Source organism: Eleutherodactylus coqui, chromosome 9 (genome assembly GCF_035609145.1).
Source record: "Eleutherodactylus coqui strain aEleCoq1 chromosome 9, aEleCoq1.hap1, whole genome shotgun sequence".
Classification (NCBI taxonomy): domain Eukaryota; kingdom Metazoa; phylum Chordata; class Amphibia; order Anura; family Eleutherodactylidae; genus Eleutherodactylus; species Eleutherodactylus coqui.
Window position 1 is genome coordinate 129,938,090 of NC_089845.1, and position 506,741 is coordinate 130,444,830.

General features: G+C 49.7%; 2 protein-coding genes, 171 non-coding genes and 1 pseudogene across 174 annotated transcripts; all 174 read left to right on the forward strand.

Moving 5' to 3' along the window:
• The first annotated feature begins 12,965 nt into the window (after positions 1-12,965).
• On the forward strand, positions 12,966-13,086 carry LOC136579373 (5S ribosomal RNA; annotated as a pseudogene).
• Positions 13,087-13,749: 663 nt separating this feature from the next.
• On the forward strand, positions 13,750-13,868 carry LOC136579234 (5S ribosomal RNA). Its single transcript, XR_010786719.1, has one exon. It is a non-coding gene; the product is annotated as a 5S ribosomal RNA (ribosomal RNA).
• A 1,781-nt stretch (positions 13,869-15,649) lies between these two features.
• Positions 15,650-15,769, forward strand: LOC136579363 (5S ribosomal RNA). Its single transcript, XR_010786844.1, has one exon. It is a non-coding gene; the product is annotated as a 5S ribosomal RNA (ribosomal RNA).
• A 726-nt stretch (positions 15,770-16,495) lies between these two features.
• Positions 16,496-16,614, forward strand: LOC136579266 (5S ribosomal RNA). The gene has a single exon (XR_010786750.1). It is a non-coding gene; the product is annotated as a 5S ribosomal RNA (ribosomal RNA).
• Positions 16,615-18,395: 1,781 nt separating this feature from the next.
• On the forward strand, positions 18,396-18,515 carry LOC136579364 (5S ribosomal RNA). Its single transcript, XR_010786845.1, has one exon. It is a non-coding gene; the product is annotated as a 5S ribosomal RNA (ribosomal RNA).
• Positions 18,516-19,259: 744 nt separating this feature from the next.
• LOC136579267 (5S ribosomal RNA) lies at positions 19,260-19,378 on the forward strand. Its single transcript, XR_010786751.1, has one exon. It is a non-coding gene; the product is annotated as a 5S ribosomal RNA (ribosomal RNA).
• Positions 19,379-21,159: 1,781 nt separating this feature from the next.
• LOC136579276 (5S ribosomal RNA) lies at positions 21,160-21,279 on the forward strand. Its single transcript, XR_010786760.1, has one exon. It is a non-coding gene; the product is annotated as a 5S ribosomal RNA (ribosomal RNA).
• A 672-nt stretch (positions 21,280-21,951) lies between these two features.
• Positions 21,952-22,070, forward strand: LOC136579349 (5S ribosomal RNA). Its single transcript, XR_010786830.1, has one exon. It is a non-coding gene; the product is annotated as a 5S ribosomal RNA (ribosomal RNA).
• Positions 22,071-23,785: 1,715 nt separating this feature from the next.
• LOC136579336 (5S ribosomal RNA) lies at positions 23,786-23,905 on the forward strand. Its single transcript, XR_010786818.1, has one exon. It is a non-coding gene; the product is annotated as a 5S ribosomal RNA (ribosomal RNA).
• A 672-nt stretch (positions 23,906-24,577) lies between these two features.
• On the forward strand, positions 24,578-24,696 carry LOC136579269 (5S ribosomal RNA). Its single transcript, XR_010786753.1, has one exon. It is a non-coding gene; the product is annotated as a 5S ribosomal RNA (ribosomal RNA).
• Positions 24,697-26,407: 1,711 nt separating this feature from the next.
• On the forward strand, positions 26,408-26,527 carry LOC136579365 (5S ribosomal RNA). The gene has a single exon (XR_010786846.1). It is a non-coding gene; the product is annotated as a 5S ribosomal RNA (ribosomal RNA).
• Positions 26,528-27,307: 780 nt separating this feature from the next.
• On the forward strand, positions 27,308-27,426 carry LOC136579268 (5S ribosomal RNA). Its single transcript, XR_010786752.1, has one exon. It is a non-coding gene; the product is annotated as a 5S ribosomal RNA (ribosomal RNA).
• A 1,782-nt stretch (positions 27,427-29,208) lies between these two features.
• On the forward strand, positions 29,209-29,328 carry LOC136579367 (5S ribosomal RNA). Its single transcript, XR_010786848.1, has one exon. It is a non-coding gene; the product is annotated as a 5S ribosomal RNA (ribosomal RNA).
• A 669-nt stretch (positions 29,329-29,997) lies between these two features.
• On the forward strand, positions 29,998-30,116 carry LOC136579399 (5S ribosomal RNA). Its single transcript, XR_010786871.1, has one exon. It is a non-coding gene; the product is annotated as a 5S ribosomal RNA (ribosomal RNA).
• A 1,782-nt stretch (positions 30,117-31,898) lies between these two features.
• LOC136579277 (5S ribosomal RNA) lies at positions 31,899-32,018 on the forward strand. The gene has a single exon (XR_010786761.1). It is a non-coding gene; the product is annotated as a 5S ribosomal RNA (ribosomal RNA).
• Positions 32,019-32,690: 672 nt separating this feature from the next.
• On the forward strand, positions 32,691-32,809 carry LOC136579410 (5S ribosomal RNA). The gene has a single exon (XR_010786882.1). It is a non-coding gene; the product is annotated as a 5S ribosomal RNA (ribosomal RNA).
• A 1,783-nt stretch (positions 32,810-34,592) lies between these two features.
• On the forward strand, positions 34,593-34,712 carry LOC136579337 (5S ribosomal RNA). The gene has a single exon (XR_010786819.1). It is a non-coding gene; the product is annotated as a 5S ribosomal RNA (ribosomal RNA).
• A 672-nt stretch (positions 34,713-35,384) lies between these two features.
• LOC136579421 (5S ribosomal RNA) lies at positions 35,385-35,503 on the forward strand. Its single transcript, XR_010786893.1, has one exon. It is a non-coding gene; the product is annotated as a 5S ribosomal RNA (ribosomal RNA).
• Positions 35,504-37,218: 1,715 nt separating this feature from the next.
• On the forward strand, positions 37,219-37,338 carry LOC136579338 (5S ribosomal RNA). Its single transcript, XR_010786820.1, has one exon. It is a non-coding gene; the product is annotated as a 5S ribosomal RNA (ribosomal RNA).
• A 672-nt stretch (positions 37,339-38,010) lies between these two features.
• Positions 38,011-38,129, forward strand: LOC136579240 (5S ribosomal RNA). Its single transcript, XR_010786725.1, has one exon. It is a non-coding gene; the product is annotated as a 5S ribosomal RNA (ribosomal RNA).
• A 1,714-nt stretch (positions 38,130-39,843) lies between these two features.
• On the forward strand, positions 39,844-39,963 carry LOC136579278 (5S ribosomal RNA). Its single transcript, XR_010786762.1, has one exon. It is a non-coding gene; the product is annotated as a 5S ribosomal RNA (ribosomal RNA).
• A 681-nt stretch (positions 39,964-40,644) lies between these two features.
• On the forward strand, positions 40,645-40,763 carry LOC136579260 (5S ribosomal RNA). The gene has a single exon (XR_010786744.1). It is a non-coding gene; the product is annotated as a 5S ribosomal RNA (ribosomal RNA).
• Positions 40,764-42,477: 1,714 nt separating this feature from the next.
• On the forward strand, positions 42,478-42,597 carry LOC136579339 (5S ribosomal RNA). Its single transcript, XR_010786821.1, has one exon. It is a non-coding gene; the product is annotated as a 5S ribosomal RNA (ribosomal RNA).
• Positions 42,598-43,269: 672 nt separating this feature from the next.
• Positions 43,270-43,388, forward strand: LOC136579270 (5S ribosomal RNA). The gene has a single exon (XR_010786754.1). It is a non-coding gene; the product is annotated as a 5S ribosomal RNA (ribosomal RNA).
• Positions 43,389-45,102: 1,714 nt separating this feature from the next.
• Positions 45,103-45,222, forward strand: LOC136579340 (5S ribosomal RNA). Its single transcript, XR_010786822.1, has one exon. It is a non-coding gene; the product is annotated as a 5S ribosomal RNA (ribosomal RNA).
• A 672-nt stretch (positions 45,223-45,894) lies between these two features.
• LOC136579251 (5S ribosomal RNA) lies at positions 45,895-46,013 on the forward strand. The gene has a single exon (XR_010786736.1). It is a non-coding gene; the product is annotated as a 5S ribosomal RNA (ribosomal RNA).
• Positions 46,014-47,727: 1,714 nt separating this feature from the next.
• Positions 47,728-47,847, forward strand: LOC136579279 (5S ribosomal RNA). Its single transcript, XR_010786763.1, has one exon. It is a non-coding gene; the product is annotated as a 5S ribosomal RNA (ribosomal RNA).
• A 672-nt stretch (positions 47,848-48,519) lies between these two features.
• Positions 48,520-48,638, forward strand: LOC136579263 (5S ribosomal RNA). Its single transcript, XR_010786747.1, has one exon. It is a non-coding gene; the product is annotated as a 5S ribosomal RNA (ribosomal RNA).
• A 1,747-nt stretch (positions 48,639-50,385) lies between these two features.
• Positions 50,386-50,505, forward strand: LOC136579280 (5S ribosomal RNA). The gene has a single exon (XR_010786764.1). It is a non-coding gene; the product is annotated as a 5S ribosomal RNA (ribosomal RNA).
• Positions 50,506-51,177: 672 nt separating this feature from the next.
• On the forward strand, positions 51,178-51,296 carry LOC136579274 (5S ribosomal RNA). The gene has a single exon (XR_010786758.1). It is a non-coding gene; the product is annotated as a 5S ribosomal RNA (ribosomal RNA).
• Positions 51,297-53,079: 1,783 nt separating this feature from the next.
• LOC136579341 (5S ribosomal RNA) lies at positions 53,080-53,199 on the forward strand. The gene has a single exon (XR_010786823.1). It is a non-coding gene; the product is annotated as a 5S ribosomal RNA (ribosomal RNA).
• A 672-nt stretch (positions 53,200-53,871) lies between these two features.
• On the forward strand, positions 53,872-53,990 carry LOC136579286 (5S ribosomal RNA). The gene has a single exon (XR_010786769.1). It is a non-coding gene; the product is annotated as a 5S ribosomal RNA (ribosomal RNA).
• Positions 53,991-55,705: 1,715 nt separating this feature from the next.
• LOC136579343 (5S ribosomal RNA) lies at positions 55,706-55,825 on the forward strand. Its single transcript, XR_010786825.1, has one exon. It is a non-coding gene; the product is annotated as a 5S ribosomal RNA (ribosomal RNA).
• Positions 55,826-56,497: 672 nt separating this feature from the next.
• Positions 56,498-56,616, forward strand: LOC136579297 (5S ribosomal RNA). Its single transcript, XR_010786780.1, has one exon. It is a non-coding gene; the product is annotated as a 5S ribosomal RNA (ribosomal RNA).
• Positions 56,617-58,330: 1,714 nt separating this feature from the next.
• On the forward strand, positions 58,331-58,450 carry LOC136579281 (5S ribosomal RNA). The gene has a single exon (XR_010786765.1). It is a non-coding gene; the product is annotated as a 5S ribosomal RNA (ribosomal RNA).
• A 681-nt stretch (positions 58,451-59,131) lies between these two features.
• LOC136579261 (5S ribosomal RNA) lies at positions 59,132-59,250 on the forward strand. Its single transcript, XR_010786745.1, has one exon. It is a non-coding gene; the product is annotated as a 5S ribosomal RNA (ribosomal RNA).
• Positions 59,251-60,965: 1,715 nt separating this feature from the next.
• On the forward strand, positions 60,966-61,085 carry LOC136579344 (5S ribosomal RNA). The gene has a single exon (XR_010786826.1). It is a non-coding gene; the product is annotated as a 5S ribosomal RNA (ribosomal RNA).
• Positions 61,086-61,757: 672 nt separating this feature from the next.
• LOC136579308 (5S ribosomal RNA) lies at positions 61,758-61,876 on the forward strand. The gene has a single exon (XR_010786791.1). It is a non-coding gene; the product is annotated as a 5S ribosomal RNA (ribosomal RNA).
• A 1,714-nt stretch (positions 61,877-63,590) lies between these two features.
• LOC136579282 (5S ribosomal RNA) lies at positions 63,591-63,710 on the forward strand. Its single transcript, XR_010786766.1, has one exon. It is a non-coding gene; the product is annotated as a 5S ribosomal RNA (ribosomal RNA).
• Positions 63,711-64,382: 672 nt separating this feature from the next.
• LOC136579320 (5S ribosomal RNA) lies at positions 64,383-64,501 on the forward strand. Its single transcript, XR_010786802.1, has one exon. It is a non-coding gene; the product is annotated as a 5S ribosomal RNA (ribosomal RNA).
• A 1,747-nt stretch (positions 64,502-66,248) lies between these two features.
• On the forward strand, positions 66,249-66,368 carry LOC136579283 (5S ribosomal RNA). The gene has a single exon (XR_010786767.1). It is a non-coding gene; the product is annotated as a 5S ribosomal RNA (ribosomal RNA).
• A 672-nt stretch (positions 66,369-67,040) lies between these two features.
• On the forward strand, positions 67,041-67,159 carry LOC136579331 (5S ribosomal RNA). The gene has a single exon (XR_010786813.1). It is a non-coding gene; the product is annotated as a 5S ribosomal RNA (ribosomal RNA).
• A 1,783-nt stretch (positions 67,160-68,942) lies between these two features.
• LOC136579345 (5S ribosomal RNA) lies at positions 68,943-69,062 on the forward strand. Its single transcript, XR_010786827.1, has one exon. It is a non-coding gene; the product is annotated as a 5S ribosomal RNA (ribosomal RNA).
• Positions 69,063-69,734: 672 nt separating this feature from the next.
• Positions 69,735-69,853, forward strand: LOC136579342 (5S ribosomal RNA). Its single transcript, XR_010786824.1, has one exon. It is a non-coding gene; the product is annotated as a 5S ribosomal RNA (ribosomal RNA).
• A 1,715-nt stretch (positions 69,854-71,568) lies between these two features.
• Positions 71,569-71,688, forward strand: LOC136579347 (5S ribosomal RNA). Its single transcript, XR_010786828.1, has one exon. It is a non-coding gene; the product is annotated as a 5S ribosomal RNA (ribosomal RNA).
• Positions 71,689-72,360: 672 nt separating this feature from the next.
• Positions 72,361-72,479, forward strand: LOC136579355 (5S ribosomal RNA). The gene has a single exon (XR_010786836.1). It is a non-coding gene; the product is annotated as a 5S ribosomal RNA (ribosomal RNA).
• Positions 72,480-74,193: 1,714 nt separating this feature from the next.
• LOC136579285 (5S ribosomal RNA) lies at positions 74,194-74,313 on the forward strand. Its single transcript, XR_010786768.1, has one exon. It is a non-coding gene; the product is annotated as a 5S ribosomal RNA (ribosomal RNA).
• Positions 74,314-74,994: 681 nt separating this feature from the next.
• On the forward strand, positions 74,995-75,113 carry LOC136579262 (5S ribosomal RNA). Its single transcript, XR_010786746.1, has one exon. It is a non-coding gene; the product is annotated as a 5S ribosomal RNA (ribosomal RNA).
• A 1,715-nt stretch (positions 75,114-76,828) lies between these two features.
• Positions 76,829-76,948, forward strand: LOC136579348 (5S ribosomal RNA). Its single transcript, XR_010786829.1, has one exon. It is a non-coding gene; the product is annotated as a 5S ribosomal RNA (ribosomal RNA).
• A 672-nt stretch (positions 76,949-77,620) lies between these two features.
• LOC136579366 (5S ribosomal RNA) lies at positions 77,621-77,739 on the forward strand. Its single transcript, XR_010786847.1, has one exon. It is a non-coding gene; the product is annotated as a 5S ribosomal RNA (ribosomal RNA).
• Positions 77,740-79,453: 1,714 nt separating this feature from the next.
• LOC136579287 (5S ribosomal RNA) lies at positions 79,454-79,573 on the forward strand. Its single transcript, XR_010786770.1, has one exon. It is a non-coding gene; the product is annotated as a 5S ribosomal RNA (ribosomal RNA).
• Positions 79,574-80,254: 681 nt separating this feature from the next.
• Positions 80,255-80,373, forward strand: LOC136579264 (5S ribosomal RNA). Its single transcript, XR_010786748.1, has one exon. It is a non-coding gene; the product is annotated as a 5S ribosomal RNA (ribosomal RNA).
• Positions 80,374-82,087: 1,714 nt separating this feature from the next.
• LOC136579350 (5S ribosomal RNA) lies at positions 82,088-82,207 on the forward strand. Its single transcript, XR_010786831.1, has one exon. It is a non-coding gene; the product is annotated as a 5S ribosomal RNA (ribosomal RNA).
• Positions 82,208-82,879: 672 nt separating this feature from the next.
• LOC136579271 (5S ribosomal RNA) lies at positions 82,880-82,998 on the forward strand. Its single transcript, XR_010786755.1, has one exon. It is a non-coding gene; the product is annotated as a 5S ribosomal RNA (ribosomal RNA).
• A 1,714-nt stretch (positions 82,999-84,712) lies between these two features.
• LOC136579288 (5S ribosomal RNA) lies at positions 84,713-84,832 on the forward strand. The gene has a single exon (XR_010786771.1). It is a non-coding gene; the product is annotated as a 5S ribosomal RNA (ribosomal RNA).
• A 673-nt stretch (positions 84,833-85,505) lies between these two features.
• On the forward strand, positions 85,506-85,624 carry LOC136579374 (5S ribosomal RNA). Its single transcript, XR_010786854.1, has one exon. It is a non-coding gene; the product is annotated as a 5S ribosomal RNA (ribosomal RNA).
• A 1,714-nt stretch (positions 85,625-87,338) lies between these two features.
• On the forward strand, positions 87,339-87,458 carry LOC136579368 (5S ribosomal RNA). The gene has a single exon (XR_010786849.1). It is a non-coding gene; the product is annotated as a 5S ribosomal RNA (ribosomal RNA).
• A 699-nt stretch (positions 87,459-88,157) lies between these two features.
• LOC136579383 (5S ribosomal RNA) lies at positions 88,158-88,276 on the forward strand. The gene has a single exon (XR_010786859.1). It is a non-coding gene; the product is annotated as a 5S ribosomal RNA (ribosomal RNA).
• A 1,714-nt stretch (positions 88,277-89,990) lies between these two features.
• LOC136579289 (5S ribosomal RNA) lies at positions 89,991-90,110 on the forward strand. The gene has a single exon (XR_010786772.1). It is a non-coding gene; the product is annotated as a 5S ribosomal RNA (ribosomal RNA).
• A 673-nt stretch (positions 90,111-90,783) lies between these two features.
• Positions 90,784-90,902, forward strand: LOC136579393 (5S ribosomal RNA). The gene has a single exon (XR_010786865.1). It is a non-coding gene; the product is annotated as a 5S ribosomal RNA (ribosomal RNA).
• Positions 90,903-92,616: 1,714 nt separating this feature from the next.
• On the forward strand, positions 92,617-92,736 carry LOC136579351 (5S ribosomal RNA). Its single transcript, XR_010786832.1, has one exon. It is a non-coding gene; the product is annotated as a 5S ribosomal RNA (ribosomal RNA).
• A 672-nt stretch (positions 92,737-93,408) lies between these two features.
• Positions 93,409-93,527, forward strand: LOC136579272 (5S ribosomal RNA). The gene has a single exon (XR_010786756.1). It is a non-coding gene; the product is annotated as a 5S ribosomal RNA (ribosomal RNA).
• A 1,714-nt stretch (positions 93,528-95,241) lies between these two features.
• Positions 95,242-95,361, forward strand: LOC136579290 (5S ribosomal RNA). Its single transcript, XR_010786773.1, has one exon. It is a non-coding gene; the product is annotated as a 5S ribosomal RNA (ribosomal RNA).
• A 673-nt stretch (positions 95,362-96,034) lies between these two features.
• LOC136579394 (5S ribosomal RNA) lies at positions 96,035-96,153 on the forward strand. Its single transcript, XR_010786866.1, has one exon. It is a non-coding gene; the product is annotated as a 5S ribosomal RNA (ribosomal RNA).
• Positions 96,154-97,867: 1,714 nt separating this feature from the next.
• LOC136579369 (5S ribosomal RNA) lies at positions 97,868-97,987 on the forward strand. Its single transcript, XR_010786850.1, has one exon. It is a non-coding gene; the product is annotated as a 5S ribosomal RNA (ribosomal RNA).
• A 699-nt stretch (positions 97,988-98,686) lies between these two features.
• Positions 98,687-98,805, forward strand: LOC136579395 (5S ribosomal RNA). The gene has a single exon (XR_010786867.1). It is a non-coding gene; the product is annotated as a 5S ribosomal RNA (ribosomal RNA).
• A 1,714-nt stretch (positions 98,806-100,519) lies between these two features.
• On the forward strand, positions 100,520-100,639 carry LOC136579291 (5S ribosomal RNA). The gene has a single exon (XR_010786774.1). It is a non-coding gene; the product is annotated as a 5S ribosomal RNA (ribosomal RNA).
• Positions 100,640-101,312: 673 nt separating this feature from the next.
• Positions 101,313-101,431, forward strand: LOC136579396 (5S ribosomal RNA). The gene has a single exon (XR_010786868.1). It is a non-coding gene; the product is annotated as a 5S ribosomal RNA (ribosomal RNA).
• A 1,714-nt stretch (positions 101,432-103,145) lies between these two features.
• Positions 103,146-103,265, forward strand: LOC136579370 (5S ribosomal RNA). The gene has a single exon (XR_010786851.1). It is a non-coding gene; the product is annotated as a 5S ribosomal RNA (ribosomal RNA).
• Positions 103,266-103,946: 681 nt separating this feature from the next.
• LOC136579397 (5S ribosomal RNA) lies at positions 103,947-104,065 on the forward strand. The gene has a single exon (XR_010786869.1). It is a non-coding gene; the product is annotated as a 5S ribosomal RNA (ribosomal RNA).
• A 1,715-nt stretch (positions 104,066-105,780) lies between these two features.
• LOC136579352 (5S ribosomal RNA) lies at positions 105,781-105,900 on the forward strand. Its single transcript, XR_010786833.1, has one exon. It is a non-coding gene; the product is annotated as a 5S ribosomal RNA (ribosomal RNA).
• Positions 105,901-106,572: 672 nt separating this feature from the next.
• Positions 106,573-106,691, forward strand: LOC136579398 (5S ribosomal RNA). The gene has a single exon (XR_010786870.1). It is a non-coding gene; the product is annotated as a 5S ribosomal RNA (ribosomal RNA).
• Positions 106,692-108,405: 1,714 nt separating this feature from the next.
• Positions 108,406-108,525, forward strand: LOC136579292 (5S ribosomal RNA). Its single transcript, XR_010786775.1, has one exon. It is a non-coding gene; the product is annotated as a 5S ribosomal RNA (ribosomal RNA).
• A 681-nt stretch (positions 108,526-109,206) lies between these two features.
• On the forward strand, positions 109,207-109,325 carry LOC136579265 (5S ribosomal RNA). Its single transcript, XR_010786749.1, has one exon. It is a non-coding gene; the product is annotated as a 5S ribosomal RNA (ribosomal RNA).
• Positions 109,326-111,039: 1,714 nt separating this feature from the next.
• LOC136579353 (5S ribosomal RNA) lies at positions 111,040-111,159 on the forward strand. The gene has a single exon (XR_010786834.1). It is a non-coding gene; the product is annotated as a 5S ribosomal RNA (ribosomal RNA).
• Positions 111,160-111,831: 672 nt separating this feature from the next.
• LOC136579273 (5S ribosomal RNA) lies at positions 111,832-111,950 on the forward strand. Its single transcript, XR_010786757.1, has one exon. It is a non-coding gene; the product is annotated as a 5S ribosomal RNA (ribosomal RNA).
• Positions 111,951-113,664: 1,714 nt separating this feature from the next.
• Positions 113,665-113,784, forward strand: LOC136579371 (5S ribosomal RNA). The gene has a single exon (XR_010786852.1). It is a non-coding gene; the product is annotated as a 5S ribosomal RNA (ribosomal RNA).
• A 681-nt stretch (positions 113,785-114,465) lies between these two features.
• Positions 114,466-114,584, forward strand: LOC136579400 (5S ribosomal RNA). Its single transcript, XR_010786872.1, has one exon. It is a non-coding gene; the product is annotated as a 5S ribosomal RNA (ribosomal RNA).
• Positions 114,585-116,298: 1,714 nt separating this feature from the next.
• LOC136579293 (5S ribosomal RNA) lies at positions 116,299-116,418 on the forward strand. Its single transcript, XR_010786776.1, has one exon. It is a non-coding gene; the product is annotated as a 5S ribosomal RNA (ribosomal RNA).
• A 672-nt stretch (positions 116,419-117,090) lies between these two features.
• On the forward strand, positions 117,091-117,209 carry LOC136579401 (5S ribosomal RNA). Its single transcript, XR_010786873.1, has one exon. It is a non-coding gene; the product is annotated as a 5S ribosomal RNA (ribosomal RNA).
• A 1,714-nt stretch (positions 117,210-118,923) lies between these two features.
• On the forward strand, positions 118,924-119,043 carry LOC136579294 (5S ribosomal RNA). Its single transcript, XR_010786777.1, has one exon. It is a non-coding gene; the product is annotated as a 5S ribosomal RNA (ribosomal RNA).
• A 672-nt stretch (positions 119,044-119,715) lies between these two features.
• On the forward strand, positions 119,716-119,834 carry LOC136579255 (5S ribosomal RNA). The gene has a single exon (XR_010786740.1). It is a non-coding gene; the product is annotated as a 5S ribosomal RNA (ribosomal RNA).
• Positions 119,835-121,548: 1,714 nt separating this feature from the next.
• Positions 121,549-121,668, forward strand: LOC136579372 (5S ribosomal RNA). Its single transcript, XR_010786853.1, has one exon. It is a non-coding gene; the product is annotated as a 5S ribosomal RNA (ribosomal RNA).
• A 681-nt stretch (positions 121,669-122,349) lies between these two features.
• On the forward strand, positions 122,350-122,468 carry LOC136579402 (5S ribosomal RNA). Its single transcript, XR_010786874.1, has one exon. It is a non-coding gene; the product is annotated as a 5S ribosomal RNA (ribosomal RNA).
• A 1,714-nt stretch (positions 122,469-124,182) lies between these two features.
• Positions 124,183-124,302, forward strand: LOC136579295 (5S ribosomal RNA). Its single transcript, XR_010786778.1, has one exon. It is a non-coding gene; the product is annotated as a 5S ribosomal RNA (ribosomal RNA).
• Positions 124,303-124,974: 672 nt separating this feature from the next.
• LOC136579403 (5S ribosomal RNA) lies at positions 124,975-125,093 on the forward strand. The gene has a single exon (XR_010786875.1). It is a non-coding gene; the product is annotated as a 5S ribosomal RNA (ribosomal RNA).
• Positions 125,094-126,808: 1,715 nt separating this feature from the next.
• On the forward strand, positions 126,809-126,928 carry LOC136579296 (5S ribosomal RNA). Its single transcript, XR_010786779.1, has one exon. It is a non-coding gene; the product is annotated as a 5S ribosomal RNA (ribosomal RNA).
• A 663-nt stretch (positions 126,929-127,591) lies between these two features.
• LOC136579404 (5S ribosomal RNA) lies at positions 127,592-127,710 on the forward strand. Its single transcript, XR_010786876.1, has one exon. It is a non-coding gene; the product is annotated as a 5S ribosomal RNA (ribosomal RNA).
• Positions 127,711-129,424: 1,714 nt separating this feature from the next.
• Positions 129,425-129,544, forward strand: LOC136579298 (5S ribosomal RNA). Its single transcript, XR_010786781.1, has one exon. It is a non-coding gene; the product is annotated as a 5S ribosomal RNA (ribosomal RNA).
• A 672-nt stretch (positions 129,545-130,216) lies between these two features.
• LOC136579405 (5S ribosomal RNA) lies at positions 130,217-130,335 on the forward strand. The gene has a single exon (XR_010786877.1). It is a non-coding gene; the product is annotated as a 5S ribosomal RNA (ribosomal RNA).
• Positions 130,336-132,050: 1,715 nt separating this feature from the next.
• On the forward strand, positions 132,051-132,170 carry LOC136579334 (5S ribosomal RNA). The gene has a single exon (XR_010786816.1). It is a non-coding gene; the product is annotated as a 5S ribosomal RNA (ribosomal RNA).
• Positions 132,171-132,833: 663 nt separating this feature from the next.
• On the forward strand, positions 132,834-132,952 carry LOC136579406 (5S ribosomal RNA). Its single transcript, XR_010786878.1, has one exon. It is a non-coding gene; the product is annotated as a 5S ribosomal RNA (ribosomal RNA).
• A 1,714-nt stretch (positions 132,953-134,666) lies between these two features.
• Positions 134,667-134,786, forward strand: LOC136579299 (5S ribosomal RNA). Its single transcript, XR_010786782.1, has one exon. It is a non-coding gene; the product is annotated as a 5S ribosomal RNA (ribosomal RNA).
• Positions 134,787-135,458: 672 nt separating this feature from the next.
• LOC136579407 (5S ribosomal RNA) lies at positions 135,459-135,577 on the forward strand. The gene has a single exon (XR_010786879.1). It is a non-coding gene; the product is annotated as a 5S ribosomal RNA (ribosomal RNA).
• A 1,715-nt stretch (positions 135,578-137,292) lies between these two features.
• Positions 137,293-137,412, forward strand: LOC136579335 (5S ribosomal RNA). Its single transcript, XR_010786817.1, has one exon. It is a non-coding gene; the product is annotated as a 5S ribosomal RNA (ribosomal RNA).
• Positions 137,413-138,075: 663 nt separating this feature from the next.
• Positions 138,076-138,194, forward strand: LOC136579408 (5S ribosomal RNA). Its single transcript, XR_010786880.1, has one exon. It is a non-coding gene; the product is annotated as a 5S ribosomal RNA (ribosomal RNA).
• A 1,715-nt stretch (positions 138,195-139,909) lies between these two features.
• Positions 139,910-140,029, forward strand: LOC136579300 (5S ribosomal RNA). Its single transcript, XR_010786783.1, has one exon. It is a non-coding gene; the product is annotated as a 5S ribosomal RNA (ribosomal RNA).
• Positions 140,030-140,692: 663 nt separating this feature from the next.
• On the forward strand, positions 140,693-140,811 carry LOC136579409 (5S ribosomal RNA). Its single transcript, XR_010786881.1, has one exon. It is a non-coding gene; the product is annotated as a 5S ribosomal RNA (ribosomal RNA).
• A 1,715-nt stretch (positions 140,812-142,526) lies between these two features.
• Positions 142,527-142,646, forward strand: LOC136579301 (5S ribosomal RNA). The gene has a single exon (XR_010786784.1). It is a non-coding gene; the product is annotated as a 5S ribosomal RNA (ribosomal RNA).
• A 663-nt stretch (positions 142,647-143,309) lies between these two features.
• LOC136579411 (5S ribosomal RNA) lies at positions 143,310-143,428 on the forward strand. Its single transcript, XR_010786883.1, has one exon. It is a non-coding gene; the product is annotated as a 5S ribosomal RNA (ribosomal RNA).
• A 1,715-nt stretch (positions 143,429-145,143) lies between these two features.
• On the forward strand, positions 145,144-145,263 carry LOC136579302 (5S ribosomal RNA). The gene has a single exon (XR_010786785.1). It is a non-coding gene; the product is annotated as a 5S ribosomal RNA (ribosomal RNA).
• Positions 145,264-145,926: 663 nt separating this feature from the next.
• LOC136579412 (5S ribosomal RNA) lies at positions 145,927-146,045 on the forward strand. Its single transcript, XR_010786884.1, has one exon. It is a non-coding gene; the product is annotated as a 5S ribosomal RNA (ribosomal RNA).
• A 1,714-nt stretch (positions 146,046-147,759) lies between these two features.
• On the forward strand, positions 147,760-147,879 carry LOC136579303 (5S ribosomal RNA). The gene has a single exon (XR_010786786.1). It is a non-coding gene; the product is annotated as a 5S ribosomal RNA (ribosomal RNA).
• Positions 147,880-148,551: 672 nt separating this feature from the next.
• LOC136579413 (5S ribosomal RNA) lies at positions 148,552-148,670 on the forward strand. The gene has a single exon (XR_010786885.1). It is a non-coding gene; the product is annotated as a 5S ribosomal RNA (ribosomal RNA).
• Positions 148,671-150,384: 1,714 nt separating this feature from the next.
• On the forward strand, positions 150,385-150,504 carry LOC136579304 (5S ribosomal RNA). Its single transcript, XR_010786787.1, has one exon. It is a non-coding gene; the product is annotated as a 5S ribosomal RNA (ribosomal RNA).
• Positions 150,505-151,185: 681 nt separating this feature from the next.
• LOC136579414 (5S ribosomal RNA) lies at positions 151,186-151,304 on the forward strand. The gene has a single exon (XR_010786886.1). It is a non-coding gene; the product is annotated as a 5S ribosomal RNA (ribosomal RNA).
• Positions 151,305-153,024: 1,720 nt separating this feature from the next.
• Positions 153,025-153,144, forward strand: LOC136579305 (5S ribosomal RNA). The gene has a single exon (XR_010786788.1). It is a non-coding gene; the product is annotated as a 5S ribosomal RNA (ribosomal RNA).
• A 672-nt stretch (positions 153,145-153,816) lies between these two features.
• LOC136579415 (5S ribosomal RNA) lies at positions 153,817-153,935 on the forward strand. The gene has a single exon (XR_010786887.1). It is a non-coding gene; the product is annotated as a 5S ribosomal RNA (ribosomal RNA).
• Positions 153,936-155,655: 1,720 nt separating this feature from the next.
• On the forward strand, positions 155,656-155,775 carry LOC136579306 (5S ribosomal RNA). Its single transcript, XR_010786789.1, has one exon. It is a non-coding gene; the product is annotated as a 5S ribosomal RNA (ribosomal RNA).
• A 672-nt stretch (positions 155,776-156,447) lies between these two features.
• Positions 156,448-156,566, forward strand: LOC136579416 (5S ribosomal RNA). The gene has a single exon (XR_010786888.1). It is a non-coding gene; the product is annotated as a 5S ribosomal RNA (ribosomal RNA).
• A 1,720-nt stretch (positions 156,567-158,286) lies between these two features.
• LOC136579307 (5S ribosomal RNA) lies at positions 158,287-158,406 on the forward strand. The gene has a single exon (XR_010786790.1). It is a non-coding gene; the product is annotated as a 5S ribosomal RNA (ribosomal RNA).
• Positions 158,407-159,078: 672 nt separating this feature from the next.
• Positions 159,079-159,197, forward strand: LOC136579257 (5S ribosomal RNA). The gene has a single exon (XR_010786742.1). It is a non-coding gene; the product is annotated as a 5S ribosomal RNA (ribosomal RNA).
• Positions 159,198-160,911: 1,714 nt separating this feature from the next.
• On the forward strand, positions 160,912-161,031 carry LOC136579309 (5S ribosomal RNA). The gene has a single exon (XR_010786792.1). It is a non-coding gene; the product is annotated as a 5S ribosomal RNA (ribosomal RNA).
• Positions 161,032-161,703: 672 nt separating this feature from the next.
• LOC136579417 (5S ribosomal RNA) lies at positions 161,704-161,822 on the forward strand. Its single transcript, XR_010786889.1, has one exon. It is a non-coding gene; the product is annotated as a 5S ribosomal RNA (ribosomal RNA).
• A 1,714-nt stretch (positions 161,823-163,536) lies between these two features.
• On the forward strand, positions 163,537-163,656 carry LOC136579311 (5S ribosomal RNA). The gene has a single exon (XR_010786793.1). It is a non-coding gene; the product is annotated as a 5S ribosomal RNA (ribosomal RNA).
• Positions 163,657-164,329: 673 nt separating this feature from the next.
• Positions 164,330-164,448, forward strand: LOC136579275 (5S ribosomal RNA). Its single transcript, XR_010786759.1, has one exon. It is a non-coding gene; the product is annotated as a 5S ribosomal RNA (ribosomal RNA).
• Positions 164,449-166,231: 1,783 nt separating this feature from the next.
• LOC136579354 (5S ribosomal RNA) lies at positions 166,232-166,351 on the forward strand. The gene has a single exon (XR_010786835.1). It is a non-coding gene; the product is annotated as a 5S ribosomal RNA (ribosomal RNA).
• Positions 166,352-167,014: 663 nt separating this feature from the next.
• Positions 167,015-167,133, forward strand: LOC136579418 (5S ribosomal RNA). The gene has a single exon (XR_010786890.1). It is a non-coding gene; the product is annotated as a 5S ribosomal RNA (ribosomal RNA).
• Positions 167,134-168,880: 1,747 nt separating this feature from the next.
• Positions 168,881-169,000, forward strand: LOC136579356 (5S ribosomal RNA). Its single transcript, XR_010786837.1, has one exon. It is a non-coding gene; the product is annotated as a 5S ribosomal RNA (ribosomal RNA).
• Positions 169,001-169,672: 672 nt separating this feature from the next.
• On the forward strand, positions 169,673-169,791 carry LOC136579419 (5S ribosomal RNA). Its single transcript, XR_010786891.1, has one exon. It is a non-coding gene; the product is annotated as a 5S ribosomal RNA (ribosomal RNA).
• Positions 169,792-171,505: 1,714 nt separating this feature from the next.
• LOC136579312 (5S ribosomal RNA) lies at positions 171,506-171,625 on the forward strand. The gene has a single exon (XR_010786794.1). It is a non-coding gene; the product is annotated as a 5S ribosomal RNA (ribosomal RNA).
• A 663-nt stretch (positions 171,626-172,288) lies between these two features.
• On the forward strand, positions 172,289-172,407 carry LOC136579420 (5S ribosomal RNA). Its single transcript, XR_010786892.1, has one exon. It is a non-coding gene; the product is annotated as a 5S ribosomal RNA (ribosomal RNA).
• Positions 172,408-174,154: 1,747 nt separating this feature from the next.
• LOC136579357 (5S ribosomal RNA) lies at positions 174,155-174,274 on the forward strand. The gene has a single exon (XR_010786838.1). It is a non-coding gene; the product is annotated as a 5S ribosomal RNA (ribosomal RNA).
• Positions 174,275-174,946: 672 nt separating this feature from the next.
• On the forward strand, positions 174,947-175,065 carry LOC136579422 (5S ribosomal RNA). Its single transcript, XR_010786894.1, has one exon. It is a non-coding gene; the product is annotated as a 5S ribosomal RNA (ribosomal RNA).
• A 1,714-nt stretch (positions 175,066-176,779) lies between these two features.
• Positions 176,780-176,899, forward strand: LOC136579313 (5S ribosomal RNA). The gene has a single exon (XR_010786795.1). It is a non-coding gene; the product is annotated as a 5S ribosomal RNA (ribosomal RNA).
• A 672-nt stretch (positions 176,900-177,571) lies between these two features.
• Positions 177,572-177,690, forward strand: LOC136579423 (5S ribosomal RNA). The gene has a single exon (XR_010786895.1). It is a non-coding gene; the product is annotated as a 5S ribosomal RNA (ribosomal RNA).
• A 1,747-nt stretch (positions 177,691-179,437) lies between these two features.
• On the forward strand, positions 179,438-179,557 carry LOC136579358 (5S ribosomal RNA). Its single transcript, XR_010786839.1, has one exon. It is a non-coding gene; the product is annotated as a 5S ribosomal RNA (ribosomal RNA).
• A 672-nt stretch (positions 179,558-180,229) lies between these two features.
• On the forward strand, positions 180,230-180,348 carry LOC136579424 (5S ribosomal RNA). Its single transcript, XR_010786896.1, has one exon. It is a non-coding gene; the product is annotated as a 5S ribosomal RNA (ribosomal RNA).
• A 1,714-nt stretch (positions 180,349-182,062) lies between these two features.
• On the forward strand, positions 182,063-182,182 carry LOC136579314 (5S ribosomal RNA). Its single transcript, XR_010786796.1, has one exon. It is a non-coding gene; the product is annotated as a 5S ribosomal RNA (ribosomal RNA).
• A 672-nt stretch (positions 182,183-182,854) lies between these two features.
• Positions 182,855-182,973, forward strand: LOC136579425 (5S ribosomal RNA). Its single transcript, XR_010786897.1, has one exon. It is a non-coding gene; the product is annotated as a 5S ribosomal RNA (ribosomal RNA).
• Positions 182,974-184,720: 1,747 nt separating this feature from the next.
• On the forward strand, positions 184,721-184,840 carry LOC136579359 (5S ribosomal RNA). The gene has a single exon (XR_010786840.1). It is a non-coding gene; the product is annotated as a 5S ribosomal RNA (ribosomal RNA).
• Positions 184,841-185,512: 672 nt separating this feature from the next.
• LOC136579426 (5S ribosomal RNA) lies at positions 185,513-185,631 on the forward strand. The gene has a single exon (XR_010786898.1). It is a non-coding gene; the product is annotated as a 5S ribosomal RNA (ribosomal RNA).
• Positions 185,632-187,345: 1,714 nt separating this feature from the next.
• LOC136579315 (5S ribosomal RNA) lies at positions 187,346-187,465 on the forward strand. The gene has a single exon (XR_010786797.1). It is a non-coding gene; the product is annotated as a 5S ribosomal RNA (ribosomal RNA).
• Positions 187,466-188,137: 672 nt separating this feature from the next.
• On the forward strand, positions 188,138-188,256 carry LOC136579235 (5S ribosomal RNA). The gene has a single exon (XR_010786720.1). It is a non-coding gene; the product is annotated as a 5S ribosomal RNA (ribosomal RNA).
• A 1,714-nt stretch (positions 188,257-189,970) lies between these two features.
• On the forward strand, positions 189,971-190,090 carry LOC136579316 (5S ribosomal RNA). Its single transcript, XR_010786798.1, has one exon. It is a non-coding gene; the product is annotated as a 5S ribosomal RNA (ribosomal RNA).
• Positions 190,091-190,762: 672 nt separating this feature from the next.
• LOC136579236 (5S ribosomal RNA) lies at positions 190,763-190,881 on the forward strand. Its single transcript, XR_010786721.1, has one exon. It is a non-coding gene; the product is annotated as a 5S ribosomal RNA (ribosomal RNA).
• A 1,720-nt stretch (positions 190,882-192,601) lies between these two features.
• Positions 192,602-192,721, forward strand: LOC136579317 (5S ribosomal RNA). Its single transcript, XR_010786799.1, has one exon. It is a non-coding gene; the product is annotated as a 5S ribosomal RNA (ribosomal RNA).
• A 663-nt stretch (positions 192,722-193,384) lies between these two features.
• On the forward strand, positions 193,385-193,503 carry LOC136579256 (5S ribosomal RNA). The gene has a single exon (XR_010786741.1). It is a non-coding gene; the product is annotated as a 5S ribosomal RNA (ribosomal RNA).
• A 1,714-nt stretch (positions 193,504-195,217) lies between these two features.
• Positions 195,218-195,337, forward strand: LOC136579318 (5S ribosomal RNA). The gene has a single exon (XR_010786800.1). It is a non-coding gene; the product is annotated as a 5S ribosomal RNA (ribosomal RNA).
• Positions 195,338-196,009: 672 nt separating this feature from the next.
• On the forward strand, positions 196,010-196,128 carry LOC136579237 (5S ribosomal RNA). Its single transcript, XR_010786722.1, has one exon. It is a non-coding gene; the product is annotated as a 5S ribosomal RNA (ribosomal RNA).
• A 1,747-nt stretch (positions 196,129-197,875) lies between these two features.
• On the forward strand, positions 197,876-197,995 carry LOC136579319 (5S ribosomal RNA). The gene has a single exon (XR_010786801.1). It is a non-coding gene; the product is annotated as a 5S ribosomal RNA (ribosomal RNA).
• Positions 197,996-198,667: 672 nt separating this feature from the next.
• Positions 198,668-198,786, forward strand: LOC136579259 (5S ribosomal RNA). Its single transcript, XR_010786743.1, has one exon. It is a non-coding gene; the product is annotated as a 5S ribosomal RNA (ribosomal RNA).
• A 1,715-nt stretch (positions 198,787-200,501) lies between these two features.
• LOC136579360 (5S ribosomal RNA) lies at positions 200,502-200,621 on the forward strand. Its single transcript, XR_010786841.1, has one exon. It is a non-coding gene; the product is annotated as a 5S ribosomal RNA (ribosomal RNA).
• A 681-nt stretch (positions 200,622-201,302) lies between these two features.
• Positions 201,303-201,421, forward strand: LOC136579238 (5S ribosomal RNA). The gene has a single exon (XR_010786723.1). It is a non-coding gene; the product is annotated as a 5S ribosomal RNA (ribosomal RNA).
• Positions 201,422-203,135: 1,714 nt separating this feature from the next.
• LOC136579321 (5S ribosomal RNA) lies at positions 203,136-203,255 on the forward strand. Its single transcript, XR_010786803.1, has one exon. It is a non-coding gene; the product is annotated as a 5S ribosomal RNA (ribosomal RNA).
• A 681-nt stretch (positions 203,256-203,936) lies between these two features.
• LOC136579239 (5S ribosomal RNA) lies at positions 203,937-204,055 on the forward strand. The gene has a single exon (XR_010786724.1). It is a non-coding gene; the product is annotated as a 5S ribosomal RNA (ribosomal RNA).
• A 1,715-nt stretch (positions 204,056-205,770) lies between these two features.
• On the forward strand, positions 205,771-205,890 carry LOC136579361 (5S ribosomal RNA). The gene has a single exon (XR_010786842.1). It is a non-coding gene; the product is annotated as a 5S ribosomal RNA (ribosomal RNA).
• Positions 205,891-206,571: 681 nt separating this feature from the next.
• LOC136579241 (5S ribosomal RNA) lies at positions 206,572-206,690 on the forward strand. The gene has a single exon (XR_010786726.1). It is a non-coding gene; the product is annotated as a 5S ribosomal RNA (ribosomal RNA).
• Positions 206,691-208,404: 1,714 nt separating this feature from the next.
• On the forward strand, positions 208,405-208,524 carry LOC136579322 (5S ribosomal RNA). The gene has a single exon (XR_010786804.1). It is a non-coding gene; the product is annotated as a 5S ribosomal RNA (ribosomal RNA).
• A 681-nt stretch (positions 208,525-209,205) lies between these two features.
• LOC136579242 (5S ribosomal RNA) lies at positions 209,206-209,324 on the forward strand. The gene has a single exon (XR_010786727.1). It is a non-coding gene; the product is annotated as a 5S ribosomal RNA (ribosomal RNA).
• Positions 209,325-211,039: 1,715 nt separating this feature from the next.
• Positions 211,040-211,159, forward strand: LOC136579323 (5S ribosomal RNA). The gene has a single exon (XR_010786805.1). It is a non-coding gene; the product is annotated as a 5S ribosomal RNA (ribosomal RNA).
• Positions 211,160-211,822: 663 nt separating this feature from the next.
• Positions 211,823-211,941, forward strand: LOC136579243 (5S ribosomal RNA). Its single transcript, XR_010786728.1, has one exon. It is a non-coding gene; the product is annotated as a 5S ribosomal RNA (ribosomal RNA).
• A 1,714-nt stretch (positions 211,942-213,655) lies between these two features.
• LOC136579324 (5S ribosomal RNA) lies at positions 213,656-213,775 on the forward strand. The gene has a single exon (XR_010786806.1). It is a non-coding gene; the product is annotated as a 5S ribosomal RNA (ribosomal RNA).
• Positions 213,776-214,456: 681 nt separating this feature from the next.
• On the forward strand, positions 214,457-214,575 carry LOC136579244 (5S ribosomal RNA). The gene has a single exon (XR_010786729.1). It is a non-coding gene; the product is annotated as a 5S ribosomal RNA (ribosomal RNA).
• A 1,714-nt stretch (positions 214,576-216,289) lies between these two features.
• On the forward strand, positions 216,290-216,409 carry LOC136579325 (5S ribosomal RNA). The gene has a single exon (XR_010786807.1). It is a non-coding gene; the product is annotated as a 5S ribosomal RNA (ribosomal RNA).
• A 690-nt stretch (positions 216,410-217,099) lies between these two features.
• LOC136579245 (5S ribosomal RNA) lies at positions 217,100-217,218 on the forward strand. The gene has a single exon (XR_010786730.1). It is a non-coding gene; the product is annotated as a 5S ribosomal RNA (ribosomal RNA).
• Positions 217,219-218,932: 1,714 nt separating this feature from the next.
• LOC136579326 (5S ribosomal RNA) lies at positions 218,933-219,052 on the forward strand. The gene has a single exon (XR_010786808.1). It is a non-coding gene; the product is annotated as a 5S ribosomal RNA (ribosomal RNA).
• A 672-nt stretch (positions 219,053-219,724) lies between these two features.
• On the forward strand, positions 219,725-219,843 carry LOC136579246 (5S ribosomal RNA). The gene has a single exon (XR_010786731.1). It is a non-coding gene; the product is annotated as a 5S ribosomal RNA (ribosomal RNA).
• Positions 219,844-221,558: 1,715 nt separating this feature from the next.
• LOC136579327 (5S ribosomal RNA) lies at positions 221,559-221,678 on the forward strand. Its single transcript, XR_010786809.1, has one exon. It is a non-coding gene; the product is annotated as a 5S ribosomal RNA (ribosomal RNA).
• Positions 221,679-222,341: 663 nt separating this feature from the next.
• On the forward strand, positions 222,342-222,460 carry LOC136579247 (5S ribosomal RNA). Its single transcript, XR_010786732.1, has one exon. It is a non-coding gene; the product is annotated as a 5S ribosomal RNA (ribosomal RNA).
• Positions 222,461-224,174: 1,714 nt separating this feature from the next.
• Positions 224,175-224,294, forward strand: LOC136579328 (5S ribosomal RNA). Its single transcript, XR_010786810.1, has one exon. It is a non-coding gene; the product is annotated as a 5S ribosomal RNA (ribosomal RNA).
• Positions 224,295-224,975: 681 nt separating this feature from the next.
• On the forward strand, positions 224,976-225,094 carry LOC136579248 (5S ribosomal RNA). The gene has a single exon (XR_010786733.1). It is a non-coding gene; the product is annotated as a 5S ribosomal RNA (ribosomal RNA).
• A 1,714-nt stretch (positions 225,095-226,808) lies between these two features.
• Positions 226,809-226,928, forward strand: LOC136579329 (5S ribosomal RNA). The gene has a single exon (XR_010786811.1). It is a non-coding gene; the product is annotated as a 5S ribosomal RNA (ribosomal RNA).
• Positions 226,929-227,618: 690 nt separating this feature from the next.
• LOC136579249 (5S ribosomal RNA) lies at positions 227,619-227,737 on the forward strand. The gene has a single exon (XR_010786734.1). It is a non-coding gene; the product is annotated as a 5S ribosomal RNA (ribosomal RNA).
• Positions 227,738-229,451: 1,714 nt separating this feature from the next.
• LOC136579330 (5S ribosomal RNA) lies at positions 229,452-229,571 on the forward strand. The gene has a single exon (XR_010786812.1). It is a non-coding gene; the product is annotated as a 5S ribosomal RNA (ribosomal RNA).
• A 672-nt stretch (positions 229,572-230,243) lies between these two features.
• Positions 230,244-230,362, forward strand: LOC136579250 (5S ribosomal RNA). Its single transcript, XR_010786735.1, has one exon. It is a non-coding gene; the product is annotated as a 5S ribosomal RNA (ribosomal RNA).
• A 1,714-nt stretch (positions 230,363-232,076) lies between these two features.
• Positions 232,077-232,196, forward strand: LOC136579362 (5S ribosomal RNA). The gene has a single exon (XR_010786843.1). It is a non-coding gene; the product is annotated as a 5S ribosomal RNA (ribosomal RNA).
• A 672-nt stretch (positions 232,197-232,868) lies between these two features.
• LOC136579252 (5S ribosomal RNA) lies at positions 232,869-232,987 on the forward strand. Its single transcript, XR_010786737.1, has one exon. It is a non-coding gene; the product is annotated as a 5S ribosomal RNA (ribosomal RNA).
• A 1,714-nt stretch (positions 232,988-234,701) lies between these two features.
• On the forward strand, positions 234,702-234,821 carry LOC136579332 (5S ribosomal RNA). Its single transcript, XR_010786814.1, has one exon. It is a non-coding gene; the product is annotated as a 5S ribosomal RNA (ribosomal RNA).
• A 672-nt stretch (positions 234,822-235,493) lies between these two features.
• On the forward strand, positions 235,494-235,612 carry LOC136579253 (5S ribosomal RNA). The gene has a single exon (XR_010786738.1). It is a non-coding gene; the product is annotated as a 5S ribosomal RNA (ribosomal RNA).
• Positions 235,613-237,326: 1,714 nt separating this feature from the next.
• Positions 237,327-237,446, forward strand: LOC136579333 (5S ribosomal RNA). The gene has a single exon (XR_010786815.1). It is a non-coding gene; the product is annotated as a 5S ribosomal RNA (ribosomal RNA).
• Positions 237,447-238,118: 672 nt separating this feature from the next.
• Positions 238,119-238,237, forward strand: LOC136579254 (5S ribosomal RNA). Its single transcript, XR_010786739.1, has one exon. It is a non-coding gene; the product is annotated as a 5S ribosomal RNA (ribosomal RNA).
• Positions 238,238-242,429: 4,192 nt separating this feature from the next.
• DSCC1 (DNA replication and sister chromatid cohesion 1) lies at positions 242,430-272,547 on the forward strand. Of its 2 annotated transcripts, XM_066578504.1 has the most exons (11): positions 242,430-242,528; positions 243,754-243,968; positions 247,233-247,453; positions 250,194-250,362; positions 251,756-251,884; positions 253,500-253,590; positions 253,671-253,809; positions 255,982-256,034; positions 258,604-258,758; positions 261,727-261,875; positions 272,158-272,547. In XM_066578504.1, exons 3-11 carry the CDS (start codon positions 247,281-247,283, stop codon positions 272,264-272,266), a joined length of 1,167 nt encoding a protein of 388 aa, XP_066434601.1. In that variant the 5' UTR covers positions 242,430-242,528; positions 243,754-243,968; positions 247,233-247,280; the 3' UTR covers positions 272,267-272,547. The 2 variants fall into 2 exon arrangements, with proteins under 2 accessions (XP_066434601.1, XP_066434602.1); XM_066578505.1 differs by lacking the exon at positions 242,430-242,528 and having other exon boundaries at positions 243,880-244,010.
• A 3,840-nt stretch (positions 272,548-276,387) lies between these two features.
• TAF2 (TATA-box binding protein associated factor 2) lies at positions 276,388-404,099 on the forward strand. Its single transcript, XM_066578507.1, has 26 exons — positions 276,388-276,606; positions 276,967-277,021; positions 281,057-281,217; positions 281,629-281,747; positions 286,719-286,860; positions 287,292-287,523; positions 288,903-289,087; positions 290,298-290,411; positions 313,761-313,860; positions 314,243-314,328; positions 317,851-317,986; positions 335,201-335,355; positions 336,634-336,748; positions 339,020-339,129; positions 341,988-342,053; positions 344,580-344,832; positions 349,215-349,355; positions 354,910-355,020; positions 357,400-357,593; positions 359,037-359,176; positions 361,712-361,781; positions 374,502-374,611; positions 385,454-385,683; positions 390,087-390,188; positions 391,530-391,635; positions 401,107-404,099. The coding sequence occupies exons 1-26, from the start codon at positions 276,554-276,556 to the stop codon at positions 401,370-401,372; spliced, it is 3,552 nt and encodes a 1,183-aa protein (XP_066434604.1). The 5' UTR covers positions 276,388-276,553; the 3' UTR covers positions 401,373-404,099.
• The last annotated feature ends 102,642 nt before the right edge of the window (positions 404,100-506,741 follow it).

Below are 506,741 nucleotides of genomic sequence, written 5' to 3' on the forward strand. Positions count from 1 at the left end.
CAACAGGCAGAACATGCATATCCAGATCTGTGGACGTGAGGGGAATGATATATAGACTATACCGAGCAATAAGGGATATGCGTGGACAAGACCATATAGATGTGGGAGTGGGGAAGTGGTCGGAAGACAACCCCATTACTACTCCTGAAATAATTTTGAAAGCAATGTCCTTGGCCTACAAGTATCTACCCTCTGCTAGATTTATGGAAATGAGATTACAGGTTGCTCACAGATCAAACCTAACCCCAAAGGGCATCTTATGGGAGGGCATCTTATGCGAATTTATTCTACCCCAAACTGCTTTAAGTGTGGAGCCCCGAACGCCAATCTATTTCATAGCCTGTGGGCTTGTCCCGAGATCCAGACTTTTTGGTCCAGAATCCAAGAATACACTAAAACACATTTAACTAATTTCTATCCAGAAGACCCTCAATGGGCGATATTTGGGTACTTGGACCCTGACGGGTATCATTGTTCGAGAGGTGCTCGTAAACTTTTGCACTTTGTGGCGGCAGCTGGGTTGAAAACAATTCTACAAATGTGGATACAACCGATAATTCCCCTTTATAAGCTATTCTTGGACAAATTAGCCTTTCTGAGATGTCTGAAGTGTAATACATAGCTGGTCATTATCTATTTTGATGCAACTCAAAGACTTTTAGGATGCTATCAAAAGAAACATTATTGCAACTGTTCAATAAAAACATTAAAAAAAATCCTGATAGGAGTATGGCATCTGGGGAGTAATTTGGTTGGTGTGTTAGAACAGGCACTGGTGTAGCAGACGAAGTTTCAGATGTGAGGTCTATTGTCTCACAGTCATAGAGATCTTGGGAGAGTGACTCTGAATCGGGGTTATGTGGAGGTAGAGAGACGGGATCAGGAGTCATTTGGCTGGATGCAGGGAAGGATTTCTGTATCGTGCCTATTAGCAGTTTTGGGTATCGCGCCTATTAGCTATTATGGCATGGGTGGTTGCCATACCTAGGAATTCTATAACGGATCGTTCTTTTCGATTAGGCGGAATTTTGGACTTCCTGCGGACTCATCTGGCCATTCACACAAAAGAGAGTGGCAGGCAAATTGAAGGGTTAGGTTACATGAAATTCTCAAAGCTGATGTTATTCATAGTTGAATGCGATAGTGTGGAGCAACGCAGCTCTGTGACTACATGGCCACAGTAGATAGCTGCGTGGGTGCACCCGAAATATATGGCGTGATGTGAGGGGGAACCCACCAGGTGGAGAATTTGCTGACGGATCTGCAGTACTTTATTTGCTTTGTCTGGGAAGGAATACTGCTGCTAAGGCCTTGTTCACACGGGCGACAAAGTCGCACGATTTTGTAGCAATGCTACAAATCGCATGTATGTGAAGCCCATGCTTTCCTATGGGTTACTTCACACATGCGATGTTTTGTAGCATGCTACAAAACGACACAAAAACCTCACGGGTCCCGTTATATGCACGTGAGGTTTTTTAGTCCATGTTTCTCTAAACGCGATTTTCGTGTGGTGCGATGCAACTTTGACGGTAGCTAAAATTTAAGCCCTGGCTGCAGAAAAAAAAACAAAAAACACACATACATCACCTCTCCTGCGCTGTCAGTCCGGCCACATCTTCTCTCTGGGTCCCTGGCAGTGATCTTCCCCTCTTCTGGCCAGTGATTCAAAAATCCCCGCCTTCTGAAAGCGAGGGCTGTGATTGGCTAAGCGTCAGCCAATCACAGCCAGCAGTTCCAGGAGGCGGGGATTTTTGAATCCCCAGCCACAAGAGAAGATGACCCGGCAGCTGATGCGGCCGGGCTGACAGCGTGGGACAGGTGATGTATGTGTGTTTTGTTTTTTGTTCTTATTCGGCTATGGTGTATTTTCAGGTAAGGGCTTATAGTTCAAGCCTCCCCCGAAAATCCTCGCATGTGGTGCTACAAAATCGTGTGACCTTGTAGATTCACATGTGACTTTGTAGCACTACAAAGTCACGGTATCACCGCGAGACATAGCAGCGATATCGCATGGACCAGCGATGCGATATCGCTGCGATTTTCTCGCAGCGATGCCGTGTCGCCCGTGTGAACGAGGCCTAAGAGACAAACAGTTCTCTTCCTTTATGTATAGCAGAATTTAATTGTAGCAATGAAACTGTTGACCACTAGGTGGCGATCTTCATTTAGAAGCAGCAGGGGAGACTGGTAGAAGGGGGGAAGCTGTGAGCAATGGAAGGACCCCAGACTTCAGATGTTCCCACAGGTAATAGGTTTTAGGGCGAGCACCCACTGGCGTTTTTTTACCTGCGTTTTGCGTTTTGCGTTTTGCGTTTTTCCTGCACAGGCATAGAGATAACATGTGTTCCTGTCCACTGGCGTTTTTTTTGCATTGCGTTTGCGTTTTTAACATAGGAGCTGTCAGTTGCATATGTGTCCTTATTTTTCTCCATGGAAATTAATGGAAAAGCCGCGAAAACGCCGCGAAAACGCCGCGAAAAACGCCGCGGAAAACGGGCGGAAAAACGCGGGGAACGCGGCGAAAACGCTGCGTTTTTTCCCCGCAGAAAACGCAAACGCCAGTGGGTGCTCGCCCTTAGTCTGGGGGTGATATGTTAGTTCTTAATATGAGGATCTAGATGGAGATGGAGCAGTGCTCTGCCGCTTCAACAAAGCAAGATATGTGGGCAAATAAACTAAACTTTAGTAAAGCAAAATTTGATCAGCTTAGAACTACTATCGGTAACATTTAGGGCGCCCACCCACTGGCGTTTGCGTTTTCCGCGGGAAAAAAACGCAGCGTTTTCGGCGCGTTTTCCGCGGCGTTTTCGCGGCTTTTCCGTTAATTTCCATTGACATTCATGGGTGCATTAGGAGAAAAATAAGGACACATATGCAACTGACAGTTCCTATGTTAAAAACGCAAACGCAACGCAAAAAAAACGCCAGTGGACAGGAACACATGTTATCTGTATGCCTGTGCAGGAAAAACGCAAAACGCAGGTAAAAAAACGCCAGTGGGTGGGCACCCTAATTGGGATAACATCCTCAAAAATATCAGTACAGAGGACAAATGGGAAAAGTTTAACCCCTTCACGACCAATGACATACCGGTACGTCATGGAGCCGTGGGGTATGTATGAAGAAAGGTTGCGTGGCAACCTCTCTTCATACAGTGCGGGCGTCAGCTGTTTATAACAGCTGACACCCACGGGCAATAGCCGCGAGTGGCCTATCGCGGCTTTTAACCATTTAAATGCCGCTGTCAATTCTGCACGGCCCCCCAGCGGTGAGATCGGGGGAGCCGTCCAGGTATCATGGCAGCCATGGGGTGGCTTAATAGACTGCCTGTCAAAAAGCAGTATGACGTAATGCTATAGCATTACGTCATACTGCAGGAGCGATCAAAGCATCGCATCTTAAAGTCCCCCGGGGGACTTCAAAGTAATGTCAAAAAATAAATAAAGTTTTTTTAATTGAAAAAAAAAAAATAATTTTGTAAAAGTTTAAATCACCCCCCTTTTGCCATATCTATTATTAAAAAATCTAAATAATAAATTAAAAATATGTATTTGGCATCGCCGCGTCAGTAAAAGTCCGAACTATCAAAGCAGTGCATTATTTTTCCCGCACGGTGAACGTCGTCCGAAAAAAAAAATAAAGAACGCCAGAAATGCACTTTTTTAGTTACCCTCTCTCCCAGAAAAAACGCAATAAAAAGCGATCAAAAAGTCGTACGTATTCCAAATTGGTACTATAAGAAACTACAGGACATTACGCAAAAAATGAGACCTTGCTCAACTAGGTCGACGGAAAAATAAAAAAGTTATCGCGCGCACAAAATGACGGCAGAAAATAATTGAAAAAAATGTAATGTCTTTGAAAAAAAAAAAAAAGAGGAGTATAGTAAAAAAAAAATAATACAAGTTTGGTATCGTAGTAATCGTACCGACCCATAGAATAAAGTTATCATGTCGTTTTTGTTGCCGTTTGTGCGCCGTAGTAACAAGACGCAGTAAACGATGGCGAAATGTCGTTTTTTTTTCATTTGACTCCACTTAGAATTTTTAAAAAGTTTTTCAGTACATTATATAGTACTTTAAATAGCACCATTGAAAAATACAACTCGTCCCGCAAAAAACAAGCCCTCATACAGCGACGTCGATGGATAAATAAAGGAGTTACGATTTTTTTAAAGGGGGGAGGAAAAAACGAAAATGGAAAAAGAAAAGGGGCCGCGTCATTAAGGGGTTAAAAAGAACCTCATGTGAGCAATTCATACCCTTTAAACATAAAAAACTTCAAGTAAAAGGAAACCAATGTGGCTCAATAAGACTGTAAGGGGGGCAATAAACGAAAAAAAGAAAGCGTTTAAACTACTAAAACAAGAAGGCAGCGAAGAAGCCCTAAAATCATACGGGGAAAAAAAAAACAAAATATGCAAAGGAAAGATCAAAATTGCTAAAGAGGAGGCAGAAAGGGACCAAAGGGAGCAAAAACAACCCGAAACTATTCTTCAATTATATTAGCAGCAAAAGGAATTGCACTGAGAGCACTGGCCCTTTAACAAATAATACAGGAAAGATCAAGACGATTGGGGGGGGAGGCAAACCTATTAAATAGTTTCTTTTCAAGTTTAGGCCTCCTTCCCACGGACGGATTTCCGCCGCATAATACGCGGCGAAAATCCGCCGCGTTGCCCGCAGCTATTAGGTTCTATTGAATCTAATAGCTCAATGCTATGAAATCTCCCGTCCTCACCCGCGGCATGCTCTATTTGCCGCGCGTACACCGGTGTACGCGCGGCCGGCTTCCATTGCAGTCAATGGAAGCTGTCAGCTCACGCTATCTTCCGCTGTAGCACAATGGAAGATAGCGTGAAATCGCCTCTCCGCCCATCGCCGCCGCGTCATATGACGCGGCGGGCGCGTCATATGACACGGCCGGCCGCGTCATGTGACGCGGTGGGCATGTCTTGTGACATGGCCGGCGTGTCACATGACGCTGCGGCGCATCACGCCGAAGCGTCATGCGGGACCCAGAACGCCGGATCCGCTGGTAAGTATGGGGTCTCTGGGGGGTGCTGTGATGGGCTTTGCCGCGGAATATTCTGCGGTGGAGCCCGTCACGGCCGTGTGCAGCCGGCCTTATTCACGAACGAAAAGGAAATGCCACATGAGATGCAGGGAAAGAAAATTAACCCCTCACAAAATATTACATACCTAACACAGGAGGAAGTGCGGAACCGGTTAAAGAAGATTAAAATTGATAAATCGCCAGGCCCAGATGGAATACAACCAAGGGTTCAAAGGGAACTAAGTGATGTGATAGCTAGGCCTCTGTTTCTAATATTTATGGATACTATCAAGACTGGGGTTGAACCACTGGATCGGCGCATTGCCAATATAGTTCCAATATACAAAAAGGGGTCCAAAAGAGAGTCTGGTAACTACAGGCCGGTAAGTCTCACTTTAGTAACTGGAAAAATATTCCAGGGGTTTCTGAGAGATGCCATCGAAGAATACCTCAAGGAGAACAATGGAATAACTCCTCACCAGCATGGGTTCATGAAGGGTCGATCATGTCAGACCAATCTGATCAGCTTCTACAATTAAGTAAGTTCTAGGCTGGACCTGGGAGAGTCTATTGATCTCATATATCTGGACTTCTCTAAAGCATTTGACACCGTGCATAATAGGCTGATATATAAAATGAGACAGCTCAGATTGGGTGAAAACGTGTGTATCTAGAAAAAGAATTGGCTCAGAGATAGAAAACAGAGGGTGGTAATGAACAGTTTATACTAAGATTGGCCTACCGTCACTAGTGGGGTGCCACAGGGTTCAGTATTCTGTTCCATATATTTATCAACGACCTGATAAGTGGCTGCACAGTAAAATATCAATATTTGCAGATGACACAAATTTATACAAGATAATCAATGCAATGGAGGACAATGTACGGCTACAAAAGGACCTAGATAAGCTGGGGGCTTGGGCAGAAAAATGGCAAATAAAGTGCAATGTTGATAAATGTAAGGTTATGCACATGGGCAGGAGAAACGGATGTCACCAATATACACTAAATAGGGTACTGCTAGGGAAAAGTGTTATAGGAATAAATCATATTCCAGAAGATTTCACTGGTTTGCTCCAGATTGGTTATAATGAATAGCTTCATGCATGAATATATGTATTTGAACTCAGGGGTATTCCCCTTGAGCCCCCATACCCTTCTAGTTTATTGTAAGGAAATACAATACAGTTATACTGAATATGACGCACCAATTACATGCATAGCCCTCCCAACATCATAGCAACTCATGATTGGCCTAGTGTGTAACTGATGATTAACATATGTTTACGCCACCAGGTGTATGTTGCTATGTAAATACGTAATTTCTAGCAAACGCAACTAGAATAGACTATCAATATCTCTGCCTAGACTAAGGATTTCAAGGGAGAAGATAAGGAGCAGCCCCCCTCTTTTGAGCGGTGGGCATCGCAGGTCTTTCTCATGAGAAACACATCTCAGGACCTTGTTGTCTTGAGAACATGTGTAGGAGTGTATTTCAGGATACCAGCATAAGAATGAACCAGTTAATCATTTCACTGCTAGCTATTTTCTATGAAGGCGGCTTTAAGAAACACATCTATATTATTATTACTACAACAGTTCCTCCTTTTTGTTTCTTTAGAGCAGCCGAGCGAACATCTATGTCAGGTACCCCTTTCACAGTGGTGACTTGAATTAAAAAATATAATTTTTATTTTGAACTTTTTAAAAATGCACATATAGGGGCACAACACATAAAACAACAAAAACAAAAAAAGTAAGTAAGGGGCGTGGTAAATACCATCCAACCACACCGTCACTAAAGATGGGCATCCAATTGTGCTGTGTGTGTGGGTGTTTGTGTGATCTGGTCACCGGCGACCACGAAGTTTTTTTGTCCTGCTTAAAGCCGGTAATGTATGAGGCAGGGGTATATTGGTACTTGGGGTTTGTAAGATTATCCCCAGTTGTTTTGGTCTTTTTTATTTATAAAGCCCACACACCGTAGATGGATGCAATTTTTAGTGATTTGAACGTTCGTTTCTTCACGGGCCCCCTCTGATCTTTCCTATAGACCACATCAGTAGAGGCATAGCCCGCACCGATCGTCACACTGGGGGCTCCTTTCCACTGGCGAGATAGTTGTGCGTTTTCAGTGCGATGCGAGAGTGCGGGCTCTCGGGGGAAGGTCCTGCACGTGTGGTTCTGTGACAGCCTTTCCATTGGCGATGCTTGGGGGCAGGCTGCGATGCGAGGATTAAAAATCGCAGCAGGGGGATTGTTTCAGCGTTTTGCGTTTTTCTCTCGCACACACAGCGTAATGGCGGGGCGGATGTCGCGTCGCATCGCAGCACAATCGCAAACTTGCGGTTTTGCGGCGATGCGATCTTGGCATTGCGATTTTCTCGCAGCGATTATCGCCGTCGCCAGTGGAGAGGAGCCCTGAGGGACGATCGTTTCCACAACATCAGAGGACCCACACTCCAGTAACCATTGAGGACTCCCGATCCAGTGCTGGGTTTACATGGAGTCTAATAATAACAAATGAGCCCTTCCCATCCACATGATGTGTACACAAGGGGGCGTAGTCTATCCTGATAGGTGGACAAATTGATCACACCCTCTTGAAGGAGGGCACTGCACTATATAAGGCAAGCACCTTGCATCCAGAGCTCATTCCCTAGCCTACCATCTGGGCTATGGACACCAACTTTTGTTATTTTCATCTTGTATCCATCCTTTTCTTCTGTCAATTCTGACACTCTGGGAAAAGAAACTCGGGCGGGTTCTGTTAGATAAGCTCCTACACGTAACAGGCTAGTAAACCACTAGTCTGTTTATGTGATAGCTAAAGAAGCAGCAGATTGGTGAACGGGGTGTTCTCTATAGAGAAGCAGGGGGCTAGTGCTTCTCTCCTTTTCCTCACCTGGGGATATGTGTCCTGAATAAGCACAGGCACAAAAACCCTTGCGATACCGGCTTAGCGTCCGAGTATGCATATTGCATAGGACGAACCGGCTATCCAATCTCTGGACAGAGACGGATTGCTCCAATACTACTTTACTCACAGCATAATACTGCATCCCTATGGTATGTTTCTGTGAGTAGTAGCAGCTTGAACATTCCCGTATCAGTCCTGAACACCCCACGCCAGACATTCGCATTCAAGGCTGATTTGGGTCATTAGGATACGCTATCTCTGGCAAATCTCAAATTATTGCTTTTGTCAATAAGAGAAATTTGAGTATCGAACTTTCTACCCAGGCTAGACCCGATCCTTTGAGAAACCTGCTGCATGAACAGGCCCTCCAAAAATTAAGATATTCGTTTCTTTATCAATTGGTCTATTGGTGACCTCATGATATCATCTATACTGTCTCTACTCAATCCCGATTTATAATGCTCCTGATGATCCACGAGAATTGAAGTGGTGAAACGCGTCGAGCAATTAAATACGAGAATCAGCATACTAAAAAGGGAAATTCGAATACGCTTGGGTCAAGTATTTACACTACGACCCTTATCTATAGAGGCGAGGCCGTCCTATACTAACCGGGAGACTCTCTCTGGAGGTTGGCATCATACATATCTAGCAACCTCGGGAGATGATCCCTACGGCCAAGGCCAATTCCGACTATCCATTTAGGAATTGGTCAGGTACCTCTACCCTCCTTTGAAAAAAAGGGGGGGGGGGCAAAAAAGAATTGTGAAGAAACGAACGTTCAAATCACTAAAAATTGCATCCATCTACGGTGTGTGGGCTTTATAAATAAAAAAGACCAAAACAACTGGGGATAATCTTACAAACCCCAAGTACCAATATACCCCTGCCTCATACATTACCGGCTTTAAGCAGGACAAAAAAACTTCGTGGTCGCCGGTGACCAGATCACACAAACACCCACACACACAGCACAATTGGATGCCCATCTTTAGTGACGGTGTGGTTGGATGGTATTTACCACGCCCCTTACTTAATTTTTTTGTTTTTGTTGTTTTATGTGTTGTGCCCCTATATGTGCATTTTTAAAAAGTTCAAAATAAAAATTATATTTTTTAATTCAAGTCACCACTGTGAAAGGGCTACTCAAGTTAAATTTGGAGACTTTTTGCTCTGCCTACTCTGTGAAATATCTATGTCAGGTACTTACAAATACCCTAGTGGCATGTGCTGGTATTCTTACACTACTTCCCTGGATCCCCCGACCGACGTTCTTATCTTATGCATAAACAAAAAGTATTACAGGAAGGCACTGCAAGAAAAGAGGGCTGATCGAAAACAGATTCAGCTTCAGAGTCAGTAGTTAAAGGCAAAGCATCATCATACATAACAGAGACTGCTTTGTCAAAAGTCTTTGGGAAAGTTCCTTGAAGGCATGGAATAATGCAGTCAATAATAGTAATGTCAGTAAGAATAGTCACTTAAGTTCTATCAACAAAAAATGAAATATCGGTGGCTCCATCTGCCGAAAGTATCAGTCCACCAGTCATCAAAAGGGGTCGGAGATGCCAGAATTTGCAGCTAGTTCTTTAAATAGGCTAATTAGACCCTTCAGAGCCTTTGTTCTGGAACCATAGCTGCGAGAAAGATAACAGGGATTGAACAACCTAGGAGAAAGCATATGTTCATCGTGGTGGGAAGCCTCTCTTGCGCTGAGACGTGTATATCCAATTGGATTTGTCCTTCCAGCTGAACATCTGTAGCGGTGGTCAGGAACACTTGTTATGGACCGTCAAGTCTGGGTTCTAGAGCTTTACAAACATGTGTTTTAGTAACCACCCAATCTCCTAGTTTCACAGAATAAGTTCCTTCAAGGCTGTCAGGCTCTGGAAGGGAAGCAAACATTCAAGAATATACATTACTTAAGTGTTTTGTGAGAGCAATAACACAGTTTTTCAAGCTACCATGCTGCATCTGGAGTTATCGCGGTAAATACAATCCTAACCTTGGGGCCGACCCAAAAAGTACCTCATATGGGCTGAGACCTATTTTGTCAGCTGAGCACCTGACGGAGAAGAGTACCAAGGGTAGGCACTCGGTCCATGGTCTATTGAAATCTGCCATGGCCTTCTGGATCGTGGTCTCTAAGGTACCATTTAAACTTTATGCTCTACCACTGCTTTGTGGATGGTACAGAGCATAAAAGGCCAGTTCTACCCCCAACACTTTCATTTCTTTCTGCATCACTTCTCCTGTGGAGGGAGTGCCTCTGTCACTCTCAGTTGTCTCTGGTACTCTGTACCTGTATACCACCTCAGAGATCAGTTTTTGGTAGTGGCGCTTGTGAGTGGGTATGCCAGACTGGCTACCCTGAGAACAGGTCTAGCAGACCAGAACGAACTCGTATCTGTCCACCCTTGGCAGCTGAAGTAGTCTACTTGAAGATGTTGGAACAGGTAGTCAGGACGAGGGGTGCACTGCATGGGAGCCTATACAGACCTACCCACATTGTTCTGTGCACAAATCAGGCTTATTACTGTAACAAAAGTAATATGGAAAAAGGCTACTAGTGGATTGTAAATTAAACTGGAGTAACCAATGCCAGTCAGCTGCTGCAAAAGCTAATAAAGTCTTGGGGTGCATTAAAAGAGGTATAGGGGTGAAGGATGAGAACATTATTCTACCACTATATAAGGCACTTGTTAGGCCCCACATGGAATACTGCATGCAGTTCTGGACACCAGTGCTCAGGAAAGATGTTACAGTGCTGGAGGGGGTTCAAAGAAGGGCAACTAAACTAATACATGGAATGAAGGGACTGGAATACCCAGAGAGGCTATCCAAATTGGGATTATTTACCCTGGAAAAAAGACGGCTAAGAGGTGATCAAGTAACTATGTATAAATACATGAGGGGACAATACAGGGATCTCTCCCACGATCTGTTTATACTCAGGGCTGTGACGGTAATAAGAGGGCATCCGCTACGTCTAGAAGAAAGCAGGTTTCATCACCAACACAGAAAAGGGTTCTTTACTATTAGGGCGAGCACCCACTGGCGTTTTTTTACCTGCGTTTTGCGTTTTTCCTGCACAGGCATAGAGATAACATGTGTTCCTGTCCACTGGCGTTTTTTTGCGTTGCGTTTGCGTTTTTAACATAGGAACTGTCAGTTGAATATGTGTCCCTATTTTTCTCCTAATGCACCCATGAATGTCAATGGAAATTAACAGAAAAGCCGCGAAAACGCCGCGAAAAACGCGCGAAAAAAACGCGGGAAACGCGGCGAAAACGCTGCGTTTTTTTCCCGTGGAAAACGCAAACGCCAGTGGGTGCTCGCCCTAAGAGCAGTAAAATGGTGGAACTTTCTGCCTGAGGATGTGGTGATGGCAAAATCCATAGAGGAGTTTTAAGAGGGGACTTGATGTCTTTCTAGAGTGGAAGGATATTACAGGATATAAATTTAGGTGACCAGAGGGTTGTTTATCTGGGTATACAGACAGGTAGGAACTATTAGAGGTTGATCCAGGAATTAGTCTGACTGCCATTAGGGAGTCAGGAAGGAATTTTTCCCCCAAAAGAGCTAATTGGTTTTTGCCTCTTGGGGTTTTTTGCCTCCATCTAGATGAACTAGGAGGTTAAACATGCTGAAGCAGATGGACATTGTCTCTCTAATTGGCCTAACATACTATGTTTTTTACACTTATACAGGTTGGGGGGCTCCTAACTGGGTGTCTTCCCTGCTGCTGGTGATGTTATGTGCAGTCTGCTGCAGTGTCCCTGCTAGCCGCTCAGGTCCCAAGCAGCACTCATGGGGCCTCCTCTCACCACTGTATATATGTGGCTTGCTGCTGAGCCCAGCAGCTAACTGTCCCAGGGTAGAGAATGGCTCCCTCCTCTGCCTCAGAAGCCCCCAGGACAGCACTCCTAACAGAGGCCCTCAGTCCAGACAGTTCCCTCCTTCCTCAGCTCCTGTTAGGCTGCTATCGACACTCTCTGCCCTCCTGGTGCCTGCAGGCTGGCCTGGGACACTCTTACCTCCCCTCTGATGCTGTCTCCTCTTCACCCTCCGGCAGTTGTGTCTCCTCCCAGCAGGAGTTTGCTGTTTACAGAATGCTGCCCTCACTTCCAGCTGGCTATGCCCTGAACTCCAGCCCATGGTTGCACATAGCAAGGTAGGCCGCACTGCTACACTTCCACTGAGAGGTCTCGTTCTGTAGCTCCCGGTCTGGTGGTGTCAGTGGTAGAACTCCCAGGTCCAGGGGTGCGCTCAGGTAGGCAGGAATGCTCTAAAAGGCCTCTCCCACACTGGAGCTCCTGAGATGGTGTCCATTACGGCTGCTGGCTAGGCCACATCACCAAGTGATGGCTTTTGAAATGTGGAGATAAAGATTCCCAAAAAGGGGTGGCGTCATTGTGGCCAAAATAGGCCATGTTCTTAAGGGGATAAAGCAGGCAAAAGCCCATTGTCCCTGCGTGCAATGGCGGCCTGCAGCATTGTTGCATCTTTCACGCATTGGCAGATGTGGCGAGAAAGGGAACTACGTACACCTCCCACACCGGCAGCAGCAGCAGCAAGGCTACTGGAGGCAATGAGCGGTGAGCTGCAGGCCAAGCTAGAGTGCAACAAAAGATCAAGGGGGGAGTGATGGAGAGAAGGAAAGCCCGTTGCCAATGGCTGTCAACCCTCTAAGCATGCCCTGACACAAGTGGCTCCTGGACACCTGACCAGGCGTCGGGCTGTGAGCCTGGCTGGCTCGTTCTTTCTTTCTTTGGCACCCTAAATCTTTTCGTAGCCTTAGCATTGAATGCATTGGCCACTCCTTTGGAAGGACACCTCCTGCTCGGGAGTGTCATTTCTCTGCAACACGGGTCGGTATGAGACCCGCCCTCGGCCCTTACAGCCTCGTATCTGGGGAGCTGGGTCAAAACTGTGGGAACGGCAGCCCGAGGAAAGCTACCCAAGCAACGCAGGGCAGCTGACTAGCGTCTACTGGCCATACCATCCTGGAAACGCCCGATCCCCCTCTGCTCTCGGAAGATAAGCAGGGTAAGGCTCAGACAGTACTTGGATGGGAGACCTCGTGGGAATACCGGGTGCTGTAGACTCCTGTGTCTCTTCTTCTTTTCCCCAGTCGAGCCAGCACGGAGCTGGTCCTAGCCTCCCAGAAAGAAGCAAGACCCTCGGTGGCCGCTAGGGGCCTAAAGCCGAAAGCCCCCCCTCGCACCCCCTGTCTCCGCCCGCAAAGGACAGAGTTAAAAGCGGCTTGCGCACAAAGGCCCCGGGCAAGGGTTGCCGACTGGCCGGTAATTCCTGGACGCTGCTGGTAAATCGGCTGCTCTTTTCCAAGGTCAGCGAGAAGGATTAGGGGGCTTTGGGAGTTCTTGGAGGCGACTGGATTTGGGAGGATGTTCCAGCTCCCGCTCAACAAGGCCGTGCGACCGTGAGTTGGTAGGAGCTTGTGACGGAGGGGTAAATCTGTCCCACTTGTAAGGTATATAGTTGAGCGAAGTGGCTAAAAAGAAATGTTGTCTGCCGCTGATTTTTGCATTGCTGGTGGAGGAAAAGAAAGACTTGAGATTGTGAAGGAGCCTTGGCTCTTGGAAGTGCGCCTCACCCGGTCGCGCGCAAGCAGCGGCAGCATGAGGCTGCAGAGAGTTGAGGGAGGGGAAGGCCAAGAGGAACGGGCCTGGTGTGGAGCCGTGCAAAGAACAGCAGCAGCGTCAGCAGCACTGTGAAGCAGAAGAGCAGAAAGCGAGAGGCCTGTCTCTGCCTACGGCCACACCACCCTGAACACGCCCGATCTCGTCTGATCTCGGAAGCTAAGCAGGGTCGGGCCTGGTTAGTACTTGGATGGGAGACCGCCTGGGAATACCAGGTGCTGTAGGCTTTTGCTTTTCCTCACCGGCACCAGTACTTGGATGGGAGACCGCCTGGGAATACCAGGTGCTGTAGGCTTTTGCTTTTCCTCACCGGCACCAGCAGGAGTCGCACTCCTCCCTTTAGGACCTTTTCTTCCCTCACACTTTTTCAAGGGCGCACTTACTTGCTTTTTGTCGTTTGCTTTCCGTCTGCTGCTCTTTAACCCCCTAATGCCAGGAAAGCACCGCACTGCATTATCATAGCCCTCACAGGTTTCTTTCTGCTTCCAATGCCCTACAGGGACATTGAAAGAAATCTGTGGTAGAAAAAGAAAAAGAAAACTACTGTACCACCCCCTTCCTTCTACACTTACCCCTTTTTGGTAAGAAAGAAACGAGAAATGTACAGAAACAGACCCTGTATTTGGTAGCTTGCTATCCGGAAAGACAATACCAGGTAGGATGGGGTTGTAGTTGTCAGTCTGCGACGCCACCGTTCCCCACAGCGGCATTCATACACGGCGGATAAATAAGACCGGACGAGCGTACAGTACCTCGGGTCCTCCGGACCGGTAGAGGCCCGGTGAAACTTTACGAGTGACTTTGAAAACACGGTACAACACACTTCAGCAGGCAGACTTTACAGCGCAGGTAGATTAGCATTCTTCGGAAAACTCCAGCTGAAAGTCCATGGCCACAGAACGGCAGTAACTATCAGCCCGCTCTCGTGGACTGCAACGCGCGTGGCTGTCGGCTAAAGGTGTACCACTAGACGGTGATCCAGACTGCGGACGGCGGCATAGGAATGGTAAACCGACTTTAGGTTATTTTCAGGGGTTCGGCAGACTTCAGCACGGATCTTGCTGTAGGAAAGGTATAGTCCCAAGAGGAGGCAGTTACTTACCATGGCTCCCTTGGACTAGGACTCTTGGGAAGAAAGATATTTGGTCTCCCTCACTCACATGCGCGTCACATAGGCTTAGGCGGCCTTTCCTTCTCCTCCATCTTCGGCAAGGCAAGGGCTAATGGTGCCCTCGTGCGTCTCTGTGCTAGCGAACCCTCGGGTGGAAGATGGGTGCTTCTCAGCAGAGCAGACTTAGACTTCACTCCACTGAACTCTCTTGTGGAAGCCAATCACACATATGTATAGATTCATCCCCACCACGTCACATGGCACTGTAAGATGGATACATTCAGCAGCAGCAGAGCTCACAGGCAATGACTTTAAGGGAGTTAACCCTTCAGACGCTGCAGCTGTGCAACACGCACAGAGAAAATAGACATGACAGCTTTGCACAGTGCATCCACATAAGACAGAGATGTATGACAATTCTGGAGGGGACCAGGATGTCACTCTGGGACACTCCGGCGGCGGCGGCAGCAGCAGCAGCAAGGCTGTTGGAGGCAACGAGCGGTGAGCTGCAGGCCGAGCTAGAACGCAGCGGAAGAAGATAAAGGTGGTGGTGGTGGTGGGGGGAACCAGAAAGAAGCCAATGGCTGTCCACCCTCTTAGCATGCCCTGCCACAAGTGGCCCCTGGACACCTGGCCAGGCGTCGGGCTCTCTGGGTCTCTCTTTCTTTCTTTGGCACCCTGAATCTTTTCTCAGCCTTAGCATGGAATGCCTTGGCCCCACCTTTTGAAGGGCACCTGCTGCTGGGGAGTGTCACGTCTCTGCAACACGGGTCGGTACGAGAGCCGCCCCCGGCCCTTGCAGCCTCGGATCTGGGGAGCCGGCCCCCGGCTGGGCCAAAGGTGTGGGAACGGCAGCCCGAGGTAAGCTACCCGGGCGACTCGGGGCAGCTGGCTTCCGTCTACCGGCCATACCACCCTGGAAACGTCCGATCCCCTCCGCTCTCGGAAGCTAAGCAGGGTTGGGCTCGGACAGTACTTGGATGGGAGACCTCCTGGGAATACCGGGTGCTGTAGACTCCTGCCTCTCTTCTTCTTTTCCCCAGTCGAGCCAGCACGGAGCTGCTCCTAGCCTCCCAGAAAGAAGCAAGACCCTCGGTGGCCGCTAGGGGCCTAAAGCCGAAAGCCCCCCCTCGCACCCCCTGTCTCCGCCCGCAAAGGACAGAGTTAAAAGCGGCTTGCGCACAAAGGCCCCGGGCAAGGGTTGCCGACTGGCCGGTAATTCCTGGACGCTGCTGCTAAATCGGCTGCTCTTTTCCAAGGTCAGCGAGAAGGATTAGGGGGCTTTGGGAGTTCTTGGAGGCGACTGGATTTGGGAAGATGTTCCAGCTCCCGCTCAACAAGGCCGTGCGACCGTGAGTTGGTAGGAGCTTGTGACGGAGGGGTAAATCTGTCCCACTTGTAAGGTATATAGTTGAGCGAAGTGGCTAAAAAGAAATGTTGTCTGCCGCTGATTTTTGCATTGCTGGTGGAGGAAAAGAAAGACTTGAGATTGTGAAGGAGCCTTGGCTCTTGGAAGTGCGCCTCACCCGGTCGCGCGCAAGCAGCGGCAGCATGAGGCTGCAGAGAGTTGAGGGAGGGGAAGGCCAAGAGGAACGGGCCTGGTGTGGAGCCGTGCAAAGAACAGCAGCAGCGTCAGCAGCGTCAGCAGCGTCAGCAGCGTCAGCAGCGTCAGCAGCGTCAGCAGCGTCAGCAGCGTCAGCAGCACTGTGAAGCAGAAGAGCAGAAAGCGAGAGGCCTGTCTCTGCCTACGGCCACACCACCCTGAACACGCCCGATCTCGTCTGATCTCGGAAGCTAAGCAGGGTCGGTCCTGGTTAGTACTTGGATGGGAGACCGCCTGGGAATACCAGGTGCTGTAGGCTTTTGCTTTTCCTCACCGGCACCAGTACTTGGATGGGAGACCGCCTGGGAATACCAGGTGCTGTAGGCTTTTGCTTTTCCTCACCGGCACCAGCAGGAGTCGCACTCCTCCCTTTAGGACCTTTTCTTCCCTCACACTTTTTCAAGGGCGCACTTACTTGCTTTTTGTCGTTTGCTTTCCGTCTGCTGCTCTTTAACCCCCTAATGCCAGGAAAGCACCGCACTGCATTATCATAGCCCTCACAGGTTTCTTTCTGCTTCCAATGCCCTACAGGGACATTGAAAGAAATCTGTGGTAGAAAAAGAAAAAGAAAACTACTGTACCACCCCCTTCCTTCTACACTTACCCCTTTTTGGTAAGAAAGAAACGAGAAATGTACAGAAACAGACCCTGTGTTTGGTAGCTTGCTATCCGGAAAGACAATACCAGGTAGGATGGGGTTGTAGTTGTCAGTCTGCGACGCCACCGTTCCCCACAGCGGCATTCATACACGGCGGATAAATAAGACCGGACGAGTGTACAGTACCTCGGGTCCTCCGGACCGGTAGAGGCCCGGTGAAACTTTACGAGTGACTTTGAAAACACGGTACAACACACTTCAGCAGGCAGACTTTACAGCGCAGGTAGATTAGCATTCTTCGGAAAACTCCAGCTGAAAGTCCATGGCCACAGAACGGCAGTAACTATCAGCCCGCTCTCGTGGACTGCAACGCGCGTGGCTGTCGGCTAAAGGTGTACCACTAGACGGTGATCCAGACTGCGGACGGCGGCATAGGAATGGTAAACCGACTTTAGGTTATTTTCAGGGGTTCGGCAGACTTCAGCACGGATCTTGCTGTAGGAAAGGTATAGTCCCAAGAGGAGGCAGTTACTTACCATGGCTCCCTTGGACTAGGACTCTTGGGAAGAAAGATATTTGGTCTCCCTCACTCACATGCGCGTCACATAGGCTTAGGCGGCCTTTCCTTCTCCTCCATCTTCGGCAAGGCAAGGGCTAATGGTGCCCTCGTGCGTCTCTGTGCTAGCGAACCCTCGGGTGGAAGATGGGTGCTTCTCAGCAGAGCAGACTTAGACTTCACTCCACTGAACTCTCTTGTGGAAGCCAATCACACATATGTATAGATTCATCCCCACCACGTCACATGGCACTGTAAGATGGATACATTCAGCAGCAGCAGAGCTCACAGGCAATGACTTTAAGGGAGTTAACCCTTCAGACGCTGCAGCTGTGCAACACGCACAGAGAAAATAGACATGACAGCTTTGCACAGTGCATCCACATAAGACAGAGATGTATGACAATTCTGGAGGGGACCAGGATGTCACTCTGGGACACTCCGGCGGCGGCGGCAGCAGCAGCAGCAAGGCTGTTGGAGGCAACGAGCGGTGAGCTGCAGGCCGAGCTAGAACGCAGCGGAAGAAGATAAAGGTGGTGGTGGTGGTGGGGGGAACCAGAAAGAAGCCAATGGCTGTCCACCCTCTTAGCATGCCCTGCCACAAGTGGCCCCTGGACACCTGGCCAGGCGTCGGGCTCTCTGGGTCTCTCTTTCTTTCTTTGGCACCCTGAATCTTTTCTCAGCCTTAGCATGGAATGCCTTGGCCCCACCTTTTGAAGGGCACCTGCTGCTGGGGAGTGTCACGTCTCTGCAACACGGGTCGGTACGAGAGCCGCCCCCGGCCCTTGCAGCCTCGGATCTGGGGAGCCGGCCCCCGGCTGGGCCAAAGATGTGGGAACGGCAGCCCGAGGTAAGCTACCCGGGCGACTCGGGGCAGCTGGCTAGCGTCTACCGGCCATACCACCCTGGAAACGTCCGATCCCCTCCGCTCTCGGAAGCTAAGCAGGGTTGGGCTCGGACAGTACTTGGATGGGAGACCTCCTGGGAATACCGGGTGCTGTAGACTCCTGCCTCTCTTCTTCTTTTCCCCAGTCGAGCCAGCACGGAGCTGGTCCTAGCCTCCCAGAAAGAAGCAAGACCCTCGGTGGCCGCTAGGGGCCTAAAGCCGAAAGCCCCCCCTCGCACCCCCTGTCTCCGCCCGCAAAGGACAGAGTTAAAAGCGGCTTGCGCACAAAGGCCCCGGGCAAGGGTTGCCGACTGGCCGGTAATTCCTGGACGCTGCTGGTAAATCGGCTGCTCTTTTCCAAGGTCAGCGAGAAGGATTAGGGGGCTTTGGGAGTTCTTGGAGGCGACTGGATTTGGGAAGATGTTCCAGCTCCCGCTCAACAAGGCCGTGCGACCGTGAGTTGGTAGGAGCTTGTGACGGAGGGGTAAATCTGTCCCACTTGTAAGGTATATAGTTGAGCGAAGTGGCTAAAAAGAAATGTTGTCTGCCGCTGATTTTTGCATTGCTGGTGGAGGAAAAGAAAGACTTGAGATTGTGAAGGAGCCTTGGCTCTTGGAAGTGCGCCTCACCCGGTCGCGCGCAAGCAGCGGCAGCATGAGGCTGCAGAGAGTTGAGGGAGGGGAAGGCCAAGAGGAACGGGCCTGGTGTGGAGCCGTGCAAAGAACAGCAGCAGCGTCAGCAGCGTCAGCAGCGTCAGCAGCGTCAGCAGCGTCAGCAGCGTCAGCAGCGTCAGCAGCGTCAGCAGCGTCAGCAGCGTCAGCAGCACTGTGAAGCAGAAGAGCAGAAAGCGAGAGGTCTGTCTCTGCCTACGGCCACACCACCCTGAACACGCCCGATCTCGTCTGATCTCGGAAGCTAAGCAGGGTCGGTCCTGGTTAGTACTTGGATGGGAGACCGCCTGGGAATACCAGGTGCTGTAGGCTTTTGCTTTTCCTCACCGGCACCAGTACTTGGATGGGAGACCGCCTGGGAATACCAGGTGCTGTAGGCTTTTGCTTTTCCTCACCGGCACCAGCAGGAGTCGCACTCCTCCCTTTAGGACCTTTTCTTCCCTCACACTTTTTCAAGGGCGCACTTACTTGCTTTTTGTCGTTTGCTTTCCGTCTGCTGCTCTTTAACCCCCTAATGCCAGGAAAGCACCGCACTGCATTATCATAGCCCTCACAGGTTTCTTTCTGCTTCCAATGCCCTACAGGGACATTGAAAGAAATCTGTGGTAGAAAAAGAAAAAGAAAACTACTGTACCACCCCCTTCCTTCTACACTTACCCCTTTTTGGTAAGAAAGAAACGAGAAATGTACAGAAACAGACCCTGTGTTTGGTAGCTTGCTATCCGGAAAGACAATACCAGGTAGGATGGGGTTGTAGTTGTCAGTCTGCGACGCCACCGTTCCCCACAGCGGCATTCATACACGGCGGATAAATAAGACCGGACGAGCGTACAGTACCTCGGGTCCTCCGGACCGGTAGAGGCCCGGTGAAACTTTACGAGTGACTTTGAAAACACGGTACAACACACTTCAGCAGGCAGACTTTACAGCGCAGGTAGATTAGCATTCTTCGGAAAACTCCAGCTGAAAGTCCATGGCCACAGAACGGCAGTAACTATCAGCCCGCTCTCGTGGACTGCAACGCGCGTGGCTGTCGGCTAAAGGTGTACCACTAGACGGTGATCCAGACTGCGGACGGCGGCATAGGAATGGTAAACCGACTTTAGGTTATTTTCAGGGGTTCGGCAGACTTCAGCACGGATCTTGCTGCAGGAAAGGTATAGTCCCAAGAGGAGGCAGTTACTTACCATGGCTCCCTTGGACTAGGACTCTTGGGAAGAAAGATATTTGGTCTCCCTCACTCACATGCGCGTCACATAGGCTTAGGCGGCCTTTCCTTCTCCTCCATCTTCGGCAAGGCAAGGGCTAATGGTGCCCTCGTGCGTCTCTGTGCTAGCGAACCCTCGGGTGGAAGATGGGTGCTTCTCAGCAGAGCAGACTTAGACTTCACTCCACTGAACTCTCTTGTGGAAGCCAATCACACATATGTATAGATTCATCCCCACCACGTCACATGGCACTGTAAGATGGATACATTCAGCAGCAGCAGAGCTCACAGGCAATGACTTTAAGGGAGTTAACCCTTCAGACGCTGCAGCTGTGCAACACGCACAGAGAAAATAGACATGACAGCTTTGCACAGTGCATCCACATAAGACAGAGATGTATGACAATTCTGGAGGGGACCAGGATGTCACTCTGGGACACTCCGGCGGCGGCGGCAGCAGCAGCAGCAAGGCTGTTGGAGGCAACGAGCGGTGAGCTGCAGGCCGAGCTAGAACGCAGCGGAAGAAGATAAAGGTGGTGGTGGTGGTGGGGGGAACCAGAAAGAAGCCAATGGCTGTCCACCCTCTTAGCATGCCCTGCCACAAGTGGCCCCTGGACACCTGGCCAGGCGTCGGGCTCTCTGGGTCTCTCTTTCTTTCTTTGGCACCCTGAATCTTTTCTCAGCCTTAGCATGGAATGCCTTGGCCCCACCTTTTGAAGGGCACCTGCTGCTGGGGAGTGTCACGTCTCTGCAACACGGGTCGGTACGAGAGCCGCCCCCGGCCCTTGCAGCCTCGGATCTGGGGAGCCGGCCCCCGGCTGGGCCAAAGGTGTGGGAACGGCAGCCCGAGGTAAGCTACCCGGGCGACTCGGGGCAGCTGGCTAGCGTCTACCGGCCATACCACCCTGGAAACGCCCGATCCCCTCCGCTCTCGGAAGCTAAGCAGGGTTGGGCTCGGACAGTACTTGGATGGGAGACCTCCTGGGAATACCGGGTGCTGTAGACTCCTGCCTCTCTTCTTCTTTTCCCCAGTCGAGCCAGCACGGAGCTGGTCCTAGCCTCCCAGAAAGAAGCAAGACCCTCGGTGGCCGCTAGGGGCCTAAAGCCGAAAGCCCCCCCTCGCACCCCCTGTCTCCGCCCGCAAAGGACAGAGTTAAAAGCGGCTTGCGCACAAAGGCCCCGGGCAAGGGTTGCCGACTGGCCGGTAATTCCTGGACGCTGCTGCTAAATCGGCTGCTCTTTTCCAAGGTCAGCGAGAAGGATTAGGGGGCTTTGGGAGTTCTTGGAGGCAACTGGATTTGGGAGGATGTTCCAGCTCCCGCTCAACAAGGCCGTGCGACCGTGAGTTGGTAGGAGCTTGTGACGGAGGGGTAAATCTGTCCCACTTGTAAGGTATATAGTTGAGCGAAGTGGCTAAAAAGAAATGTTGTCTGCCGCTGATTTTTGCATTGCTGGTGGAGGAAAAGAAAGACTTGAGATTGTGAAGGAGCCTTGGCTCTTGGAAGTGCGCCTCACCCGGTCGCGCGCAAGCAGCGGCAGCATGAGGCTGCAGAGAGTTGAGGGAGGGGAAGGCCAAGAGGAACGGGCCTGGTGTGGAGCCGTGCAAAGAACAGCAGCAGCGTCAGCAGCGTCGTCGGCACTGTGAAGCAGAAGAGCAGAAAGCGAGAGGCCTGTCTCTGCCTACGGCCACACCACCCTGAACACGCCCGATCTCGTCTGATCTCGGAAGCTAAGCAGGGTCGGGCCTGGTTAGTACTTGGATGGGAGACCGCCTGGGAATACCAGGTGCTGTAGGCTTTTGCTTTTCCTCACCGGCACCAGCAGGAGTCGCACTCCTCCCTTTAGGACCTTTTCTTCCCTCACCCTTTTTCAAGGGCGCACTTACTTGCTTTTTGTCGTTTGCTTTCCGTCTGCTGCTCTTTAACCCCCTAATGCCAGGAAAGCACCGCACTGCATTATCATAGCCCTCACAGCTTTCTTTCTGCTTCCAATGCCCTACAGGGACATTGAAAGAAATCTGTGGTAGAAAAAGAAAAAGAAAACTACTGTACCACCCCCTTCCTTCTACACTTACCCCTTTTTGGTAAGAAAGAAACGAGAAATGTACAGAAACAGACCCTGTGTTTGGTAGCTTGCTATCCGGAAAGACAATACCAGGTAGGATGGGGTTGTAGTTGTCAGTCTGCGACGCCACCGTTCCCCACAGCGACATTCATACACGGCGGATAAATAAGACCGGACGAGCGTACAGTACCTCGGGTCCTCCGGACCGGTAGAGGCCCGGTGAAACTTTACGAGTGACTTTGAAAACACGGTACAACACACTTCAGCAGGCAGACTTTACAGCGCAGGTAGATTAGCATTCTTCGGAAAACTCCAGCTGAAAGTCCATGGCCACAGAACGGCAGTAGCTATCAGCCCGCTCTCGTGGACTGCAACGCGCGTGGCTGTCGGCTAAAGGTGTACCACTAGACGGTGATCCAGACTGCGGACGGCGGCATAGGAATGGTAAACCGACTTTAGGTTATTTTCAGGGGTTCGGCAGACTTCAGCACGGATCTTGCTGTAGGAAAGGTATAGTCCCAAGAGGAGGCAGTTACTTACCATGGCTCTCTTGGACTAGGACTCTTGGGGAAGAAAGATATTTGGTCTCCCTCACTCCCATGCGCGTCACATAGGCTTAGGCGGCCTTTCCTTCTCCTCCATCTTCGGCAAGGCAAGGGCTAATGGTGCCCTCGTGCGTCTCTGTGCTAGCGAACCCTCGGGTGGAAGATGGGTGCTTCTCAGCAGAGCAGACTTAGACTTCACTCCACTGAACTCTCTTGTGGAAGCCAATCACACATATGTATAGATTCATCCCCACCACGTCACATGGCACTGTAAGATGGATACATTCAGCAGCAGCAGAGCTCACAGGCAATGACTTTAAGGGAGTTAACCCTTCAGACGCTGCAGCTGTGCAACACGCACAGAGAAAATAGACATGACAGCTTTGCACAGTGCATCCACATAAGACAGAGATGTATGACAATTCTGGAGGGGACCAGGATGTCACTCTGGGAAACTCCGGCGGCGGCGGCAGCAGCAGCAGCAAGGCTGTTGGAGGCAACGAGCGGTGAGCTGCAGGCCGAGCTAGAACGCAGCGGAAGAAGATAAAGGTGGTGGTGGTGGTGGGGGGGAACCAGAAAGAAGCCAATGGCTGTCCACCCTCTTAGCATGCCCTGCCACAAGTGGCCCCTGGACACCTGGCCAGGCGTCGGGCTCTCTGGGTCTCTCTTTCTTTCTTTGGCACCCTGAATCTTTTCTCAGCCTTAGCATGGAATGCCTTGGCCCCACCTTTTGAAGGGCACCTGCTGCTGGGGAGTGTCACGTCTCTGCAACACGGGTCGGTACGAGAGCCGCCCCCGGCCCTTGCAGCCTCGGATCTGGGGAGCCGGCCCCCGGCTGGGCCAAAGGTGTGGGAACGGCAGCCCGAGGTAAGCTACCCGGGCGACTCGGGGCAGCTGGCTAGCGTCTACCGGCCATACCACCCTGGAAACGCCCGACCCCCTCCGCTCTCGGAAGCTAAGCAGGGTTGGGCTCGGACAGTACTTGGATGGGAGACCTCCTGGGAATACCGGGTGCTGTAGACTCCTGCCTCTCTTCTTCTTTTCCCCAGTCGAGCCAGCACGGAGCTGCTCCTAGCTTCCCAGAAAGAAGCAAGACCCTCGGTGGCCGCTAGGGGCCTAAAGCCGAAAGCCCCCCCTCGCACCCCCTGTCTCCGCCCGCAAAGGACAGAGTTAAAAGCGGCTTGCGCACAAAGGCCCCGGGCAAGGGTTGCCGACTGGCCGGTAATTCCTGGACGCTGCTGGTAAATCGGCTGCTCTTTTCCAAGGTCAGCGAGAAGGATTAGGGGGCTTTGGGAGTTCTTGGAGGCGACTGGATTTGGGAGGATGTTCCAGCTCCCGCTCAACAAGGCCGTGCGACCGTGAGTTGGTAGGAGCTTGTGACGGAGGGGTAAATCTGTCCCACTTGTAAGGTATATAGTTGAGCGAAGTGGCTAAAAAGAAATGTTGTCTGCCGCTGATTTTTGCATTGCTGGTGGAGGAAAAGAAAGACTTGAGATTGTGAAGGAGCCTTGGCTCTTGGAAGTGCGCCTCACCCGGTCGCGCGCAAGCAGCGGCAGCATGAGGCTGCAGAGAGTTGAGGGAGGGGAAGGCCAAGAGGAACGGGCCTGGTGTGGAGCCGTGCAAAGAACAGCAGCAGCGTCAGCAGCGTCGTCGGCACTGTGAAGCAGAAGAGCAGAAAGCGAGAGGCCTGTCTCTGCCTACGGCCACACCACCCTGAACACGCCCGATCTTGTCTGATCTCGGAAGCTAAGCAGGGTCGGGCCTGGTTAGTACTTGGATGGGAGACCGCCTGGGAATACCAGGTGCTGTAGGCTTTTGCTTTTCCTCACCGGCACCAGCAGGAGTCGCACTCCTCCCTTTAGGACCTTTTCTTCCCTCACACTTTTTCAAGGGCGCACTTACTTGCTTTTTGTCGTTTGCTTTCCGTCTGCTGCTCTTTAACCCCCTAATGCCAGGAAAGCACCGCACTGCATTATCATAGCCCTCACAGCTTTCTTTCTGCTTCCAATGCCCTACAGGGACATTGAAAGAAATCTGTGGTAGAAAAAGAAAAAGAAAACTACTGTACCACCCCCTTCCTTCTACACTTACCCCTTTTTGGTAAGAAAGAAACGAGAAATGTACAGAAACAGACCCTGTGTTTGGTAGCTTGCTATCCGGAAAGACAATACCAGGTAGGATGGGGTTGTAGTTGTCAGTCTGCGACGCCACCGTTCCCCACAGCGGCATTCATACACGGCGGATAAATAAGACCGGACGAGCGTACAGTACCTCGGGTCCTCCGGACCGGTAGAGGCCCGGTGAAACTTTACGAGTGACTTTGAAAACACGGTACAACACACTTCAGCAGGCAGACTTTACAGCGCAGGTAGATTAGCATTCTTCGGAAAACTCCAGCTGAAAGTCCATGGCCACAGAACGGCAGTAGCTATCAGCCCGCTCTCGTGGACTGCAACGCGCGTGGCTGTCGGCTAAAGGTGTACCACTAGACGGTGATCCAGACTGCGGACGGCGGCATAGGAATGGTAAACCGACTTTAGGTTATTTTCAGGGGTTCGGCAGACTTCAGCACGGATCTTGCTGTAGGAAAGGTATAGTCCCAAGAGGAGGCAGTTACTTACCATGGCTCTCTTGGACTAGGACTCTTGGGGAAGAAAGATATTTGGTCTCCCTCACTCCCATGCGCGTCACATAGGCTTAGGCGGCCTTTCCTTCTCCTCCATCTTCGGCAAGGCAAGGGCTAATGGTGCCCTCGTGCGTCTCTGTGCTAGCGAACCCTCGGGTGGAAGATGGGTGCTTCTCAGCAGAGCAGACTTAGACTTCACTCCACTGAACTCTCTTGTGGAAGCCAATCACACATATGTATAGATTCATCCCCACCACGTCACATGGCACTGTAAGATGGATACATTCAGCAGCAGCAGAGCTCACAGGCAATGACTTTAAGGGAGTTAACCCTTCAGACGCTGCAGCTGTGCAACACGCACAGAGAAAATAGACATGACAGCTTTGCACAGTGCATCCACATAAGACAGAGATGTATGACAATTCTGGAGGGGACCAGGATGTCACTCTGGGACACTCCGGCGGCGGCAGCAGCAGCAGCAAGGCTGTTGGAGGCAACGAGCGGTGAGCTGCAGGCCGAGCTAGAACGCAGCGGAAGAAGATAAAGGTGGTGGTGGTGGTGGGGGGAACCAGAAAGAAGCCAATGGCTGTCCACCCTCTTAGCATGCCCTGCCACAAGTGGCCCCTGGACACCTGGCCAGGCGTCGGGCTCTCTGGGTCTCTCTTTCTTTCTTTGGCACCCTGAATCTTTTCTCAGCCTTAGCATGGAATGCCTTGGCCCCACCTTTTGAAGGGCACCTGCTGCTGGGGAGTGTCACGTCTCTGCAACACGGGTCGGTACGAGAGCCGCCCCCGGCCCTTGCAGCCTCGGATCTGGGGAGCCGGCCCCCGGCTGGGCCAAAGATGTGGGAACGGCAGCCCGAGGTAAGCTACCCGGGCGACTCGGGGCAGCTGGCTAGCGTCTACCGGCCATACCACCCTGGAAACGTCCGATCCCCTCCGCTCTCGGAAGCTAAGCAGGGTTGGGCTCGGACAGTACTTGGATGGGAGACCTCCTGGGAATACCGGGTGCTGTAGACTCCTGCCTCTCTTCTTCTTTTCCCCAGTCGAGCCAGCACGGAGCTGGTCCTAGCCTCCCAGAAAGAAGCAAGACCCTCGGTGGCCGCTAGGGGCCTAAAGCCGAAAGCCCCCCCTCGCACCCCCTGTCTCCGCCCGCAAAGGACAGAGTTAAAAGCGGCTTGCGCACAAAGGCCCCGGGCAAGGGTTGCCGAGTGGCCGGTAATTCCTGGACGCTGCTGCTAAATCGGCTGCTCTTTTCCAAGGTCAGCGAGAAGGATTAGGGGGCTTTGGGAGTTCTTGGAGGCGACTGGATTTGGGAAGATGTTCCAGCTCCCGCTCAACAAGGCCGTGCGACCGTGAGTTGGTAGGAGCTTGTGACGGAGGGGTAAATCTGTCCCACTTGTAAGGTATATAGTTGAGCGAAGTGGCTAAAAAGAAATGTTGTCTGCCGCTGATTTTTGCATTGCTGGTGGAGGAAAAGAAAGACTTGAGATTGTGAAGGAGCCTTGGCTCTTGGAAGTGCGCCTCACCCGGTCGCGCGCAAGCAGCGGCAGCATGAGGCTGCAGAGAGTTGAGGGAGGGGAAGGCCAAGAGGAACGGGCCTGGTGTGGAGCCGTGCAAAGAACAGCAGCAGCGTCAGCAGCGTCAGCAGCGTCAGCAGCGTCAGCAGCGTCAGCAGCGTCAGCAGCGTCAGCAGCGTCAGCAGCGTCAGCAGCGTCAGCAGCGTCAGCAGCGTCAGCAGCGTCAGCAGCGTCGTCGGCACTGTGAAGCAGAAGAGCAGAAAGCGAGAGGTCTGTCTCTGCCTACGGCCACACCACCCTGAACACGCCCGATCTCGTCTGATCTCGGAAGCTAAGCAGGGTCGGTCCTGGTTAGTACTTGGATGGGAGACCGCCTGGGAATACCAGGTGCTGTAGGCTTTTGCTTTTCCTCACCGGCACCAGTACTTGGATGGGAGACCGCCTGGGAATACCAGGTGCTGTAGGCTTTTGCTTTTCCTCACCGGCACCAGCAGGAGTCGCACTCCTCCCTTTAGGACCTTTTCTTCCCTCACACTTTTTCAAGGGCGCACTTACTTGCTTTTTGTCGTTTGCTTTCCGTCTGCTGCTCTTTAACCCCCTAATGCCAGGAAAGCACCGCACTGCATTATCATAGCCCTCACAGCTTTCTTTCTGCTTCCAATGCCCTACAGGGACATTGAAAGAAATCTGTGGTAGAAAAAGAAAAAGAAAACTACTGTACCACCCCCTTCCTTCTACACTTACCCCTTTTTGGTAAGAAAGAAACGAGAAATGTACAGAAACAGACCCTGTGTTTGGTAGCTTGCTATCCGGAAAGACAATACCAGGTAGGATGGGGTTGTAGTTGTCAGTCTGCGACGCCACCGTTCCCCACAGCGGCATTCATACACGGCGGATAAATAAGACCGGACGAGCGTACAGTACCTCGGGTCCTCCGGACCGGTAGAGGCCCGGTGAAACTTTACGAGTGACTTTGAAAACACGGTACAACACACTTCAGCAGGCAGACTTTACAGCGCAGGTAGATTAGCATTCTTCGGAAAACTCCAGCTGAAAGTCCATGGCCACAGAACGGCAGTAGCTATCAGCCCGCTCTCGTGGACTGCAACGCGCGTGGCTGTCGGCTAAAGGTGTACCACTAGACGGTGATCCAGACTGCGGACGGCGGCATAGGAATGGTAAACCGACTTTAGGTTATTTTCAGGGGTTCGGCAGACTTCAGCACGGATCTTGCTGTAGGAAAGGTATAGTCCCAAGAGGAGGCAGTTACTTACCATGGCTCTCTTGGACTAGGACTCTTGGGGAAGAAAGATATTTGGTCTCCCTCACTCCCATGCGCGTCACATAGGCTTAGGCGGCCTTTCCTTCTCCTCCATCTTCGGCAAGGCAAGGGCTAATGGTGCCCTCGTGCGTCTCTGTGCTAGCGAACCCTCGGGTGGAAGATGGGTGCTTCTCAGCAGAGCAGACTTAGACTTCACTCCACTGAACTCTCTTGTGGAAGCCAATCACACATATGTATAGATTCATCCCCACCACGTCACATGGCACTGTAAGATGGATACATTCAGCAGCAGCAGAGCTCACAGGCAATGACTTTAAGGGAGTTAACCCTTCAGACGCTGCAGCTGTGCAACACGCACAGAGAAAATAGACATGACAGCTTTGCACAGTGCATCCACATAAGACAGAGATGTATGACAATTCTGGAGGGGACCAGGATGTCACTCTGGGACACTCCGGCGGCGGCGGCAGCAGCAGCAGCAAGGCTGTTGGAGGCAACGAGCGGTGAGCTGCAGGCCGAGCTAGAACGCAGCGGAAGAAGATAAAGGTGGTGGTGGTGGTGGGGGGAACCAGAAAGAAGCCAATGGCTGTCCACCCTCTTAGCATGCCCTGCCACAAGTGGCCCCTGGACACCTGGCCAGGCGTCGGGCTCTCTGGGTCTCTCTTTCTTTCTTTGGCACCCTGAATCTTTTCTCAGCCTTAGCATGGAATGCCTTGGCCCCACCTTTTGAAGGGCACCTGCTGCTGGGGAGTGTCACGTCTCTGCAACACGGGTCGGTACGAGAGCCGCCCCCGGCCCTTGCAGCCTCGGATCTGGGGAGCCGGCCCCCGGCTGGGCCAAAGATGTGGGAACGGCAGCCCGAGGTAAGCTACCCGGGCGACTCGGGGCAGCTGGCTAGCGTCTACCGGCCATACCACCCTGGAAACGTCCGATCCCCTCCGCTCTCGGAAGCTAAGCAGGGTTGGGCTCGGACAGTACTTGGATGGGAGACCTCCTGGGAATACCGGGTGCTGTAGACTCCTGCCTCTCTTCTTCTTTTCCCCAGTCGAGCCAGCACGGAGCTGGTCCTAGCCTCCCAGAAAGAAGCAAGACCCTCGGTGGCCGCTAGGGGCCTAAAGCCGAAAGCCCCCCCTCGCACCCCCTGTCTCCGCCCGCAAAGGACAGAGTTAAAAGCGGCTTGCGCACAAAGGCCCCGGGCAAGGGTTGCCGAGTGGCCGGTAATTCCTGGACGCTGCTGCTAAATCGGCTGCTCTTTTCCAAGGTCAGCGAGAAGGATTAGGGGGCTTTGGGAGTTCTTGGAGGCGACTGGATTTGGGAAGATGTTCCAGCTCCCGCTCAACAAGGCCGTGCGACCGTGAGTTGGTAGGAGCTTGTGACGGAGGGGTAAATCTGTCCCACTTGTAAGGTATATAGTTGAGCGAAGTGGCTAAAAAGAAATGTTGTCTGCCGCTGATTTTTGCATTGCTGGTGGAGGAAAAGAAAGACTTGAGATTGTGAAGGAGCCTTGGCTCTTGGAAGTGCGCCTCACCCGGTCGCGCGCAAGCAGCGGCAGCATGAGGCTGCAGAGAGTTGAGGGAGGGGAAGGCCAAGAGGAACGGGCCTGGTGTGGAGCCGTGCAAAGAACAGCAGCGTCAGCAGCGTCGTCGGCACTGTGAAGCAGAAGAGCAGAAAGCGAGAGGCCTGTCTCTGCCTACGGCCACACCACCCTGAACACGCCCGATCTCGTCTGATCTCGGAAGCTAAGCAGGGTCGGGCCTGGTTAGTACTTGGATGGGAGACCGCCTGGGAATACCAGGTGCTGTAGGCTTTTGCTTTTCCTCACCGGCACCAGTACTTGGATGGGAGACCGCCTGGGAATACCAGGTGCTGTAGGCTTTTGCTTTTCCTCACCGGCACCAGCAGGAGTCGCACTCCTCCCTTTAGGACCTTTTCTTCCCTCACACTTTTTCAAGGGCGCACTTACTTGCTTTTTGTCGTTTGCTTTCCGTCTGCTGCTCTTTAACCCCCTAATGCCAGGAAAGCACCGCACTGCATTATCATAGCCCTCACAGCTTTCTTTCTGCTTCCAATGCCCTACAGGGACATTGAAAGAAATCTGTGGTAGAAAAAGAAAAAGAAAACTACTGTACCACCCCCTTCCTTCTACACTTACCCCTTTTTGGTAAGAAAGAAACGAGAAATGTACAGAAACAGACCCTGTGTTTGGTAGCTTGCTATCCGGAAAGACAATACCAGGTAGGATGGGGTTGTAGTTGTCAGTCTGCGACGCCACCGTTCCCCACAGCGGCATTCATACACGGCGGATAAATAAGACCGGACGAGCGTACAGTACCTCGGGTCCTCCGGACCGGTAGAGGCCCGGTGAAACTTTACGAGTGACTTTGAAAACACGGTACAACACACTTCAGCAGGCAGACTTTACAGCGCAGGTAGATTAGCATTCTTCGGAAAACTCCAGCTGAAAGTCCATGGCCACAGAACGGCAGTAGCTATCAGCCCGCTCTCGTGGACTGCAACGCGCGTGGCTGTCGGCTAAAGGTGTACCACTAGACGGTGATCCAGACTGCGGACGGCGGCATAGGAATGGTAAACCGACTTTAGGTTATTTTCAGGGGTTCGGCAGACTTCAGCACGGATCTTGCTGTAGGAAAGGTATAGTCCCAAGAGGAGGCAGTTACTTACCATGGCTCCCTTGGACTAGGACTCTTGGGGAAGAAAGATATTTGGTCTCCCTCACTCCCATGCGCGTCACATAGGCTTAGGCGGCCTTTCCTTCTCCTCCATCTTCGGCAAGGCAAGGGCTAATGGTGCCCTCGTGCGTCTCTGTGCTAGCGAACCCTCGGGTGGAAGATGGGTGCTTCTCAGCAGAGCAGACTTAGACTTCACTCCACTGAACTCTCTTGTGGAAGCCAATCACACATATGTATAGATTCATCCCCACCACGTCACATGGCACTGTAAGATGGATACATTCAGCAGCAGCAGAGCTCACAGGCAATGACTTTAAGGGAGTTAACCCTTCAGACGCTGCAGCTGTGCAACACGCACAGAGAAAATAGACATGACAGCTTTGCACAGTGCATCCACATAAGACAGAGATGTATGACAATTCTGGAGGGGACCAGGATGTCACTCTGGGACACTCCGGCGGCGGCGGCAGCAGCAGCAGCAAGGCTGTTGGAGGCAACGAGCGGTGAGCTGCAGGCCGAGCTAGAACGCAGCGGAAGAAGATAAAGGTGGTGGTGGTGGTGGGGGGAACCAGAAAGAAGCCAATGGCTGTCCACCCTCTTAGCATGCCCTGCCACAAGTGGCCCCTGGACACCTGGCCAGGCGTCGGGCTCTCTGGGTCTCTCTTTCTTTCTTTGGCACCCTGAATCTTTTCTCAGCCTTAGCATGGAATGCCTTGGCCCCACCTTTTGAAGGGCACCTGCTGCTGGGGAGTGTCACGTCTCTGCAACACGGGTCGGTACGAGAGCCGCCCCCGGCCCTTGCAGCCTCGGATCTGGGGAGCCGGCCCCCGGCTGGGCCAAAGGTGTGGGAACGGCAGCCCGAGGTAAGCTACCCGGGCGACTCGGGGCAGCTGGCTAGCGTCTACCGGCCATACCACCCTGGAAACGCCCGATCCCCTCCGCTCTCGGAAGCTAAGCAGGGTTGGGCTCGGACAGTACTTGGATGGGAGACCTCCTGGGAATACCGGGTGCTGTAGACTCCTGCCTCTCTTCTTCTTTTCCCCAGTCGAGCCAGCACGGAGCTGGTCCTAGCCTCCCAGAAAGAAGCAAGACCCTCGGTGGCCGCTAGGGGCCTAAAGCCGAAAGCCCCCCCTCGCACCCCCTGTCTCCGCCCGCAAAGGACAGAGTTAAAAGCGGCTTGCGCACAAAGGCCCCGGGCAAGGGTTGCCGACTGGCCGGTAATTCCTGGACGCTGCTGGTAAATCGGGTGCTCTTTTCCAAGGTCAGCGAGAAGGATTAGGGGGCTTTGGGAGTTCTTGGAGGCGACTGGATTTGGGAGGATGTTCCAGCTCCCGCTCAACAAGGCCGTGCGACCGTGAGTTGGTAGGAGCTTGTGACGGAGGGGTAAATCTGTCCCACTTGTAAGGTATATAGTTGAGCGAAGTGGCTAAAAAGAAATGTTGTCTGCCGCTGATTTTTGCATTGCTGGTGGAGGAAAAGAAAGACTTGAGATTGTGAAGGAGCCTTGGCTCTTGGAAGTGCGCCTCACCCGGTCGCGCGCAAGCAGCGGCAGCATGAGGCTGCAGAGAGTTGAGGGAGGGGAAGGCCAAGAGGAACGGGCCTGGTGTGGAGCCGTGCAAAGAACAGCAGCAGCGTCAGCAGCGTCGTCGGCACTGTGAAGCAGAAGAGCAGAAAGCGAGAGGCCTGTCTCTGCCTACGGCCACACCACCCTGAACACGCCCGATCTCGTCTGATCTCGGAAGCTAAGCAGGGTCGGGCCTGGTTAGTACTTGGATGGGAGACCGCCTGGGAATACCAGGTGCTGTAGGCTTTTGCTTTTCCTCACCGGCACCAGTACTTGGATGGGAGACCGCCTGGGAATACCAGGTGCTGTAGGCTTTTGCTTTTCCTCACCGGCACCAGCAGGAGTCGCACTCCTCCCTTTAGGACCTTTTCTTCCCTCACCCTTTTTCAAGGGCGCACTTACTTGCTTTTTGTCGTTTGCTTTCCGTCTGCTGCTCTTTAACCCCCTAATGCCAGGAAAGCACCGCACTGCATTATCATAGCCCTCACAGCTTTCTTTCTGCTTCCAATGCCCTACAGGGACATTGAAAGAAATCTGTGGTAGAAAAAGAAAAAGAAAACTACTGTACCACCCCCTTCCTTCTACACTTACCCCTTTTTGGTAAGAAAGAAACGAGAAATGTACAGAAACAGACCCTGTGTTTGGTAGCTTGCTATCCGGAAAGACAATACCAGGTAGGATGGGGTTGTAGTTGTCAGTCTGCGACGCCACCGTTCCCCACAGCGACATTCATACACGGCGGATAAATAAGACCGGACGAGCGTACAGTACCTCGGGTCCTCCGGACCGGTAGAGGCCCGGTGAAACTTTACGAGTGACTTTGAAAACACGGTACAACACACTTCAGCAGGCAGACTTTACAGCGCAGGTAGATTAGCATTCTTCGGAAAACTCCAGCTGAAAGTCCATGGCCACAGAACGGCAGTAGCTATCAGCCCGCTCTCGTGGACTGCAACGCGCGTGGCTGTCGGCTAAAGGTGTACCACTAGACGGTGATCCAGACTGCGGACGGCGGCATAGGAATGGTAAACCGACTTTAGGTTATTTTCAGGGGTTCGGCAGACTTCAGCACGGATCTTGCTGTAGGAAAGGTATAGTCCCAAGAGGAGGCAGTTACTTACCATGGCTCTCTTGGACTAGGACTCTTGGGGAAGAAAGATATTTGGTCTCCCTCACTCCCATGCGCGTCACATAGGCTTAGGCGGCCTTTCCTTCTCCTCCATCTTCGGCAAGGCAAGGGCTAATGGTGCCCTCGTGCGTCTCTGTGCTAGCGAACCCTCGGGTGGAAGATGGGTGCTTCTCAGCAGAGCAGACTTAGACTTCACTCCACTGAACTCTCTTGTGGAAGCCAATCACACATATGTATAGATTCATCCCCACCACGTCACATGGCACTGTAAGATGGATACATTCAGCAGCAGCAGAGCTCACAGGCAATGACTTTAAGGGAGTTAACCCTTCAGACGCTGCAGCTGTGCAACACGCACAGAGAAAATAGACATGACAGCTTTGCACAGTGCATCCACATAAGACAGAGATGTATGACAATTCTGGAGGGGACCAGGATGTCACTCTGGGAAACTCCGGCGGCGGCGGCAGCAGCAGCAGCAAGGCTGTTGGAGGCAACGAGCGGTGAGCTGCAGGCCGAGCTAGAACGCAGCGGAAGAAGATAAAGGTGGTGGTGGTGGTGGGGGGGAACCAGAAAGAAGCCAATGGCTGTCCACCCTCTTAGCATGCCCTGCCACAAGTGGCCCCTGGACACCTGGCCAGGCGTCGGGCTCTCTGGGTCTCTCTTTCTTTCTTTGGCACCCTGAATCTTTTCTCAGCCTTAGCATGGAATGCCTTGGCCCCACCTTTTGAAGGGCACCTGCTGCTGGGGAGTGTCACGTCTCTGCAACACGGGTCGGTACGAGAGCCGCCCCCGGCCCTTGCAGCCTCGGATCTGGGGAGCCGGCCCCCGGCTGGGCCAAAGGTGTGGGAACGGCAGCCCGAGGTAAGCTACCCGGGCGACTCGGGGCAGCTGGCTAGCGTCTACCGGCCATACCACCCTGGAAACGCCCGACCCCCTCCGCTCTCGGAAGCTAAGCAGGGTTGGGCTCGGACAGTACTTGGATGGGAGACCTCCTGGGAATACCGGGTGCTGTAGACTCCTGCCTCTCTTCTTCTTTTCCCCAGTCGAGCCAGCACGGAGCTGCTCCTAGCTTCCCAGAAAGAAGCAAGACCCTCGGTGGCCGCTAGGGGCCTAAAGCCGAAAGCCCCCCCTCGCACCCCCTGTCTCCGCCCGCAAAGGACAGAGTTAAAAGCGGCTTGCGCACAAAGGCCCCGGGCAAGGGTTGCCGACTGGCCGGTAATTCCTGGACGCTGCTGGTAAATCGGCTGCTCTTTTCCAAGGTCAGCGAGAAGGATTAGGGGGCTTTGGGAGTTCTTGGAGGCGACTGGATTTGGGAGGATGTTCCAGCTCCCGCTCAACAAGGCCGTGCGACCGTGAGTTGGTAGGAGCTTGTGACGGAGGGGTAAATCTGTCCCACTTGTAAGGTATATAGTTGAGCGAAGTGGCTAAAAAGAAATGTTGTCTGCCGCTGATTTTTGCATTGCTGGTGGAGGAAAAGAAAGACTTGAGATTGTGAAGGAGCCTTGGCTCTTGGAAGTGCGCCTCACCCGGTCGCGCGCAAGCAGCGGCAGCATGAGGCTGCAGAGAGTTGAGGGAGGGGAAGGCCAAGAGGAACGGGCCTGGTGTGGAGCCGTGCAAAGAACAGCAGCAGCGTCAGCAGCGTCGTCGGCACTGTGAAGCAGAAGAGCAGAAAGCGAGAGGCCTGTCTCTGCCTACGGCCACACCACCCTGAACACGCCCGATCTCGTCTGATCTCGGAAGCTAAGCAGGGTCGGGCCTGGTTAGTACTTGGATGGGAGACCGCCTGGGAATACCAGGTGCTGTAGGCTTTTGCTTTTCCTCACCGGCACCAGCAGGAGTCGCACTCCTCCCTTTAGGACCTTTTCTTCCCTCACCCTTTTTCAAGGGCGCACTTACTTGCTTTTTGTCGTTTGCTTTCCGTCTGCTGCTCTTTAACCCCCTAATGCCAGGAAAGCACCGCACTGCATTATCATAGCCCTCACAGCTTTCTTTCTGCTTCCAATGCCCTACAGGGACATTGAAAGAAATCTGTGGTAGAAAAAGAAAAAGAAAACTACTGTACCACCCCCTTCCTTCTACACTTACCCCTTTTTGGTAAGAAAGAAACGAGAAATGTACAGAAACAGACCCTGTGTTTGGTAGCTTGCTATCCGGAAAGACAATACCAGGTAGGATGGGGTTGTAGTTGTCAGTCTGCGACGCCACCGTTCCCCACAGCGGCATTCATACACGGCGGATAAATAAGACCGGACGAGCGTACAGTACCTCGGGTCCTCCGGACCGGTAGAGGCCCGGTGAAACTTTACGAGTGACTTTGAAAACACGGTACAACACACTTCAGCAGGCAGACTTTACAGCGCAGGTAGATTAGCATTCTTCGGAAAACTCCAGCTGAAAGTCCATGGCCACAGAACGGCAGTAGCTATCAGCCCGCTCTCGTGGACTGCAACGCGCGTGGCTGTCGGCTAAAGGTGTACCACTAGACGGTGATCCAGACTGCGGACGGCGGCATAGGAATGGTAAACCGACTTTAGGTTATTTTCAGGGGTTCGGCAGACTTCAGCACGGATCTTGCTGTAGGAAAGGTATAGTCCCAAGAGGAGGCAGTTACTTACCATGGCTCTCTTGGACTAGGACTCTTGGGGAAGAAAGATATTTGGTCTCCCTCACTCCCATGCGCGTCACATAGGCTTAGGCGGCCTTTCCTTCTCCTCCATCTTCGGCAAGGCAAGGGCTAATGGTGCCCTCGTGCGTCTCTGTGCTAGCGAACCCTCGGGTGGAAGATGGGTGCTTCTCAGCAGAGCAGACTTAGACTTCACTCCACTGAACTCTCTTGTGGAAGCCAATCACACATATGTATAGATTCATCCCCACCACGTCACATGGCACTGTAAGATGGATACATTCAGCAGCAGCAGAGCTCACAGGCAATGACTTTAAGGGAGTTAACCCTTCAGACGCTGCAGCTGTGCAACACGCACAGAGAAAATAGACATGACAGCTTTGCACAGTGCATCCACATAAGACAGAGATGTATGACAATTCTGGAGGGGACCAGGATGTCACTCTGGGACACTCCGGCGGCGGCGGCAGCAGCAGCAGCAAGGCTGTTGGAGGCAACGAGCGGTGAGCTGCAGGCCGAGCTAGAACGCAGCGGAAGAAGATAAAGGTGGTGGTGGTGGTGGGGGGGAACCAGAAAGAAGCCAATGGCTGTCCACCCTCTTAGCATGCCCTGCCACAAGTGGCCCCTGGACACCTGGCCAGGCGTCGGGCTCTCTGGGTCTCTCTTTCTTTCTTTGGCACCCTGAATCTTTTCTCAGCCTTAGCATGGAATGCCTTGGCCCCACCTTTTGAAGGGCACCTGCTGCTGGGGAGTGTCACGTCTCTGCAACACGGGTCGGTACGAGAGCCGCCCCCGGCCCTTGCAGCCTCGGATCTGGGGAGCCGGCCCCCGGCTGGGCCAAAGGTGTGGGAACGGCAGCCCGAGGTAAGCTACCCGGGCGACTCGGGGCAGCTGGCTAGCGTCTACCGGCCATACCACCCTGGAAACGCCCGACCCCCTCCGCTCTCGGAAGCTAAGCAGGGTTGGGCTCGGACAGTACTTGGATGGGAGACCTCCTGGGAATACCGGGTGCTGTAGACTCCTGCCTCTCTTCTTCTTTTCCCCAGTCGAGCCAGCACGGAGCTGCTCCTAGCTTCCCAGAAAGAAGCAAGACCCTCGGTGGCCGCTAGGGGCCTAAAGCCGAAAGCCCCCCCTCGCACCCCCTGTCTCCGCCCGCAAAGGACAGAGTTAAAAGCGGCTTGCGCACAAAGGCCCCGGGCAAGGGTTGCCGACTGGCCGGTAATTCCTGGACGCTGCTGGTAAATCGGCTGCTCTTTTCCAAGGTCAGCGAGAAGGATTAGGGGGCTTTGGGAGTTCTTGGAGGCGACTGGATTTGGGAGGATGTTCCAGCTCCCGCTCAACAAGGCCGTGCGACCGTGAGTTGGTAGGAGCTTGTGACGGAGGGGTAAATCTGTCCCACTTGTAAGGTATATAGTTGAGCGAAGTGGCTAAAAAGAAATGTTGTCTGCCGCTGATTTTTGCATTGCTGGTGGAGGAAAAGAAAGACTTGAGATTGTGAAGGAGCCTTGGCTCTTGGAAGTGCGCCTCACCCGGTCGCGCGCAAGCAGCGGCAGCATGAGGCTGCAGAGAGTTGAGGGAGGGGAAGGCCAAGAGGAACGGGCCTGGTGTGGAGCCGTGCAAAGAACAGCAGCAGCGTCAGCAGCGTCGTCGGCACTGTGAAGCAGAAGAGCAGAAAGCGAGAGGCCTGTCTCTGCCTACGGCCACACCACCCTGAACACGCCCGATCTCGTCTGATCTCGGAAGCTAAGCAGGGTCGGGCCTGGTTAGTACTTGGATGGGAGACCGCCTGGGAATACCAGGTGCTGTAGGCTTTTGCTTTTCCTCACCGGCACCAGCAGGAGTCGCACTCCTCCCTTTAGGACCTTTTCTTCCCTCACCCTTTTTCAAGGGCGCACTTACTTGCTTTTTGTCGTTTGCTTTCCGTCTGCTGCTCTTTAACCCCCTAATGCCAGGAAAGCACCGCACTGCATTATCATAGCCCTCACAGCTTTCTTTCTGCTTCCAATGCCCTACAGGGACATTGAAAGAAATCTGTGGTAGAAAAAGAAAAAGAAAACTACTGTACCACCCCCTTCCTTCTACACTTACCCCTTTTTGGTAAGAAAGAAACGAGAAATGTACAGAAACAGACCCTGTGTTTGGTAGCTTGCTATCCGGAAAGACAATACCAGGTAGGATGGGGTTGTAGTTGTCAGTCTGCGACGCCACCGTTCCCCACAGCGGCATTCATACACGGCGGATAAATAAGACCGGACGAGCGTACAGTACCTCGGGTCCTCCGGACCGGTAGAGGCCCGGTGAAACTTTACGAGTGACTTTGAAAACACGGTACAACACACTTCAGCAGGCAGACTTTACAGCGCAGGTAGATTAGCATTCTTCGGAAAACTCCAGCTGAAAGTCCATGGCCACAGAACGGCAGTAGCTATCAGCCCGCTCTCGTGGACTGCAACGCGCGTGGCTGTCGGCTAAAGGTGTACCACTAGACGGTGATCCAGACTGCGGACGGCGGCATAGGAATGGTAAACCGACTTTAGGTTATTTTCAGGGGTTCGGCAGACTTCAGCACGGATCTTGCTGTAGGAAAGGTATAGTCCCAAGAGGAGGCAGTTACTTACCATGGCTCTCTTGGACTAGGACTCTTGGGGAAGAAAGATATTTGGTCTCCCTCACTCCCATGCGCGTCACATAGGCTTAGGCGGCCTTTCCTTCTCCTCCATCTTCGGCAAGGCAAGGGCTAATGGTGCCCTCGTGCGTCTCTGTGCTAGCGAACCCTCGGGTGGAAGATGGGTGCTTCTCAGCAGAGCAGACTTAGACTTCACTCCACTGAACTCTCTTGTGGAAGCCAATCACACATATGTATAGATTCATCCCCACCACGTCACATGGCACTGTAAGATGGATACATTCAGCAGCAGCAGAGCTCACAGGCAATGACTTTAAGGGAGTTAACCCTTCAGACGCTGCAGCTGTGCAACACGCACAGAGAAAATAGACATGACAGCTTTGCACAGTGCATCCACATAAGACAGAGATGTATGACAATTCTGGAGGGGACCAGGATGTCACTCTGGGACACTCCGGCGGCGGCGGCAGCAGCAGCAGCAAGGCTGTTGGAGGCAACGAGCGGTGAGCTGCAGGCCGAGCTAGAACGCAGCGGAAGAAGATAAAGGTGGTGGTGGTGGTGGGGGGAACCAGAAAGAAGCCAATGGCTGTCCACCCTCTTAGCATGCCCTGCCACAAGTGGCCCCTGGACACCTGGCCAGGCGTCGGGCTCTCTGGGTCTCTCTTTCTTTCTTTGGCACCCTGAATCTTTTCTCAGCCTTAGCATGGAATGCCTTGGCCCCACCTTTTGAAGGGCACCTGCTGCTGGGGAGTGTCACGTCTCTGCAACACGGGTCGGTACGAGAGCCGCCCCCGGCCCTTGCAGCCTCGGATCTGGGGAGCCGGCCCCCGGCTGGGCCAAAGGTGTGGGAACGGCAGCCCGAGGTAAGCTACCCGGGCGACTCGGGGCAGCTGGCTAGCGTCTACCGGCCATACCACCCTGGAAACGCCCGATCCCCTCCGCTCTCGGAAGCTAAGCAGGGTTGGGCTCGGACAGTACTTGGATGGGAGACCTCCTGGGAATACCGGGTGCTGTAGACTCCTGCCTCTCTTCTTCTTTTCCCCAGTCGAGCCAGCACGGAGCTGCTCCTAGCTTCCCAGAAAGAAGCAAGACCCTCGGTGGCCGCTAGGGGCCTAAAGCCGAAAGCCCCCCCTCGCACCCCCTGTCTCCGCCCGCAAAGGACAGAGTTAAAAGCGGCTTGCGCACAAAGGCCCCGGGCAAGGGTTGCCGACTGGCCGGTAATTCCTGGACGCTGCTGGTAAATCGGCTGCTCTTTTCCAAGGTCAGCGAGAAGGATTAGGGGGCTTTGGGAGTTCTTGGAGGCGACTGGATTTGGGAGGATGTTCCAGCTCCCGCTCAACAAGGCCGTGCGACCGTGAGTTGGTAGGAGCTTGTGACGGAGGGGTAAATCTGTCCCACTTGTAAGGTATATAGTTGAGCGAAGTGGCTAAAAAGAAATGTTGTCTGCCGCTGATTTTTGCATTGCTGGTGGAGGAAAAGAAAGACTTGAGATTGTGAAGGAGCCTTGGCTCTTGGAAGTGCGCCTCACCCGGTCGCGCGCAAGCAGCGGCAGCATGAGGCTGCAGAGAGTTGAGGGAGGGGAAGGCCAAGAGGAACGGGCCTGGTGTGGAGCCGTGCAAAGAACAGCAGCAGCGTCAGCAGCGTCAGCAGCGTCGTCGGCACTGTGAAGCAGAAGAGCAGAAAGCGAGAGGCCTGTCTCTGCCTACAGCCACACCACCCTGAACACGCCCGATCTCGTCTGATCTTGGAAGCTAAGCAGGGTCGGGCCTGGTTAGTACTTGGATGGGAGACCGCCTGGGAATACCAGGTGCTGTAGGCTTTTGCTTTTCCTCACCGGCACCAGCAGGAGTCGCACTCCTCCCTTTAGGACCTTTTCTTCCCTCACACTTTTTCAAGGGCGCACTTACTTGCTTTTTGTCGTTTGCTTTCCGTCTGCTGCTCTTTAACCCCCTAATGCCAGGAAAGCACCGCACTGCATTATCATAGCCCTCACAGCTTTCTTTCTGCTTCCAATGCCCTACAGGGACATTGAAAGAAATCTGTGGTAGAAAAAGAAAAAGAAAACTACTGTACCACCCCCTTCCTTCTACACTTACCCCTTTTTGGTAAGAAAGAAACGAGAAATGTACAGAAACAGACCCTGTATTTGGTAGCTTGCTATCCGGAAAGACAATACCAGGTAGGATGGGGTTGTAGTTGTCAGTCTGCGACGCCACCGTTCCCCACAGCGACATTCATACACGGCGGATAAATAAGACCGGACGAGCGTACAGTACCTCGGGTCCTCCGGACCGGTAGAGGCCCGGTGAAACTTTACGAGTGACTTTGAAAACACGGTACAACACACTTCAGCAGGCAGACTTTACAGCGCAGGTAGATTAGCATTCTTCGGAAAACTCCAGCTGAAAGTCCATGGCCACAGAACGGCAGTAGCTATCAGCCCGCTCTCGTGGACTGCAACGCGCGTGGCTGTCGGCTAAAGGTGTACCACTAGACGGTGATCCAGACTGCGGACGGCGGCATAGGAATGGTAAACCGACTTTAGGTTATTTTCAGGGGTTCGGCAGACTTCAGCACGGATCTTGCTGTAGGAAAGGTATAGTCCCAAGAGGAGGCAGTTACTTACCATGGCTCCCTTGGACTAGGACTCTTGGGGAAGAAAGATATTTGGTCTCCCTCACTCCCATGCGCGTCACATAGGCTTAGGCGGCCTTTCCTTCTCCTCCATCTTCGGCAAGGCAAGGGCTAATGGTGCCCTCGTGCGTCTCTGTGCTAGCGAACCCTCGGGTGGAAGATGGGTGCTTCTCAGCAGAGCAGACTTAGACTTCACTCCACTGAACTCTCTTGTGGAAGCCAATCACACATATGTATAGATTCATCCCCACCACGTCACATGGCACTGTAAGATGGATACATTCAGCAGCAGCAGAGCTCACAGGCAATGACTTTAAGGGAGTTAACCCTTCAGACGCTGCAGCTGTGCAACACGCACAGAGAAAATAGACATGACAGCTTTGCACAGTGCATCCACATAAGACAGAGATGTATGACAATTCTGGAGGGGACCAGGATGTCACTCTGGGACACTCCGGCGGCGGCGGCAGCAGCAGCAGCAAGGCTGTTGGAGGCAACGAGCGGTGAGCTGCAGGCCGAGCTAGAACGCAGCGGAAGAAGATAAAGGTGGTGGTGGTGGTGGGGGGAACCAGAAAGAAGCCAATGGCTGTCCACCCTCTTAGCATGCCCTGCCACAAGTGGCCCCTGGACACCTGGCCAGGCGTCGGGCTCTCTGGGTCTCTCTTTCTTTCTTTGGCACCCTGAATCTTTTCTCAGCCTTAGCATGGAATGCCTTGGCCCCACCTTTTGAAGGGCACCTGCTGCTGGGGAGTGTCACGTCTCTGCAACACGGGTCGGTACGAGAGCCGCCCCCGGCCCTTGCAGCCTCGGATCTGGGGAGCCGGCCCCCGGCTGGGCCAAAGGTGTGGGAACGGCAGCCCGAGGTAAGCTACCCGGGCGACTCGGGGCAGCTGGCTAGCGTCTACCGGCCATACCACCCTGGAAACGCCCGACCCCCTCCGCTCTCGGAAGCTAAGCAGGGTTGGGCTCGGACAGTACTTGGATGGGAGACCTCCTGGGAATACCGGGTGCTGTAGACTCCTGCCTCTCTTCTTCTTTTCCCCAGTCGAGCCAGCACGGAGCTGCTCCTAGCTTCCCAGAAAGAAGCAAGACCCTCGGTGGCCGCTAGGGGCCTAAAGCCGAAAGCCCCCCCTCGCACCCCCTGTCTCCGCCCGCAAAGGACAGAGTTAAAAGCGGCTTGCGCACAAAGGCCCCGGGCAAGGGTTGCCGACTGGCCGGTAATTCCTGGACGCTGCTGGTAAATCGGCTGCTCTTTTCCAAGGTCAGCGAGAAGGATTAGGGGGCTTTGGGAGTTCTTGGAGGCGACTGGATTTGGGAGGATGTTCCAGCTCCCGCTCAACAAGGCCGTGCGACCGTGAGTTGGTAGGAGCTTGTGACGGAGGGGTAAATCTGTCCCACTTGTAAGGTATATAGTTGAGCGAAGTGGCTAAAAAGAAATGTTGTCTGCCGCTGATTTTTGCATTGCTGGTGGAGGAAAAGAAAGACTTGAGATTGTGAAGGAGCCTTGGCTCTTGGAAGTGCGCCTCACCCGGTCGCGCGCAAGCAGCGGCAGCATGAGGCTGCAGAGAGTTGAGGGAGGGGAAGGCCAAGAGGAACGGGCCTGGTGTGGAGCCGTGCAAAGAACAGCAGCAGCGTCAGCAGCGTCGTCGGCACTGTGAAGCAGAAGAGCAGAAAGCGAGAGGCCTGTCTCTGCCTACGGCCACACCACCCTGAACACGCCCGATCTCGTCTGATCTCGGAAGCTAAGCAGGGTCAGGCCTGGTTAGTACTTGGATGGGAGACCGCCTGGGAATACCAGGTGCTGTAGGCTTTTGCTTTTCCTCACCGGCACCAGCAGGAGTCGCACTCCTCCCTTTAGGACCTTTTCTTCCCTCACCCTTTTTCAAGGGCGCACTTACTTGCTTTTTGTCGTTTGCTTTCCGTCTGCTGCTCTTTAACCCCCTAATGCCAGGAAAGCACCGCACTGCATTATCATAGCCCTCACAGCTTTCTTTCTGCTTCCAATGCCCTACAGGGACATTGAAAGAAATCTGTGGTAGAAAAAGAAAAAGAAAACTACTGTACCACCCCCTTCCTTCTACACTTACCCCTTTTTGGTAAGAAAGAAACGAGAAATGTACAGAAACAGACCCTGTGTTTGGTAGCTTGCTATCCGGAAAGACAATACCAGGTAGGATGGGGTTGTAGTTGTCAGTCTGCGACGCCACCGTTCCCCACAGCGGCATTCATACACGGCGGATAAATAAGACCGGACGAGCGTACAGTACCTCGGGTCCTCCGGACCGGTAGAGGCCCGGTGAAACTTTACGAGTGACTTTGAAAACACGGTACAACACACTTCAGCAGGCAGACTTTACAGCGCAGGTAGATTAGCATTCTTCGGAAAACTCCAGCTGAAAGTCCATGGCCACAGAACGGCAGTAGCTATCAGCCCGCTCTCGTGGACTGCAACGCGCGTGGCTGTCGGCTAAAGGTGTACCACTAGACGGTGATCCAGACTGCGGACGGCGGCATAGGAATGGTAAACCGACTTTAGGTTATTTTCAGGGGTTCGGCAGACTTCAGCACGGATCTTGCTGTAGGAAAGGTATAGTCCCAAGAGGAGGCAGTTACTTACCATGGCTCTCTTGGACTAGGACTCTTGGGGAAGAAAGATATTTGGTCTCCCTCACTCCCATGCGCGTCACATAGGCTTAGGCGGCCTTTCCTTCTCCTCCATCTTCGGCAAGGCAAGGGCTAATGGTGCCCTCGTGCGTCTCTGTGCTAGCGAACCCTCGGGTGGAAGATGGGTGCTTCTCAGCAGAGCAGACTTAGACTTCACTCCACTGAACTCTCTTGTGGAAGCCAATCACACATATGTATAGATTCATCCCCACCACGTCACATGGCACTGTAAGATGGATACATTCAGCAGCAGCAGAGCTCACAGGCAATGACTTTAAGGGAGTTAACCCTTCAGACGCTGCAGCTGTGCAACACGCACAGAGAAAATAGACATGACAGCTTTGCACAGTGCATCCACATAAGACAGAGATGTATGACAATTCTGGAGGGGACCAGGATGTCACTCTGGGACACTCCGGCGGCGGCGGCAGCAGCAGCAGCAAGGCTGTTGGAGGCAACGAGCGGTGAGCTGCAGGCCGAGCTAGAACGCAGCGGAAGAAGATAAAGGTGGTGGTGGTGGTGGGGGGAACCAGAAAGAAGCCAATGGCTGTCCACCCTCTTAGCATGCCCTGCCACAAGTGGCCCCTGGACACCTGGCCAGGCGTCGGGCTCTCTGGGTCTCTCTTTCTTTCTTTGGCACCCTGAATCTTTTCTCAGCCTTAGCATGGAATGCCTTGGCCCCACCTTTTGAAGGGCACCTGCTGCTGGGGAGTGTCACGTCTCTGCAACACGGGTCGGTACGAGAGCCGCCCCCGGCCCTTGCAGCCTCGGATCTGGGGAGCCGGCCCCCGGCTGGGCCAAAGGTGTGGGAACGGCAGCCCGAGGTAAGCTACCCGGGCGACTCGGGGCAGCTGGCTAGCGTCTACCGGCCATACCACCCTGGAAACGCCCGACCCCCTCCGCTCTCGGAAGCTAAGCAGGGTTGGGCTCGGACAGTACTTGGATGGGAGACCTCCTGGGAATACCGGGTGCTGTAGACTCCTGCCTCTCTTCTTCTTTTCCCCAGTCGAGCCAGCACGGAGCTGCTCCTAGCTTCCCAGAAAGAAGCAAGACCCTCGGTGGCCGCTAGGGGCCTAAAGCCGAAAGCCCCCCCTCGCACCCCCTGTCTCCGCCCGCAAAGGACAGAGTTAAAAGCGGCTTGCGCACAAAGGCCCCGGGCAAGGGTTGCCGACTGGCCGGTAATTCCTGGACGCTGCTGGTAAATCGGGTGCTCTTTTCCAAGGTCAGCGAGAAGGATTAGGGGGCTTTGGGAGTTCTTGGAGGCGACTGGATTTGGGAGGATGTTCCAGCTCCCGCTCAACAAGGCCGTGCGACCGTGAGTTGGTAGGAGCTTGTGACGGAGGGGTAAATCTGTCCCACTTGTAAGGTATATAGTTGAGCGAAGTGGCTAAAAAGAAATGTTGTCTGCCGCTGATTTTTGCATTGCTGGTGGAGGAAAAGAAAGACTTGAGATTGTGAAGGAGCCTTGGCTCTTGGAAGTGCGCCTCACCCGGTCGCGCGCAAGCAGCGGCAGCATGAGGCTGCAGAGAGTTGAGGGAGGGGAAGGCCAAGAGGAACGGGCCTGGTGTGGAGCCGTGCAAAGAACAGCAGCAGCGTCAGCAGCGTCGTCGGCACTGTGAAGCAGAAGAGCAGAAAGCGAGAGGCCTGTCTCTGCCTACGGCCACACCACCCTGAACACGCCCGATCTCGTCTGATCTCGGAAGCTAAGCAGGGTCGGGCCTGGTTAGTACTTGGATGGGAGACCGCCTGGGAATACCAGGTGCTGTAGGCTTTTGCTTTTCCTCACCGGCACCAGCAGGAGTCGCACTCCTCCCTTTAGGACCTTTTCTTCCCTCACCCTTTTTCAAGGGCGCACTTACTTGCTTTTTGTCGTTTGCTTTCCGTCTGCTGCTCTTTAACCCCCTAATGCCAGGAAAGCACCGCACTGCATTATCATAGCCCTCACAGCTTTCTTTCTGCTTCCAATGCCCTACAGGGACATTGAAAGAAATCTGTGGTAGAAAAAGAAAAAGAAAACTACTGTACCACCCCCTTCCTTCTACACTTACCCCTTTTTGGTAAGAAAGAAACGAGAAATGTACAGAAACAGACCCTGTGTTTGGTAGCTTGCTATCCGGAAAGACAATACCAGGTAGGATGGGGTTGTAGTTGTCAGTCTGCGACGCCACCGTTCCCCACAGCGGCATTCATACACGGCGGATAAATAAGACCGGACGAGCGTACAGTACCTCGGGTCCTCCGGACCGGTAGAGGCCCGGTGAAACTTTACGAGTGACTTTGAAAACACGGTACAACACACTTCAGCAGGCAGACTTTACAGCGCAGGTAGATTAGCATTCTTCGGAAAACTCCAGCTGAAAGTCCATGGCCACAGAACGGCAGTAACTATCAGCCCGCTCTCGTGGACTGCAACGCGCGTGGCTGTCGGCTAAAGGTGTACCACTAGACGGTGATCCAGACTGCGGACGGCGGCATAGGAATGGTAAACCGACTTTAGGTTATTTTCAGGGGTTCGGCAGACTTCAGCACGGATCTTGCTGTAGGAAAGGTATAGTCCCAAGAGGAGGCAGTTACTTACCATGGCTCCCTTGGACTAGGACTCTTGGGGAAGAAAGATATTTGGTCTCCCTCACTCCCATGCGCGTCACATAGGCTTAGGCGGCCTTTCCTTCTCCTCCATCTTCGGCAAGGCAAGGGCTAATGGTGCCCTCGTGCGTCTCTGTGCTAGCGAACCCTCGGGTGGAAGATGGGTGCTTCTCAGCAGAGCAGACTTAGACTTCACTCCACTGAACTCTCTTGTGGAAGCCAATCACACATATGTATAGATTCATCCCCACCACGTCACATGGCACTGTAAGATGGATACATTCAGCAGCAGCAGAGCTCACAGGCAATGACTTTAAGGGAGTTAACCCTTCAGACGCTGCAGCTGTGCAACACGCACAGAGAAAATAGACATGACAGCTTTGCACAGTGCATCCACATAAGACAGAGATGTATGACAATTCTGGAGGGGACCAGGATGTCACTCTGGGACACTCCGGCGGCGGCGGCAGCAGCAGCAGCAAGGCTGTTGGAGGCAACGAGCGGTGAGCTGCAGGCCGAGCTAGAACGCAGCGGAAGAAGATAAAGGTGGTGGTGGTGGTGGGGGGAACCAGAAAGAAGCCAATGGCTGTCCACCCTCTTAGCATGCCCTGCCACAAGTGGCCCCTGGACACCTGGCCAGGCGTCGGGCTCTCTGGGTCTCTCTTTCTTTCTTTGGCACCCTGAATCTTTTCTCAGCCTTAGCATGGAATGCCTTGGCCCCACCTTTTGAAGGGCACCTGCTGCTGGGGAGTGTCACGTCTCTGCAACACGGGTCGGTACGAGAGCCGCCCCCGGCCCTTGCAGCCTCGGATCTGGGGAGCCGGCCCCCGGCTGGGCCAAAGGTGTGGGAACGGCAGCCCGAGGTAAGCTACCCGGGCGACTCGGGGCAGCTGGCTAGCGTCTACCGGCCATACCACCCTGGAAACGCCCGATCCCCTCCGCTCTCGGAAGCTAAGCAGGGTTGGGCTCGGACAGTACTTGGATGGGAGACCTCCTGGGAATACCGGGTGCTGTAGACTCCTGCCTCTCTTCTTCTTTTCCCCAGTCGAGCCAGCACGGAGCTGCTCCTAGCTTCCCAGAAAGAAGCAAGACCCTCGGTGGCCGCTAGGGGCCTAAAGCCGAAAGCCCCCCCTCGCACCCCCTGTCTCCGCCCGCAAAGGACAGAGTTAAAAGCGGCTTGCGCACAAAGGCCCCGGGCAAGGGTTGCCGACTGGCCGGTAATTCCTGGACGCTGCTGGTAAATCGGGTGCTCTTTTCCAAGGTCAGCGAGAAGGATTAGGGGGCTTTGGGAGTTCTTGGAGGCGACTGGATTTGGGAGGATGTTCCAGCTCCCGCTCAACAAGGCCGTGCGACCGTGAGTTGGTAGGAGCTTGTGACGGAGGGGTAAATCTGTCCCACTTGTAAGGTATATAGTTGAGCGAAGTGGCTAAAAAGAAATGTTGTCTGCCGCTGATTTTTGCATTGCTGGTGGAGGAAAAGAAAGACTTGAGATTGTGAAGGAGCCTTGGCTCTTGGAAGTGCGCCTCACCCGGTCGCGCGCAAGCAGCGGCAGCATGAGGCTGCAGAGAGTTGAGGGAGGGGAAGGCCAAGAGGAACGGGCCTGGTGTGGAGCCGTGCAAAGAACAGCAGCAGCGTCAGCAGCGTCGTCGGCACTGTGAAGCAGAAGAGCAGAAAGCGAGAGGCCTGTCTCTGCCTACGGCCACACCACCCTGAACACGCCCGATCTCGTCTGATCTCGGAAGCTAAGCAGGGTCGGGCCTGGTTAGTACTTGGATGGGAGACCGCCTGGGAATACCAGGTGCTGTAGGCTTTTGCTTTTCCTCACCGGCACCAGCAGGAGTCGCACTCCTCCCTTTAGGACCTTTAGCAGGAGTCGCACTCCTCCCTTTAGGACCTTTTCTTCCCTCACACTTTTTCAAGGGCGCACTTACTTGCTTTTTGTCGTTTGCTTTCCGTCTGCTGCTCTTTAACCCCCTAATGCCAGGAAAGCACCGCACTGCATTATCATAGCCCTCACAGCTTTCTTTCTGCTTCCAATGCCCTACAGGGACATTGAAAGAAATCTGTGGTAGAAAAAGAAAAAGAAAACTACTGTACCACCCCCTTCCTTCTACACTTACCCCTTTTTGGTAAGAAAGAAACGAGAAATGTACAGAAACAGACCCTGTGTTTGGTAGCTTGCTATCCGGAAAGACAATACCAGGTAGGATGGGGTTGTAGTTGTCAGTCTGCGACGCCACCGTTCCCCACAGCGGCATTCATACACGGCGGATAAATAAGACCGGACGAGCGTACAGTACCTCGGGTCCTCCGGACCGGTAGAGGCCCGGTGAAACTTTACGAGTGACTTTGAAAACACGGTACAACACACTTCAGCAGGCAGACTTTACAGCGCAGGTAGATTAGCATTCTTCGGAAAACTCCAGCTGAAAGTCCATGGCCACAGAACGGCAGTAGCTATCAGCCCGCTCTCGTGGACTGCAACGCGCGTGGCTGTCGGCTAAAGGTGTACCACTAGACGGTGATCCAGACTGCGGACGGCGGCATAGGAATGGTAAACCGACTTTAGGTTATTTTCAGGGGTTCGGCAGACTTCAGCACGGATCTTGCTGTAGGAAAGGTATAGTCCCAAGAGGAGGCAGTTACTTACCATGGCTCCCTTGGACTAGGACTCTTGGGGAAGAAAGATATTTGGTCTCCCTCACTCCCATGCGCGTCACATAGGCTTAGGCGGCCTTTCCTTCTCCTCCATCTTCGGCAAGGCAAGGGCTAATGGTGCCCTCGTGCGTCTCTGTGCTAGCGAACCCTCGGGTGGAAGATGGGTGCTTCTCAGCAGAGCAGACTTAGACTTCACTCCACTGAACTCTCTTGTGGAAGCCAATCACACATATGTATAGATTCATCCCCACCACGTCACATGGCACTGTAAGATGGATACATTCAGCAGCAGCAGAGCTCACAGGCAATGACTTTAAGGGAGTTAACCCTTCAGACGCTGCAGCTGTGCAACACGCACAGAGAAAATAGACATGACAGCTTTGCACAGTGCATCCACATAAGACAGAGATGTATGACAATTCTGGAGGGGACCAGGATGTCACTCTGGGACACTCCGGCGGCGGCGGCAGCAGCAGCAGCAAGGCTGTTGGAGGCAACGAGCGGTGAGCTGCAGGCCGAGCTAGAACGCAGCGGAAGAAGATAAAGGTGGTGGTGGTGGTGGGGGGAACCAGAAAGAAGCCAATGGCTGTCCACCCTCTTAGCATGCCCTGCCACAAGTGGCCCCTGGACACCTGGCCAGGCGTCGGGCTCTCTGGGTCTCTCTTTCTTTCTTTGGCACCCTGAATCTTTTCTCAGCCTTAGCATGGAATGCCTTGGCCCCACCTTTTGAAGGGCACCTGCTGCTGGGGAGTGTCACGTCTCTGCAACACGGGTCGGTACGAGAGCCGCCCCCGGCCCTTGCAGCCTCGGATCTGGGGAGCCGGCCCCCGGCTGGGCCAAAGGTGTGGGAACGGCAGCCCGAGGTAAGCTACCCGGGCGACTCGGGGCAGCTGGCTAGCGTCTACCGGCCATACCACCCTGGAAACGCCCGATCCCCTCCGCTCTCGGAAGCTAAGCAGGGTTGGGCTCGGACAGTACTTGGATGGGAGACCTCCTGGGAATACCGGGTGCTGTAGACTCCTGCCTCTCTTCTTCTTTTCCCCAGTCGAGCCAGCACGGAGCTGGTCCTAGCCTCCCAGAAAGAAGCAAGACCCTCGGTGGCCGCTAGGGGCCTAAAGCCGAAAGCCCCCCCTCGCACCCCCTGTCTCCGCCCGCAAAGGACAGAGTTAAAAGCGGCTTGCGCACAAAGGCCCCGGGCAAGGGTTGCCGACTGGCCGGTAATTCCTGGACGCTGCTGGTAAATCGGGTGCTCTTTTCCAAGGTCAGCGAGAAGGATTAGGGGGCTTTGGGAGTTCTTGGAGGCGACTGGATTTGGGAGGATGTTCCAGCTCCCGCTCAACAAGGCCGTGCGACCGTGAGTTGGTAGGAGCTTGTGACGGAGGGGTAAATCTGTCCCACTTGTAAGGTATATAGTTGAGCGAAGTGGCTAAAAAGAAATGTTGTCTGCCGCTGATTTTTGCATTGCTGGTGGAGGAAAAGAAAGACTTGAGATTGTGAAGGAGCCTTGGCTCTTGGAAGTGCGCCTCACCCGGTCGCGCGCAAGCAGCGGCAGCATGAGGCTGCAGAGAGTTGAGGGAGGGGAAGGCCAAGAGGAACGGGCCTGGTGTGGAGCCGTGCAAAGAACAGCAGCAGCGTCAGCAGCGTCGTCGGCACTGTGAAGCAGAAGAGCAGAAAGCGAGAGGCCTGTCTCTGCCTACGGCCACACCACCCTGAACACGCCCGATCTCGTCTGATCTCGGAAGCTAAGCAGGGTCGGGCCTGGTTAGTACTTGGATGGGAGACCGCCTGGGAATACCAGGTGCTGTAGGCTTTTGCTTTTCCTCACCGGCACCAGTACTTGGATGGGAGACCGCCTGGGAATACCAGGTGCTGTAGGCTTTTGCTTTTCCTCACCGGCACCAGCAGGAGTCGCACTCCTCCCTTTAGGACCTTTTCTTCCCTCACCCTTTTTCAAGGGCGCACTTACTTGCTTTTTGTCGTTTGCTTTCCGTCTGCTGCTCTTTAACCCCCTAATGCCAGGAAAGCACCGCACTGCATTATCATAGCCCTCACAGCTTTCTTTCTGCTTCCAATGCCCTACAGGGACATTGAAAGAAATCTGTGGTAGAAAAAGAAAAAGAAAACTACTGTACCACCCCCTTCCTTCTACACTTACCCCTTTTTGGTAAGAAAGAAACGAGAAATGTACAGAAACAGACCCTGTGTTTGGTAGCTTGCTATCCGGAAAGACAATACCAGGTAGGATGGGGTTGTAGTTGTCAGTCTGCGACGCCACCGTTCCCCACAGCGACATTCATACACGGCGGATAAATAAGACCGGACGAGCGTACAGTACCTCGGGTCCTCCGGACCGGTAGAGGCCCGGTGAAACTTTACGAGTGACTTTGAAAACACGGTACAACACACTTCAGCAGGCAGACTTTACAGCGCAGGTAGATTAGCATTCTTCGGAAAACTCCAGCTGAAAGTCCATGGCCACAGAACGGCAGTAGCTATCAGCCCGCTCTCGTGGACTGCAACGCGCGTGGCTGTCGGCTAAAGGTGTACCACTAGACGGTGATCCAGACTGCGGACGGCGGCATAGGAATGGTAAACCGACTTTAGGTTATTTTCAGGGGTTCGGCAGACTTCAGCACGGATCTTGCTGTAGGAAAGGTATAGTCCCAAGAGGAGGCAGTTACTTACCATGGCTCTCTTGGACTAGGACTCTTGGGGAAGAAAGATATTTGGTCTCCCTCACTCCCATGCGCGTCACATAGGCTTAGGCGGCCTTTCCTTCTCCTCCATCTTCGGCAAGGCAAGGGCTAATGGTGCCCTCGTGCGTCTCTGTGCTAGCGAACCCTCGGGTGGAAGATGGGTGCTTCTCAGCAGAGCAGACTTAGACTTCACTCCACTGAACTCTCTTGTGGAAGCCAATCACACATATGTATAGATTCATCCCCACCACGTCACATGGCACTGTAAGATGGATACATTCAGCAGCAGCAGAGCTCACAGGCAATGACTTTAAGGGAGTTAACCCTTCAGACGCTGCAGCTGTGCAACACGCACAGAGAAAATAGACATGACAGCTTTGCACAGTGCATCCACATAAGACAGAGATGTATGACAATTCTGGAGGGGACCAGGATGTCACTCTGGGAAACTCCGGCGGCGGCGGCAGCAGCAGCAGCAAGGCTGTTGGAGGCAACGAGCGGTGAGCTGCAGGCCGAGCTAGAACGCAGCGGAAGAAGATAAAGGTGGTGGTGGTGGTGGGGGGGAACCAGAAAGAAGCCAATGGCTGTCCACCCTCTTAGCATGCCCTGCCACAAGTGGCCCCTGGACACCTGGCCAGGCGTCGGGCTCTCTGGGTCTCTCTTTCTTTCTTTGGCACCCTGAATCTTTTCTCAGCCTTAGCATGGAATGCCTTGGCCCCACCTTTTGAAGGGCACCTGCTGCTGGGGAGTGTCACGTCTCTGCAACACGGGTCGGTACGAGAGCCGCCCCCGGCCCTTGCAGCCTCGGATCTGGGGAGCCGGCCCCCGGCTGGGCCAAAGGTGTGGGAACGGCAGCCCGAGGTAAGCTACCCGGGCGACTCGGGGCAGCTGGCTAGCGTCTACCGGCCATACCACCCTGGAAACGCCCGACCCCCTCCGCTCTCGGAAGCTAAGCAGGGTTGGGCTCGGACAGTACTTGGATGGGAGACCTCCTGGGAATACCGGGTGCTGTAGACTCCTGCCTCTCTTCTTCTTTTCCCCAGTCGAGCCAGCACGGAGCTGCTCCTAGCTTCCCAGAAAGAAGCAAGACCCTCGGTGGCCGCTAGGGGCCTAAAGCCGAAAGCCCCCCCTCGCACCCCCTGTCTCCGCCCGCAAAGGACAGAGTTAAAAGCGGCTTGCGCACAAAGGCCCCGGGCAAGGGTTGCCGACTGGCCGGTAATTCCTGGACGCTGCTGGTAAATCGGCTGCTCTTTTCCAAGGTCAGCGAGAAGGATTAGGGGGCTTTGGGAGTTCTTGGAGGCGACTGGATTTGGGAGGATGTTCCAGCTCCCGCTCAACAAGGCCGTGCGACCGTGAGTTGGTAGGAGCTTGTGACGGAGGGGTAAATCTGTCCCACTTGTAAGGTATATAGTTGAGCGAAGTGGCTAAAAAGAAATGTTGTCTGCCGCTGATTTTTGCATTGCTGGTGGAGGAAAAGAAAGACTTGAGATTGTGAAGGAGCCTTGGCTCTTGGAAGTGCGCCTCACCCGGTCGCGCGCAAGCAGCGGCAGCATGAGGCTGCAGAGAGTTGAGGGAGGGGAAGGCCAAGAGGAACGGGCCTGGTGTGGAGCCGTGCAAAGAACAGCAGCAGCGTCAGCAGCGTCGTCGGCACTGTGAAGCAGAAGAGCAGAAAGCGAGAGGCCTGTCTCTGCCTACGGCCACACCACCCTGAACACGCCCGATCTCGTCTGATCTCGGAAGCTAAGCAGGGTCGGGCCTGGTTAGTACTTGGATGGGAGACCGCCTGGGAATACCAGGTGCTGTAGGCTTTTGCTTTTCCTCACCGGCACCAGCAGGAGTCGCACTCCTCCCTTTAGGACCTTTTCTTCCCTCACCCTTTTTCAAGGGCGCACTTACTTGCTTTTTGTCGTTTGCTTTCCGTCTGCTGCTCTTTAACCCCCTAATGCCAGGAAAGCACCGCACTGCATTATCATAGCCCTCACAGCTTTCTTTCTGCTTCCAATGCCCTACAGGGACATTGAAAGAAATCTGTGGTAGAAAAAGAAAAAGAAAACTACTGTACCACCCCCTTCCTTCTACACTTACCCCTTTTTGGTAAGAAAGAAACGAGAAATGTACAGAAACAGACCCTGTGTTTGGTAGCTTGCTATCCGGAAAGACAATACCAGGTAGGATGGGGTTGTAGTTGTCAGTCTGCGACGCCACCGTTCCCCACAGCGGCATTCATACACGGCGGATAAATAAGACCGGACGAGCGTACAGTACCTCGGGTCCTCCGGACCGGTAGAGGCCCGGTGAAACTTTACGAGTGACTTTGAAAACACGGTACAACACACTTCAGCAGGCAGACTTTACAGCGCAGGTAGATTAGCATTCTTCGGAAAACTCCAGCTGAAAGTCCATGGCCACAGAACGGCAGTAGCTATCAGCCCGCTCTCGTGGACTGCAACGCGCGTGGCTGTCGGCTAAAGGTGTACCACTAGACGGTGATCCAGACTGCGGACGGCGGCATAGGAATGGTAAACCGACTTTAGGTTATTTTCAGGGGTTCGGCAGACTTCAGCACGGATCTTGCTGTAGGAAAGGTATAGTCCCAAGAGGAGGCAGTTACTTACCATGGCTCTCTTGGACTAGGACTCTTGGGGAAGAAAGATATTTGGTCTCCCTCACTCCCATGCGCGTCACATAGGCTTAGGCGGCCTTTCCTTCTCCTCCATCTTCGGCAAGGCAAGGGCTAATGGTGCCCTCGTGCGTCTCTGTGCTAGCGAACCCTCGGGTGGAAGATGGGTGCTTCTCAGCAGAGCAGACTTAGACTTCACTCCACTGAACTCTCTTGTGGAAGCCAATCACACATATGTATAGATTCATCCCCACCACGTCACATGGCACTGTAAGATGGATACATTCAGCAGCAGCAGAGCTCACAGGCAATGACTTTAAGGGAGTTAACCCTTCAGACGCTGCAGCTGTGCAACACGCACAGAGAAAATAGACATGACAGCTTTGCACAGTGCATCCACATAAGACAGAGATGTATGACAATTCTGGAGGGGACCAGGATGTCACTCTGGGACACTCCGGCGGCGGCGGCAGCAGCAGCAGCAAGGCTGTTGGAGGCAACGAGCGGTGAGCTGCAGGCCGAGCTAGAACGCAGCGGAAGAAGATAAAGGTGGTGGTGGTGGTGGGGGGGAACCAGAAAGAAGCCAATGGCTGTCCACCCTCTTAGCATGCCCTGCCACAAGTGGCCCCTGGACACCTGGCCAGGCGTCGGGCTCTCTGGGTCTCTCTTTCTTTCTTTGGCACCCTGAATCTTTTCTCAGCCTTAGCATGGAATGCCTTGGCCCCACCTTTTGAAGGGCACCTGCTGCTGGGGAGTGTCACGTCTCTGCAACACGGGTCGGTACGAGAGCCGCCCCCGGCCCTTGCAGCCTCGGATCTGGGGAGCCGGCCCCCGGCTGGGCCAAAGGTGTGGGAACGGCAGCCCGAGGTAAGCTACCCGGGCGACTCGGGGCAGCTGGCTAGCGTCTACCGGCCATACCACCCTGGAAACGCCCGACCCCCTCCGCTCTCGGAAGCTAAGCAGGGTTGGGCTCGGACAGTACTTGGATGGGAGACCTCCTGGGAATACCGGGTGCTGTAGACTCCTGCCTCTCTTCTTCTTTTCCCCAGTCGAGCCAGCACGGAGCTGCTCCTAGCTTCCCAGAAAGAAGCAAGACCCTCGGTGGCCGCTAGGGGCCTAAAGCCGAAAGCCCCCCCTCGCACCCCCTGTCTCCGCCCGCAAAGGACAGAGTTAAAAGCGGCTTGCGCACAAAGGCCCCGGGCAAGGGTTGCCGACTGGCCGGTAATTCCTGGACGCTGCTGGTAAATCGGCTGCTCTTTTCCAAGGTCAGCGAGAAGGATTAGGGGGCTTTGGGAGTTCTTGGAGGCGACTGGATTTGGGAGGATGTTCCAGCTCCCGCTCAACAAGGCCGTGCGACCGTGAGTTGGTAGGAGCTTGTGACGGAGGGGTAAATCTGTCCCACTTGTAAGGTATATAGTTGAGCGAAGTGGCTAAAAAGAAATGTTGTCTGCCGCTGATTTTTGCATTGCTGGTGGAGGAAAAGAAAGACTTGAGATTGTGAAGGAGCCTTGGCTCTTGGAAGTGCGCCTCACCCGGTCGCGCGCAAGCAGCGGCAGCATGAGGCTGCAGAGAGTTGAGGGAGGGGAAGGCCAAGAGGAACGGGCCTGGTGTGGAGCCGTGCAAAGAACAGCAGCAGCGTCAGCAGCGTCGTCGGCACTGTGAAGCAGAAGAGCAGAAAGCGAGAGGCCTGTCTCTGCCTACGGCCACACCACCCTGAACACGCCCGATCTCGTCTGATCTCGGAAGCTAAGCAGGGTCGGGCCTGGTTAGTACTTGGATGGGAGACCGCCTGGGAATACCAGGTGCTGTAGGCTTTTGCTTTTCCTCACCGGCACCAGCAGGAGTCGCACTCCTCCCTTTAGGACCTTTTCTTCCCTCACCCTTTTTCAAGGGCGCACTTACTTGCTTTTTGTCGTTTGCTTTCCGTCTGCTGCTCTTTAACCCCCTAATGCCAGGAAAGCACCGCACTGCATTATCATAGCCCTCACAGCTTTCTTTCTGCTTCCAATGCCCTACAGGGACATTGAAAGAAATCTGTGGTAGAAAAAGAAAAAGAAAACTACTGTACCACCCCCTTCCTTCTACACTTACCCCTTTTTGGTAAGAAAGAAACGAGAAATGTACAGAAACAGACCCTGTGTTTGGTAGCTTGCTATCCGGAAAGACAATACCAGGTAGGATGGGGTTGTAGTTGTCAGTCTGCGACGCCACCGTTCCCCACAGCGGCATTCATACACGGCGGATAAATAAGACCGGACGAGCGTACAGTACCTCGGGTCCTCCGGACCGGTAGAGGCCCGGTGAAACTTTACGAGTGACTTTGAAAACACGGTACAACACACTTCAGCAGGCAGACTTTACAGCGCAGGTAGATTAGCATTCTTCGGAAAACTCCAGCTGAAAGTCCATGGCCACAGAACGGCAGTAGCTATCAGCCCGCTCTCGTGGACTGCAACGCGCGTGGCTGTCGGCTAAAGGTGTACCACTAGACGGTGATCCAGACTGCGGACGGCGGCATAGGAATGGTAAACCGACTTTAGGTTATTTTCAGGGGTTCGGCAGACTTCAGCACGGATCTTGCTGTAGGAAAGGTATAGTCCCAAGAGGAGGCAGTTACTTACCATGGCTCTCTTGGACTAGGACTCTTGGGGAAGAAAGATATTTGGTCTCCCTCACTCCCATGCGCGTCACATAGGCTTAGGCGGCCTTTCCTTCTCCTCCATCTTCGGCAAGGCAAGGGCTAATGGTGCCCTCGTGCGTCTCTGTGCTAGCGAACCCTCGGGTGGAAGATGGGTGCTTCTCAGCAGAGCAGACTTAGACTTCACTCCACTGAACTCTCTTGTGGAAGCCAATCACACATATGTATAGATTCATCCCCACCACGTCACATGGCACTGTAAGATGGATACATTCAGCAGCAGCAGAGCTCACAGGCAATGACTTTAAGGGAGTTAACCCTTCAGACGCTGCAGCTGTGCAACACGCACAGAGAAAATAGACATGACAGCTTTGCACAGTGCATCCACATAAGACAGAGATGTATGACAATTCTGGAGGGGACCAGGATGTCACTCTGGGACACTCCGGCGGCGGCGGCAGCAGCAGCAGCAAGGCTGTTGGAGGCAACGAGCGGTGAGCTGCAGGCCGAGCTAGAACGCAGCGGAAGAAGATAAAGGTGGTGGTGGTGGTGGGGGGAACCAGAAAGAAGCCAATGGCTGTCCACCCTCTTAGCATGCCCTGCCACAAGTGGCCCCTGGACACCTGGCCAGGCGTCGGGCTCTCTGGGTCTCTCTTTCTTTCTTTGGCACCCTGAATCTTTTCTCAGCCTTAGCATGGAATGCCTTGGCCCCACCTTTTGAAGGGCACCTGCTGCTGGGGAGTGTCACGTCTCTGCAACACGGGTCGGTACGAGAGCCGCCCCCGGCCCTTGCAGCCTCGGATCTGGGGAGCCGGCCCCCGGCTGGGCCAAAGGTGTGGGAACGGCAGCCCGAGGTAAGCTACCCGGGCGACTCGGGGCAGCTGGCTAGCGTCTACCGGCCATACCACCCTGGAAACGCCCGATCCCCTCCGCTCTCGGAAGCTAAGCAGGGTTGGGCTCGGACAGTACTTGGATGGGAGACCTCCTGGGAATACCGGGTGCTGTAGACTCCTGCCTCTCTTCTTCTTTTCCCCAGTCGAGCCAGCACGGAGCTGCTCCTAGCTTCCCAGAAAGAAGCAAGACCCTCGGTGGCCGCTAGGGGCCTAAAGCCGAAAGCCCCCCCTCGCACCCCCTGTCTCCGCCCGCAAAGGACAGAGTTAAAAGCGGCTTGCGCACAAAGGCCCCGGGCAAGGGTTGCCGACTGGCCGGTAATTCCTGGACGCTGCTGGTAAATCGGCTGCTCTTTTCCAAGGTCAGCGAGAAGGATTAGGGGGCTTTGGGAGTTCTTGGAGGCGACTGGATTTGGGAGGATGTTCCAGCTCCCGCTCAACAAGGCCGTGCGACCGTGAGTTGGTAGGAGCTTGTGACGGAGGGGTAAATCTGTCCCACTTGTAAGGTATATAGTTGAGCGAAGTGGCTAAAAAGAAATGTTGTCTGCCGCTGATTTTTGCATTGCTGGTGGAGGAAAAGAAAGACTTGAGATTGTGAAGGAGCCTTGGCTCTTGGAAGTGCGCCTCACCCGGTCGCGCGCAAGCAGCGGCAGCATGAGGCTGCAGAGAGTTGAGGGAGGGGAAGGCCAAGAGGAACGGGCCTGGTGTGGAGCCGTGCAAAGAACAGCAGCAGCGTCAGCAGCGTCAGCAGCGTCGTCGGCACTGTGAAGCAGAAGAGCAGAAAGCGAGAGGCCTGTCTCTGCCTACAGCCACACCACCCTGAACACGCCCGATCTCGTCTGATCTTGGAAGCTAAGCAGGGTCGGGCCTGGTTAGTACTTGGATGGGAGACCGCCTGGGAATACCAGGTGCTGTAGGCTTTTGCTTTTCCTCACCGGCACCAGCAGGAGTCGCACTCCTCCCTTTAGGACCTTTTCTTCCCTCACACTTTTTCAAGGGCGCACTTACTTGCTTTTTGTCGTTTGCTTTCCGTCTGCTGCTCTTTAACCCCCTAATGCCAGGAAAGCACCGCACTGCATTATCATAGCCCTCACAGCTTTCTTTCTGCTTCCAATGCCCTACAGGGACATTGAAAGAAATCTGTGGTAGAAAAAGAAAAAGAAAACTACTGTACCACCCCCTTCCTTCTACACTTACCCCTTTTTGGTAAGAAAGAAACGAGAAATGTACAGAAACAGACCCTGTGTTTGGTAGCTTGCTATCCGGAAAGACAATACCAGGTAGGATGGGGTTGTAGTTGTCAGTCTGCGACGCCACCGTTCCCCACAGCGGCATTCATACACGGCGGATAAATAAGACCGGACGAGCGTACAGTACCTCGGGTCCTCCGGACCGGTAGAGGCCCGGTGAAACTTTACGAGTGACTTTGAAAACACGGTACAACACACTTCAGCAGGCAGACTTTACAGCGCAGGTAGATTAGCATTCTTCGGAAAACTCCAGCTGAAAGTCCATGGCCACAGAACGGCAGTAGCTATCAGCCCGCTCTCGTGGACTGCAACGCGCGTGGCTGTCGGCTAAAGGTGTACCACTAGACGGTGATCCAGACTGCGGACGGCGGCATAGGAATGGTAAACCGACTTTAGGTTATTTTCAGGGGTTCGGCAGACTTCAGCACGGATCTTGCTGTAGGAAAGGTATAGTCCCAAGAGGAGGCAGTTACTTACCATGGCTCTCTTGGACTAGGACTCTTGGGGAAGAAAGATATTTGGTCTCCCTCACTCCCATGCGCGTCACATAGGCTTAGGCGGCCTTTCCTTCTCCTCCATCTTCGGCAAGGCAAGGGCTAATGGTGCCCTCGTGCGTCTCTGTGCTAGCGAACCCTCGGGTGGAAGATGGGTGCTTCTCAGCAGAGCAGACTTAGACTTCACTCCACTGAACTCTCTTGTGGAAGCCAATCACACATATGTATAGATTCATCCCCACCACGTCACATGGCACTGTAAGATGGATACATTCAGCAGCAGCAGAGCTCACAGGCAATGACTTTAAGGGAGTTAACCCTTCAGACGCTGCAGCTGTGCAACACGCACAGAGAAAATAGACATGACAGCTTTGCACAGTGCATCCACATAAGACAGAGATGTATGACAATTCTGGAGGGGACCAGGATGTCACTCTGGGACACTCCGGCGGCGGCGGCAGCAGCAGCAGCAAGGCTGTTGGAGGCAACGAGCGGTGAGCTGCAGGCCGAGCTAGAACGCAGCGGAAGAAGATAAAGGTGGTGGTGGTGGTGGGGGGGAACCAGAAAGAAGCCAATGGCTGTCCACCCTCTTAGCATGCCCTGCCACAAGTGGCCCCTGGACACCTGGCCAGGCGTCGGGCTCTCTGGGTCTCTCTTTCTTTCTTTGGCACCCTGAATCTTTTCTCAGCCTTAGCATGGAATGCCTTGGCCCCACCTTTTGAAGGGCACCTGCTGCTGGGGAGTGTCACGTCTCTGCAACACGGGTCGGTACGAGAGCCGCCCCCGGCCCTTGCAGCCTCGGATCTGGGGAGCCGGCCCCCGGCTGGGCCAAAGGTGTGGGAACGGCAGCCCGAGGTAAGCTACCCGGGCGACTCGGGGCAGCTGGCTAGCGTCTACCGGCCATACCACCCTGGAAACGCCCGACCCCCTCCGCTCTCGGAAGCTAAGCAGGGTTGGGCTCGGACAGTACTTGGATGGGAGACCTCCTGGGAATACCGGGTGCTGTAGACTCCTGCCTCTCTTCTTCTTTTCCCCAGTCGAGCCAGCACGGAGCTGCTCCTAGCTTCCCAGAAAGAAGCAAGACCCTCGGTGGCCGCTAGGGGCCTAAAGCCGAAAGCCCCCCCTCGCACCCCCTGTCTCCGCCCGCAAAGGACAGAGTTAAAAGCGGCTTGCGCACAAAGGCCCCGGGCAAGGGTTGCCGACTGGCCGGTAATTCCTGGACGCTGCTGGTAAATCGGCTGCTCTTTTCCAAGGTCAGCGAGAAGGATTAGGGGGCTTTGGGAGTTCTTGGAGGCGACTGGATTTGGGAGGATGTTCCAGCTCCCGCTCAACAAGGCCGTGCGACCGTGAGTTGGTAGGAGCTTGTGACGGAGGGGTAAATCTGTCCCACTTGTAAGGTATATAGTTGAGCGAAGTGGCTAAAAAGAAATGTTGTCTGCCGCTGATTTTTGCATTGCTGGTGGAGGAAAAGAAAGACTTGAGATTGTGAAGGAGCCTTGGCTCTTGGAAGTGCGCCTCACCCGGTCGCGCGCAAGCAGCGGCAGCATGAGGCTGCAGAGAGTTGAGGGAGGGGAAGGCCAAGAGGAACGGGCCTGGTGTGGAGCCGTGCAAAGAACAGCAGCAGCGTCAGCAGCGTCGTCGGCACTGTGAAGCAGAAGAGCAGAAAGCGAGAGGCCTGTCTCTGCCTACGGCCACACCACCCTGAACACGCCCGATCTCGTCTGATCTCGGAAGCTAAGCAGGGTCGGGCCTGGTTAGTACTTGGATGGGAGACCGCCTGGGAATACCAGGTGCTGTAGGCTTTTGCTTTTCCTCACCGGCACCAGCAGGAGTCGCACTCCTCCCTTTAGGACCTTTTCTTCCCTCAGCCTTTTTCAAGGGCGCACTTACTTGCTTTTTGTCGTTTGCTTTCCGTCTGCTGCTCTTTAACCCCCTAATGCCAGGAAAGCACCGCACTGCATTATCATAGCCCTCACAGCTTTCTTTCTGCTTCCAATGCCCTACAGGGACATTGAAAGAAATCTGTGGTAGAAAAAGAAAAAGAAAACTACTGTACCACCCCCTTCCTTCTACACTTACCCCTTTTTGGTAAGAAAGAAACGAGAAATGTACAGAAACAGACCCTGTGTTTGGTAGCTTGCTATCCGGAAAGACAATACCAGGTAGGATGGGGTTGTAGTTGTCAGTCTGCGACGCCACCGTTCCCCACAGCGGCATTCATACACGGCGGATAAATAAGACCGGACGAGCGTACAGTACCTCGGGTCCTCCGGACCGGTAGAGGCCCGGTGAAACTTTACGAGTGACTTTGAAAACACGGTACAACACACTTCAGCAGGCAGACTTTACAGCGCAGGTAGATTAGCATTCTTCGGAAAACTCCAGCTGAAAGTCCATGGCCACAGAACGGCAGTAGCTATCAGCCCGCTCTCGTGGACTGCAACGCGCGTGGCTGTCGGCTAAAGGTGTACCACTAGACGGTGATCCAGACTGCGGACGGCGGCATAGGAATGGTAAACCGACTTTAGGTTATTTTCAGGGGTTCGGCAGACTTCAGCACGGATCTTGCTGTAGGAAAGGTATAGTCCCAAGAGGAGGCAGTTACTTACCATGGCTCCCTTGGACTAGGACTCTTGGGGAAGAAAGATATTTGGTCTCCCTCACTCCCATGCGCGTCACATAGGCTTAGGCGGCCTTTCCTTCTCCTCCATCTTCGGCAAGGCAAGGGCTAATGGTGCCCTCGTGCGTCTCTGTGCTAGCGAACCCTCGGGTGGAAGATGGGTGCTTCTCAGCAGAGCAGACTTAGACTTCACTCCACTGAACTCTCTTGTGGAAGCCAATCACACATATGTATAGATTCATCCCCACCACGTCACATGGCACTGTAAGATGGATACATTCAGCAGCAGCAGAGCTCACAGGCAATGACTTTAAGGGAGTTAACCCTTCAGACGCTGCAGCTGTGCAACACGCACAGAGAAAATAGACATGACAGCTTTGCACAGTGCATCCACATAAGACAGAGATGTATGACAATTCTGGAGGGGACCAGGATGTCACTCTGGGACACTCCGGCGGCGGCGGCAGCAGCAGCAGCAAGGCTGTTGGAGGCAACGAGCGGTGAGCTGCAGGCCGAGCTAGAACGCAGCGGAAGAAGATAAAGGTGGTGGTGGTGGTGGGGGGAACCAGAAAGAAGCCAATGGCTGTCCACCCTCTTAGCATGCCCTGCCACAAGTGGCCCCTGGACACCTGGCCAGGCGTCGGGCTCTCTGGGTCTCTCTTTCTTTCTTTGGCACCCTGAATCTTTTCTCAGCCTTAGCATGGAATGCCTTGGCCCCACCTTTTGAAGGGCACCTGCTGCTGGGGAGTGTCACGTCTCTGCAACACGGGTCGGTACGAGAGCCGCCCCCGGCCCTTGCAGCCTCGGATCTGGGGAGCCGGCCCCCGGCTGGGCCAAAGGTGTGGGAACGGCAGCCCGAGGTAAGCTACCCGGGCGACTCGGGGCAGCTGGCTAGCGTCTACCGGCCATACCACCCTGGAAACGCCCGATCCCCTCCGCTCTCGGAAGCTAAGCAGGGTTGGGCTCGGACAGTACTTGGATGGGAGACCTCCTGGGAATACCGGGTGCTGTAGACTCCTGCCTCTCTTCTTCTTTTCCCCAGTCGAGCCAGCACGGAGCTGCTCCTAGCTTCCCAGAAAGAAGCAAGACCCTCGGTGGCCGCTAGGGGCCTAAAGCCGAAAGCCCCCCCTCGCACCCCCTGTCTCCGCCCGCAAAGGACAGAGTTAAAAGCGGCTTGCGCACAAAGGCCCCGGGCAAGGGTTGCCGACTGGCCGGTAATTCCTGGACGCTGCTGGTAAATCGGGTGCTCTTTTCCAAGGTCAGCGAGAAGGATTAGGGGGCTTTGGGAGTTCTTGGAGGCGACTGGATTTGGGAGGATGTTCCAGCTCCCGCTCAACAAGGCCGTGCGACCGTGAGTTGGTAGGAGCTTGTGACGGAGGGGTAAATCTGTCCCACTTGTAAGGTATATAGTTGAGCGAAGTGGCTAAAAAGAAATGTTGTCTGCCGCTGATTTTTGCATTGCTGGTGGAGGAAAAGAAAGACTTGAGATTGTGAAGGAGCCTTGGCTCTTGGAAGTGCGCCTCACCCGGTCGCGCGCAAGCAGCGGCAGCATGAGGCTGCAGAGAGTTGAGGGAGGGGAAGGCCAAGAGGAACGGGCCTGGTGTGGAGCCGTGCAAAGAACAGCAGCAGCGTCAGCAGCGTCGTCGGCACTGTGAAGCAGAAGAGCAGAAAGCGAGAGGCCTGTCTCTGCCTACGGCCACACCACCCTGAACACGCCCGATCTCGTCTGATCTCGGAAGCTAAGCAGGGTCGGGCCTGGTTAGTACTTGGATGGGAGACCGCCTGGGAATACCAGGTGCTGTAGGCTTTTGCTTTTCCTCACCGGCACCAGCAGGAGTCGCACTCCTCCCTTTAGGACCTTTAGCAGGAGTCGCACTCCTCCCTTTAGGACCTTTTCTTCCCTCACACTTTTTCAAGGGCGCACTTACTTGCTTTTTGTCGTTTGCTTTCCGTCTGCTGCTCTTTAACCCCCTAATGCCAGGAAAGCACCGCACTGCATTATCATAGCCCTCACAGCTTTCTTTCTGCTTCCAATGCCCTACAGGGACATTGAAAGAAATCTGTGGTAGAAAAAGAAAAAGAAAACTACTGTACCACCCCCTTCCTTCTACACTTACCCCTTTTTGGTAAGAAAGAAACGAGAAATGTACAGAAACAGACCCTGTGTTTGGTAGCTTGCTATCCGGAAAGACAATACCAGGTAGGATGGGGTTGTAGTTGTCAGTCTGCGACGCCACCGTTCCCCACAGCGGCATTCATACACGGCGGATAAATAAGACCGGACGAGCGTACAGTACCTCGGGTCCTCCGGACCGGTAGAGGCCCGGTGAAACTTTACGAGTGACTTTGAAAACACGGTACAACACACTTCAGCAGGCAGACTTTACAGCGCAGGTAGATTAGCATTCTTCGGAAAACTCCAGCTGAAAGTCCATGGCCACAGAACGGCAGTAGCTATCAGCCCGCTCTCGTGGACTGCAACGCGCGTGGCTGTCGGCTAAAGGTGTACCACTAGACGGTGATCCAGACTGCGGACGGCGGCATAGGAATGGTAAACCGACTTTAGGTTATTTTCAGGGGTTCGGCAGACTTCAGCACGGATCTTGCTGTAGGAAAGGTATAGTCCCAAGAGGAGGCAGTTACTTACCATGGCTCCCTTGGACTAGGACTCTTGGGGAAGAAAGATATTTGGTCTCCCTCACTCCCATGCGCGTCACATAGGCTTAGGCGGCCTTTCCTTCTCCTCCATCTTCGGCAAGGCAAGGGCTAATGGTGCCCTCGTGCGTCTCTGTGCTAGCGAACCCTCGGGTGGAAGATGGGTGCTTCTCAGCAGAGCAGACTTAGACTTCACTCCACTGAACTCTCTTGTGGAAGCCAATCACACATATGTATAGATTCATCCCCACCACGTCACATGGCACTGTAAGATGGATACATTCAGCAGCAGCAGAGCTCACAGGCAATGACTTTAAGGGAGTTAACCCTTCAGACGCTGCAGCTGTGCAACACGCACAGAGAAAATAGACATGACAGCTTTGCACAGTGCATCCACATAAGACAGAGATGTATGACAATTCTGGAGGGGACCAGGATGTCACTCTGGGACACTCCGGCGGCGGCGGCAGCAGCAGCAGCAAGGCTGTTGGAGGCAACGAGCGGTGAGCTGCAGGCCGAGCTAGAACGCAGCGGAAGAAGATAAAGGTGGTGGTGGTGGTGGGGGGAACCAGAAAGAAGCCAATGGCTGTCCACCCTCTTAGCATGCCCTGCCACAAGTGGCCCCTGGACACCTGGCCAGGCGTCGGGCTCTCTGGGTCTCTCTTTCTTTCTTTGGCACCCTGAATCTTTTCTCAGCCTTAGCATGGAATGCCTTGGCCCCACCTTTTGAAGGGCACCTGCTGCTGGGGAGTGTCACGTCTCTGCAACACGGGTCGGTACGAGAGCCGCCCCCGGCCCTTGCAGCCTCGGATCTGGGGAGCCGGCCCCCGGCTGGGCCAAAGGTGTGGGAACGGCAGCCCGAGGTAAGCTACCCGGGCGACTCGGGGCAGCTGGCTAGCGTCTACCGGCCATACCACCCTGGAAACGCCCGATCCCCTCCGCTCTCGGAAGCTAAGCAGGGTTGGGCTCGGACAGTACTTGGATGGGAGACCTCCTGGGAATACCGGGTGCTGTAGACTCCTGCCTCTCTTCTTCTTTTCCCCAGTCGAGCCAGCACGGAGCTGGTCCTAGCCTCCCAGAAAGAAGCAAGACCCTCGGTGGCCGCTAGGGGCCTAAAGCCGAAAGCCCCCCCTCGCACCCCCTGTCTCCGCCCGCAAAGGACAGAGTTAAAAGCGGCTTGCGCACAAAGGCCCCGGGCAAGGGTTGCCGACTGGCCGGTAATTCCTGGACGCTGCTGGTAAATCGGGTGCTCTTTTCCAAGGTCAGCGAGAAGGATTAGGGGGCTTTGGGAGTTCTTGGAGGCGACTGGATTTGGGAGGATGTTCCAGCTCCCGCTCAACAAGGCCGTGCGACCGTGAGTTGGTAGGAGCTTGTGACGGAGGGGTAAATCTGTCCCACTTGTAAGGTATATAGTTGAGCGAAGTGGCTAAAAAGAAATGTTGTCTGCCGCTGATTTTTGCATTGCTGGTGGAGGAAAAGAAAGACTTGAGATTGTGAAGGAGCCTTGGCTCTTGGAAGTGCGCCTCACCCGGTCGCGCGCAAGCAGCGGCAGCATGAGGCTGCAGAGAGTTGAGGGAGGGGAAGGCCAAGAGGAACGGGCCTGGTGTGGAGCCGTGCAAAGAACAGCAGCAGCGTCAGCAGCGTCGTCGGCACTGTGAAGCAGAAGAGCAGAAAGCGAGAGGCCTGTCTCTGCCTACGGCCACACCACCCTGAACACGCCCGATCTCGTCTGATCTCGGAAGCTAAGCAGGGTCGGGCCTGGTTAGTACTTGGATGGGAGACCGCCTGGGAATACCAGGTGCTGTAGGCTTTTGCTTTTCCTCACCGGCACCAGTACTTGGATGGGAGACCGCCTGGGAATACCAGGTGCTGTAGGCTTTTGCTTTTCCTCACCGGCACCAGCAGGAGTCGCACTCCTCCCTTTAGGACCTTTTCTTCCCTCACCCTTTTTCAAGGGCGCACTTACTTGCTTTTTGTCGTTTGCTTTCCGTCTGCTGCTCTTTAACCCCCTAATGCCAGGAAAGCACCGCACTGCATTATCATAGCCCTCACAGCTTTCTTTCTGCTTCCAATGCCCTACAGGGACATTGAAAGAAATCTGTGGTAGAAAAAGAAAAAGAAAACTACTGTACCACCCCCTTCCTTCTACACTTACCCCTTTTTGGTAAGAAAGAAACGAGAAATGTACAGAAACAGACCCTGTGTTTGGTAGCTTGCTATCCGGAAAGACAATACCAGGTAGGATGGGGTTGTAGTTGTCAGTCTGCGACGCCACCGTTCCCCACAGCGGCATTCATACACGGCGGATAAATAAGACCGGACGAGCGTACAGTACCTCGGGTCCTCCGGACCGGTAGAGGCCCGGTGAAACTTTACGAGTGACTTTGAAAACACGGTACAACACACTTCAGCAGGCAGACTTTACAGCGCAGGTAGATTAGCATTCTTCGGAAAACTCCAGCTGAAAGTCCATGGCCACAGAACGGCAGTAGCTATCAGCCCGCTCTCGTGGACTGCAACGCGCGTGGCTGTCGGCTAAAGGTGTACCACTAGACGGTGATCCAGACTGCGGACGGCGGCATAGGAATGGTAAACCGACTTTAGGTTATTTTCAGGGGTTCGGCAGACTTCAGCACGGATCTTGCTGTAGGAAAGGTATAGTCCCAAGAGGAGGCAGTTACTTACCATGGCTCTCTTGGACTAGGACTCTTGGGGAAGAAAGATATTTGGTCTCCCTCACTCCCATGCGCGTCACATAGGCTTAGGCGGCCTTTCCTTCTCCTCCATCTTCGGCAAGGCAAGGGCTAATGGTGCCCTCGTGCGTCTCTGTGCTAGCGAACCCTCGGGTGGAAGATGGGTGCTTCTCAGCAGAGCAGACTTAGACTTCACTCCACTGAACTCTCTTGTGGAAGCCAATCACACATATGTATAGATTCATCCCCACCACGTCACATGGCACTGTAAGATGGATACATTCAGCAGCAGCAGAGCTCACAGGCAATGACTTTAAGGGAGTTAACCCTTCAGACGCTGCAGCTGTGCAACACGCACAGAGAAAATAGACATGACAGCTTTGCACAGTGCATCCACATAAGACAGAGATGTATGACAATTCTGGAGGGGACCAGGATGTCACTCTGGGAAACTCCGGCGGCGGCGGCAGCAGCAGCAGCAAGGCTGTTGGAGGCAACGAGCGGTGAGCTGCAGGCCGAGCTAGAACGCAGCGGAAGAAGATAAAGGTGGTGGTGGTGGTGGGGGGGAACCAGAAAGAAGCCAATGGCTGTCCACCCTCTTAGCATGCCCTGCCACAAGTGGCCCCTGGACACCTGGCCAGGCGTCGGGCTCTCTGGGTCTCTCTTTCTTTCTTTGGCACCCTGAATCTTTTCTCAGCCTTAGCATGGAATGCCTTGGCCCCACCTTTTGAAGGGCACCTGCTGCTGGGGAGTGTCACGTCTCTGCAACACGGGTCGGTACGAGAGCCGCCCCCGGCCCTTGCAGCCTCGGATCTGGGGAGCCGGCCCCCGGCTGGGCCAAAGGTGTGGGAACGGCAGCCCGAGGTAAGCTACCCGGGCGACTCGGGGCAGCTGGCTAGCGTCTACCGGCCATACCACCCTGGAAACGCCCGACCCCCTCCGCTCTCGGAAGCTAAGCAGGGTTGGGCTCGGACAGTACTTGGATGGGAGACCTCCTGGGAATACCGGGTGCTGTAGACTCCTGCCTCTCTTCTTCTTTTCCCCAGTCGAGCCAGCACGGAGCTGCTCCTAGCTTCCCAGAAAGAAGCAAGACCCTCGGTGGCCGCTAGGGGCCTAAAGCCGAAAGCCCCCCCTCGCACCCCCTGTCTCCGCCCGCAAAGGACAGAGTTAAAAGCGGCTTGCGCACAAAGGCCCCGGGCAAGGGTTGCCGACTGGCCGGTAATTCCTGGACGCTGCTGGTAAATCGGCTGCTCTTTTCCAAGGTCAGCGAGAAGGATTAGGGGGCTTTGGGAGTTCTTGGAGGCGACTGGATTTGGGAGGATGTTCCAGCTCCCGCTCAACAAGGCCGTGCGACCGTGAGTTGGTAGGAGCTTGTGACGGAGGGGTAAATCTGTCCCACTTGTAAGGTATATAGTTGAGCGAAGTGGCTAAAAAGAAATGTTGTCTGCCGCTGATTTTTGCATTGCTGGTGGAGGAAAAGAAAGACTTGAGATTGTGAAGGAGCCTTGGCTCTTGGAAGTGCGCCTCACCCGGTCGCGCGCAAGCAGCGGCAGCATGAGGCTGCAGAGAGTTGAGGGAGGGGAAGGCCAAGAGGAACGGGCCTGGTGTGGAGCCGTGCAAAGAACAGCAGCAGCGTCAGCAGCGTCGTCGGCACTGTGAAGCAGAAGAGCAGAAAGCGAGAGGCCTGTCTCTGCCTACGGCCACACCACCCTGAACACGCCCGATCTCGTCTGATCTCGGAAGCTAAGCAGGGTCGGGCCTGGTTAGTACTTGGATGGGAGACCGCCTGGGAATACCAGGTGCTGTAGGCTTTTGCTTTTCCTCACCGGCACCAGCAGGAGTCGCACTCCTCCCTTTAGGACCTTTTCTTCCCTCACCCTTTTTCAAGGGCGCACTTACTTGCTTTTTGTCGTTTGCTTTCCGTCTGCTGCTCTTTAACCCCCTAATGCCAGGAAAGCACCGCACTGCATTATCATAGCCCTCACAGCTTTCTTTCTGCTTCCAATGCCCTACAGGGACATTGAAAGAAATCTGTGGTAGAAAAAGAAAAAGAAAACTACTGTACCACCCCCTTCCTTCTACACTTACCCCTTTTTGGTAAGAAAGAAACGAGAAATGTACAGAAACAGACCCTGTGTTTGGTAGCTTGCTATCCGGAAAGACAATACCAGGTAGGATGGGGTTGTAGTTGTCAGTCTGCGACGCCACCGTTCCCCACAGCGGCATTCATACACGGCGGATAAATAAGACCGGACGAGCGTACAGTACCTCGGGTCCTCCGGACCGGTAGAGGCCCGGTGAAACTTTACGAGTGACTTTGAAAACACGGTACAACACACTTCAGCAGGCAGACTTTACAGCGCAGGTAGATTAGCATTCTTCGGAAAACTCCAGCTGAAAGTCCATGGCCACAGAACGGCAGTAGCTATCAGCCCGCTCTCGTGGACTGCAACGCGCGTGGCTGTCGGCTAAAGGTGTACCACTAGACGGTGATCCAGACTGCGGACGGCGGCATAGGAATGGTAAACCGACTTTAGGTTATTTTCAGGGGTTCGGCAGACTTCAGCACGGATCTTGCTGTAGGAAAGGTATAGTCCCAAGAGGAGGCAGTTACTTACCATGGCTCTCTTGGACTAGGACTCTTGGGGAAGAAAGATATTTGGTCTCCCTCACTCCCATGCGCGTCACATAGGCTTAGGCGGCCTTTCCTTCTCCTCCATCTTCGGCAAGGCAAGGGCTAATGGTGCCCTCGTGCGTCTCTGTGCTAGCGAACCCTCGGGTGGAAGATGGGTGCTTCTCAGCAGAGCAGACTTAGACTTCACTCCACTGAACTCTCTTGTGGAAGCCAATCACACATATGTATAGATTCATCCCCACCACGTCACATGGCACTGTAAGATGGATACATTCAGCAGCAGCAGAGCTCACAGGCAATGACTTTAAGGGAGTTAACCCTTCAGACGCTGCAGCTGTGCAACACGCACAGAGAAAATAGACATGACAGCTTTGCACAGTGCATCCACATAAGACAGAGATGTATGACAATTCTGGAGGGGACCAGGATGTCACTCTGGGACACTCCGGCGGCGGCGGCAGCAGCAGCAGCAAGGCTGTTGGAGGCAACGAGCGGTGAGCTGCAGGCCGAGCTAGAACGCAGCGGAAGAAGATAAAGGTGGTGGTGGTGGTGGTGGGGAACCAGAAAGAAGCCAATGGCTGTCCACCCTCTTAGCATGCCCTGCCACAAGTGGCCCCTGGACACCTGGCCAGGCGTCGGGCTCTCTGGGTCTCTCTTTCTTTCTTTGGCACCCTGAATCTTTTCTCAGCCTTAGCATGGAATGCCTTGGCCCCACCTTTTGAAGGGCACCTGCTGCTGGGGAGTGTCACGTCTCTGCAACACGGGTCGGTACGAGAGCCGCCCCCGGCCCTTGCAGCCTCGGATCTGGGGAGCCGGCCCCCGGCTGGGCCAAAGGTGTGGGAACGGCAGCCCGAGGTAAGCTACCCGGGCGACTCGGGGCAGCTGGCTAGCGTCTACCGGCCATACCACCCTGGAAACGCCCGACCCCCTCCGCTCTCGGAAGCTAAGCAGGGTTGGGCTCGGACAGTACTTGGATGGGAGACCTCCTGGGAATACCGGGTGCTGTAGACTCCTGCCTCTCTTCTTCTTTTCCCCAGTCGAGCCAGCACGGAGCTGCTCCTAGCTTCCCAGAAAGAAGCAAGACCCTCGGTGGCCGCTAGGGGCCTAAAGCCGAAAGCCCCCCCTCGCACCCCCTGTCTCCGCCCGCAAAGGACAGAGTTAAAAGCGGCTTGCGCACAAAGGCCCCGGGCAAGGGTTGCCGACTGGCCGGTAATTCCTGGACGCTGCTGGTAAATCGGCTGCTCTTTTCCAAGGTCAGCGAGAAGGATTAGGGGGCTTTGGGAGTTCTTGGAGGCGACTGGATTTGGGAGGATGTTCCAGCTCCCGCTCAACAAGGCCGTGCGACCGTGAGTTGGTAGGAGCTTGTGACGGAGGGGTAAATCTGTCCCACTTGTAAGGTATATAGTTGAGCGAAGTGGCTAAAAAGAAATGTTGTCTGCCGCTGATTTTTGCATTGCTGGTGGAGGAAAAGAAAGACTTGAGATTGTGAAGGAGCCTTGGCTCTTGGAAGTGCGCCTCACCCGGTCGCGCGCAAGCAGCGGCAGCATGAGGCTGCAGAGAGTTGAGGGAGGGGAAGGCCAAGAGGAACGGGCCTGGTGTGGAGCCGTGCAAAGAACAGCAGCAGCGTCAGCAGCGTCGTCGGCACTGTGAAGCAGAAGAGCAGAAAGCGAGAGGCCTGTCTCTGCCTACGGCCACACCACCCTGAACACGCCCGATCTCGTCTGATCTCGGAAGCTAAGCAGGGTCGGGCCTGGTTAGTACTTGGATGGGAGACCGCCTGGGAATACCAGGTGCTGTAGGCTTTTGCTTTTCCTCACCGGCACCAGCAGGAGTCGCACTCCTCCCTTTAGGACCTTTTCTTCCCTCACCCTTTTTCAAGGGCGCACTTACTTGCTTTTTGTCGTTTGCTTTCCGTCTGCTGCTCTTTAACCCCCTAATGCCAGGAAAGCACCGCACTGCATTATCATAGCCCTCACAGCTTTCTTTCTGCTTCCAATGCCCTACAGGGACATTGAAAGAAATCTGTGGTAGAAAAAGAAAAAGAAAACTACTGTACCACCCCCTTCCTTCTACACTTACCCCTTTTTGGTAAGAAAGAAACGAGAAATGTACAGAAACAGACCCTGTGTTTGGTAGCTTGCTATCCGGAAAGACAATACCAGGTAGGATGGGGTTGTAGTTGTCAGTCTGCGACGCCACCGTTCCCCACAGCGGCATTCATACACGGCGGATAAATAAGACCGGACGAGCGTACAGTACCTCGGGTCCTCCGGACCGGTAGAGGCCCGGTGAAACTTTACGAGTGACTTTGAAAACACGGTACAACACACTTCAGCAGGCAGACTTTACAGCGCAGGTAGATTAGCATTCTTCGGAAAACTCCAGCTGAAAGTCCATGGCCACAGAACGGCAGTAGCTATCAGCCCGCTCTCGTGGACTGCAACGCGCGTGGCTGTCGGCTAAAGGTGTACCACTAGACGGTGATCCAGACTGCGGACGGCGGCATAGGAATGGTAAACCGACTTTAGGTTATTTTCAGGGGTTCGGCAGACTTCAGCACGGATCTTGCTGTAGGAAAGGTATAGTCCCAAGAGGAGGCAGTTACTTACCATGGCTCTCTTGGACTAGGACTCTTGGGGAAGAAAGATATTTGGTCTCCCTCACTCCCATGCGCGTCACATAGGCTTAGGCGGCCTTTCCTTCTCCTCCATCTTCGGCAAGGCAAGGGCTAATGGTGCCCTCGTGCGTCTCTGTGCTAGCGAACCCTCGGGTGGAAGATGGGTGCTTCTCAGCAGAGCAGACTTAGACTTCACTCCACTGAACTCTCTTGTGGAAGCCAATCACACATATGTATAGATTCATCCCCACCACGTCACATGGCACTGTAAGATGGATACATTCAGCAGCAGCAGAGCTCACAGGCAATGACTTTAAGGGAGTTAACCCTTCAGACGCTGCAGCTGTGCAACACGCACAGAGAAAATAGACATGACAGCTTTGCACAGTGCATCCACATAAGACAGAGATGTATGACAATTCTGGAGGGGACCAGGATGTCACTCTGGGACACTCCGGCGGCGGCGGCAGCAGCAGCAGCAAGGCTGTTGGAGGCAACGAGCGGTGAGCTGCAGGCCGAGCTAGAACGCAGCGGAAGAAGATAAAGGTGGTGGTGGTGGTGGGGGGAACCAGAAAGAAGCCAATGGCTGTCCACCCTCTTAGCATGCCCTGCCACAAGTGGCCCCTGGACACCTGGCCAGGCGTCGGGCTCTCTGGGTCTCTCTTTCTTTCTTTGGCACCCTGAATCTTTTCTCAGCCTTAGCATGGAATGCCTTGGCCCCACCTTTTGAAGGGCACCTGCTGCTGGGGAGTGTCACGTCTCTGCAACACGGGTCGGTACGAGAGCCGCCCCCGGCCCTTGCAGCCTCGGATCTGGGGAGCCGGCCCCCGGCTGGGCCAAAGGTGTGGGAACGGCAGCCCGAGGTAAGCTACCCGGGCGACTCGGGGCAGCTGGCTAGCGTCTACCGGCCATACCACCCTGGAAACGCCCGATCCCCTCCGCTCTCGGAAGCTAAGCAGGGTTGGGCTCGGACAGTACTTGGATGGGAGACCTCCTGGGAATACCGGGTGCTGTAGACTCCTGCCTCTCTTCTTCTTTTCCCCAGTCGAGCCAGCACGGAGCTGCTCCTAGCTTCCCAGAAAGAAGCAAGACCCTCGGTGGCCGCTAGGGGCCTAAAGCCGAAAGCCCCCCCTCGCACCCCCTGTCTCCGCCCGCAAAGGACAGAGTTAAAAGCGGCTTGCGCACAAAGGCCCCGGGCAAGGGTTGCCGACTGGCCGGTAATTCCTGGACGCTGCTGGTAAATCGGCTGCTCTTTTCCAAGGTCAGCGAGAAGGATTAGGGGGCTTTGGGAGTTCTTGGAGGCGACTGGATTTGGGAGGATGTTCCAGCTCCCGCTCAACAAGGCCGTGCGACCGTGAGTTGGTAGGAGCTTGTGACGGAGGGGTAAATCTGTCCCACTTGTAAGGTATATAGTTGAGCGAAGTGGCTAAAAAGAAATGTTGTCTGCCGCTGATTTTTGCATTGCTGGTGGAGGAAAAGAAAGACTTGAGATTGTGAAGGAGCCTTGGCTCTTGGAAGTGCGCCTCACCCGGTCGCGCGCAAGCAGCGGCAGCATGAGGCTGCAGAGAGTTGAGGGAGGGGAAGGCCAAGAGGAACGGGCCTGGTGTGGAGCCGTGCAAAGAACAGCAGCAGCGTCAGCAGCGTCAGCAGCGTCGTCGGCACTGTGAAGCAGAAGAGCAGAAAGCGAGAGGCCTGTCTCTGCCTACAGCCACACCACCCTGAACACGCCCGATCTCGTCTGATCTTGGAAGCTAAGCAGGGTCGGGCCTGGTTAGTACTTGGATGGGAGACCGCCTGGGAATACCAGGTGCTGTAGGCTTTTGCTTTTCCTCACCGGCACCAGCAGGAGTCGCACTCCTCCCTTTAGGACCTTTTCTTCCCTCACACTTTTTCAAGGGCGCACTTACTTGCTTTTTGTCGTTTGCTTTCCGTCTGCTGCTCTTTAACCCCCTAATGCCAGGAAAGCACCGCACTGCATTATCATAGCCCTCACAGCTTTCTTTCTGCTTCCAATGCCCTACAGGGACATTGAAAGAAATCTGTGGTAGAAAAAGAAAAAGAAAACTACTGTACCACCCCCTTCCTTCTACACTTACCCCTTTTTGGTAAGAAAGAAACGAGAAATGTACAGAAACAGACCCTGTGTTTGGTAGCTTGCTATCCGGAAAGACAATACCAGGTAGGATGGGGTTGTAGTTGTCAGTCTGCGACGCCACCGTTCCCCACAGCGGCATTCATACACGGCGGATAAATAAGACCGGACGAGCGTACAGTACCTCGGGTCCTCCGGACCGGTAGAGGCCCGGTGAAACTTTACGAGTGACTTTGAAAACACGGTACAACACACTTCAGCAGGCAGACTTTACAGCGCAGGTAGATTAGCATTCTTCGGAAAACTCCAGCTGAAAGTCCATGGCCACAGAACGGCAGTAGCTATCAGCCCGCTCTCGTGGACTGCAACGCGCGTGGCTGTCGGCTAAAGGTGTACCACTAGACGGTGATCCAGACTGCGGACGGCGGCATAGGAATGGTAAACCGACTTTAGGTTATTTTCAGGGGTTCGGCAGACTTCAGCACGGATCTTGCTGTAGGAAAGGTATAGTCCCAAGAGGAGGCAGTTACTTACCATGGCTCTCTTGGACTAGGACTCTTGGGGAAGAAAGATATTTGGTCTCCCTCACTCCCATGCGCGTCACATAGGCTTAGGCGGCCTTTCCTTCTCCTCCATCTTCGGCAAGGCAAGGGCTAATGGTGCCCTCGTGCGTCTCTGTGCTAGCGAACCCTCGGGTGGAAGATGGGTGCTTCTCAGCAGAGCAGACTTAGACTTCACTCCACTGAACTCTCTTGTGGAAGCCAATCACACATATGTATAGATTCATCCCCACCACGTCACATGGCACTGTAAGATGGATACATTCAGCAGCAGCAGAGCTCACAGGCAATGACTTTAAGGGAGTTAACCCTTCAGACGCTGCAGCTGTGCAACACGCACAGAGAAAATAGACATGACAGCTTTGCACAGTGCATCCACATAAGACAGAGATGTATGACAATTCTGGAGGGGACCAGGATGTCACTCTGGGACACTCCGGCGGCGGCGGCAGCAGCAGCAGCAAGGCTGTTGGAGGCAACGAGCGGTGAGCTGCAGGCCGAGCTAGAACGCAGCGGAAGAAGATAAAGGTGGTGGTGGTGGTGGGGGGGAACCAGAAAGAAGCCAATGGCTGTCCACCCTCTTAGCATGCCCTGCCACAAGTGGCCCCTGGACACCTGGCCAGGCGTCGGGCTCTCTGGGTCTCTCTTTCTTTCTTTGGCACCCTGAATCTTTTCTCAGCCTTAGCATGGAATGCCTTGGCCCCACCTTTTGAAGGGCACCTGCTGCTGGGGAGTGTCACGTCTCTGCAACACGGGTCGGTACGAGAGCCGCCCCCGGCCCTTGCAGCCTCGGATCTGGGGAGCCGGCCCCCGGCTGGGCCAAAGGTGTGGGAACGGCAGCCCGAGGTAAGCTACCCGGGCGACTCGGGGCAGCTGGCTAGCGTCTACCGGCCATACCACCCTGGAAACGCCCGACCCCCTCCGCTCTCGGAAGCTAAGCAGGGTTGGGCTCGGACAGTACTTGGATGGGAGACCTCCTGGGAATACCGGGTGCTGTAGACTCCTGCCTCTCTTCTTCTTTTCCCCAGTCGAGCCAGCACGGAGCTGCTCCTAGCTTCCCAGAAAGAAGCAAGACCCTCGGTGGCCGCTAGGGGCCTAAAGCCGAAAGCCCCCCCTCGCACCCCCTGTCTCCGCCCGCAAAGGACAGAGTTAAAAGCGGCTTGCGCACAAAGGCCCCGGGCAAGGGTTGCCGACTGGCCGGTAATTCCTGGACGCTGCTGGTAAATCGGCTGCTCTTTTCCAAGGTCAGCGAGAAGGATTAGGGGGCTTTGGGAGTTCTTGGAGGCGACTGGATTTGGGAGGATGTTCCAGCTCCCGCTCAACAAGGCCGTGCGACCGTGAGTTGGTAGGAGCTTGTGACGGAGGGGTAAATCTGTCCCACTTGTAAGGTATATAGTTGAGCGAAGTGGCTAAAAAGAAATGTTGTCTGCCGCTGATTTTTGCATTGCTGGTGGAGGAAAAGAAAGACTTGAGATTGTGAAGGAGCCTTGGCTCTTGGAAGTGCGCCTCACCCGGTCGCGCGCAAGCAGCGGCAGCATGAGGCTGCAGAGAGTTGAGGGAGGGGAAGGCCAAGAGGAACGGGCCTGGTGTGGAGCCGTGCAAAGAACAGCAGCAGCGTCAGCAGCGTCGTCGGCACTGTGAAGCAGAAGAGCAGAAAGCGAGAGGCCTGTCTCTGCCTACGGCCACACCACCCTGAACACGCCCGATCTCGTCTGATCTCGGAAGCTAAGCAGGGTCGGGCCTGGTTAGTACTTGGATGGGAGACCGCCTGGGAATACCAGGTGCTGTAGGCTTTTGCTTTTCCTCACCGGCACCAGCAGGAGTCGCACTCCTCCCTTTAGGACCTTTTCTTCCCTCAGCCTTTTTCAAGGGCGCACTTACTTGCTTTTTGTCGTTTGCTTTCCGTCTGCTGCTCTTTAACCCCCTAATGCCAGGAAAGCACCGCACTGCATTATCATAGCCCTCACAGCTTTCTTTCTGCTTCCAATGCCCTACAGGGACATTGAAAGAAATCTGTGGTAGAAAAAGAAAAAGAAAACTACTGTACCACCCCCTTCCTTCTACACTTACCCCTTTTTGGTAAGAAAGAAACGAGAAATGTACAGAAACAGACCCTGTGTTTGGTAGCTTGCTATCCGGAAAGACAATACCAGGTAGGATGGGGTTGTAGTTGTCAGTCTGCGACGCCACCGTTCCCCACAGCGGCATTCATACACGGCGGATAAATAAGACCGGACGAGCGTACAGTACCTCGGGTCCTCCGGACCGGTAGAGGCCCGGTGAAACTTTACGAGTGACTTTGAAAACACGGTACAACACACTTCAGCAGGCAGACTTTACAGCGCAGGTAGATTAGCATTCTTCGGAAAACTCCAGCTGAAAGTCCATGGCCACAGAACGGCAGTAGCTATCAGCCCGCTCTCGTGGACTGCAACGCGCGTGGCTGTCGGCTAAAGGTGTACCACTAGACGGTGATCCAGACTGCGGACGGCGGCATAGGAATGGTAAACCGACTTTAGGTTATTTTCAGGGGTTCGGCAGACTTCAGCACGGATCTTGCTGTAGGAAAGGTATAGTCCCAAGAGGAGGCAGTTACTTACCATGGCTCTCTTGGACTAGGACTCTTGGGGAAGAAAGATATTTGGTCTCCCTCACTCCCATGCGCGTCACATAGGCTTAGGCGGCCTTTCCTTCTCCTCCATCTTCGGCAAGGCAAGGGCTAATGGTGCCCTCGTGCGTCTCTGTGCTAGCGAACCCTCGGGTGGAAGATGGGTGCTTCTCAGCAGAGCAGACTTAGACTTCACTCCACTGAACTCTCTTGTGGAAGCCAATCACACATATGTATAGATTCATCCCCACCACGTCACATGGCACTGTAAGATGGATACATTCAGCAGCAGCAGAGCTCACAGGCAATGACTTTAAGGGAGTTAACCCTTCAGACGCTGCAGCTGTGCAACACGCACAGAGAAAATAGACATGACAGCTTTGCACAGTGCATCCACATAAGACAGAGATGTATGACAATTCTGGAGGGGACCAGGATGTCACTCTGGGACACTCCGGCGGCGGCGGCAGCAGCAGCAGCAAGGCTGTTGGAGGCAACGAGCGGTGAGCTGCAGGCCGAGCTAGAACGCAGCGGAAGAAGATAAAGGTGGTGGTGGTGGTGGGGGGAACCAGAAAGAAGCCAATGGCTGTCCACCCTCTTAGCATGCCCTGCCACAAGTGGCCCCTGGACACCTGGCCAGGCGTCGGGCTCTCTGGGTCTCTCTTTCTTTCTTTGGCACCCTGAATCTTTTCTCAGCCTTAGCATGGAATGCCTTGGCCCCACCTTTTGAAGGGCACCTGCTGCTGGGGAGTGTCACGTCTCTGCAACACGGGTCGGTACGAGAGCCGCCCCCGGCCCTTGCAGCCTCGGATCTGGGGAGCCGGCCCCCGGCTGGGCCAAAGGTGTGGGAACGGCAGCCCGAGGTAAGCTACCCGGGCGACTCGGGGCAGCTGGCTAGCGTCTACCGGCCATACCACCCTGGAAACGCCCGATCCCCTCCGCTCTCGGAAGCTAAGCAGGGTTGGGCTCGGACAGTACTTGGATGGGAGACCTCCTGGGAATACCGGGTGCTGTAGACTCCTGCCTCTCTTCTTCTTTTCCCCAGTCGAGCCAGCACGGAGCTGCTCCTAGCTTCCCAGAAAGAAGCAAGACCCTCGGTGGCCGCTAGGGGCCTAAAGCCGAAAGCCCCCCCTCGCACCCCCTGTCTCCGCCCGCAAAGGACAGAGTTAAAAGCGGCTTGCGCACAAAGGCCCCGGGCAAGGGTTGCCGACTGGCCGGTAATTCCTGGACGCTGCTGGTAAATCGGCTGCTCTTTTCCAAGGTCAGCGAGAAGGATTAGGGGGCTTTGGGAGTTCTTGGAGGCGACTGGATTTGGGAGGATGTTCCAGCTCCCGCTCAACAAGGCCGTGCGACCGTGAGTTGGTAGGAGCTTGTGACGGAGGGGTAAATCTGTCCCACTTGTAAGGTATATAGTTGAGCGAAGTGGCTAAAAAGAAATGTTGTCTGCCGCTGATTTTTGCATTGCTGGTGGAGGAAAAGAAAGACTTGAGATTGTGAAGGAGCCTTGGCTCTTGGAAGTGCGCCTCACCCGGTCGCGCGCAAGCAGCGGCAGCATGAGGCTGCAGAGAGTTGAGGGAGGGGAAGGCCAAGAGGAACGGGCCTGGTGTGGAGCCGTGCAAAGAACAGCAGCAGCGTCAGCAGCGTCAGCAGCGTCGTCGGCACTGTGAAGCAGAAGAGCAGAAAGCGAGAGGCCTGTCTCTGCCTACAGCCACACCACCCTGAACACGCCCGATCTCGTCTGATCTTGGAAGCTAAGCAGGGTCGGGCCTGGTTAGTACTTGGATGGGAGACCGCCTGGGAATACCAGGTGCTGTAGGCTTTTGCTTTTCCTCACCGGCACCAGCAGGAGTCGCACTCCTCCCTTTAGGACCTTTTCTTCCCTCACACTTTTTCAAGGGCGCACTTACTTGCTTTTTGTCGTTTGCTTTCCGTCTGCTGCTCTTTAACCCCCTAATGCCAGGAAAGCACCGCACTGCATTATCATAGCCCTCACAGCTTTCTTTCTGCTTCCAATGCCCTACAGGGACATTGAAAGAAATCTGTGGTAGAAAAAGAAAAAGAAAACTACTGTACCACCCCCTTCCTTCTACACTTACCCCTTTTTGGTAAGAAAGAAACGAGAAATGTACAGAAACAGACCCTGTATTTGGTAGCTTGCTATCCGGAAAGACAATACCAGGTAGGATGGGGTTGTAGTTGTCAGTCTGCGACGCCACCGTTCCCCACAGCGACATTCATACACGGCGGATAAATAAGACCGGACGAGCGTACAGTACCTCGGGTCCTCCGGACCGGTAGAGGCCCGGTGAAACTTTACGAGTGACTTTGAAAACACGGTACAACACACTTCAGCAGGCAGACTTTACAGCGCAGGTAGATTAGCATTCTTCGGAAAACTCCAGCTGAAAGTCCATGGCCACAGAACGGCAGTAGCTATCAGCCCGCTCTCGTGGACTGCAACGCGCGTGGCTGTCGGCTAAAGGTGTACCACTAGACGGTGATCCAGACTGCGGACGGCGGCATAGGAATGGTAAACCGACTTTAGGTTATTTTCAGGGGTTCGGCAGACTTCAGCACGGATCTTGCTGTAGGAAAGGTATAGTCCCAAGAGGAGGCAGTTACTTACCATGGCTCCCTTGGACTAGGACTCTTGGGGAAGAAAGATATTTGGTCTCCCTCACTCCCATGCGCGTCACATAGGCTTAGGCGGCCTTTCCTTCTCCTCCATCTTCGGCAAGGCAAGGGCTAATGGTGCCCTCGTGCGTCTCTGTGCTAGCGAACCCTCGGGTGGAAGATGGGTGCTTCTCAGCAGAGCAGACTTAGACTTCACTCCACTGAACTCTCTTGTGGAAGCCAATCACACATATGTATAGATTCATCCCCACCACGTCACATGGCACTGTAAGATGGATACATTCAGCAGCAGCAGAGCTCACAGGCAATGACTTTAAGGGAGTTAACCCTTCAGACGCTGCAGCTGTGCAACACGCACAGAGAAAATAGACATGACAGCTTTGCACAGTGCATCCACATAAGACAGAGATGTATGACAATTCTGGAGGGGACCAGGATGTCACTCTGGGACACTCCGGCGGCGGCGGCAGCAGCAGCAGCAAGGCTGTTGGAGGCAACGAGCGGTGAGCTGCAGGCCGAGCTAGAACGCAGCGGAAGAAGATAAAGGTGGTGGTGGTGGTGGGGGGAACCAGAAAGAAGCCAATGGCTGTCCACCCTCTTAGCATGCCCTGCCACAAGTGGCCCCTGGACACCTGGCCAGGCGTCGGGCTCTCTGGGTCTCTCTTTCTTTCTTTGGCACCCTGAATCTTTTCTCAGCCTTAGCATGGAATGCCTTGGCCCCACCTTTTGAAGGGCACCTGCTGCTGGGGAGTGTCACGTCTCTGCAACACGGGTCGGTACGAGAGCCGCCCCCGGCCCTTGCAGCCTCGGATCTGGGGAGCCGGCCCCCGGCTGGGCCAAAGGTGTGGGAACGGCAGCCCGAGGTAAGCTACCCGGGCGACTCGGGGCAGCTGGCTAGCGTCTACCGGCCATACCACCCTGGAAACGCCCGACCCCCTCCGCTCTCGGAAGCTAAGCAGGGTTGGGCTCGGACAGTACTTGGATGGGAGACCTCCTGGGAATACCGGGTGCTGTAGACTCCTGCCTCTCTTCTTCTTTTCCCCAGTCGAGCCAGCACGGAGCTGCTCCTAGCTTCCCAGAAAGAAGCAAGACCCTCGGTGGCCGCTAGGGGCCTAAAGCCGAAAGCCCCCCCTCGCACCCCCTGTCTCCGCCCGCAAAGGACAGAGTTAAAAGCGGCTTGCGCACAAAGGCCCCGGGCAAGGGTTGCCGACTGGCCGGTAATTCCTGGACGCTGCTGGTAAATCGGCTGCTCTTTTCCAAGGTCAGCGAGAAGGATTAGGGGGCTTTGGGAGTTCTTGGAGGCGACTGGATTTGGGAGGATGTTCCAGCTCCCGCTCAACAAGGCCGTGCGACCGTGAGTTGGTAGGAGCTTGTGACGGAGGGGTAAATCTGTCCCACTTGTAAGGTATATAGTTGAGCGAAGTGGCTAAAAAGAAATGTTGTCTGCCGCTGATTTTTGCATTGCTGGTGGAGGAAAAGAAAGACTTGAGATTGTGAAGGAGCCTTGGCTCTTGGAAGTGCGCCTCACCCGGTCGCGCGCAAGCAGCGGCAGCATGAGGCTGCAGAGAGTTGAGGGAGGGGAAGGCCAAGAGGAACGGGCCTGGTGTGGAGCCGTGCAAAGAACAGCAGCAGCGTCAGCAGCGTCGTCGGCACTGTGAAGCAGAAGAGCAGAAAGCGAGAGGCCTGTCTCTGCCTACGGCCACACCACCCTGAACACGCCCGATCTCGTCTGATCTCGGAAGCTAAGCAGGGTCAGGCCTGGTTAGTACTTGGATGGGAGACCGCCTGGGAATACCAGGTGCTGTAGGCTTTTGCTTTTCCTCACCGGCACCAGCAGGAGTCGCACTCCTCCCTTTAGGACCTTTTCTTCCCTCACCCTTTTTCAAGGGCGCACTTACTTGCTTTTTGTCGTTTGCTTTCCGTCTGCTGCTCTTTAACCCCCTAATGCCAGGAAAGCACCGCACTGCATTATCATAGCCCTCACAGCTTTCTTTCTGCTTCCAATGCCCTACAGGGACATTGAAAGAAATCTGTGGTAGAAAAAGAAAAAGAAAACTACTGTACCACCCCCTTCCTTCTACACTTACCCCTTTTTGGTAAGAAAGAAACGAGAAATGTACAGAAACAGACCCTGTGTTTGGTAGCTTGCTATCCGGAAAGACAATACCAGGTAGGATGGGGTTGTAGTTGTCAGTCTGCGACGCCACCGTTCCCCACAGCGGCATTCATACACGGCGGATAAATAAGACCGGACGAGCGTACAGTACCTCGGGTCCTCCGGACCGGTAGAGGCCCGGTGAAACTTTACGAGTGACTTTGAAAACACGGTACAACACACTTCAGCAGGCAGACTTTACAGCGCAGGTAGATTAGCATTCTTCGGAAAACTCCAGCTGAAAGTCCATGGCCACAGAACGGCAGTAGCTATCAGCCCGCTCTCGTGGACTGCAACGCGCGTGGCTGTCGGCTAAAGGTGTACCACTAGACGGTGATCCAGACTGCGGACGGCGGCATAGGAATGGTAAACCGACTTTAGGTTATTTTCAGGGGTTCGGCAGACTTCAGCACGGATCTTGCTGTAGGAAAGGTATAGTCCCAAGAGGAGGCAGTTACTTACCATGGCTCTCTTGGACTAGGACTCTTGGGGAAGAAAGATATTTGGTCTCCCTCACTCCCATGCGCGTCACATAGGCTTAGGCGGCCTTTCCTTCTCCTCCATCTTCGGCAAGGCAAGGGCTAATGGTGCCCTCGTGCGTCTCTGTGCTAGCGAACCCTCGGGTGGAAGATGGGTGCTTCTCAGCAGAGCAGACTTAGACTTCACTCCACTGAACTCTCTTGTGGAAGCCAATCACACATATGTATAGATTCATCCCCACCACGTCACATGGCACTGTAAGATGGATACATTCAGCAGCAGCAGAGCTCACAGGCAATGACTTTAAGGGAGTTAACCCTTCAGACGCTGCAGCTGTGCAACACGCACAGAGAAAATAGACATGACAGCTTTGCACAGTGCATCCACATAAGACAGAGATGTATGACAATTCTGGAGGGGACCAGGATGTCACTCTGGGACACTCCGGCGGCGGCGGCAGCAGCAGCAGCAAGGCTGTTGGAGGCAACGAGCGGTGAGCTGCAGGCCGAGCTAGAACGCAGCGGAAGAAGATAAAGGTGGTGGTGGTGGTGGGGGGAACCAGAAAGAAGCCAATGGCTGTCCACCCTCTTAGCATGCCCTGCCACAAGTGGCCCCTGGACACCTGGCCAGGCGTCGGGCTCTCTGGGTCTCTCTTTCTTTCTTTGGCACCCTGAATCTTTTCTCAGCCTTAGCATGGAATGCCTTGGCCCCACCTTTTGAAGGGCACCTGCTGCTGGGGAGTGTCACGTCTCTGCAACACGGGTCGGTACGAGAGCCGCCCCCGGCCCTTGCAGCCTCGGATCTGGGGAGCCGGCCCCCGGCTGGGCCAAAGGTGTGGGAACGGCAGCCCGAGGTAAGCTACCCGGGCGACTCGGGGCAGCTGGCTAGCGTCTACCGGCCATACCACCCTGGAAACGCCCGATCCCCTCCGCTCTCGGAAGCTAAGCAGGGTTGGGCTCGGACAGTACTTGGATGGGAGACCTCCTGGGAATACCGGGTGCTGTAGACTCCTGCCTCTCTTCTTCTTTTCCCCAGTCGAGCCAGCACGGAGCTGCTCCTAGCTTCCCAGAAAGAAGCAAGACCCTCGGTGGCCGCTAGGGGCCTAAAGCCGAAAGCCCCCCCCTCGCACCCCCTGTCTCCGCCCGCAAAGGACAGAGTTAAAAGCGGCTTGCGCACAAAGGCCCCGGGCAAGGGTTGCCGACTGGCCGGTAATTCCTGGACGCTGCTGGTAAATCGGCTGCTCTTTTCCAAGGTCAGCGAGAAGGATTAGGGGGCTTTGGGAGTTCTTGGAGGCGACTGGATTTGGGAGGATGTTCCAGCTCCCGCTCAACAAGGCCGTGCGACCGTGAGTTGGTAGGAGCTTGTGACGGAGGGGTAAATCTGTCCCACTTGTAAGGTATATAGTTGAGCGAAGTGGCTAAAAAGAAATGTTGTCTGCCGCTGATTTTTGCATTGCTGGTGGAGGAAAAGAAAGACTTGAGATTGTGAAGGAGCCTTGGCTCTTGGAAGTGCGCCTCACCCGGTCGCGCGCAAGCAGCGGCAGCATGAGGCTGCAGAGAGTTGAGGGAGGGGAAGGCCAAGAGGAACGGGCCTGGTGTGGAGCCGTGCAAAGAACAGCAGCAGCGTCAGCAGCGTCGTCGGCACTGTGAAGCAGAAGAGCAGAAAGCGAGAGGCCTGTCTCTGCCTACGGCCACACCACCCTGAACACGCCCGATCTCGTCTGATCTCGGAAGCTAAGCAGGGTCGGGCCTGGTTAGTACTTGGATGGGAGACCGCCTGGGAATACCAGGTGCTGTAGGCTTTTGCTTTTCCTCACCGGCACCAGCAGGAGTCGCACTCCTCCCTTTAGGACCTTTTCTTCCCTCACCCTTTTTCAAGGGCGCACTTACTTGCTTTTTGTCGTTTGCTTTCCGTCTGCTGCTCTTTAACCCCCTAATGCCAGGAAAGCACCGCACTGCATTATCATAGCCCTCACAGCTTTCTTTCTGCTTCCAATGCCCTACAGGGACATTGAAAGAAATCTGTGGTAGAAAAAGAAAAAGAAAACTACTGTACCACCCCCTTCCTTCTACACTTACCCCTTTTTGGTAAGAAAGAAACGAGAAATGTACAGAAACAGACCCTGTGTTTGGTAGCTTGCTATCCGGAAAGACAATACCAGGTAGGATGGGGTTGTAGTTGTCAGTCTGCGACGCCACCGTTCCCCACAGCGGCATTCATACACGGCGGATAAATAAGACCGGACGAGCGTACAGTACCTCGGGTCCTCCGGACCGGTAGAGGCCCGGTGAAACTTTACGAGTGACTTTGAAAACACGGTACAACACACTTCAGCAGGCAGACTTTACAGCGCAGGTAGATTAGCATTCTTCGGAAAACTCCAGCTGAAAGTCCATGGCCACAGAACGGCAGTAACTATCAGCCCGCTCTCGTGGACTGCAACGCGCGTGGCTGTCGGCTAAAGGTGTACCACTAGACGGTGATCCAGACTGCGGACGGCGGCATAGGAATGGTAAACCGACTTTAGGTTATTTTCAGGGGTTCGGCAGACTTCAGCACGGATCTTGCTGTAGGAAAGGTATAGTCCCAAGAGGAGGCAGTTACTTACCATGGCTCCCTTGGACTAGGACTCTTGGGGAAGAAAGATATTTGGTCTCCCTCACTCCCATGCGCGTCACATAGGCTTAGGCGGCCTTTCCTTCTCCTCCATCTTCGGCAAGGCAAGGGCTAATGGTGCCCTCGTGCGTCTCTGTGCTAGCGAACCCTCGGGTGGAAGATGGGTGCTTCTCAGCAGAGCAGACTTAGACTTCACTCCACTGAACTCTCTTGTGGAAGCCAATCACACATATGTATAGATTCATCCCCACCACGTCACATGGCACTGTAAGATGGATACATTCAGCAGCAGCAGAGCTCACAGGCAATGACTTTAAGGGAGTTAACCCTTCAGACGCTGCAGCTGTGCAACACGCACAGAGAAAATAGACATGACAGCTTTGCACAGTGCATCCACATAAGACAGAGATGTATGACAATTCTGGAGGGGACCAGGATGTCACTCTGGGACACTCCGGCGGCGGCGGCAGCAGCAGCAGCAAGGCTGTTGGAGGCAACGAGCGGTGAGCTGCAGGCCGAGCTAGAACGCAGCGGAAGAAGATAAAGGTGGTGGTGGTGGTGGGGGGAACCAGAAAGAAGCCAATGGCTGTCCACCCTCTTAGCATGCCCTGCCACAAGTGGCCCCTGGACACCTGGCCAGGCGTCGGGCTCTCTGGGTCTCTCTTTCTTTCTTTGGCACCCTGAATCTTTTCTCAGCCTTAGCATGGAATGCCTTGGCCCCACCTTTTGAAGGGCACCTGCTGCTGGGGAGTGTCACGTCTCTGCAACACGGGTCGGTACGAGAGCCGCCCCCGGCCCTTGCAGCCTCGGATCTGGGGAGCCGGCCCCCGGCTGGGCCAAAGGTGTGGGAACGGCAGCCCGAGGTAAGCTACCCGGGCGACTCGGGGCAGCTGGCTAGCGTCTACCGGCCATACCACCCTGGAAACGCCCGATCCCCTCCGCTCTCGGAAGCTAAGCAGAGTTGGGCTCGGACAGTACTTGGATGGGAGACCTCCTGGGAATACCGGGTGCTGTAGACTCCTGCCTCTCTTCTTCTTTTCCCCAGTCGAGCCAGCACGGAGCTGCTCCTAGCTTCCCAGAAAGAAGCAAGACCCTCGGTGGCCGCTAGGGGCCTAAAGCCGAAAGCCCCCCCTCGCACCCCCTGTCTCCGCCCGCAAAGGACAGAGTTAAAAGCGGCTTGCGCACAAAGGCCCCGGGCAAGGGTTGCCGACTGGCCGGTAATTCCTGGACGCTGCTGGTAAATCGGGTGCTCTTTTCCAAGGTCAGCGAGAAGGATTAGGGGGCTTTGGGAGTTCTTGGAGGCGACTGGATTTGGGAGGATGTTCCAGCTCCCGCTCAACAAGGCCGTGCGACCGTGAGTTGGTAGGAGCTTGTGACGGAGGGGTAAATCTGTCCCACTTGTAAGGTATATAGTTGAGCGAAGTGGCTAAAAAGAAATGTTGTCTGCCGCTGATTTTTGCATTGCTGGTGGAGGAAAAGAAAGACTTGAGATTGTGAAGGAGCCTTGGCTCTTGGAAGTGCGCCTCACCCGGTCGCGCGCAAGCAGCGGCAGCATGAGGCTGCAGAGAGTTGAGGGAGGGGAAGGCCAAGAGGAACGGGCCTGGTGTGGAGCCGTGCAAAGAACAGCAGCAGCGTCAGCAGCGTCAGCAGCGTCAGCAGCGTCAGCAGCGTCGTCGGCACTGTGAAGCAGAAGAGCAGAAAGCGAGAGGCCTGTCTCTGCCTACGGCCACACCACCCTGAACACGCCCGATCTCGTCTGATCTCGGAAGCTAAGCAGGGTCGGGCCTGGTTAGTACTTGGATGGGAGACCGCCTGGGAATACCAGGTGCTGTAGGCTTTTGCTTTTCCTCACCGGCACCAGCAGGAGTCGCACTCCTCCCTTTAGGACCTTTTCTTCCCTCAGCCTTTTTCAAGGGCGCACTTACTTGCTTTTTGTCGTTTGCTTTCCGTCTGCTGCTCTTTAACCCCCTAATGCCAGGAAAGCACCGCACTGCATTATCATAGCCCTCACAGCTTTCTTTCTGCTTCCAATGCCCTACAGGGACATTGAAAGAAATCTGTGGTAGAAAAAGAAAAAGAAAACTACTGTACCACCCCCTTCCTTCTACACTTACCCCTTTTTGGTAAGAAAGAAACGAGAAATGTACAGAAACAGACCCTGTGTTTGGTAGCTTGCTATCCGGAAAGACAATACCAGGTAGGATGGGGTTGTAGTTGTCAGTCTGCGACGCCACCGTTCCCCACAGCGGCATTCATACACGGCGGATAAATAAGACCGGACGAGCGTACAGTACCTCGGGTCCTCCGGACCGGTAGAGGCCCGGTGAAACTTTACGAGTGACTTTGAAAACACGGTACAACACACTTCAGCAGGCAGACTTTACAGCGCAGGTAGATTAGCATTCTTCGGAAAACTCCAGCTGAAAGTCCATGGCCACAGAACGGCAGTAGCTATCAGCCCGCTCTCGTGGACTGCAACGCGCGTGGCTGTCGGCTAAAGGTGTACCACTAGACGGTGATCCAGACTGCGGACGGCGGCATAGGAATGGTAAACCGACTTTAGGTTATTTTCAGGGGTTCGGCAGACTTCAGCACGGATCTTGCTGTAGGAAAGGTATAGTCCCAAGAGGAGGCAGTTACTTACCATGGCTCTCTTGGACTAGGACTCTTGGGGAAGAAAGATATTTGGTCTCCCTCACTCCCATGCGCGTCACATAGGCTTAGGCGGCCTTTCCTTCTCCTCCATCTTCGGCAAGGCAAGGGCTAATGGTGCCCTCGTGCGTCTCTGTGCTAGCGAACCCTCGGGTGGAAGATGGGTGCTTCTCAGCAGAGCAGACTTAGACTTCACTCCACTGAACTCTCTTGTGGAAGCCAATCACACATATGTATAGATTCATCCCCACCACGTCACATGGCACTGTAAGATGGATACATTCAGCAGCAGCAGAGCTCACAGGCAATGACTTTAAGGGAGTTAACCCTTCAGACGCTGCAGCTGTGCAACACGCACAGAGAAAATAGACATGACAGCTTTGCACAGTGCATCCACATAAGACAGAGATGTATGACAATTCTGGAGGGGACCAGGATGTCACTCTGGGACACTCCGGCGGCGGCGGCAGCAGCAGCAGCAAGGCTGTTGGAGGCAACGAGCGGTGAGCTGCAGGCCGAGCTAGAACGCAGCGGAAGAAGATAAAGGTGGTGGTGGTGGTGGGGGGAACCAGAAAGAAGCCAATGGCTGTCCACCCTCTTAGCATGCCCTGCCACAAGTGGCCCCTGGACACCTGGCCAGGCGTCGGGCTCTCTGGGTCTCTCTTTCTTTCTTTGGCACCCTGAATCTTTTCTCAGCCTTAGCATGGAATGCCTTGGCCCCACCTTTTGAAGGGCACCTGCTGCTGGGGAGTGTCACGTCTCTGCAACACGGGTCGGTACGAGAGCCGCCCCCGGCCCTTGCAGCCTCGGATCTGGGGAGCCGGCCCCCGGCTGGGCCAAAGGTGTGGGAACGGCAGCCCGAGGTAAGCTACCCGGGCGACTCGGGGCAGCTGGCTAGCGTCTACCGGCCATACCACCCTGGAAACGCCCGATCCCCTCCGCTCTCGGAAGCTAAGCAGGGTTGGGCTCGGACAGTACTTGGATGGGAGACCTCCTGGGAATACCGGGTGCTGTAGACTCCTGCCTCTCTTCTTCTTTTCCCCAGTCGAGCCAGCACGGAGCTGCTCCTAGCTTCCCAGAAAGAAGCAAGACCCTCGGTGGCCGCTAGGGGCCTAAAGCCGAAAGCCCCCCCCTCGCACCCCCTGTCTCCGCCCGCAAAGGACAGAGTTAAAAGCGGCTTGCGCACAAAGGCCCCGGGCAAGGGTTGCCGACTGGCCGGTAATTCCTGGACGCTGCTGGTAAATCGGCTGCTCTTTTCCAAGGTCAGCGAGAAGGATTAGGGGGCTTTGGGAGTTCTTGGAGGCGACTGGATTTGGGAGGATGTTCCAGCTCCCGCTCAACAAGGCCGTGCGACCGTGAGTTGGTAGGAGCTTGTGACGGAGGGGTAAATCTGTCCCACTTGTAAGGTATATAGTTGAGCGAAGTGGCTAAAAAGAAATGTTGTCTGCCGCTGATTTTTGCATTGCTGGTGGAGGAAAAGAAAGACTTGAGATTGTGAAGGAGCCTTGGCTCTTGGAAGTGCGCCTCACCCGGTCGCGCGCAAGCAGCGGCAGCATGAGGCTGCAGAGAGTTGAGGGAGGGGAAGGCCAAGAGGAACGGGCCTGGTGTGGAGCCGTGCAAAGAACAGCAGCAGCGTCAGCAGCGTCGTCGGCACTGTGAAGCAGAAGAGCAGAAAGCGAGAGGCCTGTCTCTGCCTACGGCCACACCACCCTGAACACGCCCGATCTCGTCTGATCTCGGAAGCTAAGCAGGGTCGGGCCTGGTTAGTACTTGGATGGGAGACCGCCTGGGAATACCAGGTGCTGTAGGCTTTTGCTTTTCCTCACCGGCACCAGCAGGAGTCGCACTCCTCCCTTTAGGACCTTTTCTTCCCTCACCCTTTTTCAAGGGCGCACTTACTTGCTTTTTGTCGTTTGCTTTCCGTCTGCTGCTCTTTAACCCCCTAATGCCAGGAAAGCACCGCACTGCATTATCATAGCCCTCACAGCTTTCTTTCTGCTTCCAATGCCCTACAGGGACATTGAAAGAAATCTGTGGTAGAAAAAGAAAAAGAAAACTACTGTACCACCCCCTTCCTTCTACACTTACCCCTTTTTGGTAAGAAAGAAACGAGAAATGTACAGAAACAGACCCTGTATTTGGTAGCTTGCTATCCGGAAAGACAATACCAGGTAGGATGGGGTTGTAGTTGTCAGTCTGCGACGCCACCGTTCCCCACAGCGACATTCATACACGGCGGATAAATAAGACCGGACGAGCGTACAGTACCTCGGGTCCTCCGGACCGGTAGAGGCCCGGTGAAACTTTACGAGTGACTTTGAAAACACGGTACAACACACTTCAGCAGGCAGACTTTACAGCGCAGGTAGATTAGCATTCTTCGGAAAACTCCAGCTGAAAGTCCATGGCCACAGAACGGCAGTAGCTATCAGCCCGCTCTCGTGGACTGCAACGCGCGTGGCTGTCGGCTAAAGGTGTACCACTAGACGGTGATCCAGACTGCGGACGGCGGCATAGGAATGGTAAACCGACTTTAGGTTATTTTCAGGGGTTCGGCAGACTTCAGCACGGATCTTGCTGTAGGAAAGGTATAGTCCCAAGAGGAGGCAGTTACTTACCATGGCTCCCTTGGACTAGGACTCTTGGGGAAGAAAGATATTTGGTCTCCCTCACTCCCATGCGCGTCACATAGGCTTAGGCGGCCTTTCCTTCTCCTCCATCTTCGGCAAGGCAAGGGCTAATGGTGCCCTCGTGCGTCTCTGTGCTAGCGAACCCTCGGGTGGAAGATGGGTGCTTCTCAGCAGAGCAGACTTAGACTTCACTCCACTGAACTCTCTTGTGGAAGCCAATCACACATATGTATAGATTCATCCCCACCACGTCACATGGCACTGTAAGATGGATACATTCAGCAGCAGCAGAGCTCACAGGCAATGACTTTAAGGGAGTTAACCCTTCAGACGCTGCAGCTGTGCAACACGCACAGAGAAAATAGACATGACAGCTTTGCACAGTGCATCCACATAAGACAGAGATGTATGACAATTCTGGAGGGGACCAGGATGTCACTCTGGGACACTCCGGCGGCGGCGGCAGCAGCAGCAGCAAGGCTGTTGGAGGCAACGAGCGGTGAGCTGCAGGCCGAGCTAGAACGCAGCGGAAGAAGATAAAGGTGGTGGTGGTGGTGGGGGGAACCAGAAAGAAGCCAATGGCTGTCCACCCTCTTAGCATGCCCTGCCACAAGTGGCCCCTGGACACCTGGCCAGGCGTCGGGCTCTCTGGGTCTCTCTTTCTTTCTTTGGCACCCTGAATCTTTTCTCAGCCTTAGCATGGAATGCCTTGGCCCCACCTTTTGAAGGGCACCTGCTGCTGGGGAGTGTCACGTCTCTGCAACACGGGTCGGTACGAGAGCCGCCCCCGGCCCTTGCAGCCTCGGATCTGGGGAGCCGGCCCCCGGCTGGGCCAAAGGTGTGGGAACGGCAGCCCGAGGTAAGCTACCCGGGCGACTCGGGGCAGCTGGCTAGCGTCTACCGGCCATACCACCCTGGAAACGCCCGACCCCCTCCGCTCTCGGAAGCTAAGCAGGGTTGGGCTCGGACAGTACTTGGATGGGAGACCTCCTGGGAATACCGGGTGCTGTAGACTCCTGCCTCTCTTCTTCTTTTCCCCAGTCGAGCCAGCACGGAGCTGCTCCTAGCTTCCCAGAAAGAAGCAAGACCCTCGGTGGCCGCTAGGGGCCTAAAGCCGAAAGCCCCCCCTCGCACCCCCTGTCTCCGCCCGCAAAGGACAGAGTTAAAAGCGGCTTGCGCACAAAGGCCCCGGGCAAGGGTTGCCGACTGGCCGGTAATTCCTGGACGCTGCTGGTAAATCGGCTGCTCTTTTCCAAGGTCAGCGAGAAGGATTAGGGGGCTTTGGGAGTTCTTGGAGGCGACTGGATTTGGGAGGATGTTCCAGCTCCCGCTCAACAAGGCCGTGCGACCGTGAGTTGGTAGGAGCTTGTGACGGAGGGGTAAATCTGTCCCACTTGTAAGGTATATAGTTGAGCGAAGTGGCTAAAAAGAAATGTTGTCTGCCGCTGATTTTTGCATTGCTGGTGGAGGAAAAGAAAGACTTGAGATTGTGAAGGAGCCTTGGCTCTTGGAAGTGCGCCTCACCCGGTCGCGCGCAAGCAGCGGCAGCATGAGGCTGCAGAGAGTTGAGGGAGGGGAAGGCCAAGAGGAACGGGCCTGGTGTGGAGCCGTGCAAAGAACAGCAGCAGCGTCAGCAGCGTCGTCGGCACTGTGAAGCAGAAGAGCAGAAAGCGAGAGGCCTGTCTCTGCCTACGGCCACACCACCCTGAACACGCCCGATCTCGTCTGATCTCGGAAGCTAAGCAGGGTCAGGCCTGGTTAGTACTTGGATGGGAGACCGCCTGGGAATACCAGGTGCTGTAGGCTTTTGCTTTTCCTCACCGGCACCAGCAGGAGTCGCACTCCTCCCTTTAGGACCTTTTCTTCCCTCACCCTTTTTCAAGGGCGCACTTACTTGCTTTTTGTCGTTTGCTTTCCGTCTGCTGCTCTTTAACCCCCTAATGCCAGGAAAGCACCGCACTGCATTATCATAGCCCTCACAGCTTTCTTTCTGCTTCCAATGCCCTACAGGGACATTGAAAGAAATCTGTGGTAGAAAAAGAAAAAGAAAACTACTGTACCACCCCCTTCCTTCTACACTTACCCCTTTTTGGTAAGAAAGAAACGAGAAATGTACAGAAACAGACCCTGTGTTTGGTAGCTTGCTATCCGGAAAGACAATACCAGGTAGGATGGGGTTGTAGTTGTCAGTCTGCGACGCCACCGTTCCCCACAGCGGCATTCATACACGGCGGATAAATAAGACCGGACGAGCGTACAGTACCTCGGGTCCTCCGGACCGGTAGAGGCCCGGTGAAACTTTACGAGTGACTTTGAAAACACGGTACAACACACTTCAGCAGGCAGACTTTACAGCGCAGGTAGATTAGCATTCTTCGGAAAACTCCAGCTGAAAGTCCATGGCCACAGAACGGCAGTAGCTATCAGCCCGCTCTCGTGGACTGCAACGCGCGTGGCTGTCGGCTAAAGGTGTACCACTAGACGGTGATCCAGACTGCGGACGGCGGCATAGGAATGGTAAACCGACTTTAGGTTATTTTCAGGGGTTCGGCAGACTTCAGCACGGATCTTGCTGTAGGAAAGGTATAGTCCCAAGAGGAGGCAGTTACTTACCATGGCTCTCTTGGACTAGGACTCTTGGGGAAGAAAGATATTTGGTCTCCCTCACTCCCATGCGCGTCACATAGGCTTAGGCGGCCTTTCCTTCTCCTCCATCTTCGGCAAGGCAAGGGCTAATGGTGCCCTCGTGCGTCTCTGTGCTAGCGAACCCTCGGGTGGAAGATGGGTGCTTCTCAGCAGAGCAGACTTAGACTTCACTCCACTGAACTCTCTTGTGGAAGCCAATCACACATATGTATAGATTCATCCCCACCACGTCACATGGCACTGTAAGATGGATACATTCAGCAGCAGCAGAGCTCACAGGCAATGACTTTAAGGGAGTTAACCCTTCAGACGCTGCAGCTGTGCAACACGCACAGAGAAAATAGACATGACAGCTTTGCACAGTGCATCCACATAAGACAGAGATGTATGACAATTCTGGAGGGGACCAGGATGTCACTCTGGGACACTCCGGCGGCGGCGGCAGCAGCAGCAGCAAGGCTGTTGGAGGCAACGAGCGGTGAGCTGCAGGCCGAGCTAGAACGCAGCGGAAGAAGATAAAGGTGGTGGTGGTGGTGGGGGGAACCAGAAAGAAGCCAATGGCTGTCCACCCTCTTAGCATGCCCTGCCACAAGTGGCCCCTGGACACCTGGCCAGGCGTCGGGCTCTCTGGGTCTCTCTTTCTTTCTTTGGCACCCTGAATCTTTTCTCAGCCTTAGCATGGAATGCCTTGGCCCCACCTTTTGAAGGGCACCTGCTGCTGGGGAGTGTCACGTCTCTGCAACACGGGTCGGTACGAGAGCCGCCCCCGGCCCTTGCAGCCTCGGATCTGGGGAGCCGGCCCCCGGCTGGGCCAAAGGTGTGGGAACGGCAGCCCGAGGTAAGCTACCCGGGCGACTCGGGGCAGCTGGCTAGCGTCTACCGGCCATACCACCCTGGAAACGCCCGATCCCCTCCGCTCTCGGAAGCTAAGCAGGGTTGGGCTCGGACAGTACTTGGATGGGAGACCTCCTGGGAATACCGGGTGCTGTAGACTCCTGCCTCTCTTCTTCTTTTCCCCAGTCGAGCCAGCACGGAGCTGCTCCTAGCTTCCCAGAAAGAAGCAAGACCCTCGGTGGCCGCTAGGGGCCTAAAGCCGAAAGCCCCCCCCTCGCACCCCCTGTCTCCGCCCGCAAAGGACAGAGTTAAAAGCGGCTTGCGCACAAAGGCCCCGGGCAAGGGTTGCCGACTGGCCGGTAATTCCTGGACGCTGCTGGTAAATCGGCTGCTCTTTTCCAAGGTCAGCGAGAAGGATTAGGGGGCTTTGGGAGTTCTTGGAGGCGACTGGATTTGGGAGGATGTTCCAGCTCCCGCTCAACAAGGCCGTGCGACCGTGAGTTGGTAGGAGCTTGTGACGGAGGGGTAAATCTGTCCCACTTGTAAGGTATATAGTTGAGCGAAGTGGCTAAAAAGAAATGTTGTCTGCCGCTGATTTTTGCATTGCTGGTGGAGGAAAAGAAAGACTTGAGATTGTGAAGGAGCCTTGGCTCTTGGAAGTGCGCCTCACCCGGTCGCGCGCAAGCAGCGGCAGCATGAGGCTGCAGAGAGTTGAGGGAGGGGAAGGCCAAGAGGAACGGGCCTGGTGTGGAGCCGTGCAAAGAACAGCAGCAGCGTCAGCAGCGTCGTCGGCACTGTGAAGCAGAAGAGCAGAAAGCGAGAGGCCTGTCTCTGCCTACGGCCACACCACCCTGAACACGCCCGATCTCGTCTGATCTCGGAAGCTAAGCAGGGTCGGGCCTGGTTAGTACTTGGATGGGAGACCGCCTGGGAATACCAGGTGCTGTAGGCTTTTGCTTTTCCTCACCGGCACCAGCAGGAGTCGCACTCCTCCCTTTAGGACCTTTTCTTCCCTCACCCTTTTTCAAGGGCGCACTTACTTGCTTTTTGTCGTTTGCTTTCCGTCTGCTGCTCTTTAACCCCCTAATGCCAGGAAAGCACCGCACTGCATTATCATAGCCCTCACAGCTTTCTTTCTGCTTCCAATGCCCTACAGGGACATTGAAAGAAATCTGTGGTAGAAAAAGAAAAAGAAAACTACTGTACCACCCCCTTCCTTCTACACTTACCCCTTTTTGGTAAGAAAGAAACGAGAAATGTACAGAAACAGACCCTGTGTTTGGTAGCTTGCTATCCGGAAAGACAATACCAGGTAGGATGGGGTTGTAGTTGTCAGTCTGCGACGCCACCGTTCCCCACAGCGGCATTCATACACGGCGGATAAATAAGACCGGACGAGCGTACAGTACCTCGGGTCCTCCGGACCGGTAGAGGCCCGGTGAAACTTTACGAGTGACTTTGAAAACACGGTACAACACACTTCAGCAGGCAGACTTTACAGCGCAGGTAGATTAGCATTCTTCGGAAAACTCCAGCTGAAAGTCCATGGCCACAGAACGGCAGTAACTATCAGCCCGCTCTCGTGGACTGCAACGCGCGTGGCTGTCGGCTAAAGGTGTACCACTAGACGGTGATCCAGACTGCGGACGGCGGCATAGGAATGGTAAACCGACTTTAGGTTATTTTCAGGGGTTCGGCAGACTTCAGCACGGATCTTGCTGTAGGAAAGGTATAGTCCCAAGAGGAGGCAGTTACTTACCATGGCTCCCTTGGACTAGGACTCTTGGGGAAGAAAGATATTTGGTCTCCCTCACTCCCATGCGCGTCACATAGGCTTAGGCGGCCTTTCCTTCTCCTCCATCTTCGGCAAGGCAAGGGCTAATGGTGCCCTCGTGCGTCTCTGTGCTAGCGAACCCTCGGGTGGAAGATGGGTGCTTCTCAGCAGAGCAGACTTAGACTTCACTCCACTGAACTCTCTTGTGGAAGCCAATCACACATATGTATAGATTCATCCCCACCACGTCACATGGCACTGTAAGATGGATACATTCAGCAGCAGCAGAGCTCACAGGCAATGACTTTAAGGGAGTTAACCCTTCAGACGCTGCAGCTGTGCAACACGCACAGAGAAAATAGACATGACAGCTTTGCACAGTGCATCCACATAAGACAGAGATGTATGACAATTCTGGAGGGGACCAGGATGTCACTCTGGGACACTCCGGCGGCGGCGGCAGCAGCAGCAGCAAGGCTGTTGGAGGCAACGAGCGGTGAGCTGCAGGCCGAGCTAGAACGCAGCGGAAGAAGATAAAGGTGGTGGTGGTGGTGGGGGGAACCAGAAAGAAGCCAATGGCTGTCCACCCTCTTAGCATGCCCTGCCACAAGTGGCCCCTGGACACCTGGCCAGGCGTCGGGCTCTCTGGGTCTCTCTTTCTTTCTTTGGCACCCTGAATCTTTTCTCAGCCTTAGCATGGAATGCCTTGGCCCCACCTTTTGAAGGGCACCTGCTGCTGGGGAGTGTCACGTCTCTGCAACACGGGTCGGTACGAGAGCCGCCCCCGGCCCTTGCAGCCTCGGATCTGGGGAGCCGGCCCCCGGCTGGGCCAAAGGTGTGGGAACGGCAGCCCGAGGTAAGCTACCCGGGCGACTCGGGGCAGCTGGCTAGCGTCTACCGGCCATACCACCCTGGAAACGCCCGATCCCCTCCGCTCTCGGAAGCTAAGCAGAGTTGGGCTCGGACAGTACTTGGATGGGAGACCTCCTGGGAATACCGGGTGCTGTAGACTCCTGCCTCTCTTCTTCTTTTCCCCAGTCGAGCCAGCACGGAGCTGCTCCTAGCTTCCCAGAAAGAAGCAAGACCCTCGGTGGCCGCTAGGGGCCTAAAGCCGAAAGCCCCCCCTCGCACCCCCTGTCTCCGCCCGCAAAGGACAGAGTTAAAAGCGGCTTGCGCACAAAGGCCCCGGGCAAGGGTTGCCGACTGGCCGGTAATTCCTGGACGCTGCTGGTAAATCGGGTGCTCTTTTCCAAGGTCAGCGAGAAGGATTAGGGGGCTTTGGGAGTTCTTGGAGGCGACTGGATTTGGGAGGATGTTCCAGCTCCCGCTCAACAAGGCCGTGCGACCGTGAGTTGGTAGGAGCTTGTGACGGAGGGGTAAATCTGTCCCACTTGTAAGGTATATAGTTGAGCGAAGTGGCTAAAAAGAAATGTTGTCTGCCGCTGATTTTTGCATTGCTGGTGGAGGAAAAGAAAGACTTGAGATTGTGAAGGAGCCTTGGCTCTTGGAAGTGCGCCTCACCCGGTCGCGCGCAAGCAGCGGCAGCATGAGGCTGCAGAGAGTTGAGGGAGGGGAAGGCCAAGAGGAACGGGCCTGGTGTGGAGCCGTGCAAAGAACAGCAGCAGCGTCAGCAGCGTCAGCAGCGTCAGCAGCGTCAGCAGCGTCGTCGGCACTGTGAAGCAGAAGAGCAGAAAGCGAGAGGCCTGTCTCTGCCTACGGCCACACCACCCTGAACACGCCCGATCTCGTCTGATCTCGGAAGCTAAGCAGGGTCGGGCCTGGTTAGTACTTGGATGGGAGACCGCCTGGGAATACCAGGTGCTGTAGGCTTTTGCTTTTCCTCACCGGCACCAGCAGGAGTCGCACTCCTCCCTTTAGGACCTTTTCTTCCCTCAGCCTTTTTCAAGGGCGCACTTACTTGCTTTTTGTCGTTTGCTTTCCGTCTGCTGCTCTTTAACCCCCTAATGCCAGGAAAGCACCGCACTGCATTATCATAGCCCTCACAGCTTTCTTTCTGCTTCCAATGCCCTACAGGGACATTGAAAGAAATCTGTGGTAGAAAAAGAAAAAGAAAACTACTGTACCACCCCCTTCCTTCTACACTTACCCCTTTTTGGTAAGAAAGAAACGAGAAATGTACAGAAACAGACCCTGTGTTTGGTAGCTTGCTATCCGGAAAGACAATACCAGGTAGGATGGGGTTGTAGTTGTCAGTCTGCGACGCCACCGTTCCCCACAGCGGCATTCATACACGGCGGATAAATAAGACCGGACGAGCGTACAGTACCTCGGGTCCTCCGGACCGGTAGAGGCCCGGTGAAACTTTACGAGTGACTTTGAAAACACGGTACAACACACTTCAGCAGGCAGACTTTACAGCGCAGGTAGATTAGCATTCTTCGGAAAACTCCAGCTGAAAGTCCATGGCCACAGAACGGCAGTAGCTATCAGCCCGCTCTCGTGGACTGCAACGCGCGTGGCTGTCGGCTAAAGGTGTACCACTAGACGGTGATCCAGACTGCGGACGGCGGCATAGGAATGGTAAACCGACTTTAGGTTATTTTCAGGGGTTCGGCAGACTTCAGCACGGATCTTGCTGTAGGAAAGGTATAGTCCCAAGAGGAGGCAGTTACTTACCATGGCTCTCTTGGACTAGGACTCTTGGGGAAGAAAGATATTTGGTCTCCCTCACTCCCATGCGCGTCACATAGGCTTAGGCGGCCTTTCCTTCTCCTCCATCTTCGGCAAGGCAAGGGCTAATGGTGCCCTCGTGCGTCTCTGTGCTAGCGAACCCTCGGGTGGAAGATGGGTGCTTCTCAGCAGAGCAGACTTAGACTTCACTCCACTGAACTCTCTTGTGGAAGCCAATCACACATATGTATAGATTCATCCCCACCACGTCACATGGCACTGTAAGATGGATACATTCAGCAGCAGCAGAGCTCACAGGCAATGACTTTAAGGGAGTTAACCCTTCAGACGCTGCAGCTGTGCAACACGCACAGAGAAAATAGACATGACAGCTTTGCACAGTGCATCCACATAAGACAGAGATGTATGACAATTCTGGAGGGGACCAGGATGTCACTCTGGGACACTCCGGCGGCGGCGGCAGCAGCAGCAGCAAGGCTGTTGGAGGCAACGAGCGGTGAGCTGCAGGCCGAGCTAGAACGCAGCGGAAGAAGATAAAGGTGGTGGTGGTGGTGGGGGGAACCAGAAAGAAGCCAATGGCTGTCCACCCTCTTAGCATGCCCTGCCACAAGTGGCCCCTGGACACCTGGCCAGGCGTCGGGCTCTCTGGGTCTCTCTTTCTTTCTTTGGCACCCTGAATCTTTTCTCAGCCTTAGCATGGAATGCCTTGGCCCCACCTTTTGAAGGGCACCTGCTGCTGGGGAGTGTCACGTCTCTGCAACACGGGTCGGTACGAGAGCCGCCCCCGGCCCTTGCAGCCTCGGATCTGGGGAGCCGGCCCCCGGCTGGGCCAAAGGTGTGGGAACGGCAGCCCGAGGTAAGCTACCCGGGCGACTCGGGGCAGCTGGCTAGCGTCTACCGGCCATACCACCCTGGAAACGCCCGATCCCCTCCGCTCTCGGAAGCTAAGCAGGGTTGGGCTCGGACAGTACTTGGATGGGAGACCTCCTGGGAATACCGGGTGCTGTAGACTCCTGCCTCTCTTCTTCTTTTCCCCAGTCGAGCCAGCACGGAGCTGCTCCTAGCTTCCCAGAAAGAAGCAAGACCCTCGGTGGCCGCTAGGGGCCTAAAGCCGAAAGCCCCCCCCTCGCACCCCCTGTCTCCGCCCGCAAAGGACAGAGTTAAAAGCGGCTTGCGCACAAAGGCCCCGGGCAAGGGTTGCCGACTGGCCGGTAATTCCTGGACGCTGCTGGTAAATCGGCTGCTCTTTTCCAAGGTCAGCGAGAAGGATTAGGGGGCTTTGGGAGTTCTTGGAGGCGACTGGATTTGGGAGGATGTTCCAGCTCCCGCTCAACAAGGCCGTGCGACCGTGAGTTGGTAGGAGCTTGTGACGGAGGGGTAAATCTGTCCCACTTGTAAGGTATATAGTTGAGCGAAGTGGCTAAAAAGAAATGTTGTCTGCCGCTGATTTTTGCATTGCTGGTGGAGGAAAAGAAAGACTTGAGATTGTGAAGGAGCCTTGGCTCTTGGAAGTGCGCCTCACCCGGTCGCGCGCAAGCAGCGGCAGCATGAGGCTGCAGAGAGTTGAGGGAGGGGAAGGCCAAGAGGAACGGGCCTGGTGTGGAGCCGTGCAAAGAACAGCAGCAGCGTCAGCAGCGTCGTCGGCACTGTGAAGCAGAAGAGCAGAAAGCGAGAGGCCTGTCTCTGCCTACGGCCACACCACCCTGAACACGCCCGATCTCGTCTGATCTCGGAAGCTAAGCAGGGTCGGGCCTGGTTAGTACTTGGATGGGAGACCGCCTGGGAATACCAGGTGCTGTAGGCTTTTGCTTTTCCTCACCGGCACCAGCAGGAGTCGCACTCCTCCCTTTAGGACCTTTTCTTCCCTCACCCTTTTTCAAGGGCGCACTTACTTGCTTTTTGTCGTTTGCTTTCCGTCTGCTGCTCTTTAACCCCCTAATGCCAGGAAAGCACCGCACTGCATTATCATAGCCCTCACAGCTTTCTTTCTGCTTCCAATGCCCTACAGGGACATTGAAAGAAATCTGTGGTAGAAAAAGAAAAAGAAAACTACTGTACCACCCCCTTCCTTCTACACTTACCCCTTTTTGGTAAGAAAGAAACGAGAAATGTACAGAAACAGACCCTGTGTTTGGTAGCTTGCTATCCGGAAAGACAATACCAGGTAGGATGGGGTTGTAGTTGTCAGTCTGCGACGCCACCGTTCCCCACAGCGGCATTCATACACGGCGGATAAATAAGACCGGACGAGCGTACAGTACCTCGGGTCCTCCGGACCGGTAGAGGCCCGGTGAAACTTTACGAGTGACTTTGAAAACACGGTACAACACACTTCAGCAGGCAGACTTTACAGCGCAGGTAGATTAGCATTCTTCGGAAAACTCCAGCTGAAAGTCCATGGCCACAGAACGGCAGTAACTATCAGCCCGCTCTCGTGGACTGCAACGCGCGTGGCTGTCGGCTAAAGGTGTACCACTAGACGGTGATCCAGACTGCGGACGGCGGCATAGGAATGGTAAACCGACTTTAGGTTATTTTCAGGGGTTCGGCAGACTTCAGCACGGATCTTGCTGTAGGAAAGGTATAGTCCCAAGAGGAGGCAGTTACTTACCATGGCTCCCTTGGACTAGGACTCTTGGGGAAGAAAGATATTTGGTCTCCCTCACTCCCATGCGCGTCACATAGGCTTAGGCGGCCTTTCCTTCTCCTCCATCTTCGGCAAGGCAAGGGCTAATGGTGCCCTCGTGCGTCTCTGTGCTAGCGAACCCTCGGGTGGAAGATGGGTGCTTCTCAGCAGAGCAGACTTAGACTTCACTCCACTGAACTCTCTTGTGGAAGCCAATCACACATATGTATAGATTCATCCCCACCACGTCACATGGCACTGTAAGATGGATACATTCAGCAGCAGCAGAGCTCACAGGCAATGACTTTAAGGGAGTTAACCCTTCAGACGCTGCAGCTGTGCAACACGCACAGAGAAAATAGACATGACAGCTTTGCACAGTGCATCCACATAAGACAGAGATGTATGACAATTCTGGAGGGGACCAGGATGTCACTCTGGGACACTCCGGCGGCGGCGGCAGCAGCAGCAGCAAGGCTGTTGGAGGCAACGAGCGGTGAGCTGCAGGCCGAGCTAGAACGCAGCGGAAGAAGATAAAGGTGGTGGTGGTGGTGGGGGGAACCAGAAAGAAGCCAATGGCTGTCCACCCTCTTAGCATGCCCTGCCACAAGTGGCCCCTGGACACCTGGCCAGGCGTCGGGCTCTCTGGGTCTCTCTTTCTTTCTTTGGCACCCTGAATCTTTTCTCAGCCTTAGCATGGAATGCCTTGGCCCCACCTTTTGAAGGGCACCTGCTGCTGGGGAGTGTCACGTCTCTGCAACACGGGTCGGTACGAGAGCCGCCCCCGGCCCTTGCAGCCTCGGATCTGGGGAGCCGGCCCCCGGCTGGGCCAAAGGTGTGGGAACGGCAGCCCGAGGTAAGCTACCCGGGCGACTCGGGGCAGCTGGCTAGCGTCTACCGGCCATACCACCCTGGAAACGCCCGATCCCCTCCGCTCTCGGAAGCTAAGCAGAGTTGGGCTCGGACAGTACTTGGATGGGAGACCTCCTGGGAATACCGGGTGCTGTAGACTCCTGCCTCTCTTCTTCTTTTCCCCAGTCGAGCCAGCACGGAGCTGCTCCTAGCTTCCCAGAAAGAAGCAAGACCCTCGGTGGCCGCTAGGGGCCTAAAGCCGAAAGCCCCCCCTCGCACCCCCTGTCTCCGCCCGCAAAGGACAGAGTTAAAAGCGGCTTGCGCACAAAGGCCCCGGGCAAGGGTTGCCGACTGGCCGGTAATTCCTGGACGCTGCTGGTAAATCGGGTGCTCTTTTCCAAGGTCAGCGAGAAGGATTAGGGGGCTTTGGGAGTTCTTGGAGGCGACTGGATTTGGGAGGATGTTCCAGCTCCCGCTCAACAAGGCCGTGCGACCGTGAGTTGGTAGGAGCTTGTGACGGAGGGGTAAATCTGTCCCACTTGTAAGGTATATAGTTGAGCGAAGTGGCTAAAAAGAAATGTTGTCTGCCGCTGATTTTTGCATTGCTGGTGGAGGAAAAGAAAGACTTGAGATTGTGAAGGAGCCTTGGCTCTTGGAAGTGCGCCTCACCCGGTCGCGCGCAAGCAGCGGCAGCATGAGGCTGCAGAGAGTTGAGGGAGGGGAAGGCCAAGAGGAACGGGCCTGGTGTGGAGCCGTGCAAAGAACAGCAGCAGCGTCAGCAGCGTCAGCAGCGTCGTCGGCACTGTGAAGCAGAAGAGCAGAAAGCGAGAGGCCTGTCTCTGCCTACGGCCACACCACCCTGAACACGCCCGATCTCGTCTGATCTCGGAAGCTAAGCAGGGTCGGGCCTGGTTAGTACTTGGATGGGAGACCGCCTGGGAATACCAGGTGCTGTAGGCTTTTGCTTTTCCTCACCGGCACCAGCAGGAGTCGCACTCCTCCCTTTAGGACCTTTTCTTCCCTCAGCCTTTTTCAAGGGCGCACTTACTTGCTTTTTGTCGTTTGCTTTCCGTCTGCTGCTCTTTAACCCCCTAATGCCAGGAAAGCACCGCACTGCATTATCATAGCCCTCACAGCTTTCTTTCTGCTTCCAATGCCCTACAGGGACATTGAAAGAAATCTGTGGTAGAAAAAGAAAAAGAAAACTACTGTACCACCCCCTTCCTTCTACACTTACCCCTTTTTGGTAAGAAAGAAACGAGAAATGTACAGAAACAGACCCTGTGTTTGGTAGCTTGCTATCCGGAAAGACAATACCAGGTAGGATGGGGTTGTAGTTGTCAGTCTGCGACGCCACCGTTCCCCACAGCGGCATTCATACACGGCGGATAAATAAGACCGGACGAGCGTACAGTACCTCGGGTCCTCCGGACCGGTAGAGGCCCGGTGAAACTTTACGAGTGACTTTGAAAACACGGTACAACACACTTCAGCAGGCAGACTTTACAGCGCAGGTAGATTAGCATTCTTCGGAAAACTCCAGCTGAAAGTCCATGGCCACAGAACGGCAGTAGCTATCAGCCCGCTCTCGTGGACTGCAACGCGCGTGGCTGTCGGCTAAAGGTGTACCACTAGACGGTGATCCAGACTGCGGACGGCGGCATAGGAATGGTAAACCGACTTTAGGTTATTTTCAGGGGTTCGGCAGACTTCAGCACGGATCTTGCTGTAGGAAAGGTATAGTCCCAAGAGGAGGCAGTTACTTACCATGGCTCTCTTGGACTAGGACTCTTGGGGAAGAAAGATATTTGGTCTCCCTCACTCCCATGCGCGTCACATAGGCTTAGGCGGCCTTTCCTTCTCCTCCATCTTCGGCAAGGCAAGGGCTAATGGTGCCCTCGTGCGTCTCTGTGCTAGCGAACCCTCGGGTGGAAGATGGGTGCTTCTCAGCAGAGCAGACTTAGACTTCACTCCACTGAACTCTCTTGTGGAAGCCAATCACACATATGTATAGATTCATCCCCACCACGTCACATGGCACTGTAAGATGGATACATTCAGCAGCAGCAGAGCTCACAGGCAATGACTTTAAGGGAGTTAACCCTTCAGACGCTGCAGCTGTGCAACACGCACAGAGAAAATAGACATGACAGCTTTGCACAGTGCATCCACATAAGACAGAGATGTATGACAATTCTGGAGGGGACCAGGATGTCACTCTGGGACACTCCGGCGGCGGCGGCAGCAGCAGCAGCAAGGCTGTTGGAGGCAACGAGCGGTGAGCTGCAGGCCGAGCTAGAACGCAGCGGAAGAAGATAAAGGTGGTGGTGGTGGTGGGGGGGAACCAGAAAGAAGCCAATGGCTGTCCACCCTCTTAGCATGCCCTGCCACAAGTGGCCCCTGGACACCTGGCCAGGCGTCGGGCTCTCTGGGTCTCTCTTTCTTTCTTTGGCACCCTGAATCTTTTCTCAGCCTTAGCATGGAATGCCTTGGCCCCACCTTTTGAAGGGCACCTGCTGCTGGGGAGTGTCACGTCTCTGCAACACGGGTCGGTACGAGAGCCGCCCCCGGCCCTTGCAGCCTCGGATCTGGGGAGCCGGCCCCCGGCTGGGCCAAAGGTGTGGGAACGGCAGCCCGAGGTAAGCTACCCGGGCGACTCGGGGCAGCTGGCTAGCGTCTACCGGCCATACCACCCTGGAAACGCCCGACCCCCTCCGCTCTCGGAAGCTAAGCAGGGTTGGGCTCGGACAGTACTTGGATGGGAGACCTCCTGGGAATACCGGGTGCTGTAGACTCCTGCCTCTCTTCTTCTTTTCCCCAGTCGAGCCAGCACGGAGCTGCTCCTAGCTTCCCAGAAAGAAGCAAGACCCTCGGTGGCCGCTAGGGGCCTAAAGCCGAAAGCCCCCCCTCGCACCCCCTGTCTCCGCCCGCAAAGGACAGAGTTAAAAGCGGCTTGCGCACAAAGGCCCCGGGCAAGGGTTGCCGACTGGCCGGTAATTCCTGGACGCTGCTGGTAAATCGGCTGCTCTTTTCCAAGGTCAGCGAGAAGGATTAGGGGGCTTTGGGAGTTCTTGGAGGCGACTGGATTTGGGAGGATGTTCCAGCTCCCGCTCAACAAGGCCGTGCGACCGTGAGTTGGTAGGAGCTTGTGACGGAGGGGTAAATCTGTCCCACTTGTAAGGTATATAGTTGAGCGAAGTGGCTAAAAAGAAATGTTGTCTGCCGCTGATTTTTGCATTGCTGGTGGAGGAAAAGAAAGACTTGAGATTGTGAAGGAGCCTTGGCTCTTGGAAGTGCGCCTCACCCGGTCGCGCGCAAGCAGCGGCAGCATGAGGCTGCAGAGAGTTGAGGGAGGGGAAGGCCAAGAGGAACGGGCCTGGTGTGGAGCCGTGCAAAGAACAGCAGCAGCGTCAGCAGCGTCGTCGGCACTGTGAAGCAGAAGAGCAGAAAGCGAGAGGCCTGTCTCTGCCTACGGCCACACCACCCTGAACACGCCCGATCTCGTCTGATCTCGGAAGCTAAGCAGGGTCGGGCCTGGTTAGTACTTGGATGGGAGACCGCCTGGGAATACCAGGTGCTGTAGGCTTTTGCTTTTCCTCACCGGCACCAGCAGGAGTCGCACTCCTCCCTTTAGGACCTTTTCTTCCCTCACCCTTTTTCAAGGGCGCACTTACTTGCTTTTTGTCGTTTGCTTTCCGTCTGCTGCTCTTTAACCCCCTAATGCCAGGAAAGCACCGCACTGCATTATCATAGCCCTCACAGCTTTCTTTCTGCTTCCAATGCCCTACAGGGACATTGAAAGAAATCTGTGGTAGAAAAAGAAAAAGAAAACTACTGTACCACCCCCTTCCTTCTACACTTACCCCTTTTTGGTAAGAAAGAAACGAGAAATGTACAGAAACAGACCCTGTGTTTGGTAGCTTGCTATCCGGAAAGACAATACCAGGTAGGATGGGGTTGTAGTTGTCAGTCTGCGACGCCACCGTTCCCCACAGCGGCATTCATACACGGCGGATAAATAAGACCGGACGAGCGTACAGTACCTCGGGTCCTCCGGACCGGTAGAGGCCCGGTGAAACTTTACGAGTGACTTTGAAAACACGGTACAACACACTTCAGCAGGCAGACTTTACAGCGCAGGTAGATTAGCATTCTTGGGAAAACTCCAGCTGAAAGTCCATGGCCACAGAACGGCAGTAGCTATCAGCCCGCTCTCGTGGACTGCAACGCGCGTGGCTGTCGGCTAAAGGTGTACCACTAGACGGTGATCCAGACTGCGGACGGCGGCATAGGAATGGTAAACCGACTTTAGGTTATTTTCAGGGGTTCGGCAGACTTCAGCACGGATCTTGCTGTAGGAAAGGTATAGTCCCAAGAGGAGGCAGTTACTTACCATGGCTCTCTTGGACTAGGACTCTTGGGGAAGAAAGATATTTGGTCTCCCTCACTCCCATGCGCGTCACATAGGCTTAGGCGGCCTTTCCTTCTCCTCCATCTTCGGCAAGGCAAGGGCTAATGGTGCCCTCGTGCGTCTCTGTGCTAGCGAACCCTCGGGTGGAAGATGGGTGCTTCTCAGCAGAGCAGACTTAGACTTCACTCCACTGAACTCTCTTGTGGAAGCCAATCACACATATGTATAGATTCATCCCCACCACGTCACATGGCACTGTAAGATGGATACATTCAGCAGCAGCAGAGCTCACAGGCAATGACTTTAAGGGAGTTAACCCTTCAGACGCTGCAGCTGTGCAACACGCACAGAGAAAATAGACATGACAGCTTTGCACAGTGCATCCACATAAGACAGAGATGTATGACAATTCTGGAGGGGACCAGGATGTCACTCTGGGACACTCCGGCGGCGGCGGCAGCAGCAGCAGCAAGGCTGTTGGAGGCAACGAGCGGTGAGCTGCAGGCCGAGCTAGAACGCAGCGGAAGAAGATAAAGGTGGTGGTGGTGGTGGGGGGAACCAGAAAGAAGCCAATGGCTGTCCACCCTCTTAGCATGCCCTGCCACAAGTGGCCCCTGGACACCTGGCCAGGCGTCGGGCTCTCTGGGTCTCTCTTTCTTTCTTTGGCACCCTGAATCTTTTCTCAGCCTTAGCATGGAATGCCTTGGCCCCACCTTTTGAAGGGCACCTGCTGCTGGGGAGTGTCACGTCTCTGCAACACGGGTCGGTACGAGAGCCGCCCCCGGCCCTTGCAGCCTCGGATCTGGGGAGCCGGCCCCCGGCTGGGCCAAAGGTGTGGGAACGGCAGCCCGAGGTAAGCTACCCGGGCGACTCGGGGCAGCTGGCTAGCGTCTACCGGCCATACCACCCTGGAAACGCCCGATCCCCTCCGCTCTCGGAAGCTAAGCAGGGTTGGGCTCGGACAGTACTTGGATGGGAGACCTCCTGGGAATACCGGGTGCTGTAGACTCCTGCCTCTCTTCTTCTTTTCCCCAGTCGAGCCAGCACGGAGCTGCTCCTAGCTTCCCAGAAAGAAGCAAGACCCTCGGTGGCCGCTAGGGGCCTAAAGCCGAAAGCCCCCCCTCGCACCCCCTGTCTCCGCCCGCAAAGGACAGAGTTAAAAGCGGCTTGCGCACAAAGGCCCCGGGCAAGGGTTGCCGACTGGCCGTTAATTCCTGGACGCTGCTGGTAAATCGGCTGCTCTTTTCCAAGGTCAGCGAGAAGGATTAGGGGGCTTTGGGAGTTCTTGGAGGCGACTGGATTTGGGAGGATGTTCCAGCTCCCGCTCAACAAGGCCGTGCGACCGTGAGTTGGTAGGAGCTTGTGACGGAGGGGTAAATCTGTCCCACTTGTAAGGTATATAGTTGAGCGAAGTGGCTAAAAAGAAATGTTGTCTGCCGCTGATTTTTGCATTGCTGGTGGAGGAAAAGAAAGACTTGAGATTGTGAAGGAGCCTTGGCTCTTGGAAGTGCGCCTCACCCGGTCGCGCGCAAGCAGCGGCAGCATGAGGCTGCAGAGAGTTGAGGGAGGGGAAGGCCAAGAGGAACGGGCCTGGTGTGGAGCCGTGCAAAGAACAGCAGCAGCGTCAGCAGCGTCAGCAGCGTCGTCGGCACTGTGAAGCAGAAGAGCAGAAAGCGAGAGGCTTGTCTCTGCCTACAGCCACACCACCCTGAACACGCCCGATCTCGTCTGATCTTGGAAGCTAAGCAGGGTCGGGCCTGGTTAGTACTTGGATGGGAGACCGCCTGGGAATACCAGGTGCTGTAGGCTTTTGCTTTTCCTCACCGGCACCAGCAGGAGTCGCACTCCTCCCTTTAGGACCTTTTCTTCCCTCACACTTTTTCAAGGGCGCACTTACTTGCTTTTTGTCGTTTGCTTTCCGTCTGCTGCTCTTTAACCCCCTAATGCCAGGAAAGCACCGCACTGCATTATCATAGCCCTCACAGCTTTCTTTCTGCTTCCAATGCCCTACAGGGACATTGAAAGAAATCTGTGGTAGAAAAAGAAAAAGAAAACTACTGTACCACCCCCTTCCTTCTACACTTACCCCTTTTTGGTAAGAAAGAAACGAGAAATGTACAGAAACAGACCCTGTATTTGGTAGCTTGCTATCCGGAAAGACAATACCAGGTAGGATGGGGTTGTAGTTGTCAGTCTGCGACGCCACCGTTCCCCACAGCGACATTCATACACGGCGGATAAATAAGACCGGACGAGCGTACAGTACCTCGGGTCCTCCGGACCGGTAGAGGCCCGGTGAAACTTTACGAGTGACTTTGAAAACACGGTACAACACACTTCAGCAGGCAGACTTTACAGCGCAGGTAGATTAGCATTCTTCGGAAAACTCCAGCTGAAAGTCCATGGCCACAGAACGGCAGTAGCTATCAGCCCGCTCTCGTGGACTGCAACGCGCGTGGCTGTCGGCTAAAGGTGTACCACTAGACGGTGATCCAGACTGCGGACGGCGGCATAGGAATGGTAAACCGACTTTAGGTTATTTTCAGGGGTTCGGCAGACTTCAGCACGGATCTTGCTGTAGGAAAGGTATAGTCCCAAGAGGAGGCAGTTACTTACCATGGCTCCCTTGGACTAGGACTCTTGGGGAAGAAAGATATTTGGTCTCCCTCACTCCCATGCGCGTCACATAGGCTTAGGCGGCCTTTCCTTCTCCTCCATCTTCGGCAAGGCAAGGGCTAATGGTGCCCTCGTGCGTCTCTGTGCTAGCGAACCCTCGGGTGGAAGATGGGTGCTTCTCAGCAGAGCAGACTTAGACTTCACTCCACTGAACTCTCTTGTGGAAGCCAATCACACATATGTATAGATTCATCCCCACCACGTCACATGGCACTGTAAGATGGATACATTCAGCAGCAGCAGAGCTCACAGGCAATGACTTTAAGGGAGTTAACCCTTCAGACGCTGCAGCTGTGCAACACGCACAGAGAAAATAGACATGACAGCTTTGCACAGTGCATCCACATAAGACAGAGATGTATGACAATTCTGGAGGGGACCAGGATGTCACTCTGGGACACTCCGGCGGCGGCGGCAGCAGCAGCAGCAAGGCTGTTGGAGGCAACGAGCGGTGAGCTGCAGGCCGAGCTAGAACGCAGCGGAAGAAGATAAAGGTGGTGGTGGTGGTGGGGGGAACCAGAAAGAAGCCAATGGCTGTCCACCCTCTTAGCATGCCCTGCCACAAGTGGCCCCTGGACACCTGGCCAGGCGTCGGGCTCTCTGGGTCTCTCTTTCTTTCTTTGGCACCCTGAATCTTTTCTCAGCCTTAGCATGGAATGCCTTGGCCCCACCTTTTGAAGGGCACCTGCTGCTGGGGAGTGTCACGTCTCTGCAACACGGGTCGGTACGAGAGCCGCCCCCGGCCCTTGCAGCCTCGGATCTGGGGAGCCGGCCCCCGGCTGGGCCAAAGGTGTGGGAACGGCAGCCCGAGGTAAGCTACCCGGGCGACTCGGGGCAGCTGGCTAGCGTCTACCGGCCATACCACCCTGGAAACGCCCGACCCCCTCCGCTCTCGGAAGCTAAGCAGGGTTGGGCTCGGACAGTACTTGGATGGGAGACCTCCTGGGAATACCGGGTGCTGTAGACTCCTGCCTCTCTTCTTCTTTTCCCCAGTCGAGCCAGCACGGAGCTGCTCCTAGCTTCCCAGAAAGAAGCAAGACCCTCGGTGGCCGCTAGGGGCCTAAAGCCGAAAGCCCCCCCTCGCACCCCCTGTCTCCGCCCGCAAAGGACAGAGTTAAAAGCGGCTTGCGCACAAAGGCCCCGGGCAAGGGTTGCCGACTGGCCGGTAATTCCTGGACGCTGCTGGTAAATCGGCTGCTCTTTTCCAAGGTCAGCGAGAAGGATTAGGGGGCTTTGGGAGTTCTTGGAGGCGACTGGATTTGGGAGGATGTTCCAGCTCCCGCTCAACAAGGCCGTGCGACCGTGAGTTGGTAGGAGCTTGTGACGGAGGGGTAAATCTGTCCCACTTGTAAGGTATATAGTTGAGCGAAGTGGCTAAAAAGAAATGTTGTCTGCCGCTGATTTTTGCATTGCTGGTGGAGGAAAAGAAAGACTTGAGATTGTGAAGGAGCCTTGGCTCTTGGAAGTGCGCCTCACCCGGTCGCGCGCAAGCAGCGGCAGCATGAGGCTGCAGAGAGTTGAGGGAGGGGAAGGCCAAGAGGAACGGGCCTGGTGTGGAGCCGTGCAAAGAACAGCAGCAGCGTCAGCAGCGTCGTCGGCACTGTGAAGCAGAAGAGCAGAAAGCGAGAGGCCTGTCTCTGCCTACGGCCACACCACCCTGAACACGCCCGATCTCGTCTGATCTCGGAAGCTAAGCAGGGTCAGGCCTGGTTAGTACTTGGATGGGAGACCGCCTGGGAATACCAGGTGCTGTAGGCTTTTGCTTTTCCTCACCGGCACCAGCAGGAGTCGCACTCCTCCCTTTAGGACCTTTTCTTCCCTCACCCTTTTTCAAGGGCGCACTTACTTGCTTTTTGTCGTTTGCTTTCCGTCTGCTGCTCTTTAACCCCCTAATGCCAGGAAAGCACCGCACTGCATTATCATAGCCCTCACAGCTTTCTTTCTGCTTCCAATGCCCTACAGGGACATTGAAAGAAATCTGTGGTAGAAAAAGAAAAAGAAAACTACTGTACCACCCCCTTCCTTCTACACTTACCCCTTTTTGGTAAGAAAGAAACGAGAAATGTACAGAAACAGACCCTGTGTTTGGTAGCTTGCTATCCGGAAAGACAATACCAGGTAGGATGGGGTTGTAGTTGTCAGTCTGCGACGCCACCGTTCCCCACAGCGGCATTCATACACGGCGGATAAATAAGACCGGACGAGCGTACAGTACCTCGGGTCCTCCGGACCGGTAGAGGCCCGGTGAAACTTTACGAGTGACTTTGAAAACACGGTACAACACACTTCAGCAGGCAGACTTTACAGCGCAGGTAGATTAGCATTCTTCGGAAAACTCCAGCTGAAAGTCCATGGCCACAGAACGGCAGTAACTATCAGCCCGCTCTCGTGGACTGCAACGCGCGTGGCTGTCGGCTAAAGGTGTACCACTAGACGGTGATCCAGACTGCGGACGGCGGCATAGGAATGGTAAACCGACTTTAGGTTATTTTCAGGGGTTCGGCAGACTTCAGCACGGATCTTGCTGTAGGAAAGGTATAGTCCCAAGAGGAGGCAGTTACTTACCATGGCTCCCTTGGACTAGGACTCTTGGGGAAGAAAGATATTTGGTCTCCCTCACTCCCATGCGCGTCACATAGGCTTAGGCGGCCTTTCCTTCTCCTCCATCTTCGGCAAGGCAAGGGCTAATGGTGCCCTCGTGCGTCTCTGTGCTAGCGAACCCTCGGGTGGAAGATGGGTGCTTCTCAGCAGAGCAGACTTAGACTTCACTCCACTGAACTCTCTTGTGGAAGCCAATCACACATATGTATAGATTCATCCCCACCACGTCACATGGCACTGTAAGATGGATACATTCAGCAGCAGCAGAGCTCACAGGCAATGACTTTAAGGGAGTTAACCCTTCAGACGCTGCAGCTGTGCAACACGCACAGAGAAAATAGACATGACAGCTTTGCACAGTGCATCCACATAAGACAGAGATGTATGACAATTCTGGAGGGGACCAGGATGTCACTCTGGGACACTCCGGCGGCGGCGGCAGCAGCAGCAGCAAGGCTGTTGGAGGCAACGAGCGGTGAGCTGCAGGCCGAGCTAGAACGCAGCGGAAGAAGATAAAGGTGGTGGTGGTGGTGGGGGGAACCAGAAAGAAGCCAATGGCTGTCCACCCTCTTAGCATGCCCTGCCACAAGTGGCCCCTGGACACCTGGCCAGGCGTCGGGCTCTCTGGGTCTCTCTTTCTTTCTTTGGCACCCTGAATCTTTTCTCAGCCTTAGCATGGAATGCCTTGGCCCCACCTTTTGAAGGGCACCTGCTGCTGGGGAGTGTCACGTCTCTGCAACACGGGTCGGTACGAGAGCCGCCCCCGGCCCTTGCAGCCTCGGATCTGGGGAGCCGGCCCCCGGCTGGGCCAAAGGTGTGGGAACGGCAGCCCGAGGTAAGCTACCCGGGCGACTCGGGGCAGCTGGCTAGCGTCTACCGGCCATACCACCCTGGAAACGCCCGATCCCCTCCGCTCTCGGAAGCTAAGCAGAGTTGGGCTCGGACAGTACTTGGATGGGAGACCTCCTGGGAATACCGGGTGCTGTAGACTCCTGCCTCTCTTCTTCTTTTCCCCAGTCGAGCCAGCACGGAGCTGCTCCTAGCTTCCCAGAAAGAAGCAAGACCCTCGGTGGCCGCTAGGGGCCTAAAGCCGAAAGCCCCCCCTCGCACCCCCTGTCTCCGCCCGCAAAGGACAGAGTTAAAAGCGGCTTGCGCACAAAGGCCCCGGGCAAGGGTTGCCGACTGGCCGGTAATTCCTGGACGCTGCTGGTAAATCGGGTGCTCTTTTCCAAGGTCAGCGAGAAGGATTAGGGGGCTTTGGGAGTTCTTGGAGGCGACTGGATTTGGGAGGATGTTCCAGCTCCCGCTCAACAAGGCCGTGCGACCGTGAGTTGGTAGGAGCTTGTGACGGAGGGGTAAATCTGTCCCACTTGTAAGGTATATAGTTGAGCGAAGTGGCTAAAAAGAAATGTTGTCTGCCGCTGATTTTTGCATTGCTGGTGGAGGAAAAGAAAGACTTGAGATTGTGAAGGAGCCTTGGCTCTTGGAAGTGCGCCTCACCCGGTCGCGCGCAAGCAGCGGCAGCATGAGGCTGCAGAGAGTTGAGGGAGGGGAAGGCCAAGAGGAACGGGCCTGGTGTGGAGCCGTGCAAAGAACAGCAGCAGCGTCAGCAGCGTCAGCAGCGTCGTCGGCACTGTGAAGCAGAAGAGCAGAAAGCGAGAGGCCTGTCTCTGCCTACGGCCACACCACCCTGAACACGCCCGATCTCGTCTGATCTCGGAAGCTAAGCAGGGTCGGGCCTGGTTAGTACTTGGATGGGAGACCGCCTGGGAATACCAGGTGCTGTAGGCTTTTGCTTTTCCTCACCGGCACCAGCAGGAGTCGCACTCCTCCCTTTAGGACCTTTTCTTCCCTCAGCCTTTTTCAAGGGCGCACTTACTTGCTTTTTGTCGTTTGCTTTCCGTCTGCTGCTCTTTAACCCCCTAATGCCAGGAAAGCACCGCACTGCATTATCATAGCCCTCACAGCTTTCTTTCTGCTTCCAATGCCCTACAGGGACATTGAAAGAAATCTGTGGTAGAAAAAGAAAAAGAAAACTACTGTACCACCCCCTTCCTTCTACACTTACCCCTTTTTGGTAAGAAAGAAACGAGAAATGTACAGAAACAGACCCTGTGTTTGGTAGCTTGCTATCCGGAAAGACAATACCAGGTAGGATGGGGTTGTAGTTGTCAGTCTGCGACGCCACCGTTCCCCACAGCGGCATTCATACACGGCGGATAAATAAGACCGGACGAGCGTACAGTACCTCGGGTCCTCCGGACCGGTAGAGGCCCGGTGAAACTTTACGAGTGACTTTGAAAACACGGTACAACACACTTCAGCAGGCAGACTTTACAGCGCAGGTAGATTAGCATTCTTCGGAAAACTCCAGCTGAAAGTCCATGGCCACAGAACGGCAGTAGCTATCAGCCCGCTCTCGTGGACTGCAACGCGCGTGGCTGTCGGCTAAAGGTGTACCACTAGACGGTGATCCAGACTGCGGACGGCGGCATAGGAATGGTAAACCGACTTTAGGTTATTTTCAGGGGTTCGGCAGACTTCAGCACGGATCTTGCTGTAGGAAAGGTATAGTCCCAAGAGGAGGCAGTTACTTACCATGGCTCTCTTGGACTAGGACTCTTGGGGAAGAAAGATATTTGGTCTCCCTCACTCCCATGCGCGTCACATAGGCTTAGGCGGCCTTTCCTTCTCCTCCATCTTCGGCAAGGCAAGGGCTAATGGTGCCCTCGTGCGTCTCTGTGCTAGCGAACCCTCGGGTGGAAGATGGGTGCTTCTCAGCAGAGCAGACTTAGACTTCACTCCACTGAACTCTCTTGTGGAAGCCAATCACACATATGTATAGATTCATCCCCACCACGTCACATGGCACTGTAAGATGGATACATTCAGCAGCAGCAGAGCTCACAGGCAATGACTTTAAGGGAGTTAACCCTTCAGACGCTGCAGCTGTGCAACACGCACAGAGAAAATAGACATGACAGCTTTGCACAGTGCATCCACATAAGACAGAGATGTATGACAATTCTGGAGGGGACCAGGATGTCACTCTGGGACACTCCGGCGGCGGCGGCAGCAGCAGCAGCAAGGCTGTTGGAGGCAACGAGCGGTGAGCTGCAGGCCGAGCTAGAACGCAGCGGAAGAAGATAAAGGTGGTGGTGGTGGTGGGGGGAACCAGAAAGAAGCCAATGGCTGTCCACCCTCTTAGCATGCCCTGCCACAAGTGGCCCCTGGACACCTGGCCAGGCGTCGGGCTCTCTGGGTCTCTCTTTCTTTCTTTGGCACCCTGAATCTTTTCTCAGCCTTAGCATGGAATGCCTTGGCCCCACCTTTTGAAGGGCACCTGCTGCTGGGGAGTGTCACGTCTCTGCAACACGGGTCGGTACGAGAGCCGCCCCCGGCCCTTGCAGCCTCGGATCTGGGGAGCCGGCCCCCGGCTGGGCCAAAGGTGTGGGAACGGCAGCCCGAGGTAAGCTACCCGGGCGACTCGGGGCAGCTGGCTAGCGTCTACCGGCCATACCACCCTGGAAACGCCCGATCCCCTCCGCTCTCGGAAGCTAAGCAGGGTTGGGCTCGGACAGTACTTGGATGGGAGACCTCCTGGGAATACCGGGTGCTGTAGACTCCTGCCTCTCTTCTTCTTTTCCCCAGTCGAGCCAGCACGGAGCTGGTCCTAGCCTCCCAGAAAGAAGCAAGACCCTCGGTGGCCGCTAGGGGCCTAAAGCCGAAAGCCCCCCCTCGCACCCCCTGTCTCCGCCCGCAAAGGACAGAGTTAAAAGCGGCTTGCGCACAAAGGCCCCGGGCAAGGGTTGCCGACTGGCCGGTAATTCCTGGACGCTGCTGGTAAATCGGCTGCTCTTTTCCAAGGTCAGCGAGAAGGATTAGGGGGCTTTGGGAGTTCTTGGAGGCGACTGGATTTGGGAGGATGTTCCAGCTCCCGCTCAACAAGGCCGTGCGACCGTGAGTTGGTAGGAGCTTGTGACGGAGGGGTAAATCTGTCCCACTTGTAAGGTATATAGTTGAGCGAAGTGGCTAAAAAGAAATGTTGTCTGCCGCTGATTTTTGCATTGCTGGTGGAGGAAAAGAAAGACTTGAGATTGTGAAGGAGCCTTGGCTCTTGGAAGTGCGCCTCACCCGGTCGCGCGCAAGCAGCGGCAGCATGAGGCTGCAGAGAGTTGAGGGAGGGGAAGGCCAAGAGGAACGGGCCTGGTGTGGAGCCGTGCAAAGAACAGCAGCAGCGTCAGCAGCGTCGTCGGCACTGTGAAGCAGAAGAGCAGAAAGCGAGAGGCCTGTCTCTGCCTACGGCCACACCACCCTGAACACGCCCGATCTCGTCTGATCTCGGAAGCTAAGCAGGGTCGGGCCTGGTTAGTACTTGGATGGGAGACCGCCTGGGAATACCAGGTGCTGTAGGCTTTTGCTTTTCCTCACCGGCACCAGCAGGAGTCGCACTCCTCCCTTTAGGACCTTTTCTTCCCTCACACTTTTTCAAGGGCGCACTTACTTGCTTTTTGTCGTTTGCTTTCCGTCTGCTGCTCTTTAACCCCCTAATGCCAGGAAAGCACCGCACTGCATTATCATAGCCCTCACAGCTTTCTTTCTGCTTCCAATGCCCTACAGGGATATTGAAAGAAATCTGTGGTAGAAAAAGAAAAAGAAAACTACTGTACCACCCCCTTCCTTCTACACTTACCCCTTTTTGGTAAGAAAGAAACGAGAAATGTACAGAAACAGACCCTGTGTTTGGTAGCTTGCTATCCGGAAAGACAATACCAGGTAGGATGGGGTTGTAGTTGTCAGTCTGCGACGCCACCGTTCCCCACAGCGGCATTCATACACGGCGGATAAATAAGACCGGACGAGCGTACAGTACCTCGGGTCCTCCGGACCGGTAGAGGCCCGGTGAAACTTTACGAGTGACTTTGAAAACACGGTACAACACACTTCAGCAGGCAGACTTTACAGCGCAGGTAGATTAGCATTCTTCGGAAAACTCCAGCTGAAAGTCCATGGCCACAGAACGGCAGTAACTATCAGCCCGCTCTCGTGGACTGCAACGCGCGTGGCTGTCGGCTAAAGGTGTACCACTAGACGGTGATCCAGACTGCGGACGGCGGCATAGGAATGGTAAACCGACTTTAGGTTATTTTCAGGGGTTCGGCAGACTTCAGCACGGATCTTGCTGTAGGAAAGGTATAGTCCCAAGAGGAGGCAGTTACTTACCATGGCTCTCTTGGACTAGGACTCTTGGGGAAGAAAGATATTTGGTCTCCCTCACTCCCATGCGCGTCACATAGGCTTAGGCGGCCTTTCCTTCTCCTCCATCTTCGGCAAGGCAAGGGCTAATGGTGCCCTCGTGCGTCTCTGTGCTAGCGAACCCTCGGGTGGAAGATGGGTGCTTCTCAGCAGAGCAGACTTAGACTTCACTCCACTGAACTCTCTTGTGGAAGCCAATCACACATATGTATAGATTCATCCCCACCACGTCACATGGCACTGTAAGATGGATACATTCAGCAGCAGCAGAGCTCACAGGCAATGACTTTAAGGGAGTTAACCCTTCAGACGCTGCAGCTGTGCAACACGCACAGAGAAAATAGACATGACAGCTTTGCACAGTGCATCCACATAAGACAGAGATGTATGACAATTCTGGAGGGGACCAGGATGTCACTCTGGGACACTCCGGCGGCGGCGGCAGCAGCAGCAGCAAGGCTGTTGGAGGCAACGAGCGGTGAGCTGCAGGCCGAGCTAGAACGCAGCGGAAGAAGATAAAGGTGGTGGTGGTGGTGGGGGGAACCAGAAAGAAGCCAATGGCTGTCCACCCTCTTAGCATGCCCTGCCACAAGTGGCCCCTGGACACCTGGCCAGGCGTCGGGCTCTCTGGGTCTCTCTTTCTTTCTTTGGCACCCTGAATCTTTTCTCAGCCTTAGCATGGAATGCCTTGGCCCCACCTTTTGAAGGGCACCTGCTGCTGGGGAGTGTCACGTCTCTGCAACACGGGTCGGTACGAGAGCCGCCCCCGGCCCTTGCAGCCTCGGATCTGGGGAGCCGGCCCCCGGCTGGGCCAAAGGTGTGGGAACGGCAGCCCGAGGTAAGCTACCCGGGCGACTCGGGGCAGCTGGCTAGCGTCTACCGGCCATACCACCCTGGAAACGCCCGATCCCCTCCGCTCTCGGAAGCTAAGCAGGGTTGGGCTCGGACAGTACTTGGATGGGAGACCTCCTGGGAATACCGGGTGCTGTAGACTCCTGCCTCTCTTCTTCTTTTCCCCAGTCGAGCCAGCACGGAGCTGCTCCTAGCTTCCCAGAAAGAAGCAAGACCCTCGGTGGCCGCTAGGGGCCTAAAGCCGAAAGCCCCCCCTCGCACCCCCTGTCTCCGCCCGCAAAGGACAGAGTTAAAAGCGGCTTGCGCACAAAGGCCCCGGGCAAGGGTTGCCGACTGGCCGGTAATTCCTGGACGCTGCTGGTAAATCGGCTGCTCTTTTCCAAGGTCAGCGAGAAGGATTAGGGGGCTTTGGGAGTTCTTGGAGGCGACTGGATTTGGGAGGATGTTCCAGCTCCCGCTCAACAAGGCCGTGCGACCGTGAGTTGGTAGGAGCTTGTGACGGAGGGGTAAATCTGTCCCACTTGTAAGGTATATAGTTGAGCGAAGTGGCTAAAAAGAAATGTTGTCTGCCGCTGATTTTTGCATTGCTGGTGGAGGAAAAGAAAGACTTGAGATTGTGAAGGAGCCTTGGCTCTTGGAAGTGCGCCTCACCCGGTCGCGCGCAAGCAGCGGCAGCATGAGGCTGCAGAGAGTTGAGGGAGGGGAAGGCCAAGAGGAACGGGCCTGGTGTGGAGCCGTGCAAAGAACAGCAGCAGCGTCAGCAGCGTCGTCGGCACTGTGAAGCAGAAGAGCAGAAAGCGAGAGGCCTGTCTCTGCCTACAGCCACACCACCCTGAACACGCCCGATCTCGTCTGATCTCGGAAGCTAAGCAGGGTCGGGCCTGGTTAGTACTTGGATGGGAGACCGCCTGGGAATACCAGGTGCTGTAGGCTTTTGCTTTTCCTCACCGCCACCAGCAGGAGTCGCACTCCTCCCTTTAGGACCTTTTCTTCCCTCACACTTTTTCAAGGGCGCACTTACTTGCTTTTTGTCGTTTGCTTTCCGTCTGCTGCTCTTTAACCCCCTAATGCCAGGAAAGCACCGCACTGCATTATCATAGCCCTCACGGCTTTCTTTCTGCTTCCAATGCCCTACAGGGACATTGAAAGAAATCTGTGGTAGAAAAAGAAAAAGAAAACTACTGTACCACCCCCTTCCTTCTACACTTACCCCTTTTTGGTAAGAAAGAAACGAGAAATGTACAGAAACAGACCCTGTGTTTGGTAGCTTGCTATCCGGAAAGACAATACCAGGTAGGATGGGGTTGTAGTTGTCAGTCTGCGACGCCACCGTTCCCCACAGCGGCATTCATACACGGCGGATAAATAAGACCGGACGAGCGTACAGTACCTCGGGTCCTCCGGACCGGTAGAGGCCCGGTGAAACTTTACGAGTGACTTTGAAAACACGGTACAACACACTTCAGCAGGCAGACTTTACAGCGCAGGTAGATTAGCATTCTTCGGAAAACTCCAGCTGAAAGTCCATGGCCACAGAACGGCAGTAACTATCAGCCCGCTCTCGTGGACTGCAACGCGCGTGGCTGTCGGCTAAAGGTGTACCACTAGACGGTGATCCAGACTGCGGACGGCGGCATAGGAATGGTAAACCGACTTTAGGTTATTTTCAGGGGTTCGGCAGACTTCAGCACGGATCTTGCTGTAGGAAAGGTATAGTCCCAAGAGGAGGCAGTTACTTACCATGGCTCCCTTGGACTAGGACTCTTGGGGAAGAAAGATATTTGGTCTCCCTCACTCCCATGCGCGTCACATAGGCTTAGGCGGCCTTTCCTTCTCCTCCATCTTCGGCAAGGCAAGGGCTAATGGTGCCCTCGTGCGTCTCTGTGCTAGCGAACCCTCGGGTGGAAGATGGGTGCTTCTCAGCAGAGCAGACTTAGACTTCACTCCACTGAACTCTCTTGTGGAAGCCAATCACACATATGTATAGATTCATCCCCACCACGTCACATGGCACTGTAAGATGGATACATTCAGCAGCAGCAGAGCTCACAGGCAATGACTTTAAGGGAGTTAACCCTTCAGACGCTGCAGCTGTGCAACACGCACAGAGAAAATAGACATGACAGCTTTGCACAGTGCATCCACATAAGACAGAGATGTATGACAATTCTGGAGGGGACCAGGATGTCACTCTGGGACACTCCGGCGGCGGCGGCAGCAGCAGCAGCAAGGCTGTTGGAGGCAACGAGCGGTGAGCTGCAGGCCGAGCTAGAACGCAGCGGAAGAAGATAAAGGTGGTGGTGGTGGTGGGGGGAACCAGAAAGAAGCCAATGGCTGTCCACCCTCTTAGCATGCCCTGCCACAAGTGGCCCCTGGACACCTGGCCAGGCGTCGGGCTCTCTGGGTCTCTCTTTCTTTCTTTGGCACCCTGAATCTTTTCTCAGCCTTAGCATGGAATGCCTTGGCCCCACCTTTTGAAGGGCACCTGCTGCTGGGGAGTGTCACGTCTCTGCAACACGGGTCGGTACGAGAGCCGCCCCCGGCCCTTGCAGCCTCGGATCTGGGGAGCCGGCCCCCGGCTGGGCCAAAGGTGTGGGAACGGCAGCCCGAGGTAAGCTACCCGGGCGACTCGGGGCAGCTGGCTAGCGTCTACCGGCCATACCACCCTGGAAACGCCCGATCCCCTCCGCTCTCGGAAGCTAAGCAGAGTTGGGCTCGGACAGTACTTGGATGGGAGACCTCCTGGGAATACCGGGTGCTGTAGACTCCTGCCTCTCTTCTTCTTTTCCCCAGTCGAGCCAGCACGGAGCTGCTCCTAGCTTCCCAGAAAGAAGCAAGACCCTCGGTGGCCGCTAGGGGCCTAAAGCCGAAAGCCCCCCCTCGCACCCCCTGTCTCCGCCCGCAAAGGACAGAGTTAAAAGCGGCTTGCGCACAAAGGCCCCGGGCAAGGGTTGCCGACTGGCCGGTAATTCCTGGACGCTGCTGGTAAATCGGGTGCTCTTTTCCAAGGTCAGCGAGAAGGATTAGGGGGCTTTGGGAGTTCTTGGAGGCGACTGGATTTGGGAGGATGTTCCAGCTCCCGCTCAACAAGGCCGTGCGACCGTGAGTTGGTAGGAGCTTGTGACGGAGGGGTAAATCTGTCCCACTTGTAAGGTATATAGTTGAGCGAAGTGGCTAAAAAGAAATGTTGTCTGCCGCTGATTTTTGCATTGCTGGTGGAGGAAAAGAAAGACTTGAGATTGTGAAGGAGCCTTGGCTCTTGGAAGTGCGCCTCACCCGGTCGCGCGCAAGCAGCGGCAGCATGAGGCTGCAGAGAGTTGAGGGAGGGGAAGGCCAAGAGGAACGGGCCTGGTGTGGAGCCGTGCAAAGAACAGCAGCAGCGTCAGCAGCGTCAGCAGCGTCGTCGGCACTGTGAAGCAGAAGAGCAGAAAGCGAGAGGCCTGTCTCTGCCTACGGCCACACCACCCTGAACACGCCCGATCTCGTCTGATCTCGGAAGCTAAGCAGGGTCGGGCCTGGTTAGTACTTGGATGGGAGACCGCCTGGGAATACCAGGTGCTGTAGGCTTTTGCTTTTCCTCACCGGCACCAGCAGGAGTCGCACTCCTCCCTTTAGGACCTTTTCTTCCCTCAGCCTTTTTCAAGGGCGCACTTACTTGCTTTTTGTCGTTTGCTTTCCGTCTGCTGCTCTTTAACCCCCTAATGCCAGGAAAGCACCGCACTGCATTATCATAGCCCTCACAGCTTTCTTTCTGCTTCCAATGCCCTACAGGGACATTGAAAGAAATCTGTGGTAGAAAAAGAAAAAGAAAACTACTGTACCACCCCCTTCCTTCTACACTTACCCCTTTTTGGTAAGAAAGAAACGAGAAATGTACAGAAACAGACCCTGTGTTTGGTAGCTTGCTATCCGGAAAGACAATACCAGGTAGGATGGGGTTGTAGTTGTCAGTCTGCGACGCCACCGTTCCCCACAGCGGCATTCATACACGGCGGATAAATAAGACCGGACGAGCGTACAGTACCTCGGGTCCTCCGGACCGGTAGAGGCCCGGTGAAACTTTACGAGTGACTTTGAAAACACGGTACAACACACTTCAGCAGGCAGACTTTACAGCGCAGGTAGATTAGCATTCTTCGGAAAACTCCAGCTGAAAGTCCATGGCCACAGAACGGCAGTAGCTATCAGCCCGCTCTCGTGGACTGCAACGCGCGTGGCTGTCGGCTAAAGGTGTACCACTAGACGGTGATCCAGACTGCGGACGGCGGCATAGGAATGGTAAACCGACTTTAGGTTATTTTCAGGGGTTCGGCAGACTTCAGCACGGATCTTGCTGTAGGAAAGGTATAGTCCCAAGAGGAGGCAGTTACTTACCATGGCTCTCTTGGACTAGGACTCTTGGGGAAGAAAGATATTTGGTCTCCCTCACTCCCATGCGCGTCACATAGGCTTAGGCGGCCTTTCCTTCTCCTCCATCTTCGGCAAGGCAAGGGCTAATGGTGCCCTCGTGCGTCTCTGTGCTAGCGAACCCTCGGGTGGAAGATGGGTGCTTCTCAGCAGAGCAGACTTAGACTTCACTCCACTGAACTCTCTTGTGGAAGCCAATCACACATATGTATAGATTCATCCCCACCACGTCACATGGCACTGTAAGATGGATACATTCAGCAGCAGCAGAGCTCACAGGCAATGACTTTAAGGGAGTTAACCCTTCAGACGCTGCAGCTGTGCAACACGCACAGAGAAAATAGACATGACAGCTTTGCACAGTGCATCCACATAAGACAGAGATGTATGACAATTCTGGAGGGGACCAGGATGTCACTCTGGGACACTCCGGCGGCGGCGGCAGCAGCAGCAGCAAGGCTGTTGGAGGCAACGAGCGGTGAGCTGCAGGCCGAGCTAGAACGCAGCGGAAGAAGATAAAGGTGGTGGTGGTGGTGGGGGGAACCAGAAAGAAGCCAATGGCTGTCCACCCTCTTAGCATGCCCTGCCACAAGTGGCCCCTGGACACCTGGCCAGGCGTCGGGCTCTCTGGGTCTCTCTTTCTTTCTTTGGCACCCTGAATCTTTTCTCAGCCTTAGCATGGAATGCCTTGGCCCCACCTTTTGAAGGGCACCTGCTGCTGGGGAGTGTCACGTCTCTGCAACACGGGTCGGTACGAGAGCCGCCCCCGGCCCTTGCAGCCTCGGATCTGGGGAGCCGGCCCCCGGCTGGGCCAAAGGTGTGGGAACGGCAGCCCGAGGTAAGCTACCCGGGCGACTCGGGGCAGCTGGCTAGCGTCTACCGGCCATACCACCCTGGAAACGCCCGATCCCCTCCGCTCTCGGAAGCTAAGCAGGGTTGGGCTCGGACAGTACTTGGATGGGAGACCTCCTGGGAATACCGGGTGCTGTAGACTCCTGCCTCTCTTCTTCTTTTCCCCAGTCGAGCCAGCACGGAGCTGGTCCTAGCCTCCCAGAAAGAAGCAAGACCCTCGGTGGCCGCTAGGGGCCTAAAGCCGAAAGCCCCCCCTCGCACCCCCTGTCTCCGCCCGCAAAGGACAGAGTTAAAAGCGGCTTGCGCACAAAGGCCCCGGGCAAGGGTTGCCGACTGGCCGGTAATTCCTGGACGCTGCTGGTAAATCGGCTGCTCTTTTCCAAGGTCAGCGAGAAGGATTAGGGGGCTTTGGGAGTTCTTGGAGGCGACTGGATTTGGGAGGATGTTCCAGCTCCCGCTCAACAAGGCCGTGCGACCGTGAGTTGGTAGGAGCTTGTGACGGAGGGGTAAATCTGTCCCACTTGTAAGGTATATAGTTGAGCGAAGTGGCTAAAAAGAAATGTTGTCTGCCGCTGATTTTTGCATTGCTGGTGGAGGAAAAGAAAGACTTGAGATTGTGAAGGAGCCTTGGCTCTTGGAAGTGCGCCTCACCCGGTCGCGCGCAAGCAGCGGCAGCATGAGGCTGCAGAGAGTTGAGGGAGGGGAAGGCCAAGAGGAACGGGCCTGGTGTGGAGCCGTGCAAAGAACAGCAGCAGCGTCAGCAGCGTCGTCGGCACTGTGAAGCAGAAGAGCAGAAAGCGAGAGGCCTGTCTCTGCCTACGGCCACACCACCCTGAACACGCCCGATCTCGTCTGATCTCGGAAGCTAAGCAGGGTCGGGCCTGGTTAGTACTTGGATGGGAGACCGCCTGGGAATACCAGGTGCTGTAGGCTTTTGCTTTTCCTCACCGGCACCAGCAGGAGTCGCACTCCTCCCTTTAGGACCTTTTCTTCCCTCACACTTTTTCAAGGGCGCACTTACTTGCTTTTTGTCGTTTGCTTTCCGTCTGCTGCTCTTTAACCCCCTAATGCCAGGAAAGCACCGCACTGCATTATCATAGCCCTCACAGCTTTCTTTCTGCTTCCAATGCCCTACAGGGATATTGAAAGAAATCTGTGGTAGAAAAAGAAAAAGAAAACTACTGTACCACCCCCTTCCTTCTACACTTACCCCTTTTTGGTAAGAAAGAAACGAGAAATGTACAGAAACAGACCCTGTGTTTGGTAGCTTGCTATCCGGAAAGACAATACCAGGTAGGATGGGGTTGTAGTTGTCAGTCTGCGACGCCACCGTTCCCCACAGCGGCATTCATACACGGCGGATAAATAAGACCGGACGAGCGTACAGTACCTCGGGTCCTCCGGACCGGTAGAGGCCCGGTGAAACTTTACGAGTGACTTTGAAAACACGGTACAACACACTTCAGCAGGCAGACTTTACAGCGCAGGTAGATTAGCATTCTTCGGAAAACTCCAGCTGAAAGTCCATGGCCACAGAACGGCAGTAACTATCAGCCCGCTCTCGTGGACTGCAACGCGCGTGGCTGTCGGCTAAAGGTGTACCACTAGACGGTGATCCAGACTGCGGACGGCGGCATAGGAATGGTAAACCGACTTTAGGTTATTTTCAGGGGTTCGGCAGACTTCAGCACGGATCTTGCTGTAGGAAAGGTATAGTCCCAAGAGGAGGCAGTTACTTACCATGGCTCTCTTGGACTAGGACTCTTGGGGAAGAAAGATATTTGGTCTCCCTCACTCCCATGCGCGTCACATAGGCTTAGGCGGCCTTTCCTTCTCCTCCATCTTCGGCAAGGCAAGGGCTAATGGTGCCCTCGTGCGTCTCTGTGCTAGCGAACCCTCGGGTGGAAGATGGGTGCTTCTCAGCAGAGCAGACTTAGACTTCACTCCACTGAACTCTCTTGTGGAAGCCAATCACACATATGTATAGATTCATCCCCACCACGTCACATGGCACTGTAAGATGGATACATTCAGCAGCAGCAGAGCTCACAGGCAATGACTTTAAGGGAGTTAACCCTTCAGACGCTGCAGCTGTGCAACACGCACAGAGAAAATAGACATGACAGCTTTGCACAGTGCATCCACATAAGACAGAGATGTATGACAATTCTGGAGGGGACCAGGATGTCACTCTGGGACACTCCGGCGGTGGCGGCAGCAGCAGCAGCAAGGCTGTTGGAGGCAACGAGCGGTGAGCTGCAGGCCGAGCTAGAACGCAGCGGAAGAAGATAAAGGTGGTGGTGGTGGGGGGGGGGAACCAGAAAGAAGCCAATGGCTGTCCACCCTCTTAGCATGCCCTGCCACAAGTGGCCCCTGGACACCTGGCCAGGCGTCGGGCTCTCTGGGTCTCTCTTTCTTTCTTTAGCACCCTGAATCTTTTCTCAGCCTTAGCATGGAATGCCTTGGCCCCACCTTTTGAAGGGCACCTGCTGCTGGGGAGTGTCACGTCTCTGCAACACGGGTCGGTACGAGAGCCGCCCCCGGCCCTTGCAGCCTCGGATCTGGGGAGCCGGCCCCCGGCTGGGCCAAAGGTGTGGGAACGGCAGCCCGAGGTAAGCTACCCGGGCGACTCGGGGCAGCTGGCTAGCGTCTACCGGCCATACCACCCTGGAAACGCCCGATCCCCTCCGCTCTCGGAAGCTAAGCAGGGTTGGGCTCGGACAGTACTTGGATGGGAGACCTCCTGGGAATACCGGGTGCTGTAGACTCCTGCCTCTCTTCTTCTTTTCCCCAGTCGAGCCAGCACGGAGCTGCTCCTAGCTTCCCAGAAAGAAGCAAGACCCTCGGTGGCCGCTAGGGGCCTAAAGCCGAAAGCCCCCCCTCGCACCCCCTGTCTCCGCCCGCAAAGGACAGAGTTAAAAGCGGCTTGCGCACAAAGGCCCCGGGCAAGGGTTGCCGACTGGCCGGTAATTCCTGGACGCTGCTGGTAAATCGGGTGCTCTTTTCCAAGGTCAGCGAGAAGGATTAGGGGGCTTTGGGAGTTCTTGGAGGCGACTGGATTTGGGAGGATGTTCCAGCTCCCGCTCAACAAGGCCGTGCGACCGTGAGTTGGTAGGAGCTTGTGACGGAGGGGTAAATCTGTCCCACTTGTAAGGTATATAGTTGAGCGAAGTGGCTAAAAAGAAATGTTGTCTGCCGCTGATTTTTGCATTGCTGGTGGAGGAAAAGAAAGACTTGAGATTGTGAAGGAGCCTTGGCTCTTGGAAGTGCGCCTCACCCGGTCGTGCGCAAGCAGCGGCAGCATGAGGCTGCAGAGAGTTGAGGGAGGGGAAGGCCAAGAGGAACGGGCCTGGTGTGGAGCCGTGCAAAGAACAGCAGCAGCGTCAGCGGCACTGTGAAGCAGAAGAGCAGAAAGCGAGAGGCCTGTCTCTGCCTACGGCCACACCACCCTGAACACGCCCGATCTCGTCTGATCTCGGAAGCTAAGCAGGGTCGGGCCTGGTTAGTACTTGGATGGGAGACCGCCTGGGAATACCAGGTGCTGTAGGCTTTTGCTTTTCCTCACCGGCACCAGCAGGAGTCGCACTCCTCCCTTTAGGACCTTTTCTTCCCTCACACTTTTTCAAGGGCGCACTTACTTGCTTTTTGTCGTTTGCTTTCCGTCTGCTGCTCTTTAACCCCCTAATGCCAGGAAAGCACCGCACTGCATTATCATAGCCCTCACAGCTTTCTTTCTGCTTCCAATGCCCTACAGGGACATTGAAAGAAATCTGTGGTAGAAAAAGAAAAAGAAAACTACTGTACCACCCCCTTCCTTCTACACTTACCCCTTTTTGGTAAGAAAGAAACGAGAAATGTACAGAAACAGACCCTGTGTTTGGTAGCTTGCTATCCGGAAAGACAATACCAGGTAGGATGGGGTTGTAGTTGTCAGTCTGCGACGCCACCGTTCCCCACAGCGGCATTCATACACGGCGGATAAATAAGACCGGACGAGCGTACAGTACCTCGGGTCCTCCGGACCGGTAGAGGCCCGGTGAAACTTTACGAGTGACTTTGAAAACACGGTACAACACACTTCAGCAGGCAGACTTTACAGCGCAGGTAGATTAGCATTCTTCGGAAAACTCCAGCTGAAAGTCCATGGCCACAGAACGGCAGTAGCTATCAGCCCGCTCTCGTGGACTGCAACGCGCGTGGCTGTCGGCTAAAGGTGTACCACTAGACGGTGATCCAGACTGCGGACGGCGGCATAGGAATGGTAAACCGACTTTAGGTTATTTTCAGGGGTTCGGCAGACTTCAGCACGGATCTTGCTGTAGGAAAGGTATAGTCCCAAGAGGAGGCAGTTACTTACCATGGCTCTCTTGGACTAGGACTCTTGGGGAAGAAAGATATTTGGTCTCCCTCACTCCCATGCGCGTCACATAGGCTTAGGCGGCCTTTCCTTCTCCTCCATCTTCGGCAAGGCAAGGGCTAATGGTGCCCTCGTGCGTCTCTGTGCTAGCGAACCCTCGGGTGGAAGATGGGTGCTTCTCAGCAGAGCAGACTTAGACTTCACTCCACTGAACTCTCTTGTGGAAGCCAATCACACATATGTATAGATTCATCCCCACCACGTCACATGGCACTGTAAGATGGATACATTCAGCAGCAGCAGAGCTCACAGGCAATGACTTTAAGGGAGTTAACCCTTCAGACGCTGCAGCTGTGCAACACGCACAGAGAAAATAGACATGACAGCTTTGCACAGTGCATCCACATAAGACAGAGATGTATGACAATTCTGGAGGGGACCAGGATGTCACTCTGGGACACTCCGGCGGCGGCGGCAGCAGCAGCAGCAAGGCTGTTGGAGGCAACGAGCGGTGAGCTGCAGGCCGAGCTAGAACGCAGCGGAAGAAGATAAAGGTGGTGGTGGTGGTGGGGGGAACCAGAAAGAAGCCAATGGCTGTCCACCCTCTTAGCATGCCCTGCCACAAGTGGCCCCTGGACACCTGGCCAGGCGTCGGGCTCTCTGGGTCTCTCTTTCTTTCTTTGGCACCCTGAATCTTTTCTCAGCCTTAGCATGGAATGCCTTGGCCCCACCTTTTGAAGGGCACCTGCTGCTGGGGAGTGTCACGTCTCTGCAACACGGGTCGGTACGAGAGCCGCCCCCGGCCCTTGCAGCCTCGGATCTGGGGAGCCGGCCCCCGGCTGGGCCAAAGGTGTGGGAACGGCAGCCCGAGGTAAGCTACCCGGGCGACTCGGGGCAGCTGGCTAGCGTCTACCGGCCATACCACCCTGGAAACGCCCGATCCCCTCCGCTCTCGGAAGCTAAGCAGGGTTGGGCTCGGACAGTACTTGGATGGGAGACCTCCTGGGAATACCGGGTGCTGTAGACTCCTGCCTCTCTTCTTCTTTTCCCCAGTCGAGCCAGCACGGAGCTGCTCCTAGCTTCCCAGAAAGAAGCAAGACCCTCGGTGGCCGCTAGGGGCCTAAAGCCGAAAGCCCCCCCTCGCACCCCCTGTCTCCGCCCGCAAAGGACAGAGTTAAAAGCGGCTTGCGCACAAAGGCCCCGGGCAAGGGTTGCCGACTGGCCGGTAATTCCTGGACGCTGCTGGTAAATCGGCTGCTCTTTTCCAAGGTCAGCGAGAAGGATTAGGGGGCTTTGGGAGTTCTTGGAGGCGACTGGATTTGGGAGGATGTTCCAGCTCCCGCTCAACAAGGCCGTGCGACCGTGAGTTGGTAGGAGCTTGTGACGGAGGGGTAAATCTGTCCCACTTGTAAGGTATATAGTTGAGCGAAGTGGCTAAAAAGAAATGTTGTCTGCCGCTGATTTTTGCATTGCTGGTGGAGGAAAAGAAAGACTTGAGATTGTGAAGGAGCCTTGGCTCTTGGAAGTGCGCCTCACCCGGTCGCGCGCAAGCAGCGGCAGCATGAGGCTGCAGAGAGTTGAGGGAGGGGAAGGCCAAGAGGAACGGGCCTGGTGTGGAGCCGTGCAAAGAACAGCAGCAGCGTCAGCAGCGTCGTCGGCACTGTGAAGCAGAAGAGCAGAAAGCGAGAGGCCTGTCTCTGCCTACGGCCACACCACCCTGAACACGCCCGATCTCGTCTGATCTCGGAAGCTAAGCAGGGTCGGGCCTGGTTAGTACTTGGATGGGAGACCGCCTGGGAATACCAGGTGCTGTAGGCTTTTGCTTTTCCTCACCGGCACCAGCAGGAGTCGCACTCCTCCCTTTAGGACCTTTTCTTCCCTCACACTTTTTCAAGGGCGCACTTACTTGCTTTTTGTCGTTTGCTTTCCGTCTGCTGCTCTTTAACCCCCTAATGCCAGGAAAGCACCGCACTGCATTATCATAGCCCTCACAGCTTTCTTTCTGCTTCCAATGCCCTACAGGGACATTGAAAGAAATCTGTGGTAGAAAAAGAAAAAGAAAACTACTGTACCACCCCCTTCCTTCTACACTTACCCCTTTTTGGTAAGAAAGAAACGAGAAATGTACAGAAACAGACCCTGTATTTGGTAGCTTGCTATCCGGAAAGACAATACCAGGTAGGATGGGGTTGTAGTTGTCAGTCTGCGACGCCACCGTTCCCCACAGCGACATTCATACACGGCAGATAAATAAGACCGGACGAGCGTACAGTACCTCGGGTCCTCCGGACCGGTAGAGGCCCGGTGAAACTTTACGAGTGACTTTGAAAACACGGTACAACACACTTCAGCAGGCAGACTTTACAGCGCAGGTAGATTAGCATTCTTCGGAAAACTCCAGCTGAAAGTCCATGGCCACAGAACGGCAGTAGCTATCAGCCCGCTCTCGTGGACTGCAACGCGCGTGGCTGTCGGCTAAAGGTGTACCACTAGACGGTGATCCAGACTGCGGACGGCGGCATAGGAATGGTAAACCGACTTTAGGTTATTTTCAGGGGTTCGGCAGACTTCAGCACGGATCTTGCTGTAGGAAAGGTATAGTCCCAAGAGGAGGCAGTTACTTACCATGGCTCCCTTGGACTAGGACTCTTGGGGAAGAAAGATATTTGGTCTCCCTCACTCCCATGCGCGTCACATAGGCTTAGGCGGCCTTTCCTTCTCCTCCATCTTCGGCAAGGCAAGGGCTAATGGTGCCCTCGTGCGTCTCTGTGCTAGCGAACCCTCGGGTGGAAGATGGGTGCTTCTCAGCAGAGCAGACTTAGACTTCACTCCACTGAACTCTCTTGTGGAAGCCAATCACACATATGTATAGATTCATCCCCACCACGTCACATGGCACTGTAAGATGGATACATTCAGCAGCAGCAGAGCTCACAGGCAATGACTTTAAGGGAGTTAACCCTTCAGACGCTGCAGCTGTGCAACACGCACAGAGAAAATAGACATGACAGCTTTGCACAGTGCATCCACATAAGACAGAGATGTATGACAATTCTGGAGGGGACCAGGATGTCACTCTGGGACACTCCGGCGGTGGCGGCAGCAGCAGCAGCAAGGCTGTTGGAGGCAACGAGCGGTGAGCTGCAGGCCGAGCTAGAACGCAGCGGAAGAAGATAAAGGTGGTGGTGGTGGGGGGGGGGAACCAGAAAGAAGCCAATGGCTGTCCACCCTCTTAGCATGCCCTGCCACAAGTGGCCCCTGGACACCTGGCCAGGCGTCGGGCTCTCTGGGTCTCTCTTTCTTTCTTTGGCACCCTGAATCTTTTCTCAGCCTTAGCATGGAATGCCTTGGCCCCACCTTTTGAAGGGCACCTGCTGCTGGGGAGTGTCACGTCTCTGCAACACGGGTCGGTACGAGAGCCGCCCCCGGCCCTTGCAGCCTCGGATCTGGGGAGCCGGCCCCCGGCTGGGCCAAAGGTGTGGGAACGGCAGCCCGAGGTAAGCTACCCGGGCGACTCGGGGCAGCTGGCTAGCGTCTACCAGCCATACCACCCTGGAAACGCCCGATCCCCTCCGCTCTCGGAAGCTAAGCAGGGTTGGGCTCGGACAGTACTTGGATGGGAGACCTCCTGGGAATACCGGGTGCTGTAGACTCCTGCCTCTCTTCTTCTTTTCCCCAGTCGAGCCAGCACGGAGCTGCTCCTAGCTTCCCAGAAAGAAGCAAGACCCTCGGTGGCCGCTAGGGGCCTAAAGCCGAAAGCCCCCCCTCGCACCCCCTGTCTCCGCCCGCAAAGGACAGAGTTAAAAGCGGCTTGCGCACAAAGGCCCCGGGCAAGGGTTGCCGACTGGCCGGTAATTCCTGGACGCTGCTGGTAAATCGGGTGCTCTTTTCCAAGGTCAGCGAGAAGGATTAGGGGGCTTTGGGAGTTCTTGGAGGCGACTGGATTTGGGAGGATGTTCCAGCTCCCGCTCAACAAGGCCGTGCGACCGTGAGTTGGTAGGAGCTTGTGACGGAGGGGTAAATCTGTCCCACTTGTAAGGTATATAGTTGAGCGAAGTGGCTAAAAAGAAATGTTGTCTGCCGCTGATTTTTGCATTGCTGGTGGAGGAAAAGAAAGACTTGAGATTGTGAAGGAGCCTTGGCTCTTGGAAGTGCGCCTCACCCGGTCGTGCGCAAGCAGCGGCAGCATGAGGCTGCAGAGAGTTGAGGGAGGGGAAGGCCAAGAGGAACGGGCCTGGTGTGGAGCCGTGCAAAGAACAGCAGCAGCGTCAGCGGCACTGTGAAGCAGAAGAGCAGAAAGCGAGAGGCCTGTCTCTGCCTACGGCCACACCACCCTGAACACGCCCGATCTCGTCTGATCTCGGAAGCTAAGCAGGGTCGGGCCTGGTTAGTACTTGGATGGGAGACCGCCTGGGAATACCAGGTGCTGTAGGCTTTTGCTTTTCCTCACCGGCACCAGCAGGAGTCGCACTCCTCCCTTTAGGACCTTTTCTTCCCTCAGCCTTTTTCAAGGGCGCACTTACTTGCTTTTTGTCGTTTGCTTTCCGTCTGCTGCTCTTTAACCCCCTAATGCCAGGAAAGCACCGCACTGCATTATCATAGCCCTCACAGCTTTCTTTCTGCTTCCAATGCCCTACAGGGACATTGAAAGAAATCTGTGGTAGAAAAAGAAAAAGAAAACTACTGTACCACCCCCTTCCTTCTACACTTACCCCTTTTTGGTAAGAAAGAAACGAGAAATGTACAGAAACAGACCCTGTGTTTGGTAGCTTGCTATCCGGAAAGACAATACCAGGTAGGATGGGGTTGTAGTTGTCAGTCTGCGACGCCACCGTTCCCCACAGCGGCATTCATACACGGCGGATAAATAAGACCGGACGAGCGTACAGTACCTCGGGTCCTCCGGACCGGTAGAGGCCCGGTGAAACTTTACGAGTGACTTTGAAAACACGGTACAACACACTTCAGCAGGCAGACTTTACAGCGCAGGTAGATTAGCATTCTTCGGAAAACTCCAGCTGAAAGTCCATGGCCACAGAACGGCAGTAGCTATCAGCCCGCTCTCGTGGACTGCAACGCGCGTGGCTGTCGGCTAAAGGTGTACCACTAGACGGTGATCCAGACTGCGGACGGCGGCATAGGAATGGTAAACCGACTTTAGGTTATTTTCAGGGGTTCGGCAGACTTCAGCACGGATCTTGCTGTAGGAAAGGTATAGTCCCAAGAGGAGGCAGTTACTTACCATGGCTCTCTTGGACTAGGACTCTTGGGGAAGAAAGATATTTGGTCTCCCTCACTCCCATGCGCGTCACATAGGCTTAGGCGGCCTTTCCTTCTCCTCCATCTTCGGCAAGGCAAGGGCTAATGGTGCCCTCGTGCGTCTCTGTGCTAGCGAACCCTCGGGTGGAAGATGGGTGCTTCTCAGCAGAGCAGACTTAGACTTCACTCCACTGAACTCTCTTGTGGAAGCCAATCACACATATGTATAGATTCATCCCCACCACGTCACATGGCACTGTAAGATGGATACATTCAGCAGCAGCAGAGCTCACAGGCAATGACTTTAAGGGAGTTAACCCTTCAGACGCTGCAGCTGTGCAACACGCACAGAGAAAATAGACATGACAGCTTTGCACAGTGCATCCACATAAGACAGAGATGTATGACAATTCTGGAGGGGACCAGGATGTCACTCTGGGACACTCCGGCGGCGGCGGCAGCAGCAGCAGCAAGGCTGTTGGAGGCAACGAGCGGTGAGCTGCAGGCCGAGCTAGAACGCAGCGGAAGAAGATAAAGGTGGTGGTGGTGGTGGGGGGAACCAGAAAGAAGCCAATGGCTGTCCACCCTCTTAGCATGCCCTGCCACAAGTGGCCCCTGGACACCTGGCCAGGCGTCGGGCTCTCTGGGTCTCTCTTTCTTTCTTTGGCACCCTGAATCTTTTCTCAGCCTTAGCATGGAATGCCTTGGCCCCACCTTTTGAAGGGCACCTGCTGCTGGGGAGTGTCACGTCTCTGCAACACGGGTCGGTACGAGAGCCGCCCCCGGCCCTTGCAGCCTCGGATCTGGGGAGCCGGCCCCCGGCTGGGCCAAAGGTGTGGGAACGGCAGCCCGAGGTAAGCTACCCGGGCGACTCGGGGCAGCTGGCTAGCGTCTACCGGCCATACCACCCTGGAAACGCCCGATCCCCTCCGCTCTCGGAAGCTAAGCAGGGTTGGGCTCGGACAGTACTTGGATGGGAGACCTCCTGGGAATACCGGGTGCTGTAGACTCCTGCCTCTCTTCTTCTTTTCCCCAGTCGAGCCAGCACGGAGCTGCTCCTAGCTTCCCAGAAAGAAGCAAGACCCTCGGTGGCCGCTAGGGGCCTAAAGCCGAAAGCCCCCCCTCGCACCCCCTGTCTCCGCCCGCAAAGGACAGAGTTAAAAGCGGCTTGCGCACAAAGGCCCCGGGCAAGGGTTGCCGACTGGCCGGTAATTCCTGGACGCTGCTGGTAAATCGGGTGCTCTTTTCCAAGGTCAGCGAGAAGGATTAGGGGGCTTTGGGAGTTCTTGGAGGCGACTGGATTTGGGAGGATGTTCCAGCTCCCGCTCAACAAGGCCGTGCGACCGTGAGTTGGTAGGAGCTTGTGACGGAGGGGTAAATCTGTCCCACTTGTAAGGTATATAGTTGAGCGAAGTGGCTAAAAAGAAATGTTGTCTGCCGCTGATTTTTGCATTGCTGGTGGAGGAAAAGAAAGACTTGAGATTGTGAAGGAGCCTTGGCTCTTGGAAGTGCGCCTCACCCGGTCGCGCGCAAGCAGCGGCAGCATGAGGCTGCAGAGAGTTGAGGGAGGGGAAGGCCAAGAGGAACGGGCCTGGTGTGGAGCCGTGCAAAGAACAGCAGCAGCGTCAGCAGCGTCGTCGGCACTGTGAAGCAGAAGAGCAGAAAGCGAGAGGCCTGTCTCTGCCTACGGCCACACCACCCTGAACACGCCCGATCTCGTCTGATCTCGGAAGCTAAGCAGGGTCGGGCCTGGTTAGTACTTGGATGGGAGACCGCCTGGGAATACCAGGTGCTGTAGGCTTTTGCTTTTCCTCACCGGCACCAGCAGGAGTCGCACTCCTCCCTTTAGGACCTTTTCTTCCCTCACACTTTTTCAAGGGCGCACTTACTTGCTTTTTGTCGTTTGCTTTCCGTCTGCTGCTCTTTAACCCCCTAATGCCAGGAAAGCACCGCACTGCATTATCATAGCCCTCACAGCTTTCTTTCTGCTTCCAATGCCCTACAGGGACATTGAAAGAAATCTGTGGTAGAAAAAGAAAAAGAAAACTACTGTACCACCCCCTTCCTTCTACACTTACCCCTTTTTGGTAAGAAAGAAACGAGAAATGTACAGAAACAGACCCTGTATTTGGTAGCTTGCTATCCGGAAAGACAATACCAGGTAGGATGGGGTTGTAGTTGTCAGTCTGCGACGCCACCGTTCCCCACAGCGACATTCATACACGGCAGATAAATAAGACCGGACGAGCGTACAGTACCTCGGGTCCTCCGGACCGGTAGAGGCCCGGTGAAACTTTACGAGTGACTTTGAAAACACGGTACAACACACTTCAGCAGGCAGACTTTACAGCGCAGGTAGATTAGCATTCTTCGGAAAACTCCAGCTGAAAGTCCATGGCCACAGAACGGCAGTAGCTATCAGCCCGCTCTCGTGGACTGCAACGCGCGTGGCTGTCGGCTAAAGGTGTACCACTAGACGGTGATCCAGACTGCGGACGGCGGCATAGGAATGGTAAACCGACTTTAGGTTATTTTCAGGGGTTCGGCAGACTTCAGCACGGATCTTGCTGTAGGAAAGGTATAGTCCCAAGAGGAGGCAGTTACTTACCATGGCTCCCTTGGACTAGGACTCTTGGGGAAGAAAGATATTTGGTCTCCCTCACTCCCATGCGCGTCACATAGGCTTAGGCGGCCTTTCCTTCTCCTCCATCTTCGGCAAGGCAAGGGCTAATGGTGCCCTCGTGCGTCTCTGTGCTAGCGAACCCTCGGGTGGAAGATGGGTGCTTCTCAGCAGAGCAGACTTAGACTTCACTCCACTGAACTCTCTTGTGGAAGCCAATCACACATATGTATAGATTCATCCCCACCACGTCACATGGCACTGTAAGATGGATACATTCAGCAGCAGCAGAGCTCACAGGCAATGACTTTAAGGGAGTTAACCCTTCAGACGCTGCAGCTGTGCAACACGCACAGAGAAAATAGACATGACAGCTTTGCACAGTGCATCCACATAAGACAGAGATGTATGACAATTCTGGAGGGGACCAGGATGTCACTCTGGGACACTCCGGCGGTGGCGGCAGCAGCAGCAGCAAGGCTGTTGGAGGCAACGAGCGGTGAGCTGCAGGCCGAGCTAGAACGCAGCGGAAGAAGATAAAGGTGGTGGTGGTGGGGGGGGGGAACCAGAAAGAAGCCAATGGCTGTCCACCCTCTTAGCATGCCCTGCCACAAGTGGCCCCTGGACACCTGGCCAGGCGTCGGGCTCTCTGGGTCTCTCTTTCTTTCTTTGGCACCCTGAATCTTTTCTCAGCCTTAGCATGGAATGCCTTGGCCCCACCTTTTGAAGGGCACCTGCTGCTGGGGAGTGTCACGTCTCTGCAACACGGGTCGGTACGAGAGCCGCCCCCGGCCCTTGCAGCCTCGGATCTGGGGAGCCGGCCCCCGGCTGGGCCAAAGGTGTGGGAACGGCAGCCCGAGGTAAGCTACCCGGGCGACTCGGGGCAGCTGGCTAGCGTCTACCAGCCATACCACCCTGGAAACGCCCGATCCCCTCCGCTCTCGGAAGCTAAGCAGGGTTGGGCTCGGACAGTACTTGGATGGGAGACCTCCTGGGAATACCGGGTGCTGTAGACTCCTGCCTCTCTTCTTCTTTTCCCCAGTCGAGCCAGCACGGAGCTGCTCCTAGCTTCCCAGAAAGAAGCAAGACCCTCGGTGGCCGCTAGGGGCCTAAAGCCGAAAGCCCCCCCTCGCACCCCCTGTCTCCGCCCGCAAAGGACAGAGTTAAAAGCGGCTTGCGCACAAAGGCCCCGGGCAAGGGTTGCCGACTGGCCGGTAATTCCTGGACGCTGCTGGTAAATCGGGTGCTCTTTTCCAAGGTCAGCGAGAAGGATTAGGGGGCTTTGGGAGTTCTTGGAGGCGACTGGATTTGGGAGGATGTTCCAGCTCCCGCTCAACAAGGCCGTGCGACCGTGAGTTGGTAGGAGCTTGTGACGGAGGGGTAAATCTGTCCCACTTGTAAGGTATATAGTTGAGCGAAGTGGCTAAAAAGAAATGTTGTCTGCCGCTGATTTTTGCATTGCTGGTGGAGGAAAAGAAAGACTTGAGATTGTGAAGGAGCCTTGGCTCTTGGAAGTGCGCCTCACCCGGTCGTGCGCAAGCAGCGGCAGCATGAGGCTGCAGAGAGTTGAGGGAGGGGAAGGCCAAGAGGAACGGGCCTGGTGTGGAGCCGTGCAAAGAACAGCAGCAGCGTCAGCGGCACTGTGAAGCAGAAGAGCAGAAAGCGAGAGGCCTGTCTCTGCCTACGGCCACACCACCCTGAACACGCCCGATCTCGTCTGATCTCGGAAGCTAAGCAGGGTCGGGCCTGGTTAGTACTTGGATGGGAGACCGCCTGGGAATACCAGGTGCTGTAGGCTTTTGCTTTTCCTCACCGGCACCAGCAGGAGTCGCACTCCTCCCTTTAGGACCTTTTCTTCCCTCACACTTTTTCAAGGGCGCACTTACTTGCTTTTTGTCGTTTGCTTTCCGTCTGCTGCTCTTTAACCCCCTAATGCCAGGAAAGCACCGCACTGCATTATCATAGCCCTCACAGCTTTCTTTCTGCTTCCAATGCCCTACAGGGACATTGAAAGAAATCTGTGGTAGAAAAAGAAAAAGAAAACTACTGTACCACCCCCTTCCTTCTACACTTACCCCTTTTTGGTAAGAAAGAAACGAGAAATGTACAGAAACAGACCCTGTGTTTGGTAGCTTGCTATCCGGAAAGACAATACCAGGTAGGATGGGGTTGTAGTTGTCAGTCTGCGACGCCACCGTTCCCCACAGCGGCATTCATACACGGCGGATAAATAAGACCGGACGAGCGTACAGTACCTCGGGTCCTCCGGACCGGTAGAGGCCCGGTGAAACTTTACGAGTGACTTTGAAAACACGGTACAACACACTTCAGCAGGCAGACTTTACAGCGCAGGTAGATTAGCATTCTTCGGAAAACTCCAGCTGAAAGTCCATGGCCACAGAACGGCAGTAGCTATCAGCCCGCTCTCGTGGACTGCAACGCGCGTGGCTGTCGGCTAAAGGTGTACCACTAGACGGTGATCCAGACTGCGGACGGCGGCATAGGAATGGTAAACCGACTTTAGGTTATTTTCAGGGGTTCGGCAGACTTCAGCACGGATCTTGCTGTAGGAAAGGTATAGTCCCAAGAGGAGGCAGTTACTTACCATGGCTCTCTTGGACTAGGACTCTTGGGGAAGAAAGATATTTGGTCTCCCTCACTCCCATGCGCGTCACATAGGCTTAGGCGGCCTTTCCTTCTCCTCCATCTTCGGCAAGGCAAGGGCTAATGGTGCCCTCGTGCGTCTCTGTGCTAGCGAACCCTCGGGTGGAAGATGGGTGCTTCTCAGCAGAGCAGACTTAGACTTCACTCCACTGAACTCTCTTGTGGAAGCCAATCACACATATGTATAGATTCATCCCCACCACGTCACATGGCACTGTAAGATGGATACATTCAGCAGCAGCAGAGCTCACAGGCAATGACTTTAAGGGAGTTAACCCTTCAGACGCTGCAGCTGTGCAACACGCACAGAGAAAATAGACATGACAGCTTTGCACAGTGCATCCACATAAGACAGAGATGTATGACAATTCTGGAGGGGACCAGGATGTCACTCTGGGACACTCCGGCGGTGGCGGCAGCAGCAGCAGCAAGGCTGTTGGAGGCAACGAGCGGTGAGCTGCAGGCCGAGCTAGAACGCAGCGGAAGAAGATAAAGGTGGTGGTGGTGGGGGGGGGGAACCAGAAAGAAGCCAATGGCTGTCCACCCTCTTAGCATGCCCTGCCACAAGTGGCCCCTGGACACCTGGCCAGGCGTCGGGCTCTCTGGGTCTCTCTTTCTTTCTTTGGCACCCTGAATCTTTTCTCAGCCTTAGCATGGAATGCCTTGGCCCCACCTTTTGAAGGGCACCTGCTGCTGGGGAGTGTCACGTCTCTGCAACACGGGTCGGTACGAGAGCCGCCCCCGGCCCTTGCAGCCTCGGATCTGGGGAGCCGGCCCCCGGCTGGGCCAAAGGTGTGGGAACGGCAGCCTGAGGTAAGCTACCCGGGCGACTCGGGGCAGCTGGCTAGCGTCTACCGGCCATACCACCCTGGAAACGCCCGATCCCCTCCGCTCTCGGAAGCTAAGCAGGGTTGGGCTCGGACAGTACTTGGATGGGAGACCTCCTGGGAATACCGGGTGCTGTAGACTCCTGCCTCTCTTCTTCTTTTCCCCAGTCGAGCCAGCACGGAGCTGCTCCTAGCTTCCCAGAAAGAAGCAAGACCCTCGGTGGCCGCTAGGGGCCTAAAGCCGAAAGCCCCCCCTCGCACCCCCTGTCTCCGCCCGCAAAGGACAGAGTTAAAAGCGGCTTGCGCACAAAGGCCCCGGGCAAGGGTTGCCGACTGGCCGGTAATTCCTGGACGCTGCTGGTAAATCGGGTGCTCTTTTCCAAGGTCAGCGAGAAGGATTAGGGGGCTTTGGGAGTTCTTGGAGGCGACTGGATTTGGGAGGATGTTCCAGCTCCCGCTCAACAAGGCCGTGCGACCGTGAGTTGGTAGGAGCTTGTGACGGAGGGGTAAATCTGTCCCACTTGTAAGGTATATAGTTGAGCGAAGTGGCTAAAAAGAAATGTTGTCTGCCGCTGATTTTTGCATTGCTGGTGGAGGAAAAGAAAGACTTGAGATTGTGAAGGAGCCTTGGCTCTTGGAAGTGCGCCTCACCCGGTCGTGCGCAAGCAGCGGCAGCATGAGGCTGCAGAGAGTTGAGGGAGGGGAAGGCCAAGAGGAACGGGCCTGGTGTGGAGCCGTGCAAAGAACAGCAGCAGCGTCAGCGGCACTGTGAAGCAGAAGAGCAGAAAGCGAGAGGCCTGTCTCTGCCTACGGCCACACCACCCTGAACACGCCCGATCTCGTCTGATCTCGGAAGCTAAGCAGGGTCGGGCCTGGTTAGTACTTGGATGGGAGACCGCCTGGGAATACCAGGTGCTGTAGGCTTTTGCTTTTCCTCACCGGCACCAGCAGGAGTCGCACTCCTCCCTTTAGGACCTTTTCTTCCCTCACACTTTTTCAAGGGCGCACTTACTTGCTTTTTGTCGTTTGCTTTCCGTCTGCTGCTCTTTAACCCCCTAATGCCAGGAAAGCACCGCACTGCATTATCATAGCCCTCACAGCTTTCTTTCTGCTTCCAATGCCCTACAGGGACATTGAAAGAAATCTGTGGTAGAAAAAGAAAAAGAAAACTACTGTACCACCCCCTTCCTTCTACACTTACCCCTTTTTGGTAAGAAAGAAACGAGAAATGTACAGAAACAGACCCTGTGTTTGGTAGCTTGCTATCCGGAAAGACAATACCAGGTAGGATGGGGTTGTAGTTGTCAGTCTGCGACGCCACCGTTCCCCACAGCGGCATTCATACACGGCGGATAAATAAGACCGGACGAGCGTACAGTACCTCGGGTCCTCCGGACCGGTAGAGGCCCGGTGAAACTTTACGAGTGACTTTGAAAACACGGTACAACACACTTCAGCAGGCAGACTTTACAGCGCAGGTAGATTAGCATTCTTCGGAAAACTCCAGCTGAAAGTCCATGGCCACAGAACGGCAGTAGCTATCAGCCCGCTCTCGTGGACTGCAACGCGCGTGGCTGTCGGCTAAAGGTGTACCACTAGACGGTGATCCAGACTGCGGACGGCGGCATAGGAATGGTAAACCGACTTTAGGTTATTTTCAGGGGTTCGGCAGACTTCAGCACGGATCTTGCTGTAGGAAAGGTATAGTCCCAAGAGGAGGCAGTTACTTACCATGGCTCTCTTGGACTAGGACTCTTGGGGAAGAAAGATATTTGGTCTCCCTCACTCCCATGCGCGTCACATAGGCTTAGGCGGCCTTTCCTTCTCCTCCATCTTCGGCAAGGCAAGGGCTAATGGTGCCCTCGTGCGTCTCTGTGCTAGCGAACCCTCGGGTGGAAGATGGGTGCTTCTCAGCAGAGCAGACTTAGACTTCACTCCACTGAACTCTCTTGTGGAAGCCAATCACACATATGTATAGATTCATCCCCACCACGTCACATGGCACTGTAAGATGGATACATTCAGCAGCAGCAGAGCTCACAGGCAATGACTTTAAGGGAGTTAACCCTTCAGACGCTGCAGCTGTGCAACACGCACAGAGAAAATAGACATGACAGCTTTGCACAGTGCATCCACATAAGACAGAGATGTATGACAATTCTGGAGGGGACCAGGATGTCACTCTGGGACACTCCGGCGGTGGCGGCAGCAGCAGCAGCAAGGCTGTTGGAGGCAACGAGCGGTGAGCTGCAGGCCGAGCTAGAACGCAGCGGAAGAAGATAAAGGTGGTGGTGGTGGGGGGGGGGAACCAGAAAGAAGCCAATGGCTGTCCACCCTCTTAGCATGCCCTGCCACAAGTGGCCCCTGGACACCTGGCCAGGCGTCGGGCTCTCTGGGTCTCTCTTTCTTTCTTTGGCACCCTGAATCTTTTCTCAGCCTTAGCATGGAATGCCTTGGCCCCACCTTTTGAAGGGCACCTGCTGCTGGGGAGTGTCACGTCTCTGCAACACGGGTCGGTACGAGAGCCGCCCCCGGCCCTTGCAGCCTCGGATCTGGGGAGCCGGCCCCCGGCTGGGCCAAAGGTGTGGGAACGGCAGCCTGAGGTAAGCTACCCGGGCGACTCGGGGCAGCTGGCTAGCGTCTACCGGCCATACCACCCTGGAAACGCCCGATCCCCTCCGCTCTCGGAAGCTAAGCAGGGTTGGGCTCGGACAGTACTTGGATGGGAGACCTCCTGGGAATACCGGGTGCTGTAGACTCCTGCCTCTCTTCTTCTTTTCCCCAGTCGAGCCAGCACGGAGCTGCTCCTAGCTTCCCAGAAAGAAGCAAGACCCTCGGTGGCCGCTAGGGGCCTAAAGCCGAAAGCCCCCCCTCGCACCCCCTGTCTCCGCCCGCAAAGGACAGAGTTAAAAGCGGCTTGCGCACAAAGGCCCCGGGCAAGGGTTGCCGACTGGCCGGTAATTCCTGGACGCTGCTGGTAAATCGGGTGCTCTTTTCCAAGGTCAGCGAGAAGGATTAGGGGGCTTTGGGAGTTCTTGGAGGCGACTGGATTTGGGAGGATGTTCCAGCTCCCGCTCAACAAGGCCGTGCGACCGTGAGTTGGTAGGAGCTTGTGACGGAGGGGTAAATCTGTCCCACTTGTAAGGTATATAGTTGAGCGAAGTGGCTAAAAAGAAATGTTGTCTGCCGCTGATTTTTGCATTGCTGGTGGAGGAAAAGAAAGACTTGAGATTGTGAAGGAGCCTTGGCTCTTGGAAGTGCGCCTCACCCGGTCGTGCGCAAGCAGCGGCAGCATGAGGCTGCAGAGAGTTGAGGGAGGGGAAGGCCAAGAGGAACGGGCCTGGTGTGGAGCCGTGCAAAGAACAGCAGCAGCGTCAGCGGCACTGTGAAGCAGAAGAGCAGAAAGCGAGAGGCCTGTCTCTGCCTACGGCCACACCACCCTGAACACGCCCGATCTCGTCTGATCTCGGAAGCTAAGCAGGGTCGGGCCTGGTTAGTACTTGGATGGGAGACCGCCTGGGAATACCAGGTGCTGTAGGCTTTTGCTTTTCCTCACCGGCACCAGCAGGAGTCGCACTCCTCCCTTTAGGACCTTTTCTTCCCTCAGCCTTTTTCAAGGGCGCACTTACTTGCTTTTTGTCGTTTGCTTTCCGTCTGCTGCTCTTTAACCCCCTAATGCCAGGAAAGCACCGCACTGCATTATCATAGCCCTCACAGCTTTCTTTCTGCTTCCAATGCCCTACAGGGACATTGAAAGAAATCTGTGGTAGAAAAAGAAAAAGAAAACTACTGTACCACCCCCTTCCTTCTACACTTACCCCTTTTTGGTAAGAAAGAAACGAGAAATGTACAGAAACAGACCCTGTGTTTGGTAGCTTGCTATCCGGAAAGACAATACCAGGTAGGATGGGGTTGTAGTTGTCAGTCTGCGACGCCACCGTTCCCCACAGCGGCATTCATACACGGCGGATAAATAAGACCGGACGAGCGTACAGTACCTCGGGTCCTCCGGACCGGTAGAGGCCCGGTGAAACTTTACGAGTGACTTTGAAAACACGGTACAACACACTTCAGCAGGCAGACTTTACAGCGCAGGTAGATTAGCATTCTTCGGAAAACTCCAGCTGAAAGTCCATGGCCACAGAACGGCAGTAGCTATCAGCCCGCTCTCGTGGACTGCAACGCGCGTGGCTGTCGGCTAAAGGTGTACCACTAGACGGTGATCCAGACTGCGGACGGCGGCATAGGAATGGTAAACCGACTTTAGGTTATTTTCAGGGGTTCGGCAGACTTCAGCACGGATCTTGCTGTAGGAAAGGTATAGTCCCAAGAGGAGGCAGTTACTTACCATGGCTCTCTTGGACTAGGACTCTTGGGGAAGAAAGATATTTGGTCTCCCTCACTCCCATGCGCGTCACATAGGCTTAGGCGGCCTTTCCTTCTCCTCCATCTTCGGCAAGGCAAGGGCTAATGGTGCCCTCGTGCGTCTCTGTGCTAGCGAACCCTCGGGTGGAAGATGGGTGCTTCTCAGCAGAGCAGACTTAGACTTCACTCCACTGAACTCTCTTGTGGAAGCCAATCACACATATGTATAGATTCATCCCCACCACGTCACATGGCACTGTAAGATGGATACATTCAGCAGCAGCAGAGCTCACAGGCAATGACTTTAAGGGAGTTAACCCTTCAGACGCTGCAGCTGTGCAACACGCACAGAGAAAATAGACATGACAGCTTTGCACAGTGCATCCACATAAGACAGAGATGTATGACAATTCTGGAGGGGACCAGGATGTCACTCTGGGACACTCCGGCGGTGGCGGCAGCAGCAGCAGCAAGGCTGTTGGAGGCAACGAGCGGTGAGCTGCAGGCCGAGCTAGAACGCAGCGGAAGAAGATAAAGGTGGTGGTGGTGGGGGGGGGGAACCAGAAAGAAGCCAATGGCTGTCCACCCTCTTAGCATGCCCTGCCACAAGTGGCCCCTGGACACCTGGCCAGGCGTCGGGCTCTCTGGGTCTCTCTTTCTTTCTTTGGCACCCTGAATCTTTTCTCAGCCTTAGCATGGAATGCCTTGGCCCCACCTTTTGAAGGGCACCTGCTGCTGGGGAGTGTCACGTCTCTGCAACACGGGTCGGTACGAGAGCCGCCCCCGGCCCTTGCAGCCTCGGATCTGGGGAGCCGGCCCCCGGCTGGGCCAAAGGTGTGGGAACGGCAGCCCGAGGTAAGCTACCCGGGCGACTCGGGGCAGCTGGCTAGCGTCTACCGGCCATACCACCCTGGAAACGCCCGATCCCCTCCGCTCTCGGAAGCTAAGCAGGGTTGGGCTCGGACAGTACTTGGATGGGAGACCTCCTGGGAATACCGGGTGCTGTAGACTCCTGCCTCTCTTCTTCTTTTCCCCAGTCGAGCCAGCACGGAGCTGCTCCTAGCTTCCCAGAAAGAAGCAAGACCCTCGGTGGCCGCTAGGGGCCTAAAGCCGAAAGCCCCCCCTCGCACCCCCTGTCTCCGCCCGCAAAGGACAGAGTTAAAAGCGGCTTGCGCACAAAGGCCCCGGGCAAGGGTTGCCGACTGGCCGGTAATTCCTGGACGCTGCTGGTAAATCGGGTGCTCTTTTCCAAGGTCAGCGAGAAGGATTAGGGGGCTTTGGGAGTTCTTGGAGGCGACTGGATTTGGGAGGATGTTCCAGCTCCCGCTCAACAAGGCCGTGCGACCGTGAGTTGGTAGGAGCTTGTGACGGAGGGGTAAATCTGTCCCACTTGTAAGGTATATAGTTGAGCGAAGTGGCTAAAAAGAAATGTTGTCTGCCGCTGATTTTTGCATTGCTGGTGGAGGAAAAGAAAGACTTGAGATTGTGAAGGAGCCTTGGCTCTTGGAAGTGCGCCTCACCCGGTCGTGCGCAAGCAGCGGCAGCATGAGGCTGCAGAGAGTTGAGGGAGGGGAAGGCCAAGAGGAACGGGCCTGGTGTGGAGCCGTGCAAAGAACAGCAGCAGCGTCAGCGGCACTGTGAAGCAGAAGAGCAGAAAGCGAGAGGCCTGTCTCTGCCTACGGCCACACCACCCTGAACACGCCCGATCTCGTCTGATCTCGGAAGCTAAGCAGGGTCGGGCCTGGTTAGTACTTGGATGGGAGACCGCCTGGGAATACCAGGTGCTGTAGGCTTTTGCTTTTCCTCACCGGCACCAGCAGGAGTCGCACTCCTCCCTTTAGGACCTTTTCTTCCCTCACCCTTTTTCAAGGGCGCACTTACTTGCTTTTTGTCGTTTGCTTTCCGTCTGCTGCTCTTTAACCCCCTAATGCCAGGAAAGCACCGCACTGCATTATCATAGCCCTCACAGCTTTCTTTCTGCTTCCAATGCCCTACAGGGACATTGAAAGAAATCTGTGGTAGAAAAAGAAAAAGAAAACTACTGTACCACCCCCTTCCTTCTACACTTACCCCTTTTTGGTAAGAAAGAAACGAGAAATGTACAGAAACAGACCCTGTGTTTGGTAGCTTGCTATCCGGAAAGACAATACCAGGTAGGATGGGGTTGTAGTTGTCAGTCTGCGACGCCACCGTTCCCCACAGCGGCATTCATACACGGCGGATAAATAAGACCGGACGAGCGTACAGTACCTCGGGTCCTCCGGACCGGTAGAGGCCCGGTGAAACTTTACGAGTGACTTTGAAAACACGGTACAACACACTTCAGCAGGCAGACTTTACAGCGCAGGTAGATTAGCATTCTTCGGAAAACTCCAGCTGAAAGTCCATGGCCACAGAACGGCAGTAGCTATCAGCCCGCTCTCGTGGACTGCAACGCGCGTGGCTGTCGGCTAAAGGTGTACCACTAGACGGTGATCCAGACTGCGGACGGCGGCATAGGAATGGTAAACCGACTTTAGGTTATTTTCAGGGGTTCGGCAGACTTCAGCACGGATCTTGCTGTAGGAAAGGTATAGTCCCAAGAGGAGGCAGTTACTTACCATGGCTCTCTTGGACTAGGACTCTTGGGGAAGAAAGATATTTGGTCTCCCTCACTCCCATGCGCGTCACATAGGCTTAGGCGGCCTTTCCTTCTCCTCCATCTTCGGCAAGGCAAGGGCTAATGGTGCCCTCGTGCGTCTCTGTGCTAGCGAACCCTCGGGTGGAAGATGGGTGCTTCTCAGCAGAGCAGACTTAGACTTCACTCCACTGAACTCTCTTGTGGAAGCCAATCACACATATGTATAGATTCATCCCCACCACGTCACATGGCACTGTAAGATGGATACATTCAGCAGCAGCAGAGCTCACAGGCAATGACTTTAAGGGAGTTAACCCTTCAGACGCTGCAGCTGTGCAACACGCACAGAGAAAATAGACATGACAGCTTTGCACAGTGCATCCACATAAGACAGAGATGTATGACAATTCTGGAGGGGACCAGGATGTCACTCTGGGACACTCCGGCGGCGGCGGCAGCAGCAGCAGCAAGGCTGTTGGAGGCAACGAGCGGTGAGCTGCAGGCCGAGCTAGAACGCAGCGGAAGAAGATAAAGGTGGTGGTGGTGGTGGGGGGAACCAGAAAGAAGCCAATGGCTGTCCACCCTCTTAGCATGCCCTGCCACAAGTGGCCCCTGGACACCTGGCCAGGCGTCGGGCTCTCTGGGTCTCTCTTTCTTTCTTTGGCACCCTGAATCTTTTCTCAGCCTTAGCATGGAATGCCTTGGCCCCACCTTTTGAAGGGCACCTGCTGCTGGGGAGTGTCACGTCTCTGCAACACGGGTCGGTACGAGAGCCGCCCCCGGCCCTTGCAGCCTCGGATCTGGGGAGCCGGCCCCCGGCTGGGCCAAAGGTGTGGGAACGGCAGCCCGAGGTAAGCTACCCGGGCGACTCGGGGCAGCTGGCTAGCGTCTACCGGCCATACCACCCTGGAAACGCCCGATCCCCTCCGCTCTCGGAAGCTAAGCAGGGTTGGGCTCGGACAGTACTTGGATGGGAGACCTCCTGGGAATACCGGGTGCTGTAGACTCCTGCCTCTCTTCTTCTTTTCCCCAGTCGAGCCAGCACGGAGCTGCTCCTAGCTTCCCAGAAAGAAGCAAGACCCTCGGTGGCCGCTAGGGGCCTAAAGCCGAAAGCCCCCCCTCGCACCCCCTGTCTCCGCCCGCAAAGGACAGAGTTAAAAGCGGCTTGCGCACAAAGGCCCCGGGCAAGGGTTGCCGACTGGCCGGTAATTCCTGGACGCTGCTGGTAAATCGGCTGCTCTTTTCCAAGGTCAGCGAGAAGGATTAGGGGGCTTTGGGAGTTCTTGGAGGCGACTGGATTTGGGAGGATGTTCCAGCTCCCGCTCAACAAGGCCGTGCGACCGTGAGTTGGTAGGAGCTTGTGACGGAGGGGTAAATCTGTCCCACTTGTAAGGTATATAGTTGAGCGAAGTGGCTAAAAAGAAATGTTGTCTGCCGCTGATTTTTGCATTGCTGGTGGAGGAAAAGAAAGACTTGAGATTGTGAAGGAGCCTTGGCTCTTGGAAGTGCGCCTCACCCGGTCGCGCGCAAGCAGCGGCAGCATGAGGCTGCAGAGAGTTGAGGGAGGGGAAGGCCAAGAGGAACGGGCCTGGTGTGGAGCCGTGCAAAGAACAGCAGCAGCGTCAGCAGCGTCGTCGGCACTGTGAAGCAGAAGAGCAGAAAGCGAGAGGCCTGTCTCTGCCTACGGCCACACCACCCTGAACACGCCCGATCTCGTCTGATCTCGGAAGCTAAGCAGGGTCGGGCCTGGTTAGTACTTGGATGGGAGACCGCCTGGGAATACCAGGTGCTGTAGGCTTTTGCTTTTCCTCACCGGCACCAGCAGGAGTCGCACTCCTCCCTTTAGGACCTTTTCTTCCCTCACACTTTTTCAAGGGCGCACTTACTTGCTTTTTGTCGTTTGCTTTCCGTCTGCTGCTCTTTAACCCCCTAATGCCAGGAAAGCACCGCACTGCATTATCATAGCCCTCACAGCTTTCTTTCTGCTTCCAATGCCCTACAGGGACATTGAAAGAAATCTGTGGTAGAAAAAGAAAAAGAAAACTACTGTACCACCCCCTTCCTTCTACACTTACCCCTTTTTGGTAAGAAAGAAACGAGAAATGTACAGAAACAGACCCTGTGTTTGGTAGCTTGCTATCCGGAAAGACAATACCAGGTAGGATGGGGTTGTAGTTGTCAGTCTGCGACGCCACCGTTCCCCACAGCGGCATTCATACACGGCGGATAAATAAGACCGGACGAGCGTACAGTACCTCGGGTCCTCCGGACCGGTAGAGGCCCGGTGAAACTTTACGAGTGACTTTGAAAACACGGTACAACACACTTCAGCAGGCAGACTTTACAGCGCAGGTAGATTAGCATTCTTCGGAAAACTCCAGCTGAAAGTCCATGGCCACAGAACGGCAGTAGCTATCAGCCCGCTCTCGTGGACTGCAACGCGCGTGGCTGTCGGCTAAAGGTGTACCACTAGACGGTGATCCAGACTGCGGACGGCGGCATAGGAATGGTAAACCGACTTTAGGTTATTTTCAGGGGTTCGGCAGACTTCAGCACGGATCTTGCTGTAGGAAAGGTATAGTCCCAAGAGGAGGCAGTTACTTACCATGGCTCCCTTGGACTAGGACTCTTGGGGAAGAAAGATATTTGGTCTCCCTCACTCCCATGCGCGTCACATAGGCTTAGGCGGCCTTTCCTTCTCCTCCATCTTCGGCAAGGCAAGGGCTAATGGTGCCCTCGTGCGTCTCTGTGCTAGCGAACCCTCGGGTGGAAGATGGGTGCTTCTCAGCAGAGCAGACTTAGACTTCACTCCACTGAACTCTCTTGTGGAAGCCAATCACACATATGTATAGATTCATCCCCACCACGTCACATGGCACTGTAAGATGGATACATTCAGCAGCAGCAGAGCTCACAGGCAATGACTTTAAGGGAGTTAACCCTTCAGACGCTGCAGCTGTGCAACACGCACAGAGAAAATAGACATGACAGCTTTGCACAGTGCATCCACATAAGACAGAGATGTATGACAATTCTGGAGGGGACCAGGATGTCACTCTGGGACACTCCGGCGGCGGCGGCAGCAGCAGCAGCAAGGCTGTTGGAGGCAACGAGCGGTGAGCTGCAGGCCGAGCTAGAACGCAGCGGAAGAAGATAAAGGTGGTGGTGGTGGTGGGGGGAACCAGAAAGAAGCCAATGGCTGTCCACCCTCTTAGCATGCCCTGCCACAAGTGGCCCCTGGACACCTGGCCAGGCGTCGGGCTCTCTGGGTCTCTCTTTCTTTCTTTGGCACCCTGAATCTTTTCTCAGCCTTAGCATGGAATGCCTTGGCCCCACCTTTTGAAGGGCACCTGCTGCTGGGGAGTGTCACGTCTCTGCAACACGGGTCGGTACGAGAGCCGCCCCCGGCCCTTGCAGCCTCGGATCTGGGGAGCCGGCCCCCGGCTGGGCCAAAGGTGTGGGAACGGCAGCCCGAGGTAAGCTACCCGGGCGACTCGGGGCAGCTGGCTAGCGTCTACCGGCCATACCACCCTGGAAACGCCCGATCCCCTCCGCTCTCGGAAGCTAAGCAGGGTTGGGCTCGGACAGTACTTGGATGGGAGACCTCCTGGGAATACCGGGTGCTGTAGACTCCTGCCTCTCTTCTTCTTTTCCCCAGTCGAGCCAGCACGGAGCTGCTCCTAGCTTCCCAGAAAGAAGCAAGACCCTCGGTGGCCGCTAGGGGCCTAAAGCCGAAAGCCCCCCCTCGCACCCCCTGTCTCCGCCCGCAAAGGACAGAGTTAAAAGCGGCTTGCGCACAAAGGCCCCGGGCAAGGGTTGCCGACTGGCCGGTAATTCCTGGACGCTGCTGGTAAATCGGGTGCTCTTTTCCAAGGTCAGCGAGAAGGATTAGGGGGCTTTGGGAGTTCTTGGAGGCGACTGGATTTGGGAGGATGTTCCAGCTCCCGCTCAACAAGGCCGTGCGACCGTGAGTTGGTAGGAGCTTGTGACGGAGGGGTAAATCTGTCCCACTTGTAAGGTATATAGTTGAGCGAAGTGGCTAAAAAGAAATGTTGTCTGCCGCTGATTTTTGCATTGCTGGTGGAGGAAAAGAAAGACTTGAGATTGTGAAGGAGCCTTGGCTCTTGGAAGTGCGCCTCACCCGGTCGCGCGCAAGCAGCGGCAGCATGAGGCTGCAGAGAGTTGAGGGAGGGGAAGGCCAAGAGGAACGGGCCTGGTGTGGAGCCGTGCAAAGAACAGCAGCAGCGTCAGCAGCGTCAGCAGCGTCGTCGGCACTGTGAAGCAGAAGAGCAGAAAGCGAGAGGCCTGTCTCTGCCTACGGCCACACCACCCTGAACACGCCCGATCTCGTCTGATCTCGGAAGCTAAGCAGGGTCGGGCCTGGTTAGTACTTGGATGGGAGACCGCCTGGGAATACCAGGTGCTGTAGGCTTTTGCTTTTCCTCACCGGCACCAGCAGGAGTCGCACTCCTCCCTTTAGGACCTTTTCTTCCCTCAGCCTTTTTCAAGGGCGCACTTACTTGCTTTTTGTCGTTTGCTTTCCGTCTGCTGCTCTTTAACCCCCTAATGCCAGGAAAGCACCGCACTGCATTATCATAGCCCTCACAGCTTTCTTTCTGCTTCCAATGCCCTACAGGGACATTGAAAGAAATCTGTGGTAGAAAAAGAAAAAGAAAAAGAAAACTACTGTACCACCCCCTTCCTTCTACACTTACCCCTTTTTGGTAAGAAAGAAACGAGAAATGTACAGAAACAGACCCTGTGTTTGGTAGCTTGCTATCCGGAAAGACAATACCAGGTAGGATGGGGTTGTAGTTGTCAGTCTGCGACGCCACCGTTCCCCACAGCGGCATTCATACACGGCGGATAAATAAGACCGGACGAGCGTACAGTACCTCGGGTCCTCCGGACCGGTAGAGGCCCGGTGAAACTTTACGAGTGACTTTGAAAACACGGTACAACACACTTCAGCAGGCAGACTTTACAGCGCAGGTAGATTAGCATTCTTCGGAAAACTCCAGCTGAAAGTCCATGGCCACAGAACGGCAGTAGCTATCAGCCCGCTCTCGTGGACTGCAACGCGCGTGGCTGTCGGCTAAAGGTGTACCACTAGACGGTGATCCAGACTGCGGACGGCGGCATAGGAATGGTAAACCGACTTTAGGTTATTTTCAGGGGTTCGGCAGACTTCAGCACGGATCTTGCTGTAGGAAAGGTATAGTCCCAAGAGGAGGCAGTTACTTACCATGGCTCTCTTGGACTAGGACTCTTGGGGAAGAAAGATATTTGGTCTCCCTCACTCCCATGCGCGTCACATAGGCTTAGGCGGCCTTTCCTTCTCCTCCATCTTCGGCAAGGCAAGGGCTAATGGTGCCCTCGTGCGTCTCTGTGCTAGCGAACCCTCGGGTGGAAGATGGGTGCTTCTCAGCAGAGCAGACTTAGACTTCACTCCACTGAACTCTCTTGTGGAAGCCAATCACACATATGTATAGATTCATCCCCACCACGTCACATGGCACTGTAAGATGGATACATTCAGCAGCAGCAGAGCTCACAGGCAATGACTTTAAGGGAGTTAACCCTTCAGACGCTGCAGCTGTGCAACACGCACAGAGAAAATAGACATGACAGCTTTGCACAGTGCATCCACATAAGACAGAGATGTATGACAATTCTGGAGGGGACCAGGATGTCACTCTGGGACACTCCGGCGGTGGCGGCAGCAGCAGCAGCAAGGCTGTTGGAGGCAACGAGCGGTGAGCTGCAGGCCGAGCTAGAACGCAGCGGAAGAAGATAAAGGTGGTGGTGGTGGTGGGGGGAACCAGAAAGAAGCCAATGGCTGTCCACCCTCTTAGCATGCCCTGCCACAAGTGGCCCCTGGACACCTGGCCAGGCGTCGGGCTCTCTGGGTCTCTCTTTCTTTCTTTGGCACCCTGAATCTTTTCTCAGCCTTAGCATGGAATGCCTTGGCCCCACCTTTTGAAGGGCACCTGCTGCTGGGGAGTGTCACGTCTCTGCAACACGGGTCGGTACGAGAGCCGCCCCCGGCCCTTGCAGCCTCGGATCTGGGGAGCCGGCCCCCGGCTGGGCCAAAGGTGTGGGAACGGCAGCCCGAGGTAAGCTACCCGGGCGACTCGGGGCAGCTGGCTAGCGTCTACCGGCCATACCACCCTGGAAACGCCCGATCCCCTCCGCTCTCGGAAGCTAAGCAGGGTTGGGCTCGGACAGTACTTGGATGGGAGACCTCCTGGGAATACCGGGTGCTGTAGACTCCTGCCTCTCTTCTTCTTTTCCCCAGTCGAGCCAGCACGGAGCTGCTCCTAGCTTCCCAGAAAGAAGCAAGACCCTCGGTGGCCGCTAGGGGCCTAAAGCCGAAAGCCCCCCCTCGCACCCCCTGTCTCCGCCCGCAAAGGACAGAGTTAAAAGCGGCTTGCGCACAAAGGCCCCGGGCAAGGGTTGCCGACTGGCCGGTAATTCCTGGACGCTGCTGGTAAATCGGGTGCTCTTTTCCAAGGTCAGCGAGAAGGATTAGGGGGCTTTGGGAGTTCTTGGAGGCGACTGGATTTGGGAGGATGTTCCAGCTCCCGCTCAACAAGGCCGTGCGACCGTGAGTTGGTAGGAGCTTGTGACGGAGGGGTAAATCTGTCCCACTTGTAAGGTATATAGTTGAGCGAAGTGGCTAAAAAGAAATGTTGTCTGCCGCTGATTTTTGCATTGCTGGTGGAGGAAAAGAAAGACTTGAGATTGTGAAGGAGCCTTGGCTCTTGGAAGTGCGCCTCACCCGGTCGTGCGCAAGCAGCGGCAGCATGAGGCTGCAGAGAGTTGAGGGAGGGGAAGGCCAAGAGGAACGGGCCTGGTGTGGAGCCGTGCAAAGAACAGCAGCAGCGTCAGCAGCGTCGTCGGCACTGTGAAGCAGAAGAGCAGAAAGCGAGAGGCCTGTCTCTGCCTACGGCCACACCACCCTGAACACGCCCGATCTCGTCTGATCTCGGAAGCTAAGCAGGGTCGGGCCTGGTTAGTACTTGGATGGGAGACCGCCTGGGAATACCAGGTGCTGTAGGCTTTTGCTTTTCCTCACCGGCACCAGCAGGAGTCGCACTCCTCCCTTTAGGACCTTTTCTTCCCTCAGCCTTTTTCAAGGGCGCACTTACTTGCTTTTTGTCGTTTGCTTTCCGTCTGCTGCTCTTTAACCCCCTAATGCCAGGAAAGCACCGCACTGCATTATCATAGCCCTCACAGCTTTCTTTCTGCTTCCAATGCCCTACAGGGACATTGAAAGAAATCTGTGGTAGAAAAAGAAAAAGAAAAAGAAAACTACTGTACCACCCCCTTCCTTCTACACTTACCCCTTTTTGGTAAGAAAGAAACGAGAAATGTACAGAAACAGACCCTGTGTTTGGTAGCTTGCTATCCGGAAAGACAATACCAGGTAGGATGGGGTTGTAGTTGTCAGTCTGCGACGCCACCGTTCCCCACAGCGGCATTCATACACGGCGGATAAATAAGACCGGACGAGCGTACAGTACCTCGGGTCCTCCGGACCGGTAGAGGCCCGGTGAAACTTTACGAGTGACTTTGAAAACACGGTACAACACACTTCAGCAGGCAGACTTTACAGCGCAGGTAGATTAGCATTCTTCGGAAAACTCCAGCTGAAAGTCCATGGCCACAGAACGGCAGTAGCTATCAGCCCGCTCTCGTGGACTGCAACGCGCGTGGCTGTCGGCTAAAGGTGTACCACTAGACGGTGATCCAGACTGCGGACGGCGGCATAGGAATGGTAAACCGACTTTAGGTTATTTTCAGGGGTTCGGCAGACTTCAGCACGGATCTTGCTGTAGGAAAGGTATAGTCCCAAGAGGAGGCAGTTACTTACCATGGCTCTCTTGGACTAGGACTCTTGGGGAAGAAAGATATTTGGTCTCCCTCACTCCCATGCGCGTCACATAGGCTTAGGCGGCCTTTCCTTCTCCTCCATCTTCGGCAAGGCAAGGGCTAATGGTGCCCTCGTGCGTCTCTGTGCTAGCGAACCCTCGGGTGGAAGATGGGTGCTTCTCAGCAGAGCAGACTTAGACTTCACTCCACTGAACTCTCTTGTGGAAGCCAATCACACATATGTATAGATTCATCCCCACCACGTCACATGGCACTGTAAGATGGATACATTCAGCAGCAGCAGAGCTCACAGGCAATGACTTTAAGGGAGTTAACCCTTCAGACGCTGCAGCTGTGCAACACGCACAGAGAAAATAGACATGACAGCTTTGCACAGTGCATCCACATAAGACAGAGATGTATGACAATTCTGGAGGGGACCAGGATGTCACTCTGGGACACTCCGGCGGTGGCGGCAGCAGCAGCAGCAAGGCTGTTGGAGGCAACGAGCGGTGAGCTGCAGGCCGAGCTAGAACGCAGCGGAAGAAGATAAAGGTGGTGGTGGTGGTGGGGGGAACCAGAAAGAAGCCAATGGCTGTCCACCCTCTTAGCATGCCCTGCCACAAGTGGCCCCTGGACACCTGGCCAGGCGTCGGGCTCTCTGGGTCTCTCTTTCTTTCTTTGGCACCCTGAATCTTTTCTCAGCCTTAGCATGGAATGCCTTGGCCCCACCTTTTGAAGGGCACCTGCTGCTGGGGAGTGTCACGTCTCTGCAACACGGGTCGGTACGAGAGCCGCCCCCGGCCCTTGCAGCCTCGGATCTGGGGAGCCGGCCCCCGGCTGGGCCAAAGGTGTGGGAACGGCAGCCCGAGGTAAGCTACCCGGGCGACTCGGGGCAGCTGGCTAGCGTCTACCGGCCATACCACCCTGGAAACGCCCGATCCCCTCCGCTCTCGGAAGCTAAGCAGGGTTGGGCTCGGACAGTACTTGGATGGGAGACCTCCTGGGAATACCGGGTGCTGTAGACTCCTGCCTCTCTTCTTCTTTTCCCCAGTCGAGCCAGCACGGAGCTGCTCCTAGCTTCCCAGAAAGAAGCAAGACCCTCGGTGGCCGCTAGGGGCCTAAAGCCGAAAGCCCCCCCTCGCACCCCCTGTCTCCGCCCGCAAAGGACAGAGTTAAAAGCGGCTTGCGCACAAAGGCCCCGGGCAAGGGTTGCCGACTGGCCGGTAATTCCTGGACGCTGCTGGTAAATCGGGTGCTCTTTTCCAAGGTCAGCGAGAAGGATTAGGGGGCTTTGGGAGTTCTTGGAGGCGACTGGATTTGGGAGGATGTTCCAGCTCCCGCTCAACAAGGCCGTGCGACCGTGAGTTGGTAGGAGCTTGTGACGGAGGGGTAAATCTGTCCCACTTGTAAGGTATATAGTTGAGCGAAGTGGCTAAAAAGAAATGTTGTCTGCCGCTGATTTTTGCATTGCTGGTGGAGGAAAAGAAAGACTTGAGATTGTGAAGGAGCCTTGGCTCTTGGAAGTGCGCCTCACCCGGTCGTGCGCAAGCAGCGGCAGCATGAGGCTGCAGAGAGTTGAGGGAGGGGAAGGCCAAGAGGAACGGGCCTGGTGTGGAGCCGTGCAAAGAACAGCAGCAGCGTCAGCAGCGTCGTCGGCACTGTGAAGCAGAAGAGCAGAAAGCGAGAGGCCTGTCTCTGCCTACGGCCACACCACCCTGAACACGCCCGATCTCGTCTGATCTCGGAAGCTAAGCAGGGTCGGGCCTGGTTAGTACTTGGATGGGAGACCGCCTGGGAATACCAGGTGCTGTAGGCTTTTGCTTTTCCTCACCGGCACCAGCAGGAGTCGCACTCCTCCCTTTAGGACCTTTTCTTCCCTCAGCCTTTTTCAAGGGCGCACTTACTTGCTTTTTGTCGTTTGCTTTCCGTCTGCTGCTCTTTAACCCCCTAATGCCAGGAAAGCACCGCACTGCATTATCATAGCCCTCACAGCTTTCTTTCTGCTTCCAATGCCCTACAGGGACATTGAAAGAAATCTGTGGTAGAAAAAGAAAAAGAAAAAGAAAACTACTGTACCACCCCCTTCCTTCTACACTTACCCCTTTTTGGTAAGAAAGAAACGAGAAATGTACAGAAACAGACCCTGTGTTTGGTAGCTTGCTATCCGGAAAGACAATACCAGGTAGGATGGGGTTGTAGTTGTCAGTCTGCGACGCCACCGTTCCCCACAGCGGCATTCATACACGGCGGATAAATAAGACCGGACGAGCGTACAGTACCTCGGGTCCTCCGGACCGGTAGAGGCCCGGTGAAACTTTACGAGTGACTTTGAAAACACGGTACAACACACTTCAGCAGGCAGACTTTACAGCGCAGGTAGATTAGCATTCTTCGGAAAACTCCAGCTGAAAGTCCATGGCCACAGAACGGCAGTAGCTATCAGCCCGCTCTCGTGGACTGCAACGCGCGTGGCTGTCGGCTAAAGGTGTACCACTAGACGGTGATCCAGACTGCGGACGGCGGCATAGGAATGGTAAACCGACTTTAGGTTATTTTCAGGGGTTCGGCAGACTTCAGCACGGATCTTGCTGTAGGAAAGGTATAGTCCCAAGAGGAGGCAGTTACTTACCATGGCTCTCTTGGACTAGGACTCTTGGGGAAGAAAGATATTTGGTCTCCCTCACTCCCATGCGCGTCACATAGGCTTAGGCGGCCTTTCCTTCTCCTCCATCTTCGGCAAGGCAAGGGCTAATGGTGCCCTCGTGCGTCTCTGTGCTAGCGAACCCTCGGGTGGAAGATGGGTGCTTCTCAGCAGAGCAGACTTAGACTTCACTCCACTGAACTCTCTTGTGGAAGCCAATCACACATATGTATAGATTCATCCCCACCACGTCACATGGCACTGTAAGATGGATACATTCAGCAGCAGCAGAGCTCACAGGCAATGACTTTAAGGGAGTTAACCCTTCAGACGCTGCAGCTGTGCAACACGCACAGAGAAAATAGACATGACAGCTTTGCACAGTGCATCCACATAAGACAGAGATGTATGACAATTCTGGAGGGGACCAGGATGTCACTCTGGGACACTCCGGCGGCGGCGGCAGCAGCAGCAGCAAGGCTGTTGGAGGCAACGAGCGGTGAGCTGCAGGCCGAGCTAGAACGCAGCGGAAGAAGATAAAGGTGGTGGTGGTGGTGGGGGGAACCAGAAAGAAGCCAATGGCTGTCCACCCTCTTAGCATGCCCTGCCACAAGTGGCCCCTGGACACCTGGCCAGGCGTCGGGCTCTCTGGGTCTCTCTTTCTTTCTTTGGCACCCTGAATCTTTTCTCAGCCTTAGCATGGAATGCCTTGGCCCCACCTTTTGAAGGGCACCTGCTGCTGGGGAGTGTCACGTCTCTGCAACACGGGTCGGTACGAGAGCCGCCCCCGGCCCTTGCAGCCTCGGATCTGGGGAGCCGGCCCCCGGCTGGGCCAAAGGTGTGGGAACGGCAGCCCGAGGTAAGCTACCCGGGCGACTCGGGGCAGCTGGCTAGCGTCTACCGGCCATACCACCCTGGAAACGCCCGATCCCCTCCGCTCTCGGAAGCTAAGCAGGGTTGGGCTCGGACAGTACTTGGATGGGAGACCTCCTGGGAATACCGGGTGCTGTAGACTCCTGCCTCTCTTCTTCTTTTCCCCAGTCGAGCCAGCACGGAGCTGCTCCTAGCTTCCCAGAAAGAAGCAAGACCCTCGGTGGCCGCTAGGGGCCTAAAGCCGAAAGCCCCCCCTCGCACCCCCTGTCTCCGCCCGCAAAGGACAGAGTTAAAAGCGGCTTGCGCACAAAGGCCCCGGGCAAGGGTTGCCGACTGGCCGGTAATTCCTGGACGCTGCTGGTAAATCGGGTGCTCTTTTCCAAGGTCAGCGAGAAGGATTAGGGGGCTTTGGGAGTTCTTGGAGGCGACTGGATTTGGGAGGATGTTCCAGCTCCCGCTCAACAAGGCCGTGCGACCGTGAGTTGGTAGGAGCTTGTGACGGAGGGGTAAATCTGTCCCACTTGTAAGGTATATAGTTGAGCGAAGTGGCTAAAAAGAAATGTTGTCTGCCGCTGATTTTTGCATTGCTGGTGGAGGAAAAGAAAGACTTGAGATTGTGAAGGAGCCTTGGCTCTTGGAAGTGCGCCTCACCCGGTCGCGCGCAAGCAGCGGCAGCATGAGGCTGCAGAGAGTTGAGGGAGGGGAAGGCCAAGAGGAACGGGCCTGGTGTGGAGCCGTGCAAAGAACAGCAGCAGCGTCAGCAGCGTCGTCGGCACTGTGAAGCAGAAGAGCAGAAAGCGAGAGGCCTGTCTCTGCCTACGGCCACACCACCCTGAACACGCCTGATCTCGTCTGATCTCGGAAGCTAAGCAGGGTCGGGCCTGGTTAGTACTTGGATGGGAGACCGCCTGGGAATACCAGGTGCTGTAGGCTTTTGCTTTTCCTCACCGGCACCAGCAGGAGTCGCACTCCTCCCTTTAGGACCTTTTCTTCCCTCACACTTTTTCAAGGGCGCACTTACTTGCTTTTTGTCGTTTGCTTTCCGTCTGCTGCTCTTTAACCCCCTAATGCCAGGAAAGCACCGCACTGCATTATCATAGCCCTCACAGCTTTCTTTCTGCTTCCAATGCCCTACAGGGACATTGAAAGAAATCTGTGGTAGAAAAAGAAAAAGAAAACTACTGTACCACCCCCTTCCTTCTACACTTACCCCTTTTTGGTAAGAAAGAAACGAGAAATGTACAGAAACAGACCCTGTGTTTGGTAGCTTGCTATCCGGAAAGACAATACCAGGTAGGATGGGGTTGTAGTTGTCAGTCTGCGACGCCACCGTTCCCCACAGCGGCATTCATACACGGCGGATAAATAAGACCGGACGAGCGTACAGTACCTCGGGTCCTCCGGACCGGTAGAGGCCCGGTGAAACTTTACGAGTGACTTTGAAAACACGGTACAACACACTTCAGCAGGCAGACTTTACAGCGCAGGTAGATTAGCATTCTTCGGAAAACTCCAGCTGAAAGTCCATGGCCACAGAACGGCAGTAGCTATCAGCCCGCTCTCGTGGACTGCAACGCGCGTGGCTGTCGGCTAAAGGTGTACCACTAGACGGTGATCCAGACTGCGGACGGCGGCATAGGAATGGTAAACCGACTTTAGGTTATTTTCAGGGGTTCGGCAGACTTCAGCACGGATCTTGCTGTAGGAAAGGTATAGTCCCAAGAGGAGGCAGTTACTTACCATGGCTCCCTTGGACTAGGACTCTTGGGGAAGAAAGATATTTGGTCTCCCTCACTCCCATGCGCGTCACATAGGCTTAGGCGGCCTTTCCTTCTCCTCCATCTTCGGCAAGGCAAGGGCTAATGGTGCCCTCGTGCGTCTCTGTGCTAGCGAACCCTCGGGTGGAAGATGGGTGCTTCTCAGCAGAGCAGACTTAGACTTCACTCCACTGAACTCTCTTGTGGAAGCCAATCACACATATGTATAGATTCATCCCCACCACGTCACATGGCACTGTAAGATGGATACATTCAGCAGCAGCAGAGCTCACAGGCAATGACTTTAAGGGAGTTAACCCTTCAGACGCTGCAGCTGTGCAACACGCACAGAGAAAATAGACATGACAGCTTTGCACAGTGCATCCACATAAGACAGAGATGTATGACAATTCTGGAGGGGACCAGGATGTCACTCTGGGACACTCCGGCGGCGGCGGCAGCAGCAGCAGCAAGGCTGTTGGAGGCAACGAGCGGTGAGCTGCAGGCCGAGCTAGAACGCAGCGGAAGAAGATAAAGGTGGTGGTGGTGGTGGGGGGAACCAGAAAGAAGCCAATGGCTGTCCACCCTCTTAGCATGCCCTGCCACAAGTGGCCCCTGGACACCTGGCCAGGCGTCGGGCTCTCTGGGTCTCTCTTTCTTTCTTTGGCACCCTGAATCTTTTCTCAGCCTTAGCATGGAATGCCTTGGCCCCACCTTTTGAAGGGCACCTGCTGCTGGGGAGTGTCACGTCTCTGCAACACGGGTCGGTACGAGAGCCGCCCCCGGCCCTTGCAGCCTCGGATCTGGGGAGCCGGCCCCCGGCTGGGCCAAAGGTGTGGGAACGGCAGCCCGAGGTAAGCTACCCGGGCGACTCGGGGCAGCTGGCTAGCGTCTACCGGCCATACCACCCTGGAAACGCCCGATCCCCTCCGCTCTCGGAAGCTAAGCAGGGTTGGGCTCGGACAGTACTTGGATGGGAGACCTCCTGGGAATACCGGGTGCTGTAGACTCCTGCCTCTCTTCTTCTTTTCCCCAGTCGAGCCAGCACGGAGCTGGTCCTAGCCTCCCAGAAAGAAGCAAGACCCTCGGTGGCCGCTAGGGGCCTAAAGCCGAAAGCCCCCCCTCGCACCCCCTGTCTCCGCCCGCAAAGGACAGAGTTAAAAGCGGCTTGCGCACAAAGGCCCCGGGCAAGGGTTGCCGACTGGCCGGTAATTCCTGGACGCTGCTGGTAAATCGGGTGCTCTTTTCCAAGGTCAGCGAGAAGGATTAGGGGGCTTTGGGAGTTCTTGGAGGCGACTGGATTTGGGAGGATGTTCCAGCTCCCGCTCAACAAGGCCGTGCGACCGTGAGTTGGTAGGAGCTTGTGACGGAGGGGTAAATCTGTCCCACTTGTAAGGTATATAGTTGAGCGAAGTGGCTAAAAAGAAATGTTGTCTGCCGCTGATTTTTGCATTGCTGGTGGAGGAAAAGAAAGACTTGAGATTGTGAAGGAGCCTTGGCTCTTGGAAGTGCGCCTCACCCGGTCGCGCGCAAGCAGCGGCAGCATGAGGCTGCAGAGAGTTGAGGGAGGGGAAGGCCAAGAGGAACGGGCCTGGTGTGGAGCCGTGCAAAGAACAGCAGCAGCGTCAGCAGCGTCGTCGGCACTGTGAAGCAGAAGAGCAGAAAGCGAGAGGCCTGTCTCTGCCTACGGCCACACCACCCTGAACACGCCCGATCTCGTCTGATCTCGGAAGCTAAGCAGGGTCGGGCCTGGTTAGTACTTGGATGGGAGACCGCCTGGGAATACCAGGTGCTGTAGGCTTTTGCTTTTCCTCACCGGCACCAGCAGGAGTCGCACTCCTCCCTTTAGGACCTTTTCTTCCCTCACACTTTTTCAAGGGCGCACTTACTTGCTTTTTGTCGTTTGCTTTCCGTCTGCTGCTCTTTAACCCCCTAATGCCAGGAAAGCACCGCACTGCATTATCATAGCCCTCACAGCTTTCTTTCTGCTTCCAATGCCCTACAGGGACATTGAAAGAAATCTGTGGTAGAAAAAGAAAAAGAAAACTACTGTACCACCCCCTTCCTTCTACACTTACCCCTTTTTGGTAAGAAAGAAACGAGAAATGTACAGAAACAGACCCTGTGTTTGGTAGCTTGCTATCCGGAAAGACAATACCAGGTAGGATGGGGTTGTAGTTGTCAGTCTGCGACGCCACCGTTCCCCACAGCGGCATTCATACACGGCGGATAAATAAGACCGGACGAGCGTACAGTACCTCGGGTCCTCCGGACCGGTAGAGGCCCGGTGAAACTTTACGAGTGACTTTGAAAACACGGTACAACACACTTCAGCAGGCAGACTTTACAGCGCAGGTAGATTAGCATTCTTCGGAAAACTCCAGCTGAAAGTCCATGGCCACAGAACGGCAGTAACTATCAGCCCGCTCTCGTGGACTGCAACGCGCGTGGCTGTCGGCTAAAGGTGTACCACTAGACGGTGATCCAGACTGCGGACGGCGGCATAGGAATGGTAAACCGACTTTAGGTTATTTTCAGGGGTTCGGCAGACTTCAGCACGGATCTTGCTGTAGGAAAGGTATAGTCCCAAGAGGAGGCAGTTACTTACCATGGCTCCCTTGGACTAGGACTCTTGGGGAAGAAAGATATTTGGTCTCCCTCACTCCCATGCGCGTCACATAGGCTTAGGCGGCCTTTCCTTCTCCTCCATCTTCGGCAAGGCAAGGGCTAATGGTGCCCTCGTGCGTCTCTGTGCTAGCGAACCCTCGGGTGGAAGATGGGTGCTTCTCAGCAGAGCAGACTTAGACTTCACTCCACTGAACTCTCTTGTGGAAGCCAATCACACATATGTATAGATTCATCCCCACCACGTCACATGGCACTGTAAGATGGATACATTCAGCAGCAGCAGAGCTCACAGGCAATGACTTTAAGGGAGTTAACCCTTCAGACGCTGCAGCTGTGCAACACGCACAGAGAAAATAGACATGACAGCTTTGCACAGTGCATCCACATAAGACAGAGATGTATGACAATTCTGGAGGGGACCAGGATGTCACTCTGGGACACTCCGGCGGCGGCGGCAGCAGCAGCAGCAAGGCTGTTGGAGGCAACGAGCGGTGAGCTGCAGGCCGAGCTAGAACGCAGCGGAAGAAGATAAAGGTGGTGGTGGTGGTGGGGGGAACCAGAAAGAAGCCAATGGCTGTCCACCCTCTTAGCATGCCCTGCCACAAGTGGCCCCTGGACACCTGGCCAGGCGTCGGGCTCTCTGGGTCTCTCTTTCTTTCTTTGGCACCCTGAATCTTTTCTCAGCCTTAGCATGGAATGCCTTGGCCCCACCTTTTGAAGGGCACCTGCTGCTGGGGAGTGTCACGTCTCTGCAACACGGGTCGGTACGAGAGCCGCCCCCGGCCCTTGCAGCCTCGGATCTGGGGAGCCGGCCCCCGGCTGGGCCAAAGGTGTGGGAACGGCAGCCCGAGGTAAGCTACCCGGGCGACTCGGGGCAGCTGGCTAGCGTCTACCGGCCATACCACCCTGGAAACGCCCGATCCCCTCCGCTCTCGGAAGCTAAGCAGGGTTGGGCTCGGACAGTACTTGGATGGGAGACCTCCTGGGAATACCGGGTGCTGTAGACTCCTGCCTCTCTTCTTCTTTTCCCCAGTCGAGCCAGCACGGAGCTGCTCCTAGCCTCCCAGAAAGAAGCAAGACCCTCGGTGGCCGCTAGGGGCCTAAAGCCGAAAGCCCCCCCTCGCACCCCCTGTCTCCGCCCGCAAAGGACAGAGTTAAAAGCGGCTTGCGCACAAAGGCCCCCGGGCAAGGGTTGCCGACTGGCCGGTAATTCCTGGACGCTGCTGGTAAATCGGGTGCTCTTTTCCAAGGTCAGCGAGAAGGATTAGGGGGCTTTGGGAGTTCTTGGAGGCGACTGGATTTGGGAGGATGTTCCAGCTCCCGCTCAACAAGGCCGTGCGACCGTGAGTTGGTAGGAGCTTGTGACGGAGGGGTAAATCTGTCCCACTTGTAAGGTATATAGTTGAGCGAAGTGGCTAAAAAGAAATGTTGTCTGCCGCTGATTTTTGCATTGTTGGTGGAGGAAAAGAAAGACTTGAGATTGTGAAGGAGCCTTGGCTCTTGGAAGTGCGCCTCACCCGGTCGCGCGCAAGCAGCGGCAGCATGAGGCTGCAGAGAGTTGAGGGAGGGGAAGGCCAAGAGGAACGGGCCTGGTGTGGAGCCGTGCAAAGAACAGCAGCAGCGTCAGCAGCGTCGTCGGCACTGTGAAGCAGAAGAGCAGAAAGCGAGAGGCCTGTCTCTGCCTACGGCCACACCACCCTGAACACGCCCGATCTCGTCTAATCTCGGAAGCTAAGCAGGGTCGGGCCTGGTTAGTACTTGGATGGGAGACCGCCTGGGAATACCAGGTGCTGTAGGCTTTTGCTTTTCCTCACCGGCACCAGTACTTGGATGGGAGACCGCCTGGGAATACCAGGTGCTGTAGGCTTTTGCTTTTCCTCACCGGCACCAGCAGGAGTCGCACTCCTCCCTTTAGGACCTTTTCTTCCCTCACCCTTTTTCAAGGGCGCACTTACTTGCTTTTTGTCGTTTGCTTTCCGTCTGCTGCTCTTTAACCCCCTAATGCCAGGAAAGCACCGCACTGCATTATCATAGCCCTCACAGCTTTCTTTCTGCTTCCAATGCCCTACAGGGACATTGAAAGAAATCTGTGGTAGAAAAAGAAAAAGAAAACTACTGTACCACCCCCTTCCTTCTACACTTACCCCTTTTTGGTAAGAAAGAAACGAGAAATGTACAGAAACAGACCCTGTGTTTGGTAGCTTGCTATCCGGAAAGACAATACCAGGTAGGATGGGGTTGTAGTTGTCAGTCTGCGACGCCACCGTTCCCCACAGCGGCATTCATACACGGCGGATAAATAAGACCGGACGAGCGTACAGTACCTCGGGTCCTCCGGACCGGTAGAGGCCCGGTGAAACTTTACGAGTGACTTTGAAAACACGGTACAACACACTTCAGCAGGCAGACTTTACAGCGCAGGTAGATTAGCATTCTTCGGAAAACTCCAGCTGAAAGTCCATGGCCACAGAACGGCAGTAACTATCAGCCCGCTCTCGTGGACTGCAACGCGCGTGGCTGTCGGCTAAAGGTGTACCACTAGACGGTGATCCAGACTGCGGACGGCGGCATAGGAATGGTAAACCGACTTTAGGTTATTTTCAGGGGTTCGGCAGACTTCAGCACGGATCTTGCTGTAGGAAAGGTATAGTCCCAAGAGGAGGCAGTTACTTACCATGGCTCTCTTGGACTAGGACTCTTGGGGAAGAAAGATATTTGGTCTCCCTCACTCCCATGCGCGTCACATAGGCTTAGGCGGCCTTTCCTTCTCCTCCATCTTCGGCAAGGCAAGGGCTAATGGTGCCCTCGTGCGTCTCTGTGCTAGCGAACCCTCGGGTGGAAGATGGGTGCTTCTCAGCAGAGCAGACTTAGACTTCACTCCACTGAACTCTCTTGTGGAAGCCAATCACACATATGTATAGATTCATCCCCACCACGTCACATGGCACTGTAAGATGGATACATTCAGCAGCAGCAGAGCTCACAGGCAATGACTTTAAGGGAGTTAACCCTTCAGACGCTGCAGCTGTGCAACACGCACAGAGAAAATAGACATGACAGCTTTGCACAGTGCATCCACATAAGACAGAGATGTATGACAATTCTGGAGGGGACCAGGATGTCACTCTGGGAAACTCCGGCGGCGGCGGCAGCAGCAGCAGCAAGGCTGTTGGAGGCAACGAGCGGTGAGCTGCAGGCCGAGCTAGAACGCAGCGGAAGAAGATAAAGGTGGTGGTGGTGGTGGGGGGGAACCAGAAAGAAGCCAATGGCTGTCCACCCTCTTAGCATGCCCTGCCACAAGTGGCCCCTGGACACCTGGCCAGGCGTCGGGCTCTCTGGGTCTCTCTTTCTTTCTTTGGCACCCTGAATCTTTTCTCAGCCTTAGCATGGAATGCCTTGGCCCCACCTTTTGAAGGGCACCTGCTGCTGGGGAGTGTCACGTCTCTGCAACACGGGTCGGTACGAGAGCCGCCCCCGGCCCTTGCAGCCTCGGATCTGGGGAGCCGGCCCCCGGCTGGGCCAAAGGTGTGGGAACGGCAGCCCGAGGTAAGCTACCCGGGCGACTCGGGGCAGCTGGCTAGCGTCTACCGGCCATACCACCCTGGAAACGCCCGACCCCCTCCGCTCTCGGAAGCTAAGCAGGGTTGGGCTCGGACAGTACTTGGATGGGAGACCTCCTGGGAATACCGGGTGCTGTAGACTCCTGCCTCTCTTCTTCTTTTCCCCAGTCGAGCCAGCACGGAGCTGCTCCTAGCTTCCCAGAAAGAAGCAAGACCCTCGGTGGCCGCTAGGGGCCTAAAGCCGAAAGCCCCCCCTCGCACCCCCTGTCTCCGCCCGCAAAGGACAGAGTTAAAAGCGGCTTGCGCACACAGGCCTCGGGCAAGGGTTGCCGACTGGCCGGTAATTCCTGGACGCTGCTGGTAAATCGGGTGCTCTTTTCCAAGGTCAGCGAGAAGGATTAGGGGGCTTTGGGAGTTCTTGGAGGCGACTGGATTTGGGAGGATGTTCCAGCTCCCGCTCAACAAGGCCGTGCGACCGTGAGTTGGTAGGAGCTTGTGACGGAGGGGTAAATCTGTCCCACTTGTAAGGTATATAGTTGAGCGAAGTGGCTAAAAAGAAATGTTGTCTGCCGCTGATTTTTGCATTGCTGGTGGAGGAAAAGAAAGACTTGAGATTGTGAAGGAGCCTTGGCTCTTGGAAGTGCGCCTCACCCGGTCGCGCGCAAGCAGCGGCAGCATGAGGCTGCAGAGAGTTGAGGGAGGGGAAGGCCAAGAGGAACGGGCCTGGTGTGGAGCCGTGCAAAGAACAGCAGCAGCGTCAGCAGCACTGTGAAGCAGAAGAGCAGAAAGCGAGAGGCCTGTCTCTGCCTACGGCCACACCACCCTGAACACGCCCGATCTCGTCTGATCTCGGAAGCTAAGCAGGGTCGGGCCTGGTTAGTACTTGGATGGGAGACCGCCTGGGAATACCAGGTGCTGTAGGCTTTTGCTTTTCCTCACCGGCACCAGCAGGAGTCGCACTCCTCCCTTTAGGACCTTTAGCAGGAGTCGCACTCCTCCCTTTAGGACCTTTTCTTCCCTCACCCTTTTTCAAGGGCGCACTTACTTGCTTTTTGTCGTTTGCTTTCCGTCTGCTGCTCTTTAACCCCCTAATGCCAGGAAAGCACCGCACTGCATTATCATAGCCCTCACAGCTTTCTTTCTGCTTCCAATGCCCTACAGGGACATTGAAAGAAATCTGTGGTAGAAAAAGAAAAAGAAAACTACTGTACCACCCCCTTCCTTCTACACTTACCCCTTTTTGGTAAGAAAGAAACGAGAAATGTACAGAAACAGACCCTGTGTTTGGTAGCTTGCTATCCGGAAAGACAATACCAGGTAGGATGGGGTTGTAGTTGTCAGTCTGCGACGCCACCGTTCCCCACAGCGGCATTCATACACGGCGGATAAATAAGACCGGACGAGCGTACAGTACCTCGGGTCCTCCGGACCGGTAGAGGCCCGGTGAAACTTTACGAGTGACTTTGAAAACACGGTACAACACACTTCAGCAGGCAGACTTTACAGCGCAGGTAGATTAGCATTCTTCGGAAAACTCCAGCTGAAAGTCCATGGCCACAGAACGGCAGTAGCTATCAGCCCGCTCTCGTGGACTGCAACGCGCGTGGCTGTCGGCTAAAGGTGTACCACTAGACGGTGATCCAGACTGCGGACGGCGGCATAGGAATGGTAAACCGACTTTAGGTTATTTTCAGGGGTTCGGCAGACTTCAGCACGGATCTTGCTGTAGGAAAGGTATAGTCCCAAGAGGAGGCAGTTACTTACCATGGCTCTCTTGGACTAGGACTCTTGGGGAAGAAAGATATTTGGTCTCCCTCACTCCCATGCGCGTCACATAGGCTTAGGCGGCCTTTCCTTCTCCTCCATCTTCGGCAAGGCAAGGGCTAATGGTGCCCTCGTGCGTCTCTGTGCTAGCGAACCCTCGGGTGGAAGATGGGTGCTTCTCAGCAGAGCAGACTTAGACTTCACTCCACTGAACTCTCTTGTGGAAGCCAATCACACATATGTATAGATTCATCCCCACCACGTCACATGGCACTGTAAGATGGATACATTCAGCAGCAGCAGAGCTCACAGGCAATGACTTTAAGGGAGTTAACCCTTCAGACGCTGCAGCTGTGCAACACGCACAGAGAAAATAGACATGACAGCTTTGCACAGTGCATCCACATAAGACAGAGATGTATGACAATTCTGGAGGGGACCAGGATGTCACTCTGGGACACTCCGGCGGCGGCGGCAGCAGCAGCAGCAAGGCTGTTGGAGGCAACGAGCGGTGAGCTGCAGGCCGAGCTAGAACGCAGCGGAAGAAGATAAAGGTGGTGGTGGTGGTGGGGGGAACCAGAAAGAAGCCAATGGCTGTCCACCCTCTTAGCATGCCCTGCCACAAGTGGCCCCTGGACACCTGGCCAGGCGTCGGGCTCTCTGGGTCTCTCTTTCTTTCTTTGGCACCCTGAATCTTTTCTCAGCCTTAGCATGGAATGCCTTGGCCCCACCTTTTGAAGGGCACCTGCTGCTGGGGAGTGTCACGTCTCTGCAACACGGGTCGGTACGAGAGCCGCCCCCGGCCCTTGCAGCCTCGGATCTGGGGAGCCGGCCCCCGGCTGGGCCAAAGGTGTGGGAACGGCAGCCCGAGGTAAGCTACCCGGGCGACTCGGGGCAGCTGGCTAGCGTCTACCGGCCATACCACCCTGGAAACGCCCGACCCCCTCCGCTCTCGGAAGCTAAGCAGGGTTGGGCTCGGACAGTACTTGGATGGGAGACCTCCTGGGAATACCGGGTGCTGTAGACTCCTGCCTCTCTTCTTCTTTTCCCCAGTCGAGCCAGCACGGAGCTGCTCCTAGCTTCCCAGAAAGAAGCAAGACCCTCGGTGGCCGCTAGGGGCCTAAAGCCGAAAGCCCCCCCTCGCACCCCCTGTCTCCGCCCGCAAAGGACAGAGTTAAAAGCGGCTTGCGCACAAAGGCCCCGGGCAAGGGTTGCCGACTGGCCGGTAATTCCTGGACGCTGCTGGTAAATCGGCTGCTCTTTTCCAAGGTCAGCGAGAAGGATTAGGGGGCTTTGGGAGTTCTTGGAGGCGACTGGATTTGGGAGGATGTTCCAGCTCCCGCTCAACAAGGCCGTGCGACCGTGAGTTGGTAGGAGCTTGTGACGGAGGGGTAAATCTGTCCCACTTGTAAGGTATATAGTTGAGCGAAGTGGCTAAAAAGAAATGTTGTCTGCCGCTGATTTTTGCATTGCTGGTGGAGGAAAAGAAAGACTTGAGATTGTGAAGGAGCCTTGGCTCTTGGAAGTGCGCCTCACCCGGTCGCGCGCAAGCAGCGGCAGCATGAGGCTGCAGAGAGTTGAGGGAGGGGAAGGCCAAGAGGAACGGGCCTGGTGTGGAGCCGTGCAAAGAACAGCAGCAGCGTCAGCAGCGTCGTCGGCACTGTGAAGCAGAAGAGCAGAAAGCGAGAGGCCTGTCTCTGCCTACGGCCACACCACCCTGAACACGCCCGATCTCGTCTGATCTCGGAAGCTAAGCAGGGTCGGGCCTGGTTAGTACTTGGATGGGAGACCGCCTGGGAATACCAGGTGCTGTAGGCTTTTGCTTTTCCTCACCGGCACCAGCAGGAGTCGCACTCCTCCCTTTAGGACCTTTTCTTCCCTCACCCTTTTTCAAGGGCGCACTTACTTGCTTTTTGTCGTTTGCTTTCCGTCTGCTGCTCTTTAACCCCCTAATGCCAGGAAAGCACCGCACTGCATTATCATAGCCCTCACAGCTTTCTTTCTGCTTCCAATGCCCTACAGGGACATTGAAAGAAATCTGTGGTAGAAAAAGAAAAAGAAAACTACTGTACCACCCCCTTCCTTCTACACTTACCCCTTTTTGGTAAGAAAGAAACGAGAAATGTACAGAAACAGACCCTGTGTTTGGTAGCTTGCTATCCGGAAAGACAATACCAGGTAGGATGGGGTTGTAGTTGTCAGTCTGCGACGCCACCGTTCCCCACAGCGGCATTCATACACGGCGGATAAATAAGACCGGACGAGCGTACAGTACCTCGGGTCCTCCGGACCGGTAGAGGCCCGGTGAAACTTTACGAGTGACTTTGAAAACACGGTACAACACACTTCAGCAGGCAGACTTTACAGCGCAGGTAGATTAGCATTCTTCGGAAAACTCCAGCTGAAAGTCCATGGCCACAGAACGGCAGTAACTATCAGCCCGCTCTCGTGGACTGCAACGCGCGTGGCTGTCGGCTAAAGGTGTACCACTAGACGGTGATCCAGACTGCGGACGGCGGCATAGGAATGGTAAACCGACTTTAGGTTATTTTCAGGGGTTCGGCAGACTTCAGCACGGATCTTGCTGTAGGAAAGGTATAGTCCCAAGAGGAGGCAGTTACTTACCATGGCTCCCTTGGACTAGGACTCTTGGGGAAGAAAGATATTTGGTCTCCCTCACTCCCATGCGCGTCACATAGGCTTAGGCGGCCTTTCCTTCTCCTCCATCTTCGGCAAGGCAAGGGCTAATGGTGCCCTCGTGCGTCTCTGTGCTAGCGAACCCTCGGGTGGAAGATGGGTGCTTCTCAGCAGAGCAGACTTAGACTTCACTCCACTGAACTCTCTTGTGGAAGCCAATCACACATATGTATAGATTCATCCCCACCACGTCACATGGCACTGTAAGATGGATACATTCAGCAGCAGCAGAGCTCACAGGCAATGACTTTAAGGGAGTTAACCCTTCAGACGCTGCAGCTGTGCAACACGCACAGAGAAAATAGACATGACAGCTTTGCACAGTGCATCCACATAAGACAGAGATGTATGACAATTCTGGAGGGGACCAGGATGTCACTCTGGGACACTCCGGCGGCGGCGGCAGCAGCAGCAGCAAGGCTGTTGGAGGCAACGAGCGGTGAGCTGCAGGCCGAGCTAGAACGCAGCGGAAGAAGATAAAGGTGGTGGTGGTGGTGGGGGGAACCAGAAAGAAGCCAATGGCTGTCCACCCTCTTAGCATGCCCTGCCACAAGTGGCCCCTGGACACCTGGCCAGGCGTCGGGCTCTCTGGGTCTCTCTTTCTTTCTTTGGCACCCTGAATCTTTTCTCAGCCTTAGCATGGAATGCCTTGGCCCCACCTTTTGAAGGGCACCTGCTGCTGGGGAGTGTCACGTCTCTGCAACACGGGTCGGTACGAGAGCCGCCCCCGGCCCTTGCAGCCTCGGATCTGGGGAGCCGGCCCCCGGCTGGGCCAAAGGTGTGGGAACGGCAGCCCGAGGTAAGCTACCCGGGCGACTCGGGGCAGCTGGCTAGCGTCTACCGGCCATACCACCCTGGAAACGCCCGATCCCCTCCGCTCTCGGAAGCTAAGCAGGGTTGGGCTCGGACAGTACTTGGATGGGAGACCTCCTGGGAATACCGGGTGCTGTAGACTCCTGCCTCTCTTCTTCTTTTCCCCAGTCGAGCCAGCACGGAGCTGCTCCTAGCTTCCCAGAAAGAAGCAAGACCCTCGGTGGCCGCTAGGGGCCTAAAGCCGAAAGCCCCCCCTCGCACCCCCTGTCTCCGCCCGCAAAGGACAGAGTTAAAAGCGGCTTGCGCACAAAGGCCCCGGGCAAGGGTTGCCGACTGGCCGGTAATTCCTGGACGCTGCTGGTAAATCGGCTGCTCTTTTCCAAGGTCAGCGAGAAGGATTAGGGGGCTTTGGGAGTTCTTGGAGGCGACTGGATTTGGGAGGATGTTCCAGCTCCCGCTCAACAAGGCCGTGCGACCGTGAGTTGGTAGGAGCTTGTGACGGAGGGGTAAATCTGTCCCACTTGTAAGGTATATAGTTGAGCGAAGTGGCTAAAAAGAAATGTTGTCTGCCGCTGATTTTTGCATTGCTGGTGGAGGAAAAGAAAGACTTGAGATTGTGAAGGAGCCTTGGCTCTTGGAAGTGCGCCTCACCCGGTCGCGCGCAAGCAGCGGCAGCATGAGGCTGCAGAGAGTTGAGGGAGGGGAAGGCCAAGAGGAACGGGCCTGGTGTGGAGCCGTGCAAAGAACAGCAGCAGCGTCAGCAGCACTGTGAAGCAGAAGAGCAGAAAGCGAGAGGCCTGTCTCTGCCTACGGCCACACCACCCTGAACACGCCCGATCTCGTCTGATCTCGGAAGCTAAGCAGGGTCGGGCCTGGTTAGTACTTGGATGGGAGACCGCCTGGGAATACCAGGTGCTGTAGGCTTTTGCTTTTCCTCACCGGCACCAGCAGGAGTCGCACTCCTCCCTTTAGGACCTTTAGCAGGAGTCGCACTCCTCCCTTTAGGACCTTTTCTTCCCTCACCCTTTTTCAAGGGCGCACTTACTTGCTTTTTGTCGTTTGCTTTCCGTCTGCTGCTCTTTAACCCCCTAATGCCAGGAAAGCACCGCACTGCATTATCATAGCCCTCACAGCTTTCTTTCTGCTTCCAATGCCCTACAGGGACATTGAAAGAAATCTGTGGTAGAAAAAGAAAAAGAAAACTACTGTACCACCCCCTTCCTTCTACACTTACCCCTTTTTGGTAAGAAAGAAACGAGAAATGTACAGAAACAGACCCTGTGTTTGGTAGCTTGCTATCCGGAAAGACAATACCAGGTAGGATGGGGTTGTAGTTGTCAGTCTGCGACGCCACCGTTCCCCACAGCGGCATTCATACACGGCGGATAAATAAGACCGGACGAGCGTACAGTACCTCGGGTCCTCCGGACCGGTAGAGGCCCGGTGAAACTTTACGAGTGACTTTGAAAACACGGTACAACACACTTCAGCAGGCAGACTTTACAGCGCAGGTAGATTAGCATTCTTCGGAAAACTCCAGCTGAAAGTCCATGGCCACAGAACGGCAGTAGCTATCAGCCCGCTCTCGTGGACTGCAACGCGCGTGGCTGTCGGCTAAAGGTGTACCACTAGACGGTGATCCAGACTGCGGACGGCGGCATAGGAATGGTAAACCGACTTTAGGTTATTTTCAGGGGTTCGGCAGACTTCAGCACGGATCTTGCTGTAGGAAAGGTATAGTCCCAAGAGGAGGCAGTTACTTACCATGGCTCTCTTGGACTAGGACTCTTGGGGAAGAAAGATATTTGGTCTCCCTCACTCCCATGCGCGTCACATAGGCTTAGGCGGCCTTTCCTTCTCCTCCATCTTCGGCAAGGCAAGGGCTAATGGTGCCCTCGTGCGTCTCTGTGCTAGCGAACCCTCGGGTGGAAGATGGGTGCTTCTCAGCAGAGCAGACTTAGACTTCACTCCACTGAACTCTCTTGTGGAAGCCAATCACACATATGTATAGATTCATCCCCACCACGTCACATGGCACTGTAAGATGGATACATTCAGCAGCAGCAGAGCTCACAGGCAATGACTTTAAGGGAGTTAACCCTTCAGACGCTGCAGCTGTGCAACACGCACAGAGAAAATAGACATGACAGCTTTGCACAGTGCATCCACATAAGACAGAGATGTATGACAATTCTGGAGGGGACCAGGATGTCACTCTGGGACACTCCGGCGGCGGCGGCAGCAGCAGCAGCAAGGCTGTTGGAGGCAACGAGCGGTGAGCTGCAGGCCGAGCTAGAACGCAGCGGAAGAAGATAAAGGTGGTGGTGGTGGTGGGGGGAACCAGAAAGAAGCCAATGGCTGTCCACCCTCTTAGCATGCCCTGCCACAAGTGGCCCCTGGACACCTGGCCAGGCGTCGGGCTCTCTGGGTCTCTCTTTCTTTCTTTGGCACCCTGAATCTTTTCTCAGCCTTAGCATGGAATGCCTTGGCCCCACCTTTTGAAGGGCACCTGCTGCTGGGGAGTGTCACGTCTCTGCAACACGGGTCGGTACGAGAGCCGCCCCCGGCCCTTGCAGCCTCGGATCTGGGGAGCCGGCCCCCGGCTGGGCCAAAGGTGTGGGAACGGCAGCCCGAGGTAAGCTACCCGGGCGACTCGGGGCAGCTGGCTAGCGTCTACCGGCCATACCACCCTGGAAACGCCCGACCCCCTCCGCTCTCGGAAGCTAAGCAGGGTTGGGCTCGGACAGTACTTGGATGGGAGACCTCCTGGGAATACCGGGTGCTGTAGACTCCTGCCTCTCTTCTTCTTTTCCCCAGTCGAGCCAGCACGGAGCTGCTCCTAGCTTCCCAGAAAGAAGCAAGACCCTCGGTGGCCGCTAGGGGCCTAAAGCCGAAAGCCCCCCCTCGCACCCCCTGTCTCCGCCCGCAAAGGACAGAGTTAAAAGCGGCTTGCGCACAAAGGCCCCGGGCAAGGGTTGCCGACTGGCCGGTAATTCCTGGACGCTGCTGGTAAATCGGCTGCTCTTTTCCAAGGTCAGCGAGAAGGATTAGGGGGCTTTGGGAGTTCTTGGAGGCGACTGGATTTGGGAGGATGTTCCAGCTCCCGCTCAACAAGGCCGTGCGACCGTGAGTTGGTAGGAGCTTGTGACGGAGGGGTAAATCTGTCCCACTTGTAAGGTATATAGTTGAGCGAAGTGGCTAAAAAGAAATGTTGTCTGCCGCTGATTTTTGCATTGCTGGTGGAGGAAAAGAAAGACTTGAGATTGTGAAGGAGCCTTGGCTCTTGGAAGTGCGCCTCACCCGGTCGCGCGCAAGCAGCGGCAGCATGAGGCTGCAGAGAGTTGAGGGAGGGGAAGGCCAAGAGGAACGGGCCTGGTGTGGAGCCGTGCAAAGAACAGCAGCAGCGTCAGCAGCGTCGTCGGCACTGTGAAGCAGAAGAGCAGAAAGCGAGAGGCCTGTCTCTGCCTACGGCCACACCACCCTGAACACGCCCGATCTCGTCTGATCTCGGAAGCTAAGCAGGGTCGGGCCTGGTTAGTACTTGGATGGGAGACCGCCTGGGAATACCAGGTGCTGTAGGCTTTTGCTTTTCCTCACCGGCACCAGCAGGAGTCGCACTCCTCCCTTTAGGACCTTTTCTTCCCTCACCCTTTTTCAAGGGCGCACTTACTTGCTTTTTGTCGTTTGCTTTCCGTCTGCTGCTCTTTAACCCCCTAATGCCAGGAAAGCACCGCACTGCATTATCATAGCCCTCACAGCTTTCTTTCTGCTTCCAATGCCCTACAGGGACATTGAAAGAAATCTGTGGTAGAAAAAGAAAAAGAAAACTACTGTACCACCCCCTTCCTTCTACACTTACCCCTTTTTGGTAAGAAAGAAACGAGAAATGTACAGAAACAGACCCTGTGTTTGGTAGCTTGCTATCCGGAAAGACAATACCAGGTAGGATGGGGTTGTAGTTGTCAGTCTGCGACGCCACCGTTCCCCACAGCGGCATTCATACACGGCGGATAAATAAGACCGGACGAGCGTACAGTACCTCGGGTCCTCCGGACCGGTAGAGGCCCGGTGAAACTTTACGAGTGACTTTGAAAACACGGTACAACACACTTCAGCAGGCAGACTTTACAGCGCAGGTAGATTAGCATTCTTCGGAAAACTCCAGCTGAAAGTCCATGGCCACAGAACGGCAGTAACTATCAGCCCGCTCTCGTGGACTGCAACGCGCGTGGCTGTCGGCTAAAGGTGTACCACTAGACGGTGATCCAGACTGCGGACGGCGGCATAGGAATGGTAAACCGACTTTAGGTTATTTTCAGGGGTTCGGCAGACTTCAGCACGGATCTTGCTGTAGGAAAGGTATAGTCCCAAGAGGAGGCAGTTACTTACCATGGCTCCCTTGGACTAGGACTCTTGGGGAAGAAAGATATTTGGTCTCCCTCACTCCCATGCGCGTCACATAGGCTTAGGCGGCCTTTCCTTCTCCTCCATCTTCGGCAAGGCAAGGGCTAATGGTGCCCTCGTGCGTCTCTGTGCTAGCGAACCCTCGGGTGGAAGATGGGTGCTTCTCAGCAGAGCAGACTTAGACTTCACTCCACTGAACTCTCTTGTGGAAGCCAATCACACATATGTATAGATTCATCCCCACCACGTCACATGGCACTGTAAGATGGATACATTCAGCAGCAGCAGAGCTCACAGGCAATGACTTTAAGGGAGTTAACCCTTCAGACGCTGCAGCTGTGCAACACGCACAGAGAAAATAGACATGACAGCTTTGCACAGTGCATCCACATAAGACAGAGATGTATGACAATTCTGGAGGGGACCAGGATGTCACTCTGGGACACTCCGGCGGCGGCGGCAGCAGCAGCAGCAAGGCTGTTGGAGGCAACGAGCGGTGAGCTGCAGGCCGAGCTAGAACGCAGCGGAAGAAGATAAAGGTGGTGGTGGTGGTGGGGGGAACCAGAAAGAAGCCAATGGCTGTCCACCCTCTTAGCATGCCCTGCCACAAGTGGCCCCTGGACACCTGGCCAGGCGTCGGGCTCTCTGGGTCTCTCTTTCTTTCTTTGGCACCCTGAATCTTTTCTCAGCCTTAGCATGGAATGCCTTGGCCCCACCTTTTGAAGGGCACCTGCTGCTGGGGAGTGTCACGTCTCTGCAACACGGGTCGGTACGAGAGCCGCCCCCGGCCCTTGCAGCCTCGGATCTGGGGAGCCGGCCCCCGGCTGGGCCAAAGGTGTGGGAACGGCAGCCCGAGGTAAGCTACCCGGGCGACTCGGGGCAGCTGGCTAGCGTCTACCGGCCATACCACCCTGGAAACGCCCGATCCCCTCCGCTCTCGGAAGCTAAGCAGGGTTGGGCTCGGACAGTACTTGGATGGGAGACCTCCTGGGAATACCGGGTGCTGTAGACTCCTGCCTCTCTTCTTCTTTTCCCCAGTCGAGCCAGCACGGAGCTGCTCCTAGCTTCCCAGAAAGAAGCAAGACCCTCGGTGGCCGCTAGGGGCCTAAAGCCGAAAGCCCCCCCTCGCACCCCCTGTCTCCGCCCGCAAAGGACAGAGTTAAAAGCGGCTTGCGCACAAAGGCCCCGGGCAAGGGTTGCCGACTGGCCGGTAATTCCTGGACGCTGCTGGTAAATCGGCTGCTCTTTTCCAAGGTCAGCGAGAAGGATTAGGGGGCTTTGGGAGTTCTTGGAGGCGACTGGATTTGGGAGGATGTTCCAGCTCCCGCTCAACAAGGCCGTGCGACCGTGAGTTGGTAGGAGCTTGTGACGGAGGGGTAAATCTGTCCCACTTGTAAGGTATATAGTTGAGCGAAGTGGCTAAAAAGAAATGTTGTCTGCCGCTGATTTTTGCATTGCTGGTGGAGGAAAAGAAAGACTTGAGATTGTGAAGGAGCCTTGGCTCTTGGAAGTGCGCCTCACCCGGTCGCGCGCAAGCAGCGGCAGCATGAGGCTGCAGAGAGTTGAGGGAGGGGAAGGCCAAGAGGAACGGGCCTGGTGTGGAGCCGTGCAAAGAACAGCAGCAGCGTCAGCAGCGTCGTCGGCACTGTGAAGCAGAAGAGCAGAAAGCGAGAGGCCTGTCTCTGCCTACGGCCACACCACCCTGAACACGCCCGATCTCGTCTGATCTCGGAAGCTAAGCAGGGTCGGGCCTGGTTAGTACTTGGATGGGAGACCGCCTGGGAATACCAGGTGCTGTAGGCTTTTGCTTTTCCTCACCGGCACCAGCAGGAGTCGCACTCCTCCCTTTAGGACCTTTAGCAGGAGTCGCACTCCTCCCTTTAGGACCTTTTCTTCCCTCACCCTTTTTCAAGGGCGCACTTACTTGCTTTTTGTCGTTTGCTTTCCGTCTGCTGCTCTTTAACCCCCTAATGCCAGGAAAGCACCGCACTGCATTATCATAGCCCTCACAGCTTTCTTTCTGCTTCCAATGCCCTACAGGGACATTGAAAGAAATCTGTGGTAGAAAAAGAAAAAGAAAACTACTGTACCACCCCCTTCCTTCTACACTTACCCCTTTTTGGTAAGAAAGAAACGAGAAATGTACAGAAACAGACCCTGTGTTTGGTAGCTTGCTATCCGGAAAGACAATACCAGGTAGGATGGGGTTGTAGTTGTCAGTCTGCGACGCCACCGTTCCCCACAGCGGCATTCATACACGGCGGATAAATAAGACCGGACGAGCGTACAGTACCTCGGGTCCTCCGGACCGGTAGAGGCCCGGTGAAACTTTACGAGTGACTTTGAAAACACGGTACAACACACTTCAGCAGGCAGACTTTACAGCGCAGGTAGATTAGCATTCTTCGGAAAACTCCAGCTGAAAGTCCATGGCCACAGAACGGCAGTAGCTATCAGCCCGCTCTCGTGGACTGCAACGCGCGTGGCTGTCGGCTAAAGGTGTACCACTAGACGGTGATCCAGACTGCGGACGGCGGCATAGGAATGGTAAACCGACTTTAGGTTATTTTCAGGGGTTCGGCAGACTTCAGCACGGATCTTGCTGTAGGAAAGGTATAGTCCCAAGAGGAGGCAGTTACTTACCATGGCTCTCTTGGACTAGGACTCTTGGGGAAGAAAGATATTTGGTCTCCCTCACTCCCATGCGCGTCACATAGGCTTAGGCGGCCTTTCCTTCTCCTCCATCTTCGGCAAGGCAAGGGCTAATGGTGCCCTCGTGCGTCTCTGTGCTAGCGAACCCTCGGGTGGAAGATGGGTGCTTCTCAGCAGAGCAGACTTAGACTTCACTCCACTGAACTCTCTTGTGGAAGCCAATCACACATATGTATAGATTCATCCCCACCACGTCACATGGCACTGTAAGATGGATACATTCAGCAGCAGCAGAGCTCACAGGCAATGACTTTAAGGGAGTTAACCCTTCAGACGCTGCAGCTGTGCAACACGCACAGAGAAAATAGACATGACAGCTTTGCACAGTGCATCCACATAAGACAGAGATGTATGACAATTCTGGAGGGGACCAGGATGTCACTCTGGGACACTCCGGCGGCGGCGGCAGCAGCAGCAGCAAGGCTGTTGGAGGCAACGAGCGGTGAGCTGCAGGCCGAGCTAGAACGCAGCGGAAGAAGATAAAGGTGGTGGTGGTGGTGGGGGGAACCAGAAAGAAGCCAATGGCTGTCCACCCTCTTAGCATGCCCTGCCACAAGTGGCCCCTGGACACCTGGCCAGGCGTCGGGCTCTCTGGGTCTCTCTTTCTTTCTTTGGCACCCTGAATCTTTTCTCAGCCTTAGCATGGAATGCCTTGGCCCCACCTTTTGAAGGGCACCTGCTGCTGGGGAGTGTCACGTCTCTGCAACACGGGTCGGTACGAGAGCCGCCCCCGGCCCTTGCAGCCTCGGATCTGGGGAGCCGGCCCCCGGCTGGGCCAAAGGTGTGGGAACGGCAGCCCGAGGTAAGCTACCCGGGCGACTCGGGGCAGCTGGCTAGCGTCTACCGGCCATACCACCCTGGAAACGCCCGACCCCCTCCGCTCTCGGAAGCTAAGCAGGGTTGGGCTCGGACAGTACTTGGATGGGAGACCTCCTGGGAATACCGGGTGCTGTAGACTCCTGCCTCTCTTCTTCTTTTCCCCAGTCGAGCCAGCACGGAGCTGCTCCTAGCTTCCCAGAAAGAAGCAAGACCCTCGGTGGCCGCTAGGGGCCTAAAGCCGAAAGCCCCCCCTCGCACCCCCTGTCTCCGCCCGCAAAGGACAGAGTTAAAAGCGGCTTGCGCACAAAGGCCCCGGGCAAGGGTTGCCGACTGGCCGGTAATTCCTGGACGCTGCTGGTAAATCGGCTGCTCTTTTCCAAGGTCAGCGAGAAGGATTAGGGGGCTTTGGGAGTTCTTGGAGGCGACTGGATTTGGGAGGATGTTCCAGCTCCCGCTCAACAAGGCCGTGCGACCGTGAGTTGGTAGGAGCTTGTGACGGAGGGGTAAATCTGTCCCACTTGTAAGGTATATAGTTGAGCGAAGTGGCTAAAAAGAAATGTTGTCTGCCGCTGATTTTTGCATTGCTGGTGGAGGAAAAGAAAGACTTGAGATTGTGAAGGAGCCTTGGCTCTTGGAAGTGCGCCTCACCCGGTCGCGCGCAAGCAGCGGCAGCATGAGGCTGCAGAGAGTTGAGGGAGGGGAAGGCCAAGAGGAACGGGCCTGGTGTGGAGCCGTGCAAAGAACAGCAGCAGCGTCAGCAGCGTCGTCGGCACTGTGAAGCAGAAGAGCAGAAAGCGAGAGGCCTGTCTCTGCCTACGGCCACACCACCCTGAACACGCCCGATCTCGTCTGATCTCGGAAGCTAAGCAGGGTCGGGCCTGGTTAGTACTTGGATGGGAGACCGCCTGGGAATACCAGGTGCTGTAGGCTTTTGCTTTTCCTCACCGGCACCAGCAGGAGTCGCACTCCTCCCTTTAGGACCTTTTCTTCCCTCACCCTTTTTCAAGGGCGCACTTACTTGCTTTTTGTCGTTTGCTTTCCGTCTGCTGCTCTTTAACCCCCTAATGCCAGGAAAGCACCGCACTGCATTATCATAGCCCTCACAGCTTTCTTTCTGCTTCCAATGCCCTACAGGGACATTGAAAGAAATCTGTGGTAGAAAAAGAAAAAGAAAACTACTGTACCACCCCCTTCCTTCTACACTTACCCCTTTTTGGTAAGAAAGAAACGAGAAATGTACAGAAACAGACCCTGTGTTTGGTAGCTTGCTATCCGGAAAGACAATACCAGGTAGGATGGGGTTGTAGTTGTCAGTCTGCGACGCCACCGTTCCCCACAGCGGCATTCATACACGGCGGATAAATAAGACCGGACGAGCGTACAGTACCTCGGGTCCTCCGGACCGGTAGAGGCCCGGTGAAACTTTACGAGTGACTTTGAAAACACGGTACAACACACTTCAGCAGGCAGACTTTACAGCGCAGGTAGATTAGCATTCTTCGGAAAACTCCAGCTGAAAGTCCATGGCCACAGAACGGCAGTAACTATCAGCCCGCTCTCGTGGACTGCAACGCGCGTGGCTGTCGGCTAAAGGTGTACCACTAGACGGTGATCCAGACTGCGGACGGCGGCATAGGAATGGTAAACCGACTTTAGGTTATTTTCAGGGGTTCGGCAGACTTCAGCACGGATCTTGCTGTAGGAAAGGTATAGTCCCAAGAGGAGGCAGTTACTTACCATGGCTCCCTTGGACTAGGACTCTTGGGGAAGAAAGATATTTGGTCTCCCTCACTCCCATGCGCGTCACATAGGCTTAGGCGGCCTTTCCTTCTCCTCCATCTTCGGCAAGGCAAGGGCTAATGGTGCCCTCGTGCGTCTCTGTGCTAGCGAACCCTCGGGTGGAAGATGGGTGCTTCTCAGCAGAGCAGACTTAGACTTCACTCCACTGAACTCTCTTGTGGAAGCCAATCACACATATGTATAGATTCATCCCCACCACGTCACATGGCACTGTAAGATGGATACATTCAGCAGCAGCAGAGCTCACAGGCAATGACTTTAAGGGAGTTAACCCTTCAGACGCTGCAGCTGTGCAACACGCACAGAGAAAATAGACATGACAGCTTTGCACAGTGCATCCACATAAGACAGAGATGTATGACAATTCTGGAGGGGACCAGGATGTCACTCTGGGACACTCCGGCGGCGGCGGCAGCAGCAGCAGCAAGGCTGTTGGAGGCAACGAGCGGTGAGCTGCAGGCCGAGCTAGAACGCAGCGGAAGAAGATAAAGGTGGTGGTGGTGGTGGGGGGAACCAGAAAGAAGCCAATGGCTGTCCACCCTCTTAGCATGCCCTGCCACAAGTGGCCCCTGGACACCTGGCCAGGCGTCGGGCTCTCTGGGTCTCTCTTTCTTTCTTTGGCACCCTGAATCTTTTCTCAGCCTTAGCATGGAATGCCTTGGCCCCACCTTTTGAAGGGCACCTGCTGCTGGGGAGTGTCACGTCTCTGCAACACGGGTCGGTACGAGAGCCGCCCCCGGCCCTTGCAGCCTCGGATCTGGGGAGCCGGCCCCCGGCTGGGCCAAAGGTGTGGGAACGGCAGCCCGAGGTAAGCTACCCGGGCGACTCGGGGCAGCTGGCTAGCGTCTACCGGCCATACCACCCTGGAAACGCCCGATCCCCTCCGCTCTCGGAAGCTAAGCAGGGTTGGGCTCGGACAGTACTTGGATGGGAGACCTCCTGGGAATACCGGGTGCTGTAGACTCCTGCCTCTCTTCTTCTTTTCCCCAGTCGAGCCAGCACGGAGCTGCTCCTAGCTTCCCAGAAAGAAGCAAGACCCTCGGTGGCCGCTAGGGGCCTAAAGCCGAAAGCCCCCCCTCGCACCCCCTGTCTCCGCCCGCAAAGGACAGAGTTAAAAGCGGCTTGCGCACAAAGGCCCCGGGCAAGGGTTGCCGACTGGCCGGTAATTCCTGGACGCTGCTGGTAAATCGGCTGCTCTTTTCCAAGGTCAGCGAGAAGGATTAGGGGGCTTTGGGAGTTCTTGGAGGCGACTGGATTTGGGAGGATGTTCCAGCTCCCGCTCAACAAGGCCGTGCGACCGTGAGTTGGTAGGAGCTTGTGACGGAGGGGTAAATCTGTCCCACTTGTAAGGTATATAGTTGAGCGAAGTGGCTAAAAAGAAATGTTGTCTGCCGCTGATTTTTGCATTGCTGGTGGAGGAAAAGAAAGACTTGAGATTGTGAAGGAGCCTTGGCTCTTGGAAGTGCGCCTCACCCGGTCGCGCGCAAGCAGCGGCAGCATGAGGCTGCAGAGAGTTGAGGGAGGGGAAGGCCAAGAGGAACGGGCCTGGTGTGGAGCCGTGCAAAGAACAGCAGCAGCGTCAGCAGCGTCGTCGGCACTGTGAAGCAGAAGAGCAGAAAGCGAGAGGCCTGTCTCTGCCTACGGCCACACCACCCTGAACACGCCCGATCTCGTCTGATCTCGGAAGCTAAGCAGGGTCGGGCCTGGTTAGTACTTGGATGGGAGACCGCCTGGGAATACCAGGTGCTGTAGGCTTTTGCTTTTCCTCACCGGCACCAGCAGGAGTCGCACTCCTCCCTTTAGGACCTTTAGCAGGAGTCGCACTCCTCCCTTTAGGACCTTTTCTTCCCTCACCCTTTTTCAAGGGCGCACTTACTTGCTTTTTGTCGTTTGCTTTCCGTCTGCTGCTCTTTAACCCCCTAATGCCAGGAAAGCACCGCACTGCATTATCATAGCCCTCACAGCTTTCTTTCTGCTTCCAATGCCCTACAGGGACATTGAAAGAAATCTGTGGTAGAAAAAGAAAAAGAAAACTACTGTACCACCCCCTTCCTTCTACACTTACCCCTTTTTGGTAAGAAAGAAACGAGAAATGTACAGAAACAGACCCTGTGTTTGGTAGCTTGCTATCCGGAAAGACAATACCAGGTAGGATGGGGTTGTAGTTGTCAGTCTGCGACGCCACCGTTCCCCACAGCGGCATTCATACACGGCGGATAAATAAGACCGGACGAGCGTACAGTACCTCGGGTCCTCCGGACCGGTAGAGGCCCGGTGAAACTTTACGAGTGACTTTGAAAACACGGTACAACACACTTCAGCAGGCAGACTTTACAGCGCAGGTAGATTAGCATTCTTCGGAAAACTCCAGCTGAAAGTCCATGGCCACAGAACGGCAGTAGCTATCAGCCCGCTCTCGTGGACTGCAACGCGCGTGGCTGTCGGCTAAAGGTGTACCACTAGACGGTGATCCAGACTGCGGACGGCGGCATAGGAATGGTAAACCGACTTTAGGTTATTTTCAGGGGTTCGGCAGACTTCAGCACGGATCTTGCTGTAGGAAAGGTATAGTCCCAAGAGGAGGCAGTTACTTACCATGGCTCTCTTGGACTAGGACTCTTGGGGAAGAAAGATATTTGGTCTCCCTCACTCCCATGCGCGTCACATAGGCTTAGGCGGCCTTTCCTTCTCCTCCATCTTCGGCAAGGCAAGGGCTAATGGTGCCCTCGTGCGTCTCTGTGCTAGCGAACCCTCGGGTGGAAGATGGGTGCTTCTCAGCAGAGCAGACTTAGACTTCACTCCACTGAACTCTCTTGTGGAAGCCAATCACACATATGTATAGATTCATCCCCACCACGTCACATGGCACTGTAAGATGGATACATTCAGCAGCAGCAGAGCTCACAGGCAATGACTTTAAGGGAGTTAACCCTTCAGACGCTGCAGCTGTGCAACACGCACAGAGAAAATAGACATGACAGCTTTGCACAGTGCATCCACATAAGACAGAGATGTATGACAATTCTGGAGGGGACCAGGATGTCACTCTGGGACACTCCGGCGGCGGCGGCAGCAGCAGCAGCAAGGCTGTTGGAGGCAACGAGCGGTGAGCTGCAGGCCGAGCTAGAACGCAGCGGAAGAAGATAAAGGTGGTGGTGGTGGTGGGGGGAACCAGAAAGAAGCCAATGGCTGTCCACCCTCTTAGCATGCCCTGCCACAAGTGGCCCCTGGACACCTGGCCAGGCGTCGGGCTCTCTGGGTCTCTCTTTCTTTCTTTGGCACCCTGAATCTTTTCTCAGCCTTAGCATGGAATGCCTTGGCCCCACCTTTTGAAGGGCACCTGCTGCTGGGGAGTGTCACGTCTCTGCAACACGGGTCGGTACGAGAGCCGCCCCCGGCCCTTGCAGCCTCGGATCTGGGGAGCCGGCCCCCGGCTGGGCCAAAGGTGTGGGAACGGCAGCCCGAGGTAAGCTACCCGGGCGACTCGGGGCAGCTGGCTAGCGTCTACCGGCCATACCACCCTGGAAACGCCCGACCCCCTCCGCTCTCGGAAGCTAAGCAGGGTTGGGCTCGGACAGTACTTGGATGGGAGACCTCCTGGGAATACCGGGTGCTGTAGACTCCTGCCTCTCTTCTTCTTTTCCCCAGTCGAGCCAGCACGGAGCTGCTCCTAGCTTCCCAGAAAGAAGCAAGACCCTCGGTGGCCGCTAGGGGCCTAAAGCCGAAAGCCCCCCCTCGCACCCCCTGTCTCCGCCCGCAAAGGACAGAGTTAAAAGCGGCTTGCGCACAAAGGCCCCGGGCAAGGGTTGCCGACTGGCCGGTAATTCCTGGACGCTGCTGGTAAATCGGCTGCTCTTTTCCAAGGTCAGCGAGAAGGATTAGGGGGCTTTGGGAGTTCTTGGAGGCGACTGGATTTGGGAGGATGTTCCAGCTCCCGCTCAACAAGGCCGTGCGACCGTGAGTTGGTAGGAGCTTGTGACGGAGGGGTAAATCTGTCCCACTTGTAAGGTATATAGTTGAGCGAAGTGGCTAAAAAGAAATGTTGTCTGCCGCTGATTTTTGCATTGCTGGTGGAGGAAAAGAAAGACTTGAGATTGTGAAGGAGCCTTGGCTCTTGGAAGTGCGCCTCACCCGGTCGCGCGCAAGCAGCGGCAGCATGAGGCTGCAGAGAGTTGAGGGAGGGGAAGGCCAAGAGGAACGGGCCTGGTGTGGAGCCGTGCAAAGAACAGCAGCAGCGTCAGCAGCGTCGTCGGCACTGTGAAGCAGAAGAGCAGAAAGCGAGAGGCCTGTCTCTGCCTACGGCCACACCACCCTGAACACGCCCGATCTCGTCTGATCTCGGAAGCTAAGCAGGGTCGGGCCTGGTTAGTACTTGGATGGGAGACCGCCTGGGAATACCAGGTGCTGTAGGCTTTTGCTTTTCCTCACCGGCACCAGCAGGAGTCGCACTCCTCCCTTTAGGACCTTTTCTTCCCTCACCCTTTTTCAAGGGCGCACTTACTTGCTTTTTGTCGTTTGCTTTCCGTCTGCTGCTCTTTAACCCCCTAATGCCAGGAAAGCACCGCACTGCATTATCATAGCCCTCACAGCTTTCTTTCTGCTTCCAATGCCCTACAGGGACATTGAAAGAAATCTGTGGTAGAAAAAGAAAAAGAAAACTACTGTACCACCCCCTTCCTTCTACACTTACCCCTTTTTGGTAAGAAAGAAACGAGAAATGTACAGAAACAGACCCTGTGTTTGGTAGCTTGCTATCCGGAAAGACAATACCAGGTAGGATGGGGTTGTAGTTGTCAGTCTGCGACGCCACCGTTCCCCACAGCGGCATTCATACACGGCGGATAAATAAGACCGGACGAGCGTACAGTACCTCGGGTCCTCCGGACCGGTAGAGGCCCGGTGAAACTTTACGAGTGACTTTGAAAACACGGTACAACACACTTCAGCAGGCAGACTTTACAGCGCAGGTAGATTAGCATTCTTCGGAAAACTCCAGCTGAAAGTCCATGGCCACAGAACGGCAGTAACTATCAGCCCGCTCTCGTGGACTGCAACGCGCGTGGCTGTCGGCTAAAGGTGTACCACTAGACGGTGATCCAGACTGCGGACGGCGGCATAGGAATGGTAAACCGACTTTAGGTTATTTTCAGGGGTTCGGCAGACTTCAGCACGGATCTTGCTGTAGGAAAGGTATAGTCCCAAGAGGAGGCAGTTACTTACCATGGCTCCCTTGGACTAGGACTCTTGGGGAAGAAAGATATTTGGTCTCCCTCACTCCCATGCGCGTCACATAGGCTTAGGCGGCCTTTCCTTCTCCTCCATCTTCGGCAAGGCAAGGGCTAATGGTGCCCTCGTGCGTCTCTGTGCTAGCGAACCCTCGGGTGGAAGATGGGTGCTTCTCAGCAGAGCAGACTTAGACTTCACTCCACTGAACTCTCTTGTGGAAGCCAATCACACATATGTATAGATTCATCCCCACCACGTCACATGGCACTGTAAGATGGATACATTCAGCAGCAGCAGAGCTCACAGGCAATGACTTTAAGGGAGTTAACCCTTCAGACGCTGCAGCTGTGCAACACGCACAGAGAAAATAGACATGACAGCTTTGCACAGTGCATCCACATAAGACAGAGATGTATGACAATTCTGGAGGGGACCAGGATGTCACTCTGGGACACTCCGGCGGCGGCGGCAGCAGCAGCAGCAAGGCTGTTGGAGGCAACGAGCGGTGAGCTGCAGGCCGAGCTAGAACGCAGCGGAAGAAGATAAAGGTGGTGGTGGTGGTGGGGGGAACCAGAAAGAAGCCAATGGCTGTCCACCCTCTTAGCATGCCCTGCCACAAGTGGCCCCTGGACACCTGGCCAGGCGTCGGGCTCTCTGGGTCTCTCTTTCTTTCTTTGGCACCCTGAATCTTTTCTCAGCCTTAGCATGGAATGCCTTGGCCCCACCTTTTGAAGGGCACCTGCTGCTGGGGAGTGTCACGTCTCTGCAACACGGGTCGGTACGAGAGCCGCCCCCGGCCCTTGCAGCCTCGGATCTGGGGAGCCGGCCCCCGGCTGGGCCAAAGGTGTGGGAACGGCAGCCCGAGGTAAGCTACCCGGGCGACTCGGGGCAGCTGGCTAGCGTCTACCGGCCATACCACCCTGGAAACGCCCGATCCCCTCCGCTCTCGGAAGCTAAGCAGGGTTGGGCTCGGACAGTACTTGGATGGGAGACCTCCTGGGAATACCGGGTGCTGTAGACTCCTGCCTCTCTTCTTCTTTTCCCCAGTCGAGCCAGCACGGAGCTGCTCCTAGCTTCCCAGAAAGAAGCAAGACCCTCGGTGGCCGCTAGGGGCCTAAAGCCGAAAGCCCCCCCTCGCACCCCCTGTCTCCGCCCGCAAAGGACAGAGTTAAAAGCGGCTTGCGCACAAAGGCCCCGGGCAAGGGTTGCCGACTGGCCGGTAATTCCTGGACGCTGCTGGTAAATCGGCTGCTCTTTTCCAAGGTCAGCGAGAAGGATTAGGGGGCTTTGGGAGTTCTTGGAGGCGACTGGATTTGGGAGGATGTTCCAGCTCCCGCTCAACAAGGCCGTGCGACCGTGAGTTGGTAGGAGCTTGTGACGGAGGGGTAAATCTGTCCCACTTGTAAGGTATATAGTTGAGCGAAGTGGCTAAAAAGAAATGTTGTCTGCCGCTGATTTTTGCATTGCTGGTGGAGGAAAAGAAAGACTTGAGATTGTGAAGGAGCCTTGGCTCTTGGAAGTGCGCCTCACCCGGTCGCGCGCAAGCAGCGGCAGCATGAGGCTGCAGAGAGTTGAGGGAGGGGAAGGCCAAGAGGAACGGGCCTGGTGTGGAGCCGTGCAAAGAACAGCAGCAGCGTCAGCAGCGTCGTCGGCACTGTGAAGCAGAAGAGCAGAAAGCGAGAGGCCTGTCTCTGCCTACGGCCACACCACCCTGAACACGCCCGATCTCGTCTGATCTCGGAAGCTAAGCAGGGTCGGGCCTGGTTAGTACTTGGATGGGAGACCGCCTGGGAATACCAGGTGCTGTAGGCTTTTGCTTTTCCTCACCGGCACCAGCAGGAGTCGCACTCCTCCCTTTAGGACCTTTTCTTCCCTCACACTTTTTCAAGGGCGCACTTACTTGCTTTTTGTCGTTTGCTTTCCGTCTGCTGCTCTTTAACCCCCTAATGCCAGGAAAGCACCGCACTGCATTATCATAGCCCTCACAGCTTTCTTTCTGCTTCCAATGCCCTACAGGGACATTGAAAGAAATCTGTGGTAGAAAAAGAAAAAGAAAACTACTGTACCACCCCCTTCCTTCTACACTTACCCCTTTTTGGTAAGAAAGAAACGAGAAATGTACAGAAACAGACCCTGTGTTTGGTAGCTTGCTATCCGGAAAGACAATACCAGGTAGGATGGGGTTGTAGTTGTCAGTCTGCGACGCCACCGTTCCCCACAGCGGCATTCATACACGGCGGATAAATAAGACCGGACGAGCGTACAGTACCTCGGGTCCTCCGGACCGGTAGAGGCCCGGTGAAACTTTACGAGTGACTTTGAAAACACGGTACAACACACTTCAGCAGGCAGACTTTACAGCGCAGGTAGATTAGCATTCTTCGGAAAACTCCAGCTGAAAGTCCATGGCCACAGAACGGCAGTAACTATCAGCCCGCTCTCGTGGACTGCAACGCGCGTGGCTGTCGGCTAAAGGTGTACCACTAGACGGTGATCCAGACTGCGGACGGCGGCATAGGAATGGTAAACCGACTTTAGGTTATTTTCAGGGGTTCGGCAGACTTCAGCACGGATCTTGCTGTAGGAAAGGTATAGTCCCAAGAGGAGGCAGTTACTTACCATGGCTCCCTTGGACTAGGACTCTTGGGGAAGAAAGATATTTGGTCTCCCTCACTCCCATGCGCGTCACATAGGCTTAGGCGGCCTTTCCTTCTCCTCCATCTTCGGCAAGGCAAGGGCTAATGGTGCCCTCGTGCGTCTCTGTGCTAGCGAACCCTCGGGTGGAAGATGGGTGCTTCTCAGCAGAGCAGACTTAGACTTCACTCCACTGAACTCTCTTGTGGAAGCCAATCACACATATGTATAGATTCATCCCCACCACGTCACATGGCACTGTAAGATGGATACATTCAGCAGCAGCAGAGCTCACAGGCAATGACTTTAAGGGAGTTAACCCTTCAGACGCTGCAGCTGTGCAACACGCACAGAGAAAATAGACATGACAGCTTTGCACAGTGCATCCACATAAGACAGAGATGTATGACAATTCTGGAGGGGACCAGGATGTCACTCTGGGACACTCCGGCGGCGGCGGCAGCAGCAGCAGCAAGGCTGTTGGAGGCAACGAGCGGTGAGCTGCAGGCCGAGCTAGAACGCAGCGGAAGAAGATAAAGGTGGTGGTGGTGGTGGGGGGAACCAGAAAGAAGCCAATGGCTGTCCACCCTCTTAGCATGCCCTGCCACAAGTGGCCCCTGGACACCTGGCCAGGCGTCGGGCTCTCTGGGTCTCTCTTTCTTTCTTTGGCACCCTGAATCTTTTCTCAGCCTTAGCATGGAATGCCTTGGCCCCACCTTTTGAAGGGCACCTGCTGCTGGGGAGTGTCACGTCTCTGCAACACGGGTCGGTACGAGAGCCGCCCCCGGCCCTTGCAGCCTCGGATCTGGGGAGCCGGCCCCCGGCTGGGCCAAAGGTGTGGGAACGGCAGCCCGAGGTAAGCTACCCGGGCGACTCGGGGCAGCTGGCTAGCGTCTACCGGCCATACCACCCTGGAAACGCCCGATCCCCTCCGCTCTCGGAAGCTAAGCAGGGTTGGGCTCGGACAGTACTTGGATGGGAGACCTCCTGGGAATACCGGGTGCTGTAGACTCCTGCCTCTCTTCTTCTTTTCCCCAGTCGAGCCAGCACGGAGCTGCTCCTAGCTTCCCAGAAAGAAGCAAGACCCTCGGTGGCCGCTAGGGGCCTAAAGCCGAAAGCCCCCCCTCGCACCCCCTGTCTCCGCCCGCAAAGGACAGAGTTAAAAGCGGCTTGCGCACAAAGGCCCCGGGCAAGGGTTGCCGACTGGCCGGTAATTCCTGGACGCTGCTGGTAAATCGGCTGCTCTTTTCCAAGGTCAGCGAGAAGGATTAGGGGGCTTTGGGAGTTCTTGGAGGCGACTGGATTTGGGAGGATGTTCCAGCTCCCGCTCAACAAGGCCGTGCGACCGTGAGTTGGTAGGAGCTTGTGACGGAGGGGTAAATCTGTCCCACTTGTAAGGTATATAGTTGAGCGAAGTGGCTAAAAAGAAATGTTGTCTGCCGCTGATTTTTGCATTGCTGGTGGAGGAAAAGAAAGACTTGAGATTGTGAAGGAGCCTTGGCTCTTGGAAGTGCGCCTCACCCGGTCGCGCGCAAGCAGCGGCAGCATGAGGCTGCAGAGAGTTGAGGGAGGGGAAGGCCAAGAGGAACGGGCCTGGTGTGGAGCCGTGCAAAGAACAGCAGCAGCGTCAGCAGCGTCGTCGGCACTGTGAAGCAGAAGAGCAGAAAGCGAGAGGCCTGTCTCTGCCTACGGCCACACCACCCTGAACACGCCCGATCTCGTCTGATCTCGGAAGCTAAGCAGGGTCGGGCCTGGTTAGTACTTGGATGGGAGACCGCCTGGGAATACCAGGTGCTGTAGGCTTTTGCTTTTCCTCACCGGCACCAGCAGGAGTCGCACTCCTCCCTTTAGGACCTTTTCTTCCCTCACACTTTTTCAAGGGCGCACTTACTTGCTTTTTGTCGTTTGCTTTCCGTCTGCTGCTCTTTAACCCCCTAATGCCAGGAAAGCACCGCACTGCATTATCATAGCCCTCACAGCTTTCTTTCTGCTTCCAATGCCCTACAGGGACATTGAAAGAAATCTGTGGTAGAAAAAGAAAAAGAAAACTACTGTACCACCCCCTTCCTTCTACACTTACCCCTTTTTGGTAAGAAAGAAACGAGAAATGTACAGAAACAGACCCTGTGTTTGGTAGCTTGCTATCCGGAAAGACAATACCAGGTAGGATGGGGTTGTAGTTGTCAGTCTGCGACGCCACCGTTCCCCACAGCGGCATTCATACACGGCGGATAAATAAGACCGGACGAGCGTACAGTACCTCGGGTCCTCCGGACCGGTAGAGGCCCGGTGAAACTTTACGAGTGACTTTGAAAACACGGTACAACACACTTCAGCAGGCAGACTTTACAGCGCAGGTAGATTAGCATTCTTCGGAAAACTCCAGCTGAAAGTCCATGGCCACAGAACGGCAGTAACTATCAGCCCGCTCTCGTGGACTGCAACGCGCGTGGCTGTCGGCTAAAGGTGTACCACTAGACGGTGATCCAGACTGCGGACGGCGGCATAGGAATGGTAAACCGACTTTAGGTTATTTTCAGGGGTTCGGCAGACTTCAGCACGGATCTTGCTGTAGGAAAGGTATAGTCCCAAGAGGAGGCAGTTACTTACCATGGCTCCCTTGGACTAGGACTCTTGGGGAAGAAAGATATTTGGTCTCCCTCACTCCCATGCGCGTCACATAGGCTTAGGCGGCCTTTCCTTCTCCTCCATCTTCGGCAAGGCAAGGGCTAATGGTGCCCTCGTGCGTCTCTGTGCTAGCGAACCCTCGGGTGGAAGATGGGTGCTTCTCAGCAGAGCAGACTTAGACTTCACTCCACTGAACTCTCTTGTGGAAGCCAATCACACATATGTATAGATTCATCCCCACCACGTCACATGGCACTGTAAGATGGATACATTCAGCAGCAGCAGAGCTCACAGGCAATGACTTTAAGGGAGTTAACCCTTCAGACGCTGCAGCTGTGCAACACGCACAGAGAAAATAGACATGACAGCTTTGCACAGTGCATCCACATAAGACAGAGATGTATGACAATTCTGGAGGGGACCAGGATGTCACTCTGGGACACTCCGGCGGCGGCGGCAGCAGCAGCAGCAAGGCTGTTGGAGGCAACGAGCGGTGAGCTGCAGGCCGAGCTAGAACGCAGCGGAAGAAGATAAAGGTGGTGGTGGTGGTGGTGGTGGGGGGAACCAGAAAGAAGCCAATGGCTGTCCACCCTCTTAGCATGCCCTGCCACAAGTGGCCCCTGGACACCTGGCCAGGCGTCGGGCTCTCTGGGTCTCTCTTTCTTTCTTTGGCACCCTGAATCTTTTCTCAGCCTTAGCATGGAATGCCTTGGCCCCACCTTTTGAAGGGCACCTGCTGCTGGGGAGTGTCACGTCTCTGCAACACGGGTCGGTACGAGAGCCGCCCCCGGCCCTTGCAGCCTCGGATCTGGGGAGCCGGCCCCCGGCTGGGCCAAAGGTGTGGGAACGGCAGCCCGAGGTAAGCTACCCGGGCGACTCGGGGCAGCTGGCTAGCGTCTACCGGCCATACCACCCTGGAAACGCCCGATCCCCTCCGCTCTCGGAAGCTAAGCAGGGTTGGGCTCGGACAGTACTTGGATGGGAGACCTCCTGGGAATACCGGGTGCTGTAGACTCCTGCCTCTCTTCTTCTTTTCCCCAGTCGAGCCAGCACGGAGCTGCTCCTAGCTTCCCAGAAAGAAGCAAGACCCTCGGTGGCCGCTAGGGGCCTAAAGCCGAAAGCCCCCCCTCGCACCCCCTGTCTCCGCCCGCAAAGGACAGAGTTAAAAGCGGCTTGCGCACAAAAGCCCCGGGCAAGGGTTGCCGACTGGCCGGTAATTCCTGGACGCTGCTGGTAAATCGGGTGCTCTTTTCCAAGGTCAGCGAGAAGGATTAGGGGGCTTTGGGAGTTCTTGGAGGCGACTGGATTTGGGAGGATGTTCCAGCTCCCGCTCAACAAGGCCGTGCGACCGTGAGTTGGTAGGAGCTTGTGACGGAGGGGTAAATCTGTCCCACTTGTAAGGTATATAGTTGAGCGAAGTGGCTAAAAAGAAATGTTGTCTGCCGCTGATTTTTGCATTGCTGGTGGAGGAAAAGAAAGACTTGAGATTGTGAAGGAGCCTTGGCTCTTGGAAGTGCGCCTCACCCGGTCGTGCGCAAGCAGCGGCAGCATGAGGCTGCAGAGAGTTGAGGGAGGGGAAGGCCAAGAGGAACGGGCCTGGTGTGGAGCCGTGCAAAGAACAGCAGCAGCGTCAGCGGCACTGTGAAGCAGAAGAGCAGAAAGCGAGAGGCCTGTCTCTGCCTACGGCCACACCACCCTGAACATGCCCGATCTCGTCTGATCTCGGAAGCTAAGCAGGGTCGGGCCTGGTTAGTACTTGGATGGGAGACCGCCTGGGAATACCAGGTGCTGTAGGCTTTTGCTTTTCCTCACCGGCACCAGCAGGAGTCGCACTCCTCCCTTTAGGACCTTTTCTTCCCTCACCCTTTTTCAAGGGCGCACTTACTTGCTTTTTGTCGTTTGCTTTCCGTCTGCTGCTCTTTAACCCCCTAATGCCAGGAAAGCACCGCACTGCATTATCATAGCCCTCACAGCTTTCTTTCTGCTTCCAATGCCCTACAGGGACATTGAAAGAAATCTGTGGTAGAAAAAGAAAAAGAAAACTACTGTACCACCCCCTTCCTTCTACACTTACCCCTTTTTGGTAAGAAAGAAACGAGAAATGTACAGAAACAGACCCTGTGTTTGGTAGCTTGCTATCCGGAAAGACAATACCAGGTAGGATGGGGTTGTAGTTGTCAGTCTGCGACGCCACCGTTCCCCACAGCGGCATTCATACACGGCGGATAAATAAGACCGGACGAGCGTACAGTACCTCGGGTCCTCCGGACCGGTAGAGGCCCGGTGAAACTTTACGAGTGACTTTGAAAACACGGTACAACACACTTCAGCAGGCAGACTTTACAGCGCAGGTAGATTAGCATTCTTCGGAAAACTCCAGCTGAAAGTCCATGGCCACAGAACGGCAGTAGCTATCAGCCCGCTCTCGTGGACTGCAACGCGCGTGGCTGTCGGCTAAAGGTGTACCACTAGACGGTGATCCAGACTGCGGACGGCGGCATAGGAATGGTAAACCGACTTTAGGTTATTTTCAGGGGTTCGGCAGACTTCAGCACGGATCTTGCTGTAGGAAAGGTATAGTCCCAAGAGGAGGCAGTTACTTACCATGGCTCTCTTGGACTAGGACTCTTGGGGAAGAAAGATATTTGGTCTCCCTCACTCCCATGCGCGTCACATAGGCTTAGGCGGCCTTTCCTTCTCCTCCATCTTCGGCAAGGCAAGGGCTAATGGTGCCCTCGTGCGTCTCTGTGCTAGCGAACCCTCGGGTGGAAGATGGGTGCTTCTCAGCAGAGCAGACTTAGACTTCACTCCACTGAACTCTCTTGTGGAAGCCAATCACACATATGTATAGATTCATCCCCACCACGTCACATGGCACTGTAAGATGGATACATTCAGCAGCAGCAGAGCTCACAGGCAATGACTTTAAGGGAGTTAACCCTTCAGACGCTGCAGCTGTGCAACACGCACAGAGAAAATAGACATGACAGCTTTGCACAGTGCATCCACATAAGACAGAGATGTATGACAATTCTGGAGGGGACCAGGATGTCACTCTGGGACACTCCGGCGGCGGCGGCAGCAGCAGCAGCAAGGCTGTTGGAGGCAACGAGCGGTGAGCTGCAGGCCGAGCTAGAACGCAGCGGAAGAAGATAAAGGTGGTGGTGGTGGTGGGGGGAACCAGAAAGAAGCCAATGGCTGTCCACCCTCTTAGCATGCCCTGCCACAAGTGGCCCCTGGACACCTGGCCAGGCGTCGGGCTCTCTGGGTCTCTCTTTCTTTCTTTGGCACCCTGAATCTTTTCTCAGCCTTAGCATGGAATGCCTTGGCCCCACCTTTTGAAGGGCACCTGCTGCTGGGGAGTGTCACGTCTCTGCAACACGGGTCGGTACGAGAGCCGCCCCCGGCCCTTGCAGCCTCGGATCTGGGGAGCCGGCCCCCGGCTGGGCCAAAGGTGTGGGAACGGCAGCCCGAGGTAAGCTACCCGGGCGACTCGGGGCAGCTGGCTAGCGTCTACCGGCCATACCACCCTGGAAACGCCCGATCCCCTCCGCTCTCGGAAGCTAAGCAGGGTTGGGCTCGGACAGTACTTGGATGGGAGACCTCCTGGGAATACCGGGTGCTGTAGACTCCTGCCTCTCTTCTTCTTTTCCCCAGTCGAGCCAGCACGGAGCTGCTCCTAGCTTCCCAGAAAGAAGCAAGACCCTCGGTGGCCGCTAGGGGCCTAAAGCCGAAAGCCCCCCCTCGCACCCCCTGTCTCCGCCCGCAAAGGACAGAGTTAAAAGCGGCTTGCGCACAAAGGCCTCGGGCAAGGGTTGCCGACTGGCCGGTAATTCCTGGACGCTGCTGGTAAATCGGGTGCTCTTTTCCAAGGTCAGCGAGAAGGATTAGGGGGCTTTGGGAGTTCTTGGAGGCGACTGGATTTGGGAGGATGTTCCAGCTCCCGCTCAACAAGGCCGTGCGACCGTGAGTTGGTAGGAGCTTGTGACGGAGGGGTAAATCTGTCCCACTTGTAAGGTATATAGTTGAGCGAAGTGGCTAAAAAGAAATGTTGTCTGCCGCTGATTTTTGCATTGCTGGTGGAGGAAAAGAAAGACTTGAGATTGTGAAGGAGCCTTGGCTCTTGGAAGTGCGCCTCACCCGGTCGCGCGCAAGCAGCGGCAGCATGAGGCTGCAGAGAGTTGAGGGAGGGGAAGGCCAAGAGGAACGGGCCTGGTGTGGAGCCGTGCAAAGAACAGCAGCAGCGTCAGCAGCGTCGTCGGCACTGTGAAGCAGAAGAGCAGAAAGCGAGAGGCCTGTCTCTGCCTACGGCCACACCACCCTGAACACGCCCGATCTCGTCTGATCTCGGAAGCTAAGCAGGGTCGGGCCTGGTTAGTACTTGGATGGGAGACCGCCTGGGAATACCAGGTGCTGTAGGCTTTTGCTTTTCCTCACCGGCACCAGCAGGAGTCGCACTCCTCCCTTTAGGACCTTTAGCAGGAGTCGCACTCCTCCCTTTAGGACCTTTTCTTCCCTCACCCTTTTTCAAGGGCGCACTTACTTGCTTTTTGTCGTTTGCTTTCCGTCTGCTGCTCTTTAACCCCCTAATGCCAGGAAAGCACCGCACTGCATTATCATAGCCCTCACAGCTTTCTTTCTGCTTCCAATGCCCTACAGGGACATTGAAAGAAATCTGTGGTAGAAAAAGAAAAAGAAAACTACTGTACCACCCCCTTCCTTCTACACTTACCCCTTTTTGGTAAGAAAGAAACGAGAAATGTACAGAAACAGACCCTGTGTTTGGTAGCTTGCTATCCGGAAAGACAATACCAGGTAGGATGGGGTTGTAGTTGTCAGTCTGCGACGCCACCGTTCCCCACAGCGGCATTCATACACGGCGGATAAATAAGACCGGACGAGCGTACAGTACCTCGGGTCCTCCGGACCGGTAGAGGCCCGGTGAAACTTTACGAGTGACTTTGAAAACACGGTACAACACACTTCAGCAGGCAGACTTTACAGCGCAGGTAGATTAGCATTCTTCGGAAAACTCCAGCTGAAAGTCCATGGCCACAGAACGGCAGTAGCTATCAGCCCGCTCTCGTGGACTGCAACGCGCGTGGCTGTCGGCTAAAGGTGTACCACTAGACGGTGATCCAGACTGCGGACGGCGGCATAGGAATGGTAAACCGACTTTAGGTTATTTTCAGGGGTTCGGCAGACTTCAGCACGGATCTTGCTGTAGGAAAGGTATAGTCCCAAGAGGAGGCAGTTACTTACCATGGCTCTCTTGGACTAGGACTCTTGGGGAAGAAAGATATTTGGTCTCCCTCACTCCCATGCGCGTCACATAGGCTTAGGCGGCCTTTCCTTCTCCTCCATCTTCGGCAAGGCAAGGGCTAATGGTGCCCTCGTGCGTCTCTGTGCTAGCGAACCCTCGGGTGGAAGATGGGTGCTTCTCAGCAGAGCAGACTTAGACTTCACTCCACTGAACTCTCTTGTGGAAGCCAATCACACATATGTATAGATTCATCCCCACCACGTCACATGGCACTGTAAGATGGATACATTCAGCAGCAGCAGAGCTCACAGGCAATGACTTTAAGGGAGTTAACCCTTCAGACGCTGCAGCTGTGCAACACGCACAGAGAAAATAGACATGACAGCTTTGCACAGTGCATCCACATAAGACAGAGATGTATGACAATTCTGGAGGGGACCAGGATGTCACTCTGGGACACTCCGGCGGCGGCGGCAGCAGCAGCAGCAAGGCTGTTGGAGGCAACGAGCGGTGAGCTGCAGGCCGAGCTAGAACGCAGCGGAAGAAGATAAAGGTGGTGGTGGTGGTGGGGGGAACCAGAAAGAAGCCAATGGCTGTCCACCCTCTTAGCATGCCCTGCCACAAGTGGCCCCTGGACACCTGGCCAGGCGTCGGGCTCTCTGGGTCTCTCTTTCTTTCTTTGGCACCCTGAATCTTTTCTCAGCCTTAGCATGGAATGCCTTGGCCCCACCTTTTGAAGGGCACCTGCTGCTGGGGAGTGTCACGTCTCTGCAACACGGGTCGGTACGAGAGCCGCCCCCGGCCCTTGCAGCCTCGGATCTGGGGAGCCGGCCCCCGGCTGGGCCAAAGGTGTGGGAACGGCAGCCCGAGGTAAGCTACCCGGGCGACTCGGGGCAGCTGGCTAGCGTCTACCGGCCATACCACCCTGGAAACGCCCGATCCCCTCCGCTCTCGGAAGCTAAGCAGGGTTGGGCTCGGACAGTACTTGGATGGGAGACCTCCTGGGAATACCGGGTGCTGTAGACTCCTGCCTCTCTTCTTCTTTTCCCCAGTCGAGCCAGCACGGAGCTGCTCCTAGCTTCCCAGAAAGAAGCAAGACCCTCGGTGGCCGCTAGGGGCCTAAAGCCGAAAGCCCCCCCTCGCACCCCCTGTCTCCGCCCGCAAAGGACAGAGTTAAAAGCGGCTTGCGCACAAAGGCCCCGGGCAAGGGTTGCCGACTGGCCGGTAATTCCTGGACGCTGCTGGTAAATCGGGTGCTCTTTTCCAAGGTCAGCGAGAAGGATTAGGGGGCTTTGGGAGTTCTTGGAGGCGACTGGATTTGGGAGGATGTTCCAGCTCCCGCTCAACAAGGCCGTGCGACCGTGAGTTGGTAGGAGCTTGTGACGGAGGGGTAAATCTGTCCCACTTGTAAGGTATATAGTTGAGCGAAGTGGCTAAAAAGAAATGTTGTCTGCCGCTGATTTTTGCATTGCTGGTGGAGGAAAAGAAAGACTTGAGATTGTGAAGGAGCCTTGGCTCTTGGAAGTGCGCCTCACCCGGTCGCGCGCAAGCAGCGGCAGCATGAGGCTGCAGAGAGTTGAGGGAGGGGAAGGCCAAGAGGAACGGGCCTGGTGTGGAGCCGTGCAAAGAACAGCAGCAGCGTCAGCAGCGTCGTCGGCACTGTGAAGCAGAAGAGCAGAAAGCGAGAGGCCTGTCTCTGCCTACGGCCACACCACCCTGAACACGCCCGATCTCGTCTGATCTTGGAAGCTAAGCAGGGTCGGGCCTGGTTAGTACTTGGATGGGAGACCGCCTGGGAATACCAGGTGCTGTAGGCTTTTGCTTTTCCTCACCGGCACCAGCAGGAGTCGCACTCCTCCCTTTAGGACCTTTTCTTCCCTCACACTTTTTCAAGGGCGCACTTACTTGCTTTTTGTCGTTTGCTTTCCGTCTGCTGCTCTTTAACCCCCTAATGCCAGGAAAGCACCGCACTGCATTATCATAGCCCTCACAGCTTTCTTTCTGCTTCCAATGCCCTACAGGGACATTGAAAGAAATCTGTGGTAGAAAAAGAAAAAGAAAACTACTGTACCACCCCCTTCCTTCTACACTTACCCCTTTTTGGTAAGAAAGAAACGAGAAATGTACAGAAACAGACCCTGTATTTGGTAGCTTGCTATCCGGAAAGACAATACCAGGTAGGATGGGGTTGTAGTTGTCAGTCTGCGACGCCACCGTTCCCCACAGCGACATTCATACACGGCGGATAAATAAGACCGGACGAGCGTACAGTACCTCGGGTCCTCCGGACCGGTAGAGGCCCGGTGAAACTTTACGAGTGACTTTGAAAACACGGTACAACACACTTCAGCAGGCAGACTTTACAGCGCAGGTAGATTAGCATTCTTCGGAAAACTCCAGCTGAAAGTCCATGGCCACAGAACGGCAGTAGCTATCAGCCCGCTCTCGTGGACTGCAACGCGCGTGGCTGTCGGCTAAAGGTGTACCACTAGACGGTGATCCAGACTGCGGACGGCGGCATAGGAATGGTAAACCGACTTTAGGTTATTTTCAGGGGTTCGGCAGACTTCAGCACGGATCTTGCTGTAGGAAAGGTATAGTCCCAAGAGGAGGCAGTTACTTACCATGGCTCCCTTGGACTAGGACTCTTGGGGAAGAAAGATATTTGGTCTCCCTCACTCCCATGCGCGTCACATAGGCTTAGGCGGCCTTTCCTTCTCCTCCATCTTCGGCAAGGCAAGGGCTAATGGTGCCCTCGTGCGTCTCTGTGCTAGCGAACCCTCGGGTGGAAGATGGGTGCTTCTCAGCAGAGCAGACTTAGACTTCACTCCACTGAACTCTCTTGTGGAAGCCAATCACACATATGTATAGATTCATCCCCACCACGTCACATGGCACTGTAAGATGGATACATTCAGCAGCAGCAGAGCTCACAGGCAATGACTTTAAGGGAGTTAACCCTTCAGACGCTGCAGCTGTGCAACACGCACAGAGAAAATAGACATGACAGCTTTGCACAGTGCATCCACATAAGACAGAGATGTATGACAATTCTGGAGGGGACCAGGATGTCACTCTGGGACACTCCGGCGGTGGCGGCAGCAGCAGCAGCAAGGCTGTTGGAGGCAACGAGCGGTGAGCTGCAGGCCGAGCTAGAACGCAGCGGAAGAAGATAAAGGTGGTGGTGGTGGTGGGGGGGAACCAGAAAGAAGCCAATGGCTGTCCACCCTCTTAGCATGCCCTGCCACAAGTGGCCCCTGGACACCTGGCCAGGCGTCGGGCTCTCTGGGTCTCTCTTTCTTTCTTTGGCACCCTGAATCTTTTCTCAGCCTTAGCATGGAATGCCTTGGCCCCACCTTTTGAAGGGCACCTGCTGCTGGGGAGTGTCACGTCTCTGCAACACGGGTCGGTACGAGAGCCGCCCCCGGCCCTTGCAGCCTCGGATCTGGGGAGCCGGCCCCCGGCTGGGCCAAAGGTGTGGGAACGGCAGCCCGAGGTAAGCTACCCGGGCGACTCGGGGCAGCTGGCTAGCGTCTACCGGCCATACCACCCTGGAAACGCCTGATCCCCTCCGCTCTCGGAAGCTAAGCAGGGTTGGGCTCGGACAGTACTTGGATGGGAGACCTCCTGGGAATACCGGGTGCTGTAGACTCCTGCCTCTCTTCTTCTTTTCCCCAGTCGAGCCAGCACGGAGCTGCTCCTAGCTTCCCAGAAAGAAGCAAGACCCTCGGTGGCCGCTAGGGGCCTAAAGCCGAAAGCCCCCCCTCGCACCCCCTGTCTCCGCCCGCAAAGGACAGAGTTAAAAGCGGCTTGCGCACAAAGGCCCCGGGCAAGGGTTGCCGACTGGCCGGTAATTCCTGGACGCTGCTGGTAAATCGGGTGCTCTTTTCCAAGGTCAGCGAGAAGGATTAGGGGGCTTTGGGAGTTCTTGGAGGCGACTGGATTTGGGAGGATGTTCCAGCTCCCGCTCAACAAGGCCGTGCGACCGTGAGTTGGTAGGAGCTTGTGACGGAGGGGTAAATCTGTCCCACTTGTAAGGTATATAGTTGAGCGAAGTGGCTAAAAAGAAATGTTGTCTGCCGCTGATTTTTGCATTGCTGGTGGAGGAAAAGAAAGACTTGAGATTGTGAAGGAGCCTTGGCTCTTGGAAGTGCGCCTCACCCGGTCGTGCGCAAGCAGCGGCAGCATGAGGCTGCAGAGAGTTGAGGGAGGGGAAGGCCAAGAGGAACGGGCCTGGTGTGGAGCCGTGCAAAGAACAGCAGCAGCGTCAGCAGCGTCAGCAGCGTCGTCGGCACTGTGAAGCAGAAGAGCAGAAAGCGAGAGGCCTGTCTCTGCCTACGGCCACACCACCCTGAACACGCCCGATCTCGTCTGATCTCGGAAGCTAAGCAGGGTCGGGCCTGGTTAGTACTTGGATGGGAGACCGCCTGGGAATACCAGGTGCTGTAGGCTTTTGCTTTTCCTCACCGGCACCAGCAGGAGTCGCACTCCTCCCTTTAGGACCTTTTCTTCCCTCAGCCTTTTTCAAGGGCGCACTTACTTGCTTTTTGTCGTTTGCTTTCCGTCTGCTGCTCTTTAACCCCCTAATGCCAGGAAAGCACCGCACTGCATTATCATAGCCCTCACAGCTTTCTTTCTGCTTCCAATGCCCTACAGGGACATTGAAAGAAATCTGTGGTAGAAAAAGAAAAAGAAAACTACTGTACCACCCCCTTCCTTCTACACTTACCCCTTTTTGGTAAGAAAGAAACGAGAAATGTACAGAAACAGACCCTGTGTTTGGTAGCTTGCTATCCGGAAAGACAATACCAGGTAGGATGGGGTTGTAGTTGTCAGTCTGCGACGCCACCGTTCCCCACAGCGGCATTCATACACGGCGGATAAATAAGACCGGACGAGCGTACAGTACCTCGGGTCCTCCGGACCGGTAGAGGCCCGGTGAAACTTTACGAGTGACTTTGAAAACACGGTACAACACACTTCAGCAGGCAGACTTTACAGCGCAGGTAGATTAGCATTCTTCGGAAAACTCCAGCTGAAAGTCCATGGCCACAGAACGGCAGTAGCTATCAGCCCGCTCTCGTGGACTGCAACGCGCGTGGCTGTCGGCTAAAGGTGTACCACTAGACGGTGATCCAGACTGCGGACGGCGGCATAGGAATGGTAAACCGACTTTATGTTATTTTCAGGGGTTCGGCAGACTTCAGCACGGATCTTGCTGTAGGAAAGGTATAGTCCCAAGAGGAGGCAGTTACTTACCATGGCTCTCTTGGACTAGGACTCTTGGGGAAGAAAGATATTTGGTCTCCCTCACTCCCATGCGCGTCACATAGGCTTAGGCGGCCTTTCCTTCTCCTCCATCTTCGGCAAGGCAAGGGCTAATGGTGCCCTCGTGCGTCTCTGTGCTAGCGAACCCTCGGGTGGAAGATGGGTGCTTCTCAGCAGAGCAGACTTAGACTTCACTCCACTGAACTCTCTTGTGGAAGCCAATCACACATATGTATAGATTCATCCCCACCACGTCACATGGCACTGTAAGATGGATACATTCAGCAGCAGCAGAGCTCACAGGCAATGACTTTAAGGGAGTTAACCCTTCAGACGCTGCAGCTGTGCAACACGCACAGAGAAAATAGACATGACAGCTTTGCACAGTGCATCCACATAAGACAGAGATGTATGACAATTCTGGAGGGGACCAGGATGTCACTCTGGGACACTCCGGCGGCGGCGGCAGCAGCAGCAGCAAGGCTGTTGGAGGCAACGAGCGGTGAGCTGCAGGCCGAGCTAGAACGCAGCGGAAGAAGATAAAGGTGGTGGTGGTGGTGGGGGGAACCAGAAAGAAGCCAATGGCTGTCCACCCTCTTAGCATGCCCTGCCACAAGTGGCCCCTGGACACCTGGCCAGGCGTCGGGCTCTCTGGGTCTCTCTTTCTTTCTTTGGCACCCTGAATCTTTTCTCAGCCTTAGCATGGAATGCCTTGGCCCCACCTTTTGAAGGGCACCTGCTGCTGGGGAGTGTCACGTCTCTGCAACACGGGTCGGTACGAGAGCCGCCCCCGGCCCTTGCAGCCTCGGATCTGGGGAGCCGGCCCCCGGCTGGGCCAAAGGTGTGGGAACGGCAGCCCGAGGTAAGCTACCCGGGCGACTCGGGGCAGCTGGCTAGCGTCTACCGGCCATACCACCCTGGAAACGCCCGATCCCCTCCGCTCTCGGAAGCTAAGCAGGGTTGGGCTCGGACAGTACTTGGATGGGAGACCTCCTGGGAATACCGGGTGCTGTAGACTCCTGCCTCTCTTCTTCTTTTCCCCAGTCGAGCCAGCACGGAGCTGCTCCTAGCTTCCCAGAAAGAAGCAAGACCCTCGGTGGCCGCTAGGGGCCTAAAGCCGAAAGCCCCCCCTCGCACCCCCTGTCTCCGCCCGCAAAGGACAGAGTTAAAAGCGGCTTGCGCACAAAGGCCCCGGGCAAGGGTTGCCGACTGGCCGGTAATTCCTGGACGCTGCTGGTAAATCGGGTGCTCTTTTCCAAGGTCAGCGAGAAGGATTAGGGGGCTTTGGGAGTTCTTGGAGGCGACTGGATTTGGGAGGATGTTCCAGCTCCCGCTCAACAAGGCCGTGCGACCGTGAGTTGGTAGGAGCTTGTGACGGAGGGGTAAATCTGTCCCACTTGTAAGGTATATAGTTGAGCGAAGTGGCTAAAAAGAAATGTTGTCTGCCGCTGATTTTTGCATTGCTGGTGGAGGAAAAGAAAGACTTGAGATTGTGAAGGAGCCTTGGCTCTTGGAAGTGCGCCTCACCTGGTCGCGCGCAAGCAGCGGCAGCATGAGGCTGCAGAGAGTTGAGGGAGGGGAAGGCCAAGAGGAACGGGCCTGGTGTGGAGCCGTGCAAAGAACAGCAGCAGCGTCAGCAGCGTCAGCAGCGTCGTCGGCACTGTGAAGCAGAAGAGCAGAAAGCGAGAGGCCTGTCTCTGCCTACGGCCACACCACCCTGAACACGCCCGATCTCGTCTGATCTCGGAAGCTAAGCAGGGTCGGGCCTGGTTAGTACTTGGATGGGAGACCGCCTGGGAATACCAGGTGCTGTAGGCTTTTGCTTTTCCTCACCGGCACCAGCAGGAGTCGCACTCCTCCCTTTAGGACCTTTTCTTCCCTCAGCCTTTTTCAAGGGCGCACATACTTGCTTTTTGTCGTTTGCTTTCCGTCTGCTGCTCTTTAACCCCCTAATGCCAGGAAAGCACCGCACTGCATTATCATAGCCCTCACAGCTTTCTTTCTGCTTCCAATGCCCTACAGGGACATTGAAAGAAATCTGTGGTAGAAAAAGAAAAAGAAAACTACTGTACCACCCCCTTCCTTCTACACTTACCCCTTTTTGGTAAGAAAGAAACGAGAAATGTACAGAAACAGACCCTGTGTTTGGTAGCTTGCTATCCGGAAAGACAATACCAGGTAGGATGGGGTTGTAGTTGTCAGTCTGCGACGCCACCGTTCCCCACAGCGGCATTCATACACGGCGGATAAATAAGACCGGACGAGCGTACAGTACCTCGGGTCCTCCGGACCGGTAGAGGCCCGGTGAAACTTTACGAGTGACTTTGAAAACACGGTACAACACACTTCAGCAGGCAGACTTTACAGCGCAGGTAGATTAGCATTCTTCGGAAAACTCCAGCTGAAAGTCCATGGCCACAGAACGGCAGTAGCTATCAGCCCGCTCTCGTGGACTGCAACGCGCGTGGCTGTCGGCTAAAGGTGTACCACTAGACGGTGATCCAGACTGCGGACGGCGGCATAGGAATGGTAAACCGACTTTAGGTTATTTTCAGGGGTTCGGCAGACTTCAGCACGGATCTTGCTGTAGGAAAGGTATAGTCCCAAGAGGAGGCAGTTACTTACCATGGCTCCCTTGGACTAGGACTCTTGGGGAAGAAAGATATTTGGTCTCCCTCACTCCCATGCGCGTCACATAGGCTTAGGCGGCCTTTCCTTCTCCTCCATCTTCGGCAAGGCAAGGGCTAATGGTGCCCTCGTGCGTCTCTGTGCTAGCGAACCCTCGGGTGGAAGATGGGTGCTTCTCAGCAGAGCAGACTTAGACTTCACTCCACTGAACTCTCTTGTGGAAGCCAATCACACATATGTATAGATTCATCCCCACCACGTCACATGGCACTGTAAGATGGATACATTCAGCAGCAGCAGAGCTCACAGGCAATGACTTTAAGGGAGTTAACCCTTCAGACGCTGCAGCTGTGCAACACGCACAGAGAAAATAGACATGACAGCTTTGCACAGTGCATCCACATAAGACAGAGATGTATGACAATTCTGGAGGGGACCAGGATGTCACTCTGGGACACTCCGGCGGTGGCGGCAGCAGCAGCAGCAAGGCTGTTGGAGGCAACGAGCGGTGAGCTGCAGGCCGAGCTAGAACGCAGCGGAAGAAGATAAAGGTGGTGGTGGTGGTGGGGGGGAACCAGAAAGAAGCCAATGGCTGTCCACCCTCTTAGCATGCCCTGCCACAAGTGGCCCCTGGACACCTGGCCAGGCGTCGGGCTCTCTGGGTCTCTCTTTCTTTCTTTGGCACCCTGAATCTTTTCTCAGCCTTAGCATGGAATGCCTTGGCCCCACCTTTTGAAGGGCACCTGCTGCTGGGGAGTGTCACGTCTCTGCAACACGGGTCGGTACGAGAGCCGCCCCCGGCCCTTGCAGCCTCGGATCTGGGGAGCCGGCCCCCGGCTGGGCCAAAGGTGTGGGAACGGCAGCCCGAGGTAAGCTACCCGGGCGACTCGGGGCAGCTGGCTAGCGTCTACCGGCCATACCACCCTGGAAACGCCTGATCCCCTCCGCTCTCGGAAGCTAAGCAGGGTTGGGCTCGGACAGTACTTGGATGGGAGACCTCCTGGGAATACCGGGTGCTGTAGACTCCTGCCTCTCTTCTTCTTTTCCCCAGTCGAGCCAGCACGGAGCTGCTCCTAGCTTCCCAGAAAGAAGCAAGACCCTCGGTGGCCGCTAGGGGCCTAAAGCCGAAAGCCCCCCCTCGCACCCCCTGTCTCCGCCCGCAAAGGACAGAGTTAAAAGCGGCTTGCGCACAAAGGCCCCGGGCAAGGGTTGCCGACTGGCCGGTAATTCCTGGACGCTGCTGGTAAATCGGGTGCTCTTTTCCAAGGTCAGCGAGAAGGATTAGGGGGCTTTGGGAGTTCTTGGAGGCGACTGGATTTGGGAGGATGTTCCAGCTCCCGCTCAACAAGGCCGTGCGACCGTGAGTTGGTAGGAGCTTGTGACGGAGGGGTAAATCTGTCCCACTTGTAAGGTATATAGTTGAGCGAAGTGGCTAAAAAGAAATGTTGTCTGCCGCTGATTTTTGCATTGCTGGTGGAGGAAAAGAAAGACTTGAGATTGTGAAGGAGCCTTGGCTCTTGGAAGTGCGCCTCACCCGGTCGTGCGCAAGCAGCGGCAGCATGAGGCTGCAGAGAGTTGAGGGAGGGGAAGGCCAAGAGGAACGGGCCTGGTGTGGAGCCGTGCAAAGAACAGCAGCAGCGTCAGCAGCGTCAGCAGCGTCGTCGGCACTGTGAAGCAGAAGAGCAGAAAGCGAGAGGCCTGTCTCTGCCTACGGCCACACCACCCTGAACACGCCCGATCTCGTCTGATCTCGGAAGCTAAGCAGGGTCGGGCCTGGTTAGTACTTGGATGGGAGACCGCCTGGGAATACCAGGTGCTGTAGGCTTTTGCTTTTCCTCACCGGCACCAGCAGGAGTCGCACTCCTCCCTTTAGGACCTTTTCTTCCCTCAGCCTTTTTCAAGGGCGCACTTACTTGCTTTTTGTCGTTTGCTTTCCGTCTGCTGCTCTTTAACCCCCTAATGCCAGGAAAGCACCGCACTGCATTATCATAGCCCTCACAGCTTTCTTTCTGCTTCCAATGCCCTACAGGGACATTGAAAGAAATCTGTGGTAGAAAAAGAAAAAGAAAACTACTGTACCACCCCCTTCCTTCTACACTTACCCCTTTTTGGTAAGAAAGAAACGAGAAATGTACAGAAACAGACCCTGTGTTTGGTAGCTTGCTATCCGGAAAGACAATACCAGGTAGGATGGGGTTGTAGTTGTCAGTCTGCGACGCCACCGTTCCCCACAGCGGCATTCATACACGGCGGATAAATAAGACCGGACGAGCGTACAGTACCTCGGGTCCTCCGGACCGGTAGAGGCCCGGTGAAACTTTACGAGTGACTTTGAAAACACGGTACAACACACTTCAGCAGGCAGACTTTACAGCGCAGGTAGATTAGCATTCTTCGGAAAACTCCAGCTGAAAGTCCATGGCCACAGAACGGCAGTAGCTATCAGCCCGCTCTCGTGGACTGCAACGCGCGTGGCTGTCGGCTAAAGGTGTACCACTAGACGGTGATCCAGACTGCGGACGGCGGCATAGGAATGGTAAACCGACTTTATGTTATTTTCAGGGGTTCGGCAGACTTCAGCACGGATCTTGCTGTAGGAAAGGTATAGTCCCAAGAGGAGGCAGTTACTTACCATGGCTCTCTTGGACTAGGACTCTTGGGGAAGAAAGATATTTGGTCTCCCTCACTCCCATGCGCGTCACATAGGCTTAGGCGGCCTTTCCTTCTCCTCCATCTTCGGCAAGGCAAGGGCTAATGGTGCCCTCGTGCGTCTCTGTGCTAGCGAACCCTCGGGTGGAAGATGGGTGCTTCTCAGCAGAGCAGACTTAGACTTCACTCCACTGAACTCTCTTGTGGAAGCCAATCACACATATGTATAGATTCATCCCCACCACGTCACATGGCACTGTAAGATGGATACATTCAGCAGCAGCAGAGCTCACAGGCAATGACTTTAAGGGAGTTAACCCTTCAGACGCTGCAGCTGTGCAACACGCACAGAGAAAATAGACATGACAGCTTTGCACAGTGCATCCACATAAGACAGAGATGTATGACAATTCTGGAGGGGACCAGGATGTCACTCTGGGACACTCCGGCGGCGGCGGCAGCAGCAGCAGCAAGGCTGTTGGAGGCAACGAGCGGTGAGCTGCAGGCCGAGCTAGAACGCAGCGGAAGAAGATAAAGGTGGTGGTGGTGGTGGGGGGAACCAGAAAGAAGCCAATGGCTGTCCACCCTCTTAGCATGCCCTGCCACAAGTGGCCCCTGGACACCTGGCCAGGCGTCGGGCTCTCTGGGTCTCTCTTTCTTTCTTTGGCACCCTGAATCTTTTCTCAGCCTTAGCATGGAATGCCTTGGCCCCACCTTTTGAAGGGCACCTGCTGCTGGGGAGTGTCACGTCTCTGCAACACGGGTCGGTACGAGAGCCGCCCCCGGCCCTTGCAGCCTCGGATCTGGGGAGCCGGCCCCCGGCTGGGCCAAAGGTGTGGGAACGGCAGCCCGAGGTAAGCTACCCGGGCGACTCGGGGCAGCTGGCTAGCGTCTACCGGCCATACCACCCTGGAAACGCCCGATCCCCTCCGCTCTCGGAAGCTAAGCAGGGTTGGGCTCGGACAGTACTTGGATGGGAGACCTCCTGGGAATACCGGGTGCTGTAGACTCCTGCCTCTCTTCTTCTTTTCCCCAGTCGAGCCAGCACGGAGCTGCTCCTAGCTTCCCAGAAAGAAGCAAGACCCTCGGTGGCCGCTAGGGGCCTAAAGCCGAAAGCCCCCCCTCGCACCCCCTGTCTCCGCCCGCAAAGGACAGAGTTAAAAGCGGCTTGCGCACAAAGGCCCCGGGCAAGGGTTGCCGACTGGCCGGTAATTCCTGGACGCTGCTGGTAAATCGGGTGCTCTTTTCCAAGGTCAGCGAGAAGGATTAGGGGGCTTTGGGAGTTCTTGGAGGCGACTGGATTTGGGAGGATGTTCCAGCTCCCGCTCAACAAGGCCGTGCGACCGTGAGTTGGTAGGAGCTTGTGACGGAGGGGTAAATCTGTCCCACTTGTAAGGTATATAGTTGAGCGAAGTGGCTAAAAAGAAATGTTGTCTGCCGCTGATTTTTGCATTGCTGGTGGAGGAAAAGAAAGACTTGAGATTGTGAAGGAGCCTTGGCTCTTGGAAGTGCGCCTCACCTGGTCGCGCGCAAGCAGCGGCAGCATGAGGCTGCAGAGAGTTGAGGGAGGGGAAGGCCAAGAGGAACGGGCCTGGTGTGGAGCCGTGCAAAGAACAGCAGCAGCGTCAGCAGCGTCAGCAGCGTCGTCGGCACTGTGAAGCAGAAGAGCAGAAAGCGAGAGGCCTGTCTCTGCCTACGGCCACACCACCCTGAACACGCCCGATCTCGTCTGATCTCGGAAGCTAAGCAGGGTCGGGCCTGGTTAGTACTTGGATGGGAGACCGCCTGGGAATACCAGGTGCTGTAGGCTTTTGCTTTTCCTCACCGGCACCAGCAGGAGTCGCACTCCTCCCTTTAGGACCTTTTCTTCCCTCAGCCTTTTTCAAGGGCGCACATACTTGCTTTTTGTCGTTTGCTTTCCGTCTGCTGCTCTTTAACCCCCTAATGCCAGGAAAGCACCGCACTGCATTATCATAGCCCTCACAGCTTTCTTTCTGCTTCCAATGCCCTACAGGGACATTGAAAGAAATCTGTGGTAGAAAAAGAAAAAGAAAACTACTGTACCACCCCCTTCCTTCTACACTTACCCCTTTTTGGTAAGAAAGAAACGAGAAATGTACAGAAACAGACCCTGTGTTTGGTAGCTTGCTATCCGGAAAGACAATACCAGGTAGGATGGGGTTGTAGTTGTCAGTCTGCGACGCCACCGTTCCCCACAGCGGCATTCATACACGGCGGATAAATAAGACCGGACGAGCGTACAGTACCTCGGGTCCTCCGGACCGGTAGAGGCCCGGTGAAACTTTACGAGTGACTTTGAAAACACGGTACAACACACTTCAGCAGGCAGACTTTACAGCGCAGGTAGATTAGCATTCTTCGGAAAACTCCAGCTGAAAGTCCATGGCCACAGAACGGCAGTAGCTATCAGCCCGCTCTCGTGGACTGCAACGCGCGTGGCTGTCGGCTAAAGGTGTACCACTAGACGGTGATCCAGACTGCGGACGGCGGCATAGGAATGGTAAACCGACTTTAGGTTATTTTCAGGGGTTCGGCAGACTTCAGCACGGATCTTGCTGTAGGAAAGGTATAGTCCCAAGAGGAGGCAGTTACTTACCATGGCTCCCTTGGACTAGGACTCTTGGGGAAGAAAGATATTTGGTCTCCCTCACTCCCATGCGCGTCACATAGGCTTAGGCGGCCTTTCCTTCTCCTCCATCTTCGGCAAGGCAAGGGCTAATGGTGCCCTCGTGCGTCTCTGTGCTAGCGAACCCTCGGGTGGAAGATGGGTGCTTCTCAGCAGAGCAGACTTAGACTTCACTCCACTGAACTCTCTTGTGGAAGCCAATCACACATATGTATAGATTCATCCCCACCACGTCACATGGCACTGTAAGATGGATACATTCAGCAGCAGCAGAGCTCACAGGCAATGACTTTAAGGGAGTTAACCCTTCAGACGCTGCAGCTGTGCAACACGCACAGAGAAAATAGACATGACAGCTTTGCACAGTGCATCCACATAAGACAGAGATGTATGACAATTCTGGAGGGGACCAGGATGTCACTCTGGGACACTCCGGCGGTGGCGGCAGCAGCAGCAGCAAGGCTGTTGGAGGCAACGAGCGGTGAGCTGCAGGCCGAGCTAGAACGCAGCGGAAGAAGATAAAGGTGGTGGTGGTGGTGGGGGGGAACCAGAAAGAAGCCAATGGCTGTCCACCCTCTTAGCATGCCCTGCCACAAGTGGCCCCTGGACACCTGGCCAGGCGTCGGGCTCTCTGGGTCTCTCTTTCTTTCTTTGGCACCCTGAATCTTTTCTCAGCCTTAGCATGGAATGCCTTGGCCCCACCTTTTGAAGGGCACCTGCTGCTGGGGAGTGTCACGTCTCTGCAACACGGGTCGGTACGAGAGCCGCCCCCGGCCCTTGCAGCCTCGGATCTGGGGAGCCGGCCCCCGGCTGGGCCAAAGGTGTGGGAACGGCAGCCCGAGGTAAGCTACCCGGGCGACTCGGGGCAGCTGGCTAGCGTCTACCGGCCATACCACCCTGGAAACGCCCGATCCCCTCCGCTCTCGGAAGCTAAGCAGGGTTGGGCTCGGACAGTACTTGGATGGGAGACCTCCTGGGAATACCGGGTGCTGTAGACTCCTGCCTCTCTTCTTCTTTTCCCCAGTCGAGCCAGCACGGAGCTGCTCCTAGCTTCCCAGAAAGAAGCAAGACCCTCGGTGGCCGCTAGGGGCCTAAAGCCGAAAGCCCCCCCTCGCACCCCCTGTCTCCGCCCGCAAAGGACAGAGTTAAAAGCGGCTTGCGCACAAAGGCCCCGGGCAAGGGTTGCCGACTGGCCGGTAATTCCTGGACGCTGCTGGTAAATCGGGTGCTCTTTTCCAAGGTCAGCGAGAAGGATTAGGGGGCTTTGGGAGTTCTTGGAGGCGACTGGATTTGGGAGGATGTTCCAGCTCCCGCTCAACAAGGCCGTGCGACCGTGAGTTGGTAGGAGCTTGTGACGGAGGGGTAAATCTGTCCCACTTGTAAGGTATATAGTTGAGCGAAGTGGCTAAAAAGAAATGTTGTCTGCCGCTGATTTTTGCATTGCTGGTGGAGGAAAAGAAAGACTTGAGATTGTGAAGGAGCCTTGGCTCTTGGAAGTGCGCCTCACCCGGTCGTGCGCAAGCAGCGGCAGCATGAGGCTGCAGAGAGTTGAGGGAGGGGAAGGCCAAGAGGAACGGGCCTGGTGTGGAGCCGTGCAAAGAACAGCAGCAGCGTCGTCGGCACTGTGAAGCAGAAGAGCAGAAAGCGAGAGGCCTGTCTCTGCCTACGGCCACACCACCCTGAACACGCCCGATCTCGTCTGATCTCGGAAGCTAAGCAGGGTCGGGCCTGGTTAGTACTTGGATGGGAGACCGCCTGGGAATACCAGGTGCTGTAGGCTTTTGCTTTTCCTCACCGGCACCAGCAGGAGTCGCACTCCTCCCTTTAGGACCTTTTCTTCCCTCACCCTTTTTCAAGGGCGCACTTACTTGCTTTTTGTCGTTTGCTTTCCGTCTGCTGCTCTTTAACCCCCTAATGCCAGGAAAGCACCGCACTGCATTATCATAGCCCTCACAGCTTTCTTTCTGCTTCCAATGCCCTACAGGGACATTGAAAGAAATCTGTGGTAGAAAAAGAAAAAGAAAACTACTGTACCACCCCCTTCCTTCTACACTTACCCCTTTTTGGTAAGAAAGAAACGAGAAATGTACAGAAACAGACCCTGTGTTTGGTAGCTTGCTATCCGGAAAGACAATACCAGGTAGGATGGGGTTGTAGTTGTCAGTCTGCGACGCCACCGTTCCCCACAGCGGCATTCATACACGGCGGATAAATAAGACCGGACGAGCGTACAGTACCTCGGGTCCTCCGGACCGGTAGAGGCCCGGTGAAACTTTACGAGTGACTTTGAAAACACGGTACAACACACTTCAGCAGGCAGACTTTACAGCGCAGGTAGATTAGCATTCTTCGGAAAACTCCAGCTGAAAGTCCATGGCCACAGAACGGCAGTAGCTATCAGCCCGCTCTCGTGGACTGCAACGCGCGTGGCTGTCGGCTAAAGGTGTACCACTAGACGGTGATCCAGACTGCGGACGGCGGCATAGGAATGGTAAACCGACTTTATGTTATTTTCAGGGGTTCGGCAGACTTCAGCACGGATCTTGCTGTAGGAAAGGTATAGTCCCAAGAGGAGGCAGTTACTTACCATGGCTCTCTTGGACTAGGACTCTTGGGGAAGAAAGATATTTGGTCTCCCTCACTCCCATGCGCGTCACATAGGCTTAGGCGGCCTTTCCTTCTCCTCCATCTTCGGCAAGGCAAGGGCTAATGGTGCCCTCGTGCGTCTCTGTGCTAGCGAACCCTCGGGTGGAAGATGGGTGCTTCTCAGCAGAGCAGACTTAGACTTCACTCCACTGAACTCTCTTGTGGAAGCCAATCACACATATGTATAGATTCATCCCCACCACGTCACATGGCACTGTAAGATGGATACATTCAGCAGCAGCAGAGCTCACAGGCAATGACTTTAAGGGAGTTAACCCTTCAGACGCTGCAGCTGTGCAACACGCACAGAGAAAATAGACATGACAGCTTTGCACAGTGCATCCACATAAGACAGAGATGTATGACAATTCTGGAGGGGACCAGGATGTCACTCTGGGACACTCCGGCGGCGGCGGCAGCAGCAGCAGCAAGGCTGTTGGAGGCAACGAGCGGTGAGCTGCAGGCCGAGCTAGAACGCAGCGGAAGAAGATAAAGGTGGTGGTGGTGGTGGGGGGAACCAGAAAGAAGCCAATGGCTGTCCACCCTCTTAGCATGCCCTGCCACAAGTCGCCCCTGGACACCTGGCCAGGCGTCGGGCTCTCTGGGTCTCTCTTTCTTTCTTTGGCACCCTGAATCTTTTCTCAGCCTTAGCATGGAATGCCTTGGCCCCACCTTTTGAAGGGCACCTGCTGCTGGGGAGTGTCACGTCTCTGCAACACGGGTCGGTACGAGAGCCGCCCCCGGCCCTTGCAGCCTCGGATCTGGGGAGCCGGCCCCCGGCTGGGCCAAAGGTGTGGGAACGGCAGCCCGAGGTAAGCTACCCGGGCGACTCGGGGCAGCTGGCTAGCGTCTACCGGCCATACCACCCTGGAAACGCCCGATCCCCTCCGCTCTCGGAAGCTAAGCAGGGTTGGGCTCGGACAGTACTTGGATGGGAGACCTCCTGGGAATACCGGGTGCTGTAGACTCCTGCCTCTCTTCTTCTTTTCCCCAGTCGAGCCAGCACGGAGCTGCTCCTAGCTTCCCAGAAAGAAGCAAGACCCTCGGTGGCCGCTAGGGGCCTAAAGCCGAAAGCCCCCCCTCGCACCCCCTGTCTCCGCCCGCAAAGGACAGAGTTAAAAGCGGCTTGCGCACAAAGGCCCCGGGCAAGGGTTGCCGACTGGCCGGTAATTCCTGGACGCTGCTGGTAAATCGGGTGCTCTTTTCCAAGGTCAGCGAGAAGGATTAGGGGGCTTTGGGAGTTCTTGGAGGCGACTGGATTTGGGAGGATGTTCCAGCTCCCGCTCAACAAGGCCGTGCGACCGTGAGTTGGTAGGAGCTTGTGACGGAGGGGTAAATCTGTCCCACTTGTAAGGTATATAGTTGAGCGAAGTGGCTAAAAAGAAATGTTGTCTGCCGCTGATTTTTGCATTGCTGGTGGAGGAAAAGAAAGACTTGAGATTGTGAAGGAGCCTTGGCTCTTGGAAGTGCGCCTCACCCGGTCGCGCGCAAGCAGCGGCAGCATGAGGCTGCAGAGAGTTGAGGGAGGGGAAGGCCAAGAGGAACGGGCCTGGTGTGGAGCCGTGCAAAGAACAGCAGCAGCGTCAGCAGCGTCAGCAGCGTCGTCGGCACTGTGAAGCAGAAGAGCAGAAAGCGAGAGGCCTGTCTCTGCCTACGGCCACACCACCCTGAACACGCCCGATCTCGTCTGATCTCGGAAGCTAAGCAGGGTCGGGCCTGGTTAGTACTTGGATGGGAGACCGCCTGGGAATACCAGGTGCTGTAGGCTTTTGCTTTTCCTCACCGGCACCAGCAGGAGTCGCACTCCTCCCTTTAGGACCTTTTCTTCCCTCAGCCTTTTTCAAGGGCGCACTTACTTGCTTTTTGTCGTTTGCTTTCCGTCTGCTGCTCTTTAACCCCCTAATGCCAGGAAAGCACCGCACTGCATTATCATAGCCCTCACAGCTTTCTTTCTGCTTCCAATGCCCTACAGGGACATTGAAAGAAATCTGTGGTAGAAAAAGAAAAAGAAAACTACTGTACCACCCCCTTCCTTCTACACTTACCCCTTTTTGGTAAGAAAGAAACGAGAAATGTACAGAAACAGACCCTGTGTTTGGTAGCTTGCTATCCGGAAAGACAATACCAGGTAGGATGGGGTTGTAGTTGTCAGTCTGCGACGCCACCGTTCCCCACAGCGGCATTCATACACGGCGGATAAATAAGACCGGACGAGCGTACAGTACCTCGGGTCCTCCGGACCGGTAGAGGCCCGGTGAAACTTTACGAGTGACTTTGAAAACACGGTACAACACACTTCAGCAGGCAGACTTTACAGCGCAGGTAGATTAGCATTCTTCGGAAAACTCCAGCTGAAAGTCCATGGCCACAGAACGGCAGTAGCTATCAGCCCGCTCTCGTGGACTGCAACGCGCGTGGCTGTCGGCTAAAGGTGTACCACTAGACGGTGATCCAGACTGCGGACGGCGGCATAGGAATGGTAAACCGACTTTAGGTTATTTTCAGGGGTTCGGCAGACTTCAGCACGGATCTTGCTGTAGGAAAGGTATAGTCCCAAGAGGAGGCAGTTACTTACCATGGCTCTCTTGGACTAGGACTCTTGGGGAAGAAAGATATTTGGTCTCCCTCACTCCCATGCGCGTCACATAGGCTTAGGCGGCCTTTCCTTCTCCTCCATCTTCGGCAAGGCAAGGGCTAATGGTGCCCTCGTGCGTCTCTGTGCTAGCGAACCCTCGGGTGGAAGATGGGTGCTTCTCAGCAGAGCAGACTTAGACTTCACTCCACTGAACTCTCTTGTGGAAGCCAATCACACATATGTATAGATTCATCCCCACCACGTCACATGGCACTGTAAGATGGATACATTCAGCAGCAGCAGAGCTCACAGGCAATGACTTTAAGGGAGTTAACCCTTCAGACGCTGCAGCTGTGCAACACGCACAGAGAAAATAGACATGACAGCTTTGCACAGTGCATCCACATAAGACAGAGATGTATGACAATTCTGGAGGGGACCAGGATGTCACTCTGGGACACTCCGGCGGCGGCGGCAGCAGCAGCAGCAAGGCTGTTGGAGGCAACGAGCGGTGAGCTGCAGGCCGAGCTAGAACGCAGCGGAAGAAGATAAAGGTGGTGGTGGTGGTGGGGGGAACCAGAAAGAAGCCAATGGCTGTCCACCCTCTTAGCATGCCCTGCCACAAGTGGCCCCTGGACACCTGGCCAGGCGTCGGGCTCTCTGGGTCTCTCTTTCTTTCTTTGGCACCCTGAATCTTTTCTCAGCCTTAGCATGGAATGCCTTGGCCCCACCTTTTGAAGGGCACCTGCTGCTGGGGAGTGTCACGTCTCTGCAACACGGGTCGGTACGAGAGCCGCCCCCGGCCCTTGCAGCCTCGGATCTGGGGAGCCGGCCCCCGGCTGGGCCAAAGGTGTGGGAACGGCAGCCCGAGGTAAGCTACCCGGGCGACTCGGGGCAGCTGGCTAGCGTCTACCGGCCATACCACCCTGGAAACGCCCGATCCCCTCCGCTCTCGGAAGCTAAGCAGGGTTGGGCTCGGACAGTACTTGGATGGGAGACCTCCTGGGAATACCGGGTGCTGTAGACTCCTGCCTCTCTTCTTCTTTTCCCCAGTCGAGCCAGCACGGAGCTGCTCCTAGCTTCCCAGAAAGAAGCAAGACCCTCGGTGGCCGCTAGGGGCCTAAAGCCGAAAGCCCCCCCTCGCACCCCCTGTCTCCGCCCGCAAAGGACAGAGTTAAAAGCGGCTTGCGCACAAAGGCCCCGGGCAAGGGTTGCCGACTGGCCGGTAATTCCTGGACGCTGCTGGTAAATCGGGTGCTCTTTTCCAAGGTCAGCGAGAAGGATTAGGGGGCTTTGGGAGTTCTTGGAGGCGACTGGATTTGGGAGGATGTTCCAGCTCCCGCTCAACAAGGCCGTGCGACCGTGAGTTGGTAGGAGCTTGTGACGGAGGGGTAAATCTGTCCCACTTGTAAGGTATATAGTTGAGCGAAGTGGCTAAAAAGAAATGTTGTCTGCCGCTGATTTTTGCATTGCTGGTGGAGGAAAAGAAAGACTTGAGATTGTGAAGGAGCCTTGGCTCTTGGAAGTGCGCCTCACCCGGTCGCGCGCAAGCAGCGGCAGCATGAGGCTGCAGAGAGTTGAGGGAGGGGAAGGCCAAGAGGAACGGGCCTGGTGTGGAGCCGTGCAAAGAACAGCAGCAGCGTCAGCAGCGTCAGCAGCGTCAGCAGCGTCGTCGGCACTGTGAAGCAGAAGAGCAGAAAGCGAGAGGCCTGTCTCTGCCTACGGCCACACCACCCTGAACACGCCCGATCTCGTCTGATCTCGGAAGCTAAGCAGGGTCGGGCCTGGTTAGTACTTGGATGGGAGACCGCCTGGGAATACCAGGTGCTGTAGGCTTTTGCTTTTCCTCACCGGCACCAGCAGGAGTCGCACTCCTCCCTTTAGGACCTTTTCTTCCCTCAGCCTTTTTCAAGGGCGCACTTACTTGCTTTTTGTCGTTTGCTTTCCGTCTGCTGCTCTTTAACCCCCTAATGCCAGGAAAGCACCGCACTGCATTATCATAGCCCTCACAGCTTTCTTTCTGCTTCCAATGCCCTACAGGGACATTGAAAGAAATCTGTGGTAGAAAAAGAAAAAGAAAACTACTGTACCACCCCCTTCCTTCTACACTTACCCCTTTTTGGTAAGAAAGAAACGAGAAATGTACAGAAACAGACCCTGTGTTTGGTAGCTTGCTATCCGGAAAGACAATACCAGGTAGGATGGGGTTGTAGTTGTCAGTCTGCGACGCCACCGTTCCCCACAGCGGCATTCATACACGGCGGATAAATAAGACCGGACGAGCGTACAGTACCTCGGGTCCTCCGGACCGGTAGAGGCCCGGTGAAACTTTACGAGTGACTTTGAAAACACGGTACAACACACTTCAGCAGGCAGACTTTACAGCGCAGGTAGATTAGCATTCTTCGGAAAACTCCAGCTGAAAGTCCATGGCCACAGAACGGCAGTAACTATCAGCCCGCTCTCGTGGACTGCAACGCGCGTGGCTGTCGGCTAAAGGTGTACCACTAGACGGTGATCCAGACTGCGGACGGCGGCATAGGAATGGTAAACCGACTTTAGGTTATTTTCAGGGGTTCGGCAGACTTCAGCACGGATCTTGCTGTAGGAAAGGTATAGTCCCAAGAGGAGGCAGTTACTTACCATGGCTCTCTTGGACTAGGACTCTTGGGGAAGAAAGATATTTGGTCTCCCTCACTCCCATGCGCGTCACATAGGCTTAGGCGGCCTTTCCTTCTCCTCCATCTTCGGCAAGGCAAGGGCTAATGGTGCCCTCGTGCGTCTCTGTGCTAGCGAACCCTCGGGTGGAAGATGGGTGCTTCTCAGCAGAGCAGACTTAGACTTCACTCCACTGAACTCTCTTGTGGAAGCCAATCACACATATGTATAGATTCATCCCCACCACGTCACATGGCACTGTAAGATGGATACATTCAGCAGCAGCAGAGCTCACAGGCAATGACTTTAAGGGAGTTAACCCTTCAGACGCTGCAGCTGTGCAACACGCACAGAGAAAATAGACATGACAGCTTTGCACAGTGCATCCACATAAGACAGAGATGTATGACAATTCTGGAGGGGACCAGGATGTCACTCTGGGACACTCCGGCGGCGGCGGCAGCAGCAGCAGCAAGGCTGTTGGAGGCAACGAGCGGTGAGCTGCAGGCCGAGCTAGAACGCAGCGGAAGAAGATAAAGGTGGTGGTGGTGGTGGGGGGAACCAGAAAGAAGCCAATGGCTGTCCACCCTCTTAGCATGCCCTGCCACAAGTGGCCCCTGGACACCTGGCCAGGCGTCGGGCTCTCTGGGTCTCTCTTTCTTTCTTTGGCACCCTGAATCTTTTCTCAGCCTTAGCATGGAATGCCTTGGCCCCACCTTTTGAAGGGCACCTGCTGCTGGGGAGTGTCACGTCTCTGCAACACGGGTCGGTACGAGAGCCGCCCCCGGCCCTTGCAGCCTCGGATCTGGGGAGCCGGCCCCCGGCTGGGCCAAAGGTGTGGGAACGGCAGCCCGAGGTAAGCTACCCGGGCGACTCGGGGCAGCTGGCTAGCGTCTACCGGCCATACCACCCTGGAAACGCCCGATCCCCTCCGCTCTCGGAAGCTAAGCAGGGTTGGGCTCGGACAGTACTTGGATGGGAGACCTCCTGGGAATACCGGGTGCTGTAGACTCCTGCCTCTCTTCTTCTTTTCCCCAGTCGAGCCAGCACGGAGCTGCTCCTAGCTTCCCAGAAAGAAGCAAGACCCTCGGTGGCCGCTAGGGGCCTAAAGCCGAAAGCCCCCCCTCGCACCCCCTGTCTCCGCCCGCAAAGGACAGAGTTAAAAGCGGCTTGCGCACAAAGGCCCCGGGCAAGGGTTGCCGACTGGCCGGTAATTCCTGGACGCTGCTGGTAAATCGGGTGCTCTTTTCCAAGGTCAGCGAGAAGGATTAGGGGGCTTTGGGAGTTCTTGGAGGCGACTGGATTTGGGAGGATGTTCCAGCTCCCGCTCAACAAGGCCGTGCGACCGTGAGTTGGTAGGAGCTTGTGACGGAGGGGTAAATCTGTCCCACTTGTAAGGTATATAGTTGAGCGAAGTGGCTAAAAAGAAATGTTGTCTGCCGCTGATTTTTGCATTGCTGGTGGAGGAAAAGAAAGACTTGAGATTGTGAAGGAGCCTTGGCTCTTGGAAGTGCGCCTCACCCGGTCGCGCGCAAGCAGCGGCAGCATGAGGCTGCAGAGAGTTGAGGGAGGGGAAGGCCAAGAGGAACGGGCCTGGTGTGGAGCCGTGCAAAGAACAGCAGCAGCGTCAGCAGCGTCGTCGGCACTGTGAAGCAGAAGAGCAGAAAGCGAGAGGCCTGTCTCTGCCTACGGCCACACCACCCTGAACACGCCCGATCTCGTCTGATCTCGGAAGCTAAGCAGGGTCGGGCCTGGTTAGTACTTGGATGGGAGACCGCCTGGGAATACCAGGTGCTGTAGGCTTTTGCTTTTCCTCACCGGCACCAGCAGGAGTCGCACTCCTCCCTTTAGGACCTTTTCTTCCCTCACACTTTTTCAAGGGCGCACTTACTTGCTTTTTGTCGTTTGCTTTCCGTCTGCTGCTCTTTAACCCCCTAATGCCAGGAAAGCACCGCACTGCATTATCATAGCCCTCACAGCTTTCTTTCTGCTTCCAATGCCCTACAGGGACATTGAAAGAAATCTGTGGTAGAAAAAGAAAAAGAAAACTACTGTACCACCCCCTTCCTTCTACACTTACCCCTTTTTGGTAAGAAAGAAACGAGAAATGTACAGAAACAGACCCTGTGTTTGGTAGCTTGCTATCCGGAAAGACAATACCAGGTAGGATGGGGTTGTAGTTGTCAGTCTGCGACGCCACCGTTCCCCACAGCGGCATTCATACACGGCGGATAAATAAGACCGGACGAGCGTACAGTACCTCGGGTCCTCCGGACCGGTAGAGGCCCGGTGAAACTTTACGAGTGACTTTGAAAACACGGTACAACACACTTCAGCAGGCAGACTTTACAGCGCAGGTAGATTAGCATTCTTCGGAAAACTCCAGCTGAAAGTCCATGGCCACAGAACGGCAGTAGCTATCAGCCCGCTCTCGTGGACTGCAACGCGCGTGGCTGTCGGCTAAAGGTGTACCACTAGACGGTGATCCAGACTGCGGACGGCGGCATAGGAATGGTAAACCGACTTTAGGTTATTTTCAGGGGTTCGGCAGACTTCAGCACGGATCTTGCTGTAGGAAAGGTATAGTCCCAAGAGGAGGCAGTTACTTACCATGGCTCCCTTGGACTAGGACTCTTGGGGAAGAAAGATATTTGGTCTCCCTCACTCCCATGCGCGTCACATAGGCTTAGGCGGCCTTTCCTTCTCCTCCATCTTCGGCAAGGCAAGGGCTAATGGTGCCCTCGTGCGTCTCTGTGCTAGCGAACCCTCGGGTGGAAGATGGGTGCTTCTCAGCAGAGCAGACTTAGACTTCACTCCACTGAACTCTCTTGTGGAAGCCAATCACACATATGTATAGATTCATCCCCACCACGTCACATGGCACTGTAAGATGGATACATTCAGCAGCAGCAGAGCTCACAGGCAATGACTTTAAGGGAGTTAACCCTTCAGACGCTGCAGCTGTGCAACACGCACAGAGAAAATAGACATGACAGCTTTGCACAGTGCATCCACATAAGACAGAGATGTATGACAATTCTGGAGGGGACCAGGATGTCACTCTGGGACACTCCGGCGGTGGCGGCAGCAGCAGCAGCAAGGCTGTTGGAGGCAACGAGCGGTGAGCTGCAGGCCGAGCTAGAACGCAGCGGAAGAAGATAAAGGTGGTGGTGGTGGTGGGGGGGAACCAGAAAGAAGCCAATGGCTGTCCACCCTCTTAGCATGCCCTGCCACAAGTGGCCCCTGGACACCTGGCCAGGCGTCGGGCTCTCTGGGTCTCTCTTTCTTTCTTTGGCACCCTGAATCTTTTCTCAGCCTTAGCATGGAATGCCTTGGCCCCACCTTTTGAAGGGCACCTGCTGCTGGGGAGTGTCACGTCTCTGCAACACGGGTCGGTACGAGAGCCGCCCCCGGCCCTTGCAGCCTCGGATCTGGGGAGCCGGCCCCCGGCTGGGCCAAAGGTGTGGGAACGGCAGCCCGAGGTAAGCTACCCGGGCGACTCGGGGCAGCTGGCTAGCGTCTACCGGCCATACCACCCTGGAAACGCCCGATCCCCTCCGCTCTCGGAAGCTAAGCAGGGTTGGGCTCGGACAGTACTTGGATGGGAGACCTCCTGGGAATACCGGGTGCTGTAGACTCCTGCCTCTCTTCTTCTTTTCCCCAGTCGAGCCAGCACGGAGCTGCTCCTAGCTTCCCAGAAAGAAGCAAGACCCTCGGTGGCCGCTAGGGGCCTAAAGCCGAAAGCCCCCCCTCGCACCCCCTGTCTCCGCCCGCAAAGGACAGAGTTAAAAGCGGCTTGCGCACAAAGGCCCCGGGCAAGGGTTGCCGACTGGCCGGTAATTCCTGGACGCTGCTGGTAAATCGGGTGCTCTTTTCCAAGGTCAGCGAGAAGGATTAGGGGGCTTTGGGAGTTCTTGGAGGCGACTGGATTTGGGAGGATGTTCCAGCTCCCGCTCAACAAGGCCGTGCGACCGTGAGTTGGTAGGAGCTTGTGACGGAGGGGTAAATCTGTCCCACTTGTAAGGTATATAGTTGAGCGAAGTGGCTAAAAAGAAATGTTGTCTGCCGCTGATTTTTGCATTGCTGGTGGAGGAAAAGAAAGACTTGAGATTGTGAAGGAGCCTTGGCTCTTGGAAGTGCGCCTCACCCGGTCGTGCGCAAGCAGCGGCAGCATGAGGCTGCAGAGAGTTGAGGGAGGGGAAGGCCAAGAGGAACGGGCCTGGTGTGGAGCCGTGCAAAGAACAGCAGCAGCGTCGTCGGCACTGTGAAGCAGAAGAGCAGAAAGCGAGAGGCCTGTCTCTGCCTACGGCCACACCACCCTGAACACGCCCGATCTCGTCTGATCTCGGAAGCTAAGCAGGGTCGGGCCTGGTTAGTACTTGGATGGGAGACCGCCTGGGAATACCAGGTGCTGTAGGCTTTTGCTTTTCCTCACCGGCACCAGCAGGAGTCGCACTCCTCCCTTTAGGACCTTTTCTTCCCTCACCCTTTTTCAAGGGCGCACTTACTTGCTTTTTGTCGTTTGCTTTCCGTCTGCTGCTCTTTAACCCCCTAATGCCAGGAAAGCACCGCACTGCATTATCATAGCCCTCACAGCTTTCTTTCTGCTTCCAATGCCCTACAGGGACATTGAAAGAAATCTGTGGTAGAAAAAGAAAAAGAAAACTACTGTACCACCCCCTTCCTTCTACACTTACCCCTTTTTGGTAAGAAAGAAACGAGAAATGTACAGAAACAGACCCTGTGTTTGGTAGCTTGCTATCCGGAAAGACAATACCAGGTAGGATGGGGTTGTAGTTGTCAGTCTGCGACGCCACCGTTCCCCACAGCGGCATTCATACACGGCGGATAAATAAGACCGGACGAGCGTACAGTACCTCGGGTCCTCCGGACCGGTAGAGGCCCGGTGAAACTTTACGAGTGACTTTGAAAACACGGTACAACACACTTCAGCAGGCAGACTTTACAGCGCAGGTAGATTAGCATTCTTCGGAAAACTCCAGCTGAAAGTCCATGGCCACAGAACGGCAGTAGCTATCAGCCCGCTCTCGTGGACTGCAACGCGCGTGGCTGTCGGCTAAAGGTGTACCACTAGACGGTGATCCAGACTGCGGACGGCGGCATAGGAATGGTAAACCGACTTTATGTTATTTTCAGGGGTTCGGCAGACTTCAGCACGGATCTTGCTGTAGGAAAGGTATAGTCCCAAGAGGAGGCAGTTACTTACCATGGCTCTCTTGGACTAGGACTCTTGGGGAAGAAAGATATTTGGTCTCCCTCACTCCCATGCGCGTCACATAGGCTTAGGCGGCCTTTCCTTCTCCTCCATCTTCGGCAAGGCAAGGGCTAATGGTGCCCTCGTGCGTCTCTGTGCTAGCGAACCCTCGGGTGGAAGATGGGTGCTTCTCAGCAGAGCAGACTTAGACTTCACTCCACTGAACTCTCTTGTGGAAGCCAATCACACATATGTATAGATTCATCCCCACCACGTCACATGGCACTGTAAGATGGATACATTCAGCAGCAGCAGAGCTCACAGGCAATGACTTTAAGGGAGTTAACCCTTCAGACGCTGCAGCTGTGCAACACGCACAGAGAAAATAGACATGACAGCTTTGCACAGTGCATCCACATAAGACAGAGATGTATGACAATTCTGGAGGGGACCAGGATGTCACTCTGGGACACTCCGGCGGCGGCGGCAGCAGCAGCAGCAAGGCTGTTGGAGGCAACGAGCGGTGAGCTGCAGGCCGAGCTAGAACGCAGCGGAAGAAGATAAAGGTGGTGGTGGTGGTGGGGGGAACCAGAAAGAAGCCAATGGCTGTCCACCCTCTTAGCATGCCCTGCCACAAGTCGCCCCTGGACACCTGGCCAGGCGTCGGGCTCTCTGGGTCTCTCTTTCTTTCTTTGGCACCCTGAATCTTTTCTCAGCCTTAGCATGGAATGCCTTGGCCCCACCTTTTGAAGGGCACCTGCTGCTGGGGAGTGTCACGTCTCTGCAACACGGGTCGGTACGAGAGCCGCCCCCGGCCCTTGCAGCCTCGGATCTGGGGAGCCGGCCCCCGGCTGGGCCAAAGGTGTGGGAACGGCAGCCCGAGGTAAGCTACCCGGGCGACTCGGGGCAGCTGGCTAGCGTCTACCGGCCATACCACCCTGGAAACGCCCGATCCCCTCCGCTCTCGGAAGCTAAGCAGGGTTGGGCTCGGACAGTACTTGGATGGGAGACCTCCTGGGAATACCGGGTGCTGTAGACTCCTGCCTCTCTTCTTCTTTTCCCCAGTCGAGCCAGCACGGAGCTGCTCCTAGCTTCCCAGAAAGAAGCAAGACCCTCGGTGGCCGCTAGGGGCCTAAAGCCGAAAGCCCCCCCTCGCACCCCCTGTCTCCGCCCGCAAAGGACAGAGTTAAAAGCGGCTTGCGCACAAAGGCCCCGGGCAAGGGTTGCCGACTGGCCGGTAATTCCTGGACGCTGCTGGTAAATCGGGTGCTCTTTTCCAAGGTCAGCGAGAAGGATTAGGGGGCTTTGGGAGTTCTTGGAGGCGACTGGATTTGGGAGGATGTTCCAGCTCCCGCTCAACAAGGCCGTGCGACCGTGAGTTGGTAGGAGCTTGTGACGGAGGGGTAAATCTGTCCCACTTGTAAGGTATATAGTTGAGCGAAGTGGCTAAAAAGAAATGTTGTCTGCCGCTGATTTTTGCATTGCTGGTGGAGGAAAAGAAAGACTTGAGATTGTGAAGGAGCCTTGGCTCTTGGAAGTGCGCCTCACCCGGTCGCGCGCAAGCAGCGGCAGCATGAGGCTGCAGAGAGTTGAGGGAGGGGAAGGCCAAGAGGAACGGGCCTGGTGTGGAGCCGTGCAAAGAACAGCAGCAGCGTCAGCAGCGTCAGCAGCGTCGTCGGCACTGTGAAGCAGAAGAGCAGAAAGCGAGAGGCCTGTCTCTGCCTACGGCCACACCACCCTGAACACGCCCGATCTCGTCTGATCTCGGAAGCTAAGCAGGGTCGGGCCTGGTTAGTACTTGGATGGGAGACCGCCTGGGAATACCAGGTGCTGTAGGCTTTTGCTTTTCCTCACCGGCACCAGCAGGAGTCGCACTCCTCCCTTTAGGACCTTTTCTTCCCTCAGCCTTTTTCAAGGGCGCACTTACTTGCTTTTTGTCGTTTGCTTTCCGTCTGCTGCTCTTTAACCCCCTAATGCCAGGAAAGCACCGCACTGCATTATCATAGCCCTCACAGCTTTCTTTCTGCTTCCAATGCCCTACAGGGACATTGAAAGAAATCTGTGGTAGAAAAAGAAAAAGAAAACTACTGTACCACCCCCTTCCTTCTACACTTACCCCTTTTTGGTAAGAAAGAAACGAGAAATGTACAGAAACAGACCCTGTGTTTGGTAGCTTGCTATCCGGAAAGACAATACCAGGTAGGATGGGGTTGTAGTTGTCAGTCTGCGACGCCACCGTTCCCCACAGCGGCATTCATACACGGCGGATAAATAAGACCGGACGAGCGTACAGTACCTCGGGTCCTCCGGACCGGTAGAGGCCCGGTGAAACTTTACGAGTGACTTTGAAAACACGGTACAACACACTTCAGCAGGCAGACTTTACAGCGCAGGTAGATTAGCATTCTTCGGAAAACTCCAGCTGAAAGTCCATGGCCACAGAACGGCAGTAGCTATCAGCCCGCTCTCGTGGACTGCAACGCGCGTGGCTGTCGGCTAAAGGTGTACCACTAGACGGTGATCCAGACTGCGGACGGCGGCATAGGAATGGTAAACCGACTTTAGGTTATTTTCAGGGGTTCGGCAGACTTCAGCACGGATCTTGCTGTAGGAAAGGTATAGTCCCAAGAGGAGGCAGTTACTTACCATGGCTCTCTTGGACTAGGACTCTTGGGGAAGAAAGATATTTGGTCTCCCTCACTCCCATGCGCGTCACATAGGCTTAGGCGGCCTTTCCTTCTCCTCCATCTTCGGCAAGGCAAGGGCTAATGGTGCCCTCGTGCGTCTCTGTGCTAGCGAACCCTCGGGTGGAAGATGGGTGCTTCTCAGCAGAGCAGACTTAGACTTCACTCCACTGAACTCTCTTGTGGAAGCCAATCACACATATGTATAGATTCATCCCCACCACGTCACATGGCACTGTAAGATGGATACATTCAGCAGCAGCAGAGCTCACAGGCAATGACTTTAAGGGAGTTAACCCTTCAGACGCTGCAGCTGTGCAACACGCACAGAGAAAATAGACATGACAGCTTTGCACAGTGCATCCACATAAGACAGAGATGTATGACAATTCTGGAGGGGACCAGGATGTCACTCTGGGACACTCCGGCGGCGGCGGCAGCAGCAGCAGCAAGGCTGTTGGAGGCAACGAGCGGTGAGCTGCAGGCCGAGCTAGAACGCAGCGGAAGAAGATAAAGGTGGTGGTGGTGGTGGGGGGAACCAGAAAGAAGCCAATGGCTGTCCACCCTCTTAGCATGCCCTGCCACAAGTGGCCCCTGGACACCTGGCCAGGCGTCGGGCTCTCTGGGTCTCTCTTTCTTTCTTTGGCACCCTGAATCTTTTCTCAGCCTTAGCATGGAATGCCTTGGCCCCACCTTTTGAAGGGCACCTGCTGCTGGGGAGTGTCACGTCTCTGCAACACGGGTCGGTACGAGAGCCGCCCCCGGCCCTTGCAGCCTCGGATCTGGGGAGCCGGCCCCCGGCTGGGCCAAAGGTGTGGGAACGGCAGCCCGAGGTAAGCTACCCGGGCGACTCGGGGCAGCTGGCTAGCGTCTACCGGCCATACCACCCTGGAAACGCCCGATCCCCTCCGCTCTCGGAAGCTAAGCAGGGTTGGGCTCGGACAGTACTTGGATGGGAGACCTCCTGGGAATACCGGGTGCTGTAGACTCCTGCCTCTCTTCTTCTTTTCCCCAGTCGAGCCAGCACGGAGCTGCTCCTAGCTTCCCAGAAAGAAGCAAGACCCTCGGTGGCCGCTAGGGGCCTAAAGCCGAAAGCCCCCCCTCGCACCCCCTGTCTCCGCCCGCAAAGGACAGAGTTAAAAGCGGCTTGCGCACAAAGGCCCCGGGCAAGGGTTGCCGACTGGCCGGTAATTCCTGGACGCTGCTGGTAAATCGGGTGCTCTTTTCCAAGGTCAGCGAGAAGGATTAGGGGGCTTTGGGAGTTCTTGGAGGCGACTGGATTTGGGAGGATGTTCCAGCTCCCGCTCAACAAGGCCGTGCGACCGTGAGTTGGTAGGAGCTTGTGACGGAGGGGTAAATCTGTCCCACTTGTAAGGTATATAGTTGAGCGAAGTGGCTAAAAAGAAATGTTGTCTGCCGCTGATTTTTGCATTGCTGGTGGAGGAAAAGAAAGACTTGAGATTGTGAAGGAGCCTTGGCTCTTGGAAGTGCGCCTCACCCGGTCGCGCGCAAGCAGCGGCAGCATGAGGCTGCAGAGAGTTGAGGGAGGGGAAGGCCAAGAGGAACGGGCCTGGTGTGGAGCCGTGCAAAGAACAGCAGCAGCGTCAGCAGCGTCAGCAGCGTCAGCAGCGTCGTCGGCACTGTGAAGCAGAAGAGCAGAAAGCGAGAGGCCTGTCTCTGCCTACGGCCACACCACCCTGAACACGCCCGATCTCGTCTGATCTCGGAAGCTAAGCAGGGTCGGGCCTGGTTAGTACTTGGATGGGAGACCGCCTGGGAATACCAGGTGCTGTAGGCTTTTGCTTTTCCTCACCGGCACCAGCAGGAGTCGCACTCCTCCCTTTAGGACCTTTTCTTCCCTCAGCCTTTTTCAAGGGCGCACTTACTTGCTTTTTGTCGTTTGCTTTCCGTCTGCTGCTCTTTAACCCCCTAATGCCAGGAAAGCACCGCACTGCATTATCATAGCCCTCACAGCTTTCTTTCTGCTTCCAATGCCCTACAGGGACATTGAAAGAAATCTGTGGTAGAAAAAGAAAAAGAAAACTACTGTACCACCCCCTTCCTTCTACACTTACCCCTTTTTGGTAAGAAAGAAACGAGAAATGTACAGAAACAGACCCTGTGTTTGGTAGCTTGCTATCCGGAAAGACAATACCAGGTAGGATGGGGTTGTAGTTGTCAGTCTGCGACGCCACCGTTCCCCACAGCGGCATTCATACACGGCGGATAAATAAGACCGGACGAGCGTACAGTACCTCGGGTCCTCCGGACCGGTAGAGGCCCGGTGAAACTTTACGAGTGACTTTGAAAACACGGTACAACACACTTCAGCAGGCAGACTTTACAGCGCAGGTAGATTAGCATTCTTCGGAAAACTCCAGCTGAAAGTCCATGGCCACAGAACGGCAGTAACTATCAGCCCGCTCTCGTGGACTGCAACGCGCGTGGCTGTCGGCTAAAGGTGTACCACTAGACGGTGATCCAGACTGCGGACGGCGGCATAGGAATGGTAAACCGACTTTAGGTTATTTTCAGGGGTTCGGCAGACTTCAGCACGGATCTTGCTGTAGGAAAGGTATAGTCCCAAGAGGAGGCAGTTACTTACCATGGCTCTCTTGGACTAGGACTCTTGGGGAAGAAAGATATTTGGTCTCCCTCACTCCCATGCGCGTCACATAGGCTTAGGCGGCCTTTCCTTCTCCTCCATCTTCGGCAAGGCAAGGGCTAATGGTGCCCTCGTGCGTCTCTGTGCTAGCGAACCCTCGGGTGGAAGATGGGTGCTTCTCAGCAGAGCAGACTTAGACTTCACTCCACTGAACTCTCTTGTGGAAGCCAATCACACATATGTATAGATTCATCCCCACCACGTCACATGGCACTGTAAGATGGATACATTCAGCAGCAGCAGAGCTCACAGGCAATGACTTTAAGGGAGTTAACCCTTCAGACGCTGCAGCTGTGCAACACGCACAGAGAAAATAGACATGACAGCTTTGCACAGTGCATCCACATAAGACAGAGATGTATGACAATTCTGGAGGGGACCAGGATGTCACTCTGGGACACTCCGGCGGCGGCGGCAGCAGCAGCAGCAAGGCTGTTGGAGGCAACGAGCGGTGAGCTGCAGGCCGAGCTAGAACGCAGCGGAAGAAGATAAAGGTGGTGGTGGTGGTGGGGGGAACCAGAAAGAAGCCAATGGCTGTCCACCCTCTTAGCATGCCCTGCCACAAGTGGCCCCTGGACACCTGGCCAGGCGTCGGGCTCTCTGGGTCTCTCTTTCTTTCTTTGGCACCCTGAATCTTTTCTCAGCCTTAGCATGGAATGCCTTGGCCCCACCTTTTGAAGGGCACCTGCTGCTGGGGAGTGTCACGTCTCTGCAACACGGGTCGGTACGAGAGCCGCCCCCGGCCCTTGCAGCCTCGGATCTGGGGAGCCGGCCCCCGGCTGGGCCAAAGGTGTGGGAACGGCAGCCCGAGGTAAGCTACCCGGGCGACTCGGGGCAGCTGGCTAGCGTCTACCGGCCATACCACCCTGGAAACGCCCGATCCCCTCCGCTCTCGGAAGCTAAGCAGGGTTGGGCTCGGACAGTACTTGGATGGGAGACCTCCTGGGAATACCGGGTGCTGTAGACTCCTGCCTCTCTTCTTCTTTTCCCCAGTCGAGCCAGCACGGAGCTGCTCCTAGCTTCCCAGAAAGAAGCAAGACCCTCGGTGGCCGCTAGGGGCCTAAAGCCGAAAGCCCCCCCTCGCACCCCCTGTCTCCGCCCGCAAAGGACAGAGTTAAAAGCGGCTTGCGCACAAAGGCCCCGGGCAAGGGTTGCCGACTGGCCGGTAATTCCTGGACGCTGCTGGTAAATCGGGTGCTCTTTTCCAAGGTCAGCGAGAAGGATTAGGGGGCTTTGGGAGTTCTTGGAGGCGACTGGATTTGGGAGGATGTTCCAGCTCCCGCTCAACAAGGCCGTGCGACCGTGAGTTGGTAGGAGCTTGTGACGGAGGGGTAAATCTGTCCCACTTGTAAGGTATATAGTTGAGCGAAGTGGCTAAAAAGAAATGTTGTCTGCCGCTGATTTTTGCATTGCTGGTGGAGGAAAAGAAAGACTTGAGATTGTGAAGGAGCCTTGGCTCTTGGAAGTGCGCCTCACCCGGTCGCGCGCAAGCAGCGGCAGCATGAGGCTGCAGAGAGTTGAGGGAGGGGAAGGCCAAGAGGAACGGGCCTGGTGTGGAGCCGTGCAAAGAACAGCAGCAGCGTCAGCAGCGTCGTCGGCACTGTGAAGCAGAAGAGCAGAAAGCGAGAGGCCTGTCTCTGCCTACGGCCACACCACCCTGAACACGCCCGATCTCGTCTGATCTCGGAAGCTAAGCAGGGTCGGGCCTGGTTAGTACTTGGATGGGAGACCGCCTGGGAATACCAGGTGCTGTAGGCTTTTGCTTTTCCTCACCGGCACCAGCAGGAGTCGCACTCCTCCCTTTAGGACCTTTTCTTCCCTCACACTTTTTCAAGGGCGCACTTACTTGCTTTTTGTCGTTTGCTTTCCGTCTGCTGCTCTTTAACCCCCTAATGCCAGGAAAGCACCGCACTGCATTATCATAGCCCTCACAGCTTTCTTTCTGCTTCCAATGCCCTACAGGGACATTGAAAGAAATCTGTGGTAGAAAAAGAAAAAGAAAACTACTGTACCACCCCCTTCCTTCTACACTTACCCCTTTTTGGTAAGAAAGAAACGAGAAATGTACAGAAACAGACCCTGTGTTTGGTAGCTTGCTATCCGGAAAGACAATACCAGGTAGGATGGGGTTGTAGTTGTCAGTCTGCGACGCCACCGTTCCCCACAGCGGCATTCATACACGGCGGATAAATAAGACCGGACGAGCGTACAGTACCTCGGGTCCTCCGGACCGGTAGAGGCCCGGTGAAACTTTACGAGTGACTTTGAAAACACGGTACAACACACTTCAGCAGGCAGACTTTACAGCGCAGGTAGATTAGCATTCTTCGGAAAACTCCAGCTGAAAGTCCATGGCCACAGAACGGCAGTAACTATCAGCCCGCTCTCGTGGACTGCAACGCGCGTGGCTGTCGGCTAAAGGTGTACCACTAGACGGTGATCCAGACTGCGGACGGCGGCATAGGAATGGTAAACCGACTTTAGGTTATTTTCAGGGGTTCGGCAGACTTCAGCACGGATCTTGCTGTAGGAAAGGTATAGTCCCAAGAGGAGGCAGTTATTTACCATGGCTCTCTTGGACTAGGACTCTTGGGGAAGAAAGATATTTGGTCTCCCTCACTCCCATGCGCGTCACATAGGCTTAGGCGGCCTTTCCTTCTCCTCCATCTTCGGCAAGGCAAGGGCTAATGGTGCCCTCGTGCGTCTCTGTGCTAGCGAACCCTCGGGTGGAAGATGGGTGCTTCTCAGCAGAGCAGACTTAGACTTCACTCCACTGAACTCTCTTGTGGAAGCCAATCACACATATGTATAGATTCATCCCCACCACGTCACATGGCACTGTAAGATGGATACATTCAGCAGCAGCAGAGCTCACAGGCAATGACTTTAAGGGAGTTAACCCTTCAGACGCTGCAGCTGTGCAACACGCACAGAGAAAATAGACATGACAGCTTTGCACAGTGCATCCACATAAGACAGAGATGTATGACAATTCTGGAGGGGACCAGGATGTCACTCTGGGACACTCCGGCGGCGGCGGCAGCAGCAGCAGCAAGGCTGTTGGAGGCAACGAGCGGTGAGCTGCAGGCCGAGCTAGAACGCAGCGGAAGAAGATAAAGGTGGTGGTGGTGGTGGGGGGAACCAGAAAGAAGCCAATGGCTGTCCACCCTCTTAGCATGCCCTGCCACAAGTGGCCCCTGGACACCTGGCCAGGCGTCGGGCTCTCTGGGTCTCTCTTTCTTTCTTTGGCACCCTGAATCTTTTCTCAGCCTTAGCATGGAATGCCTTGGCCCCACCTTTTGAAGGGCACCTGCTGCTGGGGAGTGTCACGTCTCTGCAACACGGGTCGGTACGAGAGCCGCCCCCGGCCCTTGCAGCCTCGGATCTGGGGAGCCGGCCCCCGGCTGGGCCAAAGGTGTGGGAACGGCAGCCCGAGGTAAGCTACCCGGGCGACTCGGGGCAGCTGGCTAGCGTCTACCGGCCATACCACCCTGGAAACGCCTGATCCCCTCCGCTCTCGGAAGCTAAGCAGGGTTGGGCTCGGACAGTACTTGGATGGGAGACCTCCTGGGAATACCGGGTGCTGTAGACTCCTGCCTCTCTTCTTCTTTTCCCCAGTCGAGCCAGCACGGAGCTGCTCCTAGCTTCCCAGAAAGAAGCAAGACCCTCGGTGGCCGCTAGGGGCCTAAAGCCGAAAGCCCCCCCTCGCACCCCCTGTCTCCGCCCGCAAAGGACAGAGTTAAAAGCGGCTTGCGCACAAAGGCCCCGGGCAAGGGTTGCCGACTGGCCGGTAATTCCTGGACGCTGCTGGTAAATCGGGTGCTCTTTTCCAAGGTCAGCGAGAAGGATTAGGGGGCTTTGGGAGTTCTTGGAGGCGACTGGATTTGGGAGGATGTTCCAGCTCCCGCTCAACAAGGCCGTGCGACCGTGAGTTGGTAGGAGCTTGTGACGGAGGGGTAAATCTGTCCCACTTGTAAGGTATATAGTTGAGCGAAGTGGCTAAAAAGAAATGTTGTCTGCCGCTGATTTTTGCATTGCTGGTGGAGGAAAAGAAAGACTTGAGATTGTGAAGGAGCCTTGGCTCTTGGAAGTGCGCCTCACCCGGTCGCGCGCAAGCAGCGGCAGCATGAGGCTGCAGAGAGTTGAGGGAGGGGAAGGCCAAGAGGAACGGGCCTGGTGTGGAGCCGTGCAAAGAACAGCAGCAGCGTCAGCAGCGTCGTCGGCACTGTGAAGCAGAAGAGCAGAAAGCGAGAGGCCTGTCTCTGCCTACGGCCACACCACCCTGAACACGCCCGATCTCGTCTGATCTCGGAAGCTAAGCAGGGTCGGGCCTGGTTAGTACTTGGATGGGAGACCGCCTGGGAATACCAGGTGCTGTAGGCTTTTGCTTTTCCTCACCGGCACCAGCAGGAGTCGCACTCCTCCCTTTAGGACCTTTTCTTCCCTCACACTTTTTCAAGGGCGCACTTACTTGCTTTTTGTCGTTTGCTTTCCGTCTGCTGCTCTTTAACCCCCTAATGCCAGGAAAGCACCGCACTGCATTATCATAGCCCTCACAGCTTTCTTTCTGCTTCCAATGCCCTACAGGGACATTGAAAGAAATCTGTGGTAGAAAAAGAAAAAGAAAACTACTGTACCACCCCCTTCCTTCTACACTTACCCCTTTTTGGTAAGAAAGAAACGAGAAATGTACAGAAACAGACCCTGTGTTTGGTAGCTTGCTATCCGGAAAGACAATACCAGGTAGGATGGGGTTGTAGTTGTCAGTCTGCGACGCCACCGTTCCCCACAGCGGCATTCATACACGGCGGATAAATAAGACCGGACGAGCGTACAGTACCTCGGGTCCTCCGGACCGGTAGAGGCCCGGTGAAACTTTACGAGTGACTTTGAAAACACGGTACAACACACTTCAGCAGGCAGACTTTACAGCGCAGGTAGATTAGCATTCTTCGGAAAACTCCAGCTGAAAGTCCATGGCCACAGAACGGCAGTAACTATCAGCCCGCTCTCGTGGACTGCAACGCGCGTGGCTGTCGGCTAAAGGTGTACCACTAGACGGTGATCCAGACTGCGGACGGCGGCATAGGAATGGTAAACCGACTTTAGGTTATTTTCAGGGGTTCGGCAGACTTCAGCACGGATCTTGCTGTAGGAAAGGTATAGTCCCAAGAGGAGGCAGTTACTTACCATGGCTCTCTTGGACTAGGACTCTTGGGGAAGAAAGATATTTGGTCTCCCTCACTCCCATGCGCGTCACATAGGCTTAGGCGGCCTTTCCTTCTCCTCCATCTTCGGCAAGGCAAGGGCTAATGGTGCCCTCGTGCGTCTCTGTGCTAGCGAACCCTCGGGTGGAAGATGGGTGCTTCTCAGCAGAGCAGACTTAGACTTCACTCCACTGAACTCTCTTGTGGAAGCCAATCACACATATGTATAGATTCATCCCCACCACGTCACATGGCACTGTAAGATGGATACATTCAGCAGCAGCAGAGCTCACAGGCAATGACTTTAAGGGAGTTAACCCTTCAGACGCTGCAGCTGTGCAACACGCACAGAGAAAATAGACATGACAGCTTTGCACAGTGCATCCACATAAGACAGAGATGTATGACAATTCTGGAGGGGACCAGGATGTCACTCTGGGACACTCCGGCGGCGGCGGCAGCAGCAGCAGCAAGGCTGTTGGAGGCAACGAGCGGTGAGCTGCAGGCCGAGCTAGAACGCAGCGGAAGAAGATAAAGGTGGTGGTGGTGGTGGGGGGAACCAGAAAGAAGCCAATGGCTGTCCACCCTCTTAGCATGCCCTGCCACAAGTGGCCCCTGGACACCTGGCCAGGCGTCGGGCTCTCTGGGTCTCTCTTTCTTTCTTTGGCACCCTGAATCTTTTCTCAGCCTTAGCATGGAATGCCTTGGCCCCACCTTTTGAAGGGCACCTGCTGCTGGGGAGTGTCACGTCTCTGCAACACGGGTCGGTACGAGAGCCGCCCCCGGCCCTTGCAGCCTCGGATCTGGGGAGCCGGCCCCCGGCTGGGCCAAAGGTGTGGGAACGGCAGCCCGAGGTAAGCTACCCGGGCGACTCGGGGCAGCTGGCTAGCGTCTACCGGCCATACCACCCTGGAAACGCCCGATCCCCTCCGCTCTCGGAAGCTAAGCAGGGTTGGGCTCGGACAGTACTTGGATGGGAGACCTCCTGGGAATACCGGGTGCTGTAGACTCCTGCCTCTCTTCTTCTTTTCCCCAGTCGAGCCAGCACGGAGCTGCTCCTAGCTTCCCAGAAAGAAGCAAGACCCTCGGTGGCCGCTAGGGGCCTAAAGCCGAAAGCCCCCCCTCGCACCCCCTGTCTCCGCCCGCAAAGGACAGAGTTAAAAGCGGCTTGCGCACAAAGGCCCCGGGCAAGGGTTGCCGACTGGCCGGTAATTCCTGGACGCTGCTGGTAAATCGGGTGCTCTTTTCCAAGGTCAGCGAGAAGGATTAGGGGGCTTTGGGAGTTCTTGGAGGCGACTGGATTTGGGAGGATGTTCCAGCTCCCGCTCAACAAGGCCGTGCGACCGTGAGTTGGTAGGAGCTTGTGACGGAGGGGTAAATCTGTCCCACTTGTAAGGTATATAGTTGAGCGAAGTGGCTAAAAAGAAATGTTGTCTGCCGCTGATTTTTGCATTGCTGGTGGAGGAAAAGAAAGACTTGAGATTGTGAAGGAGCCTTGGCTCTTGGAAGTGCGCCTCACCCGGTCGCGCGCAAGCAGCGGCAGCATGAGGCTGCAGAGAGTTGAGGGAGGGGAAGGCCAAGAGGAACGGGCCTGGTGTGGAGCCGTGCAAAGAACAGCAGCAGCGTCAGCAGCGTCGTCGGCACTGTGAAGCAGAAGAGCAGAAAGCGAGAGGCCTGTCTCTGCCTACGGCCACACCACCCTGAACACGCCCGATCTCGTCTGATCTCGGAAGCTAAGCAGGGTCGGGCCTGGTTAGTACTTGGATGGGAGACCGCCTGGGAATACCAGGTGCTGTAGGCTTTTGCTTTTCCTCACCGGCACCAGCAGGAGTCGCACTCCTCCCTTTAGGACCTTTTCTTCCCTCACACTTTTTCAAGGGCGCACTTACTTGCTTTTTGTCGTTTGCTTTCCGTCTGCTGCTCTTTAACCCCCTAATGCCAGGAAAGCACCGCACTGCATTATCATAGCCCTCACAGCTTTCTTTCTGCTTCCAATGCCCTACAGGGACATTGAAAGAAATCTGTGGTAGAAAAAGAAAAAGAAAACTACTGTACCACCCCCTTCCTTCTACACTTACCCCTTTTTGGTAAGAAAGAAACGAGAAATGTACAGAAACAGACCCTGTATTTGGTAGCTTGCTATCCGGAAAGACAATACCAGGTAGGATGGGGTTGTAGTTGTCAGTCTGCGACGCCACCGTTCCCCACAGCGGCATTCATACACGGCGGATAAATAAGACCGGACGAGCGTACAGTACCTCGGGTCCTCCGGACCGGTAGAGGCCCGGTGAAACTTTACGAGTGACTTTGAAAACACGGTACAACACACTTCAGCAGGCAGACTTTACAGCGCAGGTAGATTAGCATTCTTCGGAAAACTCCAGCTGAAAGTCCATGGCCACAGAACGGCAGTAACTATCAGCCCGCTCTCGTGGACTGCAACGCGCGTGGCTGTCGGCTAAAGGTGTACCACTAGACGGTGATCCAGACTGCGGACGGCGGCATAGGAATGGTAAACCGACTTTAGGTTATTTTCAGGGGTTCGGCAGACTTCAGCACGGATCTTGCTGTAGGAAAGGTATAGTCCCAAGAGGAGGCAGTTACTTACCATGGCTCTCTTGGACTAGGACTCTTGGGGAAGAAAGATATTTGGTCTCCCTCACTCCCATGCGCGTCACATAGGCTTAGGCGGCCTTTCCTTCTCCTCCATCTTCGGCAAGGCAAGGGCTAATGGTGCCCTCGTGCGTCTCTGTGCTAGCGAACCCTCGGGTGGAAGATGGGTGCTTCTCAGCAGAGCAGACTTAGACTTCACTCCACTGAACTCTCTTGTGGAAGCCAATCACACATATGTATAGATTCATCCCCACCACGTCACATGGCACTGTAAGATGGATACATTCAGCAGCAGCAGAGCTCACAGGCAATGACTTTAAGGGAGTTAACCCTTCAGACGCTGCAGCTGTGCAACACGCACAGAGAAAATAGACATGACAGCTTTGCACAGTGCATCCACATAAGACAGAGATGTATGACAATTCTGGAGGGGACCAGGATGTCACTCTGGGACACTCCGGCGGCGGCGGCAGCAGCAGCAGCAAGGCTGTTGGAGGCAACGAGCGGTGAGCTGCAGGCCGAGCTAGAACGCAGCGGAAGAAGATAAAGGTGGTGGTGGTGGTGGGGGGAACCAGAAAGAAGCCAATGGCTGTCCACCCTCTTAGCATGCCCTGCCACAAGTGGCCCCTGGACACCTGGCCAGGCGTCGGGCTCTCTGGGTCTCTCTTTCTTTCTTTGGCACCCTGAATCTTTTCTCAGCCTTAGCATGGAATGCCTTGGCCCCACCTTTTGAAGGGCACCTGCTGCTGGGGAGTGTCATGTCTCTGCAACACGGGTCGGTACGAGAGCCGCCCCCGGCCCTTGCAGCCTCGGATCTGGGGAGCCGGCCCCCGGCTGGGCCAAAGGTGTGGGAACGGCAGCCCGAGGTAAGCTACCCGGGCGACTCGGGGCAGCTGGCTAGCGTCTACCGGCCATACCACCCTGGAAACGCCCGATCCCCTCCGCTCTCGGAAGCTAAGCAGGGTTGGGCTCGGACAGTACTTGGATGGGAGACCTCCTGGGAATACCGGGTGCTGTAGACTCCTGCCTCTCTTCTTCTTTTCCCCAGTCGAGCCAGCACGGAGCTGCTCCTAGCTTCCCAGAAAGAAGCAAGACCCTCGGTGGCCGCTAGGGGCCTAAAGCCGAAAGCCCCCCCTCGCACCCCCTGTCTCCGCCCGCAAAGGACAGAGTTAAAAGCGGCTTGCGCACAAAGGCCCCGGGCAAGGGTTGCCGACTGGCCGGTAATTCCTGGACGCTGCTGGTAAATCGGGTGCTCTTTTCCAAGGTCAGCGAGAAGGATTAGGGGGCTTTGGGAGTTCTTGGAGGCGACTGGATTTGGGAGGATGTTCCAGCTCCCGCTCAACAAGGCCGTGCGACCGTGAGTTGGTAGGAGCTTGTGACGGAGGGGTAAATCTGTCCCACTTGTAAGGTATATAGTTGAGCGAAGTGGCTAAAAAGAAATGTTGTCTGCCGCTGATTTTTGCATTGCTGGTGGAGGAAAAGAAAGACTTGAGATTGTGAAGGAGCCTTGGCTCTTGGAAGTGCGCCTCACCCGGTCGCGCGCAAGCAGCGGCAGCATGAGGCTGCAGAGAGTTGAGGGAGGGGAAGGCCAAGAGGAACGGGCCTGGTGTGGAGCCGTGCAAAGAACAGCAGCAGCGTCAGCAGCGTCGTCGGCACTGTGAAGCAGAAGAGCAGAAAGCGAGAGGCCTGTCTCTGCCTACGGCCACACCACCCTGAACACGCCCGATCTCGTCTGATCTCGGAAGCTAAGCAGGGTCGGGCCTGGTTAGTACTTGGATGGGAGACCGCCTGGGAATACCAGGTGCTGTAGGCTTTTGCTTTTCCTCACCGGCACCAGCAGGAGTCGCACTCCTCCCTTTAGGACCTTTTCTTCCCTCACACTTTTTCAAGGGCGCACTTACTTGCTTTTTGTCGTTTGCTTTCCGTCTGCTGCTCTTTAACCCCCTAATGCCAGGAAAGCACCGCACTGCATTATCATAGCCCTCACAGCTTTCTTTCTGCTTCCAATGCCCTACAGGGACATTGAAAGAAATCTGTGGTAGAAAAAGAAAAAGAAAACTACTGTACCACCCCCTTCCTTCTACACTTACCCCTTTTTGGTAAGAAAGAAACGAGAAATGTACAGAAACAGACCCTGTATTTGGTAGCTTGCTATCCGGAAAGACAATACCAGGTAGGATGGGGTTGTAGTTGTCAGTCTGCGACGCCACCGTTCCCCACAGCGGCATTCATACACGGCGGATAAATAAGACCGGACGAGCGTACAGTACCTCGGGTCCTCCGGACCGGTAGAGGCCCGGTGAAACTTTACGAGTGACTTTGAAAACACGGTACAACACACTTCAGCAGGCAGACTTTACAGCGCAGGTAGATTAGCATTCTTCGGAAAACTCCAGCTGAAAGTCCATGGCCACAGAACGGCAGTAACTATCAGCCCGCTCTCGTGGACTGCAACGCGCGTGGCTGTCGGCTAAAGGTGTACCACTAGACGGTGATCCAGACTGCGGACGGCGGCATAGGAATGGTAAACCGACTTTAGGTTATTTTCAGGGGTTCGGCAGACTTCAGCACGGATCTTGCTGTAGGAAAGGTATAGTCCCAAGAGGAGGCAGTTACTTACCATGGCTCTCTTGGACTAGGACTCTTGGGGAAGAAAGATATTTGGTCTCCCTCACTCCCATGCGCGTCACATAGGCTTAGGCGGCCTTTCCTTCTCCTCCATCTTCGGCAAGGCAAGGGCTAATGGTGCCCTCGTGCGTCTCTGTGCTAGCGAACCCTCGGGTGGAAGATGGGTGCTTCTCAGCAGAGCAGACTTAGACTTCACTCCACTGAACTCTCTTGTGGAAGCCAATCACACATATGTATAGATTCATCCCCACCACGTCACATGGCACTGTAAGATGGATACATTCAGCAGCAGCAGAGCTCACAGGCAATGACTTTAAAGGGGTTGTCCCGAGGCAGCAAGTGGGTCTATACACTTCTGCATGGCCATAATAATGCACTTTGTAATGTACATTGTGCATTAATTATGAGCCATGCAGAAGTTATAAAAAGTTTTATACTTACCTGCTCCGCTGCTGGCGTCCTCGTCTCCATGGTGCCGACTAATTTTCGCCCTCCGATGGCCAAATTAGCCGCGCTCGCGCAGTCCGGGTCTTCTCCTGTTCTCTATGGGGCTCCGTGTAGCTCCGCCCCGTCACGTGCCGATTCCAGCCAATCAGGAGGCTGGAATCGGCAATGGACCGCACAGAAGCCCTGCGGTCCATGAAGACAGAGGATCCCGGCGGCCATCTTCAGCAGGTGAGTATGAAGACGCCGGACCGCCGGGATTCAGGTAAGCGCTGTGCGGGTGGTATTTTTAACCCCTGCATCGGGGTTGTCTCGCGCCGAACGGGGGGGGGGGGTTTAAAAAAAAAAAAAAACCCGTTTCGGCGCGGGACAACCCCTTTAAGGGAGTTAACCCTTCAGACGCTGCAGCTGTGCAACACGCACAGAGAAAATAGACATGACAGCTTTGCACAGTGCATCCACATAAGACAGAGATGTATGACAATTATGGAGGGGACCAGGATGTCACTCTGGGACACTCCGGCGGCGGCAGCAGCACCAGCAGCAGCAAGGCTGTTGGAGGCAACGAGCGGTGAGCTGCAGGCCGAGCTAGAATGCAGCGGAAGAAGATAAAGGTGGTGGGGGGAACCAGAGAGAAGCCAATGGCTGTCCACCCTCTTAGCATGCCCTGCCACAAGTGGCTCCTGGACACCTGGCCAGGCGTCGGGCTCTCTAGGTCTCTCTCTCTTTCTTTCTTTGGCACCCTGAATCTTTTCTCAGCCTTAGCATGGAATGCCTTGGCCCCACCTTTTGAAGGGCACCTGCTGCTGGGGAGTGTCACGTCTCTGCAACACGGGTCGGTATGAGAGCCGCCCCCGGCCCTTGCAGCCTCGGATCTGGGGAGCCGGCCCCCGGCTGGGCCAAAGGTGTGGGAACGGCAGCCCGAGGGAAGCTACCCGGACGACTCGGGGCAGCTGGCTAGCGTCTACCGGCCATACCACCCTGGAAACGCCCGATCCCCTCCGCTCTCGGAAGCTAAGCAGGGTTGGGCTCGGACAGTACTTGGATGGGAGACCTCCTGGCCTCACAGGCCTCAGCTGTACCAATAATGATGCAAGTGAGCCTCCGCAGCGATCAAGTGATTGGCCACAACATTCATGTGTTAGGGCCCAGTCAGACAGGTGTTTTTTAAATGCGTTTATTTGCACGTAAAAAAGATCGAACTGCGCGCATAACAAAAAAACGCGTGACCACGTCCATTGCCACCCATATGTTCTATCTTTTGTAGGTGCGAATTTTATGTGCATGTAAAAATCGGATATGTTGTGATAGACATGATGATTAGTCAGTGTAAAATGTCTATCGATTTGTACTAAACTAGATGTATTACGCAGCTGTAGTGACTTTAACTCTTAGAGGCTAACGACTGCATAATTGCATTATAGTAATTGCTGGACAATGGCATGGTGAAAAGATGTGTGTTTTGTGACTTCAGCCTAATGTGGAACTCTGTTGCATAAGGAAAGAGTTAAATCACAGTGTTATATGTTATTGCTTGTATTCAATACTGAGTGTTTTCCCAGTCCTTTCCCAACCCCCACACAGAAACTTCTCCAACAAAGAGATACTTTCAGTTTCAGTTTTGACCACATGTTGTTAAGACAAAGGCTCCTACTTGAGAGAGGTGGGGAGAGGGGGATGCGGGGAATTCTATATAACCCAGCGAATAAGAATATATATATGTTACTGATGTAATCTGTTAAACGCCCATAAAGGGCAGGTGTTATGTCTTGCAATAAAAGAGGCTGTTTGGATGTTCCTGCCCAGAGAGCCATTTTGGACATGAGACGGATAACTTGTGTCTGATCTGGTCGATGATGTGTGCACAATGATAGGGGTCAATCATTATTAATCAATAACCTAACATAAGAAAGATAAGGAAACAGTGTAATAAATGTGACATTAGTTATTTGGTTATATAATGTTATGTATTATATGTAAAACATTCCGGAAGTTGCTAGTAGAATTTGGATATAGAATCATATGTAAAAAGGTATATTCAAGCGTTTATTTGAATATTGATTTTAGAATACTAAATGTATGATTAATTAGATTTTATTCAGCTATCTTACTGAATACCAACTTACCAACTTTGTGCTGACTCCCGAGTAGGTGGCTGAACCAGTTTTGTCTATGTGAAAACTAGAAACAATGTCCCCTCTTTTGATGTGCAAATTGCTGATGAACTTTGAAGATTACACTTCTAGTCAAACAAGAAATGTAATTAACAAAAGTAGACAGCCAGGAGCCAACCTGTATTATCACATTGTAACTGTTTCTATGTCTACTTCAAACAGTTTTGTTGATACCTTTTGTTTAGAAAAGCTTGTTGATTTACAGTCGCCAAAAGTACTTTGTAACCAGGCATCAGGTAACATTTGGAAACGCCTTCTTTACAACTTGCATATAAACTAGCAATGTACAACAATAAACAGAATTCATTCTGATCACTAGACGGTCTTATGTGTAGTGGTTATTATGGTTCTCTATGAGTACTCTATATAATATTTCCTCTTAATTTGGATACAGGCAACATTCGCATTTTGGTCTGCGTTCCAGACCCCCCACAACACTATACAATTTGGAAGCTACAGAATACCCCGAAACCTGCTGGAGAAAACCATATTCCAGCTCAATGTGACCGCTGCCATTGAAAAGCATTGGTTCTATATAAATGTGGATCGCAAACGCATGTAACATGCTTAGCAAAAAACGCCCATCTGAGCCCTTAGACAACATGTGATCACGCTACCTTTAAGAGTGGGGAGCTGTCACAGCGCTGACCAGCGCGGCAGGGCGAGTGAAAGGGCTGAGTATAGATTATTTCTCTATTTTACTTTACTCCACCATGGGTGAGCATAGACTGTTATCTGTTTATTTTAGTCCACTCCCGGCCATCCTACTGAACATGTCTCCAGGCTCCGGGACAGCACCCAAGATCCAGGACTGTCCCACCGAATCTGGAATGGCTGGGAGGCCTTATTCAGATGGAGGTATTTTGCATCTGTGTGCGGTTCTTGCATTTTACGGACAGCGCAGGGCTCCATTACAGTCTATGAGGCTATACACATGCACACACGTGCTTTTTTTCCCCACTGACCATCCCATGATCTGTGTGCGAAAAATCGTTGCATGTCCTATTCCCGTCTGTATCACAATGTGCGCGGTCCTTGTAATGTGGACCAATGTTGGCCAATGTGAGTTGCGTCTGAGCCTCTCGGGTGGAACTCACATACGGCTTTCTGAATCTTAGGCTAAGGTTGTTTCACACGGCCGTGAAAATCGCGCGAGATTTCATGTGTGTAGCAAGATGCACAAATCTCGCACGAATATGAACCTCGTGATGCGGGAAAAAAATTGCAGTATGTCCGATCTTTGGGCGTTCCCTCAGAACGCCTTGTCTATTGTTTTCAATGGGCTGGAAAACGCATCACACGGCGTGCGATGTACACACAAGTGTGATGCGAGGTTTCCCATTAAAGCAATGGTAACAGTTGCCCATCCCCCGGCACGCCTTTCAGCCACGCTGAAGGATCGCTATCTCACGGAAATGTTGGGTGGAGTTTTTGACAAAAAAACGCCTCACATTGGCGGGTAGATTACGCTCGTGCGATATTGGGCCCAGTTTCATGACCAATATGGCGCTCAGCCGTGCGAAACTATCCTAAGTTCACACAGGCAAGCGTAATATCGGGCCGAGATATCACGCTTGCGGACGTGCGTTTTTCACACCAACATGAGGTGTTTTCATTCAAAAGCGTCTCGCACCACTCCTGCGAATTTGCGATTCTTGGGCACGCATTTCACGTGACACGGCATGCAAGTATCATGCAATGTCTTTAAAGGGCCCATTGAAAACAATGGTTGAAGCGTTCCGAGGATACGCCAAAAGATAGAACGCGCTGCGAGGGAAATACAAGCGCTCATGTGAATAAGTGCTTTAAAAAAAAAAAAAGTTCTTATTCGTGCGAGTTAAGGGGAGAAATCCAAGGCCAAATCCGCGTGTAAGAGATGCGGCAATCAGAACCATTTATTGGCCTGTGTAAAGGGACCCTAAGAATGTCTGCTCATACACCAGAAACCTATATTAATCACATTAGTAAATCTGCCCACTTACAGAACGACCCAGCACTTGCTTATAATATCTGATAATAGAAAATGAAATCACCACATGATATTTGAACATTATATGATAACCTTAATCCACATGCAAATCAGCAGGCGGCCATTATTGGCGGGAGGAACACAGAGACACCGTGTATTTCAGCAAGCTTGATGAAAGAGGCTTCAGGAAAATGGCGCCTATGTAGGAGACACGAATGTCCCAGCACTAGGGCGGAGCATCGACTCGCTGTGGCGGGAAAATGAAGCCGTGTGACGGAGCGCTCTAGTGGCGCTATCTGTGCCTCCAAGTCAGCGCAGCTTGCGGAGAGGTGAGCCGATAACCGGAGGGGGACGTCGCGCTCTAGTGTTTGGTGTGTATGTTTGCTAAAGAGTCTCCGTTGCCCCTAGCAACCAATTAGATTCCAGCTCTCTTTTCTAACTGGTTCCAAAGTGAAAGCTGTTAGTTGATTGGTCGCTGTGGGCAGCTGTTACAGCTCTTTGTCTGGGGAAGTTGTTTATAGCTAAAGTTTGTTGTAGGGCTCACAGATTGGGTGTACTAAGTTTTTGGAACTCACTTATGTCTGGACTTGCATAAAAGTTTCATTTTGATATATCACAATTGTAGTCCGGAAGAAGTGAATGAGATCCACAAGTGCAATTCCCTTGGTGACCATTATAGTTCTAGGAAAGGTGTGTTGTTTTTTTGTTTTTTTTAGGCCGCTGTCACCCCTGCGTTCCGGTCAGTTCAGGGTTTCTGTCTCTCTGCTCTGTTTTTTATAAAAATTAGGGAAACCTAATGGAATGTCATTAAACTAGAATCATTGGAATCTGGTGGGAAAATAAACCAATCCGTTTTATTTTAGTTTCTCTTCTCCAAAAACGGAGCAGAGAGTTGGAAACCCTGAACTGACCCCAACGCAGGGGTGACAGCAGCGCTCGCCCCAGTAGGAAAAAAAAGTTGTAAAATAGTCAGTGACTATCCAGAAATTCTGATACAGCTAAAGATTTAAATTCGTATGCGACTTTCTTTCCTGTCGTCTCAATGAGGTTTATAAAGCCCCCGTCCAAAATGTGGCTGTGAGAACTCGCTGCGCCAAAGTTGCACCTTCTTACGACTTCACTACAACATGATTTTGTTGTCTTGTACAAATTGTCCCCACTTCCAGCATCAGGGAGTGTTCACGCTGCCGCAGAAGCGTAAAAACAGATGGAAACGTACCTCATTTGCAGTATACGGTTTTCAGTGTTAAAAAATATATATATATATTTGTTGAAATATACGTTTTTATTTTATGAAAAGAAGAGTCTTGGCGGTTTGTTGATCTTCCTCTGTTGGTTTTTATAACGTATACGTATTATGCGGCGAAGCACACCAGAGAAAAACATGGTAAAAAAAAAGTGTAAAATGTGTACGTCTTTGCGGGACACAATAGCGGAGTGAACTGTTCTACTGTGCATTGCCAAATAAATTGCGGCAGAAACCCGTGAAACGACCGTATCCCGTACGTTTGTCCGTGTTCTTCCTATAAAACTATACATTTTTTAAATATTTTTTTTAACAGCATAATAAGGCGTACTTCCAGCATAAACAGAAAACGCGGTGTGAGCGCAGCCTGGGGGGTGGTCACACGTCGTGGATTTGGGTGCAGATACAGTTGTTGGGGTGAAATCTGCAACAAAATGTGTGACGAAAAAACGGATTTTTAATAGAGGAAAAAAAGTTGGCCGTTGCAGTTGTACAAGGCCGGCGTCACGTTTGCGCTGGAACCCCCGGTTGGAGGTTTCGTCGCAGATTCAGCACAAAATACTGGAAGAGAAAGCGCCGTATGCAGGATGTTTTCATCCAGTAAAATGCCAGGCAGCAGTATGGAAGCCGAAAGGAACATATTATAGTCAATGCGGTTCCATTTGGCGCTGCTCGGTTGCGTCATTATTCGGACCCATTCGGCGATGGGGATTCCCCTTTCCTGTTCTCTGAATAGTGCACGAAAATGGAAGCCCTGATGCAGATGTGAAAACACCCCGAGGCTGGCTTCGATAACATTCTATGAGATTTGTGCGCTGCGAGACAATAATCGTACACCTGAGCGATGTTTTCCCACATGGCACCACAATGCTTTGTTGGAAGCTAACTGGCATGTTCTATCGCCTGGCGCAGAACGCGATGCAATGCCAGAAACCCCGCAAACCTCTGCCTGTGGTTGTCGGCTATGGCGGAGGATCCCTGCCTCCCGAAGTGATGAAAGGTTGTTTTCACAAAAAACCCTTGCTTCCATGGGGATTTCACATGGATGGCGAGCGCGATGTGGCGCTGGGATTAACTGCCCAATGTCGCGCTTACCCGTGTGAAGTTAGCCTAACTCCGTCATCACCGGACAGCTCTCTAGAGAAGACACCGTCTAGCATAATTGAACTGTGATTCAGCAAGAAAAAGTAGCGCAACATCGTGCAACTTAAAGGGGAATTCCGGAGACTGGGCACAATTTTCACAATTTCCCAAACTTTTCCACTTATTGTGCTCTGGATCCTAATTTCTCCAGCAGGATGTGAGATATTCTGTAGCTTCCTAATTCTATAAGTCTGACATTCGCCACCGCTGCTTACCAGCTTGCTTTAGATTTTCACATTGATACTTAAAATGGTGATTGGGAATATAAAACTACATCTCCCACAATGCCTCACTGCCAGTTACTGACGAGCACACATTCACAACTGTACAGAATGTGACCAGTAATACAGCGGAGCATACAGACGTAACCGTTGGCTATCAATGGAGGACTAAGGTCTCATGTCCAATCGAAAAATACAATCCGCGCAGAATCTGCCGCAGATTTCCGCACGGATTTACTAATGGTATTTTTTTGCATGCAGATATCTGCACACATTGCTATCAATGTCATCGCAATGTTACCGATCTGCGTGGAATCCGCGGCAAAATGGAGCATGCCGCGTTTTTTTCTCCCGCACGTGAAAAACGCAGTTCTTTTAAAATGCCATCCGCGGGTGCAAAAATCAATTTAATGGACCGCAGATGGCCAATGATTCCCTATGGAGAAAATCCGCTGCGGAATCCACAATTCCATTTAGCTAGTGGACATGAGGCCTAAAGGTCTCGTTTGATCGAGCGAATGATGTTAACCCCTTGAGGACCAGGCTGTTTTGTACCTAAAGGACTTTTTAGGGATTTTACCCATGTGATGGTTTTACTGCCCTATTTTTTTTTTTTTTCCTTCAGCTACCAAAATTATTCAAACTCGCTCGTGTGATACCGGCCTTAGTGTCATAAAAAAACAGCAAAAATTGGTCTGGTAGTGCAAGAAATTAAAGGGCCTTCATACCAATTTGTGCGCAAAATTTTCAAAAAAGTGTATGGTGATTCAGGACCGCAGCACTCTGCTTTTTGTGAACCTTTTAATGACCAAAACATACCAAACCGCAATATTGACATAAAACCATGACGCCAAGGTCTCCCTTGTAAGTCAACTGGGTCTGTTGGGTGCGGTAAGATCTGTCGTACGTGCGATCCGGCTTCTCATCGTACCTTGTGTTATACTCAGAGCCTCGTTTGTAACCCTGTGTGGTTTCTGTTGCAGCCACGTTCGTTCTCTCCCAGTTTCGCTCTGTGTAAAGCCACCTTTATCATGAACCGTTCTGGAGAAGAAGTGGAAGCCACGCTGCAGATCGCCAAACTAAACGTGGAGGATCTGCGCAGCACTGTGCAATGTCTGACGTTCAGCGAGACGTTCACGTCTGGGGATTACAGCCTGATGGAGCTGGATGACACTCTCTGCAAGGAGATTGAGGCGGGAAGGAGGTGAGAAAAGCTTGACTAGAAGCAATGGGATGAAACTGAAAGGGAGGAGATACAGATTAGATATTAGAAAAATCTTTCTGACAGTGAGGGTGATCAATGAGTGGAACAGGTTACCATGGGAGGAGGTGAGTTCTCCTTCAATGGAAGTGTTCAAACAAAGGCTGGACAAACATCTGTTTGGGATGACTTAGTGAATCCTGCACTGAGCAGGGGGTTGGACCCGATGACCCTGGAAGTCCCTTCCAACTCTACCATTCTATGAGCTTTTTTTAATATATATATAATAATTATTTTAAAATTGCTTGGTGTCAGTGAACGTAAACATTTGTTTTTTCACCCCAATGCTGTAAACCGAGGGTGTCCAACCTCTTGGCGTCTTTGGGCCACATTGGAAGAAAAAGAGATCTTGGGCCACACATTACATACACAAACATTAACTAAAGGGGTTGGAAGTTCACATGTGGATTTACACTTAGGCCCTTCACAGTTATAGACTAAAATAATAACTTTTATTAAGATCCTTTTTTTAAAAAACATATACGGGCTATAAAGACTCACGAAACATAAATACAAAGGGATGTAACATTACCCCTTCCACACAACAGTTCGTATAGTCAAGAGATCCCAATGGATTATAAGTAATGGGAATATCCCGTAAGCTTGACAGATAGTACGTATGATCGAATGCGTATGATCAGAGATTAGATAGACCCATACAGTTATAACTCAGGTCCCCTTAATATGGTCTGAGAGGTACAAAATTGTCTATCAGTGCGCGCTCATATTCTGGCTCGATTTGGGTTCTCTTGACAGATAGTGCATGTGATAAGATAGATATGATCAAGAAATAGATAGACCCATACAGTTAGACTCAGATCTCTATAAGATGGTCTGAGACACAGGAATGAGTCTATCAGTACGAGCTCAAATTCTGGCTCAATTCGGGCTCGACACGTTTCCCCACAAATGCGTGGTTCATCAGGAGCAGTGCCTGTATTATTGGGCTGTCTACTTATGTAAAAATACACGCTTCTATGTTGTGTGACACGTAGAGATCGTTTTTCTGATAATCTGATAGTTTATCAACCACTGATAATGAGTAGATTTTTGCATATGATGTGCAGATTTTTCGGTGTTGTATGCTATTTCTCTAATATAACTTCAAAGAGCGGAGAGAAACTAGATATGTTCTCCTTTTCTTAGGTCAAACCTAATTGATCCTATGTGAAATAGCGTATCTTTGTGGATTTGGATTTACCCATTGACAGGGCTAATGTTGGGTTCACATAGACATATTGGCACGCGTAATACACAGAGAATAGGACACATTGATTTTAATGGGTTCGTTCTCATTTTCTTCTTTAGCATGTGTAAAATAAATAAATAAAAATGCTGCATTTTTGTGCACATCAAAGATCCCCATAGGGAGTGCAAAAAAAGAAGACTTCCAGAACCTAATAGCCTAAATAGCAATTTAAATTGGGGCATGTTGATCTGGGTGCATATGAACATGCCGTGCGGGTACAAAAAGTGCAGCAGAATATACCAATGTGCATGCAAAAAAGCCTTGTTCATAGCACAAAATTGTGCGCTAAAGTGCGTGGAACGTCTCCTACACCTGTGTGACGCCATCCTAAATCCATAAAGCCACGGATTTTCTGCAGTTTTTAGAGGTGGAATTCGCGTATGTAGAAGTTCCGCTGTGTGAACGTACCACTAGGCCTCCTTCACGTGAGCATATGTGTATTTGTATGCACAGCGTATTTGTGGACTGAATGATGTTGTTTTGCTGTTGCATCAGCGTATTTTGCTGTATTTTTCCTGCCCGCAGGGTATGGTTTTGTATGTAAGACAAACAAAGACAGCATCCATTGAAATGGCTAATTAGTCTAATGAGTTCCAGATGTGTTCTTTTTCCTGCGCAGTGTCTTACACATCTCCTTGCGTATTGAGCGCGTATTTGTGCATCCCAATTAACCTCTATGGGGACTTTTGGTGCACAAGTGCGCGAGGAATATAGAGCATGCTGCGCCACCACTGCTCTGCTCAGTGCATCCCGATGCCTCCAGGCCTGTGCAAGGCTGTGTACATTCACACAGGTAGTTCACTGCATGATCAAAGAAAGCACAGCAAGACCTCAATTTACACCCGTTTTTAGCACTTTTTTTACAGGTGAAAATAAACCCGCGCCAAAAAACACATTTAAAAAATGCTCCAATTTGTTTTTCGTGGCAAGTTACCATGAAGTTGGTGTGAATGCTGCCCAAATTTCACTTGTAGCGGACCGTGCATCTGGGTCCATTAGACAGCAAAGATTATCTATAATGTTTTCATTTATCGACCGGAAGTAGAGAAGTTGTAAATGTTGAGGAAATGAAGCACAAAGTATATTTGGAAGCTGCAGAATAGGCAATGTGTGATGTAGGGTCTGTCGGACAGAACACCCCACCGTCATCAGGATAATAGTGCCGCAGTACCAGTCACAGCCACTTTGTCTGGTGAGCAGCACATTTCATTCTGCTTGTCAGCCGGGTCACCAGAGTTTGCACAACCACTAATCCCATATGCAGTCAGTATACATTCTACAAAACTACAACTCCCAGCATGCCACGCCAGCCACCAGACCTCTGCACTAACGTATCATTTTAATCTATAGCTGCCAATTGCTTTTGATAAATTGGAAGTAGTTTTATATTCCCTCACACCCAATTTATGCATTTTGTTTTCTTATCCCTTTTAGCCTTGTGATTCGAGGTGATAAAGGGGATCACGCCGTCCTGTGTAGTCAGAACAAAACCTATGACCTGAAGATCGCAGATACCTCTAATTTATTGTTGTTTATCCCAGCCGGTAAAACAGCGGACCTCCTGCCGGCTGATCAGCTGCCCCTGACCATCGCTTCCTGTGAGGTATGGATAAGGGTGGCTATATTCGGGCCTACTATCATTTGATTAGTCGCTCAAAACGGTTGCTGAAGCGTACGAACAACTGTTGTTTGTGTTCTTTGTTCACTTGTTCCCTTTTGAATCGCAGCAATTTTCTGACTACCTAATGCACACTGTGCATTGTTCTCCAATTGGCCAGTACTGATCACATGAGCAACTCTGACCAATCCGAGAGCAGGTTAAGCAGGTGTAGTGCATTGGTATTCTAACACTTTCAAAGCACTGTGGGGGATAAGATGGTCTGAAGATTGCATCAGTCAATTTGGTTGGCCAAAAACGGAACTAGTGGATGGGGGGGGGGGGGGGGGGGGGGGGGGGGGTCAGAGAACAGCTGCAGGTATTAGCACCTACTTCCCCTCCGGTCCTGGGCCAGAACTTGGCCTTGAAACTGGAGGGTTGCTTTGATCAACCAGGGACGATTTTTGGGTGAGCTTAAAGAAAGCAACTAGTAAACAAATTTCGCTAATCACCTGTTTGGTGGGTGTGTTACACGGATCAACTCTTGCTTACAATCGCTCTATCAAGCGACTGTGTGGATGTCCCATTTAGACAGGACGACAGTCATCTAAATCACTGCGTGAGCGCTGACGTCACGACTAGGGTCGTTAGCACTTGTGCAGAGCATTTAGGCAGGCAGTTTACAGCTGGATCACGGGCTTCTCCCTCAGCGCTTCACCTTTTATGTGGGGAGCGTTTACACGCAACAAGAGGCCGGCGATCCAGTGATGTTTTTTATGCTGACTAAAAGTCAGCAATAACAAGTAGTAAACAATTTTTTTTTTTTTTTTTTTACATTTACATGGGACGAATTTTGAGCAATAATCGTCCCGTGTGAACGGCCTTAAGGCATGTTGGGTAAATAGTCTTCTTGTGATAGATATAATTGGTGCCTGAGATTATCTGTATAGTTTTCGTAGACATTCAAGAACCCAATCCAGACACCAAGCGGTCAAGGCTAGAGATGAGTGAACATACTTGCTAAGGACAATTGCTTGATCGAGCATTGTCCTTAGCGAGTATCTCCCCGCTCAGCAGAGAAGGTTCGGGTGCCAGCGCGGGTGACAGGTGAGTTGCAGGAGGGAGCGGGGGGAAGAGAGGGAGAGAGAGATCTCGCCTCCATTCCTCCCCGCTCTCCTCCGTCGCTCCCTGCCCGCCGCCGGCAGACTAACCTTTTCTCTTGAGCGGGCAGGTACACGCTAAGGGCAATGCTCGCTCGAGCAATTGCCCTTAGCGAGTATGCTCGTTCATCACTAGTCAAGGCAGATCACCCACAGATTGCGCTGTTATCACTTAGACTGGATCTGTTTTCTTGCTCTTCTGCATTCTGATAACCGCTTCCAATTTCAATATCTTGCAGATTGCAGGATTCTCTAATCATTACTGGGAGTTGAGAAGATGTAGACCCAAACTGAAGAAGTTAAAAAAACTTTTGCTAGAAAACCCTTATGAAGGACCAGAGAACGAGCAAAATACAAGTGCTTCATTGGTAAGTAAAGGGCCATTTACACAAGACGATTATTGCGCAAAAGTGGTTCAAACGAATGAAAATGCGCGAAAATTGTTGCGTCTAAATTCACAGCCGTTGTTTACTTTTCGTATGTCACTCACTTTCAACCTGCATAAAAAATCATTGCTTGAGCGCTGACTTCTCACTGCGTGTAACCACTCCCTGCTGAGCTCTTCGCATTGAATGTCAAGGCGGTACAACAGGGTACTTGAGCCTTCATGCCCGCCGGATCACATTTTATATACAAGCTAGAGGTGGTACAACAGGGTACTAGAGCCTCCATGCCCACCTGTATCACATCTTATATCCAAGCTAGAGGTATGCAAGTGTAAGGTTAACAACAATATATGTACATTGCAGGCCATATACGGTAGTTTATGTTTGCTGCATGTCCAAAGCAGAAAATGGCTCCCGTCATTGAAAAAAAATGTGTTGGGCATTGGCATTCAGCCATGTATAATGATCCTCTTTTAAAGAGGTTGTTTAGTTGTAAAACAATTAGTAAAGGATCAACAGCACATACAGAATGGGAGGAATTAGGTTAAGCAGCAGCACATGTGAAAAAGACTTGGATATACTAATAGATCATAGACTGAACATGAGTCAACAATGTGATGCAGCAGCCAAAAAGGCAAACACAATTCTGGGATGTATTGAAAGAAGCATAGAGTCTAGATCATGTGAGGTAATTATCCCCCTCTACTCTTCATTAGTCAGACCTAATCTGGAATACTGTGTCCAGTTCTGGGCACACCCTTTAAAAAAGACATAGACAAACTGGAACAAGTTCAGAGAAGAGTTACCAAGATGGTGAGCGGTCTGCAAATCATGTCCTATGAGGAACGGTTGAAGGATCTGGGAATGTTTAGCTTGCAAAAAAGAAGGCTGAGAGGAGACTTAATAGCGGTCTACAAATATCTGAAGGGCTATGGCAGTGCAGAGGTATCAGTCCTATCCTTGTGCAAATGAGAAAAAAATAGAAGCAATGGGATGAAACTGAAAGGGAGGAGACACAAATTAGATATTAGAAAAACTTTCTGACAGTGAGGGTGATCAATGAGTGCAACAGGTTGCCATAGGAGGTGGTGAGTTCTCCTTCAATGGAAGTGTTCAAACAAAGGCTGAACAAATATCTGTCTGGGATGATTTAGTGAGTCCTGCACTGAACAAGGGGTTGGACCCTATGACCCTGGAGGTCCCTCTACCAGTCTATGAACAGGGATATGCCACCTAAGAATCCTGCCGATCAGCTATTTGCTGGGTCACTGTACTCCTACTCTGTGCTGATTTCTGCAGGAAGCAGACAGTCCACTGCAGTGGGAACGGAGCCGCCTTGGTATTACAGGCAAAGTTCCTATTGAAGTGAATGACCTGCAATACCAAATCTAGCCACTGCAATGAGAACAAAGCTTTCTGCTTCCTGGAAAAATCAAGTCAGTCCTTGAGCACACCCACCCAGTGAACAGTTAATCAGCAGGGGGTCCCATTGGCCCTGACGATCTATTATTGATGGCCTATCCTAAGGGTAGTCCATCAATAGCTTACAACGGGACAACCCTTTTAACTGGTCTGTTGCTGCTTTCCCTGATTCTAGTATACGACAGAGGACCTATTGAATCAGATTCAAGCAAGCCATGAAGAATTAATGGACCATCTGAAATTCCTACATGCATGCAGTATTAAAGGTAATCTCTGACTTCCTTATGACTTTGGACTCCTCATATGTGCCTTATGTAATTTTTATTCTGTTTTAATTCTATTTCAGGATTTTGGAGACTTCTGGACTTTGATTATGAGATGAAGCTTCTGAATCACATCACCCAGCTAATGGATTCGGAGTCGTGGTCTTTCAGCCGTGTATCTTTGAAAGTGTGTCTTCAGGAGCTTCGATGTCTTGAGCCAGAGTAAGGGCTTTGGCCATGAGAGTGAATGGGTACATGTTACCGGACATGATTACCGATGAGAGGTCTGCTTTAGGCCCAGCTTTGTTTTAATTACGCTGCGGGTATCTGCTTGGAGGACTACAGGTACCCAGTGGAATAGTAAAACAAAAAGTGGCTCTTAACAGCCAGGAATCAGTCCCTTTAAGTCATACTTGGCTGTCTTACTATTTACTACACATCAGAAAAATAACTTAGCCTGACTGAAGAATCTATCACTGAGAAATCCATTGATTTGGGGCATCTAGGATTTTGTACCTCCTTGCTCTTGTAGTAATGGAGGCTGTAGAGTTTGAACATAACCTACTTTTATGTTGCGATGCAATACCTTCTAAGGCTGCAACATAAAACGAACTTTCGTTCAAGATTAAGGCCAATTAACACAAGTCGATATTCATATTCGTAACTGCTGATATAATCGTTGCCTACCTGGCGGGTGCCGGCTGTTTGAACAAGTCAAACCTGCCGCAAACAGCTGTGAGTGGAGCTGGCTTCGATCGCGACTGTTTTACAGTTTTATATGTGCTGTCAATCCTGACCGGAGAATATAAGCTTGCCGGGTCAGGTCCAACCTCCGACTCTCTATGGCTCGCAGTGATGTGAGCGCAGAGTGCTGATGGTTGCCGTGGGCCTAGTAAAGACTCCCAGGGCTGTCATGTGTTTAATCATAATTCTTCAAAGTATTGCAGTTTTTTTTTTGTTTTTCTTTACGTAATTGAACGGTCACAAGTTCTGAACCTCCAAGGTGCCAAAAAATATGTAAGATTAAGTAAAATGTTGAAAAATTTTAAATTAAAATAAAAAAAAAAAATTCACATACCAACAAAATAATCTAAGCAGTAAAAGAACATAATGGTATTGCTACATCATAAAAGGCCTGAACTATCTAAGTATAACTTTTTTTTTTATATATCACAAAGTGAACACTGGAATACAAAAAAGTACGTAATGCCCGAGTTGTATTTTTTTTCTTCTTTGCTCCCCCCACCCCTTGATTAAATTGAATAAAACGTGATCAAAAAGTCATGTATCCAAAGCATGGTAGTAATAAAAACTGCAGCTTGCCCTGCAAAAAAGACTGATCACACCCCCATTGAAAGAAAAATGCAAAGAATTTAGTTACGGGCCCAGAATGACTGTTTAAAGTTGTTGTTGTTTTTTTTTTTTTTAATAAAGGGGCTGTTTATTTATTTTTTTAACTAGTAAAACATAAAATCTGTAAATGTAATAATGATACAGACTAATAGAAGACAAGATAACATGGTAATTTTTGGGCATTATGAATGCCGCAAAACCCCTTAAAAATAGCGTAATTCCGTTTACTTTCCATTTCACCCCCACCTACAAGTTTTTCAATCCATTATATTGTGCAATGGTACTATTAAAAAAAATAAAATAAGACATCCTGCAAAAAACCAGACATTGTACAGCTATGTTGACAGAAAAATGAAAAGCATAAAGAATATGAGCTCTTAGGCTGATTGCAAGCATATTCACAGGAGTGAGTATCGCTGGCATTGCTCAACAGTGCTGCTAACATGGAGGCGGGATGGCTGGGGAGCGTTCAGCAGTCATTTATATTTCAGGCAGCTAAAATAGAACGCTAGCGTCAACTGAGCGACTTCTTCTCATTCCGTGCCCTGTCTGCTGTCGTATGCACACAGTCACCTGAAATTGAAAAAATAGTGCGGCCGCATCCAGGTTGCAGAAGTAACTTGGCAAACTCTATTCTCCCATGACAAAAACAAGACAGCAACGTTTCGACTGGATGGTCACCTGAAATTTCTCATTTGAGCGATTATTTGGGCGACTATTGGCCTCCGTAAAGGTACCTTTTAAAGGGAATGTGTCATCGAAAAATGACCTACTGAATAATTCAAGTTTTTCTGTTCAAAATATTTTACAAAGCTATTTCCATGTCAGACTGTCATGGCTGAGAAGAGAAACCCACGGCTGGTTTCCCGACCTCCTCGCTGGGTGTTACAGAAACATGATGCGGTAGCCTTGCGCTATTTCTATGACTCCTATTGAAGTGAATGTGCCGTAGGGTTGGTGTATATGTGTTAACTGACATTAGTGATTACTGTATTGTGCTGCTCCTTTTATGTCATCTAACCCTTCCCATTCTTCCCGTAGAGAGATGATTGAGCACTGCTTGGACTGTTTTGGGAAGAGGTTTTCTGAAGAAGGTAGTAGTATTTCTTCCATTCAGTTCACGTACTTTTCTACTAATATGTAGGAGTGGAAATCGCTAACACTAGTGTGAACGAGTCCGTGGGTCACCCGTGTCATGACCGCAGAATTGTGAATGCAGCATAATACAGACTCTAATTCTGGATCACTGCAAAATAAGTAATGCATTGAGATTTTCTCTAAACTGGTTTTCAGGTGATCATGGGCTTGGTCCTGGGCTTTAATCCCGGCCGATAACGAAAATACAGCACAGGGTTAAAGCCTCTGCTCCTGCAATGCAGCAAGAACAGGTTGGGTCCTCAGCTGTCAGACACAACCAAGGCCCCGGAGGAGAAGGGAGAAACTATTTTTAATGGCTTCTGCCTTCTCCTTTCCAAGCTACACAGTGCTCAATAAGCACTATGTACTAAAGAGTAAAAAGTGGAAGTATTACTTCCACTATGCGACCTGGCGATCACATGACCACCTGGTGCCTTCTGTCGCAGAAGAGCTGCAATGACTATTGTCACTACAGCGGGATGTATTGAAAAAATAAAAATAAAATACAATGTTAATGACCCCCAGAGGTCTTCTATGACGTTATGGGAACGAACGAGGTGTGTTTAAAATGTATCCGGCCTTAATTCATAAAAATAACTTTTATTCCAATGCAACAATCTTACACTAATCTCCTTCAAAGTCGTCGCCTTGGGCAACCACACACTTCTGCCACTGTCGGAGGCCGTGCGGAAACACCTTTTTTGAGATGGTGCGTAGCTAGTCCGTCGTGTTCTGTATGCTGTCATCTCTGGACTGATATCTTGCTCCCTTTCAGGGTGTTTTCAGCTTGGGGGGGGGGGGGGGGGGAGCCAGAAGTTACATGGAGCTGTCGGGAGGGTAGGGGGCCAGACTCTCCACGAATGTGTGCCCATCTCTGAAGCGGATGTACCACTCCTTTATTTGTGTGGCGCCCATTGCTTCGGCCCTGAAGGACTTTTGAATCTTGCAGATCGTTTCCATTTGGAATTGCCAAGCTTTACACTAACTTTAATGCGTAGCGTTGTTCAAGTTTTTCCGTCATTTTGTCAAAGAAAATCAGACGTGCTCACTTACACTTCCTTACTCATCGACTTTCTGCCAGCAACTGACAGCTTCTGCAGGCAGGAAAAAAATCCAAGCATGTGCATTAAGGCCGCCTAAATACGTGCACCAAACCACGCTGCCCTATCTTCATTTGTTTTTGCCAAAAATTAAGGTTGGATACTTTTTGAACACCCCTTGTAGATGGTAAAAAAAAACCAAATACTAGTTACAAAAATTAGTAAAAAAAAAGTTACAGAATAAAATAAAAATATGTGCATAAAAAAGAAAATGATCCAACGCCAACCAAACCCGTCGCCATATATCCTGTGATCCATAACTATACAGAATTACATACCAATACCTCCTAAATAAAATGAGGAGCCCATTCCTGTACTTTATTTTATTGCAAATATACAAATTTAAAAATAAACTTTACATTTTTTTTAAAAATCATTTTTTTTCTTCAGATTTTTAGTTTTACTGGGGGTAAAAAAGCTTTAAAAAAGGCAGTGAAAAAAGATGTAAAAAATAGCCTTATTTGTCACAGAGGAAAAAAATGCAGCAAAAATATTTTGGGTAACTGCATAAAATTAAAATAGGGCAGTAAAACAACCACATGGGTAAAATCCATAAAGCGTGTCTGGCCCTTTTTAGAATCGAAACGCCCTTCGCAGGCATAAATGTAAGATGGTGTTACCTGCAGCCATCACTAAAGGAGTCATAGGCGCTTACTGCATATGTTACGTGGGTTTAGTTCATAGGTATAGATGTAAAACGGAACACTCTGGCTGCCTGCAGTCATCACTAGGGGGACCTCACTGCATGCGTTTTTTGTTTTTTTTTAGTTCCATATATAAACTATATGCAGTACGTTTCTGAACTCCCTCTAGTGGTGACTGCAGGTAGCTAGAATAGAGAGCTTGTAAATACTTTATTTTACTTGTAGTAACATTACCTTTAATTTTGTGGCTAAAAAATATAATTTGACTTCTAAATCTTTAGACGTAGGAGCTAAAGGCACCCAGCTCATTATTTTTAGCCTAGAGACCTGGACTATTGCCTTCCAGCGCTGGGCTTCTGGGTTCAAATCCAGCTGAGTGCAACATCTGCATAGAGTTTGTATGTTCTGCCGTTGTTTGTGTGGGTTTCCTCCCAGTACTCAGTGCTTTCCTGCCACACTCCAAAAACATACTGGTGGAGTAATGGATGAAACGGACCCTTGTGTGATTGTGCGGCTAGGAAATTAGATTGTGAACTCACCTATAGGCTCTTTTACACGGAACGATTAACGTATAAAAAAATCGTTTAAACGAGCAAAAGTGAACAATAATAATCGTTCAATCTAAACCCAACGAACAATGAAAGAAAAAGCGCTGCACGCAGTGATTTTTCTTCTGCTATTAGTAGTCAAATCTGTGACGGAGTCTCCGGCCGGAGGTTCCGATACAGATGTGAAACCCCCCTTTATTTCTCTAAACGTCTCTATTTCTCCTGTGTTTTCAGATGAAGTGTTCTTTGCATTAAATGAGGATAAAATCTGCAAAGCCACCGCCCAAATGCTCCTGCAGAACGCGGTGAAGTTTAATCTTTCGGAGTTTCAGGAAGTCTGGCAGCAGAGTGTTCCTGAGGGCATGACGACCCGGCTGGACCAGCTAAAAGTAAGTCTATACTGCCAGAAGAGGTTGATTCCTGCGGCAGTTGTTAATGGTGCGTGAACACTCTTTGTATTTGTCTCTAAACATAAGGACACACGCTGTTCACACGCGGTGAATCTGTTATGCATTTTCTGTAGCCATTCCGCACCATTGGTATGGATTTTGCTGCTGATTTCACCTCTTCAAATGTAGGGATGAAATCTGCTGAGGATCCGCATCAAATGGCGCACATTTTTTCAGTTGCAGAAAGTCCATAGCAAATCTGCTGCGCGTGATCATGTACCCTAAACAAGTTTTCCAGGACTTGGATATTGATGGCCTATCCTTCGGATATATCATCTATTTCAGATTGGTGTGTGTGAGAAACTCCTGGCACCCTTGCTTATCATCCGTTTGAAGGAGCTGCTGCCTTCTGACATCTTGTTCAACAGCTGATTAGCGAAGGTGCCAGGAGTCCGACTGGTACTGATCTAATATTGATGACCTCTCTTAAGGATAAGTCCTCAATATCTTAACCCTGCAACACTTTTTTTAAAGCTAAAGGCCCATCTACACACAACGATTATTGCTCAAAATTCGTTCAAATGATGTCTTTTGAGCGATAATCGTTGCATGTAAATGCTACCATCGTTAGCTTTTCATCCGAACGATGATTTTTAGTTCAGCATAAAACATTCGTTCAAAATGTAAAGAGTAAACCAGGCAGCATCTGATGTATTTCAGCAGATTTTACACTTTTTATTCCTCCATACAGCAAAGACTGGCGACGTTTCGGCTTCAACTGAAGTCTTTCTCAAGCCCAGTCAACACAGACATAGTAACACATATATATATATACCAAACACATTCAGATAAAATGACTTACAGGTGTGAACAAGACAAGTATCAAATTAATTACAAAATTAACCAGGTAGGTACCAACACATACTGAACATAACTGTGACTCGCCTGGACATCAGTGGTGAGGTCAAAATGGCTCCAGAAAAGAGGGAGTTAAAGAACCAGCTGTGTATCACCGGAGCTAAACCCCACACATCATAATGTGACTTGCAGGAAACGCAGCGTCGTTGCAGTCAATAACGTCATCACGTCAGGGACGTCGTATCCAATATCCCTGTATGCCTGCAAGCAGCTTAGAGGTCTGGCTGACCTCAAGGGGTGTGGTTATCAGCCACACATCGATCAGATGCCCTCAAGGGGCGTGACATGACCTACAGGAGGCGCCGTCAGGGCAACAACGTCATCTCGGTCAGTGACATCATCACGCCGGGGATGTCACGACCGATATCCCTATCTGTCCACAGGTAGCCTAGGTGTCTGACTGTCCCCATGGGGCGCAGCTATCAACCATATATCGGTCCAATGCCCTCAAGGGGCATGACTAACAGTCAAGTCATGCCATGTCACGCCCCTTGAGGGCATCTGGTCGATGTGTGGCTGATAACCACACCCCTTGAGGTCAGCCAGACCTCTAAGCTGCTTGCAGGCATACAGGGATATTGGATACGACGTCCCTGACGTGATGACGTCATTGACTGCGACGACGCTGCGTTTCCTGCAAGACATATTATGATGACTTAATGCTGTGTGGGGTTTAGCTCCGGTGATACACAGCTGGTTCTTTAACTCCCTCTTTTCTGGAGCCATTTTGACCTCACCACTGATGTTCAGGCGATTCACATTTATGTGCAGTATGTGTTGGTACCTACCTGGTTAATTTTGTAATTAATTTGATACTTGTCTTGTTCACACCTGTAAGTCATTTTATCTGAATGTGTTTGGTGTGTGTATATGTATATATATATATATATATATATATATATATATATATATATATATATATAATATGTGTGTGTTACTATGTCTGTGTTGACTGGGCTTGAGAAAGGCTTCAGTTGTGGCCGAAACGTCGCCAGTCTTTGCTGTATGGAGGAATAAAAAGTGTAAAATCTGCTGAAATACATCAGATGCTGCCTGGTTTACTCTTTACATTTTGACTACTATTTTGGTCTTGATCCAGACCATACTGGGCTCTTGCACTTTTTTCACTCCTCACTGTTATTACAGTAACCAAGGGAACCGAATAGGACTGTTCATATCCCTATTGAGTGCTGCAGTTGTGTTGTGCTTGCATTAAAAACATTCCTTCAGCTGACCAGCTGATAGCAGGAACTGCACACTGTGATTCTCCACAGGAGCACTGATAACATTGTAATCAGCTGCAGTCCCTCTAAAGAACAAATTGGCTGTATATAGATAACAGACCACCCACTGTTATCTGCATACAGCAAAGGGAGCTTTATTTAAATGTAAATTAAGCTAATAGGCATTAGTGCCCATTAATAGCTATTCAAAATGATCACTCAAACTGTTTTTTGAGCGAATTTTGAGCGATCATCTTTGCGTGTAAATGGGGCTTTAGTCTCTGTTTTTTATTAAATCTAAAAGCAAATAGAATATTTTTATGAGGCCTTGATGCTTAAATTTAAGGGTTTTTCTGCTTTTGAGTTGGTAGTGTGGCCTTCATTTAGGACGTCCAGCAGTTAGTCTGGCTGGACCAGCTAAAAGAACTTGGTCTGTCCATGCATTACAAAGCCCGATTTCCGTTTGGGACCATGTAATACTTTTCACCTGTAGTTGCGCTGTGGGGGAATTAAACATTTTCTGCCGGGTTCCCCACAGATAACCAATTGCTGGGAGTCCCAGTAGTGGGGCACCTTGTGATCAGCTCTTTTCAGGGATCTACTCTGAAGGTGGGTTAGCAAGAAGAGGGGAACAGATGGAGGGATGTATTATTGCAGGGTCAGGTTTGTAGCCTGTAACATTGAGACAGATACGTCTACATAGTAGCTGCTAACCCAGAACCGGTAAGTATTTTCAATCAAGACTCTTCAGTTTTTTAAAACTTTTTTATGAATAAAAAAAAATGCAAAAGTGCGCAAAAACCTTTTCAAGCATCTGTCTGCTTCAGGGACTTGCGTTGGTGGACCGAACCTCGCGACCGGAGACCATCTTTCTTCTGAAGACAGAGGACCTACCTGAAGACACTCAGGAGAGGTTCAACACTCTTTTCCGCATGAGAGAGAAGTGGACGGAAGCAGATATGTCTCCCTACATACAGTAAGTAGTTTTGTATGACCATGTTCACCATGACGTCCTCTGAGTGGGTGGGGGCTATCTGTGTGCATCAGCCCAAAAGTCCTGAACTTAATAGGAAGCTTTTGAGTCCCGTAAACCGCATTATGTGGCTCAAAGATGAGGAAACTGGGATTCTGGGGAAGTACATTTCATTCTTACTAGGTACTCCATTCGAACACTGTCCCTGTGAAGTTGGGGTGCACCAACAGCTTGACTCTTCTGTGTGTGCATCTCCCATGCCAACTTCATTGGGACACAGCGCTGAAACGGGGCGCCTGGTGAGTATGAAACACAGTTCCCCAGACTCCCCATTACCTCACCTTTGAGCCCCATGACATAGTTACAGGGCTTATAATAATACTTATTATTATAATAAAATACTGATAAATAGAAAGCAGCAAGTTACTAAAGCAAGGGTGGTTTCACACCTGTGTTGGGGATTCTGCTTTCCTGCTCTGTTCGGGGAGTAGGAAAGGGGAATCCCTGCGGCAGAACAGCTCCATCTCTGGACGGAAGCGAATAGCCCCGAATGCACCCCTTTGACTATAATTTAGTCAATCCGCTTTCCAACCAGCTGCCTGGCTTTTGGATGGAAGAAAAAGTGCTACATGCAGCGCTTTGTCTTCCGGTCTCTTGAGCTGGATGTGCAACGGAACCTCCAGCCGGAAGTTCTGCCGCAGATGTGAAACCAGCTTTATACAGTACAGAATGCACTAATGACATTGTGTTTCTGAAAAGCTAAAACTGTAGTGTATCCCATTCATGCAGCAGGATTGGAAGACTATATGGCTATTCTTCTTTATTTTACTGTATGACTGCATAAATAATGCGCACATGTGACATTGGGTAATGTGAACATGTTAAGCAAACTTAAACACTTGTAGGTAAGGAAGGGTTAAAACTAGAGATGAGCGAACGTACTCGTCCGAGCTTGATGCTCGTTCGAGTATTAGCGTGTTCGAGATGCTCGTTACTAGAGGCGAGTACCACGCGATGTTCGGGTTACTTTCACTTTCATCTCTGAGACGTTAGCGCGCTTTTCTGGCCAATACAAAGACAGGCAAGGCATTACAACTTCCTCCCGTGATGTTCCAGCCCTATATCACCCCCCTGCTGTGAGTGGCTGGCGAGATCAGGTGTCACCCGAGTATATAAATCGGCCCCTCCCGCGGCTCGCCACAGATGCATTCTGACATAGCTCAGGGAAAGTGCTGCTGATGCTGGAGCTGCTATAGGGAGAGCGTTAGGAGTTATTGTAGGCTTCAAGAACCCCAACGGTCCTTCTTAGGGCCACATCTGACCGTGTGCAGTACTGTTGAGACTGCTTTTTGCAGTGTTGCACCTTTTTTTTTTGTATATCGGCCGTGCAGAGCATTGCGTCCTCAGTCTGCAGTAATTTTACATAGTATAGGGCCAGTAGTGCTGAGGCAGGGACAGTGAAAAACGTGAAAGACGTATACTGTCTATATAGGCAGTGGGCTTTTCCCCAAAAATTTGGGACAAAAAAATATATTTGGGCTGCCTGTGACCGTCCTGACTGTACTGCGTCTCTGCTGGGGGTAGTAGTCCTAATTAATACGCAGCCAGCTAAGTGTTACAGCAGGCTTGCGCAAAATTCTTTCCTGGCTCTGCGTTGCCCGTTACATCATTGCTGTCATCCTGTCCAGAGGGAAACAGTCTGCAGTAATTTTACATAGTATAGGGCCAGTAGTGCTGAGGCAGAGACAGTGAAAGACATATACTGTCTATATAGGCAGTGGGCTTTTCCAAAAAAATTTGGGACAAAAAAATATATTTGGGCTGCCTGTGACTGTCCTGACTGTACTGCGTCTCTGCTGGGGGTAGTAGTTCTAATTAATACGCAGCCAGCTAAGTGTTACAGCGGGCTTGCGCAAAATTCTTTCCTGGCTCTGCTGTGCGTTCCGTAAGCGAAGTCAGCCTCCAACCACAGGCCAATAAGCGGCACATTTAATTACAGCGTTCTGTTTCTGCACTACTGGTAATACACCATGCTGAGGGGTAGGGGTAGGCCTAGAGGACGCGGGTGAGGACGCGGAGGCCCAAGTCAGTGTGTGGGCACAGGCCGAGCTCCTGATCCAGGTGTATCGCAGCCGACTGCTGCGGGATTAGGAGAAAGGCACGTTTCTGGCGTCCCCACATTCATCTCACAATTAATGGGTCCACGCGGTAGACCTTTATTAGAAATTGAGCAGCGTGAGCAGGTCCTGTCGTGGATGGCAGAAAGTGCATCCAGCAATCTATCGACCACCCAGAGTTCTGCGCCGTCCACTGCTGCAACTCTGAATCCTCTGGCTGCTGCTCCTCCTTCCTCCCAGCCTCCTCACTCCATTACAATGACACATTCTGAGGAGCAGGCAGACTCCCAGGAACTGTTCTCGGGCCCCTGCCCAGAATGGGCAGCAATGGTTCCTCTCCCACCGGAGGAGTTTGTCGTGACCGATGCCCAACCTTTGGAAAGTTCCCGGGGTCCGGGGGATGAGGCTGGGGACTTCCGGCAACTGTCTTAAGAGCTTTCAGTGGGTAAGGAGGACGATGACTATGAGACACAGTTGTCTATCACTCAGGTAGTAGTAATTGGAGTAAGTCCGAGGGAGGAGCGCACAGAGGATTCGGAGGAAGAGCAGCAGGACGATGAAGTGACTGACCCCACCTGGTTTGCTAAGCCTACTGAGGACAGGTCTTCAGAGGGGGAGGCAAGTACAGCAGCAGGGCAGGTTGGAAGAGCCAGTGCGGTGGCCAGGGGTAGAGGCAGGGCCAGACCGAATAATCCACCAACTGTTTACCAAAGCGCCCACTCGCGCCATGCCACCCTGCAGAGGCCGAGGTGCTCAAAGGTCTGGCAGTTTTTCACTGAGAGTGCAGACGACCGACGAACAGTGGTGTGCAACCTTTGTCGCGCCAAGATCAGTCGGGGAGCCACCACCACCAGCATGCGCAGACATATGATGGCCAAGCACCCCACAAGGTGGGACGAAGGCCGTTCACCGCCTCTGGTTTGCACCACTGCCTCTCCCCCTGTGCCCCAACCTGCCACTGAGATCCAACCCCCCTCTCAGAACACAGGCACTACCGTCTCCTGGCCTACACCCACATCCTCACCTCTGCTGTCCTCGGCCCCATCCACCAATGTCTCTCAGCGCAGCGTCCAGCCGTCGCTAGCGCAAGTGTTTGAGCGCAAGCGCAAGTACGCCGCCACGCACCCGCACGCTCAAGCGTTAAAATGTGCACATAGCCAAATTGATCAGCCTGGAGATGCTGCCATATAGGCTTGTGGAAACGGAGGCTTTCAAAAGCATGATGGCGGCGGCGGCCCCGCGCTACTCGGTTCCCAGTCGCCACTACTTTTCCCGATGTGCCGTCCCAGCCCTGCACGACCACGTCTCCCGCAACATTGTACGCGCCCTCACCAACGCGGTTACTGCCAAGGTCCACTTAACAACAGACACGTGGACAAGCACAGGCGGGCAGGGCCACTATATCTCCCTGACGGCACATTGGGTAAATTTAGTGGAGGCTGGGACAGAGTCAGAGCCTGGGACCGCTCACGTCCTACCCACCCCCAGAATTGCGGGCCCCAGCTCGGTGGTGGTATCTGTGGCGGTGTATGCTTCCTCCACTAAACCACCCTCCTCCTCCTACGCAACCTCTGTCTCGCAATCAAGATGTGTCAGCAGCAGCACGTCGCCAGCAGTCGGTGTCACGCGGCGTGGCAGCACAGCGGTGGGCAAGCGTCAGCAGGCCGTGCTGAAACTACTCAGCTTAGGAGAGAAGAGGCACACGGCTCACGAACTGCTGCAGGGTCTGACAGAGCAGACCGACCGCTGGCTTGCGCCGCTGAGCCTCGAACCGGGCATGGTCGTGTGTGACAACGGGCGTAACCTGGTGGCGGCTCTGCAGCTCGGCAGCCTCACGCACGTGCCATGCCTGGCCCACGTCTTTAATTTGGTGGTTCAGCGCTTTCTGAAAAGTTACCCACGCTTGTCAGACCTGCTCGGAAAGGTGCGCAGGCTCTGCGCACATTTCCGCAAGTCCCACACGGACGCTGCCACCCTCCGCACCCTGCAACATCGGTTTAATCTGCCAGTGCACCGACTGCTGTGCGACGTGCCCACACGGTGGAACTCTGCGCTCCACATGTTGGCCAGGCTCTATGAGCAGCGTAGAGCTATAGTGGAATACCAACTTCAACATGGGTGGCGCAGTGGGAGTCAGCCTCCTCAATTCTTTACAGAAGAGTGGGCCTGGTTGGCAGACATCTGCCAGGTCCTTGGAAACTTTGAGGAGTCTACCCAGATGGTGAGCGGCGATGCTGCAATCATTAGCGTCACCATTCCTCTGCTATGCCTCTTGAGAAGTTCCCTGCAAAGCATAAAGGCAGATGCTTTGCGCCCGGAAACAGAGGCGGGGGAAGACAGTATGTCGCTGGATAGTCAGAGCACCCTCCTGTCTATATCTCAGCGCGTTGAGGAGGAGGAGGTGGAGGAGCATGAGGAGGAGGGGGAAGAGACAGCTTGGCCCACTGCTGAGGGTACCCATGCTGCTTGCCTGTCATCCTTTCAGCGTGTATGGCCTGAGGAGGAGGAGGATTCTGAAAGTGATCTTCCTAGTGAGGACAGCCATGTGTTGCGTACAGGTACCCTGGCACACATGGCTGACTTCATGTTAGGATGCCTTTCTCGTGACCCTCGCGTTACACGCATTCTGGCCACTACGGATTACTGGGTGTACACACTGCTCGACCCACGGTATAAGGAGAACCTTTCCACTTTCCTACCCGAAGAGGAAAGGGGTTTGAGAGTGATGCTATACCACAGGACCCTGGCGGACAAGCTGATGGTAAAATTCCCATCCAACAGCACAAGTGGCAGAAGGCGCAGTTCCGAGGGCCAGGTAGCAGGGGAGGCGCGGAGATCAGGCAGCATGTACAGCACAGGCAGGGGAACACTCTCTAAGGCCTTTGACAGCTTTCTGGCTCCCCAGCAAGACTGTGTCACCGCTCCCCAGTCAAGGCTGAGTCGGCGGGAGCACTGTAAAAGGATGGTGAGGGAGTACGTAGCCGATCGCACGACCGTCCTCCGTGACACCTCTGCCCCCTACAACTACTGGCTGTCGAAGCTGGACATGTGGCCTGAACTTGCGCTGTATGCCCTGGAGGTGCTTGCTTGTCCTGCGGCTAGCGTCTTGTCAGAGAGGGTGTTTAGTGCGGCTGGGGGAATCATCACAGATAAGCGTACCCGCCTGTCAACCGACAGTGCCGACAGGCTTACACTCATAAAGATGAACAAAGCCTGGATTACCCCAGACTTCTCTTCTCCACCAGCGGACAGCAGCGATACCTAAACAATACGTAGGCTGCACCCGCGGATGGAAGCATCGTTCTGTATCCCCATCAAAAACGGGGACCTTTTAGCTTCATCAATCTGTGTATTATATTCATCCTCCTCCTCCTCCTCCTGAAACCTCACGTAATCACGCCGAATGGGCAATTTTTCTTAGGCCCACAAGGCTCAGTCATATAATTTTTGTAAACCATTTTTATACGTTTCAATGCTCATTAAAGCGTTGAAACTTTCACCTGAACCAATTTTTATTTTAAACTGGGCTGCCTCCAGGCCTAGTTACAAATTAAGCCACATTAACCAAAGCGATTAATGGGTTTCACCTGCCCTCTTGGTTGGGCATGGGCAATTTTTCTGAGGTACATTAGTACTGTTGGTACACCAATTTTTTGGGGCCCTCGCCTACAGTGTAATCCAATTAATTTTTAGCCCACCTGCATTAAAGCTGACGTTACATCAGCTGTGCTGGGCACTGCAATGGGATATATTTATGTACCTCCGGTGGGTTCCAGGGAGCCACCCATGCTGTGGGTGCACACGGAATTCCCATTGCGGAGTTGTACCTGCCTGTGACTATTTATAAAAAAACCCCGGTCTGACTGGGGCATGCAGACACCTTGACAGAATGAATAATGTGTGGCACATAGGTTCCCCATTGCTATGCCCACATGTGCAGCTCCAGATGGAGGTGGCACAGGATTGGATATCTCATTGCTTCTGTACAGCAATGTGGGCTATCGCCCCGCCCCTTTTAAAGAGGGTCGCTGCCTAGCCGTGCCAACCCTCTGCAGTGTGTGCCTGCGGTTCCTCCTCATGGCAGACGCACTTATAAATAGACATGAGGGTGGTGTGGCATGAGGGCAGCTGAAGGCTGCGCAGGGACAATTTGGTGTGCGCTGTGGACACTGGGTCGTGGGGGGGGTTGGGCAGCATGTAACCCAGGAGAAGTGGCAGCGGAGTGTCATGCAGGCAGTGATTGTGCTTTGTTGGAGGTAGTGTGGTGCTTAGCTAAGGTATGCATTGCTAATGAGGGCTTTTCAGAAGTAAAAATTGTTGGGGGGGGGGGCACTCTTGCCGCTATTGTGGCTTTATAGTGGGACCTGGGAACTTGAGATGCAGCCCAACATGTAGCTCCTCGCCTGCCCTATCCGTTTCTGTGTCGTTCCCATCACTTTCTTGAATTGCCCAGATTTTCACAAATGGAAACCTTAGCGAGCATCGGCGATATACAAAAATGCTCGGGTCGCCCATTGACTTCAATGGGGTTCGTTACTCGAAACGAACCCTCGAGCATCGCGAAAAATTTCGTCCCGAGTAACGAGCACCCGAGCATTTTGGTGCTCGCTCATCTCTAGTTAAAACCTAAGAATGTAAATGAGACCCATTCACTAACAGCCTGGGATCAGAGCTAACTAGGTGATTAGTAGGGGGATATCCTTTGTCACCCCATTAGCTCCCTCTGAGGCGATTGTAGTGAGGGCTAATGGGTTGCTTTGGCCGCAATACAGAAGTATAACAGTGAATTTTATAGAAAATCTCTGGATGTTCCAATCTCTACTGGGACTCCATTAAAAAAGTGTATAATAAAAATGTAAAGATGCAATAAAATAGATCAATAACGATCTGTGCAGTATATGAAAACATTATTTATCCTACACAGTGAACGTAAAGAAGAAAAAAAAATCAAGGGGGGGGGGGGGAACTGAAATGCTGCTTTCGTTCATCTGCCTCCTAAAAATGCAATACAAAAGGGACTAGAAGGCTGCATGCACCCAAAAAACTACAGCTCATCCTGAGAAAGAATAAACCCTCATGCACGCACAGTAATGGATCAAAAAAGTTCTGGGTTTTTGCACAACTTTTGCAGGTCTTTGCAGCAATGCTATGGTACTATATAAAGTAATGAAAAACTTAAAAAAAAATCTTAGTGGAGTGAAAAGGAAAAACAACAAACTTCTGCCATCTCTTGTTTCTACGGTGTACACTACAATAAAAGTGACCTGATAACCTTATTCTATGAGTCAGTACGATTACTACGATACCAAATTTAAATAGTGTTTGTTTGCTGTTCTTTTTTTTTTTTCAAAGATATTTAATTTTTTGAAATCCTTTTCTGCTGCCATCTTCTGACAGCTATAACTTTAATTTTTTCGTAGGCATAGACCAAAAAAAGCGGAGTTCTGGTGTTCTTTTTTTTTTTCTGACGATGTTCACCGAGCGGAGTAAATAATGTTACCTTGATAGACCGGATTTTTACGGACACTCCAATACCAAATATGCATTTTTGTTTTATAATTTATTTTATTATAAATATGACAAGTTTTTTTTTTTTAATAATTAGTAAAACTTTTTTGAACTTCATTTTTACTTTATTTATTTTTAGTCCCCAGAGGGAACGAGAAATTGCGACGCCTTAGTCGCTCCTACAGTATGATGTAATGCCGTAGCTTTACTTCATACTGCGATCGGACAGGCCGTCAAGCTTTCAGAAGGCCCTTGGCTGCCATGAAACCCGCATGGCTCCCTGCGATCTCATTGCAGGGAGCAGTACGAGATTCCAAAACATCTACCAGGGGATTTAAATGCCCCTGTCAGAAATGACTGCAACATTTAAAGGGATCTGTTGCTGACAGGTGTCAGCTGTAAGAAACTGCCAGCGCCCGCGTTGTATGGAGGGAGATCATCACGCGATCTCCTTCCATACACATCCTGAACGTGCAGGACGTAACATTATGTCCTGTGTCGTTGAGGGGTTAAAAAATACAGCTGGTCTTGCAAAGAGCTTTTAAATTCCCTCCTGCTAAAAAGCTTCAGAGCAGTGCAGGGAGAACAAGCGGCGGCTAGACGCGCCTGAGCCCCGGCAGTGGCGGACGTGTGTGTGTGTGCGTGCGTCCGTCCGGCCTCTGGCAGCAGCGACAGCCCCATTGAAAGCAATGCTGCAATGTGAAAGCAGGCTCGTAACCCGAGTTTTTGCTCTTAAATCAGAGTAAAAATTTGGGAGAGAGCCTGCTTGCAAGCTGAGGCACTTGCAACCCAAGGTATCACTATAGATTATATTTTTTTTTTCTGTAATGGCAGAACCCCTTAAAGGGATAACGTGTAATTGTGGCACAAAGCCTTTTAAGGGGTTAAAGTGAAAACTGGCTACTCTGTAATGGGTTAAATACTTAACTAGTTAATTTTATTTTCACTTTTAACTTTTTTTTCCAGCCATTATATTCTTATTCAGCTAACCTCTCTTAGGGCTCTGGCAACTGTAGCAAATAATTTGCTTTTCCGGAGATGACAATGCGGTAATAAAGGAATTCTCCTCTTTGTTTATACCCTAAGGCTAGTTCCACACAGGCGATCGCAATTTTGCGTCAAAATTGCGCCTTTGTTCCCTATTTTTGCACATCCGCAATGCTTTTTTTTTTTTTAAAGAGTAATATCGCATCGCTGCCGCCCACGATAAAATCACGTTTTTTTCCCCCCGCAACAATCAATAGGACTTTCTAATGTTAAAATCGCATTGCAGCGTTGTGCGTTGCGATAAAAAGGAGGCTCCTTAGGTAAACATCAGAAAATATTACAGAAAAAACACACATCGCTGAAAGATAGGATATGCCACAATTTTTTGTCCTCGTATCATCGCATTAGTAAAAACATCACTAATGGGAAAGAAACCATTGGTTTCATGAATCTGCTTTTTTCTTCTCTTGCATCGTGTGAAAATCACGCCATTTTATCACCCGTGTGAAACTACCCTAAAAATGCTTTCACGCACCAAGATCCACAGGTCTATAATATGTTAACTTTGATGTGGTTTTGCCGTCCAATTACTGTTAATCTACACCAATTCCTTCACAAAATCCGTATGTTAAGCCCCATTTACACACTGATGATCGCTCAAAATTCGTCAGAAGCTGAGTTTTGAGCAATCATTTTGCATTAGTACTAATAGGCTAATCAGTAGAGATGAGCGAGTATACTCGCTAAAGGCAATCGCTCGAGCAAGCCTTGCCTTTAGCGAGTACCTGCCCGCTCGAGATGAAAGGTTCGGGTGCCGGCGGCGGGCAGGGAGCTGCGGGGGAGAGCGGAACGGAGGGAAGATCTCTCTCTCCCTTTCCCCCACCCCCTCCCCCCGCTCCCTCCTGCTGACAGCCGCTACTCACTGTTCCCCCGCGTCGGCACCCGAACCTTTCATCTCGAGCGGGCAGGTACTCGATAAAGGCAATGCTCGCTCGAGCAATTGCCTTTACCGAGTATACTCGCTCATCTCTACTAATCAGCCCATTGGTAGCTAACTAGCTTCATTTGCATGTATTTAGAGAACAGCGGGTGGTTTGTTCTCTAAATACATTGCTATTGTTCTACAGTGGGACAGCTGCTGAAAGAATGTTATCAGCGCTGCCCACGTGCCATCTCTCTTATCAGGGACAATGGATTTTAAGCTGAGCTGAACTCAGCGATCGAAGAAAAGTGCACGATGGGCACACTCTTACACACAATGATTATCGCTCAAAAGATGGCTTTTGAACGAAATTTGACGGATAATCGTTGCGTGTAAAAGGGCCTCTAGACATGCGGAATACTATCCCGGGGCGTTTGAAAGCACCCTGCTTTGATACTGTTGACTGCGACATCTAGGATTGAATCTTAGAGAGATTCCCTGCAGGCGACGACACGCACAAAGCTCTTGGACCTGCAATATCCTTGTGCTGCACATTTCCACCTACATAGTAAATGTATAAAGTGGTGCAGCAAGGGGTTAAATTCCTGTAAATTTAAATTGCCTTGTATATGAAAAGTGTGATTTTTGTTATTTCCACCTGGTGTTTTCCGGTGCTCCCGGCAGACAGTCCGCTGTACGTCTATATGTCTGGATTGACGTTCTTCTTTCTGGTCTTGCTCTATTTTCCCAGGGACCTGTGCGCAGAGAAGCAAACCATCGGAGCCCTGCTGACCAAGTATGCCAGATCGTCTCTTCAGAATGGCGTTAAAGTGTTTAATTCTAGGCGGCCGCTTTCTTAAAGCCATGTTCTCGCGATGTAAACTCGTTTGGATTCCTTGTATTTAAGATGTTGTTGTATAGTTGCGTTAGTTTGTGTTTTTATGTGACCCTGTCCGATTTCAAGAAAACTCCTTTTGTTAATCAGCTTTTGGAGCCCCCAACAAAGCTGCTTTATTTCTGCTACTTGCTCAATAAGCTCCTCTGTAGAGCTGTAAAAGTAAGAAATGTGCACAGAATGTTGCAAAACTAAAAATGCCATCTTGTAAAAAAACCCAAACATGATTAAAGTATTTAAACAATGCCTTTTTTTTTTTTACACGCTGAAAAAGTCTTTGTAAAGCAGGCCTTAAAGGGGCTTACCGGGCCAAAACTATTGACCAGCTATCCTGTTGCACAAGATTCCCAGCAATCAGCCGATCACCCGGCCCACTGTCAGTGCAGCCGGCTGGATGTTGTCATCAGGGCTTGGGAGCAGAAGTGCCTTAAAGGGGTTGTCTCACGGCAGCAAGTGGGGTTATACACTTCTGTATGGCCATATTAATGCACTTTGTAATATACATCGTGCATTAAATATTGACCATACAGAAGTTATTCACTTACCTGCTCCGTTGCTAGCGTCCCCGTCGCCATGGATCCGTCTAATTCTGATGTCTTCTTGCTTTTTTAGACGCGCTTGCGCTGTGCGGTCTTCTCCCCTTCTGCTCGGTCCAGGCACGAGCGGCGTTCTGGCTCCGCCCCCTTCTACACATCATCACGTAGCTCCGCCCCATCGCGTGTGCCGATTCCAGCCAATCAGGAGGCTGGAATCGGTAATGGACCGCACAGAGCCCATGGTGCACCATGGGAGAAGACCCGCGGTGCACCATGGGAGAAAACCACAGTGCATCCCTGGGAAAGGACCGGCGGCCATCTTGGGAGAAGATTTTTTAAAGTCCTTATTTCGTCGGATCGGTAAGTAGCAAGCGGCTTAAAAACCGCTTTACTTTGCTATTTTATGCCAGGGGGGTGACAGGGGGAATGGGGTAAGGTAAAATTTTGAGGTTTGCCGCGAGACAACCCCTTTAATGCGTTCAATAGTTGCTGAAGCCGGCTGCTCCTCCAACATTATGGTTGGATGTGGAAGTGTATGAGGAGACTTCCGATTCCATTGACTTCAATGGGAGTGAAGCCTGCTAAGGCACTTCTGCTTCCAAGCCTCGATGACGACATCCAGCCCCACTGCAGTGACAGAGAGGATAACTCATCAAGTTTTTGCCTGGAAAACCCCTTTTAGAGTGCGTTCACATGTAGCTGATTTACTACGGATTTTGTTGCAGATTTGCATTAACACATTACATATAACGGGATCTATTGAATGTACACTGCAAATACACTTTGTAAAAAATAAATAATCCAAAAAGTTGTTTTGCTGCAAAACCCGGCATGCAGTTCCATCTCAGGTAGATATAAAAATGATGAGAGTTGTGGTGATTAGATGAACGGTCTTGTCACCTGAGGCCCTAAAAGTGGTTCCCCCCCCCCTTGCCATATAAAAGGCTCACAGAGACTCCTTATGTGTCGTGGCCTCTTCTTCTGCTTGTGTAGAGCTTGTTGACCACTCGATGCCTCTACGACACAGAGAAGAGATGTCACCCCGTTACCGGAGTCTGAGAGGGGCGCATTATTGGGATGTGAGAGGCAGGATGATCGTATTGATGACTTGTTCCCCACTGGGCCGTTCTGACCAGACGGTTAGGAGGTGTTGGGACTAGTGGATGCGTGAGGGCACACAAGGTGACCGGGCTCCCTCAAGCGATCACCAGGAGAGAGGAGCGTCTGGTCACTAGACGAGTATGAGCAGCTCCAACTGTGAAGTTGTCCGTCCAGAGGCAGGTGGCGCCATCATTACAGCTCACCAAGTTAGCTGGAACCATTTTCTGGTCTTTGGATGAAGGATATTTGGTCTTGTGGCGCCTATTGAATGTACTGTCTTTGACATCCACCATCGCCTCCGTTTGCAGTTGTATCATGGATGATGAAACTGGACGCTACGGAGTGGATTCGGGTTCTCTTCATCAACGAATCCACGATTAGTTTGAGGCACGGACGATGGCTGTGTTTGTGTCTGTAGACCTCGGGGTGAGCGCCTCAATCCTGCCTTTGTTGTGGAGCGGCACACTGCCTCCTGCTGGTGTGATGGTCTGGGGGGCCATTGCATATGACAGTCGGTCACCCGTAGTAGTGGTATGAGGGACAATTACAGCTCAGCGACATCCTGCAGCCACATGTGTTCCACTCATGGCGCTTCCAAGAGGCATTTCCCAGCAGGATAATGTTCATCCGCACACACAAGGGAGTCACAGGAATGTCCCCACAACATTGTCACACTTCTGTGGCTGCCCGGTCACCAGATGTATCACTGATAGAACATGTATGAGATCATCTGGGATGCCAACTTCTACATACTAAGAGTTTGCATAATCTAGAAGCTCAAATGGGGACTGATGTGCTGCAGGACACCATACAGAACCTGTATGCCTCCATGCCTGCCTGTATCACATCTTGTATCCAAGCTAGACGTGGTACAACAGGGTACCAGAGCCTCCGTGCCAGCCTGTATCACATCTTGTATCCAAGCTAGAGGCGGTACAACAGGGTACTAGAGCCTTCATGCCCAATCGTATCATATCTTGTACCCAAACTAGATGCAGTACAACAGGGTACTAGAGCCTCCATGCCCCCTGTATCACATCTTGTATCCAAGCTAGATGCAGTACAACAGGGTACTAGAGCCTCCATGCCCACTCTGGTTTTTTAATATATATAACATTTAGTATACTTTATCACTTGCAGTGTCATTTAGGCCTTTTTCACACAGGTGATTTTTAACTCCAGGTGCTTGCTGCGGTGTTTTCCCGGTTAAAGAGCAGAAATCGGACAGATTTGGCGTGCTTTTTTCCCTCTCTTCTAGTTCCTTGGTGGAATATAAAAATACAGAAATGTGAACAGAGCAAATGACAACAGTGCAAAACTGTGACAAATTCCCTAGGGCTTACACGTGTTTGCGTGTAAAAATCAGCACGCACATTGCGCAGAGAATGGAGCCCATTGGTTTCACTGTCACTTTTGCACAAGAATCTCGCGTGCAAAAAAAAAAGTGACCCGCTCTATTTTGGTGCACATTTGCACACCAAAGACATCCTCAGCGTCTATGGGGGTACACAACGGCACAATTACACGGGGAAATTGAGAACACCGGGGACTAATTAGGCTGCACAGCCTTTTAACTCACAGCGCGGGTGTGTCCTGCGCCAATGTGATTGATCCCCAGCAGCGCAGAAAGTACAGTAAAAAGCACAGATACATTTGTGCGATAGCGCAACTTTTTGCACCTTTCTGCACCCCAGAACCCATTTATTCACCACAAAGTGCCAACACGCCCATCTACACGGGATGATTACCGCTCAAACGATTTTCAATGAGAAGCCTTGCGTGGCACGGTGTACGATGTGCTCTCTGGCCCCGTTGAGAACAATGGGCGATGCGAACGCCGAGATCGGACGTGCTGTGACTTTTTCCAATGCTATGCAATGCGCTAAAACATCTTCAAAAGAATGGAGTTCAGATTTGTACAAGATGTTGTCGGCCGTGGGAGCGCGACCGTAGCGGCTCAACGGGAAGATCTGTGCGCCCACCCACTGAGATATACGTGCAAATTACAAGCCTAAAATTGGCATGGCGACTCAATCTGTGCCCAAATTTCGCCATGTGACCGAGGCGACTTTGGCCACCGGAGTCGCTGGACTGAAGTCGACAGTCTCGGACGGGAGTCCTGGAGCAACTTGCAGATCGCAAGAGAACTGGGTTGGATGTTTTCACTGGCGCCACACTGAGCCCCAACTGACACAGCAAATACACAAGTCCACACAGCGATCTCCCATCCTCGTACTACAACCCCCTGCGGACTCTAGGTGTCGAGCAATTGTGTAAATATGCCGCATATCCTTCTGCAAGCAGACGCACCGGCAGCGCTGAGGGGCCGGTATATCTCTGAAGCGGATTTTGTGCGATTTCCTGGCAGATTACGTTCCCGAATCAAAGATGGCGGCCGAACTGTCATCACGTGATCAGTGGTGCTCTCGCGAGAAGCAAAGTCTGCGGGAAGCGGAAGTGCCGGCTGTGGCGCTCAGAGCGGGAGGAGAGGAGCCTGTACTGGAGACAGCGGTGACTGGTAACCATAGCAACAGCGCCGCTCCTCATACCGGGGCCCCCGACGGCCACAGAGCCCGGGATATACCCGAGGGGCCACAGCGGGAGGAGCTGCCACCATGAACAGGAAGAAGGGAGACAAAGGCTTTGAGAGCCCCCGACCATACAAACTATAAGTATCTGTGCTGCATGTTGTACATGTATGTGTGCTCCTCCCCCTGTCATGTGTACACGTATGCACGCTCCCCCCCCCCTGTGTGTATACGTATGCACGCTCCCCCCCTGTGTGTGTACACGTATGCGTGCTCTTCCCCCTGCCATGTGTACATGTATGTGCGCTCCTCTCCCTGACGTGTGCGCTCCTCCCCCTGTCGTGTGTACACGTATGTGCATACAACTCTACCTGTCATGTATGCACGTGTCATGGGCGCTCCCCTCTGTCATATATGTATTGCATTGTGTGTAGCGCAGCCGGTGATCCCTCCATGTTTATTACATGTATGTAACATGACGTCTTTGTTTCTCCCTCCACGACGCACCAGGTCGTCTGCATCAACAACATCAACTTTCAGCGGAAGTCTGTGATTGTGAGTACCGCCGCGCCGCCTCATCTGTTGCCCTCCGTGACTGATCCGTGTCCACGGCTGCCGCCCGCCGATGTTCACCTAGTTTTTTAAAGTTTAAAAAAATTTGGAGAGAGCAGCAAATGGTTAAAAGTAAAGTACGGCTTGTAGATGCGCGGCTCTGACTCCCCGCCGCTGCGCTCCGCAGCAGGAACGACCCGGCCGTCCGCAGGCCTCCTTAGACTTGCTGCAGTTTTTTTTCCTCTAGAAACATTAGTTCAAATAGTAAATCAGTGGGAATATATTCTATCCTTTTAGCTTAAAACGCTTTATTTCCATCTGATTTTTGAGTGATTTATTTTATTTTTTTTCCCTGTAAATTGGATGAAAAAAAACGTTCATGTGAATAAACCCGAACCCGAAAGAATCCTCGCAGAGTCCTGTGCAGAATTTTCTGTCTTTTCTGGGTATCCGCACACAAGCGATTTACATAATTTTCAAGCACAACTGGCATTGGACAGCATGGACACCCATCCGTGTGCGGTGCGATCTGCGGCGTACCGCACACTCACATGTATGATCTGCATCCGAAATCAGACACAAATGGGACTTGCTGCAGTTTTTTACCTGTCCTACTAACAATAACACACATTTAAACGAATGGGTTATCTGTCTGTTCGACTTTCGAACTGAAAATATTGATCTGAAAATTGGATGAAGAATGGTTTGTGTGTACCCGGCCTCGGGTGACAGGTCCCTTACCCCTCAGGAGCGCGCCGTAAAGGCCAAGCTTTCATTGTCGCATTGCAAGAGTCGTAACTCGTTGACGGCCGGATGAGGGCTTTATTTCTTTTTTGGGCCAAGTTGTACTTTTTGGGGACAATTTTTTTTATACCTGCATATGTTGTATAACTTTTATTACTTCTTGGAGGGGCGGGGAGATCAGAAAACCGTTCCATTCTGACATTACTTTTTGGGGGTTTTTTTTCAGATCATTCGCTATTCAGTAAAAATAACATGATAGTTCTCTTATCTGGAGCGGCACGGTTACTGTGATATTAAGCTTAGAGATTTTTTTTTACTACTTTTGCACATTAAAAACACATTATTAAAGAGAAACAATTGAATCTGCGTGGCCGCATTCTAAGGCCGTATTCACATTCATCAGGATTTTGTGAGCCAGAACCAGGAATGGGTCCAAAATACAGAAGAAATGCGAATCTTTCCGTTCTACTTTCTCTCCACTTCTGGTTTTGGCTCACAAAATCCTGCTGCCACATCCGCCCGTGTGAAGGAGCCCTGAGACCTGGAACAGTTGTGTTTTCCAGCAGCGGAGCCGTGTGAGGTCTTGTTTCTTGTGGGCAGACCTGCAGTTTCTGTTGATACGGTTTTGATGTACTTGTGGCTTTTGCATTGATTTTTATTGTTTGTTTTTTTACGCGATCAAAAGTAATATAGGAATTCTGACATCAGTTTTTAAAATTATTTTTACTGTGTTCACTGCGCGCCATAAATAACAAAGTATTTTCATTCTTTGGGTCATTGCGAGCGCAGTGATACCCATTATGTGCTGCTTTTTTAAGCATATTTTATCCATTTTGAAATGGGTTTTATAGGGAAAATGTGTGTGTTTTTTTAAAACTGGATTGTATTACACTTTATTGAACACTTTTTTACACTTAGTCTCTGAAGGAGGTCTACTAAGGCTTGAAGATGTGATCATTTGATCGCTAGGATAGTGCACTGCATTATTTATGTAGTGCATTCTACTAAGCCTATGACAGCAGCCTATTAGGCTGGGTTCACACTGGCCTAAATTGCTACAAATTTTCAGTGCCGGAAGTCTGCACGGCAATTTCGCCCGCGTCTTCTAATCACGGGATTAGCCAGAAAAGTGGACGAAATTTTGCCAAAATCTCGGCCACACGCTGCGGCCCGATCTGTTGTGGCCAAGCTGCACGAAAACTGACATGCAGCGCGGAATTCAATTCCGCAGCACGTCAGTTATTTTCTCGTTTCCGCTGCGGCCTCTCCTCTTTATCAGGAAAGAAAGCCACTGCGGAATGCTGACGGCGAAACCGCTCCGAAACCTGCGACTAAAGGTTGCAGGTTTTGAAGCTGCGCTTATCCAGCGGAAATCTCACAGTTTTTCAGTGTGCCATTCCACGAAAATTCCGCTGGAATTCCGCCCCGTGTGACCCCAGCCTCAGACTCTGCCGGAGGCGGGGTCTAGTGGGCTAAGTTACATAGCAAACATGGAGGCCTTTGTCAGGCTTCCAGTTTCCATGGGAACACATGGAAGGGTGCCGATGGGTGACTGCGCCCCCTCACCCTATCATCTGCTTACATGCTGCAGTTGCTATTGATTGTGGCATGTAAGGGGTTAAACTGTCAGGATCTGAAGTTTCTCTGCTCCTGGCAGTTAGAGCAGGAGCCTGGCTGTCAGTAGTCAGCCAAGCCACTGCCTTAAAAAAATGTATGTGCAGGTTTAAAACCCATTAGTGAGGTCAGTAAAAAGGCGTATTGGCCATCACTAAGGGGTAAAGCTTCCATGACAGCCATTTACGTTGTCAATTGTGGGCATTGGTGCTATGCCTACATAACCGCAACGTGAGCCCAGCACTGACTGAGTGACAGCTGGACTCTAGTAGTAATGTCTGGGATCAGGGATATTGATGATGCTGGCCGTTGAACCCCTTCACTCTCGAGCTGTTTTTTTGACTATTTTATTTATCCTTCAACACAGCTACAGAGGGGCTTGTTTTTGGCAGGACGAGTTGTATATTTTAGGCCCCCTGTCCACGGGCGTGATTCCGCCGGCGGTAAATCGCCGGCGAATCACACTGTCTGAAGTTTTCCATAGTGTTGCTGTGGAAAGTGCTGGCCCCCTGTCCACGAGCGGAGAATCATTGCGATTCTCCGCTCGCGGCCGGCAATTTGCAGTATGCAGCAAATTGCCGTGATTCTCCGTGGTCAGCCTATCTGTCTGATAGGCTGATCTGTGGGGAACCGTCTGCCGGCTCCTGCTCCCGGGCCGCGGCTCCTGCGGCGGCGATCTGGCGCTGGATACCGCAACGCCCGTGGACATGGGGCCTTAATGGTACCACATAATGTACGGAAAAACTGAAAAGAAATTTAAGTTGTGTGAAATGAAAAAAAACGCAATTGCACAATTATTTTTTATGCTTTGTTTTTGTTGTGTTCTTGGTGCAATAAAATGACTTGTTAATTTTTCTGTTGTGGTTCAGTACAGTTTTACTACTTAAAAAAAAAAAATGTGGTGACAGAGAAGCGGCCCCTTCTGTCTACTGGCTTCTGTGAGGCTCCTATTGAAATCAATAGGAGCGTTATACCGCACTTACCACGGCATTCAAACCACTGCGGTAAATACGGGAAAAAGGCGCCTGTGTGAGAGCGGCCTAAGAGTACCTACTGTAGCATGAACTCCCAATACGGCTCTGAGTGTTGTGTCTCAGCAGCTGCCGGCTCAACTGACTATTGTGTAGGGTATTTTCACTTCATGCGATTGCAAATTTGATAAGTAAAAGTCGGTCTGTTTTCTTTTTTTTCTTTTTTTTTCCCTGCGTTTTAGTGATTTTCATTTGTTTTGCATGTGAGTTAAAAATAGAAAAAAAAATAGCTTCCTTGTTCCCTTTTTAAATGCATCCGCAGACTTGAATGGGCAATTCGGGTGCAAAAACCGCACCAAAACAAGCCCATGTGAATATCCTCATTCAAATGCATGTGTTCTGTCGTTGTGCGATGTCAGACATGGATTTTCGATCTGTAAGCTGCACATAAACATTGTGTGCAGAGTTCTGCACTCTCACTTTATTATCATGCTAGTTGCGTTATATTGCACAGTTTTTCAGCACACTCTGCTTTGCGGTCCCCTTCCGTCCGTATTTCATCCTATGGAATTTTATTTTAATCATGTTTTATAATTAAGAGTAATATTTGATTTGCTGAGATAGTTTGTGGGGTTTTCCTCTCTATCTGCCAGAGCTCATCCTGTGATAGTGAATGAATATTAAACCTTCATTTCTCTGTTGCGTTCAGGGGTACGTGGAGCTGACCATTTTCCCCACAGTCACCAATCTGAACAGGATCAAGCTGAACAGCAAGCAGTGCAGAATTTACCGGGTGAAGGTGAACGATCTGGAAGCGGCATTCATATACAACGACCCCACGCTGGAAGTGTGTCATCACGAGTCCAAACAGTGAGTGCTGCTGAATGGGAATGGCTGGGAAGGGGCCAGAGGAGATGTTAATGATGTATCCACAGAATATATCATCAATTACTGTTCAGTCTGACAGCTAAGACCCCGCTCCATTCACCACTAGTGCTGAGCTGCTGTGTAACAGCGGCTTCCAGTCTGGTTGACTCAGACTGACCATATATTACATGGTTGCCCATTCATTTGAATGCCGACCATGTAAGATTACATTTTCCCTGCAGCCCTCCGAGGATTTAGTAGCCAGCCCCACATTGGTCTTTGTAGAGAGGTAGTCTTGAAGCTATGATCCTTCGACTGGGTGCAGTTTGGGCTCTTCCTATCAAAACTAGGGTAACCATTTCTGTATCAAAATGCTCATTATTAGTCTGTCTCTTCTTTTTACCTTCCCTTTAGACGCAACCTGAACTACTTTTCCAATGCATACGCAGCAGCTGTCAGCGCAGTTGACCCGGACGCAGGAAATGGAGAACTCTGCATCAAAGTTCCATCAGAATTGTGGAAACATGTTGATGGTAATGTGGACAGACAAATACACTTTTGCCCTGATTAATTATAGCCCTTGCACCAGTTTTGTGGTGTAATGGGCTGGTGTAGCTTTGATTTCTGGCACATAGACAGCTGTAAGATGCACCAGGAGGGTGCATTACTAAATCGGGGCTTTTATGTGTCAATTCTTTACAATTTTCCATACCTCTGCTTACTCTGAGTAAATGCTTGCATCCAGAGGCCTACTACCTGTTCTCTCTAAAGTGACCCTCTGGTCCTGGACAAATAAAGATGGCCATACTGTGCATTAGTATAAATTGGTAGTCTAATATACTTCATGCTGCTCTGACAGCCAGGAATGCTCACGTGGGCAGCACTGGCCAATAAAAGTAGCATGTAGGGTTAATGGTGCATACTAATGCACAGCGTGTATTAGGTAGTCAGAGAAGCAGTTTAGCCATCATTGTTTATCCAGGCCTGGAGGGTCTCTTCAAAGGGAACTTATCACTTTGAAAATAAAAGCTCAATCTGCAGGCAGCAGGTTATAGAGCAGGTGGAGCTGAGCAGACTAAAGGGGTTGTGCTAAGTTATAAGCTTGTCCCCCTATCCACAAGATCTGGTTGGGATCCAACCAGTGGGACCCACACTGATTTCAAGATTGGGGTCCCATAGGTAATTTCAATAGGAGCACCAGAGATTGCCTGTTCTTTGCAGGGACACTCATAAGCGACCACCGCTCTATTCTTCCTTGGAACTCCAATTCTTGAGATCAAAATGTATCCCAGTGGAAGGACCCCCATCGATCATAAAGCTATTTCCTATCCTGTGGATAGGGTTTAATGTTGTATCTTAGTGCAACCTCTTTAATATACAGTTTTGTGGGATAAGATTTAGTATTGGTAAAGAACATCTTGAATCAGCTGTGCGCCTGGTGATATGGCCCCTGACTGGTGCCTCCAGACAGGGAGTGAATGTAAGAGATGGCCACCAATTCACACTTAAATACATGGTGTAAATTTCTGTGCACCATTTTTTCCACTATGGAAATTCTTACAAAGTTTACTCCTTTCATTTTATTTGCATTCTCCGGGTAGCTGTGAAGGTCAATATTATTTAATAATGGTTCCGCCAGGGTCACATCCCGGCTTTCTCAGACTCCTGGCTTTGAAGTCTGTGAATATACACTCTTTGTAAAAAATAAAAAAAAACCCTGCCCCTAAAAGGAGTTATGTAAAGGATTAGTAATAAATGGTCTTGTCACCTGAGCCCTAAAACTGGTCCCCCCCCCCCCTTCATGGCCTTTAAAAAGCCAGCTGAGGCCCTAAAAGTGGTTCCCCTCTTGGCCTATAAGAGGCTCTCATAAGCTCCTTGTGTGTCGTGGCCTCTGCATCGTAGAGGCATCTAATGGTCAACAAGCTCTACACAAGCGGAAGAAGAGAAGAGATTACACCCCGTTACCAGAGTCTGAGAGGGGCGCATTATTGGGATGTAAGAAGCTGGTGTCCTATCGACAAATTGCCGCCACCTGGCTGTTCTGACCAGACTGTTAGGAGCTGTTGGGACCAGTGGATGTGCGAGCGCACACAAGGTAACTGGGCTCAGGATGCCCTTGACATAACACCAATTGAGAAGATTTTCTGGTCCTTTGACGATTATGAGCAGCTCCAATTGTTTAGTTGTCCTCCATCCAAACACAGGTGGCGCTATCGTTTTACCCCTAAGTCTGTCAGCACCATTTCTGACCAGACTGTTAGGAGTTGTTGGAACCAGTGGATGCATGAGGGCACACATAAGGCGAGTGAGCTCAGATCAACCTCGACAGACCACCAGTTGAGAAGATCAGCTCCAACTGTTTATCTGCCATCCAGAGACTGATGGCATAATTTTACAGCTCCCCGTGTCTGTCAAACTCATTTCCAGGTGCTTGGCTGATGGTCATTGAGTCTCAAGGTGCCTATTAAATCTTTGACACCGACCATCGCCTCCAATTGCAGTGGTAAACTGGACAGTAGGGTTATGAGCTTTTTCAAATTTGAAAGCCTGTGGTGGCAAACTATGACTTTTAGCATGTAACTCTCAAAAACGATTTTCATTTTGTTAAATTGTAAAAAAAAAAACCCTCTGCACCTAACAAGATGTTGTTTTAACCTTAAGCATAAAATTATGTTTTAGCCTAGCATGACATTATATTGGGTGTGGGAGGTTTTTACATGACCAGAGGAAAATAACACCGGAAAACTAACCTATAGGCAAAAGTTCATGAAATGCAACCTCAGCAAAATTTATATTTTGAAAAAAGTTTAAAAAGTCATAACCAATCGGACAGCTACGGAGTATAACTGGGTTGTTTTCAGCGACTAATCCAGGTTTAGTTTGGGCACTGACGACAACCATGTTTATGTCTGGAGACCCAGGGGTGATCGCCTCAATCCTGCCTTTGCTGTTGAGCCGCACACTGCCCCCACTGCTGGTGTGATGGTCTGGGGGGTCATTGCATATGACAGTCGGTCACCCCTAGTAGTGGTATGAGGGACAATGACAGCTCAGCGATATGTTCAGGACATCCTGCAGCCACATGTGTTCCTCTCATGGCGGCTTCCAAGAGGCATTTTCCAGCAGAATAATGCTCGGCCGCACACACAAAGGGGTCACAGGAATGCCTCGATAACATTGCCACACTTCCATGGCTGCCCGGTTGCCAGATTTATCACAAATAGTACAGGTATGGGACCATCTAGGACACCAACTTCGACAGCCTACGGGTTTGCATGATCTAGGGGTTCAGTTACAGCAAATGTGGAACAATACATTGCAGAATACAGTACAGAACCTTTATGCCTCCATACCTGCCCGTATCACATTTGTATACTAGCTAGAGGCAGCCCACCTGTACCAAATCTTATATCCAAGCTAGAGGCTGTACAACAGGGTACTAGAGCCTCCCTTCAATGGGTGAGTTTCCCACTATAAATTATCCTTTTCTTCTGATATTGTAATCACTTACAAGTTACAACATTACAATCACACAGAGAAAGTTTCATTCCATTCCCGCAACTTCTTTGGATTGTGTTTTTTTTGTTTGTTTTTTTACAATGAGTGTATATGGAGTAACTAGTAATTATTAGGAAATTAGTGCATCTGTGCTACATGGTACACTCATTATGATTCACAGACATCACACACATAGCTCTATTACATCCATCCTGATTCCCACACATGACACAAACAGGTCTGCTACATCCATGGTGATTTCTACACATGACACATGCAACTGTATTACATTCATTCTGATTCCCACACATTACACACACACAGCTCTACTACATGCATGCTGATTCCCACACATTATGTAACGGTGTCTTCAGCAGCATCCAGGGTTGTTGAAAAATTTGCAGTAACTTCTTAGAAATTTAAAACTTCACCTTTAATCCATTTCGCATATAAATACAGCAACGTTTATATGCGAAATGGATTAAAGGTGAAGTTTTAAATTTCTAAGAAGTTACTGCAAATTTTTCAACAACCCTGGATGCTGCTGAAGACACCGTTACATATCTTGATTGACTGTGGATGGGAGGTCTGCATCCATTTTCAGCTTGGCACCCAGTGAGCCCATTCAGCTCTAGTGAGTATTTCTCTCCTATATATCTGTTGTGCTGCGATTATTACAACATATTGGGATTCCCACACATTACACACAAAGCTCTAGTACATCTATCCTGACCCCACACATTACACACACAGCTCTACTACATACACAGCACTACTACATCCATCCTGACCCCACATATTATACACGCAGCTCTACTACATTCATCTTGACCCCACACATTACACACACAGCTCTACTACATACACAGCACTACTACATCCATCCTGACCCCAAACATTACACACACAGCTCTACTACATCTATGCTGACCCCACACATCAAACACAACTCTACTACATACATCCTGCTCTCACACATCACAAACACAGCTCTACTACATCTATGCTGATTCCCACACATTACACACACAGCTCTACTACATCCATCCTGACCATACACATTACACACAGCTCTAATACATCCTTCCTGACCAAACACATTACACACGCAGAACATTGCACACACAGCTCTGCCCCCATACATCCATCCTGACCCCACACATTACACACACAGCTCTACTATATGCATCCTAATTCTCTTACATTACACACAGCTGTCCTACATCCATCCTGATTCCCACACATCACACACACAGCTGTGGTATACCCATATCCATTCTGATTTCGCGACATCACCAGCACAGCAGACTCCTGGATACAGGGATCACCCGATGGTCATGTGATCCCTGACTTCACCCACACAGGTGATCACATGATGGTGACGTCATCACAGGTCCTGGTAGCTGCTGTCAGCTTATGCATTATACAGTACTTTCTACCAAACTGCAGAATGGCTCCTTCCACAGCAGCCATGTGGAAGTGACGTCACCGCAGGTCTTTCAGCCCAGATCATCTGTGGTTGGCGGTAGGTCGGTGTCTTCTGTCAAGACCGCTAAGTTGTGTCTGAGATAATAACTGCTTACTTGTATTCTTATTTTGTTATTTTTGTCCTCCCCTTCCAAGAGCCCTAACTTTGTTCTTCTGTGGTTCAGGCTCTGTGTTTTATATATACTGTTGGACCTGTGATGATGTCACCAGGGGCGGAGCATGAGAAGCGCACACACAAACCTACATACGCACGGTCAAGTGGGTGTTAGTAGTTTGATACATGGGCAAGTGAGAGATCTGTATATATAGGCTAAGTCTACTCCAATCCCATCTATCCCTATGGCAATATCTTCAATGAAAAGCTCTGGGAATCCGGTTGTTCTACTGATTGATTGGGGTATAACCACATGACCCCCTACCAATACTATCATCTGCCATGTTTCTGACATTGTAATAATCACTCATATTGTAAGTACTCTGCACTGAATAGTTGCAATTCTTTCTTCTCAATCTTGTAGAATTAAAAGTGCTGAAAGTGTATATCGAGTTCTCTCTGGACCAGCCAAAAGGTGGCCTTCATTTTGTAGTTCCCAATGTGGAAGGAAGTATGGCGGAGAGAGGGGCTCATGTCTTTTCCTATGGATACCAAAATTCTACCAGGTAACAATATCTTATATTGACATTCTGTCAAGCATTTAGATGTCTTCACCTCAATACGTTAGATACAATTCAACCCATTCACTTCACGGGAACTTCACCTTTAATACCAAGCCTGGCCACTGCAGTGGGAACAGAGCTGTCTGCTTTCTGCAGAAATCAGCTTAGTGCATAAACACAATGGCCCGAAAAACAGCTGATTAGCAGTGGTCCCAGATGCCAGACCCCCATGGATCTACTATTGATTACCCATCCTGCAGATAGTTTACAACTGGAAAACTCCATTAAGCTTCAAATTAGGCCAGCCCAGTAGGGGTTAATGCACGGATATTTTTTAAAACTTTTATCCATTGATCAATTTGCATTCAGTGAAGAGCTTCAAACCTGTCCTGTGTCTTTTTGGATTAATTGCTTTGTGTCGCCTTCACCTTCAGGTTTTGGTTTCCTTGTGTGGATTCCTATTCGGAGCTATGCACCTGGAAGTTGGAGTTCACAGTAGATGCCTCCATGGTGGCCGTGTCCAATGGAGATCTTGTGGAAACTGTTTACACCCATGACATGAGGAAGAAGACCTTTCATTACACACTAACTATCCCAACTGCATCTCCCAACATTTCTCTTGCAGTAGGACCCTTTGAAATCCTTGTGGACCCTTATATGCATGAGGTAATAATAGTATGTGACCCCCTACTAAAGGGCCTTTTACATGAGGTGATTCTCACTTGAATGAATGTCTGTCTGAAGATTTGTTCGCAATCATTGCCCCGTGTAAACCTTTCCTGCGATTGAGCGAAAAACAGTAATTCGCTTGTTTGTCATTCATCGCATTGTTTATGTGGACTTAACCCTTTGCAATCCAATTTTGGATTCAGGTTTTCCTAGGGGGCTTTCACTTTCTTCCATTATACAATGGCGCCATCTGCTGGCTAGAGTCAGTACTGGACACACTGGAGAGGCCCCCGACAACAGAGCGGCCAGTAATCTACAGTAAGAATACCCTGCTGGATGTCTTCCGACATCGGAGCTGTAAAGCCCTCAATCAGAATGTCTTTAGACAGACAGTGGATTGGAAAGGGTTAAAAGTTATGGTTTGCCTCCAAATTTTGAGAAAAGTTTATTTTATTTGTGAAGATACAATAAAATGTATTCTCTCATCTGGCACATTCATGGCATGTACACAGGATATGCAATATATGCCTGATAGGTGTGTGTCTTGCATCTAGTAAAAGGGCGATCTCTTTTAAGGTATTTTAAAGCTAAAAAAGTTTTTCAAAAGCTGCTCACCATGGTGGAAAACCATGAAAGAAGGCGTAATCTCTTCATTCGATCCTCTGATGCTTCCATTCTAATGATCCCCCGCTGCTCTTTATTTTCTTGCTGAGGCAGCGATGACCTTACCAGCAATAGGCACATCAGACCACTGCAGCTGATCACTGGTTTGCTTCGTCCAGGTTTGAGGCACAACCGAAATCCTTCTTTTTGCAAAGCTTACAGAACTTGGAATATCGATGTAAGAAGTGTGTTGACATCAGTGGAATAAATGTAAAGTTTCATCTTCCTATCTCGTTTCTTTCTGAGTAAAGCCAAAGCCTTATCAGCAGCCCCTCGTAGCTGCAGCAGTCGTGTGTCCCATTGTTGGGTCATCATTGCTTCTGCAGCAGAGAGCAACTGGGCATAGTCAAAACAGCGGTGACAGGGATTGCCTTAGGGAGGTACATCTTTTATGCTTTTCCACCGTGCTGAGCGGCTCTCCAGAATTTTTTCTTTCAAGGGTAACCAGGGAACTTGAATGGGGCCAGGCTCAAGTTTTCTGCATATTGGTTGCAGCTGTATATAGGGTAAACAGTGAAGCAGACACATCACAGAACTACACTATCACCTTGACCCCATCATTCTCAGGATCAGTGAGGGTTCCAGAAGACAGACTCCCACCAATTATAAAGTGATGGCATAGCCCGTCCTAGATGCAGAAGGATCTGTATGACTCTCTCAGAGATGTGTTGTATTCATTACCAGGTGTACGGTATTCTCATTTTCTTTTCTAGGTGACCCACTTCTGTCTACCTCAGCTGCTCCCACTCCTGAAGCACACAACCTCTTACCTCCATGAAGTGTTTGAGTTTTATGAGGAGATTCTTACTTGCAGATACCCTTATTCCTGCTTCAAGACTATATTTGTAGATGAAGCCTATACGGAGGTCACCACTTATGCATCAATGAGTATTTTCAGGTCAGTCTTTCCATGTAGCTTACATTTTACAGTTTGTTGAACATATCATTTAAAAACTTAGTGTTTCCCATTAGCAGAGAATGAAGAGAAGTAAGAATATAGCCAGGACATATTGTTATGGTTTGGCAATTCTTTATTTTACAGGGGTTAGCCAGGCTTTATTAAAATTGTAATTACACCACCAAATGCCAGTCTCTGTTTACATTGGCTGGAGAAGTTGCATGCTAATGTAAACTAAGGCTTGACTCACGCGGGTGTTTTTTTTTTGTTTTCAACACCCGCTAAAAACGCTGCACTAAGGCTCCATTCATTTCAATCAGGCTTCTCAGACAAGCATTTTAGCGCACGCTAAAACAAGCACTGTATTTTCTATTTTGGGTGGTTTTTTTTTTCATTTTTAGGGTCTGAACGCTGGAATACCCACTGATTGCCACAAGGGGAGTCTTGTAGCCCCCGCTGCATGACTAGCAATGGATAGAGCAGAAGTGTGCATGCTTGGCCACTGCTCTAATTATTTCAATAGAACTGCTGGAGATAGCTGAACACTTGTACTCCTCTATATTCATTTCCAGTCACACGGAGGGACTTGTGAGGGGGGGGTAATTAGTGATGGTCCCAGAGTTCAGAGCCCCACTGATCAAATAGCTATGCCTTATCAAAATACTAAGGACCACCTGTCCGTGACTGAGTTACATGCCCCGCCCATAATCACATGATGGTGATGTCATCAAAGGTCCTAAAGCATACAACATGCAGAGCCTGACAGCTGCCGTGTGTTCACAGGACCTGTGATGATGTCATCGTCATTTGATCAGTCACCTGAGCTCTTTGTCTCTGAGTTAGTTACATGCTCCTCCCCTGATCACATGACAGTGACGTCATCACAGGTCCTTCATCCCTGTGCAGATTATGGGCGGACTACATTCCCTACAAACCCCGCAGCCTCAGTTGCTATGGAATACTAACAACCACCTGTCTGTAAGTGAGTGACTATGTGTTACATGTGAAGATGCCATCGTCATGGGATCAGTCATCGGGGCTCTGAGCTCCACCCCTGATCACATCACAGGTCCTTTACTTCATTAAAAACCTGCAGAGACAGACAGCAACCGTGTGCTTACGGGACCTGTGATGATGTCACCATCATGTGATCAGTCACCTTTAATTTGTTCCTTTGGATATATAATTTTTTAAAATACTTTTTTCTTAGCACAAACTTATTGCACAGCGCTGTGATCATTGACCAGACGCCGTTGACCAGAAGATTCCTTGCTGAGGCTCTAGCCCAGCAGTTCTTTGGTTGCTTCATTTCCAGAATGTCTTGGTGAGTGAGACTGCTGCTTCTTATTTTTACCACTAGAGGATTTGTGGTACCTACTAATATTTTTTTCTTGAGATTTTCCACCTTTCAGAGTGTGTTTTAGATGATGTTCCTCTAAGTACAGCCAATTGAAGAGGGTCTTGCATTAGGTAATCCTGCAATTTCCTTGTATCATTGGAGTACCCACCCAGTATCTAATCACCAGTATTAGAAACGAAGCATTGAAATCAGTTGCTCATACATGTAATGTACTAATGTGTTGAGTGCTTTGGAGTAAGAGCTGACCTTTTGTATTTCTTCACTCTCAAAGTGGATAATTCTTTTCATGGATTTAGAAATGTTCTTAATTAAAAATGAAACTGTGTTCATATAGAGCAGATATCGCAGCACCATTTTGTGTTAAGTTGTATGTAGATACTCGCATTATATTATTTAACTAGCTGATATACCCCGCTTCGCCAGAGTTAAATTGGTACCTATTGTTTGCACGGAAAATTTTATGAAGTCAAGCTTATTTTAGAGTAACTGAGAAATAAAATACGTATACACATAGAGAAGTGTTAGATTCTCCTCAGGCTGCATGTACCGATGTCCCTCTGCAGAATGTGCCACCCCTCCTACTCTCCTCACTTTTTACCGTTAACACCCATTTTTAGAACAATTTAACCCCAGACTGGAGGTTGCAGCTGCGTCTTAGCCTTAAGCCTCTTTAACACGAGCTACAAAACACATGTATGTGAAGCACACGGTTTCAAATGGGTTCTTCCGCATGAGATATGTTTTGTAGCCTGAAAGAACCCATTTGAAACCATAAGCTTCACATACATGCGTTTTGTAGCAATGATTTTGTAGCCCTTGTGAAGGAGGCCTTAGGCTTCCTACACACAGGCGACAAAGTCACGTGATTTTCACGCTTTGCAACAATGCTACAAATCACATGTATGTGAAGCCCATACATTCCTATGGGTTCCTTCACATGGCGATGTTTTATATAGCATGCAACATTGTAAGTCAAAAACCCCACGAGTTTTGCGATATGCACGCGACCTGCGAGGTTTTGCAGCCCATGTTTTTCTCAGAGTCTAGCTCTCTGTAGCATTGTACGAAAACGTGATTTTCGTGTGGTGCGATGCAACTTTGACAGTAGGAAATCCTACTGTCAAAGCCCTAAACTAAGCCCTAGCTGCCGGGAAAAAAAACACATATATCACCTCTCTGGCGCTGTCAGGATCCGCTGCATCTTCTGCCTGGTCCCCGATACTGTTGTACTCCATCTCTTCTGGCCGAGATTGGAAAATCCCCACTTTCAGGAAGCGCTGCCTCTGATTGACTCGGGGTTGCAGCTCAACCAATCAGAGCCAGCTCTCGATGAACCAATCGTAGCCATTCATTGGCTGTGGTTGGTTCATCAACCGCTGGCACTGATTGGCTGAGCGTCACATAGCTCAGCCAGTCAGTGGCAGCGCTTACTGGAGGCGGTGATTTTCCAACCCCCAGCCAGAAGAGCTGCTGAAGAACAGTGCCAGGGAACGGAAGAGAAGATGCAGCGGAGTCTGACAGCGCCGGAGAGGTGATGTGTGGGGTTTTTTTTTAATGCAGCTAGGGCTTATTTTCGGGAAGAGATTATATTTCAAGCCCTCACCCGTAAATCTTCACACATAGTGCAACAAAGTCACACAACTTGGCAGCACCACAACATCGCGGTATTACTGCAAGAAAACGCAGCGATATCGCAGGGACCACCGATACAATATCTGCAGTCCATGACTGCTTCTTTATGTACTTTACAGCCTTTCAGTATATGCACACAGAGATCAGTTAGATTCTCCTCAGTATATATACACAAAGGTCAGATATATTCTCCTCAGTATATACACATAGGGGTGAGGAAGATTTCTCCTCGGTATATACACAGAGGTGAGATAGATTCTACTTAGTATATACACATAGTAGTCAGTTAGATTCTCCTCAGTATATAGACATAGAGGTGAGGTAGATTCTGCTCAGTATATACACATAGAGGTCAGTTAGATTCTCCTCAGTATATACACATAGAGGTGAGGTAGATTCTGCTCAGTGTATACACATAGAGGTGAGGTAGATTCTGCTCAGTATATACACACAGAGGTGAGGTAGATTCTGCTCAGTATATACACAAAGAGGTGAGGTAGATTCTACTCAGTATATACACACAGAGGTGAGGTAGATTCTACTCAGTATATACACACAGAGGTGAGGTAGATTCTGCTGAGTATATGCACACAGAGGTGAGGTAGATTCTGCTGAGTATATGCACACAGAGGTGAGGTAGATTCTGCTCTGTGTATACACATAGAGGTGGGGTAGATTCTCCTCAGTATATACACATAGAGGTGGGGTAGATTCTCCTCAGTATATACACATAGAGGTGAGGCAGATTCTCCTCAGTATATACACACAGAGGTGAGGCAGATTCTCCTCAGTATATACACACAGAGGTGAGGCAGATTCTCCTTAGTATATAAACATAGAGGTGAGGCAGATTCTCCTTAGTATATACACATAGAGCTGAGGTAGATTCTCCTCAGTATATACACATAGAGGTGAGGTAGATTCTCCTCAGTATATACACATAGAGGTGAGGTAGATTCTCCTCAGTATATACACATAGAGGTGAGGTAGATTCTCCTCCAGTATATACACATAGAGGTGAGGTAGATTCTCCTCAGTATACACACATAGAGGTGAGGTAGATTCTCCTCAGTATATACACATAGAGGTGGGGTAGATTCTCCTCAGTATATACACATAGAGGTGGGGTAGATTCTCCTCAGCATATACACATAGAGGTGGGGTAGATTCTCCTCAGGATACACACATAGAGGTGAGGTAGATTCTCCTCAGTATATACACATAGAGGTGAGGTAGATTCTCCTCAGTATATACACATAGAGGTGAGGTAGATTCTCCTCAGTATATACACATAGAGGTGGGGTAGATTCTGCTCAGTATATACACATAGAGGTGGGGTAGATTCTGCTCAGTATATACACATAGAGGTGGGGTAGATTCTGCTCAGTATATACACATAGAAGTGGGGTAGATTCTGCTCAGTATATACACATAGAGGTGGGGTAGATTCTGCTCAGGATATTCACATAGAGGTAGGGTAGATTCTGCTCAGGATATTCACATAGAGGTGGGGTAGATTCTGCTCAGGATATACACATAGAGGTGGGATAGATTCTGCTCAGGAGGTACACACACAGAGGTGAGGTAGATTCTGCTCAGTATATACACATAGAGGTGGGGTAGATTCTCCTCAGTATATACACATAGAGGTGGGGTAGATTCTCCTCAGTATATACACATAGAGGTGGGGTAGATTCTCCTCAGTATATACACATAGAGGTGGGGTAGATTCTGCTCAGTATATACACACAGAGGTGGGGGTAGATTCTGCTCAGTATATACACACAGAGGTGGGGGTAGATTCTGCTCAGTATATACACACACAGAGGTGGGGGTAGATTCTGCTCAGTATATACACACACAGAGGTGGGGGTAGATTCTGCTCAGTATATACACACACACAGGTGGGGGTAGATTCTGCTCAGTATATACACACACACAGAGGTGGGGTAGATTCTGCTCAGTATATACACACACACAGAGGTGGGGGTAGATTCTGCTCAGTATATACACACACACAGGTGGGGGTAGATTCTGCTCAGTATATACACACACACAGGTGGGGGTAGATTCTGCTCAGTATATACACACACAGAGGTGGGGGTAGATTCTGCTCGGTATATACACACACACAGAGGTGGGGGTAGATTCTGCTCGGTATATACACACACAGAGGTGGGGGTAGATTCTGCTCGGTATATACACACACAGAGGTGGGGGTAGATTCTGCTCGGTATATACACACACAGAGGTGGGGGTAGATTCTGCTCAGTATATACACACACAGAGGTGGGGGTAGATTCTGCTCGGTATATACACACACAGAGGTGGGGGTAGATTCTGCTCAGTATATACACACACAGAGGCGAGGTAGATTCTGCTCGGTATATACACACACAGAGGCGAGGTAGATTCTGCTCGGTATATACACACAGAGGGGGGTAGATTCTGCTCGGTATATACACACACAAAGCGAGGTAGAGTCTGCTCGGTATATACACACACAGAGGTGGGGGTAGATTCTGCTCAGTATATACACACAGAGGGGGGTAGATTCTGCTCGGTATATACACACACAAAGCGAGGTAGAGTCTGCTCGGTATATACACACAGAGGTGGGGGTAGATTCTGCTCAGTATATACACACAGAGGTGGGGGTAGATTCTGCTCAGTATATACACACACAGAGGTGGGGGTAGATTCTGCTCAGTATATACACACACAGAGGTGGGGGTAGATTCTGCTCAGTATATACACACACAGAGGTGGGGGTAGATTCTGCTCAGTATATACACACAGAGGTAAAGGTAGATTCTGCTCAGTTTATACACACAGGTGGGGGTAGATTCTGCTCGGTTTATACACACACAGGTGGGGGTAGATTCTGCTCGGTATATACACACACAGAGGCGGGGGTAGGTTCTGCTCGGTATATACACACACAGAGGCGGGGGTAGATTCTGCTCGGTATATACACACACAGAGGCGGGGGTAGATTCTGCTCGGTATATACACACACAGAGGCGAGGTAGATTCTGCTCGGTATATACACACACAGAGGTGGGGGTAGATTCTGCTCAGTATATACACACAGAGGGGGGGTAGATTCTGCTCGGTATATACACACACAAAGCGAGGTAGATTCTGCTCGGTATATACACACACAGAGGTGAGGTAGATTCTGCTCAGTACATACACACAGAGGTGAGGTAGATTCTGCTCAGTACATACACACAGAGGTGGGGGTAGATTCTGCTCAGTATATACACACACAGAGGTGGGGGTAGATTCTGCTCAGTATATACACACACAGAGGTGGGGGTAGATTCTGCTCAGTATATACACACACAGAGGTGAGGTAGATTCTGCTCAGTATATACACACAGAGGTAAAGGTAGATTCTGCTCAGTTTATACACACACAGGTGGGGGTAGATTCTGCTCGGTATATACACACACAGGAGGGGGTAGATTCTGCTCGGTATATACACACACAGAGGTGGGGGTAGATTCTGCTCGGTATATACACACACAGAGGTGGGGGTAGATTCTGCTCATTATATACACAGAGGTGAGGGTAGATTCTGCTCAGTATATACACATAGAGGTGGGGTAGATTCTCCTCAGTATATACACATAGAGGTGAGGTAGATTCTGCTCAGTATATACACACACAGAGGTGTGGGGTAGATTCTGCTCAGTATATACACACAGAGGTGGGGGTAGATTCTGCTCAGTATATACACACAGAGAGGTGAGGTAGATTCTGCTCAGTATATACACACAGAGAGGTGAGGTAGATTCTGCTCAGTATATACACACAGAGGTGGGGGTAGATTCTGCTCAGTATATACACACACAGAGGTGGGGGTAGATTCTGCTCAGTATATACACACACAGAGGTGGGGTAGATTCTGCTCAGTATATACACACACAGAGGTGGGGTAGATTCTGCTCAGTATACACACACACAGAGGTGGGGGTAGATTCTGCTCAGTATATACACACACACAGAGGTGGGGGTAGATTCTGCTCAGTATATACACACACACAGAGGTGGGGGTAGATTCTGCTCAGTATATACACACACACAGAGGTGGGGGTAGATTCTGCTCAGTATATACACACACACAGAGGTGGGGGTAGATTCTGCTCAGTATATACACACACACAGAGGTGGGGGTAGATTCTGCTCAGTATATACACACACACAGAGGTGGGGGTAGATTCTGCTCAGTATATACACACAGAGGTGGGGGTAGATTCTGCTCAGTATATACACACACAGAGGTGAGGTAGATTCTGCTCAGTATATACACACACACACAGAGGTGGGGTAGATTCTGCTCAGTATATACACATAGAGGTGAGGTAGATTCTGCTCAGTATATACACATAGAGGTGAGGTAGATTCTGCTCAGTATATACATACACAGGTGAGGTAGATTCTGCTCACTATATACACACAGAGGTGGGGGTAGATTCTGCTCAGTATATACACACAGAGGTGGGGGTAGATTCTGCTCAGTATATACACACACAGAGGTGGGGGTAGATTCTGCTCAGTATATACACACACAGAGGTGGGGGTAGATTCTGCTCAGTATATACACACACAGAGGTGGGGGTAGATTCTGCTCAGTATATACACACACAGAGGTGGGGGTAGATTCTGCTCAGTATATACACACACAGAGGTGGGGGTAGATTCTGCTCAGTATATACACACACAGAGGTGGGGGTAGATTCTGCTCAGTATATACACACACAGAGGTGGGGGTAGATTCTGCTCAGTATATACACACACAGAGGTGGGGGTAGATTCTGCTCAGTATATACACACACAGAGGTGGGGGTAGATTCTGCTCAGTATATACACACACAGAGGTGGGGGTAGATTCTGCTCAGTATATACACACACAGAGGTGGGGGTAGATTCTGCTCAGTATATACACACACAGAGGTGGGGGTAGATTCTGCTCAGTATATACACACACAGAGGTGGGGGTAGATTCTGCTCAGTATATACACACACAGAGGTGGGGGTAGATTCTGCTCAGTATATACACACACAGAGGTGGGGGTAGATTCTGCTCAGTATATACACACACAGAGGTGGGGGTAGATTCTGCTCAGTATATACACACACAGAGGTGGGGGTAGATTCTGCTCAGTATATACACACACAGAGGTGGGGGTAGATTCTGCTCAGTATATACACACACAGAGGTGGGGGTAGATTCTGCTCAGTATATACACACACAGAGGTGGGGGTAGATTCTGCTCAGTATATACACACACAGAGGTGGGGGTAGATTCTGCTCAGTATATACACACACAGAGGTGGGGGTAGATTCTGCTCAGTATATACACACACAGAGGTGGGGGTAGATTCTGCTCAGTATATACACACACAGAGGTGGGGGTAGATTCTGCTCAGTATATACACACAGAGGTGGGGGTAGATTCTGCTCAGTATATACACACACAGAGGTGGGGGTAGATTCTGCTCAGTATATACACACACAGAGGTGGGGGTAGATTCTGCTCAGTATATACACACACAGAGGTGGGGGTAGATTCTGCTCAGTATATACACACACAGAGGTGGGGGTAGATTCTGCTCAGTATATACACACACAGAGGTGGGGGTAGATTCTGCTCAGTATATACACACACAGAGGTGGGGGTAGATTCTGCTCAGTATATACACACACAGAGGTGGGGGTAGATTCTGCTCAGTATATACACACACAGAGGTGGGGGTAGATTCTGCTCAGTATATACACACACAGAGGTGGGGGTAGATTCTGCTCAGTATATACACACACAGAGGTGGGGGTAGATTCTGCTCAGTATATACACACACAGAGGTGGGGGTAGATTCTGCTCAGTATATACACACAGAGGTGAGGTAGATTCTGCTCAGTATATACACACACAGAGGTGAGGTAGATTCTGCTCAGTATATACACACACAGAGGTGGGGGTAGATTCTGCTCAGTATATACACACACAGAGGTGGGGTAGATTCTGCTCAGTATATACACACACAGGTGGGGGTAGATTCTGCTCAGTATATACACACACAGGTGGGGGTAGATTCTGCTCAGTATATACACACACACAGGTGAGGTAGATTCTGCTCAGTATATACACACACACAGAGGTGGGGTAGATTCTGCTCAGTATATACACACACACACAGGTGAGGTAGATTCTGCTCAGTATATACACACACAGAGGTGAGGTAGATTCTGCTCAGTATATACACACACAGAGGTGGGGGTAGATTCTGCTCAGTATATACACACACAGAGGTGGGGGTAGATTCTGCTCAGTATATACACACACAGAGGTGGGGTAGATTCTGCTCAGTATATACACACACAGAGGTGAGGTAGATTCTGCTCAGTATATACACACACAGAGGTGAGGTAGATTCTGCTCAGTATATACACACACAGAAGTGAGGTAGATTCTGCTCAGTATATACACACACAGAGGTGGGGGTAGATTCTGCTCAGTATATACACACACAGAGGTGGGGGTAGATTCTGCTCAGTATATACACACACAGAGGTGGGGTAGATTCTGCTCAGTATATACACACACAGGTGGGGGTAGATTCTGCTCAGTATATACACACACAGGTGGGGGTAGATTCTGCTCAGTATATACACACACACAGGTGAGGTAGATTCTGCTCAGTATATACACACACAGAGGTGGGGTAGATTCTGCTCAGTATATACACACACACACAGGTGAGGTAGATTCTGCTCAGTATATACACACACAGAGGTGGGGGTAGATTCTGCTCAGTATATACACACACAGAGGTGGGGTAGATTCTGCTCAGTATATACACACACAGAGGTGAGGTAGATTCTGCTCAGTATATACACACACAGAGGTGAGGTAGATTCTGCTCAGTATATACACACACAGAGGTGGGGGTAGATTCTGCTCAGTATATACACACACAGAGGTGGGGGTAGATTCTGCTCAGTATATACACACACAGAGGTGGGGTAGATTCTGCTCAGTATATACACACACAGAGGTGAGGTAGATTCTGCTCAGTATATACACACACAGAGGTGAGGTAGATTCTGCTCAGTATATACACACACAGAAGTGAGGTAGATTCTGCTCAGTATATACACACACAGAGGTGAGGTAGATTCTGCTCGGTATATACACACACAGAGGTGAGGTAGATTCTGCTCAGTATATACACACAGAGGTGAGGTAGATTCTGCTCAGTATATACACACAGAGGTGAGGTAGATTCTGCTCAGTATATACACACAGAGGTGAGGTAGATTCTGCTCAGTATATACACACAGAGGTGAGGTAGATTCTGCTCAGTATATACACACAGAGGTGAGGTAGATTCTGCTCAGTATATACACACACAGAGGTGAGGTAGATTCTGCTCAGTATATACACACAGAGGTGAGGTAGATTCTGCTCAGTATATACACACAGAGGTGAGGTAGATTCTGCTCAGTATATACACACAGAGGTGAGGTAGATTCTGCTCAGTATATACACACAGAGGTGAGGTAGATTCTGCTCAGTATATACACACAGAGGTGAGGTAGATTCTGCTCAGTATATACACACAGAGGTGAGGTAGATTCTGCTCAGTATATACACACAGAGGTGAGGTAGATTCTGCTCAGTATATACACACAGAGGTGAGGTAGATTCTGCTCAGTATATACACACACAGAGGTGAGGTAGATTCTGCTCAGTATATACACACACAGAGGTGAGGTAGATTCTGCTCAGTATATACACACACAGAGGTGAGGTAGATTCTGCTCAGTATATACACACAGAGGTGAGGTAGATTCTGCTCAGTATATACACACACAGAGGTGAGGTAGATTCTGCTCAGTATATACACACACAGAGGTGAGGTAGATTCTGCTCAGTATATACACACACAGAGGTGAGGTAGATTCTGCTCAGTATATATACACACAGAGGTGAGGTAGATTCTCCTCAGTATATACACACACAGAGGTGGGGTAGATTCTGCTCAGTATATATACACACAGAGGTGAGGTAGATTCTGCTCAGTATATACACACAGAGGTGAGGTAGATTCTGCTCAGTATATACACACAGAGGTAAAGGTAGATTCTGCTCAGTATATACACACAGAGAGGTGAGGTAGATTCTGCTCAGTATATACACACAGAGGTGGGGGTAGATTCTGCTCAGTATATACACACACAGAGGTGAGGTAGATTCTGCTCAGTATATACACACACAGAGGTGAGGTAGATTCTGCTCAGTATATACACACACAGAGGTGAGGTAGATTCTGCTCAGTGTATACACACACAGAGGTGAGGTAGATTCTGCTCAGTATATACACACACAGAGGTGAGGTAGATTCTGCTCAGTATATACACACACAGAGGTGAGGTAGATTCTGCTCAGTATATACACACACAGAGGTGGGGGTAGATTCTGCTCAGTATATACACACACAGAGGTGGGGTAGATTCTGCTCAGTATATACACACACAGGTGGGGGTAGATTCTGCTCAGTATATACACACACAGGTGGGGGTAGATTCTGCTCAGTATATACACACACACAGGTGAGGTAGATTCTGCTCAGTATATACACACACAGAGGTGGGGTAGATTCTGCTCAGTATATACACACACACACAGGTGAGGTAGATTCTGCTCAGTATATACACACACAGAGGTGGGGGTAGATTCTGCTCAGTATATACACACACAGAGGTGGGGTAGATTCTGCTCAGTATATACACACACAGAGGTGAGGTAGATTCTGCTCAGTATATACACACACAGAGGTGAGGTAGATTCTTCTCAGTATATACACACACAGAGGTGGGGGTAGATTCTGCTCAGTATATACACACAGAGGTGGGGGTAGATTCTGCTCAGTATATACACACACAGAGGTGGGGTAGATTCTGCTCAGTATATACACACACAGAGGTGAGGTAGATTCTGCTCAGTATATACACACACAGAGGTGAGGTAGATTCTGCTCAGTATATACACACACAGAAGTGAGGTAGATTCTGCTCAGTATATACACACACAGAGGTGAGGTAGATTCTGCTCAGTATATACACACAGAGGTGGGGGTAGATTCTGCTCAGTATATACACACACAGAGCTGAGGTAGATTCTGCTCAGTATATACACACACACACAGAGGTGAGGTAGATTCTGCTCAGTATATACACATAGAGGTGAGGTAGATTCTGCTCAGTATATACACATAGAGGTGAGGTAGATTCTGCTCAGTATATACATACACAGGTGAGGTAGATTCTGCTCACTATATACACACAGAGGTGGGGGTAGATTCTGCTCAGTATATACACACAGAGGTGGGGGTAGATTCTGCTCAGTATATACACACACAGAGGTGGGGGTAGATTCTGCTCAGTATATACACACACAGAGGTGGGGGTAGATTCTGCTCAGTATATACACACACAGAGGTGGGGGTAGATTCTGCTCAGTATATACACACACAGAGGTGGGGGTAGATTCTGCTCAGTATATACACACACAGAGGTGGGGTAGATTCTGCTCAGTATATACATACACAGGTGAGGTAGATTCTGCTCAGTATATACACACAGAGGTGGGGGTAGATTCTGCTCAGTATATACACACAGAGGTGGGGGTAGATTCTGCTCAGTATATACACACAGAGGTGGGGGTAGATTCTGCTCAGTATATACACACACAGAGGTGGGGGTAGATTCTCCTCAGTATATACACACAGAGGTGGGGGTAGATTCTCCTCAGTATATACACACAGAGGTGGGGGTAGATTCTGCTCAGTATATACACACACAGAGGTGGGGGTAGATTCTGCTCAGTATATACACACACAGAGGTGGGGGTAGATTCTGCTCAGTATATACACACACACAGGTGGGGGTAGATTCTGCTCAGTATATACACACACAGAGGTGGGGGTAGATTCTGCTCAGTATATACACACAGAGGTGGGGGTAGATTCTGCTCAGTATATACACACACAGAGGTGGGGGTAGATTCTGCTCAGTATATACACACACAGAGGTGGGGGTAGATTCTGCTCAGTATATACACACACACAGGTGGGGGTAGATTCTGCTCAGTATATACACACACACAGAGGTGGGGTAGATTCTGCTCAGTATATACACACACACAGAGGTGGGGGTAGATTCTGCTCAGTATATACACACACACAGGTGGGGGTAGATTCTGCTCAGTATATACACACACACAGGTGGGGGTAGATTCTGCTCAGTATATACACACACACAGAGGTGGGGGTAGATTCTGCTCGGTATATACACACACACAGAGGTGGGGGTAGATTCTGCTCGGTATATACACACACAGAGGTGGGGGTAGATTCTGCTCGGTATATACACACACAGAGGTGGGGGTAGATTCTGCTCGGTATATACACACACAGAGGTGGGGGTAGATTCTGCTCGGTATATACACACACAGAGGTGGGGGTAGATTCTGCTCGGTATATACACACACAGAGGTGGGGGTAGATTCTGCTCAGTATATACACACACAGAGGCGAGGTAGATTCTGCTCGGTATATACACACACAGAGGCGAGGTAGATTCTGCTCGGTATATACACACAGAGGGGGGTAGATTCTGCTCGGTATATACACACACAAAGCGAGGTAGAGTCTGCTCGGTATATACACACACAGAGGTGGGGGTAGATTCTGCTCAGTATATACACACAGAGGGGGGTAGATTCTGCTCGGTGTATACACACACAAAGCGAGGTAGAGTCTGCTCGGTATATACACACACAGAGGTGGGGGTAGATTCTGCTCAGTATATACACACAGGTGGGGGTAGATTCTGCTCAGTATATACACACACAGGTGGGGGTAGATTCTGCTCAGTATATACACACACACAGGTGAGGTAGATTCTGCTCAGTATATACACACACAGAGGTGGGGTAGATTCTGCTCAGTATATACACACACACACAGGTGAGGTAGATTCTGCTCAGTATATACACACACAGAGGTGGGGGTAGATTCTGCTCAGTATATACACACACAGAGGTGGGGTAGATTCTGCTCAGTATATACACACACAGAGGTGAGGTAGATTCTGCTCAGTATATACACACACAGAGGTGAGGTAGATTCTGCTCAGTATATACACACACAGAGGTGGGGGTAGATTCTGCTCAGTATATACACACACAGAGGTGGGGGTAGATTCTGCTCAGTATATACACACACAGAGGTGGGGTAGATTCTGCTCAGTATATACACACACAGAGGTGAGGTAGATTCTGCTCAGTATATACACACACAGAGGTGGGGTAGATTCTGCTCAGTATATACACACACAGGTGGGGGTAGATTCTGCTCAGTATATACACACACAGGTGGGGGTAGATTCTGCTCAGTATATACACACACACAGGTGAGGTAGATTCTGCTCAGTATATACACACACAGAGGTGGGGTAGATTCTGCTCAGTATATACACACACACACAGGTGAGGTAGATTCTGCTCAGTATATACACACACAGAGGTGGGGGTAGATTCTGCTCAGTATATACACACACAGAGGTGGGGTAGATTCTGCTCAGTATATACACACACAGAGGTGAGGTAGATTCTGCTCAGTATATACACACACAGAGGTGAGGTAGATTCTGCTCAGTATATACACACACAGAGGTGGGGGTAGATTCTGCTCAGTATATACACACACAGAGGTGGGGGTAGATTCTGCTCAGTATATACACACACAGAGGTGGGGTAGATTCTGCTCAGTATATACACACACAGAGGTGAGGTAGATTCTGCTCAGTATATACACACACAGAGGTGAGGTAGATTCTGCTCAGTATATACACACACAGAAGTGAGGTAGATTCTGCTCAGTATATACACACACAGAGGTGGGGGTAGATTCTGCTCAGTATATACACACACAGAGGTGGGGGTAGATTCTGCTCAGTATATACACACACAGAGGTGGGGTAGATTCTGCTCAGTATATACACACACAGGTGGGGGTAGATTCTGCTCAGTATATACACACACAGGTGGGGGTAGATTCTGCTCAGTATATACACACACACAGGTGAGGTAGATTCTGCTCAGTATATACACACACAGAGGTGGGGTAGATTCTGCTCAGTATATACACACACACACAGGTGAGGTAGATTCTGCTCAGTATATACACACACAGAGGTGGGGGTAGATTCTGCTCAGTATATACACACACAGAGGTGGGGTAGATTCTGCTCAGTATATACACACACAGAGGTGAGGTAGATTCTGCTCAGTATATACACACACAGAGGTGAGGTAGATTCTGCTCAGTATATACACACACAGAGGTGGGGGTAGATTCTGCTCAGTATATACACACACAGAGGTGGGGGTAGATTCTGCTCAGTATATACACACACAGAGGTGGGGTAGATTCTGCTCAGTATATACACACACAGAGGTGAGGTAGATTCTGCTCAGTATATACACACACAGAGGTGAGGTAGATTCTGCTCAGTATATACACACACAGAAGTGAGGTAGATTCTGCTCAGTATATACACACACAGAGGTGAGGTAGATTCTGCTCAGTATATACACACACAGAGGTGAGGTAGATTCTGCTCAGTATATACACACACAGAGGTGAGGTAGATTCTGCTCAGTATATACACACAGAGGTGAGGTAGATTCTGCTCAGTATATACACACAGAGGTGAGGTAGATTCTGCTCAGTATATACACACAGAGGTGAGGTAGATTCTGCTCAGTATATACACACACAGAGGTGAGGTAGATTCTGCTCAGTATATACACACAGAGGTGAGGTAGATTCTGCTCAGTATATACACACAGAGGTGAGGTAGATTCTGCTCAGTATATACACACAGAGGTGAGGTAGATTCTGCTCAGTATATACACACAGAGGTGAGGTAGATTCTGCTCAGTATATACACACAGAGGTGAGGTAGATTCTGCTCAGTATATACACACAGAGGTGAGGTAGATTCTGCTCAGTATATACACACAGAGGTGAGGTAGATTCTGCTCAGTATATACACACAGAGGTGAGGTAGATTCTGCTCAGTATATACACACACAGAGGTGAGGTAGATTCTGCTCAGTATATACACACACAGAGGTGAGGTAGATTCTGCTCAGTATATACACACACAGAGGTGAGGTAGATTCTGCTCAGTATATACACACAGAGGTGAGGTAGATTCTGCTCAGTATATACACACACAGAGGTGAGGTAGATTCTGCTCAGTATATACACACACAGAGGTGAGGTAGATTCTGCTCAGTATATACACACACAGAGGTGAGGTAGATTCTGCTCAGTATATATACACACAGAGGTGAGGTAGATTCTCCTCAGTATATACACACACAGAGGTGGGGTAGATTCTGCTCAGTATATATACACACAGAGGTGAGGTAGATTCTGCTCAGTATATACACACAGAGGTGAGGTAGATTCTGCTCAGTATATACACACAGAGGTAAAGGTAGATTCTGCTCAGTATATACACACAGAGAGGTGAGGTAGATTCTGCTCAGTATATACACACAGAGGTGGGGGTAGATTCTGCTCAGTATATACACACACAGAGGTGAGGTAGATTCTGCTCAGTATATACACACACAGAGGTGAGGTAGATTCTGCTCAGTATATACACACACAGAGGTGAGGTAGATTCTGCTCAGTGTATACACACACAGAGGTGAGGTAGATTCTGCTCAGTATATACACACACAGAGGTGAGGTAGATTCTGCTCAGTATATACACACACAGAGGTGAGGTAGATTCTGCTCAGTATATACACACACAGAGGTGGGGGTAGATTCTGCTCAGTATATACACACACAGAGGTGGGGTAGATTCTGCTCAGTATATACACACACAGGTGGGGGTAGATTCTGCTCAGTATATACACACACAGGTGGGGGTAGATTCTGCTCAGTATACACACACACAGGTGAGGTAGATTCTGCTCAGTATATACACACACAGAGGTGGGGTAGATTCTGCTCAGTATATACACACACACACAGGTGAGGTAGATTCTGCTCAGTATATACACACACAGAGGTGGGGGTAGATTCTGCTCAGTATATACACACACAGAGGTGGGGTAGATTCTGCTCAGTATATACACACACAGAGGTGAGGTAGATTCTGCTCAGTATATACACACACAGAGGTGAGGTAGATTCTGCTCAGTATATACACACACAGAGGTGGGGGTAGATTCTGCTCAGTATATACACACACAGAGGTGGGGGTAGATTCTGCTCAGTATATACACACAGAGGTGGGGGTAGATTCTGCTCAGTATATACACACACAGAGGTGGGGTAGATTCTGCTCAGTATATACACACACAGAGGTGAGGTAGATTCTGCTCAGTATATACACACACAGAGGTGAGGTAGATTCTGCTCAGTATATACACACACAGAAGTGAGGTAGATTCTGCTCAGTATATACACACACAGAGGTGAGGTAGATTCTGCTCAGTATATACACACAGAGGTGGGGGTAGATTCTGCTCAGTATATACACACACAGAGCTGAGGTAGATTCTGCTCAGTATATACACACACACACAGAGGTGAGGTAGATTCTGCTCAGTATATACACATAGAGGTGAGGTAGATTCTGCTCAGTATATACACATAGAGGTGAGGTAGATTCTGCTCAGTATATACACATAGAGGTGAGGTAGATTCTGCTCAGTATATACATACACAGGTGAGGTAGATTCTGCTCAGTATATACATACACAGGTGAGGTAGATTCTGCTCACTATATACACACAGAGGTGGGGGTAGATTCTGCTCAGTATATACACACAGAGGTGGGGGTAGATTCTGCTCAGTATATACACACACAGAGGTGGGGGTAGATTCTGCTCAGTATATACACACACAGAGGTGGGGGTAGATTCTGCTCAGTATATACACACACAGAGGTGGGGGTAGATTCTGCTCAGTATATACACACACAGAGGTGGGGGTAGATTCTGCTCAGTATATACACACACAGAGGTGGGGGTAGATTCTGCTCAGTATATACACACACAGAGGTGGGGGTAGATTCTGCTCAGTATATACACACACAGAGGTGGGGGTAGATTCTGCTCAGTATATACACACACAGAGGTGGGGGTAGATTCTGCTCAGTATATACACACACAGAGGTGGGGGTAGATTCTGCTCAGTATATACACACACAGAGGTGGGGGTAGATTCTGCTCAGTATATACACACACAGAGGTGGGGGTAGATTCTGCTCAGTATATACACACACAGAGGTGGGGGTAGATTCTGCTCAGTATATACACACACAGAGGTGGGGGTAGATTCTGCTCAGTATATACACACACAGAGGTGGGGGTAGATTCTGCTCAGTATATACACACACAGAGGTGGGGGTAGATTCTGCTCAGTATATACACACACAGAGGTGGGGGTAGATTCTGCTCAGTATATACACACACAGAGGTGGGGGTAGATTCTGCTCAGTATATACACACACAGAGGTGGGGGTAGATTCTGCTCAGTATATACACACACAGAGGTGGGGGTAGATTCTGCTCAGTATATACACACACAGAGGTGGGGGTAGATTCTGCTCAGTATATACACACACAGGTGGGGGTAGATTCTGCTCAGTATATACACACACAGAGGTGGGGGTAGATTCTGCTCAGTATATACACACACAGAGGTGGAGGTAGATTCTGCTCAGTATATACACACACAGAGGTGGAGGTAGATTCTGCTCAGTATATACACACAGAGGTGAGGTAGATTCTGCTCAGTATATACACACAGAGGTGAGGTAGATTCTGCTCAGTATATACACACAGAGGTGAGGTAGATTCTGCTCAGTATATACACACAGAGGTGAGGTAGATTCTGCTCAGTATATACACACACAGAGGTGAGGTAGATTCTGCTCAGTATATACACACACAGAGGTGGGGTAGATTCTGCTCAGTATATACACACACAGGTGGGGGTAGATTCTGCTCAGTATATACACACACAGGTGGGGGTAGATTCTGCTCAGTATATACACACACACAGGTGAGGTAGATTCTGCTCAGTATATACACACACAGAGGTGGGGTAGATTCTGCTCAGTATATACACACACACACAGGTGAGGTAGATTCTGCTCAGTATATACACACACAGAGGTGGGGGTAGATTCTGCTCAGTATATACACACACAGAGGTGGGGTAGATTCTGCTCAGTATATACACACACAGAGGTGGGGGTAGATTCTGCTCAGTATATACACACAGAGGTGAGGTAGATTCTGCTCAGTATATACACACACAGGTGGGGGTAGATTCTGCTCAGTATATACACACACAGGTGGGGGTAGATTCTGCTCAGTATATACACACACAGGTGGGGGTAGATTCTGCTCAGTATATACACACACAGAGGTGAGGTAGATTCTGCTCAGTATATACACACACAGAGGTGAGGTAGATTCTGCTCAGTATATACACACACAGAAGTGAGGTAGATTCTGCTCAGTATATACACACACAGAGGTGAGGTAGATTCTGCTCAGTATATACACACACAGAGGTGAGGTAGATTCTGCTCAGTATATACACACAGAGGTGAGGTAGATTCTGCTCAGTATATACACACACAGGTGGGGGTAGATTCTGCTCAGTATATACACACACACAGGTGAGGTAGATTCTGCTCAGTATATACACACACAGAGGTGGGGTAGATTCTGCTCAGTATATACACACACACACAGGTGAGGTAGATTCTGCTCAGTATATACACACACAGAGGTGGGGGTAGATTCTGCTCAGTATATACACACACAGAGGTGGGGTAGATTCTGCTCAGTATATACACACACAGAGGTGAGGTAGATTCTGCTCAGTATATACACACACAGAGGTGAGGTAGATTCTGCTCAGTATATACACACACAGAGGTGGGGGTAGATTCTGCTCAGTATATACACACACAGAGGTGGGGTAGATTATGCTCAGTATATACACACACAGAGGTGAGGTAGATTCTGCTCAGTATATACACACACAGAGGTGAGGTAGATTCTGCTCAGTATATACACACACAGAAGTGAGGTAGATTCTGCTCAGTATATACACACACAGAGGTGAGGTAGATTCTGCTCAGTATATACACACACAGAGGTGAGGTAGATTCTGCTCAGTATATACACACAGAGGTGAGGTAGATTCTGCTCAGTATATACACACAGAGGTGAGGTAGATTCTGCTCAGTATATACACACAGAGGTGAGGTAGATTCTGCTCAGTATATACACACACAGGTGAGGTAGATTCTGCTCAGTATATACACACACAGAGGTGAGGTAGATTCTGCTCAGTATATACACACACAGAGGTGAGGTAGATTCTGCTCAGTATATATACACACAGAGGTGAGGTAGATTCTCCTCAGTATATACACACACAGAGGTGGGGTAGATTCTGCTCAGTATATATACACACAGAGGTGGGGTAGATTCTGCTCAGTATATATACACACAGAGGTGAGGTAGATTCTGCTCAGTATATACACACAGAGGTGAGGTAGATTCTGCTCAGTATATACACACAGAGGTAAAGGTAGATTCTGCTCAGTATATACACACAGAGAGGTGAGGTAGATTCTGCTCAGTATATACACACAGAGGTGGGGGTAGATTCTGCTCAGTATATACACACAGAGAGGTGAGGTAGATTCTGCTCAGTATATACACACAGAGGTGGGGGTAGATTCTGCTCAGTATATACACACACAGAGGTGAGGTAGATTCTGCTCAGTGTATACACACACAGAGGTGAGGTAGATTCTGCTCAGTATATACACACAGAGATGAGGTAGATTCTGCTCAGTATATACACACAGAGGTGGGGGTAGATTCTGCTCAGTATATACACACAGAGGTGAGGTAGATTCTGCTCAGTATATACACACAGAGGTGAGGTAGATTCTGCTCAGTATATACACACAGAGGTGAGGTAGATTCTGCTCAGTGTATACACACACAGAGGTGAGGTAGATTCTGCTCAGTATATACACACAGAGATGAGGTAGATTCTGCTCAGTATATACACACAGAGGTGAGGTAGATTCTGCTCAGTATATACACACAGAGGTGAGGTAGATTCTGCTCAGTATATACACACAGAGGTGAGGTAGATTCTGCTCAGTATATACACACAGAGGTGAGGTAGATTCTGCTCAGTATATACACACAGAGGTGAGGTAGATTCTGCTCAGTATATACACACAGAGGTGAGGTAGATTCTGCTCAGTATATACACACAGAGGTGAGGTAGATTCTGCTCAGTATATACACACAGAGGTGAGGTAGATTCTGCTCAGTATATACACACACAGAGGTGAGGTAGATTCTGCTCAGTATATACACACAGAGGTGAGGTAGATTCTGCTCAGTATATACACACACAGGTGAGGTAGATTCTGCTCAGTATATACACACACAGAGGTGAGGTAGATTCTGCTCAGTATATACACACACAGAGGTGAGGTAGATTCTGCTCAGTATATATACACACAGAGGTGAGGTAGATTCTCCTCAGTATATACACACACAGAGGTGGGGTAGATTCTGCTCAGTATATATACACACAGAGGTGGGGTAGATTCTGCTCAGTATATATACACACAGAGGTGAGGTAGATTCTGCTCAGTATATACACACAGAGGTGAGGTAGATTCTGCTCAGTATATACACACAGAGGTAAAGGTAGATTCTGCTCAGTATATACACACAGAGAGGTGAGGTAGATTCTGCTCAGTATATACACACAGAGGTGGGGGTAGATTCTGCTCAGTATATACACACAGAGAGGTGAGGTAGATTCTGCTCAGTATATACACACAGAGGTGGGGGTAGATTCTGCTCAGTATATACACACACAGAGGTGAGGTAGATTCTGCTCAGTATATACACACACAGAGGTGAGGTAGATTCTGCTCAGTGTATACACACACAGAGGTGAGGTAGATTCTGCTCAGTGTATACACACACAGAGGTGAGGTAGATTCTGCTCAGTATATACACACACACAGAGGTGAGGTAGATTTTGCTCAGTATATACACACACAGAGGTGAGGTAGATTCTGCTCAGTATATACACACACAGAGGTGGGGGTAGATTCTGCTCAGTATATACACACACAGAGGTGGGGTAGATTCTGCTCAGTATATACACACACAGGTGGGGGTAGATTCTGCTCAGTATATACACACACAGGTGGGGGTAGATTCTGCTCAGTATATACACACACACAGGTGAGGTAGATTCTGCTCAGTATATACACACACAGAGGTGGGGTAGATTCTGCTCAGTATATACACACACACACAGGTGAGGTAGATTCTGCTCAGTATATACACACACAGAGGTGGGGGTAGATTCTGCTCAGTATATACACACACAGAGGTGGGGTAGATTCTGCTCAGTATATACACACACAGAGGTGAGGTAGATTCTGCTCAGTATATACACACACAGAGGTGAGGTAGATTCTGCTCAGTATATACACACACAGAGGTGGGGGTAGATTCTGCTCAGTATATACACACACAGAGGTGGGGGTAGATTCTGCTCAGTATATACACACACAGAGGTGGGGTAGATTCTGCTCAGTATATACACACACAGAGGTGAGGTAGATTCTGCTCAGTATATACACACACAGAGGTGAGGTAGATTCTGCTCAGTATATACACACACAGAGGTGAGGTAGATTCTGCTCAGTATATACACACACAGAAGTGAGGTAGATTCTGCTCAGTATATACACACACAGAGGTGAGGTAGATTCTGCTCAGTATATACACACACAGAGGTGGGGGTAGATTCTGCTCAGTATATACACACACAGAGGTGGGGTAGATTCTGCTCAGTATATACACACACAGGTGGGGGTAGATTCTGCTCAGTATATACACACACAGGTGGGGGTAGATTCTGCTCAGTATATACACACACAGAGGTGAGGTAGATTCTGCTCAGTATATACACACACAGAGGTGAGGTAGATTCTGCTCAGTATATACACACACAGAAGTGAGGTAGATTCTGCTCAGTATATACACACAGAGGTGAGGTAGATTCTGCTCAGTATATACACACACAGAGGTGAGGTAGATTCTGCTCAGTATACACACACAGAGGTGAGGTAGATTCTGCTCAGTATATACACACAGAGGTGAGGTAGATTCTGCTCAGTATATACACACAGAGGTGAGGTAGATTCTGCTCAGTATATACACACAGAGGTGAGGTAGATTCTGCTCAGTATATACACACACAGAGGTGAGGTAGATTCTGCTCAGTATATACACACAGAGGTGAGGTAGATTCTGCTCAGTATATACACACAGAGGTGAGGTAGATTCTGCTCAGTATATACACACAGAGGTGAGGTAGATTCTGCTCAGTATATACACACAGAGGTGAGGTAGATTCTGCTCAGTATATACACACAGAGGTGAGGTAGATTCTGCTCAGTATATACACACACAGAGGTGGGGTAGATTCTGCTCAGTATATACACACACAGAGGTGAGGTAGATTCTGCTCAGTATATACACACAGAGGTGAGGTGGATTCTGCTCAGTATATACACACACAGAGGTGAGGTAGATTCTGCTCAGTATATACACACACAGAGGTGAGGTAGATTCTCCTCAGTATATACACACACAGAGGTGAGGTAGATTCTGCTCAGTATACAAATCAGTCTTTATGGTTTCTGAGAAAAGAACTATGTGATGTATTGTAGATTTTCAGTTTTTCACGCTTCGCATTATATATTGAAGTTGCAACCCCTTCATAATGAACTTCATAATTGTCCCCCTCTTCATCATAATCTTGACGCGTTTTATTGGCACTAGTTCTCCAGCATTAGCGTCACTCGTATAATAGTGCCCTAATTCCAAATTATAGTATTAAGGAGTCATTCACACAACTGTGCAAGAGGATTATTCTCCTTTCTGTCCTTTTATATGTGGAGGAGTGCCACTTCTGCTGTCTCCAGCTCCATCACTGGTACCACCAGCACTTTTGGGTCCCATATCCCCAGAAGTGATGTCCCACCCAGCTGCCTGAAGAAGGGGTTCTCCCCGAAACGCGTGTCCTATGCTGTTTTTTTAAAATATACTTAATTAAAGAGAAGTTGAATAATACATCCTACCGCCCCATTGTCTTTTCTGTAGAGTTGCGTCTATCCACTAGTCTTTTCTTTCTATAGCTCTTCACACATTTTGTGACTATAAACTTGCATATGTTCGAGTTGTATATCAAGATATCCTACTGGCATATACCTCCGATGTATATTGCAAATACTGTACCCATATCCCTAGCGTATTGCCAGTCTGATAAGGGTGTTTGCCTGTTCTGGTTTTTTTTGGTTTTGCTGCTTGTCCCAACTTTGGAACATGTCCCAAACTTGGGAGACCCCTAAAGATTCAAACTGAACTTTTCAATTAAAAGGAAGTGTTAAAGGGTGTAAAGTAAGTCTATGCTGATTGAACCTTTTTGTATTCGCAGGTCTGATGAGTGGGTGTTGAAAGGCATCTCTGGTTATATTTATGGGCTTTGGATGAAGAAAACATTTGGTGTAAATCAGTATCGGCACTGGATCAAAGAAGTGAGAATGAGATCTCTGTTTTATATTGTTTCATGTTTTGCCCAGTTTAAATCTAGAGTTTACAAAACTAAAACTCCACTCCAAAAGCCTAGGGAGTGTGATTGATGAAACCTGGAAATCTGCAGAAGTGAACACCATGAGGCAGAGATCAACTGTTCTGTCAATCATTGCATTGATGAATGTGACCACAAGGGGGCGGCGTGCTCCACATTCTTCTACTGCTTATACCTCCCTAGTTTGAATTTACTGTATCACTTTACCGCACATCAAGGACGTGTTTGTCTGTGATGCCGTTCTTGTATTATTTTACAATTCTTTCGTTTTCCGTAATTCAGCTTGTTTCTACAAAGTTAATGTGAATAATTTGTGTTGAATTTTCCAGGAACTGGATATAATTGTAGCCTATGAATTGAAAACAGGCGGTGTGCTTCTTCACCCTATATTCTCTGTTGGAAAAGAGAAGGACAAGTATGTCATTTTTTTTCCCCTTAGCGTTACCTAATATAAGTAAAATGTAATCCAGGTATAAGGAAAATGTGCAGATCCTTTCTAATGGATACATTGATGATAAAATAAAAAGTTGACCGAGATGTTAGTATAGATTGATTTCATTAAAGGGAACCCATCACCACCACGATCTCGCTCCTAAAACTAACTTCATGGGCTGACGGGGTGAAAATTGTGCTCCTTGTAATGCTTTCTAATGAAGGATCACTATACATCTATCACTTTAATAAGAAAGTTGTGCAGACGCTGCCTGGGGGGGGGGGGGGGTTGACATATTTATCCTGAAATTTCCAGTAGTTATACATTAATCTTAGAGCATATAAATAATCTAGTTTGTTCGGAGCAGCCTGTTTACTAGTCTGAGTTGGAAAGCTCCCAAACTATCAGGACAAAATGAACAGACTCGCCAGTTTTAGCTCAGAGCTAAGAAGGTCAGCGAAAAATATTCAATTAATCCCTTTACTAAGAGCCATTTAATTGCATAAATTGGCATCGTGCTTTTTACATTTTTTTTCTTTAAAGGTGTAATGTAAGAGACGTAAATGGAACAAGGCGCTGCTTGTTGGTGAAAGGGGCTCTTTAAATTATTGTGAGCAGGCCTGACGTCATTCTAAAGGCTTACTGCAAATGTACTGCTAAAATATCTGCGTGCAACCTGATGATTAACATAAAATCTATGCCCCAAATCTCATAAGCTATAGCTGATGACTAGTTGCATTCTTCCTGGTAACCTGCACACAGTAAAAGGAAAGGAGCATTGGTCCTTTTACACGGAGCAAGAAATTGTTGTAACGAGCGAACGATGACTGAGTCGTTTGCTTTAAAATGCCATTCGTTTACACGGGCTGATAATCGTTTAAGGTTTTTCATCGTTCGCTCATTCAATCGTTGGCCTTTCAGAGGTCTCTTCCAGTGAATGGGAACGACTGAACGATCGTTTTCTACACGTAACCACTCACAAATGACTAAGCAATGATTCTTATGTCTGCATAACTTCAGATGATAAGCAGATAAATTATCGTTTGGCGTTCAGTCGTCGCCTGTGTTCACTTTGGACCATTTGTTTCACAGAACCAAACAATCTTTTGAGTAATAATGTAGAAAGGCCCATAAGGCTATATGGTAACAAGATTACAAGGTTGCACTGTGACATCATGAGTAATGATTGTGAAAGTGGTCGTGTTACTACACCTGACGTGATGCGACCACAACTTGACATTTGCAGTTAATCCAAAGCTGCCCTTTAACCCCTTAAGTGCCGCTTTTTTTTTTTTTTACTTTATTTAACTTTTTTTTTTTTCGATGTCGGTTTTTCATCCCCCCTTTTTAAAAAAAATCGTAACTCTTTTATTTATCTATCCACATAGCTGTATGAGGGTTTGTTTTTTGCGGGACGAATTGCATTTTCTAATGGTGCTACTTAATGTACCATATAATGTACTGGAAAACTTGACAAAAATTCCAAGTGGCGTGAAATGGAAAAAAAACAAAATTCCGCTATCTTTGGGTGCCTCTTGTTTCTATGGCGCACGCACTGCAACAAAAATGATCTGATAACTTTATTCTATGAGTGAGTACGATTACTGCGATACTACACTTACATAATTTTTTTTTTTTTTTTGCTGTACCTTTATTTTTTTTTCAAAGATATTCAATCAAAGCCACTGCCTTCTGACCACCATAACATTTTTTCACTTTTCCATCAACATTTTGTGCGGGACGTCCTGTAGTTTTCGTTGGTACCATTCTGGAGCATATATGGCTTTTTGATCGCTTTTTATTACATTTTTTTCTCAGAGACGAGCTGACAAAACAAGCCCAATTCTGACGTTCTTTATTTTTTTTTTCCTGAAGACGTTCACCATGTGGGATAAATAACACTTTATTTTGATAGATCAGACTTTTATGGACACAGCGGTACCAAATATACATTTTTGTTTTATTATTTAGATTATTTAATTGTAAATATGGCAAAAGGAAGGCGGGGGGGGGGGGGGGGGTTAAAACTTTTATTGTTATGGCTTGACAGCAATGACAGTGCTGTGACCTTTCAGAAGGCCCTCAGCTACCATGCCCCCTGCACGGCACCCCACAATCTCACGGAACATCGGTCAGGATATTTACATGGTACTGTCAGAATTTGTTGTGGCATTTAAAGGGTTAACAGCTCCCATGAGTAGTACGGCTTGTCAGGTCTGTTGCAGGCGGGTGCCGTCTGTAAGAAACAGCTGGCATCCTCAATGTCTAGAGCGAGATCACCCCGCGATCTACCTCCATACACACGCCGAAGCCGCTGTATGTCCTGTAGCGGTAAAGGGTTAAGGCCTCCTACAAATATTTTTTTTTTTTCAAGCATTTTTCATAGTGTTGTTTTAACACTTTTATTTTGTTGCATTTGTAAGATCCATTTATTTTCTGGTGCTTTAAGGCCTCTTGCCCACAAATGGAGTGGGATGTGCCCGTGATTTTACGCTGCGGGAATCCTGCGGGGATAAACAAAATCCCCAATGGCAATATATTAATGGAGACAAATAGGACATGCCGTGTTTTTTTTCCCACAGTGTAAATCAACGGCAGAATCCTGCATGTGAGGACTGAGCTATTAGGTTTAATAGAACCTAATAGCTGCGTCATTCCGACGCGGATTTGTGCCGTGGGGAACACGGCCTAAATCCGGCCGTGGATATTAGCCCTTAAAGTCCTGTAAAGCAAAAAAACAGCAGAAAAAAACTCAATACTCAGTGCACCCTGTATTTTTGAGAAAAATTCACCACTGAGCCCAAAAAAGTGCTATAAAAATTCTGTGAATGTAAACTTCTAAGTAATTTGAAGAAGTAACAACGAACCAATATCTTTTTCCACTTTAGGCACAATAGAGATGTGTGGAATCATGAAATGAAAGTGACTTTGTGGCATTGAAAATTGGAAAGCTTTTCACCTTATTCTATATAGGACAAATCGATAGAAATGTGATTTTTTTTTTTTTTTTTTTTTTTCAGTATTTTATTTCTGTGCTTTTCTGTGACTCATGATTTACTAGTTAAAGCGTTTGTTTGAGTATAAACTATTCATGGCTTACCTTCAGGATAGGTCATCAATAGCCGATCAGTGGAGAACCTCATGCAGTAAGCTGATATCTGCAGGAAGCAAACGGCTCTATTCCCACTGCAGTGGCTAGGCTTGGTATTACAGGTAAAGTTCCCATTGATATTGAATGAGAACTTGGACTGCAATACCAAGCTTAGCCACTGCAGTGGTTACAGAGCTGTCTGCTTCCGTCAGAAATTGTCTCGCTGCATGAGCACACCAGCCCAGAGCTGATCGGTGAGGTCCACCGCCAATCTACTATTGAGGATCTATTCTCAGGATTGGCCATCAATAGTTAACATCTAGACAAACCCTTTTAAAACAATCAGATTATTTTGCCTTCCTGGAAGTGTTAGTACAAGAAGCTGACATCTCGCTTCCCTCTTTAATCCTCAGTCCTGGTTCCAACCTTCATTTCTCCATAAAGCATCCTCACACGTTGTCCTGGGAGTATTACAACATGTTCCAGTGTAAAGCTCATCTGGTCATGAGACTGATTGAGAATCGCATTAGTATGGAGTTCATGCTGCAGGTAAGTGACTGCAGACCAATATTCATCCTCTACAGAATCCATAGTTAACCCCTATCTCGTGGATATGTCATAAAGGTCTGAGATGAAAATAATCCCTAAACCTTTTTAATTTTCCATTGATTTATATTGTGGGATGTCTCTTCCCACCCTCTGAACTTTTGGACACTAAGGCCTCATGACCACGGGGAAAATCAGGCCCGTGTGGATTTCTGCTGCGGATGCACTGTAATTGTATTTTTTTTTTTTTTTCATACGGGAGATCAATTGAGATATGAGCTCCCGCACACGCGATCCGCACTAAAATAGATTTTACGTACGTTTTTTTCATGCGCGGGAAATCCGCAAATCACTTAAAGTACCATCTGCGGCTATTTAATTACCTGCGAATGGTCAATGCTTTCCTATGGGATGCAGGTTTGCGTTTTTTTTAAATTCATGCTCGGATTCGCTAAATATAATTTCCCCGTGGACATGAGGCCCAATGTCCACGTGTGGATTTTATTTAGAAAATCTGCGCGTCTTACTGACCATAGGGATGCATTAGCATCTGTAGGGCAGCTAAAAGCATGCGGATGTGATTTCTTCCCGGCGTGCGGGTCACAAATCACAAATTACAGCATGCTCCATTTTCCTGCAGACCTCCGTACGGACGGCTTCCATGGAAGCAGTCTGTACCCGCCGTACAGCCTCCCCTTTTTTCTATGCTGTGCCGCAGATACGCGGGAGAGCAGGAGATTTAAAACAAAAGATAGCACTGCGCATGTTCCGGGAGCGTCGGACGGCACTTCCGGAAGCATCCGCTGTGCTGAAGAAAGCATATCTGTACCAGCGCAGAGGAGTCCCATGCTGGACCCTGAAATGTAAGAAATTTTTATTTTCCCTCCATGTCCCCAGGCAGGCATGGATACCACAGCAGGATTCAGCAGTGCTATCCGTGCATGCAAGTGGACATGAGGCCTAAGGGGGTCTTGAAGTGCTTGAACATGTTTTCTGTTGCAGATGATTTGTTTTTTGCAAGGATAAGTCACTGATGTTCAGTTTGTAGGATCCAACCGCTGTGAACCCCCTCCAAACCAGTTGTACCATGCCTCTGAGTCTCTTCCTTTTTACAGTCAGTGGCAGGCAGTTGTCCTCAAAAAGCAACTAAGATAAATGTGCGAACGATCATATATACTGCTCAAAAAATTGAGGGAACACCTAAAGCCATCAACAGAAAAGTCCAGTTCGAACCAGGAAATAAAATATCCAGTAGCTTTATTTCTGCATTTCAATATCCATTCAAAATAGCCACAAGGTGCGCTACAGCGATCCCTCCAATGCGTTTCAAGCACTATGTGCGCTTTTAATCATGTCTCAGGAACATCTAATATAAAAAGCCCTAAAGGCTTTGACCCCTTTCGTAGATGTTTTGGTATCATTAGATCTGTGACATCCTCCCCACCACCATAAAATTTGAGTTTGATACATTGGAGTGACCCATTGGGACACGTCAAACTTCCTATGTTAAAGGGGTTGTCTCGCGAAAGCAAGTGGGGTTGTACACTTTTGTATGGCCATATTAATGCACTTTGTAATATACATCGTGCATTAAATATGAGCCATACAGAAGTTATTCACTTACCTTCCCTGCGCTGGCGTCCCTGTCTCCATGGCTCCATCTAATTTCAGCGTCTAATCTCCCGATTAGACGCGCTTGCGCAGAAGGGTCTTCTCCCATCTGTTCGGTCCGACACGAGCGGCATTCTGGCTCCGCCCCCTTCTACGTGTCATCGCGTAGCTCCGCCCCCCGTCACATGTGCTGATTCCAGCCTCCTGATTGTGGGCAACCAAACAAGCTGGAACTTCTGTCCCCTAGAAAGGAGGAGGGGGGGGGGGGGGAGCTGGTTACAATAAATACAACTTTATTAGTGTACACATTTGTGCAGAGAGGCTTCTGAGAGAACCTGTTATCCCGACTGCTGTGTCCACAGTCGCTACACAAACTTTTGTTCTTCTGTACAATCCAGACAGCACCCCGCACACAACAGGCCCCGCTGTGCCCGCACTACACCACACTGTGCCCACATCACAATGGGCACAAAGCCCTAGACGAATTAGTGCACTACACCCCAGCTGCAGGACCAACACTGCAGTACCTGAGACCATTAGACAGGAGGCCAAGATGTACTGCAGCGATTACTTATGAGGTCACGTGACCGCTACTAACACAAGTCTGTGAGAAGAGAAAGAAAGTCACATGACCAACGTCATCAACCAATAACTACAGTGTGATAAAATACTGGTGGTGGTGAAGGCATAACATTCTAAGTTAGTTCAGAGCTAAAGGTCCAAGATGCAATAGTGGAAGCACTTCTTTTCTGTTTAACAACATAAAGAACCAGCGAGTGAACACTCGTTTCGGGCTCGAGCCCCCTCGTCAGTTCAGCTGGATTAAACGTGACAGGATGCCCGAGGGTGACACAATTCTTCTTGAGTAACCGCTTACTTGTCCAAGCACGCTTAGGGGGCAGGGGTGAGCGGCGGCGGGTAGCGGGGGGGGAGAGTGAGAGAGATCTCTTCCCCACCCCTCCCCCGAGCCTGCTCGGACCAGTAAGCAGTTACTCGAGAAGAGCGATGCTCACTCGAGTAACTGCTTTATCCGAGTGTGCTCCTCATCTCTATTTTTTTACAAATTATTTAAAAAAAAGAGTAATGGTTAAAAAAAATTTAAAAAAAAAAACCCTTTTGCTATATTTATAATAAAATAATCTAAATAATAAAACAGAAACATCTTTGGTATCGCTAGGTCTGTAAAAGTCTGATCTATCAAGGCAACGCATTATTTACCCCCTCAGTGAATGTCGTCAGAAAAAGAGAAAATTTAAGAAGGCCAGAATTGCGCTTTTGTGGTCACCTTGTCTTTTAGAAAAAATGTAATGGAAAGCAATCAAAAAGTCGTAGGTACTCCAGAATGGTACCAATGGAAACTACAGAACATCCCATACAAAATGAGACGTCGCACAGCTATGTCGACAAACAGAAAAATAAAAAGGGAAAATCTGCCAGAAGATAGCAGCAGAAAAAAATATATATAGTACCATTGAAAAATAAAATTCACCCCGCAAAAAACAATCCCTCAGACAGCTATGGCGATAAATAAATAAGAGTTATGATTTTTTATAAGGGGGGAGGAAAAAACTAAAATGAAAAAAAAAGAGGGGGGGGGGGGAGTCCTTAAATGGTTAAAATGCAAATTAATATTAGTATACAAAGTTAATAACCAGCATGTTTGTGTTATCACAGCCATTATAGTTTTTTTACCTTGATGATGGATATTTTCTCGGCTGTGTCATTTGGGAGGGAGAGCGAAGACCTCCAGTATAGCTTCTTCCTCTCAGAGGCGGACACCTGGCAAAAGTAGAGTTAACTCCTCTTGCCAGCTATACTCCTCCTACAGCGACTAAGCTAAATCGGTTTTAGCTTGGTGTCCATAGGAGGCAGACCTTTCTGCTGCAGGTCTTCCAGGTCCTGGTGTTTCTTGGACTTTTGGGTTTCCCAGTGTGACAGAGTCCCCCCACCACCCTACTGAGGAAGGACATCAAGGTTGTGCTAACTTCCCTGCCTTCCAAAAACAAAGTGGCCCAGAGAAATTTTAACTTTCTGTGACCCGACAGGAAAGTTCCTCTCACTCAAGTACCCTTGGCTCCCCCACCAAACAGAAGTGAGAAATAATGAGGCATTGATCTGGACATCAATACCATGGCATTTGGCTCTTTCCCTCCAGTAAGGAAGTCCTTTTCTTTATAGTCCCCCTTCTTCTTCACCCCTTATGCTCCCTTTCTCAGGTTGCTGACAACGTTTGCATGTCCTTTGCGTGCGGCCTGGCCCTCTCACATTCCGAGTGGGGTGATGATGTTGTACATTGTTCGCTCTTTGGTGATGGTAGCGGTGGGGAGGTCCCCTTTTGGCTGGGCGGCCTTCCTGGGCCGTTTCTCACCTACAGGGAGTTTCTTTTCCAGGTGGCGCTGGCAATGTGACAAACTATGGGGTGGCATAGCGAGTGGTTTTGCTTCCGTTGCCTGTGCTTATTGGTCGTTTCCTTCCAGTCATCGAGAGAGAGCCAATTCCTTTAGCATTTGCACGGGGAATGTGTTGGCCGCTGATAGGCGATCGCTTGAAGTTTTCACCCAATATTGGCCTACTACTACCCTACTTCTGGTGGTAGGACTTCCGCTATTGACAACTGGGCCCATCTTTGCTTTCCCACGTCTCTCTACATTTCCTATGCCATTTCCTTGCGGCTTCTCTGCTTCACAGCTCAGGGACCTCCTGCACCCGACTGAAGACCTGCCCATGGCAGCTTCTTGCTACCCTAATCCACCTATTGCTTCTCAGCCTGCCCCTGACACAGTATGCACACATAGCAGTTAGGCATTTTCTTTTTTTGCACATACAGCTACAGTGTCTGATTCTGTGTGAGAATCCAGTAAGTAGAGTATGACCATTGCAATATACTTTGCATGCTCCCATTGTCGCACCAAATTTCCTTGTGGTTAGCCGGAGCCTCTTTGCGTGAACTGCCTGCTTCCCAGACCAGTCACTGAACCTGTCCCAAAGGCCACACTCCCTTTCTGTGGCGGTTTCAGACCTTATGAAAACCTCCATGTCAGTTTGGGAGATGCTGGGCAGGACATCCAGCCAAAACCCTACTGAAGGGCCTGATGCTGAGGAATCGTACCAGAATGCACACATGGTAAAACCAAGAAATGACATTGGTCTCTAGGGTCGGACGATCACACTTTCTTGCCTCTTTCCTCTGCCTTGCCTCTACCCACAGCGATTCCCTCGAGGGATAGCTCCCGCTCAGAGAGAGAGAGAGAAATATCCATTTCTGACTCTTCCTTAGATGACTACCCATCAACCAAAGTTTCTGCCATGATGAACCATCTCATAAATGTGGTTAAAAAGACACGCCATGTGAAAGACCAAGATTCCTCTGCCACTGCAGACGACAACTTCAGATATCCAAAACGTTCTCGTAAGTCATTCTTCACTCTCACAGAATTTGAGGATGTTTTGTCCAAGGCGTGGTCCGTGCCGGATAAAGATTTCCTCACTCCTAAATGCCTTGATGTTATGTATCCTTTTCTTGGGGAATCTGTTAAAAAGTGATTTTCCTCTCCATGTATCATCTTTCAAAGACGAGCATGATGAATGGCTGGAATCCTTTGCCAAAACATTCTTTGAGTCGACCAGGTCGGCCCTCTGCCCTCTCTTTGCTTCATCCTGGGTTAGTAGGGCCTGAACCAAATGGGCAAAACAACTGCACCGAGGCACCCTATCCAGTGCTCCCTAGGAGATCTTTAGGTCTCAGGCAGGCAAGACCTCCTTCTATGCTGCCAGGCTCCTAGCTTGTCCCTCTGCACTTTCTGTGGCAATTCGCCGCATGTTGTGGCTAAAATGTTGGTCTGCAGACACCACCTCTAAAAGGTCTTTAACCAGCTTTCCTTTTACCAGATCCCATTTCTTTGTCAGCTGCCTGAACAAAATTATTTTGGAAGCTACAGGTAGAAAAAGGCCCCATCTTCCACAAAATACGTTCATTCAGCATTAGGGTGGACACCCACTGGCAATATTTTTTCTATCTTGCGCTGCGTCCTCCGGCTGGCTCCATGACACTGCTATCCAGCACTTTCAGCAGGCGGGGATTTAAAAATCCCTGCCTCCTGAAAGTGCTGTGCTGATTGGCTGAGCGCTCAGCCAATAACAGCTAGTGCTTAGCTATTGGCTGTGTGCTCAGCCAATTACAGATAGTGCTTAGCTATTCATGAATGAATAGCACTATCTTAGCTATTCATTCATGAATAGCTAAGCACTATCTGTAATTGGCTGAGCGCTCAGCCAATAGCTAAGCACTAGCTGTTATTGGCTGAGCGCTCACCCAATCAGCACAGCCCTTTCAGGAGGCGGGGATATTTAAATCCCAGCCTGCTGAAAGTGCTGGATAGCAGTGTCGGGGAGCCAACTGAAGGACGCGTGTGAGCGGCAGAGAGGTGAGTACTTTTGTTTTTTGTTGTTTTTTACTTTTTTAACCACTTATTGATGATTTTTGATTTTCAGGGAAGGGCTTATATTTCAAGCCCTTCCCCGAAAATCACACTGCAGGGTTTGCCAAAAACCACTGCTTTCAATGGGAACGGCAGCAGCGCCGAACCCATTGAAAGCAATGGGATAGCAAGCTGAACTTCTGTCACAGCTGTGGCAGAGGATTCCTTCTTCCCCGCGTTACCCGCGGGGATGAAGGAAACTCCTGCCACTGCTGTGACAGAAGTCCGCTGTATTCTCCATATCTTTTCAATGGGGCTAGCGCTGCTGCCGCTGGCCCCATTGAAAAGACTGGCGGTATCCTGGCATCATCCTGTTTTTTTTTTCTTGCACTGCGAGGCGAGAGTTTTCACTTGCTCTCGCAGTGCAGTGGAGAAAGAAATGCCAGTGGATGTTCGCCCTTACAGTGGTGAGAATAAACCTAATTTTTGGCTCCTTTTATCACTCCACTGTCTTCAGAGTCACGTCCATTCTCCTAGGATTATAAAAAGCATCCATCCTTCAAAGAGTGGCCTTCCTGCTGTCCCTACCCACAAGTATCCAAGCTTTTTTTGGCTAAATTGTCCTTCACATGAAGGGCGGTCCCTAACCTGGTAATTCAGGGTGGAGGGGCCGCCTTCTTTTCAGGGACTGGGTGGCTCACTCACGTTCAAGATTCTTGCGTGTGTGAGATTGTCTCTTGGGGTATGCCAATGATTTTGTTTCTGCTCCCTAGATCACATGTGTATTCTATTAAGGGGAAAACGGGGACATGAACAAATATCTCCTTATCTGTGTACATGTGTTTCCTGTAAGGTCAAGCTGGGACATGAACATTTTGCAGAGTCTTACCGGCACGTGAACTGCGAACTGGAAATGAAACTCGCAGACATGACTGGGAAACGGGCATAAATGTTACGCCATTCACAGTGACGAACTGGTGAAACCAGGCAGGATTGCAAAACAGACTTCATACTCGTGGACAAACATAAACCAACGGCTGATAAATGGTCAAAACATGCACCAAGCATACCCACGTGTATAAACAAATGGAATAGATACAATATGAGTTATTAGTTTGCATTTTGGCCAAGATACTTAAGCCTGCGAGCCCACTTCATGGGTCCTCATCTCGCGGGTCCCTACACTAACGAGACAACTAACTCCAGGAAACCTGCCTGCAATGTCGGGTAATCGTCCCAATAGGGATGACCCTACGCTAGAACCTAGGGACCTACCTTGTTCTAGATCATAAAGGACCTGCAGCAAGACACAGTTCACACTACACGTAACAAGAGATGCACAGAAACACAGGAGCATGACACTGTTCACAACGAACATCATGAACACTGCACAGACACCTCGTGTCCAGACATATGTACAGACACGCAGGAGCATGACAGTGTTCACACTGAACAAACAGAGAAAGGGTCAGCAGCCTGTAGCAGAGGAGCTGGTATGTATGAGCACCAAACCTTGGAGATTGGCTGGCTGGAGCAATCTGCACCCAGCCAGCTCAATCAACACCACCTGGGAAGCTATGTTGCTGAAAACCCATGTCGTTCAACAGATCCCAGCAGTGAACCATAACACTCACGTCCCATGCTGCATTGCTCAGTCTCTGGACCAATCAGCAGGAAGGCAGTATCTGAATTCCCGCCCTCCTGCTTTCCCAGGACGATTCAGGTATTCAGAGGCATTCTGTTCAAATGGTTCGTAAACCCAATATAAAGTGTGCACACACGTTCCGTAACAGCAGGAGAGGCAGAGATTGCACACAGTGTCTGCAAATCTGTCAGCCTGTAAAGATAGCCCCTTCCCCCACTTTCTAGCATCTCAGGAACTACAGAAGCTCAGTAACTAGCGCCAGGCAATGGATTGTTGAGGAGCTGGAAGGGAGACCGCTAGTGGCATACACTTCAAACTTGATTTACCGTGGTAAAGTAACAACATTGTAAATGAACATATCAAACTACTAACAACCACTTGTCCATGAGTATGTATGTTTGTGTGTGGGTGCTTCTCATTCTCTGCCCCTGTTGACATCATTTCTCCACCCCTGGTGACCTCATTGCGGGTCCTTCAACATATATAAAGCAGAACCTGACCGACAGCAGAACAACACAGTTAGGGCTCTTGGAAAGGGAGGACAAAAATAACAAAATAAGAATACAACTAAGCAGTTATCTCACAACTCAGCGGTCCTGACAGAAGACACCGACCTACCGCCATCCACAGAGATTCGGTGGGCTGAAGGACCTGCACTGATGTCACTGCTGTGGGAGGAGCCATTCTGCAGTTTGGTAGAAAGTACTGTATACTGGATAAGCCGACAGCAGCTACCAGGGCCTGTGATAACGTCACCGTCATGTGATCACCTGTGTGGGTGAGGTCAGCGGCCGATCACTGTGTCCTGGAGTCTGCTGAGCTGGTGATGTCTGGAAATTAGCATGAATGTACCACAACTGTGTGTGTGAATCAGGATGCATGTAGCAGAGCTGTGTGTGTAATGTGCCGTGTGTGTAATGTGTAGGAATCAGGATGGATGTAGTATAGAATCATAGAGTTGGAGAGGGACCTCCAGGGTCATCGGGTCCAACCCCCTGCTCAATGCAGGATTTACTAAATCATCCCAGACAGATATTTGTCCAGCCTTTGTTTGAACACTTCCATTGAAGGAGAACTTGCCACCTCCCGTGGTAACCTGTTCCACTCATTGATCACCCTCACTGTGTGAAAGTTTTTTCCTAATATCTAATCTGTATCTCCTCCCTTTCAGTTTTCTCCCATTGCTTCTAGTCTTTCCTTGTGCAAATGAGAATAGGGTCGATCCCTCTGCAGTGTGACAACCCTTCAGATATTTGTAGACTGCTATTAAGTCTCCTCTCAGCCTTCTTTTTTGCAAGCTAAACATTCCCAGATCCTTTAAAGGAGATGTCCCGCGCCGAAACGGGTTTTTTTTTTTTTTTTTAAACCCCCCCCCCGTTCGGCGCGAGACAACCCCGATGCAGGGGTTAAAAAAACCACCCGCACAGCGCTTACCTGAATCCCGGCGGTCCGGCGTCTTCATACTCACCTGCTGAAGATGGCCGCCGGGATCCTCTGTCTTCATGGACCGCAGGGCTTCTGTGCGGTCCATTGCCGATTCCAGCCTCCTGATTGGCTGGAATCGGCACGTGACGGGGCGGAGCTACACGGAGCTACACGGAGCCCCATAGAGAAGAGGAGAAGACCAGGACTGCGCAAGCGCGGCTAATTTGGCCATCGGAGGGCGAAAATTAGTCGGCACCATGGAGACGAGGACGCCAGCAACGGAGCAGGTAAGTATAAAACTTTTTATAACTTCTGTATGGCTCATAATTAATGCACAATGTACATTACAAAGTGCATTATTATGGCCATGCAGAAGTGTATAGACCCACTTGCTGCCTCGGGACAACCCCTTTAACCAATCTTCATAGGTCATGATTTGCAGACTGCTTACCACTTGGTAACTCTTCTCTGAACTTGCTCCAGTTTGTCTGTCTTTTTTTAAAGTGGGGTGCCCAGAATTGGACACAGTATTCCAGATGAGGTCTGACTAAGGAAGAGTAGAGGGGGATAATGACCTCACGTGATCTAGACTCTCTGCATTTTTTAATACATCCCAGAATTGTGTTTGCCTTTTTGGCTGCTGCATCACATTGTTGACTCATGTTCAGTCTATGATCTATTAGTATACCCAAGTCTTTTTTACGTGTGCTGCTGCTTAGCTCTATTCCTCCCATTCTGTATGTGCTTTTTTCATTTTTCTTGCCCAGATGTAGGACTTTGCATTTCTCCTTGTTAAATACCATTCTGTTAGTCGTCACCCACTGTTCAAGCTTTTCTAGATCGTTTTGAATACTTTCTCTCTTCCTTAGTGTTAGCTAATCCTCCTAGCTTTGTGTCATCAGCAAATTTTATCAGTTTACCATCAATTCCCTTCTCCAGATCATTTATAAAAATGTTGAACAACACTGGATCTAGGACAGAGCCTTGTGGTACCCCACTTGATACTTTCTTCCACTTGGATGTGCAACCATTTATGACCACACTTTGAGTATGATCACTCAGCCAGTTCTGAATCCATCTTACAGTTGCCTTGTCAATCCCATATTTGGCCTTTTCTTTCAATAAGTATAGTATGAGATACTTTTGTCAAATGCTTTACTAAGGTCAAGAAAAACTATATCTACCGCATTCCCTTGATCGATCCAGTCAGTGATACTATCATAGAAGGAAATTGGATTCCTCTGGCATGACTTGTTTGTTACAAACCCATGCTGGCTCTGGTTAATTACTCCATTTTCATCCAAGTACTTGCATACATGCTGTTTAATAATTTGTTCAAAGATCTTTCCCGGTATAGAAGTCAGCCTCACAGGCCTGTAGTTTCCTGGATCCACCTTCTTCCCTTTTTTGAAGATAGGGACAACATTTGCCCTTTTCCAATCATCTGGGACTTCTGTTCTCCAGGAAGTTTCAAAGATTATGGCGAATGGCTCAGTAATTACCTCCACTGCTTCCTTTAGTATCCTAGGATGCAATTCATCTGGACCTTGAGACTTGAATTCATTTAAGTTAACTAAGTGTGTGTAGAGCTGTGTGTGTAATGTGTGGGGTCAGGATGTATATAGTAGAGCTGTGTGTGTCATGTCTGGGAATCAGGATGGATGGAGTAGAGCTGTGTGTAGCATGCCTGGGAATCAGGATGGATTTAATAATACTGTGTGTGAAATGTTTGGGGTCACGATGGATATAGTAGAGCTGTGTGTGTAATGTATGGGGTCAGGATGGATGTAGTAGAGCTGTGTGTGTAATGTATGGGGTCAGGATGGATGTAGTAGAGCTGTGTGTGTAATGTATGGGGTCAGGATGGATGTAGTAGAGCTGTGTGTGTAATGTATGGGGTCAGGATGGATGTAGTAGAGCTGTGTGTGTAATGTATGGGGTCAGGATGGATGTAGTAGAGCTGTGTGTGTAATGTATGGGGTCAGGATGGATGTAGTAGAGCTGTGTGTGTAATGTATGGGGTCAGGATGGATGTAGTAGAGCTGTGTGTGTAATGTATGGGGTCAGGATGGATGTAGTAGAGCTGTGTGTGTAATGTATGGGGTCAGGATGGATGTAGTAGAGCTGTGTGTGTAATGTATGGGGTCAGGATGGATGTAGTAGAGCTGTGTGTGTAATGTATGGGGTCAGGATCGATGTAGTAGAGCTGTGTGTGTAATGTATGGGGTCAGGATGGATGTAATAAAGCTATGTGTGCGATGTGTTGGGATCATGATGGATGTACCATGTAACAGAAACACTGGTACTGTAATTTCCTAATAATTACTAGTATTACATCATTAATGAGACCCATACGGGCTAATAGATTAGCATCAGTTTTCTGAAAAGTTAATGCCCTTTTAACCCTTTCCACTCCAATGACTGACCTGTACAGGCCCCCTACTGCAGTGCAGGAGTGCATCTGCACCAGCTCATCAGACACATCAGGTGCAGATGTCCTCATCGAGGACCCTCAAGGAGAAGGCAAAAAAGGGTTTTTAACCCTTTCTGCCTTCTCTTTTACACATTACATACCACTCAATTAGAGCTGTGTAATGCAAAACTAACCCTTCCGCATTCCGCCCAGCAATCATGTGACCACCGGGAGCCTCCTGACCTCAGCTGTCACAGCCGAAATCAGGAGGATGAAGAGAGAATGTGGCATTCCGTCCGGCGATCATGTGACTGCCGTCACCGTCCTGATCTTAGCTATCAGTCACAGACGAAATCAGGAGGCTGAAGAGAGAATTTTGGAAATATTACTTCCGCATTCCCCCGGGCGATCAGGTGACCGCCGGCACCCTCTTGATCTGTCAGGAATCAGGAGGGTTAAGGGAGAATACCATTCTCCCCACCTCCAAATAAATTGGAGCTGGGGAGAATGGAGGGGAAAAAAATGGATTGGAAAGTGTTAAATCACACATTGGATCTCAATGACTGAAAATTCAAATAAAAATTGTGTCATTCATTGAGGACAAAGAGGTGTGATAATGGAGACAAAAATGATCAACCAACTGCGGGCAGGGTTTCACATCACCAAAGAAACCAATGTGCGTGAATTTCATCATGGTAAACTCCTAGTATGACTTAGTAGTGTTCATGGACCCTGCACGCAACAACATCTGAGCTCACTCCTGATGAGACAGCGGATGGTATCCTTGAGGATGTCCTCCCAGAGGTGGATCAGGGCATTGATGAGCTCTCAGTTTGTGGGGCTACTAGCCGGCAGCAGATGCACTGATAGAGAATGTACCAGAGAGTCTAAATTGGATTTGGGCTTGGGGTACATGAGATCCAGTCAATGGCATCAATGCCATTGTTATCTAGGAACTGCCTGCACATTCTGGCCGCTTGAGGCTGGGATTGTCCTGTACCAGGGGGGAACCCAGAGCCCACTACTCCAGCGTAAGGTAGGACATTGGCTCTGAGGATTTCCTCCTGCTACCAAGCAACAGTGTCTATCACATAGAGCATTGTGCAGCCCTCCAAGGCCATTCCTCCCAAGACCATCACTGACTAACTGCTAAATCAGTCATGTTAGATGATGTAGGCATAATAACATTCACAGCGGCGTCTCCAGACTCTTTCTCGTTTGACGCATGTGATCAGTGTCAACCTGCTGTCATCTGTTAAGAGAACGTGTCATCAGTGATCGACCTATCAACCAATTTTCTGTTCTCTGTTGAATACCGATGCATGGTACTGAGCTGTGACCACCAGTCCCAGTACAGGACGTCGGGCCCTCATGTTGCACTAGTGGACAACTTGGCCAGAAACATGCAGACCAGTAGCCGCTGGAGGTCATTTTGTAGGGCTTCGGCAGTGCTCCTCCAGTCCTAATGATGGGTTGATGCCATTCTATAGTCCTATCCAGCTCTCTTTGTTGAACGGCTCGTGTCCTGGTATCTGCTCCATGCTCTTGAGACCATGCTGGAAGACAAAGCAAACCTTCCCATTATGACATGTATGGATGTGCTATCTTCAAGGAGCAGAACTACCTGGACAACCTAATTGGGCTGCAGATGCCACCTCATGTACCAGGAGCGACAAGGACACCAGCAAAACTAGAGAAGAATCCATCGGGAAGGAGAGAGGAATTGTTTCCATTCCCTTTTTGGCGGTTGATTTGCTGTTACCACCTCCACTTAATTTGGCTTGATGTTACCCCAGCCACTGTCTTCCTGTCTCTGTGTTCCATGTAACCTGTCTTCTCTCTCTAATTCCCCATGTCTAGCACATTTGTAATTCTTAGCATCTCCCACTCAGGATTATGTAGTTAACAGCAGAATATGTCACTGGCTGCCAAGAACACTCTTCTTTCTTGTAAAGCGTTTCATTGGCGCACAAGTAGATGTGTGTTGCAGTAGATGGGGCTGTTCTTAGCGCAGACACCAGTAACAGGATGATTTAACTACTGCTGCAGCGCCTCACCCTCCTTCGGGTGCAACCTCCCATCCAGATCTGAGACATGCATCCAAAATAAATGGAGCGTAGTGTTGACACTGGCCCGGCATGTGTGTCTAGGAAAGGGATGATGGCACATAGCACATGTCCTGCCTATATATCTCATGCAAAGTGTTACTTTTACATTTTTTGTTTCCATCACCAATCAGGGCACAATGGAGCCATAGTTTTAATTGTCAGCTATAACACAATGGTCTATTGTATTCATACTTAGCAAGGAACATAAATCTTGAGCACGAGGCCGTTTAAAGGGGTCGTATGAGATTAGAAAAACATGAGTTATGAGTATTGAACTCGAATAGAGCCGCTCATCCATAGAATGTGTCTGGTATGGTATATCAGCTCTATTTACCTGTTACAAAAGTTAGCAGCCAATATTATATCCAGACCAAAAAGACAACTGCATAAGCAGGTAAAAAAATCTCCCGGGGTCACAGACTTCTATATAGGTATATTTAATATTCCACAAAGGGAAATAAAGGATAATAAAAGTGCAAAGAACAGTGGTGCAGGGGCAAAAAGGGGGGTATAAACCCACTTCCCTAACTCTCACCACACTGGATGCAATGCGTTTCTGCGCATAAAGCGCCTTTCTTAAGCATAACCAATATTTCTAATATTATAGGACCACTTTGAAAGAGTTTATTCACTCACATCTAAAATTTTAGAAATGAGAAGTAATTATAAACCCTTGAGTCTTCCTAGGTGGTGCCTGTTTCTGGGACACCTGGGTGACAAGGCACTGAATATCCACTTTATTCGAGACTCCAGCTCTTTCACGATTAGAACTTCCCCGAATGTTAATTATCGCTGTGACCTGTAGTGCAGCATATAATCACATGACAACTTTTCCATTAATCAGTTTCACTGTGAATCCACATTAGATGGGAAAATGGAGCGATCTTGCCATTTTTTTTAACAAGACCTGGTCTTCAGTGCTAGAGTAGCCGGGTACAGGATTTCACTACCACCCGTGTGGGGTTTTCTTATGCAGCATTGTGAAAAGCATGTTAAAGATGGTGTAATCAAGGGAAAACATCCAGCGAAGGGAGACAGAATCAATTTGTGATGAAAGGGGTTAGAAGAGGATGTAAGGAAATATTATGACGGCTAGAACTGCGTTTGGTAGGACTTCTCATGCAGATCTGATGTGGTGCAATGTCCCAGAGTCTGTCCGTTCAAACTCTATATGGTCGCTGGACTGAGGTGCTCTCTGCATACCATACCACAGGACACACAGTCTGACCTATATTGGGACATTACCTATATCCAGGCAGAATTACTGTTAATAACTTAAGGGCTAATGCTCACAGACTGATTATCGCTGCGGTATTCACGGTCAGACACCTGCTGCGAATTCCGCAGCAATTTCCCCATAGACATGCTGTGGTAAAAGATTCACCCATGCCCACGAGCAGAAATCGGTTCTATTCTATGCAGAAAATCACGCAGACGCCTTCTATTGCGGTCAATGGCAGCCGTCCGGACCACAATACTTCCGCTGTGAGTACAGCGGAAGTACTGCGAGAATCCGTGTCACCACCCAGCCCCGGCACGTCCTGCACTGCGCCCGAGCTCCTCAGGGTAGACACAGCGGATCCGGAGAGGTGAGTAAAGGGTCTCTGGGGGGCGCCGGGTCTGATTCTGCTGCAATATTTCGCAGCAGAATGCGACCTGGCCGTTGACATGAGCCATAAAGTTTTCCAAGTTTCCGCACTTGCTTGACAAAGGGCTTTAGCCCGAAACATTGCAACTACGTGCTAATTTTAAAATCCTCTGTGCGCTGTCTGAAAGGAAATATTCTGATGAGCAGTTGCTGCAAAGTCAAGCAGATTGCAGTCAAATACAACATTGGCCCTCCAACTAACGTGCCTGTAAACACAACGGGTCATTCCTTAGCATGGATGGACTATAACAGCAGACAACCAATTCCAGTGCTATTATGGTCTAACAGAAAGACAAGACTCCAAGGGGCAAAAGAGCACAAAAATTGGATCACTGAGCAATGAAAAAACATCTCCTGGTCCGATGAATCCCAATTTCTGTTATACCGTACTGATCGGAGGTCAGAATTTGGTGCAAGCAGCATGAATCGATGATCCCTTTCTCTCAGGCTGGTGGAGATGGAGTAATGGTGCAGGGGATGGTTTCTTGGCACACCCCGGCTCCTCTAATGGATGGATGCTACGATGAATTGCTGCAGTTCTAAAAACCAAATGCTGTGTGTAAAAACAAAACACAACTCTCTGCCATAATCACTAGTGTTGTGTGAAGAATCCTCCAAATAGTACTCCATATCTCAGCTTCTAGGAACTCTACTTAAAAATAGTAAAATATATATGTCACTGCAAGTCAAACTCTAATTTGTTGGGAACTTCCAACGCTCATGTCTATGGGCTGAGCTAGGCTATCCACAATCTCCGAATAGTGAGAAAGCATCCAAGGGGTCCCGGAGGGTTAAGCAGAGGCGAGTATATATTATGTTTATATTTTATGCCAGGCCCAGTACCTATAATGTTTTTGATGTTAGTGATATAAACCCCTTTTAAGATGTAAGCCTACTAATTACATATTGATAATCAAGATCAATGCAACCATGAACAAAGAGAAAACTAATATGTACAATGAATGCTGTTCTGCCTGCAACTGCCGGGATTGGAGATGACTCTGATACCATGGTCAATAGAGTTCGTGGTGTCTGAGCTGATCGAAAGGAAGAGGCTCTCTTCACCCCCTCATAGGCCAACGATGTGCTGAGTTTTTGTCATGGCTTCTGGGGTGCCCCCCCCCCCCCAAGAGAAAAGGAGAAAAGCGAATAAAACATGAACTAAAAGTCATATATACCTGAGAACCTGAGAGTGGAACAGAGAAACTACAGCTTCATTAATAGAAAGATATTAAAGTTAAGGGTCTCTGAAAGTGTCAACACAAGGCAATTTTAACTTTTTTTTAAATTAAAAAAATCAGATTTTGTAAAAGTACTAAAACATTACAAAATATGTAGAAATTTGGTATCGCTGCCATTGTACTGATCCACAGAATAAAGCTGACATATCACTTATATCACACGGTGACCACTGTAAAAAGGTAAAACTGTGGCAGATTTTTATTTTTTTTATCTAATGGCATCCCACAAAAAAAAAGTTTCAAAAACTTTTTGATAAACTATACAGTGGCATTAAAAAAATACCACTTGTCACATTTAAAACAAACCATCCTACAGCTACACTAACGAAAAAATAAAAAAATTATGTCTCTTGGATTGTGGAAACGAAAATGGACTGATTCTAAAAGGGTTAAACTTAACGAGTGTTTATTGGTTTGTATGGATGGGATGAGATACCGTAACGATGCATATTTATGAATGTGCTCTGTATATGCTGATGGTAAGTTACGTAATGTTGGGGTAGAGTCACTGCTGCAACTCGTTCCACCCGAGTACAGCGGCGCTGACATGAAGGGATCATCAGCCTGGGTTGGAGTCATTGTGGCGATCTGCTCTACTCCACATATGAAAATGGTTTTCTGTTTTTTGCTGGCTCCTCTGACTGGTTCTGTCTAATGTTCATTGCTGGTAAACCTTGTAATTAATTATTTTTCTCTCTTTCGCTCTAGGTTTTCAACAAGCTTTTAAGCCTGGCCAGCACCGCCTCATCTCAGAAGTTCCAGTCCCATATGTGGAGTCAGATGTTGGTTTCCACATCTGGGTTTCTGAAATCCATTTCCAACGTGTCTGGGAAAGACATCCAGCCTCTAATAAAGCAATGGGTGTATCCTTTATTACCGTATGTCATTAACAACAGAGCTCTTATGTGGCGTGTAAAGTCTAAGGGATGAAGTAGATGGCAGGAGGTAAGCAGGCAGGTCTTGAAGTTGATGTGCTGGAAGCAGGAAAAATGGGCAAATGTAAGGATCTGAGTGACTTTGACAAGGGCCAAACTTTGATGTCTAGACATCTGGGTCAGAGCATCTCCAAAATGTCAGGTCTTGTGGCCTGTTCCCACTGCAGTGGTTAGTAACTATCAAAAGTAGTCTACGAAAGGGCAAAGCGGAAACCAGCAAAAGTTTCTACTGGCTACGATAGAAAGATGTCCGATCACACAATTCGTTGTGGTTTGCTCTGCATAAAGCTGAGTAGTTGCAGACCGGTCAGTGTGTCAATTCTGATCCCTGTCCAGTGCCGAAAGTGACTGCAATGAACATGTGAGAGTCAAAATTTGGACCCTGGAACAATGGAAGAAGATGGCCTGGTTTGATGAATCATGTTTTCTTTTCCATCATGTGGATGGCTGGGTACATGTGCGTCACTTACCTGCAGAGGAGATGACCTGAGGATGCACCATTGCACATTGGTTCTGTATATCACTGTTGGTGTATTTTAGAGATGCCCTCAGTTCCATAATGAAGCACATGGGAAAACTTTGGGTTTCCTTTTAACTATTAATCAATTGTGTGTGGCAATGTCTTCGTATAGGGTGGGGTAGGGTCGGTAACGACACAGCAGCTCACTCAGACCGCATAAAAAGTCAGAATAACTTTATTTTCTTGGATATTTAGCAATAACATGGACATCCAGTGGAAACACAGCAGCCTCTGGCAGCACATACACTTTGTGCAATAAACATAACAAACACTTGCCCCTCAAGACGCTAACTAAACAGTAGAATCCTCTCTAACTACTAATACAGTGGCCTAGCGCCACTACACATACCCAACCGGGTGTCAGTCTTGGCCCTCCTTCCTCGGCAGACTTGTGGCGTTACCACAGCCTGGTCTCCCACAGATGTTAGGCTTGCAGCCTCCTCTTAACCATCCTCTCAAGGTGTAGCTCCAGCTCTCTATGAGCCTGACCCGGCAGGGCTTTCTGCTCTAGCAGTAGCTCTGCCCCAGCTTTCAGCTTGGCTGTCAGCAAAGGACTAAATGTGTCTGAAGAGTATAGCTCCTCCAGACACACCCACAGAGCTGTCCCTGCTGATTAGCACACATCAAGTAGACAGCCTGCTTTACAGCCCCCTTCAACCCTGAGGAACCCTTAACTTGTCTTCCAGAGACCAGAGCGGTGTTGTAAAGTTTTATGGGAGCTTCGCTTTTAACAGAAAACGCAATGTTTTAGAGTTGGAAATAAAACAGGAGTGCACGGTTCTGGGAACACAGAAATATGTGGTAAGATGTGGCATTTCCCTGATGTACTGTGTTTATCTGAATTGCTCTTGTAGATTAGTTGCCATTGAATCATAATGTATTTAAAGGCTATGTACTCCTTTCTGCACTTTTTTATTCTTTTAAGCAATATAATTTTGGAAATGAAGACTTTTTTTAAATTCGTTTTCATTAAAAATTGCTGACTGTTTGATTTATATGCTTGCATTGTTTTCCAAGGTACTGCAGAATGGAGGACCGAAATCTGAGCAAATTCTGTCAGAGTAAGCTGACAGCTCCTCCAGTAGCCTACTCCCCTCTTGTGGACTGCATTCACTGCCTTTTCACTGAGCTATTGCAGAGTGCTGTATGACAGTGCTGGGGAATAATGGAGGAGATCAGGAGGACAGAGAACAGAGTAGTGAAAGCTACTATTACATAGGGCTGTAATTTTTCTGCGGGTGAACTTTCTGCTGTTTCCAGCAGTGAGAGGGAACAGGACCAGCAGCTGCTTAGAGAGAAGATGGAGAGATGGCTGTGTAGTATTGAGTGGGTGTGGTTATGCTACACAGCCTCTGAAAGAGAAGAGGGGAGAGCCATGCCCCCCAGCCAAAAACTTCAATGTAGATGGATGCATCACTCTTTTCTTTTGGCAGGGACTTCCCTTCAACCAGCATGAAAATTATCGCTGGCTTCTCACTGAGTTTAAACGCTTCCTGCTCAACCCTTCACATAGAATGTGAAGTGCTGAGCAAGAAGCCAGCCATCATCTGCTTGTCTAAACACTCTGCACAAGCGCTAACAACCTAGCGGTGACGTCAGCGCTCCTGCAGTTGTTTAGACGACTGTCGTCCCGTCTAAATGGGTTAATAGTAAGATAAGTGTGTGCTTATTTTTTATGCACAAAGGTTTCCACAGCCTTTACAGATCTAGTCAGATTAAAATATTGTCAACATATACCTGCAGTTGAAGGCAAAAACTACATGTGAACGGCAGGCAGAGCGCCACTATTCTGGGCAGAATTATGTATTTTGCCCACCATATGAGTTTTAATGAATTCACTAGAGATGTTAAAGGGAACCTGTCCATTTCAACATGCTGGCCAAGCTGTCAATGTATTATAGAGCACAGGGAGTTTAGCATATATATGCAGGCGTATCGTTTTCTGAGATAAAATTCAGTATATTCTATATTTTGATTTTAATCCCTGCTAATTCTGGTTTCAGGAATCAGTGGGTGGTCCTACTCAATAATTAACAGCTTCCCTATATGAGTCAGGACTGCCCACTGGACTCCTAAACCCAGAATGAGTAGGAATTAAAGAACAGCCATCAGTTCTCCTGACATTGCTGGTTAACTAAATACTTGTATTGTGAAATAACATTCTGGAGCGTCTTTTCTAAAAAGAACTCTGTATTTGTAGTTCCTCTTTTATTCCTCCTAAAAATTTCTGAATAAATTGATGAGCAATGGTAAAAACACCCAGTTGTCAAATGGGTGTGTCATTACATAGTCCAACATTGTTAGGCTGGATTCACACGGACGTAAATTTGCTCGGTTTTCACGCCGAGCCGATATACGTCGTCCTCATCTGCGGGGGGGGGGGGAGGGGGAAGATGGAAGAGCCAGGAGCAGGAACTGAGCTCCCGCCCCCTCTCTGCCTCCTCTCCGCCCCTCTGCACTATTTGCAATAGGGAGAGGTGGGGCAGGGGCGGGGCTAAGTCACAAAACTTAGCCCCACCCCTGTCCTGCCTCCTTTCATTGCAAATAGTGCAGAGGGGTGGAGAGGAGGCAGAGAGGGGGCGGGAGCACAGTTCCTGCTCCTGGCTCTTCCATCCTCCCCCCCTTCCCCCTGCAGATGAGGATGACTTATATCGGCTCAGCGTGAAAACCGAGCCGATATAGGTTCGTGTGAATCCAGCCTTAGCAAGTGTCCACTTGGCATAAATTCCTGACCTATACCCACGGAAGCAAAAACAGTGTTTTCTGGCCCTCTACTTGGTCAGTATATGTAAATATATATATATATTTTTTTGCGCAGCATATTCTACTACTGGCTTTCTAATTATTAGCAGAATTTAAAAAAAGTGTAGCACATTGTATGTGTGTATAGTTTTAGTTATTTTTTTAACATAGAAGCCTATGGGCAACTTATGCCTTTGTATGCCTATACAGGGGCATATGATGGAGGTATCCATCAGAGGCTTATATTGGAAAATCGCCCAACATATCCCGTGAGTGCAGCCTCATTATTCTGCAATGACTAGATCTTATTTTTTTTTCTTCCCAACATAGGGTCCTCTTAAAGTGACGGTGCAAGAGCTTGATGGATCTTTTAACCACACTTTACAAATTGAAGAAAACAGCTTGAAGCATGACATTCCCTGTCACTCAAAGAGTAGAAGGTGATTTGCTCCCTTTATTTTATTTTAACTTTTTTAAAGAGTTTATCCGGATTGTGGAGGAAAAAAAGCAAATGAGCTGCAAATGCCATAAAATAGCAACAAAAAAGCCGCTTTCCTCTGCAGATTTATTGCAGATGCTCCTGTGGTCCTACCGGTCTTTGCGTATAAGTGGTCAACACGTGACCGCTGCAGCTAATCGGTGGCCTCAGCGGTCACATGCCATACTACTAGCAGTATAGCTTGGCACTTAGTGATGATGTCAGTAAAGAATGGCATGTGAACCCGAGGCCACTGATTGACTGCGGTGGTCACATGCTGGCTGCTTGTAAACCATGACTGTGGGGGGGAGTGCTGGAGTGCCTGCACTGTATGGAAGAGTCTGAAAAAAGAGGTGTTTTTTGTAATTTTATGGAATTTGCTTTCTTTTATTAACTTCGCAAACTGAATAAACCCTTTTTTAATTTGCTTTATATGTTTTCAATGGATATTAATCTGATGCGCAGCAGGCTTTTTTTGTAGCACGATTAGATCTTTCCTCAGTGTGTCTACAGTCTTCAGTGTCCTAACGCCACATGTGTTTCCACTTCAGTTCACATCAGGGGGATCCTGATACAGAAGGCGGCTTCTATAGATTGGCTGATCATAACTCGCGGACTAATTTTGAGTATAGAGAATACGCAGGAGTTTAGTTTTCCCTCTGCGTATAATGAGGCTTAATAAAGACAAATCTCTCCGTGTTTTCTCAGAAGCTGAATCCAGGGATGTGGCTATTATACTTACTCTCCTCTTGCAGAGCCGTGGCTGCATTCAGATCATCTACTACATAGGCGTACGTAGGATAACAGGACAAGTCTCTCAAATAGTGTGGATTTTGATACAGATTTGCTGCAAATTTTTTTTAGCTTTTTTTTTTTCCCCACAGCAAATCCGCTATGTGTAATGTCACATTCATCTGTTCCATAGACTGAGAGCAGCTCAATCTCATTCAAGTGAATGGAACTGATCTGCAGCAACGTACAGCACTGTGGCTAGCATGCAGTGAATTGCTCACCTGAACACCACGGCTACATCAGACAGCCGATCGCAGGCAGGATGAGTGGTGGACTCCTGTCAATGTAAGAATGGTGACCTATCCTGCTGAGGATAGTCCATCAATACCGAGGTCCTGAAAAAACTCTTTAAGGTTGTATTCACATGTCTACAGATTTTGTTGCAGATTTTGGGGATTGAGAGAATGTGTGCACCAAAATCTACAGCATATCAGTGTTATGTCAATGCACCCTTATGGTACATTCACACGTAGCGGAAATACCGTTGATTTTCTGCAGCTGAGAATTCCACAGCAAAATCCGCAGCATCCCACAGCTGATATCAGCAGCTATAGCACCACCTGGCGCTGTCTATTGAGCGCAGCGTTGCTTGTTAAATGATATGGAAGTGGTATAATTTGACCCAGAGGTGCTGCACTTACTAGAGGCCGCCGGGCGAAGGGTGCACTAACTACCTAAAAAATTTAGAGGTGAGAGGGGAGTACTGTGGCTGCTGAAATCTACTGTGGGTATGCAGTTGATTTTGAGTCAAAATCCGCACCAGTGCTACAGATTTTGACTCTTTCACCAATCTCACAGATTTTTTTTCTGCTGCGGAAAATCCGTGGCATTTTCACTATGTGTGAACGTGCCCTGTGGGTGCATTGACACGTTACTGATTTACCACAGATCTGCACCAAAATCTGTGATAAAATCTGCAGCAAATCAGTGACGTGTGAATGCAATTTTAAAGGGGTTTTTCAGGACCTCATTATTACTAATCTTAAGATTGATCATCATTATTAGATCAACAGGAGTCCGCGGCCCCTCCCCCAGCCAATCTGTTATCTGAAGTAGCTGTAGCACTCAGGTGAGCACTTCACTGCATGCCAGGCACAGTGCGTACACTGTAGGGCAGCTGTGCCTAATGTTGCACATCAGTTCCATTCACTTCAATGGTATTAAGCTGCTCTCGGGCTATGTAAAAGATGAATGCGACCTTACAGACCTGAGATGATAGGCGCCACTGTCTCTTCAATCAGTAGATTATATTCACTAGCAGCGGACCCCGCCACCCTCCCTAACCCCCCTACACTGATTAGATATTGATGACCTTATCATCAGCCCTAAACACTTGGTACCATGACTTATCAGACCATGCCACATGTTGCCGGTCTTCTTGGGTCCAATTAGCTAACTAACGAGCCCAGGTGAGGCGCTATGTCCGGTGTCATGGTATTAACAGAGGCGCTTTGGTGGGTCTTCTGCTCCGCATTTCATGGAAACTAAAGAACTCTGCACCGACATGCGGGATAGCATCCATCTGACACTCTCTATCGAGCCTCGTTCGAACTTGGATAATTCAGGTTGCCTTGCTATGAGCACGCTGGCCAGTGTTGAACATTGCTCATAAAATAAGCCCTCACAACTCATACAAGTGGGAGTGTTCCGAAGCAATCACTTAAGATAACGCCACTTCATAATCCATTTACTTACTGCTATCCCATGACTTTAAGCATGTTAGTGTATATAGGTTAGTAAGAAGTTGGGAGTGGACGGATGGGAGAATGACTGTAGGATCAGGCTACACAGGAATCATTTGTGCTTTGTAACCTTAGAGACGCACAGAACTGCGTAGGATCTGTAGATGCAAAATGGTAGAATATCTTTTAATGAAGACTATTTGTAAAGTGTGTATAATGTTTTTTAATTTTAGGTAAAACAGAAGTAAAAAGCACATAAACTATAAAAATCTGCTGAAGGTTTTGGGGGATGACTACATTCTTTAATAAAAAGTTATTGATTTTGTTTTTGCACATTTTCCCACAGAAATAAAAAGAAGAAAATTCCACTGATGAACGGAGAAGAGGTTGACATGGACCTTGCTGCTATGGAGTAAGTTGAGACTCGTATGTAATCTGCCGAGAGCTGCAGGTGAACTCAATGAATGTATATTCCAGTCATCTAACTTGCTACTCTTTGACAGTCTCCTTTTGGTGTCTCAGGGTCCTTTTACACGGGTTGATAAATTGTTCAGATCCTTGCATCCATTATCGTTCAGTGTAAATGCATGCCCTGACTGAACGACCAACGAGAATAGATTTGCTTTTTGTTCGTCGTTCAGTTTATGCATGCAGAAAACTGAACAACAGCTCAGCCTCAGTAAATAGGCAGTTGTTCACTTATGAACGACTGCCTACTGACTGTGAATGGAGTCTGGTGGGCCGGAACGATCCCCGGTCCCCTCCACCTCCATTCACTAGTAATGTTCATTCCTGTTTAAAAGCACAGGAACGATTATCACTGGGATGACCTGTTGGGCATCTGTGCCTGACAAATTGTCCCATGTAAAAGACCCCTTACTACTCTGCCCTCAGCAATCTGTAGTGAGACCCAACTGCAATTGTTTAATCCTCCAGCAGTGCAACCATAGTGAAAGTGAAATGATTACATGGTGCCCATTGGGATCAATATGCTGACTGTGATATGCGCAGGGGTCCCAGGTCCTTAAGAAATCAAAATACTAACAACCACCTGTCCGTGAGTGAGTTACATGCTCCGCCAATGAACACATGACGCTGACATCCTCACAGGTCCTGTAAGCACATGGCTGCTGTCCGGCTAGGTGTTTCCTAATATTCCATAGCAACTGAGGCCGCAGGGGGTTTGTAGAGGATGTATTCCAGCCATAATCTGCACAGGGATGAAGAAACTGAGATGGCGTCACCGTCATGTGATCAGGGGTGGAGCATGTAAATCACTCACGGACAGGTGGTCATTAGTATCTGCATAGGGATGAAGGACCTGTGATGATGTCACCATCATGGGATCAGGAGCGGAGCATGTAACGCACGCACAGACGGACGAACAGGTGGTCGTTAGTATTTTGATGTTTAGGGTTTTTAGGGTGTATTCCACAGCAGTTATGTGTCAAAATATGCATTATTGGGCACAGATTTTAGTATAGATCACCACAATCTGCAACCTCTCCCTAACCTCTGGCACTTTACCCTCCTCATTTAAACACTCCATCATATCCCCTCTACTTAAAAAACCAACCCTGGACCCCACTGATGCTGCCAACTACCGACCCATCTCAAACCTCCCCTTCCTCTCCAAATTACTAGAACGCCTGTTCTACTCCCGCCTTACACGCTTTCTCTCTGACAACTCGCTCCTCGACCCCCTCCAGTCTGGTTTTCGCTCTCTACACTCGACCGAAACTGCCCTTACAAGAGTAACAAATGACCTGATGACTGCAAAGTCGAAAGGTGACTTCTCCCTACTAATCCTCCTTGACCTGTCTGCTGCATTTGACACTGTCGATCATAACCTCCTTCTCACTATGCTCCGCTCTATTGGTCTAAAGGACACTGCTCTCTCCTGGTTCTCTTCCTACCTCTCTGACTGCTCTTTCAGTGTCTCCTTTGCTGGTCTATCTCCGCTCCACTTCCTCTCACTGTTGGGGTACCCCAGGGCTCGGTCCTTGGTCCCCTTCTCTGCTCTCTCTATACTGCCCCAATTGGACAAACCATCCACAAATTTGGCCTCCAATACTATCTCTACGCTGATGACACCCAACTATACACCTCCTCTCGTGAGATCTCTGGACCATTCCTCCAAAATATCACCGACTGTCTGTCCGCTGTCTCTAACACTGTCCTCCCTTTTTCTCAAACTAAACCTCTCTAAAACTGACCTTGTCTTTCCACCTTCCAGCTGACCTTCCCCTCAACATCTCCATTCCATTGTCTGGCACCATCATAACCCTTAGACGGCATGCCCGCTGCCTTGGGGTCACACTGGACTCTGACCTCTCCTTTGCCCCCCACATCCAATCTCTGGCCCAAACGTGCCAAATGCACCTCAAAAATATTGCTAAAATACGTCCGTTCCAACCACGGACACGCTAAAGGCACTCGTGGTCGCCCTCATCCACTCCCGGCTTGACTGCTGCAACTCGCTACTCATCGGCCTCCCCCGCACTAGACTCGCTCCACTCCAATTCATACTAAATGCAGCAGCTAGACTCATTTTTCTATCCAGTCGTTATTCAGACGCCTCTGCATTATGCCAGTCGCTGCACTGGCTGCCCATCCACTGCAGAACTAAATTTAAACTCCTCTACCTCACTCACAAAGCTTTGCATGGCGCTGCGCCACCATACATCGCCTCCCTACTGTCAGTACACCACCCAGCCCGCTCACGCCGATCGACTAAACACCCCTGTAATACAAACCTCACATGCTCACCTACAGGACTTCACCAGAGCAGCACCCATCCTCTGGAACGCTCTACCCCAAGGCATCCGGACAATATACTGTTTAAATAAAACGTGGGATTTTATAGATATTCCGACACTGGATCCTTTTAACAGCTTTTTCTGTCTTGTCTCCTACACCATGTTCTTTCTTGCTGCAGTGCGGACTCTCCATTGCTCTGGATACGGATTGATCCTGACATGTCGTTGCTGAGGAAGGTGGAGTTTGAACAGGCTGATTTCATGTGGCAGTATCAGCTCCGCTATGAGAGAGATGTGGTCGCCCAGGAAGAGTCCATACTAGCGCTGGAAAACTTCCCCACCCCGGCCTCCCGGCTCGCACTGACAGACATCCTGGAGCAAGAGCAGTGCTTCTACCGAGTCAGGATGATGGCGTGCTTCTGCCTGGCCAAGGTGAGTGGAGCAAATCACTACAAGCACAAATCCTGTGTGCAGGAATAGGATCTGAACTGGAAGAACATTTTCATATCTTTCTATAATAATGTCATAATTTTAGATTTAGCGTTCTGGTCATACACCGGCAATAACTTGTACTGTAGGTGGATAATATCTACACAAGATATTGGTAGTGTACAATACATTACAGCCTGTACGTTACTCCAGTGCTTCATTCACAGTTCTGCTAGTTGTTGGAAACTGTCAGCTTGTTATCAGACAGATCCCTCCACAGCTTAATGCTGCATTCAGACGGAACGATTATCATTCAGAAAATCGTTCAAAACCGAATATTAATCGTTCAGTTTAAACGCAGGCAATGGTGAACAAGAATTTTGAGGTTCTCGCTCGTAGTTCACTTTCAGCCAGCATAGAAATCAGCGCCGACTCGTTCACTTGGCGGGCAGTATAAAAACGGATCGTTCAGTGTTTTACATAGGAATGTGAAGCACTGAACGACAAATGAGCAAGAACTGCACCATTCTCAGTGAGAATTGTGCAGTCTGAACAGGCTGCGCAAGTGATGAGGTCACTAGCTCACTTGCTTGGGCAAAAGAGAATTGTCCGGTGTGAAATGGGCATAACTGAGCTCCTATAATGTAGGTAGGGCTGTTAGCTTTTCATACGTATCGTACAGTGCTTGGTGCAAAAAAATATATATATAATGGCTGAGAAAAAACACACATCTATATAAAAAAAAGTCTGGGCTCTCCACCAATGAGGTTGTGGTGCAGTATCCTCTATCAAAAAAAACCAGACCAAAAAAAGGCAGACTGAGACAATGTCTTGCCTGTTTGAATAGCTGTCCCTCTAGTACTAAGAAGATGAGGAAGTTGCGTAGATGTGGGTCGACCATCTATTAAAAGACCTAAACTCATTTAATAAGTGATGTACTCACTGAACTACCATACACCCATATGATAATTACTGTATCACTATGGATTCAGTTAGCAACAACCTGACTAAGGACGCTATGCTCTATCAAGCCGATCATGTGACACCCTCATGTGTCTGGCTTCGCCCCTTCTGGCGTCAGATAAATGAATGCTGCAGATCAGCGTAACATGCTGTCCAATAAGTGATCTAGGGCAGAAGACACGATCCAATTTATGTAATAGATCTCCACAGACCCTTGTTGAGATTGGATTTGCGTCTATGTTACTATTACAACCCACACACCTTTCTGATGTGGGGCGAGGGTTGGTATGCAGATTGTTTTTTGATTGGAGATTTAAACTCTGCCCATAAGCCCATTAGCCCTTAATAGGGCTATTTAAGAGTGCACGGACTCTTGTGACTAAGCATTAGCCTCCAGTCCACCATCAGGACTGAAGGCTTTGCTATTTCTCTCTTTCATAATTTTATTTTCTTGTGGCTTAGATCTGGAGTATTGTATCCACACTATTAGGGGATTGCCTCTGACTAGCCTAGTACTTTAGCATTAGTTATTCTTATTCTTGCTTTGAGGATTGAATCGCTATTACATAGGACTCTAACATTGGGAAAGATAGGGAGACCCCTTTGACCTCAAAATGTTGCTTCTCATGAATATCCAACAGGATATGCTGTCCGATGGATCAAGGGATAGGGGGATCATAATTGTGATCCTCTTATAACAAACTCAGCTATAAGGCTTCTGATGATTTGAGTGATCAAAGAAACGCTTCGAACCACGAACATTTTAAACCTCTAATACTTAAAGGGGTTGTCCCGCGCCGAAACGGGTTTTTTTTTTTTTGCATAGGCCCCCTGTTCAGCGCAGGACAAACCCAAGGGATGTGTTGAAATTTAAAAAAAAATTACTTACCCGAATCCCCTCTCTGCAACTTCTTCCTTCTTTTCCTCCAAGATGGCCGCCGGGATCTTCACCCACGATGCACCGCGGGTCTTCTCCCATGGTGCAACGTGGGCTCTGTGCGGTCCATTGCCGATTCCAGCCTCCTGATTGGCTGGAATCGGCACACGTGACGGGGTGGAGCTACGCGATGACGCGTAGAAGGGGGCGGAGCCAGAACGACGCTCGTGCCCGGACCGACCAGAAGGGAGAAGACCCTTCTGCGCAAGCGCATCTAATCGGGCGATTAGACGCTGAAATTAGACGGAGCCATGGAGACGGGGACGCCAGCAACGGAGTGGGTAAGTGAATAACTTCTGTATGGCTCATATTTAATGCACGATGTACATTACAAAGTGCATTAATATGGCCATACAGAAGTGCTGAACCCCACTTGCTTTCGCGAGACAACCCCTTTAAGCTTAAGGCCACTTCCACGGGCGACATGATATCTGCTCGAGAGAATCGCTGCAAAGTCGCACATGATGCTATTTTGGGGGAAAGGGAGTCTTGAAATATAAGGCCTAACCCAAAAATAAGCCCTATCTGCATCAAAATAAATAATAATACATTACCTATCAGGTGCTGTCAGCTCCGGCGCGCGTCTCCTCTGCAGCTCCGGCACTCTTTTCTGTAGTCTTCAGGCAGCCCTTCCTGGATTGGAGGTTTAAAAATGCACACTTATAGGTAGCTCTGGCTGTGATTGGCTGAGCCGCGGCGCTCGAGAACCAAACAGAGCCAGCGCTCAATGAAACATTCACAGCCATCGATGGCCATATACTAAGGGGTTCACACAGTGAGCCTCTACTAGCTAGTATTGGGTGTAAAGGAGAAGGATTTTGGATAATGTGCGGGATATAGGACAACAATAAGTTAGTTTTATGTCTATTATCCCTGAGGACAAACCTGCCTGTAGCAGCTTGAATAAAATCATTTTAAAGGTTCCTTTTGTATAAATATGAAGAGAGCGGTAAGTGGAGGCGTCCGATAGCAATGTAAGTACTTCACCTTCACACCAAGCTTTGTCAAGTGTCACAATAGAACTGTCCTTATCTGCAGGGCGGAATATAATAAAAGGATTTAGAGCCATGTATTCTATTGCTTTTCTTTGGTTTAGTGATTTATTATATACTCGTTACATCTGGAATATAAGCGTATGTGTATTTGCATGCATCGGCATATTCTACTGTACTTTTTGCTTCCTCAAGGCATCTTCATTTGTGCACGGCAAACAGAAGCAGCAATTTAAGTGGCTAATTAGTTAAATGAGTTCCAGATGTGTTCTTTTTCCTGTGCAGTGGTTCACGCATCTCCTAGTGCATTGAGCGGGCATTTGCACATCTCTATTGACGCCTATGGAAACTTTAGGTCACAAATGCATGTGAAAATAGAGCATGCTGCGGGGTGCGGTGGGGGTTTGCACCACCGAAATGTGCAGGAAAATACGCACGTGTGAATGAACCCATTAAAATCAATGGATTCTATTCTCTGGATGTTGTGTGCAAATACCCCATTGTGAGGGGGGGGGGGTAAGTTGGTGAGTTTGTTTCCATTTGACTTAAAAAGTGTCCAGAACTGAAGTTCTTGTTCGGAGAGGATAAAAATCCGATTGGCTATTTTTGATTTATTAATGGTAGTAGAAAACGTATCCACAGGAGGAATTGACTCATTTTGTAAATTGCTGAGTAGTTAATTGGTAATCAAGCGTAATTTCCAGAGAAATAGCTCTATTGAAAATATTAGCTTCATGCGGAGTAGTAGAAATAACTGGAGTAGTATTGTCTATAGTGGAAATATTGGAAAAATGCTTCCTCACAGTTAAGTCGTGTACATTTATTGACCTCTTTGATCGTCTGATACAGATTGGTATTAGAGGTGGGGACAAAAGTGAGACCCTTTGAAAGACAAGATGAGGGTGAAGTCACACGAACGTATATCGGCTCGGTTTTTACGCCGAGCCGATATACGTTGTCCTCGTGTGCAGCGGGGGGGGGTGGGGGGTGGAAGAGCCAGGAGCAGGAACTGAGCTCCCGCCCCACTCTCTGCCTTCTCTCCGCCCCTCTGCACTATTTGCAATGGGAAGAGGCTGGACGTGGGCGGGGATAAGTTCCGCGAATTAGCCCCGCCCCCGTCCCACCGCTCTCCATTGCAAATAGTGCAGAGGGGCGGAGAGGAGGCAGAGAGAGGGGCGGGAGCTCAGTTCCTGCTCCTGGCTCTTCCACACACCCCCCCCCCCCCTGCACACGAGGACAACGTATATCGGCTCGGCGTAAAAACCGAGCCGATATACGTTCGTGGGAATGCACCCTGACTGTGCAGAATTGAAAATGATTGCTGATAAACTGACAACTAATTAAACATCGTTCACGGCATGTTTGTGGTTGCATTTCCACATGTAGTTTTTTTTCCGCTATATACGTAGTTTTTTCCACATAAGATGCCTGCAGTCTGTACTACACTGGTCAGTTTGTGTACCTAATATTTTATGTTGTGTGTCTCAACTTAGATTGCTAACTCAATGGTGAGTACGTGGACCGGACCCCCAGCGATGAAGTCCTTATTTACACGCATGTTTTGCTGTAAGAGCTGCCCGAACATTGTGAAAACCAACAACTTCATGAATTTCCAGAGTTACTTTCTACAGAAGGTAAACGCATCCGACTCTCCTCTTTCTGCTGTTCGTAGGATGACAACTTTTTCTTTAACCATCCGTCTTTTCATCACCAGTCAGTACTGTGCTTCATCTTACCCCTTCACGTCTCATTTTATGCTTTGACACAATCTTTATCATGACTAGGCCAACTAATAGGTGGTCCAAACTTACACTAGACAGTCTTAAAATTTGACCGAATTATCATTCATAAATCTGGCGGGTTTTAAGAATGTCTAGTCTATAAAGCGCCTTTTACACGGATCGATAAATCATTCGCACCAGTGAACGATGACAGATTCGCTCGTGCTGCCTGTTTATACAGGCAGATCGCTCACAATTCTATTCGCATATCATTCAGTCATTCGCATTTACTCTACCGGTGATTGTAAACAACGAAGTGATCGCTGCTCATAGGCAATAGCATGCGAGGGACCAAACGATTATTTCTATGCCTGCATAAAATGAACGAGAAGCAAACACATTTTCCTTCAGTTATTGGCCGTATTTACCCAAAAGGGGTGTCGTTCGAATTCACACAATCCAACAATTTCTTTGAATGACAATTGCTTTGTGTAAAAGGGGCCTAGGTTTGCATTGTCTAACAATTAGGATTAACCCTTTGCAATCCAATTTTGGATTCAGGGTTTCCTACGTTTTTTTCTCTTTCTGCCATTATACAATGGCGTCCAGTAAGAATACCCTGCTGGGCATCTTCCAACATCGGAGCTGTATGGCCTTCAATCAGAATGTCTTAAGACCTCAGACAGTGGATTGGAAAGGGTTAATAAATAAGCCCAATGTTCCTGCTCTACATTGTTGCATTATAGCAAAATAACTCTGCTGTGAGAAGTATTCCACAAACCATGTTAACATTTAGGCCGCCTGCAGACGAGCGGAAATCCCGCCGCGGGATTTCCCGCGGGATTTCTGCCGCTGAAAGTCTGCATAGGAGTGCATTACAATACGCACTCCTATGCAGACGGCCGCGGTTTGGCCGCGCGAAATCTCGCGCGGCAAACAAACCGCGGCATGTTCTAATTTTCTGCGGGGCACGCACTCACCTGGCCGCCGGCTCCGGTCTGCGCATGCGCCGGATGCGCGGCAGCCGGCACATCAAAGAGCCGGGGCCGCCAGGCGCGGGTGAGTACGCGCTCGTCCCTGCAGGCTCTGGGGTCGGATCGCGCGGCGAGATTTCTCGCTGCCGGATCCGACCCGCTCGTCTGCAGGCGGCCTTACTGATCGCAAACTGGATGAGAAGTCTTCCCCCTCTCCTCCTTCCGCAGATGAGAAGTCTTCCCCCTCTCCTCCTTCCGCAGATGAGAAGTCTTCCCCCTCTCCTCCTTCCGCAGATGAGAAGTCTTCCCCCTCTCCTCCTTCGGCAGATGAGAAGTCTTCCCCCTCTCCTCCTTCCGCAGATGAGAAGTCTTCCCCCTCTCCTCCTTCCGCAGATGAGAAGTCTTCCCCCTCTCCTCCTTCCGCAGATGAGAAGTCTTCCCCCTCTCCTCCTTCCGCAGATGAGAAGTCTTCCCCCTCTCCTCCTTCTGCAGATGAGAAGTCTTCCCCCTCTCCTCCTTCGGCAGATGAGAAGTCTTCCCCCTCTCCTCCTTCGGCAGATGAGAAGTCTTCCCCCTCTCCTCCTTCGGCAGATGAGAAGCCTTCCCCCTCTCCTCCTTCGGCAGATGAGAAGCCTTCCCCCTCTCCTCCTTCGGCAGATGAGAAGCCTTCCCCCTCTCCTCCTTCGGCAGATGAGAAGCCTTCCCCCTCTCCTCCTTCGGCAGATGAGAAGTCTTCCCCCTCTCCTCCTTCGGCAGATGAGAAGTCTTCCCCCTCTCCTCCTTCGGCAGATGAGAAGTCTTCCCCCTCTCCTCCTTCGGCAGATGAGAAGTCTTCCCCCTCTCCTCCTTCGGCAGATGAGAAGTCTTCCCCCTCTCCTCCTTCGGCAGATGAGAAGTCTTCCCCCTCTCCTCCTTCGGCAGATGAGAAGTCTTCCCCCTCTCCTCCTTCGGCAGATGAGAAGTCTTCCCCCTCTCCTCCTTCGGCAGATGAGAAGTCTTCCCCCTCTCCTCCTTCGGCAGATGAGAAGTCTTCCCCCTCTCCTCCTTCGGCAGATGAGAAGTCTTCCCCCTCTCCTCCTTCGGCAGATGAGAAGTCTTCCCCCTCTCCTCCTTCGGCAGATGAGAAGTCTTCCCCCTCTCCTCCTTCGGCAGATGAGAAGTCTTCCCCCTCTCCTCCTTCGGCAGATGAGAAGTCTTCCCCCTCTCCTCCTTCGGCAGATGAGAAGTCTTCCCCCTCTCCTCCTTCGGCAGATGAGAAGTCTTCCCCCTCTCCTCCTTCGGCAGATGAGAAGTCTTCCCCCTCTCCTCCTTCGGCAGATGAGAAGTCTTCCCCCTCTCCTCCTTCGGCAGATGAGAAGTCTTCCCCCTCTCCTCCTTCGGCAGATGAGAAGTCTTCCCCCTCTCCTCCTTCGGCAGATGAGAAGTCTTCCCCCTCTCCTCCTTCGGCAGATGAGAAGTCTTCCCCCTCTCCTCCTTCGGCAGATGAGAAGTCTTCCCCCTCTCCTCCTTCGGCAGATGAGAAGTCTTCCCCCTCTCCTCCTTCGGCAGATGAGAAGTCTTCCCCCTCTCCTCCTTCGGCAGATGAGAAGTCTTCCCCCTCTCCTCCTTCGGCAGATGAGAAGTCTTCCCCCTCTCCTCCTTCGGCAGATGAGAAGTCTTCCCCCTCTCCTCCTTCGGCAGATGAGAAGTCTTCCCCCTCTCCTCCTTCGGCAGATGAGAAGTCTTCCCCCTCTCCTCCTTCGGCAGATGAGAAGTCTTCCCCCTCTCCTCCTTCGGCAGATGAGAAGTCTTCCCCCTCTCCTCCTTCGGCAGATGAGAAGTCTTCCCCCTCTCCTCCTTCGGCAGATGAGAAGTCTTCCCCCTCTCCTCCTTCGGCAGATGAGAAGTCTTCCCCCTCTCCTCCTTCGGCAGATGAGAAGTCTTCCCCCTCTCCTCCTTCGGCAGATGAGAAGTCTTCCCCCTCTCCTCCTTCGGCAGATGAGAAGTCTTCCCCCTCTCCTCCTTCGGCAGATGAGAAGTCTTCCCCCTCTCCTCCTTCGGCAGATGAGAAGTCTTCCCCCTCTCCTCCTTCGGCAGATGAGAAGTCTTCCCCCTCTCCTCCTTCGGCAGATGAGAAGTCTTCCCCCTCTCCTCCTTCGGCAGATGAGAAGTCTTCCCCCTCTCCTCCTTCGGCAGATGAGAAGTCTTCCCCCTCTCCTCCTTCGGCAGATGAGAAGTCTTCCCCCTCTCCTCCTTCGGCAGATGAGAAGTCTTCCCCCTCTCCTCCTTCGGCAGATGAGAAGTCTTCCCCCTCTCCTCCTTCGGCAGATGAGAAGTCTTCCCCCTCTCCTCCTTCGGCAGATGAGAAGTCTTCCCCCTCTCCTCCTTCCGCAGATGAGAAGTCTTCGCCCTCTCCTCCTTCCGCAGATGAGAAGTCTTCGCCCTCTCCTCCTTCCGCAGATGAGAAGTCTTCGCCCTCTCCTCCTTCCGCAGATGAGAAGTCTTCGCCCTCTCCTCCTTCCGCAGATGAGAAGTCTTCGCCCTCTCCTCCTTCCGCAGATGAGAAGTCTTCGCCCTCTCCTCCTTCCGCAGATGAGAAGTCTTCGCCCTCTCCTCCTTCCGCAGATGAGAAGTCTTCGCCCTCTCCTCCTTCCGCAGATGAGAAGTCTTCGCCCTCTCCTCCTTCCGCAGATGAGAAGTCTTCGCCCTCTCCTCCTTCCGCAGATGAGAAGTCTTCCCCCTCTCCTCCTTCCGCAGATGAGAAGTCTTCGCCCTCTCCTCCTTCTGCTCCATTTCACTGTTCTCGTACTGGCTGTAAGACAACTGGCTGCAGCAAGAGCCTTACCCTTTCCCCCTAGTTTTGCTCGGTCTGTAATGGGACCAAAAGATTGAGGGCCACCCTGTTCCTCAGCGAAAAATGTGAGCGATCAGCTGATTTAACCCCTGTATTTTCTGCAGGATTTTGTACAAGACTGTTTCAGGAACACGTAGAAAATTCAGCAGAATGACAAACGACATTTCTAGGTTTCGCGTTCCTTTAAACGGTAACTTGTCAGATCCCCAATAGGTCACTGCAGTACAGTGACAAACACACTGATATCACGTGGGCATTGAAAGGCATGCATTTTGGAATTTTCCTTCACACTCGCGCATATGAATTGCGTATTCCACGAGCGGAAGAAAAATTGCAATATGCTCAATTTTTGCCATGGAGTCCACGCAGACTGCCTCCATTTAAGTTAATGTTGGCGTCCGACTTGCAGCTCATATGTGATTAGCATTGCGTATTGACTGAGGGTACCCGCGTCATTGTTAAGCGACGGCGTGGAAAGTACATTAAAAAACTGTACTGCACGGGACCGCCTGTGGGCCTCCATGGTCATCCACCATATAGTTAAGAGAGGTATGTAGGGTCACCGGCCGGGCTCACAGCCGAAATCCACTGCGGGTCTCCTGCATGTGGAATCCAGCTTGTTCATGTTAGCCCCGCCTTTTACTCATTTGTTCAGACATTTAAAAAAAAAAAAAAAAAAATCATCATGTTTTCACTGCTTTCTCCTGGCTTTCCTTGTCACTAATTAACACGGCTCTCTGCATTAGGCTACCTACACACGGGTGAGCGTGATATCGGGCCGTGCGATTTACCAGTGAATGCGGGGCATTTTCTATCAAAAACGCCTCCTGTCACTTCTGCGTGGTAGTTTTCAGCCATTTCACAGTATCAACAGGTGTTTCTCATTGTTTTCAATAGAAAACATCGCAGCACATCGCACACTGTGTCATGTGTTTTACTGTCAAATTGAAAACCATGAGCGATGCGTTCTGAGGAATGTGAAAATATAGGACATGCCACGATTTTTGTGGTGTGGGAAAAAATTGCGCGCGTGTGACTCCATGCAAAAGAATTAGGTTCATGTTCATGCGAGATTTCTGCATTTTGCAATGCACAAATCTCACACCATTTTCTCAGCCATGTGATACCGGACTTACGGTTCATATGAGGAGATCTGTGAATCAGCGGCAGGGAAGCACTGAATATATTAATATTAATAAGCCAACTCGCTTACATAGTAAAATAGTATGTGATGCCGAAGGGAGACAATGTCCCCCTAGTTCAACCTCTTTCCACTCCCACTTGTTGATCCAGAGGAAGGCAAAAAAAACCCAATGAGGCAGAAGCCAATTTAGCCAATGTGGAGGAAAAAATCCTTCCCGACTCCATAGTGGCAGTCAGAATAATTCCAGGATGAACGCTGTGAACTTTGAAACATACGTTTTCCAAAGCAGACGAACTTGCTGAAATCTACATTTCTGTCACCATCCAGAAGTGCCCACAGCCCAAGAGCAAATAGGGATCTGATGCTTCCCTTAAAGTGTAAAAAAGAGGATTCTAGTGAAGACGTTCTGTGAACACTATATTCAACCCCTAAATTCGTTGTACGTGCGTTTGTCCTCTCACTGAGCTGCTATATGCACCATTTATAACATTGAGGTTTCATACTTGTGTTTTGCAGACAATGCCAGTTGCTATGGCTCTACTGAGAGACGTCCATAACTTGTGTCCGAAAGAAGTTCTTTCCTTTATCTTAGACCTCATTAAATACAATGACAACAGGAAAAACAAGGTAAGGACATCTGTGGATAATAACCCATATGGATGGGACGGATGTCGGGCAAGTGATGCCCGACACTCGTCCCCGCACATACTCGCTCCCATGCTGCTGCACGGGAGCTAGTATCGTTGACTCACATCGGGACGGCTGCAGGAGATTTCACTCCTCGCTACCCACCTCCCCTCTCCATTGCCTTAACATAGCGGCCGTTCAGTACTGAACGGATGCTATTTACACTGAGCGATTAGCTCACTGTCCATGCAGCGCGAGGAGAAAAACCTCCTGCAGCCGCCCCACTGTGAGCCAGCGGTACTAGCACCCTACAGCAGCACGAGAGCGAGTATGTGTGGGGACAAGTGTCGGACATTGTTTGCCCGACATTCGTCCCTTGTAAATGGGCCTTAAAACACTAATCTTGCAGTAAAGCTCCAAATTTACTGGTGATTTGCGACAACCAAAGTTGATACGGGGTTGTAGCCTGTAGCATAGATTGCTGTGAACACCGGTACAGATTGTCGTAATGCCAGTAACAACCATTAGAACCATTTTCTTCTCAATTTCTCACATATGGGAATATTTTCTATCAAACATCTCACTCAATGTCCTCCAGAATAAATAATCTGTTTGCACGGGAGGTGTCCCAAAATTAATATGTATAGAGAACGCGAGTTGTGTGTGATGTGAGCCACACTATAGCCAGCGCCTTGTATCTGATCTGCTTCCCACTGCTTGAATCATCTTTGCAGGAAGCACATTTAACTAATTTGTTTACCTGGCCAAATGCCAGGAAATTATTGTAATTCGTTTTGCATGGATACATTTTATTTTCAATGTGAACATGAAGTTTTTCCTGCAGCCCCTTTTCTTACACATTTGTTTTTTTCACACAAGTTGGCTGTCGAGAGGTCAATATTTTTGCTGTAAATTCACATTACAAATCAAACGTTTAGTTCAATTTGGGAGATTTGTGGTCTTCGTAGTCAAGACGTGGAATAAAAGGCGTGTTTTACTCTATTTTGGATTAAAATGACTGACCATTAGGGGTCCACCATGGGGCAAATTAAGCAGAATTGTGGGCTCAAGTATATGAAATGGGACAGGTGGGCAGACACTGGTGAGTGACTTCACCAGCTGTGCCCATCTACACTATCCACACGATATACAGAAGATTGTAACTGCTCATCCACTGATTTTGTGCAGGGGCCACTTATAGGACAGCAAGCACTCTGGATATACAGGGGTGCTATAACAGAAACAGACACTTTCAATGCTATATAGAAACCGTTAAGTAGACGTTTAATATGTATGATAGCGTGGAGCTGGGATGAAAGTTTTTTGTGATGTCAGGATCACATGAGCATCCATGGATCAGGAAATTCAGGACACTAGTCTGCTTTGCAAAGGGAAAACTTCTGGGAGACCCCTGTAGCAGCGGAACAAGTGGGCTGTGTTTGGGAAAAGGCTCATGCAAACTAAGCCCGGCTGAAAACGAACGGGTATGCATTGCAGAAGCCACAGGTGGCGTTCACACCAAATACCATTTGGAACACGCGAAAAGAAACATTTTTTTTTAAAATCTGTACTGCGCATGTCTAACGGTGGCTCGCCACTGCCATCTGCAGTCCAGATAAGGAAAAGAAAAGATGCGGACGCCTGCTGTGGTCATGGCCGGATTCAGGCGCGGGCTCCCGTATATGGAGTCCGACCCGACCCTGGGCAGCCGGCGCAAGGCTGGGCGCACCGAGCACGTGGTAAATTGCTGCACGTATTATGCAGCGTTTTACTGCTGTGTGAGCCCAACCTATCGCTGCGCATGAATAAGGCAAGTGAAAAATAGAGGTTCTGCTCAACGTAAGCTGGCGAAAAAATCTAGATCATGTTTATTAAAGAACACGTGAAGGTGCACAGACTGCTTAAACACATTGCAAATAAGCAAACCGTTTAAAAAGATTCCATGTAAGCGACGCATTTCAGCTAACAATAGCCTTTATCCAAGCGCATATGGCAGCGATTTGAGACTGCACAGGACGGCGTATCTCATGCATGCGGGCAGGTGCAGTCTTCGTTTATGCTGCATAAACTATGGACGATGAGCTGATCACTCCCACTCCCGGCGGCTCACGGTACTAATTGGTACTAATAGGTATTAGTACCAAGTAGTAATTTATGCAAAAATTATCGCTCAAAAGCCATCTTTTGAGCGATCATCTTTGTGTCTAAATGCACCTTAAGAGAAGAGAAAAACCTAACAATTTGTGCAAACCTTTGAAGGGACAAAAATCTAATTCCAGATACATTTTAACCTGAACATTTTGATAAATTTGGTGAGAAAAAAATCTAATTGTGAAGAACCTCCTGATTTTGTGACTTTTCTTGTTTTCTTTTTTTTAGTTTTCAGACAACTACTACAGGGCCGAACTCATTGATGCACTTGCCAATTCAGTAACGCCTGCGGTCAGCGTGAACAATGAATGTCGCACTCTAGACAACCTGAATGCTGATGTGCGGCTTATCCTGGAGGAGATCACACGCTTCCTCAATATGGAGAAACTTCTTCCCAGCTTCAGGCTCACTATAACCGTCAGGTGGGTTTTACTTGTCCCTTAAGTCCCTGCACGTTTCTTACATGGCAGTGGCCTAAACTGATCAGCTGACCTTGGGCACCCGAACAACCAGAACATTTTTTTTTTTGTATGGAGCGTAAGCAGGCACGGCTGTCCTTGTTTTACTGGAAGCTGCATCTGTAATTACAGCGTGACCACTATAGAGGGGTCAGAGCTACGCTGTGTTTTGATGCTGGCAGAAGCTCCCTGATCGGCCGAGTCAAAGCTGCTGACACCAGCCAATCAACTATTGATGACCTATCCTGAGGTCCCTGACATTGCAGAGGCACAGTTGCTCTTTTTCTTGTCATTATCATTTATTTTTCATGCAGTTATTGAAGCTTTTTTTTCTTCCTTTTATACATTGGCCTTTATTTTAATTTTCGGTGATATTAGGGAAACATTTTTTTAAATCTGCTTTTCACTTTCTTTTTTATAGAGCACTAAATGACACGTTTAAATCATTTTTCCCTTTTTGTTACGGTCTTTTTGATATGTGGGATGTACAGTTTTGGCTTCATAAAGAGCAGGGGTGATTGCAGCTTGCTTTTTTTCCTGTATTAAGTTTTTTTTGTATTTAAGAACTCTTTGGGGAATATTTGAACATTACGGTATTTAATCTTTTTTTTTCTATTGCCGATTTCTACTGTAATTGGTGCTGATTTTTTGGTCCCAGTTATAGGGGACACAGAGCCCCCTTCGATGGACTGCTAGGACCCAGCGACTGCACCCCTGGTGATCAGACGATTGCAGGAAGTAATATTACTTCATGATCTGTGTACACTGTGGTTATTGAAAAGGTGAAGATGGGGATATATGCAGACTTTGCCTTATTTCTCAAGAACCGAGCTCTATCTGGCAGCCGGCTCCGCTCTCCTGCAGCTGCCCGATTTCCATGCGGTTGTAGACTGTGCAGAGACATTTAAGGAACGTCTCTGCACAGGTAAATGCAGACAAGTGCCACCTCTAAAGGTATTGGACTGCACACAGTAAAGGCAAATTGCTGGTTTTGTTGCCCGTTTTCTATCTCCTTTTTCTTCTAGTTTCAGCTTATTAATTTTATAGAATGCAGCTCTCTAATATACTTTGACAGCTGTGAGCAATCGACACACAATCTCTCTCGAAGTTATTGAAGGGACACTTTTTTTCCCTGTACCTTCAGCAGATTCAAATCTGTTGTGTAACGCATTACTGTAACGGGCTCTGCGTCTCTGGGAGCATCGCATGACCAGAACAGAGCTCAAACCAACTTCAGGAAGGGATGTTTTCAATGAAGCTATTGCACCTGTCATGCAGCTTCAGATGTAGCATGTTGTGGGAATAGGAACAAAACGATACACGCGAGCAGCAAGCTCCGCCATAAGTATAGGCACTAGATGATAATTGGAGTTTGTTCTTATAGCAGTTCTCCACTTCTATTTCCAGCTGTTTGAGAGCCATCCGTGTGCTACAAAAGAACGGCCATGTTCCAAGCGATCCTTCAGTCTTCAAATCCTACGCCGAGTGTGGACACTTTGTAGATGTCAGAGTGGCAGCTTTAGAAGCAGTCGTTGACTATACAAAGGGTAAGTCTGGCTTGTCATGTGTATCTATATTTAATATACGTTACCTTTTGGTTAATATTTCGTAGCCACTGTTTTTCTTTCTTTCTTGCACACTTGATTATAACCATGCATAGCTAATGTGTGGCATGTGGTCTTGGGGTTTAACCCTATGCCAATGTAAATGTATGGCATAAGTTCAGAGTTCCTGCGATCTAGTAGGGGCAGGTCAGATATTTGGCTGTTAGAGACAGACGGAACTGAGGAGAAGGCAGAAGCCATTTGTAACCACTTCTGGATTCTCTGTTGCTGTCTACATAGTGCTCAGTGAATGCTAAGGAATTAATAGAAATGCCTCTGTTCATTCTTTGCCAGTCACCATTGTCTCTGTAACTGAGGCTTCTATGCATGCCAGATTACAGTGGAAAGTAGGGCAGACAACGTACAGCAATGTCTGGCCGTTCGCTCTCCGGCGTAGGGGTAGATCGGAGAGTGATACTGCTCTGTCGACCTGCAATCGCTTCTTGGAGGAGGACAGACGCTTGCTATCTGCCCTCCTCGTGGGGAACAGGTAGTGAGCTGCCTGGCCTGTCCCAATATCCCTGTAGTCCTGAAGACCTTGATTGAAGAGGTCTGCCTCCTACAAACACTAAGCAAAAACGGATTAGCTAAGTACCTGCAGAGGGTATAAAGCAAGTGGGAGGAACCAACTCGTTTGTCTGCTGAGTGTCGTCCTCCAATCAGCAGGTGCTGTATACCAGTGATGACGAACCTTTTAGAGACCGAATGCCCAGACTGCCACCCAAAACCCACTTATTTATAGCAAAGTGCCAACATGTCAGGGGGTTGTGCTTATCGCGATGTATGATTTTTACCTCCGTCATTATAAAAACAACAAAGCCTTTTCAAAATAGACAGGGAGGAATGCCCTGTGTTTTATTTCCTAGCTGGAGCACTGGAGTACCAGTGGTGCGGATTTTGACAGGAAATCAGTTGTGCACCAGCAGCTGATTACATTGTATGTGGCACTTCCTCTGTAGACTTCCTGCTGTCAGCGCTTCCAGGCTTCTGGCTCATAGCAGCCTGTAGTGGCCTTACCTGACCAGCGGCGCCACAGCTGACCAGGCCGCTAGGAACCGGAAGATGTGGAGCGCTGACATCGGGAAGCCTTCGGAGTAGGTGAGGGGAAGCAACATGCAATATGAAATCGGCTGTGGATACGCAAATACGCAACTGATTTCTTGTCAAAATCCATAGCAATAGTGCAGATTTTGATTGTATTTTTGATGCGGAAATTGCCACGAAAATTTTACACGATGTGTACACATACCTTGAGTCAATTTCAGGTATGCTGCCACATGCAGAGTGGCCTCAGTAACAGTAGTGACCCCCACAGTGGCCCCAGTAGTAATAGTGTCCCCCACAGTGGCCCCAGTAACAATAGTGTCCCCCACAGTGGCCCCAGTAACAATAGTGTCCCCCACAGTGGCCCCAGTAACAATAGTGTCCCCCACAGTGGCCCCAGTAACAATAGTGTCCCCCGCAGTGGCCCCGGTACCAATAGTGTCCCCCGCAGTGGCCCCGGTACCAATAGTGTCCCCGGCAGTGTCCCCGGTAACAATAGTGTCCCCCCGCAGTCTCCCCGGCAACAATAGTGTCCCCCCGCAGTCTCCCCGGCAACAATAGTGTCGCCCCGCAGGGGCCCCGGTAACAATAGTGTCGCCCCGCAGGGGCCCCGGTAACAATAGTGTCGCCCCGCAGGGGCCCCGGTAACAATAGTGTCGCCCCGCAGGGGCCCCGGTAACGATAGTGTCGCCCCGCAGGGGCCCCGGTAACGATAGTGTCGCCCCGCAGGGGCCCCGGTAACGATAGTGTCGCCCCGCAGGGGCCCCGGTAACGATAGTGTCGCCCCGCAGGGGCCCCGGTAACGATAGTGTCCCCCCCAGTGGCCCCGGTAATAATAGTGGCCCCCCGCAGTGGCCCGGGTAACAATAGTGTCCCCCCGCAGTGGCCCTCAGTAGTAATTTTAACCCCTCTCAGTAGCCCCAGTAATAATCGTATTCATGGTATGAACAGATACCTCTCAAAACAGGGACACCAAAGAAACAGTATTTGCGATTGAGACAACATTGCTCTTCATTGAAAGATTGTGATAATCAGTCAACATTTGATACACCCAGCTGGAGGAAACATTCCGCATCTTCAGGTCTTTACGCAGGGTGCCAACTTGGCAAGCAATGTCTTCCACAGTTAATCAGCGGTACCCCATAACCACATGCACTACTCACACAATCATGTTGTCGGACAGGTCAGTGTGTGGCCGAGCCTGCTTTGTGTCGGTATAATGTGACGCTCAACCGTCTTTGAACTGTTGCACCCACGAACGCACATTTTTATGACGCCTTCACCGTATGTCTCATTCAAGTGACCATGAATGTCGATGGGTGTCTTTCCACCCAAGTGAAGAAAACAGATAATTGCACGCTGTTCTCATATGTATGTGCCGTTCATGAATGACACCACGGAGGGGTAAATAACATTTGTGTGTTGTCTTCACAGTGGACAGAAGCTCTGATGATCTACAATGGTTGTTAAGAATGGCCCAGAGTGACCCTCTGCCATATATAAGGTGAGTTGTATGATTTTAGGGAAGTCGTTGAAGAATCTTATTGGCTCTAATAACTGGGTACACATATTATGTTAAAGGGGTTTTCCAGGGAAATGCGATTGATGACCTATCCTGAGGATAATTGTTGTAATTTTTAATGGTACCATTTGGTGATTTATATGACCTTTCGACCGCTTCCTATTCTGATTCTCATCAAATGAGATATGCAAAATTAGCTATTTTGGCCATGTGTTTTAATATATATTTTTTTCATAGCATTCACCATGCGGGTTAAATAGCGCACTAATTTTTTCCGTGAATCATTATGAATATGGAGATATCAAATTTGTTAGTTTTTTTTTTTTTTGACGGGTTAAAATAGTATGGGTGGGTGGGGGAGTTTTGACTTTTTAAATTGTTTTTATCTTTTTAAATAATTTTTAAATACTTATTATTTTTTGTCCTACTGGGGAACTTTAAGTCCCTTAGAAATGATGGTTCCTATAATATACTTCAATATTGCAGTAAATTACATTGGCCTATGAGACCCTGCTGCCTATGAGAGCCTGACTCTGGCTAGGCCTAACAGCCCACATAGATGGTCCTTTTCAAGCCTCTGAGAGCATAGCAGCCCATTCTCACCCCATGATCACATTGCGGGGTCCGATGAGTGACAGCTTCCTACATGTCACGGTCTTATTGACTGTGGTGTGTAAAAGGTTAAACAGCTGGGTTTGGATAAGTTGTTATGCTAGCGAGGCTGTAATGAAGGCATCAAAGTCCACCATCTTTGTACACTCATTAGAAGAGGAAATTTTCTAAGCCGAATGTGCCAGGGTCAATTTTGCCAGGTATTTCCCTGGCAAACCATTTTAAGTGTTACAAATGGGTATTACTATTTCCCCTTATCCATAAAGTGTGTCCGGACACCTGTCTGACATGGTCAGCACTCATCGCACAGTGTCGGCGCACACTTTTTATGGACAAGGGGAGTAGAAACACCCAGTCGCCAGTTTTATTCATACATTTTCAGGAGGAATAACAGAGGAACGACTCGATGTAAGAAAAAGATCCTCCAGAATAGTTTTCTCTTGGAGAGGACAAGTATTTACTGACACAAACCTGACTGGAGACGTGTCCTCTTTATAGGGGTTATCCCACATCAGCTGTACACAAGGTAGATGATAAATGATCCCTGGCAGTCCGACCAGTCACCCACTGGACTTGGGGTACATGAACAAAGGGGGTGTCATAGCGGTTGACCCTCAGCTATCAGTCATTTATTATCTTTCCTATGGCTAGGTGATGAATGCTTTATGTGGGATAACCCCTTCCTGTTAGTTTACCTTCCAGTAGAGGGAGGTAATGCATTGGCTTAGTGAGTTAGCAGAAGTATACTGTAAGCAGCAAACTTTTTGTAGGCCGACCAGAAACATAAAACTGATTTTCTGTGCCTGCCACACTTATATAATCCAAATGCTATGGATGCGACCCGGACAGTTCTCGCCTCCTCTCCAGGGAACTGTAACCGTGTTCTACAGGTATTGGGGGTTTTTTTTTTTAGTTTATTTTTTTTAGAACTCTCTTTTATTAGGTTTTATATAGTACAAATTACAATAACCAAAAGCCAAAAACATTTCACAGCATATTGAAGAAAGGCATGTGACAATCAGTATCTCTTTATTGTGTAGTCATACAAATCTCCATGATTGTATCCAGCCATCTAGGACTAGTACATTGCAATATACTATAGAGAGACTTGTAGGTGGAAGTAGGTTATATCATGTCACTTCCGTTGAAGCCTCATAAACTTAAACCAACTAACTGACCACCTGGGCACGGAGGTCACGCTACCGCTCTCTGCACGCAATATTATACATGAATATTGCTGTTCCAAATCAAGAATGTGCCTGTTTGTATGAAGTTTGTATCGCAACCTCCGGTAAGGTATTGGTGATTGACAGTGTGCTTTCTATGGAACTGTCTGATTTCTCCTGTAAGGAGCCTCTGTTTCACTTATATAAAATACTACTTTTTATGTAGCCTCCCTACAAGGGAAACTATTAGGGCCTGTGTTTTTTAGGATGGACTCTGGTCTTTTATTATTATTACTCTGGTCTTTTATTATTATTACTCTGGTCTTTTTTTATTAAATGGTGTTCACTGTAAGCTATAAATGTTAATTTTGCAGGTTAGCACAATTATGCTGTTGCTACCAAATGTTTATAATTTTTTTGTTTTGATACTTTAAAAAAAAAATAAAAAATTAAATTTTTTTTCACCACATTTCATTTGTTTTTCAAACCTTTTTTTTTGCAATAGCATTGTGGCAGTGTCGGGAGTTTTTTTTTTTGGAGGATGAGTTGTAATTTTTAATGGTACCATTTGGTTCTTCATATGACTTTTTGATCACTTTGTATTCAGTTTTTTTTTTTTTGGCCAGGTGAGAGAGATGCTATATTGGCTATTTTTGCCATGTTTTTTTATTACATTTTTTTCACTGCATTCACTATGTAGGTTAAATAGTGCACTAACTTTTTACAGGAATCATTGCAAACATGGCAATATCAAATTTGTGTTGTTTTTTTTTTAAACATAGTAGGGATAGGGAAGGTGGAGTTTTTGACTTTTTATTTTTATCTTTTTAAATATTTTTTACCATTTTTTTTTAAACACTTTTTTTTATTTTTGTCCCACTAAAGGACTTGAATTGACTTAGGAATGATGGTTCCTATAATGCACTTTAGTACTTTAGTATTGCAGTGTATTACATTAGCCTATCAGACCCTGCCTCTGGCTGAGCCTTATAGCCCACATAGATGGCAGGTCCAGATGCCTTTTTCAAGCCTCCTAGTACATAGCAACCCATTGGCACCCTGTGATCACATCGCAGGGACTGATGAGTGGCAGAGTTAAATGGCTGGGATCGGAGGTTTCTCCACTCCCAGCTGAAATGGGTTGTTATTAGGGATGAGCGAACGTGTCCGTTACGGACACATCCGCACCCGGACACCGGCTTTGCCGAACACTGCAGTGTTCGCGCGTAAGTGTCCGGGTGCCGCCGGGGGGGCGGGGAGATGCGCGGCGGCGCGGGCGGCAGTAGCGGGGAACAGGGGGGAGCCCTCTCTCTCTCCCTCTCCCCCCCACTCCCCGCCGCACCCCCCCGCGCTGCCACGGCGGCCCCCGAACTTTTTCGCCCGAACACTGAAGTGTTCGCAAAGTTCGGTGTTCGGGCGAAAAAGGGGCGGAGCCGAACGTGTTCGCTCATCTCTAGTTATGCCAGTGAGGCTGTAATGAAGGCACCCAAGTCCACCATCTCTGTACACTCATTAGAGCCTGCCAATACTGCAGTAGTGCTGTCCCACAGAAAACAAGCCATCATAAAATTTCAAAATGAAAACTCTTAGGCTCTCTATACAGTAATGCAAAAATAAATTTTCAAAAATATTAAAAGAGGAAATTTTCAAAGCTAAATGTGCCAGGGTCAATTTTGCACCCCCCAAAAATATTTTGCACGCCTGGCACCATATACCATGTGTGATAGACATGTTAGACACCTTCTTTACCTCACTTCCCATGAGGGGTGGTTTTGCATGAAAATAAGTGTGGCTATTTGGGAAATAGGCGTGGTTTAAATGTGACAACATGGGGCAAAATATTTTTTCCAAATTTTGGCACAGACTGAGCCAACCAGCAGATGGTTTAACTCCTTAATAATATGGATAGGATTGCTGGGTCCCGATAGGTTGCTATGGCCTCTGCCAGCTACAGAGGCCTATAAGGCCCAGCCTCGGACTGAGCTTCACAGGCTTTGTAATGCACTACTGTACGAATGTATAGTACTGTATTAGAAGAATGATAAAAGATGCTGATATTTAGGTCCCCCACGGGGGAAAAAATAAAAAGTTAGAAAAAGTATAAAAATAGTAAAGAAAAAAATTTAAATGCCAATAACCGACCTTTGCCCCTTTAGTATGTAAAGAAAAAAAAACACACGTGGTATCGCTGCGTTCATAATGACCCACAAAAAAAACAAGTTCGCACATAATTTAACTTGCACAGTGCATGTCATTAAAAAAAATACAAAAAACGTGGCAAAAATAGTTAATTTTACAAAGAAAAACACAATGAAAAGTGATCAAAATGTCTTAGGGACCAACAAATGGTAGCATTTAAAAGTACAACTCATCCCACAAAAGAATGTTAGCGGTCCTTTGAATGTAGCTATAAACAAAAAAAAAGTTTTTAAAGTGCAAAAAAAAAACTGCAAAAAAAAACATACAATTTTAGTATTTAATTTAACATTTATCATTTATATTGCAAGGTGAACGCCGTTAAAAATAAAAGTAAAAACATGCCAGAATTGCAGATTTTGTTAATCTTGCCTCTTGAAAAAAATGGAATAAAAAGTGAGCAAAATATTACATATTCCCAAAAATTAAATTAATGAAGACTAGAAGTCATCCTGCAAAAAATCAAGCTCCCATAGAGCTCCATCTATGCAAAAATAAAAACCGCTCATGGAATGTGCAACACAAAAGCAATTTTTATTATTTTTTGTGTACAATAGCGAAGCATAAAAAAATCTTTATAAACTTTCTTTTGCACAATGAACACAGTAAAAATTAAATCCAAAAAACAGTGGCAGAATTTTTTTTTCCTCCAATCCCGCCCAACCAAGCTGAGTACTCATTTTACTGACTTCTGAAGGATGGAAGGCTGAGTCATCCTTGAGCTGGCATTAAACTTGCAACCTTCAGGTTGTGAGCGAGAGCTTAGGACTGCGTTTCTGCTGCCTTAAGGCCCAATGCCCACGGACGGAAATTTAGCATGAGATTTCCGCCATTGCACACTCCCATAGGATTGCATTAGTTTATGCAATCCTATGCTGACAGCCGCAATTTGACCATGTGAAAACTTGCGTGGTAATAAAATCGTGGTATGTCCTATTTCTGTGCGGGCCTCGCTCTGCACATACGCGGCTGTGCGCCAGCCGGCACATCGCAAAGCGCAGAGAGAAGACACCCGACAGGTAAGCAAGAGGTCATTGCTGGGCACGGGTCGCATCCCGCTGTGTGTATCTTGCAGTTGGAATCCGGCCCAGCCGTGGGCATAAGGCCTAACACGCTGCACCATAAAAATTATGCCATTAAAAATGCAACTTGTCCCGCAAAAAAAAACAGCTCTCATACGGTTATATCGACTGAAAAATTAAAAAGTTATGACTCCTTCAACGCGATATAAAATGGGTTGGTCATTAAGGGGCTGAAGGTAGACAAATATGTTCAGAGATGCACCAAATGTTTCATTCAGCATGAGCTACAGTGAAAAGTTGATGTTTTTTCAGGCTATCTGGTCTTGTTTTCTGCTGTCTAACCAGTAGATGGGATTAGTAAAGCTGCCCCAAAGTGTTGCTTTAAAGAGGGGAAAAAAGTACTTTTGATACCTTTGTAATTGTAACGATCCAAATAAGAAAGTTATCGTGTTGTTTATATTGCATGGTGAGTGTGATAAGAGACCCTTAAAACAATGGCAGAATTGCAGTTTTTTCCTCCCAATTAAAAAAGTAATAAAAGTTGTAAAATACATTATAGGTACCCCAAGTTGTTGTAATTAATAAATACAATATGTACTGCTACAAACTAGCCCTCATATGTCTGCGGCACAAGCCCCCAGATGGGGGTGTGCGGCACAAGCCCCCAGATGGGGGTGTGCGGCACAAGCCCCCAGATGGGGGTGTGCGGCACAAGCCCCCAGATGGCGGTGTGCGGCACAAGCCCCCAGATGGCGGTGTGCGGCACAAGCCCCCAGATGGCGGTGTGCGGCACAAGCCCCCAGATGGCGGTGTGCGGCACAAGCCCCCAGATGGCGGTGTGGGGCACAAGCCCCCAGATGGCGGTGTGGGGCACAAGCCCCCAGATGGGGGTGTGCGGCACAAGCCCCCAGATGGGGGGTGGGGGCGCGGCACAAGCCCCCAGATGGGGGGTGGGGGCGCGGCACAAGCCCCCAGATGGGGGGGTGGGGGCGCGGCACAAGCCCCCAGATGGGGGGGTGGGGGCGCGGCACAAGCCCCCAGATGGGGGGGTGGGGGCGCGGCACAAGCCCCCAGATGGGGGGGTGGGGGCGCGGCACAAGCCCCCAGATGGGGGGGGTGGGGGCGCGGCACAAGCCCCCAGATGGGGGGGGTGGGGGCGCGGCACAAGCCCCCAGATGGGGGGGGTGGGGGCGCGGCACAAGCCCCCAGATGGGGGGGTGGGGGCGCGGCACAAGCCCCCAGATGGGGGGGTGGGGGCGCGGCACAAGCCCCCAGATGGGGGGCGGGGGCGCGGCACAAGCCCCCAGATGGGGGGCGGGGGCGCGGCACAAGCCCCCAGATGGGGGGCGGGGGCGCGGCACAAGCCCCCAGATGGGGGGCGGGGGCGCGGCACAAGCCCCCAGATGGGGGCGGGGGCGCGGCACAAGCCCCCAGATGGGGGCGGGGGTGCGGCACAAGCCCCCAGATGGGGGCGGGGGTGCGGCACAAGCCCCCAGATGGGGGGGGGGGTGCGGCACAAGCCCCCAGATGGGGGGGAGGCAGCACAAGCTCCGAGATGGGGGGGATGCAGCACAAGCTCCGAAATGAAGGGGCTGCGGAACAAGTCCTGATATGGCTGCGGAACAAGTCCTGATATGGCTGCGGAACAAGTCCTGATATGGCTGCGGAACGAGTCCTGATATCGCTGTGGGACAAGCTCCGAGATGGGGGGGAGGCGGGTGTGGAACTAGCTCTCATATGGCTATGTTATGTCCATGGAAGAATACAAACCTTGTATTTTGAAATGCAGAGATGGGGGTGGGGGGAGATTAAAGCGAATCAGCCGACTGGTCAGTCACTCTAGCATCATGGTTGATCAATGTGTATACAAAATAATATTTTCTAAACAGAACAATTATCCAGAAATTACCTTCTTACTGGGATTTGTCTTCATCCAATAAATGTAAACATTTCCTCTGTTCTGCACTCGCTCGGCCGCGGATCCTGCGCTACAGTTTTTAATTGATTCAAGTTGTTTTGCATTTGACAGATTAACACTAATGGGGTGACTTGGAGTCTTTGTGATTGCAGAACGGAGGGGGATGGAAGCGAGTTATTACCTGAGGTGTAAACACTTTTCGGCTTCTCTAAATACAAGGCGCAGCGCTCAAGGATTCAGGGGATGTTGTAAGCCAAACGTATGTTTAGTTTTGACAGCCGTCAGCGGGCGTTGTGTGTGTTCTCTTGGTTGATTTGTCCCTGGTGCGTATGTTTTAGATAACTTATTCTTTCTGGTTTGTGGTAAGCAACACGGAGAGCAGTTAAGCCCAAATATCATGACTCTGCTTTTTTCTGTGTTTTAGACAGGCAACGCTGATTTGAAGGCGCTCGTAAATTATAAGAGGCCCCTTTGTGGGGAGAGCCACAGTGTAGCAGATGGAGGGGCTGACACTGGCCAGCAACTGGAGGCAGCCAACATAAGTGACTATTCTTTTCCTTAGTGTCACAACCTCACATGGGCTTCAAGTTTGTTTTTTTATTATTATAGCATACATTGAATCAAAGTTAAAAGTAAAGCAGTTGTGCCATCATATACAATCCCCTCCCTGAATGTGGGGTGCAGAGCGAACCAGAACTGATCGTACAAGGTCCTGATCTTTGCACCCTCTGTAATCTGCTTGGGCTGTCCAAGAATTTCTGTTGCAACGGCCGCTGCAGGGAATATGTAGAGTTATAGGACGGTGATTTGGTCCTATAATAACAGGATTGTACAAGGTCCGCCAGAATGGGAGCGTTCTTACTGAGCAAATCTCCATTCGGGGAACGGTGGTGGGGCTTCCGAGAGGGCGATTCCTCTCTATGACATTATGGGCCAATAGTGTATATGAACAAAGGCCGTGTTTGAGGATGTGTTCTTCACACAAGCCTAGTAATACTAGGCTATTGTCAGTCCTATACTAAAAAAGGCTGGCTTATTTTTGATAACTCTTTATCGTTTGGTCTGTGAGTTCATTGTGAGCATCAGTCGGGTGTCCTGTTATTTCTAGACTTAAAGGGGTCATCCGGTTACCAAAGAACAATTCCCCCTATAGCACTCACTGTGCTAAAATAACAAAAGAAGCAGTACTTATCGATCCTCTGCCATTGCAATCCAGCGCTACAGCTCCGCTAAGGTCACAGTGTTGTGGCAGATAATGTCACGGGAGGTCACCTGACTGCTGCAGCGTCGCTGCGTGTTTTTTCGGCAACCGCGTACATATCCTGGGCCCAAACTTGACAAACGCTCTGATTGAGCCAAAACATTGCCTTTATGTGTGCTGGATGAAAAATCTGCTTTTCTATTTGCTGTTTTCTTTTATTGAGTACAAAACCGTTGTGTACGTAGAGTTGGCAAACTTGACATCTCACTTTTGGCCAACTTTGGAAGAGATCCTTACCAAGCAAATACCAGAGACATTTTCTTGGTCTCCCATTGCTAATCTGTCAGTTATATCACTTGTTGGTGAATAAACAAGTCTGTTCCTTTACAAGGTGTTACATAGTAGGATTTAAAAAAGACACAAATGTCCATCAGGTTCAACCAAGGATTAGGGATGAACACGGACAAACGGAAATGGATAACTATAGATCTCTGTGTCCTCCCATAAGGCATGAACCCATTTTTCCCCAGAAGGAAAAAAAAGTTCCCTCCTGATCCCAAACTGCAATCAGAATGGCATTAACTTTCAGAACAAAATGTTATACATTTCCCTAAGGGTAAAGCGTACCTGAATTTTTGGTTAGCAAGGTTTCTAACATAACAGGTACTCCTTACCTTCTCATTTGCCACTGTTTGCATGTTGTATGTTTAGAAGTTCTGATTTTCAGGTGGTCTTCCTCATTTTTCAGCTGTGCATCTGTCTACAATCCACTTTCAGGCAGGGGGCGTGTAGCAAGCCTAACATTCTGTCAGTGGTTCACTGTCCTGTACTTCCTTTCCCTCACTTCTCAGGCTGCATTGCCCTGTCTTTGGTCCAATCAGCAGGAAGGCAGTATCTGAATGATCACCCCTTTACTCTCCTAGGACGATTGTTTGAGTCAGACATTATGGCCAAATGGTTAGTAAACCCAATATAATGTGCACACATATGTGTTGTAACAGGAGGAGAGAGGCAAAAGATTGTAGACACAGTTTCTGTGTATCAGTCAGTCTTCAGTGTAGGGAGTGAGCATGTTCCCCTCCCCCCCCACCCCTTCCAGCTAAGCAAACATCCCAACAACCCCATGATACCTAACAGACAGTGGATTGCAGAGGAGTTGGAAGGCAGACCCCCTAGTGGTAGACACTTTGAACTTTATTTACAGTGGTAAAACTACCAAATTTTGAATTAAAGTATATTGCAAGATTAATGAGGCACACAGACTGTTACATGAGCGTACGTTGTCTGAAAAGTTGGTGACCCTTTAATGTTTTAGTTTAAGAAATTATTTTAACATCTAATGGGGCAGAATTTTTTTTTGCGGGGACACATACTTTGTGTAAGGGTGGTGGGTCACAGAGGGTAAACCATTATATTGTGTGTAGCAGTCAGAGGGTGCACAATTTATATGAGCGGGGTCACAATTCCTTTGTGTCAGGGGTCATAATGGGAACTTTATTACTTTTGTGTGGGGTAATCATATAGGAGCACAATTACTTTATGTGAGAGTGGGCACCGCTACTTAATAGTAAGCATAAGGAGCTATTACTGTGTTGGGGCACAAAGTAGGCATTATATCTTGCGGTAGGCACTACCATTTGCCCTGTAAATGATCCCTAATAAGACAACATCCTTGTATTACTGGGGTTTAGCTCAGACCTTGACATGACTGCAGACCTGGGTAAACCTAGCTGTACTAAAACCAGTTGAGCAACCCTTCTGTATAGCTCATATGCAAAAATAGAAACCGTGTTGGAGTCCTTCTGTGAACGTAGCATGTTAACCGCATGGCAACACAGTCTTTGGTGTTTGTATTTGTTTACAGCAATTGCAGTGATAATCATAACAGTCACTCCAAACATTGCTGGAATTAATGACCCGTTCATGTATACCATGATTGTGGACACTTAGCTTTCAGATGGCTTCCTAAATGTCTTCAGATGTAGTACACATGTCCATTGGGGTTGTGCAATTGATTCTTCCGCTTAACTATTTTTGATCCTTGTTGTTCTTGTTGTGAATTTGTTAAGCTCTGATACCTTTCAGGGTGCGTTCACACGTCGCTGATTTGCTGCCCATTTTGGTGCAGATCTTCAGTTTGAATTTACTTGGAAGGGTGAAATCTGCTGTAATTCTGCACCAAGATCTGCAGCAAATCATCGATGTGTGACCACACCCTAAACATATATTATGAAATTAGCTAATCTACCCGGCTTTGCCCCAGCTAATTTGCTATAGGTGTTTACCTGTTTGCACAGAAAATTTTCTTTTGCACTTAGAATTGAATAAGCAAGTTGAATCCCCTTTACTTTTCTTAGTTAGGACCTAAAGAATGGGCATGCCAAATTTCACATTTGTACGACATGTGGTAGTCAGAGAATTAGTGGTGAGTCAGTCAGTCAGGGATTTCATGTAATATATGTATACTTTTTATTATTCTTTTTCTTTAAAGGGGTTGTCTCGCGAAAGCAAGTGGGGTTACGCACTTCTGTATGGCCATATTAATGCACTTTGTAATATACATCGTGCATTAACCCCTTCCCGCTCCAGGACGTACCGTTACGTCCCGGGAGCCTGGTACTTCCCGCAAAAGGACGTACCGGTACGTCCTGGAGATAGCACGGGATCACATAAGATCCCGCGCTATCCCGCAGCGGGAGCCGGCTGTCAGTCACAGCCAGCGTCCCGCTCCAACAGCGGGGGGACATCAGAGATGCGCCCGCCGCTGTTAACCCCTTCCCTGCCGCGATCTAAGTAGATCGCGGCAGGGAAAGAGTTCACAGAGGGATCGCGATCCCTGTGTGTCTCCGGCCGGCTCTCGCGATGTCATCGCGAGAGCCCGGCCTGTCACCATGGCAACAGGATGCCAGACACTGGCGTCCTGTATTGCCTGTGCCTATAATCGCTGTACAAGCGATAAGGCATGGCAGAGCAGTAGCTCTGCCATGCCTTATGACAGCGATCATAGGCACAGTGATGTAAGTCCCTCAGAGGGACTCAAATAGTATAAAAAAAAGAAAAGAAAAGTGTAAAAAAAAAGAAAAATGTAAAAAAAAAAGTAAAAAAAACCCTTTTTTATGCTTTTTCTAATATTAGCATAAAAAAAGGGAAAAAAAACTAAAACCCCACATATTGGGTATTGACGCGTCCGTAACGACGTGTACAAAAAGTTGAACACGCTTTTTATTTTGTACGACAAAAAGCGTAAAAAACAGAGGCAAAATGCTAATTTTTAGCATTTTGCCTCACAAAAAATGCAATAAAAGTGATCAAAAAAGCCGTACATTTCCCAAAATGGTACCAATAAAAACTACAGCTCGTCTCGCAAAAAAAAAAGAAGCCCTTAAAGAGCTCCGTACATAGAAAAATAAAAAAGTTACATGACTTTGAATGCAGCTATAGAGAAAAAAAAAAGATTTCCAAAAAAAAGGGGGTTTTATTGCAAAAAAGTGTAAAAACCTAAAAAAATATAACAATTTTGGTATCGTTGTAACCGTACCGACCCGCAGAAAAAATTTAGTGTGTCATTTATGCTGCATGATTAACGCTGTAAAAAAAAAAAGAAATCTATGTCAGAATTGATGCGTTTTCTCTCCCTGTTATCATTAAAAAAAATAAATAAATTTTACGATATTGTCTATATACCCAAAAGTGGCACCGATAAAAACTACAGATCGCCACGCAAAAAACAAGCCCTTATACGGCCGCGTCCACGGAAAAATAAAAAAGTTATAGCTTTTGAAAAATGGAGATGGAAAAATACCAAAAAATCGCTTGGTCCTCAACGCCAAAATTAGCCGTGTCATTAAGGGGTTAAATATGAGCCATACAGAAGTTATTCACTTACCCACTCCGTAGCTGGCATCCCTGTCTCCATGGCTTCATCTAATTTCAGCGTCTAATCGCCCGATTAGACACGCTTGCGCAGAAGGGTCTTCTCCCTTCTGGTCGGTCCGAGCACGAGCGTCGTTCTGGCTCCGCCCCCTTCTACGCATCATCGCGTAGCTCCGCCCCGTCACATGTGCCGATTCCAGCCAATCAGGAGGCTGGAATCGGCAATGGACCGCACAGAGCCCACGGTACACCATGGGAGAAGACCCGCGGTGCATCGTGGGTGAAGATCCCGGCGGCCATCTTGGAGGAAAAGAAGGAAGAAGTTGGAAGAAGGATTCGGGTAAGTAAAATTATTTTTTTAATTTCAACACATCCCTTGGGTTTGTCCTGCGTTGAACGGGGGGCCTATGCAAAAAAAAAAAACGTTTTGGCGTGGGACAACCCCTTTAAGTATCCTTTTAAGCAGCTCCAGTGGTTTGATATACTCTGTGAATGCACCATCATAAGTCTTGCTCTCCTGTGTAATCAGCCTGTATCAGCAGATTCACAGTTGACTATATAATTACAGTCTTTCTCTGTTTATTGACCTTTTGGTCTTTTGTTCCGTTTACCGCACTTCTATAACAATGTAGTCACTGAGCACTCTCCAGTATAAATATTTTCTTTAATAACTGGATTAGGATATATTAGTTGATGAGTTGTATTTGTTTTTAGGCACAAGATTCTTTACATGTTGTCAAAGAATCCGCCATTCACCAAGAACGTGGAGTCTCCATTATGTAATGAAGCTCTGGTTGACCAGCTCTGGAAGCTCATGAATTCAGGTAAACACTGCCAGCAAACTACTCTGTTATAATGAATATGTTCCATAAGGAATTTTTTTTTTCAATATCTCTTCTTACTGTCAGTGAATAAGAAATTCTTTGCTTCAATACACCTGTAGAGACCTCTAATGCCTTTCACAGCTGAGAGTTAAGCCCCATTTACACGCAAAGATAATCGCTCAAAATCCGTTCAAAAGATAGGGAGAATGAAAGTTTGAGCGATCATTTTGCATAAGCTGCTAATGGGCACTAATGCCCATTATAGTAGCTTATTAGCTTCACTGTATGCAAATAACAGCAGGCGGTCTGTTATCTGCATGCAGCCCTTTTGTTTTGCCGCAGAACTGTAGCTGAAAACAATCTTATCAGCGCTCCCGTGGAGAATCACAGCGTGCGATTCCTGCTATCAGCTGCCCAGCCGAACAATGGATTTTAAACTGAACTAAAAATCATTGTTTGGACGAAAAGCAAACCATGGTAGCATTTACATGCAACGATTATAGCTACAAGAAAAACTTTGTTTGAGCGATAATTGCTATGTGTAAATGGGGCTTTACTTACAGTCATATGCAGTCTAGACAGTCCTGTGTGAGCAACCTGGACTCCAGCCTGCTGGAGAATAATAGCGATATATTTAGAGAACAGACCACCCGCTGTTCTCTAAATACATACAAATGAAGCTAGTTAGATACTAATGGGCTGATCAACCCATTAATAGCTAATGCAAAATGATCGCTCAAAACTGTCAGTTTCTGACAAATTTTGAGCGACCTTCTTTGCATGTAAATGAACGTTTAGCTCTCTGTATTCATCTCTAATACTAATCGGTGTCTGACTCAGGGCAACCGTGCCAACCCCCTACACACACTCTCTCCCACTGTTTGCAGCAGTTGAGTGCAACTCTGGAGAATAATACAGGCTGCAATTCAGGATCAGTACAGGATAAGTAATGTATGTACACAGTGACTCCACCAGCAGAATAGTGAGTGAAGCTCTGGGGTATAATACAGGATGTAACTCAGGATCAGTACAGGATTAAGTACTTTATGTACACAATGACTCCACCAGCAGAATAGTGAGTGCAGCTCCAGACTATAATATGGAATGTAACTCAAGATCAGTATAGGATACGTAATGTATATACACAATGACTTCATCAGCAGGATAGATATTTCTCATTCATGTCATTGGAGGACACGGCTCAGACCGTGGGCTACTGCCACTAATTTATCATAGACAGTTGCATTTTCTTCATACAGAAGATTTATAGCTTCCAGTTCTTCTAGGATTTTGTTCTCTTGCTGTTCAACAGAGAGCCAGGGTGCAGGGTTCTCATCCACTTTCTTTTCCATATCTGACACCTGAGCCTGAAGTGTTGGAATCTGCTTTGACAAGATTCTCTTAGTTTCTGCATATTCCTCCAACTGCTTGAGGAACACATTTCTCTCAGCTTCCATTCTCTTCAGGTGTGCACTAAGACCAAGTCTCTGATGCGTCTCTTCTTGCACCAGCTTCTGAGACTTTTCACTCTGAGCTTCCAATTCCACCTGCACTCTGTTCAGCTTCTCAGACAGCTCTGTCTGCACCCTGTCACCTTCAGTGATTTTTACTTGTAGTGCTTGAAGCTGCGTCTCTACTGCATTTCTCTTGCATTCAGACTCTCACACTTGTCTTACAATAACTCTTCAACTTATGGGTCAGCTCAGTACAGTCACCTTCCAAAGCCCTCTCAGCCTTTTCCAGGGTTTCTTTCTCCTTTTCAGTTTGCTCCAACCATTTGGACAGTTTCCCCATAATTAGAGCATGATTCTCTTTAAGCTCCTGGATTTGAGCTTCATATTCTTCAGCTTCCTGATCCAAGCTCATCTGCAGCTGGGACACCAGTCGCTCATGAAGCACTTCGTGGGCTTCCTTGAAGTCCAGTATGTCTTTCAAGACCTTTATTTGTTTCTCTGCCCTGCTGCAAGCAGCTTTCTCCCTTTCCAGGCTTTCCCTCCGCTTAGTTATCTGTAACTCCCATTCACTATTTCACTTTAATAATTGTATTTCTAACTCTGCAACTTGATTATGCAAACCTGTAGTTTGATTACGTGCATCTGTAGAATCTCTTTCTAACTTGCAACACGCCATCTCCAACTTTTGGGTTCTCATTTGCAGGTTTTTTACCGTCCTGTCATACTGTGCAGATTTCGCCTTCAGACACACTCTGTGATCAGCCACATCTCTGGCTACATTTCTGAGGTCTTCTATCTCTTCATGTTCTTTTGAAAGATATCCCTCATATTTCTTTTTCTCACTTCTCATTTCTTTCAAGACTTGTTCACACCGCACAGTTTCCTCCTCCATCTGTGATCAGCTTCAGCTAATCTTCTAAGGCGCTTATTCTTCTTTAAGACAGTTGCATTTTCTGCTTTCACCTCAGCAGCTTCTTGGAGAGCATCCTCTCTTTCTCTCTGGACTATGTCTGTCTGCTCCTCTATCAGTAGCCTTTGCCTCTTGGCCTTGTCTCCAAGTAGACACAAGATTGCCCCTTCTTTTTCTAACTGCCTGTCATATTTCTTATTTGCCGCTTGACAGGCTTCCTTAAAGAAATTTGCATAAGCTTGCATCTGTACAAGTTCCTCCTGAACTATAAGCAAGTGTTTCCCTCTGTCTCACTTCGGACCTCAGGGTCTGCACTGTTTTGCTTGAAGCAGTCTTCCTTTCCCTCTCTACCACTAGAGGCATATCTGTGCTAAATCACTCATGGGCGTTGGCTGCACCCTCTGTAGCCACCTGTTTATACCCTGACTTCTTTGGGGAACATTTCTACACACATCATACAGGGAAAACATCCCACAACCTCCCACACATTTCTGGGTTAACAAAAAAATTTCTCTGCAACACATTATCATCAACAATATAGTCCTTGGATAAATCCTCATTAAATATATCTTTACATTGTGCAGCTTTCAATGTGCCACCCTGCACAGAATACCAGCAAGGCTCCTTTTGATGGTCTTCTGTGACCACCGCCATTTTGACTACACAGTTAAAGGGGTTGTCCCGAGGCAGCAAGTGGGTCTATACACTTCTGTATGGCCATAATAATGCACTTTGTAATGTACATTGTGCATTAATTATGAGCCATACAGAAGTTATAAAAAGTTTTTTACTTACCTGCTCCGTTGCTGGCGTCCTCGTTCCCATGGAGCCGACTAATTTTCGCCCTCCGATGGCCAAATTAGCCGCGCTTGCGCAGTCCGGGTCTTCTGCTTTCTTCTATGGAGCCGCTCGTGCCAGAGAGCGGCTCCGTGTAGCTCCGCCCCGTCACGTGCCGATTCCAGCCAATCAGGAGGCTGGAATCGGCAGTGGACCGCACAGAAGAGCTGCGGTCCACGAAGGTAGAAGATCCCGGCGGCCATCTTCAGCGGTAAGTATTGAAGTCACCGGACCGCCGGGATTCAGGTAAGCGCTGTGCGGGTGGTTTTTTTAACCCCTGCATCGGGGTTGTCTCGCGCCGAACGGGGGGGGGTTTAAAAAAAAAAAAACCCGTTTCGGCGCGGGACATCTCCTTTAATATAAATAAAGGTAAAACAAGTCCAACAATTTGCTTTCTCGCAGAAGTCCTCTGCTTGACCTTCGTTGCCCTTGAACCGTTGGCTGCAGCTTTCCGCGCTCCCACAGCAACCAGAATATTCGGCCTCCTCAGCCTGCGCCTTTTATCGCTCCTCAGTAACCAAAGATTCACCTTGCACCTTAAAGATTTGTGCACCACTCGATTTTGCCAGCGCATATGTGGCAAGGGGGTTTACTCGTCTGCGGCCTCTCCATCTGGGAAATGGGCACCTCACGTGTAAACAGGCTCCAGGAGACTGCAATTTCTTATAAAATGGTGTCTGCCAGCATTTATTTACAGCACAGCATACAATACAGTCGTGGGGGTCACAACCCACTGAGTCCCTATCACTAACTACCCCACTGGGTGTCTGGAGGGCGTCGTTAAACTTGATGACGGGTCACAAACAGGACTTTAGGCTAGCAGCCCTTTCAGTTCCACTGAGCTATCACTTCCCCTTTGAGTCTGGCAGGAACTGGCTCTTTTGCATTCCCTCCTGCCACACCCAGGGTGTTAACCCTTTCTGTTTGTTTTTGCAGGTATCAGAATGCCTGTCTAGCACCCTCTATAGGCCCTTCTGAATGCTGCACTACTACAGCTTGCATACAAACTGATTAGCTTAATGCCTACAGGAGGGGTATAGCTTGTAGGAGGAGCTAACACTTTTTATTCTTAGTGTCTGCCACCTAGTGGCAGTAGCTATACCTCACGGTCCGAGCTGTGTTCCCCAATGAACGAGACCAGAAAGAGATTTTACGGTAAGTACAAAAATCTTATCAGCTCTGGATGCACAATATAACTCGGGATCAGTACAGGATAAGTAATATAATGTGTGTACATAGTGACTCCGCCAGCAGAATAGTGAGTGCAGCTCTGGGTTATAATACAAGCTGCAATTCGGGATCAGTACAAGATAAGTAATGTATGAGTGTGTACAAGGACTTCACCGGCAGAATTATGATTACAGCCCCTGGGTATAATACGTAAAATTCAGTGCAGGATAAGTAATGTATTGAATGTATGCAGTGACACCACCAACAGAATCGTGAGTGTAGCTCTGGAGTACAATACAGGATGTAACTCAGAATGAGTACAAGATAAGTATTATAACTTATACATTTCTTTTTATTTAGCTTTTCTCTTTCTTTCTCTTTTCTCTCTCTCCCTGCAAAATGCTTGCCAAAAGTCATCATACACTTTAAGGAATATTGCACCAATTGTATATATGATTCATAAAACCAGAGACTTGGGTTTCCTTGCTCTCAATAATAGCAAAACTGTATAAAACATAATATGAACCCTGTGAAATGATCCAGTGTAAACACTTATTTCTGAGCCATACACTGAAGCAAAAAAAAAATATTGGCATAATCATTTAACCACACTTTGCAGATCCCCTGGGATGCCACACACAGACTGCCGCGTTAATTAGCTATTGAGGCCACCTTTGGGGAGCTCACTTGGTTTTCCTACTCAGGTTTCCTTCAGAGTGTGTGAAGGGGATATTTGATCACCAGTTGCATCGTGAAAACTTCAATCTTGTTGGAAATCACGTGGCAAGAAGTTTAAACTTCCTCTATTAAAGAAATTTTATTCCATAGTCAGTTTGTAAAGTTTACTAAGTCTGCATCGAACTAAGTAATTACGTTACTTATCCTATACTGATCCTGTGTTACATTCTGTATTATACTCCAGAGCTGCACTCACTATTCTGCCGGTGGAGTCACTGTGTACATACAATACTTATCTTGTACTGCTCCTGTGTTACGGCCTGTATTCTACTCCAGAGCTGCACTCATTGTGCCGGTGGAGCCTCTGTGTACATACAGTACTTATCCTGTACTGATCCTGAGTTACACATCCTGTATTATACTCCAGAGCTGCACTCACTATTCTGCTGGTGGAGTCACTGTGTACATACATTACTTATCATTTACGTATCCTGAATTACATCCTGTATTATACTCCAGAGCTGCACTCACTATTCTGCTGCTGGAGTCACTGTGTACATACAATACTTATCCTGTGTTACATTCTGTATTATACTCCAGAGCTGCACTCACTATTCTGCTGATAGTCACTGTGCACATGCATTACATTACTTTTCCTGTTCTGATCCCGAGTTACATTCTATATTATAATTCCCTGCAGTTATAATGTCTGATTATTTGATAGTATTCGGAACAACGAAGGAGGTCTGAGATGTGCTGCTTTGAGTGGAGAAAAGCTTTACAACCACAGAGTGGACAAAACGAGTGTTTTATTGAGAGAAACAACATGTTTTGGTGTCTAAATGATTCCGTTTATGACAAAGGCGTTGTACTTAGCTTGTCTTAGTCAAACACAAGTTTTGTTCATCTCTGTGATTGGAAGTGTTCAACCATTTAGTGCAGCGCATCATAGACCTCGCTCTTCTTCCCGATCTTTGGAACTGCACTATGTTGACAAAAGAATTAGGACACAAGACAAGATGATGAAATTCGTTTTTATTCACATTTTTCAATACCGTGTTGAGCCACATTTGGCCTCAATGACTGCTGTAACCCTCCGAGGGATGCTTTCCACCAAATTTGCCTCCATTCCTTAAGGAGAGTTTCACTTCTTGATGGGCCTCAATTGATACAACGTTTAGTTCGTCCTAGTGGAATTGAGATCCTGACTTGGGCCGGCCAATGAAGTTTGCAGATGTTCTGCTCCTCAAAATAACCCTGAACACTGCGTGCTGTATGACATGGTGCTTGGTCAAGTTGGTAGGGACACAGAGTTGCACCAAAGTATTGCCACAGGGTAGGTAATACCACATTGTCCAGTAAGTCTCTGGTTATAGTGAGGTTTACCCTCAACACCAATGGGTACAATGGCCCTAGACCTTCCCAGTAGAAACATCCTCACAATGTAAAAGAACCTCCTCCAAACTTCATTGTTGGGATAATGTAGTCACATACAAACTGCTGTCTAGGCAACCACCACACTCAAGCGCAGCCATCCGATCGGAAGATTGTGTACTGGGGTTCAACTGTCCACAATGCTTGCTTCCACTCATTGACAGTCCAAGAACGACGCTCCAAGCACCATCACAGTTGTCTCTGTGCAGTCACTGCTGTGATGTTGGGCTTGTGTGCAGCCACTCGTCTATGGTTACTAATAAATATTACAATGTCCTGTGGGACCCCTTGAGTGAGTGTTTCGGCAGACAATGTGCATGATACCTTCACCGCTCGTACAAGACTTCATCATCCGCGTTCTGTCATTTAACAAGATCTCCCTGAACCTGTCTGCACCGCACACACCAGATTTCCTTTTCCCAATAACACTACCTCATCATCTTAAAACACCTGATTGGAAAGGCGTTCAAACTATCAGGCTCCTAGAATCCGATATTGGTGATGTATCCTAATACATAGGTCATTAATATTGGAGTTCCAGGAAATCCCTTTAACCATTTAGTGACCTGCCTATTTTGTTCCTTAAGGACCAAGCTATTTCCATAGTCGCATTGCAAGAGCCGTGTGAGGGCTTGATTTTGTGGGGCGAGTTACGTACTTTTTTACTGGCAGCACTCCAGGGTACATTATAACTTGGAAAACCCCTCCTGTAATTCCGCCATTGTTTTTTGGGTTCTGTTTTCATAGCGTTCACTATTCGGTAAAAATAACATGTTAATTTTCTAATCTGGTTCAGGACGATTACGGCAATTGAAAATTTTATTATAGATTTTTTAATATTTTACTACAGTAGCACAAAAAAAACACATTTTTAAAGAAAAACAATTGAATCTATATTGTTGCATTCTAAGACCCCTAGCATTTTTATTTTCCTAGTAACCGAGCTATTCAAGGGTTTGTTTTTTGTGGGAAGAGTTGTAGTTTTTACTAGTATCAGTTTGCGACATTTGGATGTTTTTTATTGCAGTTTTTGGAAGGCGAACAAAAGAAAAACAGCAATTCTGACATTGCTTTTTTCTTCTTTTATTACTATTTTTACGGCATTCACCAAGCGAGATAAATAACAAAATATTTTCATTGTTTGGGTCATTACTAACACAATAATACTTTTGTGTTGATTTTTCTTTAGGTTTTTTTATTTTATCCATTTAAAAAGGGTTTGGGGGGGAAAATGCTGTTTCCATTTTTTTACATTAAAGTTTATTGATCTTTTTTATGTCATTCTTGACTTAAGAGGACTTGAAGATGCGAATGTTTAATTGCTAGGTTAGTACACTGCTTCATTTATTGAATGCATTCTACAATGCGTATGATATCCGCCTATTAGACCCTGCCGGTGGCACAGTCTCATAGGCTGAATTACATGTCAGACATAGAGGACTTTGTCAGGCCCCTGGCTGCTGTGAGAACCCATTGGTACCTTGTCATCACATTGCACGGTGCCAATGGATGACAGGACGAGCCCCCTCCTCTATCATCTGCTTACATGCCGCAGTTGCTATCGACTGTGGCATGCTAGGGTTTCTTCATTCCTGGTAGTCACAGCAGAAATCTGGTAGTCAGCCATGCCACTGCATCAAAAAGAAGGTTATGCAGGGTTAAAGCCCATGAGTGACTGCCATAAAAAGGTACACCAGCGGTCACTAAGGGGTTAATGGACAGCCATGCTGGGTCCTCCAGGAATAGAGATGAACCTTGTTTCTGCTCTCCCCACTAGCCAATAGATGAGGTAGCACTAGCTACATCCTCATGTATTCATTAACATACCTTCTGTTCCTAATGCGTGTATGCCCATACTGCACAGTTGGCAGGGCACAACCTCAGGATGGGTATCGCTAGGTTTGAGCCCGTGTCATGCCCATCTTATAGAAGAGGGAAAGTCTTATTTGCTGTAAGCAGTTCAATAAGTAGGCAAGATATTGAACAGTGAGGACTTTGTAAGAAATCGTGCCCATAAATCTCGGCAGTGTGTCAGTTTGGAACAAGTCTATAATTGTGCACGTCTGCGCTCTGAGGTCCTTTATTGTTATTATATTTTCCAATCGGTTCTTTGCTCTCCGGGAGGTGGAGTGGAACTAAGAGAGCGCTTGCCAGGCGTACAAGCTGCCAGATGTTAAAACACGGCCTCGGATTATTGCTTTACATCCCTGACTTCTCAAGTACCCCCCTGTGAAGCACAGAATACGTTTTTGTTTACCCAGCCTGCTTCCGGGATAAAAGTACAGCAAGTCTGGCTTGTGCTCCCTGGGTGATACTCAAAACCCCCGTTATATCCTACACATGGATTGGGCTGCTGTAGGTTTACTCATATTGAGCCGATATGTAGAACAAAAAATTATATATCCCTATTATTTTTTTATGTTTGTATTCTTGTATTACACTTAATAGAAAATCATTAAACTGTTCACACGGGACAGAACATGGGCATATAGTAGACATGGTGTCGGAATAGTATTACTAACCTTTGGCGGAAATGAGCATATGGTGTATCAAAAGGAGATAGGAATTAGAGACAATGAAGAAATTGGATAGAAAGGAGAAACGGTAAGTGAGCGAAACTAAGGAAAAGAAAAATGGGGGCGCAGGACACAAACACTACCCATAAGGGGAGGCAGAGGGGAAGGGGGGGGGGAATGGAGAAAGGGAACAGTTGTCCAAGTCCTCCTTAGCATTGGATCCAGCTGTGACCTTTGGGTTTCTTTACTTGGGACAACTGCCGGACATAAAGGCGCCCAACAGGCGTCCCAAAGACTATCACTCCGGTGCTTTCACACAAGAGCGATAATCGTTCTCCGAATGGAGGAGTAGCACGCCGGAAATCCCTTTCAGCCACCTGCCTTCATTCACTGTGAACAGACAATCATTCAAAGATGAACGACTGCCTGTTTACGCTGATTGAAAAGTCGCTCACTACTCAGTATCAGTGAGCTGGAACAAAGCGACCAGCAACTAATGAGTGATTTCTCGCTCAGTACCCATCGGGTCCCTTGTTTACATAGGGCAGCTAATGCTGGAAATCACTCGTTTGAATGGTTTTTTGTTTTGGCCAATAGTTGTCACATGTAAAGTTACCACAAGACTGACTTCACATAAGACAACTATCATCTGAATAGTTGCTAGAAAGAATCGCTAAAGTGTACAAATGACTGTATGCGTGCTTTTACAGAGTGATTGTTGTTCATTTTCACCTCCCTGCAAAGTTATTTGCTAGTCCTTGAAAGACAAACAATTGCCTGTTTACACCAAATGATAATTATTCATCCAGCGATTATAATTAGGTGAGCTGAAACAAAGCGTCTACTGAACGAGTTCTCGCTTGTCACCCGATTGTTGGCCAAGTTTACATGGAACAACTGTCACATTCACTCGATAAAGCGACTATTTGGATGATAGTTGTTCCATGTAAAGCCACCCTAGAAGAAGAAAAATGAAGAAAACAAGTCGGTAATCTTAGGAGTGTCATTGAGCATCACCCAGGGCTGCACCACCAGTAGAAATTTCATGGTATCACCAGAGTGTTCTGCACAGAAGAGCAATTTGGGGGTAATTGTCTACTTTCTTTTGACCGATCAATTGGTATGTTGGAAATACACTATCCTAAAAGGGTCTGATCTTGTCACAACCCCACCAAACATGGAACATACTCTAATGCCTCTTTGGCTTGGGTAGCTGTACCACTTCGTCAAGATCTTTTTCTTGAGCAGCACAGGCCACCAGAAGCTTTATGAGTGAAGAGAAATGCCTTTTGCCAGTCCATCAGCAGGATTGTGGCTCCTAACTCCTGTTCCCAGGCCTGGTTCAAAACAAGGAACGTCACTAGACCTATCCTGAGACACGAGATTGTATAGAGGGATACAAGGGCTGAATAGATTCACTGTACCTACTAGTAGTCATGGAGCTGCTTGGCTTACAGTCAGGGTGGAATCAGGGAGGATGATTCATTGGAACATCTAGTGATGATGTGTCCCCATATCATCGATGTCACTGAAGAGGTTGGACCCCAACCAATCCTGAAAATGAAGGTTTTGCACTGCTGATATAGTCTTGTGCGCCTTTCTATGTTTTCCCAGCCATTCGGATGTGCAGGATACTTGAATAGGGGTGTGCTGCAGTTCCTTGCTCAACGATTGACTGGGATGCTACTATGCAGTGAAGGGGAAACTGCACTAAAGCAACACTGTAGCCTCTTAATTCTCGGGATTGGTAGAGGCTCTAGAGCTCAGACCCTCACCAATCATGATTTATGATCGTTGTATAAAGTGAATGACCCTGTAATAACTCACTATTCTGCTTTCCTAGGTACCTCCCACGATTGGCGTCTGCGATGTGGAGCCGTAGACCTGTATCACATACTCTTTGGCCTTAGTAGACCTTCGTGTTTGCCATTACCAGAACTGGGATTAGTCCTTAATCTGAAGGAAAAAAAAGCCGTTCTGAACCCAACCATTATTCCAGAGTCGGTCACGGCTAGTTTGGACCCTATGCCAAATGCCAACATGCACGGGCAAGCCACTGGATTTCTGAACAGCGTAAGATTAATGAAATATTTTTAATATGTTACACACATCTCACATAATGTTATGTTCTTAGCTGTGAAATAATCCATGAAATTGGCAGTATTATGCAAGAAATCACTGACAAAGTACAAACTGACACCGCTGGGAAGCTTTTAGCCAAATCCGCTTTTGCATTTGACTTTTGTACGTTTTTAGTCTCGGAAAGCAGCCAGTTTTGCTAAGCCTGGGATGCAAGTAGTGATCAATAGTAGCTACTTAGTAACGCTTATGTAAATATCTCCCTGTATGATCGACACCATCTGGATCCATTTTCATGATACATCTTAATATTTTTAAAGATGTTGCCTACTTTACTTTAAAGGGGTTGTCCCGCGAAACAAAGTTGGGGTATACACTTCTGTATGGCCATATTAATGCACTTTGTAATGTACATTGTGCATTAATTATGAGCCATACAGAAGTTATTCACTTACCTGTTCCGTTGCTAGCGTCCCCGTCTCCATGGTGCCGTCTAATCTTCAGCGTCTAATCTCCCGATTAGACGCGCTTGCGCAGTCTGGTCTTCTCCCTTCTGAATGGGGCCGCTCGTGCTGGAGAGCGGCTCCTCTAGCTCCGCCCCGTCACGTGTGCTGATTCCAGCCAATCAGGAGGCTGGAATCGGCAATGGACCGCACAGAAGATCTGCGGTCCACCGAGGGTGAAGATCCCGGCGGCCATCTTCACAAGGTAAGTAAGAAGTCACCGGAGCGCGGGGATTCGGGTAAGTACTATCCGTTTTGTTTTTTTTTAAACCCCTGCATCGGGTTTGTTATTGAAAAAAAAAAAAACCCGTTTCGGCGCGGGACAACCCCTTTAACTCTATCTTGTGTGCTTCATTAGGGTAGATGTTGCTAGTAGAGAGGGTCTTCTGGTTAGACTGCCATCCTACAGGGGTCACCTAGGAAATAAAGAAAATGGCCGCTGTCCTAGGATGGGTGATGAGAGGTGGGGGCAGAGCTGAAAACAGTGTACACCTGTAAAATTAACTCCTTAGTAAGCAGGCATAAGTGTTTTGCAGCTGTCACAAAAGGGACCTTAGGTTAGGCGGGCATAAAAATATGGTAGTCCGGTTTAAAGCAGACACTGGAGTCCTGTGCTGAGTAAACCTGGGGTTCGAAGGTCTACTGACAGCCAGACTTCTGCTCTAAGGGTTAGGAGCAGAAGAACCTTTAATCCCAGCTGTTTAATTCCTTACATGCTGCAGTCAATAACAGTTGGGACATGTAAGCAGTTAACAGGAGGATGGAGCTCATTCATCAGCACACTTGATCAAAGGGTGCTGTTGGCTTCTAATCGCAACATATGCCTGATTAAGGCCTCTGAGTTTGCATTGCATGTCAGCCTAGTAGACTAGACTTTGGCAGGATTTAGTAGGGAAGTTGTCAGAAGCATATTACACTGCACTACAGAAGTAGTACAGTGTAGTTTACCTGTGATGGAGCGATCACGTCTTCAAGTCCACTTAAGGAACAAAACAATGTATATAAAAAAAATTTATTCATTAGTGTAATTAAAAAATATATATATAGGGCTTCAGACAGACAGGTGCAAGGGACATGATAATCCCCACTCTGAAAAGAGACACAGATGAGGGTGTTTTTTGGGGATATTATGAACACAGAGACAAACGAACAAACAAAACAAGGAAAGACCTAGTAGGTGGACCCACCCGCATAAGGAGAAAAAATAATCATAAGCAGACCAGGAGTAAAGACTGAGTCCTAGAAGCACAATAGCATGTTAGAAATGGACCCTGATGTGTCTACTAAGGCGAGCTATACATACACCCAGGGCTCACTAAAATCCCTGTCAATCCACAATATCTATTTTCAAGTATAAGAGACACAGGTCTAATATGGGAGTCTCATCTCCACCAGACAGGAGATGAAAGGATTCAATAGCAATTTAGGAGATTATCTTATCTCCGCTTAAAAGAGACTGATGGCAAAGAAAAAACCATAATTAGTACCATACATATCGAGTATAAGCCTAGTTTTTCAGCACATTTTTTTTATGCTGAAAAAGCCCCCCTCGGCTTATACTCGAGTGAGGTTAAAAAAAAACAAAAAACCCCGCAATACTCACCTCCCAGCCTGCATCTGTATCCCTGGCGCGATGGTCTGCCGGCGGTGCTGCAAGCTGCTTGAGAATTCTCCTCGCTGTCATCTTCCTGCTCAGCTTTGAATTCCCTGGCCGTCAGCGCTGTGTAGGTAAGAGCTGTGATTGGATCGAGCGCCAGCCAATTACAGCTGTCGCTCGATCATTCACAGACATTCGGTAAATGACATCACTGAATGGCTGTGATTGGTTTATCGAGTGTCGGCTGTGATTGGCTGGCAATCGATCCGATCACAGCGCTTACTTACACAGTGCTGATGGGGGGGGGGGGGGGGGTGAAATTGAAAACTTAGCAGGGAGATCAGAGCGGGGAGAAGTCTGAAGCAGCTTGCCGCACCGCCGGGAAGACCATCATGCCGGGGACACAGACGCCAGCTGGGAGGTGAGTTTTGCGTGTTTTTTTAACCTAGTATAAACTCGAGTCTAGCTCGGGTTTTTGTGGTAAAACTTATTGACTCCGCTTATACTCGGGTCAGCTAATACTCGCGTATATACGGTAAATAGATTCATAGATTCGTTAGTTTAGATTGATTCATTTTTGCATTGGTACGGTTCAACGCGTTTCCCTGGAGGGTGCTCTTCATCAGGAATCACTTATATCTCTTTAATCATGAAAGCACAATGGCAAGTCCCTAAAGAATGCTGTCAGAATAGAGTACAAATCCATAATAGGACTAAGGACTAGTTTCGGACTAGAACCTAACAAATAATGAGCCACTAGATGCTGGTTACCAGTACTAAATAAAGTGCAATAACCCTGCCTAAAAGGCTAAGATGAAATCAAAATTAAAAAAGTAGCATAGTCAACAGCCCTGATGGCTCAGACACTCATCAAAGTCCACCATCAGGACTGTTGGCTATGCTAGCTTTTTATTTTTGATAAAAAGCACAGAAATAATTATCGCTAAGACAAGCTATTGGGCATCTTGTGCCTGATAGATCATCCCATGTAAAAGCACCTTTACTTGGAAACTCTTAGCACCTGGCTTTATTTTTCCATAAGATACTATAGTAATTGCACATTATTCCCACTACATACAGGTTTTGCATCACTATAGATTCTCAATACAGCTCCATCTGTCCTTCACCCTCTTTGCAGTAACCCTCCAGAATGGCGCCCATACACATTAGACTTTAATTATCTGAACCAGCCGATAACAGCAGGGCCAGACGACTCTCTGATATGTATGAGGGCAGCTCAACTTTTCCCCGATAAATCATGTCCTTTTCTTCCTCGGGAGATAAGCCAGCCTGAGAGTTGTTTGGCTGCTACTTACCTCCCAAAACGCATAACTATTCGGCCAACCCAAATATTTGCATGTATGAGGGAGCCAGTGAAAACAACTGTCAGGCAAACTATTGTTTTTCCTGACAGTTGTTACATGTGTGTGGCTGTTTTAACATGTGCTACAACATGATCAGGGCTGTGAGATTGTGCCAGGTACAGCTGACTTAATATGTTATAGTACAACTGTCGGACGTATGAGCCCCTGACAACTATTGCTCCTGTGCTTTTATACAGGAACGATAGTCTGTCAGCGAGTGGAGGCGGAGCGGCCAGAGATCTCGTCCGTCGCCCAACTCCATTCTCTGCAAATGGGCAGTTACTCAAATTTTGAGCAACTCCTGTTTATAATGAGCAACACGCCGCACAGTCATTGTTCTGCTTCAGTGAGCTGAAAATGAACGACTAGCAACTACTCAGTGACTTTTTGCCCAGTTCCCTGTTAAGAGCCATGGGTACACAGGCCAGTAACTGCTCATTTGAGCAATCCTTCAGGCTGTCTCCCGTGTAAAGGTACCTTTGGGTATCGTTTGTAGGATCCAGTAACAGTGGATTATAAGAATAAGGTGAGCATGGTTGTCATATTGTTTATGCCATCTGTAAGTGCCAGACTGACGGGATCTCCACCGGAGCCTAAAACTAAGGGTACGTGGCAAAGCAGCACCACTCTGTTTGGCACACAAAGCTAAGTTCATCATGAATGCTGTTGTTTCAGAAATTGCCACAGGGGGTGCTGTGTTTTACAGAGCAATGTGTCCCCCTTACTCTAGTTGTCTTAGCAGTCCTACTCCCACCAATCGGACGTTGAAATGACAAAATAAAGCATGTACTGATATTATAGTCATAACCACATGAACTGCTACATATCGGAGCGTTGCAGTAAACCACCAACAATACGCCACATGTTTTTGTTACTTTTTTTCCCCTTCTTTTTCCTCATTACTGTTTTTTGTTGTTTTTTTCCTTTTTTCAGGAAGAACTGTCCAAAGAGTCTGTATCCATTGCAGCATCTCATTTGCTAGGAGTGAAAAGAAAAGCAGAGATGGCTCTTGAGTTAGCACTGGAACCTGGGCAGGTAATGGAGCAGGACAGCAGTAAAGTCAAACTGAAAATCTCAGTAAGGATAGGTGCACACTAGGCTTAACGGCAAGTCGTGCCTAAAAGACTCGGGCACAGCTTGCATCGGACAGCACATGGGCACCAGTCCATTGCTGTACAATATTCATGGACACAGCACATTTACACACATTTGCAAGTTCTATCTCTCATTCGCGTAATGAACAGAAATAGGACATGCCATAAGTTTCATCACGTGGACCATCATCCATGTATATAGCCTCATAGACTATAATGGGGCCATGTACAGTCTGTGGAATTACAAGGACATCACATAGCCCCAAAGTACACCAGTGTACACCTAGCCTAAGGAAAGGTCGATTCAGCTTCCAGTACTCATCACAAATAAGGTTGGATATACATTGCCTCACTGTGAAACAAAGCTCAAGAGAATTCAGTTCTGAACAATCGATTTTAATTTCAAAGGATTACACGTCTCCTGCTGCCCAATAAACAGGAGGTTTAGTAAGTGATGCGGCCGCCATATTGGGCAATACATTAGTTAACGTGACATTGCAATGAGTGCTGGAATACTTTCCTGGAGTATCATTAATCATGTGGTATTGAGCATAGTTCATCTCCATTACAGGGCTATTGGAGAGCATTCCTTTTATGTCCAATTGTGTCCCACAGATTCTCGATTGGAGAGAGATCTGGGGACTGTGCTGGCCAAGGAATCACCTGCCACCTTGCAGAGCATGCCTGCTGATGCTTTGCAAGGTGGAAGGTGAAAACACAACCCCGTTCAGCCGAGAGCGCGCGTGTAGCAAGAATTGGGGAGGAATAGATGTCTGACTGCTATTTTAGCTGTATGGGCACCTTAATTCTTCTCCGCTGCAAACAGAAATAGATCTTGTATATCTGTCCAGTTGGAATCAAGTGTACACATGGATTTAACCCTTTCCAATCTACTGTCTGACATCTAGAGACATTATGATTAAAAGCTGTACAGCTCCGATGTCGGAAGACATGCGGCAGGGTATTCTTACTGTATATTACTGGCCGCTCTGTTGTCGGGGGCCTCTCCAGCATGTCCCATACCGCAGTACTGGCTCGAGCCAGTAGATGGTGCCATTGTATAATGGCAGAAAGAGAAAGCCTCCTAGGAAACCCTTAATTTCAAAATTGGATTGCAAAGGGTTAAAGGAAATGAGCTTTTCAGGTAATGACAGCAGCATGGGGAGAGGAGTGCATTGATCTTGTGAGGCAGTGAACTCACAACTAATATGAATATATTAGTAAGGACAGAACACCTTCCATGGAATAATTTAGTAATTCTTAATTTTCTTTTTTTCCTTAGTTCCCAAGCACACAAGAAGAGGAAGAAATTGACATGGACACTGTACATGACAGCCAAGCGTTCATATATCATCATTTAAACATGCTGGACAGACCTTCAACACCAGGTATTGTACAATAGTTTTTAATTTCCTTATTTAAATTATTTTTCTTACTTAAAGGGGTTGTCCCGCGGCAGCAAGTGGGTCTATACACTTCTGTATGGCCATAATAATGCACTTTGTAATGTACATTGTGCATTAATTATGAGCCATACAGAAGTTATAAAAAGTTTTTTACTTACCTGCTCCGTTGCTAGCGTCCTCGCTCCCATGGAGCCGACTAATTTTCGCCCTCCGATGGCCAAATTAGCCGCGCTTGCGCAGTCCGGGTCTTCTGCTCTCTTCAATGGAGCCGCTCGTGCAGAATGCTGGCTCCGTGTAGCTCCGCCCCGTCACGTGCCGATTCCAGCCAATCAGGAGGCTGGAATCGGCAATGGACCGCACAGAAGAGCTGCGGTCCACGGAGGAAGAGGATCCCGGCGGCCATCTTCACCGGTAAGTATAGAAGTCACCGGAGCGCGGGGATTCAGGTAAGCGCTTCGGTAAGCTTTCTTTAGGTCCCTGCATCGGGGTTGTCTCGCGCCGACCGGGGGGGAAGTTGAAAAAAAAAAAACCCGTTTCGGCGCGGGACAACCCCTTTAAAGCATATCTTTAGCTTTGGAAAGTTACATATAGAAACGGTATAAAACGTTGAGTCACTTTGTAAATGCATTGCAGCCTGTATTTTTACTCCAGAGCAGCATTCACGGTTCTGAATGCTTCTAGACTGTAATCTTTCAGCACTCCCTGCTGGCCTTGTGTCTACAAACAACATAGAGACCATATATGCCATGTGTGACTGTGGCCTTACAGCGTTGGAAGAAATTGCTGTCATTGGTATAAGGGAGTTTAAACCAGTAGGGGTATACATCAAATGTTCGCTTTTTCAGTTTGTTGACCTATTTACCTGTGTGAACACTCCTATTTGTTATTCAGTAATATAGCACTTTCTTATGTGGCTGTGTCCCTTCCATTAATACGTCCTCCATGTGAATTCTGCGTCTAGGATGCTGCTGCTTTTACTAGCTCATATGTGTCAGCACAGCTTCATTCCTGGACTGCTTGGGCCTTGTGCTAACAGACACTGATACTGAAGACTGTGTGATTTCCCCCTTCCCCTTCTGCAGACTCCGCCCAGAGTTCTCCCTTCTCTCTACACTACTTGTGATCTGCCCGATAATGACTTGGATGCTTTCTTTCCTCTTCTAACTCTGATCTGTTGTGTACAACCTCCTCCCTGTTGGATTTATGACACATTCAGCAAGACAGACATTATGTGAAGGAGCTACACAGACTCTGCAGCAGAAAAAGGGCAAATGGACAATAAACATTAGTGCAAAATTGTCCATAGCATTTAATCCATAGTCTTCCTAATCCTTTTCCATCCCATACTACAAAAATAAATCCCTTATACATAAAGCATTGAGTTTTGAAAAGGGGAGGGGCTTATTGCCTTTTCTCTGTCTGGGAGGTATCGTATTGCTCTAGAAACCTTCTCACTTCTTTTGCGGGTGAAACAAGCCAAGCTAAAGGTGGCCATAACACCTTCAATCACTGCAGGCTAAATGCTCTTCAGGGCCCCCTGCCATAAGTGTGTGTGTTCTGCTCAGCTGACTGTGCATTTGTTTACAATGGGGAGAAGGGAATAAGCTGCTGCCAGAGACCTCTGGCAATGGAATTATCTCCCTTGAGAACATACCGGGTATGTTGAAATTCAACATGGCTGATCCTTTCCGCCTAATCATCTTATACACGTCAGATGGTCGGCCTGTCCTGCCAATGTTAGTCTGATGTGTAAGAGTCCTTCCCTCTTCTTGCCTCTTCATTTGGTCCGCATGTAAATGTGGAAAGCAGGGGAAGAACCTGTTTCCTCTGACAACTTTCTGCGATACTTATCTTCTGGCAGAATAATAATAGGCAAGTGCTTTTAATTCTTTTCTAACTCCTCTGTAATGCTGCGCTACCCCATCTAGATAATCCTTCGCTTAGCCACAATTTAAGCTTAAGTTCCCATCCAGCCATGACCAGCTTTACTTACACAGTTGGTGCAATTATATTTTTCAAAGTATTGCAAATAACCGCTCTCACAAGACCTTCCAATGTTCCAAGTCAAAGTCTCGATGAGTGAAACCACAGCGCACACGTGTTTTTCATCAGATAGTCTTGTAAAGGAAACAGAACATTGTAGAAAAGCTCGCGGCAGCTACCAGGTTAATTATACTGTAATCCATTCCAGCAAACTAAGCCATTTTTCCCCCCCTTCGGATAGATCACTGACACATGTGTTAATGTCACCTAAAATGACCTTGTCACTTCCATACTTTGTAGTGTTCCAGAAGGGTTAGTAAAGGTTTACTCCCCAGATGCAAGTCACCGTCATTGTGGTAGATGCAGAAAGCCGATGAAAGCAAAAGACTCAGCTCACTCCATTGAAGGTCTTACTTAATGACCTTGATTTTACAGCCCTTAAAGGGGTTGTCCAGTTTCTCATAAGCCTTCGCTAAAGTTGTTAACTGTTTAATATGTTTTTGGAGGAAAAAAATGTTCCTTTGAGAACTTAGCGAGGGCTACAGGATGGATGTCTTTGTTTACATTCACACTTTTGGATAGAGTTTTTATTTCTTTCCATTGCTTATATACTGTAGCTCCAATGTATTCCGCAGCGTTATACGGATTGTTATCACACATTAATTCATATGGGGCTCATAGTCTAATTTCACACACACCATGCACACATCTAATTGAGTTAACAGTATGTTTTTGGATTGTGGGAGGAAAAAGGAGAACCTAGAGAAAACCCATATAAACATGGGGAAAATATACAAACTTTGTGCAAATGTTGTGTTTGGTGAGAATTATTCTCAGGAGCCACAGAGTAATCAAAAGACGACGGCGCTCCTGCTCAGTCGTAACTTGATGATAATATACAATGATGGTGAACTCACCTGGTGTGGTCTTAAACAAGACAAACCACCGCACCTGGGGGTAAGGTTGCTTTTAGAGATGAGCGAGCATACTCACTAAGGACAAATACTCGAGCGAGCATTGTCCCCGCCTGCTCGTGAGAAAAGATTTGGGGGGGGGAATGGGGGGGAGATCGATCTCTCTCCCCCCCCACCCACACACACACACACTCCCGCTCCCTCCTGCTCACTCCCGCAACACACCGCTCACCCCCGCCGGCACCCACATCTTTTCTCACGAGCGGGCAGGTACTTGAAAAGGACAATACTCGCTCGAGTATTTGTTCTTAGCGATTATGCTCGCTCATCTCTAGTTGCTTTCAATAAAGGTTCCTTTCAAGATATCCGGTGGAGGGTGCTGGTATTCTTCCAATAGACATGTGTTTTAATCCATTCGGATCACTGGTACCAAGAAAATGGACTAGCGCTCGGGATTATCGCTAACAATGCAAAGTTGCAACATGCACAAAAATAAAAGTAACTTCTAGAGGGCTTGGTGGAAACATGACCCTTATCCCCTTCTCCTTGGGTGCACAGCTACCTCCTTTTTCAAGCAGAATTATAAATGAGTGATGCTGCAGTTCCAAAATTTATACATACCTTCATTGGTAGCAGTGAATAATTTCCACTATGAGGCTGATCCTCTGAGTGGATTTTGAATTTTGCTGCAGGAAGATGTGATCCTAGTCTCCAAGATTATCACAGTTGGAAGCAGAGCAAAGAGTTGTTACCAGAAGAGCAATCAGGATGCAAGAACAGGCCCAGAGGATGAGAAAGCGGTGTATTCAGGAACAGAGTCAAGGATAAAGGCCAGGAGTAGAATAACAGGTAGTAGACTATTTCAAGGGCGAAATAGAGGCAATATCCAGGAATAAGGTTATTCAGGAATCTGGCTTAGAATGAGAATGCATCAGGAAGAAAAGCAACAAAACAGTAGGAACCTGGCATCATCAGCAGGTGCCAAATACCAGGCAACAGAACGTCAACGGTTGAGGAAAGCTGCGACTTAACTAGCCATAAAAGAAGGCATCCAGTTGCCTAGAAATCTGACTCTGCCATAGGAACTGTGACCATGCGATGAGACACAATAGTAGAACCATGAGAGGTGAGTGACTCAGAGTATATTTAAATAGGCTGAGTGAAAGACCCTATGGGAGCTGTAATGGCTGGTGATGTATCTCAAAGCGTGTTCTCTGGAGTTCCATAGTCGGAAGTGCAGGACCTTCTAAAAAGTGTTTTGCAATATAACTTGGTCAACAGTATTACAACTATGGTGCTTGGAGAGTGGCTCAGGATCATTATTCACCTTTGGCTCGGTCCACTCTTAGTCTGCCTGTCTTATTTATAGTATCACAGAGTATATAATTATATAACTGTATATCAGTTTCATATAATCCTCCCGAAGAGCTTTCTCAGCAAGATGTAGTTCATCCTACGTCATCTTCATGTTGGGTTTTTCTTTGTTTTTTTTTCTTCTGCCCACTCCTTCTTAAGCAAAAGTCAAGAATGGGTTAAGATATTAAGTTTATTCAAGAACTGGGTATCCTTTTTTTTTTTTTTGAAAACCTGAAGGAGTAGTTCAAAGGTCCTGCAAAACCACATGTTTACCCTAGAGAAGCTACTCAGAACTCAGTACATGTGCATTAGGTCCTGCTCCGTGCCGTAGACACATCTCAGAGCTAAAAGAAAACACGTGGAGTTCAAAAAGGGGCTCCCATGGTCATCATTGATCCCAGTAGAGAACTGCTGGAAAGTGATAACAGATGAGGGAATATTAGATGACCGCTTCAATGGAAATACTGGAACCATGTAAAAAAAAATATAAAAATTGAATCACAATCATGGCACTGTTCTCCACTAGAGGTGAACTGGTGCAGACTAATGATGCCTGCAGATTAGATAAAAGGCGGGCAGCGTATTGATGACCGGTCACATGCTAAATCATTTATGAAGAAGATAACCTCCAATACAATCATCCTTTATAATGTCTACAGGGGGGAAAAGTGTGAAAAACAAAAATGAAAGAAAATTGTTTTTCCAAGTGCACATTTTAACGGGTCGGCCACTCTGGACAACCCCTATTCACATTCACGTCATTGAAGGGTTCCCCTGCTCAGCACCCAGGGCTGTGGAGTCGGTAAGCCAAATCTCCAACTGGGGGGAACATACACTGGACTATTGAGTTATGTAAAGTTTATTGAAAGTTTAGGTATGCTTTTACTTGCCTTAATTCTGTCTTCCTGTTCTCTGTAGCAGCTCTGAGATTGTTAGGCATGCCCACTGCACAGAGCCTTCTTCCTCTGCTCTGTAGAGGAGGAGCTTCACTACTAAGCATGTGCAGATAGTGCATCACAGAGTTATCTCAACTACAAGCCTTGAAGAAGCAGCATAAGAATATTTTGTCTAATGAAGAGGAAAAGCAATAACTGACTTTCTATTGCTGTTTCTTTGTCCTAGATATCAAAGTTTTTGATTAAATAGGAGCTTAGATGAATAGAACATTTGAGTTATAGGACAATTCAAAACTTTCCTCAATTACTATGAAAGGAAATATGCATTTTTTAACAAGCTGTGGTCGGCACATTTCTACCGACTCCGACTTCACAGGCCTGTCAGCACCCCTATCTATTACAGATTCTTGCAACGCCTGCTAGTATATTATGGCCTTCCACTTTAGCGCATATGCTCATGCCTATATTAGCAACTGGTTATATGGACAAAGGTTGCCACGTTGGGACAACTTTTTTAACTGTTTTATTATACTGGTTGCCAAGGAATGTAACACTTTAAATGTTTATAGTGGCTAGACTCTGAAGGGCTAGAAATTAAAGCTTGGTATCATATTAACCCCTTCCAATCCAGTGTCGGCCCGCGTCCAACATTAAGATTTCCCTGAATAGCTCCGATATCAGATGAGGTCCGACACATGTTTCTAACTGTGCAGGACAGCTCTCCGATGTGGGAGATGGTTCTGCATATGTCTGTTACAGTATACAGGACAGCACTCCAACGTCGGAGGTTGTTCTGCTTATGTATGTTATAGTATGACAGCACTCCATTCTGTATACTGTAGCATATACTGCAGAGCCGCCTCCGACATTGGAGCACTGTCTGCATGTTGAAAAAAAAAATCACCGGGGAAGAGAAGTCTGAAAATTACTAGAAAGCCCTTATTTCTATATTAATAAAAATTGTTTTTAGAAGTCGTACTTTCTGTGAAGGACTGTCGTGCATTGTGTAACATACATATGCAGAACAGCCTCCGACATCGCGGCACTGTCCTGCATCCTGTTAGAAACGTCCGACATTGGAACTACGCAGGGAAATCTTAATGTCAGAAGAGGACAGACACTGGATTGGAAATTGTTCATTTTCCAAAGCGTGCTAATAAAATCATCATGATGGTTAATTTTAATTTTTCTGTTGCGTAATTCCAAGGAATCCGCAACACTCTGGGGAGTGTGCGGGTGGCATGGAAATTGAATTAGAAAGGGGTAAAGCCAAGGGAGCCTTTGTAATGGCTATCAAAGGTCTCCAGGGTACTCTTAACTAATTGCCTATTAGAGCACACTGACTGTTTACAATGATAGATGCCTCTGCATATTACTAAGCCGAGGCACAATACACGGGCATACAGAAATATGGTAGTATATAGTTTGCTGGAAAATAAATGTTGGAAAGTGATATCCTCGTATAAGATGGAAAAATGTACATAACAGAAGTGTGGGTTGGGTATGAACCTGCTGTATATCGGCTATTTGAAACGGCCGACACCCTACGCAAATGGTCGTGATCATAGCCAGCTCCATCTGCGGCCTTTTGACAGCTTACATGCAGTGCAGATCGTGGCATGTAAACCAAGGGCAACGGGATCACTACCCAGACTCCTCGTTGATCGCAGGGTAGCCCTGGGCCTAGTGAAGGTTTCCAGGGTTGCCATGTATTTAAGCTTATTCCTGCCTGTAGTAGGGGTTAATAGGAGAATGTTTAAAATACAGAATATGGCAGTGCTGACATATTACAGTATGTATATATTATTGAAGCAGTCAAACAATTGCAGGTTTAAGTCCACCAAGTGAACTTAAAAAAGTAAAATTAAGTGTCAAATACATTTTTTTTTTTATTTAAAAAGAAAATTTCTATTTTTCTCACAAAACAATTTAAACAATTCAAAAAAACATAAATGCTATCACCACGTCCAAAATCTAAGTATTGCATTATTTATCTCACACGGTGTATGCGGATTTTAAAAGAAGTGGATAGAATTGTGGGGTTTGTGTCACTCCGTCTCTAAATAGAAGTTGAATAAAAACTTAACAAAAAGTCGTAAGTATAAACAAATGGTAGCAAATAGCAACTACAGTTCACCCAGCCCCGTCAATGGGGAAAAAAGAAAGTCAGAATGAAGTGACAAAAAGATACATTTTTTTTAGTAAAACATTTTTAAAAATCTATAAACTTGGTATAATCATAATCTTACAGACCAATAGAATAGAGTTAACATATGTCATAAATGTTAAAGACGCAAAACCCCCTGAAAAGTGGCACAATTGTGTTTTGTTTTTTTTTATTACCCCCTACTAAAATAAATAAACTTTTTCATTTCAAAATATATTTTAGTAATGAGTGCCAATGTCACAGCTTGTTACACACAAAAAAAAACAAAAAACAAGCCTTCATACGGCTATGCCAATAGAAAATTTAAAAAAAGCTTTGGTTCTTGAAAGGTGAGGATTACAGATGAGCGCGCATACTCGCTAAGGGCAATTACTCGATCGAGCATTGCCCTTAGCGAGTACCTGCCTGCTGGAGAGAAAAGGTTCGGCTGCCGGCGCGGGTGACAGGTGAGTTGCAGCAGTGAGCGGGAGGGGAGCTCTCCCCGACGCCAGCAGCCGAGCCTTTTCTGCCCTTAGCGAGTATGCTCGCTCATCTCTAGTGAGGATGAAGAAAACAAAAACCCAAAAAATGTCTGGTAGTTAGAGTGAATATAAATTTCATCCTTAGCAGGTTAAGGCACATTTAGGCACAACAATTCTCGCGCTAAATTCGCTTAAAGCCATCTATTGAGCGACAATCATTGGGTCTAAACGCATGGACATCGTGCAGTTTTCATACACGATTTGTTCCTTGCTCAATTCTAGTTTTCTAGAATTGAGCAATGAACTCTTATCAGCAGTTCAGGCTGTTAACACAGTCAGCAGCACTGATAAGATTCTTTCAGCTCCTGTCACGCTGGTAATTCACAGCGGGACATGAGCTGTAAGTGCGGAGATTAATGCAGCTGTTAGCTTATGCAAACAGCTGTATTGTTCACTGAGCGACAGCGGCGGTGTCCCGCTCTGCCTGCATAGCTCTTTAGTAGCTAATTAGCTACTATAGAGTATGCACAGATGATCGCTCAAAACTGTCACTCAAACTGTCTTTTGAGCGATCATCTTTCAGTGTAAATGGGGTCTTAAGAAACAAGGCTGTACACAAACGAGGAACTGCAAAAGATACTTAATGGAATATTCATACAAGGCGGTAGTGATATCGTTGTCACAGCAGTTGTGAGGAACAGGAGAAGGGGCGTAAAACCCACAAACTTTTTAAAATAATGAAAAATTACAGCGTAACATTTTCCCCTAGTTGTTGGATACGGTGGTGGTACCGTCCCCTGGACTAATTTATTACTTTAATTCACAATTCCTTTAAATACTTTATTGTTCTAAGAAATGCCGTCATAGGGAAGGCTGCAGAGAAGTGACCAATTATGACAGCGTTGACCGCCGCAGAGATGAATCGTGGTGTATGCTGAATTATGTCATAGAAACACAGGACTGACTGGATGAATTCATGTCTGCCAGCTCCCCACTAGAACTACCAGCAACATGATTAATATCATATGTTTGGAAAATAACATGACTCATCAGGGCAAGAGGCCAACCTGCTTATTACCTCGGATTTAAAGTTATAACACAAGCTAGAATATTACGTTTCGTCAAAAAGTGGACAACCTGAATCATTACACTTTCACTGTCCTTGAGGAACAATAGCTGATAAGCAGAACATTTCCTCTAGTTTATCTTCCAGTATTCCAGAAATTCTGAATATGAAATCTTATATAAGCTAACGGAACTGACTGATCATAGAGAAATATATATCGGTTAAAAAGTAAAGTGACATTAGGATCCACGGCAGTATAGTCATAGAGGAGACCACCAGCTGATATGACTTCTCCCATTCTCTGAACAAATTTTTTTTCTCTGTGACCAGATGGTCACTTTCAACAGTCGCAACTGCAGTCCATAGAAATATATGTTTTACGTTTTTACAAATTTTTTGTAAATGAGGGATATATCATTTCTTGGTGACTATGTTTGTAAAGTGCCTCACTTAGTACATAAGCAAAATATTGGCATCGCCTTCCAAACCATGCTATTGTACTCCTGAACTGTGATACGATATTTTGAATAGATTCCACAATTCTGTGCTTTATTCTTTTGTTTTACATTTTTTCCCCTAAAAAACTTACCATACTTCCCCTTTCTCACAGGCAAGGAGCAATCTTCCATGGACTTGCATATGATGTCCATCCCGCAAACTCCATTATCATCTTTTATCAAAGAGTCCAGCTCTTCGAAGCACAGTGACCACCACCACCATCATCACCATGACCACAAGAAAAAGAAGAAGAAGCACAAACACAAGCATAAGCACAAACACAAGCATGAAAGCAAAGAGAAAGAGCGGGAAGCATTGCCCTTCTCCAACAGTCCCACCAGCGGCCGCTCAATTCGTTCTCCTTCTCTCTCTGAATGATCTTGCTGCCACTTCTATGACAGATGGCCAAGGTTCCACCTCACCAAACAGTCTGCGCTCTACAAGTAGGGATGTTGTTGCAGTCACTTGTTTCTAGTAGGTGTCAGACTGGTCAAAGCATCCTTTATTTTGGAATAGAGTAACCTTTTATCAAGGAGGTTCTTTTGTACAAGAATACAGGCCACCCTCTACTGTAATTGTCAGTAAATGGGCTACATGGGTTTTCTAGCATTTTTAGAGTGTCTGCAAAGAAGAAAAGACTCTTGGTTTTGTCAACGTCCGTTGGGGCCGTCATTACCCTTTTTAACAACATGGTGTCTATTAAACTTTTTTAAGAAAACAATGGCTAAGCTCTCTTTCACACTGACTTTTGAACAGGCTAGGTCAGGGAAGGACGTTCATGTCTGCGATTCTGAGGGCCAGCAAGTTTTTATTCTTATGTAGTGTTATGTTTCTGAAAAGGAAAATAGAACAGTATTACCAGAAAACCGACATCCGTAACAATCGTCTGTCAAGCAGGAACATTTGGGAGGGTAGCACAAATGAATGAAGTTCCAAATACTCTGTAAGCAGCAGCAAGTTATGAGAGTCACACCACCACCATTTTTTGTTTTTACGTTTACGAACTGATTTGTGATTCGCGTTTAGAGAGGGAATCTGCCTCTCGCCTGTCTTATTTTTGGGGGTCAGAACTTAGAAATTTAGGCTTTAAAGCCAAAATAGACATTTGCTCTTCAACGGTCAACCAACCAGTTAAAGTGGTTCTCCGAGTTGAAAAAAAAAATTTAACAGCTCACCATGCCTCAAAATAACAAAAGAAACTGAACTCGCCTCTCTACTTCCCAGGGAAAACAATGTACCGTCTCCTAGTTGATTGGCTTGGGTTTGCCACTCAGGACCCCAGTTGATCAGGCACCCGCTGTCGGCACCGCAGTACACAGGTGTCAGAACGCAAGCAGTTGGCTCCAACCCTTATGTAGTGGCCAGCGCTTGTAATTGCTTCCAATCCAATCTTTGTGTATTACGGCACTGACAGTGGATGCCTGATTAGCAGATCACAGCCAATAAACTATTGATGATCTATTCTGAGGATAGGATAGGTCATCAATAGTATTTGCATGGAAAATCCCTTAAAGTTCACACCATTGACAAAGACATTCACACAAGCAGCATGTAGTGTGCCTTAAGGATAATGCCTTGAGTTCACTTAAGTTCTCAAAGTAATCATTCTACTGTTTCATAAACTAGAATTGACTTAAGTCAAGTAAATGTAAAACTGTTTTAAAGAGACTTTGTCACCTACTTTGGCACTATAAGCTAAGCTTATGGGCTAAAAGTCGGTGACCCGCTCAGTCCAGGGATGTGTTATACATACTTCCCTCACCGTGCTGGAAGCTGTTGCTGCAGTGCAGTGAGCGGCACTGCTAAGTAGTCCGCACGTTCTAATTTTATCCTACTTTATCCATTGAGCATCGGCTTCCATCACTTACACCAGGGTCGGTAGGTAGAACACATCTCCGGACTCAGCACTTAACCTACTTTTGGCCCATAAGCTAGCTTCTATTGTTAAAAACAGACGAGTCTCTTTAGGGCTCCTGTCCACGGGCGTAGCGATATCCCGCGGCATATCTCCACCTTGGGAGCCACCGCAGGGGAGAGCTGACTGCTCTACGCACTGAGCCTATCTGACAGGCTCACTGCGGAGAATTGCGGCAATTCGCAGCGTGCTGGGATTTAAATACGGGGCTGCATTTCCCATAGTAAGTCTATGGAAAGCGTTCACTGCGTTCCCCGCGGCCGGAACTTTTTGTTCTCAATATTCTACCTATTGGTGTTCCCAGCTGCCAGCCACCACCGTGGTTATCAAAATAGAGCCTATGGCACTCAAGTTAATGCAGAACAGCAAAGGCTTTTTATTTAGACCTCAACAGAGATTGGTTTTGGTCATTTTAGATACACTTGGTTTTTAAGCCCAAGTTTGGTTCTCCAGGACCTTGTTCACTGCCAATTCTGTAAAACGTAAGACTGCGTTTTACACACTTTAATGGTCACTGGCTTTTCAAACTTGTGCTTATATCATAGCCAATGTGCTAATTAGCAAAAGTGCAGTTCACTTTACTTACCTAAAATGATGATTTTGTACTGAAAAGTCACTCTGAAGCGCTGGCCTCTAGGGCTCTCCATTTTTTTAATTTGCTGTCCACTGCCTATTATCAAGGTCTCTATTAACAGAGATGATAAGATGAAGAACAGGAAGTGAAGGATGGGGGGGGGGGGGTGACTCATGCTGCCAATAGAAGTCTGTTGGGAGGCAAAAAGCAGAAAGTCGTACAGATGTTGTGTTCGAGCTAATGCTAAGTTACTGTACTTACGGTTCTTTATTCACATCACTGCTCAATGCTTCTCTAGCGTCCTACATCTTATGTCCCTGTGTGTGTTACCTGTGTGACGGGGAGCAGAATCTGCAGTTTTCCTGTGCAGTGTATAAAAAACGACATAACAGCTAGTTTCCATTTACCAGCTCAGAGAAAACCGAAAACCGGAGATACAGGCTACAGAGGGGAAAACTGGTGGAGAATGCAGGATTCAAGTCATATAATGGTCAGAAAGTGTTATACCTCATGCACACTCGGCAGCTTATACTGAAAAGTCAGGTACTGTTTAAATAATTCAATATAATGTATTGCTATTACAAATAAAATGTCAACAATTTAACATGAAAGTGAAGAAATCTGAAAACAATATTTAATACAATGCTAAAGTCCGCTAACTGTACAAAGACAACATTTATAGACTTTGTTAAAAAAAAATTAAGCATCTAGAAGGAGTTTTTGTTATTTTGCTGCAAAACTTTGCATGCAGTTCCATCTCAGGGAGATATGCAAATGCTTAGAGTTGTGGTGATTAGATGAACGGTCTTACCACCTGAAGCCCTAAAAGTGGTTCCACCCTTGAACCATAAAAAGGGTCTCGGAGGCTCCTTGTGTGTAGCTAGTTGACCACTAGACATGCCTCTATGTAAGTAAAGAAATTTTACCTGGATACCAGAGTTTAAGAGGGGCACATTTATTTGAATTCAATATTGACAAATTGCCCCTCACATGGGCTGTTCTAACCAGACTGTTAGGTAGTATTGGAACTAATGAATGCGTGAGGGTACAAACACGAGGCGACCGGACTCAGGATGACCTCAACAGACCACTAGTAAAGAGGATCATCTGAAAAGCATTTTCCAGCAGGATCATTTTCGGCTGAGCACACAACGTTGTCACAGGAATGCCTCCACAACATTGTCACACTTCTGTGGCCGGCCTGGCTACTAGGTATATCACCAATAGAACATGTATGGGACCATCTGGGATACCATCTTTATGTAGAAAGATAGTGTACAAGCAGCACTCACAATCATCCACTAGGGCAGGACCTCCATAGGTATGCTGAGCTATGGAAAAATAGGAGCCCAGACTTAAAGCTCCAAAACAGCAGCAAATGAGAAGAAAGCCCGCAGCAGCATATAGATGCAGTAAAAAAATTCAAACCTTTATTCCTCCATTAAAAAATGGTTGCTACGTTTCGACTTTTCAGTCAGGTCTTTTTCTTTTCATTTGGGATGCCAACCTTGACAGCCTTTGAGTTTGCATGATCTAGAGCCTTAGTGACTTCAGATGTGGACTGATATGTCGAAGGATATCATGCCTACATGCTTTCATGTCCGCCCTATTACATCTTACATCCAAGCTAGAGTCAATACAACAGGGCACTATAGCCTACATGACCACTCAGTTCACATCTTGTATCCAAGTTAGAGGTGGCCCAAGAGGGTACTAGAGCCTCCATGCCCACCCTTATCACATCTTGTATCCAAGCTAGAGGTGTTACAACAGGGTACTAGAACCTCAATGCCCTCTGGTATTGTATCTTGTATCCAAGCTAGAGGTGGTACAACAGGGTACTAGAGCCTGCCTACAAATGTTCAGTTTCCCGCCATAATTATCCTTTTGCTCCGATATTGTAATCACAAATATCATTACAATCACACACAGGAAGTTTTATTCGAGTCCGACAACTCCTAGGTGACAGAGAATATGTTCAATAATTAGCTTACCATTAGAGATGAGCGAGCACCAAAATGCTCGGGTGCTCGTTACTCGGGACGAAATTATCGCGATGCTCGAGGGTTCGTTTCGAGTAACGAACCCCATTGAAGTCAATGGGCGACCCGAGCATTTTTGTATGGGACCTATGCTCCGCTAAGGTTTTCATTTGTGAAAATCTGGGAAATTCAAGAAAGTGATGGGAACGACACAGCAACGGATAGGGCAGGCGAGGGGCTACATGTTGGGCTGCATCTCAAGTTCCCAGGTCCCACTATTAAGCCACAATAGCGGGCCCCCCCCCTCCCAACAACTTTTACTTCTGAAAAGCCCTCATTAGCAATGCATACCTTAGCTAAGCACCACACTACCTCCAACAAAGCACAATCACTGCCTGCATGACACTCCGCTGCCACTTCTCCTGGGTTACATGCTGCCCAACCCCCCCCACCTCCCCCCGCACGACCCAGTGTCCACAGCGCACACCAAAGTGTCCCTGCGCAGCCTTCAGCTGCACTCATGCCACACGCTGGCCTCATAGCCACACCACCCTCATGTCTATTTATAAGTGTGTCTGCCATGAGGAGGAACCGCAGGCACACACTGCAGAGGGTTGGCACGGCTAGGCAGCGACCTTCTTTAAAAGGGGCGGGGTGATAGCCCACAATGCTGTACAGAAGCAATGAGAAATATAATCCTGTGCCACTGCCATCAGGAGCTGCACACGTGAGCATAGCAATGGGGAACCTATGTGCCACACGCTATTCATTCTGTCAAGGTGTCTGCATGCCCCAGTCAGACTGGGGTTCTTTAGAAGTGGACACATGCAGTTACAACTCCGTGTGGACCGACAGCATGGGTGGCTCCCTGGAACCCACCGGCGGTACATACAGAAGTGAATACAAATCACAAAGAATTACTGAGTAACAGATATAAAACTTGTATGAAAGATGCAGAAAATGTTTAATACAGTATCCTACATGATCACTTAAGTCTGCTTACCTCCAAGTCGAGTCCATTCACAAACCATTCAATGCCCAGAAAGTTGACGGCCATGTCTGCATCCCCACTATACACCAGGATGCGATACTTCTGCAGAGAAGGATAAATAGCAGATAATGGCTGTCCCAAAAAAATTGTGCAACACTGCTAAAAGCAGCCTCAACAGTACTGCACACGGTCAGATGTGGCCCTAAGAAGGACCGTTGGGGTTCTTGAAGCCTAAAATAACTCCTAACGCTCTCCCTATAGCAGCTCCGGCACCAGCAGCACTGTCCCTGATCTCTGTCAGAATGCATCCGTGGCGAGCCGCGGGAGGGGCCGATTAATATACTCGGGTGACACCTGATCTCGCCAGCCACTCACTGCAGGGGGGTGGTATAGGGCTTGAACGTCGCAGGGGGAAGTTGTAATGCCTTCCCTGTCTTTCTATTGGCCAGAAAAGCGCGCTAACGTCTCAGAGATGAAAGTGAAAGTAACTCGAAAATCGCGTGGTACTCGTCTCGAGTAACGAGCATCTCGAACACGCTAATACTCGAACGAGTATCAAGCTCGGACGAGTACGTTCGCTCATCTCTAGTTACCATGCATTTTTGAACAAATGAGATTCATCTATGATATCACAAGATGAAATCATCTCAAGAATCCATTGCTAGTAGAGATGAGCGAGCACCAAAATGCTCGGGTGCTCGTTACTCGGGACGAAATTATCGCGATGCTCGAGGGTTCGTTTCGAGTAACGAACCCCATTGAAGTCAATGGGCGACCTGAGCATTTTTGTATTTCGCCGATGCTCGCTAAGGTTTTCATGTGTGAAAATCTGGGCAATTCAAGAAAGTGATGGGAACGACACAGCAACGGATAGGGCAGGCGAGGGGCTACATGTTGGGCTGCATCTCAAGTTCACAGGTCCCACTATTAAGCCACAATACCGGCAAGAGTGGGCCCCCCCCCCTCCCAACAACTTTTACTTCTGAAAAGCCCTCATTAGCAATGCATACCTTAGCTAAGCACCACACTACCTCCAACAAAGCACAATCACTGTCTGCATGACACTCCGCTGCCACTTCTCCTGGGTTACATGCTGACCAACCCCCCCCCCCACGACCCAGTGTCCACAGCGCACACCAAACTGTCCCCGCCCAGCCTTCAGCTGCCCTCATGCCACGCCACACTCATGTCTATTTATAAGTGCGTCTGCCACAGGAAAAGCAGGCACACACTGCAGAGGGTTGACACGGCTAGGCAGCGACCCTCTTTAAAAGGGGCGGGACGATAGCCCACAATGCTGTACAGAAGCAATGAGAAATATAATCCTGTGCCACTGCCATCAGGAGCTGCACACGTGGGCATAGCAATGGGGAACCTATGTGCCACACACTATTCATTCTGTCAAGGTGTCTGCATGCCCCAGTCAGACCGCGGTTTTTAATTCATAGACACAGGCAGGTACAACTCCCTATTGTGAAGTCCCTGTGGACCGACAGCATGGGTGGCTCCCTGGAACCCACCGGCGGTACATAAAAATATCCCATTGCATTGCCCAACACAGCTGAGGTAGTAATGTCGTGCTTAATACAGGTGGGCTTCGGCCCACACTGCATGCCCCAGTCTGACTGGGGTTCTTTAGAAGTGGAAACAGATGCATTTACAAGTCCCTGTGGACTGACAGCATGGGTGGCTCCCTGGAACCCACCGGCGGTACATAAAAATATCCCATTGCATTGCCCAACACAGCTGAGGTAGTAATGTTGTGCTTAATGCAGGTGGGTTTCGGCCCACACTGCATGCCCCAGTCAGACTGGGGTTCTTTAGAAGTGGAAAAAAGATGCATTTATAATTCTCTGTGGACCCACAGCATGGGTGGGTGCCAGGAAGCCACCGGCGGTACATAAAAATATCCCATTGCATTGCCCAACACAGCTGAGGTAGTAATGTCGTGCTTAAAGGGGTGGTCTCGCGAAACCAAGTGGGGTTATACACTTCCGTATGGCCATATTAATGCACTTTGTAATGTACATTGTGCATTAAATATGAGCCATACAGAAGTTATTCCACTTACCTGCTCCGTTGCTAGCGTCCTCGTCTCCATGGTTCCGTCTAAATTCGCTGGCAGCTTGCTTTTTTAGACGCACTTGCGCAGTCCGGTCTTCTCCATTCAGCACGAGCCGCTTCAGTGTGCTCCCCGCTACAGCTCTTCTGCGCATGCGCAGACGAGCTGTCACTGCTCGGGAGCGCGCTGCAGCGGCCATTCTGTACCTTCCTCTGTTAGAGGAAGGTGCAGAAACTGGAGCTGCCCAGCGGAGAAGCCCAGCCCAGCCCAGCAGCCCCGAGAAGCCTCCCAGGTAAGTGATTTGTCGGGGGGGGGGCTGCCGCTGCGCCGGGCTGCGCCGGGGGGGGGGCTGCCGCTGCGCCGGGGGGGGGCTGCCGCTGCGCCGGGCTGCGCCGGGGGGGGCTGTCGCTGCGCCGGGGGGGGGCTGCCGCTGTGATGGGGGAACTAGCGCTAGGCCGGGGGGGCTGTCGCTGCGATGGGGGGGCTGTCGCTAGGCCGGGGGGGGCTGCCGCTGCGATGGGGGGGCTGTCGCTAGGCCGGGGGGGGCTGCCGCTGTGATGGGGGAACTAGCGCTAGGCCGGGGGGGGGCTGTCGCTGCGATGGGGGGGCTGTCGCTAGGCCGGGGGGGGCTGCCGCTGCGATGGGGGGGCTGCCGCTAGGCCGGGGGAACTAGCGCTGGGCTCCGGAACCTAGCGCTGGGCTCCGGGGCCTTCACCTGGGCTGAGGGTCTAGCGCTGGGGAGCCGGGGGCTAGCGCCGGTTACCTGCTGCCTGGCGGTGGGCGTCTGGTCGGCGGCTGCGGGGCGTCTGGCCGGCGGCTGCGATGCGTCCGGTTGCCATGGAGACACAGCTGGCGGCGTCTCGGGAGCGCGCACGTCGGGCTGCAGCGAGCGACGGGGAAAGAGCCGGCGGCCATCTTGAGGAAACTTTTATAAGTTGCTGAAACGCTGGAACGGTAAGTACGAACCAGCTAGAAATGTCATTTACAGGGGTAATTAGTAATGTATGTTTAATGGGGGGGACTGGGCAAAAAAAAAATTTAACTGCTTCCTCGAGACATCTCCTTTAATGCAGGTGGGTTTCGGCCCACACTGCATGCCCCAGTCTGACTGGTAATATATACCTTAACAGTAACCTCGTTGGTGGTAATGTGGTTGTGACTGCGGACCTGGTAGCGCGGTTTTATGTAGTTGGTTTTCGGAATGTGGCCAGGATTAAGTGGGCCGTGGCGGGGGGATGGTGGTGGTGCTCTCTTGTTGTGTCGTTAAAGGTGAAATTCTTGGACTGCCACCAGACGGACCAATGCAAAGGTATTTGCCAAGAATGTTTTCATTGTTGGAGGAGGAGGGGGATGTTTTGGAGGCACTATGTGTCCTCTACACGCGTCCGTGGTTATATGCACCTTAACAGTAACAGCGTTGGTGGGAAATGGCCTCGCCGCCATCATGTCTTTGTGAAGCCTCTGTTTCCACACCCCAGTGACATACCATTAGCAGCGGTATAGGCAGAGCCCAGAATTATTAACATTTCAGCGGTAGCATTAGGGACAGGCCCCACTAACATATCACTAGCAGCAGTATAGGGGGAGCGCAGTCTTAGTTCCATTTCAGTAATAGTAGCACTCAAGACAGGCCCCAGTAACATTCCCATTGCAGCAGTTTAGGGAGATAACAGTCTCTTTCACATTTCAGTAGCTGCAGTATAGACAAGGCCACAGTTACATTTATGTAGCTAAAGTGTAGGCCAACCCCACACACCTTTCTGTACCATGAGTGCAGGCGAAGAACATAGAAATTACTATGATTACACTGTAGGTGAGGGCCTCAAAAAATTGGTGTACCAACAGTACTAATGTACCTCAGAAAAAATTGGCCATGCCCAACCAAGATGGCAGGTGAAACCCATTAATCGCTTTGGTTAATGTGGCTTAAGTGGTAACTAGGCCTGGAGGCAGCCCAGTTTAACTAAAAATTGGTTCAAGTTAAAGTTTCAACGCTTTTAAGAGCATTGAAACATATAAAAACTGTTTAGAAAAATTATATGAGTGAGCCTTGTGGCCCTAAGAAAAATTGCCCGTTCGGCGTGATTACGTGAGGTTTCAGGAGGAGGAGCAGGAGGAGGAGGAGGAATATTATACACAGATTGATGAAGCAGAAATGTCCCCGTTTTGGATGGTGAGAGAGAACGATGCTTCCATCCGCGGGTGCAGCCTACGTATTGCTTAGGTATCGCTGCTGTCCGCTGGTGGAGAAGAGAAGTCTGGGGAAATCCAGGCTTTGTTCATCTTGATGAGTGTAAGCCTGTCGGCACTGTCGGTTGACAGGTGGGTACACTTATCCGTGATGATTCCCCCAGCCACACTAAACACACTCTCTGACAAGACGCTAGCCGCAGGACAAGCAAGCACCTCCAGGGCATACAGCGCGAGTTCAGGCCACGTGTCCAGCTTCAACACCCAGTAGTTGTAGGGGGCAGAGGCGTCACCTAGGACGGTGCTGCAATCGGCTACGTACTCCCTCACCATCCTTTTACAGTGCTCCCGCCAACTCAGCCTTGACTGGGGACCGGTGACACAGTCTTGCTGGGGAGACATAAAGCTGGCAAAGGCCTTGGAGAATGTTCCCCTGCCTGCGCTGTACATGCTGCCTGATCTCTGCGCCTCCCCTGCTACCTGGCCCTCGGAACTGCGCCTTCGGCCACTAGCGCTGTCGGATGGAAAGTTTACCATCAGTTTGTCCACCAGCGCCCTGTGGTATAGCATCATTCTCGAACCCCTTTCCTCTTCGGGAATGAGAGTGCAAAGGCTCTCCTTATACCGTGGATCGAGCAGTGTGTACACCCAGTAATCCGTAGTGGCCAGAATGCGTGTAACACGAGGGTCACGAGAAAGGCATCCTAACATGAAGTCAGCCATGTGTGCCAGGGTACCTGTACGCAACACATGGCTGTCCTCACTCGGAAGATCACTTTCAGGATCCTCCTCCTCCTCCTCTGGCCATACACGCTGAAAGGATGACAGGCAAGCAGCATCTGTCCCCTCAGCAGTGGGCCAAGCTGTCTCTTCCCCCTCCTCCTCATGCTCCTCCCCCTCCTCCTCAACGCGCTGAGATATAGACATGAGGTTGCTCTGACTATCCAGCGACATACTGTCTTCCCCCGCCTCCGTTTCTGATTCCAAAGCGTCTGCCTTTATGCTTTGCAGGGAACTTCTCAAGAGGCATAGCAGAGGAATGGTGACGCTAATGATTGCAGCATCCCCGCTCACCATCTGGGTAGACTCCTCAAATTTTCCAAGGACCTGGCAGATGGCTGCCAACCAGGGCCACTCTTCTGTAAATAATTGAGGAGGCTGACTCCCACTGCGCCGCGCAAGTTGGAGTTGGTATTCCACTATAGCTCTACGCTGCTCATAGAGTCTGGCCAACATGTGGAGCGTAGAGTTCCACTGTGTGGGCACGTCGCACAGCAGTCGGTGCACTGGCAGATTAAACCGATGTTGCAGGGTCCGCAGGGTGGCAGCGTGCGTGTGGGATTTGCGGAAATGTGCGCAGAGCTGGCGCACCTTTCCGAGCAGGTATGACAAGTGGGGGTAGCTTTTCAGAAAGCGCTGAACCACCAAATTAAACACATGGGCCAGGCATGGCACGTGCGTGAGGCTGCCGAGCTGCAGAGCCGCCACCAGGTTACGGCCATTGTCACACATGACCATGCCCGGTTGGAGGCTCAGCGGCGCAAGCCAGCGGTCGGTTTGCTCTGTCAGACCCTGCAGCAGTTCGTGGGCCGTGTGCCTCTTATCTCCTAAGCTGAGTAGTTTCAGCACGGCCTGCTGACGCTTGCCCACCGCTGTGCTGCCACGCCGCATGACACCGACTGCTGGCGACGTGCTGCTGCTGCTGACACATCTTGATTGCGAGACAGAGGTTGCGTAGGAGGAGGAGGAGGGTGGTTTAGTGGAGGAAGCATACACCCCCGCAGATACCACCACCGAGCTGGGGCACGCAATTCGGGGGGTGGGTAGGACGTGAGCGGTCCCAGGCTCTGACTCTGTCCCAGCCTCCACTAAATTCACCCAATGTGCCGTTAGGGAGATATAGTGGCCCTGCCCACCTGTGCTTGTCCACGTGTCTGTTGTTAAGTGGACTTTGGCAGTAACCGCGTTGGTGAGGGCGCGTACAATGTTGCGGGAGACGTGGTCGTGCAGGCCTGGGACGGCACATCGGGAAAAGTAGTGGCGACTGGGAACCGAGTAGCGCGGGGCCGCCGCCGCCATCATGCTTTTGAAAGCCTCCGTTTCCCCAAGCCTATACGGCAGCATCTCTAGGCTGATCAATTTTGCAATGTGCACGTTTAACGCTTGAGCGTGCGGGTGCGTGGCGTCGTACTTGCGCTCGCGCTCAAACTGTGGCGCTAGCGACGTCTGGACGCTACGCTGAGAGACATTGCTGGATGGGGCCGAGGACAGCGAAGGTGAGGGTGTGGGTGCAGGCCAGGAGACGGTAGTGCCTGTGTCCTCAGAGGGGGGTTGGATCTCAGTGGCAGGTTGGGGCACAGGGGGAGAGGCAGTGGTGCAAACCGGAGGCGGTGAACGGGCATCGTCCCACCTTGTGGGGTGCTTGGCCATCATATGCCTGCGCATGCTGGTGGTGGTGCCTCCCCAGCTGATCTTGGCGCGACAAAGGTTGCACACCACTGTTCGTCGGTCGTCAGGTGTCTCTGAAAAACTGCCACACCGTAGAGCACCTTGACCTCTGCAGGGTGGCATGGCGCGAGGGGGCGCTTTGGAAACCAGTTGGTGGATTATTCGGTCTGGCCCTGCCTCTACCCCTGGCCACCGCACTGGCTCGGCCTGTGCCCACACCCTGACTTGGGCCTCCGCGTCCTCGCCCGCGTCCACGTCCTATAGGCCTACCCCTACCCCTCAGCATGCTGTATTACCAGTGATTTGATTTCCCAGGCAGGAAAGAAATTGGCGCCAGCCTGTTGTTAAACGTAGCTGGCTGCGTATGATTTTTGTTTACGTTCTCCACCCACCACACACGTACACAGAACGCTGAGGACTGTCAGAGGCAGGCCAAATAGAATGTTTCCCTTTTTTTTTAAAGAAAAGGCCCACTGCGTATATTCAATCAATAATAAATATGTCTTCTGGCCCTGCAAATGTGTCACAGAACTGCAGGGTTGCAGAGTTATTAACTACAGCAGAGCGGTGATTTTTCCCAGGCAGGAAATAAATTGGCGCAAGCCTGCTGTTAAACGTAGCTGGCTGCGTATGATTTCTTTACGTTCTCCACCCACCACACACGTACCCAGAACGCTGAGGACTGTCAGAGGCAGGCCAAATAGAATGTTTCCCTTTTTTTTTTAAAGAAAAGGCCCACTGCGTATATTCAATCAATAATATATGTCTTCTGGCCTTGCCTACACAATTCTGTCCCTGTAGTATTACTGCAGGGTGCAATGCTCTGCACAGCCGATTTAAAAAAAAATAAAAAATGCAACACTGCTAGCAGCAGCCTGCACAGTTCTGCACACGGTTAAATGTGGCCCTAAGAAGGACCGTTGGGGTTCTTGAAGCCTACACTCACTCCTAACACTCTCCCTGCCTAACCACCACTTCTGTCCCTGTAGTATTACTGCAGGGTGCAATGCTCTGCACAGCCGATTTTGAAAAAAAAAAAAAAAGGGCAACACTGCTAACAGCAGCCTCCACACGGATAGATGTGGCCCTAAGAAGGACCGTTGGGGTTCTTGAAGCCTACACTAACTCCTAACACTCTCCCTACAGCAGCTCCGGCACCAGCAGCACTTTCCCTCAGCTAACTCACAAGGCATCTGAGGCGAGCCGCGGGAGGGGCCGACTTTTATACTCGGGTGACATCTGATCTCCCCAGCCACTCACAGCAGGGGGGTGGTATAGGGCTTGAACGTCACAGGGGGAAGTTGTAATGCCTTCCCTGTCTTTCAATTGGCCAGAAAAGCGCGCTAACGTCTCAGAGAGGAAACTGAAAGTAACCGGAACATCGCGTGGTACTCGTTACGAGTAACGAGCATCCCGAACACGCTAATATTCGCCCGAGCATCAAGCTTGGACGAGTACGTTCGCTCATCTCTAATTGCTAGCAAAGTAAAGTAAACAAGAAGGAAGAATACCTGGTGTAGTATAACTGAAGGACAATGTGCTGAATGTCTGTGGCTATGCACGCTGCTGGCTATCAATAGACTAACTGCTACAAAGTTAATGTCCTTGTAGGCAATCCATATATAAAGTTTTATTTTAATAGTTGTACTTAAAGAGCCCTTTGCTGTTTTGTTTTTGTTCATTCATTATGTAGCTAGACCCCCTCCTCCTCCTCCTGACCCCCTATGTCAGCTACTGTTACCTCACTTAGTTATTTATTTTTTGTTTGAATCTCCCAGTCTCTTTTTCCTCCAATAGTCATGTGATTTCAATTCTGACCAGCTCAGATCTTCTTGGGGTTATGAATTCATTTTTTAGTCAATTTCTCAGTTTGTGTGATGCTGTTACATGGAGCCACTACAATAACTGCCTGCAGGGAAATACAGGTGCTCTTGTCAGAGTTACTGATGATCACACAGCTATAATAGAGGAGATCACAGCTTCTCCTCCTGACCTATATATTTATGGTCTGTAGCTTCCTTAGATGACAATAGAAGCTAATGATAACTAAACTGTTCTCCCAACAGGCAAAAATGATATAGCCTTAACCAATGCTGGGCTAACATATCATGGGATTGATTAAAAGTGAAAGCAAAAAATCTCACCATCAGGATGGTGTATGATAAGCTTCAGACAAGGGCCTGCACTACATGGAAGCGGCTGCAATTCACAGAGGAGACCTCCAGAGTGTGCCAGGCAATCAGGTGAGGGGGGAAGATATTGAAAAATGTGTTTTCGCTGGAGTGGCCCTTTAATTATTAAGTCTAAATAGACCTAGATGGTGGATCCCACGGATGTGGCCCTCTGACACACAAGTAAGCTCAAGAACTGCTTTATAATTTACTATCAGATTTGTGAGATATCTCTGATATTGTAGACTGCTGTGATCATGGTAAGTGGACAAAGAAACCAAGCTCAGAAAATCAAGATTCAAAGTGGTATCTGACGAGAAGATGTGTTTGTCCATGGTGGACTTTTTGATCTTCATCGTCCTAGAGAATGAAATTTAATATAACTTTCAGACACTTGTGGGATGACACTGTTACATATCATATATTTCAGTAATAACCACCTTCATAGGAAGGACAACCGGTTACTTACAGCTCACTATGTTCTCCGTTTTTGTTCTTCCAACGGCAAAAGGAAGAGATGGAAACAAATGTATTTTGTGTTTTTACTGGAATATGTTTTAACAGAGTAGTTCTATAGTATAAACCTTAACCCTTTATTCACAAATTCATATTTTCATACAAGTTATTTTCATATATCTTGTAGTATGGTCACTTGTTAAATGTTGTTTCTTGCAGTACAGATTCTTTAGAGCATTTAACCATTCTATTACTCGGTGTGATTGGCTCATAAATATGTTTAGTGTGCAGGATTTTGTCTTTCTTTTGATTTCTTTGGGTAAAAAAAAGTATAATATTAAATCCAGATAGTGAAATATTTTCCATTTTTTAATGTTTTTATTTTCAGAATGTAGCTTTGCTTGTACCTGACTATGTACCGTATATACCGGCGTATAAGACGACTTTTGAACCCCGAAAAATCTGCTCTGAAGTCGGGGGTCGTCTTATACGCCGGTAATACAAAAAAAAAAGTGTAAAAAAAAAAAATAATTACTCAACTCCCCCGGCGTTCTGTCGCGCTCCGGCAGGATGTCGCTCGCTCCTCGTCCCCGGCGCAGCATTGCTTTCTAAATGCGGGGCTTGAAATCCCCGCCTCCAGAAAGCTAATACACACGTCGTCAGCCAGTTACAGCCATTCAATGACAGCATTGAATGGCTGTGATTGGCTGAAGGCGCACGTGTGTTAGCAATCACACCCATTCAATGATGTCATTGAATAGTGTGATTGGCTGAAGCCACGTGTGTTTTAGCCAATCACAGCCATTCAATGATGTCATTGAATGGCTGTAACTGGCTGACGGCGTGTGTATTATCTTTCTGGAGGAGGCGATTTCAAGCCCCGCATTCAGAAAGCAATGCTGCGTCGGGGACGAGGAGCGAGCGACATCCTGCCGGAGCGCGACAGAACGCAGGGGGAGGTGAGTAATGATTTTTTTTTTCTCCACTGTATTACCGGCGTATAAGGTGAAAGTTGGGGGGTCGTCTTATACGCCCCGTCGCCTTATACGCCGGTATATACGGTAGGTACATACGTGTTGTAGGCATGCTTTGTGACCTTTGCAGGGAGGGTGAGACGATAAGTTGTGAATAGTGGATCCTGTATTATCTGTCCTCTTTCATTGTAGCATTGCCTGTGTTAATGAGATGACCACTGAGAAGTTTTCTCTTCAGAACAGAAGGTATTACACGTACTGCAGGTGCAGCACTCAGGAACTCACTTTGGCAAAATACTTGTAGATATAAGTTGTAAAGTTGCGTATGCTTGACACAGACCGCTGTGTTTCGGTTGAAACGTTGCATGCATTCTATGGATGAAAAATAAAGTTACAACTTTTATCTACAAGTATTTTGCCAAAGTGAGTTCCTGAGTTCTGCACCTATTCGTGTATTTGGATTGGATATGGAGGGCTGAAGGGTCCCTAGCCCTATCACAAGGAGCTAGCACCTCGTTTGATTGCTTCTCCTTGTGTGGACCCTCTTGTAGTGCCGCTGACAAATCTTTCTTTTGTACTCCAGGATTTTTCTTTTTTCCTTTTTTTTTTCTTTTTTAAGTATTGATCATGACATCAAAAATTAAAAAAAAATAAAAAAATGTTTAACATAAAATCTTGGTTTATACCATAGGTCATTTTCTGATGCCACATTCCCCTTAAAGAATATGTTTGATCAGGACTGGAGTGACATCATGGCATCATCCCCAGCCTATGTGATTCACACACTGGCTGGGGCATGTTCAATGTCATTTCAGCATTGCATCACAGAAGAGGAAATATTTAAAAAAATTAAAAATAATCACAGAAAACGGTCATTACTTACTGAGTAAGGAGTGCATATAGATGCATCCTCTCCCCATGCAGGTAGCTGACTACCAATGATAGTCAGCTACCTGCATGGTGAGAGGATGCATCTATATGCACTCCTTACTCAGTAAGTAATGGCCGTTTTCTGTGATTGTCATTTCTGCATTGGGCGCAAATATGTGCACTCATCTGCACGTATATGGATGGATTGGGAGGCATGTGTCCCAGCCAGCCAATCAGCGCTTGTCTGTATACATTTATTCCAGCTCCTCCTCACAGAGGACGCCGCTTATACTTCTAGCATGAAGAGGTTTCTGGTCTAGTCGAAGACTCCTGTCTTGTTTTACAGTGCAAATAAGTCTGTTTGGCTTAGATGTAACTTCACCTCACATTGCAGTTATCTCCTGACGTGCTGCTACTGATGTATTAGTATACCATCTTGTTATTAGTATGCCTGAATAACATCTAACTCTATATATTGTTATACATTATTACTACCATTTTCCAATTCTCTAATAGGGAGAGTCCGGGTCACCCCAGGTTCATAATGTGAGGTCACCCTCATCAGGATGAGTGTCAGGCTTTGACGTAGGGTCTCCTCACATTAGTAGGTTAGGGTCAGGTTTTCACAACTTCCCCCTTTTTTGGTTTTGTTATAGTAATATTTTGTTCTTCATGTTAGGATACTGTGTATTTATCCAGCCTTTTAGGACAATAAATTACGTTCGGCACGGACAAGGTAATTTGCATCCGGCTCGGACGTCACATGTTTTATTTTTATTATCCCAGTTGCTCCAGAATAAAGAAAATGAATCCACTTTGCGAAAATTAACGAAAAAAAGGCCCCATCCTCCACAGTGAACCAGCACGGAATCGGAGGCATGCTTTAATCTCGCAAAAAAAGTGCAAATGTTTGCTTGAATTTCCGCTTTACTATATAGTTTATATGAAGAGCAATTCGAAGTATTCTAAAGTGAAGAGGTTAAAGAAGAATCTTTTTGTATAAAGCAGAGCCTGACTTGGTTTAATTTTAAGAAACCAGCCCAGATGTGATCTCCATGTTGTGGTGAGATTTGTGGCTACTGCAGCTCTACAGACCTATGAATATAAGCTATTATGCTACTCCAAGGCCAATCCAGTTCATTGCAAACAGATGGTTCAAGTAAACCATGCAACTGTCTCTTTTTGAGCATGACTATTGTGGTGGCTCGTCAGTGATCCGGCTTCAGATTCTATATAGTTAAACCTTTTCTAAAGGTGGACATCTGGCCTCGACATAAATTACAAAGCAGTTTAATTTCACTTCTAATTTTCATGCATGAAACAAATGAATGTGAAACATTGTTTTCCTCTATCAAAATAATTTGCAGATGTTTCTCAAATATTAGTCGAAAACGAACACCTTTGCTAAGCAAATACGCACGAGGCAAATCCTTGTAGTACAGCCTGCATATGGGCCAGATTTGCCTGCACCTATAGGCAACATTGGGTAAATTGAGCCTGCTAAAATAAGAGCATTTACTTTTATCCCATATTGATCTTTAAGTTATGGCTCAGGACTGCATCTACACTAAATGGCCAGTTTGTTATGCCTACCTGCCCATTCACAATTGGAGCTCCCCTGAGTGGAAATTAAAGACGTGACTCCAGAGGGCAGCATAAAATCAAGTAACGAGTTTTCCATCACTTTCAGTGTAAATCGACATTAGAATGGGGAAGTTGACTTCAAGCGAGCGAACCTACTCGGCCACACCCCTTTTTCGCCCGAGCACTGCGATTTTCGAGTACTTCTGTATTCGGGCGAAAAGATTCGGGGGGCGTCGTGGGTGAGTGGGGGGTTACAGCGGGGACTGGGGGGGAGAGGGAGAGAGAGAGGGCTCCCCCCTGTTCCGCGCTGCTACCCCCCACTCCGCCACGCCTCCCCCCGGCGCCCTACGAATCTTTTCACCCGAGTACGGAAGTACTCGAAAATCGCGGTGCTCGATCGAGTAATTACTCGAAACGAGTAGGTTCGCTCATCTCTATTATCCATGTTAGACTACGCAGGACCAGGATTTCAAAAACTGCCAACTTATGAGATTTGTTTGCAAATGGCTACCACCTGACTGCTGTAGCCAATCAGTGGCTGCAGCAGGCATGTTTCTTAGGCCAGTTGCACATCTACGTCGGAACCTCTGGCTCAAAATACTGGAAGAAAAAGCACTGCATGCAATGCTTTTTCTTTCATCCAAAAGCCGGTCAGCTGAGGGGAAAGCGGACGGACCCTATTATATTCAATAAGCCTGCCCGGTGCCATTCGATTCCACCCAGAGATAAAGCCATTTGGTCATGTAGATGCCCCTTTCCTGCTCCCTAAATAGAACAGGAAACCGGAATTCCCAACGCACATGTGAAACCACTCTTACTGCCGGCATCATGCCTCGTAGCATCTGAGTGGTGATGCAAAGAGTATGGCACTTGACCACTACAGTGGGCAGGTGGTAGCCATTTGTAAACAAAAGGCTTGTGGTAACCCTTTCCAATCCACCGTCTGAGGTCTTCCAACATTCTGATTGAAGCCTGTACGGCTCCGATGTCGGAAGACGTCCAGTAGGGTATTCTTACTGTATAATACTGGCCACTCTGTTGTCGGGGGTCTCTCCGGTATGTCACATACTGCAGTACTGTCTCTAGCCAGCAGATGGTGCCATTGTAAAATGGCAGAAAGAGAAAGCCCTCTAGGAAACCCTGAATCCAAAATTGGATTGCAAAGAGTTAAGGCCCTTTACACAGGACGATTACCGATCTGGTTTAAGCATTCTTAAAATCCTGAACGACGATCATTCGGTGTACACAGCAGCCGTTAAGTACTGAACGACCGCTGCTTACAGTGAATAAAGAGGAGCGGGGGAAAATTCTCCTCCAGCCGCCCCGCCTTCCTGCTGGCAGCGCCTTGAGCGATCTAGCGATACTCGCTCATGTGTAACGGCACGGGAGCAAGTATACACAGGGACATGTGTCGGGCATAGTTTGCGCAATACTCATCGCATGTAAAAAGGCCTTTAGTAGAACTGCTGGATCTGCTGCAGAATGAACAGGTAAGTGGTGCTATTTTTGTTTTATTACATTTCTAGCCATTTTTTTATGTTAACAGTTGGATAAACCCCTTTAACATAAAACTAGACACGCAGCAGCTTTGCTAAATTTATCACAGTGGTGTCATAAATTCAGCGCATCTTTAGACATATAAGCCACTTTTCGCTTCCATACACCATCTCTTGGCTGGCGTACTTTACTGCAATATTTTTCACCAAATTAATGCATTAATTTGATGCAATTAATGACCTTTAAGCCACACCCCCTTTTTCTTGACTGTTCAGATTTCTCTTATGATCAGCAAAAAGTGTCTGCAACATAAATCTGACACTCGACATATAAAGCAGATATTTTTTGACACAACTTAAACCATAAATCTTAGTAACTCTTCCCCATTGTCTCAGATGTACGCGTAAAAATTCATGTTCTCTTCTCTTAAGTAATCTGACTATTTTTAAGATTTAGACTTTTATATACAAAATGTCTAAATTTATATCTTGTAATTATGCTTTTTTTTAAATCTTTGCCTCCGTTGAACAGTGCTGAGTTACAAAGTAGTACATGAGTATTTGATGGCAGTCTACAATTATAGTAATTGAGAGATCTTAAAAGAGCACCATTATTATTAACAAAGCACAAGTGATCTTCAACCATCAGTCTACAAGTCCGCCGGTAGAATGAAGCTATGGTTTTGGAAGTTCATTCTGAGTAATTCCTGAATGTCATGTGATTTGTTTTTTGTCCTGTTCTAATTGCAAGAATAGGTATGATTATAACCTGAAAAGGGCCTAAAGCTAAATAAAAAGCTCTCAGCAGAATGGATATAGGTCATTGATCTGGTTGCTGTGTTCTATCGGGGGCAGTTAGAATTCAGCTGTAAGTGGCTTTCATATTTTTTGCTGTTTCCTTGGTTTCTCCATAGCTTTCCAGCACTATGATAAGAAATGACATCTTTTGTAAAGGTTTACAGTAATACAATAAACGGTAAATGTGAGAGGAGGGATATGCAGCTGCCACTTTTTCCTCTTGTATGCTGCAAGGGGAAGGTAGACATAAAGAGTCCCGATTCCTAGCACCATGAGATGAGACAACACCAACATACCCATTCAGAAACACATTCATGAAACATAGATGTTTACAGAATCCATGAAAAGGTAAAGGATAAAAACCAAAGATAAACAGGTTGGACGCGTTTCTGCCAACTTGTGGGATTTTCTCATGCTACCTTGTCAAGAGTATACTGTGAATGGTGCGATGGAGAAAAATCTCCCAGCGCAAGGGGATCCTGTTGCACCATCCTGTTTCATCTTGACAGTAAAAAGGAATAAGTGTGAGAAAAGCGTTTTTAGTAGATAAGACAATATGAATATTTTTTTTCTGCACTGTTACATGAACTGAGATACCAAAAGTCATGGGATAGCAGTATGTAAATTAATTATGAAGTTGTATTACCTCAGGTGACGGCTTGGGAATTCCCATAACTGTAAAACTTGTGAGGTGATAGCTTGTGAGTGAGGCTGAACACAGGCCAGCGTGCTCATGGCTAGTTGACGTGCATTATCAAAGTTGGAACGAGGTACGATAGTGGGTGCCAGACTGATGGGGCATTCCATTTCTAAAGTTGAATAGGTATTTAATATTCCTTGATCCACAGTGTCATGTGTGTACTGAGAAAACATCATAGAAGGCATTATAACCTACAGTCGACAATGCAATGGTCACCCACAGGTGCTTAATGATCACAACTGGTGTCTGCCTAGAATTGTCTGTGTGAATAGGCAAGTGACTCCGGCAGGAATCACATTCAAGCAGGAGGTCGGACACGCATATCCTGCAGGTCAGTGCAGCATTCTTTAGCTTCCATGGAAGCAGATGACCCACCAGAGCGCCTCACTTGGGCTCCTGGGGTTGCGAACTGGATCCTAGAAGACTGGCAACATATGACATGGTCCAAAGAGTCACGATACTATTTGTTTTGAGCTGATTGTAGGGCTCGTGCATGGAACAGACTCCATGAAGCCATGGAACCCAGTTGTCAATAAGGCACTATGCAGGCTGATAGTAACGATATGTTAGGCTGAAAGAAGACATGTCCATCCAGTTCAGCCTATTTTCCCCCAATGTTGATCCAAAGGAAGGCAAAAAAAAAAAATCAATGAAGTAGAAGCCAATTTTCCCCATTTAAGGGAAAAAATCCTTCCCGGATCCAATCTGGCAGAAAATACCTGAATCACCAAACCTTCTGAAGCAATTAGGGTCTATAACTTTTAATATTCTAGCACTCAAGAAAGGGGTACAGGCCCCTCTTGTACTCTTTTATCGAGTTCGCCATCACCATGTCCTCAGACAGAAGTTCCATAATCTCACTGCTCTTACAGTAAAGAACCTCTTCCTATGTTGGTGTAGAGACCTTGTTTCCTCTAGACATAGATGGCGCCCTCTTGTTACAGTTACAGTCCTAGGTATAAATAGATGATGAGAGAGATCTCTGTATTTTTCCCGGATATATTTAGACATAGTAAGTTAGCCTTACCCTTCAGACGTCTTTTTTTTTTCTAAACTAAATAACCCTAATTTAGATAACCTCTCTGGGTATTGTAGTCCACCCATTCCTTTTATTACTTTAGTTGCCTGCCTTTGTCCCCGCTCAATCTCTGATATGTCCTTCTTGAGTATCTGTGCCCAAAACTGTCCACAATATTCCATGTGTGGTCTGACCAGTGATCTGTAAAGAGTAAGAGCAATGTTCTCGTTATGTGCCCCTAGACATGTTTAAATGCACCCAATGATCCTATTTGCCTTGGCAGCAACTGAGATGTTTTCTTATGGCATTAGTTGGGTCCACTGGTTTGCCAAAATGTGTCATTAACTGAAGCCTGCTATGTTTCACTGCTTGGTGACCATTTGCAGGCCTTCATGGACTTGGTGTATTCCACAGTGATGAGATATTCCAACAGGATAATGCACTATGCCATCGGGTCCAGGTTGTCTAGAACTGCTTCGAGGAGCATCCTGGAGAGTTCCTGTGAATTGTGCGCGTTTGCCTGACATGAGCCCAATGGAGCATATAGGGGATGTGATGGGGAGGGCCATCTGCATTTGAGATCCTTCGCCTACAAATAATATGGAGCTGTGGGTGTCTATCGGGGCGGCATGGTTCAACATCCCTACTATCCACTTGTTGAATCGATGCAATGTTGACTTGCTGCACTACGCCAGGCTAGAGGGTGTCCTACACAATATTATTTCCTGTCCCGTAACTTTTGGCATGACAGTGTATTTCACCATATGATATGCAGTGAGAGATAACATGTTCTCCACACGTTTTTTATTCTGGATGTTTACCATCTTAACTTCATCTGCTTTATGTAACATTTAATACTACTCACAAATCTGCTACTAACTGTAGCATTTGGGTAAGAAACATTTTAAGAATTGGTTAATAGCCAATAATTCATATTGGAAGGGTAGCAGGAGTAAAGTTCGCTTCATAGGATCGAAAGAAAGTCTCAGCTTAACCTTTAGTAAGACAGTAATAGAGCCTGGATTGGATTTGTTTGATGATAGCAGATTTCATCATAGGGCTGATGTTATAATAAGCAGAAAAAACCAGGCTGCTGTTACTCGGGGGAGTCGTGATCTTCAAACTTAAAAGATATACACAGAAATCCAAGTGTGGCCATGTGGTGATGATCTCAGTTACTTTACACTGTAGCCAAGAGCGGTTTCTCCAGAAACATTGTCCTCTAGATGTTCCATGGTATTCATTATATAGGTAGTGCAGTGACTTGTACTCAACTGTTTTCAGTCACATAGACACGTGTGAAAATGTTTTTTGTTTTTTTTTTAATAATTATTCAAACCGTATATAAAAATTAAGACTATGCACTATAAACAGTATATTGACTCTGCATTCACATATATGTATTTTTCTTCGCTGGCTCTGAGACCTGGTTTTGTCCTCTTTGGCAGAAACAACTTCCAGAAGCAATTACTTATCATTGTCTCCCCCATCGATTGGGAGATTTTTTTTTACTCCACTACTCCATATTTTTTTCAGCTTTGTGATGTTTGAAGGGTTCTTTATATGCACAGCCTACTTTAAATCCCTCAGAAAATCTCAATGATATAGGTCCAGGTTTTGACTTGGCCGGATATAAATATCATCTTTGATATGCAGAGTTGAGTCACATTATAATGACCACCAACTAATATCTGGAGTAACCACTGTGTGTCGCTTTGGACAGCAGCTAGACTGGCTAGCAGTGAATCAATAAGGTGCCAGTAGGTTGTCTCAGGTATCTAAAGCCACTGTCTGACATTTCTAGCCATGAAATGAATTTCTGACATATCACATTGTCTTATTGGGAGATCCCATCTGCCCCAGGGAAGACAAACCACATTTATGAAGTGTAAATGATTTGCAAGGATGGATTCATAACCAAATCGGTTCAGAGTGCCTTCCACATGGATGAGAGGCCCAGAGAATGCCACGAAAAACTTTCCCAGACCATAATTCTGCCGCCACCAGCTTCTGTTCTTCCACTAATGGTTGAAGGGTCTTTGTTCTCTGATACGTCTTGCCTGACATGCCAACAACCATCTGTTCAATGAAGCAGAAAACGTGACTCATTGGAGAAGGCAACCTTTTGCCAATCAGCGGTGGCCGAATTCCAATACTGCTGTTTAAATTGAAACCTTTTCTTCTGCTGCACCTTTGTTAGCATAAATGCAGTGACCATCCATCTGCTTCAGAACCCCATACATAGTAGGGTTCACTGAATTGTGAACATATGTCTGGTAGCCCCCAGGTTCATTTTCATGGTGAGCTGCTCTACTGTAGCATATTGGTCAGGCCATGCACACCTTCGTAGCAGACATTCACCAATGGCACGTGGTGCTTTGCAGTTTCTATGTTGGTTATTCCCAATGGTGCCAATTTGTCCACTCACAATACACTTTCACCACAACAACACGCCAACGGTTCACAAACTGTGCTGTGTGAGAAATACTGCCACCTGTGGCCCGAAAGCCAATAATCATCCCTTTTTGCAGTTCTGATAAAGCCCCCTTTTTATCCATGACAACAAGGAGTGATATATGAGCAGACAGCCTATCACACACCTTATATTCCAAGCTAGCCCACAACACGTCACTCCCTTCACAGGCTACGCACTGCTGACGCCAAACGTAGGTGGTCATAATAATGTGACTCAAAAGTATCATATAAGTATATTATATAATCCAGCTAAACTAATAACACAGCTCACATTGTCTTTTATTATTATTTAACGCATTGAGTAAAAATTCATAGTGTAAGGAGATAAATTAAAGGGGTTGTCCCGCGGCAGCAAGTGGGTCTATACACTTCTGTATGGCCATATTAATGCACTTTGTAATGTACATTGTGCATTAATTATGAGCCATACAGAAGTTATAAGAAGTTTTTCACTTACCTGTTCCGTTGCTGGCGTCCTCGTTTCCATGGAGCCGACTAATTTTCGCCGTCTAATGGCCAAATTAGCCGCGCTTGCGCAGTCCGGGTCTTCTTCTTTTCTCAATGGGGCCGCTCGTGCAGGATGCCGGCTCTGTGTAGCTCCGCCCCGTCACGTGCCGATTCCAGCCAATCAGGAGGCTGGAATCGGCAATGGACCGCACAGAAGCCCTGCGGTCCACCGAGGGAGAGGATCCCGGCGGCCATCTTCAGCAGGTAAGTAAGAAGTCACCGGAGCGCGGGGATTCAGGTAAGCACTCTCCGGTGTTCTTTTTTAACCCCTGCATCGGGGTTGTCTCGCGCCGAACGGGGGAGGGGGGGTTGAAAAAAAACAAAACCCGTTTCGGCGCGGGACAACCCCTTTAAGTGATTTTCTGTGTTAAAGGGGTATTCCAAGGTTTCATTTAATTAAAAAAACTGGCCAAAGCACTCCTATTTTTGCTAATATATGATGGTTTCTTCTGTCCAAAGCCAGGGCGTAAAGCAGACAGACCCCATTATAGTTGTTCGGTTTCATCCAGAGACGTAGCTGTTCAGCCAGGGGGATTCCCTATTCCTGCTCCCCGAGCAGAGATGTAAAACCACCCATATTCAGCCGTTACCTCATTTCAGGATCTTTCATGCTGGGATCTGCTCCCGTTGCACACCATGTCTCTTTAGATACTTCCACATGCATCATTTTCTCCTTTCTTTTTCAACAAGAGCCAGCAATACAGTACTTCCGATAACAAAATCTGGTCCTGACTAGAGATGAGCGAGCGTACTCGGAAAAGCACTACTCGCTCGAGTAATTTGCTTTATCTGAGTATCGCTGTGCTCGTCCCTGAAGATTCGGGTGCCGGCACGGAGCGGGGAGCTGCGGGGGAGAGCGGGGAGGAACGGAGGGGAGATCTTTCTCTCCCTCTCTCCCGCCCGCTCTCCCCTGCTCCCTCGCTGCGACTCACCTGTCAGCCGCAGCGGCACCCGAATCTTCAGACCCGAGCACAGCGATACTCGGATAAAGCAAATTACTCGAGCGAGTAGTGCTTTTCCGAGTACGCTCGCTCATCTCTAGTCCTGACCTATTCAGTGAAGGCTAGAGGAATTGCGCATATGCCTTTCACATCTCTACATCTTCACCCGCAAAGTTGTATCTCTATTTAGTTCAGCCACAGACTAAAGAAGAAGAATGCATATGAACGTGACGCCAGCAGAGGATTCAAAAACGCAATACCAGTAAAATTGGGTAAAATAAATTAAAAAGTATCAGATTTGACTAAATTTCAAGACAGGATTGCCCACACTATGTGAATATTTTTATTACAGATGTATCACATGTTCAATATATCCAAGCAACATTTTGAGCAGTATAGCCCTTTATCAAGCAAACGGTGAAAACAGAGTCTGGCATAGAATGATAGAAGTCTTATTCCGGAGAGGCTGGTGGTTGAGTCTACCTATGGTACTGCTGGTGTGTGACCTAGGGTCGCCGCTGGAGTTTATTAATGTGATATGTTGGACTTGAATGTAAGATAGTAAAGCTGGTCCAGGACACCCTTTCTTCAAGGAGCTAATTGGCAACTGTGTTTTAAACTTTAGGTTCTTCGTCATGGTGCCATGATTAAGAACTTAACAGTTTGAAACATGTTGGACTAATACTGGAAGTGGGGGGGGGGGGGTCTGGCTGACTACTATATTCATGTTTTTAAGACATATCTAATACATTTGTGGATTTTACTTCCAGGTCTGGAGCTTCCTCCTCCTTGCCTTCCGAGTTCTGCGCCTAAAGTCAGCGTTTTCATCCACTATGAACTCTATTTGCTGGAGGGTACATGTGGAAGGATCCATAGAGTGAACACTACGATGAAGGGGGTATCACAGATGCTAATTTGGGTTCAAGTCTGGGGAATTAAGGAGTCAGGAAAGTACTTGGAAGTCTTGGTCATGCTGTTCCAACCACTGTCGGACATTTCTAGCGATGTGATCAATTCTAATACTGCAGCATGGGATCGGAGTGATGGTTAAAGAACGATAGACACAATATGATCCTTTATTGATAGAAGCTTGTTTTATTTGTATCTTTATGTATGTTTTTTACTCGATGAATATTTTGTTTTTATTGCAGAATATTTTTACAATATGTAATGGTTCATCAAATACACTAAAAAAATCCTTCCGTGGGTGAAGGTACTATGCCTTGGAAGAAGCTGTGCGAAACTTTAAGTCCGGCGGGGGCTCATAAATTTGTGAATTGCATTTATATTCTGTTTTAAACCATAGCTTTGTGAGTAGAATAAAAAGGATTTGTCTTTCCTGTGCTTGAAGACTATATTGCACCATAGTCTGTTTTTCCTGAACATAGAGTGAATAAAAGGAAAGGTTACACGGATTGCAAAGATGAATTTGATAGAAAGTGGTAGCATCTGCTCTAGGATGTGGAAAGACTCGCTTTCCATCTGATATCATGTCTGTTTTTTATAGTCTGCACCATGTGAATAGTGACTTTCTGAGAATCAGGACATTCTTATATTTCTGCACCTGATAAAACACAACCTGCTTGGGGGACTTTTTATATTGTATTTAACTTTCAAAAAACCTCAAAAGTAGTACTATAGAGGTATGTGAATATGGAAAAGACGATGAAATCACTGCTAAAGACCTGAGAATTCATTGTTAGACAAATTATCTACAAAATGTAGAAAATTAGGACTGTTGCTTTCTCTAGAAGTGGGTGCCCTGTTAAGATCAGTCGTAGAACACAACTGACAATCCTGAAAAAGAGGAGGGTAACAGCAAAAGACCTACAGAAAACTACAAAAACCTCTGTGTCCACTATTAGAAAAATACTGAACAAGTATGGCGTTCATGAAAAGACACCACAAAGGAAGCTGCTGCTGTCCAAAAAAACCATTCATGCCCATCTCAACTACGCCCAAAACCACCTGGATATTCCACTGTGCTTCTAGGAAAATGTTCTGTGGACAAATGAGCAAGAGTGGAACTTTTTAGCACAAGAAAGAACACTGCACATCAACTCCAAAATCTTATTCCAACTGTGTAGCATGATGAAGGGAGCATTGTGGTTTGGGATTGCTTTGCTACCTCACAAAGAGAGCAAAGAATTCTAAGGTGTATCAAAACATTTTACAAGAGAATGTAAGGGCAGTAGTCCATGACCTCAAGCTGAAGAGACGTTGGGTGATATAATAAAACTACGACCCAAAGTACACAAATCCTCTAAGAATACTTAAAAAGGTGGTTTGTGTTTTACATGGTAACATATTATGTTAGGCCAAAATCAGACATATGGCCATCTAGTTCAACCTATTTACCCCTCTCCAATGTTGATTACAGAGGAAGGCAAAAAAAACAATAAGGTAGAAAACAATTTTCCCCATTTAAGGGGAAAAATTCCTTTCTGACTCAGACTGGCAATCAGATAACTCTCTGGATCACCGACCCTTCTGAAGTAATTAGTGACTATAACCGGCAATATTGTTACACTCAAGAAAGGCGTCCAGGCCCCTCTTGTACTCCTTTATTGAATTCACCATCACCACGTCCTCAGGTTGAGAGTTATATAGTCGCACTGCTCTTACAGTAAAGAACCCCCTTCTATGTTGGTGTAGAAACCTTCTTTTCCCTAGACGCAGAGGATTTCCTCTTGTTACTGTCAGTCCTGGGTATAAATACCTAGATCGTGGAAGAGATCCATTTTGAACAGCCAAGTCAGAGTCTGCAGCTTAACCATATCAAGATGCAGTGACATGACCTGAAGAAGACTCTGCACACAAGGCATCCAAGAAATATTGATGAACCCAAAACTCATATTCAGAGAGGAAAGGTCCAGTTTTCCTCCTCAAAATTGTATTTGCAGCTACAGGAAATGTTTGGTGGAAATTATTTTTCTCCCTGCACTGTGGCTATTTTTTCAGTATGCTCAATAAAGTACATGAATGGGACAACTGCTGGAGTGTAGATTGTGTTTGTCTATAATTGTGACATAGATAACAATCAGATTACATTTTAGTAGTAATCAATGCAAAAATGTGGGTAATACCAAGGGGTTCACTTACTTTTTTTTTCTTGCAACTGTATGGGAAGTGTGTGTGTACACCAAGCTAAAAGTTTTCCATTGAGCAATGGTCACTGAGATTTTTTTAAAGGAGTTCTTTGATTTAGAAAACCCATTATTCATTCCCATATTCAAGAATCCTGAGTTAGGCCGGTCTCACACGACCGAATTTGAATTGCGGATTCCTCGATTCAAATGCATTGAATTGCACAGTTCTGCTCACATTAGCGTGTCTGACTTGCATAATATGTTCACTGAAAATAGAACGCAGCATGTTCTATTTTACCACGGATATCCGTAACCTAGAGCTCATTGTTCCCTATGGTCACGGATATACCTGCAGCTCATATGCAATTACATTGCATGTCAAAGAAAACAACTCCTTTTAAACATATCTTCTGCTACATTACTGGATGACAGCTTGTATTCTGAATTTCTTCGGTCGGACTGTGGTTTTGGTAGCAGTGTATATTAGAGCGTTGTTACATGCAGTTCACTAATATATCTACAATCACCAACCTGGTTCATCAAAGATCATTTGGTCGAATAAGTCATATGCTTGATGGGTCAGTACTGGCAATACAACTTTCTCTTGAATTTTCCCAAAAAGGTTATTTTTCCTGATGTGAACCACGGAAATAAATATTGGAAAGTGGATGTTTGCGCAGGTCGAGGAAGTGGGCTGACTGGATTAATGGCGGCCTTTGCTGAGTAATCCTTAGGCACACATACACAAAAAAAGCACTTCAGCCGAAAAAGACAGAATTCATTTTCACTTGGAGAGTTGGGATTATGCACATGAGATAAAAGTCTGTAGGAAATGTTAATGGAGAAGATCCTGTAATATGGGAAGAGAAAGCTTAACCTTGGAGGTTGGGTGTATACTTGTGAGGAAATGCACTTTGCACTTCGAAATAAAACACATCTATAGTCCCTCAATATAGTTTCATCTGTCATAGCTTGTAGCCATTTTTACTATGTGGCATGAGTTGAATCTACCGAATCTATGTAGAACTTAAATCTAAAATATCTAAAGAATCAAAAGTAATTTGCATGTGGCGAATTGGTTAATAATTCTCATTGTAAAGTATACTTTATTATTATTTTATGGCCTGTGCACATGGAAATATACCGAAATGTAACTGTAATGCAATTTCTAAGTATATACGGTGGCTGCATAGTTGCCCATGCTGGCTGATAGATTGAGCTACGACACCACTAATGACTGTGCTGGGCCTTTCGCAGTGGGGAGGACAGTAAGAGGGACCCTACATGAGACTTGGGTGTGGCACCATAGTAGTCAATGCCATATATGCCTTGTGGAGTACAATCATCCCCTACTGGGGATGAGCACAGGAAAGGTGTTGCTGTGTTGGCTGCTGCAGCGGGGTGACCTGGCTAGCATTGGGGAGCAATGGTCATGCGGCTGAAGGATGGCTGCAGACCGCTGCATGGCCCAAGCAAGATCACCTGCTTCTGGAAGAAGGAGGACTCTCGTTTTGCCTTATCTAAATGATGATGGTCGCAGAAATGATGGCTGCAGTGATAATGAGGCCTATGATGGACAGAGTCGACGAGACGCACATGAGAAATGAGGGAGCTTCCCTACCCTCTATTCTGCTAAGTGCCAAGGTCCAGTGATAAGGCAGCATCAGGGTTGTGCCGCTGGGTCAAGAGGAATTAATGCTTCCGTCTGTGCATCAGCCCTTAACCCCTTGAGTGGCAGGTTTCCTACCACCGTGTCGTGCCCACCAGGGCAGGTTTTTTAAAATGGTCTAATCATTGAATTTCAACTAGTTTTGCAGTTGCGTCTCAAGAGCCATAACTTTTTCATTTTTCCATTGACATGGCCATATAAGGGCTTGTTTTTTGCGGGGCAAGTTGTGATTTTTTAAACAGGGGGGAGGGAAAAAAGAAATGGGGAAAAAAGAAAAAAAGGGGCCATGTCATTAAGGGGTTAAATAATGTATTAACTTCCTTCTCTGGGTCATTACGACGCACACGGATACCACATGTGTGATTGTATTTTTGATTTTTTACAAAGTAAAGGGAGACAAGTGTTTTTTTAATTTTTTTAATAATTTTTTTACTTTTTTTTTTTTTAATTTTTAAAATTTTTTTTTTTTGTCCCTTTAGGGGACTTCCACAGGGACCCATCAGGACCCCTGATCACATTCCAGGGGTCCGATGGTGACAGCCCTTTACATGCTGCAGTGACAGCCCTTTACATGCTGCAGTCACATAGACTGCAGCATGTAAAGGGTTAACACAGCAGAGATCGGAGGGTTTCTCTGATCTCTGCTGTAAGAGCAGGTACCTAGCTGTCCTCTGACAGCTAACAACCAGCTCTCCCTGCCACAGAGACCATCGGCTTGCTTCTGACAAGCCGATGGTCTCTATGGCAACCTGTAAACAAAGCAGGACATTGCCGACAGGTCGGCAATATCTTCTGCTGGTTTTTAAAAGCCCTTGCACTGCTCTGTGTGGGTCTGTGCAGGCAGAGCACACTGTCACAGCTTGTGGCATTGTGCTCTGCAGCTCCCATAGTGATACATAGCCCGGAAATCTTCCGGGCAGTATCGCTATGAGCAGTGGAGCTCGTCCCGGAACTTTTCCGGGCGTGCCACTCAAGGGGTTAATGGTTACAGAGCTGGAAGATGGGATGATGTCCTGAGTGGATGGATTCCACTGTAGGAGAGATCTTATGCCACAGGAATCACCTGTGTGATCGCCCCTGTATCAGGTAGGGACCCAATTGGACTAGCAATAATCAAAGACAGAGTTTGTAAATAGTTGATACTTGTTACTGCAAGGCCAGTGACCTTTAGAACTGTGTACTATGAATTGTTACCGCTTGAACAGTATGTTATGCAACGTTTAACGTTTCTGTGCCCTCCTATGGAGACAAATATGTATATATGTGTACAGTAAAGTTTAAAGTTTACTGCAAATTGACCTTGCCCCTGACTGGCATAAATTACTATCCAGTGAGACCTGTTTACTTAGCAGAACATTTAACCATAGCTCCATAGAAAAAGCATATATCAAATCATAAAGAGTCAAATGAAAGCCCAATTATATCTGACCACAAAAGAAAAAAATGTTCATTACGTCACTATAATCAAAGCCATATTTTATAACATTAAAAAGAGCAAGTCAGACCAGTAGGTGGATAGACATCAAAACTGCCATGCAAGCATTAAATAAATTACCATCCACCTGCACATCTTACACGCTGACAGCAAGCGTATCTGGAAAGTTGAAACACAAAGTAGCTATGAAGTCTGTTGCACCAGAATTCTGGCTTCAAAATTTCACAATTTTGCTGCAAGTGCCAACATTGCAACTTTTTGATAGTTTCTGACAGGCCCTGTCACTTTAGTAAAAAATTGGGCAGGGCCTAGCATTAGGTGGTGTGGCCACCCAAACATCACACTGATGTAAATGGAGACAAACTCCAGCTCCAGTTGGCATAGATTTCAGTCTGATGAAGGAACGTGCCACCAGATGCAACAAATGTATTAATCCTTTCCAATCCAATTTTGGATTCAGGGTTTCCTATAAGGCTTTCTCTTTTTGCTGTTATAGAACGGTGCCATCTGCTGGCTACAGACTGTGTGTGCACCAGAGAGGCTCCAACAGCGGAGTGGCTGGCAATAGATGGAAAGAATACCCTGTCGGCCGTCTTCTGACATAGGAGCTGTACAAGCTTCAATCAGAGTGTAGGAAGACATCAGACAGTGGATTGGAAAGGGTTAAGAGACTTGCATCTCTGTAGACATTTTGCACAGTAATGACGGCTAGTCTAAGTAAATGTGCCCCAAGGTATATCAGAAAAATGCAGAACTTTTCAGAATACAATGCCTAATGGTTCATACTCTGATTGGGCCACCGTTGCTAGTGGGGTGCCACAGGGTTCAGTAATAGGCCCCATTCTGTTCAATATATTTATCAGCGACCTGATAGAGGGGCTGCACAGTAAAATATCAATATTTGCAGATGATACAAAATTATACAATATAATCAATGCAACGGAGGACAATGTAAGGCTACAAACAGACTTAGATAAGCTGGGGGCTTGGGCAGAAAAATGGCAAATGAAGTTCAATGTTGATAAATGTAAGGTCATGCACATGGGCAGGAGAAACGGATGTCACAATATACACTAACTGGGGTACTGCTAGGGAAAAGTGATGTGGAAAAGGACCTGGGGGTACTAGTGGGTTGTAGGCTAAGCTGGAGTAACCAATGCCAGTCAGCTGCTGCAAAAGCTAATAAAGTCCTGGGGTGCATTAAAAGAGGTATAGGGGCGAAGGACGAGAACATTATCCTCCCACTATATAAGGCACTTGTCAGGCCCCACATGGAATGCTGCACACAGTTCTGGTCACCGGTGCTCAGGAAAGATGTTACAGTGCTGGAGGGGGTTCAAAGAAGGGCAACTAAATTAATACATGGAATGAAGGGACTGGAATACCCAGAGAGGCTATCAAAATTGGGATTATTCACTCTGGAAAAAAGATGGCTAAGGGGTGATCAAATAACTATGTATAAATACATGAGGGGGCAATACAAGGATCGCCCCCTTGATCTGTTTATACCCAGGGCTGCAACGGTAACAAGAGGGCATCCGCTACTTCTAGAAGAAAGCAGGTTTCATCGCCAACACAGAAAAGGGTTCTTTACTGTAAGAGCAGTGAGACTGTGGAACTCTGCCTGAGGATGTGGTGATGGCAAAATCCATAGAGGAGTTTAAAAGGGGACTTGATGTCTTTCTAGAGCGGAAGGTTATTACAGGATATAACTGTTAATTGTTAATCCGGGTATACAGGCAGGTAGGAACTATTAGGTGTTGATCCAGGGATTAGTCTGATTGCCATTTGGGATTCGGGAAGGAATTTTTCCCCCAAAAAGGGCTAATTGGCTCCTGCCTCTTGGGGTTTTTTGCCTTCCTCTGGATCAACAACATAGGGGAATAAACAGGCTGGACTAGATGGACATTGTCTTCATTCGGCCTTACATACTATGTTACTAGTGTTACTAAGTTTAGTCATTGGGGTATATTTATTAAGACTGATATTTAATATGGCAGTCTGAATAAACAGCGCACTGGGGAGAGAAGAGCTTAATTAATTGAGAGGTGTGTGCCTCTTAATAAATTAGGCACATCCCTGGCTTCCCGTGCACGTCAAAATGAAATTCTAGAAGGAGTTGTCGTCTTGCAGCAAAACTCGTAGATATGCAAATGATGAGAGCTGTGGCGTGAGTAGATGAATGGTCTTGCCACCTAAAAGAGGTTTCAGCTTTGACCTATAAAAAGGCTCTCAGAAACTACTTGTGTAGATCTTGTTGACCACTAGATGCCTCTACGAAGTAAGAAGAGCTTTTGCCCAGCGTTTGAGATGGGGCACATTATTGGAATATGAGAAGCTGGATGGTCCTATCGAATTTTCTGCCACCTGGGCCTGCTAGGAGGTGTTGGGACCAGTGGATGTGTGACGGCACACACAAGGGCTTAGGACGCCCTCGACAGACCACCAGTAGAGAGGATCATCTGATCATCCAACAAGCATGAGCAGCTCCAACTGTTTCCTTCTCCACCATCCAGAGACAGGTGGCACTATTGTTACAGCTCCCTATGTCTGTCAAAACCATTTCCAGGCACTTAGCTAAAGGACATTTGGTCTTATTATTGTCAGAACCGGCAACTCTCGGGGCCGCCGTGCCCGCACCACCGGTCCGGCCACCCGGGGTGCAGGAGCGCGGCGCAGAGGTACCCCGGTTCTTGTGATCTCCCCGGGCCGCTGTAAGACTGGTCGCCGCCGGGTTGCTGGGGAGGCAGCTGGTGCTTCTAGTGTCCTGACTACCAGGCTGGCTTCCCTAGTAACTGTCTGTGCAGCTAGACTGGGGGCGTGTCCCCAGCACCGCCCTGATTAGCCCTGCTGCTGTCAGGCTCCCCGCCCCAATCAGCTTCTGGGGCGGGAGCGCTGACAGCATTTAAATAGGTGTGTTTTCCTCTCAGGCCTCGCCAGTGTTAGTTTGGTTCTCCAGCTGCACCCGCGTTTATCCTGACTGCTCTTGTGACCTCGGCTTTTCTGACACCTGCTTTTGGACTTGACTACGTTTTTGCCTGACCCCTCCGTACTGCGTACCCTCTTGTTGCCGACCCGGATTGTCTGACCATTCTACCGTTGCTTGTCTCTGTGTCTGTTTGTCTCCCGTGTCCCGCTTCCCTAGTGAGGGTAGGGACCGTCGCCCAGTTGTCGCCCTGGGGGTTAGCCCAGGGGGGCAAGTAGGCAGGGACAGGGGTTGCGGGATATCTCAGGGACCCCCATATCCCGGACACTGTCCTGACAGTAACACTGGCCGAACTAAGGTCAGACCCTTGCATCCGCCCGGCAACTTTGAGCCCCTCGATGGAGGCCGTGGCGGCTGTAGCGAACCAGGTCCAGGTCCTTACGACCCTTGCCCAGGACCTAACAGCCCGCTTGCAGCCACGGGAACAAGTGGCAGCTGCAGGTCCCATGCAGCCCTCGTCCGCTCCAGGAACGATGTCAGAACCTCGAGCCACGCTTCCGGATTGCTTCTCCGGAGAGAGAGATCAGTTTTTTGCATTTAGAGAGAGCTGCAAGCTCTACTTTGATCTCCGCCCCCACTCCTCTGGTACTGAATACCAGAAAGTGGGAATCGTAATTACCCGCCTGAGGGGAGAGCCCCAAAATTGGGCTTTCTCGCTACCAGCTGGCTCTCCAGCCCGACTATCCCTTGACGCCTTTTTTTCCGCCCTGGGTCAAATTTATGACGAACCCGACCGGGCGGGCTACGCAGTCTCCAAACTTCTGGCCCTGCGCCAGGGTTGTAAGATGGCGGAGGACTACTGTTCCCAATTCCGTCAACATTGTACGGAATCCCGGTGGAACGATGCCGCCCTAAAAGACTTATTTTTGACCGGTCTGTCTGAGGGTCTCAAGGACCTACTTGTGGCCCACCCAGAGCCTAAAACCCTGGAGCAAGCCATGTCGCTGGCTATTCGAGCCGACCGACGTTTGAGGGCCAGACACGCCGCTCGGACCACCCCACTCCCCACGTCTACTTCTTCGACTGACCCGACCTGTTACCCTCCCACCACCGAGGCCATGGAGCTGGGAGCCGTGAACCCCGAGCAACGACGGGAACACCGCCTGAAGAAGAACCTCTGCTTCTACTGTGGGGAGCCGGGTCACCGCATTGCTACCTGCGCTAAGAAGCCACGGCAGGAAGAACTCCCGCTCCTAGGCAGTTGTCGGGGGGACTGTCTAGGAGCCAAGGTACTCCCTGTGTTGTCCAAAATGTTAGTGCCTTGCACCCTAGAATTTCATGCTTTCCACCGTACTGGGCAAGCCTTTGTTGATTCGGGGGCTGCGGCTAATTTCGTTAACTTTAATTTCGTTGCTCAACTGTCCGGGGTTTTGTTACGTTTAGAAACTCCGATTCTGGTTTCAGGAGTGGACTCCACTCCTTTGCAAGCAGGGGTGGTTAATCTGGTGACCCCTGAAGTAAGGTTTACTATAGGAGCCTTACACGTGGAAACCTGCACCTTTCTAGTGATGAGAGATTTGTCTGTGGACGTCGTCCTAGGCCTCCCCTGGCTCCGGGAGCACAACCCGGTAGTAAATTGGGACACGTTGGAACTGGTAAAGTGGGGTCCCCGCTGTGCCAACCACCTTCGTGCGGTGAAGGTGGGAATCTCCACCTGCGAGGGGAGCCCCCTACCAGAATACCTCTCCGAGTTTTCTGACGTGTTCTCCAAACAATTATCTGAAGCTCTGCCCCCTCATAGGGAATGGGACTGTAAAATAGACTTGATTCCTGGGGCCAAACTTCCTAAGGGCCGCATTTATAACGTTACGGTTCCAGAGAGAGAATCCATGAGGGACTACATCCAGGACAGCCTGGCCAAGGGGCACATCCGGCCCTCAGAATCCCCGGTGGGTGCCGGGTTTTTCTTCGTTGAGAAGAAGGATGGGGGTCTCCGGCCCTGTATTGACTATAGAGAGCTAAATAAAATCACAGTCCGAAACCAGTATGCTCTTCCACTCATTCCTGACCTCCTCAACCAGGTCGCTGGTGCCCGATGGTTTTCCAAACTTGATCTCAGGGGAGCATACAACCTCATCCGCATTCGGGAGGGGGATGAGTGGAAAACCGCCTTCAATACGCCCCTCGGGCATTTTGAATACCTAGTTATGCCTTTTGGATTGTGTAACGCCCCCGCCATTTTTCAGGGGTACATGAACTCAGTGTTTCAGGATATCATGGGGGTGTTCGTGGTTGTATATCTAGACGGCATTTTGATTTTTTCCTCCGACTTGCCGAGTCACCATACTCACGTTCAGACTGTGCTAGCTCGACTCAGACATAACAAGCTGTTTGCTAAACTCGAGAAATGTGTTTTCGGGGTACAAAAGATATCATTTTTGGGGTATATCATCACGCCATGCGACTTCCAGATGGATCCTGAAAAGGTGAAGGCCATCACGGAGTGGGCCCAGCCAGGGTCGTTGAAAGCCCTTCAACGCTTCCTCGGCTTCGCCAACTACTATCGCAAATTCATTAAAGACTTCTCCGTGGTGGCTAAACCTCTAACGGACCTCACCAGAAAGGGGGCAGATGTGAGGACCTGGTCTTCTGAGGCTCTGAGGGCCTTCAATACCCTAAAGGCGGCGTTCTCGTCTGCACCTGTCCTAGTACAACCGGATCTGTCCAGTCCTTTTGTGGTGGAGGTAGATGCCTCTGAGTTTGGTGTGGGAGCGGTACTGTCCCAAGGTCCCTCCACTCTCACCAACCTTAGACCGTGTGCCTATTTTTCTAGGAAGTTTTCGTCCACCGAACGGAACTATGATATAGGCAACCGGGAATTGCTGGCGATTAAGTGGGCTTTTGAAGAGTGGAGGCATTTTTTGGAAGGAGCCCATCACCAGATTACGGTACTCACTGACCATAAAAACCTCACTTATCTAGATTCCGCTAAGAGGTTAAATGCTCGGCAAGCCCGCTGGGCCTTGTTTTTCTCTCGGTTCAATTTTGTTGTTACCTATAGACCCGGTTCTAAGAATGTCAAGGCTGATGCCCTGTCTAGGAGTTTTGGTTCTCCGGAACCTTCCGAGCCGGAGCCTGAGAGCATTCTCTCCCCTGGGGTGGTCCTCGCTGCTGTCTCCTCCGACCTTTCACCTCTCATTCACGCCGCTCAACAATCTGCTCCTGAAGCCCTTCCGGAAGGCAAATTATTTGTCCCGTTGTCACTGAGATTGAAAGTGTTAGAGGAGACACATGCTTCAGTCCTAGCTGGACACCCCGGTATCAGGGGTACTCTGGAGTTAGCGGCCAGACTCTATTGGTGGCCGCACATGGCTAAGGATGTACGGGTATTTGTGTCCGCGTGCCCGGTTTGCGCAAGGGGGAAGAACCTCAGGAGACGTCCTGAGGGGCCTCTTCTGCCCTTGCCCATTCCGTCCAGGCCATGGTCCCAGTTGTCCATGGATTTTATTACTGATCTGCCTTCCTCGCTGGGGAATACGGTCATTTGGGTAATAGTTGACCGTTTCTCCAAAATGTCTCATTTTGTTCCACTTGGCAAGTTGCCTAACGCCAAACTTTTGTCTGAGATGTTCATCAAGGAGATTGTTCGGTTACATGGGATCCCCGAGGATATTGTGTCTGATAGAGGGGTTCAGTTCGTCGCTCGCTTCTGGCGAGCCTTCTGTAAAAATCTAAACGTTAATTTGTCCTTTTCCTCCGCTTTCCATCCCGAGAGTAACGGACAAACTGAACGGATGAACCAAGAACTTATCCAGTATCTGCGACTGTTTGTCTCTGATAACCAGCATCAGTGGGCCAACTACTTACCTCTCGCCGAATTTGCTATTAACAACCATGGTAACTCGTCGACCCAACTGTCACCTTTTTTTTGTAACTATGGGTTCCATCCCCGGTTCTCGCTTTCTACTCCTTTGGTCTCGAACAATCCGGCCGCCGACATATCCGCCGAAGAACTGTGCACAGTTTGGGCCCAGGTTCGTAAGAACCTTCAGGGTTCCCAAGAGAAACTGCGTAAATACGCAAATAAAAGACGTACTATCTCTGCACCTTTTGTGGTCGGGGAGCAGGTTTTATTATCATCTAAGAATCTGAGACTTAAGGTTCCCTCCCTGAAACTTGCTCCTCGGTTCATTGGCCCATTTACGGTTTCTCAGGTTATCAACCCGGTGTCATATAAGTTGGCACTTCCTGACCCCTGGAAGGTCCACAAGGTTTTTCACAAGAACTTGCTTAAGAAGTATGTGACTCCAGTTCTCCCCACCCAGAACCCGCCTCCTCCCTCTCTGGTACAGGGGGAACTGGAGTATGAAGTAGAAAGGCTTGTGGATGCCCGACGGGTTAGAGGTGGGCTGCAGTACCTGGTCCACTGGAGAGGATTTGGCCCTGAGGATAGGACGTGGGTCCCTGCCAGGGACGTTCATGCGCCACGCCTAGTCCAGGCATTCCACAGGGCTTTCCCGCTTAAGCCCGCACCTGGCCATGGGGGTCCGGTGTACCCCCGTAGAAGGGGGGGTACTGTCAGAACCGGCAACTCTCGGGGCCGCCGTGCCCGCACCACCGGTCCGGCCACCCGGGGTGCAGGAGCGCGGCGCAGAGGTACCCCGGTTCTTGTGATCTCCCCGGGCCGCTGTAAGACTGGTCGCCGCCGGGTTGCTGGGGAGGCAGCTGGTGCTTCTAGTGTCCTGACTACCAGGCTGGCTTCCCTAGTAACTGTCTGTGCAGCTAGACTGGGGGCGTGTCCCCAGCACCGCCCTGATTAGCCCTGCTGCTGTCAGGCTCCCCGCCCCAATCAGCTTCTGGGGCGGGAGCGCTGACAGCATTTAAATAGGTGTGTTTTCCTCTCAGGCCTCGCCAGTGTTAGTTTGGTTCTCCAGCTGCACCCGCGTTTATCCTGACTGCTCTTGTGACCTCGGCTTTTCTGACACCTGCTTTTGGACTTGACTACGTTTTTGCCTGACCCCTCCGTACTGCGTACCCTCTTGTTGCCGACCCGGATTGTCTGACCATTCTACCGTTGCTTGTCTCTGTGTCTGTTTGTCTCCCGTGTCCCGCTTCCCTAGTGAGGGTAGGGACCGTCGCCCAGTTGTCGCCCTGGGGGTTAGCCCAGGGGGGCAAGTAGGCAGGGACAGGGGTTGCGGGATATCTCAGGGACCCCCATATCCCGGACACTGTCCTGACAATTATATGTACTGCCTTTGACATGCACCATCACCCATGTTTACAGTGGTGTCATGAATGACAAAACTGAACGGTTACAGAATGGAACCGGGTTGTCTTCAGTGATGAATCCAGGTTTAGTTTGGGCACTGGCGACAACCGTGTTCGTATCTGGAGACCCAGGAGTGAGCACCTCAATCCTGCCTTTGCCGTGTAGCAGCACACTGCCCCCTGCTGGTGTGATGGCAAGGGGGGTCACAGGAATGCCTACACAACATTGTCACAGTTCCATGGCCTTACCAGTCACCTGATTTATCGCCAATAGAAGATGTATGGGACCATCTGAGACGCCAACTTCAACAGCCTATGAGTTTGCATGATCTAGAGGCAAATGTGGACTGATATGTCTCCATGCCCGTCCATATCACATTTTGTATCCAAGCTCAAGGCAGTACAACAGGATACTAGATCTTCCACGCCCTCCGGTATCACATCTTATATCCAAGCTAGAGGCAGCACAACAGGGTACTAGAGCCTCTATGCCCATCTGTGTCCCATCTTGCATCCAAGCAAGAGGTGGCCTAACAAGGTACTAGAGCCTCATGTCCGCCCGTATCACATTTTGTATCCAAGATAGAGGCGCCACAACACGGTACTAGAGCCTCCATGCCCACCTGTATCACATCTGGTATCCAAGCTAAAGGCAGTACAACAGAGTACTAGAGCCTCCATGCCCGCCCGTATCACATCTTGTATCCAAGCTAAAGGCAGTACAACAGGGTACTAGAGCCTCCATGCCCGCCCATATCACATCTTGTATCCAAGCTACAGGTGGTACAACAGGGTATTAGAGCCTAATTTATTGCAGAAAACATCATTTTGCTCTGGTATAGTAATCAGTTACTGATAACAAGATTACAAAGTTTCATTGAATCCCAACACCTTCTTCTAGGAAAGGGATTGTTTTTAAAATGAGTATATTACCAATATCCTACATTCTCCGTGTTTGGTGGTCTCCTACTGTGATCTTCCCATAACTAAGAAGTAAAATGTTCCTTTGCTTCATATTAACTAACCCTATTTTGGAAGTTCTACAGTTAAATCCCCAGTTCTGCATAGGACCCTCCACCTGCACCTCTGTTTGTTGCTGGTTCTCCAGGTAACAGAACTAATCTGTTATGTTGTTACACAGTACTGAACAGCCCTGAGGTTCTGTTTGTAAAGGCCCATAGCTACTATCATATCTTGTTTAGTCAGGGATTTACATAGCACAGCTGACCTGGCTGGATCTGCTTATATCCGATCTGAGCTGGAAAATGCAGGTAAACGTAGGAATTCAGCTCCATGAGTTTACAAGGTGCACATTTCTACAGACTGAACTGGAATATTGAACTAGTGCCGTCAATCAATTCCATCTGGTATCCACTGCACCACAAAAAAAAGGAAGGTTGTATAAGGACAGCAAAATCATGTGCATGAACCTTACATGGCAAGTCTCTATGGGTCTATATACCACATATCCAAAAAGCAAACAAACCTTGTTCTGGACCTTGATTTATGGTAGCTGACTTAAGACTCACAGAATGGGACCAGCTGCTTCTGACATGTCTGGCCTACTCCCATTATCTGCAGGTGACCCAAGCTTTACAAAGTCGTACTGGTCATATGTTATATCTGTGTCGATGGGGTGGCGATAGAGAAAAGATCAAGTGCCACATAATGATGCTTTAATGGTTCTTTCAGGAAGAAACTTTCTACAAATCATAGCAGCGGGTGGAAACAATATATGACAATAGCACTTGATACCAACATGGGTCTATTCATTCTGTAGTAATTGACCACATTCCCCAGGTGGTACTCATCCATCAGAACTCCGGCTATCACTGTCAACTGCTCAGCACTCAACAGGGATGATTCTACTATGCTAGCAACGTCTGCACTCACACAGCCCCTTCTCAGCAACACATTCATGGGGGCATCACCTCAGCTCCTCTGTGTCTCAGGACAATACACTGTGTAACCGCACGCTCAATGTGGGAACCCACAGCCTTAAAGGTCCCATTAGCATACTCGGCCAACCTGCCATACTCTGCTTGTGCACCATTGCAACTTGATCAAGTCATTTTTATTACATGGACAGTAGAGCACAATTTGTTAACTTTGAGAAATTTGCAATACACTTTACAGAACACCTGTAGTTTCAGGTAATAAATAAAGGCTAAACTCCAACAGAGAGTAAGATTGATTTCACATCTGCGTTGGAACCTCCGGCTCAGAATACTGGGAGATAAAGCATTGCATGCAGCGCTATTCTGTCCAAAAGCTGAGAAGCTGGGTAGAAAGCTGATGCACCCCATTATAGCCAATGGCGTCCGTCTGGTGCTGTTCAGCCGTGGGGATTCCCCTTTCCTGTTCCCCAAACGGAGCAGGAAAGGGGAACCCCAAACGCAGATGTGAAACCACCCTTAGGGTATTTAGATTCAAGTTAAACTTTGTTACATCTGTTACATCAATTTAACTAATTCTTATAAAACACCCTAGTGGTGACCTGGACACGAGGCCCACGCAGAGGAGCTGGGGGGTAAAACTGTCACGGTGGCAATTATCAGTCCCCTTCCCGGAGGCCTACACGTGACCTCAGCCCAAGTGCCACTAGGATAGGGATTGCCAATAAACATTTAATGAGATTTTTAGGTTGTCACGGATAACGCCAACGTTCCTTTCCCACTGGTATAGGATGTCGGTGGTAATAAGCAGAGTGCACATACTTAACTTTTTAGTACCTCAGTCCCTGGGAATGGTCATGGCCTGGGAAAACTTTACTTTAGTAACTGGAACACTTCACAAAGGTACAATGATACACCAAGAACAGTACAGAACAACTCCTGGAAGGGGTATACTCAGGATGACACCGGCCTGACAGTCCTAGTTATCTGTTTGGAACCACTCCTGGAAAAAGGGAAAGGGTAGACTCTCCACAAATATTCCCTGGACATAGTACCTCTGCATGGTGGTCAGGACTTGCTTTTGTACTCTCTCTCTCACACTCTCTCCTCGCTTGCTACTAACTCTTCACATTGATGTCCCGTTCTTCCTCTTCCATTCTCTTCACCACATGAGTGTTGAAGGTAGCTGATTTCATACTATGCGGTGCTCCCCATCACCTCTATCCATAGGCCTCCCACTATCAGCGCTCCCCGGTTTCAGTTCCCAATAGCCTGTAGTGGCCTCAGCAGACCAGCATCACCTAACCAGCGTTGCCACACCTGAGCAAGCCACTGGGAACTGGAAGCCGGGGAGAGCTGACAGCAGAAAGCCCACAGAGGAAAAGAAGGGGAGCGCAGCATAGTATAAAAACGGCAGCGAATACGCGACTGATTGCCAATCAAAATCTGCACCAATGGTACAGATTTTGACTGTTTTTTTAAGATGCGGAATTTGCTGTGGACATTCCGCAGCATTTCCACCATGTGCAAACATCTCCTAAGTCAGCTTGAAGTATGCTACCCCTTACAGTGGCCTCAGTAGTAATAGGGTCCCATATATTGGCCCCAGTAGTAATAGTGACCCCCCACAGTGGCCCCAGTAGTAAGAGTGCTCCTTTATACCAGCCCAGCAATAATAGTGCCCACCACAGTAGCCCTATAGTATTAGTGCTCCCCTATACCAGCCCCAGCAAAAATAGTCCCCCCCCCCACAGTAGACCCATATTATAAGTGCTCCCCTCTACCAGCCCAGCAATAATAGTAATCCCCACAATGACCCCAATAGTATAAGCCCTCCCCTATACCAGCCCAGCAATAATAGTGACCTCCACAGTAGCCACAATTGTATTAGCCCTCCCTTATACCAGCCCAGCAATAATAGTGCCCCCCACAGTAGCCCCATAGTATTAGTGTTCCCTTCTATCAGACCAGCAATAACAATGACCCCCGCCATGACCCCAATAGCATTAGCCCTCCCCTATACTAGCCCAGCAATAATACGGACCTCCACAGTAGCCCCATAGTATTAGCCCTTCCCTATACCTGCCGAGCAATAATAGTGCCCCCTACAGTGACCCATATACTTACCCTCCTCCTGATCTTCACCGTGCCGATGCTCCTCTGTGCTGCTAACGAAGGTGTGTGTGCACCCACAGCAGCGCCTCCTCCCCTCTCTTGCAGAAGCAAGGGGGAGAGGTGAGGGGAGGAGGATTGCGGATGCACACACTGTCGGCAGTGTGTGCATCCAGCCCGCAGCACTGCAGAGGGATTACCAGCCGGGGAGCTACGGCACCTCGGCTGGTAATCATTTTAATGGTGACCAGACATCACCAGAAAACGGGACAAATTGCTATCCTGCTGAAGTCCCGGCAGAAGACAGAACACAGGGTCCCAAAGCGGGACTGTCCCACCTACATAGGGATGTCTGGTCACTTTAAACACATGAGGTATAAGGGGGATGCGACCCACAGGAAGTAGAAGAAAGGGGGGGGGTATAATGGGTAGGGAAGGAGAAAGGAAGGGGAGAAGAGGAACGCAGCAGTTGGAGCCAGGAGTGTCATGAGGAGGACAGAGCAGGAAGACATGGAGAAGAATACAAAGATGGAAAACTTACTGGAGAAGATTTGGGAGACTGTGTAGGTGGGGAAGGCAAGGCAGCAGGGGAGTGAGAAGGAGAGAAAGGCAGGAGAGCAGCGTGGGAATGAATGAGCTGCAGTATAGAGGGAGCGTTAGGCAGAAGGGCAGCCGCACAGAAGTGAGGGATAGGTCATGGGGGCTGAGGGGGTTAGAACAGGCAGTAGTGCAGCAGGCAGACCTTGTACGGGGGAAGGGCAGGGGTGAACCATGCGGTGTGCAGGCGGAAGGTTTTTTTGGGACAGGGGAGGAGCTTGTGCTGCAGTAGAAAGTAGGAGTAAGGGTGCCTTGCGAGTGGCTCGCATGGGCCATGGGTCAGCGTGAGGTCAATTTTACGGGGATCCTGGTTCTTCTTCATCTTTTTCAACAGAAGAAAGGCCACGTCATCAGGAGGAAGTTCAGCAGGATTGGACAGACTATCCCGAGGTAGATAACGGTGGTGGGCATAGCAGGCATCAGGGACGGCCCTACTTTATATGGTGCCACCATTCACTGTTGGTATCCCTGTTAAGTGATGGTTGTGACCGACATTTGAGGAGTAGACAGGCAACAGGACGACCAGCCTGAGATTGTTCTGACGGTCGTCGTGAAGAAAGCATCCGTGGTGCTTCTTCCAGAAAAAGGGGATGAAGCAGGGAACAACACACAGTGAAGCAGAGAACAGCAGGCGGCACCGGTGCACATTCAACCTTTGGTGGAGCTTGAGAACGGAAGGGCCGGTGAGTTGACATGTCAGGATGCATGGGAAAATGTTATTACGGTTGACAATACATGTGATGGGGATTTTGTGTTTGCGTTGAAAACGCTACTAGAAAAATTGGAATGTAAAAAGGGGCTTCCAGTTTCCTGTGGTTCAAAAGGGAGCTTGGTCAGCCCGCCTGATTGGGAAAAAGAGTTTCCAGTGTCCGGTGGTTCAGCAAGCGCTTGGTCAGCCTACCTGACAGGGAATCAGTGTCAGGTTTGAGGTCTGCAGATTCTATGTTTTGTGGAGTGGCCCCCCTGGGTGGGGGATAGCTGAAGAAACTGTGGAAAACATTAAAGCTATATAGTCACTGTTGCTGGTTGACCACATCGCGGTGGACAAGGAGCGTTTTTCCAAGCGGGGGTGCGGATAAAAAATGCGGGTGGCTAAGACGTTCAGGACTTGGCTCCAGGCCTTTCTGGTGCTGGCACATATAACCTGTCAGCATCAACCCAAAAAAAGCCCATAACTCATAGTATATATGAATACTATCTATTGCGCGTACAAGATGCAGGAGGTGGGGCTTTGTGGCGCTTTGACAAGGATTTTAGGTGCAATAGATTGGCCGCAAAAGCGACGGATGTATGGATTCAGTTGATTTTGGTACAGCGGCCGCAGAAGGTGACCTTTCCTGGAGGAGCTGTAGCCGTTGGTTAGAAATCAGCAGCTGCGGCCCCAAGACCCAATGGTTCGTGTTGGCTTTTCAACGAGGACCATTGTAGGTTTTACACCCGGTGTAAATTCCACCATGAATGTTCCGTGTGCAGAGGATCACACGCAGCGATTCACTGTTTTCTTAGACAGCGGGCCACTGCTGTGGTGGGTGCAACCAGTGTCCCAGCAAACGCCGGTGAAAAGCAGCTACTTGCGTCCGTGGTTCGACAGGTACTACAGGAAGCAAGAGGCAAGCCTTCTCGGGGAGTGCTTCTCTAGGGTTTTTATTATCCCGCACGTCCTGCAAACGTCGTTAGCATTAAGTGCTGATTTAAAATCTGTGTCGGATAAGGTTTTGCGGTCGTATCTGAAGAAGTTGGGTTTGGATCGGAGCGCGGATGCTTTTGGTGTGAATGCAAAGGGTGTGAAACACTTGGGTAGATGGAAGTCGGAGGTGTACCGGTTATATGTGCGTCCTGATTTAATGGTGGTTTCAAGTGTTAATAGAGTAGGATGTGACTAGTGTGGAAAGTTGTGTTATAGATGGATTTGGCATTTTTCCATTGGTTATCTTGTTACAGCCAGAGAGATGTGGAATATTTGGATCATTAGGCACTCGTTCATTTATTGGGCCGGAAGGAGAGCAGGAGTTTGGCCAGTTGGAAAGAATTTGGTCTTGGAGAATGCGATAGTGCATTGGCACAGCATCAGGGGTTTTCAGTGGTCCAAGCTGCTGCAGGAGGTGCTGCGGATCAGCAGATGGACCCCCTGGAGAGTAATTTTGTTTATACACGCTGGAGGCAATGACTTGGGGAGTGTTAAAGTGGGGGAATTATTGGCACTGATGAAGCAGGACATTGTGCGTTTTCAGGAATGTTTCGATAAGGTGGTATCGTATTAGGTATTAATATGGTCAGATATCATAGCAAGGAGGGTATAGAAAGGAGCGAGGAACCCGGAGGCCATTGATAGGGTATGGAAGGTAGTGAACGTGAAGATGTCTAGGTTTATACAGTCAGTGGGGGGAGTCGCAGTCAGGCACTGGGTGTTAGAGAGTCAGGATTGGAGCCTTCTTAGGGAGGATGGAGTACACCTCAATGATATTGGGTTGGATATTTTTTTGTCCAAGTTGCAGGATGGGTTAGAAGCAATGTTGGTGCTGGCAGGTGGGGTGGGGCGGAGTGCAGTATAGGCGTTATGCTGCATCCTGTGAGGTGGAAAGTTCTTTCCATGCCAGCAGTTGGTAGGAGAAGGGCAGTTCATGAAGCCTGATTTATATTGGGGTTTTCTAACGCCTCTTGGTCTCATGCAAAAATTGGTGGGTTTAAGCATGGAAAGGGTTAAAGTTTAAAGGGAATTTTAAAGGTGGAAAATAATTTAATAAAGCTGTGGCCTACCCCACTTAAAAAGCCAATTGTGTGGAGTTTTTTGTTTAGGATAAGAAGGGGAGCGGGTTAGAAATGGAGTCAGTACCCCCAGTCCTATGTAATGCACACTGAACCATTCAGTGCTATAGACATTTTCATTCTTATGCTTACATTATAGTCAACCGCTTCCTGGGACAATAATTACTATTTAAGTAGCTTTTGTTCATAAGCAACAACTGGCCTATGTAGCCAGACAATGGTCTGTAGTCTTCCTTGTGGTGTCACGGTCAAATGCAACTCGTGTAGCTCTCTGTGCAGATCAAGTATGTTTTTGTAGTAAAGTTTAACTTGACTCTTAATGCATTATGCTGGCTTTCTGTGCCCACATTGTTTACCCTTTCAGTTGCTTTATAATGGGGTTTTCTTGTCTTAAGATAAAATAATAGTAGTTTTTTTAATGGATTGAGATAAATTAACCTAGCAGAAAATGATCACAAAGTTATTGTGGTCAAGTTAACCTTCGCTACATCTATATATGAGTCCCTAGGTACAACTCCCAGGGTATTTTAAAAAGAGAGCTCATTTTTGACATCCCCATTTCACACACAGTAGTAGATTTCCTTAAAGGGGTTGTCCCGCGCCGAAACGTTTTTTTTTTTTTTTAACCCCCCCCCCCCCCGTTCGGCGCGAGACAACCCCGATGCAGGGGTTAAAAAAACAAACCGCTCAGCGCTTACCTGAATCCCGGCGGTCCGACGTCTTCATACTTACCTGCTGAAGATGGCCGCCGGGGTCTGCTCCCTCCGTGGACCGCAGCTCTTCTGTGCGGTCCATTGCCGATTCCAGCCTCCTGATTGGCTGGAATCGGCACGTGACGGGGCGGAGCTACACGGAGCCGGCATTCTGCACGAGCGGCTCCATTGAAGAGAGCAGAAGACCCGGACTGCGCAAGCGCGGCTAATTTGGCCATCGGAGGGCGAAAATTAGTCGGCTCCATGGGAACGAGGACGCTAGCAACGGAGCAGGTAAGTAAAAAACTTTTTATAACTTCTGTATGGCTCATAATTAATGCACAATGTACATTACAAAGTGCATTAATATGGCCATACAGAAGTGTATAGACCCACTTGCTGCCGCGGGACAACCCCTTTAAGTGAGCAGAGTCAGAGGGAGGGGTCCGAACTACAGGATCCCTTATTATCAGCTTCTATTAATTTGGAAATGATGTCTAATGTGCTGAAATTATTGGGCACCCATCATCTATTCTAGGCTTTAGAGAGCTGAGTGGGCACCCTCCAAACTGGTCTAATGGGGTTATATAACATGTGGTTGAGAAAACCTGACATCCACCATGAGGTTCCATTTATATGAAATGGTTTGGCTGCGCAAAACTGCGCAAAAAGCTGGATCTGCAAAACCGTGTGTGTGTTTGCCATATTTTACCACAAACTCTGCAAAACCATGGCAAAAAATACATGATTTTTTTTTAACACAACCAAACGGCCCGTGGGAATAGACCCCTATATTAGTTATTTATTATACATTAACCCACTAGGGATCCCTCAGTATTACATTGACATCAGTAGATCCCAATGGTTTTGGAAAGTTTGCCATTCTTTTGTCACATGAGGCACTTATGAAGCAGTAAAAACCATACCAGAAAAGCCATGTACATTTTTGTTGTGGTTTTGACGCATTTGTGGTTTAGAAAAAAAAGCAAAGTATAATAAAATCTCAACAAAAGCTTGTGTTTTTTTCTGACCGCCTCTTGTGAATGCATCCTACAGTAGACTGTAATATAGGGTCTGGTAACTGAACAACTCTGTTTTCCTCTAAAAAAGTTACTGAAGTTGGAGAAGTTCTTCAACTTTTTGCAGCTGCTGTCCTTCTGGCTTGCAAGAAGGGAACACATTCTATTAAATCAGTATACCCTCATAGATCATATAGACAGGGTTCTCCAGAGCATACAATATGTTAATTTATTGCCTGGTAATGTATTCTCATATACTGTTGGGGTCTCTTTTGCTATTGCTGCTTTTAAGGAGTTATTCAAGACTTTATAAGGAGTCATCCTTGGTGGGCAGGCACCATATTTTTGCCTACCCTTATTTATAAATCTGAAAACTAAGTCAAAAATAGCAAAAGAGGCACCAACAGCATATGAGAATACATTACATGAGAATGTAAGGGTAACCGTCCATGGGCTGAAGCTGACCACCACCAGATGTGGTGGTAGGAAGCCATAATTTTTTTTATCAAAACTGAACTAAGAATATATATATGTGCATTAGAAAACTGATTAAATAGTTCGTAGAAACAGTCTGGTATACGAACGCCTGTAGTCTGGTGTCCATTGATAGACCACATACTGATTTAAATGCGTGCAGTAGTCTGCCGTTAAATTACACATATCGAGACTTTGAAGTTCCCTGCAGCTCTACGAGTTATTATCCATACTCTCAACTGCAATCCAAATATTAATTCCATAGTGAAGAATTTTTATCTCAGCACTATTATTTGTATAATATATAGGCTCAATATATGTATTACTGTAGGACCGATGACCTTCGCTACACTGGCATACATTGAAATTTGCTTGGAACAATGCAAAAAGTCCCCCTAGAGAAAATATTTCCGAGGCCGTGAACAAGAGGATGAATCCGAACTCAGTGTTCTGGCCATTTCTTTACAAAAAAAATCAAATGCATAAGTCAAACTAAGCTAGCAAGAAGCCCCTTTGTTTGAAGAACATCTGCCAATAGGAGCATTGTCTTCAAGGACAGCTGCCACCCTTACTTCATCAGCATTGCATAAAGCTCCTAAGCAAACAAGCCCTAGAGATACATTTCCAAGCAGTCTTGTCTTCAGCAGCTTTCAGTAAAGAAGAGCACTTTCCTTTCTCATTGTGGGCAAAAATAATCAAGATAGCACTTTGGAGGCATGGAGAGCTGGAGAAAAGCGGTACGGTAGGCTCCATTTCTAATGCATTCTTGTGGGAGTGTCTGGCTGTACCAGAACCTAACAGGCGCTGGGATTATTGAAATGCTGTTTAATGCCAAGCGTATAAGGAATTTTAATTAGGATGGAGTTTAGGATGAGTTCACTAGCAGATTCTGGCTTGTCTTAATTCGAGAGGAACCTCAAGAGTCGTAATGAATTACAAGAAGTCTTACTATTACTATTATTATCATGTGCCATCTCTTTTATTTGGACTTGACAAGATACGATTGTGTTTCTCCTGAAGGTTCCATCTTCTGTCAGGTGTTTTTAGTTTTGATGAGGTCATCTAGTTCTGATGATGTTCTCATTTTGACTTTGAAGTCTGTTTTGCTATTTTCTGGTTTATTGAGGGAGGTAAGAACCTGTTTAAGTGAATCAATGAGACAAAGCGATATCAGTCACATTCTTTTTCAATTTGGGGAATTTTCTGCAAAGCAGAAATATTGGAAATTTTATGGGTCAAGAGAATTGATACTCATTTAGAAGGTGTTGTACCACGCAGGTGATATGCAGTTCCTTTGAGTATGTGATATTGCATATGGACAATAAGTAAAGGTAGAATATACACTATGGTGAATTTATTTGGCTTCAAATACATGTGTGTGAATGTTGTCCTATAATTCTACCTATAATGGATGCATTGGGCAGATTTAGCCAAAATGCTACTGCCCTGCACAGACATAAATAAAGATGATTAATCTATAATTTTGTTTTTGAAAAACTTTGAAGAGAACATATAAGCCCAATGTAGATATTGCCCTCGGTCAATTTATATGTTAGGCACTCAGTCCTCTAACTAAAGCAATAATGCTGACAACGTACGATGGCCATACACAGCAGATGTAGATCGGCCAAACCCAAAGATCATCTAATATGTAGGGGACTCCCAACTCTATCCCAATGGCAGTGTCAGGTGAGATAAGAATTGGTAGTTGGATTTTAACTAATCGAATGTGTATATGCAGTTTTAAGTTTTTTTTACATGGCCTGATGAATGACGATTATCATCTAAATTCACAGGATTCAACAGTTTTTTGAACGTTAATCATTACATGTAGAAGCGCCCTCAGACTGAGACATTTAATGATCATCCCATTATTTTATGGGCGGCGATTATCTTTTTGGGGATTGGCAGTCAATCCTGTGGAAGCTAATCTCATTGATACCTATGCATATGAGCAGATAAGGTGTAAATGAATCTTCACAAGGGTTTATCATCACCTGAAAGCCTATGCAAATTAACCCTATTGAGGACAATTCATGTCTCACAGTCTATTAGGTACACTAGCAATGAAAAGTTCAAGAGCGTTTCCGCCTAAAATAACAAAGACGTCAATTAATACAGTATAAATATTTTAGTGCTCGTTGGTCAAGTTGTTCTATCTAGTTTGGTGATTTCTCATTCTATGGATTCCAATGTGAACTCTAAAAAAAGTTGTTCCCCATCCTTCTTAGGGTGCTTTTACACTGGATGACCCATCGGGCACACGTGCCCAATAGGTCACCCCAGCGATGATCGTTCCTATGAATTTACATAGGAACTATGATTACTAGTGAATGGAGGCAGAGCGGGCTGGGGATCGTTCCAACCCGCTTGCCTTCATTCGTATTAAACAGGCAGTTCTGCCTGTTTACATGGGCCGATAGGTTTGTCAGTCTTATGCATGCAGAAACTAAATGAAGAACTAGAAGCGAACAAATTCTCGTTCGTTGTTCAGTTTGGGCATAAATTTACACTGAACGATAGTCATTCACTTCCCTGCTAGATGCGGGAATATAAGTGACTTATCGGCTCGTGTAAAAGGGCGTTTAGAGTTATGGGCAGACAATATATCTAGCTGTGTTGAGTTTCATCTTCCAGTCTCACCATTAAAAGGCAGCTTTTCTGCTTGGGATTATTCCAAAGCTAGATGACAATCCTTGTGGGAAATCAATGATGGCCTCAACATTTTTAATAGTTTGACAAAGAAGGACAACTAAAGGACAGACATGTATAGGTTTGATTTTATATGGAGGCAAACTGGGAAATTGTCAGCATCCCAAGGAAGCAAGCTAGCTAGGCTTGGAGCATGTAAACCTGTTGCATTGGGCCTTACCATTTACACTTTCGCTGCACCTGACCACCATGGAATTTACTATTAACGCCTTCAGTATTTAGTCATTTTTTAGATATTATTTGGATATGGAATGGCAGCTCTGAGTATTGAATTTTTGCATTGTGCAAGAAAGGTAGCAATGTTTTGCAGGCACCGTGGGGTAGTATTACTCCGGTGCTTTTAATGTATAGCAATATTATCTGGGCACTAAATGGTGGTATTATTTGCCTTTGTATGGTATTCAGATACATTTGAAGAAGGGCCTATTCACAATGTCATGTTTTTGGTCTTTGTGCTGTCTGCGTATTCCATGGCCAGCACACGGACCCATAATTAGGCTAGTTACAGGGCCATTTTTTCACATTGAGTGGTCCATGTGAAACAAAAATTGCACATCCGTGAAAAAAAGCTGAGAATAAGGCAAGCAGTGGACTTGCCTTTGAGAAGATCAGCATATATGTGCTGTTTGATTGTATTTGCTTTCGAATTCCCATGCCGAACATGGCACTAGCTGTGTTAATAAGCCCCAAAAAGTGCAGCTGTATCTATGTTTTATATGTATAATACACAACGTATCGTAGACTAATACTCAGGGCTCCTTTTTTTACAAAATCGGTGCTGTAGACATACTGGGGATGATTTAATTTTTGGATCCAATTACCTTTAAGTCTGTTTTTGCAAACACAAGCTTGTGATGCCGATATAGACCCTACAGGACAGAGCATGAAGTAGGGATAAATGTGTTTCCTTCTGAAGATGTGCAAATTCTCGCTCTACTGTGTGAACAATACAAACAGCTGTATAGTGTCTGAGTCATTGGCAGAATCACAAGTCAAGTGTCAAATGCTGATTAGTAAGCGGGAGGTGATAAGGGAACTCAAACAGTCCATTCTTTGTAGTTTCCATTGGGACTCTTCAAGTGTAAATTTACAATGGATGGAGCCTATTTTAAGGCTTCTAGTTGGTGTTTTGTGCAGATGAGTGAGAAGATCATCTCATTCTCTGATCACTGATTGCTAATCATTTGGGTAAACAGTGTTATCGGCTGAGTTCCTTATCTGTCATGGTGGATAGCACCCCAGTTAATACCAGTAAATGCTGGGCTTGTAGGAAGGTCCTGTGTCATGTACCATTAAGTTTAATTTTGATGGGACCTTCTCACATGCCTTGGGTTCAACCAAGACAACATAATACAGTTTCTGTGTCTGGCTACCAGTATTATTTGCCTGGAAGGGATATCATGATCATGTTAGTTTTTGTAGTTTTCCCTCTACCCACCCTGATGCCCTTTATCCCCTACTAACAACTAACAAAAGTCCCTCAATTCACTCAAGGTTGCAAAGCAAATCAATAAAAATCAGTGGGTGGCATTACCTACAAAGCCACATTAATGATCTATAGGTTGGGCTGTTTATCGGAACTAGAGGCTGACCAGGGAGGGAGCTTGTAGGAAACTTTAAACTATCTTCAGATGCAGTACAGGATCATGATAAATACTGTGGTGTAAGTGCAGTCAGCTGTAGTATTTCTCTGTCTCATTGTATCTATGGCCTCAGGAAGCTGAGATATTGGGAGTTTTTTGCTGCATGTTCTATCTTTTGGTTGTTCTCTCGAAACGCCTCGCCCATTGTTTTCAATGGGACCATAAAAGACATTGCATGCAACTCGCATACCGTGCAATGTACATGCAGGTGTGATGTGATGCTTCCTATGAGAGACACTTGTGATCCTCTGATGCACATGAAGTGATGCGAGGCATTTTTGAATTACAAACTTCTCATATCAACGTGAAGAACGCACATTGGGAAGCACGATATCGCACTCGCCCGTGTGAATGTAGCCTGACAGTGGCAATGATTTCAAACAGAATACTGGCTTTGCTCATTGAGGCCTTAGTCAGACGGGCGTTTTTTCGCGCGATTTGCGGATCGCATGACGGATGCGCATCCGCAAATCGCGTGACCGGTGCCCGAAAATCTGCTCCTAGCCGCGTTTCATTAGAAACGGGCTGGAGCTGTCCAGCGCATTGCATTCAATGGAGCCGGCGATACAGCCGGCTCCATTGAAAGCAATGCGCTGCGGGAGAGTGTGGGATGAATTGTCGGGAAGGGCTTAAATATATAAGCCCTTCCCTGCAATTCATCCAGAAAAGTGTTAAAATAAAAAAAATATATATATACTCACCTGCTCCCGGCAGCCGGAGTTCCGCGCGGCCGGCCTGCAGTGGGTGTGAAGGGGGTGTGAGTCAGACCTGCCCCCTGATTGGCTCAGCGCTGAGCCAATCAGAGGCAGGTCTCACTCACACCCATTCAATGGGTGTGAGTGAGACCTGCCTCTGATTCATCGACAATTCATCCCGCGCACGCCGGCAGCCCATTGCTTTCAATGGAGCCGGCTGTATTGCCGGCTCCATTGAATCCAACAGGCAAACATCGTTCTTCTCTGCCACAGCTGTTACAGCTGTGGCAGAGAAGAATGATTTGTCTTCTATATGTTCTCAATGGGGTCGGCGCTGCTGCCGCCGGCCCCATTGAGCGCATATAGAGAAGAGAACAGGAATCGCAGATCGCAGATAGGTGCGATCTGCGATTTCTGTTCTATAATTTATCGGACGAGCGCATAAAAAGCGCTCATGTGTCCGATACCATTGCAAAGCAATGGTTTAAAAAAAAAAAAAAAAATCGCCGGACGCATGCGCAAATCGCGCGAAGAAACGCCCGTCTGACTAAGGCCTAATTTGGATGCCCAAAACCAAAAAAAGTCAGTGATATTTTTGCCTTTGTATTTTTCAGAATGAATTTGCTACAAATGTAACGGAATGCATTTACATTATTTTTAGCAGCCTTTTCATTAAGAAGTTTTAAAGATGAGATTAGATTAAAGAGTACATTAGATAAATATTTTTTATTTGTTTTTGCCTTTCCTTCACATTTTCCTTTTGACATAGGCGAGTTATATTTATTAATTGTATAATGTAATGTATCATATCTATATATATAAAAATTAATGTATGTCTGTGTGCGTGCGTGCGTGTCTGTCTGTTTGTTCTTTATGCGCTACTACACCATTCATCCGATCGCCATGAAACTTTGGGAAGTTGTTGAGTACACTCCTGGGAAGATTATAGGTATAGTACAACTATCCTACGATAAATGGTGCGCGTGCGTGCGTCGTCGACAGTTACGCCCCCCCCACGTAGATTGTTCGATTTCCATCACTGCCACTAATTCTCTCACTTCCCAATGTCGTAGAAACATGAAATTTGGCACGAGCATTGATTATGTCATAAATAGGAAAAGCTAATGGGTCCCAACTCGATTATTAAATTGTAAGCGCCAAAGAATTAGCGTCCAAATTTTACGTACATAATCTAATTTTCTCGCTTCCCAATGTCATAGAAACGTGAAATTTGGCAGGAGCATTGATTATGTCATAAATAGGAAAAGCTAATGGGTCCCAACTCGATTATTCAATTCTATGCGCAAAAGAATTAGCGTCCAAATTTTACGTACGGAATGTAATTTTCTCACATAGAAACTTGAAATTTGGCACAAGCATTGATTATGTCATAAATAGGAAACGCTAATGGGTCCCAACTCGATTATTCAATTCTATGCGCCAAAGAATTAGCGTCCAAATTTTACGTACGGAATCGAATTTTCTCGCTTCCCAATGTCATAGAAACGTGAAATTTGGCACGGGCATTGAATATGTCATAAATAGGAAACGCTAATCGGTCCCAACTCGATTATTCAATTCTATGCGCAAAAGAATTAGCGTCCAAATTTTACGTACGGAATCGAATTTTCTCGCTTCCCAATGTAATAGAAACGTGAAATTTGGAAGGAGCATTGATTATGTCATAAATAGGAAAAGCTAATGGGTCCCAACTCGATTATTCAATTCAATGCGCAAAAGAATTAGCGTCCAAATTTTACGTACGGAATGTAATTTTCTCACATAGAAACTTGAAATTTGGCACAAGCATTGATTATGTCATAAATAGGAAACGCTAATGGGTCCTAACTCGATTATTTAATTCTATGCGCCAAAGAATTAGCGTCCAAATTTTACGTACGGAATCGAATTCTCTCGCTTCTCAATGTAATAGAAACGTGAAATTTGGCAGGAGCATTGATTATGTCATAAATAGGAAAAGTTAATGGGTCCCAACTCGATTATTCAATTCTATGCGCAAAAGAATTAGCGTCCAAATTTTACGTACGGAATGTAATTTTCTCACATAGAAACTTGAAATTTGGCAGGAGCATTGATTATGTCATAAATAGGAAACGCTAATGGGTCCCAACTCGATTATTCAATTCTATGCGCCAAAGAATTAGCGTCCAAATTTTACGTACGGAATCGAATTTTCTCGCTTCCCAATGTCATAGAAACGTGAAATTTGGCAGGAGCATTGATTATGTCATAAATAGGAAAAGTTAATGGGTCCCAACTCGATTATTCAATTCTATGCGCAAAAGAATTAGCGTCCAAATTTTACGTACGGAATCGAATTTTCTCGCTTCCCAATGTCATAGAAACGTGAAATTTGGCACGGGCATTGAATATGTCATAAATAGGAAACGCTAATCGGTCCCAACTCGATTATTCAATTCTATGCGCAAAAGAATTAGCGTCCAAATTTTACGTACGGAATCGAATTTTCTCGCTTCCCAATGTAATAGAAACGTGAAATTTGGAAGGAGCATTGATTATGTCATAAATAGGAAAAGCTAATGGGTCCCAACTCGATTATTCAATTCAATGCGCAAAAGAATTAGCGTCCAAATTTTACGTACGGAAAGTAATTTTCTCACATAGAAACTTGAAATTTGGCACAAGCATTGATTATGTCATAAATAGGAAACGCTAATGGGTCCCAACTCGATTATTTAATTCTATGCGCCAAAGAATTAGCGTCCAAATTTTACGTACGGAATCGAATTCTCTCGCTTCTCAATGTAATAGAAACGTGAAATTTGGCAGGAGCATTGATTATGTCATAAATAGGAAAAGTTAATGGGTCCCAACTCGATTATTCAATTCTATGCGCAAAAGAATTAGCGCCCAAATTTTACGTACGGAATGTAATTTTCTCACATAGAAACTTGAAATTTGGCAGGAGCATTGATTATGTCATAAATAGGAAACGCTAATGGGTCCCAACTCGATTATTCAATTCTATGCGCCAAAGAATTAGCGTCCAAATTTTACGTACGGAATCGAATTTTCTCGCTTCCCAATGTCATAGAAACGTGAAATTTGGCACGGGCATTGAATATGTCATAAATAGGAAACGCTAATCGGTCCCAACTCGATTATTCAATTCTATGCGCAAAAGAATTAGCGTCCAAATTTTATGTACGGAATCGAATTTTCTCGCTTCCCAATGTAATAGAAACGTGAAATTTGGAAGGAGCATTGATTATGTCATAAATAGGAAAAGCTAATGGGTTCCAACTCGATTATTCAATTCAATGCGCAAAAGAATTAGCGTCCAAATTTTACGTTTCTCGCTTCCCAATGTAATAGAAACGTGAAATTTGGCAGGAGCATTGATTATGTCATAAATAGGAAAAGCTAATGGGTCCCAACTCGATTATTCAATTCAATGCGCAAAAGAATTAGCGTCCAAATTTTACGTACAGAAAGTAATTTTCTCACATAGAAACTTGAAATTTGGCACAAGCATTGATTATGTCATAAATAGGAAACGCTAATGGGTCCCAACTCGATTATTTAATTCTATGCGCCAAAGAATTAGCGTCCAAATTTTACGTACGGAATCGAATTCTCTCGCTTCTCAATGTAATAGAAACGTGAAATTTGGCAGGAGCATTGATTATGTCATAAATAGGAAAAGTTAATGGGTCCCAACTCGATTATTCAATTCTATGCGCAAAAGAATTAGCGTCCAAATTTTACGTACGGAATGTAATTTTCTCACATAGAAACTTGAAATTTGGCAGGAGCATTGATTATGTCATAAATAGGAAACGCTAATGGGTCCCAACTCGATTATTCAATTCTATGCGCCAAAGAATTAGCGTCCAAATTTTACGTACGGAATCGAATTTTCTCGCTTCCCAATGTCATAGAAACGTGAAATTTGGCAGGAGCATTGATTATGTCATAAATAGGAAAAGTTAATGGGTCCCAACTCGATTATTCAATTCTATGCGCAAAAGAATTAGCGTCCAAATTTTACGTACGGAATGTAATTTTCTCACATAGAAACTTGAAATTTGGCAGGAGCATTGATTATGTCATAAATAGGAAACGCTAATGGGTCCCAACTCGATTATTCAATTCTATGCGCCAAAGAATTAGCGTCCAAATTTTACGTATGGAATCGAATTTTCTCGCTTCCCAATGTCATAGAAACGTGAAATTTGGCAGGAGCATTGATTATGTCATAAATAGGAAAAGCTAATGGGTCCCAACTCGATTATTCAATTCTAAGCGCCAAAGAATTAGCGTCCAAATTTTACGTACGGAATGTAATTTTCTCACATAGAAACTTGAAATTTGGCACGAGCATTGAATATGTCATAAATAGGAAAAGCTAATCGGTCCCAACTCGATTATTCAATTCTATGCGCAAAAGAATTAGCGTCCAAATTTTACGTACGGAATCGAATTCTCTCGCTTCCCAATGTAATAGAAACTCGAAATTTGACACGAGCATTGATTATGTCATACATAGGGAAAGTTAATGGGTCCCAACTCGATTATTCAATTTTAAGCGCAAAACAATTGGCGTCCGAATTTTACGTACGCAATCGAATTTTCTCGCTTCCCGATGTAATAGAAACTTAAAATTTGGCACGCGCATTGATTATGTCATAAATAGGAAAAGTTAATGGGAAGTTGTTGAGTACATTCCTGGGAAGATTACTGGCATAGTACATCTATCCTACGATAGGTGGCGCGCGCGTGTGCGAGCGTCGTCGACAGTTATGCCCCCCCAGACAAAGATCGTTTGATTTCCATCTCAAGCACAAAAGCAAAAGGCATTACGAGCAACGGGATGCGTGTTCAACTACAAAATGATGCATCCGCCGAACGTATCACAAGACAATTCCTGGATATTGAGAATGCTGAGGTAAAATAAAAGCTGTGCTGTGATTGGTTGCTATATATTATACCGCTGAGGTAAAATGAATGCTGCGCTGTGATTCGTTGCTATTTTTTATATTGCTGAGGCAGAATAAAAGTTGCGCTGTGATTGGTTGTTATTTCTCTTACTGCTGACGTAACATGAAAGCTGCGCTGTGATTGGTTGTTATATATTATACCGCTGACGTAACATGAAAGCTGCACTGTGATTGGTTGTTATATTTTATACTGCTGAGGTAACATATAAGCTGTCCTGTGATTGGGTGTTATATATTATAAAGCTGAGGTAACATGAAAGCTGCGCTGTGATTGGTTGTTATATATTATACCACTGAGGTAACCTAAAAAAGCTGCGCTGTGATTGGTTGTTATCTAGATATATAAAAACGAATGTATGTCTGTCTGTCTTCGCAGCAACGCGCGACGGGTAAGCTAGTAATGTATAAAGCTTTTAGTATTTCTAAAAGTGTGATGAAAAATGAAAAAATGCAATTGTATCATTTTTTGAGGATCTTGTTTTTACAGCGTATATGGTTTAGCAGAAATGACATGTTAACTATTCTGTGGGTCAATGTGATTACTGTGATACCAAATTTATATATTTCATTTTTTTGTGTCCTATTTTTAAAAAGATATAAATATTTTGTTGTTTTTATGTTAAAAATGGGAAAAGCTTTTTTCTAAACTTTTAATATTTTTTGTAATTACAAAATATCTGTGTAACAATAAAAAGCCCTAACTTATTTTGTACATTTTTTAGCCCACATAGGGGATTTGAACTCATGATTTACTTTTAATAGTACTAGTATTGCAGTATATTGTACTTTTACTGGCAGCCTATTAAGCCCTGCCATAGGCAGGGATTAATAGGGTAACATCCATCATAGGCTTTGGATACCTTCACAAGGCCCCCGGGTTGCAATGGCAATCAAACAGCAACTTGCAATCTCACTGCAAGGAGGTTATTTTGGAGACAATGAGAGCCCAACCTCTGTCAAGCCATTTAGATGGTCAGCACTGACCATGGCATGTATAGGGTTAATGCCGGGATTGGAGTCCTTCACAGTCAGCATCCATACAAATCCTGCACAGATTTGACATCATGTTGCCAATGGGTTAAAGAATAGAATGTCATACCAAACTCTGCTGCATATGCTGATAGTTACAGGTCATATTGAGCTATAATATCATTATTTCAGGGCTATACAGCATTTCAGAAACTAGTTCCAATTCATTAACACTGTCATATTTGGATTCAGCATATTCGCCAAAATATCCTAAATCTGTTCAGAAAAACCTAGGCAAATAAAAAAATATGTTTTTTTTATTTAGCTGTGTAATGGCATTCACCTTGAGTTCCATTCATGTGCCGGCCCCATTGATATCAATGAGAGAAGATCGTGAAAGAGCTTTGGAATCCCCTATAGTGAGGAGAGAGAGGGGACAGAGTTACATGGGGATCTCCTACATATCTCCCCATTTGGAGAGATAGGGGGCGGAGCTAGAGAGCTTTCCCAGGGCTTCCCAAGAGAAGATGGGGCTAGAGGGATCCGCCCTCTAGCCCTGCCCCCTCTCTTGGCTATAGAAGAATCACCATTAGCCCCGCCCCCTCTCTAGCATCGCAGGAAAATTAATTTCCAGTGTGTAAGAGCCCATATACAGGGTTTTTATCACTCTTGGATATTGTTATACACCAATATTATGGGTATTAGTGACAATCTGGTTCGGTTCAGACTAATGTGGACCAATCTGAACTCTGCCGAAATTCAGCAAACTGGCCGAACTTAACTTTTCAAAAGTTTGCTTATCCCTAGCCATTTGCATAAGGCTTAAATTCCTGAACCTGTACTTTATTTCTTTCTCTTTTATTTTGAGTCACAATTACGTAATTTGTTCTCCATTTACATATAAAGTCTAAGTAAGAATTCTGCCCGTTTTTGTAAGCAGAGCGCAGTGCAGATGATACTTATGCTCCTTTTAGATGAGCCAATTCTTGTTTGAACGTGTGAACGAGCGAGTGGCGTCACCGCTAGATCGTTCGCTCTGGTGCAGTCTGTTTAGACAGGCTGACACATCAATGGCTCATTCAAGGGAGCATCGTTCAGATTCACTGAACAAGCGAATGTGGAAGACTGAACGAGCGCTATTTAAACTGAACTATCAGTGAACGGGCCATTTTATGACTGCATAAAATGAATGACAAGTGAATGATTCTCATTCATCATTCGGTCGTTGGCTGGCCTTTTAGACTAAACGATTTTCGCTCCCTTGAACGATTTTTTGAATGATAGTCCTTCCATCTAAAAGCACCTTTATTCCATTTAGCTGAGAGCTATGATACTTCATGCATATGTACAGATGGGTTTTTCTTTAGTTTGACTCAATGCAAGGTGGCATCACAGTGTGCTATTAGAGTGGTTTATTTACACTTTGAATTACTTTACAATGGGTTTTGTCGTGTTAAGATAAGAGAACCATTGAGTTTTAATAATTTAAGATAAGATAACTTTCAGTGCTGTGCTATCAAAATCAAGGTAAAATGTGTCACATCTGCCCAACTCGGCCAAACTCCCATGTGTTCTGAATGTAGAGAGGGGAGAAAACTGCTGACCGACATCAGCTGACCTCCTCAAGAGCAGAAGAATCGGCATGTTGAAATCCATTCTTAATATCGGCCATCCGGGAAGAGTCGGGAGGCCACTATACACATTAGATGATTGTCCAGACCCACTGAAATTGTCTGATTTGGCTGATATGAATCTAATGTGTATGGCCACCCTTAATGCTCACGAGTCTGACAGCCATGTAGAGATGAACTGTTGCCTGTTTCCAAGGGAAACCTGCAGAAATTCGTCAGCAACTTTGTCCATAACTGGAGAATGGGTCATTAAATAACTCAAGTATAACATTAGTAAACAAAAGTATTTATAACTTTATGTAACTTTTTATGTGCTGGCAATAGTAACATCTTCTCCAATGTGTAGCAGGTTAACACATAGGACATTGATGTAATCCCACTGGTAATGCAATCTATTAGCAATAGAAAAGGTCCTCCATTTGGAATTCTACTTTTGGCGATGACCATTCCTAATTGGTTAATTAAAGGGCCAAACATATTTTTATCACAGAAGATAATCAGTGTTGTAGAGGATTTTTCTGACAATGGATTGCTTCCTGAAGGGTTCCATATGTTGTTAATCTTATTAAAGTAGTTGTGCACAGATAGAAAGTTATCCCCCTCCTGTGGATACGGAATAACATACTGATGCCTCCACATCAAAAAGTTGTCTTCTGGATAGAGGATAGATTTCTATCTTGGCAAAACCCCTTCAACCCCTTCCTGCTTTATCACTTAAGCTCTTTTTATAAGGCTTGAGATCTCATTTGCACAAGCGAACGAGCTGTTGACATCATCACCGCTAGCTCATTCGCGCTCTTGCAGCCCGTTTAGACAGGCAGATTCATCGTTGACTCAACAAGAATCGTTCACTTCACATTCACGGTTTCACATTCCTATGTGAAGCACTGAACGAGAAGTGTTTAAACGGAACAACAAGTTGTGACAAGTCGGGGTTCACTCGCCTCTGGATCGCGGTCCACACAGTTAGGAAGTGGCGCACCTCACACGAAAATAGGCTCCAGCAGAGTGAAGTTTCTTTTAACTCTGGCTTCTGCCAGCTTCATTCCCCAGCATACAAGTATATTATGCATACACAGGCCATAGAGCTTTAGGCCTCATGTCCACGGGCAAAAGAAGAATTAAAATCCACAGCGAATTTTAACTCTTCTCCTGCACGCGGATCCGCACCCCATAGGGATGCATTGACCACCCGCGGGTAGATAAATACCCGCGGATGGTCAATAAAAGGGATTTAAAAAAAAATGGAGCATGAAAAAATCTGGACCATGCTCCATTTTCATGCGGGTCTCCCGCGGGGACGGCTCCCGCGGGCTTCTATTGTAGCCTATGGAAGCCGTCTGGATCCGCGGGAGACCTAAAATAGGAATTTAAAAGAATTAACTCACCCGCAGCAGACCGGGAGGGTCTTCTATTCCTCACGGCCGGATCTTTCTTGCTTCGGCTCGGCGGATGTGCCCGCCGCATGCGCGCGGCATGTCGGCGACGTGCCGCCGGCGTGACGAGTTCATCCGCCGGCCGAAAAAGAAGATCCAGTCGTGAGGAAGAGAAGACCCTCCCGGCCTGCTGCGGGTGAGTTAATTATTTTAAATTCATATTTTAAGCTCTCATGTCCGCGGGGCAGGAGGGACCCGCTGCAGATTCTACATGTAGAATCCGTAGCGGGCCTGATTTTCCCCGTGGACATGAGGCCTTAGGGTTCACAACCCACAGGGTCCTGTTACTAACCCTGCCTGGGGCATTTGGAGGGCGTCTTCCTCCATCAGACAGGGTAACAGACCCACTGGTCCGTACTGGACCTCAGGCTTCAAGTCCCTGAAGCGGCTCCCTTCACCGCCTCTCTGACTCTCTCAACCAACGTCTCTCTGGCTTCCTCAGCCAACGTCTCTCTGACTTGGGTGTGAGTCCAGGGTTGTCATTCCTGTCGGACTCGGCCTTTGCTGGTCCTCACTGGACCCCAGCTTGCAGACTGTCCTGCTCTGCCAAGCTTCCCCCTGGTTCTGGCAGGAACTGGCTCTTTTGTAGCCATTTCCCGCTACACCCATCAGGTGTTAACCCTTACTTCTTTTTTTGCAGGTGTCAGAATGCCTATCTAGCACCCTCTGCAGGCTAGTCTGACACTGCCCTGCTACAAAGTCAACAAGCCAACAATGATTTTTATGCCTGCAGAAACTCAACGACATGCGAGAAGTGCACAATTCTCGTTCATCGTTGTCTCGCGTTTAGAGTGAATAATTATTGTTCACTTTTAACGCTTTTTTGAGCGATAATGGTTCCGTATAAAAGCACCTTCACAAGTGCGTCATACGAGGTATCCCTTTCCTGCATTTTGTTGCAGATGTACATGAAAGTGATACCACTGGCCACATATGCCATGTCCACATGATCACCTACTGGAGAACCGCTTTGATTGGCAGTCGCCCATCAGCGCTAATCACAATCAGAAAAAACTACGATCCCGGTTATTTAACCCTTTCTGCACTGCAATCAATGCAGATTATGTTGCTGAAAAGGGGAGAGGGCTTCGTTATCCATAACACCACCAATCCAGTATTGCAACCGCTGGGGCTAATGGTTTTATAATGTCCCCCTTTCCCTCTGGGGAATCTATGAGATAATATCTTAGGTATACATTTTATGTTATGTAAAGCAGATCACAATATTTTACAGGTACAAAAAAATAAATAAAAGTCTCCTTATGGAACTAGGAAAAGAATGTCAAAAATAATTAAATGTGGTTTACGATGAAATAAAATAGCAACACAAAAGACAGCAAAATAATATTTTATGCATTCCGTCATTATAAAGAATTCATTTATATTATTAACTTACAGATGTAGCAAACAATAAAGAGGACTTGTGCTCCTGCCAGTGCTCACTGTCCATCAAGTCTGATGTCACCCATTAACACTGAGTAGTAGTGACCGCCTACTTGACACATTCACAGCCAAATCTAAGAAGAGCCAGTACCAGAGAACAAGGGTGGGTATAAAAAAAGAAACATATCGTTGGTGTTACCATGACAGCACTTGCTAAGCTATGTAGCTTGCCCTACTCACATCTTAAACTTGACACTTAACCCTTTGCAATCCAATTTTGGATTCAGGGTTTCCTAGGGGGCTTTCTCTTTCTGCCATTTTACAATGGCACCATCTGCTGGCTAGAGCCAGTACTGCAGTATGTGACATGCCGGAGAGGCCCCCGACAACAGAGCGGCCAGTAATATACAGTAAGAATACCCTGCCGGACGTCTTCTGACATCGGAAGCTGTACAGCTTTCAATCAAAATGTCTTTAGACGTCAGACAGTGGATTGGAAAAGGTTAACAAGGTTGTCCAGTTACCAGGCAGCATTCCACCTATAGCGCCTACTATGATAAAATAATAAAAGGAGCAGTACTTACCTGTCTTCTGCCACCATGAATCATCACTGTAGCCCGCCATCCTCCCGATGTGCATTGTGAAAGATGATGTCACCAGAATTCATCTGACCACTGCAGCCAATCAGAGGCTGCAGTGTCACCGCTCTAAACTTCTAGCATCATGGTGCCCATGATGTGAGCTCTAGTGCCAGGAGCACAGGTCAGTGGTCAAGTGATTTCTGTTGACATCCTCTTCTGCAGCAAACATCGGGAGGACTGTGGGGCTGCAACATTGGACCACAGCAGCAGAAAACAGGTAAGCATTGCTGATTTTGTTATTTTAGCATGGTGGGTGCCGTAGGGGGAATGTTGTCCAATAACTGGACAACCCACAGGATAGGGGATAACTTGCTGATTGGTGGGGGTCCAACTGCTGGAATCCCCACTGATACCAAGATTGTAACCTCAGCGCATCCCAAAGTTCTGGCATGCATGCACACCTCAGCTTCATTCACTTCAGTGGGACCACAGAAGATAGTCGAGCACTTGAACTTGGCTATCTCTGGGAGTCCCATTGAAGTTAATGGAGTAGAGGAATGCATTCGTGACCTCTGCTGACAGAACTTCAGGACATATTGAGGCTGAAATCTCTGTATCAGTGTGGGTCCTAGTAGTTGCATCCCACCAAACAGCAACTTATATCTATACTGTGGAGAGGGAACAGCTTGCTTAGATGAGAATAACTGTTTAAATAACAAAAAAAACATTGAAAATGTCAAGTTAAAGTTTGTTGTAAGTGTACATTGAATGCATTGTGTCAAGTTAAGGTTTGCTTCATTTGTTCATATGCCAGAAAAGAATTTCTAAAAAAAAAATCTACAACTTGTTTTGTGAAGAAAAACAAGGCCTTAAACAACTATGTAGAGGTGAAGAGAAAACAAATCTGACTGATAGAAAGCCATGGGGCCAAAATGAAAAAAATTCCTGCGGTCCTTAAAATAGTAACACGGCGGCCTGTAATCATCTTGAGAAACCCACAATCTGTTAAACTGTACCGTAATTGTCAGGACTGTATGAGTAATAGCCAAAAGAATGCAATAACGTAGTAAAAGACTTATAGAAGAACAGATAGTAGAGAATGAAGGAAATATGCAAGGGGGGGGGGGGGTATAAAAGAGAAAGTGTCACCTGATTACAAGACATGGTAATTAAATTGCTAAACTCATGCTGATAGTTACTGCATGGAATGAAGGATATATTGTATTCAGTGTGAATTCACCTGTATGTGCTGCCTCTCTACTATGCTAATAGCTTATTTACCCTGATAAACTTATTTATTCCTTTGAGTGCCAATCAGAAGTAATTAGTCATTTGCATAAAACTACTTGCTAACTAGAGATGAGCGAGCATACTCGCTAAGGGCAAATACTCGAGCGAGTATTGTCCTCAGCGAGTATCTGCCCGCTCGTGAAAAAAAGATTCGGGTGCCGGCAGGGGTGAGCGGTTTGTTGCGGGAGTGAGGAGGCAGCAGGGGGAGAGAGAGAGATCTCCCACACCGCTCTTCCCCGCCACTCTCCACCCCCCGCCGGCACCCAAATCTTTTCTAACAAGCGGGCAGGTACTCGCTAAGGACAATACTCGCTCGAGTATTTGCCCTTAGCGAGTATGCTCGCTCATCTCTATTGCTAACCGAGAGGATTAAACCACTGAGTTGCGCATCCTTGTACCCGCTCAAGCTCTGATATGTCCTTCTTGAGTATCGATGCTCAAAACTGTACACAATATTCCATGTGTGGTCTGATTAGTGATCTGTAAAGAGGAAAAACAATGTCCTTGTCATGTGCCCCTAGATCACTTTTAATGCACCCAATGATCATATTTGCCTTAGCAGCAGCTGCCTGACACTGGTTGCTGGTTAAGTTTACAGTTAACTAAAATCCCCAAGTCTTTCATGTTCCATGTCAGTGTTACCCAGGGGTTTCCCAATTAGTATGTAATGGTGACATGTATTTCCTCTGCCCATGTGCAGAACCTTACATTTATCAGTGTTACATCTCATTTGGTACTTTTCTGCCCAATCCCCCAACTTATTCAGATCCGTTCGTAATCGTCTTGTGTTAATTACTTTACATAGTTTTGTATCATCTGCGAATGTTGATGTTTTACTGTGCAATTCCTCCACAACAATGTTAATAAATATATTAAAAAAGAATAGTACCCTTGGTACCCCACTAATAACGTGACCCAATCATAGTATGTATCAGTTATAACCCTCTGCTTTCTATCATTGAGCCAGTTACTTACCCACATTCTCGCCCAGACCAAGCATTCTCATTTTATATTCCGATCTTTTATGCGTCGCAGTATCAAACCCTTTGGAAACATTCAGATACCCAAGATCCTTGAACCTGATCCAGTCTAGAACTTCCCCCCCTTCTGTAGAAGCTAATCAGATTGGTTTGACAGGAGCGGTCTCTCATAAACCCGTGCTCATATGGAGTTATACAGCTATTTTCCTTAAGATACTTTAGGATAGCATCTCTTAGAAACCTTTCTTCAAACATTTTATTCACAATAGAAGTAAGACCTAAGGCCCATTTACACGCAAAGATGATCGCTGAAGATTCGTTCAAAACATAGGGAGAATGACAGCCTGAGTGATCATTTTGCATAAGCTACAAATAGGCACTACTTCCTTTTAACAGCTTATTATCTTCATTTGCATGTGAATTAGCCTCCAGGGTGCTGTACTCAGAGAACAGTAGGTGGTCTGTTCTCTGCATACAGTTCCTTTGTTCTGCCCTGGGGCTGCAAGCTGAATACAATGTAATCAGCACTCCCTGTGGAGAACACATTATGCGGTCCCTGCTATCAGTTCTCCGGCTGAATGATGGATTTTATGTTCACCTAAAAATCATTTTCAGCCAAAGAGTGAAAGATGGGTGCATTTACACACAGCGATTATCACTCAAATGATGGCTTTTGAGCAATAATCGTTGCGTGTAAATGGGGCTGTACCGGCCTGTCGTTTCCAGGTTCAATTTTTGACCCATTTTTGAATATTGACACCCCATTGGCTATGAACTAATACAGTGGCACAGACCCTGTCAATTTTAGTTGATAATATATACTCAACACAGGCTCCAGGGACAATTTGATAGGAAGCTAATTAGCCTATCAGTATGTAAATGGAGTGTGGGAGGAAAGCAGAGGATACTAAACGCTCATTTACCCACAAAGACATCTTTTAAATGACTGAAAGATTGACAATTTCAGGGATCATTTTGCATAAAGTGCTAATGGGCACTAATGCCCACTAGTACTTTATCAGCTTCATTTGCATGTAAATGAGCCTCTGGGAGCTGCTTGCTGAACACAGCTGGTGGTCTGAGCTCTGCAATTAGCTCCTTCATTCTCACATGGGGCTGTCAGCTGAATACAATGTAATCAGCGCTCCTGTGGAGAACACAGCGTGTGGTTTGTGTTATTTTTTCTCCAGCTGAAGGATAGATTTTATGCTCACCTAAAAATCATCGTACAGCCGAAGAGTGAAAGATGGAAGCATTTACACGCAACGATTATCGCTCAAAAGCCATCGTTTGAGCAAATTTTGAGCAATACTTCATTGTGTGTAAATGAGTTTTAAGAGAATATGCATCTCCATGATGATTAGGCTACGGTTGGATTTAAAGTCAGAAAAGTTTTGTACACAGGAGAAAAGAGGGAGAAGAGTTGAATATCATGGCAGACAGACTTGTCATGGGCACCAAGTATTACTATTCTTATATATGGCAATGTTGATGTACATACTTGAACACCTTTCTGTTCTCATTGTATACCTCTGTGTATACCTGTCTGTCTCTCCTTGACACAGTATTTTGAGCATGTTATGGTTTTAGCTTGTGGATGGGATGCAAACACGCATTTATTTGAAATAGACTGGTCTAAAATTGCTGTGACTCTGCCAATATCGGCTTGAAATATATTAAAAATGACAGCTCAACATTGAAGAGCTCTGTATTTCTGCCAAATATCAGAGCCAACCAGATCCCTTCTGGATGTACCACTTAGCGATTTTGTTTTCCGAAAGGAAAGTTAACACAGTATACACAGTATGTATATTGTGCCCTACCAAAGGGCGGAATTCTTAAACTTACGCAGAAGGCTTCTATTTATTATCTATTAGTGATGTAGCAGCAGGAATTATACTGTACTTATCTAGTAATGTGTTTGAAATGGTTGTTTGTAGATAGGAAAGTAAAGCCTGGTTTAGACACAACGACTATCGCTCAAAAAAATCTTTTGAGCGATAATCGTTGTGTTCTTTTTAAAGCACAAGGCGATCGCTCAAATGTTGAGCGATCACCTTGCGCTCAGAGCGGAGGATGCAGAAGACAAGCAGGGTGTCCCCACTTGTCTTCTGCATCCAGCTATTCTCTGCATTGAGCGCCCGGCTGTTATACAGCTAAGCGCTCCGAGCGGGTATGGAGAACAGAGCTGGACCGCTCTGTTCTTCATACCCCTCCTGTCATCAGGGAACGGGATACAGCTGAAACAATAGTATCAGCTGTATCCCGCTGTGAATTTCTGATAACTGATCGCTGATCTTTCAGCACGCTGAAACACAACGATGAGCGACGGCTTAACGAAAACTGCACGATGTCAGTGCAGTTAGACAAACCGATTATCGCTCAAAAGATGGCTTTGAGCGATTTTTGAGTGCAAATCGTTGTGTCTAAATCAGCCTTTATATGTCATTATATGTCCCCAAGAGTAGTGTTTCTCTATTATCTCTTGCCTTTTATTTGGGTATTCAATTTATTTCTAGTCTCTGTGCGATCTCTTGTTTTCCCTTTGGGTCTTCAGCCTTCTCTTGTTACGTACTTATAACATTCTGCTTTCTGGCAGGGTCTTCTGATATTGCAAGATTTTTTTTGTAATCTCCTTCCCTCCAATTGTGTCTTCAGATTTCTCGAGGTGTCCCTCCACTCTCTCCAGCCTTCCGTCTGGGTAATTAGTATTTTCTAGTTTTCCCTGTAATTTCTTGCTTTCCATTTGGCTCTTCAGACCTTTCTAGTCTTTCTCCATAAACTCCTGACTTCCTTTAAATTTTTCAGACTTCTCTGTTTTTTATTCATCATTGCTGCGCTCTGTTTGGGTCTTCAGACTTCTCTAGAGATTCTCCATAATATTCTGCCTTCTGTTTAGGTCTTCTCCTCACTATTTCTCCATAATATTGTAATCCGTTCAGCCTTCAGAATTCAGTTTTTTTCTCTCCATAATCTCCTGTTTTATGTTTGTCTTTAAACTTCTGTACTGTTTAATCATAATCTCCTGCCCTCTGTTTGGGTCTTCAGACTTCTCTACTTTTTCTCCATAATCTCCTTATTTCCATTCAGACTTCAGGCTTCTCTAATATTTCTCAAGAATCTTACTTCCTTTCGGATTTCTGTAGTGTTTCGCCATAATTTCCTCACTTCTTTACATATTTGATAGTCTTTCAGCCTAAACCTCCTGTGTTCTGCTTGGTTCTTCAGATTTTTTTAGTCCTTTTTTGGAATTTCCTGCACTGCATTTGGGTCTTCAGACTAATCTGGTGTTTCTCTGTTATCTCCTGACTACCTTTCATTCTTCTCTGGCGCTTCTCTGTTATCTGCTGCCTTCTGTTTAGGTCTTCAGACTTCTCTACTATTTCTCCATAATCCTTCAGATTTTAGGCTTCTTTAATGTTTCTCCATAGTCTCTTGCCTTCCTTTCAGACTTCTGTAGTGTTTCTTCATAACCTCTCGACTTCTTTATGGTCTTAAGACTTCTATCTAGCTTTCACATCCATAGGCAGTCTCGGAAGATACCATAGCCAGGAAGGACAATGCTAAATTTTGTCTTCTACAGATACATTGTTACATTAGAAGATCTTTTTATTGATCTTTTCCCCTTGTGTTATACCAAGTCCTAGAATATGCACGGTAAAATGTAGAAAGTCCAGCGTTGGGTTGAAAGCTTTTAGTCTTTATTAAACAATCCAGACAGACATGAAGGAACAGAGAGCATGTGCCATCCTACATGTTTCAGGCAAGCATGTTGCCCTTAATCATAGCCATCAAGTCACATATATCACAATAGACAGACAATGGGGTGCTTGAAACAAGAACTCATGACACCAGAGGCAAGATACAATTACAAAGAAACAATAAAAATAATTAACTAATAGTGCAATGTAATGCAAGCAGAGTCACTATAAAAGTCTATAATGCTTGGATAGTGTTAGGACTGTGGATGTGGAACAACTGGCTCAACCTACTGGGTAGGCGAAGGCCGAGTCCAGTGAGGCTGACAGCTGACCCTCTGGTGAATGGAGGTAAAAATACCAAATCACAGTAACCCAGTCCAAGGAGGAGAACTAGGGAAGATACCTTGCCCTAAGCTCATACAGGGGAGAAGGGATAGCCCTGCCTAGAAGCAAGGCTGGCATCCCGATAAGGATGACCCCGTGGTCTTCCTCCAGGCCCTAGCTGACCCTTACAGGACAGAAACACATATAAACCAAAGAACAGAACAGGATCGGGAGTAGTAAAGAAACAGAGGAATGGACAGGTGTACAAGGCCAAGATAGGGAAACAGGCAATGAGACTACTGATAGGAAGAGTGCAAAGGCAGAAGATCAACAAACTGAAGGACACTGGATAATATCAGAATAAATGAAGCAGGAGCTAAGCAGGATGTCAGAGAAACAAACTCACAACAACACTGAAGCACTGAGTGGAATTCCCAGCTCAGCTATATAGGGCGATAATTGGTAAAAGACCTACAACTGAGCTGGAAAGCCAGGAACAAGTAACCATTGAGGTGCCGGAAGAAAGTAAGAGGAAGCTCAGCTTGCAAGCAAAGCAGGATGACGCCCGCATCTGCCAGAGACAGGAGGAGAGAAGCAAGTCCAAATAGCAGACCTAACAGACCGATCAGTGGTGAAAGAAGACCTGGACACCAAAGAACACGATGGCTTGATATTGTCAAAGTTGATACTGGCATGGATATCAACCAACTGAAAGAAGCAGTGCAAAACCAAAAAACATGAAGGGAGCTTGCTTTAGGGTCACCAAGGCTCGTGAACGATTAAACGGCTAATGACAACAACGCAATAAAATGTCCAGTTGGTGGTTCATACCATACGGTTAATAAGTTTGCTAAATGTGCATCCAAAATTCCTCTCTATCAAGAAGTTTGCGATGATGATCTCCACCCCGTAATGGGCAGTTAAATCTTTCAATACTGCAGACTTGTAGAGAGGCAAAATCTCGTTTATGAACCAAAAAAGAATGGGATGAAACTGTGGATACATTTTTTCTTCTAGCATGTTCAACATCAGATACATGTCTTCGTATCCTAGTTTTTAAACTGCAGACAGTACATCCAACATACTGCACTTGACAGGATAGACATGTAATGAAATAAATCACAAAAATAGTATTACAGTTTATACATTGAGCTATGCTGAAAGTTTTTTTTGTGACACATGACACAAAGTTTTTTGTAGTATGAACAATGGAGCAACAAATACATCCGGTATGTCCACATTTCACACAGCCTGAATAGCAAAGCCAAGAGGATGGTTCAATTTGATGGTCAATAATCATACTGGGTGATAATAAATGTCACAAGGTGCGTGCTTTTTTAGCTACAAATTTACAGCCTCAGGCCTCCTGCACACGAGCGTATATCGGTTGCCGTTTTCGTGTCTGGCAGATATACGCTACGATCTGATGCATTGGATTCTAATGCATCAGATCACATAGCCATATTCCCGTGGCATGAAAGCGCCCGGCCAGGCCAATATAGCGTCGAGCGCTTTCATGCTGACCCGCAAAGGTAGTCCTGGAACAATCTTTCAGGCTGAAATACGTTGGCTGCTGCATGGGCTCCTATGGGAGCCAATGACAGCGGCCGGAGAAAGGAGGTGGGTGGCAGTTTAGCAGCGGGACTGCTAAACTCCCTCCCTCTTCTCTCCTCCCCTCCGGCTGGTTGCCATAGGAGGGACTGAGGCAGAGCTAAGCTCTGCCCCTCAAATTGCTGGCTATGGACAAGGGGCGAAAGCTTAGCTCCACCCCTGCCCACCCCCTCCCATTGCAAACAGCCAGACGGGAGGAGAGAGGAGGTGAGAGAGTGAGGGGGAGGGAGGGGAGGCCCAACAGCATTGCGGGCTCGGCGTGTATGCGCCAGGGCCTGTGCTGTCCTACCGGGTACACAAACGTTAGATTTGTGTGCCCGCTCACGTGTTTTTGCGGTGCCAGCGGGCACGTGTAAAAATGCCTATGGCCATGTGAAAGAGCCCTCAATCAATAATTCTGGCAAAATCTCTGTCAGCACATAATAAAAGAAGATATTTCTGCATAATCTGACAGATATAGGGATTTCCTACACTATATGGGGTTGAAAAAAATAATTTCTACATCAGGTGGCCAAGCTCTCCAAAAAGCATGGCCTAGTAATCATGGGAGATTTTACCTATCCAGACAATTGTTGGGAATCTCTCTCAGGTAAAAGTAATGGATCCAACAAATTCTTATCTGCTCTTGCTAACAACTTTATCTTCCAAAAGGTAGAAGAGAAAACAAGGGGATCTGCTATCTTGGACCCAATTCTTACAAACAGGGAGGAAAAGGTTGAGGAAGTAAAGGTGGATGGGACTTTAGGAGTCAGTGATCATGCTATCCTTGAATTTTGTATAAAAAGGGGAGGAAGACCTGAGAAAACTCAGACCCCAAGGTTGGATTTCAGAAAGGCAGATTTTTAATTAATTCAGAAAGAAGGTAGGAAGGATCCAATGGCTGGATGTTCTTAAGGACAGAAATGTCCAAGAAGGTTGGGAAATATTGTGAAATGAGATTCTCAAAGCACAATCGTTAAAAATCCCTAAAAGAAGGCAGAATGGGAAGCATTTAAAGAGACCAGGATGGATAAACACAGAACTTGTACACATGTTAAAAAGGAAGAAAAATATGTTTAGCAAATGGAAAGAGGGGGAATATCTAAAGAAGAGTATAATGAAGTCTGCGGAAACTGTATGGTAAGTGTCAGAAAAGCTAAAGCTAGTAATGAATTGAGGCTTGCAACAGAGGCCAAAAGCAATACATTTTGGGGGTATGTCAAATGCAGAAGAAAAGTCAAAGATGCTATTGGATGCTTACAGGATGAAAGTGGTGAATTCGTTAAGAATGATGTTGAGAAGGCCGAACTTTTAAATTCCTATTTTGTATCTATTTTCTCAGAAAGTAGATGGAACATCAGCTGATCTTCCCAGTGTTATTGGGGGAAAAGAATAATGCAGGCTATCTATAAGCAGAGGGATGGTAAGGGAACACTTAGCTAACTTAAATGAATTCAAGTCTCAAGGTCCAGATGAATTACATCCTAGAATACTAAAGTAAGCAGCGGAGGTAATTGCTGAACCACTCGCCATAATCTTTGAAAATTCCTGGAGAACAGGAGAAGTCCCAGAAGATTGGAAAAGGGCAAATGTTGTCCCTATTTTGATAAAAGGGAAGAAGGTTTATCCAGGAAACTACAGGCCTGTGAGCCTGACCTCTATACCAGGAATGATTTTTGAACAAATTATTAAACAGCCTGTATGCAATTACTTGGATAAAAATGGAGTAATTAACCAGAGCGTGCATCAGTTTGTAACAAACAAGCCATGCCAGAGGTATCTAGTTTCCTTCTATGACAGAATCATTGACTGTGTTGATCAGGGAAATGTGGTGGATATAGTATATCTTGACTTTAGTAAAGCATTTGACAAAGTATCTCATACCATACTTATTGAAAAAATGACCAAATATGGGATTGACAAGGCAACTGTTAGGTGGATTCAAAACTGGCTGAGTGATTGTACTCAAAGAGTTGTCATAAATGGCTGGACATCCAAGTGGAAGAATGTATCAAGTGGGGTACCACAAGACTCTGTCCTAGGCCCAGTGTTGGTCAACATTTTTATAAATGATCTGGAGGAGGGAATCGATGGGAAACTGATCAAATTTGCCGACAACACAAAACTAGGAGGGATAGCTAATAGAGATGAGCGAACACCAAAATGCTCGGGTGTTCGTTATTCGAAACGAACTTCCCGCGATGTTCGAGGGTTTGTTTCGAATAACGAACCCCATTGAAGTCAATGGGCGACCAGAGCATTTTTGTATTTCGCCGATGCTCGCTAAGGTTTTCATGTGTGAAAATCTGGGCAATTCAACAAAGTGATGGGAACGACACAGCAACGGATAGGGCAGGCGAGGGGCTACGTGTTGGGCTGCATCTCAAGTTCACAGGTCCCACTATTAAGCCACAATAGCGGCAAGACTGGGGCCCCCCCCCCTCCCAAAAACTTTTACTTCTGAAAAGCCCTCATTAGCATGGCATACCTTTGCTAAGCACCACACTAGCTACAACAAAGCACAATCACTGCCTGGATGACACTCCGCTGCCACTTCTCCTGGATTACATGCTGACCAACCGCCCCCCCTCCCCCCCACAGCGCACACCAAAGTGTCCCTGCGCAGCCTTCAGCTGCCCTAATGCCACACCACCCTCATGTCTATTTAGAAGTGTGTCTGCCATGAGGAGGAACCGCAGGCACACACTGCAGAGGGTTGGCACGGCTAGGCAGCGACCCTCTTTAAAAGGGGCGGGGCGATAGCCCACAATGCTGTACAGAAGCAATGAGAAATAGAATCCTGTGCCACCGCCATCAGGAGCTGCACACATGGGCATAGCAATGGGGAACCTATGTGCCACACACTATTCATTCTGTCAAGGTGTCTGCATGCCCCAGTCAGACTGGTAATATGTACCTTAACAGTAACCGCGTTGGTGGTAATGTGGTGGTGACTGCGGACCTAGTAGCGCGGTTGTATTTTGTTGGTTTTCGGAATGTGGCCAGGATTAAGTTGGCCGTGGCGGGGGATGTTTTTGAGGCACTACGTGTCCTCTCCACGTGTCCGTGGTTATATGCACCTTATCAGTAACCGCGTTGGTGGTAATGTGGTGGTGACTGCGGACCTAGTAGCGCGGTTTTATTTTGTTGGTTTTCGGAATGTGGCCAGGATTAAGTGGGCCGTGGCGGGGGGATGGTGGGGGGGCTCTCTTGTAGTGTCGGTAAAGGTGAAATTCTTGGACTGCCACCAGACGAACCAATGCAAAGGCATTTGCCAAGAATGTTTTCCCTGTTGGAGGAGGAGGGGGATGTTTTTGAGGCACTATGTGTCCTCTCCACGTGTCCGTGGTTATATGCACCTTAACAGTAACCGCGTTGGTGGGAAATGGCCTCGCCGCCATCATGTCTTTGGGAAGCCTCTGTTTCCACACCCCAGAGACATACCATTAGCAGCGGTATAGGCAGAGCCCATAATTCGTAACATTTCAGCCGTAGCATTAGGACAGGCCCCACTAACATATCACTAGCAGCATTATAGGAGGAGCGCAGTCTTCGTTCCATGTCAGCAATAGTAGCACTCAAGACAGGCCCCAGTAACAATTCCGAAGCAGCAGTATAGCGGGAGCGCAGTCTTCGTTCCATGTCAGCAATAGTAGCACTCAAGACAGGCCCCAGTAACAATTCCGAAGCAGCAGTATAGCGGGAGCGCAGTCTTCGTTCCATGTCAGCAATAGTAGCACTCAAGACAGGCCCCAGTAACAATTCCGAAGCAGCAGTATAGCGGGAGCGCAGTCTTCGTTCCATGTCAGCAATAGTAGCACTCAAGACAGGCCCCAGTAACAATTCTGAAGCAGCAGTATAGTGGGAGCACAGTCTTAGTTCCATTTCAGTAGCTTTAGTATAGCCAAGGCCCAAGTTACATTTATGTAGCTAAAGTGTAGGCCAACCCCACACACACTTCTGTACCATGAGTGCAGGCGAAGAACATACAAATTGCTATGATTACACTGTAGGTGAGGGCCCCAAAAAATTGGTGTACCAACAGTACTAATGTACCTCAGTAAACATTGGCCATGCCCAACCAAGATGGCAGGTGAAACCCATTAATCGCTTTGGTTAATGTGGCTTAAGTGGTAACTAGGCCTGGAGGCAGCCCAGCTTAACGAAAAATTGGTTCAAATTAAAGTTTCAACGCTTTTAAGAGCATTGAAACATATAAAAATTGTTTCGAAAAATTAGATGAGTGAGCCTTGTGGCCCTAAGAAAAATTGCCCGTTCAGCGTGATTACGTGAGGTTTCAGGAGGAGGAGCAGGAGGAGGAGGAGGAATATTAGACACAGATTGATGAAGCAGAAATGTCCCCGTTTTGGATGGTGAGAGAGAACGTAGCTTCCATCCGCGGGTGCAGCCTACGTATTGCTTACGTATCGCTGCTGTCCTCTGGTGGAGAAAAGAAGTCTGAGGAAATCCAGGCTTTGTTCATCTTGATGAGTGTTAGCCTGTCGGCACTGTCGGTTGACAGGCGGGTACGCTTATCTGTGATGATTCCCCCAGCCGCACTAAACACCCTCTCCGACAAGACGCTAGCCGCAGGACAAGCAAGCACCTCCAGGGCATACAGCGCTAGTTCAGGCCACGTGTCCAGCTTCGACACCCAGTAGTTGTAGGTGGCAGAGGCGTCACGGAGGACGGTCGTGCGATCGGCTACGTAATCCCTCACCATCCTTTTACAGTGCTCCCGCCGACTCAGCCTTGACTGGGGAGCGGTGACACAGTCTTGGTGGGGAGCCATAAAGCTGTCCAGGCCCTTAAAGACTGTTGCACTGCCTGGGATGTACATGCTGCTCGATCTCCGCACCTCCCCTGCTACCTTGCCCTCGGTACTGCGCCTTCTGCCACTAGCGCTGTCGGCTGGGAATTTTACCATCAGCTTGTCCGCAAGGGTCCTGTGGTATAGCAACACTCTCGAACCCCTTTCCTCTTCGGGAATGAGAGTGGGCAGGTTCTCCTTATAGCGTGGGTCGAGCAGTGTGTACACCCAGTAATCCGTAGTGGCCAGAATGCGTTGAATGCGAGGGTCACGAGAAAGGCATCCTAACATGAAGTCAGCCATGTGTGCCAGGGTACCTGTACGCAACACATGGCTGTCTTCACTAGGAAGATCACTTTCAGGATCCTCCTCCTCCTCCTCCTCCTCCTCAGGCCATACACGCTGAAAGGATGACAGGCAATCAGCCGGTGTACCGTCAGCAGCGGGCCAAGCTGTCTCTTCCCCCTCCTCCTCATCCTCCTCATGCTCCTCCTCCTCTACGCGCTGAGAAATAGACAGGAGGGTGCTCTGACTATCCAGCGACATACTGTCTTCCACCGCCCCCGTTTCCGAGCGCAAAGCAGCTGCCTTTATGCTTTGCAGGGAATTTCTCAAGATGCATAGCAGAGGAATGGTGACGCTAATGATTGCAGCATCGCCGCTCACCACCTGGGTAGACTCCTCAAAATTACCAAGGACATGGCAGATGTCTGCCAACCAGGCCCACTCTTCTGAAAAGAATTGAGGAGGCTGACTCCCACTGCGCCGCCCATGTTGGAGTTGGAATTCGACTATAGCTCTACGCTGTTCATAGAGCCTGGCCAACATGTGGAGCGTAGAGTTCCACCGTGTGGGCACGTCGCACAGCAGTCGGTGCACTGGCAGCTTAAAGCGATGTTGCAGGGTGCGCAGGGTGGCAGCGTCCGTGTGGGACTTGCGGAAATGTGCGCAGAGCCGGCGCGCCTTTACGAGCAGGTCTGACAAGCGTGGGTAGCTTTTCAGAAAGCGCTGAACCACCAAATTAAAGATGTGGGCCAGGCATGGTACGTGCGTGAGGCTGCCGAGCTGCAGAGCCGCCACCAGGTTACGGCCGTTGTCACACACGACCATGCCCGGTTGGAGGCTCAGCGGTGCAAGCCAGCGGTCGGTCTGCTGTGTCAGACCCTGCAGCAGTTCGTGGGCCGTGTGCCTCTTATCTCCTAAGCTGAGTAGTTTCAGCACGGCCTGCTGACGCTTGCCCACCGCTGTGCTGCCACACCGCGCGACACCGACTGCTGGCGACATGTTGCTGCTAACACATCTTGATTGCGAGACAGAGGTTGCGGAGGAGGAGGAGGGTGCTTTAGTGGAGGAAGCATACACCTCCGCAGATACCACCACCGAGCTGGGGCCCGCAATTCTGGGGGTGGGTAGGACGTGAGCGGTCCCAGGCTCTGACTCTGTCCCAGCCTCCACTAAATTCACCCAATGTGCCGTCAGGGAGATGTAGTGGCCCTGCCCGCCTGTGCTTGTCCATGTGTCCGTTGTTAAGTGGACCGTGGCAGTAACCGCGTTGGTGAGGGCGCGTACAATGTTGCGGGAGACGTGGTCGTGCAGGGCTGGGACGGCACATCGGGAAAAGTAATGGCGACTGGGAACTGAGTAGCGCGGGGCCGCCGCCTCCATGATACTTTTGAAGGACTCCGTTTCCACAACCCTATACGGCAGCATCTCAAGGCTGATGAATTTTGCTATGCGGACGGTTAACGTTTGAGCGTGCGGGTGCGTGGCGGCGTACTTGCGCTTGCGCTCCAACAGTTGCGCAAGCAACGGCTGGACGGTGCACTGAACTACACTGGTGGATGGGGCCGAGGACAGCGGCGGTGAGGGTGTGGGTGCAGGCCAGGAGACGGTAGTGCCTGTGTCCTTAGAGGGGGGTTGCATCTCAGTGGCAGGTTGGGGCACAGGGGGAGAGGCAGGGGTGCAAACCGGAGGCGGTGAACGGCCTTTGTCCCACCTTGTGGGGTGCTTGGCCATCATATGTCTGCGCATGGTGGTGGTGGTGAGGCTGTTGGTGTTGGCTCCCCGGCTGAGCTTTGCGCGACAAAGGTTGCACACCACTGTTCGTCGGTCGTCAGGCGTCTCTGTGAAAAACTGCCAGACCTTAGAGCACCTCGGCCTCTGCAGGGTGGCATGGCGCGAGGGTGCGCTTTGGGAAACAGTTGGTGGATTATTCGGTCTGGCCCTGCCTCTACCCCTGGCCACCGCACTGCCTCTTGCAACCTGCCCTGCTGCTGCCCATGCCTCCCCCTCTGAAGACCTGTCCTGTGTAGGCGTTGCACACCAGGTGGGGTCAGTCACCTCATCGTCCTGCTGCTCTTCCTCCGAATCCTCTGTGCGCTGCTCCCTCGGACTTACTGCCCTTACTACTACCTCACTGCAAGACAACTGTGTCTCATCGTCATCGTCCTCCTCACACACAGAAAGTTCTTGAGACAGTTGGCGGAAGTCCCCAGCCTCTTCCCCCGGACCCCGGGAACTTTCGAATGGTTGGGCATCAGTGACGATAAACTCCTCTGGTGGGAGAGGAACCACTCCTGCCCAATCTAAGCAGGGGCCCGAGAACAGTTCCTGGGAGTGTTCCCGCTCCTGAGCAGGTGTCATTGTAGTGGAGTGAGGAGGCTGGGAGGAAGGAGGAGCAGCAGACAGAGGATTCGGATTTGCAGCAGTGGACGGCGCAGAACTGCGGGTGGACGATAGGTTGCTCGAAGCACTTTCTGCCATCCAGGACAGGACCTGCTCACACTGCTCATTTTCTAATAACCGTCTCCCGCGTGGACCCATTAATTGGGCGATGAATGTGGGGACGCCAGAAACGTGCCTCTCTCCTAATCGCGCAGCAGTCGGCTGCGACACACCTGGATCAGGAGCTCGGCCTGTGCCCACACCCTGACTTGGCCCTCCGCGTCCTCGGCCGCGTCCACGTCCTCTAGGCCTACCCCTACCCCTCAGCATGCTGTATTACCAGTGATTTGATTTCACAGGCAGGAAATAAATTGGCGCAAGACTGCAGGCCAAATATAATTTTTTCCCTTTTTTGAAAACGAAAGGCCCCACTGCCTCTATTGAATGAATAATCTAAGTTTAATAACTGTGCTGTGTCCCTGCTAATGTGTCACAGAACTTGAGGGTAGCAGAGTTATTAACTCTGGCAGAGCAGGTATTTTTTTCCCAATTAAGGAAAGCAAATGGCGAAGCCAGCAGTAAACCGTAGCTGGGTGCGTCTGATTTTTTAACGTTGTACACGCAGCTCACACGTGTCCACAGCCCTTAGGACGGACAGAGGCAGGACAAATAGATTTCGTTTCCCTTTTTTTACACCAAGAGGACCCACTGCGTATATTCAATGAATAATAACTGTGTTGTGGCCCTGCCTACACAATTCTTTCCCTGTAGTATCAATGGAGGGTGCAATGCTCTGCAGAGGCGATTTTGAGAAAAAAAAAATATGCAGCACAGCTAACAGCAGCCAGCACACAGGTATTACTGGCCCTAATAAGGCCCTTTGGGGTTCTTGAAGCCTACACTAACTGCTATTTCTCTCCCTACAGCAGCTCCGGTACCAGCAGCACTGTCCCTCATCTAACTCACAAGGCATCTGAGGCGAGCCGCGGGAGGGGCCGACTTTTATGTTCCGGTGACATCTGATCTTCCCAGCCACTCACAGCAGGGGGGTGGTATAGGGCTTGAACGTCACAGGGGGAAGTTGTAATGCCTTCCCTGTCTTTCAATTGGCCAGAAAAGCGCGCTAACGTCTCAGGGAAGGAAGTGAAAGTAACCCGAATACCGCATGGTGTTCGTTACGAATAACGAACATCCCGAACACCCTAATATTCGCACGAATATCAAGCTCGGACGAACACGTTCGCTCATCTCTAATAGCTAACACTAGGGAAGAGAAAGAGCATTCAAAAAGATCTTGAAAAGCTTGAACAGCGACCAGCGACTAACAGAATGGTATTTAACAAGGAGAAATGCAAAGTCCTACCAACTAGGCAAGAAAAATGAAGGAAGCATATACAGAATGGGAGGAATTGGGCTAAGCAGCACATGTGAAAAAGACTTGGGTGTATGAAAAGATCACAGACTGAACATGAGTCAACAATGTGATGCAGCAGCCAAAAAGGCAAACACAATTCTGGGATCTATTAAGAGAAGCATAGAGTCTAGATCACGTGAGGTAATTATCCCCCTCTACTCTTCCTTAGTCAGACTTCATCTGGAATACTATGTCCAGTTCTGGGCACCCCACTTTAAAAAATACATAGACAAACTGAAGGAAGTTCAGAGAAGAGTTACCAAGATGATGAGCTGTCTGCAAATCATGTCCTATGAGGAACAGTTAAAGGATCTGGGAATGTCTAGCTTGCAAAAAAGAAGGCTAAGAAGAGACTTAATAGCGGTCTACAAATATCTGTCACAGTGTGGATCAGCCCTATTCTCATTTGAAGAAAGAAAGACTAAAAGCAATGGGATAAAACTATAAGGGAGGAGAAACAAATTAGATATTAGAAAAAAGCTTTCTGACAGTGAGGGTGATCAATGAGTGGAACAGGTTACCACGGGAGGTGGTGAGTTTTCCTTCAATGGAAGTGTTCAAACAGAGGTTGAACAGACATCTGTCTGGGATGATTTAGTGATCCTGCACTGAGCAGGGGGTTGGATACCATTCTATGATTATATGATTGTGAAAGGTGTACGCCAAGCCTGCATCCTATCTCCTGCATTGTTCAACCTGTATGCAAAAGTGATCTTGAGGTAATGTAATTTAGAAGGATCCAACATCGGAGTCAAGATCACTGGAAGAAGTCAGGAAGATCTTGAACAAGTCACACTAAAAGTTAAAGAAGAAAGTGAAAAAGCAGACCTATTCTTGAATATTAAGAAAACTAGGATTGTGACAACAGCCAGTAACGGTACGGGAACGAATGAAAAAGTTGAAGCAGTTCAAGACTTTATTTTCCTCGGATCGGAAATTAATCGCAACGGAAGATCAGGATCTGAAATAAAATGACGAATCACAGCTTGGTTGCAGCACAATAGTAAGTGTGGATCAGATATAGAAAAACAAAAAAGTCATAAGCATTATAATGAAATGCTGGATAGTAACACAATCATCTTCCCAATTACTACTTACTGCTGTGAAAGTTGGACAGTGAAGAAAACAGCCCTGAGGAAAATTGATGTCTTTGATCTTTGGTGCTGAAGAAAACTCTTATGAATTCCTTGGACCACCAAGATCACAAGCAAAACAGTCCTAGACCTCATCAAGCCAAAGTTTTCATTGGAGGGCAACATTACGAAACAGAAACTCTCATACTTCGATCACATAATGTGAGCTAATTCATTAGAAAGATCGATAATGCTTGAAGTGGTCAGCAGTAAAAGAAGACCTGGCCGCTAAAGACTTGTTGGCTTGATACTATCAAAGCCAACACCAACATGCAAATGATCGAACTGAAAGAGGCAGTACAAAACAGAACCACATAAAGAGGGCTGATCCATAATATGTCCGAGAGTTGGCCCTGACTAAAAGGATAACGGATAGGTAGATCCAGGGGATAAGTCATCAGTTAAAGACCAAAATACCGCTTTACAATATGTAAATATATACCACTTTTTATTTTTACTACTTCTAATTACCTTTGGTAGGATAGTGTAGAGCTAATATATTTGGTACTCTTGATCTCCACTTTGCATGGTGGTATAGTAGTAATCCATTGGCTCACCTCTATAAGAACATCTTGGAGAGGCTCTGATGGACAGATGACCTTTTCAACTTTTTGAAAATACAGACCTCAGTATATGATAGAGATTTGAAGTCCTCCCCCAAAGCCACATCCTTCTAGGTTGCCTTTAGAGGCTGCTTTGTAAATAAAAGAGCATGAGGGATTAAGCGGATTAGCTTGATTATACAGTTACTCATGGAGGGATCGGGCTAAATGTTGAGTTAATTACAAATGTGTGTGAAGTGTAGAGTTAAAAAAAACAAAACAAAAAAACAAACGTTTGAGTTTGGAGCTGGATGTAAAATTAGGAAAGTGCAGCTTCGTTCACGTTTCACTTAAGAGATTATTTTTCGTTCAGATTTCAAAACAGAGATGTTCTGTCATGTAAACCAAGTGTTAATTAGTTCCAGAAGCAAAAATCAGTAGGGGATAAAGTTCTGAGGCAAGGGAAGAATGGAAAGTTGGCTTATGTGCAAGAGTACTGAGTACATGCTGGCACCAGAAGCAAGATTACAGCTGACAAATGCAGATGAGTTAATTTCTGTAAAGTGATTGTATGGGATACTTCGTGGGATTTTATGTGGTAGCCCCAATTCTTAAAATGAGCACCTTTAATAATATAGTATAGCGTAATAAACCCACTCATTACCAATTCCTCTGTGTCGGTCTATGCTTATAAAATGGCACATGCAATGGGATTTCAACACGACATTGCATACAATTGTACGCTTAGGCTGCCTGTCCACGGGCGTTGCAATATCCCGTGGCGGATCTCTGCCACTAGAGCTGCCGCCGGGAAGCAGGAGCCAGCTGACAGATCTATCTGATAGATAGGCTCACTGCAGAGAATCGCAGCAATTCACAGCATGCTATGATTCTCCGCTCATGGACAGGGGGGGGGGGGGGGGGCAGCGCTTTCCATAGCAACGCTATGGAAAGCGTTCACTGTGTTCCCCACGGCCGGATTATCACTGCAGGGAACGCAATGCAAAAGCCCCCATGGACAGGCACCCTAAAGGCATTGCATTGCTCCTGCTGATGTACTGATGCTCCAATGCAATAGAACTTGATGATTATCATGACATAAATTGGTGTGAGTAGGACAATCCAATGCAATAAATAAACCAAGGGCAGTGTTGCCCAATGAGGCCCCTGTTGTTGGCAGCTGCAGATACTATCGTGCACCATGGTCAAAACCATATCACTGCCAGTTATCACTAGGACAATAACTATACCACTAGGTTATGATAGATTCTTTTTCTTTTAAAGCGGCTGTGCCAATTTTAAAGCTTTTTCCTTCTCCACAGAATAGGGTCCAAGCATCAGATTAGTGGGGGTCCAACTGCTGGGACTGCCACCAGTCACGAAAAAAGGGGTCCCTAGTCCCCATATATGAATGGAGCAGCAGCTGAGCATACTCGATCTAACTCCATTCATACAGGGGGACACAGGAACCTCATTACATTGATAAGTGGAGGCTCCAGCAGTTGGATCCTCACCGAACACAAACTTATCCTCTAACATGTAGATAGGGAATACGTTTTAAACTTGGTGCTACCCTTTTAAAAATCAGCATGGCTTAACCCCTTAAAGACCAAGGTGTTTTGGTCATATAGGACCAGACACTTTTTAGGAATTTTACTCATGTGGTGGTTTTACTGCCCTATTTTTTTCAGCTACCAAAATAATTCTGTTTTTTTCTATGACATATAGGGCTATTATTTAATATCTTTTTCACTGCCTTTTTTTTAGTTTTATTGGGGTTAAAAAAGCTTAAAAAAAAGATAATTTTTTTACATTTATAGTTTATTTTTAAAATTAGTATATTTACGCCAAAATAAAGTACAATAACGGGTTCCTCATTCTTTTTTGGGTGTTTTGATATATAATTTGTATAGTTTGCGATACAGGACGCATATGGCCACGGCTTTGGTTGGAGTCTGCATTGGGTCATTTACTGATTTTCTTTTTTATATATTTTTATTTTATTCTGTAATTTTTTTTTTTTACTTATTTTTGTAACTTTTTTAAACATCTCTGTTCCCCATGATATCATATAAGACCTCTGGGGTCATTTACATTGTCTTTTTTTCACACTTTTCCACTGTAGAGCATCCATAGAAGCCCAAGTTACAGAGAGAAACATCCCCCTGCAGTGAAAATAGTCTCTGGCACAGCTGATCAGGGTCTGCTAGGATCCTGCAGCTCTGCTGTTCCAGGATGCACCTGGCAAACACGTTATTGTTGGGTTGAATAGTAAAAGAAACACTTCTGCTTTCTCTATTTAGTACATAATTCTCATTGAGCGCTATGTAGCTTGGAAAGGAGAAGGCAAAAGTGGTTAAAACCACTTCTTCCTTCTCCTCTGGGTCCTCCGCTGTGTGACATCCAAGGACCTGACCTGCTCCTGCTTGATTGCAGGAGCAGGAGTTTTAATCCCACCCCATACTTTTGCAATCAGCTGGGATTAAAGCCCAGAACCAAGCACCGTAAATTAAAAAAATTTAAATTTAAAATAATTTATCTTATTTGAAAGTTACTTGAAACATACAAAAGGCTAGAAATCTCTCATCTATAGGGCCTGCCATACCCCATCTACACATACAACTTGCATTGGATAAACAAACATGGCATAGGTTGGAGGTTGAAGTTAAATCAGTTTCTACTAATTACTGTTATGTTATACTTCTGGGACCTATAGTACTATGGGTTTCCAGAAGCACACCTTCACAACTGTGGAATAATTGAGCTGGCTGGGTGTGGAGTTCTCCAGCCAGCCAATCTCCACTGGTCTGCTGCATATATATACCAGTCCTTCTGCAAGTGGAAGCTGGAATCCCTTCACTCTAGGGTTTGTTTTTTTGCATGCCTGTTATGTGTTGTGTGTAAATAGTGTCATATTTATTGTCTGTGCAGGTGGCCGGACATCAAGCGTGAACATACATGTTCAGTGTAAATGTGTGAACAGTGGTGTGTTCTGTGGGTCTGCGCAGGTAGCCAGACATTAGATATGAACTGTCCTGCTCTGTGTTGCATACTATCCCAAGTTTGTTGGTGTGAAATGTGTCCTGTCCTGCTGTTTATCGTTTACCATCTCTGGGTGAGATAGGTCCTTAGGTTCGAGTGCGGGGTCGTTCTTATCGGGACGATCACCCTGCTTGCAGGCATGGTTCTTGTAGATGTTCTCTTTTTAGAGTAGGGAGCTGTGAGACAACGAGGACCCGAGGCGTGGGCTCGCAGGCTTAAGTGACTTGGCCAATCCATAAACTAATATCCCGCACTTTTATAGCTATTCCATCTGGTTATGTATGCAAGTATGCTTGGTGAGTGTTTTGGTTGTCAGTTCAGTCCTTATGCTGTGTTTGTCCGTGAGTCCAGTTTCTGGTACGCAGTTCTTCCCTTCGGTGTTCCATGTGTGCATTTGCTTGAGATCTGCAGGTGTCAGATCCAAAGTGCACGGACATAACAATTACTTTCCATATATATAACTATATGATAAAGCTATATTCTCATTTTCCATAATACCACATACAGTGTTGTTTAAAAAGTCCTCCATCACGCTAGATTTTGAAGGTTTTATTACGTTTTTACTAAATTCAAGTTAGGAAAATCTAAATTTGGCAGCAATACTATATACTGTTTTGTTAAAAATTTTAATGGGAATGAAAAAATTGTGAAAAAAAATAATTTTATAACTGAACAATATTATAAATAAAAACATCCACGCATGTTAAAAAACTGCCCATAGTAAAAGTAAACTACAAAGTATAATATAAAAAGATTAATAATGTATTATTAATAAAATGGACTTGGCTATCCTTAGTTCTTGATCACCAGTCTGCATCTTTTAGGCATGGAGTGCAGAAGCTTTTTTAGCAATTCATCTGAAACCATGTGATGGTAGGCATTGAAGAGATTTTCAATCAGTTCCATTTTGTTAGTAGGAGGTCTTTTAGATATTTAGATGTACACTTTTTTTGCCATAAGTTCTTAATCAGATTTAAATCCGGTGACGGGGCTGGCCAATCTATCTGCTGGCTACGTTTCCTCTGGAACCACTGCTTCACGAGTTTTGACCAATGACGGGGAGCATTATAATCCTGAAAGATGAAGTCCCCATTGGCAAACAAATCTTGGATGCTTAAATCGCATTTGTTTCTTTAGTATTTCTTAGTATTTCGGGTCAGTCATCATTCTTTAAGCAATGTGTTATCTCCCACCACTGTTTGCAGCCATACATGACCAAACTGTTACTGACGTAGGGTGCTTATTTGTAGGGACTTTGCACTCTGCCTTGAATATCTCCTGATGTAGATAGATTGGGAATTTGCCTCAATTATGAAGGTCGACTCATCACTAAAAAGTACTTTTTGACATTGTCTGGGAGACCAGTGTTCTTTCACCCAGGCCAACCTTAGTTTCCTTTGAACTTTTGACAGCAGTAGTTTCTTTTTGGCTTTATACATGAAAAAACTAATGATATGTCCCGCTCCTGTCCAATTCATGGATGAGAAATCGGACATGCGATGCATGTGAATGTGCATTGTCTGTATATATGAGATTGCACACGGATGCATGTTCATATTCTGTATGATTTAAGTTGCACCTGAGTCCCTTAGGTATATCTCACAGTTATGATCATGTGCTACTAGCCTTAATGGGATTATCCACAGAAGGAAAAACATATCTGATCCAGTCCGAGTCCAGTGGTGCTGGCACCTCCACTTCCAGCCCGGGCCCCACACAGGATCACCTGGTATAGATCTCTCAGATGATGTAATGGCAGGCAGGCTGCAGACTGGCTTATTTCAATAACTAAGCCATCCTTCTCCTCTGTCTTCGCATCTGTTGATTAAGACCCATTTAGACGCAATGATGATCGCTCAAAATTCACTCAAACGTCAGTTTGAGTGACAGTTTTGAGCAATAATTTTACCTAAACTCTTAAGTAGCTACTTAGCTACTTAAGAGTTTATTAGCATGCAAATGAAGCCTTTTGCGGAATGCAGATAACAGCTAGAGGTCTGTTCTCTGCATTCAGCTGCTTTGTTCTGGAGCGTGACTGCAGCTGAAAGAATACTATCTGCGCTATCCCGCTGAGAACTCAGCGTGCGGTCCCGATAAGACACATCACTGACTTCAGGCTGGCTTGACATCCGTGATGAACAGATAGTGAATGAAAAGTGTCTAAATGGGCCTTTGGTTACCTAAATGAGTCAATCAGCGAACCCCCTGTGATGACATCACTGGCAATCAGAGGGGGAAGAAGGAACTATACCACGTGACCCAGTGTCAGAACCTGTCTGGAAGTGGAGTTGCCAACACTGCTGGATCCGGACTGGATCCAGTAAATATGTTCCATTCATCTGAATGGGGTTATTTTGGCGGCAAGCACATGTATTCCTGCAAGTCCCATTCACTATTCAAACTGATGGGATAGTTGCAGAAATTTCTGCAACAAATCTGCTGTGTGTGAATTCACTCTTATTGAATCTGCTAAAGGAAATAAACCGCATGTAGAGAGGACAAGAAGCGGAATACAGAAGGCCTACAGAAAATGTGTCTGTTTCCCCTGCTGCTTGCCGGTTTACCTTCTGAAGCAGGTCTGCTATTTTTGGCCCTAGAGCTATAATTAAGGTGAGAAAATACTGTGTAACATTTGACTACTTACACTGTACAAAGATAAATCCCTTAAAGAGTGCCTGCACTTGCATTTCGGAGCACTTCTGCTCCGTCGGCCATTTTTAACTCCTTCCGGCAGCTGAAGACGGCCCCATATAGCTTATATAGCACTATATGGGGCTATCTTCAGCTGCCGGAAGAAGCCAAAAATGGCCGACGGAACAGGAGCGCTCCGAAGTGAAAGTGCAGGCACTTTTTAATATATGAAACTGGTTCATGAGAGAGCTTACAAAGCTATAGGAACATGGATTTTTTATTATTATTTTTGTGAATTATTGAGTTTTGGCAGACGATTTGCAGATTATTTAAAAGTTGCTAGAAAAGTTCTATAGATTAGGAAAAAGAAACCCTGTAGAACAATTACAGTAAAGGGGTTATCTTTGGACAGTTCTTCCCATATGTCTTAATACAGTAATGTAGAGATGGTTGATCATTGTATAAATAAAGAGTTCTACAGCTTTCTAATATAGTTTATGTAAAACTTCCTCACCATTTTCAAAATACTTGTCAGCTGTTAGTGAATGGGAAGACTCTTGTTTCCATTCACTGGCAGCAATCCTATATATTACTACTCCTGCGCTCACTTGAGAAGTGGATGCAATTATATCCAGTCTAGACAATGCTCTGTGAGCTAAATACATGAGACATTTGTGCAGCAAAAGAGGAGAGAGCTGTCAGGCAGCATGTTGCAAGCAAGGAAAGGCCAGTGTAGTTGCCCAGCACATCATCACCATAAATGTCATACATGTTTGTCTTATGTGGATGCACCATGCAAAATCTGTCTCATCACTCCCAGTATCTATGTTTCACAGCCGCGGTGCTTGAGAGGTTAACTTTTATAAAATCATAGTCTGCATGTAAATGTATCAAGTCTGTCATGTCATGTGGTATGAGAGAAGGTATAAATAGGAGTGATTGAGAGCAGGAAAGGAATTCCATCTTCTGGAGTTGAGGTCAGAGTCTAACACAGAGCCACATGGAAGCACCTTCAACTTTCTTGTGGTGAAGATGGAAGAGGAGGAGAGATTTCCCGTGATGTCTGAATTCTGGATGGGAGTGGAGTGAGTCCCCAATTAGTGAGAGAGCAATTGTAAGTAATTCTTTGGACAAGGCCAGTGCAGAGGTACTATCTCTCTGTTTAATTTTCCTACTTGGCTGTCCAGAGCCAGGATCCCCGCGTAGAGGTACACCCTTTAATTGTCACACCCACGCATCGCTTAGTCGGGGTGGAGGTACTGCAAGAGAAAGTCTTTACTATGTTTTGAAAGTCATTTGCCTGCACTATAAAGTCTTAAAGTGAACTGCCTTGTGTAATCTGTTCAAGTTTGCAAGTAAAAGTTTATACCGGGCCCTAACTGTTCCTAGGAGCCCGTGGTACTCAAAAACTGCCTCTGTCTGTATTTATTCTCCATTGAGGATCATTCCAGTGGGTAGGAACGGTGCCGTCACCCGTGTCAACTACAACCCCCATTTTCCTGTGTTATTGGCATTCCCTATCATAGGGGTGTCTACGGTAGCCTGCAGTAATACTCTGGCCTTGACTGCATGTATTCCTCTGGGAAAGAAGCCATCACTTTACCCTCCCAGCTTCCCACATATGTCAGGTGTCCGGGGTCTCCCTATGGGACGCTGCACCAGCACGGCCTATCACTTTGACTCAGTCAAACTTCAAAGTGTGTTTATTTAGAAACACCGCTGTGCTTCAAAATAACACATACACAGTGGCAATGGGCATACCTGTCTCAGGTTAATGCTACTACTGGCTTGGGTAGCATGAACCCAGGGACAGCTTCCCTTCAAGATGTATGAGAAAAATAAAAAGAAGTTTCAGAACATTTACACACTGGTTAAAGTGATCATCTGGCCCTGGAACAAAATTGGCCCGGGACTGATCTACCCATTCCAGGGTCAAATCTTTATTCTTCCAACATGCCCACATCAATTCTTAGACTACCCGCTGCACACTGAGCACTGTTGGTGCAGCGGTAGTCTAAGACATTACATGCTGCTCTGATTAGTCAGTGCTACTCATTAGAGCAGCGCTATCCAATAGGAAAGCAGCATATGGTGCATTAAGTAGTGACAGGACCATTGTGGTCATCTTGGAAGAATTAAGAGGAACCCCAAGAATAGGCAAATTAATGGCAGAATAGAAAGAAAAAAGGACAACAGTTAATATAACTACCCCCTCTTAAACATATTTTGTCCCTGCAACCAGAAGGGTCACTTTAAGCTTCATTAATGTAAAATAAGAAAACTTTTTAATAGATGGAGGGTCCACCAGTTTTGGATAACCTTTATCAGTCAGGGCAAAGAACTGCTACAATGGAACCTCAGTAATGAAATAGTCATAGGGAAGCCTATTTTGTACATTTTTCTTACAAAACTCCTCTTCTGCTATGCAGATAGGTGAATACGGGGCTGAGAGATCCATCTTCACCCAGCTGTACAACAGTCGAGAGCGCTCCATCCAGCTGTGTCTGCACCTGTTCCCTATCCAACAGCTGCAGACACGACTGTTGCTCTGTTGTCCTCCCGGTGATTGCTATGGAAGATAACATCAGCAGAAGTCAACTAACAATCAGAGGCTGCAGCGTCTCCATTCTAAACTCCTGTCATCATTGTGCCCAGGATGTGAGCCCTGATGCCAGCAGAATAGGTAGTGGTGGTGCAGCCTCTGATTGGCTGCAGCGGACAGGTAACTTCTGCTGACGTCATCTTCCACGATAATGCATAAAAGAGATAGTTTAGGCTCTGGGAGGGATGTTTAGCTTGTGTAGGCTGGACTCACTTTAACCTGTTTCTGATCATGTACACTGAGATTTACTTACAGTCCAAGCAAAGAACTGAAACGTTTTCTAGGAAGTCCAGCATGTGTCTGACAGCTGTGTGCCTTTAGGCAATGGAAAAATATAAACCAAGGCAGGAGCTAGAAATGTCAACTGTAAAAAGGGCAGTAAAACTGACATCTATCTGATCTAAATGTGTCAATGGGTACGATCTATTGATCCCTGTAAACCTTTTCTTTCTAAAAATTCACATGGAGAAAACCCAATTAATCTCTCCCCATCTCACACCCCCTACAGTAGATCTATCCATCACAGTTAATGGCTCCATACTTTCCCCAGTCCAACAAGTCTGCTGACTTGGAGTAACCCTTGATTCTGCTTGGTGCTTCAAAGTGTACCTACAAGCTCTTCTGAAAAGTCAAACCAACATAAATACAAGTGCATGACTTTATCTTCTTCACCAAGGGATTGTAAAATCACTCTTGCACCCCTCCAAATGATCTCAACTCTGCCACCCAGCTAATCCACCATTCCCCTCATTATTTCTCTACCTCTCCCCTATGCCCATCCCTTTACTGGCTATCCATTGGGCAGAAAATTCAATTTAAAACATTAACAATTACATACAAAGCCATCAATAACATGTCCCCTCCATACAACTCTGCCCTAATCTCCCAATACCTCCACACATGCAATCTCCAGTTCACAACCTGTCCCTTCCATACAACTCTGCCCTAATCTCCTGATACATCTTCACACTTAATCTCCAGTCCACAATCTGTCCTCTACATACATCAGTGACCTAATATCCAGATACCTCAACACACATATTCTATGGTCCTCACAAGACCTCCTTTTCTCCTCTTACCTACTTCTCAAACAATCATCTACAACAGGGGTGGGCAATTAATTTTCCCATGGGGCCACATGAGAAATTGGAATGGTTTTAGAGGGCCAGACCAACATACGAAGGCTCCATGCACATTGCCTTAATGGGGCCGTATTCCAGCCGCCCGATTTGCGGCCAGAATACGGCCGCCATTGAAAATGAATGGCGCTGTAATATCTAGCAAATCTTCAGATACCCGTGCCCGCTCTGCCTCCGTCAAGTTCTTGTATTTCTCTCCGTGTTTAGTCTCATAATGGTGATGCAAACTGTAATCTTTAAATACAGCTATCTGCTCTCCACAAACTAAACACACAGCTTTACCTTTGGTTTCAGTAAATAGATATTTAGAAGTCCATTCTTTGTTAAAAACTCGTCATTCTGCATCAATTTTTCTTTTTTTAATGTTAGCCGCCATATTTAAGGGTTAACAGCTAACCTCGGAAAATAGATTTTTTTTAATACACAGTAGTATGCTCCTAGGAGAGGGCACAGAGAGCTGCCCCAAGAAGAGAGATTAAAAAGTGAATATTATTAGTATTATTATTCTAATTACAATGCAAAGGGAAAAGTCCTGACACTTACCAATGACGAGCGTGGAACGATTGTCCTGGCACTCCCCAAGGTCCGCAACGAGCATCCTGGCACTCAGAAGTTACAGTGGCATCACTTACTCAGCATCGGGAAGCAGTGAAACTACAAACTCCGAAGCCTTGTCCATTTTGTTAACTTATGTGCTGTTTAATAAAGTTATTCAAGCCTACGTCATTGGTAGAGGTGCTTGAATAAGTAAGGCCTGAATAACTATTAGCACAGCACAGAAGTGAACAAAATGGACAAGGCTTCGGAGTGCATAGTTTCGCTGCTTCCCGTTGCTGACACCGGACTCATTGGTGAGTCACCAGGACACTCTTTGCGGGCCGGTCCGAGCTATTCAGCGGGCCGGATGTGGCCCGCGGGCCGTGCTTTGCCCAGGTCTGATCTACAACATGTATCCCATGTGTCCCCCATACTATGGAACTTGCTGTCCTAAACAATCAAACTTTCCCACCGTTGAAACCTACAAAAGCAACCTGAAAATCCATCTTTCAGAATCGCCTCGAGCATACCGTAGCCCTGCTGCCACCACTATATATGAACCCCTTCTACCTTTACTTATTGTCCCATTTCCTTGTAAATTGTAAGTCTGCAATGCCTGAAGAGCGGGCCCACGAACGATGAGATGGCAGGGAAAATAAAGATGGCTCCTGTCACAGTAGCTCTACCATCTCCTCCCCTGGGGGCAGCTCAGGACCCGTCCAAGTTACTGCTGGAGGAGGTCACAGGAGAATAGTAACCAGAAGTTACCTCAATGTCCGTTGTCACTCGTGACGCAATCATTCCATCCTATGCAGTGAGGCTTGTCATTGTGAAATAAATTAGTCCACACACAGAGCTAACTTTTCTGAACAAAACCGCGAACGGTCGGTAATGTCCGTTTACTGAAACTTCCATAACAGTCTCATAGCAGGCTGGCACAAATACAGCAAGATAAAGTGCTGTGACAGGGAGGATACACGGTTCAATCCGGTCAATCCACAGTCGAGTTATCTGTGTGATCCCACTCCCGGCAACACTCTTACTTTTCCTCCAACTCTCTACCGGTACACACTCACGGTGCCAGAACATGACAAGTAACGATCCCTCTTCTCACCTGGTACTTAGTGGTAGTACTGGCATATCTTGGGTAAATGGATACCAGGCCAAGCAGCAGAGAATTGCTCAGCTTCCTTCATTCTACACACCCACACACAGACTGATAAGGTAGTGTCTGTGTGCAGGCAGTCTCTCACAACACCATTCTCTCTTGCAAGAAGACACCAGAATAATTCCTTGCGCTACACATTGCAAACACATATATATGACACAATCACATGGCATACAACATGATACATTTTCCAGACATAACCCAGGCATTAACCCATTCAGTGCTGCAGAGGTGCAATAGACATCAAATGCATACACATTGAAGACACTGACAATACCATTGCATGAGACAAACACATTCGAACTTATGGAGGGGCCCCGTTAACTCTGGCCACTACAGGTCCTCATGGGCAAGGTCTTCTTTCCCTGTGTACCAATCTATCACTCATTGAGTCATGCTTATTGTTCTTGTTTTTTCTTTGTTATGTACTGTAAACATTTTTCACCTGTATAGCGTCCTAGAATTAATGACGCTTTAAAAGTAAATATTAGTCATCATCCAGTTTTGTTTTTTCATTGACCTATACAGCAGATACAGGCTGCCATTGGAATATGATACATTTAGTTGACTGGAATAGAATAAAATTTGTTTCCGCTTATACCTGTAGGATCAGAGTTGCACTGACTCAGCTCCTGAGAGTCAGGGTTGTGATACAATGATAAGACTCAGCCACAACGGGGAACATGAAGTTTAGCGGAAGGCAAGCACCATTACTGTTGGCTTTATTTATTTTCTTGGTTATTTCTCAAATAACCTACTAGTCTTTATCGTCGATAAGTCCTATATGGACAATGATAAGAGCAGAATCAAGGTAATTTATAACAGGACATGCACTTGTTCTGTGTGGCTGTAGGGTGAACCCACCATACTCTAGATTGACATTGTATTATGCAGAAGAATATACAACCATATGTGGACAATGAACGTCTTCTTGGTACCTTTTAAAATATTTATTAGGAACTTTATGGAGGGGTTGTACAGTAAACTATCAACATTTGCAGAGGATACAAAACTATTTAAAGTAATTAACACAACAGAGGGCGTAATGTCATTGCAGATGGATCTGGATAAGGTGGGGGCTCGGGCAGAAAATGAGGTTCAACACTAATAAAAAAAAGGTTAAACACATGGGCAGAGGAAATACATGTCATCATTACACACTAAATGGGAAACCACTTGGGAACACTGACACGGAAAAGGCCTTCATACCACACATGGAACAATATGGATACTTTGGGCAACGGTACTCAAGAAGGACATATCAGCGCTTAAGTGGGTACAAAGGCGGGCAACTAAAGTAATAAATGGAATGGGCGGACTACAATACCCAGAGAGGTTATCTAAATTGGGGTTATTTAGTTTAGAAAAAGACAGCTGAGGGGCAACCTGATAACTATGTATAAATATATCAGGGGACAATACAGAGATCTCTGCCATCATCTGTTTATACCCAGGACTGTGACTGTAACAAGGTGGCGCCCTTTGCGTCTAGGAAGAAAGAAGGTTTCTAGACTGACATAGAAGGCGATTTTTTATTGTAAGAGTAATGAGACTGTGGAACTCTCTGCCTCAGGATGTGGTGATGGCGGATTTAATAAGCATACAAGAGGGGCCTGGACTTCTTTTTGAGCGATATAATATTATATGTTATTATAATCATTAATAACCTCAAGGGTTGTTGATCCAGGATACACCAAGTCTATCAAGGCCTGCTAATGGTCACCAAGCAGTGAAACATAGCAGGCATCACTTAATGACACATTTTGGCAGACCAGTGGACCCAATCAATGCCATAAGAAAACACCTCACAGCAGTATGGAATAACTGTCAGTCAGCTGCTGCCAAGGCAAATAGGATCATTGGGTGCATTGAAAGATGTCTAGGGGCACATAAGGAGAACATTGTTCTTACTCTTTACAGATCACTGGTCAGACCACACATGGAATATTGTGGACAGTTTGGGGCACTTTTACTCAAGAAGGACATATCAGAGCTTGAGCAGGTACAAAGGCGGGCAACTAAAGTAATAAATGGAATGGGTGCACTACAATACCCAGCGAGGATATCTAAATTGGGCTTATTTAGTTTAGAAATAAAAGATGGCTGAAGGGCGACCTAATGACTAACTATGTCTAAATATATCAGGGGACAATACAGAGATCTCTCCCATCATCTATTTATACCCAGGACTGTGACAAGGGGGCGCCCTCTACGTCTAGAGGAAAGAAGGTTTCTACACCGACAGAGACGGAGGTTCTTCACTGTAAGAGCAGTGAGACTCTGCCTGAGGACATGTGATGGTGATCTCACTAAAAGAAATTAGAGGGGCCTGGATGTATTTCTTGAGTGCTACAATATTACATGTTATAGTCACTGATTACTTCTGAATGGTTGGTGATCCAGGGATTATTCTGATTGCCAGATTGGAGTTGGAAATGAGGAAATTTGGCTTCTACCCCATGTTTTTTTGCCTTCCTCTGTATGGGGGGATAATACGCTGAATTATGTAGACAATAGACATAGGTCTTTTTTTCAGCTTTACACACTATGTTACTATGGATGTTAATAGTAGGCAACACAATACAAACTATATTATACATCTGAAATAGGAACTTACCAGTGTAGGGTTCTACTAGAATTTTCAGGGGTTGATCCTATTTGTGGATTATAGCTGGAGATACCATAACTGTCTACGGTATGAGAAGTTACTTAACTTTCCCACCCAGCCAGTCATTAACTTTTCTTTTTGGCCTCATCTATAGATCTTCATTCTATGGGATCCTAATATGGTGTTTGTACCTTGCTGTGGACTTATACTTTACTTCCATATGCCTCTTATTATACATAAAGGCATATTGAAAAAATTGTGACACACTACATTGGATGCCATATTACAAAGATATTTTCCTTTAGAAGCATAGCTTCCAGGAGAGAATTTATGTCCCTAAAGACCCATAGGGACTCCATGTGCATCAACCATTCATGGCAGTCTAGCCTCTGTATAGTTGCCCATAACTGTCACTTTTAAGGTGGTCAAAAGAACACGTTGATTTAAGGAGGACTGTCCAACTCCCCTGATGGCAGATCTTGTAGTGAAAAAGGATAAGGGTAGTTTAGATGAGATGGCTGTCAGGTGCTTAAGTGCTCAACAGCCATCCCAATGACTATTGCTCCTGAGCTTGTGAGCTGAAATGGTCCGACTAGTGACTGTTGAGTGCTTCTCGCTCAGTACGCTGTTACGTGCCCTGTTTACACATACCGATAGTCGCTCATAAACGCTTGCTTGAGTGATTATTGGGCAACTATTGGCCTACATAAAAGTACCCATAGGCATCTTGAGTTTCAACATGACCGATCCTCTGTTCTCCTAGAAGATAAGCCGTCGCCAGAGATATTTGGCATTGGCTTAGTACCAAATTAGGATCACTTGCAAGCTCAGCCAAGAAACCATAGGAAATCATTGGTTCTAAAAGCCGGGTATTTTCTAAGCATGTGATTTTTGCGTGCCTAGCTCCCGTGTGAAAGAGTCTTAAAGGGGTTGTCCCGCGAAAGCAAGTGGGGTTATACACTTCTGTATGGCCATATTAATGCACTTTGTAATGTACATTGTGCATTAATTATGAGCCATACAGAAGTTATTCACTTACCTGTTCCGTTGCTGGCGTCCTCGTCTCCATGGTGCCGTCTAATTTCAGCGTCTAATCGCCCGATTAGACGCGCTTGCGCAGTCCGGTCTTCTCCCTGGTGAATGGGGCCGCTCGTGCCGGAGAGCTGGTCCTCGTAGCTCCACCCCGTCACGTGTGCCGATTCCAGCCAATCAGGAGGCTGGAATCGGCAATGGACCGCACAGAGCCCACGGTGCACCATGGGAGAAGACCCGCGGTGCATCGTGGGTGAAGATCCCGGCGGCCATCTTGGTAAGGTAAGGAAGAAGTCGCCGCAGCGCGGGGATTCGGGTAAGTACTAAACGTTTTTTTTTTTTAACACATGCATTGGGTTTGTCTCGCGCCGAACGGGGGGCCTATTGAATAAAAAAAAAACCGTTTCGGCGTGGGACAACCCCTTTAAGACATATATAGACAGGGCAACAGGCCACATAGTATGTGTAGTGCAACATGCAGAGTTCACAGCCCATTAGTGACGCCATCTCTCAAACTGGCTGTTATCAGTAACTTGCACCTGTGCCCCTCCTATAGCATGCTGAGGGATATAGCACATTTATAGCACCCCCTATTTTACACAATAGTAAGTACGTGGCCATTTTTTGTGATTTTTGTTTGCCTATGTCCCATTTTGTGTTCATTCTGGAGGATAAGAAAGCCTATTGGGGATTTTTTATTACGTTTTGTATGCCAGATTTCTAGTTTACAAAAGTCGCAAATATGGTGTGGTTTACACTATAATTTGTGACTTTGGGCCTTTTTATGCCAGTCTTCTACTTGTTTCTAAAGGTTAGTGGGGCCAGGCCAAAAGGGGGCTATCAGATGTACTATCATTTATGTCAGAAACTGCTATGAATGTGTTGGATTTGTCCCTTCCTGTTGTTTGCTCTGGCACAGATGGCGCCATCAATGTCTGACTACGTATTCCCCACTCCTGTAGAGCTAACACGCCCCTTTGGCCACGAATTATTTTATTTATTTTTATCAGTTGTTTCTAGATTTCTTCTCCATATATATATCAGACGGCCACCTATACTATAAAGGAAGCAATATGCAAGCTAATGGCGATAACATTGAGCTGAATGCCCCAGGGGGCTTATACTTTAGGGCCTTTAAACTCAGCTGTCTCTGCTTGTCCACAACATGCCTCCTTATTTACAGGGCCCTGCAGCAAGGAGATTCCCTCACTTGAACTCAGCTCTGACGCTCTTATCCATAAAGTTAATCTGCCTTCTATTATTGTGCAAGTGACTCACAATCACATTCTGTTCCCATATCACAAAGTGTCAGACGGAAGATTTGATTATATTTTCAGTTATTTTGTTGATTCTAATGATGTGAAGTAACACCAGACCTGCCAAGCAAATACGTATCAGGAAGCATAGAAACACTTGAGGCTCCACTAGAATAGGTGCTTCATATGGCCTACATAGATCAGGATGAGCGCAGAAGGGAATGTCCTAATCCAATTCTCAAAAATTATATACGAGAAATTAGCAAAATTGACACTAAGATTTTCTCCCACTTATATAAAGTCAGGAAGCTGATACACACAATCCTTGTCAAAACCAATCCCTCCCCTAGAAGTTGTCAAAATTGTATGAAACTTTCTCTGTGTGATTGCAACGTTGATATTAAGTAAGTGATTTCAATATCAGAGGAAAAGGAGAATTTATTGTGAAAACTGACCTCTTGTAGGGAGGTTTTAGTACCCTTTTGTATCGCCTCTAGCTTGGATACAAGATGTTATACAAGCGGACATGGAGGTTCTAGTACCCTGTTATACCACCTCTAACTTGGATGCAAGATGTGATACGGGTGGGCATGGAGGCTCTAGTACCCTGTTGTACCACCTCTAGCTTGGATATAAGATGTGATATGGATGGGCATAGAGGCTCTAGTACCCTGTTGGGCCATCTCTAGCTTGGATACTAGATGTGATACAGGCAGGAATGGAGACTCTAGTACCCTGTTGAATTATCTATAGCGTGGATACAAGGTGTGATATGGGCAGGCATGGTGGCTCTAGTACTCTGTTGTACCACTTCTAGCTTGTATTCAAAATGTGATATGGACGGGCACGGAGGCATACAGGTGCCATATGGTATCCTGCGGCATAATGGTCCACATTTGCTGTAACTGAGCCTCTATATAGTGGAAACTCATAGTCTGTCAAAGTTGGCATCCCAGGTAGTCCCATACATGATGTATTGGCGAAAAATCTGGCTACCAGGCAGGCCATGGAAATGTGACAATGTTGTTGAGACATTCCTGTGAGCCCCTTGTGTGTGCGACCTAGCATTGTCCCTCTGGAAAATGCCTCTTGGAAGCTCTGCCATGAAAGGCAACACGTGTGGCTGCAGGATGTTCTGAACATATCGCTGAGCTGTCATTGTCCCTTGTACCATTACTAGGGGTGACCGACTGTTGTATGCGATGGCCCCCCAGACCATCCCACCAGCAGTGGGAACAATGTGCAGCTCCACAGCAAAGACGGGATTGAGGCACTCACCCCTAGGTCTCCAGACACGAACACAGTCGTCGTTAGTGCCCAAACTAAACCTGGATTCGTCCCTGAAGACAACCCAGTTCCAATCCATAGCATCCAGTTTCATTGTTCGTGACACCACTGCAAAACAGAGGTGACAGAGGCAGTACATGTAATGGGCATCATAAAACCAAATGTCCTTCTGCTAAGCTCCTGGAAATAGTTTTGACAGGGGACTGTAATGATGGCAGACAACGAAACAGGAGCTATCTACATTTTTGTGCTTCAATGGAGTTAGACATTAAATCAGCAACTGAGGATCCTGCAAACTTATGTTCATTTGGAAATGCCTAGAAAAGCTATGATATATAATGGGCTTTCCATGGGTATATAGACGACATCTAAATAGGGTCATTTATAAAAGAAGTTGCATATTGGACATTTTTGGGGGGGTTGGGGTGGGGGGGAGCAGAATAGAGTACCTCTGTAATATTGCACCTACAGTATTTGTAAACTTTTTATGTGGAAATTATTAAAATAACGGTGTTTCATGTGCCTACTGTATGACTTAATATATACTAAATCCAATCTGAGCTATGTACTCTGAGATCCAAGTTTATATATCTAGCATAGATGATGCATTAGAAGAAGGAAAATTATTTCAGCTCTGTACAGTTATCGCAAGGTTTACAGAAGAAGCTCTGCCCATTGTAAGAAAGCCAATGAGAATAGAGGAAGACCTTGTCCCAATCAGAGATTTACTCCGATCAAATTATTACAAAGCTGGCTACAGACGTTCAAAAGCTGGTTGACAGCTACAATATGTACCCTATTCACATAGATATTAGGATCAGCTCAAAGTTCAGTTAGTGAGCTGCTGATGAGCAACTAGCGGATATCTCATTTTCTAATTATCTGTGGGAAAACAATGGATTGGACTATTGAAATCTAACTAGTTAGACCTTTGTTTCCATTCAAAATCTGTTGTTGGTGTCTCAGGGATATTGGCAGGATCTCTTGACTTAAGGGCCCTTTTACCTGACAAGATAAATTGGAATGAGCATGCAACTAGCGGTGATGTAGTGATCGTTTGCTTGCCATGTATTTACACTGAAAATTGGGTAGTTTTGATCACTCATTCGAACATAACCGCACCTCTTCAACACTTCTGCCACTAGTTTCTATTCAGCCAATCGTTATGCCACTTGTTTACCTGAAAGGATTTGCAGCCGACCAACAATGACTTATAGGTAAGCATGAAAAATCCAATCGACGATAATAATCTAACGATTTATTGATGATCCTACACTAACTGCACACGTTTACATCTAACAATCATGTAAATAACACGATTTAATGATTATTCACACAATAATCGTGCCCTGTATACCCTTAAAGCTAATGTCTGTGGCCATCTCTAGTGGCTGAGTATAAAGAGCCTTTTGCATAGCTCAATTATTGAGGAAGAACGACCCCATGAATGTTTTGTTCGCCTGATCATTGGGGCATGTCAAAGGACAAATGATCGGTTGACCTACAAGCAACTGCTTATTCATTGGCTAATCGTATCTTTAATGCGAGCATAGAAATGTTCGCTGGTTCATTGTTCATCTGCCCATGTAAATCTTGTTGTTCAGTGCTTGTCTCCCTGAGCTAATTGATCCATATAAAAGGACCTATAAGGTTGCAATCTCATTTTTTTCAATTTTATTTGAAGGATTTGCATGAATCCATCTATCGTGTGTGGGGTTGAGTGGGTGGAGGAAGGGGAATGTTTGCTGCAATAGGCAGCTCATGAAAATTTCTGAGAACTATATCCAAGGCTAGGATGGGGGGGGGGGGGGCAGAAGAGGTGGATGTGTATGAAGCACCTAGATTATAGACAGTACAATGTTCCTACTTGTATTCAATTTACTAGAATGCTCACACAGCTAGGGACCAAGAAATCGGTATGAAAACTGGATCTTAGACACTAAAATAGAAAATAACATAGATTTGGCCAAAAAAAACTGCTAGTAACCAGTGGGCATTTGAGAGTGAAGAACCAAACTATGAAGTACCAGGAACTAAACCATTGAACCACTGAGTACAGGTTCTAGGGACCTTATTTGCTTGACACTAGGGATTAGGGAACCAAAAGACTTGATACTAGTTAAATCATCAAACCACTGAACATCTGAGTGTGAAAAGCCAAACCATAAAGTATGAGGAACTAAGTTATTAACCCTCTTGTGGTACCATGAGGTCTATTTGACCCCAGCCTCATTCATTACGGTCTTGCACTTAAAAACTGGTACCAAATGAGGGTTAAACCACTGAGTATTATGAACTTCATTCGCCACCATGGTTGAGGTACTAAAATACTGGCTATTACTGAGTCATGGCACCAAAACTCTGGACTTCTGTAACAGAAGTATCAAACCACTGAAAACAAGAGAGCTAATTTACTTGGCACCAGGGTTAATGCCCTAAAAGACACTACGAACCATGAGAACTAAAGCAATGGACATCTGAGACTCAAGAACATCTCACTGTGGATTGGGGTACAAAATAATGGACTACCAAGCTAAGTACATATACCACCCATTATGAAAGCTAATCATCACCTTGTGCTTGTTTTAAGACAGTTGGTCTAGGGTCGGGGTGGTCAACTTGTGGCCTGGGGCCAAATGGGACTCGTGATGCCATATTGTGCAGCCTTTAACCATCTGCTCACAAATATGCTTGTCTGTGTCTTTTGGCTACTCACATGTATTTTACATGCTAGAGAGAAGAAAGTGGTGAATATTGTAGGAGCAAGGACAGGCGAGTACTAATAGTCCTTTGTGTGGCCATCTCTATGACATCATATATTGGCAAAATGAGATCTCCTGATCCCTCCTTGGCGCTCTCGAAAAGAGTAGATAAATTGAAGATGGAGATGCATGCATGGAGTTTCATTAAAGCTTTATGGAACTAGTGAAAAACCTGCTCTTTTTTCTCAGCAAATCACATAAACTTCAATGAAGAGAGCCACAGGCATGGTCTCCTCCTTTCTAGGTTGCAAATGACAAAGAAAGGTCCCTCCATTCTCCTGATGGGAAGGAATCCTCAAAGTGGAAACAGCACCTATCAGATAATATGGCCCTCACTTTTGTGCACCCCTGGTCTAGAGAGATATTGCTTCACCTTGTGGAGAGCACTCGGTGGTGCAGGGAGTCTTACAGCCCATGCAATGCTGCTTGGGAATAAAGATATGCAAATAAGCTTTCATCCAAGAGGAAGAAATCTGGTTCTAGCACAGCAATACTTTTAAGTAGACCCAAAGTCGTAGCTAGATTTTCCTCTATTCATGGGGTTTGGAGGGGTAAAGTTACTTCTAAAGGACCTTTCATACGGGACTGAATTATCACGCAGGACGCACCGCAAGCCGTGGTAAGTTCCACACCAAAATCCACAGGCTACCTATGGATTTTGATGCAGAGTTTAAAATATCTTGAAACCTGCCTGCAATTTCGCATCAAAACCGCAATTAGACCTGTGAATTCGGATGTGGATTTCCGCAGCTGCTGATTAGGTTGCATCTAGAGATGAGCGAGTATACTCGCTAAGGCACATTACTCGAGCGAGTAGTGCCTTAGCCGAGTATCTCCCCGCTCGTCTCTAAAGATTCGGGGGCCGGCGCGGGTGACAGGTGAGTTGCGGCGGGGAGCGGGAGGGAGAGAGAGAGAGATCTCCCCTCCGTTCCTCCCCACTCTCCCCTGCCGGCCCCCGAATCTTTAGAGACGAGCGGGGAGATACTCGGCTAAGGCACTACTCGCTCGAGTAATGTGCCTTAGCGAGTATACTCGCTCATCTCTAGTTGCATCCTGCGGTGTAATTCCATCCCGTGTGAAAGCTCCCTTTGGGAGAGCACCTAGTAGCT

Coding starts and splice junctions, on each gene's coding strand:
- DSCC1 (XM_066578504.1), top strand. CDS start 247,281: ATGAACCGTTCTGGAGAAGAAGTGGAAGCCACGCTGCAGATCGCCAAA. Junction 250,363..251,755: donor TGACCATCGCTTCCTGTGAG/GTATGGATAAGG, acceptor AATATCTTGCAG/ATTGCAGGATTCTCTAATCA. Junction 258,759..261,726: donor CCCGGCTGGACCAGCTAAAA/GTAAGTCTATAC, acceptor TGTCTGCTTCAG/GGACTTGCGTTGGTGGACCG.
- TAF2 (XM_066578507.1), top strand. CDS start 276,554: ATGAACAGGAAGAAGGGAGACAAAGGCTTTGAGAGCCCCCGACCATAC. Junction 287,524..288,902: donor TGGACCCTTATATGCATGAG/GTAATAATAGTA, acceptor TTTCTTTTCTAG/GTGACCCACTTCTGTCTACC. Junction 355,021..357,399: donor ATGACAACAGGAAAAACAAG/GTAAGGACATCT, acceptor TCTTTTTTTTAG/TTTTCAGACAACTACTACAG.